This window comes from Paralichthys olivaceus, chromosome 2, assembly GCF_024713975.1.
Source record: "Paralichthys olivaceus isolate ysfri-2021 chromosome 2, ASM2471397v2, whole genome shotgun sequence".
In the NCBI taxonomy this organism is placed as follows: Eukaryota; Metazoa; Chordata; class Actinopteri; order Pleuronectiformes; family Paralichthyidae; genus Paralichthys; species Paralichthys olivaceus.
Genome location: NC_091094.1, coordinates 9,141,509 through 9,621,622, shown reverse-complemented (window position 1 = coordinate 9,621,622; position 480,114 = coordinate 9,141,509). Strand labels below are relative to the sequence as shown.

Below are 480,114 nucleotides of genomic sequence, written 5' to 3'. Positions count from 1 at the left end.
ATGAAGCAGTAATAGTGGGCAACATGTGCTTGTTCTCAGGCAGTGCTGCTCTCTATTGGAGGGAAGGAGTCACTGCATCAATCCGACAGGCACAGAAACAAATATCACCCATAAGCATTTTCATTACAAAACCCATCATGCCCATATGGTAACAATCAGAAACTACAGCACAAATAACAAAACAACTGAACCTCACTTTACATTATACGCGCAAATAGTTGACAGCTCCTGATTGGTTGTTTACAGAACGTACAGAGGAGAAGAGCACACACCTGGAAACTTGTTTAATGGTGCTTTGGTAAATTAAATGTCATCTGGAAATTGAAATTACATCATCTGAGACTGAGAGCTGCAGGGTCCAGATCTGACAATACTCAATTATTACTATTATTATTGTTATTATTATTAATAAGCTTAAATAAGACAGTTCCAGTTAACTGCTCCTGTTCTCTCTCTCTTCTCTCTTGTCTTTTTCCACCCATCTCTCCCCCATTTCTCTTAACTCACCCCAAACGGTCGAGGCAGATTGCCGCACACACTGAGTCTAATTCCAGAGGTTTCTTCCTGTTAAAGGAGAGTTTTTCCCTCTCCACAGTTGCCAATGCTTGCTCACACGAACTGTTGGGGTTCTCTATATTTTTTTAAGGTCTTGACCTAAAGTGCTTCTAGAGAATGTGTGTTGTGATATGAGGTTATATAAAAAAAACTGAACTGAATTAAAAATTTGAAATACTAAATTTGCAGATACAGCTCATGACAGAGCCGTATCTGTGACTGCTGTGATAACACACAAAAAGTCAACAACATGCTTTGTGATGAAAAACGTAAAAAAAAAAGCTCGACAAACATTCTGCATCCATCCCAAACTGAACATGTTTATTCATAGACTGGTAAAATATAGCACATTTGTATAAAAATGTAGAAAATTGTACACAAAATATAACACTTGGCTTTCGTCTATTATAGTTAATGCTACTATTATATCTTTCTGTAGCTAAAGGTTGATATTTTCTTTTGCCAGCAAAAAAGTCAGAGTGAAGGATGACAGTAATAAAAAAACACACACACACGCACACACACACGCACATAGAAGACGACATCCATAAAGTTCATTAATATAAAAGATCATTTTATACAAAACTTCTCATACATTCTAAAGAACAGCACTATCAGTCAGTGTTGCTTATTGCTAGTGTTAGTGTTGTGTTAACATAGACTATTTGTGCATCGTTTCTCAGTCATTTTAAGGTGTCTTTGGTAGAATGTACACTGTACCAACATGAATATAGGTTAATTCCGCTAATGCTCATTAACACTTAGAAGGGACGCTACTGTTTCACTCTGATAAAGTCACATAAAGAGAATATTTTTACGTGTCCTTATTGAGTCTAGCTGTGCTCGGATGTGTTCTCCAATGACAATTTGTTATTCTTCTCAAAATGAGGTTCATTTGAATAGTTGTGAGAGACAGAGACCTTTACACACAGTGCTGTAGTCAGTGCAAAGCCACAGTGTAAAATTTGTTCTCCTGCCAAGAGCTGCAGCCTTTTTTTCATGTGATACAGCTCAGCAGTCACACAGAAGTACCTCAGCGTAGCTATAAAAATACGTGTTTCACTACAGTGGTAGCAACTGATTAAATTCCTCCGTCTTGATCCCCCTGTCCTGACGCTGATTTGTTTCCAAAAAACTCCTCTTTGGGATTCGAGCCAAGGTGCAGCAGCACTGTACGGCGACTGTACCTCTCAAATACAGGCATCCATTAGTGATCTGTTATCAAATACAAAAACAGCTGATTCGGGTTTCATTCCAAAAAAAAAAGCCGTCATCCTCAGCTGAGTCGTGTACGAGTCGTAGGTCGAGTTAATGTTGAGCAAAGGCAGTTATGTTTGAGTATATCAGACATATTGTAACACAGAGGGGATTGTGGCACACATTTTACATTTACTCATTAACACCTATGTGTGTACCTTGGAAAGAGCAAGGCACTTTCTGTTTTTCAGTCACATAATCGCCACTGAAAAAGGTACACAGCTGCTTTAAGAACACTTACAGTAAACATGTGGAGTGCAAACTCTCTGTCTGGAAAAGGCAATTTACAACACAATCTGAACACCAAAGATTCAGAGTCCTGAGTGTCTGTGTGAAGGATATGTGTGTGTCTGCATCTGTGCACGTGTGGGAATAAGATGGCCCTGTTCAGACCTGGTACTAACATCTCAGGACGCATTCAGGAACCTGCACTTAGCACTGTCTACTTGTGATCAGATCACTCAGGATGGATGTTAATACCAGGTCTGAATGAGGTCTATGTGTGTCTGTGTCTGTGTGTGTTGGAATACTGATACGCCGCTGGTGTGTGACTGTGATGTTCACGACGAGGAAGAAATCTCTAGCATTGCAGATTAATATTTAGTAGCACCGAGAAATAATTTCTCAATCACTAAAAAGCGTATCTCTCTCATCCGTCCGACCAGCTTCCTTAACAACTCTCATCTGAATGTTGGCCTTCAGAATCCAAGCAGTTGATCAGGAGAGAGCGGAGGATTTATCCAAAGTCTCATTGTCATATACACAACATATATAAATGTATATAAAACCTATTTACACGTATCATTCTCTGCTCCACTGTCGCCACAGCCCTATGTGACTGGAATGCCTGTTTGGCAAAAGTTCAGCATCAGTTTCTTATCAGGCATAAAAAAATACCAAGTACCAAGGCAGTGATGGAAGAATACAGCAAAAGAGCGAGACTGACCAGGCACCTTTGGTTTTAAGGTTTAGGGTGGGGATTCTTAAAAATGTAAGTAATGGGACCACATTATTAGCTTAGTCACAACTTGCGACCAGCATGCATTACAGCATATTGTTATTCCTGTTACATTGGTATCCAATAGCAACAGACCCCTAGACAGTTCAGGGCCCTGGCTCTGAGAAGGGTTAACGTGTTGGGTTCATTTATGAAGGCTTAAAGGGACGAATAAAACAGCCCAGACTAATGAGTCATTCATGAAATGTTCCATTCAAACGTTTGTCTGTCTCACCTCAACTGACCGTTCTTGCAACATACAAGAGAAAATCACTACAAGCAACAGGACTTAGGAGTATGAAACTCCAGGCTGTCTATATTAGACCTCGACACGGCCTCAGTTTGATTGTTAGTCAGAGTATATGCTGAGTTGTCTTCTAAGACAGAGTGTTCAGGTATTTATTCTCCCCAGCCAGCGAGGTAAGCATGGATGTCATGTCCCCAACGGCCATGTTGGACAGACCAGAGCCTGCGGCTAAGCTGACAGAAGTCTGAGGGGTGGTGAGGCGCGATGAGGCCTGAGAGGAAGATCCCTGAAGGGGATGGTTGACCGGGCTGAACGAGGAAGAGTCGGCATCATCGATGATGGAGGTGAAGTCTATGCGAGCATTGTCCAGGTCCAGGTTTTCTAAGGCATTGGAGATGGGGCCGGACTCAGTATAGGGAGCAGACTTAGTGCCACCTGTTGAGTCCAGATTGGATGCCATGCTAAGCTGCTGGTTGATACAAGGCCCGTTCTGGGGGTCCATATGTTTCTCCATATCCATGTTGATCTGACCCGCGTAGTAAATGTTGTTGTTATTGGAAGGGGAGAACATTTCGTTTTGTGGGTGCTGCGGATGTTGGACTGGAGGAAGTCTGACCCCTCGCCTGGGGCTGGGAGTGGAGTGGACAGGGCTGAGGTGGGGTGGGCTGCCCAGGTAGCCCCCTCCTACCTGTGACACGCTGTTCTGGCGGCTGAGGGCTTTCCGTACCTGAGGAGGCCTAGGAACCACCATCTCCTGGCCATAGCACGACCCTGGGAGACCTGTCAGCTGCTGGTCTTTAGTTGTCACAGAACTGGGCACTCGGCTGTGGGCTGGAGGACTCATGACCAGGTTCTGGTTGGGGTAGGAAGGATAGGCCTGGTTGGAATAAAGGTTCTGGTTTTGGTGCTGTGGGCTGCGCTGCATCATCACTGCCTGGCCACTCATATCCATATTTTCGGCCAGTGAAGGAGGTTTTATTCCACTCTGCTGCTGCTGTTGTTGTTGCTGCTCTTGCTGCTGCTCCCACATGAGTGCTTGCTGGGACTGTACATAGTTCCTCACCATCATTTCCTTCACCTGCATCATGGGGGTTTCTGACCTCTGCCCTTCTGAAAGAGCAGTTCCGGTGCAACCCAAACTCAAGCCCCCTCTACCGGGATAAGAGGTTTGGCTCTGGCCTTGAAAGTCACAACTTGGATTGTTAGAGTTCCTCATCATAACCTGGCCTGTCTGCTGTGGGTAACCCTGAGTCTGCTGGAGGAGCATCTGCTGCTGTTGGAGCTTCGCACTTTGACACGCATCTCTGCCTCCCATCCCAGGGTGGAACTGCTGCTCGGGCTTGATGGTGAGCTTGTGGGTTCCATCCGGGCTGTTATACAGGCCTGTCTGATTACTGAAGTGGGCCTGTGTCTGTTGAGGCTGCAGGGTGGGGTCTGAATACTGTATTCCTCTCTGGTTCTGAAGCGCGTGGCTGGAAGGTTGGACCTGGCTGTGGGCATCACTCCAAGGACCTCCAGCGTCACCACCCTGGCCGATGCTGGGATAATGGGGACCCGATGGACTGAGCTGGCAGGTGCTCATACTGTACTCGGCCTGCTGGAGAAGAGCATTAGAAATGCCCTCTGGATGAATCGGCCTTGTTTGGCCCATTGGATTTCCACCAACCCTAGAGGTTACTTCCCCTGCCTGATTCTGATAGTGCCCCTGCATGTAACCCTGGTCTGGGCAGCCCAGGGAGTCATGGGTTGGGGAGAGCTGGTTTGAAAGAGCACCTCCACCTCCTCCAAGAGTTTGATGCTGTTGCTGGTATCCCATAAAATTTCTTTCTCCAGGGGGCATCATCAGAGAACGATCCCTGGCATCAACAGGGGAGAGGTGGGGCTCCATACCCATAGACTCCATCATTACATTCTCAGTGATGCTTGGCGGCCGAGGGGAGTACATGTGGCGGGCGAGACTGGTGTCAGAACCACGGTGTTGCAGTGCATTCCTTCTGCTCATCATGGCTACGTTATTAAGGCTATTGAAGCGTTTTGGTAGAGCCTGTGGATCCGCTACTGATCGAACCGGGTCACTGGCTCGTCTGTTGTTGTTTCCTGGAGCCTGGTGAGGGTAGATAACCCCGGTGCCATACTCTGTGTTGGCGCTGTGCCTACGTGGACCGGCTTGTTGAATGAATGGGGGCAGAGGCTGACCCTGGTACTCGCTCAAAACACCTCCTCTTCTGCCTGGAGTGACTGGCTGCTCCATGTTGGGTAATGGAGTGGGTGGAGGTCCACCAGTTGCTGCAGCGTATTTGGCCTTTAGGCTGTATTGCTGAGCGGGTGTTAAATTTGGAAGACCTGGCAATCCTCCTCCCCCACCAGGACACGGAGCTCCCCTGCGATTGGTCTCAGGAGAGAGGGCATCTCCCCCACTCTGCTCTGGGCCAAAGAGGTGACACTGTCCCCCTCCTGTTCCTCCCATCTGTGAGACCTCACTGGAGCGCCGGCTGGACAGGTAAGGAGACACCATGGAGGAGCGACGGCTGACAGTGTAGGCAGAGCTTAGACTGCTGGTCCCGCTTCCTCTCCTGTCGTTAGTGGAGCAGCCAATCGAAGTTCCACCTCCCAACTCGTGGTTAGACAGCTCCATGACACGTCGATTTGAAAGAAGCGGAGAAGGTGCACACATTCCTATATTCTCCCCTGGACCTGATAATGGAAATCCAAGAGGAAAGAGCTTAGACACAGTTCATCAATACAAACAATTATTTGATTAGATTTGACTATGGTAGAATTATTACATCCAATTGAAGTAATCCCTGAACCAAGGAGGATATGTTTTCATCTGCGTTTGTTAGCAGGATTACCCAAAAACTACTTGAACAGTTACCATTGGTAACCAATTTGGTTGGAAGGATGCAGTGTGGGTCAGGGATGAATCCATAAAATGTAGGTGCAAATTCATATCAGAGGGCAGATCCAGGGTTTTTTCACTTTCCTTAACATTTTTATTAAGTTCTGAGAGAATTATATGTTAATCTTCATAAACAAATTCAAACATATTTAGGTTGTTGCTATCAATGCATCTGTGTAATGTTATGTAATGTGGTTTTATAGGATTGTAGGATGTTTTCAACTGCGGTACGTAAACAAATAGGGTTAGAAACCTGCAACTAATGATGTGTAGCTAAAAATTGTAAGTTGACCTTAGTTATGAGACTTATTTTATTTCAGGGGGCTGCTGGGCCTTAGAGGAGTTATGTTCTCTACTGAGTGCAATTCTAGTTTGAAACAACCTGCAGCAAGAAAATCTTTTTTGTGCAAGTTGCCCTTCAACATCAATAAACCTCAAGAATATATTAAATATATAAAGAATACGCCCATGATGGTAATATTATAAAACTGACCAGGAAGTGTTGGTAGCTTGTTGTTTGCACAGCGACTAGGGGGCGTCGGTCTGCGGATCTGCTTCAGCTTGTCAATCTTCAGGTTCTCCAGCCTCTTCAAAGCCTGCGCTGACATTCCCATCGCTCCTCCCAGACCTCCTGCCTCCCCTCCTCCTCCGCCACCTGCCACTCCATCCTCCAGCGCTGTGAGATCCTCCAAGCTGCCGGCTGCATTCAGGTTCATCTCCACCCCGCTGTCATTGTTGTTGGCGCTCCCCAGTGGAGAACGTTCACTACTGCATGATGACTGACCTCCAGGACTTGGCTGGGATTTCTGAAAAAAGTAACATAAGGTAATGTCATTTACACTATAAAAAATCCTGTTAAAACGGCAGAAATTATAAGTATATGTGACCTGATCTTTTTTTATTCTGATATTGAAGGCCATAAATAAATATTGCACTCACCAGAGCCATCTCAGGAGCCAGCAGTTTGCAGTCCTCCCTGCGTGTCTCCTCTTTCTCCAGCAGAAGTTCAGAGTTCTGGCCTCCAGGGGTCATAGCTGAGCCAGGGGGTCGAGGCCCCGTGTCTCCACGATGCTTCTTGGTGATGTGGGCTTCGGGGCCATGCACCGTCTTCACGTGTTTCCGTAGAGAGCTTGGATCTGTGTACCGCTTAGTGCAGCCGGGGATCTTACATACGTACGGTTTCTGAAAGATAGCAAAGTGTCAGTCAATACACAAAACTCTGTGTGAACAGTAAATTGTATTAATGCATTCAAGAGTATCTGCCCATCAAACTTTATTTTGCTTAGTTAAACCAGACATTGTGCTGTGTTTGCAGCATGAATCTCACATAAAAACATGTTTTTTATTAGCCATGGCAAATATGGATACTAGCATTCAAGCTATGCAGATTACGATTCCAGATTACTTTTCAGTGATGTACACGACTATACCTCATTGGAGTGAGTCCGGTTCTGATGCTTGGCGCGGTCGGAAGCATTTGAAAAGGCCTTGTTGCAGCCTTCATGCTCACACACGTATGGTTTCTCCCCAGTGTGAGAGCGCAGGTGGGTCTTCAGATTTTCCAGGCGAGAGTAGGCCTTGTTACAGCCTTCAAACTAAAACATAAAAATAACAAATAGTAGTTTTGTAAGTCAAGATGCAATAATGAAATCTCACAACAACAATAACACAACTGTGATCCCGGCTATATTAGGAACATGCAAATATGATGCGTATTCCGATGGTAGCTAAGAGACTGACTCACAGTGCACTTGTGTGGCTTCTCTCCTGTGTGTCTGCGCATATGAACCACTAGCATGTACTGGGCTTTGAACGGCCTCTGTTCTCGAGAGCACTCCTGCCAGTGACACACAAACTCCTTCTTCTCGCCATGAATGTGCTCATTGTTGATGTGCTGCAGAGTAAACAGATACGCAGGGAGACACAATATTAATCATAGCGATATACTGTAGATAACATGTAACCTTGGATTTCCTGAAGACCTCAAAATTATTTTATTTTTCCCTTTGTTATTTCCCCAGCCTGCAGTGTCTATAGCTCAGTCTTTCTTACATGAACCAGCTGGTCTTGTGTGTCAAATTCCTTGTTGCAGCTTTCCCAGTGACAGTTAGTTTCGTAGACGGCCTCTGGCTCAGGTTTCCCGTCGTCTTTATCCAAGTCATCTCTGCCGTCCAGTAGACCCAGGAGAGGGTCCTGATGGGCAAAAACAAGATGTTGAAGATTTTAAAAAACATACACAGGGCCAAATTGGCCTTAATTAGATCATTCATATCAGCCAGTCATTTCATCCACTGCTGATGTGATGTCATAAAAGGTTATTTTCCAACTAAAGCCACATAAAAACAAAAGTGTGTCAAAGCTGCAAAAATGTATCTTTGTACTTGATAGTGTGAGCAAATCTCAGGAAGAAAAGGAGGAGCCATACACGTATAAAACGAGAAAAGATTCTGAGAGTCTTTAGTCATAAGAGCTGAATATTTGTAGACCATGCCCTGCCTCTTGCTACTAAGCCCCTTGCCTGAATGTTCCAGACAATAAATGTACAGATTCAATTTTTCTAATATTCCGAGGCTCACATCTAAAAACAGCTTATTTGACTAATCTTAAGACAAAAGCTAAAATGAAAATGTGGGAAAACACTTCTCATGAGAGTGAGACTGTTACTGCACCTGAGTTCCAGTGGAAGACGGACTGGCCACATCTCCCTCTGATCTCTCCTCCAGGCTCTTCACATTGATGCCATCCATCACACTGCCCAGCCCTGGCTCCGTTTTCAGCTACACAGAAAAGCATCATGTTGTTTAACATTTTGAACTGCTATGAATGCTTTGTACAGGGAGTGATAAAGAGCTGTCTTACGTGTCCATGCTTGGGCGTAACGTGCAGCCGAGGATTGTGCGGAGGTAAGCGGGAAGCCTGGCAGGGACCTGGTGTGTGTCCACCCAGGGGCGTCCCCCCGCCTCCACCATACATGCTTCCGTGTTGCCTGGATTGACAGTTTATGTTGCTGGAATAACCCAGAGACGGACTGCAGAGAAAAAGAAATACAAGTTTAACAAAAGCTGAAGGAACCATTGAGGTATTCAAATAAATCAAGACCTGTTTGCTGTACAGAGGTGAATGAGGGCATTTCTCATGATATGATGATGAACTCTTGTTTTCTAAAACTAATATTCTTTTTTAACCAACTTTTTACATGATTTGTCTTTAGTATTTTATCAATTTACCTTAGTACATGTGTTTATGTGTATAAATACCTTTATCACCATAGTTGCTGAGCATTTAGCCAGTTAGCTACCAGCTTACAGATTGGGAAAACCGAAGTGGTGAATGACACAGACATTTAAATTTCTTCTTTATTTTATCTTATGGCAGTTAACCTGCATTTGCAATCTGTTTTTTCTCCGTCTGCAGTGGCTGTACTTATATTTACTTCTCATCACGTAACGTTAGTGTGTGAATGTGGCTGGATGAGGCGAAATTAAGTAACAAACTAGTGCATAATGTGAGGTTTCGTTTTGCACCGAATAAGATCAATACTAGAGCTTACTAAAATGCACCTGTGGATTGAGAGGGAAAGAGAGAGTGATATTTTACTGACTTTCAAATGCATTATTGAACTTAGCATACAGAACAGAGAAGTATCTGACCTCATGGCGCTCACAGAGAGATGGCCGTAGGAGCTGGCTCCGTTGGGGTTGCAGCGAGAGTTGACAAAGGCCACTAATGAGTTGGGTGATGTCCGGATCACCGTCTGCAGGTCGACACTGGCGTCGGACAGGGGAGAGATGGACAGTGCTCTCTTTTTGCTCAGCTTCAGTATGGAGCGAGGTGTGGAGAACCTCGAACCTAAAGGACGACCAGAGCATGAGGTTTGTTAGTTAGTAAGTTTGAGATGATGCAAAACATCTTTTTACATTTAAAATCAGTGTTTCCTTACCGTCAACAGACCCAATCTGATCAGAGCCAGGCTGGACCTGGCAGAAGTTATGGTGAGAGGACATCATGTTGTTCTGGCTACAGTAGGGGGTGCTATTGCCACCTGTATGACATTAGAGACAAGACAGAAACAGACATCAAGACAAATAGTTGCTTAGTTACAGAGCCAGTGTGCACATGTTCAAAATCTCAACATTATGTTGACACGCAGCCATGTGACGGTTGGTTGAGCACGAAAGAAGAACTAGTTAGTTTCTTCTCCTTTTTTTCTTCCTGGCTCTGTGGGGAATCTTTAAATCCAGATCAGTAGCAGCTGTGAGGTTCACGAGGTGTAAAAGATACTCTGACTGTGACTCACCCTCCGTGGGCGGCATGCCCCTGTGGCCCATCACGCTGTGGGGCGGTGGGGCCTGAGGGGGCCTCATGTATTGATCCATGCAGTGGCCAATCCCCTGTGCTGGTCCCGATCCATGAGTCATACTGGGAGTCATAGGATTATACATAGCTCGACAGTCCTGCGCAGGGCCGTTGATGAGCGGGGCGCGCAGCGGAGACACATCGCTGTAGGGAGACTGGTCTGATGGGACTAGGCTGCAAATAGAAAGGAAAACACTTACGTTATAAATTTATTAATTTGATTTGAAATTAACTTCAATTAATGTGATTGATTTGAAATGACCACTGCAAAAAGTTGTGATGATCAAAAATTACGTCAAGATAAAGAAGAAAATACAAATCTGTCAGATATCAATAATCATCACGACAAACATATTATATTTCTTTTAAATGAAGTTCCTGTAAGATTAACTTATTTTAGCTTCTGACTAAACGTTTTAAACTCTTCTTATGAGCAGAGAATAACAAACACAAATTTTATAAATCTGAGGTCGATCATTTATGTGTTCTAACTCCTCACTGTGCTTAATTCATGAGCATTATATTGACATATGTTGGATTTGTGGTTTATATATGCTATTGATGAAAATTGTGTTTCAATAATTAGAGAAATGTATTCATCGCCCAGCCCTTGATGGTAGCTATAAAAAGAATATAATATAATGTATTTCTAGAATCAGAGAATTTATAGATGTGCCGTATAAGTGTCTAGTCTGCCCCCTGGTGGTTGAGCCTAACCTCTACTAATTGTGTCCTGTTCTTTTCTCATCTCCTCAGGTGCACAGAGTTTGGCTGATGGAGATCTACCTATTTAAGAGGGGGAGAAGTCTCTCTCTCTTTCTTCATGGTTGCAGCAGCAGCAGACCTAGTGCGCTGTTTCTTGTATTCCTTTTTCTGGTAGTTCTGTTTTTTGTGGCTTTATTTCTGTTAGCTTTAGTTTTGTTTGTTGGTTTGTTTAGAGGACGATCCCCAGATCCTACGACCCTTTGTGGGTTGGTCTGTGGGTTTTCCCCTCTTTTGTTCATTGTGGCTGACCCATCAGGCCTTGTGTTGAATTCGGTTGTGTTTGTTAATTCCTTTATTTTTGTTGAATAAATCTTTTTCTGGCTGCTAACTCTTGACTTGTTTGTCCTCTTTGTGATGAGCCTTTTTAAGGGATTGAAATCTTTTTATAGGTTTCAATATCTTTGTAACATCAAGGTGGTTGGCCTGGGTGTTAGCCTGTACTGTGGGTCAACATTTCGGCAACTTTGTGGACCCAGTTTTGCTTAATTCAGTGATGTTTCTGCTGTAACTTCAGTGTTCGGTCAGCAGGTTGCAGTTTTGATGTGGTTTGGTGCAGCACTGTTTGTCCTGTAGCTTAATGTTGTTTAAAATGAATTCCTCTATACCTCAGGATCAAAACCATGTACTTGTACTTGTACTCAAATGTAAAATGAAAAGTATGGTTGAAAGGAGCAGTCAATAGTCAACAGGCAGAAAACATCACACGAGGACACATTCAGTGATGGTGCCGTATCAGAGCCTAAAGGGACACATGAAATTAAGAAGGGAATGTGTGATATGTGTGATATGCTATGTGGAGATGTTGGTTAAAGTTTTACAACTTTATTGTCCCCTGTGCAAATTCGTTTTTACTGCACAACAACTAACGCACAACTGTGAAGGGCAGAAATATGTAAATACGACACAATAACAGCTTCTGTAACTGCAGTTTAAGTGCTAAAGTATTTGTAGTAGCAGGAACAGGTTTTGGAAGCAGTTTACCACCTGGTAAAAAAAAAAAGAACAGCCCAGAGAAGAAAAGATCTGTTATCCCATCTTCACTGGACTTTGTTGTGATGTCTCCTCCTCACCAGTAGGTGGTGTATAGCCCTTATCTTGCTCTACACTGTGGAAACTTGCTCATCTGGGTTTTCCCCCTCTCCAAACTAGAAGTGAAGCCTCATTGGAACTTTCCAGTCTCCTCATAAATCTCAATGTATTCTCTGACCTCTCCTTATTCTCACTGCTTAGTTTCAGAATGGCTCTCCCCTGTTCTCCTCCTCTTTCTCCCTCTGTCCCTCCTGCTCCTCTTTTTTTTTAAAAGGGACAGACTTCATCCATCCCCTTTCACTTCTCTAATTCTGTCACCACGACGTGTATTCCACACAGGAGCTTAATCTGCCCTCTCTAATCCACTGGGCCGGTTCCCCCCCACCAAATTTACCTCCCTCCTTTCTCTTTTCCCAATCATCCCTTCTGTTCTACTCCTCTTTCTCTCCCTCTCTCTCTATCCCCTCCTCTTCTCTCCCTCCTCCTCCTGCTCTTCTGTCTCTCTCTGTCCTGCAAAGCCACCTTTCTCTCTCCACTGCTCCCTCTCTCTCTGGGTAACCTGAGTGGGGCGCGGGGCAGTCATGCAGAGCGCAACAGGGCCTGGTCAGCCTGTAATTAGCAGCTGTCAGAGAGGCCGAGTCCACCCGCAACCTGGGTGGCATGAGAAAGGGAGGGAGGGGGGAGGAGTGAGGGGCTGAGCTACAGGCCTGTGTCCACAACAATTGCTCCTGCGCCCTCGTAATATCCCCTGGTGTTAAAATAGGAACAGTTTCTGGTCCCTGAAGTTGAATATAAGTTGTGCTTCCTAGAGACGGGCAGCTCTGGTGTGGGCTGAAAGATTGAGATGAGTGGTGGCAAGATCAGAGAATTCAGTCATTTAGAAAATAAGCTTGTTTCCTTTCTTTTCGAAGGTGCATTAAGGAGATCAGCATCCTTGTTAGGTTTAAGACTGGAAACAAGAATGAACGGCTCGTCTGGCTCTGTCCTGAGTTTAAAAAATACACGTCCAAACACCTAAAATTGTGCATAGGTGGAAAGATAATTATTAAATGGAACTCAGTAAATATGTGTTGTTGCCACGTTTGATTCCTTCATTCCTGTACACAGACCAAAACATATGAGTAAAACCTGCCTTCAGTATGACCTTTCAGAGACATGTCTGTATTTTCATATACTGCATATTGGCTGATACAAGTAATACACAGTAAAAACACACATCACCAATGTCTGTCTGTTTGTTGGCTGGTTTTTACAAAAACAACTGAACAGATCGACAGAGCTCTGTGGAACGATGGGACATGACCAAAAGTTTTAATAAGGATCATTAAAGGGGGGGTGGATCCAGGAGTTTTTTTCTTAACGTTGTGTGATAGGTTGTTATTTGATGTTTTTGTTGATTTCTCAGAAAATAATTCATGGATCTTGATGTAAAAATCTGGCATTTTTAGGGGACTGGTATTTCTGGGCATGTGAAATGTAGATCCAATTAAAAATCGAACCTTATTTAAAAAATGTGGTTCATAAAAAGACTATTTGGCCTTGCCGGAGGTATGAAGAAAAGAAAACATACCCTTTATGTCTTTATCTCAATTCCTTTTTTAACAATGTAGGTATCTATATTTTCTAACTTAGGAGTGAGCCAGGCGGTTTCTAAGTTATCATGTTCTGACTCTTAATTTAAGACGTTATTATTAACCCCTCTCATTTATCTCTCAAAACGAATTTAAATATGTATTTTGTCCCAGAACCTTCAACTATATTTTTTGTAAGATTATTGTGAATTTCACTGTGAAATATGGTGGTTAAAATGCAGAGTAATGAGTGAGGACAGTGTGTGCTGTCTTACCCTCTGGAGGGCTGGCTGGGTGAGGTCTCGTAGTGATACAGCCCCTGGTGTGGCTGCATGTCCACTGGCATTGGAGCTCCGAGACCTGCTGCTCCCCCTTACACCCTGGACCTGAGGCACAGAGACGAGGACACGGTTAGATCCAAACAATCCCGACCACACAAAACCAAACAGCATCAGAGAGAAAAACCACCAAGCAGACTAAAACAATTGTGGTTGGAAAAAAAGAAAAGAAAATATAGAATGTTAACAACAAACCCAACCAAGCAAATCAGTTTGAGGGAAAAATCAACTCCTGAGTCATTTTTTTTATAAACAGAGCTGATATAAATTAATAAATCCATTATGTAACGAGAAGAAGAAAATGTAGAAACAATATAAATGGAAGTTAATATCTTTTTTTTAAAAACTGAACTCATTCACATATTAAATTTTACTTAGAGTAAAAAACAAGACTTGAAGTCAAAGTACAGACAGAAGGCTCTCTCCGTTTCTGTATATGAATCTAACGTTGAGCATAAATGAGCCATAAACATCAAAACAGCCATAAAAAAAGCCATCCGTTTTTCATGTTTTAAAGTACTTAGGTTACACCCTCTAATATCTCTTTGAAACAGCGTCCTCTGAGTGGCTCAAACGCTGCTGACAGACACTAAAAACCTGCCACAGCTGCTCATCCTGCACAGAGGACAAAAAAAGCTGGGTGTCGCCTTGAAGCTTAAAAGACGAGCGGTGAGGGGATGCATGTACCAACAATATAAAAAATGAGAGTAGAAGAGAGCCGCCTCTTGCAGAAGACTCATTCATTCATCCAGGCCGCATGTGTCAGGTAACTCCAGCTGAGAGATCCCACTAACAAGCACCTGGTCATTACATCCAACCACATCAGTGCAGGAACTAACTACTGTTGGAGCTGAGGGTTGTACGTGTTAACACAGCTAATTAAGATGATGTCATAGCAACCACAGATGGAAACGCTGTAGCATTTTTTAAATCTTTATTGCTAAAGGGGGGAAACAAAATGGTTTCAGATCTTCCTTCTGATGCCGCATTCTTTAACTCTGCCCTTTAGTCCTTGTCATGCATGAGGAAGCAAAAAATCCCATTGCTGTTGTTCATGTGACAAGTGTTCAAACCCAGTCTGGGAAAGCAAATGAAAGCTCTGTGGTCGCAGTGTAACAGGTTGCGAGGTCTGTTATGTAGTAGCACAAGTGTTAAAAGGGCAGTAGGGACCTATTTAAGCCCACAAGCCACCAGAGGGATTTGGCATGCAAAGTTAGCCAGTGCCTAAATGACGTGGGCGGTCCGGGGTTAATGGCACATATTCAGCATCAGCTTCAGATGTGTGTATGATAATTAGCCGGAAGTGCTAAATAGAGATCTCGACGAGCACCTCAGCTGTCCAGAACCAATAAATACCAAGAGAGAGGACTCCAGACAGCCTGACACACACACACACACCTGTCAGTCTCACCAGGGGGTAGCATAATATTCCAGTGGCCACCAAGTCGACAGAGAATGTGTGTGTGTGCGTGTGTGGTGAAAATACAAGAAGTAGTTAGTACTGTGTACGCCCAGCGGCAGGTGTGTATGAGAAGAGAGCTTTGGAAACAAGTGTATTTGCTGCTGTGTGTGTGTGTGTGTGTGTGTGTGTGTGTGTGTGTGTGTGTGTGTGTGTGTGTGTGTGTGTGTGTGTGTGTGTGTGTGTGTGTGTGTGTGTGTGTGTGTGACATGATTAATGGTTGTGTATCTCAGAGTAGAAGTGAATAATGTCAGCAGCATATTTTGTGAAAAATATGTTTGTGCTCATATGTGTGTCTCCTGGGAGCGAGGCAGCAAGAGTGTGTGTGTTTGTGTTTGTGTGTGTTCTTGCTGTTGTAGCTCTATGTACACACTTACAACTGTGTTGTGTAATCAGTTTACAATCTTGAGTAAGTCAATGACAGTAAACCTGAGCTGCTCCGCCATCTTGAAATCGTTCGCAAGCAAATATACACTTAGAGAGAAACATAATCCCACCTGCCAAGACACAAACATACATAACTTTATGTCATGATCATTATCAACTGCATTTGCTGCAGTATCCCCTTTTCTAATATAGTACTATAATACTAATACAAGAAGTAAATTGTGAAAAGGACACAACTTTATCTTGTAAAACCAGAAATATTTAACAGAACATAGTACAAAATAATAATAAATATTATATAATTGAAGGTGTTTTTTTACCTTAGTGTTTTTTGAAACAAAAAAACTTTTTTCATTCCTGCACTTATGTACTTTTTCCCGAATGTGTAAAATGCATGTGTATAAACCTGCCTGTGTATGTGTACATGTATGTTTGGAAAAATGAATTCATCATGATGGATGAGTTCATACATGCATGGTGCTGACACAGGTGTTGTGGCATTGTGCTATTTTTGGTCAATATTTTGTGAGAAACTCTAAGGGAGTCTGGTCCCTGGTGTAATTTGTGGTGCTGGGTTTGAGAGGGATGGGGAAGCATAAAAATTAAAAAGCCCCAAGGCCATAAATCACACGGCAAACTAAACAAGGCTGCTCAGCTGCGGCACAGTGGGCCGGGCAGGAGCTGAGGACGAGGACAGGAAGTGCAGCCACTTTCTGCGACCAAAACCTCCAGCTTCACTAACCCCATAACATCATCACTGGCCCGTATAAATAAGACACACCTAAACACATCTCTAATCTTACACAGTGCACAGGAAACCAGTGTGAAAAACTCATGAATATAGAGTGAACAGGATCCACAGATCATTAAGACAGTTTTACATTGATTTTCCACATTAATTCATCTATATATCCTTATTTTTAATTAATGAAATAATCATTTATTCTTTTTAATGTCTAAAAGTCATTATAGGCCTGTGAGAAAAGTTCTGAGTGCAAAGTTATTTCTAAGTTGTTCCAAATTCACTAATCAGATAAACAGCTAATCATACCATCACTAGTGATAATTAATATATTATGGGTTACTTGAAGAACAAAAAAGCTTAAAAGAGAATTTAAAAAATAATTTTATGTAACTCCTAGGAAAACTTCAGATTTTTAAAGAAACTGTAACTGCACTATGTTTCCAAAGTGAGACAAACTCATGAAAGTTTTTTGTATTTGTAGATTGTGAAATAAGATGAGCTCAGTTCCTGGATACTTTTAAACAAGCTTAGGTCCTGACTGTGGTTTATCATAATACATTTCCATTCCAGTTTTAGTATTAAGTTACCAAACCAACTCAGCTTACCACCAAAAAATGAAATATGGTTTTATATCCCTAATGTTGCTCATTCCCTGTCAGAAAGCCAAATACTGACACTGTAAAAAAAAAAAAAAACGCCATTCAGCATAAGCTAAAACTAAACTACAACAAAAATACTCAGGCTTTTCTCTGAGGGGGGGGGGGGGGGGGGGGCAATCATGTACAGATTTATGTAACCTCTAAAAAAGATAGATCACATTCCTCTTCCGAATGAAAAGTTTAATCCATAAACAATAAAAGGCACATTTACCTAGTTTAATAGACTCAGACAGTCTGGAGCAGTCGTACTTGTTCTGGCATGAGCAGAAGCTCATGGTGGCTTACAGTAGAAAAAGACCTGGACCTGACATTGTACCGACTGGTTGACTTTCAAACAGGAATTTTCCTGGAAATTTCCAGAGCTATATTACATCACAAATGTTTGAGTAATTTTCTGGAACTTTTCCTGTGATCCCCAAATGAAACTCTTCTGTATAATAGTATAATTTCCATAGTAATTAAGGAGAATCCAATGTGACAACACAGCAGGGGAGGTTGATGATGATTCTAACACGAGAAACACACAAAAATGTCAAATGTCAAAAACAAATATCTCTATGACACACACACAGAACACACAGATGAAGATGTCAAGAGAGTTTGTGGTGATAAGAGCCGACACTGTGTGTTGTCAAGATAATCACGTGATCTCCGCGGCGGAGTTAATACGTCACGTCCACCTCTCGCCTGAATAATGTGGAGGATTAGTTGCTGTTGTGAATATGTCTGTGCAGAAAACTTCCCGTTGTGTTGTGCATGTGTGAAAAGCAAACTCTGGGTAAAGTCCAATTCTCCAGATTTTACCTGCAGGATATATCTGAATGTGCCTGTTGATGAGATATATTTATCTTTTCTTTAATGTGTGGCTTTGATCAAACAGATCATTCCTCCTGATGGCCTTTGCTGTGAACTAAATTCACTTCTCAGGTGATAGTTTGTGTGTGTGATACACAAAGAGACACATTGTTTAGTTTTTACATCCTTTGGCCATTTGTGACGTTCCCATAAAGTCTGGGCCCTCCTCCTCCTTCTCCCTCCCTCCCTCCCTCCAGAGAGGAGAAGTCTTTTCCACAGGTCACCGGTCTCGACAGACAAAAGCGCCTGATCTGATCCGGCCCCGGCTCCACTCGGCCTCTACGCTGCTTCACTCTTGGGTGTAACATTAAACCTGGTCCCTCCCCAAAGCCAAACTTAAGAAGAGGCCGTATTTACTAACGACCCCTCTGGTCTTCGCCTCATTTCTCCTCGACCCTCAGTAGAGAATGTGCACGTGTATAACTTTAACACTCAACACAAAACCCAACATGTCTCTGGAGTACTTTGTGTAGTGTAAACACACATCTGGAAGTATTGTGTAAAGTCTTTCCCCTCCAGCCTCTCCGTTGTTCCTTTCTTTCATCCTCTCATTCTCTCTCTGTCTTTATCACTATCTCTGACTATCTTCCCCCCCCCCTCTCTCTCTCTCCCAGCTCATTCCAGCTCTTGCGACCTCTCCCTCGCCCCTCCCCCTGCTGGCGGAGCTGCAGTCGAGGTGGGTGTTCTCTGGCTGTTATGACTTGAGAGACGATAATGGCAGCTATAATGTAGCCAGCCGTTCCTGATGTGGCTGGGCTTGTGGGAGATTCTGTTGTGTTAGGGCTGGAGACGGATTGAGGGAGGGAGGGGAGGGGTGGGGTGGATTGGGGGGGTGAGATGAAGGCGGGGCTCAGGCCCTCAGCCAACCACAGTCCAGATTCTACTTCATTTTCTTTTTCGTCTCCCCCCCACCCAACTCTCTTCTGTCCCTCTCTCCTCACCCACTGACTTTTTTCGAGCGCAGTTGTTTTCGTTCGGTGGTAAACTTTGTTTTCAGATTCTGCCTTTGCTTTTGTAACCCCCCCACCCACCCAACACAGACTCTCCCCCTCCTCCCCTGCTTTTCTCCCCCACCCTCCCTCCCCTCCCCTGTGTTTTTTACCCCTTTTTACCCACACTGGGTGAATTCCTTACAGCTGCTGTAATGTGATGGGGGCCAGTGGTGTGACCACCGAAAGGCCACAGGGCTGGAGACATCACTGTAATGTACAATAAGCCCTATTCACTGACCTGCTGCAGCGGAGATTAATGTCATATCTACTTATGAGCAGCCATTTTGAGTTAGATCGAAACAACTTTAATCTCTCTTAAGTATAAAAACGGACATTTTCAAGAGGTATTGAACAGGAATAAGTCCAACAAGTGAAGAAAAGCAGACATTTAATATTATCTAGTGATGTTGTATCTTATAAACAGGCATTTACTGTTCTTTAATGCATCTGAGATACACGTTCTGATTCCAGCTTCAGAATTGTCTCAGATTCTGCAAAAATTCCGAATTGTTATCAGTGCATTCAGTCAGAATGCACTGATCTAATATCACAAGTATATTCATTTCTCCCGAAACTGCAATTTTCTTTTCCTGGAAATCATTTCGTCTTGGTCGCTTAAAGTCCGAGCCAGCTAAACTGTCAGGAGGGGAAAATCACAACATCTCTAACAATATGTTGGAATATTAATCCCAAATTCTTGTGTAGAATTTGTTTTCAACATGAATAAAACTGATGAAATTATTTATTGAAATATGTGAGTTCTGCCTGGTTTACAGCAGGAGAGAGGATTACAGTTTCTTGCATGGAACATTACGTTGGCTATTTTATATGTAGATTTGTATGAATTTCACAATTCTGCATGCAATCTGCTGCATATTGTCTATTATATGATTCTGAAATTTTACTGACTACATCAGCAAACATTTCATGAATGTATAATCAAAATCAATTGCAAGGGACCACAGAGGAGGGAAAAGCCAGCAGGCTTACTGGCTAGCCGTTGTTTTTTCCTTCATGATACGTCATTTCTACTGGAAGTTATAGCAGAGATGGGTAAAGCAGTTATGATACAATTAAAAGTGACTAAAATGAAACGTCCTATTACCTTGAATAAAGTTGGGTCTGCTGTTGGAAACATTTTGGATAATGTAAGTACACACGTCCAGAAACATATGTCACATACCTGTAGTTGTTTTAAAACATTTTGATGAAGAATTGCTCCATATCCTTTCTTTAACAAATTTAAATCAAAAATCTTAAGCTAACTAATGATGATCAATGCAGCAGATAATTAACAGGAAATGTGGTTTTATGCATTAAATGCCTTGCTCATATGACAATGCCACTAATTATCTTGGGTTCAAGAATGTAAAACTACAAACTTGTTTAATCCAGTAGTCGTGTTGAGAGAGAAGAATCCCTGAAGTCCTAAACTAATGTTTACTAGCCTGGTGCTGTGGTTTAATACAGTCAACACTGTAGCCCTGGTTTCAACCCGCTGATTCACACCTCACATATCCCTGTACTGTAAACTGTGGGCTGAGGAAGCCGTGGTGCTGATGTCTCACTGCTGGGGTTCTCACCTTGTCGAAATGGCAGAATGAAACGTTGATCCCTTGTTGCTACACAGACGGAGTGACTGATGACAGACAGTGGGGCACTGGAGGGCTCGAGCCCGGGAGTCGAGCTCAACCAAGCACGTTACAAAAAAGTGGAAAGCTTATGAGACTTTTTACATTTTTTAATTTGAGGAATGTCGGAAACTCAGAATCTCATTCAGCACGTCGAAACTTTACGCTGAGGGTGACAGGGAAAGAAACTGTGCAACCATAAAGAGATAGAAAGAACAGTGACAAAAAAACAATTTGAAAGCAAAAAGCACTGTCATTTACTCATGTTCCTTTGTACGCATCGGCTGCGCGGTCATGATTACTGTTTTAGCTCCTTTTGAACTGCTGGCTTGATCCGTCAGTGACTTGATAGTGTTTGTTTTAGGATTAGGAGTGGTTCACCTCTCCGTGTTTTCATTTGCCTGTACAAGCGCCGTTCTGTGCCCCGAGCCACCGAGCGGCTTTCTCCGAGGCAGTTGGATGTTTAACATTTGTCAGGTTTCAGGAGCTCAACCGATGTATCTCTCAGGAGGACAGATGTGTGTGTTCGCAGCCCATGTGAGTGTCTTTCCTTCACCATGACCTGCTGTTCCCTCACTCCTCCACAAGCTCACGTTTGCTCCGTCCTCTCTCCAGGCCACCCACCCGCCATCCTGCACATACCTGTGGTTTCCTGTACCCTGCTCCCCTACTCTCCTCCCTCCTCTTTTCTTTACCTCAACTCTCTTCTCACCCCCCCTCCACACACCTTACTCTCTCCTCTGTCTTGCATGTAACATCAAACTCTTGTCTTGTCTCCTACTTCTACTTCTTCTGCATGTCAGCGTATCATGTACGCAACGCCCCAACCACAAATATTTCTTTGAACTCCTTTTAAGGAGGAGAGCCGGAGGAAACAAGGGGGGAGGGGAAAACGAGGGAGAGGGGGATGGATGGATAAAGCAGATGAGGAGAGGTTGATTCACACAGCTGGCTCCCAGCTGTAGGCCGAGGTAGCATGTAGCAGAGCGCCATCTATAAACAAGGAGCCCAACCCCCATTTTCAAGAAAAAATGAACAGAGCTTTGTCATCGTAAATCCAGCCAAGCACTCGAGACCTTCACCGGTGCTCCTGAACACCACCCAACTGCTTGTTGCTCTTTTCCTCCCCATCCTCTCTGCAGCTTTACATCATTTTCTCTCCTGGCTTTTGTCCACTCTGCTCATCAGCTCTGAGGCCGGACTGTCAGCGAGGCAGTTACAGTACAAATCCAGGTCTTGTAAATCTTCTCCAGTCAGTCAACTCCCTGACACAAGTAAAAAGAAAACGTCCTGAGCACAAACTCGCTGCAACTTACTGATACACACTGAAACAGCGAAGGACCCTCGGCAGTGAACAAAAACCAGATAATAATCTGTTTGGTTTATAGAAAGACCACAGTGATTATAAGAAAAATAATAATCCTAACAGTCTTGGGTGGGCAGGCGATATTTATAGCCGGCCGGCTGCTACTTATATTCCTTAGCTGTATAACACAGCTGGAAGCAAAGGAAGGGAGAGGAGGTGGAAAACTCATGAAGAAAAAGAGACAGAGGAAAGAGAGACACAGGGGCTCCAGGGGATGGAGAGAGAGAGAGAGAGAGAGTATGCGGGGGCGGACATCCAATGCATGTGCGTGGCTGAGAGTGAGACACAATGAAAGGCAGAGAGAGAGAGACATGGATGGAGAGTACAGAGGGTGAGAATCCATCTGTGTGGATGCGCGTGCATGTGTTTGTATTCGGTGTGCGGGAGAAACCGCGACGACGACGACGACAGCTGCAGACGGCCTGCAGGCCACCAGACGAGCGCAGTGACCACAGCTCTGAGAGCCTCTCGCAGAGGGGAAACAAGGAGAACCATGACTCAGACAGCACAGAGAAATCCAACCTAACTGGTCGGATTGATCAAGAGAGAAGCCATGTTGATTTTATTTTTATTACTGGGCTTTTGTTTCAGGGTCTTTTACTGTGCAGGTGATCACAGAGGACAAGAAGATGGATTCTGATGTGTAGATATAGAGGAAAGGTCAAAGGTCAGAAAGGGCGATTTCAAAGTGTCATTTTAAATATTAAAATGAGCATCCAGGATTGTGATGGAGAAGAAATCAACATTTCAACAGACAGACAGATAAAAACATCCTCTTCATCCCAAGTATCAATTATCAGAGAATTACCCAGCTTGCATATCGAATGCATAAGTATATATCCACATGGAACAGTTTCCCTAAACCTGAAACTGGTGCAAGGCATGGTCTCTGTTTCCTCCAAGAGGAACATAAAATATGTCAACCTGCTTATAAGCAGTTAAATATTGTCTTACCTAAAGACTGAAATTGGAGCTAAAGCAACAAAGAAACCTGTATCTATGTAAAGAGGACGAATGTGATCACAGATTGAAAGAAGAGGGAATACCAATGTTTGCTTTTTTCAATACTCTTGATTTGGATTCTACTGGAGGGTCAATAATCCCATTGAAACAAAACTTTAACACTGGCTCCAGCACAACAGCAATCAGGCTCAAACTAATATGTATTCATGTATCTTTTCCTTTTTCTTTTTTTCTTTTATTCAGTTTTGAATCTCATTAATGCAAAATGCTCAAGAATGCAGTGAAGCTTCTCTTTGGGGCATGATGTCACAAACTGACGTCCAGCTGCCACAGTTCTGTTAGAGCCATGAAGAGGATATGAATATGGACAGTCAGATAGTAAAGGAGCTTTCATCCAATTTTGCAAGGCACCACCACAACACTTGCCAGGGTCTTTTATTTTGAAATCATGATAAATGAAACTCAATGGAAATCATTAGTTTTATACAAATCCGGTTTTTCTACCAAGCAAACCAGTCTCTGTCTCTGTGTGTGTTTTTATCTCTTCCTTTCCTCAGCATGTAAACTGTACTTAAATTTGTCCGAGCAGCTGAACACACATGTGGAGACTTGTCTCCATCACTTCACTGTTTTATGACTAAACGTGCACACCTGTGTGTGTGTGTTTTCCTCCTCGATGAGGGTCATTGTAATACATGGTGTTATATCATCACTTTCATGCTCGTTCTTTCCCCGAGCCTGCCACTTCTCTCTCTATGTCTCAATCTGTTCCCATTTTCTCCTCTCGCCCACTTCATCTCCCCAGAGTCAAGGCATAACCTTTTCTTTACATTTTTTGTCAAGTTTCCATTTTGATGCCTGTCCTGTCTGACTTTATGAAAAAGTATTCACAATCAAGACTTTGTTAAAGGAGAGACTGTGCTTGAATTTGTCTCAGCCCTCAACTCATCTCCCCTGTGCACCTGAGGAATCTGCAGTAAACTATAACTCACAGCAGAACTGATGACAACTGCGATCTGACAACTAATGTGATGATGCAAAACAGTAGGGATGGAAAATGATGTGCTCCCTTTTCATTCTGCTTCCCATTCAGCTACACAAACCTCATCAATTTGCACAGTGAACATATTACAGTGTATTTGGATCAGATAGACTCAGACATACTGTGAAATTTGCACTTCTCCTGTGTGGTCCGCCTCGGAGCTGCTGACTTCATAACTAATATATCGCAGGCGTTTAGTTTAATACCCAGATGTTGGTAGGGGCAAGGCATCCGGGCTGCGTTAGCTTTTAATTGGCTGGGATCCATGTGACTCAGGGACACACACACACACACACACACACACACACAGAGACTTTCCTTAAACGAATGAAAAGGTTGGCTCTGACAGAGCACCAGTCTCAGACGCTGTCAGGAAGAGGCGAGTCATGGCTGTCCTGACACACACACATAAACACACACATTAACACACACCCATGCACACACACTCACAAAGATCCAAGGACTCACTGACGACACACACTGCTGACTGAGGGTTGCACCGAGCAGCGGCCATGAGGTGATTATTATAGCATGGAATAAAAAGATGCACATAAGGGAATGACAGAGTGAAACAAAGGGAGAGAGAGGGAGGAAGAAGAGAGGAATCACACAATGATACCCTGTTATATTATGTTTCTTGGACACAAATTGTGTGTGTGTGTGTGTGTGTGTGTGTGTGTGTGTGTGTGTGTGTGTGTGTGTGTGTGTGTGTGTGTGTGTGTGTGTGTGTGTGTGTGTGTGTGTGTGTGTATGGGGGGGGGGGGGGGGATAAAGGAGAGTGCATCTTCCCACTGGGACTGTAATTAAGTTGCATTAACATAACTAAAAGGCAACAAATCAGCTAATCAGTGAATTGGAAGGGTGAGGATCTGAAAACACACACACACTCACACTAAGGCTTGTAATTGTCTACGGTTTTGCTCCCAAATAAACAGACGCACAAAGTAGTGAGATCAAAAACACATGAGGAATGTCAACAATCTAAACTGCAGCTCATTTAAATTGATTGTGAAAATCCTTAATTTGGGAATTTCACCAGGTTTTCTCATTCCAAGCCTCAAGACCACACACACGATGACTTTCTCCTCCAGTTTTGTCACTTATTGTAAGTCACTGAAGTGTGAGCTCCACACATTAGACCCAATAACAAGACTTCAGTCTGGCCCGGAGCAATCACTCAGACGTCTCTTTGGAGCAGCCACTTGTTGAATGCATGCAAGTCCTTCACCACTTGTTTTGAACACACAACTTTCCAGAAAAACAAAAGGAGGGGGAACATGTTTTTGGCTGCCATACTTCTTTGTCAGTCTTTGCAAGACTTTTACTGGCTCATGTTTGTCACAACAGTGTGCATCATGAAAAAAGTGAATGATTCTTTGCATCAAAGTAAATGTTATGAATTATGTAAATTGCTTTCTGAATTAAGCGTATCTGGCACTCCCACACGCTTCTGGACACACGTTAGATGAAACATGTGTTTTCCAAATGGGCCTGTTTCCTGATCAAAGATGTCAAAGCTCACGCGATATGAAAATGAGGGAGGTTTAATGCAGAGGTTCAAATCTGAGGACAACATAGCCGTGTGTTCAACTTTAGCTGACATGAGAACAAACACTGAACTCATCTATGAGCCTCCAGTAAATACATCCATATGGTGTGTATTCATAATACATCTAATTTTATGAAGTTTGATCCAAAGTTTTACCCCCGGACATCTGTGATTCTGAAGTTTAGACAACAAAAGCACCGTAAATGTGGTCAACAAATGTTGGCTTTGGTTTGTACATGTTTTGACTGAATTCTTTCTTCTGTATAAAATTAGACCACAAGAGCTGTGAGTGCCCAAACATAACCATTCAAAAGTTTAATAATCTGTAGTCACTGTGTGTGGACACCGTACTGTAAGATCTGGGGTTTTTGGTGGAAAACAAATATTTTGTTTTGTGCATATTTTGCTCAATCTTTCAGCTGATTTTAGCCAGATTCCTCATCACGTTGATAGAAAACTTAGTCCGGTCGTAAATTAGTTTCAAAAACCTAATTCTAGGAGACGCAGTTGCATCTTTGCAGATATTAGAGGCACATTGACAACCTGGGGCAGTAACATGTTGTAACAGTGCAGCAATACAAGAGAAGAAGAACCTAAACAGACGTAAACAATGAAGTTTCAACACTCTTTAAAAATCTTTGCAAATCTTTAAATGCATATAATGTGTTTTTTTAGGTGTTACGGATATGTGCAGTGTGGAGAAACTGTGTTGGTTTACAATGAAAACTGCACAGGATGTTTATCACGTGACGTGTAAAGTGAGAATGAGACAGACGGAGTTATCTACATGTTAACACTTTTCATCTGGAACCAGAGCCGGTTCCCACATCAGTGTTAGACCCTTTTTTTCTTCTGTGCATCATAAACCTGCTGGTCACAGCTCTGGAACAAGTGATGTCACTTGGAGGGGAAGTAACAGATAAAAGCAAAGAGTTCCACTCAAACACTTTCCACACAAAGCACATTGACAGAACATCTTAATAAAGACCACAAACAACACAAAAAACTAGTAGTGCAGCACAGAGAAATGAGAGAATGGATTGAAGAGGATCTCTACATCTTCATGTTGGTGTTTATAACTTGCACGTGTGTGAGATCCATCAGTTGTGTTGTGTTTTTAAGGGCAATATGTACGTTTGTCACATGTTCTGGTTCATAGTGGGAGCACTGGTGGCAGACACAGATGATCACAAATGATGTAAACTAATAAACAAGCCTTTAAACTTTATTCTCATCTGGTCCTCCGACAGAAAACACTAATACAATCCTGATGAAATGGAATCACATCCTGTTTGTTTTCTGAAATGCATTAATTTCTTTGTTTACAGAAGAATAGAAGAACAAGCAGAAACCACTAACTCTTCTTACTCAGTACAAATGATCACACAATCAGTCTTAATGGATATCACTGGTTTTCATGTGCGTCCAGTCACAGCCTTTGTCTGTGAAACGCGGCAGTTTTCATCAGCAACTGCACGAGTTGTTTTGCAACCACAGAGGTTTTCTGCCATGTGTGCATGTAAACACTGATCCTATCTCATGCATGAGGAAGGGGCTCCCTTTCACTGCGTCTCAGCCCTAAATTCCACTCTGTATCTCCATGCAGTGCTCAGTGATGCGCAGAGAGCACACACACACACACACACACACCCACACACATACAAACACTAACTCTCTCTATAAAACAGACTCAAGCATATAAAGGCATGTTGTACACAGTTTGGACTTATTTACACGTGAACTGTCATATATGCACTGACGAGAGATGTAGCCAACACATGCAAAGATAAACACACAAACACACACAAACAAAAACAGACACACAGGGAATAGAGAGGGCGGATGACGGCCCTGATGACCCACAGGACCTGATGTGACAAACACAAAAAGAGCGGCACAGTTTACGTCACCAGTTAGTGAATGGCTCGCTAAAGACACACACACACACTCCTTGTCTCTGCATTGGTGGAGGATTCTCCCTTCAGACGGCTCCAACAGTTTTAGAACTTCAAATACTAAGGTCTTTAAGTGAACAGTGGCCACTGTGGTCAAGCGGTACATTCTCCTGAGCCGCTGACTTCATTGACATTCGCATGTAAGATTACATAATTCTGCATTCATTCGTATTTGCACAACAAATGTATTCTGGATGAAACTCTTATAATCAGATTACATATGATATGAATGCAGCATAACCAAGAAGTGGAATGGGAAGAAAAGCGAAGGACAAATGTGTCGTCTGAGATTACAATGGCAATTTTGAATATTTGAAAATATTGCTTCACTACCAGTCCTGTAGTGCAGCCTTTTCATCACAAAAATTAAAAATTGATTAGTTAAATGTCTTCTGCTTTCTTCTCATTTGTTTCATTTCAATACATCTTTACCTTTGATAATTAGTGTGATTAAAAACACTGGCTCGGGTAGATGCACAAGATGTTAGTGTTTCAGCATCTCTAATATATTCGGAGATATTAACTCTCTCAATAAATAAAAACTCACTCTTCAAAAAACTGAACTTTTGGACCTGACGCCGGGGAAATTAAAGACAAAAAAAGTAGAGAACACACGTTTCCTGTAGAGAGAGAGGAAAAAAAGAGGTAAAGTGATTCAGTTGAGATGGAAAAAATCTGGCGGCAGTAATGTTGCTGTGCAGCGAGTGACTCAGAGTCTGTGTGTGGTATTCATGGCCTCCTTTCTCTTTTACAAAGGAGGAGTGGGGGGAATGAGACGGGATAGAAAGAAAGAGAGAAAGACGGGGACGGAGAGGTGGAGAAAATGAGAGTGACAAAGAGGAACAACGGAAGAAGAGAGTTGATGGAAGAGGAGGACCAGAAAAAGAGGAGAGAGAGAGAGAGAGAGAAAGACAGAGAGTGAGAGTGAGAGAGAGCGGAGCGGTACTATGCTTGAGCAGTTCTTTTGACTGACAAGAGAAGGATTGGGGAGAGCCATTGTTGAGACCCCATTTCTCACTGTACCGGCCGACCTTATCAATTCAGGGTCATCTGGAACAATGCTGAACGCTCCCATAAGTTCTCACTTGTTCACAGTGCTGAGGCCGGCGTGACAAACAGAAAACACAGGTGTGAAAAATGCTCCAGAGTCATGAAGAAGTACGATATCCTCTGCACTCGTGTGTTAACGGGAAGGTAAACACTGTACTTTAGTGTTTCGTTCCCACTTTGGCAATATTTTGATCACTTCTTTCATTGGGTTCATTAAAAATACATTTTCCTTCATCTTAATTTGATAATTATTGGATGTGGAACCCTCTCGTTGAGGGTTTAGAAGAGAGGATGTTGTTTAGAGAATAGTTTTTTGTGAATATGGGCTTCACAAATAAAATCTGATTGATTGAAAACTATCAAATTTTGGTTATTTCAAAAATCATTGATGCAGTTTAGCCTTGTACAGTGTAGTGATCATTACACTACAAGTATTACCAAATTACAAGATCATGACTATGTCATGAAACCGAGACATCACAGGTGAAGAACTACCTGAATTTGATCGTGAGAACAAAAACAGTAAAAACAAGACAAACCTCTGTTCATACTGTAACACGTCCCACACTTAAATCCCCTCTTGAATTTTGGATGAAACCCTAAATTTGTTATCATTCTTTCATACACTGTAAAAGATTTATCCTCCAGGCCGACTCGACTGAAGAAGAAAAAGTCCACCTGTGCGATGGAGAAAAAAAACAACCTCTTCTTGGGTCACCAGACGTTTTTTATTCATTACCAGCTATAAAGCCTGACAAAGAGAAGGCTTCTAGCCCTTCATCTGCCTCTTCACTCCCTCGCTCCCTCTCTCACTTCGACTCTTCACAGAGAACAGAGAAGGGGAATCATTCAGTGGCTGAAAAGGTTAAAGTCTAGCCGGGGCCCGGAGCTCCTGCGTCTGCCTGGGGCACCTGAAGAGGGGCAAACATTTACTGGCAAAGAAAAGAGAGGGAGAGAAAAAAATCAACAGCCTGCCCGAGAGCTGCAGGGTCCACGGTGAGTGGCGGTGTAGGGCCCTTGGAGAGTTTGTCTTGTAATTGAGTCAATGGTTGACCCCTGTTCAGTCGGCCTCTGCAAAACTTGGGGAGGGAAGGCCAAGCCGAATAATTAATGTCCTCTCTCCTTCTCTCCCTTTTCATCTATCCATCTTCTACTTCTCTTTACACCCCTCCTTTTACCTTCTCGTCTTTTCCGTTGTCTCTCAGGATAATTGTGCCGTGAGTCAAAGGCGGTCATTTTGGGTGGGGGGCTGTTCAGGGATCTGCTGAGGCTTACAATCTTCTTTTCACCCCAAATCTTTCTTACACTCCCCCCACCCCCTCCAACTCGCCCTCGCTTCTCTCCTGCATTCTCCTCCTTTTTCATTCCTCCTTTTGTTTGCACCGTGGGATGAATTTTAATCACTCCGCTCTCTACCTCCGATCCCAGTTCCCCCCTCATTCTTTCCCCCAATCTGGCCACTCATTCCCTGTTTCCAACGTGTATACATCCATCCGTCTCTCCTTACCACTCCTCAGCCGATCAGCCTCTGAAAACCAGATATAGCCCTTTGATGACGAGAGGAAGGGATATTTGTCACTCCAGGTTTAGCACGGGCCAAATGTCTTTTAACGGGGACGGGGCAGACGAGAGAGATGGTGAGAATAACAAAAAGAGGGAGTTTTAGGGAGGGAGAGGGGACGTGGCAGGACAAAGAGAGAAGGGTTGCATTCTGTTTGTGGAGAGCGATCATTTTTAAATGCCTCCTTCATTTGAGAACACTTTGTTTGCACAAGGGCTCTAGTGTTGTGCTCCTATTGTGGTGACTTATCCCGAGGGACAGTGTGAGCCAGGGACACTGTTGTCATTCACATTTCACACATTTACTAATTAGCAAGTGCCCTTAACAAGGAAAGAAATACATTAATACAAACTTAAGTGAGAGTAAATGGAAATTATCACAAGAGGAGCGAGTTTAATATCGACTGAAATTAGCAGATAAAAGAAGGTTTAGTCACAGAAGCTAAAATCCACTGCAGTCAACACAAAGGTTTGCTGACCAGCCAGACGGTGACAGTTAATGATATTTTTATTTTTTTACAACGTCCCACAATCCTTCCTCATTTCCTTTCCGCAGACCACAAGCGGTTAGCAGAGACATTTGTCCCAGTCTTACTGCTCGTACCAGCTGAAAAGATTTACAACAGACACGAGAGCCTCAGACAACTCCTCAATTCTTTATGGTGATGCCGGGCTATAGGTGCAATAAATTATGGAACAAGTTCATTAACACAAACTGTCAACTCGTGACCCCTGCGGCAAAATTTCATGTGCACTGTGTTTGCAGAGGGGGAGAGTAACGTAAGTCATTTACAAATACGAGGCACTGATTTCCATTTCACGCTGCCTCCACTCTTCCACATTCCAGAATATTTTTTTTTAACTTTTTTACAACGTTATCAGGTTAAATTCTGCACAGGGCTTGGTAATTAAACAATATCTATAATTATCCTGAATTAATAGTCACTCACAAAGAACTGTAAAAGCACAACTTTCACTCACAGGAGCAAAAAGCACAAGGCTGCTCCAACTGTGGTTTCATTTGCAATAACTGGGAATAAGGAAAATAACAAATTCATATTTAATATTTTATAATATTTAAGTATAGAAGAAGGAAGTGATCAGACAGTAAATATGTTTTGATGTTGTATTTGTCATTTTCTAGCTGCTGCATAAAAAGGGGACATCTAAAAAAAGTTTAGTCAATTTTATTTACTATATATATATATATATATATATATGTATATGTATATATATATATACTGTATATTCTTTGTGCATTTGTGCCCATGTGGTATGTGTTAAAACTATTCAGATATCTGTTTGTCCTCTGTCTGTTCTTTAAGGTTAAGCGAGGATGCAGTGTGTTTTGCAGATCTGTAAATAAATCATTTAAAAAAAATCTCCTAATATATTGCATTTTTTAGGAATTAACCACTCTGCAACCACTAATCTGATAAACCAATCATTATAACACAATAAAGGGGAAATTTTGAAAGGCAATTTGACATAATGTGTGCTTTTATTTCTATTTTGTTGATAATAAACTTGGAATTTTAAAGGCTGAACTTTTATTTATAGAACTTTTTTTATTTATAGATCTTTTATGAATACTTCATTGTGCTACTGCTGCCTCTGAAATCAAGTATTTGAATATTTCTTTCACGCTGTGTGCACTTAGATATCCAGACACTGATCATTCACCTCTGTGTATCATAACCTGGAGAGTGAAAAGCCCCAGACACACACAAACACACACACACTTTCCTCTGTTGTTACACAGTGAGAGTCAAATGCCTCCCTCTCTCCCCTCCTCACTATCCACAGCCCTCCTTGTGGAGTGTTTGTTAGGAAATCCTGAACAAACCGCAGCTGTTTGTTCTCTCTTTGTCAATGACAGGTTTTTATAGACTTCTACTATTGACAATTGCGCGACTCCTGTTGGCCTCACACAAGCTGGATAACACTGTGCAAATAGGTGTATGTACACACACATTCACACTCGGTCCGAAACATGCTCACAACCTGCGTCCGATTCACCCAGTGCACACTGTGTGTGTATCAATGCAAATAGATGTAAAAGCTACAGTGAAAAAAAAAGTACAGAACCATAGGTGTTGTTATGCTGCCATATAAAACTGCACTTTTCTGGTTGGATTTGGAGATAATGGAATTGCACTGCAGAGATTTTGAACCATTTAACTATGAGAGGCTGAACACGGATGGTGGGTGATGATGCCTGAATCACAAGCTACATCCACACTTCTGTTTTCTTTTTGAAATGAAAACAATCTCCAACCACAGCAGCGTTTTGGCTCTATATCAGTTTTAATCCACCCCCCCCCCCCCCCCCCCATACTAACATGCCTGAAAACACAGATAATCCCGTGACCACTTGTGTGCTACTGGATATACTCGACCCAGTGTACAGGAAGTAGACAGCAGTTGGTTGTTAGTAGCAGAAAGAGCTAAGCAACAAATGAGAAGCAGAACTGGTGAAAAGTAAGGACAGAGAATTCTTTACTTGGAGGTTGAACTGTTATTGAAAGTAACACAGGAGTTAGCTGCCTCTTTAGCTACCTCTCAGTTTTGGGGACTCTGGAGAAGTGAGGACGCCGGGCATGTTGAAAAATTGTCTTCCAAACCAAATTTAGAAAAACATTTCTACATGGAACTACTTCTACGTCCAATCATTTACAGCCTAGGACACATTCAGACATGGTCTAGGCCACATTCTTTTATCAGGTTGTATGCTGAAGTGTCCACAGTGAAGGACCACCTACTTATTTGTCATTGACTGCATAAGGAGTAGGACATATTCATATATTCACAATTTCAAATTGTGTACGCCAGTTTTGTCCATGAATAGACTGTTTAGTTCTGATTTTCTCTTCTTTGTGTTTTAATTTCCAGCAGACTCAGACACAGGAAGTGCATTGCTGCCTCCCGCCGGTTAAAAACACATTTGGTCTTTGCCAGCAGAGACGGTGTACGTGTTTGTTTGCATACAGAGCAGGGACGTGCGATCCGATTCCATTGGTCATTCTGAGCACATGTGGAGACACATTCTGCTGCCAGGTGTGAACTGACATACTTCGAGCTGCCTACTTGTGATCAGCTCACCCTAGACGCATGTTAATGTCAGGTATGAACAGGGCCTCAGAGCAAAAATAGAGCTTAAAGGGGGAGATGAAGAGACACTGGGTGCAAGACAGCGACAGAAAGAGAGTGAGAGAGGGAGAGAGAATTAAAAAAACTGAAGCGGAGCAGAACTTCTCTGTCAATGGAGGAGATCATGGATGCCAGTAGGGGGCTCAGCCTTCAGCACAATAGACCTCCAGCTGAGCCAAGACCCCTAATACCCATACTCCTATTTCACACATCTTTTCAAAGCACCCACACAAGCCACATCCTCCTCCCCCTGCCCCGAAACCCTGGCCGTGCAGCGTGATTGCAGCTGGGTGACAATAGCGAGAAAACTCTCAGTGGTGCAACTAGGGGCCATCAGGGGACTCACGCAGGGGCCATCAGGGGCCATCAGGACACCTTGTCTTTGTGTATTGGAAGACAATAGCAACATTTCAGGAACAGTAGTAAAAGCTTCCTCTGTCCTGGCAGGGAGCTGCTAAGAATGACAGGGGCATCAAGTGTCGGTGATAAATGGGTCATTATCATCTGATCTAAGGTGAAGTGTGGAGCTGATAATGAGTCTCTGTGTCAAAATCACAGTTGCCAGCAAGAGCCTGTTGTTCTGCCTCTCGAATGACTTTTGCAAGTGCCCGAGGACAATTGGTGTTAGTCAATTTGAAGCTGCCTCCGAGCTAAAGGCGCTTCTGACAACAAAATACCCGGATCATGGAAGTTAATACAAAAAGTTGCTTCAGGCTCAACTTCTACAAAGCTAAAACATTTACAAAGTAATGAATACTGTAAAATAATTATCATAATTTGGGTGATTTCCTCACTATTACAAGATCTGCTACTAAAATATATTTTTTTAATTATTCCTGACAGTACTTATTAGAGTTCTTTGAGTCTTTGTGCAATGACAGAGACATGCAAACATTTCTTTTCTGCCAAAAAAACATCTTAAAAAAACCCCCGAATCACTGGGAATGGGGAGGAAAAATATAACTCAACATCCTGGGCAGCTCCGAGGGAATTCTGGCTCAGAACCAACAACTAGGAAACGGTTGAAGAAGGCCGGACTTTGTGGAGCAATAGTGTACGGTGCATAGTGATGGGTGTTAGGTAACCAAAAAAATGGTTTACATTGGCATATGTGGCTATTTTGTGAACAAAGTCAGTTTTTCTTTTACATCAAGCTGTCAGGAGACCTTAGAAATTCAAAGTTTATATGTGAAGGCATTTTTACCTCTGCAAATTAGGTTGTGTTTACGTTTGCATGTCTGAAATTTAGCAGGATTATGAAAAAACATTGTTAAACTGAGAATAATTAATGGGTCTTGATGAAAAATCTGGCATATTTAGGGGACTGAATTTGTGGTGCAGATGCAGATAAAAATCTGGGTCTAGTGATTTTGAATGTGGTTTCACAAGGGGACTGTTGGGCCTTGGGAGTAGTATGTGTTCTCAGAGTGCCATTCTAGTTTCTAATACAGCTTTTAGTGTAACAACATTTGCAGTTTCATATCCAAGGAGCTCATGGCATCAGTATCCTTAGAGCTTTCTCAGGCAACTAACCCTCAGTCACCGATAGCTTAGCTCCACCAGCCTCTCAACCCAGCTACTGGTCTCGACAGACCCCCCTCCTCCATTTACAAGGCCCTTCAGTGGCCGGCTGGTTGCTAGACAATGTGCTTGGTTACGCGGGTTATGTAAAGACCCTCCTGCACACAAAAGCCAATGTGGGCGCCTGTTATGTGCAGCTCTTCAGAGCCCCGGGTCAGTTAGCAGAAGAGCTCTGGCGCTAACACTCCAAGTTAAAAACGTTTGCTCTTCAGCATGTTTACTGAGAGGAGAGGAAGGAGAGAGGAGAGGAGAGGAGAGGAGAGGAGAGGAGAGGAGAGGAGAAACCAGTGAATTATCATCGACTTGCTAATTTTACTTCCCCCACCCCAAACTCCACTTGGCTGAGGTTAAAACAACTCTCTTGTTGACCTGAGGGTGTATTAGAGTTTGTGTAAGGAAAGGTGAGTGTGTCAAAGTATATGCATGTGTTCATATTAAGGGTGTAACAGTTCTCCAAATCCACAACTTGATTCAAACCTCGGACTTTGATTTTTGAGCCGCACAGCTTAATAAAATGTTTCCACACTAACTTCAAACTGTCACTTCATGTGTGATCGGTCAATCAGGAACGGACCAAAATACTTATGTGACACATGCAGATAGAAGATTATAAAAATTTAGGCTTAAGGGAAAAAGGGAAAATATATGTTCGCAAGTTGCAGTACGCACATGAGCATTAGGGGCAGTGTAGGGGCAGACATGCGTAGACACAAGTGAACAACTGTGCTAACGTAGCATCTGGTCGTCTATGTGAACACATTACTAAACAGCAAATATATCATCGGCCTAACACAACACAAGAATGCTGTCAGATTAGCACAAAAACTACATTAGCTCTAAGTAAAACAAGTAGAAAAGAAAAAGATTAAAGGAGTTAGTCCTATTGGACGAGCTGTAATAAATAAGATGAGTTTTCTAAACAATGTTTTATGTTGGGTCGTTGAGGAAAATCACCTTATGTCATATCTCTAATATTGTAACATGATTTTTACACCATGGATGAAATTATGAATATCATGAATATCTGTAAAAATAGATCTAGCATGTGTGAAAGAAAATGAAAATATAGTAAACGTTCAATCAGAGAAACACAACATGTGTCTGTGTGCACATGGTGACAACAGACACCAAGAGGCCTCCAGGCATCGACACGGTGGTAAACCACACACCTCAGACCTCAGTCTGCTCTGATGGCCGACCAGCAGGGGAAGAAGTGCTCAGGTAGAAGTGAGCCACTGTATGTGTAAACACTTCAAAGTAAAGACACACAAAAAAACATGTAGAGCATGTTTTATACCACAAACTGTGGAACAAACACGTGCAACAGCCATAACCACATTTTTTACATTTAAAGAAAAAAAATTGATTATCAGTTGAGTAGAATAAATGGCAAATAAAGTGATATTAAAAATAGTACAAATTGTGCATTCATGCGGTTTCAGAATAATTGAAAACATTTGTTCCCGACACGAGTTGACAAGTTGCTGAGGTCATCACTTAGAAACCAGCTACCATCATTTTACAATCAGCTCTAAATAGTAGCTTCTCATGTCAACTTCTCAAATGTATGTCCATCTCTCGCAAACACTATTTTCTTTTGCCAAGACAGACATTTTTATGATTAAGGTAGAAATTATTCATATGCCTGTCACACCTGACCCTTTGTCTTTGCTCTTCATTATTATCAGAGAGGTGTCAATGTGTAGTTTAAAGATCTAAACACATGAATTCAACACATTTTGTTTACAGTGTCCATGTTTTTCCACTTTTTGATTTTCAAAGCACATGAACACATTACACCTTCCGAGGAGCATGTGAATGCCCAGAGAGATAGAACTCTAATAAACATTATCTAATGGGAAAACTGCCTCTTTGGAATGTTACGTTTTAGCCATATAAAATCCACATTTTAATTTTCCTCTCTGTCTCTGTGTCTGGCCAATTGGTGCTAAGTTCATCTGATTCCAAAAAAAAACTCCATCTGAATGCTGTTGTCTTCTTTTTTCGAGAGAACACACATACTTTTCCTGTGTTTATCTCTAGATGAATGAACAGTTTGACACTAATAAATAGCACCGGTGATGTGAAAGTATCATGTTTACGTACTGTTTATTTTTCCTTTGCAACAAGAGATAGCAAATGTTTCACAGAGCCTGTTAAATTTCAGAGACTCTCCGCTGCCATCCCCGAGATAAAACTCTGAGACAAAGTTGTGTTTAGGCAACCTGAGGTGAACCTGGTCGGCGGTGAACTCCTTCTAATTGAATTTTTCACCACGTCCAAGACAGTTACCTCCACCCGCAGAGAGAAAGCACTTAGTATCTCTGCACATCTAAACACAGACACACACACACACACACACACACAGGAAGACGACCAATAGACATGTAGGCCCTTACATGCGTGCACTCACTCTGACACCCAGTCACCCTCACACAAACTCAGTCTGACAAGCCGGAACATGTGTGACAGAGCTCATTGGTTAGAAGCAGACATCCCTTAGCCCCGAGGCTTGGCTCTATCCCACAGGAAGCTGGAGTGTTAGCTGGGACACACAAGACATGATGGGGGTGGTGGGAGGGGGCTCGCCATCAGCTGCAACTGATTTGCTAGTGTAACTTAAATTATAAGAAATAGATGTTCAAAAATGAAGGAGACAAGCATCTGACATGGAGGTCACACATAAAGGTCCCTGTCATGAGAACATGAGGTGGAACTATCAGGACTCAGTTGTGGGTTTCTTTTTTTTTCCTCTCTTGAAATCTTGAATCTTGTATCAACGTTCAATTGTTAGACGTGCATCTAACCATTGAAAGAAGAAATTCTTGGTCTTGCAATTAAGCATCTAATGCATATGCAACTCTGAATCTCCTTATTGGAGTTGATCAAATGAAACCTGCCTACACTCTTAAAATAACATATTGAAATGTTGTGATATTTACTTCTGCACAGGAGATTATGTTTCCATGTTTGTCTGTCAGTATGATTACTCAAAAACCACTTTACCGTGGCTTCTGTTCTGCTCAAACTTCTTAAAACACAACAATTCACATTTGTACCAATCACATCACAGAACCTGACACAAGCAGCAAAACAAATAACCCAAACCTAAAACCTTTGGTAATCATCAACAACTTACTTCCTTGCTCAACTTCTCCATCTGTGGGCCGCTCGCCCACCGTAGGCCCCAGCACATGCACACAACACTTAACGTTCACACGGACACATTGACATGCACTAAATGCACAAGTGCTCACCACATTTCTGCTCCACAGCTGCTCGAGAAGACAAGAGTCGATAAATAACTCCTCTGGGATCCTGTGGGTTTTCAGAGTTTGAAACTTTGAACATCCAGTGATTGTTCCCCGCAGCATGAAAAATTTCCGTTCTCATCCAAAATGAAGTGATGCTCTGACCACACTGAGGACTCAAAGACAGAACAAATCTGTCCGCCTGTCAGCACACCAGGGATCTCTAATGGACTACAGGTGCCAGTTAATAAGGGCCAATAAAGAGGTGCAGAACAACTGCCTGTCCCAGCCCTAATGGAAATAGTGGGAACAGAGTGATGGACAAGAGGTTGAACTGCTGGGGAAATAATCAGCCGTCGGGAAAGTCCAACAAAGTCACAACCTGCCGCAGAGTCGTCACATCGGGAGACTGTGTGGTTTTGTGTTCATGGAAAGACTCCATCAGATTTGGGATCAGGGTTAGATCGATGGCTGTGAACAGTGTACAATGTCTGAGTATTTCTTTTGATAAGAGCATAAATGGTGCAAGATGCAAAATCTCTGAGTTACGTATTTGCCATTAAACTCTTTTTAAACATTAATTTAAATATGAAAACTCTACTGATAAAATTAAACAAAAATGATAACCTAATCTTAACCCACTGTAACCAATATGTCAGCCACATTAAACTTGCAAACTATGTACATTCTGATTGGCTTTCAATATTTGTAAAATAGTGTATTGAAAGTTTCATGTATCATTTGTACTACAATGTGAATCAATTGTATTACAATACTCCTGGTGTCCTGGTAGAATAACATGACCTCACCAGCGTCATCACTTGAATTCTCAGAATGATTTTTGTTAACAGGTGTAATTTCCACATCTTCTGCCATAAAGCACATCAAATATCATCATAAAATTAGAATCAAACTGTTAAAAAGAGAAGTAAGATTCCCTATTGTACATGTGTACTCACAATGAAATTGTCCAATATTTGACAGAAACAAGAACAGATTAGAGAAAAGTCCAAAAGGGAATATCATTTTTTGAAGTGTGTATTTGTGTAATTTCCTAATCACTTAATTCCTGCAGTTTTATTTTGGGACCCACTGGAGCGAAGCCTACGACCTCTTTATAAACTTTCTTTCAATGTGTGCTTTAATCTGTATACATTTTAAAGGGCTTTATAGACAGTATAAAAGTATAATTACCCAGTTTGTGTGATGTATAGAGATTGTGATAAAACAAGTATGAACTAGAATGGCACTGGCACTTCCTCTGGTCATGCCCCGCCCCTACACAACATCGGCTGAGTAGTTTCTGCGAACTAACAATTAAAAACGCAGACAAAAACGTTCCCTCACTGGCGGAGGTAGTAAAGAAAGTACTATACACCCTGGCAGGGTTTCTCATCCATTCATTTTTACAGTTTCCCTTTTCTGGGGGTGGAACTGGAGCTTTTCCCATGATGCACAGTGGCAAAAGGCAGGGAACCACCCTGCATAGGTCGCCAGTCCATCACAGAGCGAACACACAGCGTTGGCGGCCCTGTGTGAAAAGAAGAGTGAGCGTGGATCCCTGTTGACCCTCTGTGTATTCAGCAGAGTCTGGTCCCATAAGCCTGGCATAAATGCCCAGCATGGTACCTCCATGCTCCCCGTCGTCCAAAGAGCGAGCGGCTCCCTCTCACAGCCTCCTCCTTTCACTGTACCCTGCCCTCTCTCACCCACTGAAACACAGGGTCTCTCCCCCGCCACTTACTCTTCCGTTGTCTCACGCTCTCCTCAAACTTCTGCGAGCAGGTGCATAACTGTCGGAGCTCCTGTCCCACAGGCTCACCCCCTCCCTGTTCAGGAAGACAGCGACGAGGACAAGACGAGCACCAGAAGAAAGAAGTACAGGAGGAGGAGGAGGAGGAGGAGAGGACAACAACTTCGGACCTGAAAAAACAACAGCTGCGACAGCCGCATTGTCATTCCAACATTTGTTTCATGCTGAGTGCAGCAGCAGGTCAGTTCACGGCATGGGAACCGCAGAACTAATCCCATTTTGCATCCTCGCGTGCAACATTTTGCATCCATAACGTTCAGGCTAAGTAAAATATTCTTCAGAGGAGTGTTTATTCTGCAGAGCTGCAACTATTATTCGATTATTTAACAGAGTCAGTTTGCAGAAAGATAATCAGTAGCCATTACAATAATCGAATCATGGTTCACTTTTTTTCGGCTCCTTTCAGCTTTTTAAATTTGATGATTCATTAATGAGATGTTTGTGAACTGAAAATCTTTGGATGGTTGGTTGGACGGAAAGAGAATTGAAAATGTCACTATATGGGAAATTATGACATATGACATATTTAACAGTTTGTTCCCTCATCACTACTGCATTTTAATATCCCTTTAGGAGAGGCAACAATCACATCAACTTGATTTTAAATTGGAGTTTCTCTGATGGCTATAAAGCTATTTTCAAACATGAACTCCAAAAATGTTCTCCACATTCGGGTCTGGATTTTCTCTGGACTTCACTTATGAAGAATGCAGCAGGAGTTTCTCCAGAGAGGTTGGTGAGGGGTGGTGACTGAATAGAGCATGCAGGAGGCAGAACATGAGCCACATCACGTATTTTTCAAATTTAATATTTGTATTGGTTTTTTTCCCGTTTTGCGTCTATTGCGTGTTACAAACGCTCCCACCAGCCCCTGCATAGTTTTAGCATAATATTAGGAGTTCAGTGCATGTCTGAAACAGGGACCCTATCCTTCAAGTTACCTGAACTCTACAAATAAAAAACCGCGATCAGATCATTTGGTATCCAGTTTGGCTAATAGGCATTTCAAATGTGTTTACTTTCTCTCCTATGGTGCTGGAACTCAGTGGTGACCACACATTCCACAGGAACAGAAGCTCTCCTCAGCAGAGCCACCATGGTGTGAAACTCACCACAGCCATCGCACCTGCAGCCGTCCAGTCACAACATGTAGGTGAGCCATTTCTCCTGCTCCTCTCTCCTGGGGAAATGACCTGCAGGGAGCTTTGTGTGTGGCCAAAAACAGTGGCGATGCTGAATAGTGATGTGACAACAAACTGTCCTCAGGGTTTTCAGTGTTTGACTGACAGCTGCTCTGCCACGTCACTTCAAGAAGAACATTTACTCAAAGGACAATCACACGCTCTCCTCATCATAACTGTGGAAATACAATATACTATGTGGCATTTTAACCTTGGTCCTCTCATATACACAGGAGGCCATGTTTCATGTTTCTCCACACATGCTATAATCATGTGTGTCTCAGAGTCCTTCTTTTACTGGCTCTCTTTTTGTTAGTTATTGGCTGACAGGAAATGTCGCCCCCTCCTCGTGTAATTAATGGGCACAATTATGTAATTGACGAGTGGTCTGCAGTTTGCTGCAAATAGGACCAGATGTCCCAAGAGGCCTGCCAGTCGAGAAACTCTGTTGTCCTGATCACTTACAGTGGGGTCAGCGCCCGTACCAAGACCCGACTCGCCCCCGAGCTGTTACCCAGACCCTCTTTTCTTTCTCTTGTAAATAAAGACTTAATGGTTTACAAGCCTTCCAATAACCGTAATACCTTCAGAGTGAATTAGCTCGCAAAGCCTCCAGACACACGGGCTGAAAGGAACCGAGAATGCTGGGAGGAAGAAGAAACACACCCACGTACATTTCTCTTCTTTTCATAAGTAGAGGATTTTTTAGTTTTTAAAGATACACATTTCTTGGGATTAAAGCCGTTTTCATGCAATTACTTGTTTACTTCCCTCTTCTTGTTGTAGTGTGTGTGTGTGTGTGTGTGTGTGTGTGTGTGTGTGTGTGGGGATGTGTCAGCACATAATCATGGTGAACCAGCCTCTAAATTTTAAGTTAAGATTACTGCTCTGCTGAAAGCTGATTTACATGCTGCTTATGTCATCGCTCTCTGTGCAGTCGGGCCGGTGCTGCCGCTGCTGAGGCAGGAAACACCTCCCTGTCTTCAAAAGTTTGAGAAACTCAACACTACACAGGCCTTTCAGTGCAGCAACACCGAACAGGAGGAAGAACTCAAACGGATGGAAATTGTTTAATTAAACTAGGTGAAATAATTTTTTACAAGAATTAACAGAGAAGAACAGAAGAGGAAGGAAGAAGATCAGGGTTGGGTTTCAAAATCTGGTGCCAATCGAGCACTGGTTCCACGGCCGGTACCTACTGGTCTCAAGCGCATTTTAGTTCCTGAGCTCTGTACTGAAATAGTTGTCCTGCTTAGAGGCAACATAAACATCCCGTACGTGTCCAGTTTACACATTCATACATGGCTCAAGCAGCAGGTCACATTAGCCTGCAATTAGTTAGTAGCGACCTCATACTCGAGTTGACACTACAACGAAATGTCTCGACAATGTGGCTGTATCATGTAAAAGGAATCAGACACCGGGACCAGCAGCAAATGTCTGAATATTATGTGATTTTGTTACGTAAATGTGTTAAGAGTTTTTAAGCCTATTTATATACTTAAGTATACTTTCAACTATTAACAGTTAACATGTTCAATTTCAACTTGCAGCAATAAATAAGACATTCTTACTGTCGACCATTGTTTTGTCCCTTTTTTTAAAGAAAAGCTTCCGGCACCGTTTAGACACTGGTACCATTTTAAAAGTATCAATTTAGAGTATGTAGTGGGAAAAACCCAAACGATATCCAACCCTGAGGAGGATTTTTTATATTTGCTGGGCCTCTCCACCATAAGCAGCTTATATATCAAGGCCTGAATCTTCGCTATGGAAAAACGCGTCTCATAGCAGCTTGTTGAGTGAGCTACTCTCCTTCATCCTAAACATCAGGGAATCTATTCGAAGGCTAGATGTGGGCCCGGATCTTTCTCATGCTGAGCAAAACAAACAGTCATTGCTGGCACGAAATACAGAGGAGCCAGAATTACGCCTTATCTGATCCAAGTTTTTGGGTTGAGACGTGAATTGGCTTTGTCGCTCCTCAAGTACAAACTACTTCTTAGAGGAAATCAGTTTAAGCCTGGAATTTCATCAAACTTAATATAAATTGTCATATTTGGAAAAAAAAAAAAACTGGAAAATACCATGATCATTTCTTACTTATGAAAACTTCTGTGTGTTGCAGCTTCTAGTAACATTCCAGAGCTAAAAAAGAAGAAAGACATTATAAAAATGAGAAACGCTATCTAACACAAGCACGCCGAGGTTGCTCAACAAGCGTGGTTCAGCCGGCCAGGCCAGGGGCAGGCAGTCAGCGAGCCAGTCAGGACGACTGAGTTGTAAATGTGTTCCAGCAGGAAAAGCCAAGCTGCAGAGCGAGGCGAGCAGTCTGGAGTCGGCAACTTTCCCCTGCTCCAGCTAGCGCACCGCCCTCCCTGCAGCCCACCCAAGAAGCAGCCCATGGGCATAAATTTGAGAGCCTGACTCGCTGCGGATTTAAAACAATCTGCATCTCTCTCTCTCCCTCCCTCTCTCTCTCTCTCTTACTCACCCCTCCACATACACTATGAAATGTTTCTCTCATTCACCCTTTTACTCTCTTTTGCTCTGTTTGACTTTCCACCGAATTCCACTGTTAATGAAAATGGAAAGTTCTCTCTCATACTGTGCCAGTGATGTTATTTTTCTAACAGCTTAATTAAGTTTGCAAATATGCAGCAAATGCAGTGGAACTGTACTTTTCTGTGACACTGTACAGTACTGTTCATAAAGGACTGCTCGTCCTCACTACCATAAATCAGGCAGCAAAGCTTTGAACAGGCAAAGTTAATTATATTTAACATCTTCCAATAGTTTGTTGTTTGCAGAGAAGAATTGTTTTCTCAATAACAACTTCGATAAAAAGACGACTTGCTGGTTTCCGTGTATGTTTTATGGCAGTGGACCACAGGGAGCAGAGCTGTAAACAATATTTGATGCTGGAGAAGAAAAACGTCCAGTTTGTTCACTTCAGTTTGGGCGATCACAAAACCGACTAAACAAGCAAACCTCATCACGTCGTTTAATCAGGTCCGGTAGAGTTCGGTTTTTGAGTTGAGGATTTATTTTTTTGTCTCGTCAACAGACAATGGGGCAGTTTTCCACCAGCGAGTCTGTGAGGGGTCTGATGAAAGCGCTGTGCGGACTGAACGTCAGATCCGCTGTAGTAAATATGAAGCAGTTTGACTGAGGGCGCCGTTACCTTCGACCCACAGCAGATTGATGTCAGTGTATCGGTGACGGCTCTGCCTGCATTTGGCCTGCAACTGTAGTAAGTCATGCCACGCTGCTACGTCCATGCATGCGGACCGACTTCCTGTCACGGCATCTGATCTGGTTAACGTGGCACCAGCAAGCCAGCAAGGCAGCTTCTCACAACTGTCACTTTACTCACAGAGCAGGGAAACCAGAATAGAGGAAAGATGCAGAGGAAGAGCAAGAGAAGAAAGAATGACAGAGCTGAGAGAAAAAGAAGGAGCGATATATATAGAGACCTGAATGAGAAGTAACAAAAGGAGGCGCAAGAGACAAAGAGAAATGAATGTCATCTTTCTTTGTTGGTCTGGAAGACAACACAGCTCCTTTTTCATAAATATACAGAATGAAGCAACAATACCAATGTGGTTTGGGTCATCCATTGTTTAAAATGTTGTTTTTCTAACACATTGACATCCTTACTCATACATAAAAAAAATATATGGTTGAGCTGAGTTTAACTCCATTTACTCAGCTTTCAGATTTTTTACAGAGTTTATGAGGGTGACAATATGCCTGTGGTGTTTTTGCCCTTTTTGACCTTGACCAGGTCGTAACATGGCCGCAGTGTTACCATTAATTCAGTCATGCACTAAGGCTGGCTTTAAAAACTCAAGACTTTTTGAGTTCTGTGTGAAATGTGTCAGCAACATTTAGGAGTGAAAATGGTCAGAAATTCAAACTTGGGCTCAAATGCTTGGAGAATGTTGTGTTAACATTTTCTATGACTAGATATTTTCAGATCCAAATCAAACTTTTTTTCAGCCTGTTCTTAATATTTTTTTTCTTAAAGTTTTTACTCTGTTGTTAAAGCAGGGAAAAAAGAGGTTCAACTTGTTTATATTGCTCAAACTAATGCTGCTTTCAGACATGCACTGAACTCTGCACAATTTCCTGCCGACATTTTCCGGACCTTTTCAGAGTGAGCCCATGTCTGCAGAATTCGTGGGCGGGGTTGATGACGTTTCTGAAACGCGACAGATGCGAAACTGGAAGAATACAAATATCTCAGTATGAAAAGAGGAGCCATTTACGTAGAGGATTAGAAGACGCAGTTACATGTTGATTACTGCTGCATGATTTGTTCATATATTTTCCATTCTGTCTTTATAGATAAATATCTGTGTATATATATATATATATATTAAGGAGAGTGTGGTATGTGAAACAGAGTTGCCAGTGAACATCTGCCAAGCCAAGATTCTCAGGCTGCTATCTCATCTCAGATAAGAGAGTTGTTGTCCAGAAGCCTCATCATAAACACACGCAACATGAAATGCCTCTTTACTCTCCCTCTGTCTCACTCTCGCTTCATGGACGTCAGAAGTCATCATTCCAGCAGGAAGATGTAATGGCTTATTACATAAAATGGTGCCGGAAATTTTAGTGACTTACGTGCAAACTGCTAAACAGGCGTAAACTCGCTTCTTCACAGACAGAAATTAAAATAAGAGATTGCAGTGTTACTGGAGAGGGAAGAAAGAAAAAGCAGTTGTTTAATCTGGAGCAAAGTTTCACCCAGATGTTTTATTCTCTTTTGTGTGGTACAAAAACTCATTGCATCACACCCACATTATATCACCTGTCATGGTGATCCTTCCCTGCTCAGCATCAGAGAAACATAAGTCAGGCAGGTTTTTTTTTCTTCCTTTGGTTACATCCACCAGGAAGACGTCATAGAAACGCAGGCGGTGAGGAGGGAGACGTTCAGACACCGTGTTGTAACTACACTGATGATGGCAGCACCCGAATGCACCGTGGCTATGGCAACCTGGTGAAATAATAAACACCGCCTCCTCTTCGCTTTCTGCCCGCCAGGACGGCACGCCGTGAGTCACCAGTGGCTGAGAACACACACATTGAAACAAACACATGGCCAAACACACCGACACACACGCACACTCCTGCACAAATGTACCTACTTACAGGTAAAAGAAACTTGCAAGAATATAAATACTCCTAAATAACCTGCAGGACACACACAAATGCACACTTGCAAATAAATCAACTATTCAGGCAGCAGGGGATTTCAATCTTTCATTCATTCAGTCGTCAATCACGCTCATTCAGCAGCCCTCGTTTTTACTTGATATCTGAATTTCAAGATCCAAGTTCTTCTATTTCCTCATCAGACGCTGTGAATGTTTAGCCCTGATCATCCCCAGCTGATCAACATCTTTCAAACAAACTCAAATAAGTTTTGAGTCCCATTAAAGAAGGAACAGGCTACAGATAGACACCACACTGCCCAATATATGAGACAGGCTGTTCTAACTTTGTACTGTAACAGTGGGAAAAAGTAACAGTGTGGGTTGTTTGTGATTACGAACACTACTCACAGCCTCACCTGGTTCCTATTAGCAACAGACTGATTTCTAATATCAACCACATGAAACGATCGCTAACAGTAAGCATGCCTTAGTGCTACACGCACACACACACACATGCAAATGTATCAAAAACTACCACCCTCATTCAAAGAAGGAGGAGGGACAATGGGTAATGGATCAGCTCTGCCTTTTATGCCTCTTACTGTCAGCGCCGTGCTTAAACCTACATCACACACATACACATATGTTCCCTCAGGCAGAGGCTAACACTGAAACACTGCATTTACTGTAAAATACAACCTCCAGCTCCCTTTGTGCTGCCTGTTGTGCCACACACGACTTTCTCATCTGGTGTTATTGCAGGGGGTTGGACCACTGTAGGCTCAGGCTACACATCCATGCATGCATACAGTAGCCAGTATATGTTTAAGTTTTAAAATGAAATATTAACAGTAGAAATGTCTCCATCTGGACAGGTGTTTAGGTCCATATCTGATGATCTCCATCCGTACATACACTGTGAATAAAACAGCGATGGAGAAAAGTAACTAACCATAACTACACGATACTTGGCATACATTTCCATTTCCATGCATTTTCTTTAGCAGAATCTTCAGATATAATGTTCTTCCTGGAAATAAAGTGGTAATGTGTGATGTCCCGACTGAAGTCAATCCTCCATCTCATAGCAGCAAGGCAAGAACTGCAGTGAGGTAAAGTGAGATGAGAAAACTTTCAGTTGGCAGCCGACCTAATAAACTTTACATGTTCTAATGAGGGAACAGCTGAGAGACTCTGCGGTACAATGAAAATACAACTTACTGAGACACGTGTCTTTCTAAAATTAGGTAACAGCTGCAACTTACAAATTGATTCATTGATCCAGTGTTTGCTCTGATGGAAAATATCATAAAGGTGGAAGTAGAAACCTGTTATTATCTCTGCTGCAGACATTTGTCTGATACAATTGGAGGGAAAACGCCAAGTGACCACAGACAATTATATTTCCCATGACTACAACATTACCCGTTTCTATTATGTGTGCCCTTTGACTAATGCAATTCAAGTGTCTAATGCCTTTGCCCTCTTGTGTCAGCCCACTTCTTAATAACGCCCCCTCCTCAATTCCTCTGCCCCGTTTCAGCATCATTTAATGTTTTAAATGTTATATTTCAATGGAGATGGGTTCCTCCGCATGGGATCGCGTGAAATCATCAGTGTGGTGTGACTGAACACTGAATAAAGACTATTTTGCATGCATGTTGATTGTGGCTTGTTGCGATATTCAGACGACTCCAATGGGATAAAGTTTGGCTCAGTAATAAACAAAACAACCGTGACCAAAATCAATTCACTCTGGTCTCCGTGAACAATCACCATGTCAATGAACGACAACACACACACACACAAAGTGAATAAAGCTTCGCAGCAACGCAAACTCACTCACTGAACCAAAATAACCTTCAAATACCAGACCCTGACATGAGCAGGATGAGGTCTCTCCTTGTGCCTTGAAGTACGGGAGGACAAAACTGGGAGATAAAGGGAGAGAAGACAAGCAGGGGATAAAGACAGAGAAGGAATGAGTGTGTCTGTGTGTGTCTTCGCTAATGTGTCCTTTGGAGCATCCCCAGGCCTCTACTCTGCGGCCAGAGCTGCCGCTCGGCCCGGCACTGTGAGCCTACGTGGTTTTAGCCGGGGCCGGCACAGACAGACAGCTGCTATTAAACCCTGATTGTTTCAGGTTCACAGGGTGTGAAAGGGTCTGATTGAGGGGCTGTGATCCCAGTGAGGGTGGTCTTTCTCTCCCCCCCCTGTCTCCCTCCCCCCCTAGCCTCCCTCTTTCTGGAAGGTGGGAGGAGGGTGTTGAGGAGGAGGGGGTGGGGTGGGGGGGTTGCAGGCATCACGTGACGCGTGTTTCTTGCTGAGCAGACCAAAATGGAATCTGGACAAAAACACACCACTTGTTGCTGCCTGCCTCTGGGTACGTGTGTGTCACGTGACCGACGGACGGTGATGCCAGCACAGAAATTAAACACGCAGTCCAGATAATTAAAGCCAGAGATGCCTGTGAGGAGGAGTCCGTGTTCAGATGTTTCCACATTCATGCATTTAACTAACGACTCTCATCAGATTAACAGAAGAGCACCAATTAGACACACAATCCAAATTGTCTCTGTTTCTACCGACCTCAAAGACGATGGAATCCATCACTCCGAATTGAACTGTATTCGGCCTGATAGGGACTTATCACTGCTCTGATATGGCTGTGATAAGGCAGGTCAGTCCTCTCTCGTGACTGGCTATTAAGAGGGACAGTTGCTTCCTGTATGGTCTATTTGTTTAAGAGCATTCCCATTAAGGAGCCTTTTGGCCTTAACACACTTGATAAAGACCAGGGAGGGCGAGGAAGCTCCCCTGCAGAGCTTTTCACGTGTGGCCAGAGGACAAGTGCACGAGCTCACTCAAAACTCTGCCCCACATATATTAATCTTAACCTTTGTTTTTAATTTCAAAAAGCCAAATCTACTCTGCACTACAAAATTAGCTTGATTATATTTCCTGTTTTCCTAAAGCAGAACCAAATGTCTGAGGTGCTTCCAAACTGGTTTCACATCCACACAAAGTCATTGTTGATGCATAAATTACCAAGTTAAGTTCCACAAATAAGTTATAACTAACTTTCACAAAATAACAACACCTCCAACAAAAAAATTCAAATTTCCAATGCATTCAATTTCAAAAAGAAATAATGTGATAGCTTAATCACAATGTAGTCTTTCCCTCTCATGTTTTTTGGAGATCTACTTAAGACCCTTGTAATTACACTCTTTCTATGTGTGTGTGTGTGTGTGTGTGTGTGTGTGTGTGTGTGTGTGTCTGTGCAAATACTGTTGAGGAAAGTTGTAGGTCTGTGTGCTTAGCACTTCTCAATGTCACTTTGGAATAAATAAGTGTTTGGCTTCTCCATTGAATCCAGTGTTGACGCTCTTCAGTCCAGGGCCACTACATGAAGCCTGCAGCAGCCTAATCTTTGCACATTAACAGCTACAGTCACCTCTTACTCAGACAATTAGACCCAATAATCTGTCGCAGATTAGAGGGAGATCATGGAAGGAAAGATGGAATGAAAGATTTAAAGCAAAAATAATCAGCCAACACATTTCCATAAGCTCAGAATTTACTCAAACATTTATGGTGCAGTTTGTTGGTTATTTACAGGAGCTTTTCACTCCTGAAGCCTCAACCCCACAGTCCTCAGTGATGCTCTTGTTGTTGTTTTGTGGGTGTCCTGACAGAAACTCACATTTGGAAAAGATATTGGCACCTCAGGCATTCCAGGTTACAAGAAACAGCTGTTCTTGGGGTGGCCTTGCCACCATTATGAGTGCCAGAGGATTTTAAAATGTGCTGGAAGTCAGACCCCCCCCCCCCCCCCCCCCCCCCCAAAAAAAAAAGCCTCAAACCTGAAGACATGGAGGAGGAGAGCTGGACAGGCTTGGATTTTATGAGCTGTAAAGTTTGATTAACTTAACCTCCACGTGGACAGAAATAAGTGGATGATTTCCACTTTGGAGGAATCAAATGAGTCCACGAAATCTGAAAGGCTGAAGTTAGTAGAAATGTATGCTAGAGAATGAGTGAATTTTGGAGAGTATAGAGGAAATGAAAAGCCCAATTAGTCAATGCGTAAAAGTTACGCACCATCACCTGAGGAGATGCAGCCAACAGACCCTTTGCTGCACTTTAATAACACATGTGAAAGTTTTCTCTGCTCCACAAAGTAAACAAGTAATTCATAGAAATCCGCGCAATGACACACAGCTTCACAAACAGGCTTGAGGCTCGTTATTTATCTGTGATCGGCCGTGATTTCAGAAGCGAACACAAATCATCATCAGAGCTTCTTACCTCAGGTTGACGCGGGGATATTCAGCATTAAACTTTGAGGCTTGGTCCCACAAACACACACAGTCCCAGGCTGGAGGAGCTCAGCGGGTCCCAGGACTGAGAGAGACTGGGTTTCCAGTAAAGCCTCCCCTCTTTCTCCCTCTTTTCTTTCTGGCACACGCACTCGGATGGAGATGAACCGGCTTCTTCCTCGCAGACGCTTTTATCCTGCTTCAGAATCGCTTCTCCATGGTGTTTCCCCTCACATTCACTTCAGGCAGACGGACGGTGACAAAACTGAACCCCATGTTCGGCCGTGGAGTCCCGCAAAGCGCCCTGGAGTTTGGCTGCACAGCCAATGCGGGAATGCGCACCCCCTTCTCCTCCCTCCCTCCTCCTCCCTCCCTTTCTCCACAGTCTGTGGACCACCCCGAAACAGGAAGTTCACTTTTTGTTTTTCTTAAGAAGAAGCTCCATGCTGCTGCAGTTTTCGCCTCAAACCTAACACGCCCCACTTTATCCCCTCAGACTGAAAGATTTCTTACATGTTTCTCTTTGTGCGTAATTGTGAGTACTTTTGTTGCGCCACATATGAAGTTAAGACATTAATGTGTGTATAAAAGACTCGTACATGGCTGTGACTATATATATAAAGCTCGTTGTTATCTAGTCATTGGGATAACGCATCTATAAATGTTTTTGTTTACTTGAATGGTGTAACTTCATAGCAGCCTGTGGGACAGCGTGTGTGGCAGCAGCAGCTCGATGTGTGTGTGTGTGTGTGTGTGTGTGTGTGTGTGTGTGTGTGTGTGTGTGTGTGTGTCTGTGTGGATGCTGCAGATTCTGCGCCTCGGTCCTCCACAAAACCTGGACCGGATTTCAGGCTCAGGACCGGGACCTGCGCTGTGCAGGAGGGTCCAACACAGTACTGAGTGTTCTTCATTAGGATATCACAGGTCAGAGAATGTGTACAAGTACACACAACAACAGTACTATGTGTTCTTCATTAGGATATCACAGGTCAGAGAACGTGTACAAGTACAGAAAACAAGAGTACCATGTATTCTTCATTAGGATATCACAGGCCAGAGAACGCGTACGAGTACACACAACAGTACTGTGACGATCGATAATTATCACGATCAGAAAAAAGACAACCTCTAACAATGAGAGCCCCCTGTTTCACTGCATATAATTTCTTTGGGGGTATTTTTCTTTTCAATAGCAAATTCATTTTAGAACCAAAGAAAAATCAAAAGGCATTAAACAAAATGTATATGGAAACCAATACTCAGACTATTAACCTTGATCTGAATAAGACATTAATCAGATATACTCGCTAACAGAATATTACATATTCCCGTTTAAATTGATTATCACATGTCAGAATCACTTCCACTACATCATATGTCTGACATTCCCACAACTCTAAAAACCCAAACTGGAAAAGTTTAATGCACGATGCCTCCTTATACACCTTTTAGTGTTTCCTTTCTAATTTTGCCAAAGTGACAGCTGCTCATTATTGTTTGCACACTAACCCGGTGCTTGGAAAAAAGCCTTGATTTGTTTACTTTGCCAACGGTGCAGATCAATAACAGCCGCAGTCTGAAATGGTTTTCCCTCCTGCTGTTTGGTGTTGTATGTGTTTTGTTGGAGCCACAGTTCAAATGATGGCACATGCCCCGCTCTGTTGTTGCCACACTGTAAGTTAATAGATCAGTCAATTATTGCCCTCTTGCATGTTTTTCACTGCCTCAATGACTAATTGCTTGTGGTCGTTGACTTGAAATCAAGTGCTTCCCAAGGTGAGGTAATATACTGTATGGTGTGTTGTGAAATGCCATAACTCATCCCCAGTTTTCAGGCCCGTGTGTAATTTTTTCTCCAGTCTGAGGTTGGTTGTGGTTTGAGACATTAGCAGGCTCCAGTGTTATTACCACTGTCTGTGTTATTCATCACTGATCCTCTGTTTTGTTGTGTTTGCACTAAGCTGGGGATCTTGCTGTTTTAATAACTGCCTATAATATGATTTTTATCAGGAAATCATCACAGTTAAATGTAAAGGTTTCCTAAAGAGATGTGGTTATTACCTGTAAAAGTTCCACAGTTACAGCTTCTGCAGTTTGAAGTGATAAAGCAGTAAAGTAGCCTCACAGAGCAGAGCAAGTGACGACCGAGCATCATTCAGCCAAACAGTGCAGGAGAGTCAGGTAATAAATCTACAGGCATGAAGAAGTTTCAGTTTAAATTAGCCATGAGTCAAAGTCTGAACAGTTGGTGACCTGAACCGAGGCTGGAGTCCATTGAGAACATACGGCCAGTGGTTAAACCAGATTTTGTCAATGAAAGTCGTGGGCTTTAGTCCCAGTATAGCTGCTGCAGGAGTAAAGCAGGGAAGTCCTGGATGTAAATCAGCGCACAGATGCTGGAGCCATATGCTTCATCTGACTGCAGAGAATCCAACACAGGCTTCACTCCAGATTATCAATGGGGAGGGATTACACAGGTAAAGCAGAGTTAAGTATAGACGGATTTACTGGAACGTGTAAGAAATTAACTGTTGATTTTTTGCCAAAACGGCAAATTGTTTTTCTATTTTTGGAATTTCCAAAACTGAATTTTGATTTCCTTGTTAGATTTACATGTATGCAATTCACACACTGCACCAGTTTCATCTAAATGTGTAAATATTGTTTTATATTTTCCCTTTTCAATCTTTTTCTATTTTTTCAAATTTGATAAGTATTCGTCCTTTTTCTTTCCTTTACCTTTTTTAACTGTTTTATCTACTTTATACTAGTCTATTGTAATCTTTTACTTTGCTTGTTTTTAACTGTGCTTTCAGATTTTGAAGTGTTTTCTTTTAATGTCTTTGTACACATTGAATTTCCCTCTGTGTATGAAAGATGCTTTACAAATAAAATGACCTTGCCCTACTCATCACCTCTGCATGATCAAAATGATATTTTAGAGTTATTAGATCTGTTAAGTAGACCTACCAGAAAACATTAACAATTGTTTTATTTTAAAGTAATACCATCATATCAAGTACTGTAGTGAGAGGACTTACGGTTCAGCCGACACCATAGACACTATACTGTATGTCTGTCTTTGTAGGTGTTGTCACCAAAATCATAACTATTAAAGTTTGTGACCCTGTCTGAACAATTCTACCAAAATACATCATATACTTCAGTATAATAAAAGACATTTACAGTTGCAATGCTTACATTTCTAAAACCATAAAGAATTGTATTCATCTTCACAAATCACAGGTCCCCTCATGTAGGCCTTAACAAATCTGTACAGGGTGTGACAACCTCTGCAAACCTCAACTGGGATGAGGAAAAACTACCCTACTGAAAAATGTAACAGGAGAAAAAAGAAAACACAGAGAAAGAAAAGGTCACGAAATCCAAAGGTCACTCAAATTTATGAAATGTGCTAACAAAATCAAACTCAACAATCCTTCCTTAAAAAGTTAAAAGTACAACTTAAGTCTTTCTCAATGAGGCATGGTGAGAAAAGGTGAATAGGAGAGAATAAAAGTTACAGATGTCTACCCTAAAGCTCATAGAGGGCTTACAGTGCTAGGCAGATTGCAGACAGGGTCAGGACTGAAGGTAAGTCAGAGCAAAAGCTTTCAGCCAAGCCAAGCAGTTCGAGTGAAGGTGAAAGCTGTAAATGAGATGATGCTCATCTCTGTTGTCTAATCGAATTATGACAAAACCTTTCACTGAATCATCAGAAACCATCGGGTGATGTTGGTGATTACTGAGAACATATACATTTAATCTCCTATGATTTATATGCATTGATATGATAAGGCACAAACATGTGTAGCTAGAATAGCTACAGAACATGAAGTGTGAGCAGTGCCTCACAGATTGCAATGTCTTTATCTGACAGTCTAAAACTAAAAGTTAAAGAAAGTGTTGCATGGCTGCAGGGTGACGGAGCATCTTGGTTCAGAGTATTTAAGGCCACTGGAGGATACTCAGGAACATGCATGTTAGCCAAATGAGAAGGAGAGAAAGCATCTGTCGCTAAGAGGCTCTCGGGGCAGCTGGACACCATTCCCCCGTGCTGCAAAATCCACAAAATCTTTTACAGGATTTGTTTTTCCATTGCAGATGGTCCTTTGCACATGCACTTTCTCCTCATTGGTCCAGGGTACTACATATATGGGCTCTGCATGGCTTTACCTCAGGCCCTTACACACACTGGGGAGAGTAAGAGGAGAGACTGCAGGGGATAGACAATGCACAAGGCCGAGCACGTCTGCCTGAATGTTGTATATCTTCGGTCACTGCTGGTGCACAGGTAGGAGCTGCACAGGGATTAAATGTGAGTTTATTAAGTAAAAGGATGCACAGTGCATGTGCTGGAACTGCTTTTGCAATGCATGCACACATTTAAATATGTATATTTGCAGGGATGCTTGATATTTGCATATTGTATTTATGACATGTATATGGCAGTAGTTGCGCTAGAGTATGTGCTGCATCATGTTCTATAGTATTTCTGCCATGCAGTAGGATTGTGAATTTTAGAATTGGGCAATAGTTTATTCAATCAACACATTTGTTAGTATCAGTAGAAATCAGGCAGCATAAAATAAATAGTTTAAGGCCAAGCAAAACTGACTAAAGTTAAAGAGGCATGAAAGAAATGAAATGACTGTATTTAATATGCAATTAAAAACATCTGTAGAGCTATGCACCAAAGTGATCAAAAAGACATATGTATTTTTAATGTTTGCTTGGTGGAAATTCTGAGAATGTCAGGAAGTAATCACGAGAATCTAACTGAATAATGGTAATTTATTGAAGATTGCATGGATTTAATTAGCAATAACTTTGATTTCGATCCCTGTATTTAATTTTCCTGACAAAGGGTGAATGTTGAAATAATCAATAAATGTGTTTTATCATATATTAGGCCTGTAGTTTAGAATATATGTCAATACTTTTCATGTAGATAAACACATTTAGATCCTTTGATATATGCTTTAGTTTACGACATGCAGCTTTGTTTTTTGGAATTCCCAAAATAAAACTCACAGCACTCTCACAAATGTCCCTTTACCTTTCATTCAATGTGATAGATCTTTGTTGTAATGAAAACATATTCTGTGTTATCGGCCTTTATTGGTTATCATGTAGATTACATTTTCATCCTGGAAAAAAAACACTGTTTAAACATAACATTTGCCTCCAATAAGGTTATATTTGGTGGAATACTTCATTTACTTTAAAAGTAGCTTCATATAATAATGAATAGAAAGTGTACACTATAAATGGAAAGGTAGTTTCCAATAGTTTGTTTGACAGCATTATCTGATCGTAGTACTACTACTGAGCAGACTGGAGTCATTGTAATCCAGGGTACTGTTTGAATGGATTATATACACCTGACTCTAAGACAATTTATATAAGAGCAAGGCTTTTTACTATTAGACAGTAGAAAGTAAGGGTATTTTACCATATAAATTATTCTTTGTTATTTTCCATGTTACTTTAAAGCAGTGCAAATGTCTTCATGTTGTTTCAATGTTTCAGTCACAATCAACATTGCAAAAAAAAAAATGTTATGGTGAAATACTACTACATATATATTATTGATAATACATTTAATAACACTGTGTTTTGTTTTCCTTTGCAGCTGATCATATAAACCTTTAGTTTGGCTTCCTAATACTTGTAATATGCGGGGTATTATATTCATAGTTTATAAATATGTTTATTGTTAGTTCAAGCCACTGTCACCAGAGGGCAGCAGAGTACAAGCCTGAGAACAGGGCAAAACAAAACACCCTTAAAACAATGACATCCTCTGAGGAACATTACATCACAGGATATTAGAGAACCACAAATATAAGCTCCAAAACTTGTATACATGCCACATAAATTTCCATCATCATAGCATCAAATGCTCACATGTTGGTTGACTCTTTTGCACCTGTAGTAAGTTATGTTTTCTTTTAAATGTTTTCCTTTATTTGTCTTTTGTCCATTGTAGACCTGTCTCTTCCAGAAGCTGGACAGACTCCACATCATTGAAGCAAATCATGTCTTATGTACAAGGTATGTATGCAATAAAATAACAGGGTGCACCAATTATCAGCTGACTGTCAATCCTGTTCATATGTCGAACTCTATACTTTCCTAAAGAGGGTCTACTTTGTCAAACTGTTGTTTTTGAAACATAATATTCTCTATTCATAACCATTGGGTAAAGGTTTATGAACTATTCCATCATGTAGCCTACTTAAATTCAAAAAGAAAAGTGAATGGGGAGACCTTGCTTTTCCTACTTTCTTCTATGACCTAATTTGTCTAATTTACTATCAAAACATTTAAAACATGTCAATTCTTAGCAGTACTTTATTTCAATAAATGAAAATATAAGACCATGAAACAATTTAACCATGCTGAATTAGAAACAATTTTTCTTTTTTGTTTAGTTTTTTTCCCGAATCTGGTCCCGGAGAGAATTTTTGTAACTATTGGTGGTAATTAACTCACACAGGATAAAGCAAAATTCACTTTTGTATTTAAATAAATAGTAAAGTGAGTATTTTGCTTTTTATATTTGGTCAAGGATACACTAAAAACCCTGCAGTTCATTTTTGGCTGTGACATTTGTAAGCAGTCACATTAGATGGCATACAATAACCTGAATGGATGGATTCTGTTTAGTCCACCTTGACAGAATTAGGTCTACACAGGAAATTGTGTGGTAAGACTTGAGTGAGAGTTAAGGTGGAACAGAAATGGACTCTGACATTAATTCCCTGAGCTGCACTGATGCAAGCTCCTGCTGGATCATCAACTATTTAAATCCAGCAGCCCCTGTCCTCATGAAAACACTTGTGTACAAAGCACCAAAAACATCCAAAAACTACAGGGTTTGATCCGATCTCCTATCTACTAATCGTATAGGACATTGTTGTGTGGTATAGTGAAATTTAGGCCTATTTTGGATACTTTTGATATTACACTGTCCCAATTTCGAAATGTGTCTCCAGTGTAAGTGATTGAGGTTTCTCCACTAGGTGGCAGTACTAGCAAAGACAAGTACTACATCCAAAATAATATTAAAGTAGTGTTTTAAAACGATCTTCCTGCAGATGAGCATTTTTTGCTTTGCATCATTCATCCCATACCTACCTACATTCATAAAAAACCCACCTGAAAACCACACGTCAATCACATGACTATTCACATGATGCATGCACCTGATGATGTAAACAGGAAGCAGATGTCTAATCTGCCATTGGTCCCTTAGTTCCAGGAAGAAAAACAAATAAGTAACATCAGTGGTGAAAAGTAAGACTGGGGATTTCTTTGCTTGTAACAACTACGAGGTGAAACGTTTATGGAAATTAAGGCTTAGCAATGCTTGTAATGCGTTATCAATGTCCACAGTACCTGGCTGCAGACAAGATGGCATACAGTATACTCTGTCAACAGCAATGGGCAAAAAATAGACTGTGGGTACCCACATTCTATTTTCAGGTACCTGAATCCCAAAGGATCCATTGGTGGGTAGGGACCGTACACATTATTTTAATTTATATTCCTTTTTGGTCAGGGTAGGTGGACTTTGGAATGTTTATATAGCATCTGCCCTTTTTAATGGAAATTATTAGGCCTGGGTTGGGTTCAGGCACAAAATATAGAATGCCTGGTTTTAAGTCAGGCTTGGTTAGCTTTGGACAGAAAATTGCATGTTTCCAATGTGAACAGGAGAATCGTGTTAATTCTATCAGTTACTATTGCCTGATATCTTACGCATGTGGAAACTATGGTCTTTGACCTGAAATATGCCACTCCCATTAGGACTGTGGACTAATGGCAAGTGCTCCGGAGAGGCTACTAGAATCAGGTTTATTTATAGAACACTTACCTGAATTCTAGAGAGTCCAAACTCATCCAAACAGTATGAGTACTAGTTTTTGAACCAAATTGCTTAGATGAAATTGAGGGTGTGGGCTTGTGCAATTCATACACCTTTCCCCAGCTAGGTTTGGACCAATGTTGAAACCGAGAATTAGAGAGCAGGGTGATCATTCTTTAGCCTTGTTGGACCAAGTAAGTTTGGCAATGGGTTGTTGGGCACAGCTGAAACACACCTGTTCATTTCCTTCTTAGACTGTTGCCAGGAAACTCTCTCTGGAGCTCTTGTCCAAGGTTCCGTCAATGGGTACATCCAGGCCAGACATGTTGGCTAGACGGTGCTTCTCTTGGAGGGATACTCAACTAAGGTACTTATGTCCATCAAATAATCAAAGGTGATCAGAAAAACTCATATCTGATGCCCAGGATGGAAAATGTAAAAATTCCTTAGTCAACATATCAAAGATTCATAGCCACTCCTCAACCAAAGAAACACAAAAAACAATGTCTACTACCTTCTGAGCAAGTTCTAGCTTGTGTCAAAGCTTACTGTGTTGATGTGTGTAATCTTTGCTACAATTTGAAAATAGCAAATGTACCAGGAGCATCAGGAAAACCAGGAGGAGTTAGTACCTGGTATGATCATTGTTATTCTGCTGGTATATAAGTTATATCAGACATACCCAATTCCCAATTCTGTAGATATCTTATTCAAGCACAATCCTTGTTAAAGGAGGCAGCCATGTAAATCTGTATGCTAATCGAGTACTAATTTCTTTCAAGCAAGTCAGAAGCACTTTGGATGAAGTCCAAATATAGAATAAGCAGGACCGACCTGGTATGAATGACAAAAAGCTTGTTCTGTCTTCTCTCTCAAATCTTACTGTCCGTTTTCACAACAGTTCCAAGTCTATTCTTATTTTTACATATTAGTTTTTCAGATCAAGCTATGACACAAATGCTTAGATGAAACAAGCATAGAGACATCCGTAGAGACAGTAAAAAAAGCGTTAAAGACTTTTTTTCTTTTCATTGTTGTATTGTTTTCAGAAATGTCTCCATTATCATTTTTCTTACACCCATATGGTGCCAAAGACAATCTTCAGTGTGGGTGTGTCTGTTAAAATTACAGTATGTGTCCTTCAGCAGTCAAAACATTTGCTATGGAAGTTTTCTGGTGAAAGGAGAACTCAGGCAGCAGCTGGTGTCTTGTGCAGAAGAGTTTAATGTAGACTTGCATCAAGAAGACTAGAAGGTGGAACAATATTCAAAAACAAAAACAATTGAGAACTATCAGCTGCGAGCAAGTTGACTGTGGTAGGTAGGTCAGGTAGGTAATGCAATATGACATTGCTGTAGGGCATTTAAAATGTGCATGTTATGATACGTTTATACCGCAGACTCTGACTTGCCTCAGGCTGAGGGCTTTGCCCAGGAATCTTTGTAGGTATTCCAAACTCCACAATCCAACTGTTTGATCAAACAGCTCAAATTGGGAACTGGATGATTGGGAGCTTTCTGATAAAGTAAAAGTAGTGTTTCAGTGAGAAACTACACCATTAGTCTTGTGAGCACATCCTTTAACACTTCATTGTATCATAATTTGTACCTAACCTGTTGCAAAAGTCGTCTACTTTACCAGTCAAGTCTGGGCTATTTCTACAGGATTCTGTGAAAGAGTGCAGGACAATAGTGTGTTGACATAGTCACAATGTCTTGATTTTCCTCTTGATCTAACACTTTTCATACCTTTATATAAAACATAGCCAACATAGTCTTAATTTTTAGCTTTTAGCAACAAGAAGTGATTTGGAAATCTTTTCTATTCTATTTATACCAAATTCATTCTCAGGTGAGTTTCTGTGTTTTATACAATTTAACAGAAAACAACATACAGTATGAAGATAGGTTGAGGTAGATTCGCCTTTTATCCAGGGTTACTTCTACTGACTCTTTTTGAAATGTTGGTAAAGCCTAACCCCTCACATTCTCATTTTAGAGAGTGCCTTGGGCAAGTGCTTTGTCATAATATTTGTCTGTACTTGCACTGATCAGCGTTCTCAAACATCAGTTTTATTTCTGCTCAGCAACAGGGTGTAGACTACCTGTTAAAAAAGGGATGCTATTATTGGAAGTAGTGTTAAGGATTGTGACTATTGGTCATCTGAACAAAGAGTTCAATCCCACACAGTATGTGACAGATGTTTGATTTGATGAGGTGCTTCAATTTCAACACAATAATTATCTGAAAGTCTAGCGCACTCTGTTGACCAAAGAGTAAATGATCATAACACTGGCGATATTTTCACCTTTCTTATTGCTGACATCTTAGAACTGTGAACAAGATCTTAGATCAAGAAGCTTCGTGAAACATGATTGATGGATCTAGGAATGCAAGATTTAAAAGATCATACCAGATAGATACTGATTCAGATAAATATAATTTTTTTTAATTCACAGTCGGTCAGTCCCTCAACTCAAATATTTGCTCTGCTGGTCTCAAGTGGTCGACAATCTTGGAAGTTTTGAAGGTAAACATGACAGAGTAAACAGCATGAACAAAGTGAAGCAGGAGTTGGTTTAATTGGTTTTTCCTTGTAGTAAATCTGAATGAGTAACCTTTGGGCTGATTACAACGCTACCAAGTGGTAAAAAGAAAGAAGTTTGAATTTGATGAGATGAGTTTTGTGAATATCAGGAAATGTTCTGTCTTGGTAGACAAGCCACTTATATTACAAGCTATAAAAGAAGAAAAATTAGTGAGCAGCATTGACACCGACTGGTAAGATATTACAACAAGTTAAATCATAAATGGATTATTTCTACTGTAGATTTTTTACAACATATCTATTCATCATTAAATACCAATTATTTTATGTAAAAATATTCTTAATGCCAGGTTTGTTTTTGGATTTTGAAGTAGGTATAAATTATGGTCCATGATTTGATTTGACAGGTTTTTTTTAGTAGCTGCCAAAATCAAAATTGACAAATATACAGTATATGTGACTCTAAATATATAAAGTAGATTTCCAATAATTATTATTGACACCACGTAGAATTTGATTTTATTTGTTATAAGTAACTTTCTCTTCATTAGACAGCTGACTGACCTCTTTTATAGTTGACTCAAGAAGTAGAGTAAAGCTCTATCTGAGTTCACAAGGTGGATGCAGGATACTGTGCGGTAACAAGGCACTTTTGATGTAACACACAGAGACATAACAGGTAACTGGGTCTGTTGTAATGGGATCATCCTGTGGATTAAGGTTATTTGAAGTGCCGTGTACACGCCAGCAAGAAAGCGGACAGCATTACAGATCAGTGGGCTTTATGAAAAGTTCAGACGTTTCCACGTCATAACATGCATCATATTCTTTGCGTTTACGGGCCAGATTCAGTATTACTATTAATTGTGTATAGGTGAGGCTAGATATATTTCAGTGTAAATATTTCAGCTGTAGGCTGTACTTCAGGTTCTTTTTGGGTGCACTACATAGCAATAGTACACTCAGTTGACTAGCTTACATATTAAATTGAATAATTGATCTGTCCTCTGCTTAAGGATTTAGTGTGAGCTCAACAGCCATCAGAGGTTCCTCCAAGCTACACTATCTTTTCAAGCATTGCTGCAATATATTGTACACATGGATAGTGCAGATCCCTGATGATATGAGAGAGCGAGTGTTGCAAATGATCATAAGTACGTTTAGATGTTTGTTCACTAATCTAACCAACTAATCTGTTGTTGACTGTTGACCTGGAGACTGTTGATGGAAAGGCGAATGTGGGAGCGGCTTTTCACAGGTCGTCCTGTCATGACACCGCAGGGGACAAGTCTGACCGATGCCTTAACTGTCCCGGGGGATTTGTGGGATTGTGAGTTGAGTGAAGGATTAGGGTTTTAGTGGCACACAACAAACAGTGGGTCTATGGGTCAGTGTGTCAGTATATCAGTGAGTCAGTAGGCTTATATTTTTCGCAGAGTAGGTCAGCATTTGCTTTCCATGAGCGAGGCCAATGGAATTACTTTCTTGTATCAAAGAGTACTCGACCACTCATGGTAACTCTGAACTGTCCTCAGGATCATGCTCCAGAAGCCACCATACGTGCTGGGATTTTTTCAGCCATGCCATCAATTAACAGTTATTTATTTTGTTGCTGTTCAGATCTGCCAATGCAGAGGTTCAAAGATGGCAGTCATGTGAAAATGCTTTTCTGAGCAGTACCTGCAAAATCTAATCTGCTGGAAGAAATATGAACGCACAGATGACACAAGCAGGATCCACAGTTTTTTTCCAGATCAACCAAATAACTCAATCTCAATATTAATGTCACTATCTAGATAAACTGTCCTGATTACTCTTGATGTTCCAGGTATCACAACGTTGTGCTTCAGCTGAAAAATAGTTTATCTTATACAGCTAGTCATTTATAAATGCTTTTACCCTCATGGAAACAAATCCCATACACTTAGATTCTATTGGGGTGGTGACAGAAAACCCAGGGAGGAAATCTCAAAAACCAGGCTAGATAACACCAGATGTACAGTATCTGACCTTTTTGGGACAGTTGAGTTTAGGGGTGGTCTCAGAGGAGATGTTTTTTTCTTTTATGAGTTTTATGCACTTGGTGATAAAACACCTCCATCAGCTTACTTTCATTTTTGAGCCACTGGTGCTCAGGACTGTTCTGTGCAGGGTTAGATAAAACCCTATTAGGTGTTGAATATTAAAAGAGGTTATTGATATTTTATGAGTCTGTGTAGTTTTATTCCTGTCATTTGGATAGGAATACGTATATAAACAACTTATACTATTTAAAACATATTTTACTGCACTCCCCTCAGACACTGACTATAGTCCAGGTTGGATGGTGTAATATCAGCATAGCTGTTGGCTGTCGAGGGGGAGTTGGCAGGTTCTGGCAGTTCAAGTCAGGTATTTTGGCAACCGAGGATTTATGATATTTTATTGATATATTATTCGATTTGAGTAGATCTTGTAAAGAAGAATTTCATATCATAGGAGTGGATGACACTTTACAGGTCAGTGGTGAACCATATCATTATGTGTGGTATTGCTTCTATAATAACAAAATAGAAAAATGTAATAATATCTGTCCTAGCCCTCTTTACTGACCTCCTGTCATTTGTCCACCCACCCAGAAGTCCCCAAATTTTATTTGTGTTTCCAAATCTTCCTGCTCACCTGTTTTCCATTTCTGTTGCTGTAACTTCAGCGTCTATACCAGCCCTGTCTCTGCAAGTGTCCAGACTATTAGCTAATGTCTCTGTATGTTTCCCATTGTGCTGTTCATGCTGTGGACTCTCTGTCACGGCTGGTGGTAGGACCACTGGGAGCATACATTCTCTCTACGTTTGTGGATATCATGCCAAGAGAATGTGACAACTGTTTACACACCAAACACAGACAGTCCATAAAGCCACTTCTACTATTTGTATGAGCAAATACGACCTTTGCCTTACAGACAGTGTCAATGTGATTACATGGCACGTACCTTGTTTTGTCAGGCTGGGTAAAATTGAGAAATTGATGACTATCATTTCAAAAATATTTTTAAAAAAAATTGAATTACAATGATACATTTTGATTGAACTAAAGATCGTGTTTATACAGAAAAATGTTTTTTGACCACTTTTAGGTGGTTAAAAATGCACCAGCTCACAATGATCGTGGAACATTATTGCTGTTCGTCACAGTTGAACATTATAAGAGGGTTAGGACAACAAGGATTTGTGCTTATAAACATTAACTTTTCTGCTGGGGTTTTTCAAAATATTAAAATTATTCCTTATGTTCTAAGGTGAAGAAGTACAGTGATAGAGAAAAACAATGGAAATATCAAAGGCTGATTTATAATATTTCTTTATTAAAATATACTTTCACAATAATCATGTCATTTCAGCACATTAAGACAAATTGTATTGCAAATGTTATCATTTATTTGCAAAAAAACCAATTTGTTATACATAAAATATAGTATGAAATAGTCAAATCCTGGATCCATTTCCATCAGTTACATTATAAAGAAATTGTTGCATCATCTGTTTGCTCTGCAGTTATATACTATACCACACATTTCAACACAACTTAGATCTAAAAATATATTGTGAAATGACATTGTGCTCTCTGCAGGCATATAGAATTAGCTATAAAAATACAGTAGGATGATAAAGTGCATAGTAGGTTATGGTACAATGGCACCTCAATGTCACATTGAGCCCTGTGACAGAAAGTGCTTACAAGATAAAACTATGAACTGCAATGATAAATTCCAGTATTCAAAAATATTTTCTATAAGTATGAGCTCAAAAGCGTAAATAGAAGTGAATCATTTAAAGGCTCCATGGTCATTGATCCCACTGCTTCACAGACCTTCACATTACCTGACACTGAAGCAATAGCTAAATGTTTGAGCATGCTGCTGAAAAATAACCCTGGGGTCATATTCTGACAGAGTCACAGTTACCCAACTGATTACCCGACTTGTGTAAATAATACAGTGGAGATGCTGATTAAGCATATTTCAAACTGCATGTTGCATCAACTGCAATCGGGGTGAGGTAAGGGGAGATTTCAGTAGTTTTGAACTGATTCAATTCGGTTTCAGTGTTCTCTTGCACTGAAATAACAACAGCTTCATATCATAACTTTTTGGTGGATGTAAAAAAGAGTAAAATGATCGGAATCCCAGTTGAATTGTTTGACATGTCAAAAAACATACTTGCTTTCACATGAGAGACCTATCGTGTGAAAATGGCGTTCTTCAAGGAAATATTCTCGGCCCAATTTTGCTTTCATTATGTTTCCAGTTGTACATTTCTGTTTCCCCATATGACCCCAGTCTAAAGCTTGCTCTCATTGCTCTCAAACTTTGGGAGTGATTTTAGACTCAGAACTTAATTTAACATTTTAACAAAACTGCTAAAAGCCCTCAAAATATTAGCATAGTTTTTAACTGAGAATGATGCTCAAATGCTTTTATTACCCGCCATTTATACTAGTGAATAAAGTTCAGGTGAGTTCGAATTTCTCGATACTCCAAGAGAAAGTCGCACTTTGTCATTAGATTTGAAGAAGGCACAATTTACATATAGAATCTCTTACAGTAACATACAGTAAATATAATATCTAATATAATCTTATTTGCCTTGAAAGTGGTGTCACTGCTGTTCAAAATTTCCCGAGATCATAAAACATTTTACTACATCTTTGAACTGAATCCCAGCAGCAATTTTGGAAAACAAAATAAATAAACTATATATGACAAAATATGAGAAAGGATTCACATGATTTTAAAGGCATCACATTAATCTCTTAATGTAAACAACAACTGCAATCTATGTAGGACATCAATCAGCCCTAGCCTGAACTATATTGACTACAAAATGTTTTACATTGATATCACACCTTTCTGATCTGTGTTGAGTTTATGTGTTATTGATGCTTAGTTTATTTCCTTTCTGTAATTTATGCCTTAGACATATGAATGTAATGTTTCTGCATTCAGCCACAACACACGCAGCATTTTAAAATCTATTATTTTTGGGAGCAATGTTATGAAATCAATCTTTCACACATACACCTTTATGGGCAGTTATCATTTTGAAGTCAAATCAGTCAGATGTTACCTGGGTTAGTGTTTTGTGTTTGGTCATCTGCTCTGTTGATGTGTGTTTGAATCACTCTGTGAGTCTCTGTCTGCAATACACACAAAACTAATCTATGTTAAGTACCATGTCTCTCATACTGTGTCCTCTATGTGCATCCACAGGATTCCACTATCATGTCAGGAACGTCCATTTTGACAATACTGTGCTGAGAGTCAAAGAAGACCATGGAGAGTGGCCGGCGCTCAGTGGGAACACAACATGAAGTTGTGGCTGTGTTGATGCCATTGATTTTCAGCTGGCTGAAGACTGTGGCATGGAAAGAGGATGCGATTCCAGGGGAACCAGCCAGATGTTGGGGGCACTGGCCTATGCAGTAGTTCATATGGTAGCCTTCAGGTGCAATGATCCACTCATCCCACTGGATATCCTTGAACTTGATGTAGAATTCTCTCTTGCAGCACACGCTTACAACATTCCCGCAACGCAAGGAACGCTTCCTGAGTACATGTTTGGAATGGTCATCCCGGAGACGCACCTTGGCCACCAGGAAGGGCTGGTATGCGGAATTAGCTGTGCCATCAAGGGAGCAAAGATTCTTCCCATCTTCATCGCAGCTCACCTCCAGCCGTAGGCGGCGTTGGCCACTGTCGAGGAATGACTGCAGGGTGCGTGTGATGGGGAAGGTGTGCCAGTTGCTGTCCTGTACCTCCAGCATCTTCTCTATCACCAGGGTACGGTTGCTACCAGACACCTCTCCAACTGCAGAAAGGAAGACTCTGGCAGGGAGCCGGGAGTCCCGGTGAGGGTCCTCAGAAGAGCGGACATAGATCCACAGAGAGGACTCGAGTACTTGGATACTCTGGCCTCGTTCCTGCAGAAACTGGAAGGTGAGGCTGGCCCCCTCACCACTTTCCATCTCACCTACAGATCAAAGACAATTTGAAAACAGCAGGCTGTTAATATTTTGGACACTAGAGGTTGCAACCTTTGTTGCCAGCTGAGAGAAAATAAAACAATGCTTATAATGCAAAGCAGCATATTCTTGTAAAAAAAAAGCATTTTACCTTCTCATTGTAATATGGTTCATTCTTAGCCTAATATAAACCCATGGCAAGCTTTGGAGACATATTGTAGCCACCTTATGGTTAAATCTATACTTTGATGACAGATACAGTAATACAGTTTTTACTGTCTCTACATTGTAAGGAACATAAAACAACATTAAGTAGCCTAATTAACAAAGCAAGTCGAAAAACTGACCTAATTTCTGCGCATATTACGCACATTAAACGTGGTCTGTGTGTGCCATGCAGAGCAATTATAGCCCTAAATAATAAAAGGTAAATACCAAACTTACTTATATCTGCAAAGCTCACTATTTCATATCCTGGATCTTTGGTAGGTATATTGTTTTCTAGTTCAAGAGTACCATCCTGTCTGACGCGCCCCGAGTGCAGTTTGCGCAGCGCAGTGAGGAGCGCCGCCCGGGGAACCGTGTGAGTTATGTTTGGTCTCTCTTTTAGGTGCAGCTTCTCCAAAATTTGCTGCTTGGCGATTTCTGTCATCAGCCTCTCCTCTGCGTCCCTGTCCATTGCCTGCAAGCCACACGAAACGCAGCTCGGGGACGGTGAGCCACTGATCCGGAGAGCGTTCAGCAGCAAGGGTGCCAAAAAGACAAATGATGGGAAAGAGAAAGGCGTCATACTTGACCCTAAAGCAAATAAATGCATCTCTGTGTTCGTCATGCGTAAAAAGAACAAATCAAATGAGTCTTCAGATCCCTCTTCCCTGAGTTGTTCTTTGGACAAGACAAGTTTTCCAAGTGTCAAAGGTTCTTGTTGCAGCTGGACACCGTGAGGAGAGGAGCTGAGAGACAGGAGTGGTGTTTCACCCTCCAGCAGGTGAAGATATCTGGGGTAATCCACAAAAACTGGTGACACGTTGGAGGGACGCACCAATGAGCGCATCGGGGCGCCAAGGAAATTACTGGCAAAGCATATGTCTGTCGTGCGCTCTCACAACGCACGCACACGTACGCTTCTCATTCACAATCGACATGTGGTAGTGTACACAACTAACTTCTGGTAACATGACCCACCTGTAGGTTACACTGATGCACACGTTGTCTTAAAAGTAACTGATTTCCATACATGTGACCATGATCTGGGTGTGATGAAAGTCGTCCTCACTTCACCACAACAGGTTGATTCTGTGCCACGTTGCGCGCTGCGGTGCCACAGAGCCATAAACGCAACCTTGCATCTCTCTTGCAAAGTGGAGGTAGTAATCCAGTGCCCTTTCACCCAGTTATAGAATGAGTCCACCTCATAGTCACCAGTAAGTGAATTTCAAAATTTGGGAAAGTGCTCGAGGCTCTGTGGCACAGACTGTCCACCTGATATGATCAAACAGCAAAGTCTTGTGTTTCGATATTAACATCATAACAAATCTTCTTGTCACAAGAACTTACATGTATTGATTTTTTGTTTTGTGGTTGTGTTGCCATGACATAGACTTCTTTGCCTAGATATGTGTTATAAAGTACAAATATGTTATAAAGTTCTGTAGACAAAAAGGCTAGTTAGATATTAAACATATAAATATTCAACTGCCACAGGTCAAACTTTACTTAATTCTGAGTTTTTACTCCTGTTACTCTCGCAGCATTTCATACTTTGCAGAAATGTTAATCCATGTTAATGTATTGTGTCTTCTGATATGCTGAATTAACAATAAAGTTTTGATTCTTAAATTTCATAAGGAGTTTAAATAAAGTTACTGTAACAAATGCCATCAGTAGAATGGACCTGCACGATTTAGCCAAGTTAACAGATTGCAAGTAAGTCAGGTAATGAACTCTGCGCAGCCATGGAAAGAGAGTCACTCAATTTGAAAATCCAATCCTTCGATAACATGCAGGGTTTGATAAGAGGATAGATTTTGTGTAGCCTTCATGGACACACAGTGAAGAATAAAATCATGTGTAAATTTATCATCAAAGTGTTAAAGATAAATCCCTGAGATTATACGTTTATTTCCCTCATCTGTTATTCAAGCTTTGGACTGGGACAATGAACGTTCAGGCCTCAGCACATCACTGAAGAACTTGTCTGCCGACTAGTGGGGAAATGTAAGAACTACAATAAGCACATATGCAGATGAACACATGTAAATTGACTTTTTTTGTCCCAGTCAACAGCACCCCAATCCATCATCCACATAGACTATCATTCATTTATTAGATAGGTTTGACTAGGTTTATGAGAGATAAGTAAGTGATGAATCTGTGGAAAAATTACTCAGATGCTTTACTTGAGTAAAGTAGCAATAGGTAAAGTTACAGTTTTTAGTTACATTTTAAAATGTAAAATCACAGTAACTAGTAACCACTCTATGAAGTCATTAAGGTGTGATGACTTGGATAGGCCTTCAAATGAAATCTTATTTAGTAAAGACGTTTTAGCGTGTTGGAACATTTTACAATGGCATTATGAGAGAACGTTCAATCCAGCTTCACCAAATTTCACCAACCCAAACATTAATTATTCCCTGGGAGAACAGTGAAAATGGTGAAAACTCCCCTTTGCAATGTTGCAGTTTAATTATTGTTATTAGCACAGTGTGACTTCATGCAAATCAAAGCGTAATGTTGCACAATCTATAATGCCCAATTTTTTAATCAACTGGTCACATTTTTGTATGTTAAATCACAGTAATTATAGTTGTCGGTTAAATACTTATTATTTGTTTTTTGTTCTTAGAAGTGGCCTATACAGTGGCATAAATTGGACGTAGGCTTTCAAAGAAAAGTAAAGACTTGTTTTGGCCAGTGTGAACTAGAACAGCGCTTAGTAGAGTACATTCAATCAACCTGCACCAAGTTTCACTCATTGATATCAGTCTGTCAATCAGTGGACATCATCATCCTCACAATGTTAAGTAAGAGTTTAAAGTTTCAGGGTTTAGAATTTCGGGATATCTAGTGGTGAAGTTGCATATTGCAGCAGAATACCCCTCACCCCACCCTTCCCTTCCAAACATGGAAGAGAACCTTTGGTTGCCTTCAGTTGTCATAAAAAATCTAAAGGTGTTTAGTTTGTCCAATCTGGGCTACTGTGAAACACATGGCGGCCTCCATAGCGAGGACCAGCTCCTGATGTAAACATAAAGAATGTTTACGCTTACGCTGACACGTTTATCCAAAGCAACTTCCAAAACGTGCATTCAACCATGAGGGTACAAAACAAAACAGCAAGAATCATACAAGTACATTAGCTTCAAAAAAGCCAAACTAAAATGTGCAACATGTAAGTGCAACTTTAGGGTCTAACCATGTCCTGGATGTAGACTGGGCCCGATCAGTTCACATCACAGTACGCAAGTTCTAGAGTCTTGAAGCGGATTCAGGCAGCCACTGATAACCAGTGAAGGGAGTGGTGGAGCAGAGTAGTGTGAGAGAACTGAGGTAAGTTGAAGACCAGTCGAGCTGCTGCATTCTGGTAGACCAGCCAGGAGGGAGTTGCAATAGTCTAGGCGGGAGATGACAAGAGCCTGGACCAAGGGGACGTATCCTACTGATGTCGAGTGTCACACCGAGGTTCCTTGCGGTCTGAGTGGGGGCTACCACAGAGTTGTCGTTGATTAGAGTAAAGTCATGGGTGGGAGAGCCCTTCCCTGGAAGGAAAAGTAGCTCGGTCTTGTCAAGGTTGATTTCAAAGTTGTGTGCGGACATCCACTGAGAGATTTAAATATAAAAGGCCCCATTCTAGGATAAAGAAAACAACAACAATTCGTAGAATTAAGATGAAACACACAAGTGAAATCATCACTGGGATTGTTTTATATGCAGTTTCTGCTAATAGATCCCCTTCACGTAAATCTTACACATTGGACCTTTAATTATTGTTATTAGCACAGTGTGCCTTCATGTTAATCACGTGTAACTTAATGCATCATATTTAATGAAGTGATCACATGTTTTATCAGTAAAATCACAGTAACTTGTGGCCACTAAAAGTGGTGATCGTCAAAAGTCTAGTGGAGTGAAGCACCCTACAAAGTGGGCTACATTGGAAGTAGGCTCCTCCAGTAACATATGGAACACCTCACGAACAAGCACCTATTTGTTCCACCAGTGGAGACATATATATAATATCTTTGGCATCTTGGGGGACACACCTTCATAATGTCAGTGATAGTTTGACGGTGTGTAAACAAGTATCCTGAACGTCTCCTTACGCCTGAGAAGTACGTCGCTGACGTAAACTGTCGCTGAAGGAGGGGGGGGGGGGGTAAAGAAAAAAAAAAAAAAAGTGACGCCGTGATACTCACACAAGTCGGAGGCGAGAAGCGTTTTGTTTCTTTTTTTCCTTTCAGTTGTGTGCTCTTATTGTTTGTCCGCTCGGTTGTTGTCACTCAGCTGTGTTACCCTCACACACACAGACACACACTCAGACACACACTCTCTCTCTGACAGACTCGCTCCACGGCTCTTCAGCGCTCTCCCCTCACGCGGCGCTATTTTGACAGTCGGGGTCGCAGTGAACCAAGTCAAGCTAGCAGCACCATTTACATTAGCATCGGTAAGTCATTCGCAGAGCTAGCTGCCCCTAGCTAGCACCTGCTATATTTCAAGACCTGACAGCGTCGGTGGGGATTTATACCAAGGTTGGCTTCAGTGTGAACATACGCTGCTTTGTTGGCTTGCTAGTTGTGTTGCGAATTCCGGGTTTTGTTGGCGTGAGTTAGCTAGCACACACTGGAAGGAAAGCGCTAGCTAGCGGGTTAACACTAGCCAGGCTAGGTGCTGTAGGTGGCTAATTATACTCGCCGGGGGAAGTGAGCTAAAGCCTTGAGCTAGCTATTGTTAGCGTGTAAGCGAGGCTAATATTTTCAGTCAACTGCACAGCCACGGCTCTGACCGCACTTCCATATGTTCCCCCACAGATAGACCTGGAGGGATTCTTTCACCCGGAGACCCAGACCCACGGCCAGCGAAACGGTGAGCTGAACCTCCACGATGACTTGAGACGATGTGATATCGATGATTCGTGATGTTTTAGTTGGAATGTAACGTTAAGCACCATCTTTAAAGTCCGCGATCTCCATGCCTGATTCGAGAATGGCCATGTTCCCAAATTATCCTTCTAATCTTAACTGAGACGGAACGAGGGTAACTCGGGGAATGAATGCCTGTCTCCGGTGATCGGGGATTAATTGATTATATGGGTTGAATCTGAATGAAGTGATTGGAAATTGTTTGTAGCTGGCCATTGCAATCGTTCTTACAGCACCCCCCTTCATTCAGCTGGTGACAACAAGGTGTTATAGTTATAGGACATATGTGTGTGTACTGATGATAAGAAATAACAGCAAAGTGTAGGTGTAAAAACCAATATCTGGACGGGTCTGTATTTTGTAATATTGATTCAATGTCGTTGGGTTATGAGTTTGAATCTAAGATTTTTAAAATGTGTCAAAAATTAATTACACTACACTCCTAGGCTGTGTTAAGAGCACTGTTCAATTAAAGTTTAAGCTGCATTGTGTTTTAATACATTCAAAATTTTCCTTTGCCATCCTCCAAACTGAGCTAATATCGATCTTGGTCGGCCTTCCCTCAGTGAGGCTATATGGCTAATGTTCTATAATTTATCAAAACTGAAGGAGAAACACGCCTCTTACTCATTCTGTATTCTAATCCATAGTTTCTAAAATACTCGGCTGAAGAGGATTCACTTACATACTAGGATTTGTCTACATAAATGTAATGGATGGTCACCACTCCTTCTTGGCTTTAGCGGTTCTTTTTGACACTTGGACTGAAAATAGACAGTTGAGCCAAACAAGGTGGGATCACAGCACAGATTGTCAGGGCCGCGATTCAAACATCTGCTCTGGGAAAACTGCATGTGTGTCTGAAAACTTAAATATTCACAGGCATGAGATGTCAAACAAATTGGCAAATGACAGGCATGGTATTTTTGTTGACTGTTCTCTGTGAGATCAAGGATACGTTAAGGGGGTACCCCTACTGAACATTTTCAGTTTTAGTAAGTAATGGAGTACTCCATCTTTATTTACACAATTTGACCCTATTATAACTTATTTCTCTGCAGTTGTAGATTGGGCACCTATGTTTAAATAATACTAAGTCGACTTACTGGTGCACGCACAGTATCATTGAGAAAAGGCTTATCTACAGTAAGATCTCATGGAGGTGAGTCATTGAATCAACAGTCTGCTGTTGCTAAGGGCAGCAATGAGAAAGATGTAGTATCCTAGCTGTATCTCCTTTATATCCTGTAACTTTTAATCTTGACATTATAGAACATATCAAATTCAACTAGTAGAAGAACGTTTGATATTTCATAATTATTTTTTGCAGGGTGCATGAATAACTTTCTTCATTCTTTATACACCTGTGTGATTTTTACATCTAATTGCTATGACTCTATTTATATCATATGATTAAGCATTCATACAAACCAAAATGGTGACGGTGGTTTGACTATATTTTACAGGCAGATAAAATTGAAATAGTCAGCTATTATCCAGCAAGACATGATCTGTGCGTTTATTTGTCAGCCAGGTATCCATATCTGCCTCTGTCTCTGAATCTCTGTTTGCAGCTGCAGAAGCAGAAGAGTGGCTTTTTCTAGAGAGATTTGAAGAGCTATTTATAGATCTCTGCCAGAGCACCAAGCACTATGCTGTTGCTGCTGCTCCTATCTCTCTCTTCTCTTAACCACTCCTGTATCTCCATGTCTCTATCTTTATTTGTCCCTCTTATTTCCCCCGGTCTCTTTGTTTTCTGAGCTTCGAATCTCTTGATGTTTTCACCACTTTTCAATGTTCTGCTTCCATATCTATCATTCATTGCTAGCTTTTGATGTAAATTATTGATCAGAAAGGAGGGAGGTGACGGATTGCTTCGCAGTAAGTCTGGCCTCCGATTGGATATAGGTGCCTGAGTGACTTCGGACTCATTGCTGCAAACCTGGAGGGTTTTCGCATGACAGTTCAAAGGGAAAGAAAACAGAATTTGTCACATGTTGAAATTCACCATTAGATCATAGGATTCCAGCAGGGCTTGACAAAGCATCTGTTTTGTATTTTTTCAGGTAGAATTATTACTTGTAGGACGAGAAGCCTGATTTAATAAATAAATAGGTTTCATTGAACCCATGCCTGATCCAATGTCAATTAAGAAACTAGTTATTTCCAAACAATCTTATTTAGTAAAGAATTTTTTGACCTGTTTGAACGTTTGCACTTAGTAGAGCACATACTTCTGCCAAGGCCCAACAGTCCCTTAAATTTAAACCCCTGAACATTTCACACACTCATAGATACTTTTGTGTGAAGCACTTTGTAACCTTGTTTAGACAAGTTTTATATAAATATTATGTTAAGATATCAGTTCCCTAAATTTGCAAGATTTTTAAAATCAAGATCCATGAATTATTCCCTGGAAAAGGGTGAATATGTTAAAATTGCCCATGATGTTAAAGAAAAAAAATACCATCCACCCCCTGATTCGGATACGCACCATAATTTAATGGGTTGTTACCTGATCCAGACCACATCCTTCCACTAAGTTTCGGGGACAACCGTGTGGTACAAACAAACGAAGAAACAAACGGACAGGGGTAAAAACATTACCTCCTTGGTGGAGGTAAAAAAATGTTCCTAGTGTTTCCTAATAGCATTAACTGAGTTATATGCTGCGTGTAGTGACTGAAGCACCACAGGTAACTGCTCACGAATGGTTTATCTGTGATATCTCTGGCCACTGATCCTTGCTCAGCTCCTCCCTGTTCTCTGCCTTTGTACTAAGCCCTTTAATGTCTTCTCTTACTGTCCTGTGAAAGAGACTACATGGCTGCCCAAATGCAGAGACTGTTGGACTTGGAATGAGGCATTAGGTGTCATTAGTGTTTGCTTCCACATTTATTCCAATCATATGGTCAGTGTGAGACAGGCCATGGTACATTTTTTTTTCATTTTAACATGGCTATGTATTTTCATAAGAAAAAGAGATATAGCTATCACTACCCACATACTTCCATGCGTAATACGTTGTCATGGTGGTGAAGTAATGTAAAAAATAGAGTGCAGCACAGAGTTGAGAATTTCTGACCACAACAAAGGTGGCAATGTTGCAGGGAGTTTTGATAATATACCTCTTAAGAAAGAAGCAAAGGCGGCTTGTTTGTCCATTTGCCTGGGCAAAGTAATGCCTGCAGTTTTTTACCAACTCGCAAAGTCTCTCCCTTTGTTGGAATTTCTTCCTCGTGTCATATTGTTGTCTTGCTTGAACTATTGGCTCCACTGCCCCAACGATTTCTGGAGGTACTGCTCTGTTTTGTCTTCCATCTGTGTCCATATGCTTTCATAAGATGTGCACAAATATGGCCAAAATGAACAGAGATTAGGTCAGGAGGCTCTGTCCTTTTCTGTATACATATCTAAAGCATAAATTAACCTTAAGGATAGAATGGAAGGAAGACAAAAAAAATTTTCTGCTAAACTGTCCGTCTGTCTGTCCATCCATCCATCTTCTGTAGCTGCTATATTTCGTGCAGGAGTCACAAATAACCATCTTGCTGTGAGGTGACAATGTTAACCACATTTGAACTTTATTTATGTTTCCACCTTTTAAAACAGCCGTTTCGTGAACATTGTCTCATTCATTATCAAGAGTCAAATGTAAGATTTTCTACATTTAAAATAAGTGGCACACTGACTGTGGACAAACTAAAAAAAAACAATTTACAGGGACATAGACCCATTTTCTTCCTCAAAGTGTAGCGCTATAGAGCATTTTATTGTCCTTGTAAAAAAATATTTAAAGATTGGCATGCTTATAGATCCCAACATCTTATAAGAAAACAAGATTGGAATGATAAGTGATGAAAATATGTTCTGACATTATTTATGCATTGACTGATTGCACTATCAAAGACTACTCTGGACATTTTTACTTAAATATATTTGGAAGTTGGAATGCTGGGTAACGGCCACACATTTCACTGTTCATATTTTGCTAAGTACCTAATAAAGCCTGGTCGCAAAAAGTCAGCTATGTATGAGGCACACATCCCTGGACTTCAGCCACCTCATGTAGAGTTCCCTACTGACATTTCCTTTGATTCTGAACTTTTGACTGCCTCCACTGCATCTTTAGCTGACGTTTGCAGTGAGGGGGCTAAAGGCAGAAGATGCAAATATATCATCTTGTGGGATAAGGGTTTTTCCCTATCTAATGAGGTGGTTTCATTATATTCCCCCTCCAGCTTCCCTTCAAAACCCTCATGTTTCGATTATTTACACTTTCATTATTGTAGCAGTGCTCTGTTTCTCCAGCAGCTGTCACTACTTTTAGCTCAGTGTGTCCTGACACTGTCTATAGATAATGTCCTCATACATTCCCATGAAATAGACAGATGAAAGGTGACCTGGACTATTCTGTCCATCTGCAGATGGAGGCTTGTATCTTTCTTTCTTTCTTTCTTTTTTTAAGAACACCAAATCTGAAATTATGGTCGTGGAAGAATACATCTATTTACCATAGTCTCTCTTAAAAGTATCCTGCTGTTGTGTCAAGTGACATACTAACTGATCCAAGTAGCCCTTTTAACAGCAGGGCTTCTTGTGAGCCCTGGGTTGGCTGTCATTGCAATTATATTGTTACACAGAAGCAGAGAGCAAACAAGATATGTAAGAGAGAGAGAGGTAGTGAATCCACACAAAAGGGAGGGTTGGAGGAGAAGGGAGCGGTGCGAACTGTGCGCATGATAGCATGAGAGCAGGAGAGAGAGAGAGGGAGCCAGCAAGCAAGCAAGGCTTACTGTTTCCCTTTACCGCTTGTGCTTCATTCAGAAAAAGAAAGGGGGCAGTCAAAATAGTGTTCCTCACCATTTTTAAATGAAACCCATCAACACAGACAGAGCCTTTGACAACGACAGACAGGAAGGAAATGGAGCAAGTGTGACGATGGAGAAAGTAGAATGAGCTGAAGAAAGTGATAGAGTGAAACACTCCTGAATCTCAGCTGTTTACATGGTGGAGGAAATGGAATTTATTCATCTGTACTACCTAGCAAGATAAAACTAATGTCAGTGTTGTCTTGGTCAAGGGCTGCTTCGGCTCCTGCTGCTGCTTCTCCTGCGATAATGTGCTTTTATCTGTGAGACACCTGATCCGACTTGGCTGGATATCCACGGAGCTGAGCTCTAAATACAGTAAGCATGTGCTGTGTGTGTGTGTGTGTGTGTGTCTCTGTGTCTTTGTCAGAGTGTGTCAGTGTGTAGGCAAGATGTAGCCTGTGGTTATGCCTTTCACAGCTCTGGAGATTTGGTGAAACCATTGCTGCTTTAGTAACTGCATCTTATCTTAGCACTTAGAGTTGTAGCTCTTTGTTAAATTTGTGCTGTCATTTACTTAATTATACCCTAATAACAGTACTAAAAGTCAGATCATAGGGCTTGCTGAGATATTATTTCATACAGTTTCTACTTATATACCTGCAACATATTTTATCATCTGGAAGGAGAACCCAGATATGTGTTGCTTAGATGCATTTTACACATTGCAGGCTGAGAGATGATGTCTGCTTTGTGATGGTTTAATGTTTTGTAAGGCGAATGCTGAGGTAATGAGGAATTCCCTTCCACTGTGTCCTTGTGTGAGAAGAGGGATGGGAGGAGGTGGCCTGTTGTGGGTGGAGTGTCACTCGGAAGTAGGCGTTGCTGTGCAACACCGTCATACTGAGGAGGGAAGGAGGGAGGTGTACAGTTTAAAGAGAAAAAAAGGACAACCTATGGGCTTACATAAGGCATGTGGGAAGTCCTGTGTTAAGAGACCCTGAAGTTTATCCTCATCGATCCTCTCGGCTTGAAGATGCAGTGACGCAATATGGTGATGACCATTTAAGAATATATCACATATTAGAATTGCCTTTTGATCTCTAAAGACAATATACATAAACACCTTTATGAAAGGATTTTTCCCTCGGTTTGTTGCGAACAATGAGCAGGAACATAGAGAATAGAGTGGAGGTGATAGAGAGGCAGCGCACAACAGCAGAGCCCTCTTGAATAAAAAATCTGTTGCTATAAATAGCAAGCCTTCCTCATGGCTTCAGCGCTGTTTCAGGTTTAGAAGACCTGGCTTTTCCACTTCCTCTCATCTGATGGTTCGAGCCTTGCTAAATAGTACTCTCAATCCTCATCACTTCCTTTTTATTTCCTCTTTTGTTCCCTTGGCCCAGATACGTCTTGTGCTGAATATGGGATGTTTATGTAATTGCTGGCTGTTTATGTACATGGGTGTGCATCTTTCAGCATTACAATAAATCAACATGCACCAGTGTCCTGAGAAACACACCCTAATTCAACTAGCTGGTCATTGGCTCATAAAATAACAATGATCCCATGATTCTACCCTCTTGTCAATTGGAAATGCAAAAAGAGAGAAACAACAACCACAGCAACCTGCAAATTAGATAGAAGCCAATTTGGTATCAGGTTGCCAGATCTAATGCTGTTTTCTTCCTGATGTCTGCTATTCTACCTTTTACAATACAAACGTACATGGTTAGCTAAAGCTAGCTGCTTAGCCCTGACTGACATTATGCAGTCTATCCCCTTGCATGAAGAGGTTGTGTGTGCACATGACACGTTTGTTCATATGTTTGTGATTTTGGAGTTAGGCTCCTCAGGTAGTTGTTAATCCTGCAGCCTCACTGCTGCATACTAATTACCATTGCGTGGGAAAAGGACTTTAGTACGATAGAGAAGCAAGCGTGAGAGGGAGAGGAATGGTGGGGAAAAAAATCAATAGCAACCCCTGGACTAACTTCTACTCTAATTGCCTTCAAGTCAGAATGTTCACACTTTCTTGTGTAGAGCTGTTTTAGGAAAAAATCCATATACATTTTTTGTTCAGATTAATAACCACAGAAGAAAAAATTGTGATGGAATACTTGGAAACCTCCATAACTTTAGTGAGAAAGTACCATCCTAACCCCCCCCATACCCTTTCTCATAATCTCTTACCTCTTCGGTAAGCTGAATTTTTCACTGCCCTGCATCCAACTAGCAAATGTATGTCTTTAATGTTGATTTGATGAATGTTTTGTTTTCTACTGGTAATAATTATATAAGTTTAGTTTCTCCAGATTTTCTAGACAACTGCAGTGATAATAGCTGTGGAAGGCACAAAGCAGAACTAAGGTTGATTTGGGGGTCATTCTCCTTGAAGAAATTGAACTTTAAGAATGAGCATTCACTTAGTATTTGTATGCATTCATTATTCAGTACAAAAGGCAGTTCCATTATATTATATTTTATTTCTAAAGCATGATTTGAAACAACTGAAATGAAGAGCCGAAACACTAATGTTCATATCAGCTAAGTCACTGTTAAGTCAGTATTTTGATGTCAGGAATATCATTTATTTTACGGACATTTTAGATTTGTCTCCAGTGACAAATAACTAAGGGAACCTCAGAGAGAATTTAGAACACAGACATCAGTCAGTATCAATCCCCCCCCACGTCCTCATCCCTCTGCTGTTGTTGTGGTTCACATCCTGCAGAGGTAGGGAGGAGAGAGGTGCTGGTTGGTCTCAGCCGATAGATGAAAAGAATTTGTCAAATTAAAGTAACCACATATCATATATCTGTTCAGACCTGATATTAACATCTGCGATGATGAAGTACAAGTAAGTGCTGCAGTTTCATAATGAACTGAGAATATTTGTACACTTCTCAGTGTTTTCCATACATTGATTTATTTGTGGCCACTGCCACAATATCAGCATTGACGGCCACATATTGATTTTCTCTTTCATCTAATATTTCAAATTAGTTCAATCTTATTTAATTGACAGACAGTACAGGCAGCTTTCATTTTAGCATCATAACAATTAAGTATTAGTTTAAGTAGCGCACTGTGGTTGTGTAAGACATGCTCGGAAACAATGGACAAAACAGTTGAAAATACATTGTTGAACAGTACTTATTGGCCTTCTACTTTTTATTACAGTTACAAATGTAGTTCTCCTCAATGTGAGTTACCTTTGCTTTACCTGCTTCAATTGTAAAGTACATCTGCTTTTGTTTGTGGAGCATACACTCTAGCACTCCCCCGAGCAGTAGAGGGAAAACAGGTATTCGAATTTGAAATGTGGTTAATTATACTTTTAAAACAGGGAATTAGAAATACAGGCTGTTCTCTAACACAGGCTTGCCTTTAAATAAAGGCCTGTTATGTTCTGCGTCCTTTCTTCAATGAGTAGTCGGCCAGTAGGATACTTATGAAAAGCTCTATGCACAGCTTTTAAAAGCAATGGTGCAAAATACTGTATGCAATCTTTATTATGTTAAGACTGCCAATGTCTAGGTAATTAATAGGAAACATTGGAAGAGTTGAGAGAGGAGGATGGAGGACATACTTACCTAGAACAAATTTGGTTGTTGTTGTGACATAAGTGGAAGGTCTTGATGATGAATTAGGTGCTCAAAGGAGGCATGAAAAACTAGAAGAAAGTGGGGATAGATATATTGCTATCCTTAGGCAGGTGGAGGTATTGGGAGTGGTTGTCTTCTCTAGGTAAACAGATCAGGTCAGGTCAGGTACGTGATCTGCCTACTTGCTGCCATGTGCAGTTTCTCTAATTTAAACTCCTCCTTATCTGTTCTGGGGCTGCAACAGTGCCATGTACAGACATCACCTCACAGATGCAATGGGTGAGTAGAGAGCAAATCATCTAATAAATGAGTTAAATTAAAATTAGTGACGTTTTATTAATTTGCTATACATATGTTGTGATTTGCTGACGCTGAATGTTCACACCATTTGAGGACCTGTGGAATCTTGTCAAATAAGCGTGTGTTTTAATGTAGGCTCTGGAAATGTTGTTCCAATCAAATTAGATAGGAGATAAGGATAGATAAGGATAGATAAAGATAAAGATGTACACAGCTGTATTCAAATATAGTCTTAGCCATACTTGTTGTGCATGCATGTCATTTTTTGTCCACAGCTCATACATCCATTAGCAGACCTTTCGTCATCCCTCTATTTTTCTATTTTAGCACACTGTCATCAGTATTGGAACATTGCAGTCACCTCCTGCTTGGTGTAATGGTAATGCATAAAGGACAGAGGCCATGTTTTATGTCTGTAATGGTTTTAACTTAATTTTATCATGGCTGCTTTTAATGACATCTACAACAGATCTCATCTGGTGTGTGATAGAGGGAGAGATCCTGTTTCGGGTATGTGTTTGGTTTTCAGACCCTGACCTCTGGTTCTTTGGCCTGCAGGATTTAAAGGAACTATATTTAGAAAGCTATATCCCTGTGGACCAAAGGAGGGAGGAGAAATGCAGAAGAAGAGATGAAGGGGGATGCTGGGTAGTAGAGTTGTGTGTTGGTTAGCTGGATGTTGGCTGGATGGATGTCTGAATGACTGGCATGTTGCCTTCCTGCTGGCTGTTCTGGAGTGCACAAGCCACATTGTAAGAGACCACACTTTCTGCTGGCCCAGCAGAGACAGCCTTGCTGGTCGACTGGCTGGATGCCTGACTTCCGGGTTCAGCTCGCACTCAAGCGTCCATCACTGTTTTGGCAGCCCAGCCAGCCAGCTGTTATTTAGTGTGGCTGAGGCAAATGGAGGTGTTTGTGCAGATCATAGAGGACACTGGTCACCCTCTGGACTAATGTTGTGCAATTAACCAAAAATGTATTGAAACCGACATTTACCTCTAACTGACCTAATTTTGCTCATGTCGGTTAATTTGGTTAATACTTTCCCCAACGCACACATTCATCAACTGTCGGGTTTCGGCTGCGTTTCATTCCGTATCACCTGTATGTCCTCTCTTCTCACTCTTCCACTGACCTGCGCTCACATTTCATGTTAACTAGGAACACTAACACTAATCTGAAGTTGTTAGGACACAAAGGCTACAGGAATTGAAGTTTACTTTTTGTTTGTTTGTTTCGCTCTAAAGTTTAGGAGACATGTATTTAAACACATTGGAAAATAAAGTCCAACATTTTGTACTCAGGCAGTTCATATTGCCCAGCCCTAATCTGGACATATTTAACTGCTTCCCAGTGCATTATTCAAGATAAACTTATTCATCACTAGTATTGGTATGTTCCTACAGAAATTGGTGGAAGGATGACACATGATCCAGAAGTCCAGTTGGACTAATACATCCATCAATTTAAAGTGTACGTCAGTTTATAAATCTATCTGGATAGGAAATCGTGGTTGAACACCAAGGAAATTTGCAAAAGTTGCATCAGATTAAGCTTTTTCTCATAATATGTTGCATTTTTAGGCTAAGGTCTTACAGGGGTCTTTAACTTAGTGTCTTGCTTCATTGTAGAACTGTTTGCAGTACTCTTTGTCTTGCTCTGGTTCTCTCTTTCACTCCTTCCCTCTCTCCATCACAATAGCACTGAAATAATTCCCACTGCGTCGATGGGCCATCAAAACATCCGTTAAGTTTTTTGCAGACAGGTAGAAGTTATCATAGTCTCAGGTGTAGCTCTGCGCTTTCCCGCCTGCCAGGGGCAAGCAGTTTTCAGCAGGAAGGTTTAACACTTGGACTTGTTGTGTACCTGTCACTTGGACTTTGCCGTGCATGAGAGCAAATTGCGTGCTCTTGTGCATATGAGCACAGCCCTAGGTTATGCTTCCTCCTGAAGCACTAGGTGGAACGGTTATTACAGTGTATAGAGAAGTCTCTGGGTGTGTGCCATTGCACCTGAGTCCACTGACCTCACCCTCTAAAGATGTAGATATACTGTATGAAGTGCTGTCCTCATTTTTTTTGTTGTGTCCAGTAGGCCATCCATCACACGTGTTTGTACCACAGCATCTGCATCAGTCATGGGTACTGATTGAGTCCACATTACTGAAGAGTGGTGTGATGAATAATTTCCTTTATAAAGCTTTGAAATGTACAAGTTGTTTTAGTGTTTCTTTATGGGATTTTGGTTTCCTTCTTTGTGAATAGTGTTTTTAATGATTGCCAACATTATAATGGGACAAAATTGCAGAGTGATTATAAAGATGTCAAAACACAAATGGGAGGACATTAAAATTATGACCTTTTTCCCCTTGTCCCACATTTTAATGTCTTGTATCAGAACTTTTTGGAGAGGTTTTCCAGGTTCATAAGAGTTCAGGATGTGGGAAGCTCATGATTACAGGTCATTAAAAAGTGTACCATCCTCTACATAAATTCCACAGTATTTCCTGACCAATAAAAAAATTTAGGACAATACTCAGTACTAATAAGTACAAACAAAACATTTTATTCCAGTATGTTAATGATCTGTATGTAAAATGTGTACAGTCAATTTAGCCAAATGAAATTTTTTTTTATTGAACTGTATTGTAACAGTATAGTATTTAAATTAATTACATCTTATCTATTGCTATCTCCCGGAGTTATATCAGTACCCTTTATAAGATGTTAGAATATAATTTCCTGCATTGAAATGAAATCGATTTCTCATCAATACACAGTTAAATACTAGATGGCAATATTGTAATGTCAATTAATCATTATCTCATTGTAATTATGTAATTGTCACATGTTTAAAAAATGTAACACGTATTTATCCCACTCAATATAGACCTGCCTCTGTGCAGCCCATTTCCCCTGCAGTATTTGTCTGCCATGCAGCAGCCAACAAATTAAGGTTTTAGCGTACCTGACCATGTCTTACTGCTTCTTGGAGGCTTCACCTCTCATCATGCACTGCCAGCATAACATCTACAGTTGATTTATTTTGGCATTAGTGAAGGACCAGTCTATTATTATTATGCTTTCAGTAAAGTTTTAGTGTCAAGCTCAAACATTAAGACTGGTGCCCTGTTATTTACCACCACATATCAGCAAGCTTTAGCCTGCAAAGCTAGTAGAGTCCAATAAGACTGGGTTGATACCCAGGAATGATACCGTCTGGTGCATGCTGACTTCACCTTGTGCATATGTATGTATGTATGTATGTGAGGGACAAACAGCCTCTTTCTATTTGCCAGGGCCCACTTTCTTATTCTGGAGGTCTGTTCTTGTGTCTGTGAGCTCAATCTGTTTAGTTCAAGGATCATCTCCACCAGACCTAATAGTTAGTCACTGCTCTCATCAGGATGGAGAGGACCAGAACTGTGCAGTCAGACAGCGTGTGAGGGGAGTCATCACCAATCTGCACATTTAAATAACTGTGTGAGAATGACTCACATTGTAATCACTTTGTAAGACCCATTAAATATTTGCCTGGGTGCACATCTGTAAGCCTTGTTTGGTCACATGTGTGTACGTTTGTTGTGTCTGTGGGATTGACACATGATACTGCTGTGTTCTGTGTGTTTATGCATGCCATTAAATTTGTGTTAAATATGAGTACCAAGTGATAAATACACTCGGCCTTGTAATTGGGGAAAGGAGGGGGGTCGTGAGAGAGAAAAGAAGAGAAAAATATGGGGGTGTTGAGGGATACGGCTGCTTTTCTCTTGGTGACAGAGCCTGTTGCCATGGAGCTGGTCCTCCCATTGGTGGAGGTCTGGTCCAATCGCTTAACAGCACAGATTGTTTCATCATTGAGAAGTTTTTTCCTGTCTCACTAGCCACCCCTTGCTCTTGCATCTTTCTCAGTTCTCTTTTTTTCCTCTTCTACCTTCTCTTGCTCTCTCTTCGACTGCTCCCCTTCTCACAGCAAAAGGAGCTGATAAATTACATAAGGTTGATGAGCATAAGCCGCCACGTAGTTTCATTTTGACACAGTTTTTCCATTTTATTTCAGTAGTTCAAGTTAAGGAGGCTGAATCTTTCACACATTTCCTCAGTGAAGGAAAGACAGCTCCACTATCCCACATTCCGTTTATCTACATATATACTCTATATACACAGCTAGCATAAACTATTGCAGTCTAATACAAGCAAATGAGCAGAGAAAAACATGTCCCTCTGTCACTCTCTGTCAGAGCGGGGGGATTCACATAGAAACAGCTGTTAACGGCTGGTAGCTCTTATTTACAACCTCTAAAAATGAAAAGCCAGCAGGCTAAGAAACTGACATGTTGTGTTTGTCTATGATCTCTGCTCCATTACAGTATCAGTGGGGCACTAGCACATAACAACCAGCCAGTCGGAGTGGTGTCTGTGTGTGTGCGTGTCGGTTATATACAGGAGACAAAACTTTAAATGTTTAAAATTGTAATCTAAAATTAGGCAAATTAATAGATTCAGTAATAACATTACTATTAATAATAATTATGAATGTTAAAATAAAGAAAAGATTGTCTTTTGTTGAGGGATTTACCCATCATCAATCACAGGGATCTTCGTCTATCGGCACAGCCTCAGCTCCTTCTTGATGGAAACACTGATGAGACGATGTGTTCTAAGCCCACCACTACATTGGCCATTGATGGGACCAAAATAGAACTGCTTTAAGAAGCAGGGATTTCCAAGTTAGACAAGTTATCGTCACATTCTTTCATGAAATGCCAGGTTGATTGATAAGCTGTGATACGCAAACTACTCAAAGTTTTCACTCGATTGTTTGGCTGTGTCTGCTCGTCTGTTGCTCTTCACTAAAACACAATTCACATTTATTTATAATTGATGGTGTCAGATCATGAATCTATATCTTTCAGGTCACTTTAACCGTGTGCGCATCACATCTCTTGTTTTTTTCAATGTGTATAAATTCGTGTCTCATAAACTCTTAATCGAATCAAACAAATAAAAAGTAAACTTCAGTACTGTACATGTCCTAATTACGTCTGATTAGTGTTGGTGTTTTATTTTTATTGTGTAAAGTGAGCGTAGGTCAGCAGGGGAGAGAGGAGGGAGGTTAAGCGGTATGGTAACACAACACGGCACAAGGTACCTGGGCTGCCGCTGCAAAAGTAACGTAGCGGGAACACCACAGTTCGTGAATGCACTCAGTCAGTTAAGTCAGTTAGGAGTTATACATGTCCGTTACGATATATTTTCAGTTAATTTCCTAGCCGTAAATTATTGTGAGTATTTTATAATTGTTGTTTTTTAATCTTAGCCCATGTGGAATTCCATATTTCGCTCCCTCTTCCACATTCCAGCACTCTCGCCTTCATCAATAATAATACACTCATCTCCTCTCCAAATTTGTTCAATGACTTTTGTTCATTGTGCAGACAGGAAACTGTCATTCACTTGGCCAACACACTTTCTCTCAATCACCCACTTCTCATGTTCTTGCTGTTTTTATTCTGATTTGTTCTGTTCATGCATCCTCTGTATGTTCCCACACCACGCAGCAGAGAACTATACATAGGTTGTAACTAGTGAGAGCCATAGAGAAATACGGGGAGACTTGGAGAGAGCTACAGAAAGGTAGAGGTAGGTAACTAGGGAGGAAGGGGAGGGAAGGAGGGAGAGAATGAGTCATAGCTCATCCCACAGGACTGAGTGGGTAGGCTGAGTGGAGGAGGATGACGTCAGCAGCAAGCCTGACAACTAAAGAAGACACATTAAAAGAGGGAAAAAAAGGGAGAGAGAGACAGAGAGTTAACACTTCGAAGTGGGTGGATGGAGAGAGAGATATTGATGTGGAGGGGGTGGAAAGCAGGAAGGGGTATCCTCACTGAGACAGAGAAAGAGAGGGGGTGGCAAGGATAAGGACATAGAGAGACATAGAGAGACATAGATGGAAAAAGAGAAACCCTGTCTTCCGCTTCATTTGACCATTCATGTCCTCTTCATCTGTGTTTGGTTTTCCTTTCGTCATCAGGTTTCCTGCCTGTGCTCTGAGCTATGGAGTCATCTCAATCATTTTTATGGCTCATACCATAAAATATGCACAGCATTCTGGAGTGTATTTGTGTGCACTGGACATTGATGCATGTATACATATGTAAACTACTGAGGCAGTTTTATGCATGAATGTGCCTGCACTGTTCCCCTACAGTCTCCTTTTGTGAGATTGTGCAATCGACGCAAAGGGGAATCCTCTCTGACACAGACAAACACTGGTACCTACATACTGCAAGCGCTGCTGATCTATAATATGTGGAGCTACTGAGCTTGCACAAACTGTACCATTACTACTCACGTCAGCCCCTGCTCTGCGAAGACGCATCCTTGCTGCCTTTTGTGAAATGGGTTCTCTCTGACGTCAAATGGGCAAGGTGCGTGGCTGAATACAGAGGAGCTGAATTGGGTCGAGCTGCCTGTGCATGTCTCCCCCGTTGCTGTCTGTGGGTTTGTACGTACCCTCACTCCGGTTTGCACAGTTGTGTGCTTCCATTCACCTTCATCTTTCATTCAGGCAGTGCAGAGAAAATGGAGAGACAGATCTGCTACGCATGCTTCTCCATAATAAAATTTGATATGCTTGTATGAATGAAATAAAGTAATAGTAGCAGCCTTCAATCATTACCCACACAGTGTTCATTCTGTTTGCTTGCATTGTCGCTGACAATGACGAGAAATAACCGGGTAGGAAAGAACAAATGAGCGTTTGAATGCAATAAGAACTCCTTCGTCCATCTGCATTGTATCTTTGTTGTAACCTTTTTTTAATGTAGGAGCTGCATGCCATCATGACAACTCACTGTTTAACTGTGTTCTACTCTTGTGTGCATACCTTACTGCAATTATATTTTAATCTCAATGATCAATGATAATTATTTAATTGTGCTATAAAATCTTGAAAATATAATTTAAACATTTTTAAAAGTCCATTGCCAGTTCTGTATATGTTTTCTGTTTGCTCGAAGGGTTGTCACCATTTAATTACTGCATGATAGTCAAATGCTGCAGATCCTCACAATGAAAGATGGAAAGGAAATTATATGTTGTGAATTTTTACCTTTACCAAGGACGTTCTTTTTTCATCCTTGTCTCTTTGTTTGTTGGTTGGTTTGTATGTTTGAAAGCAGGATTCCAAAAAACTGATTTCAATGAAATTTGAGGGTTGGGGCATGACCCAAGGAAGAAGCTATTAAATTGTGGTGCAGTTCTGGATCAGTTGGTGGTTCCAGGGTTGTTTTTTTAACTCTCCTTATTATTGAAAAGTTGTGAAACTTGATTTCTCGGATTGTGCGCCATTTGGTGCAGATCTGAATAAAATTTCAGATCAAGTGAATTGTTTTCAATGAAGGAACTGTTGGGCTTCGGCAGCAGTATGCCCTACTGAATGCTAGTCTAGTAATTTTAAGGAAATTACTATGTATCAAACTATGGCTTTCGGCAGTTAATGAGACATTAGTTACTTGATAACTTGATAAGTTAGTATGACGCAATAGCACAAAACAGATCTTTATCAGAATTGTTAAAACATTTTGGATCATTTTGTGGAAGGACAAATCAAACTATGGCGTGCTCCCATAGTCTTGGTAATTAATGGGAAACAGTGCTTGATATACACAAGCTCTCTGCTCTCACCACTTACCATGCTGTAGAATTCTTGTCATTTCTCTGGCTTGCTCCACGGCTAACTATTGCTGGGACCTTGACCCAGCTTGACCAGGCAGCTAATTTTGACAGTGATCTCATACCTGAATGAAATATTTAGTCCAGCTCCCCTACTATCTGAAGTGGTTGTATATATATTCTCCGTGTCTTAACACAAACACACACATGACCAGACGGATAACTCTTTCACTCTCTGGCCCATTCACACATACACACGGTCCCGCTCAGGGTTCCCTTCCATTGGCAGTCTTTGGTGTGGTAACCTGACACAGAGGGCAGTGCAGCGTATGACCTGTGTGTCTCAGCTGGTTGCCTGTCATCAGGAGGGTCAATGTAGTCTGCAAGGCCAGTAATGTGTGTGAAATGGGTCAGGGTGCCCTGCACAGCATTACGGCAGCTGATGGGGATGATGTTGATCTTGTGGCCCATCTTTGTGCTTACCTGTGGGTGGTTGTGGTTTGTTGTGAAATATCTGTTGTGAAACCCTTTTCCCCCTGACATGAATCAAAACACCAACGTATATATATTTATAGTCCTAATTGTGTTTGTGTGTAAATAGATAAGACAGATGCATGCTCATTTTTGGAGACAGACAACACAATTCATGTCGTAAAGAGTTTTTGCTCCCACAAAAAAATACTCCTGAAATTAGCATTCTGTAGTATGTAGGACAAGATGTTAATGTGTTGTGGTAACATGTTTGAAAAATTCCAATTAGTGCTTTTGGGATTATTCTTCTACAGCCGCAGATGTATTTGATTTTAAGTACACATTCATGTGCGTGTAATGGCTGCCTCGTGTATCCTGAGTCAATTTGATAGCTTCTGCTGTGCAAGTCCTTATCACAGCTGTACTGTCCACGAGCATGTGGTTAAAAACCAAGTTTATCTCCAGCCTAAAACATTAGGCTGTGTTAAACCAACTTGTCAATTTGGTTTTATAACCACTTTTGCTATGATTTAACTGGCTTCAGTCCACAGAGAATCACATTCCCTGCATGTCTGCAGCCACGTGTGTTGATGTAGACAGTTGGCAGAGAGAAGTCAACATCAGGCCCACCAACACAGTGACTGAACTGGGACACACCAGGCACAGATCAGTGCTGCTGCTGCTACTGGTGGTGTTGTAGTTGTTGAGTCAGCAATGTGTAGCCTGTATTTTGACACATTGTCAATCAAAAGCTGGATGGGCCCTTAGAGACTTTGGATGTGTTTTTTAGGTCAGTCCTAACGCCAGAACTTACATAAAATAATTATATAATATTCTATTTTAATGTGTTAAAGGGGGTGTATATTTGTATTATTTGACTAATGATAGGAAGTCAACAGGATTCATTGTCAAGGGTTTGAAGAGGCTTCATTACTCATTTGAGATGATTTCTCAGTTCAGCTGGTCTAATTGGACTTTGTACCACTTGATATCCTAACACCTGGATGACTGAGAACCCACATTGTTGTTTGCACCACAGGCTATGATTGCTTGAAAGTAGAAGAAATAGCAGATAATTTTTGTTTTTATCTTGCCCTCTTCTCTCTGCTTCTGTTTTCCATCCGTTGCAGTATGTGCACAGTGCAATATCTCTCTTCTCACTGCCCTTCTCTCTGGTACTTGCTCAACACAAATGGCAGCAGTTGGGAATGACGTTACCATCTCCTTGGCAACCCTGTGGGTCTGTGTGTGGAGGGGGGAGTGTTTTTATACCTCAGTGGGGGACTTCAACCTGAATAGACACTAACCCACTCGACACAGGGACAGAAATTGAGGCCCAAGCAGGTAGAGACGTTTTTTTGCGGTTAAGACTTTGCTTTAGAGTTGGTCATGGACATTATTCTGCTCAAACATGAGAATGGCACTTGAGATGAACGGCTATTTTTGCTCTACAATCCAAATCCATTCATCCTTTTTTTTCCAAGAAAACACATTGAATATGTGTGAGCAAGAAAAATAGAGATTATTTTGAAGTGACTGAATCGGACATTTTGTGTCTGCCCACAGTAGATAGTGTGGCTATGCGCTCTGCTGCTGTATGGTAGGCCTGCATTAGAGTGGGGGTTGGGGCATGTGGGTGTCCTGGTCAGTGATGTGGTGTAATGCTGCTGATGACGCTTTGCTGCTGCATTGCCTGGGTCTTCCCCACAGTGGGAATCCCTGCCTCATTTGTTCAGTCATCTCTTATCTATCCCGCAGCACGACACACCACACCACAGCAGAGCACTGCTGCACAGGCGGGGACATGCATGAATGGCTCTCATCCAAGCTGCATGCATTCATACTGACAATCATGCTTCTGATGCCTAAATGTATGCACATTTACTTTTCATCTAGATATGACATGCACTTATACTTGTATATGGGATTTAATGCATACTATTCATCCCACTGTTTATACTAGGTAATATAGGATTATAGGATTATCAGACCCATGGATTGTTGTTTATCTGTGTTGGCTGTTTCTGTATGTGAATGGCTATAGTGCCTAAGACCCAAGAGTTGCTGCTTTGTTGGCAGAATTCAAGGGGTTTAATGATGTCATTCAGAAGAATTTAAGAAAAGAAAGAATACATAGTGATGATAACGTGCATTTAAAAAATTGAAGAGGTCAAATAACAAGCAATGTAGCAATTGGGGAGGTTAAACCTGATCCATTGTGCTGATTTGCAAACACTGTGTTCCAGTGGGCTCTGAGCTTTCAGCTGTTTGCCCCCTCCCTGCCAGAATGAGCAGCAGTGGCAGCAGCAGCAGCGATGAGTCACTCAGTGTGTGAAACATGACGTCATCCGTGTCTTCCTCTTTTGCTTATGGTGTCCAGGGCTCCTGACAGGAGGACAGACCATGCTGCTGCACTGAGCCAGAGGGAGAGAAAAGAGAGAGGCCTCCGAGGACTGCTGACGTGGTGGCTGGCCTGTTTTTGTGCCCCTCCCCCTTATCTGACTGCTGTCTTTTCAGTTCACCCTATTGCTGTGAATATTGATGCTTTTTTCACATGTGCATGCTGTGTTTCCTGTAATATCCTGTACAACTAAATATTTTTCTTTTGGAGAAAGTTTGTCTCCACATTAGTAAAATTTTATGTACTGAAACCACTTACGCTGTAGAGATTTGGCTGTACAGCTCGTTCTGAAAATAAGAATAGAGTAACACCTCTCACTGGTTACAAACTAAGATGTTTATAATTTCTGATTTTAAAACTACAATGTAGATGTAAATGTCAAACTTTGCTTTGACAAATTTCCCCCGATTTAGGGGATTATTTTAACGTACTGTAATGAGCAATAATGTATTTAAATTTGTCATTTTTAAATAAAAAGGTTTAACATGAGCATTTTCTTCTTCTGTATGTCGCTCACAGCTCCACCCCGAGGGCTAAGGCTTGCTATGGACGTTGCTTCGCCCCCTGCTGCAGCCCTACCTAGTTCCCTACCTTAGTGGGTTCCCCTCGTTTTCTTGTGTGTGGTTCCCATCCAGACTCACTGTACTGAGTCCAGCACAGATCTGGTACCACCTACAGGTAGATAATATAGTAGTACACTCTCACACATATATACTGTATGTGCTCTCTGTCTCTCTTTTTTCATTTTAAAAATGTGACAGATGTCAGGTGTGTAAACCGTTTTTCTCACCTCTTTTCTCTAAGCCACTCCTGGGTCCTCCACCCAACCCCCTCCCCTACTCCCACCCTCCCCCCTCCCCTAAGAAGATGTCGGTGAGCCTGACAACAGACATCCAGCAGGAGGGAGAGAGTGGGCCACTCATCGAGCCCTGCAGTCGAGGCAAGACCTCCCCTCAACCACAGGGCACTAAGGAGGGGACAGGGGAGGGCCTGGAGCCAGAGGATAGCTCCTCACAGGATGCACAGGTGGGAAGAACTGATGATGTAACAGTCCAAGTATTTTTTTTAGACCATGACATTGTGTCTGGTTTGATAAAACTGATTTTTTATGTATTTTTATTCAACCCACAACTATAGCTGTGTCTTTCTTATCTAAGTAATTTTTACAAAAGTAAAATAACAAAATAAACACTCACAAATCAATAATTAAAAATTCTAAAATAAATATCTATTAGGTGCAGCATGTAGAAAATTAACTGTACTTAAACTGCACTGTTATTGTAATGTATAATTATGATTATCATTTGTTTTTCCTTGTCCCATTAATGTAATTGTGGTTTTCACAGTGGAGGCTTGGCATTTGAAAGTGTGTGCACTAAATTTGGTACAAAGCTTATTTTCACTTTGTTTAAGACTACTCTTTTTATTTATTTTCAAAGTTGCTCCATTATTTTCTGTAAAGAGAAATAATTTTGGCACGTATGAGACAACATATTAACGAAGATTACTATATCTGTGATGGGCTGATATCAGTCTAACTCTAAACACATAGATAGTGAATTCTTATGTGTATTCAATTTGCACCTTATTATTAAGATTACTAAAATAACAACTATCTTTTGCAGAAACGAGGTCCTAACCATAGCCATGGCAGGAAAAGGCCCAAGGTAAATAATTTGCATGTTTGTTTGGGTTTTTGTTTTGAAGGTAATCATCTTTCTGCAAGTAAGCTTAATAACTTCAAATAATCCTTCTCCCTGAAATAACCCCCTGCTGGTTTGCATGGTTATTTTTGACCTTCCATTATTAATGTTTTAATCCTCTCAACTAAAGTGGACTCCCCTCTTCTCATTGGCTTAAAATCTTAACTCCCATGAGATGTTTCAATGTAGGCATGTCATGGTGACCTCACTCAGGCTGTTAAAGAGAAGGGCCAATGTCTTTTGACCACAGCGCCAATGGAATTCCTCAAGTGACTGCATGAACATCAGCGTAGACGAACTGCACTGTACAGTATATTCTCTGAGCTCCACTTGTCTCGCTTATTTTTCATCCACTTCTCCTGTGCACTGGTCTGAGTACATTCCCTGTCAGTCAACAGTTTCGATATACAATAATTTCTATATGCATTAAAGTCTTGCCATCGACTTTGAACACATTTATAGCATCTTAACATTTTATAATGCAGTGGCGATTTGTAGCCAACTGAACCGTTGTTTGTTTTCAATTATCTGCATTAAAAGTAAATAGAAATAATTGGAAAACATAATAATACATACAAATCTATTTATTTGTCCATAGGGAGAATAAATAAAGGGCTTATTATGCCTATTATATATTATTTAGCCTTGCCCATCTGTATGTAGATACAGTCTTACAGACTGTAGGGTGGTGTCAGGCGTTTGGACCCCACTGTCCATCATCCATCTGTCCATTAAAATCACATCATGAGCATCAACTCAATCATTATTTTGCAATGTCATTATCTTTAAATGAACAATTCCTTTAATAAACCATAGCTCTCTTAAACCGGACTTCGCTTTACTTATAACCTCGAGACGTGAATTGTTTTTAGGCCTGTTTACTTTAAAAAAATAAAAAATAATAATACAAAAATCTGCATTTAAAAATCAGACTGCAGTCAAATTGTATATCACTTGCAACTTGCAATGTGAGCCCTTAGTGTTAATAAAATCTTAATGTTCAGTGAAGATGCCACAAAATCAAAAACAAGTAAAATAATACATTTGTGATTGTGTTTCAGTCTAATGCCAAACTGAAGCTGGTACGGAGTCTGGCAGTGTGTGAGGAGTCCTCTGGTCCATTCTCCAATGATGGACCTCCAGAATCGGTACTGTTCCTGTTTTTGACTTCATCCCCTAACTTCTAACCTTAGTTCATTCACCGCAGTTAAACTAGGTAGTATTTAACTGCAGTTTGTGTAGAATTAACAATACTCAATAGACTAAAAATAATAAAAATAAAGATTAGAAATGAAACCATACTTTCTCATAGCAGTGGAATGTGGTTTTCCAGGATATCATCCAGCTTCACATCAGCTGTCCATCAGACAAGGAGGAAGAGAAGTCGTCAAAGGATGAATATGAAAATGATGAGAAGGAGAAGAAGGACAAGACTCCACGAAAGATGCTCTCACGTGGCAAGTTAAAAAATATTTTGTAGCCTGCTGTTGTGTTGCTAACCACACCTATGGAACAATCTTACACAAGACAAGATTGAAATTTTGTATTTATTTGTTTTTTTGTTAACCTCCTTACAAATACAATAAATGTTGAATAACAGTCTCAGTTAAAATATCCTGCATAAGTAAATTAAAAATGCTTTTGTCATGGCACGACTGTTATGTATAATGTACATTGTTAATAGCAGAAGGAGCCAAACTAATATGTCAAGCTAATTTCTCTGGAAAATAATTGGATCCCCCCTCTTATATTTTTAATTAGCTGCCTCACTCCCTTTCTCTGCAGAGGCATCATTAGACTCTTAAGAGCAACAGAGATAAAATGTCTAGCCCAACTGTCGAGTGTAGTGGAAAATACTGGAAAATGATCTCCTGAAGTGTGTGCCTGTGTGTGTGAAAGAACAGAACAGCTTAGCTGGCATCTCATCTGCTTCTTATGTTTACCCTTCCCTGAACAACCTGGAATGCCATTGCTGCAGTGTTGAGGGGTAAAGCTGTGCTCAGTAGCAATCTGACTTTACACTTTCTATCTCACTTGCACTTTACAGAAGTGTCACCTGCTCTCTTTCCTCACTCAGTCTGTTGACCCTTTCCACCTGCCTGCTTATTAACTTTGTTCTTGTCTCTTGTTAGACTCCAGTCAGGAATACACCGATTCCACGGGCATTGATGTTCACGAGTTTCTGGTCAACACACTGAAAAACAATCCCAGGTATGAGATGCCACATGCACAGCTATAATAACAACAGCACATTAGGAAACTGACAAACCCTAGTTATTTATTGTCATTCACAAAATCACTTTTGCTCCAACTGCTGCTGAGATGCATTAAACATTTGATCACAAAGTTAGATAATTAAATAGTAAATGTTTATCCAGTGTCTTCTCTTCGTTCCTTGATTAAGTTGCCTATTAGACAAACAGATAAATGACATGTCTACAAAATGCTCTTACATCTTTTTGATTGGTCTGCAGTCTGGTAACATTTTAGTTTTATTGATTGCCATGCATCTGACAAGCACAATAATTGCCTATTATGGAAACACCTAAGTAATCAAAAGAAGCACCAGGTAGTGCAGTGTTAAGGAGGAAACATTAACACTGCATAATTTTCAACATTATGTTGGTGCAACTGGTGGATATAATTGTATACTCTATTAGCAGTCAATAAGTGAGGGCCATTTAATTTTCTGTGGTCTAATAACATATATATGATTTTATGTTGTGTCTTATATCCACATGGCAACACGTTATTGTAAGAAGGTCAGATAAAAAGACAGATGATGCAAACTTCACTCCATCATAATAGAAGTGGCACAACCATTATTAGAAGCATTTATTGCTGTATATTCTACCTTTTGATCTTTGGTTGGTATGCTCACAACACTCAAGTCACTGATCCCCCCCCTTCTCTCTCTCTCTCTCTCTCTCTCTCTCTCTCTCTCTCTCTCTCTCTCTCTCTCTCTCTCTCTCTCTTTCCCCCTTTGGCCCAGCAGGGATCGAATGATGCTGCTCAAACTAGAACAAGATATCCTGGAGTTCATTAATGATGACAAGTAAGCCACGTTCTTCATAACCAGTCGCTTGTATTTAAATTTAGCTGTTCTAAATCCATTCCTTCATATTTATAGAATGCTGTGGTAATGAGATAAGTATGGCAACTTGTAGTTGATATTATGGGGCAAGTTTAGGTTAGTATTTCACAGTCGGCCTCTGTGTTACTTTGTAACCAGAATAGTATTATAAGACTCAGATGTTAAAATTAGAAACTTGTTTTAAATCTTGCAGTATATCACCATCAGCACAATAAAGCTAAATAAGATGTCCCTAAAGTGTAACATCCTGCTTGTAATACACCTCAAAAAAAAATAATAAAAAAATCTTTTAGTATAATTCTTGTGGAAAAACAAGACAACAGGAGATATTATAGCGGTTGAAAAAAAATATACCCCTTTTTACTGTTCTTGAAAATATCTGGAAAACAGTTGTGTACATAAAAATAAATTGTTCACAGAATCCCTTAAATGTCTGTCCTTGTGCAAAGACAAGATACATAATCCTCCTGCTTATATTACTTAAAAGCTTTCGAGAAATGGACACATAAGGTGCTGTTCATAACAGTGCAGTGTCTTTTGTGTCCCCTGCAGTAACCAGTATAAGAAGTTTCCTCAGATGACTTCTTATCACCGTATGCTGCTGCACCGTGTGGCTGCCTACTTCGGCATGGACCACAATGTGGATCAGACGGGCAAGGCTGTCATCATCAACAAGACGGGCAACACACGCATGTGAGTGAAGCTCCTAAATGTAGTCCACACTTCAGCAGCTGGAGTCATAAACCTTTGATAAACTGCTGTAGATTCATGTTTTCTAATCCTCATATACAACCTCCATTAATAGAATGTACTGAAATAACTCAAACATTGAAGAAACACAATATGGTGTATATATAATTTTCTCCAGTCCAGATGTTAGAATGTTAGTGATTTTAATGTGTATTGTAGTTGCTGTAGAAATGCAATTAATGCAGCTATGTGAATAATGTAAAAAATGTTTCCTTTGTTGGTGGAAAAGTAGTTGTAATAAATGCTATTTTTCCAAATGCGTAAAATATTAAAATGTATCATTAGACTTAACAACAGAGGCTAACGTCAGTGAGTGGCATTTACACAGACTGTGTAGAGGTAAGCTACAGTTTAAAGTTGAAAAGTCAATTTGTTTACTCTAATTTCAGCTGAAACACTTTTTAACCTTAGTTTTCTATCTAATGCAGTCAAAGGGTAATATTTGTTTAGTGTTGTTTCATAATAAAAAGCTGCTTTTGTTCTGGGGTTTTTTTCCACAGCCCTGAGCAAAGGTTCTCTGAACACATCAAGGATGAGCGTAATATGGACTTTCAGAAGAAATTCATCCTGAAGAGAGATGATGCCAGCATGGACAAGGATGATAATCAGGTAGGCTGCACATACCATTCTATTTCTTTTAACTATATCATGTTTTCTATCCATTTCTTTCATTGTGACCGATATACATTTGTTGTTTAATGATCAAACACTTACAACCTATTTGTAGTTGAAGATGAACTTAATATTAATTTACTGCTACTACGATGAAATACAAGTCACAAGACATATGTTAAATATTAGTTAAAAGAATTGCTGATGATAAATTTATGTTTAGAATGGAAGATGACTTGATAACCCTTTTTATTTTCAAGTGTCATATCTGACCCCAGGGTTTCCTCATGTATAATTCTAACCCTTTTTCTGGTACCGTCTCTTAAAATGAGACACAGTTTACAGTTTGTAGTGTATTTAACATGTTCCTCACTGCTGCTGATGGCTGTTTGTGAGCTTCAAAACATTTTAGCCCTGACCACAGTTTTTTGCGATGCAAAAATACATTAATGGAAGAGAAATGTAATACTTTGCTTGGATTGACGACAGGAGTAGTAGTAGTTGTATGAATATTTTCTGTCAAAACCCTACATTTTCAACCACATAGTTTGATCATCATAAGTGTTCCAATCTTCCACATTAATTAATTAATTCTGCTTCTTAAAATATTCCCCTCTCTGCTGTTTTCTGTTTTTTCACAAAGAACAGGGTGTATTAGTTAATTGAGTTTAAAGTGGCAAGAAAAAGTGTGCAGGTGAAATTACCTAAAATATGAGAAGTTAAGTCAAACCCAATGAACTTAAGTAAATGACACACAAACTGTAGTTTTTGTCATTACTGAATACAACCATAAAACATTTATTCATGCTGGTGGGGGAAAAGGGAATCCTGGGATTTGTTTTGGCAGCAAAAACCTTAAACAAGCATTTTCTGTAGACGCAGATTGGAACTCTAGAAAATCTTTGGACAATTCTTCCTTTCAGAACTACTTCAGCTCCCCCTTATTCTTAGGATGTCGAGTGTGAATTACTTCCGGGAGGTCATTCAGCAGCATCTCTACTGGATTATGGTCTGGGCTCAAATTGGCTAACTTCAGAAGGTGGATTCATTGTTTGAAGTAATTCTTTAGTAGATTTACTTTGATGTTCTCAGTCATAGTCCTGTTGCATCACCAAACTTCTGCTGGGTGATAGCTACCTTAACCTTATCCTGTGAGACGGGGTGGGGAACCTCCAGCGTTTGGGGACCCATGAAGCAATTCAGCCGTGATTCACTTATGATACAAATACATTTTTGCGATAAAAGAAAATTGCACTAAATTATAGAATGACTTCGGACTATATGCCTGTGAGGTCATGGTCAACTTTTTATTGCTGAGGGTATTGTGGCGACTGTCAAGAAAAGAAAAGAAAATGGGGAATGTCTAATTTCCGAAGAGAAATGGACAAAAGATATTTTTTATTAAAGTAAATTGAAAGACAGTGTGTCAACATTTTGGAGATGTGCTGGGTTTGGTGGGGAAAAAGGCCAATCTCCATCATCAGTACTGCTGGAAACATGAATTGTAAGGACACCAAGAAATTTCCTGTCTTTGTCTGTGGCCCATGATCAAAGAACAGACAAATACTGACCAACTTTTTATGCGTGGGATAACTGCCAAGTTTGATATGATGGAGAAATCATTGTCTTTGCAAACCATGCATGCTGTGGCAATGGAAAAGATTAAAACTGCAACCTGCTATAATATCTCAGTATGATAATGCGTCTGCAACTCCTTCAGGCATTTAGCGAGAGGCTTCAGTTCATGATAAGTAAACAAAAGGAACTAAACACATTTGTAAAGCTGTTTAATGTGGAACTAGCTGATGTGCCTGGCAACCTAAAACGCAAAATTTTGAGCTGCATCGATTTCAATACTCAAAGCTAAACATGACAACCTCCCTCTGCTCGAGTTATATAATCTCTATGTATGTCTAGAGGACATTTCCATTCCAAGGAGACAAACATGTTTACATCTGTTTGGGACAACTCACTGTTGATGACAGTTCTTTTCAAAAATGAAACTGAGTCTTGCAAAGATGGATGTCCGCACACCACTTGAAAATCAACCTTGACAAGACCAAGCTACTTTTCCTTCCAGGGAACGGCTCGCCCACCCATGACCTTACTATCACCATAGATAACTCTGTGGTAGCCCATACCCTGACTGCACAGAACCTGGGTCTGACACAGCCAACTCTCCCTTACTGCCAACATTGCTGCAACAACCCAGTTGTGTAGATACATGCTGCACAACATCAGGAGAATACGTCCCCTTCTCACTCAGAAGGCAGCACAGGTTCTGGTCCAGGCTCTTGTCATCTTACACCTAAACTACTGCAACTTCCTCCTGGCTGGTCTACCCGAATGCAGCAGCTTGACTGGTCTTCAACCTACCTAAGTTCTCTAACACCACTCTGCTCCCTTCACTTGTTAACAGTCGCTGTCTGTATCCGCCTCAAGACACTAGTAGTTGCGTACTGTGCTGCGAACTGATCGGGCCCAGTCTACATCCAGGACAGCAGAAAGGTTACACATCTTTTGCTGCAGACTAAAAACACAACTCTTCCGACTAAGATGGTCTAATAACCATCATCAACTCTGAAACTCTGAAAAAAAACAAAAAACAAGTTATATATGTGTGTATGTATGTACTTACATGATTCTTGCTGTTCTGGGATTGTACCCTCATGGTTGAATGCGCTTATTGTAAGTCACTTTGCATAAAAGCATCAGCTAAATGATATGTAATGGATGTTTGTTTCTGAGAGTAGTACCTTCCCTTGTGATGTCCTGCTATGGACACCACGCTCCTGCAAACTTGCGCCAAGATCTGCGTGAACTGAGATAACAATCAGCTCAGTGATTCTTAAGCCTTCGGGTTGTTTTAACTTCACGGTACATTCTGCCTTATGATTCTTCTTAACCGAACGCCCTCTTCGAGGGAGAGTAGCCACTGTACTAAATCATTTCTATTTATGGACAATTTGGTTTACTAGTGTGGACAGATAGGAAGATTTCTAAGATCTTTCTGAGAGGTAGGGTTCACATCAGATGATAGCAAACTCAAAACCTCAGCTGAGGATGTAATTGTCTCTGGGCTTTACCGACTTTTTTAAATCCTACATTGCGAAGGTTTAAAGGACTTATTCCATTTTGTGAACAGTACAATGTCTGTTTGATCAAATAAATGTTTTCTTCATAACTTAAACTTGGTTGATTGTCTGACAATATTTAAGACTAATTTATACATAAAATGGAGAGCATTCATAAGGGCTTAACTTTTTACTACCTCTTTTTTAGATTTTAACCTTTTTCATATAATTGTTTTCCCAAACGTTAGATCCGTGTGCCGCTGCAGGACGGGCGGCGTAGCAAGTCAATTGAAGAGCGAGAAGAGGAGTATCAGCGAGTACGAGACAGGATCTTTGCCCGAGAAGTAAGTTTTGAACCTGGGCAGATTACACTGGCAAGAACAAATTAACAGTAAATTTAAATCAATCGCCTATAATTGGCTGTTTTCTGTTGTGTAGTAAGAGGTCTGCTTGTCTTGATAGAAAAGAATAAAAACTATTTGTAGTGGTAGTAATGGTACTTGTCTCCCATTATTTTGTGCTTGCTAATTAAAGTAACCTTTACTTTTGATTCCACATTAAATGTTGCAAGTCTAAAAGTTTGTTTCTTGTTTGTTTCAAGTTTATCACACCATGAGCATAGAGTTAAAACAACACAATATATGGCAAGAACAACCATTCCAGAATAAAACATTTGACTGCCACAATTTTATGTATTCTCATAGTAATAGCATTCTCGTCATATTTTCATCTTGCAATTCTCTGCCACATCCCCCAGATTGGAAACCACAGCTTTTAAGTGATATGCATTATCTAATCATAAATGCACATGATGTCAAACTTGAAAACTTCTGAAAGGTTGACTTGCAAAAATGTTGGTCTAAAGTGCTCCTGGTTGAATGAAACATTTCATAATGTGCAGGTGTCCTATTTTTTACAGTCCTCTCAAAATGGATACATCAACGACAGCAGGTAAGATGATGCATCCTATTGGAGACTCTAGTGTGTGAACTACATAAGACTCCATCCTCTGCACCTATCCCCTTACAGCTACTGTTTCCTTGTTAGGTTTTAGATAGAAGAGAAGGCTACAGACCCATAAAAATAACAACTTAAAATACTTTATGTTGATTCTGGCTTCAAATCTGACCTCTTGAGTTAACAAATGTGTGGCAAAGTTCACCTTGTGTAAAAACTTTCCTTAAAGCAACATATTTATCTAATAGTTGTTTTATTCTTATTTCCAAGTAAATTATCAGTATTCATATGCTAATTTTCTCTCTTATGCCAGATTTTTACATCTAACAATTAAAGAAATTGTTGCTTGAGGGTCAATCTGGCTATAAAGGACACATGGTCTTTGAGAAAGATTTTAATGTAGTGGATTCTGTTTTTTCCAGTTACCTCGCACAGCAGTTACAGCCAGCCTCCATCCCTCGGCACCCTTGCCATTAAGGTTGAAAGATTAGTACACAATATGCTGAGAGAGAGAAAGAGGAAGCGTGGGCTTTTCAACAGACAGTTTCTGCCTAGTGTGCTTTTTCTATTTCTTTTTTTCTCAGGGGTAAAAGTTTTACTCTACTGTGCCCACCTCTACCTCCCACCCTTCCTTATCTCACCCTCCCTAAAACCCTCTGCTGTTCTCCAATCCAGTCCTGTAACCCCAGCATTTTCTCCTAATGTTAACCCCAACAGACTTTCCACTGAGGGCTACTGCTCTAGCTCTCAAAAGAGGAGGCAGATCTTTAGGTATTGGGGTGCTGCTGACTTTGACTTGTTTGTTGCCATGCCCATTTCTGAGAGTGATTTGGTGATGATAGTGGTGACTTGTGGTGGTTTTTATATCTTTGCTTGGCGTAGTCGGCTGATTGATGGCTATTCCAGCACTGCACCTTGGGGCTTCCCATAGCCCATGCATGGCTGCTTTGTGGTTTCACTGGGGACTGATTGACCTATTTACCCATCCACTGTCAACTACATTATTTATATAAAGTAACTGCATTGCTTCACAGTAACCTGTTTGTTTTGTGGTTGACTTAATCTTGTAGTTTTTGTTAACATGTCATCTGTTGCATAGTAGCACAGAAATATTTGTAGGTAGAAAAGAACAATACGAAGCACGAGACTTTGATGACTGTGTGTCATCATGTTTACAAATGTTATTTGCATTATTCTTTCATCTTTCTCAATTAATTGATCAATCATTTAGTCTTTGAAAATATTAGACAATGTGAAAAACGCCCATCGCCAATTGTCCAGAATACTGCCTCTCTTAAATTATTTCCTTTTCTGAAATCAAAACCCAAAGACTTTTTAGATAACTGACAAATAATTCTCCTTTTTTGAAGATGATAATAGTTCATTGTTATTGTTTTTTCTCTTCTCTAAATTAATTTAATAATGAATTACCAACATTCATGTGTCAGATGTTTAATCAGACTTAGAATTTGTTCCCTGCCTCATTATCACTTTTATTTGTGCTGCTTTTGATCAGAGGTTGACTTTTATCCTAAATTGGCGGTAACAATGTATGTCTATGCCTATGTTAGTCTTTTTGCACTTAAACTAAAAGTGACTTTAATAACCCAAGCCCTGCATTACATTTAAGTATATCAGGTGTTCACCTTTTACAGAATACAAGCTGTTATACTATGAACACCGTAAAACCTCTGAAATGAACCTCAACAAGAAGCTCTCTAGTGAAACAAGGGTTAATTCAGCATCTATTAAAAGCCTGACAGTGATGGAACCACATAACTACAGCCTAGCTTCCCTGCTTCTCCTGTTTGTGCATGTGATGGGCAATGCCGTCATGAGGAGAGGAGATGAAATATCATGTGATGAACAGTCAAATCCCTCCTGTTCCCTCTCCCCACCATCCGCTCTCATCTTTGTCTGCAGAGCGAAGCGAACAAGTGTGTTCCTGCCTGTACAAAGAATTGCAGAGCACCCAGTCTTCCTTAAAATAGGCTGTGCTGAGAGATGACTCAAAATAGATCCTCCATTAATTACAGTCTCTTTGAAATATTTATCAGCCACAGCCACTCACTATCGCTAGGGTTTTACAACCCTTACCACATCCCTGTTCTTGTCATGGAGATTCCCACAGTCAGCCGTACGTGTTTTGAATTCATTTTACTCTTGTTCTCTCTACACAGACATACTCTGTTCATGTCCCTCTTCCACTCCTAAGTGGATGAAAAAATCAAGTATTTACAGCTGCCTTGGTGTTTTCCCCCTCTGCTGTCTCTAGGGCAGAGCTGTGGGTCTGTCTACATTAAATTGAATATCTGAACCACTTAAATTAGCACAGCTGACATATCTTTTAGATTTTCATCTTTATCTGAATTTGTTATATTCAAGCACATGCACTGTAAGACACTTTCAAGTGGCTTAATAATATTCTAAATGCTGACATGTCAATGGCAGACCCAACCATCCACTTGTGATGGAGGGGTTTCCCCCACAGTGGTGGTTACGCTTACAGTGTGATCATTGGTTTTCTTGGCAGCTGCCCTTATCCAGGGTGACAGCATCACAACAAAGAGTGTGTATACAGCAATATAGTTTAAAGACTCATGGTGGTGAACCAGTGGTAGCAAGTGGTTATTTTGTAGATAGTGCGTGTGAGTCTGAGTGTTGATGTACATCTGTTCTTAATGTCTGGGTGTTTGTGTACATCTGATATTAATTTACAGGTGTATGTGTGTCTTGTTTCTACATCATTCCTTGTCTTAAATACAATACGTGCATGTGTTACTGTTTATCTGTATTCAACATGTACTCGTTTGTATGCAAGTGCTCATTCTGGATCGTCCTTCACGTGAATGTTGTCTTCAGTCTTTTGTGCGTTGAATTCATGGAAGTTTGTCTCATCTGGTGTCACTGTAAGACCCTCTTACACCTTAGTGTGGCATCTTTTCTCCCTGCATGTGTGTTTTTCTCTGTGGATGGGTTTGTTTGTTTGTTTGTGTGTGTGAATGTGTGTGTGGTTGTATTTTAAAAATTGGACACAATATTGTATGGTGGATTGTTGCCTGACTTTTGTATCGTGGTTTCATGGAACTAGACTATATGCATCTGTGTTGAATGCCCCACCCTAAAGCCTGTCGAACTGTGTGTTTCCTTTACCTGTTGATGACCCTCTCTTGCTCTTCTGCTTCTTCCCCCCCTTTATCCCTCTCTGTCTAACTGTCTTTTGGTTCTGCCCCAACCTACATTCCTTTCTCCCTCAAATTTTCCTGTGTGCACATCCTCCCTGCTATTGAAATATTTCTCTTCCTACCTTTACACATTTTTGTGTTTCTCCTCCTCTGACTACTTATTCTTCAACTCTTCTCTCTGTAATTCTCACACATCTCTCACTGATCTCTTAACTCTCTTCACTTCAACACCCCAATTACCTCACTTTGTTTTTTCTTCCCTTTTTCTCCATCTACCCATTTTACCCCCCATCATTTCATCTCTTTGTCTCTCTCTCCCTCCTCTGTCTTCTCTCAGAGGGAATCGTGAGAGCTCCAGTCGGGCATCTAGTAGTCGTCAAAGCAGCACAGACAGTGACATGAAGTGCCTGGAGCCACGGCCCTGGAGCAGCACTGATTCAGACAGCTCCAACCGCACCCTCCGGCCACCCGTCACTAAGGCCAGCAGCTTCTCTGGCATATCCATTCTCACCAGAGGGGATAGCCTCGGCAGCAACAAAGGCTCACAGGGAAGCGGCAAAGGCTCTCGATCTGGTGAGGACTGTAGAGATGAGTTGAGGGGAAGGAGAAACATCTAAATCTCTGTAATGAATGTGATTGAGACTAGTGTTAGCTAGTGTTATCTCTCTAAACAGATTCTTCATGTGAATATGCAGAATCTGTTGGTAAGGGGATAAGAGTTTTGAGCCGGAAGCCTTCTGGTCTCCGTTTCTAGTTTGACCAATCACATTTGAGCAGAATTTGGTTGGCCACAGGTAAGCGGTCTGCATGGAGAGGAAAAGAAACACATTAACCGAAGAGCATCAACTATTGTTTTTAAATCTGTCTGCATTCATCTGCAGATAGCTGTTAATAGAGATAAGTCAAAAATGTCAGATGGACCTAAAACACTGACAAAAGGTAGTCTGGGTTTTGTGTGGAGAAACATTCAACTCGTGATAAAAGAACTATTCAGACTGTAAACAGTGAACGACCAACAGAAGACAGATATCGCTGTCTACACTCAAAGCCTCAAAATATTAGCTGTTTCCCCCAGAGGCTTATTCGTCTTTAGATCATAGCCAATAAGCACAGAGATTTTCTCAGATAACTTGTTACTGAAATGCAAAATTTTACCATTCATACCCTCAAAAAAAGTAGAATCTATATGCCACATTTGACAAGTTTTATCTGTCAGTCAAATACTCACACTTTCCTCTGCCAGGCTCTTGAAAGTGGCCAAAATTATTTTCTCAAGCTGTTCGATTTTTTTCCCTCATCATGAAATTCTGTGCCACTGGTAACTCTTGGCTGCTTCACATGATGATAGAGTTCCTGCATTTTGCAAGAGATATTCAGAGATACTTTTGGGTAAGTTATAACAATGAGGAGTCATTGGTATCTATGATTAACATGTGGCCCAATACATTTAAACTAGAGACAGGCTTCACCTGTGCTGTGATTTTAGTTTGAGTTTGCCCTCTAGTGGTCTGTTATACATAAAATTGAGAATAATATAGGGATACTTGCCAGACATTAAATGATTAAAATAGTTTTCATGGGGAAGTGTTTTGGGTTCATCGTTTTGCCCAGCGCAGGCATTAATGCCACAATTATATCCTGTATCCATCATATTTTTTCTTGCATCACTAGGCCTCTCCCTAGTCAGTCCTGATGTGTGTACCTCACCCGCAGCCTCCCAGTCCAGTCGTAGCCTGCTTCCCTGCCCATCACAACAGCCACAGCAGCCCCAGCCCCAGGCTCCGCCTCAGACTGCCCTGCTGCCCACCCCACAGCAACACCCCATGGGCAACCACATGATCGCTCAGGTAATTACCTCCACTAGCTGTTTTTATCCCCGTGATATTAGGGTTAGGGTTAAAATGTGTTCAAATGCAGACGGTTACTGATGTGTTGACCAATGTGGTGATCAGTTTAACAGCTTAACAGCTTTCTTTCTTGGTCCTCTGACCACATTCCTCCATTAATAGTTATTAAATTAGGGCTTAAAACTAGGCTGACGTCTGGTCATATATAAGGAGAAGGAACTTTTTTCTCACAGTTTTTGACCGTTAATTACATGTCTAAGGGCAGCGGTCTGGTTCCTGTCTGGTTTCTCTCTGAGTCTACTAGATTTTATATTCATTGTTTTACTGCTTTTATTTAATATCCAGACACTACATTTTATTTCCATTGCTATCCATCTGTTCATTAACAACTTTTCCTCTGTGTTCTGACCCACGTCTTTCCAATGTTTTTATTTCTCTTTATTTCCTTCTTTCCTTCTTCTCCTTCTCGCTGGCTTGCTCATTTCTCTTTATATTCTTTATTTCCTCCCTGTTCCTGGTGGCATGCACAGCCGGTGGCGTCTCTGCAGCCCTCTCAGCCTGTCTCCTACTCCAGCCCTTCCTGCCCCCAGGTTCTCCTGCCAGTTTCTCCTCCCCAGCAGTACACAATGGTACTGACACCTTGTAGCTTCATCTCTTTTTATTCATTCATTTAAACTCTGCATTACTGACAATCTTACACTAATGCTGTATTCTGCTAAAGACTCTTGCACTCTTCTTACCCTGCTCTTATTTACAACTGTTAGGTATTTAATCATAGTTATGTAAGAATTTTGCTTTACTGCTCTCAACCAATCCAGCATTACTTTCTCTCTGGCTGCAGGCTGAGACTAAAGCCAGAGCAAGAAAGCCTTTTGTTCTATTTGAGGACCTTAATGATTGTCCAACTTTGCATGTGTCTTTATCAATTCTTTTGTTCTGCTGAATTCGGCATGCTAAACATCGATCAGCCCGACTTGTCACTTTTCGATAGTGAGTCACTGTAGTGTCCAGTCTGCCCTGAAGAATTATCACTGATTAGAAGGCATATTAAAACCTTATTTCTTGTAAGCACATTGATGGCTAAAGCTCTTGGCAAGTAATCACCACCGGCATGAGATCACATTCTGTGGCAGAGAAGACTTAAAAATAGCACATTTAATGTAGCAGTCTGTCAATGTGTTTACATTTTGTGACATTCATACAGCTCCAAAATTCACAAAAGTTACTGATATAGAGGCACCAACTGCAAATTACATGGTTCCCATTCCTCCCAGGGAGAAGAGCTGGCGCCCCAGTTCAGCCAGATGACGCTGAGTCGGCAGGGGTCCAGTGAGAACCCTGAGCCTCCCCCTATGTATCAGGCTCCTCCCACGGTGCTGTCCCAGCACCCCCCTCCACAGACCGGCTACATCATGGCAACCACAGGCCAGCCTATGCCGCCTCCGTCTGGGTACCAGCCTGCCACTGGACACCCTCATCCTCCACCTCCACCACCCCCTCCATCGCAGCCTGTAATGCAGGCTCCACCGCCCCCACAAGGCTACATGCAGCCCCCACCGCCGCAACAGGTACACCATTCTCAGGCATCTGATGTAGGTTAAAATTTATTTCTCTAATATTTTTCAGTATGTTAAGTTATATAACAGGTCTCCACAACTGGCAATCACTTGTGTAGTAAAGTCTTTATTAACTTGAACATATGATATGTTTTTTTAATTATCACTATAATTGTAATTATCCTAAGGAATCACACTCATTGAGGTGTGTATACACATTTAAGTGGTGCAAATGCTCCCCTATTGTTTGATTAGGGGGAGCAAAGTTGTGTTTTTGCAATGTGTTTCCTCATCTCCACATCTCAATATTAGTAGCAAGTCAATCATCAGGGGGAGTGAGAAATTTCCCCAAATGTGTTATTTTTAAGTTTATTTCCATGCATGTTGCTCAGAGAAGTCAGTCTCTTCTGGCAGCAGCGGCTCTCCCTCTCCTCTCACATCGTGCCAGAGACATTATAAAAGTTAGTCATCATGCTAGTCACATGAATCGTTTTATTTATCAGACAGTACCATGGGTTAAAAGCTTTATTTAGCTGCCAAGGTGTCAGAAGATAAAACACCTTTGTAGTCTTACCAGTGAATGTATGTAAAAGCACATTTGTTATAGTCAATAATTAAATGTATCACAAATCCAAACAAAGTAATTCACAATAGATTTGTGCAATAAAATAATCCTTAATGTGAGATAATGAAGGTCGAACTAGGTGGCATTAGTATTAGATATATGTTATGAGGCTACTTTATTAATCAAATAAGTTTGTATTGTTTGCGGTCATTTTATTTGAAGATGGTCCTGTGCACACTGAGAATAGAAAAACTCTGGTTCAACTTTGTATAAGTAGGTTTAATTATCTATTTTAGGCTACATAAAAATATCAAATAGTTATTCTTCTTCCTATCTGTTCTTTTTCTAATCATTTCCTGTTATGGAAATAGCTCTGTCTTTTTATATTTTGCCACTGTATATGATCATGTTCCTAACACCCCATATTAATTAGTGTTCATGTTAAGATTGGATGATGAAAGGGAATAGTATAGTGTGATCATCTCCACACCTTGTTAACATACAGATACAGCGAAATTATGCTTGATTGATTCCCTTTATGTAACAGAGTGAGTGATTTGACAGTCTTCATTGTAGTTTTCTATTAAACAGTCTTTCCTTGTCCCTTGTAATAAGATATCTGACAAATACATCACAGTTTAGCAACAGAATTATAAATTGTATCTGTAAATACAGTTTCTATTACCAACTGTGTCACAGGTACTCACCTCTGACAAGAAAATCACCAAAGATTTGTCATCAGAACCTGTGTTCTGTGTTAATAACTCTAATGCTAATTTTAAGGGCTATTTCTGTTTCTATTTAATTGTAATTCAATAAGACATTGCCTGGAACAACCCATATTATTTTGGTCTTATAACAGGAAATGTTGAAATTTCCATGAAGAAACTGATCCACTTGAACCCAAAATAATGTGTCATTTTTTAATTGAATGTACTTGAATTTTGTAACTGTGATTTCCATTACATCTGACCTGAAAGACTAGATTTCACCATCTTATCAGAATTACTCAAAAGTGTACTGAAAAGCAATTGTCTCTTCTTTAACTATAACTAGTATCAGGAAGCTCCAGGAATAATTTTTGAAAATTATGGACCGCTGAAATAATCATGTTCAGTTATCCAAAACAGATCCCACAAACATCATGAATTAAGGATAATAATTTCTTGGAAAAGTTGAATCATTCAGACATCATCGAGGCTTGATGTTCCGATGATGGGATTCCTGTGAAGCAGCAAGATTCAGCCAGTGGGGAGTTTGGTCCTCGCACTCCCAGCGCTGTGCGTCACCTTCACAAGCTCGATCTCAGTCATCCAGCCTGTCACCTTCTTCCAATTGCAGAGGCGGTGACAATAATGAGTTCTCTAACTCTCTGTCACTCACACACTTCCTTCTCTCCCTCAGGCCTTTGCTTAAATCCATAAATGAGTTATTATAATTCATTTGAGGAGAGAGAACTAAATTGACCTGGCCATTAAACACCCCATGGGAGACACTCTGCTATAATGTAGCTCTGTGGCTAAGCTGTAATAGTCTAGTCTGTTTAGTAGAGTTTTTTAATAGCTGAAGTCACTTTTTTTTAATTGGTAATGGTGTTGTGTCTATGTGAAGGGAATCTGAGGTCTGTAATAGTTCATTAAAGCATCAATTATAGCATTTAAATTACAAGTGAAATGCACTGTTCCAAGAGCAGACTGAATCTTTCATGGTTGATCTAATGGATAACCAAGGGCATAGGCGTCGGTAGGTCTGGGCATCCGAGGCTGCAGGCCCAGTTGTTTTATGAATAGCCATGGTCATTCTGATCATGCGTGAAACTATTGAAAATAATATTATAAGTAGCATCTGTGTCCAGTGGGTATCATGCAAGCAGTTGATTTGCTTCACATTACTTGGCACATGTACAATTTGTGTCTTTATTAGAGAGAGAGAGCGCACACCAGTTACTTATGTTATTGTTGACATCTGGTGGTAACCGGTGAGCCATTTCACCGAGGTCAGATGTGAAGGCTGTAGATGTAAAGAACTTCTTCAAAAAGAGAGAGGATGAAAGCAACGGGGCGCAGGTGAGGTTAGAGGGGGTGGAGGAAAAGTTATCTCCTGTTGCCGTAGCAGCAGATGAGTCAGGATGTGAGAACAAGTTTAGGGTGGGGAAGAGGAGAGCTCTTTAGCTTGCTTACCTTGCTCAGTGGTTCTCAAACATTTTTCACACAAGACATCCCATTTATCAAACCCATATAGTCTATATTGCCTAACCCCACTGGAATAGTGCATTGATGGTTCTCTAAAGGAGTAGTAGTGAAGTCTACGTATAAAATATGTCCATGAAAAAAAATGTTTTTAATCGAATCATCATATCAAAAATTCAGATTAAATTAGATGCTGGTTGCCATATCCTGATTTTATCCCGTTTTTATGAGCAAGACACGAGAGAAAGAGAGAGCAGAGGTAAAGACGAAGAGAGCATTAGAAAGAACAGACACAGAGTTAACTGTTTGTTGCAGTTCAAAAGGAGCCTTTGTCACAGAATTGAAGCAGAAGTTAAGGGTTGGTTGGTTTTCTGTATTAATCAAAGCATTGGCAATGTGCTGTCTGCCATATGACTGCTTCATCAACAAGGCTCTTATTTTTTCTTTGGGTCTTTCCACTGGAAAGAGGTTCACTGAGGTCAGATGCCCTTTTTAAAGTAGCCAATAATTGCAGTGCTTCTATGTAATCCTTATCTATTGGAATTTAATAGTTTTGAGATCTTCCTCTTCCATAAAGGTACCATTCTTTATGCTTTTATGATGTAGTTGGTCGTGACCTCTATAGACAGTGGATTTTTGGGCCTTTTTATCCCCCTACGCACTTTTCTACATTATCCTCACTCTTAGATCTATATACCAAACAGTACAGGCTGGGAAAGAAATATATGCAGTGTGCACTGTGTTGGTCAATGTGTGGGCTGTCAACAGTGTAACAGGAGTGGAAATATTGACACCGCTACAGCTGAGATGGGCTGAATGGTGTCATGTATGCAAATGAAGGTGGAGGCAGAACATATCGATCTTCTTCACAATCAAGTTATTCAGTTTGTCTGTTTTATGTCGTGTTTGGAAATTCTGTATGCTGCATTTAGTCCAGTTGTGTAAGACACAATTTGTTCCAGCTACAAAACTCCACACTTGTACCTCTAAGTGCTGTTAAATATATCTTCTCTGATGCTCTTGTCTGTGTGTATTGTTGTTGAATACTGATGAGGAAGCACAGAGTTATTGGAGGCATTGTTTTAAGACTGCAATAATAATTTAATGTTCACAATGGATCACATGACAATACTATATAAAAGAGGTTGATACGAGTGATGAACCCCCAGTTTAATGTTTTGTTCTGATGGTACAATACTTAACTGCTTTTATTAATTTTAATTTTGTTGTCATTTTTGATCGCTGCCATTCTCATTAAAAAAGCTCTAAGAACTGACGGGAGTACCTGTTACCCAGCAGCGAGCTGCAGACACAGTTTCTGACTAACTGGTGAACATGCGGGTGGCATTTAGTTGCTAAAGAGACAGATATTTAGCACAGGAGTTAGTAGTGACCAACCAATATTATGTTAATGTTGCAGTTCCAGTTGTGTTTTTCTGCTCCCAGTTGACCTAAGAATGAAAAGAAAGCTATAATTATGCCATCTGACCCTTAGTTGTATTTAAAGACATTAAACATTAGTTACATGGTTAATCTGAGTCTGTGCGTTTAACCTTTTTAAACTGTTGTCTGTGTTGCTTCTCTTCAGATACAAGTGTCATACTATCCTCCTGGTCAGTATCCCAGCTCAGGCCAGCAGTACCGTGTGCCCCAGCCCATGTCTCACCAGGTGTCTTATCCTGCCCAGCGCACACAACCTATGCCTCAGCCCACACAGCAGTCAGGTCAGTACATTGTACTGTGTTTTACATATGTTCAAATCTGTCATAAACTTTATGTATATAGTTGCATGGATACATTGGTTGTATTGGATTACCACTGATATACAGTGTCAATGTCCTCTACATTGTTTTAAAATGAAAATCATGAATTGCTAAAGATTTTATGGTGTCAGTAAAAAACAAATTGCTGAATCATACTCTGTTTCAAGTCTGCAAGGTGAAAGGTTGATTTTAAACAACCTTGCATTGTTCTGCCAAGTCAAATATGCTCTGCCCAAAATAGAAATCTTTCCTTTTTCCTGGTAAAACCTTGAAAGAGTTATCCGACAGACTTTCAGTCAGGCACTGTGAAGGTTTGCTGTCTGTTTATACAGTAGGTGACAGGTAGAAAATTGTTGACAACCTAAATGGACTCTGGCTCACAGTGGAGGCCTGCCAAAACAACATGGATCATGGACATTGCGTCAGTGGGACCTTGCATCATTCAGTCTTGCTGCCTTGGTGTTTTTATGATGATTTATGCTTGAAAACCTAAACAGAGTGAAATAAGCCCCTTCTGAATTGAAATAATTAACTCTCTTCCGCTCCCTTTGGTTGAGTTGTGATTGTTGAAACATAATGAATGTGCAGCCTGTTGGGGTGCTGAGTATCTCTACAAATAATTCTGTATTCTATCATCATTCATTTTTAAAATGCTATTAAAACTCCTTTATGGAAAAGCGATATTGTGTGTACCATATTTACCAAGGCAAAGCTCGCCCAGATTAGTTTTTTCTTTGTCTTCCAGTTCCAGCCTAAATATTATCCTTTGGGCAAGGATTAACACTCTCGCAATAAGTGGAGTCGATTCTTCTTCTCTCCTGCTGTACATTCATTTTCTCCTCAAAGGCAAAAGCTCAGCAGCTGTTTTCTCTACCAAGTCCAATCCATCCTCTTTGATTACTCTACTGTTTTCAACATCCATCCTAAATTTTCTTCCCTTTTTTTTGTCTGTTGTCATCAGGTCTCCAGACGATGATGCCCAGCCAGCAGCCGAGCTACCAGAGCATGATGGGTGTGCAGCAGCCCCAAAACCCTGGTCTGCTCAATTCCCAGAGGGCAGGCATGGGAGGACAAATGCAAAGCATAATGGTCCAGTACCCACAGATGCCATCATATCAGGTATGGATGATTTAAGTCCCACATAGGGTTCAACTTGTAATGTTGTAAATATTTACCCAAAACATGCACACTTTTCAGTGAGCTTTATCAGGTGGGCTGAAAAAATTTAAGCCCCACAAGCAAAAAAAGAAGACTGTCACCAGGTTCAACAGCTCCATCTGGTGCACATTTACATCATCATTTTACACTGAAGAGTCAGACAAAGTTAACTGACCTCAAACATGTGTTGCTTTGATAATTTATCTTCATAATTTTAGTTACCTTCATTCAGTAGTAATATCTAGTGAGAGAAGATTGAATCACTTTTCCAGATAATGTTCCAGAACAGAATATGAAAATGTACAGGCACACAAATGGCTACCAGTGTCTATTATTCTTGTCTATAAATAATCCTAACTTTTTAAGTTTTCCAGGAGTGACGCAAACCACCAATTAAAATCAGTTCTCTCCTTTGACCCTTTACTTTAACCCAGGTGCCTGTGGGAAATGAAAATCAGCAGGTGGTGCAGCAGCAGTACCAGCAGCAGGTGATGGTACCAGTCAGCCAGTCTGTGCAGGGGCCCATGCCTGTCTACTACAGTGTTATCACACCCACACAGCAGAATAGCACAAGGTATATACATATATATCATTTTTGTACGAAAAAGTTGTAAATAGTATTGAAATATTTTATTTTATATTAAGCTTTCTGTGGAAAAGCATTGCACGCATTAAACAAACAATGTAATCAGACACTTTGATGACTAAAGCAGTTAAAGAAGCAGTCATAACGATTTATGTATTATTTTTGTAATTATCATCTTTATGAGCAAGCAGTAAAAGCTTGAACGTTGGTATTTTGATTCCTTCTTTCAAAATTAATTTGCAAAATTCTCTATAGAAGCTCATGATTGCCAATAATGTGTTTTTTAGTTTTACTTTGAGTGTGTTTTCATCCTTCAGACCAAGATGTGTGCTAACAGGAACTGGGAAACTTAACCTCAGAGCTCATATTGTCAGATTCTTACCATTGACGGCTGAACATTGAAACTTTAGACCATTAGAGTTTTTGTTTATTAAGATATGTCTGTAATTGTTTTCTCTCCCTTTTGTGTGTGTCTGTCCTGAAGCCCGTCAGTGGGTTATCTGCAGCCCAGCAACGAACAGTATCAAATCACACAGTCACCATCCCCATGCAACCCCCAGCAGTTGCAGCAGCAATATTCAGGTGAGGCCAACTTTGCTGTCGAGCAGTCAACAAATGCCTCTTGTATTTATCATATAATGGACATCCATAAAATACATGTCTTATTATGTTATTTAGTCTAATCGAGCACTTCGGCGCTTTACTCTACAAATTCAAATTCATCCATTAATACACACATTCATACAGTACTAATAAGTGCTGCATTTTTTTTTTGCATCACACACTATTCATACAATGTCAGGGACAATTTGAGGTTCAGTATCTTGCCCAAGGGCACTTTGACATGCAGACTGGAGGAGCTGTCCATTGTAAAGTCATAGTGTTGTTAATACCTAGAAACTCTATATGACTGATAGAAGAATCAGGTGAAAGGTTTTCAGGCTGAAGTTCAGACAGAAGCACATGTTTCACTTGTTAAATATTTAAACTAATGTCCTTGAAAAAGTTGTGTGTGAAGAAATAAAGTTCTTTCCTTTAAGTAAATAGATCGAATTGACCATCACATCATCCTTTCAAACTCTGCGCACTATTTATTCACGTGTTTGATTCTTTTTTTAAAGAGTAATTTGATTAGTCAGTCACTCTGCGGAGCAATAAATAATAACCTGTCTATGTGAGTGATTTATCTTTAAATGTATAATTCAGTCTCTTGTTTTCAAACTTTCCCCTGCCCTCACGCTTAATTCGACAATAGGTTTCAGCTTAGGGTCTTGAATTTTACATGATGTTGTCAGCAGCTTATTTACGTGGTGAGAATAATGAATGTAGTTCGTCCTCTAGCTTCTTATCGCTTTTATACTGTCAGGCAAATAAGATGTTAATCTTCTACCAGCAAATGAATCATCATGGTTCTTTATATTACAGGTTGTCTGTAAAGCGTTGAAGTGGGTCAGTTTCTCAAGTATCTGGCCTAAAAGAGTGTGATTTTATATTGTACTTTTTTATAGTTTCTTCACCTGTAGAACCCATAATACTCACCACTGTGATTGATCTTCTATACTTCTAATATGTTGTAAAATGAGGCTCAGGGCATAACTTGGTTAAACGGAGGCTTTTGTTTGGCTCTGGCCGGTCAGTATTGTTAAAAGTCCTTTTACAGTGTCTACTGAAAATAGCATAAACCACCTGTTTAATTGCATATGTGTCTGTCTCTGTCTCTATGCTTCCTCAGGAGTCCCCCCTCCTGGGCCTGGGGTGATGGTCATGCAGCTCAGTGTCCCCAATGGACCACAGCCTTCCCAGAATCCTCCACTGGTTCAGTGGAACCCATGCAAGTACTACAGCATAGAGCAGAGACCCAGCAAGCCAGGAGAGCTCTACAAACCTGACAACACTCCACAGGTGCACATTCAGAAAATTGTATGAATCCAGACTGCAAACCCATACATCTAATATTTATCTACATCTTTTAATTTGTGCATTTATTATTTGCCAATCCACCCCCTAGTGGCCATCTGTAATACTGCTTGTCGAAGTCTGCAGGTTGAAGTCAATTTATTTATAGCTGAAAAGGTGATCATTTGATCCGGAACATGGGGCTCTGATTTTTATATTGTGTTTTCTTTTTTTCTCTTGATATCCAGGCCAGTACCCAGCTGACAAGTCCTCTGGCCTCCCCCACTCAGTCGCCCACCCCATCTCCCTCTGGCAGTGTCAGCAGCGTCTGTCCAGGCCTTGGACCATTACCCCTTATTTCCCAGTTTCCCCGGCCAGGAGGACCAGCCCAAGGTACAGTTGACTGAGAAAAGTTAAGGTTCAAATACATATATGCAGAAAGATTATACACAGATACAACAATATGTGAGTAAAATCCTGCAACAAACATGGTCTCTGCAGATACAGAGACCAAGAATGAAGAAAGTGCATGTAAATGCTGAAATGTATCACTGACCATGGTGATCATCACACCTATATACAAGTGACAAAGTGAGGTCAAAAATAGCATGAGCAAAAAACACACGCTCGCTGATTGGTCCCGTTTTCAGGCTATGGAACTAGGGCTGGTTTTAAAAAAGATTTTTTCTCATTGAAATCAATCTTCATTTAATGGTCTGATATTTATTCATTAAGTCCAAAGATATATCTTTTAATACAGATTAATGAGAGAAGGATTTGTTAAAATAAACCAACTAAGTGTGTTTGAACTCCTGCTCTTTCACCCTCTGAACCTTGTCAGGTGACTTTTGGCCTTAAGCCACTTTAACATCATATCGTCTTACCACAGCTGGTTCGCGTGACTGGCACCACGCATCCTGCTGGAACGTCTAGTACCCACACATGGCTTTCCCTCGTCCCTGTCCTCTGACCTATATTTACACCCTGAACCACAATACCTGAGAAATACACCCTCTGTCTGGAAATAATTATTTGTCAAACAGTCTTTCTTTTGGCAGAGATCCCTGTAAATCAACCAGTGCTATTCTTTCAAACTCCAGAATGGTAAAATATTGTAGTCGTGAGCTGAATTCAACCAATTTTCTAGTGATTCTTTGCAAGTTCTGTCTTTGAACTCTCCCAGAGTTATGTTGAAATAAAATCTTGAATCATGTGAAATCTCTGGCAAGTAAATGAACCCTCAAATAATCCATCATCTATGACTGTTGTGTGTTAGTGTATTAATCCATATAACACTGTTTTATTGCTGCCCTCTTCACCTCAGGATTTAACTTGTTTTATTTTCATTTTTTAGGTGATGGGCGCTACTCTCTGTTGGGGCAGCCTCTCCAGTACAGCCTTTGTCCGCCTTCCCTCATACATGGCCAGTCCTCCTACAGCTCCCATCAGGTCAGTACTGACAGGCCTTTGTATTGGATCCTAACTGAAAGGTTGTGATATCGATGTCATGGCATATGTCATAGTAAAAACAGCATTCATTTTATGTTGGATAATGGTAATGTTTGATAATGCTGCTATTGACAAGGTGTTTCAAGTATATGTTGCTTCTGTAGTATTTTGTAACTGTTGTTGTCTACAGTTTCCAAAGACCTTGTTACCAGAGGCTTCCAGTGGATGCTTATATCCCCATCTAGTGTCGTGTTATGCTACTGCATCATAATTGAAACCCTCACAATAACTGTCTCACTGTGTTCAGGGCCAAGGTGTAATGAAACACGGGTCACGAGGAAAAAAACAAACACTCAAATCTGCATCTACAGATCTCGGCACCACTGATGTTGGTGAGTTAACGTTGCACAATCACGGATCAGTAAATCTTCCACAGGACCTTATGTGTTTTTTTTACAGGTGTTGTTATAAACTCTCACACATGGTGTTGTTCAGGTCTACGTTTGAGTCTGTACTGGGGGACAGACTTGTGGCTCGTCTGTATCACTTTTATTCAGCCTTAAGTTTTTTGTGCGTGTGTTGTTTTCCTCACAAATTCCTCCATCTGGTGTGGATGCCATTAAATAAACATTGGGTTGTTGTGAGTAAACTGACTTTTGCTTGTAGCACTGCATTCAGATGCTGCTCAACAGCCTTTGTAAATACGCCAAATTGGATTTCCTTCGGAGCATCCTGCTGGCCTCAGGGGCTGCGCACACCGTAATTCCCCTAAGCACTGCACATTGCAAAAAGTGTTTAGCTGAAACAGATGAGCCGCCACACTGAGCATGTCTCTGAAAACAGGTGCCTCAAGTCTCTAAAGATACTGCTTGTGCAGTCGTGCCTGCCAACATCTAATGTGTCTCACTGACTCCCCGCTTCTCCTCTGTCCAGTGGTGAGTCGAGTACTCGAGGTAACGGACCTGCCGGAGGGGATTTCACGCCCAGAGGCTGAAAAGCTCTTCAACCAGCTGTCAATGTGCGGTGCCAAGATCCAGTGGCTGAAGGAGCCCCAGGGAGGCCGCGGAGGAGCGGGAGGCTGCGGCCCCTGTCCCGGCGCAGGGCCTTCTAGTATGGGAGCGAAGTGCGACGGCAACGACCCAGCTCACCTCTACACAGTAGTGGCAGTGTTTCCCAGCACCATGGCCGCCCAGAGTGCTTCCTTCAAACTCAACAACAGCGGGGCCAGTCTCTTCAAACTGAGGGCCGCCAAAAAGAACTATGACCTGCGCGTACTGGAGAGAGCCAGTTCTCAGTGAAAGAAAACGAGAGGGGGAGGAGAGAAAGAAAGTGACAGAGACAGAAAGAAAGAGAGACTCTTGGTGGATTGGTGGAAAAGGAAGGAGGACTGAGGGGGACTGCTCTTAGTGTACAATTCAAAAACGAGAAAAGAAAAAAAAAAACTTGAGTTAAATTTATAAAAGGGAAGAAGGTGTGAATCGAGAGGTGTCTGGTGATCGGTTGCAAATATGATTTTGTCGTTTGTTTTTATTCATTGTTTTTGTTTTGTATTTATATAGCAGAAGAGCACACAAGACACGTGAGCATGTGTTTCACTGTTGCCGTGGAATGTGTGCTGCCATTATATGAAAACATGCAATGCCACACACACACAGACACACACACACACACACACACACACACACACACATCCCAGGAGACACACAAACACAGGCAACAGGGTCACGTAGCACATAACAAAAACACACTGGACAGTCGACCTCAGTCAAACCTTTTCCTCCTCTTCCTCCTCACCCCCTCTGCTCTCCAACCCTTTGTCCTTTTTCTGCCTCCACTTTCTCTCCTCCCTCCACTCTCCGTCACCCAGCCGTCTGCTAATCTCACATATTTATACATTTTTCATACGCACAGTTGCGCTCTCTCGGCCCTCCCTCGCTGCGCCTCCCTCTTTTCTTGCCATGTCTCATATCTCCGCTCCTCTGTCCCTCTCATGTACTCTCTGCTCTCTCCTCTCTTGCTTTCTGTTTGCCTTACTGCTGTTGTGGGTTTCTGTATTGCGCTGTTTTTTGTTTTTTTTCTGAGATTTTTTTTCCTTTTTTGGGGTTCAATATATTTATATAAGTGATGTAAGGAATAAAAGAAATCTATATATTCAGTGATTTTTTTCTTTCTTTCCCTGAGTGACAAAAGTTTAGGCCTTCCTTTTATCCTTTACTCCTTCCCTCCTCTTCATCCCCTTCTCCTCCTCTTCGGCCCTCTACCTCACTTCCTCTGTCCTCTATCCTAGCCCCCACCCCCGCCCCCTCGCTCCACCCCGACGCCCCACTGTGTTTGCGTTTTTTGTTGACAGCTGTGCAGAACGTATCAGAAGAAGTAGTTTAAGTGCACAATGATTGCATATGTCTACTGTAAATTTTATTTAATCTGTTATTTTTTGTTTGTTTTTAAAAATATAAAAGTCAAGAAAAAATCTATCAAAACATCCTCTGTGTCACGTGCTTCATTGTTTGACTTTACTTAAAAGTGAATCAAGTCTTTATTTGCAAACTCAAACATCTTACATTACAGCTTCACTGCAGCTTGATGTACATTCTTGACATCTCTCACTGTGCTGGAGGGGTGATACTGCCTCATATAGTGTTCTGATGATGGTGGAGAGTCAGTGTTGAGCTGAGATCAGGTGATGTTGAACAGCTTGTCTGCACCAGTTGAGCTCCTGTAACTTTTAAATGACCTTAGGTAACTTTTCGAGCACAGGGCCTTCTTCACAGCCGAGGGTCTGAAGAAGGGTGTGTGCATTACCTGGGTTGTAATCAGAATGTTTGTGAGACATTCCTTACCCTCTGGTTATCGTCAACTCTGTCCTGTAATCCGCCCGAGGACACTTCACCACGTGGAGGAACCACTAACCTTCTGCTTAGTGGACAATCCACTCCACCTATTGAGCCTAGTGTTAAGAAAGTTTGGATGTGCCTACTTTCATACACCTTCTGAATCTGATTCACATCGTTGTCAAAAACCCTTTATTTTCTTGTACCCTGTAAGTTAGTGTCTACATTCTGGTTCTCCACTCGTCCATTTGGAGATTTCCTTTTAATTCATCACCTCTTTGTACATATTGAGCACAATCATGCTCCCCAGCCTGATTTTATAACCATGACACATATAACGATAAGATAAAATAAAATAATAATTTATTAATCCCACAATTAAAATAAAATAGAAATAATACACACAATGTCAAGAGAATTTTATTGTCTACAGGAGATACTGTGACTATGGAACAAGTGTGTGTGTGTGTAAGAGAGAGAGAGAGAATACTCTGTCATTACTCTTTTCTGAGTGAGGAAGCAGAGCACTCTGGATTTTTGCTTCTCAGCTTTTAAAGTGCTCAGCTGTCCAGAACAGTCACATGAGGGACACACACACACGGAGACACACACAGGGCTGGGCCGGGGTTGGTCTGCTAGCATTACTCATCCCAATCTCCCACCTGTTGGAGCCTCATTTGGAAAGTTGAGCATGTAAAGGAACAACAAGGCTGGTAGAAAAAGCTGGACAGAGTATCCACAAGTTGACGGCACTGACTTTATAAGAACCACGTCTCTGTGATAAGAAGTGGTGTTCAAGTTTCACGGTCAGTTGATATTATTTATGCATGTGCATGAATCCAGAAGAATGATCTTCACTCCTGTGATCATTTTAACCTCATACTAATACTTCCTGAGCAATTTCTGATTGTCCACTGGATGTTTTCATATCCGTGCCTCTAACATTTATTCTCACATGTCGAGCAACCTGAGAAGAGGGAAACATCTAAACCCCCTGTAGGTGCAGTCGAACCACATGTACCAAGTTACATGTGAGTCTGGTTTTAACTTAAGATCAAGTTTCTCTGAGCAGAGCTCACTGTTTACTGTTTGAATATAATAACACTTTGTTCACTCGTGTGAATCTGAAGTGGTGAGAAAAGCAAACATGTGAATTAATGGTGTGAAGGTGACAGATCTAATGAAGTGGTGGTTTCTCAGTCGTAACGAACAGAAATGATCAGACATTAAAAGGGAGAAGAATCTTCTTTGCTGCAGCTGAAGTGATGCTGGCGTGTTTTGTGTCCGCAGTGACATCTGCTGGTGGAATCCCTCAATATCTGGAGGAACAAAACTACAAGTGACCAGACACCATGGCTCATTACGACTCGTGAGTTCAGTCTGCAGATGATGTTAAAACTCTCAAAGTTCCCTCATGTGTTTGATGAAGATGATGGAGAGATAGACCTGTAAAGACCATTGCTGTGTGGTCTCCAGTGGTGCATTTGCATGATCAGTCTCCTAATATCAGAAAAACAAAGATAATATAAAAATGAATCAATAATCAAGTCAACACAAAGTGTATCTTGTAACTACAGAAAAAGAACCCAGATCCTCTGAGACAGGCTCTGATACATAACAAATCTTAGTCACACTTTATTTTCTGCATCCAAACATTTGCTTGTCGATGTGACATTTGCTTCTGTGACAGGCTGGATGACAAGGGCTCTGTGGATATTCATGACAACCCACCTCTCCCTGATAACGTGGTGAAAGAGGAGGACAACACGGTGAGACATCGAATATCCAGCACTTACTAATGTGACACACCCACACACACACACACACACACACACTGAGGGCCTGATCACAAGTCAGATGAACAGAACACTTCAGTCATGAAACCTAATATTTATGTTTGTAGTACTCACCTCTTCAGTCAGCTTTATTTTAATTTGAGATAACATCTTAAATTTCTGCTGCAACGGTGAATAAACATTTTGAGAACTCTGGATAATCCACACAACACAAGTCAACAGGTTTAATTGGTTTAAAAGTAGTTCTACTGACAAATGTTAACAGTTTGTTAGGTGGATTATTAACAGGACCATGTTACGTGGTTATGTGGTGGCCTTGGTTCAGGAGGTAGAGAGAGTCGTCCATCGGGAGGTTGGTGGTTTGATCCCCATCTCTTCCACTCTTTGGTGTCTTTGGGCAAGATACTAAACCCCAAATTCCTGGTTTAGTGTGATGGGAAAAGCTCTGTATTCATGTGTTTGAATGGGAGTGAGTTGTAAATCTGTAAATTGTTTTTAAAAGGTTGATAAAAGAGGAAAACTTCTTTGTGATTAAATCAGGAAAGGAAGCTGCTGTATTTCTTAAAATGTCGTGAACACTCAACACTATCAATTCACCGTTATATTATGTGGAGGAATGATGGGATGTATGGGTGGTCTGTTCCCGTTTTGCCAGATTTTTACGACAGTCAAGGAGGAGCAAAGTTACATGTCAGCCTAGAATGAACTAAATATACCAGAACTGGCCCATATCTGGTCCAGAGCACATTTTATCCAGAAAAGGCTCACATTGGATTTTGGATATTTGGGCCACTTCAGGCTCACTTCCATTTTGTTTGGCCTGGAAGGAGCCCAGCATCATTACCTGAAGTGGCTCACATCTGTATCCACCCCGGGAAGATAAGACAAAGTATCTGCTCATCTGGATGTCCCTCAGACGTAGGAACATGTATTTACTGAGCTTCGTTTTTCTTGAAAATCCTTTCTCTTGATGATCCAGAGGATATTGACAGATATCACATCATGGCTTTTTCTGCTCCCCTGATATGTGAATGATTTCCAAAGTGAGAAGTTTGAATATCTCAGCTGCAAGTTGATGAAGGCCCTCAGGCACTGGGGTGCAGCTTGCTCAGGAATCCTTCAGCTAAATAGAGTTGCAGAGTAATGACGCTGTAATGTGTGAACTGTTTCTGGTATTATCAGTTATTGTGGTGTAAATCCAGGCCTGACGACCGCAGGACGCCTCTAATCCTGCCTGTGATGGAGACACGGAGCCGGTTCAGCCTGTCAAGTTTCCCCCCGTGTGTGTGTGTGTGTGTGTGTGTGTGCCAATCCTGTGTCTCTGTTTGAATAGACTGCAGATTATTTAGCAATGTCAAGCTTTGTTACATCCAGTTGTGAATTCTCTCGGTCTCTGTTCGAAGCTATATTGAGATCTGAACCCTTTGAACCTGTCCCGCCTGTGGTTTGCATAAATATGTGTTTGTGTGTGCACGCGGGTGTGTGTGTGTGTGTGTGTGTGTGTGAGTGTGTGTGCCTTCATGCAAAAGAGTCTGAAAACTCCCAGTATCGAGCAGATATTCTTTCTAAAATGTGAATCTGATCAGAACGATAATAAACACACAGTGGTGAAGCTGTTATTTACAGACCTGGCTGATATGATGCAGTTTGTGTGAAGAACAGACAGACTCCATGTGACTCAGGCAGCAGGGAGCGCCAGTATTAATAGAATTGTTTTCATATTGTTGGTGGGTGGTGCAGGATAAATTAAGAAACAGCCACAGAACAATTCAGTGGAACGGCAGCACCCAGGTTTGTTGCCTCATTTGAAACATGCAGATTAAACAGTCAGTGTTTTATGATCTACAGAACACTGATGGTCACGTCCTAATGAAGGATAATGTGTTTCATGTTAAAGCAACACCATGTCACTTTTACTGAGCAACAGCGCCCTCTGCAGCCACACATGGATGTGAATTTGGTTGAGAAAGGAACCGGTTTTAATGTAGAGGAAAAATGAAAGTCATCTGAACAATGGATATATTCCTCATGATCCCAGAACCAGTGACGTCACACGCATGATCCGAGTTGATGGCGTTTCAGTTGCGCAGGAACAATGTTTACATTAGCCATCTAGCCACTGTTAGCAAAACCAGTGCATAATAACGCTTTAACCCTTTTTTTTTCTCTTCCCTGCTCATTGATCTTCAGGTCTACTTCATCTACGATGAGGAGGTGGAAGAGGAAGAGAAAGAGGAGCCTCCTCCTCCAGAACCAGTTAAACCAGTGAACGACAGACCTCACAAATTCAAAGACCACTACTGCAAAAAACCCAAGTTTTGTGACGTCTGCGCGCGCATGATCGTTTGTACGCTGGCTCTTTGTGTTTCCTGTCTGATGAAGCGAAGTGGACTTCAGTGTCTTTGTTAGTGATTTTTATTTTGTTTTTTTTCAGTGAACAATAAGTTTGCATTGCGATGTAAAAACTGCAAAACCAGCATCCACCACCAGTGTCAGTCCTACGTGGAGTTCCAGAGGTGTTTTGGCAAAATTGTGAGATTCATGTTTTATATTCATATCTGATGTTAAATCAAAACTGATCATATATTTTAATTTTGTAAGTAACTTATTTCTGTGCTCTGTCTCCTCTCGTCTTTTAGCCTCCAGGATTCAGGAGAGCGTACAGTTCTCCTCTGTACAGCAGCCAACAGAACGCCACGGTCTCACAGCTGCTGCCCTTCTGTGAGTCCCAAAGACGACTGCTTCAAAAATATTATGATTAAGAGCTTTGACCCTGATCGGTACAAATCATTCAAAGAGAAACAGAACTGCAACAAGTAGAATTCTCTTCACTTCCATTATTGTAAAGCTAAAATAAACTTTAAAATCTCCTGTTAACTTTCTCTGTTGATGGATTGATGACGTTTGATTGGCAGCACAGTCGAACCGCACCGACCCTGTGTTTGAGACGCTGCGGATCGGTGTGATCATGGCCAACAAGGAGCGGAAGAAAGGCTCCGAGGACAAGAAGAACGTGAGCGTGGACTCAAAGTGTTTCACTGCACAGACATAACACTTTATGATGTTATCCTCAGGGTTTACTTTCTTTACCGGTGCATTGTTTTACTGACTCTTTACTTTTATGTTCTCAACGTTTGTTTTATTTCAATTGTTAAAGCACAATCCAGTCATGACAAAGTGACGGTAAAGACTTTATGATTGCATTATGCTTTTGTCCAGATGATGATGATGATGATGGAGGAAGACGAGTCCCAGCCCAAGCAGGAGGATGAGGGAGGTGACGGAGGTGAGTGAACAGGGCGTCAAGTGGGTCAATTGTGCGTCTCAGGTTTGAGTCCATTGGGGACCTTTGCTCACTGTCTCTCTTTGTTCGTCATTTTTTTCGTCGGAGCAGCAAACGTGGAAGGAGACAAAAGAGGAGACAAAGCTGCTGCAGATGACAAAGTGAGAGAACACGATGAGGGATGATTTAATAATCATGATTTATGAAAGCAGTGGTAACACAGTAATGAAAATGACGACTTTGATATAGTTGGGATGCAGATATTTAAATTTTCAGTGTTTGTGTTTTCTCTCAGAGTAAAAAACCTCAGCCGGGGAAGATCGGTGTGTTCAGTCAGTCTCACTATTATCTGGCTCTGTATCGCTTCAAGGCCGTAGAGAAGGATGACCTGGATGTGCAGTGAGTTTCTCTCCACACCTCCACCAATGTCTCTCTGAAATCACCTCCGCACACATCTCATTATTTTATATTAATGTTCAAACACTCACATCCAGTTTATTCCTCAGTGCTGGGGACCGTATCACTGTGATAGATGACTCCAACGAGGAGTGGTGGAGGGTGAGTCCTAGTTTTCTTTTATTCTAACCCTGCCTCTCACACAACATATTTTGGTGTATTCATGATTCAAGTCCTGAGTTCAACCCTGTCTCCTCCAGACGTTGATCGATTCTCATTAAATGTTCTATGTTATATTCAAAGAGACGTGGTTTGACTTTGGGTTTCTCTTGGTCCGGAGCTGAAAATATTTCAGAAACAGCTGCCTCCTCTTCCTCCTCTTCCTCCTCCTCCTCCTTCTCATCATCATCCATTCACCTATTTTTATCAGTCTCTCCGGTTCCAAAGCCACTCTGGACAATAGATTAGATTATTAAACAATGTAAGTACAAGTCTAGCTGTGAAACTGGAGCTGCAGCTCCTCACCGTCCAAGCTTCTGTTGCACCAGGGGAAGATCGGAGAGAGAACCGGCTTCATACCTGCCAACTACATCATCCGAGTGCGAGGAGGAGAGAGGGTCTACAAGGTGACGCGCTCCTTTGTCGGCAACAGAGAGATGGGTCAGATCACTCTGAAGAAAGACCAGGTCCACACACACAGACACACACACACTCTTACACACACACACACACACACACACACACACAGTTGGATGCAGACAGATTATAACATAACGAAGCATAAAAGATCTCCACTGTATTTATACTTAATCCCAGTCATTTCTCTAAATATAGGCCGACACACACACACACACACACACACACACACACACACACACACACACACACACACAGAGGCACGTGTCATGTTGACATGAGGAGACAACTGTTGCAGTTTGTGTGATTTACGCTCAGTCACTAACCTGTTAGAGCTCTCAGCTGTTCCTGTTTAACCCTCACTCACTGTAAATTAGCCTCAGCTCTAACTTTAAAGTCTCACTCCTCCTGTGAAGACGTGCACGCAGGTCTGTCTGCTGCAGTGTCTGCAGTCTTCATTACATATGTTGTCGACACATAGAGGATTCAACAAATCTGTCAATCGAGATTTCAGAGAGAAAGGCAGAGTGCGTCTGTTTGAAAATATATATGTGATAAAGGTAAGGAAAAGAAACTAAGGACATTTTACTGAGGAGATTAAAAAGCCTTTATTTGTGCAACTAATGGATGATTATATACTATAAATTATATATTCTTTTATAATATTATAAATTGTAAAATAGAAAGAAAAAATACCTTTTTACCAAGTTTTGAGTTTCTCAGAATTTGAAAATAATCGTATACCGCCAGCCCTTAACTCATAATTTTGCCATTTTTAAACTACACAAATAAAACACTGCATTTAATTATAAAGAGGGAACCCTATGCTTGCAAAATATATTCGAAGAAATGTACATTTTGCTGTGTGTGTCCTCAGATTGTTGTGAAGAAGGGCGAGGAGGTGAACGGCTACTTGAAGGTCAGCACGGGACGAAAGCTCGGCTTCTTCCCCGCTAACCTGCTGCAGGAGATCTGAGGAGGAGCAGCAGGCGTCGTGTCAAACCTCCTGCCAGCTCTCGTCTCTGCTTCATCACCTGCTGCAGCCAATAAGTTGTTCCTGATCTGAAGCATCAATACAGTGACACTTCATGTTCAGACAACACACTTTCCTTTCTTCATATTCAGCACAAATCTTAAATGCAGGATATGCTGTGACAATCCAAAACCTCCTTCACATGCTGTCAGATAATAATAATTTATCTCTAATACTATTTAGCTGCTTTCAGACAGTCCGCACATTTAAAGGCTTCGTGGACGAGAGGTGAAACTTCTTCAAGAAACACAAAGAAGTCCAGTTACATACGTACACAGCTTCTGAAGATCTGGACTCTTGAACATTTTCCAAATCAGTTGCTCAGGACATTCTCTGGAACTTTTCTTCATGGCCCCACATATGTGTGTGTGTGTGTGTGTGTGTGCAGACTGTTGTCACATTACTGGTGTGAATTTATCCATTTGCTCACATGTCTGGGAGCAGATGAGCAAATGTTGGATGAAGATGAAGGGCAGGAATTTCCAGAGCTTGAAAAGGAAGCAGAGATATTTTCTGTATCTGACCCGGCTGCAGTGTCATCAGTCAAAGGAAACACAGTGGGGACGGTTCGCTATGTAAAGGGAGACGGAGGAATGCAGGGAATGGCATCTGTATGTCTGTGGAGATGTCCCAGTGTTAAATACAGGCCTGAATCACATGGAACCAGACAAACAAAATGTTTCACTTCTTTTACCTTTAACTTCCTTTACTTCTAAATAATTCTTCCTGTCTTTGTTCTACCGTTTCATCTTCTCCATCTGTTTTTCTGGATGAAATTGATTGATTCAGTCACTATCTGTTTGTCTGCTCTCTCTCTCTCTCTCTCACACACACACACAGACACACACAGCCCACGTTCACATGCAGAGGAAGACTTGTCTGGTCACGGCTCCTTCCTCCTCTGTTGTCTGTCAGAGGAGAGGAGCAGCGAGGCCGAAGCAGGTAGCGTTGCCAGGCCTCAGCAGTCGTCTGATCGGGCGACAGAGCACCCCTTCAGACACGGGTCACTTCCTCCTGAGAAACAGCCTCTGCTTCACGCCGCTCTGGCCCGAAAGGACCGCGTGGAAGATATCACAGCTGCCATGTTGTCATTCCTGACCCCCTGACCCTGCCACTCAACACAGGCAGGATGGAGGAGGGGGATGCCAAAATGTTTGTCATTTGTGTGGGTGGACGATTTCTACGCGGGTGCAGTGGTGAGAGGGCACGGAGGGGCACGACGGCATGATGCTGTAGCAATGAATCTGCTCAGTCCAAGAGAATTTCAGTTGTGTTGGGGACAAACTGTAGATAAATTCTGAGCTATGATTCTGAATTATTTACTTAAAATAATCAAGAAAGATGTTAATAGGTAAAAATAGCTTGTTTTTATCTTCTAAAATTAGAGGAAATAATACAATATTTACAAATAACAAAGAAATCTCCGACCGAGATCAATTTACTTGCTTCTACTTTTGACTGTGTCACATGGTCGTCCTGAGCAAAGAGAGTTGCAACAGGTACATTAGGTGTTTCTGGTGCGAATAAAACAGAATGAATGGAGAATGTATAGTGAAAGGGTGTAGGCTGAGGCAGTAGCTTATCATGCCTACCCTTCAGACCGTGAAGAACAACCCCATTAGGCCCTAAAATGAATTAAATCAAACATAAATATTAAATTAAACAGAAATAAGGTAAATACAAAATAAAGAAGGAGATAAATAAATTGCTTCAAGTAGTTTTGGGGCAGTAGTACTATTTGGGAAGTAGGCTGTATGTTACAAACACACATGATGAACTTTCATAATACCTGCAAAACTTTCATAATACCTGAAAGTTTATTGAAGCTGAGGACTGGAATGAAACTTATGTTCAGCGAAAAATTAATATCCACATTTGTTTAGTGTTTGTGTTTTTTTCCCTTTACTTTATTTCTCTCTTTTATAACCTACCACATTTTCAGCGTGTTGTACTTTGACACCAGTAACATGTAATTGCGATGTCACCCAACAGAGGTCCTTGTTGCACCGGATATAGAGGAAAGAAAGTCCTGCTGTTATTCTCTCTGAACCAACTTCACACAGCTCAGGGAGACAGTGTGTGTTTGTTGTGAGGAACAGTTGATGTGCAAAGTGTCTGTGCCAGAGAATGTAACAAACAAGATCATGTGTTATTTTATATATATATATATAATTGTATTTAATTAAAAATAACTGTGCAGTGCTGCTGGAACGATTCATTTTGTCTATAAAGCAGATTAAATACAATATTTACACAGTATTTAATTTATCAACTGCAAAAATTCATTAGAATAAGATCAGATAAATATTCAGGGATCTAATCACTGTTAAAAGTTCCACAAGCCTCCTCTCCTTTATTTGTGACTGTGAGGTGTTAGCTGTGATTATCACACTCACGCCTGCAAACAACTCGAAGCCTCCATGAACGTGTGACATGTCATTCATGGCTCATGTTAGCGTAGCGTTGTGCAGCACAGTAACGTTGTGACGCTTCCCTTTTTAAAGAGAACCGGCTCTGCATCGTCTCATTGACCCACCACATTCAGAATCACATTTAACTTCCAGTCAGAGAGATAATCCATCTTTCGTCCACCAGCTGCAGAGAAATGTAACGTGTGTGTGAGGAGAAATAATCAACATAAAACTATGATATAGACCGTGTTTGCCTCGCAGAGAAGCTATTGATTTTCAGAGAGAGGCTTCAGAAAGTCTTTTCCAAGGGCCGACACTGATTCTGCTTCTTCTGCTGCACCTCAATGCATCACAACATTTTAGGCCTTTCACAAAGATTTAGTCGTCTTTGATTTTGTTACTGTCTCATATGTTAACATTTGGTTTTAGGGTTAGAATTAGATTTAGGTTGAGGTTAGGGTGAGGCATTTAGTTTTGATGGTTATAGTTAAGGTAAGGGGCTGGAGTGTCCTCACTAATATAGATGTTCAAGATGGGGGGGGGGCAGAACAGCTGAAGCATTAGATAAAAGCACTGACATGATCCTTTTAATAAGTGTTGCAGAATAACATCCCTTTTATTTCCTTCCGTTTTTCACTCAGGCATCAAAATTCAATTATCTAATCTGATTTGTACAATTATTAATCTTCATTTCTGTACATTCAGAATGACACGGCAATCTAGTGAGATACAAAACTGTGAAAATGTAATGAGGTGAAATGATTGGAGCTGAAGCAGCTACACAGACAGGTGGAGGTGGTTTCCTGTGTGTGTGTGTGTGTGTGTGTGTGTGTGTGTGTGTGTGTGTGTGTGTGTGTGTGTGTGTGTGTGTGTGTGTGTGTGTGTGTGTGTGTGTGTGTGTGTGTGTGTACTTATATCTTAATGAGGACCATTTTGAGCATAGACATTTTGGCTGGTCCTCACTATTTAAGGGTTAAGACTTGGGAATGTACTACATTCCCTGATTTTATAGTTTTTATAATTGTAATGTTTGTTCATGCTTACATTTCTGTCACATGTTAAATGTTTTTATTCTTTTTTCTATTATGACTGTGTTTTTTTGTGATTTGATGTATATTTGTGTTTTTAACGTGTGAAGCTCTCGGTAATTTTGTTTTGAGAAGTGTTATATAAATAAAGATGTGATTGTTAGAATTAGGTTCAGGGGCTGGATGAAGAAAAGATCCAGGAACACAACATTGTCTGGTTCCTTGGAATGCTCAGCCTTAGGACAGATGTCAGGGTTAGAATCCGGGTTGGGCTTTTAATTGTGAGGTTAAAGTTTGGGTAAGGAGGATGGAAATGGAAATGCATTATCCCAATGAATGTTCTCACTAAAGCCCTTTCTCCACTGGTCAAAAAACCCACCAACACCAGCCAAAACAGACTTGTCTGTAATGAACACACTCATTTCTTCTTCTATTCCGCTTCTCTATTCATTTGGCACTTTATATGCTGACGAGGCAGCTTTCATACAGTGTGACATTGAACTTCCAGTTGTTGGGGCGTTAATAGCCATGAACGTTTGTGTACTGTTTGTTTAACATCTTGGGAACAACATGCAACTGGGATTTTTTTCTTCATATCCTGCAAGAAACAACACTTTCAAGACAGTGAGGTGAGAGAGCTCCTCTGTTTCCGGTGCATGTGAAGTCGAACATGACTCACCTGGAAGAAAAATGTATAAGAAACAGACATGCAAACATCTTGTGATGTCTTCAGATTTCAAAGAAAACTTCCATGTAAGTGGTTTTATTGTAGGAACCAGTCTGCGACATTACAACACCACCAGTGTGGGGGCTGTGGTCACATCCAGTCAGCCCTCGACTCCACCTAATCCCACCTGTGCAAACAGTGATAGAGCCCTCTACTGGATCTGCACTGTAATAACATGCCAACAGTCACTTCATGACACTCTTGACAGTTGGAAGGAGTCAATCGCCTTTTTGGCGTATAAGAGGTGTAAGAATGTGTGTGTGTGTGTGTGTGTGTGTGTATGTTTTTGTGTGTTTGCTTTCACTTCTGTTAATCCATCTGTGTGAGGACAAAACAATTTGCAAAGTGCTGATGTGTTCATGTGATTTCCTGCTTGTGTTAGAATAAAATAAAGATGGTGATGACACACAGACAAACAAGTTTACTGACTGAGAACTGGGGCCCAGAGAGAGAGATGGTGTGTGTGTGTGTGTGTGTGTGTGTGTGTGAGGGAGGGAGGGTGAGAGAAAAGGCTGGAGAGAAGACTGCAGGGTTGGAACCAATTAGGCCGAGAGAGGCTCCCTCCACCTGCACCGCGAGGCCCCCGGGGGAGAGCCCCAGTGACAAGATGAGGGATCATCATCATTACCATTATTTATTTGCTAAGCAGAGGCCGACTCTGGGGCCAATCCTAATAGGATTCACGAATTACAATGAGCGTCTTGGTTTTGGGGCAGGTAGTTGGGTGTTTGAGAAGGAGGGGGTGGAGGTTAATGCTCGGATAAAAGCGAGCATATATTTGAAGACATCAGCCGCAAATACAACCGACTTCTGTGAAAGTAAATTCCTTTTAATGAATGATACAGACCTGTTATAGGCTCCCAATCTGTCATCAGTGTATGTGCTACATCCTGCACTGTCAACTGACCCCCTGAAATCAATCCTGCTAATTCAGGTGCATGATACTGAATCCACATGAGTAAGAGCAGGTAGATCCCTCTGTCTCAGTCATTTCTTACAGTGAAAGAATTCTGTGCAACCTGTTCCAATTATTTACTTTTTCCTATAAGTATCTTTCCTGTTCTCACACACTATGTATTTTTATTTCAACTCTCTATCCACTGTGTTGTTTTCATTTCTCCTGCTCTGGCTCTGCCCGCACCCGCTCATTTGTGGAGAGGGTAACTGTCTTTGAATGACCTCACTGCAGGTTTTCTCTTTTTCTCTAATTTCGTTTTGTGTTTCTCATCTTAGAGAATCGGGCCTGGTCAGATCCTGTGGACGTCTGCATCCCTGTGCCACATTGTATGTATGTGATACTGGCCTGAAAAAGTACTTGTTGAACTATGTTTTCTCACTCATACTTTTTGACTATAAGATCAAATCAAACTAAACTATTTGAGGCACTTGCACTGCAATGATTCCTTTTACTATAGTTTTACTTCACCTAATTTCAGAGGAACATTTGAACTTTAGAGGCAAATGAATTCTCTCAAAACATATGAAAATCAACTCAAATGTGATGTTTTCTTATATTTTACAACTGTGACCAGCAACTTGTTTGTTAATCGCTTAAGCTATTTTACAGGCAAACATAAATATTAAATAAATATTTGACATTTACATGGTTCCAGGTTCAAATGTGAGGATTTGCTTTGTTTTGTTTGTACTTGAACAAACTTGAAGTGCACGTGTTGTCAAACTGAGTTGACGACACGTCTCCTTAAGTTGTTTTCTTAATTTCCATATGTTTTTCTATTTGCATGTATTTGAGGGTTGAACTCTCTCGGCTACCGTATTTTTCTGCATCTAGTTCTTTTCTTTTTATTTTCCTAATCATAATTATTATGATTATAATTTCCTTTTTTTTTCCTTAACATTTTCAACTTTTGCTTGTAGCACAGTTTGTTTTACAGTGTAGTGATCGCAGGCCCTCCATCAATAAAGAAAATAAAATATAAGATTTGAAAAAAGAAAAGTGCGTTCAGGGGGGCGGGCCTTCAGACTCTGACGTCAGATTTCGCGGGTTAAGGAAGTGGATATTCTCAAACATCCGGTGCGTAAAGTTTCCTGCGGCGGCAGCAGGCGTCAGAGTCACTTCTCCCTCCAGCTGCTGAAGTTCACCACCGACACGTCACCACCGACACGTCACCACCGACACGTCACCACAGGTAAACACCTCGTCATGACGTTTGACACTGTCAGGGAGGAAGATTTTATAACCACATCGAATTTAAAATATGAACGTTTGACTTAAAATGTCTCCTTTAATGAATCTAGTATGAAAATCCTGCTGTGGTTCTAGTAGTTTCTAAGTAGTATCTAAAGTAGAAGTACTATTATGATCTACTCTCTGTGACTCATGTGTTGTTGTATAATTAATGTCCCTGACTTGTTAAGATGATAAACAGATTACTGTGCACAGCACTTTAATGTTGTTGCTTTAGATGCTAACAGGTATTTTATAAACTCACTGTGTGTTTTTGTATAAAACGTTTAATATGACATATAACTGGGAATGAGCTGTGTATTGGAGTAAAAAGTACATTTCCCTCTGAAGTATAAACTATAAACTAGTAAAAAAATGCAAAGTTAGTCTCTAAGTATTGAGCAAATTGTGAGTGAAAGTACTTGAATTAACGCAGTTGCAGTATTTTAAGCTAACAAACACTTGTTAACCACACAGACGAGACTTTCCTCTCAACATGGATGAGTCTGTGCTACACGCCTGAAAGGTTTGATTCCTGCCTGTTCTCTAGTGACGGACGTGGTACTGACACGGTTCAACACGGACACTTTGCTGTCTGCTCCTGTTTTGATGGTGAGTAAAGCTTTTATAAAATCTTTGTGCACTGTTCAATCTGTGTGGATGCTGAGGTTGTTCAATCACATATGTTATATTTATAATGCTATTATATACAATAATGCTATGATGTATGATATAATGGCAGGGTGGCACGTTGGAGCAGTGGTTAGCACTGTGGCCTCTGGGTCCTGGGTTCAGGTCTGTCTGTGTGGAGCCTGTTCTCCCTGTGTCCCTGTGGTTTGACTCCATGAATGATAAGTGGTATAGATGATGGATGGATGGATTACATAAATTGATAATATACAAAGATGTGTGTGATAGATCTGTGATTTGATTAAAATAGTGTCAGAGGTCACAGCTAGATTAAATCCCGCTGAACGCAAATGAGCAAAAGCAAGTTTATAACATGTTCACCATGTTGAGGTAAAGTTATGTCTGTAATGAGCATCAGATCGACTGTGTGTGTGTGTGTGTTCATGTGTGCGTCAGCGAGTGTAACTATGATCAATGTGTGTCCTTGTTTTTGCACACAAGGGTTGGTTTGCATTGGAGAAAGCAATTTCTCTCTCACTCTCTCTCTGTGTGTGTGTGTGTGTGTGTGTGTGTGTGTGTGTGTGTGTGTGTGTGTGTGATTCAGGTGTTGTGGAAGAGTGACTATAGTTAGTCCATAACTCATGATGCTCTCCATTCAGAAGACACCTTAGGGCCCACATTACACCCAGTGAGACTCAATCACAGCCTACGCTAAATCGATAATCCTGGAGAGAGTTGGTGGGAGGGAGAGAAGAAAAAGATGGAGAGAAAGTGGCTGGGGGAGATAGAGAGAGAGGGAAAGGGAGGAGGAAGAAGAGAAAAGGAGACAGAAACTCCAGAGAAGGAGGGGGAGAGGGAGAACAGGGCCGGGATGGTGAGATGAAATATGAGGGCTGGTTTTCCCACAAACTCCCAAAGGCCCCTTTGCTGACTGTGTTTTATTCTGAGGATGAGAGGACATTGTTGAGGTGAACGGAGAGAAAGGAGAGAGAGAGAGAGGAGGAAGAAGAGAACAACGGAGACTGAATGAAGAAAATGTGAAAGACAGAAGGAGAGCACGTAGAAACACAATGAAGCAACAAGAGGTCTTCTGGACAAAGACTCGCCTCCTTTATTTCACAGTCTTGACTCAGCTTTTGTGTGAATCCAGTCGTTCTCTCGCTCCTTCTCTACGTCCTGCGTTTCTTCTTTTACCAGAAGAGAGGGTGACCTCACACTGCTGCAGCTCAGGATTATGTATGTTTAAATAGAGAACTACAAATATTTCAGATCAGATCAGATAGACTTTATTGTCCCACTGTGCATCAGACATCACAGAACATCTGCAGAATAAAAAGCACAATCATCTACATAGATTAAATATACATATTGTGTAATATTCAGCCCAGGTCGTGTTAATGGCTTAAATGGACATGAAGACAAATTATATTAACCCCATCTCTCAGACTCATAAAATGTCTCGATAATCTAACTAACAATGAAGTGGACAAATGTGCCTGAATTTACTTAAAAGAAATTTATAATCGCTCTTATAAGCCTGAATAAAAACATTTGCAGGTAAAATATAACTAAATGTCTGAAGCTCAGTGTGTGTGAACAGATCAGTCCTGTTCCATTGTTGGAAGGAGAATGAACAGCGATATATGAAAACTGTAGGAACCAGATTGAATGAAGCTTTGTTGAGATTTGATGGTACACTGAGATTTGATGGTGCACTAGTGGGAGCGTTCAGGACACTTCCTGTAACCATAAGACAATCTGTGGGCACAACAGGGCGACATCAACAGGCGGCATCAGACACAGGCAGCAGAAAACCTCCATCTATCTCTCCCAGTTTCTTGCAGTTTGTCCCTCTCTCCATCACCCCTGGGCTCTGTCTTTCCACCCTCACTCCCTCATTCACTTTCAGTCACACCCTCTGACTCTCATTCCTTCACCTCCCGGTCTCCTCAGCTCCCCTCTCCTGCCCCCCCCCCCTCTGAGGCATCACAGCGTTCGGGGCCCCCTCTCTCTGTTTCTCTCTCTCACCACAACTTGCTGATGTTTTTTGAGTGATGTGCGGCTGATGGCGAACGCTGGGCGATGACAGATGGATGTGACAAGCAGATGGTTTTGCTTGTCGTCTCTTTAATCACACAAATTCAGTCGGCCATGAAGCTGCAGCTCTGTCTTGTCAAAGCAACACAAAGTGGAGACAAATTTATCCAGCGTGCCATAGATTTTTATACAGAAAACGTGTCGGTGTTTGAGAGGAAAAGGGGCCCGGACCTAAACGGGGGTCTTGACGTCGAGGTCGGCTCAGATGTTCTGATGAGTTTTGACTTCTGTTTGGTTGCATGGCAAGAAGTTGAACTTATAATTTGACTGCTGGGATGATGTGAAGTTGGGCTGAAGCAGAATTGACAGCTGTCCTTGTGATTGTGGAATTGTTTTGACTTATATACTGGGTGCATTCAAATAGCAGTGCATTGTCGTGCTGTTATAGGATATGAACGTTGCTGTCTTTTACATTTGAAAACAGAAGCAATCAGGGGATTGTTTCCACTGTCCATCATGATGTATCTCCCCATTTTTAGCATCAAATAACTAATTTAACCACCCACTAACATGTAGGAGGTGTGATTTATTACCTTTACTGCAGCTAGCCACCAGGGGGCAATCGGGAAACTTTGGCTTCCCTTTTTGGAGCCATCAGGTCGTCCATCGTTATACTCTGTCTAAGCGGGAAACACGAAATTAGTTGTGAAACTACAACTTTTGACTAACAGAGAGGATAAAGGGGGAATGTGCACACACACACACACACACACACACACACACACACACACACTCACAAAAACACACACACACACACACACACTCACACACGCACACACATACTGTAGCCAAGGCGGTTGCCAGCTGAACAGAGGTTTTGCAGAGTTTTCAAATAAGAGGTCTAATTAACACCTAAATGATCAGTTCAGCAAAATAAACTGGCAATTGTCTGATAAGGTGTAATGTTGAAGGCACACACAAACGCACACACACACACACACACACACACACATACACGCACGCACACACACACACACACACACCAGTGCAGTCTATCTTAACGCTGACAAGAAGATACTGCGAGTGATTTCTCCGTTGGTGTAGAGATAAGTCAGTCGACATTCGTCTATCACTTCCCCCGATCCCACCTTTCTCTGTGTCAGTGTCGGGTCTACCACGGCTCTCAATCTCAAGGTTAAACTGGCAAGGTCAAATTGACTTTGGATTAATTAACTGTCAATTAAGGCAGTAATTGTTTCATAATGTGCTGTGCCCCCGAGACACGGTGTGTGTGAGCGGGGCCAGCACTGTCAGAGCTGGTTTAAACCGATAAGGTGGTGAGTGAAGGGAAAGGATACAGGTAGATGTGCACGTGTGTGCTCGTATTGTGTGTCCGTAAGAGGTGTGTGTGTTTACATGGGAGAGAAAGACAGCGATAGACGGCTGTAATGAGAGAAATGAGAGCTACATCCTCCATTATCCCATAACACACGACACACTCTCCTCCGCTGCCATCAGGGTGCAGAGGGTCGCCCGAGGTTCACAAACATCATCGCACACTGACAGGTACACAACTCTGTGGTACTCACACACATACACACACAAAAAAACTCTCGGTATTCTTCACTCAAATCAACATTCACCAGTGCGTGCAGAGGCGGATGAATGGATGCGTCCACCACCACAGTCGTCCATGGAAGGAGAGAAGAGCTCGGAGAGGGAGAATGGAAGAGTGATGGAAATAGAATCAAAATGAGAAATGGAGGAGGAAAAACAAAAGTAAAAAGAAAGCAGGCATGAATAAAAGAGAGAGGTGGGGGGGGGGGTCGTGCGGTGAACGTTGATGAAATGGTGATTGCCTCTTGCTTGCTAATGGTTGGCCTGCAGGGGTGTCTGAGAATGACATGTGCAGCTAAGCTCTTCCCTCCACATTTGTTCCTCCTCTTCCTAATATCACTGGTGACAATCAACCTTTGCAGACATTTGCAGATATTCCTTTTAGAGAGCAGAGGACAAATCAATAAGAATTCAATAGTTCATTAATTTTTTAACCTTGCAAATAAGAAATATTAATAACTTGTTTTTATTTCCCTGGGGCGAGTGATGACACACAGAGCGACAGATACCTCAGTGGGTTTCAGAGCAAGCAAAGATATTTTCATTTTTCCGTTTTACATTTTTTTCTTCCAGAAAACCCCATTTAAATACAATAAAATTGGGGTCAATCAGGTCGTGGCTGTGTTACCTGATCACTTCAAGAAAGACTATTTGATGCTAAGCTTCAAGTCTGATACCAGTAATGTGTGGAACAAACGATTAAACATTGCTATGCTCGGTAGTTTTCACAGGAATTATTATTATTTTATCAATGTACAACACCTGCTCTGATGCCCAGTTGTTATAAACCATCAAGAAAGGAGATGGCCTTTTGTAAAACGTGGTAAGGTGTGGTGTGGCAGTATTGTGCCGCACCACATGAATCTCATGAATCTTAAATGTTTTTAATTTGTTATTTATTGTTTGATTGTTTTTACTGAGCTCTTGTCATGTGTTGTAGGACAAGTCTGCTTGTCAAAGTGTCCTTGGGCAAGACACTGAACCCCAAATCATCCCTGACGTCTGTGCGGACTGTTGTGATGTATATTAGACATGAATATGAAAGTGTGTGTGTGTGTGTGTCTGAGTGTGTGTCAATGTTATAGTTAAAATATATATAATAAAAAAATATAATAATATTGACTCAACGTGAACTTATACCATGCCTTCATTTATACAATTCGTCTTCTGCTTGTTGTTTACACTTTATGGATTCATTATTATTTCTATACATAAAGTCATCCCTCATTTTATGTGTCTGACTGTGACATAGCCAATAAACTGGCACATAACCCCCCAAACTATGTTTATATTGTTGAACCCAGATACAGCATTTTGATTATGAAACATTAGATGTGGTGGTTGTCAGTTTGTTTTTACCATTAGACAGAACCAGGTTAGCTTTTGTCCTCTGGTTCCGTTATTTCTGCTAAGCTAACCTAAGCAGCTGCTAGCAAATCTCTCATCTGGCTGTGGGTATGAAAGCAAATAGGTGTATGTCCCTCCCTTTAATCTGCAGGGATTCTGCTTCTCGACACTTTTCCACCGTCACTGTCTTATTGTACATGGAACGGGAGAATAATCCTCCAACACTAATCCATTTCAATTACTGGATATATCTGTGAGCATGTAATTGATTCTAGTGACTGGAGACTCTCTTGGTAATCAACTCTATCAGCCATGCCTTAAAACTGCGTCTGTACATTGTTTTCTTTCTGTGTTTTTAATTGTCTTCCCCTGTCGCTGTATTACGCATTTTCCCAGAACCACTGAGTCACAGGAGTGATTGCAGCTCGCCTCGTCTATTGATTGAACAGCTCCTCTGTTTTTTCGTTTGTCTGTTGTTTTGGACATCTAACATACAGCCTGTTGTATTCATGCGAAGCACTTTAAACAACTGAGGTGCGGAGTTGATGGAGCAGCTGGAAACTGATGGGGGTGCAGGGAGTGTGTGAGGATGGATGGATGGACGGATACATGATAGACAAATGGATGAATGATGGAGAGATAAAGGGATAGGTAGATGAATTGCTGGCTGGATGCTCAGATGGATTTGTTGATGGACTGATTATCCGAAAGATGGAGGGGAGGCAGAAGAATAGTGAAATGGAATGGGTGGATTGTCTTCTGATGAGCTGATGAATAAATGGGCAGACGGATATGTAGATAGCCAGGGAGAGATTAATAGGTGCTTTCCTCAGTGGGCCACCTGCATCCTCAGCATTTAGAAGAGGGTGGAGAGCAGATACTCATCTGTAATAGGGGTAATGGAGCTCAAAATAAACTCACAAAACAAGTCTATTTCTGTCCCCTTTTCCCTTCGCCCTCTCAGCACACTTCACTCTCCCTCACACTCTCAGTACAAACATTTCCCGAGTAGCTGGCACTGGGTTTCAACTATTTTGTTGAGGGACGACAGAAACAGGCCCAAACACTTGAAAACAAAATGCTCAATCCTTCCCAGTGCATCATTCGCTAATGAAGTGGTTTTCTACTCACTTCTCACATCCCGACATTGATCATTCTTTTTTTTAAATGTCCGAGGACACTGGAAAAAATATGTTGTTGACTAGTGTTCTAACATTATCCAAAATGTTTCCAACAATTTTTAGAAAAATTCACAGTTTTATCCAAGGTCACAGGACGTTTCATTTTGGTCACTTTTGAATGGCATCGCAGCAGCTTTACCAGTGGCTTTGCTTTAAAGGTCCAGTGTGTAAGATTAAGGTTAAAGGGATTTTGCCAGAAATTGAATATAAAATAATCCTAGTGATGTTTTCACTGGTGTGTGTGTCACACATCAGACACACATGTGGTGGCTCATGGTGTAAAGTGAATGGTAGTGAGGCATTATGGTTTGACTGGTGTGTTTGCATTTCCTATAAGATGGTATACCCCCCCCCCCCCCTCCCCATTTTCTCATACTCCTTGTTACATGACTGTGTTTATATTATAACCGTGTGTTGACAGGTGCAGCGGAGGTGGTAACGCCACCAGCCACACGTCTCTCACCCCCCCCCCCCACCTCCATCTCATTTAAAAATCATCCCTTTTGCATCTGCATTTAAACCCACTTATGCTAATGTATACTCTTGCTCCATAACCATTTTAAATACGCTGTATTGATCATCACTTCTCTACAGATAATTGCGCAGATAAGTGTTATCTTCTGGTGAGAAATGCAGGACGTACAAATGGACAACAAAAGTGTAGTGTCTGCAGAATGGAAAGTAAAAAGAGAGAAAAGAGAAATCAATCGATAGTAAGCAGTTTTCACCTTTTCACCAACCTGAGAAAAGTTCAGGAAAACTACAACGTTGCCTTTCTACAAAACGGTGTTGGAGTTATTCAAACCAGTGAAAAGTCCAGACAGCTGAAAAGCAGTTTCTAGTTCAAATGGAAAATGCATCGTGCATATTTTTATAGTTTTTGGGACATTTTCTAATTTTTTTAGGTCAAAATATTGATGCTAGGAGTTTATAACTAGTTTCATGTTTCCCATGAAAGACTTTACTCTGTTTCCTTTACTGAAGGTGTTTCTAGTCGTACACTCGACGAAAACTCAACTCTATTTAAATAGTTGCATCCATAAACCCTCTCTATCGTTTTTTTTTTTCGACTTTGTTTCTCCATTTGTAATATTTTAAGCAGTGGCAGTAGGTACAGGTCTTTGAAACAACACAAGAGTGACAGAGGGAAAGATTGACGGGCGCTGGCTGTATTCTTTCAAGTCTTTGTCTTCAGGTAAATCTTTGGTATTTGCTGAATGACAGAATGGTGCCAGTGATCAACAAATACCCTCCAGAGAATTTACAAGGTCTCTACAAACAGATTTTGAGAGATGGACTGTCAAATTAAGCCTGAGGGAAGAGGTTTGTACTTATGTTTAGTTCAGATTCTACAAATGAAGACTGGGACTCAGGGAGCAGATATTACCGAGGGTTAGTGGTTTTCCTTTTGATCACTAGTAGACACCGGTGGTTATTATATGTTTCATCAGATTTATGCTGTTCAGTTTTTAGCCATGCTAATGGTGGGGCTTTAGGGACGGCAGTCCCAGTCAGCTTGTTGGTCTGTTCCTCTCACACTCAGGTCATGAATAAATTATCCTGACAACATAGGGACCAGATTTCGTACAGACCTTAACGATCCCTGGATAATTCATAGTGTCTCTAACATTAGCATGTTTCACAAAGTGCAGCTTCAACTGTTACCAGTTAAAACAAGCCTGAGATGTCCAACGACATTGGTCAAGTCCACGGTGGCCTCACATGTAATGTTTTTGGCCTCTTGAACTTGAAAAAAGTCAAAGGTCATGGTTACCTCACCCAATAAATGAGATTTCCCTGGTGAAGGCTTACAACCGCATGGCAGTAGCACTAGTTACTTAGCTAACAGCTTTCCTCTCCTCTGGCATCACGCCTGCACAATATTTAATGAAACGTCAATTTTCAAGGGATACACAAATGTAAACGTGTGATCATAAGGTTTGTGAGATCTCATCATGGAAATCTTCCTCTCAGGTTCCATGCTGTAAATGGTAGAATCAAGGAAACATCTTTACTGACCCATCATGTTTGCACACTCTTCCACTGATCAGCTTTTCTCAACATGAATAAAGTAATCAGTGTTTGTGTATGGAATAAATCATTCAGTCAAAAATACGTTCATCACCCTAACAGCTGCTCAGACGGTGTATAAAAACACCAGGAGCTCTGTGGACCAACTGTTTTCTCATGTTGCACTGTGGAGCTTTATTCTGCTCAGTTTTCCTTCCTCCCCCTCTCCTGTATCAGTTTGATATGTTGGTGTCTCTCCATGAATGTGACTGCGGTGAAGTGGAAGTGGAGCCACTGAAGGGTGTGTGTCAGTCATGGTCCAGCAGTGCCATGCAATTTTTATAACGGGGATCACTCGGCTCTGAGCTTATACAGTCTGTCTGCTCAGGTAGATGTTTTATATCTGTGCTGCAGCTTTGTAAATTGAAAAACTAATCCAAAGCTTTTAAAACACTTTTTATAGTTTTTATGTCTGCAAACATATGTAGCTCTAGATTGTATGATTGATGACAACACGGAGCTATCTGTATATATTGCACTGTAAATATTCAACCTTTACATGTACAGATGGGGCCGGTGGTCTGATTCTTTAGTTAAGACTGTCCCTGCAGACCACGCTTTCCACTGCGTGTCTCATCACTCAACTATTTGTTTCATAAGGCATAAGGCCTCCTGGGAGCAGAGCCGCATGGTAACCAAATGTGTTATCTTGTCGCTAATTTAATTTAAGGCACCATTCATTCGCTTGTGGCAACTCAACACCGATCACACAAGGACAATTTCCTCTAAAGAGATGCAGGCTGCTGTCTGATAGCAAGTACTTACCTTGACCTGTACTATCAGAAATAGCCTATACAATATGTGTTGAATCTTTATATTTGAAATAATTACTGTGGCAATCATAGGTATTTAAAACAATTGTAGAAATAAAGAGTGATCATAAATATGTCCACAGACAAATCAACAAAACATGCACTTCTTTTGCTTCACTTTGCTTTTATTGACAGGACAGTGCAGGAATTGAATCCACAGCCGCAGCAGGTGGACTCAAACCTACGTGTGTCGTGGTTTTTCCTCCAAAGGCATTGCAGTCAGTCAGAGTTGTATTTGAATTCTTGTGTTGTATTTGTATTTAAACAGACACAGTGATAGAGAGTTTGGTGCAAAATGTGAAAGGATATAAAAACAGTAAATGTTGGAACAGTAATTTAAAAATACTAAAAACAAAATAATTATCCACAACAGAAAAAAAAACTTGAAAGTGGTGAGAACTAAAGACAGGTTTGTCTATGTCGTTTCCAGTTTGCAGTTGGCAAGAAAATGTTGGCAGCTCTTTGAGGAAAACTGCTGACTGGTTTATTTATCTGTTGTAAAATGTTTGTACATTTCATTCCTATATAAGCAACTCTCAGTTTTAGTTGTTAGGCTTTTTTACAAATGGAAATGTCTGACACCAGAGCTCTGGTTTATAATTTAATGCCCTCTGTCATATCTTTTTCATTTCAGTTAACCAAGAGGAGGGTTATCACACACTGAACCGTGATTTAATGAAGAAATGATTGAATAAACTTAGATTAAATCAGATCGTATAATGATATCATTGATTGACACATCCAAGCTAATTGCATTATTCCCCTTTATGCTTCCTGTGTCTCAATATTTCATATAGTGTGATGATGACCTGTCATAATGCACTGATCAGGTTCACACTGGCACTGCCTCTGTATTTTTTTTATTTTCCTTCTCCACGGCCATCGTGACAGTCCAAGGTCTCAAGTCAGATCATAACAGTGTCTGACCCCAACAACCTGCTGCCAGATTGCTCTGCAACTGCCCATAACTCACAGAAACAACATTTAGAGCAAAGTAACAAGTGACGGTTCATCCAGAAATAATTCATGGTATGATATGTTAATGTTCTGTCAGAGCAACAGAAATGTTAATCTTATTCTTGAGTTAGGAGAATAAAGATAAATGAGGCAGAAGTGTATTCCCCAAAAATCTGTGAAGGACGTTATGAGTCAGCTGCAAACAGTTAAAACCAACTTTTCTCCATCGTCACACAACAATCATGTCGAGGACTTGTCAGTATTAAAGCAGTTGTGACCTTCCCCCCTGTGACCCCCTGATCCTCTTCAGTGTGTGATGTTTACTGCTTCTCTGTCCAGCACTGGATAAATCACATTTGATCTGTCCCCTCTCTCTTTCTCCCCTTGTGTCCCCAAATACTGCTGTGCAGTGAAGACGTGAAAACCAACCACAGGCAGAGACATGATGAACCCATGCAGGCTTGACAGAGTCAGTGGTTCTGATAGTAAAATCAAAATTTAAAATCAGAGTATGTCAACAATGCTTGTCCAAACCCAGATGGGTCATCCACAATCCAATATGTCCGCATCATGGCTGCCTAGCATGTTCAGTGCACTGGTTGTGCGTGTCAGAAATGAATGCTACAACTCCACAAAATGCAATATGCACAGTAGGGGAGCTGTAGGGGCAGATGCACACCATGGGCACAATGTTGCCGGCGCTACAGTCGTCACTCATTCTGCCGTGATCTCAGAAGTGACCATGGCCTAACCTCCTCCGATGTCGCTTTGTTTTTTCATTTAAAAGAATGCAGATCCAAACGTTCTATAGGGTCTGAGTTCTGTGATGTGCCCTCCAGTGTTACAGGTGTAGTAAATTAAGTAGTTGTTTAAGTGACGTGTAGTAAATTAAACGTTTTTTTAAGGTCTTGACCTTTCTACATAAAGTGCCTTGAGATAATGTCTGATTTGGCACTCTACAGATAAAATTGAATTGATTTAAAAAGCAAACATTATCTCATGACATAACTGGTTGTCAATGCGAATGTGTGGCTACTAAGCAAGTGGATCTCCTTCCTGTTTCTTCTTGTGTGTTTCTGTGTTTCTTGGTGAAATGTTTTGACCACTGAGCATCCAGAACATCTTCTGTGCTGTGTTTTGGGATAAACAACATTCTTCCAAAGCCACTCGCTCATGTGGAATTTAGATTTTGATGGTGGACACTGTCAAACATCCCAAATCTCCCATAGGTGATGAAAGTGGGTTGACAACTGGTTTCTGTGAAGTTCATAGCATATCATTCATATTATTTTCATACCTCTCAAACCATGCAGTGACCCCCCCCCACCCTCCTTCTGCATTCTTTGTGTTTCTCCGTTCATTTATTCAGGCTTTTTTCTTTAATTTGTGGCCCGTCTACGTAAAACACATCCACAACATTTTGTTACAACTTCTTATTTTACAAGATCTTTACAACAACATCCTCTCTCTCTCTCTCTCTCTCTCTTTCTCTCTCTCTTTCTCAAATACAGTGTCTCACTGCTTTTTTCTTTTCTTTCTTTAAACGTATACATCTTTAATATAAGTGCAGAAATCATCCTAGATTCACCAACACTGACATAACTTTAAATCAAGGCAGCAGGAGCGCTGGCCGAGCAATCACTGCTGGCTCTAGTCTTGGCTTATTTTATATCAGTCTTATTTTTGTAATATTCTCTTTCTATTTTAGCTCATTCAATTTTGATGAAATTTAAAATGAGCTCAAAATCCAGAGCCCCAAACCTATGTAGCGCTCTGATTATTTACCGTCACGTAGCCGCTGGGACAAAATAGAAGGACGCCTGGTCCTATATATCCTAATATAAATCCTCTCAAAACTCTCTTATTGCTCTCGAGAATCCCCCGCTGAAACTTTTCAGCCACACGATCGTCATCGGCACATCTCAGGTGTTGAGGCTGTATGCACCTGACACCACTTCTTGATAAGCCTGGAGCCGAGAGCACAAGCTTTTTTCACATTATCTTCTTGACAGTGTTTGCTGCCTGTTTAAAAGTTAAAGTGCGAACACAGGGTGCAGCTCTTTAGGAAGAGGGGGGGGGGGGCGTTTACCAGCTCGACTGACGTTAGAGAAGGGGCTCCAGTGCATGCGAGGCCTCGAGAGACACATGCTGACAGGAAATAATGAATCAGGAGGAACCCGCTGGAGGTTCAGGAGATGAGAGAGAAGACAGAAAGAAGGATGAGGAAAAGATAGAGTGAGATGAAGGGAACGATGAGTGGAAAAATGGCTGAGGGCTGTTGATGTTAAAAAAATCCATCTGTACCTGTGTGGGGTTTGTGTTGTGTGGGAAGGGTTTTTGTGTTAATGGGGATGACTCTCTGTGTGTGTGCGTCTGCTCTTCAAGTGTGTGTACACAGTCAGTTGCAGTTCAGTTATCATACAAACCTGCTCCCTTGGCTTAAAGGCAGAATACAGTGAAACAGTAACAGGTAACTGAAGGCGGAGAGATGATTATCCGTTCATCAATATTTCAAGATTTTCTTTTCTCGAGGAGTTCTGCAACACCAGTGAGACAAAGACGCAGCACTCTCAAATAAACGCATGATATTGAATCAGACAAGTGGCCGAGGGAATTAATTCATCCATCAGTTCCACATTATGAATTCAAATAGTTTACATGGAGAGGCGATCGTCAGGAACCCTCCATCGTTGAAGAGACGGAAACAAAAGCCCCTTTTTCCTCTTTTTCAGCGAGGAGGAAATATGATTGTATCTCTGTATGTGCTGGGTAATGGAAGATAAATTCTGTTTCAGGAAAATGAATTAGTTAGAAGAGGGTGTCTCGGTGAGAAATGGCTCTGTCATGAGGGGAAAGCGCAACGTGAGCGATAATAAAGCAAAATTATCTCAGCAGCCTTGATACTCACAATAAAAGCAACAACAGCAAACAGTACGAAACATCCTGTTACCAACAGTTCTGTCTGAAAGAGATAAATTATATGCAAATCATATGTAAGTGCACTGCTGCTCAAAGACTGCAATTATTTACATGGGGAAATGTTTTAAACACTGTTGGATCTTCATTGTATGTTTGCCCACTATAAACTGTATATACCATTAGGCTGATACAGGCAACCGCCCCCTTCATATGCATAGTGTTTTCTTCTAACATCCATGTGTGCTGTTGTCAAGACTGTAGACAGCTGCTGACAAAAAGCCAAAACACAAAATATCAACACATCTTCATAATGTCTGCAAAATCGGAAATTTCAGCCTGGGAGGCACGATAAGCGGTGGTTTATTTGATTTTGTGATTGCCCAGTGAGCCCTGTCCCAGCATGCACCTGAATGATAGGCACAAGAAGGTGGCTGGTGAAGAGACAGTGAAAACATTACGGATTTTTTAATGGACCACTAGGATCTCTGAGTTTGTCAGATGGTTGTGTTGTGAATGAAGGGACTGAGTGAATCAATATGTTGTACACAGCTCCAAGAAGCCAATGATGATGTTTTTGTGAAAAGTGTGAGCATATTTTTTGCTTCATTTGACGTAGTGAAATAACAGGCATGTGAGGTTTAGTGCAAAGAGGGGTGGGTCTTCTTATTATTTTATCTTGGATGTGTCTCACTACAATAGCACTCAGGCAGTTTATTCATCTTATAAAACCACATTTCCAGATTTTTATTTGGATCTGCACCAAATTGCACACACTTCCCTAAACTTGCCTGATCTGTGAAAATGTTGAAAAACGTCCTATCTGGCAAAGTTGTATGAGCATATCGATGTGTGTGCGAGAGCTGTGAATGTATTTCCCTTTCTCACGCCACTTCACGTGAAGTGCTGACGTCAGGTGTTCTTCACTAATACAATTAAAACGTGGCGATGCTTGAGCGGCCAGACAAACATGAACATACAGGCATGTTGATACTGATACTTAGAACAGACATGAAGACAGAGAGCGGCCACTGTGGCCCCTGACCTGCTCCAGCTGGGATCTTATCAGTGAGTGTGGTGAGTGGTAATCAGAAGAAGACGGCGGGAGTATCACACGCTCAGCAGCCGACGTGTCTTTGAAATGGAGAATGAGACTGAGATGGACGAATGGCAGCTCCCAATAATGATGAGTCTGACCAACCCTGTCCATACTCACTCTTTCTTCTTATTGGATTTCTTATTGATCTGGGTCCACAACGGCCACTGTCAGGCTTACATGGCTTCACTGTCAAACATCTGTAACAGCTCGAGTCTTGTGCATTCAACTTAAAGTGCATTTTTATACATATCAAATCAAACTCAATTTCTGATGCTATTCTTGCTGCTTGTCATTAAAAGGCATTCAACATATTCATATTCTGTAACTGCCTCTATACACTGTGCAGGTATAATAGTTTTCTTTGTTATCGGTGGTGTGGTTTGATTTTCCTGCGTGGCTTTAAAATTATATAATACTGCTCTGCTTTTTGGATGTGCCGTAAACAAGCTGCTCTGATGTTTCAGAGTGTGTACATGGTATATAAACTTATTTATATAGTGCTTTAGGCTTCTACGACTCAAATCACTTCACATTCACCAATTCACACAATACTTTTTCTATCAGACACTGGGGCAGTAGATTTAGTATCTTGTCTAAGGACAGTTAGGAATGCAGACTGGAGAAGCTGGGGATCAAACCACTGACCTTCTGGTTAGTGGACGACCCACTCTATCTCCTGGGCCGCAGCCACTGAATGTGTGATGTGTGTGTGCTGCCCCATGTGGTCAGTACTCACGTGCATTACACATAGTAATACACAAATAAAATGCTCAAGTAAAGGTTGTATGCATTGTATGTGCAGCAGGAACAATTAACAGTGTTATTATATTGAATATATTATATATATATATATCTTATATTTAAACTTAAATAACATTAAATAAATAAGAAAAGCAGTTGTATTTTATCAAATACAAATGCTAGAAATTTTCTGATTTGCTGTAAAATGAAAATCTTTGGGATTTCTGACAAAGATATTGATAAATGTGCATTGTGCCTTGAAAAGTTATTTTGAAATTAGTCCATAATTAAATATACTTTTGTTGCATCTCCTGAAAAACATACATGTTGTGTTTGCTCCATTTAAAAGACTGTATCTTAGAGGAATAGAGGAAATCTACCAGTTTCCTGCCAAATCCTTCAGGTACCAGAGTCTAACATCCCCTCTAATAAGAGAACAGCATCAACATGGTGACATTGTGCAGTGTGGGATTGTTTAATCTAAATTCTCTCATTCCATCTGCTACAGTGCTTCTCTCCAGGGGTCCGGCGCTGCTCCGGTGCCGGCTGTCACTGCTCTGCTCCCTGCCTGCCTAAATGAACGGCCCTGCCTGTATTTCAGGGTCACCTTCTCTGGCTACAAGCCTCCACCTCGACTGCTACCTCATTTCACTGCTCTCTTTCTCTCCCCCTGTGTTTTCACTACCTGTGCTTTTCATCACGTCTTCTCTGTCGCACACTTTATCCCTCATGCTCTCATGCACTTTGACTTTCCTGTGTGTCAGGTGTCTGTGTAATCATCTAAAACTCGGAAGTGTGGCTGTGGATATTGTTTGATGCCATAGTCAGCATTACTTTTCCTTGGGACACAAAATTACCCCACATTGTGCAGCCTGCTGTGTGGAAGACTGGTATGATGAAATATCAGTTGCAATATTACAGCCCAGTTAAATTGCATGTATCGAGGAAGAATCCAAAGAATGAAGAATTTCTCTACTCTTCACAGATTTATTTGTCAAAGCTGTTGTAGGTGGCATCTACACTTAAGCAGATTATGGCAGTGATCTCATACTTGTCCATAATACTTAGCTAAAGGCTGCAGCTGGGATTGGTTTTGGTTCTGGACTGGAGACATTTCTCACCTGCCAGTAGGGATTTGCTCAAGTCAGAGGAAGTTTTTTAAGTACTGAAATTATCATGGATGTTTTTTTTTCTACTGTATACTTAAATGTTGCTATGATTGATTGATTATTCACTCTTGTGCTCAGTTATAGTCCAGTCTACATGCAGTCCCTTTCACATAATGACTACTTTACATTTGTACCTGGATCTGGTTAAAAAGTAGATTAGCCGACATTCAGGGTTGGAGGGTTGGAGCAAACAGAAACAAGTCAAAGCTCTCTCTCCACCGAGCGAATGCCCGTTCAACATTCTTCTTTTTTTGTTTTTGTCGGGACACTTTCTTTTTGCAGGTTTCTACAGTTACCACCATTAGTCTCAATATCCAGAATTAATGCAACCTGGGGAAAACTACAGGTAGCTAAAAAACAAAAGTGATGTTCTGTTCCTGTTTTGGTTTTGCAGACGCACTTCCATTGTGCCTTTTATTTATTTGGGTGGAAATGTTGTTTGTTGTTCCAGACATGATTGTGTAGTAAGAGCGAGACTCATCGTGAACCAGTTTCAACAATGGTGTGATGGTGATCATCGTTCACTACATTACATTGTGCAACATTTACTTCATAATATTACATTTACTTTTAATTAAAAGCTTTTTCTCTCTTGCAAGTTGAAAGTATTACTTTTATTTGATATATCGATGACTCGTATGTAAAATTGACCCCAGGATTCAATTAAACTCTAATATTCCCAGTAATTAAACTGGGATTAGAGTTCTAATTTCTACCTGAGAGCCTTTTGATTGATCAGTGGATCAATCCAACAATTAATCACCTCATTAATTACGTCAGGTGCTGATTGTGATCAGGCTGAAGGCCAAACTGCAACGAGAGAGAGAACGATGCACGCTGGCAGTTACTGTTACATATGTGGTGGTTAAAGTTCTTATGGATACTTTCCTTAAATCATCACAGATATTTCCGGGGTTTGTCAAATTATCGGTGAAGAAAGTGTAATCCACTATCACAGTCCCCACAGTTAAGTCCCTCCAGATACTCATCCTCACCAAAAACAAACAATCCAATGGTTTAAATGGACACAACCTTGAACAACTCTTTCCCAAATTTAATTTCAGATGTTGACAGTTCACAAACATAACATTTGAAAATACATTTCACTATTGGAATATCATTTTATAAAAAATACACCTGCAGTAAATGAGCAACACAGTGTCTCCTGATCCAAGCAGCACAAATTGCTTTTTATTCTTTGCAAATGCAAAGTATCGTATATTTTTCATATTTTATGGTGTTTGCGCAGCTTCTTAATCTCCATATGTAAAAGAACACACATACACTGCTGAACAGTCGACGCAGACAAACATATTGTGATAATTCTTCCTGAAAATGGAAAAGCATAAGGTTTCTAAGCTCTTTATCTTCCTTGTTAAGCTCGTGTGACAGGGGAAAAAAAGAAAAACACTTTTACTGGGGCCATATCTCTGTGTGTGTGAACACTTCATAACTGAGCTGAACAGATAGAGAGCCCTGATAGTGACGCCGGAATTGACAAAAAATCATAAAACAACATCTTATCCCATGTTGGTAGCACTCTGTTCATCTTTCTTCTCTCTCTCTCTGCCTCTCTCCCTCTTTCCTCACACTGATAACACAGAGGCTGCATCATCATCACTCCTTCCTTCTCACCTCCTTCCTTGTTCCCCCTTTGTGAAGAACTCATTGTGTTTATCCTGATCAGCGCTCGTTCCCTCTGGGCAGTGCTCATTCCCTCTGTAAGTGGTATGCTTGTTGGCTACTAATTGCATTAGCCTAGTGGGTTACTGGAAGTTTTGCTCCAGAGCTCGTGGTCAGTGCAGAAAAAAAGATGATCTCCGTCCCCGGCCCAATCAGTAGAATAAGCCTCAGTGAGCGTGTGTGGGCAGGACGAGTCGTGCAACGCAGCGTGGTTCCCATTAGTGTCAGCCGCACAGGGAAATATGGAGGTTATGTAGTTCTGACAGAGGGACACAGAGGAAGGATCTCAACATTGAAGTGTGGTGGTGAAGAGGCCTCCTGCCCTGTGGACTCTGGATTTTTTAAAGAATGATAACTCTCTCTTTATTGTTCTCTTAAAGTCTCACATCGGGATGTGATCAGAGTCTTGTGGTGGCGTTTATGATTAGCTTTAATAATAACGTCGGTGGCCAGCTAATTAATGTGCATGACTGCCCATGTAGGGGGCTGATTAAGAGGAGGATTCAGGGGGCATGGAGATGACAGCTGGCTCGTCTAGATATATCTAGATATGAAGTGTGGGAACACACTCGCACAATCATTACACCAGCACACGTCCAGAAATGTTTCATATAGAGATAAAGAAAGATGCAGTAAGTGATCGCACACTGTGCATCCTTCTCCTCAGCAGCTCTGTGAGTTTTCAAGCGTAAGAGAAGCTTCTCACTTCAGACGTACAAGTGGGAGTTAGTGATGCTTAATGAGTTTAAAAACACACTCCACTGGACGCCAGATTTCCAGGCACTTATAAACCCAGAGCAGCACTGTGCTTATACCGAGGATGCTTTCTGAGCAGAGCATTTGTTTTCATCCTTCTTTTTCACTGTCACTGGGTTATTGGGAGGCAAGAGAGCGTTCAAGGTAAAGAAGACTTTATATTTAGAAGCTGACACTTGAGAAGATGAATTGGAAACAATAAAGCGAGGAGCAGAAACAAAGTTAACTTTGGTTTAACGGTGTGGAATAGGATTAGAGATGAAAGGGAAGCAGTCAATTTACAATGCGACTAAACACATGCATATTAATGAAACATGCGGTCGTAGGCGAAGGAGAACAAATCGCTGGATGAGTCCATTTCATAAAAAATTTAAGAAAACTTTTAATGAAACACGAGTCAGAAAAACATAATTTTATGAAATCACTCACCCTGGACATCTAAAGAAATAGAAACAGACGTGATCTCAGGTACAAGTGTCGGATTAAAGGGGGAGGGGATATAATCTTTACTTTCACTGGACTGAAAGAGGAGCTGCAGAGGAGCCGAGGAGTCGGAGGAGTCTGTGGCTGCTGAGGCAATTCCAATTTGTTGCGAGGTCGTCCCTCGTTGGTCACAGAGAGTTAATGAGGCGAGGCCCTGAGCTCTAAGTCATCCTGCCACCGCTGCCGATCCCAGCCCTGATTACTGTAATGAAACGGTCAGGATTATTAACCAAACGCCACCATATATCCACACACACACACACACACACACACGTGCACTGACTGAACCTCAGACACACGCACAAACAAGACAAATATGTACAAGGAAACAAGTGACACACAAGTGATAGAGATAATACACGGCACACAAATAAGAGAGAACACACTGACTTGTTCTTTTAGACTAGATAAACTGGAAAAGAAATTATTTTTACAACTTGCAGGAAAATATTTGACTGCTACAAATGATCTGTGAGCTGGAGGTACAACAGGCAACTAACTCAAAATGCACTAAAAGTATTTTCATGTTTTCAGGGTTTGTAAATTGCCTTGGAATATCTGCTTCCAGTTTTTCAGTCAACATTATCATTGGGTTGTAATTCTTTGTTTGGAAGGTTTCGTTATTTTCGGAACTATGTTTGAATCTCATCACTCAACAGTGAAACCAGACAAAATTATTCTGTTCCACGGCGAGACATGTTTTTGGTTGTCTTTCCCTTTGTGTCATTCTTGTGAACATAATGTCTTAAGAGCGCCTCGAGGGATATTCTTCAAATTTTGTGCAAATGTTCATTTTCCACTCAAGGATTAACTGAAAAGATTTTGGTGGCCGAATATAAAGAACAGTGACCTTTGAAAGTCTGGAAACAAACTTTATGTACGCTGAAACTGCTCTGGTTGGCTGGAGCGTACAACCACAGGGCGCTAAATCTGGTTGAATGTGTTATTCCGAATGTGAAATATGCAGATACATTTTAAACCTGCGTAGATTGAATCCTCTGTGACATATCCAGCACGGAGCAGAGAATCTGGCCGATGTACAGAGCAGAACGTTCGTCCGTCTGTTACTTTGCTGCTCCCACAGAGAGGAGAGGTATTTTTCACTGAATTATCTCTCCTTAATGACCAAGGGATTCTAATTAAATGTGTGATTAGGGATCGCGCTTAAGCACCTTATTGGAAATTAAGTACAATCCATTCTGCCTGACAGTGTATTTCTGGAGATACACTTTTGCTGACCACCAGGTGAACAGCAGGGGGGGGGGGGGGTTCTCAGTCTTGCTTTTTGAGTTTCCATCGGCACAACAGACCCGGCCTGTGGCCAGAAATTTGTTTGTATGTATTCCTTCCGACAAGAGCAATGGGACCCCCTCGTTTCAATAGAATTATTACTTCATTATATGATTGCTCATTTTCGTTTAAATATTTTTTGTTATGTGTTCTGTACTATAAATTTAGAGTGTATGTGATCTGGTGCAGATCCAATTAAAATCCGGATGTAGTGAATTTAAATGTGGTTTCCTAAAGGGACTGTGGGTCTATTGCTCTCTTATTTCAGATGGTTTAAGTTCTGAATTGTTTTCAAGCATTCATACAACAACCTTTAACTTCTTTATACATTTTTCTTCTGGCGCCTGAAAAAGTAATAAAAGTGCATCCATTCTGCAATCTTGTCATGTTGAACATTTTGCTATCCTGTACACACACACACACACACACACACACACACACAGACACACAGACACACACTCACATGCTCAGACTTTAGTGACTCTCTACAGTATTATCTACATACACACACTCACAACAAAAACAATTCTAATACAGTTTATTGATTCGCACCATGCAGCAATAACAACTGTAGCGTATTGATCCCATCTAATTCAGCTATAGTACATTATTTGAAATGCATTGCTTCAGGTCTGAAATGCTTAAGACTCATCTTTTCCAAGTAGGTGAGTTTAATGTCTATTTATTACAGAGACATTTATAGTGATGTTAAAAGGTTTTATTTTGCAATAACTAAAAATGCCATACTACAACATCACTAACATGTTTTTTCTTATTATATGGGAAATTGATGTTTAAGTTGGACTTGCTGTCTTTGCATTCCAACTGTGAAAACACAGCATTGGTAATATTCTGTGTCCTTGAATCATCTTACACCAGAGGACCCTTCGCCAATGTTTAAACCATTTTTAATCAGCAGAAGAAGAACTGATTACCAATCAAGACAAAACTTGTGGCAATGCTGTCAAAATAAGCGAATCCATTCTCTGAATTTTAAAGATGCATTCTCTGCAATTACTGCACCCCTCGCTATTCTGACAAAGTTTCTTGGAAAGGTCACTTGTATCCTGTTAGAAATGAAAATCCTTTAGGAGAAGATTTTCTACCCTTTTGTAACCTTTACACAAGAAGTCCCATTGGACTGACTCATTGTGCAGCGGAAAGGCTCATAAATCTATATCCTATGGAATGGATGTCTCTAATCAATGGCTTTGGGTGCTTGTCTTGTCTAATCACCTGGTCACACCCATTGATCATGACAGCTGGGTCAGAACAGGGAAGCAATTACCAGTGGCGTCACATGCTTCTGGTGAAGGATATGTGCATGTGCATATGTGTAATTATGTGCATAGTTAAAAGCTTGTCGTACCTGCACCGCTGCCTGTATGTGTTAATTGAGATGCTGTGGGAGTAAATGGATTGTGGTGCCTCAGCGTTACCAGCGGAAAGGTGGAGAGCGTGTGCGTGTTTGCGAGTGTGTGCGACAGGAAGGGTCAAACATTCCCCGAGGCCCGCGGGCTCTCCTGACCCTCCTACAATACCAATTTAACCGTCAGTTAGTCCGTGTGTGGCATGTGGTGGGCGGTGGATGGTGGGCTGTCGCCGCGTCTGAGGGCTGTGGACGTGTTCAGGTGACATCCTAACTAAGGCTGCTCCGATAAATTAGAGTGAAGAAGCCAGAGTGTGTGGTGCCGAGGGGGGGGGCAAGAGGTGAGGAAGGGACAGGAAAGAAATACGAGCGAATGAAGGGTCAAGGCACGGCACTACAGAGAAAGACGTGGGTGTTGGCTGAGTCTCGGAGATGACTTCATTGGAATTAAAAGTGTGACTCTGGTGACTTGGAGGAGGGAGGAACATGGCTGAGTGTGGCTGCACAAATAATCATTAAACTGCAATCTACAGTCACTTCTCAGAGTTATTTGAATCATAGATTAAATCACCTCTGCATTTGTTGCTTGGCTTTTGATATCAGTAATTACACTGGCAATGACAATATATAAGTAAATAGTTACTATAAACACTAAATTATATAAAATAGAGATAAATAGAAAAAATAAGAATTCAAAATGAAACACATTTTGAAGAAATATAAAAATTAACCATGTGTGCATCCACTGTGACATTGTCTGGAGTGGAAAGTGATAAAAGAGAGAAAACCTCTCTGAGATCTGTCAAACAATGAAACAATGGCACACAGCTTTTTTGTCCTGGTAGTAATTTAGTCTTCAAACTTCAAAATTTTTACCTCGGTTTTGGCATTGGCCTTAAAAAACTAGGCTCTGCACTTCATTGCTGTTGTCTGACAAAGGCCTGTAGGACTATTGTACCAAAGAGGATTGTGTATGTTAGATGAAAACCTTCATTAAATGGTCATTAGAGCCCATACACGTTTGTGTGGTGATAAAGGATGCTCATCCATGGCAGTGTGTATTTACTCTTACCAACCCATAACTGTCATATTCTTTTATCATCATACAAAGATATATATGTAGTTTTATTTGCATTTGTTTGTTGGTCTGTTTTTATTGATTTCTGAGAGAATGATTGATGGATCTTGATGAAAAAAATCAGGCATTTCTCCATTTATTTCTTGGTCAAGGACCCTCTAAAGGATAAATATTTCACAGATCCTAATTTTTTTTTACACTTCATTTAAGTTATGTGCGAGAACAACACAAGACAAATGTATAGAAAGATATTAGACATGTATTCAACACACACAACTCATATGTCATGATATTCTTCATGGATTAATCTGGAATCATTGACCCCCTGGCAGTGTGCCACAGACCCTGGGGTCCTCCAACCCCCATTTGAGAACCACTGGCTTAGGGGACTGATATATATCAGTGTTTGCAGTTTAGTGCAGATGTAGTGAATCTGAATGTGGTTTCATAAGTGGACTGTTGGGCCTTGGTGAAGGTTTTGAGCCCTGCTGAGTAACAATTGAACTTTCACACAAGGCAGCAGTGTCAAATCTACAAGAATCGGAGAACAAAAAAGACAGAAGGCAAAGATCGCGTTCTTAAACATTTACCATTGAATCAGATTTTCACCAAGACATCCTTCACTTTAATTCTGCTCCAGAGACATTTACGCAGCTTACAGAGCCAATATTAGCGTAACTGCTGCTTGGCAAACAAATATGCTTACATGCAAAAGTGTGGGGAAGGGAAACAAAGAAAGATTAATAAATAAAATAAAATAAGAATAAACAGACCAACACGGTTTATAATATAAAAGTTGACATCTTAATACATACTGGCCGTTTAATGGGTGTTCCATCACAATCGGCCTCAGATGTAGATGTAGTGGGCTTCTTGTGTTTCAGACAGGACCCCATCAATCTTAGCGGTGCTGTCGCCACAACAAAAAGGAGAGGAAAGCAAATTGGTGTGTTTAATTAATGCACTGCCTCCTTTGTTACACTGCTGCTCAGCATCTTTCCGTCCACAGTCAGGGAGAGAAGGAACATGTGAAACACATTCACACTGAGATTGTACAAAGAGAGAGAGAGAGAGAAAGCAAAAGAGAGAGAGAGAGTGAGAGGTAAAAAGATGGAGATGGAAAGAGGGGATGGAGTGAGGGAGAAAGAGAGGGGCTAAAAAATGAATGGCCGAGTAGAATGGGCTGCATCCATCGGCAAACTTTATAATGAATGTCTAAGTTTGGCAAGCATGATGGATGAGTCGGGAATAGTGTTTGTCACAAATGCAATCTTCTTTGAATCATTCCGCTGTTTCCCCTGTTCAGGGCGAGGGCTCATGCGCTGTGCTGAACCAGCGAGAGTGTCGCCCTAATCACGTCATTAACGTTTAATGATCTGACAATTAACTCAACGACTGCAGAGCTCATATGTATAACTAATTTCTCTTATCGGTGTGTGTAAATGTTAATCTCGTTAGACTTGTGTACAGTAACATATTGGACGATTAACGCAAAGCGGTTGCACATTCAATTACGTTTGAGTGATGTGTTGTACCGATGGAGCGGAGGGGACGTGAAGCTCTGATGATGGAGGCTCACAGCTGGACTGAGCTCACGGTGTTTAGTCAGTGACCCGGTCGGTTCAGGCAGAACTACCTGGAAGGTTGACTGCAGAGAAGACAAAACACTTTTACACACCTTTTAAACCTTACCAATACTGCACATTTCAAGCACACAAAGATGAAATTCATCTCAACTTGTACTGAGTGTTTATAAGTATTTTTCAAACTGAATCAACGCATCTGAAATACCCCCAAAAAACTGCATCTTCAAATTATGCCCATGTTTAAAGGAGTCATACGCTGATCAAGTCCTCAGTGGTCGTATCAGCACAGATACTGGCCGGATCAAGTAGACTGGTTATCACATTCAATGTTTTGAATAAATTCAATGATCTCATGTTATATCGATGTGAGGTGACGACATCGATGTTGGAGTAATGCCGTGATATCACAATCTGTACAGGGAGAGAAAATTATGTTTGTTAATGCAGTTTAAACCTGAATAGTATTCAAGTATTCACATATTTAATGGCCAACTGTCTTAATATACTGATAAATCCAAATACCAGTAGAATGCAAACTATTACTCTTGAAATGGACTTGAATGTCTCTAAACTATTTTTACTTTGGACCTTTTAGAAATTTGACTGTGCATATGTTTGCTGTTGTCTTGGACTTGACTAAAGTAGTTTATACACATAAGTTTTAATGTTAAAAATAATTACCTTTTTTTGTTTAAATTGTGTTAACAGTCTAATAACACTAGAATCCAGATGTGTTCAGAGTGAATGAAGCTTAGAGACTGAGTTTGGAAGGTTTGGTTTGGTCGGTGTGTGCTGGCACGTGTGAGGTGATGTAGACTTTTCTCCCGTGTCTCCTGGATAGAAGAACTGTGTCTCCCACAGTCGGCTGTAAAGGACGAACAGCAGGGTCCATTTCTCAGAGACGTGGGTGGCCGGCTGCTTATACCCGCTCATCAATATCATGCAAGTATGTTGCTGTGACCTGCCATCTGTGTCCCCTTAACTTAGATCAATAACACGGACAGATTGTACATCCGCCCCAAACCCCAATCTGTACCTCCACTCTCTGAGGGATTAGTGTATGCTGCCTCAACATCATTATCATAAATACGCTCTTTGAAAGGGCAGTGTCAGCTGGATTGTTGGAGCACTACAGGAATTCAATTGACAGGGTAAGCACTATGGAATATAACAGAATCGGTTGTAATTTACTGTAACTGATAAGGAAGCAATCATGCAGGAGATTTAATGTGAACATTTGCTTTTTCAATTTTCTCATTAATTGGTATTAGGTTGAGACGATGATCTATTAAACCAAATTTTTGAAAACCACTTGATTTTACTCATTTTTACTCTTTTTATGATACAAAAAGAAGCTCTACTGAAACACACACACACAAAACCATAACAGCGAGTAACAAGAGAGCATCGCTCACACGCGGTGGCTCAAAAACAACCAAAGGTGATCGGCCTCATGCAGTGAGTCCCTGTGGAAAAAAGGGGACACATGGGATGAAGGGGGGAGAGAAAAGAGAGGAAGGAGAGGTGTTCACCTTGAGAGTGCTCATCCATTACAGGAAGACTGAGGCCCGCTCTGTCACACTGTCACAGTGATGCCACCTCTACACCACCCGAAAGGTCACCTAGCACTTCACTGCTTCAAACACAAAATACACACACACACACACACACACACACACACACACACACACACACACACACACACACACACCACACCACGTTTTTGCATTTACAGCAATGCAGATGGACACACTCCCATCTGTCGCCCTATCGCTGACAAGTCATTGCTGAAGCCACACAGGCAAAATTAGCACAGGTACATTCATTAACTATCCAGTATATGTTAGAGGAATGTGATGTGTCACCAGTCATTTTCAAATATAAAATTAAAAGACAAACATTTGTAAGAGATTGTCTCTGGATCCATAGTTTACTCACAATCCATTATGTTGCCACTAATTCATTTGTGTGACTTTATTTATGATGAATTATATCTATTTGTGAATGTTCACTTTCCTCAGTTTTTACCTGTTTTTACATCTGGACTGTGGAACAAGTACATGCAGTAACATTCCTTTCACTCTGGAGTAAACAACCTAGAATGGCACCAAGGCCAAAGAGTCCCTGTAAATTCAATGAAACATCAGCAAATTGCAAATGCACATAGATTCCAGTCCTCTAAGCATCACTGATCTGTTCCTTTTATAAAGATCTCTGCATTATTTCAAGAGAGGAATTCACAAAGGGGGAGAAACAACTGATGGAGCAATGTAGAAGAATGAGTTCGTTCTTGGCCCACGTCCCGTCCTTCCACTACGTTTCAAGGAAATCGGTTCTGTAATTTTTGTGTGATCCTTCTTACAAGCGAACAGCTTTGAAAACATAACCTCCTTGGTGGAGGTAGATATGTTTGGTATTTATATCGACCACGTCAGCAGTAACAATGATACAGCTCTGTATTACAGTACGTCACTGCGTCTGTGACACTGAAAACAACTTACAGACCTCACGTGTTTCAAGTTTAGATTGCTGTTGTGACTAAAAGCACTAAAATGCACATTCTGTGTTCTTTTATTATAAGTAACAGCCTCCTCCTCTGTGCATAATAACTACATGCAAGCAGCTTTAATTACACGACCATCACAAGAAAATGACTATCTTTCAAAGTGAAATATCACATTAGAAAAAACAAGGAAAAGACAGAGACTCCTGAGACTTGACTTGAGGCTGGTGGACAGGGACACCGTGTTATTTCACACGGTGAAATGTCTGTTGTTTGGATAATCAGCCAGCACAGAACTAAACTGATCACAAAGGACGACGTGTGATCCCCGTCTGTCATCTGTGGTGAAAACGAAAGGACGGATCTGTTGTCCCTGACACAAAAAGGTCAAAGAGAAATCCTGGAGAATATGTGTCTCAGTTGCAAATCAAAATATGTTAATCCCAATGCAACATTTAAGGTATTATTATTGACGTGTGGACACTTCAGAAACATATTGAAATTGCTGCTAACAATCTTGGTGCTTCCTCATTAGCCAGCGTTACCACAGCAACCTGTAATTTACAGCTCTGCAACGCCAGGCCAACGATGTGTTGTTAACTTTTTAATAGCAAGAGACGACTTTTTTTTTTTGATTAGTCATTCTCACTGAAACATCACAGCAGGTTCAAACAGATGCTTAAGGCGAAAAACACACTTACCTGTAAAATGCTGTCGAGACAACACAGCCAACAAAAAGTGAAGCTCTGCAGGTTTGAAGAAGAGGTGTAAATTAAATCAGTGTAACAGGGCAGGCACCATCTTCCACCCTCCCAAAAGTAAAAAGGTGTAAATGAATTGAGTTATGTACAGTGCGTGAGTATATGTATTTTAACCTGGTATTATAGGTCCACTGTGTAAGATTTAGGTGAAAGGGATCTATTGGTAGAAATTTAATGTAGAATAATCCTCATGATGTTTTCACTAGTTCATTTCATCTAAATTGTATGAATTGTAGTTTTCTTTACCCCAGAAAAGGTCCTTTATATTTATATACTTTATATTTACATCGAGGGGACCCTCTCTAAGGAGGCCACCATGTTTTTTACATTAGTCCAGACTAGACAAACTAAACACCTTTGAGTTTTTATGACAACTGAAGCTACCACAGGTTCTTTTTCATGTTTGGAAGGAGAGGGTGAGGTGAGGGGTGTTCAGCTGCAACATGCAATTTCAACATTAGATATCACAAAATTCTACACACTGTCCCTTTAAATACTATGAAGTAAACTGATGCTTCATTGAAAAATAAGAATTTGAATTATACATTTTTCATCCATTTGTACGCAATATCCTGACCCAGTGCCTCTATACTGTGGCAGTGTATTTACTTTAGCTCGGGCCACTGAACCTGACTGAGCCCGAAAGAAAATCAGCTGTCTGTTTTTCCTGTGTCAGAACCCAACCTGAACCTGGTGTCGAAAATCAAGCTAAGCCAAAATAACCGAAACTTCATCTTCTTTTTTTTTTTTAAACCCGGTCATACTAGTCGGGGTCCGTGTCATAGACTTAAGCTTATCCATCTGTAAACTAACACAACCGATATGTATTTATGAACTTCAGGCTTCTCAGTCAGATTTCAAAGTGTTTCAAATGCTTTTTGGAAACATCAACGATTCTTTTATTTTGATATATGTCTTCTATTGGCATGAAGTGTACATCAACGTCACAGAGAAGGCTCCTAATCATTGAACCAGTGCAAACAACAAACCATCATTCGACTCTTTGAGAGGAGAGATCACAGCAATCATTTGTTGGAAAGACAGACTGAACAAACAGGGATATTATCACCTCTGTGTCTCATTCACTCTCAGAGAACATTAGAAAATGAAGTGGAGAGAGTTAAACTGAGTTGGATATAGAAGCACTGGAGGCACGTGAGTGAGTCAGAGAGGGGGAGGGGGGGGGGGGGGGGGTGAGGGTGTCTCCTCTGCTTCTTTAGGATCTGGAGAGAACAGGTGGTGTTATGATATCAGCGCGGTGCTTCAGAGGCTGCCTAGCACAAATGTTCATCTAAGCGGCCAGTTAGCGGTTACCTTGGCATCTGCTCGCTGAGAACAGCCTCTCAGCAGGACGTTTAAGACCATCCATAACCCAGTAAACCTGCAGGCTCTCTGCAGTATGGAGTTCAGCCGACCTAGATCGTCCTAGATCAGTGGGAAACCAATACATGATGAGTACTGTTTTGAGGAATAATGAGGATTCTAATGGTTTGATTGCCTGGATATTAGGCATTTGTTGCTCTTTATTTGTAAGAATATCAATTTTTATGCCTTTGTGCTGTAGAAAAGCTTTCTGTCTAATTATCTGGTGGTCCATCCGTCCGTCCACATGTACTTATGTCCGTCCCATTCTTGTGAACATGATATCTGTGAACAAGGTCACCATCATATTTAACTTACAAAATAAATGTTTGGTCTTTTGGACTAAACATCTCAGTGGCACGTTTAGGTACACTTGGTGTAAATGTTCATTTTAACTCAAAAATGAACTGAAAAGATTTGGGTGGTCAAAGGTCAAGGTCACAGTGACCTCATAAAACATGTGTTCAGCCTTTTATTCGGGTGAATAGCCATGAAACACCTTGTGGATATGTTTCTAATGTGCATATTTGATGATACCACTTTTACAGGAGGTTTTTGTCCTTGACTTCCAGACATAAAAACCACAACAATCCTCAGTCCAGCAGTATTTTACTGTTTAACATCAGTGAGACAAATGCTCATCAGCAATGACTTTATTTTCTCTCTTCTGATTAATGTCATAGCTCTCTGGTAAGTTGCATCAACGATTCATAATGCGCTCCAGACGGTGATCAATAGGTCTGAAGTCCTGACAGGTTTTTTTTTTTCATCAGTGTCATTAATTATCCACAGTAACAGTAAATGCTGCCAAGGGTGTTGTATCTTTTACGCAACACTTACAGCTCTTCTGCAAAGATAACACATCACCGATTATCTCCATAAATTAACATCAGCGATGGCAAACAATACATTTGCCACAACAAAAGTCGTGACTTATAGAAACTCACATCACAATTGGAGTTGACTGTGAAATGCTTGGGTAAAAATGTGCATTCATGGCAAATGAAACCTTTAGCAAACATGGTTATAAGTGAGTTTGAATGCACATAGTGTCTGTGCAGGCTCTTTCTGTTTTTGAAGTATGATGATTAAATGTAGAAATGGGCTCTGTACATAATCACAACATAAACAATGGATACAGTAAATTAATGTATTATTGACGCTATTTTGTATTGATATTCTCCCCACAATAAGACTCAAGCTTTTATTTTATCATTGAAGTAAGACATTTTTGTTGACTACATACATGTTGAGAGCTCGACAGCATGACCTTCACATTTTCTATAGGGTACAGAACTTACTGCGCTGGCAATAATGGTTGGCATTGGATTTAAATCGCGAGGTATTGAAGAAGATTTCCAATTAGCAAATTCTCAACACAGGGTGGAATTTTTTCTTTAATTACATAAATTCCTAATCCGAACAGCGTTAATATTCTTCTCACTTAAACAAAAGTTGTTTTTCTTTCTCCAACATTAATGTAAGAGAATAATCTAAAGTCTAACCTCTTCTCTTAACCCTGAAAAATGTAAATAGATATTCATACATGTTTAGAGAGAGAGACCATTTGTCTGCACTTGAGCGGTTTATAATGACTCAACAGCATAACTCAAACAGCCCCTGACGTTAATGATTTCAACTCCAGAATCCAACATCGCTGCCTCTTGGACAAATCATCTGGTGCCATCACCACCAGCTCCACTGCTTTGCCAAAGCCACTCAATTATATCTCTCTATCATAAGTATCCATAAACCACCCTGTCCCCACCAACTGTCTTGTCAACATAAAAATCCCAAGTGCACTAAACTGCCCTGAAATGAAATGTGATATCCTTGAAATCTTGATTGTTTGCCCTGCATGTACGCCATAAAAACCTGCTTCTCTGCACCTCAATAAATAAAGTGTCCAAGTATTTAGCACAAAACACAAACACTGGCTGAATTATTATCTGTGAATGGCACCAGTACACTTCCTGCAGCCTGTTTACTGCCCTGTGGTTGTTTCATCCTGTAACTGTTTGTGCAGGCATGCGACTTCTCCGCTTGATGTATTACGAGGCCTTTAACTTGTTACCCAGCCTCCGGGGAGGATGGGATAGTGAGGAGGACTCCATCTTGCATTCCAAACTTCAAGGTCTTGGTAGATTGCCTCTGAGCTCTGGTAGATTACTTTTAAAGTTAAGTTTGAGCAACGGCAAAGGATTCTCAGTCATTGGGTTCACACTCAAAAGGACTCAATCAATTTAACATAAGTTACTTCCAAAATACTTAATTATGCAGTAAATATTTTATCGATATAGAGATAATTCCATTAATTCACTGGTAAATGTTGATCTTTTTAATAATGAATTAAAAACCCACCTATTTCTTCTGGCTTTAGTGCTGCAGTGTTTTATAATTCTATTTGTATTTATATTTAAATTTTATCACTATTATTTATCTCATTATCCTTAGTTTGACTAAAATTTTTATGTTTATAATAAATATATATTTATATATATATATTTTTTTAAATTTATTTGTCAATCACATGTAAAGCATTTCAAAAATTTCGAAGATGCTATATGAATAAAGATTGATTGAATTAATGATTAAGTTCTGTACCCATCACTGACGTCTTTCAAATCATATAAGTGCATGTGATTTGGTTTATAGCGACGCCCATATCTTGGTGTTGTTGAAGTTTTGGTTCCTTTTCTACTAAACTAATACATAAATAATATGTTCTCCAGATGTCAAATGAAAACAATGGTTGCACATTTCAGTTCCATTACATTGTTTTCCCAACAGCACAGTCCAGTCAGTCCAGCGGCATATCATTTATTATATTTTGAACGACAATTAGAACCTTTGACATAATGAGAGGAAATAAAAACCTGCAATAGATTGAACCTTCACATCTAAATGTATGAGTACAAGTTCCACTTAACAAGAGAGACTTTACACTAGTTTTAAAAAGAGGTCTTGTGGTGTAGAAAGAATGGATGGCTCATGATTTGTCTGCAAATTAGCATGAGAAAAATATTCAGTGCCAAAGCACAGGTCACCTCACAGTGCCAAGCTTGGCTGCAAAAAAAAAAGATTACAGCCCAATAAGTGTTGGAGAGCAGAAGCTGCTGACAGCCCTGGTCAGAGAAACCTGCTGCACCCAGGCTGCAGAGGGAGAGGAAGGAATAGAGAGAAGCACAAACAGGGACCAGGAGAGAAGGAAAAGGTTAATTGTATCCAAGAATACTTATGACTGTTTGCATTTTCAATCATTTGCCAAGGGCCACCTTAAGGTTCCCTGACCTTTTGTTTGCTGCCTAATGAAGCCCTTGTAATAAATCACACCGTGACACTCCTCTCCTCTCTATCCACCACTACTTGTGTATTTACTGCTGCTGGAAGTCCATGTGCCACCTTTCTGTCTTCCTCTAGTCCTTCTTCTCTCTCTCTCATTCGCTCCCTTTGCTGGGTCTCCCCTCTTTTTTGTGGACCCTGGGCCTGCATCAATAACACTGACACTCCGAACAAGGGAGATAAAAGGAAATGAAGATGGGAACCAGAGTCTCTCAATATGTGCACTTCATCATACACCAGACAGCATCTGAAACAAGGGGAGAGGGAACACAGAGGAAAGAAGGAGCAAGGGAGGAGTTGAAGGAGATGTAGAGAGAGAGATGGGAATGAAACAAAGAAGAAGAGGTGTGAGGTCAGAATGTGGCTGGAAGGAGGAAGGGAGGAGCGGGACAAGTTGGGGCAAAGAGGCAAATGGGATTAGAGGAGATCCAGAGTGGTTGGAAAGGAAACTGTGGATGTTGTTTAACAGTGAACACAAACACCTGAAGAGAAGAATAACAAAAAAAAACAGGATGAAGCACAAACACATTTCTCTCTGCTTGAACGTTTCCACACAACCTGTTTGTTTTCACAAGTCTAATTTGAATCTTTCTCATCCTATCGTGAAATTTTCCTAAGAGACTGAAATCTTTGTACTTTGTCCACATCAGCTTTTTCAATTTTAAGAACTCAGAAGAAATTAAAAATGGAACTATCGAGGGGGGGCTGGATACACTGTGTGTGATATATACACACTATATAAACTATGTTTGTCCCATTTCATAATGACACAAAAAATGTTTTATGGAGCTCAGCTTGACACAGGCCTTGCTCTGTGGTGAGGCAACAACCATTCAGCTCCAAAGGTTAATCATGTGCAGATCCCCTCCCAAGTAATCTTCTTACACAGTTTGGCCAAATTACTTCCATGTATTTTAAAGTTATTTTGTGTACACACACACACACACACACACACACACACACACGCACACACAGGTGAAAACAAGACCCTGTGTGCCGGCATTGATGGGGGCAGGATAAAAAAGAACTTTGGATCTGTCTTCATCAGTTCGACTCCCGATGAATAACGATGCTACTCCATATCTACTTAGCAATGATTTGCTAGCATGTTCACCCTGTCAGTATAAAAGAGAATATGCTAGTTTGCATGTAATGACAGTGTTCATTATATGCTAGTGTGTTTATAACTTGATTCTATTGCCCTCAAGTAGCTCAAAGTATTTAATGCACAATTTACAAAAGACTGGACTTTGTTTCTGTTGATTTGTTTTCTCTTTTAAATTCCAAAGGTAAATTATTGTCTGCAACTGAAAACTTGATTCAGGTACAGCATGAAAGTAATATAGTTGCACTGTTATGTGTCCAGGTTGACAAAGTAGTATTAGAATAGAATAACAGGACAGGTTTTCTTTAGCTGTTAGGCTCTTTTTAACATTTGTTGCAGGGTTAGTTCTATTCTGGTGTTCTGTGGTGAGGGGGTAATAACCAGAGAGACAAGCTGTTGCAGTCATGACTAAAGACGCAGGGCATTCTAACAGCACTGTCGCTGTCATCATCACCAGCAGCAGCAGCAGCAGCAGCAGCAGCCCCCTCCTTCTCATCATCACCTCTTGGCTACAAAAAAAGATTTGAACACAAATCTGTACGTTTTCATCCCCCAGAAACAGCACGTCTACAAGAAATTAATTTTGTTCTAAATAAAAAATGTAGACATTTTGTGTTGGAAGCAGATTGTTCAAAACTCCCACCAGTAATTAACAAGCGGCGACGTAGTGAGAGTGAGAGGCAAACAGAAAGACGGATCCTCAGTGGCTTTAATTGGAATATTTCACACTATGCAGACGTGTTGTACTGTTAACATCAGCAGCAGCCTCTTCAACTCCCTCTCTGGCTCCCCCTGCTCGGCTTTCTCCCATTCTTTGCTCCTTCTCTGCTCGCCATCAATTAGCACCAGCCAATCAGTAGCCCAATTAAGTATTTTTGTGACTTTTTGCCTCTCTCCTCACATGCTGATGAACACTCAAGCATCTCCCAATTAGAGGGATATTAATTAGTTTTACGAAGAAGGGGTCACTGACTGCAGGCTCATCATCACTCAGTCTTTGCATTAGTACATGTGGGAGCGTCTTCCTTATGAAATAGAAAAGTTGACCTAAAGTGAGACATACAAAAGTTACGGAGGGAGGGTGAAAGGCACACGTCATCATTATATTGTCTTTTTTATTTTATCACCTCAAATTCACAAGAACTGCAATTAGCCTTGATGACCAATTCGAAGATGCTCTCCCCAAGCCAACACCAGCCGGCCTCTCTCTCTCTCTCTCCGTCCCTCGTTTTGTCTGCCGCATTACTTCACATGACGACTAAGTAGAAGCAATGAGTCAAGGCGGCCATGCGTGGCTTCTGTGTGCGGCTCCCTGAGCTTTGTTTGAGCTCGAGGATGCTCAATGAGACGCAGAGAGTGTCATTTCTCAGGCCTGTCCCACAGGATCGCCAAGAGGGCGGAGAGGGGAAAATGGAAGTGTAACAAACAGACTGTTCAATTAGGGGCGGAATGGTGTGAAATTGCCTCCAAATGATAAGCCTCCATTATAGCTGTGGATGTGTACATGCCTCCTAGGTGAGTAGTTATGTATCGCAGCAAAAGAGAAAAAACACACATTTTGACGGTATCCATAAAATATATCTTTATGATCATGACAACACAAATGTTATGGATGAGACACAGTCAGGAAATTTAGGGAGACAGACATTATTTTGTGATTTTAAAGAACTCAGGTCTTTATCTTACTGCAGAGGGTTTCGTATGAGGATATACTTTTAAAAACTGCCTGTTTCCACTTCATTGGGTACACCAAGCTAAAACCAATGTGACAACCTTTGTACAGTAAATCCTGCCTAATGCAGTTATGACATAAACAAAGAGAGGTTGATTCAAGTTAAATATGTTGTATCATACTGCAAACTGTCTTAAGGCTCATTTATGCTCAACGTTAGATACAGAAACAGATGGAGCCTTCTGTCTCTGCATTTACTTTTTACGTGTTTGTGCACGTATTCTGCAGGCTTATAGATACAGAGGAAACAGATGTAACAAAGCAGTAACACAATAAATTGTAGGGGGCAGTGTAGCCAAGAGTTAAACTGAACTGACCATAAGACACAAAGTGTCTTTAGAATGCACCAGCTTGAGCTGTGTCTCAAAACATTCCGTTTCAATTATTAATTCATCTGTTGATTATGTTTTCAGAATTAATAAGCGTGACATTTTCAAATTGCCTGTTTTGTCTGACCAACAGTCTTAAATAAATTGTATTTATTGTGAATAAGAAAAAGCAGCAAATTCTCACATTTGAGAGGCTTCAATGACATGAAGTTTATGGCTGTTTTCACTCCTCCTGAGCCATTCTTGACTCCTCTCTGACGTCACGGATGCTCAGGCCTGCAGCCACACCTCTGAGCTCATATCACTGGGTAAAGGTTAAAGAACAGAACTCTCTTCAGACAACGGGCCCATGAAAGGACATATTGAAGTAACGGTGCAAGGGTTTTAAATCTCACAATGAAGAGCTTAATATCAGGTATTCAATCTTAGCAGCTGAGCCTGCCTTGAGATAAACAGGTTTATTAAGACATGAAAGTCCTGAGGAGATACTGGGCTAATTTCTCTGCCCTCTCTTTTTATCACATGTCCTCACAGGAAGGTCAGCACTCATGAACCAGGGTTCAACTAACAAGAGGTGTGCAGAGGGATCGCAGCAGAGCAGGTGAGGAGAGGTGGTAGAGAAAGTACAAACTTACTGAGTTTCATTTTCAAAGTGCTATGGATTGTTCACATTATCTGAAAAATGTCAATATCTAGAAACTAGAGAACCCAGATTATAAATGTCAGTTTAGCCTTTGATTCCATCATTAGTTTACAGTAACATGAGCAGCAGGGATTCTGGGTATTCTGATCTCCCTTCCAATCAAAACTGTGTCTGGATTATTCCAAGTTTTACTTCTGAATGCAGATTTTTCAGTAGGAGGCTGATTTCATGTTTATCTGTTGGAAAAACTCTGTCCTGTAAAAATATGGTTTGTACAACCAGCTTATATTTACTCTTCATTTATGTGCAACATCTAATGGTTATATAAGACTGAAGGGTGTTTATTAAATACTTATAAAGGTCATGATGACAAAGGTCCTCTTTTATTTATTGAAGCCCAAACTATGATATTTCTCTGAATCAATTTCAATAGTTCTTGTCTAGACGACATTTTAACACCTTAACTGGATAGTTTTTTATTATAAATGTTCATTTTGAATAGTTTGTCTGTATCTCCTGTCACTATAGCACCAATTCAGGAAATGCTTTTAAGGGCAGGGACATGTGACCTATGTGGTTGTTTTGATTGGTGGACTTGTTGCTCTGTGTTCACCTTTAATCTGAGTTGACTATTATCCAGTATATATCTTAGAGCTCTAATTTGGAAGCTTGAAATCTCCTGTGCACAGACTGAATATGGATTTTTTATAAAAAATAATATTTTAATATTTTATGAATTTTTCACAAGACACAAAACAGTATTCAAGAGTATTTTTGTATGTTTTAGAAACATATTTCTATATTTTTTATGATGGATATTTAAACTAATTTAAATAATATTAAAATACTTTATTCTAATGTAATCATTGTGTTCTTAGATTTCACCAGACATAAGTTTGTAAGACAATAACAGTTGATTGATGAATGAATGAATATTCAGTGTTATCATGATGCAACGTCTGGGAAAAATGATTGACAAAAATATATATAATATAATAATAATGAATGAATACATGTAACTGTGAAGTAATTTTCATACACAGCATAAAAAGACACCCACCACCCACAGAGAGGGTGAATCCTAACATGACATTTGACTCTTCAGTCATCTTTGTTGGGGCTGCTGCTTGTGTTTGACCAGAGTCTCCAACTGTAACAGGGTCAGTGTGTTTCGTCCCTGGTCAGTTCACTAAGGGGATTTGGGCTCCGCTTCCTCTTTGACATCTCAAGCCCGACGCCAGCTGCCAGAATCCAGAAAAAGGAATAATACCATTTTTATGGATGACTTTATTGAGCAGAGTGAAGAGGCTCTTGCACTAACAATGCCACGCAGGTATGATGTTTAAATCCCTATCCTGCTGAAATCAGCAGACCTTACCACTGGTGTTTTTCCTCAAGCAGGTTCCTGACAATGAAAAATGTCCCTGTTCTCAAGTTCAGACTGAGGGAGCGAGCGTGCTCATGTGGGTGTATGTATGAGAGAGAGAGAGAGAGAGAGCTGGATACAGATAAAGAAGTGGTGGCGGAGGGGTTAGTGGATAAAGAGAATCAGAGTGTATGCATGAGCCTATAAGTAAGTTGCTTAAACAGTGTGATGTGAAGATCTTGCGCAATGAATTTCTCCTGTTAGTGAGCTCCATACTTTTTTATCCTCGATTGATAGCAAGAGGTGACTGAATGGGTCCCTGCACAGAGTGTTGGGGGGCCGGTCTTCGTCCCCACCAGCTGGCAGCCGCAACCTCACCTATATGACAGATAGAGAAACACTAGCAGCACGCATGCATGTGTGTATTTACCTCCATGCACACATTGCCGATCACACCAGACGGGTGTTTAACAGATGGGGAGGAAGAGGTAAAGCCCCCTGCAACCATTCTGCAGCCACTCGATCGAGGAAGGACTCCTAAGATTTATGGCTGACAGGCTCTTCGTATTTTTTATGCATTCCTTCTCCATCTTTCTCCACTTCTCCTTTCCCTCACTTGCCATAGCGTTTGTTGCTCCATGCTGACATAAGCTGAAAAACCTCATTGTGGAGTTCAGGTTTCTTGCCGCTCCATGTCAGCGACCTGATTAAATTCCCGTCATAAGAAGCTTGTGACTTCCACGGAAACTTATGTGGGAAGAGGAAAGGTGCGTCGAGGAACTGTTTTAGTAATGTTTTTAATATTTGAGGAAATAAAAATGAGGCATGGTGGTTTATGAAGTAGGCACATATAGTTGAAGATATTCCCAGATGATGAACAACTGTGATATTCATCTGGCCAGCATCTCTGCCCTGCAGTTCCGGCTCCAGCAGGTGTTCATGCACTTGATGAGCATTAAAGAAAAGCATGTGACTGTGTGTGAGAAACGTGATACAATAAAAAAAACCTGTAGCTATAATTACATACATAATACATAGGGCCCAATCTTTCATTCAGCACAAAGCGATGCCAAGTGCAACACCTTCATCTCGGCTATAGTTTCAGATGCACTTGTAATTTTCCCCATCCAACGCCCACGTTGTTTGAATAGAAAATGCTCTTGTGGCCTTCTGAGCGCTCGTGGCTGTGCTGGTTGTAAAATGAGGTCTGGTCAGGTGCTTTGCTGCTTTGAAGCAGCGGGAAGCGAATGCATGATTCACCAAAAAACCTGGTCTGTATTCGGGTGGTGGTTTTTCCACTGTTTTTTTTTTTTTCTCTCATTTTATAGGAAATTAGTAATATGCACCTATATAAGTGGGTACACAACATGCATACATGCTGCTTACAGACTGTGGTGGCGTGATTTAAATTCGTGCAGGAGCAGACGTGTTTCCTCTCTTGTATTTGTCAAATTCGCCCTTTTTTTAGGAATACAGCAAAGTACAAATGCGCTTGGTTTTTAAAGGCAAAGGGAAATGACTCTCTGATAGCTTTAATGTGTGTTACACCCAAAATACAACAATTAATTAAGAGAGTAATTAAAACCCTTTTGAATCACGTGGCTGCTGCTGAGACCTTTTTTCCACCACTAAACTAGAAAAGGTACATTTGCTCTCAATGTACTTGTGCCACGTGCTTCAGACACTGCACTTGGATTTGGTGAAATAAACTTCATTAAGCATAACTTTAGTAGTCATGTCAGCGATTGATTGGTTTATGGGTGCTCGTCAGTCACCCACCAATCGCAGCCCATTCTCTCAACAAAGCGGTCCCTTTAAATACGTCCTCCTCCTCACTGATTCCTGCTCCACTCACACCCTGCTGCAGGCAACATGCCTCCACCTCCCCAGCCTCCACCTTTTAGCACTGAGTGCAAACATGGTTGTGGTAAATGGTATTTATCTTGAACAAATGTATCTTGCCTGCTATGCCCCCTGGGGGGGTTTGCATGTGCTCCCTGTTTTATCGCAGCATGCTTCGTGGCTAATCCAGGGAACATCCAAAGAATGGAGCTATCCACGGCAAACACAACTGTATTCCCATTTGTGGAATTAATTGTTAAATCATGACGAAGTATTCCTGACTGAAGTTATATCATTTATAAGTATACAATCGTTGCAGATAACCTAAAACATGCTGCATGGCTTGTGTGTCCTTTAGTTGTGTTTTCTGTCCAGTCCAGCTCCATGTACCACTGAGGTGATATTCTTCTGAGGATTTCATATAATAATTGAGAGCATTGTTACTTTGGTTTAATTGATAGGTGTGTTACTTATGGATTGTAGGATGATCCTAAGGTAACAGAGCACACTACCTAAAGTAAAAGAAGAAGCACTGAGCAGCTAATCACAGACACATGATCGTACATTAATAAATACAACTCTCCAAACTCTGATTACAAGTTGCATAACAAGGGTGAAATCTCAAGGGCAGCAAAATGAGACAGTAGAACGATGATGATGAGATAAGCCATAAATTGGAATGTGTGGCCTTTCTCTCTGTCTAGTGCTGCAGATGAGATGGGAGGAAAAGAGCATTATGGGCCCAGTCCCCCCGGAGCTCTAAGGTACAGAGATGACTGTCCACTCCTGTCTATCAATGTCTGCCGGTCGTTGCTGTGTCGGATTCATCTGGCACAACTTTTCCTGTGCACAGACCCCCGGGCTTTAATTATGCCTCAGGCGCTACGAGGCAGCCTCTCTCTGAGCATAAATACCTAAATACATGAGCACTGACAGAAAAACATACAGACAGGTGCCCAGGAAGACCTGGTGCCATGTTACACATACACATGCACACAATGTGCTAATTCTTCACATATCCAGTGATGCATAATATTTATGTATATGAATTGCTGTGAAGACAAGCACATTAAAACAGGTAACAAATTACACAAGTCATTTGAATGTAATGCAAGCTGAAGTCAGCAGAAGTCCCAAGGTTCCTTGCTCCAGCCAGTCAGCTACTGGTTGTCTGGCCTCCACCACCTCTGAATATAAAGTGCCCGAGTCGCTGTCTGACTTGCCGTACATCTCCCTGTTATGAGGCCGGCAGCATGGATAGCATGCATATAGGGGAGGGCTGTATGTATAGACCATTAACCAGGAATAGGGATCAGAATATGATTTGATGGGCAGTATGCGGGGAACACGATCCTTACACAGGTATGCTGGTATTATACAATAAATTTTAGATGGCGTGTATTGTGCCTGCACAACTCTCACTGACAAGCAGAGGGAAGAATGCTCCTAGACTACATTATAACCTCCAATCAGACACTGCCAGTGTTTCCAGCACCTTCAGACTCCATCATTACCTATTCAGTGCTGATTCCCACCCGACTGTCATGGGACTCATTACTCCATTGCTTTGTGAGGCTGCAGACAGTCGCGCGGCTTTGCGGTGGGTAAGAGAGAGAAGGCGTACACTGACCTGGGGCACAGGTACTGACATAGATTGTCTATCAACACACACGTCCAGAACACAGGGTTTGACCGCACTGAGGGAGGTTTAGAGGTAGAACAGGAGCACGATCGACCAATAGCTCAGGGCCCTGCCCGAGTCCATGCAGTCTATGCATGTGGACATGATGTAAGGGAGATTGGGAGATGGACAGTATTAAAGGATAGACACACATTTTTTATCTTAAAAGGATAGTTCACTGAAGTGTTGTGGGTGAAGTGTTTGAGTCCACAAAACACAGTAAACAGCGTTGCAGCCAACTCCAATACAATTGAAGTAACTGCGGACCTCCCCTTTAAACGTTATGAAACAACAGAAAAAAAACATTAAATGCCTCCATACTGCTCCTGTGGTGTCATCAGAGAGTACGTAAGTGCCAACATTCATATTTGACTCGAAAAGGCATCATTTACACCATGTATGTCCGCTTCCAGAATTAATGATGCTACCGTGCGAACATGAACGCTGCTCCATGTTGTAAATGATGCCACTTTGAGTCAAATTTGAATGTTGGGGCTTACGGACACGTGGATCACACCACAGGAGCTGTATGGAGGCATTTTATGCTCAAACTATTGTGATTCAAATCTAAGTCCTCAGTCCTAATTCTGTCTTTAGTTCAGCTAAAGCTAAAATGAGTCTTCATCAGTCAGATTTAGACAAATTAAGAAGTTATCTTCAAAAGTTAAACCTCTGTGTTTCTTTCCTTATTGTTCCCTTGCAGTGGAATTGCAGTGTAATGACGGAAAAAGCATTGAGTGAGTGAGTTTTGCATCTAGACAAGGGGGCGCTATTTTAATAATCAAAGTCAGATGGTTTTAAGTGCAGGGCATGAGTACATGTAAGGTTTCCACTTCTACTGCATGTTTAAAAGCGAAAAAATAGTTGCTGCCTCAGTTTGTATCATTGTTACATTGTGACTATTTGATATTTGTTGTGTGTTAGCATGCTAAAATATAATGCTCAACACAGAGTGTAACTAAGGCTGATGGGAACGTCATTAGTTTTGCAGTTTGAAGTTATAAACCAACAATAATTCAGCAAGTGATAAACTAACTCTTCCAAATTTACATACTGTGAATGCTGTGTTAAGGAAAGTGTGGAACCAATCATTCAAGTGTGTTTTCCTGCACATCTGTCTCATGGTTTTTGTCTGTTTTCCTCTGTAACAGTGTGTGGCCGTGTGTGTGCGGATTAAAAAAGGAAACATCTGTGGTGCGAAAGCGTTGCATCAGACAGTGAATGAAACGCGTCTCCTTATCTTGCTGTTTTCACCTCACATGCTTGTGGCCCTTTTCTGCTCCTCCCACAAAGTTATCAGGACCTGTGGCACTTAATACCAGACACACGCCCAGTTGGAGGAACAAACCAGATATTACCAGTAGTTCAAAAAAGAGAAAAAAGGAAAGCTTCAACAGACCAGAGCTGGATGAGAGTGAAGCAAAGGGAGGGGCCAAAAAAATGAAGAGAGACTTTGTGAGATGGATGTGAACGTGAACGCACCAATATACACACATGAGCACAATCACAGCCAAATACACACACACACTTACACACACACAGCCTGTGTTATATGATCCAGAAAGAGTGGGATAATGGAAAAGCCTGGGGGTGTGAGAGGATTGTGTCTTCTCCCCAGCTACAACTCTCCACTGTCCAGTGCCTCACAATCCTTCAGACCACTCCACCGAAACCTGCAGCCAAGCTTCAAAACGCTGCTCATTACAGTGTTGCAGCAGGAAAAAAAAACTACCACGCTGACATAAAAATAAATCTATTTATTTAATCTCCCTTTGTATCTACACAGCAGCTGCTCACTCGAGTGTTGCTGCGATAATCTTAAGCAGTATCTTCTCATGCCCAGTGTTAATAAATGAAACGTTGTTTGATGGTAATCGACAGGATACCGTGTTTCTAATCTGAGGCCTCAGAGACGCTGATGTGATTCGGAGGTTTGATCAGGGGGAGCCTCTCTTTTCCAGCCAGCATGCAGTTATCAGTGAATATTTCCTGCTACGTGGATCCAATCCCTTTGGTGTCGTATATGACGAGTTCATGATGACTTGAAATTAGCCAGCTTCAATTAGTGCGGCCATTATCGGCTAATTAAACAGGTGTGCTGTCTCTACATTGGAGACCACTTGGAAATGTCACGGTGTGTGTATATATATATATATATATATATGTGTGTGTGTGTGTGTGTGTGTGTATACTCAAAGATCAGCTCTGTGCATGGTGGACAGTCCTGTCTCTTCTTTTCTGCTTCTCCCTCTTTTATTTTTGTTTTCTTTTTAGATAAAGCTCAAATCCAGCCATTAAGAATCAAATCAATCACTTAAATTCTATTTAACAAATTAATCAGCATTAACCACAACAACCCAAACTGATGCTCTGCAACTAACAAACTGAATCACAGCTACAACCGACAATTATCTTCATTGTTCTGTAATGTGCTGATTATTGTCTTAATTAACTCTATAAAATGTCAGACGATAGTTAAATCATAATTCCTAAAAAACCGAGATGACATGTTGCTCAAAACGTTAATGCTCATCTTGTAAAGCAGTAAAACAGATATGAAGAATAAATCATGAAACATATGAAGCATTAGACTAAGAGATGAAAAACTGTGGTGGACGGAAACATCAGATCTGTGTGGAGTGGTGATGCTCCTTAAATTATGCATAAGATTAAAAAAAAGAGGTTCTCTTAATGACACCAGAAACAGAATAGCCTCTGATACTGCAGAAAATGCTGCATTGGCCATCGGCAAGTACGTAAATCTATGTGCAGATTATTACTTTCATCAAAGACAACTGCACTTTTCCTTCCTGGGAAATCACACTCTCTCAAAACACTACTAGCCAGAGCTAGTTCAAATATCAGCAGTTTGGTCATATTACTGGAACAAGTGAATAGGGTGACGTGTACCACATGTAAGACTTCTTTTTCCAAGTATTTCAATTTATATTAATCACATGCTACCACCACACAAGTTATGACAGAGCAAATCTGTGAAACCAAAACTAAAATAACTAAATTTAGTAAAGTAAATATACATTTTTTTAAATTATTTTTTACTGCATCGTTCAGTCTGCTGTGTGGTATTCCTGTGGTTAAACCAGATAAACAGTATAAACCTGTCAAGTCTGTCTCTTGCTCAACATCACATCCAGTGTTTCCCCAGTTTTCACCGACAAACATCAACCACAGCTTCCAACCAAGCCAGAGCTCTTTAGAAAAAACTCTCCAAAAGTACTGTACCTCAGCACATATAGTAAAAATAGAAAAACTTTAGGTGCGCCAAAGGAAAAAAAAAATCCACCTCTGACAGCTGCATGTGCAGTGAAGCCAGTCGGTGGGAAATAAACAAAATGAAAAACTTAGTAATAGGTAAATAAACACAGGATTTATAATTCAACAATGGGATTATGTAAACTGTATGTGAGAATTCTGATCAATCCAATAGAAGAAGTCACAACGTCCAGTGGAAAAGATTCAGACTGTAAATAACATTTAGGTAAATCTGTATATTTTGAAGGATAAACATGTTGTTTCCATGTGGCACTTTTAAAACGTACCTCACAGGTTGGGAATACTTTCATAAACTGGGACCATAAACGTGTTTGTGAGTAGATCTGTTCAAAAATGGACCACAGGTGAAGATATGTCACTGTTGTGAGTGAATATGTGTGTTAGGTTAGTAGGTTGTGTCTTGGCCTTTTTTAAAGAGGCTGTACACATGCAAATTAGTTTATATAAGTATATAATATGATGCTTTGCTTTAATATATTTAAATACATTCTTAGAGACATTTTCAACACTAAGACCTCCCCTTTCCCCTTCCTCTGATTTATACTCATTGGCCGATACATTAGTAGAGATGCGTTCTGCTTATACTCCACTTCCTGTATTTCAGCGTTCTGTCCTCCTCCCTTACTTCCTGTCATTCTGACCCCTTCTACACACGGCAGGCTGTGGATCTGCTCCCCAGTAAAGCCACCACTGCTACCATCTGACTGTACTCCAGGGGAATCCAAATTCTGAGCAAAATGCCTGAACAACAGGTGGGTGGAGGGGAGACGTAGTAAGACGAGAAGGGGAAGAGGCTTGTGTGGAGGGTGAGAGAAACCGACTAAGAGTAAGACTGAGGCAGAGACAAACAGAAGGCATGTCTTATAATAACAATAATATATAATATAGACACAGTAACAGGGAGGGGATGGTTGTTGCTGGATGACTGTTTTTAAAGGTAATGTCTCTTAACAAGCTCCCAGAATGCAATGTAAGAGGGGAAAACCTAGCTCTGCGCTGATGGGATGCCAACAAGGAGCTCATTAGGAGCCACAGTCCCATCCCAGCTAGGCTGCCATCTCCTGCCCTACCTTGTTCTATCCACATCTCAAAATGAAGGACAGGACATGAGCGTTGCATCCCACTTTGTGGACGCGGCATGCTAATGAAGTGTGTGTGCGTGCAGTTTGAGAGTGTTTGGCAAGACGGTTGTTTGTGTCTCTGTGTGTAATTGCTTTCTCTGTACAACGGTTGTCCTGTTGGTACTTAGCAACAAAAGCTTTGACATTTTAACTGGGCTTCTATTTCGGGTCGATTATGATTAATTTTAATTTTCTTGTGGTGTGAAACTCTGCTGGTGACATAAACCCTGCCCTGACGACAATAACTGCACTTGTTTCCTATACCGATACTTGTGATTCCTATTTGGTGTCTATTGAAAATGATGCCATCTATAGTGGGTTATTAATTTCCAACATCACGTTGTGGATTTTGCTTATCCACCTTACTTCCAGCAATTGGACATGTCCGCCGCTTTGGCCAGTGTCGTGCTGTTACTGTTACAGGTTACTCAAAACCAGGATAAAGGGTTTATCCAGGATACTGGAATCTGGAATGCAGAAAACACAATAACGTAATACTTCAAAAACCTAATAATATAATAAATAATAATAACCAGGATACTAGTGTGCATGTAAACACAGTGTTTCATGTAGATGCTGACAAATGACTGTAGCTGATGAACAAAAACAAGATTTTATTCTAATTGCAAAGAACAGCTTTCATATCCTTTCCTGTGCTTTAGATTCCGTCTTTGGTTGTTCTGTGAGGTGTAAAGTTCATGCTGTAAAAAAGATTCCTCTCTCGTCAAAGGCGTCTGTCCTCTCATGGCTTGCAAACACATTTAATTGGTTGTGCCATATCATGTTGAGGGCTCAGAAGCATTTTTGCAAATAGTGAGGAGCCAACAGCTATACCATTGTTAGCTATACGTACCACTGTGTGGTAAATGTGCAGCGGGTGTTTATTTTTTCCTTTTTCAACCACTATACATCAGGGAGCCTTCCTTATAAAGAAGCTGTTATCATGTGGACCTCGCAGTACACTGTCATGCAGAGGTCAACGCTGCCGTTCTCAAGGTGTTAATTAGTTGTAGCAGAACAGTGGTCGACTATTCTCACACGGACTCCTAACTTTAGCCTCTTCCACTTTCCTGTTGTTCTTTTATTATTCTTCACTATATAGATGTTGTCCGTAGTCTGACACTGGAGGATCAAAAGGCCACTTCAGTTAGTTAATTGAATTACTCAATGTAGAAATCAAAACTCCATAGTTGGTCCTTGATCAAAACATTTTTATTTTATAGCACAACACAGCATAACATAATTCAGTAGCTTGGTAAAGACAGTTTAGCTTCAAATAAGTCTACACAGAAATTGTCTGAAAGTTTAAACCAGGTCAAACAGCAGCAAATATGCCAAAGCATCAAAAAGTTTCTAACAAATGATTTTACTTTATGTTTTGTTAATCTTATATATTGTAACATGTTGGCTTTAAGCGCTAAGCTTTTTTGCAAGCGTAGCATCCACTTGGCCACAGCAAAGAAAACTGAAATAACCTAAGCCCTGCAGAGTGGTGCATTTAAAGTGCAGGAAAAAGAGGTTATAAAATAGTTTCTTTCCTCCCTGCATGAAGAGTAATAATGAGGAACAGGTTGGCACCTAGACCTGCTTCTAGCTGGCAGCCTAGGGGAGGTTCACACTAATCAGCCTGGTGTGAAGGTATTAGCCTTGCCTGTGTGCTTGGACTGCCTCATTAAACACCCCATCTGATTGGTTCACCAACCAACCAACCTTCAGTCTCTCAGCTTGATCTCTCTCATTTCTGAGTGTCTCTCTGGTCCCAAGGAATTGGTGTCTCTGCAGTGGAAGGGCACATGTCTCCAAGTGCCCTTGTACAAAACTCTATAGATCAGTTATACATGTACGTCCATGTTTTCAGATGCAACATACTTTTCTTTGCTAGTGGCTTTATGGAAGGTTTACAGTGAACACCCCTGAATTAAAGTGGGTTTCCATCATAGACTGTGTAAAAAGATATAGGACATGACGGCTCCCCGAAAGTGAAGACATTTCATCTTGATCGCCCCCTGGTGGCTGGCTGCAGTATAGTTCGTGAACCCTGCCTCCACCATGTTAGTTGATTGGACATGGACCAAGCTAAAAAGTAAACTATGCCAACACATTCAAAAAAGATTATTGTACTGATTTGTCCGAGTGTTGATTTTTCCAGATTTGGTTGTTTATTTGATGCTCTAAAAATGTGGTAAAACGTCATGACTGACAACTGAGAGTCTTGAGTGGTCGAGCAAATGTATTGACCTCGATCCCTTTTGCCTCTAAATTACTTCAAAAGCACAAAATGGCAGCATCTGTGATATTTTGGCTTCATTTGTGTTCACCAGGAGGAAGTGGAGACACATTGTCCGTCTTTTTATACAGTCTCTTTCTTCACATTAGATGTTCAAACAAAGCTTTGTAGTCATTCTTTGTTGCATGTGACCAAGTAAAATTCACAGACTGAGATCACCTGATTGTGAACACAAATAATATGAGCTGTGGGAGCACTGTCGATGTCCACCCTGATGAAACTGTCTTTTCTGGTGAAAAGGTTTAATTAAAATGTCAGAAATCTGCCGTCATGTGATTTTAAAACTCAACAACTTAAAAAGTCTGTGTGAGTGTCTCATACAGACACGTTTTGACTTTTTCTGTCATTTTCTTCTTGTCACCGCTAACAATCTCCAGCCACACAGACTATTAAATGCTCATCTTTAGTGGTGGGAATATTTCCACTTTGAGCAACATGACGAGATGCCAGCAGCAGCAGCTATAAGACAGTCTGGTCAACTTGATCGAGGGAGAGGTGAATATGAACATTTGGCAACAACAGGTCTGGCAGGGCCTCACCAGTGAAGATAACAAGAGTCCGCTGACTCCACACAGATAGTGAAAGGACTAACAACCAATTTAGAAAAGGGATGAATTAAGCAAAATTTGTTCGTTTTTTTTTAATAGTTTAGTTTTTTGTCAACTGCTAATGATAACATTTTACCCACTTGGATAATATCAATGTAAGTTAGAGTGTAAGAGGCTCAAAAACACGTAGATAATCGACCATACCAAACAATCAGACAACTTAGAAGCTTACAAACAAAACCTAAGTTAATCAAACTTTGTCCTGAGTGAAATCACTGATCAATACCAGGTCTGAATGGGCTTGTTGTTCATTTGAGTTCATCTTGTATATGATGTGTCTGGTGGCCGCTCTATTCTTGCTTTTTAATATCACTGCTTCCTGAGTACAAGAATGTCACAACCAATAGAAGTATTTTGTTAAAACTGAGAGGAATTATGGTCAAGATAATGCAAATAAGAAAGGAAAAAGACACTGAGACAAAACAACCAAAACTGTCACTATCATAACTCTCGCTCTGACTCGATATTCAGGGGCAGATCCAGGGGTGGTGCCAGGGGGGCTCTGGACCCAGGTGAACTCTGATATGCCTCTAAAGTGCCCCCTGTCATGTCAGTCTTTTTAACTATTCACTTGCTAAGAATGCCAACAAAAAAACGCAATTATTCATGACGGTGTTTTATTTTCTAAGCTAAGTAATATGCTTCAGTCGGAACAGTTTCCAAAGTATATTCAATGATGTGTGGCTTTACTCAAAGCTATAGAGCTAAAAGTAAATAAGGAATGGCTTAAATATGCACCTTACTCAGGCAATGTGCATCGATATTGGACGTATAATTGGGCCCTCTGTATAAATTCTGGCTCCTTCCTGGCCCCTGAAAAATCCTAGATCCATCCCTGTCAATAATGCTGTTAGATAAGCTGAGAGACACTGCATGTTCAGTACATGCTCTAGAATTAAAGGCAAGATTTTGCCTCTTCTGTGCTAATTGTTCAAATGAGAAACATCTTTTGGATGTGGAAAAGGGTGTAAATGTAGTGATTAAAGAACAAACAACGAGGGAACTTACAACCTCTTAGAAAAAGGTTACGTCAAAAAAGGGAACTAAACTAAGTGGAAATCTTTACTCCCTCGGTATGGCTGCTGCGGGGAACTGAGAATTAGCTTTACCAGCACGGCGGATCAGGAGTCAAGTGGCTTGATTCATTTGTTAGAGTGCAGACGGAGTGCTCGACAGAGGAGGAGGGAGAATGTATGTCAGTGAATAAAGAGAATGGCAAGCCGTAGGAGGTGAGAGGTAGATAAGCCCGGAGAGACAGGAGACAGGCAGGACAGACAGACAGGACAGACAGAAAGAGAGCAAGAGCAACACAGGTAGTAAGAGGATGAGTGAGAGCGAAAGAGAGACTTCAGCTCCCAGTGTTCTCAGACAGCCACTTCTCCCCAGGGACTCCTTATCTACAGGGGGCATCTTTGACTTGATAATCCTACTGCATATCACCTATACCACTCTGATACACCCCCCCCACCCTCTGAGCCACACACACACATGCACATACACACCTCCACCTCTACTCCCCTGCCCAGGGCTCAGGGGAGTGAAGAGCTACCTGTCACTGTGCCTACACCTCCAGGAAACATGTGGGGCAAGGTGGTGAGGAGTGCAGGGTTGTCACCGTGCCCGACTAAGAAGTCACCTTTCGGGGGATATGAATCTTAATAAGGTGGGGATAGTGGCGGGGGGGTATGGAAGCAGATGCACGCTGCTGCTGCTGCTGCTGCTGTTACAGTGTGTGTGTGTGTGTGTGTGTGTGTGTGACAGATGGGGGGTTGCAGAGTGCTGACAGGCCCTCTATGCTTCCCTGGCTGCCAGATTATTTTCGGTAATTTATAACCATTGTTGCTTAAAGGGGCTTTTATCTCCAACGGTTACTGATACAACAACACTCCAACAGCAGCAGCGGTGCAACTGGCTCCAGTCGACTGTCTCCATTTATTTGTGTCTTTATGCGTCCTGTGCGTTTGTGTGCTCGTGTTTGTATTTGTGTGTGGTAGAGCGCTGAGGGCAGGGGTGCTCTCACTCATAGAAATGAGTGTTTGTGAGGAGCTGCGCAGATAAACAAAGGAAATGAAAATGTGCTGTATGTCCAATATAAAGACCAATGACATGTTTGCTTGTCATCACAGTTATTATGGAGCTTGGATTTAGTTACTTTTCATGTCACCAGCTGCCTAATTCATGCATCAGTATCACTGGGTGATTCTTTAGCTGTTTGGCTACCAGCTATCAGCCTCTATATATATTCATATGCATGTTAGCTCTCCTTCTAACGAAACAAATGGCTCATTGTGAACATATGACATAATAGAAGCTCGTAGATGTAAGCATAGACATCCCGACCAGCTTTGGACAAAAAGCTTTGAAATAATATTCAGGTTCGGGTTGGGTCAGTCACTTTGGCTGGGATGATTTTTTTACTTTACACGTGTCTGTAATCGTAAAATAAACAATAACCATGTGTTTCATGGACAGGCTAACACAAACTCAGTGCACCTTACATTAACTGCATCAGGCTTAGGGCTGGTTCAAACAGAGAAACCAAAATGCCTGATAGGCTTAGGCTCGGCTAAAGGCCAGATTCACAAATCCTTTTTGTGAGCGCTGCTAACATGCAGCGTACAAATGGTGGCAACGTCCCGTTTCATTAATGATCGTTGGTCAATTAAATTCGTGGGTTCCTCAGCACTCTTACATGTTTACGTGCATTTCAATACTGACTTTTCCTTAGTAAGTGAAATGTCTCCGCATGAGTGATGAGAGATGACCTCATGTTGTAAAGTCTGATGCTTGTGTGTATGTGTGAGTTCGGTGTGTGTAAAGTGATTCCATTATAAGGATCCTGTAGCCCCAGACATTTTATCCATAACGTCACAGTACAACATGAACCTAAAACAGCTGAAATCAAATATAAGCTGTGTAGAAACTGTGGTGTGGTGGAGTCAGACAGAGGAATCTGATTATGTTTGATCAATGCGATGTTTAGATGTATTTACCCTTTTTTTCTGCAGCCTGGCTGTGTCTAAAATGATGGATGTGTTGACAGATGAGTTTGATGTTGTTTGTCATCTGATGCATTTGGACACATCATCGATGTAACCTGAGGTCACCTGAGTGTTAGGAGAGTGCTTTCAACATTAGACACATTCACAGATGCCTTCAGGCCAAACACAATCAGTTCCCTGCTTGTATTCCAGTTTTATCTTTAGTCCAAGCATTACCTTCATTTATTCATGGCCATCCTTAGGCCTTTTGTACAACTTCTGATGGTATCTGTGGTAAATAAGGTAAATAGAAAAAGAAACGCATTTTTGTTTCAGAGTTTTCTTTCTTTATGTCAGAAGAAAACAGCCATGGTTCAAAGCAACATTTTCAAAAGTCACAGCCCAAGTCTATGAATAAACACAGACTTTTCTCACTCACTCAAATTTAGTTCTCTTATTTATTTGAACTAGTGCAGGGGCCCTTCTAAACCTGCTTGTTTATCATGGGCCATTTGTTCGTTTTGTGGTGATGCTGTTTGCAGTTTTCTTTCTGAACCTTTAAAAGTGACCTACAGTTATTGAGCTGCGGCAAATAAAGACTAGCTGCTGGACTCAGTCAGCAGAGCCCTGACGCTGCACCACCGCTGCTGCACAAAGAGCTGTTCACCTGTTTATTCAAAGTAACATTGAACATATCATGTGTCCAAATCACACCAAATTCTGTGTGAAGCCGATAAGATGAGCGGTTGTTGAAAATTGTGAGCGACAGACAGACAGACAGACAGACAGAGGTTTCTGGATCTAGCAAATAGATAAAACCAGGCTGGTGATGCAGCAGTTGTGCCAACTCAGAGGGTTGAAGTAAAAGCATAGTATTGTTCACTTTCTTGTCTCTATTGAAAATGACGGTGTGTTTTGGTCTGGAACGCTTTTAAACTCGTGGACCTGTCCGAGGTTTTCATATCTCACCTATAGCTGAAGCGACACGCCCCCACCAGTGAACCTTTGAATGGTGTTTTGGTCTTAACGCCCACAGTCTACAGCCGCACATGTATTTACCACAGCCCCAGTGGAACTTAAAACCAAATACTAAAAGGCTCAGGATGAAAATGTTAAAGTCCAGATACATTAGTGTGTTAGGATGCCAACATTTGCTAATTAACACTCCTCACAAAGTGAAGTTGGAAGTTGCAGTGCTTTTGCAGTTTTTTTTATTTTTTTATTCTTATGTATGATTTTTTTTTTAGTACATAAAAAACAAAAACAATCTTAGAAGACTTCAGTACTTTAGCTTTCTGTAACACTCAGTTGTCGCATTAAATATTAATACACAATTAAAATAAAAAGTACTGTGCAAATAATGTTCAATGAAATAAATGAATTATATATTATTATAGAAAACATTTACATAAAATCTATCATACAAAATAGAATATATTGTACAAAATAATGTGGATGTGGCTTGATATTACTCAAATCATGTTCTTAAGAGAAAAATTGATTTTTTAAAAAGTGAAACAAAAGACAAACAAAAGAAAATTGCCTTACAGATGATGTTGGTTTTCATCACAAACAATCAGATGAAAATTCCGACCTCATGGTGGCGCTGCATGTAGAGTTGGGGATCACCAAAATTATTACAGTACATACAAAGGAAAACATGAATGTCTACATCAAAATGCAGAACTTTCTCAACATTGATAGAACTGAAAAGCACAAATAGTACTGGTGGTGCTATAGAAGGAAAAGTTAAGCGATCAGCTATGTTTTTAGAACCATACATTTTTTTAATGTTCGTATTGTCATGGCGATTTCACCACGTAGTTGTGATTGGACCAAAGAAGTTAAAAGACCGATCGACGTCCCGAGAGCCGCGCTGCCAAAATCTAACTTGAGACAATTCTCATTGTAAAAAGTTCTTCACAATGGACCAACTTCACAATGAGACATGCACCTTGTGACACTGTGAAAATAATTCCAGCCGCATATTATCCTGTCCCACACTGACAGACAGACGTAATCAAATCCAATTATTCCACTTCTCCCTTTGCTCCCCATTAGCGCTCATATCCTATTCCCCTCTCAAATTCCCTTCCTACAACAAAACATCTGAATGACAATGGCTCAGTCCTGACACCCACAACAGACACGCCGCCCGTGCTCCACTCCGGCACCCCTCTCGTCCTCCATGCCTTCCACACGTTCTCCTTTCTGAAATCGATAGAAAGGAAAACAAAATGACAGGGTTTCATATCATATCTGTGAAACCCCGAGACTACACAGGGAAATTACTATTTCCACACACAAAAGGCTCCATTACTGCCAGGTGACCTCTCGTCATTGTGTTCCTTAACCTCAGAGTTCGACACCGCAGGATCGGCGTTTCGATGTATGTGTTAGCAGGTGTGTGTGTGTGTGTGTGTGTGTGTGTAATTGTACATGTACCAGAGCTCTTCATGCAGTGGCAAGGAATCTGTCATTCATCCACATTTTTTTCTCTGCACTCTTTTTGCTGTCATGTTTGCAATGACTGCACAGCCGTCTATTTTTAGCAATAAATATTCCAGCTTTCGAAAAGTGTCAAAGGCTAAGCTAATTATATTTTTCCTTTGTCGATTGGCATGCTTATAATTACTAATAATTATCCTGAGTAAATGTTTTACATCATTAAGAAGATAAGATACTTAATTCTGTAGTGATGGTGAATTTCTTTTTATTCCAACTGTTCAGTCAATCATGCATCATAGATCCTTCCACAGACACTGTTACATGACATGTGTGAGCACTGAGATCGTGTTGATTCATTACCATTATCTATCCTGCTAATCCTTAAGGGTCCAGGGGGCTGGAGCCCAACCCAGCTGACGTCGGGCGTGAGGCAGGGCACACCCTCGACAGGTCGCCAGTGTATCACAGGGCCAACGAATAGAGACACACAGCTATCAACGCTCACATTCACATCTATGGACAACTTAGCTGATTAAACTAGCCTTCATGCCTTTAGACTGGAGGAACCCGGAGAAAATGCAAAGTGAAGATCTCTTGTCAGCCATGAGGTTCAAACCCAGAACCTGGACAGTGGATGGTAGACAGATGGTAAACGTTCAGTGTTTAGGATTCAATAGCATCTAGTGATGGGTTTGCATATTTCAACCATTTTGGGAAGGGGTGCTCTCACCAGTTTGCATTTCCAGGTATGTTGTGTTTGGGATAAAACATAAAGATTTGAGAGGCCTGCCCTAGAGCCAGTGATTGGTTTGTCACTCTGGGCCACTGTAGAAACATTACGTGCAACATGGCAGAGTCCATGGAAGACAACCTGCTACTCATGCTATTAGAAAAATCTAATTCTGAAGTAACGAAAACACAGCAGTTCTTAGCTTCAGGTGATAACACATTACACCAATGAACATTATATTCAATTTCTGCAAATAAATCCCCTAAATCCTACAAATGAGACCTTTAAGGGGTTGCAGCAGCAGTGGGTTGGTACGTCACTGCTTATTTGCCTTCTCAAAAAACTACAACTCAAGCTACCTCGGCTACATAGATACACATGGACTCTGTTAATACTGTGCTTTGTCAGTTTTGACTGCTTGTGTTTGATTATTGACAGCAGGTTTTTCTTTACGACGTCTCTGTGATACAGGTTATTTCTTTCCAAAATCTTCTCACCTCAGTAGTTGTTATCACAGTCAATAAATAAACAGTAATCATTATATATATATATATCAGTCAAATCTTACACTGAATTACAAATCAAACACACATCTCCTGTTGACTTGTTTTCTGTGTAACCCCAGCTTCCTAATATTTTCACTTCCTTATCTTCCTCCCTATTATAGCTCATCCACTTCTCTGCTCCTCCTCTTCAGTATTGGCCTCTCTTTACCACCCTCCTCTCCTCCACCACCACCACCGCAGCCTATTTGTCCTCTCCATTCCCTTTCTACTCTTCCTCATTTTCTCATTTTCCTGTTTCAACTATCTGCTTTTTCCTCCTCCATCACACTCACAGTGTTGTCCTCCTCACACATCCTTCTTTATCTCCTTGCTTTCCTTCTCCTCCACCTGCTTTTTGCTTAATTTATCAAATAGAATTAATGGTGTAAAGTGCTTTAATGGCTACATGTGTGCAGACGACTTAAGGCCCTTAGTCTTGACTGTAATTTATTGTCTTTAATGGTACATGCTTGTAATTTGTTCTCACACGTTAAGGCAGTTTTGTAAATGATAAAAGTTTCTCTCAACATTTCGAGGGAAAAAGATCGTGATGTGAGGATAATATTTGTGAAAGTAGATGCATTCGGTTCTTGCTCGGAGCATGTTCATTCATTTACTATAACCATTTGGCGACCAGGAGACTCGGAACAACAGCGTCGCCGCTAAGTGGAACAGAGAAGGGGAGCAGCTGGGCAAAATTCACCTGCCACTTCCAATGTGAATCAGAAATTGCACTCAGCATCCCTTCTCCAGCAGGAGCAAAGCTGTGGCCATACAAATCACAGACAGTAGATTGAACGCAGGGCCGTGATGGGAACGGGAAATGGTCACATTCTTTGAGACCCGCTGTGTTTGATAGACAGAGTTTCATGGTCGGCTGAAGATGAAGCAATGGGTGTAACACACTGATTTACAGCAGCTGTAAGGTTGACAGAAACCAAAGTGGTAACTTACTCTGAAGTGTTTTGTTCTTCATAATCAGGGAGACATTAAGTCGTATATATTCATTTTTTTATGAGACACTTTAAGATGATTCTTTTTCTGCCTTTAATTTGATAGTCAACTGTGAGGAGGCAGACAGGGAACAAGGAGAACATGTAGGGGTGTAACGTGCAGCAATGGTCTACAGCCAGAATCAAACATGGATTTGTAGTTATGTGGCACGTGCTGTTAACATTCAGACACCAAAGTGCTGCATTTAGCCAAATATGTTTGGAGGGAATTGTCATTCTGGAAATGTCATGATTGACATCTGAGACTGACCGACGATTGGTTGAGGGGGTTTATCAGAGGAGCCTCGCTACAGTGGCTCCACTCCATGATCGCTACTGTGCAAACTCTGGTTCCAAATGTACGAGATGAAGACATTCGAATCCGGGATATTTGGTTTCATCTCTGAATAGTTGGAGGAGGTGGGACATGTTTATCTTTATATGGTTATAGACTGAATATTGTAAGGAAGAGTAGTTGTCTGTGCACATTTTGTAATTCAACAAATTATATTAAAACATTTCCTCATTTTACATGTAAACATTATTTCCAGGAGACGCCAGGAGGAAAGGTTTATCCTCTGAGACGTCACTCTGAATACTCCTGCTAAAAGAAATGTGATATTTCCCTCACATGTGATTTGAACTGGGACTTAATATTGGTGTGTATTCTCTTCTATTGTTGCTGACAGATTATTTAAATGATTACATTGGCTGACAGATGGTGCAAAGGGTTCACACTTCATATTCTACTTTGGCAGGTACTGTATTTCATCAGAAACCTCTGTCTGACCAGCTGTTTGTGCTTTAGCACTGTGGTCATCCAGTCCTCTGCAGACTTACTGAGCATCATTCTGTAGCTAACCCTGAACTATAATTATATTTTTATCCTCCTATCACTGCATTCCCGCCCTTGTAGAAACACAGGGTGTTCAGCTCTTCTTCGCCTGCAGTGACTCTTTGTCTCGCAGGGAGGCAGTGCTGTGTCACTCTCACCCACATGAGAGCCTCGGACAGACTGCAGAGAGTCTGCATGTCAAAGAGCGGTAACAGATTGCTATTATACAATATATACTTTCACACAAAACCACAAAGTAGCACAGACACTCATCTCCCTCTGTGGGATAGCTACCGGTCTGGACTCCAGCAGCTCTGAGCACATCAACGTGATGTGCACTTTGGCCAGCAGCCACTAAAACTGACCTCATCAGTGCAAGAGCGGAAGTATGAGGAGATGCCACAGGTGAGCGAGAACGCCCCCTGTCTGAAGTAGAAAGTGTGGCGATGTTTGTGTTGATATGCGGATCCATATCTCAGGGTTCAAGGCCAAACGGTTGTTTATATAAGTCTTCAGCAGACGTTTAAAGAAAGAGAAAAGAACAAAAACACATATTCATGCAATTGGAAATTGAATTCTCTTTGGTGAGAGAGAAGAACAGTTGGTGTACTAAATATATAATGTGCTGTAAATATCTGGTATAGCCACCGACTGGAAAGACAGGTGTAAGAACAGAAAGAGAGGCCGGTAGAAAGCACAAAGTACGGATAAGAAACAAACGGGCTGGTCAGTCACTCATTCAGACAGACGGTTATGAAGAAGGGACACACTTCATCATGCACTGACAGAAAGTCGAGACGGACATTATGCTGATAGAAGAGAGGTCTGTCAGTCACTCAGTCCGATGATGTACGACTGATTCACAGTTTCACACAGACGCGCAGAGACAGATGCACTGATCTCCGCACAGACAAAACTTGCAAGACAAGCAAGCGAAAATGCCACGCATCCCAGATCAGTTCATTCTGAAGGTGGCACAGTCGGGCAGGCGGCAGTCGGGGCCGGCCATCAGGGAGAGATGTGGGGCCACGCTGCCCCAATATATACTTGCAACATTAATATTTCAAACTTGTTTTTCTGGGAATTTATAGTCTGGCTAGCTTGGCGCTGTTGGCCTCCATCACAAACAGTCACTTCATAGCAGCAGGTTCATGTTTCTGTGTAAGATGATAATTGTTTTCCATTCGCTGGTGTATAGGAGACGTTTAGCTGCCACAAAGTGGGGCAGAGTCACATATTGTGACGTTAAAGATGACACAGCCTAATATATGAATGTTAAACCTGGGTCGTCAGCTCAAGAAGTGTAGTTAATCTTATTGTATACAATTGGGAGAGGGGCGGCACGGTGGTACAGTAATTATTACTGTCAGCTATGCAAGAAGGTTCCCGGTTTGCATGCTCTCCCATTTCCCTCCCATAGTCCGAAGACATGCAGATGGAGGTTTGTTTGATTGGATACGCTGTTGACCTGTCCAGCTCCAACCTTGAACCTCAGAGGATAAACAGTATAGATAATGGATACATGGATGGATGGAATAGCCACATGTAAAGCTACAGATCTAATTTCTCTATGATTATTTTCAGAATAAAATGTCTTGGAGCTGGTATGAAATGGTACTGTAGCTATTATTGCTATACAATATTATGAAATACTTTATTATGAAAAATAATAGAATTTTCATATACAAACAAATTCTCAGAGTTCAAAGACGGCCAACCAACCAAACCCAAACACAATCATCATGTATGATCATGTTATCATCATTAATGATCATGTTATTATCATGTATGATCATGTATGACAAAGAAAACCCACATTTCACAAGATCTTTTTTGCCATCTTTGTCTAAACAATTACTTTAACATGTGTTTATAATAAAATATTAGCCAAGACATTTTCTGTCAATCCAATTAATTGACTGACCTTGTTTTATTTGTAAGTCAACCACGTTCTTTATTTCTGTGGTTACACTGCACTAACTTTAATGCTTCCTCTCTGATTCAGAACCAGGTAGAGAGTCACCTTCTCGTCTAATCACCGACAGGACTAAATCATCTCCACGCAGTGTTGGTCAGTGTTGTAGCCAGTAAGCGTGAGCCGCTGTGCGCCGTGACGCGCTCATGGAGGGAGAGAGAGGGAGAGAGAGGGTGGTAGGGAAAGGAAGGAGAGAGAGGGAAAGAGAAGGGGGTGAGAGCGAGATCTCATCTCTTCAAATCCACCAGTCAGCTTCCCAAAACATTGGTGATCTTCAGTGAGAGCCGCTCTGCGCCTCCACCTCCCAAACTGTCTGCGCGCAAACTTCCAGCACACGTCCAGCATGAGCGGAGACAAGCGCCATGGATGCGCCACATGAGGCGGACCGGAGCAACTGAGGCCACCGCGCAAAGTTTGTCCGCAGAAACCCACTGTGACACTGACTGAACAAACACTTTACGCCTGTTTTTTCTCCTTTTCCAACACTTTTTACGCGTCGCCTGCCTCTTGGGATTGCTTGGATTCCGCGTTGTGTCTTTTTTATGTTCATCCAGGGAGACGTGTAGTTTTTTTTATCGGGGTGGTCCGCTGTAAAGGAAGGTGACATGCAGGTTCTCGGTTGGACCATAGTTCTCCTCTGCCAGTGGATCCTACGGAAGGTGAGTTTATTTTCATCCTGAGGAAAAAAAAGAAACTTAAAAATATCTTTTCACATCCAGAGATGTTGGGTATACAAGCTTTTAGAGAAAAGCACCTTTCCTCTTCTGTCAGGTTCAGTTTCCTAGAAATCACTCCTCTGAAAAACATAAAAATGTTTCTATTGTTTCACATATTTTACCGGTGGACCACATCCAGATTGACCTGCTTATTCTGTAGTTTGTTTTATATCACTGTGCCTGCAGGGTCTCTTTTAAATCTTCCTTCTATGGAACTTAATTTAAACTTGTATAGATTAATAGCAGCTTTTTAAACTCCTGTAAAGGGGGATATTTTTTTTAGGCTCTATTTTTGTTTTATTAGTTTAAATAGAAACGCATAAGCGACTTTTGTCCGATCACCAGACGCGCAGATTTCTGCTGTCTCGCTTTCACTCCCACTTTACGCACTCCTCCTTATCTATCTATCTTTTTCCGCTCCCAGCGACTTCCTCTAATTTTTCTTCAGAAGTCAAACCAGCCCGTGGCTTGTTTAATTATCTCGGCATCGTTGTGGAAAATACTTTTTACGCACTAACTGTAGTTTGGCTGCAGCAGCTGCTGATTATTTGTGGTTAAAGGCGTGCGTGTGCGCGAGTACGTGCGCACCCACTCGTTTTTGGCTGTTGTGCACGAGTGTTTTCCTGATTGCTTTACACTGGACAGTAATAATGTAGCCTACATATTATATCCTCAACACATAACAGAGCACAATACAATTCAATACCACACAATACAATGCAACACAATACAACAGTCTGTCCCAGCAGATACACAGCATCTGTACTCAGTGTGTCTTTGGCCTCAGCCAGAAATGAAAGAGAATAAAAACATGACCTTTCACCATGTTCCCCATCTCCTCCCTCTTCTTCACCTCTGACTCCTTCATTTTCCTCCTCCTTCCTGTTCCTTTCCTCCCTTTCTCTGCTCCTCTTCCATTATGGATAACTTTACCCCGACTGGTTTTCATTAGAAACCACCAACTGTATCTATACAAATATCGCTGTAAAAAGAAGCTGACTCTGTAAAATCTGGTTGAGGTTATGACACGACTTCTGTAATCTGCTATTTTCACAAGGTTTAAAAAAAACCTGCCCTGAATTGAAAATAAGAATTTGATGCAATCGTCACACGGAACAGTGTAAGGACTTATATAGAGCACGGGGGGCGGATGGGTGGGGACCCTTGCTGCCTGGTGGCCAACAGTAGCCGACGTAGTCTGCAAACACCAAACACTGTGAGGCGTTTGCCATGTGTGGGTTTTTTAAACAGGCTGCTGGCAGATTGGGGTGAGGTTGTATTGTGGCAGGTAATAATACCTTCGGTATTCTGAAGATTGAATGCAAATCATGTCTCCTACTGCCGTGCGTCGTCCACTCGAGAGTGCAACTCAGGTTCAAGCATCAGGTTCAACCTGGTATTAGATTATATCAACCACGCTCTCTTCAGCAATCTTCCATTTGGAGTTGAGTTAGATGTTTTTCCTTTTTTCTCTCTGAGGCGTGAGGGAGGATAAGAATCAGGTTTGTTTTCAAAGAGCACGTAGGTTTAGATGACTCAGTGATTTCGCTGACATAATCTGACGTGGAGGCACTTTTATCTCTAGGGATTAGGAAGTGAAGAGGAAAAGGACGCGGTGAAGAAAGGGAAAGACGAACATAAGGAAAGACAGGATAGAAAACAGAGCGGTACAAGTCAGCGGAGGGTGAAAGAGGAGAAGGAAACATTAACTATGTCTCTAACTGAATCTGGTGGTCTCTTTGAACAAACCCACCTTTAGTGGTCATTTAGAGTCATTTAGAGGCCTGTTGAAGCACATGTGTGAGAGCATAAGTGAGTTTTTGCAAAGTGAAGACGAGGAGACGAAGGGAGAAAAGGATCAGACTCGTCTTCTTTACATCATTGTTTATATTTTGTGAATGCATTGAAAATTTAGAATAAAATGTGTAGATCATTTTTCAAATATCTCCCTGAAAAATTGAATTTGTGTTGACGCACTTGGATGAGGACATTTTGCGGGTTGTCTCTTACATTTGTATATATTTTAAAATACGAAAAAACAAATTTTGCTTCCTGCCTATGACGTCTAATGCTGCGACATCATAATTCTTTACACCTTGTACTTTGAAACGATATCTACAGTAACAGCACTACAAAAGAAGAAAAGATGTGTGAAAAGCGTCTTTACTGTTTTATGCTCCCAGTAGGAACAATAGCATTAGCCGGCATCTCAACCTGACAAAATCCTCTTATCTCTCCCCATAAAACAACTAGCTGTATACCCCCGGGATATTACAGCAACTGAGTCACTTTAATTTCATTATATATATATATAGTCCTACTTCCCTTGCAATCACGTCTCTCGCATTCTGCATAGCTTTGCGTTTCAGCAGTGTCTGTATTTGTCCCGGGAAAATGTGTATGTGAAACACAGTTGCTGTGTGTCCTTGTGTTTGTGCCCACATGTTACGCACTTATTCATACCATTGTTGGGGGGGAAAGCAAAAAAAAAAAAATCTGTGAACCATCAGAAGAGCAGGATCAGATGTTTTTCCAGCACGGATTAAACCAGGTGGTTGGTGGTTTCCCTCCCACTCGCTGCGTCTTTTCCGTCCATCCATCTGTCCGTCTGTGGATCATCCGAACCGTCAAGCAGCCCAGTTTCAACAGGCAGGAGGCCCCACTGGTCTGTAATCTGTGCAAATTATATTCTCCCTTCACAAACCGATTAGATGTGTAATCTGTTGAATCATGATGACAGAAGCAATCACATTACTGCTATATCTGTTGCCTCTGAAATTGTTCCCGCAGATCAAAGCGTTCTTTAACCTAAAAAAAACCCCTGCACAGATTCATACAGTGTTTTAATGAATTCTAACATGGTTTGCTTAAGGTTAAGCAACAATCCATTTTTATTAATTTGCTTTCTCCCCTTTCAAGGGCTCTATGCTCCACTTTTGACAAGCCATTACTTAAAAAATAAGCCATCACTTGCTCTGTGCAGTGAATAGTTCCACCCCAGGCTTTGTATTGGCCTTGAGGAGGGAAGAGAATTTAATTATAATGTGTGAACATGTCCTATGTTTTAGACTAATGTGAAATAAAACATCATTACAGACGTGTGGGTTCTGCTTTTCACGAGCGTCGACAGCAGACATTAATATATAACATATAATTGCATCTCTGGTGATTGAATTTAAATGTTCTATTTCAAACTTAAAGAGGATAAAGTAAGGTGTGTGCAATAATTGCATCATAATCCCTCTACTTTTCTACAATAGATATCCAGTTATAATACGCGAGGCAAACAGCAGGCTCAGAAATGAATACTGGAGCCAATATTTTGGTAGCGCCAACTACAAACACCTTCTGTTTGACTGACAGCTTGACTGCTCCTGAAGTTCTTAGAAAGGGAGAATTATGTCTGAAATTATTGATAAAGCCAAGGTATTATTTTAACACGGAGAAGAAGAGAATCCAGAACCTGTGAGGTTCATGGACAGAGCTGCTGCTGATCTCACTGTTAAACAGACCTGCTCCCAGTGTTCGCTCCATTTCCTGTTGGATCCACCTGATAATGTTTGATGTGCAGATGGTAGAGGGGATCCTGGGTCAGACACTCAGCTACTATTCACACATAGTAAGACATTTTTCAGCCTGTGTGTGTGTGTGTGCGTAAAGTGATTAGTGGTAGAAGGGTTAGTGAGAAAGTGTTTAGATCTTTACTAAAGAAAAAAAAATACTCCATTACAATTAAAACACCTGCATTAAACAAAGTAAGTATTATTTGCAAACTACTTCAAAAGTGAATGTATTTGTGAAGCAGAGTTAGTCTAATTATTATCAGATCATCAGTTTGTATGTAGCATTTACTTTTATAGGTTCAGGGTTTGTGTATGTGAGTATGCAGTAATATTCCACCACTGATCCTCTTTCATTTTACTGCTCATTTGTGTGTTTTTTATGTGACGATGTTGCTTTATCTTCACAGCTTGTGAATTTGCATTCAAACTGTGTTACGCAAGAGTTTTAATTATTTTTTTCAAGATTTTATGTTTTCTGTAATCTTCAGTGCAGAGGAAACGACAACATCGTGCATATGGGGTGAGTGTAGGTTGCTGCATTGTTATCATCTCCACTCCACTCCTCCTCCTCAACTGGTCCTATGGAGCGTCACTGTAAATAACCAGAGGTTGTTGAAAGTCAAGAGAAGAGTGAATCAGGAGTATATGGGTTGATGTTTATTTTGTAAGTGTGTGATTCAAAGTGCTTTTAAAAAGCACAGTTTCCACATAAAGGTGAGAGGAACATGATGATGTGTTGAGGAAAAGAGTGGAGTCATCCAGCAGCCACTTCAAAGTAAATATATCACATGACCTCATTTACCTACTTTTACACAGCCAGTCTGAAGCAGAACAGATGTGTTGGGTTTAAAAGCTGAGGTTGAGCTTCAGATATGGGCAGGAACAGGAAACTGAAAAACTGAGGTGTTTTCACTGCCACATATGCATTTGGTTTTGGAACCGGTTTGAGGAAGAGGTCTCTAAACTAGAATTAATGGAGGAAATCTTTTGTGTGATGGCAAAACTGTAAAGTTCACACATCACACACACATTCATACAGTGCTTCTGCGTGCAGCACTTTTATCTTTTGCACATCATATATACTGCCGGCACAGCCATCAGGGACAAGTTGGGGTTCAGTATCCTGCCCAGTGTGGGAGGTGGGGATTGAATTGCAGACCTTGTGGTTAGAGGACGACCTACACTTCCTTCTGAGCCACAGCCGCTCGTGTCCTTAGCAAAACAGCCATAAAGTTTGAAGTGGATCAGACTAGTGGTTGTTGATTGAATCAAAGGATGGACAGACTGACATTCCTCCATTTAACCTCCAGGTAGATGAACCCTCCATTTACATCACACCATGTCTTAGCTGTTAAACGTAGCTACTTGTAAACAAATGAAAGTGTATAAATAGCCCAATGTACTCATATGAGTGTGCACTGATCAAGTTTATTTTTCTAATTAATTGAATAAACTAGTCTCCAGCTGCCAGAGGAGTTTTGCTTTGGTTTGGATTGACAGGGGTGTGAATGCCAGATGGTTATTTAGTGCAAATCGCATGGGCGATGGGTTGAAGCTTTTATGATGGAAAAGAAAAAACATGTAAATCGGAGAAACAGAAGCTGATCATTTAAATAAGAAGCTCCCTTCTTGTCTTGTCTTGGCTTCTGTTGTGTTGTAGAAAGGTCTAATATAAAATGTTAAACGCACCACGGCAGTGTTCAGATAATACAAAATGTGTTGCCTCTGGTTTTTGTCCATTCATTTTACAGACTGAATTTACAAACAGGACTTGAAGCTCTATCTACAGACATACAACTCAGTGTGGTGCCTGCATATGAAACATGTCACATGTAATACTGACAATTTTCACATTCGCTGGACAGATTATTGGAATGCTGGTATTATGCAGGGCTTGGCTGCCCAACCAAATAAATCTGAATACAGAAATGATGTGTAGCACTAAAGCACTGTGTGAAAGTAATTGAGGAGGAAGGCTGAACTTTCTATTTGACTTTAAAAAAGCACGACCCTCAGCAGGATGAATGTTTTCTTTAAAACATTTTCTTGACTGAACTGCCGCACCCTAACCTCGGGAGGGTGAGGAGTGAGAATCCATCTTGTCAGGCCCCCAGCTATTTGCTCATGGCCAAACCACGGTGGTCCGGACAAATCAGCATCCGATGAGGGAGGACCTGCGGTTCGGAGCGTGTCTCAGGTGTGATGGTGGCGAGAAATAACATTAACGACAACAGTGACTCTTAACAAGGTTATTGTAGATGCTGCTGTTGCATCAGTTGTCAGAGGAAGAGTAAAGAACAGCCCTGAAAGCTTCTCTTGTTGAAAAGGATGTTTTCGCTGCAGCCGCTGTGATAGACAGTGATAGACAGATGGTTCGTCCAATCACCTGCCAAGTATTTTTTCTAGAGCGCCTGTCATTTTCTAAACTGTTTTCAACAGTCTTCCCAGATGGTTCTGTGTTAGAAACCATCTGGCACGTCAGGTTACAGCCACACCCTTCACCACATGTCAGAATACTGTAACTGTTGCATCGGCACAGCTTGTTTAACCGATAATAACTAAAAGGCAGTGGTGGAAGAAGTTTCAGGAACTTTTAAATAAAGTTAGTAAAACTATAGTATGAAAGGACTATCTTAAAAGTAAAAGCCCTGCATTTGGAATCTTTAAATGTATAATCAGCTCAATGAAGTATTAAAGTATTAAAGGTAAAAATACGTAATATGGAGAATGACCATTAAGGATATGGAGTTGTTGATGTTGCCACTACTTACTGTCATTCAACTTCAGGACTGCACTGCCCCATTGAGTGAGTCAAGTTCATGTACAGCTTTTGCTTGACTTTTTGTCAATTTAATTTTCAATGCATATTATATTTCCAATTCTTTATTATTTACCACCATTCATTTCATATTTGGTTCTTATTGTGTATACTATCTTTCTTATTGTGCTAATATAACCTGTGGGAGGGCCGGAGGTGCTTTATGGTATAATCATCAGTGACATTGGAAGAGTGTAATTAAAAACAAAGTAGCTCTAGTAACTGGAGCTGTCAAACATAGTAGAATAGAGTACTTTAAGTAAAGTAAAAATTAAAGGTAAAAGGTATACATCAAAACTGTAGTAACTATTGGTATGTTTGTAGTTTCCACCACTGCTAAAAGACAAAACAACAATAATATTAATAATAATAAATTAGATTTTATTCAGTTTAAACTGTATTATTTAAATGAATATAAAATGCACGCAAATGCAAAAATTGTGGTGTGAATCCTCCCACTCTTTTTCCTTCAGGTAATACTGCTACTGAATGGATGAATTGTGCACAGGCAGCAGTTTAGATGATGTGTCAGAACGGAAGTGCAGTAAAAAGTCAGTCTGATTGAGGGTCAGTGGATAACATAGCAGTAATACTGTTTGTACATAGATAACTAACATCACACCTCAGCCACACAACTGCTCTGTTATTGGCATTATGGAAGCTCACTTCATTTTAAACCATGATGTGAGAGGTTTAGTTCATTAATTCACTGGAGCGCAGTGGAAACAAACAGTTAAGGGAGCAGTTTTTGAACAGTCTTCAACACGAGCACAAAATATGCCTGACATGTCTTTGGAAAAGTTATTTCTAGAACGACAGTGAAACCATGGTTAGACAGACAGAAAAGCAGAACATTGGGCTCCACATCAGACCATGTGAATTTTACTGCCAGGATGATCTGGAGGAGAAGGCCTGTGGACAGCTGCTGCCTCTGCCCCTAGAGGGTCTTGCGGCTCCTGGTCGGAGCCCCTATCCAGCCTCCATCAAAGCTCTCTATGTAACTGCCAGCTCAGGAGGTGTTGATGATAGCGATTGTAAGAGATTTTTGAATTGTTTCTAAGCTGATAGAGAACAAACAGGAACTATAATATTATAAACTCGGTGTTTGTATTGTTCTAGTGTTTGGGACATTATCCGTTTCTCAGATTTTTTCTCTCGGGCCCGATTTCTGTCTCGAACTGAGCTCTACTGTGCAGAACTCAAACTCGCACAGCATTCTAATTCTCCACGCCTACCCCAATGAATGGGCTACCATTATTACAATGGTATTGTGTATGACTCACCAGGCCTTATGGAGAGACTGTCGAAATTGCTCTCTGAGACGAGCTGTTGGGGGCAAAAACAGGGATTGTCTGAGGAGCCGATAACGCCTGAAAAGGAATCAGTTTGAAAATATCCCTTGTAATGTGTTTTCCATAAATATATGTGACACAGACATGCATGCATGGAATGGAGATGGAGTGAATTATCTGCAAGTACACACAGAAACACATGTATATAACCAAGAGGTAAAAAAAGGAAACATGCGGTACATGAGTATATTGTTCTATATTGTCATAACAGAGGTGTGATAAACAAAGGGCTACATTACCATTGAGGTATTACAGCCATGATAGCTGAGCGAGAAGAAGAAAAAAAAGGTTTTGGTCCAATTGTTCCTTGTTCTGAGTGACGTAGGACCTCAAAGCAGAATCGAGACAGTTCCCCCAATGTCTGAACCATGTTTGTGGGTTGTAATGTGACTGAAATTTAATAGAAAGATCAAGGTATACTGATTCGGATGTGCAGACGAGTCCATTGAACCCAGAGAATGTGCATTATATTCAGGCAAATGTTTTTGGTATGACCCTGGGGATGGCATTATTGCTGTATTACTTTATGTTCATACTGACATAGAACATGGAATTTGGTGCAGACTTTCTTCATCCTCAGAGGATGTGGCCCCTCAGGATAGGATTTATTAATTTTGGTTTTCATTGGGTTAGTTTGAAATGAGATAGTTTCCAGTAATTTGGTCATACACCAAAGAAAAGGAAAACTCCCATCAGGCTCGGCTGTACCTTGTGTTCAGTGCTAGTTTGCGAATTTTAGCAAGGTAGCATGTTGAACTAAGATGGCATCCAGGTTCAACATAACATTACTAAGCTAAACACTAGCAAGGTAAGCTATCATTACCATTAAGATTAAAGGTAGGGTTGGTAAGTTGGTCCTTTGACAATTTTCAATAAAGTCTGAAAATACTGAAAAAGCTGGTGGCTGAGGCCTTCACATGACTGTCAGAAACAAGACCAATCATTTTATTTGGACTGAATGAAATGATGTACCTGTCTGTCACTAACTGACCTGTGACAAGAGGGTTACAAGTCGGAGAGGCACACACCTCTGTAGCAGAGACAATTGCCAGACGTTAGTGAGCGAGTCACGCTAAAGTCAGTTTCTGTCAGTTGTCAAACAGCATGGGTAATATCCAGTCCAGGTGTTATTTTGACATTAGCAACAGTTACCTGCAAGTGACTGTCGGACTGAAAAATACTGCTGCGGTTTTCTTCTCTTTTTATGGAGTTTTTTTTGTTTATTTCCTTCAGTAATGTATTCGATTCAATTATTAGTTGGTCTGAATCTTCACTCAGTGGGTTTAGTTGCTGTTGCCCTCTTTTTGTGAGACTTAAACAAAGCAGCAGAGGGGGATTCTGGGTGTGAAGTGGTCAGCCCTACTTTGGATCGCTCTACTGATGTTGCTCCACTTTGAGAAGTCCCCAGTCATCATCATGATGTGAGCAGTGTCTCTCTCTCTCTCTCTCTCTCTCTACCCCTCTCTTGCTCTCCCTCTCTCTCTCTTTTTCCTGGCTGCGAGGAGCAGAGTCGAGCATTGGAAATAGATCAGATCAGAAGGGACGTTTGGCTCCCGATGATGGGCAACGTGTTTGTTTCATACATGCATGATGAGTAGCTCGGCTCTCGGCGGGGGCCACCAGTTATGGCACGGCGCCGCTGCCCGTGGTCAATGTGTTGCCTAGTCTCAGCTCCCTCTGGGAGACAGCACGCTGCGCCTCATACTTTTGCTATTTGGTGCGAGAGGTGTGTATTCTGATGTGTTCACATGTGTTTACTGGTGTGAGAGACAGACTCAACGGAGCACTGTATTGTTGCACAATCAAAATAAAACACCAGGATGTGTATGTGTGTGTGTTGGGATGTGCCCAGTTTGTAATTAACTCCATATACTGCACCAGCATGACTTTTTTTTTCTTGGTGTCCACACATGTATCGTGTAACATACATAGCTTTATGTTTCACAACATCTTGTGATTAATAGTGACACACATGGCGAAGAGTGTAGAGTAGGATTGTGTGCATGTATGAAATATTAAAGCGTAATCCGAGTGACACCAAATATCATAACTCATGGTGCAGACGGCAGAGAATGCTCAGGGTCAGCTCAGCATGAAGACCCTGCTGCCACAGATGGGAATGTGGAGGAGGGATTAGTTTTTATCATTTTTTAATATCTCCAGCGTGGCTTGTAATGCATTAATTCAGACATGCATTGAATTTATTGGAAAACAGCGACAGGGTGGGAGGGGAAAAAACGACATAAGTAACCTAGTGAGACTGGTGACCACCTTCGTACGCTAAGCCTCAGTACGGACTGAACCTCGGCAATCATACTCTCTTAATAAATAAAAGATCTGGCGTAGATCCGCTGGACTAACACGGATGTCAGGGATTTGATGCTGTTGGGTTTGTTCTTTTCAGACATGTAATAATGGAGTCTTGTTTGCGTTTTTTTTGTCCTTTCAGGATTCTAGGAGTGACATGGGATATATTATTGAGATGAAAGCAAGACATTATGCCTGTTGAAGCAGTTTTTGTAATCCATTAGTTTTTTATGGATTGTTTCCCCATGTCAAAACTTTTTTTATATATTGTTTGCCAGACCCGAGCTTAATGGAGAGTGGTCAGGAGATTTCAGTGGAGAAGCGGGCACTCGACACAACCATTTGGTCACAGATCTCCTGCAACTCTCAGTCTATTTCTCCATCTTTCCCTCTCACTGTCTTTCATCTTGCACCTCTCTCACCTGCCACCTGCCTGTCAAAACCTTCACAATCGAGTCTCTATCTTTCATTCCATTGCCCCATTTCTCTTCTTGCATTGCTCTTTTCGTTTCCTCCTCTGTACCCTGCTTCCCTGTCTTGATACTGGTCATGCCCGGCCTGCAGTGTGTCTGATTAAAATGTAGCCCTTGAAGAAATAAAATATGTGAGGAGAATTTCATAGTTTCAGCTTCCAGCTCCTCCTGCACTGGTGGAAATGAGGTTTATTTTTCCATTTTCCTGTCCTGGTGGTTTCTGGCTCCCGTCACCATGTTTCTCTCTGGGTGTCTCTGGATCGAGACATGGCAGTTCGCTGCTGAATTATATAAAATCTCTGCTTGGTTTTTAGTTAATTAGCCAGAGCAATGAAGAAGCAAGGGGGGGATGAGGAGAAAGATGGCAGGAGGGAAGCAATGGCGTGTGTGGAGGCGGTGAGGGTAGTTTTTATCTCCTTTAACTTGATCCAAGTTGGCCCAGAGGAGGTTGCTGGGGAGGGAGTCTAGGCTAGCGCTGAGGATGGAGAGGAGTACATTGCGAACTGAACTTGAGAAAATCATCTCACATCTATATCCCTCGCATTGGCAAATTTCATTAGACTCCTCATGCAGAGCTTAGCTGTCAGTGTGTGTTAGAGGACCTTGACATGCATTTTACCACTTCACGCTTTGGTTGTTATTACAGATTTGGATCGTGAGAATAATATTTACGGGCTGTAGCTGTCAGAGAGGAAGTTTCTAATAAGTGAGTAGCCTTGTAGAACCAGCCCACAAATTTTGTTCACTCACTCGGTCTGACAAGGCTGGTGAGGTTTTTGCTTTGCAAGCAAATAGCGAAGCATGGTCAACTAGTGTCTAACAAAATCCTGATGATTGGATCCACCTTAAACAATGGACAGATCATTTACCATGTACACTACAAATTGAGGGACATGTATGATTAATCATACTGTACAGTTAAAGATGAAGATTTGATCATCATACATGCATTGTAAGTATCTCTAATGTTAACCCTGTCAATCAACATTGTTTGTTGCAATGGTTAAAATGACCCAAATTCAAGTCTTCCTGACATGCAGCCTTTTGGGGTCATGTAAATTATGTCTCCTCTCTTTTGAATGGGTGACAGAAGAAGTGTGACCATGATTTAGTCCCTCGACGCTGCATAAGGAAGCGGTTGGAGCATAGCTGGACAAACAAAATGTCCTACATTGACACTGGAGACTGTGAATCACATCCCATCTTCATGATCACTATCTCTCCTTGACCTTGTAGTGAAAGAGCATGTACAGATTGCTTTACATGATCTCCTAAAAGTTATTTTTACCATGACCACAATATTTCCTGAAGGTTAAGTTGAGTACATACAAGTAACAAACCTTAACTTTAGAAAATACTTTTATCATGGTCATAGGAATTATTCTTGGAAGACACCAACACACAATTTCATTGTTCAAATATTGGGCAAGATAGGAGAATGTATTGGTTCTACTCAAGCTGAAGGTTTTATCACATTTTACCAAAACTATCCCCAAAAACTTTTTCCCTGATACAGTAACTTTGTGGTGATGAGAAAAACAGGGAATGCAAAATCATGTTTAAAATTAGATCTGCAATGCAGAATATATGGTTGTTTGCAAGATTTAAGATTGAGGAAACGTTTTAAATATTGATGCTAAATAAGAAATCTTTAAATGAGGTAATACCAAAATCCCATCTCATTATCTCATTATGTCTCAAAGTGGCTTTGTCCTAAGAAACACAGAGGTCTGACTGACTTTGACCTTTCTAAAGATAACTGGGACTGCAGTCCTCTTCACTCATTTACAGTCACAGTTGGGTCACACATGCTCGTATCCAAAAAAAGAAAAAGCTTTTTCTTTGTGTGCTGCGGTCAGACGCCCGCAGATGGAACCAGTTTCCTAAAGCCTCAGTTCACTTTGCTCACCAGATGTCACCCTCCCCTTGGCAAACACTTGGACCAGGCCCCAAACTGCATGTAACGACATGACCAGCCAGTGACAGGGACATAATGTGGAACCTCGAGAAACAGACCGGCGGAGAATGAGGGGGTAGGAAGTGGCAGACAGAGCGACAGACAGAGAAATAGACACATATGTTCCACCAGCGAGAGGCTGGACATCTCGCTGCAGAGGGCCGTGTTCAGCTGAGGAGAGTGTGAACAATGTAATGCAGCATAAACAAGGAGGGGAAACAGCAGAACGGTGTCATCCCTGCAGGACCAGCCAGGGAATGCTGATTATACTCTTCCTCCTCTCCTCAGGACAGAGAATTTGGCAACAGCATAACCTTAGGCTCCCAGTGCATGTCTGCTTGAGAGAAATATGTTGCATGAGTGCATGAAGTTCAATAACTACAGTTGTGGCATTGAAGGGACAGTTATCGCTTGAGTGAATCCAGTTCATTTGTGAGCTCTGTGATCCAGATGACCAATCCTCCACTAACTGCCCCATTTCTTTGGTTCCCTTCTGTGTAACAAACATTTCAGTTATAAACACAACAGCTTTTTTTTTTTACGTTAACCGAATTTGACACTTGATATTGAAATAAATTAGGTTTTTATGCCACAGGATACATATCTTCTCTGGAAATTACTGTGTGAGCTGATTTCCAATGAAAAATCTGTATCCAAAAGGGAGCAATGTTTTTCTTTTTGTGACAATGTCCCAAACACAACAAACCACTTTTTTTTATACATAATGGTTCAACAAAAACTAAGAACTAAGATTTAGATAAGCTGTCTACCAAAAAATCTTGCTATAGCAATTCAGCTTTGGTAAGCTGTGGTTAGCAAGTTAGTTGATTGGTTTGGATCAAATTGAGTTTAAAGTTTTAAATATTATATGTGCTTATTCTTTTGTGCCTAATTTGCTAAGAAACTGTTTTCCGTGTGTAAGCCATCGATGATGGTGTATGTCTGGTTATGTTGTGTCTCCGATATTCCTCTAATTTTGTTGTGGATTTTCGACCTTTGAGAAAAAACAATGACCTAAAGCTGATGTTCCTGATAAAGATGTGGCATATGTCTGCAGTGTGAAAAACCCTTTTTTGGATAGTTCGGACGGGCTGAGACGCATTAAGCAATAGAAGAAGAACCAGAAATTGAGTTGCCCAGACAGCTTTAAGTCATTGCTTCTGAAGGTGTCATGTTTGAAGAGGACGTTCATTTGGGGCATTCGAACTAGTGTTGAGTACTGCAGCTGAAGTTGGTGATGCTGGTAATAATACCATGCTGATATTACATTCAAACAGAAACTGCTATCGGAATTGATAACATATGAGTAACAAACACATGCTTGTCTACTAACTACTCACTTAATGTAGACGTAGCCCAAGCAAGTGATATTGACAGAACGTACATACGTAAGACAAAAGACTTAAATTCGCTCCCTGAACTGCAATGTGAAACTAAAACTAACCAGGTCAAATGCATGAAATGGAACAAAGACGTGAAACTTGGTCTGAACTCTCAGCTGTGAAAACGCCCCAAGATGAAACAAAGTGGTTGCCGCAAAGTACGGTGTGTTAGAACAGCTTGCATAGACTCAGTCTGGTTCAGCTGTCCTCACCGTCCTCCCCCACCTACACCGTTCCCTCCTTAAACTCTTTTTGTTTTCTCTGTATTCATTTCCTTTTCATTTCTCTGTCGCCCTGTGTGGTTGGATGTTTTCTTGTCGTGAAGATAAGGAGGCCAGCGTGATCCCGTGTCTCTCTGCATCAGACAGCCGAGTATTGAGAGACCGACGGTGTTGAGAGATACCCTCGTGTCCATCGTGTCGGCCTGCTGAGTCACATAAATCAACCGCATGCACATACAAGGACAGAAAGAAAAAGATTAAAAAGATATCCGTGAAAGATTGATCACTCTGTTGCCTTGTAAAGTAGAACTGCCAACAGTTAAAAAAAAAAAAAACGTACCACTGTATATACATACCTGTGCAGAGGTCTGGTATCAAAATTCCCTGTGTGGACCTTGAATGAGTGAAATCTCACTTGGAGAAATGACTCACCCCCAGAATTTATGGGTTAGTTTACAGGCCTGAACATCATTCTTGTGATCGACTTGAAGACTTAACCTTAGAGTAATATCAAAAATGACGTGTCCACAAATTTTGTTCCCGCGTAATTGTGTGCCTCAAGGTTTATCATGTCTGTACAAAATCCCATCAGGCAAAGCTATTTGTATTTAACTGGATGTGTATTGTTTGGAGATTGCCACATCCACTAAATGGAGATTAAATTGAGATTTACAAATGAATGTTGCTGATAAATGTTTTTTGTAATTTTCTCCGATGTTTAATCCAAGCCCCCTTGTGTCACCCATATCAATTCCGTAATTCACATTCCTCCCCCACCTTTTCTTTATTTTAATTTTGTATGAGATGCACTACCTGATCCAGTTATTATCTTTTACAGGACATAGATTAAAAAAGGCTTTGGGATTTAATTTGTCTTTTAAACCATGTATGTGTGTTTTAGACCATATTAATATTACCCACACTGCTGGTGTCTGTGGTGTCTTTACACACGCTGTCTCCACAATGAATTCTATTTTGGTTAGAATTGATTTTCATCCGTGATAACAAATGCTCTTTGTTGCGATACCACCCTTCCATTTTCTTTTGCTTCGTCTGATGTAGCAAAGATTAGATTCTGTTGCCAAACGGTTTAGTTCATGATTTCATTCCTGTTTTTTATTGCGATATCAAATCCCAGTGTCTCCTTCCCATTCACGACTCCAGTGTTGTGGAGATTACATTCTGAGCCAAATAATTTCATACTTGTTTTATAGATTAGACTGAATGTCATGTCAGATAAAGACGTGTCAATCCTTTGAGCCTCAGATGTTTTTTTCATATGTATAAGCAATAGCGGATTTGTATTACACTATTTCCTGGACTATTTCTTCTATTTTTAGGCATCACAAAAGGTCGTTATTTGGCACAAGGCTAACAGAATGTATATAATATATGAACATATACGGTATATGTCAAATGTGCAATACAAACCCTATGGTCAGTGCGGTGGGTTTGATGTTTGCATGACATTCAAATGTTTAAACATTTGAAGTTGAAATTGTCTCATCAATGATCAATTTCCACTATTTGGTTTTCTTATTTTTTTAAGCTACATGCATTTACATTTTGATGGATTTTATCAAGCAATGCTAACTGATGAATATGATGGTTTGTGCTTTCCTGTTGTTTCAGAAGATGTGAGAGAAATGATCCTGTGTTGCTCCTCCAAGAATAACTTGCGTAAAATTAGCCCCTGTGGTTTTGCTATAATATTACTCATTAGTATCATTAATTCAGGTTTAGTCGTCTACCTCTTTCTCTGGTTTTATTGATGCCATTAACAATCTGAAGGAGTTGCTGTGGATTAAGGACATTGCTTTTTTGTCATTCATAGCTTGTTCAAAAGAGCTTTCATTCTGAGAGGTTAAATCCTGAAATAGTTACAAAAATACAGTATATCAAAGGAAAACATCTATTTTTGGCTCGGTAGAGGAACTCCTAACACTAACTTGAGACAATCATTGCATCACCTTGTACACTTCTATAGTAAACCGACTTGGTACAATCAAAATGTCTCCATTAGAGTTTTTAATTAGCAGCTAATTGGGATTGTCCAGAGGGCCCGTGAGCAGCTTTACCAAGACCACAAACAAGTGTCTAAAATAAACAGTGAGCTGCAGTGACTTGAGGGTGTATTGGCAGAACTAACAGAGTGTGTTTAGATTGTTGTGTTTGTGGGTTAATTGTCCCCTGGAGACTGAGCCAACTGTAATGAGACGATCTGAAGAGCTCTGTCTTCATTCTGATGCTTCTGGAGAGGATGATGTTTAAGAATACTGAGAGAATAATCTATGTCCACATCTTGTACTGGAATCATAGGTTTGATAAAAGAGGGTGAGGTAACAATATGGTTTTGATTTCTCATTTCATCTCTCAACTTTCTGTCAACCTGGTGCTTACACTTAACTTGAAAACTTTCTATGCGTATTCCACTACATTTCGAAATAATATACTTTTTACTAGACTATATTATTATATCTGACAGCTATAGTTACTATATCCACTGTATTCACCGGCTTCATAAAGTATAAAAACTCAGAAACTGAAATCTCTCCTTTACAACAGTATTCAGAGTACTTATCTCAGTACTTTTTAGAAGCACCTTTGGCAGAAATTACAGCTTTGTTTCTACTTGAGCAAGTCTCCTCTGGATGTCCACAGATGTTCTGTAGGGTTAAAGTCGGGGCAGAATCTTGTCCCAGGGCCACTCCGGCTTTGTTTTGGCCGTTTGCTTTGGGTCACTGTCGTGCTGAAAGGTGGATCGTCGCCTCAGTCTCAGGTCACATACACCCTCAGGCAGATTTTCTTCAAGGACCTCTTTGTATTTTACTGCGTTCTTCCTTCTGATCAGTCTCCCTGTCCCTGCTGCTGATGTATGACATGTATGAGCAGTGCCATCAGTGTTCATCAGACATGGATCTCCCAAAAGAGTCAAATGTTTGTATCATTATACCAGAAATTGTTTCTCCTTATTTTCTTTAAATCCTAAAAAAGTATAAAGTGAGTCATATAACTGGCCTCTGTCTCGCCGCTCCACCGACCTGATCGATGCGTTGTGATTACAGGTTATTGGCTGGTATTGAGCAATTTAATCCATTTAAAATTGAATAAACTACACAATCAAGTGTGGAAAAAGTAAAGAGTCTGAATACTTCTTGAGGCCACTTTATGCCCCACATTAAACTTCCCAATAACTTGCTTTATTTAAACCTCAGACAGCTACAACATGCAAATTCTGCTTTTATGTTAATGCATCAATAAAAATGACCCAATATATTTTGATACAATAAAATAATTTATATATTTTTCCTCAAATAATACTTCCCTACCTATCACAGTTGGTATGTAATTACCATATTGACCATATTACATGTCATATTGACATTGTACTCAAGTGTAGCTGAAGAAGATGCTCCACATTTCTCATTTTAACACATGCAACACTGATCCTCCCATCGTCCCCTTCTAACATGTCACTTAGCTGAAAATTAGAACTTTACTCACAGTATTGGACTTTAACAGCATTAGGAAAATTAAGATAACATATAATTGGATTGTTTTTGAGGCTTGAGCCTTTAATAAATTACCTCCTTTCCTGTAATTTCCCCATGAAATGTAATTTCTCTGAGTGTAAACCAATGTGAAAGAGCTGCCACAGTGGCTTGTTTGCAGATCTTTACTCATTGTGAGACAAAATAATTGGCACGTGTCACATTGATGCTCACAATGTGAATCACCCTCTTTTCCTGGCTCAGTGAAGTGAAGGCAGAGATCAGACTCGGACTTAGAGTTTGTTTTTGCTAAAAGCTTGCGAGATGCATAATGCCATTACTGATTCAGTCGGCAGAGGGGGTTGTCAGGAAGGATGGAGGCAGCGGTGGAGAAAGAGGGGGGGAGGCAAAAGAAAGAAAAAATCTCAGCTGAAATTAAAAAATGCCATGAAATGAAATAAAGATGAGTGCACCGCTGAGCCACAGACTGAATATAAAAGACAATCCTGTGAAATATACATGGCCAGTAGGAGAGGTGAGCAGAATGCTGAGCTCCAAACTGTACCTGTTACCCACAAACACCGGCACCCGTCCTGAGCCTGTTGATCGTCCCGGAACATTTAGGAACCAATCTAGCCGCTGCCAGACTGTCCAATGGAGCGGCTTTCTGTTCACCTAGGCAACAAGAGACAGGAAGACGTAGAACGGAAAAGACCAATTCCCTATATTTAATAAGATTTGGTGTTCTTTTCCCCCTGTCTGTAATGCCTTTATTATTGCAGATTGGCTTAGCGGTGAAAGGTATTGATTGTGAGCCAGAGCCCCAGCAGGGACTGAAGAGAGGGAAACAGAGATGCAGGGTGTGGGCTTTTACTGGCAGGTGATTTGTATGTGCTTAAAAAAAACAAGTTTTTTGCTCCTGTCAAGTAAGAAGTTATTTTGCAGCACATTTTACACAAAAGAGCAGTTTTCACTTATTTATTTGAATAACGGAAAGTGGTGCTATTCACTGGCAAACTGCTTCAGAGAAATGGTAACTGCAGGTATATGGTGCATGCGCCAATATATGACCAGATACAATATCATCTGTAAGAAGCAGCCGGAGTAAACAACTAGAAAAATGATGTATAAATTCTTTTGTGTTATTTGATTAGAGTTTTAAATAAGGGAGAGACAATACAATTCATGTTGCGTATCGATTTGGCAGTGTAGATAATGATACTCGATGCAGAGCTGCTCTGCTGTTCATTTAATCCCACTTAGGCCCACATGTATTACAGTGGGGGGAGATTTAATTGTTTCAGTCTTTCCAGCAAATCCCCGACATGTAAAATATAATGAACCAGAGTGAGAACAAAGCAAGAACAGAAAGATATATGGAGATGATGAGTGAGTGATTGTGTTCGTGCTCCTATTCTTAGCCTTGCAGCGGGGAAGCAGGACTAATGATGCTTCCTGACCTTAATGCCGAGCACTCAAGGTCAGCCCTCCGCTGATGCATCATGGGCAAGGTGTCCTGGACTGCTGAGGAGCACTGCCAGATTGAGTTTGCTGCTGCTGTTGTTATTTTCTTTGACTTTGCCCCAGAATAACAGATACAATCACAGAAACAAGCAATTTATTCAGCGGCAGAGCTCCAAGGGAACTACCAGCGCTCCTTCTGTTCAAGTTACACACCCAATTATCCACCGTTTCTTCATGTTACTGTACGCACGGTCTGATTTCACGCTAATGCTAATGGGGGAATGATGTAAGAGAAACAAAGGATGCAACGTTTTAAAAGATACAGGGGAGGATGCAGTTGAACTCCACAGCTTTTTCACCAATATTCCTAAACATTCCATCATGAAGATTTTTTTTTTTTTTTGACATGGCACCTTCAACCCAGCTTCAGCTTTGGTTTGATACCTAAAAAAATAATATATAGCAAATTGTTTTCTGACATATTGACATAAAGTTTGTGCATATGGACACAATTTCTGTGTTTCATCTGTCTGGGAGGAGGAGAATGTGGTTATGAAAACACAGAGGGGAAAACGGATTTAAAAAGGAAGGTGCAGCCGTGAGGAAGGCTAAATGTTGGCTGGAGGGAGGGAGAGGCAGCATGTCTGCTTTGCTTGGATCATTAATTTGTATTCTAATTAGCAGGAATGCCACAGTTGGAATGTGACGCATATGTAAGGACGTGGAACGGGGGCGTGTTTGTGTGTGTGTGTGTGTGTGTGTGTGTGTCTGTCTCCCGTGTCTGTGACCTGCCCTGGCTCCAAGTCTCCCGGCTTGTTAGAAATGACAGATTGACGCTCTCCTGCTCCCCCTAACCACCAGCCTCAACCTCACTCTCAAACCCCACTCACCCATCTGCTCTGGAAACATGCCAGATCTTTAGACCCATGTTGTATTTACACGTCTGTGTTTGTGTGTGCGTGCGTGTGTGTGTGCACAAGTGTCATGTCAGTTCACTTTCGTCATTGAAAGACTGGTTGGACCCCGTCTGAAAATTCTTGTCATGCTTTTGTTCATTTTTCTCCCTGTGAATGCCAAGGCTGAGCTGGCTCTGTCGATATGAGCTGTTTTGCCTTTTAAAGCACAAACTGAGGCCGAGCTAAACAGAACAAAATGTCATTGACAGCTCTCCCTAAATCAAGTTTGTTTGCTCGTGATGCACATTATGAGTCCTTGGATTCAAAATCACAAAGGAGCAGTCCTGCCAGCTGAGTGAAACCGTGAATTCAGATGAAGATGGTTAAAATTCCCACCCACTAACTTTCAAAAGAGTTCTGAGAAAGAGCTGGAACTGAATTCACAGGTCACTGTTCATTTCCTGTGTTTTCTCACTCATTGTGGATAGACTGCTTTGGCCAAGCTTTTCATCAGCGGTCCCCAGTCTTTAAAGACCCAGACGGTGCGTAGAGCCGTGCCTCCCGGCGGCCTTAAAACATTCATTTAGATAGTGCCAATATCCAATCCTCCAATATGTTTCTTCTGGACGTATCTTTAAGGAAAAAATCCAGGAGGAGAAATGTATCAGTGTTGATATCCTTTGGTCAGTGACATCACATTTATAAAGGCTGTGCAGTGTTTGTGTACTTGAGCGTGTGTGTGTGTGTGTGTGTGTGTGTGTGTGTTTTACTGAAGCTATTCCAGCAAAGTGTCTTGCCCAGGGACAGAGGAGAGCTGCCCCACGCGGTAATTGAACCACAGATCCTGCCGGACTATTAGTCACAAGTCCTGGTCTGTCCACAACCTTTTATATCGATGTTAAATCAACACAAGCTGTGTGAATAAGAGCAGCACAGTAATACAAATGCAGCTATCATAGCGGTGCCACATTTTCATTTTCTTTTATACAAATCTTCAGAGTTTCTTGGTACCTGAGTAAACTCCTCTGCAGAAGTCACACAGATCTCAGATCAGCAAAATAAAGTGAAGAAAGTGTAACAGGGATTTATCCTCATTGTTTGTACAACGCAGTTCATTTAAAAGATAATAATGGTTCATCATAATAATGTCGACATGATGGACCAACCTCTTGCTTCACCTTCGACCAAGTTTGCTTCGAGATGTTTATCATCACAGCGGTTATTCATGTGAAAAGTAGTGAAATAAAGTAGTTAAGTAAGTAAGAAAACACAGGATGATAAAGATAAGAGAAATATACAGAATATAATTTTAAAAAGTGTTTTTACAAAATGAATATACAATAGTAAAATAAGATTTCTCTGCACAAAGACAAAAAATCTTATTTACCTTATGTATTTCAATTTCATATCAGATTTCCATGTAACTTTATTACATATGTTCAATTTAAAGGGTCACATTTATGTGTTTTCTAGCATGTTGAGTTATTGTGAATACATTAAATATCTTGATTTAATTAGATAAATTGTGTTTAATGTCTATAATTATGTATAAGTTTAACTTTTGTTCAATTACTAACACGTTTTTATAATTGACCCTTTGCATTGAACTTAAAGTTCAAATAAATTTCCACTGACATTTTGTATGTATTTAATTACAGTAAGTCATTGTTTTAGGCATAATTATTTTTTGAACAGAATTCAATTCAACATTTAGAGTTAACAGTTCTGATTTTAATTAATCAGTATCTGTGGGCAGACTTTTTTTGATTGTTGTTAAAATTATAAATAAAGTCTTCATTGATCCAGGGAGGAAAATAATCAATAAATTCTGTATTGATCCAGTGAATAAAATTGTGTCCCTCCCTACAGCCTCTGAACTTTAGGAGGATTTGTATAATTTGGTTTTGTCCATCTTTCCGCACAGACGTGTTTATTTGACTGTACAGTGAGTGTGTGGGTTTTACGGTCATGGATGATGTTCGGGTGTGTTAACCTGTATACGTGCACATCTGGCTGTGGACAATGAGCTGAGACTGGAGAAAGAGAGGGACATTGCTGTCCTCTGTGATCTTTTTCGGCCTGGTGGAGAGACGGTGGGGCGGTCAGACAGACAGAGAGATATAGCTCTTCTAACACCAGTGGATAGTATGACACAAATAGAACTGCAGTGAGTGGACACCAGCTCTCCATGGAAAGACAATCCTGTGTTTCTCATCTCTGTTCATATCTGCTCTGATATTGGGTCTCGGAGTGTGAAACCAAGGCGAATGATGGAGGACCGCTGTCTCAGGGGGAGGTCGAGCAAAGGGGAGAAGAGCAAGGGAGGGAGAGTGTGAACGAATGCTTCGGACAGTTCTGGATGAGCAGAGACATTTGACAGCTTCTCTCGCTCTCTTTTTGCCTGTACATGTCTCTCTCTCCAACTCTATCTCTCATTCCCTCTCAGAATATCACCCCTGCTATATTCCAATTCTATTCCTCTCCAGCCCGGATTTTAAATGAAGTCCGGTACACACTTAAGCAGTCGATGGATTTATGATATCCATACACACCCACATCTTGCGTCCTGAGGAACAGAATGAGAGCAGGTCCGCTGGTCAGCACTCTGGTTTTCTGTGTCCAGATGGTGGATGTGAAAGATCCCAGTTAGGGGTCCCAACGCTGCGTCCTTGAAGCTCAGTGATTTATACACAGGCAAAGGCATCCTAAAGGCAAGAGAGGAGAAAAGTAACTGTACATTATGTTCTCACATGAGTATATGTTGTGCCTCATCTGCATATCTACAATATAATGTACGATTCCCCTGCATGTTTATTAAATCACTGTTAAAGAATCAAGTCGCGCTGGAGATTATCTTGTGCTTTCTATGCAAATAAAGCTGCAGCGACCTTGTCACTTCAGCCTCAGTAGCAGGTGTGTGTTTTTGTGTGTGTGCATGACCTTGACGTGAACAGGGGAATGTTGTCATGCCCTGCTGTCAGCATCTCCAAGGGGTTTTATTCAGTGGCACCTCCCACCGTTTTCTCTCCAATTAACTGTGCCATCAGCCCCGGTGAAGACGATATGAATAACCCGCTCGGCCTCGCTGGGCTCGCAGGCTGCGGCGGACACATGGAGAGCATCCTTCATAGCAGGGGAGGAGCAGACACGGAAACGCTTAGTCTTTTCCTCTTCTGTTTAATCATCCAAACGCATCCCAAAGGTCTGCTGACTCCCAAACCAGGGAGAGAAGGTGGGAGGTCAGGGCTCTGACTGAATGAGGGGTGGGAGAAATAAACATAGGAAGTATCAGGAGCTGGTTTAAGTTTTGCTGATGTTAATTTGTGGATGGATGGATTGATGCTGGAAAAGAAAGAAGAATGACAAGAGGAGGACATAGCAAAAGGGGATGGGATGGCAGAGATGGAGGAAGGCATCTGGAGGTAGTTGTAATGTAAAGGGATAAGGTGGAGAAATTAAAGGAAATCAGAAAGGAGGAAAATGGATGAGGAAAGATGGGGACGATAGAAATAAATCAAGGAAATGAAGGAAATCATGTGTGGAATGGCTGAGGAACTGAATGACAAAAAAAATTGGAAATAAAAGAAGGAAGGAAAGGAGGGCGGTGGGAAGGAAGTCTTCTCATGGCTGGACTGATGAGTGGAACTGATGAGGAACTAATGACAAAAAGAAGGAGGAAAGGGAAGGATGGTGGAAAGCCTCTGGCAGTAGTTGTAATGTAATGTAAAGGGCGAAATGAAAGGATATCAGCAAGGAGGAAACTAGATGAGGGAAGATTGAAAAGATGGAAATTAAGCAAGGAAATAAGGAAGGAAGTATCAGGACTAAACTATGAGGAAGGAAAGAAGGAAGTAAGGAATTGTGTTCCTTTCATGTGTGGAATGACTTAATGACAAAAAGAAGGAAGGAAGGAAGGTTCTGAGTTACTGAATGACAAAAAGAAGTAGGAAATGAAGAAAGGAAGGTAGGGAGGGAGGAAGGAAAGAATGAAGGAAGGTATTGAGGTACTGAATTAAAAAAAGGAAGTAGGAAATAAACAAGGATGGAACAAATCAATGAACATAAGAACGACAAGGGAATGGATCAAGCAGGAAAATATGACAAAATATAAAAGTTTCCAGTATGTATACTGTAACTTATAAAGGTAATGATTCAAATGTACAAACCTCAGTTTCTAACCTCTAGGAGGAAGCTCAGGACACAGATGAAGGCAGATTGAAATGAGATGAAATGGGCTGTGGGCTGAGGGACTGCAGGTGGGGGGGAAAAAAGGGAAGCGAATGGAGGGAAAAGAGCAGGTCTTTATTATGGTGAGTAACTGACACGCTCGCGTTGCGCTCAGTGCCAGTCCATCTGTCATGCAGCTCTCCTACTGATGAGCACTGGAAACAAATCTGAGGAAGCCGGGCTTTATTTTCCCGCCTGGGTGACTTGTCGGAGTCGTCACAGGCCCATGTGTCCCAGCATCCCTCCCCGACTGACGTCTCTCAAGCTCAGCTTCACCCACTGGGATTCTCTTCCTCTCTTCTCCCTCCTCCTCCTCTATCACTTCTATTTATTATGCAGATTTTTCCCCCCTCTTCTGCTTCTTCTTTGCCAGTCCCTTGTGTTTGTTTGATTCCTCATTTATATCAAATGTTTCTGCTGTTTGCGGAGCGAGTGTGTGTATATACGCTTGATAAGTTGCAAAACGCAGAGGGCATCAATCACTGTCACTTAGCTTCTTAACACGTCGCTCATGCTGCCCGAGCCTGAATACCCAGAACCTCCTCCGAACCGTCCTCGCTTGGTCTAAACCTCGATGAATCCCAAACTCTTTCAACACATAAATCTAAGAGAGGGAGAAACGTGAGAGGAGAGGAGGGTGTGGCGGTGATGAGGACGAGCACTTTTGTGCATCTCGCAATCTGAGTCAAATATATGTTTACACGTTTACAAATGAGAAAGCCAAGAGCGCCACGTCACTTCTCATATTCCCGCGCATCCATGGCGGCCCGTCTGCTGCTGCCAGACATCTGCAACAGTTATATAGATGAATGATTAAAGTTAAGCCGCAGCCAGCAAGAGTCGCAGCACCCTTATTTAAGAAGGTATGGGAGAGTTGTCATCTTTTGATGCATTGCTTGCCACCCGGCATGCAAACTAGACGTCATCAGACCACCGACGCCTCCCCCCTCTCTCCGATGGGTCCCCAAAGACTTGTCTCTGGTGATTGATCATTTGCTGCCGTGGCATCACCGGAGACATGCAGAGGAAAGTCTGCCCACCCTGCCAGTCGAGCCAGAAAAAGACAGCGGCATGCTGATCCGACGTGATTGGTAAGATAGGAGGGACGAGAGCACAGAGTTGATCTATGGTCACTGAAGTCAGGCTCCTGGGAGCAAAAGCTTCTAATGGCTTTAGAGATAAAGCATAGCACTGTTTCTATTAACTTTCTCCCTCTGAGCGGCACAACAAGATCTTATAAAAAGTTGTTTGCAGGACATGGGACATTAGTTGTAAAAAGGCTATTAATGAGAATCAAGTCCACTTTGTAAAGTTTCTGGTTTACAAAAGTTGTTTTTGTTTTAATTGATAGTGGATTATAGTTTTTTCTATTGATTTGTATTCATCATTATATACATTCAGGGCCACACAAGGGTTGGCACTGTCGCCTTACTGCAGGAAGGTTGTTGGTTTAATTCCCTGTTTGGTCGTGGTGCTCCGGCTTCCTCCCACATTCCAAAAACATGCAGATTTAATTTTAATTACCCAATTAATAACTACACTCATTCATTAACGTTTAATTAACCATAGTTGTGATGTGGAGTTTCGTCTGTATATCAACCCTATGATGCTTTGGTGACGTGTCCAGGTGACTCTTGCCCAATGTCAGCTGGGCCCCCCCGCAACCCTTAAAGGTTAAGCAGTACAGACGATGGATGTTTGATGTAATCTCCAGGAGAATTATCTTTATGAAACCTCATTATTTCAGAGTTTGCAATCACTAATTTTTCCTCTGGCAGTTCTGCAAAGCTTTAATGTTCTAATACACTTGCTGACATGTAAAGTGTAATGATGGCTTCATATGGATTATTTTTTTTGCTGTGTTTTATGCAACTGCTGTTGTTTTGAACCTGTTTGGTGGCTCCACAGCAGATCTCATTATATAAAGACTAATCCACACCATTGACAGGGTTACAAGTCAGATACCTTTCCTCCAATAATCCCAACATGGCCGGCACCACTGAGATTTTTGTGAGATTAACAGCTCTTCAGCTCTTTCCTGTCAGCTGCTGTTTTTACTTTCATCACAGACGGACTAATATTTTCACAATAAGGTAGAGTTAGAGTAGCATGTGCAGTCTCAATGTCGAGAAGGTGGGGAGTATGTGAAGGAGTAGTAGACCTAAGACAACCAGCTGCTTTTTACAACTTTACATTTACCGATTTGAGAGAATCTCATCTCACTTTCAAAAAGTTGTTATTGCTTAAACATTTCTACCTGAAAACCTACAGAATCACAGAGGGAAGTATAGTTGAGTCTGCTTTAGTCCATATATACACGCTTTATTAAAGCAGATGTGTATTTTTGTATCGGGAGTGAAATTGTGAGATTCTCTAGACTCATTGAGTCACATGTAAGTAATGATGATGGCTTTTGTAAAGTGATTTGTGTAAATAAAGGGCATCAGAGGAAGGTAATGGTCATCTGTATTTATGTTATTTATACGAAAGGGGCAGATAATTCAAGATTTTTCTTCTTCCTGCTCCTTTTTCATTCATGGAAAGTATATAAATATTTGGTAAAAATTTGGGGTGATTGGAAATAAATGAAAGACACCAAACTAAACTAAAGGGCAACCGTCTCTTTGGTTGGTGGAGCCACTGCAAAATATAATTTTTTATTATTACGGTGTTATATTTAAATTTACCAAGGGGGTGTATTTGCTTTGCAATATTAAGGATAAAGGTTAGAGAAACTCTTTTTAAATAAAGAAAATGATTCTGTCTGACCTCTTTGGCTCCTCTGGATCTGTGTTGCAAACTCTCCACCCAACACCCTGTGGCTATATCATAGAGACAGTCACCTCACTGTCTCCTGTGAATTAACCGTGTTGATGATAAGAATTGTTAAAAAGTGAATCTATCTTAACAATAAACGTGGTATTTTCCAAACAAACTCATGGGTCAATTTAATGTACGGAGAAAAAAATGCAGAAAATCATTAAACCTTAAAGAACCTTGAAGAAATCTCTTTTATTTTATTGCGTTGTGTGTCACGACCAAGGAGCTCCACATTTCCCCGTCAAGTCCAATCTTAGTGGCATCTGCAACATTTTGCAATATTGTCAGCATACAGCACTTAAGCCAGCGCACAATACCTTCATAAATCCTCTTATGTAGACATCTCTCTCTCTCAGTCCCTCTCTCTCGCTCTCTCAGTAAATGCCAGATCCGAACACTTTAATTTCGTTTTATTTGCTGTAAATGCTAGAAGATGTTTTAAGTGCAACTTTTGCTCATTATCGACCAGCCTACTTAAATTCTGCCTGATACATAGGAAAAGGGACTTTTATGATTTCTTTAGCTGAAATGATTTCAGAGCTGAGCTGGTCTTTCTTGAAACAGTATTACAGATATTACTTCTCAAGAAACCTCTGATTATTCTCTATGGGGTGAAGTGATTCTCATTTTTGTGTCTTATTGCACTCATAATCTCACTGTGTGTCGTATATATATTGTCTTCTTACCTTTTCTTTTCTTCTCTTGCACTTTTGCCTCATATTGTCTTACAGACGTGTCTGCCTTCTCTACACTCGTCCTCTTATTCGTTTTCTTCTTCTCCCTCACTGTGTTATCTGTCCCAGCTCCATTTCCTTGCTCCCTGATACTCCCTGACTCAGTAGCTTTCATTTTCATGATAATCCAGCGACACCACTGGACTGCGAAATCGCTTTTAATGTCCCCCCCTCTCTCCCCTCTCTCTCTCCCCCTTTCTTTCTCTGTCTCTCTCTCTCTCGCTGTTTCTCCCCCCCTACTGGTTTATCTTTTTTCCTCCTGGCTTTATTTTGCTCTTTGTAATTAAATGTCATTTTCAGTTCTCCATTTTTTTTTTTTTTTTTTTTGGAAGAATGCAGAAAAGTTTTTTTTCTTTAGACATAGAGGAGTCACTGCTGGTAAAAATGTCTGAGCCACACTATAGCACCTAAATCTTTTCACTTCAGCTCTCTCTTTCCTATTTGCCTCACAGATTTGTACCATTATTACAGTAGCAAAATGCACTTTGTACAATTAGAAAAATGCCCTTTAACCAAACAGAAAAAGCTTCTCTCACATCCAATGTGTCTGTTGGCAGCTCTGTCCAAACACATCCAACCCATCGGTTTTCAATGCTCATTCACCTCCAGGGTCACAGGGGGCGGATACCATAAGAAAAGCAGCCCAGATGTTTTTCAGCCCATGTCTTTTCCAGCTGTGTTCATAAAACAGGTGGGATTTGTAATCCCTGGGATCAGACCTATAGGTCTGCCCTGAGGTGCCACAGGGAGGCGTCTGTGATCTTACAACAACTGCAAACGCCCAAAGCACATCAACTAGATAGCGTCTGTACTCCGAGCTCATTCTTACCCTGAAGTGTGAAACTCGACAAAAAAATGGGAAAACACTCCAACAAATCAAAATACACAATGGCAAGGCACGAAAGAAAACAGCAAATAAGAAAACTTGATTGTGTGATTTACCGTTGTGTTTTCCCATTCGTGATTTGTATTTGGCCTGAAATGTCCATCATCAGCAGGAATACAATAATCTCACTCGCTGTCAGTGCCGATCTTTTTGCGTGACAATCACTTTATTGGACATCTGCTGTGGGGACGAACAATCCACATTAAATACAGTTTGTGTTACAGCTTCATGTTGCCTTACAGTAAAAAACAACAAGTAATCCAAAGAGTTCCAGTTACAGTGAACTCGGAAGATTTTAAATGCTATTGCAGTGCCTTTCCAAACCTGTTTGTTTGGATTGGGCTGTTTGTTTGGTCTGTGGTGGCGCTGGTTGCAGCAGTGACCTGCATAGAGCTGTTCACCTGTTAATTCAAAGTCCTGTGAGGGTCGACTCACTGTGAACAACCCTGAACTGGAGAACCTGTCATATTCATCATATACATAGAGCAAAGTGCTGGTCACCTGTTTATTTCAAGTTTAGTACCTGTCCAAATCACTCCAAATACAACACTACACTTCCTTGCCCCCTTAACAATACACATGCTGAGTGTGAAACCGATAAGATGAGCGGTTCTGGAGATGTGCGAGCCACAGACAGACAGATTTCTGGAATTAGAAGACAGAAGGGAGCGAGAGAGCTCTGATCTGTTCTCTGTATCAGAAGATACCTTGAGTTGAAGTATCTGAACCAGAAAAATTGAGTATCTCTTGTAATAATTGCAATACTATATCTAATGAGGGCTGCTTGTTGTTTGTCTTATCCAGTTTTTCTGTATCTTTGCATTTTAGTATTTCTCTGTAAACCTTCTGCTTAGCTGCCTGAAACCTGCCTCCATGATATGATGACCTGTTGTTAGTGTCCTGCTGCCTGCTGAATCTGATTGCTCCTTGCTGATCTCCACATGAAGAACTTTCTTAAACTACCTGCTGTGTGTTGTGTCTGCACTTTGTCTGCCACAACTTTTACAACCGATTGTTGGCACAATTAAATTCTCCTTCTATTCAGAGCCTGTAGAGCTGAATAACCAGGTGAGGGCAGACGTGTAGCTCACCTGACAAAGTGAGTGTTTCACCCTCAGGCCCAGCTCCACTGCAACCACCACAGTCAACCTGTCGATCTTGCTCCCTGAGATACTGTCGTTCTCCAAACCTGATAGAACTTCATTGTTTTTAAGCTGCAAACTGCATCTATGTCACACTAAAGCTGCTTTCAGACATACAGTACACTGGACTCTGCAGTCCCTCAGTATTTTCTCCAGAGGAGGTGCATGTGTGAATGCAAATGTCCAAGTGAGACACTCCTCAGTTTCTGTGCAGTTTCTGTTGACTTTCTCTGCCTGGCCTCCAGGTATAATGTCTGTAGAAATCCAGGAGAAGTCGATGTGTGAATCATGAGCAAGTTGGGGGGGTTGATGACGCTTCAAACATGTGACAGACGCAAAAATATCTTTGTGGTGATAAGAGCCGACACCGGTGTCTGTGTGTCATCAAGACAATCACGTGATCCACGCAGCGGAGGTAATACTTCCTGCCTCTGTCTGCTGCACCCGGCCGCTCCACCTCTCCCCTGAATAATGCAGAGGATTTTTTGCTGTTGTGAATGCATCTGTGCTGAAAACCTCCAACTGTGTTGTGCATGTGTGCGAGGCAAACTCTGGGTAAACTCCGTAACCAATTCTCCATATTTTACCTGCAGGTCATGTCTGAAAACGTTTTTAGCTGCACAGAGGACCAATAGCTTACGCTGGTCATCACAGCCAAATGAACCCAAACCTACAAAATCTACGGAGATTTCCCCAAATATAAATATATAAATAGATGGTTGAGTTTAAAGCCATTGAATTTTCAGGAATTTTCAACACCAGTCATTCTGCAGTATGAATGATGTGGCTGTAATTTTTTACAAAGTATATAAATATTTGTAGTCCAGTGCAACAAAAACACAACATTTTACTTTAAGATTTTCGACTTCCGAGCAACACTTCAAGTAGAATTGTGGCATTTACCTCTCAGAAATGTTTTACCTTTTTTTTTAACGTATGTAAAACCGCTAAAAAAGGCAATTCACTCCTTTCCCATTGCCTGAAACCACTGCATCAGAAGCAGGAAACACAACAGAAGTCGTTACACTTTTACACCTTGTACTTCAGTCAAACTCATGGACTACTGAATCATTTTAAATCACTTGCATCATATCTGCAAGAAAAAAATGATGTTGCATGTTTTTCCAAAGATTAAGAAAACAAAAAGCACAAAAAAAACATTCATGGTCATTTAAACACTCTCTAAACCAAAAAAGGAGGAAGAAGAAATCATCACATTCACCTGGGTGTCACATCATTTGACTGGGGAGTGAATGGTGCTTGCATCCATTCTCATTGCTAACAAAAGTGGGGTGTTGGTGGGTGTTAGTGGGGTTTTTTGACCAGTGGAAAAGGGACTTAATAAGTAAAAAAGTAAATGTGAATTCAACTGCCCAACATCTCACCCTGTGACTGCTCACAAATCCTTCACTCTCATCCTTCCTTAGGAAACAGGTTAGCCTCACTACTTCTAACCACAACAAGCTCTGAAGCAGCAGAAAGAGAAAGTAAAAGAAGAAAAAACCCTAGCTGGTGTCGCCTGTGGTTTTTGTAGTGCAGTGGGAGTGGAACTGTACATTTGACTCTTCTCTGTGACAGCAGATCAATGCAGCCTGGAGCGCAGATAGAAATGAATTGATTGTCACCGATAAAACTCCAATTAAACAAAGGAACAAGCCTGGGAGGCAAGCGGCTCTCATCGTCTCATCAGTCCTCCGGGGGGGAAAAGGATGAGAGGGGGTGGCAGGAGGGGGCTGGAGCATGAGGTCCATTTCCTCCGAATACTCACGCTATCAAGGAGGAGTGGAAGTTATGGATGAATATATAGAGTGAGTGAGATGCAGACGGACGGCTGGACACCCGATAGACAGAGTGGGAAAGACAAAGAGCAGTTGCAGAGGTGCTGCCATTGATCCAGAGCTTCTTTAATGATGAAAAGAGATCTTAATTGTGGTGGCATGAGATATATCAGGTTTCAGGAGTCAATGCTGCAGCTCACCTGACCTTCTCTTACTTAATAAGTTAGTGTGAAGCCCCCTCACTGCACTTTCTCTGTTCGTCTTTCACTCTCTCCCTCTCTAAAGCCCTTTCCATCCGCCTGCTTGTGCGTCTCGTCATTTTATTTCTGTCACTTCTCTCTCCTCGCTGAACAATCCCTGCATTTCATACTTGTATGTACTTCCAGGTATAGTTAAAGGGCCTCTCATCTAAGGATGCTTTTTTTCTCATATGAACCTCAAAATGAAGTTAAAGATGATTAATGTTCCCCGTTCCTGGAAAATGTACAAGATCGCCTTACTCTCTCCTCTCCTCGTCTCACTTCTCCACTAATAACATTTTCTTCACTATCTCCCTCTATCTCCCAAGCTCTGTAATCTGATTGTTCTTTCTGTGATTGTGCTGTTATTGAATTGTCTGTATCATACATATGTATAAGTCCACCACAATACTTATTCCATCTCCCTCTATAATTCCCTCCTATAAACAGGAATCTCATACCTAAAGGGAGGAAACATTAATGGTGTGTTGACACGTGTAAAGCTCCCCTCAAATCAGGTTTCTACTGACATTTACAGTTAGTTCATTTCTACTGGGCTGAATGGGTTTGAAATTACATAATTAAACTGTGGAAAGGTAAAGGTGTCTAACTTCAGAGGAACATGACAAATGACATGTTTCCTGCAAGTACATCTTATTACCAGTGATACCATACACAGCTTATTTCACCTTGTGATATTCACAGTCTGATTTTTAGCCATACTTGCTGCATGGTTGTAGGCTGGGAAATGTTGGTTGGCTGTTCCATGATGGATTGCATTTAATTTTATAAAGACGTTCATGGTCCCTCTGGGATGAACCCTAATGACTTTTCTCTAGAGCCATCAGCATTTTAAATTATCTACTATATCTACTTATCTACTACAACTATCTACTCTGTCAACTAAATTATTGGTACAATAATCTGTGCAGATGTTGATGTTTCCCAGACATTGTATTTTGCTGACTTAAGTGATCTTGATAATTATAGTATGGATTTGGTGAAATTTGCCACAAACACTTCAGGATGATTCGTAGTAAATCTGTGATCTGCTGACTTTTGAAATAGCAATGTGATGAACTTCATGATTTTTTCGGCTGATGACAAATTCTCACCAAACTAATGATATTTGCATTGCGCAAAAACATGGTCATAGTAAAAATTCTAACAGTGCAGCATCAGCATGTCAAAATGAGCATGTTATTAGCTTTCAGCCCCATAAAGTTAGTAGCATGGCTGTAGACTCTAGACCGGAAAAAATGGGTACTTCATATTCTATTTGGCAAGTAGGCCTCACTTGTTTTCATTAGGCTAGTATTCTTAAAGTCCAAGGTATTACTCATCTGCCAGAGGACTGTCCCTGCAAAGGTTACAAACTCTCGTAAACCTGTGTATTATTATATAAAGACTATGAAACATAAGAAAAAGTAAGACCATAGGTAGACATCATAGCCAAATGAAACACACAGTAGGTCATTTTAACCTGCATTAAAGTAACTGATATAAACTAAAGTACTTGTATGGGATTTAAATATACTTATCAAGAAATATTATACACCAAAAGCCTATATTATTATGTCTATTTTTGTTAATCCCTGCCTTATATAACAAATATTTATTCACGGCTCACTGTTGAATTACAATGTCTGTATTTTATGTTTTAGTTCTGTACAAATACAAGCCAGAGCATCTGTAATTGACTCAGTGTTTGAATGTGTTATTCAACTACGTGTTTGTCTGTGTGCCGCACCTTTGTTAAGTTCATCACCTCCTTATCACCCCAGTAACATCCCTCCGGCTGCTGCTGCGAAACTTACTTCTCACTCATTGTAACCAAACTGAATGGAGGATGAGGAGGAGAGAAAAACGGGCGAAGCCGTGTTTTCCATCCGTCAACCTGACGCTGGTTGCGGCAGCCTGATATGACCTTATAGCAAACATCCGCTGTTTTGCAAAAAAGTCTATAGCTTATGGATTTCATGTCAAGAGAAAATATCTGATATTTCTTCTAACAAATCCTCACCCTTTAAATGGATTTACTGTCAAGCACAAAAAAATTTCATATTTATGCTAATAGAAAGTCCATCTATTTATTGGTTTCTGTTGGCATTTTATTACTTTCATGCCACAGAAGAAGAAGCCCTCTCCACACACTCATCTTTTTCCAATCAGTCGATGTTTGGCAAAGGTGCTGACTGTGTACACTTGCTTTTCCCCCCTTAGAGAGACCGACCTCAGGCCCCAACATGAAATCATCTTTAAGCTTCATGCAGTTGACCCTGAAGGTTGAGTTGAAGTTCGTGTTGTGATGCTGCTGCTGAAGATGGTTTAGGATTATGATGATGGTGCTAGTTCGAGCTCTGTGCCATCAGCTCAAGAAGTGATTAGGACTGCACCAGCCGAGTGTTAGCCTGACAGATGGCAACACACGGAGCTAGCTGACAGCACTGCTGACAGCGCATTCACAGGAAGTCCCCATCTTGCATGCTCTCTACACTTTGTTTGTTGCTGTATGTATTCTGATGTTTTTCCTCTCTCTGCCATCCACTGTATATTATTCCTACCTGTCAGAATCAGCTCACATCACCAATTCACTCACTCAAAATTGCAAGACCACTGCACAGCCCTCCTGCCACGGCCACAAAGGGAGTTAGTGTCTGGGGGAAAAAACACCTTCAGTGGTTCATTATCCCAGTCACTGGTCATTTATCAACACCTTTCTTTTTTGGTAATTCATTCCTTCAGTGGTCAATACATTTTCAGTTATTTTCTCCTCAATCAATCTACTTAGAAGTCAACACTGCTGCCATGTTAATGAATGGCCAACAGAAATAGATATGTTAATTGAATGACTGAATACATTAGGAGCTGTATTGAGCGCTGCACTGTTGCCTCTGCAAATAGCGATGTGGAGTCGTTATTAGGTGCAGTGATTGATGAACGATGAGGAGAGTTTTGGCACAAACCTGTCTGTTCCACTGCCCTGGATAAGAGTGAATAGAGACAGAAACTGTCCTTGCATGATCAAAAGTCTGATCTCGTTTTTGAAAGGCTTCTCATTTATTTTTTTAAATTTTATTTGGTTTATTTATTCACCAGGAGAATAGTTTTAAACCCAATCCAAAAGCATCCTCAGGGGAAGCACATGTAACCTCTCCCAACAGTTGTAATACTTCTTCCTGTCACCTCATGACAGCTTCAAGCTTGAAGTCTTGCATGTTTGTGAATGTGTGTATTTGTTCGAATGTGTATGTATGGGAGCATGGCAGTAATGTGATTGATGACACATGAAGGAAAGCTGAGGAAGCTCTCCAGTCAATCAGCTGTGTGAATAACCACCTAGGCTGCGGATTAAAGACAGAGAGATGTCAAATGAACAGACAAAGGCTCACATCCGCTACCTTACATGCAGAGGTGTTGTTGTTTTCTCTGGAGCCACATTGACAACAAAATTAAAGTGTGCTAATAAAAATAGATGGTTCTGTTTTCTCCGATTCAGGAGATGAAAGATTGCAAGATTGAAAAGATGCTCGCAGAAATCCAAAAAACAAGTGAGGCAAAAAAGATCTCTGCAAAAGAGTGACCTATAAAGTAATTCAGATTATCAAAACGTGTGTGTGAAATTACTGGGACATAATGGAATTTTATTTGACTATTCGGTTTTGTCCAGACTGTTGGATTTGGAGTACAGGTAAATTAGAGGTAGAGAAACCAGCCACAAACTGGTTGCAGTACTTCCACAGTATCAGTATTGGATGTTTGGTATTAAATCTGCTGTTGGGTACCAGCTATTTTGTTAAGTGCCCTTAAGCAAAGTGCTGAAACCTTACAATTGCTCCACTGATGCTGCACTGAGGCTAATGCAGGACAGATTGAGGCAGCTATTAACTGGTTACATTACATTGATTTTTTTTGGGTCTATGTCCCATACGCTTACTTTGAGGAGGCTGGTTTTACGACCTATACTGAAGCCAGCCACCAGGGAGTGTTCGAGATGTTTTGGCTTCTTTTTGGGGAGCTATCCTGTCGTCCTTCTTTATACTCAGTCTATGGAGTGAAATTACTGATGCGGTGATAGTCTACCTGAAGAAAAACAAGGAAAAGCTAATATGAAAGCCTTTGGTACATTGTCATTAATGTTTTCTTCTTCTTCTACCTGTTTCTTTTTTCTTTAGGTCCAAGGGTTGGAGAAGCAAGTGGACTTCTCAGACCTGGGCCCAGTGGGGTCTGTGATGAAGACTCTTCCATATGGCATGGGTGGAGGTACAGTTGGAGGAACGACAGGAGGGGTTGTTAAGCCTCCGTACCAAACCCGTATCTTCTCCACTTCCATTGACCAGACACCCATGAAATCCAAGCCACCCACTTACAGTTTCTTCAACCCGTTCGACCCAAACCGCAACCAGTCCCTGCTCCTGGACCAGACAGGCTACCGCTCTAAACGCAAGCCCTCACTAAAGACAGCCATGAAGACCAAGAAGATATTCGGTTGGGGTGACTTCTACTTCAACGTTAAGACCTCGAAGTTCAGCTTGTTGGTGACGGGGAAGATCGTAGACCACATCAACGGAACGTTCACAGTTTACTTCCGCCACAACTCTTCCAGCCTGGGGAATGTTTCTGTCAGTATCGTGCCACCAACCAAAGTGGTGGAGTTTGAGGTCCTCCAGCCTCAGCAGCTGCACCCTCACACCCAGCAAGACGTCCAGCTCCAGGAGACCCAGCAGTCCTCTTTCAACCCCAAAGAGACAAAGACCTTTAACTGTCGGGTGGAGTACGAGAAAACCAACAGATCCAAGAAGCCCAAAGCCTGCCTGTATGACCCGTCTCAGACCTGCTTCACAGAGCACACCCAATCCCACGCTGCCTGGCTCTGTGCCAAACCCTTCAAGGTCATCTGCATTTTCATCTCTTTCTTTAGCATCGACTACAAGATGGTTCAAAAAGTGTGTCCGGACTACAACTTCCAAAGTGAGCACCCTTACTTTGGATAAGTAAGTGAGACTGAACTGAGGGGAGCATAAAGAGACAATGTTAATGACAAAGATGATGATAATAATGATAATGATGGATATGATAGTCATATTGATTACAGTGAAGATGCAGGGGACAGTTTTTTTGCCTCTAAACTGCCGTGACTTGTGGATTTAAAACACGTATAATCAGAGCTATGGATGGTTAGGATATGGCTGATTTCTCTGAATTATTTTCCAACTTTGTATTTGTTATCTTCTGTTTTTATTAGTTTTTTTTCCTCCCTGTAAATAATGTACTCAAACTCAACACACTTATTGTTTTTAGATATTTGTTTCTAGGTGTTATTACTTTTTGCAGTTGGAGAATTCGAGTTGAAAACAGCTGGAATCAGTATTATTCCCTCCGAGTACAGAGTGAGCCTCTGAGGCGGCTGTGTTGTGCCATCACTGTGTGGCAGACGTTACGTTATGGTAGACTGACTGTTAATCATCCTCTCAGCTCTATGTTTTAAAACCTGGATATAAGAGAGTTATATGTATGAGAAATGCTATGCTGGATATGCATACAATATACTGTATGAAAAAGCACATTAAAATCTCTTAAACTGTCTGTCTCTCCCTGGGTGAATTCTGTGTTCTGTCTGAGCCAGAAGCACAATTGCAGGGCACAAGCTGAGCAGCGTATTCACATTATCTAAACTCAGCGAGGACACCATTTTGAATTAAGTTACATTTCGCTCTGATTAGAAATTCACGCCCGAGCTGTCTGTGAAGATATGTAATTTTAATTTTCTCAAATATATTGAATTAATTCTAACATGAAAAACCAAGTGTGAAACATTCTTAAGACGAAAATAATGTGTCTCCTCTTGGGGTTGAGTTGGTATGTACACTAATAGAATCCAAGGGAGGTATCTGATATGGTTTTTAACTACGCACACTCTCACTGAAAACAAAATTAACTGTTTTATTGGAAGTGATATTACTGACGGATTTCCGTTTGTGTGATCATGTTAAACGAAGTACGTAGTGCACACCTGATCAAACATTTTTTCAGTTGCACATAAGCCTCTAGTTTGTTTCCTCACATTTCATTCACGTCTGTATTGCTGCTGCCACAGATACAGTATAATCTCAGCTACCTAATGAAAGATAGTTTATCTAAGTTTTCTTTATGCTGAAAATATGAGCTGATGGAAAGACAAAGCAGGACAGTACGGAGCACATGAAGGGTCACAGCAAGAATTTTTTTAAGGATTACTTTTGCATTACCTCGCAATATGTTTTTCAATACCGTCATGCAACATCTTCATTTCATTATAGGTACACAAGTCTGTCTGTATCAATGCCTATTGAGCAATACAATATCAGGCTACCTCATGCAATGTTCAAAGGAAAATTCAATAAGCGGATCCATACTGTGGGATTGAATTGGGAGGAGATGAGCAGAAGAGAGTCACATAATAGAGTGTGGATACCTAATTGGAGCTTATTGGGACCTGTCAGGACCCGATGGGCAGAGCAGGGTACGGACAAAAATTTGTAAGGGAATTAATGTTCGAGTTTTGTCTGTCACATTGGCTGGGTTGATTTTTTTTCACTGCACATGTCTGTAATTGGGGAAAACAAGCAATAACCATGTGTGTCAGGGACAGGGTAACAAACTAAGTGCAGCGTTACATCAACAGCATCAGGATTAGGGTCGGGTTCGGACACAAAGAAACAGAATGCCTGTCGGGTTTGGGTCAGGTGTGGCTGGTTTCTCTTGGGCTTGGACAGGTTCAGACTGAAAAAGGCTGAGCGACACTCTACTACATGTGGCTCACAAATAGAAAAAGAAAAGTATTGAGAGGTTACCAATATGTTTTGTGAGGTAACACAAAGGTTTTGTGTCAAAAAAGTCTTGCTGTGGCCCTACATGGGCTTCAAGGGATAGTGTTACTATTTCTAAAAAATATATATCTGATTAATTCAATTAACTCACCACCTTCTCGTTGATTAAAATAAAGAAACTCAACTTGAAACCTTCCTTCAGCCCATCTCACACTGTCTTTATTTCTCCCCGGGCATGGAGTTGTTGGGTCTTTGCTTGCAACACTTCTGATCTGACAATAATGGTGCTCAGAATTTCATTAGGTAACACACAGTCAATGCTAATTGAATCCTTATCTCATTAAAGCTCAATACTCTATTATGCTCATGAGCAATTACATGGAGTTGGAGGTCCGGGGAGGTCCATGTATCTTACACAAGTTGGCGAGGACAGTCCGGGCACGGAGATTGATGAGAGTCCCTGCAACCCAGATTTTCTGGAGTTCTCCTCCCCACAGAAGCTCTACGGTCGTTTGGTGGCGAATCACTAGGCAAGTTGTTGTGGATCCTTGTGTGTGCCTTTGTGATGTGATGTTTGTGTTTACCTGGATGAGTCTGACAATCTTTTTGTATACCTGTGTGTTTGTCCAGGAATGTTTCCCTCAGTTTTAAGAAAAACATAGAATAAACTAAGAAAAAGAAATACACCATAGCAATGCAAAGCTCAGCTGCTCAAGTCTCTTGACACTTTGATCATGTGCTACAAATCCTACAGTTTGTTTACCCTGGAGTGTAATAAAAGCAGTGATTGGAAGTTCCGAGGCCGTATGTGAAAATTGGTGCAAAACAGTTGAAATCAGTTATCACATTTCAAACAGCAAATTAGTGAATTTCTATGACCATGACTCAACACATGGAAATTCAGTGGGATTACAGATTTATCTTGATTGAACCAGTTTCTATTTGGCATCTCCATAAGATGATAAAACCACTGAAAGCTGCCTACACTCATTACCTCTGCCAAGAATGTTGTGCTTTCACTGCTGTGTCTGTTTGTAGGTTTATTTGTTAGCAGCATTATACAAAAATTGCACGTAAAGAAAATCACACAGACCACACACGAAACCTGTTGAAGGGATGGGGCCTGTGCCTGGGATGAACTCATTGAATTTAGTGCGGCTCAAGAGATGGATCCAGGTTTTTTTTTTCTTTAACTGTGTTTTATGACAAATAAATTTAGGTTCTCAGACCACATCCTTTTTTCTTAACATGAATGGCTTGGCAATAAAACAATGTAAATGTTTGTCGCAATTTATTTCTAATTAATAGCAATGTAACAAAGGTTTAGTAAATATATCAATATATTGCTTATGCAAACCTACTTTAGAGAAAAAGCCAGCCTCTAAACTTAAAAGAAATAATTATAATGTGATAATTATCAAAATTAGCTGATATGAAAACTTTAGAATCCAAAGCTTAAAAAGGGAAATTTCAAAGCATGGAGTGGAAGAACTGACCTTGGAAATAATATTTACTTTTGGAAAATAGGGATCATGCTCCATTATCTGAGGGAGACAGGAATGGACAAGAATTTAATATAGCCTAGATAACTGATTCACACTCCAACACAGAAGGCTGCCACCCGCCACTAGAAGAAGAAGGAGAAGCCATCAAACAGCAAGGGTGATAAGAGATACAGTACCGAATGGGGAAAAAGAAGAAGAAGAAGAAGCCCAAAGTGGATGGTGGTAATGCACCTTGATGGTTTGCCACCCATCAATAATCCAAACGAAGAAGAAGATAGAAGATCTGAAAATTATTAACCTGATATATTTTTTCCACATTGCACAGCCCTTATCATGTGTTGGATTGTTGTATTTTACTGATTATTATTATTGGCTATCAGACTAGCTGTAACTTAGGAACTGAGAGAGGTATGTGAGGGGCTGTGTTGCCCTGCAGCGATTTTAATGTGTGTATAGCATTTAGTGGTGAAGTTGCAAGTTGCAGCTGAGCACCCCTCACCTCACCCTCCTCTTCCAAATAAGAGAACCTGTGGTAGCCTTCAGTTGTAATAAAAACTCAAAGGTTTTAGTTTGTCCAGTCTGGGCTACTGTAGAGAGGACCCTCTCCTGATGTAAATAAAAAGTACTTCAATATAAAGGGCCCATAAAGAAAACAACAATTACAATTTAGAATAAACATACTGGTGGAAACGTCATAGGATAATTTTATATTACATTTCTACCAATAGATCTCTTTCACCTAAATCTTACACACTGGGCCTTTACATTTTATTAAATGATTTGCTTTGTTAATTTATATCTTCTCTCTGCTCCTTTACTTTCAAGATTTGAGATTTTGTGTTTGCATTTGCATAGTTTTATTTGGTCGATGAATGAAATAAACATAAATAAAATAATTGTCCATCAGGTGCTCAGAAACCCCATGAGCCTTTGCACGGATACATGTGCACGAATAGCTGATCTTGGAGGCTGCGTCCTCGCGGCCGCCTACGACTCCCAGCAGCCCTTGCGGCAGGGACCAACGGTGACATCCACTCAGTCCTTCCTGAGACAGACAGCGCTCCTTCTTCCTCTGGACACAGAACCGGCAGCATGCTGTCCTTCGCTCTGAGGCGGCTCACACGGGTACGTCCAGCTAGAAACACAGTTTTGTATCTCACTGTCTCCTTCACGGTGTTTCCCAGGTCGGTGAACTAGCGGTTCTCTCTGAGCAGTTAGCAAGATGAACGTCAGTGTTACTCAACACTTCAGCCATGAGAGAGGGGGGGGGGTCAGTTGTCCTCTTCTGCTTGAGTAAGCTCAGTCACATTTAAACAATGATTAACAGACATTTGCTGCTAGTTGTGTTTCTGCTCGTGTCCTTGTTTTTTTCCCTCCGTGGAAACGTTTGTCAGTTGTTAGCTAGCCGCTAAGCTAGCAGGCTAGTTGTGCCTGCGTGTTATAGAGCTGCAGCTCAGTCCACGTAATGATGCAACAGCGACTGCTCAGTTTCATCATGTGGGCAACAACACCAGTAGACTCTCTGCTCTGCTTCACAAAACTTGTTAAGTTTATCAAACGAGTTCATCTTTATTAAGTTAGTATAAGATATCAATTTTTGTTTAGAATTATTTCTTAACATTATGAAGAAAGAGGGAAAATGTGTTATAAATGATCTAAAATCTTGTGTTTTGCCCAAAAAGGACTCTTTTTGTTTCTCTTCTGTATGAACGATTTAATGAGATGAGCTGTTTATGTTTTTATTGTTTATGTGGCTGTTTGTAATGTGTATGGCTGTGTGTGTGGTGGACTTCACAAGTAATAGCGTATGCTGGTACTAATGAGGATCCTAAGAAAGAAAGATGAAAATGAAAATAAATTAATGTCAAAATACAGAATAACAATCTGGTAAGACAATGATCACACGTTAGAAGTCCACAGGGAATAAAATAAAAAAAAGACTTATAGACTCTTATTGCAGTGTTTCCAAAACAAGGAGTTTAAGTTCCTATATTCATCACATTTTTGAGTCATTTAATCAAAACATACATTTATACATAAAATCCTATAGTTGGGGACACTGCTGCTACCCACACACCATCCTGGAAAATGTAAGCAAAAATCTGAATGCATCTTTTCATTATATGCCACCTGAAACCTTTCATTTTGGCATTGCTATAGCTACACCACAAGTGTGCTGCTGTGAAAGGTGGAGCACAGTCTGGTCTAAAAAGAGCTATTTTAACATCATGTGTTTACATGTTGGCTTGGTGAATACAGTTACCAGCACTGACGCTGCCCATAGTCATCGCCACATAAATCGTTCCTGACAATGTCACTAAGGTAGTTTCCTTTTTTCACAACGTTTAGGTTATGAAAACACTAGAACTGCACTTTGCTATATTGCAATATTACATATGCTGTTTTTGAACTTAAATACACTTCAGGTTAGGGACATCAGTCCTTAGATATGAGAGAAATGTCACACAGTGATATTTATAAAACTATAAAATCAGTTGTACTGCTCACAACAATGTTCAAAGTGCAATTAGGGCCCTGAAGTGTACTCTGCAAGCTTCAAGCAAATATTAACTTTCAACTTTGAGACAATTATGCAACAGATAAGACTGTATTTTTTTGTCATATAAGGGAAGAAATATCTAACGTTTCAGCAGTGTCAGCAGCTTCTTCACTGCTGGAATATTTATTACTGCATTGTAGCTGCCATGGTATTGTAATCTTATTTTTGATTATGATACAATATAGATATATACAGTCTTCATACTGTGAGTCTAAGCTCCAAGGTCCACTGAACTAATACACACAGCTGTCAGTGTATTACCTAAACTTAGCTGTAAACAACTAGCTGCCAATTGTTTTTACATTGAAAAATTTGAGTTAAAACACATAGAGCTTTTGACTTTTGTAAAGCAGCATACCTTGTTTTTTGTTGTGCCTTATTTATCACAAAGTACAAGTCTAAGATTTCCCAGTTTTGAGTGTCATAATTAGTTTTGGATCCAGAGTGCACCTGTTTGTTGATCATCTGTTGGTTATAGCTTCATGAAGTTGTAATTTAATGACAGGATATTATCCTTGGACAATGTGCAATGTGTTATATATATTTTTTTTCTCTGTGACAGTAATTGTAGGTTACATTTATTTTAGAGTCCCCTTAATTACCCAGACTGTGATGGCTTGCTATTGTTTCTTAATGATCTGACTTTTTTTTAAACTTCTCACAATAGCGCCAAAGATCTGAGTGTTTTGTGCTGTTGCTTCATTATACGGTTGTAGAGCTGGTCACTGGAAAAGTGAGATGTCTACAGACGTCCAGTCGTACAAAGATTTTTGAAAGCAGCCAAACGCTCATACACTGTCAGTTGGTTATGGGTGGATGAGAAAATTGCTGTTCAAATCCATTTGCTCCAAATCTTATTTTACCAGTGTTGTTTTTGTATGGCACACATTGCAATCACTCACAAAAATGTACTACAGGAGATGAATCTCACTCTGAGACATTACAAGAGTCCTATAAGAAACCCCCCAGGGAAACCCTGCAAGTCTGTGTTAAAGACATGTGGAGTCTATTCAGATCTAGTTTTTATAAGTCACCATCAGTATGTTGCATGGTTCCTATTAAACTGAGTGGTTCACATGCTAGCACACATTTCCTGCTGATGTTAAGTGGCTAAATGTGACTCTTCGTTGAGTCACAAGACTGTCTTCCTTTTGGTGAAATCATGTGGTGTCCTCAAAGGTCAAAGTGCAGTTTTTTCTTGTTGCAGTTGACCTCAATATCTTTAGAGGACAGATTTAGGAATGGTCCCATGATAAGATGTTACCAGGGAAACTCTGCTTTTGTGATTTTAAAGCAGTTGACCTGTTGCTGTATTTAATATTTATATATTTGGCACATTTACTTGTTCATCACTGGCATGTTTGCTAGGGCTAGTTGCTGCAGGTATTAGGTTCCCGACATTCCAGTTCAGTCTGTACAGGTTTAGCAAGCTCCAATGCAAATCAGCGAACATCATTAACATAAGCAATGAATGCAGTGTAGAAAACATTAACATGCAGCTTTTAATTTTTACCTGGTGCTGACTGCTGGTGGGTCCTAGAATCGGCTAAAACTAATTAACTCGATGACAAGTCTAAATTAAACTTGTGTGTCTCTGCACAACACCGGCGGTACTTGTTGAGGATAAGAGCATCTGTAACACTACTGCTCAACCATGAGTGAACTAAGTGTTTCTGCAGTTCCAACAAATCCTACTGGGTGAGACATCTTGGTGCTTCACATTACATCAGTGTCAGAGCTTTGCAATAATACAATGTAAAAGTAAAGTATTAAAACATTTTTGGCAGATTGGGGGGAAAGACAGAAAAAGAAACAGGATTGAAGTTGGTGCATGAGACTGACTGCTGTGCAGTTACATCTGTACACCCATGAGAAACTGTCTTTAAACTACTGCACTTTATATGGACTGGAGGTCAGAGGCCATTTAAAGAACTGAAATGCTGTTTAAATGCACCTTACTTTTTAGGCCTTGCTTTGCTGAACACTTGAAAATATTAAATAGTTAAATTATAAAAAGTTTCTTTTCCTTTCCCTGAAAAAATGTAACATTAACACATGAGCCTTCTGCTACCTCTTAATAAAAATAATAATAATAATAATTATACTTGAAAGACCCAAGTTGAGGCCTGTCACAGCCGAACAAACAGGAAAGTCAACATGTTCCCAGGAAACTAATTTAAATATACACAGAGATAAACCTTTTCATTACTTTTAACTTTTTAATAAGGCAATACTGGACAACTGGTTTGAGACACCTGCCTAACGGCCCTGTCCATCTTCCTCAAGTTATAGTGGACTGAAAATAAACATACACTGATATTCTCTCCTTTTACTGCTGATAGAATATGTGATGTGACGTAAAAGCTTTGTTTTTCATTTTCACAAAAGACACTTTGGTTTTAGGATTGATTTAAATGTATTTTGGTGGGTTAAAATCTTTAGTGTTGTTTTTTTTACATCCCTTACGTTGGTAAAAAAAATCATCATTAAGAACAGAAACACTTGCAAAACTATATATGTAGTCTATTGCCCGATTAACCAACCCTATGAAAGTCTCATGCACATCTTAAACATAGACACATGTTAACAGCACAGCAAAGCATGTTTATTCCTCATCAAAGTAGGACATGTATGTATTGGTATTCCTCATCAGGGCACAGGTTCAAGAAAGGCCATGTGCATGTATGTTGACTCACTAAGGCATCAGAAAGCCCGGTGAAGAGCTCTTTCACCATCATCTTCTTCAATGCACAAAGCGTTATGGAAGAATGACATCCAAACTGAGTCGTTCCACTTTCCACACCTCCTGAAGATTGACTTTGTCACCTCCATCGCTTAAATCTGTGATTGTCACCCTTGCAACCCTTTGACCCAAATAGAGTGGAGTCGCTTCAGACTCTGCCTTCGTCCCTTCACGCTACTTCACCCCATCCAGATCTCTCCGTCTGGTGTCATCTAGACTGAATCACGGAGCAATTTGTTACGGACAGCCCTACTATTAGTCAGTGACAGGGAAAGAAGCAACTGCTAGTCAGACTGACGGATGCTGTTGCCCCGATGACACGTCTACTCTCTGACCGTACATACCTTTTTTTTTTTTTCCTTCTCTTTAGTTCCCTCTGTTTTTCTTGTGTTACCATGCTGTTTGGTACAGCCACTGATGGACAGCAGTCATCTGTAAAATTGGCTTGCTTTGGAAGCTGCATCAGGAAATGGGCAAAAATAACACAGAAGTAGGATTAATGAGAGAAATGATTTTCTGTCTTCCTGTTACTTCTCCTCTGCCATTGTCATCTGGCCACAGATGTTTGACAGGAAAGGCAAACTGCTGACAATTACCTTATCATTGTCATACAGATGCAGCACATCTGTGACTCTCCCATTATTTTGTGCTCAACGCCCAGGTTGATGTGGCCTATCCTGCCCCTTTTCTCACAGCAGAGTTTTCATCAAGTTCACCTTCAAACGACAGCATAATCTGTCGCCTAAAATAGTTCTTCTGTGACATATTGGTGCTTGTTCTTGGATCTCACACTTCTTGGATCAGTTTATCTTGTGTTTATTAATTAATCTCCTGTAATGATCATTGCTGCGAAATGAGGCAGGAAGGCAGCGAGGAAGACTACTGGGACTGACCTGTGTGTTTGTTTAAGCCCAAAGCTGTCCTGTTGGATACCATGGAAGTGATACGGTTGACATGAGGAACTAATAAAAATGCCACACGGGTGCAACTTGGCTGAGTGTGCTTAGCAGTGTAGGGTGACATGATGGGGACAGGAGGACAGGAAAAGGAAAGCAGAGAGGAATGTGGTGGTGCAGAGGAGGAGGGAGAGGCACCCTTGTCTGTTTTGCAGTCGTCAGTTACGCTATAACTATGGCAGCTTTGCCTTGTGTTGGGTTTTTCTTTGGCTGCTTACCCTGGCCCTGGTGTGTCCCAGCAGAAACCCAGACAGCGAAGGACAGTTCCCGTCAAGATTTAATGACCCGTGTGATTTCTCTGCGAGAAACGTGTCCTCAGAGGCAGCCTGACCTGTCTCCCCAGGCCCTCATCTCAGCCAGAACCCCCCCAGGGGGCCCTCTCCCCTTCCCCACCATCACCACTGCCACTGGTGACAGAAGGCCAAGGTAGAGATAGTTAGAAATCAGCCATTAATGTGGCTGTCGCCTCCCCTGGTGTGTCACCAGTGTCCCCTGTGCCACCCCGGGAGCAGACGAAGAAGCGGAGTAGAGAGGATTGGACAAACAGCAAGGGACCAGATAAGAGCAGATCTTCAAGCTGCTCTTGAGAATAAAGGATTCTCCTGAATTTCTCTCAGACTATTGTTTATTTTACTTGAATAGTTATAAAGTGGGTTATAAAACATGCTTGACTTTGTTTGTCATCTGCTGGTGTAAGCCAGTCTGCAAAACAATAAAATGGAAGTTCCAAATGTCATGTTGCCCACAAACTGATGTCAAGAGATTGACAAAGGTGCAAAGCCAGTTTCACTCGTACAAATGAATCTACAAACATATACATGTTTATGTAGTTGTAGCATATAGTACATAGCTGGTAAAATCCAATGTAAACTACAATATAAACAATTAAAAACTAACGGTTGGTCATTTTGTCTGCAGAGTAGTTTACCTCAGTTGTTGTGCAAAGCATTTATTATTCTGCCTTGGACCAATATTCATTATTTTTAAGCCTTAAAATCTCATAGTTAGTGTTGTTAGATTTACGGTGCAATAAAACCACTACAAAAGATTAAGCTCCCAACCCTTTTTTTGTCTTATGGGTGTCCTCAGTCAGTCCTGAGCATTGTGTTAATTGCTTTTTAATGGTGCTATTAAAGAGAGGTTGTTCCTCACACCCCAGCACACCTGTACAGATGATAACTATAGGTTGGTTGTGGTGGGATTGATCTCATCACAGAGTCATCATCATATTGTTGATTAAATGACAGGAAAGAGCCAATTTGTTCTGAGTGCAATCAACCTGTCTGGGATTTTTTTAACCTCTGAGTGTTCTTCCACTCAGTGCTTTCCCTGTTGATTGGGGTTTATAAAGGAGACTTGTGCACACGCATGCAGCTTTAAGATCGTATTATTATCCATTCAAAGCATCTACTGTATGTGATATCAAGCCAGGCATAGCACATTGAAGAACCAGGATTTAGCCCGAGAAGCAGTATTCATGTTAAACTTGGACCAAAAAAAAGAAGATACAGAGCCAGTGAAAATTGTATGGACTGTGCACACTCACATGATCAGGCATTGCAGCAGAGGAAGAACTCGCCAGTTCCAGTCCAGATTAGATAAGCAGGAAGTGCTGAATCTGTTCTCTATATGCCTCCTTTGGTACACTGAGGCTGTAAAAGTCAGTCCTTCAGTTTGTAGAAGTGCTGATTGAGGCATAATTGAACAACCATGCTGATAATTGATATCATGCAAACACGCCAGCTTCTAATTATACCAGGCTACATATTAGAATGTGAGGAACAGAGGAGGGCAAGAGACTTCAAATGTCTCCGTATTTATGTAGGACAAATCAGGGTGTCACTTCAAGTATGTAAAATGATCTGATACATTCTGCAGAGAAATTGTTTCTGTGTAACCTGTCTCTTCTTATTTGTAAGTTTAAGAGAAGAGCCCTAACTTCCTTTATCAGCACATTCACATCGGACACATATTATTGATTCTTGCCTCCATTAACAGAGCCAGATTTTTTACAAAGACAATTTATCTTGCTTAATGTTGCTAATCACCAAAAAACCTACAGTTGTTATTGAAGTCCAAGTGCCAACAACAATTTCATTACATCTGGAACAAACGTCTACTTGGACTGAATGACCTGATTAGAATTCAATGGTAAAAAGTCACAAAGTTACTGTGACCTAATAATTCATATGCTTTATATGACAAAATACACTCAATACATCTAATTATATTTGATTCATACGTATAATCTCCCCAAAATTCTGCAATTAATGTCAGTCCTAATGAGACCAGTTTCTGTGCAATGACAGTGTTATGAATTACTAAGTTGATATAATGTCATTTGATTGTATCCGCCTTTTTGTTTTTTATTCAAACCCCAAACCCATTTACTCTGACCACAGCCTCTGCGCCACAGAGCCCCTCTTCTTGCCAGTGTACGTGGGCAGCAGTCCCATGCTGCCACCAATACCGTGAATGAAGATCGTCCATGGACAGGCCAGGACAGCCTGGCTAAGGACGACCCTGAGATGTGGTATCTTCTGCAGAAAGAGAAGGACAGGCAGTGCCGAGGTCTGGAGCTCATTGCATCTGAGGTAAAGCAACTTTCAAATATACACACTACAGTTAACATTTTTAAAAGAGACCCATTTTTCTGGTTATTTGAGATTTAAGAGGTTCAAATTAAGTGAATCACCTTAAATAACCTTGCTAAGAAACCAAGGTTAGAAACTTGGTGTAAAAAAAGCAGTGTAGGAACAAACTGTGTTACTACCTCTAGTATCAGGACAATATTGCCCTGCAGGAAGTATTGGTGTATATTGTTATCAGAAGGGTGAGAAAAAGGCAGGAAACAAAGACACACTGGTTGTCAAACTGGAATAATAGAAGAGCACAGTGTCCGGACTTAAACCTGATCAAGCTGGTTTGGTTTGAACTGGGCAAAAAGTGAAAATGCAAAGTGCAGCACATTTGTGGGAACTTCTGCAACAGTGTTGGGAAGAAATTGCCACAGATTATATTTCACAATAAATATTTCACAATATTTCAAAGAAATTAAGAAGTTTCTTTGGCTGCTGAATGACTCAAATTAAGATTCAGTTTAGTGTGTTCAAGATTCTGCAATTTTCTTTTAAATATAAAATTACTTTATATTTTATAGCAGTAAACTCCTTGTTTTTTAAAGTTTTCAGTGACCTGCTTCTGCTGTATAACTGTGACCTTCTGACTCAGGTGTACACATAATGAAGGAGTTATCATGAACTCTGACATGTGCTGTGTTAAAAAAAAAAAAAGTACAAGTTAAAATTGACCTCACTTTTCATTCATTATTCACCCACTGACCAGCTGTGCACAGTTTGCTGTTATTCATTCAAACGTGGCTTGAATAACTTGCAGCACATTTGTGTAAGTCTTTGTTTTCACTCCAAAGCTGGATGGTGTGAAATGTAAAATGTTTTACTCTTCAAAAGAGCAGGCAAGGTTTTATCCAGTGTTGCTCTTTTCCTCTCTGCTGCTGTCTCTTTGCCACAGTAGTTGTTCAGTGGAGTATATCAGCTCCCTCTCAGCACATAGCCTGACCACTCAAGTGTGAGATAAAGCTGATATCTTCATTCTGCCTCTTTCACATCTCTTTCTCTAAAGGCGCATCTCAGTACCACACACACACACACACACACACACACGCTGACAAAATGCACCAACTAAATGCTGCAGCGCTAACTGTTACCCTAACCTCAGCACTACCGGAACCCACCCTGACCCTTAAACCAAATCTTTAGAAAATATTACCTTTCTACGTACAGGGGATTTGATAAAATACTTATTGGCCTTTTACTTTATTGCAGATGAAGTATCCATCATTAACTAGAGCCGGTGCGCTAAAATGTGGTGTTTCAAAAAATTAGGTTGTATTAAGGGGGCTGGGCTACTTGGACGCTGCAGATTTGTGTATTAAGGCTGAAGTCCCCATCGGGATGTTAAAACAACCGCACTCCTTGAAAAGCAAATGCATTTCCTTTTCTAATATATGCACAGTCGTCAGCATGACAGACGGACGCGGCAGAAAGCTGTTACTGGAGCTGTTATCTCCCTTGATCTTCTCTTGGCTCCCAGGTGAAGCATTAGCATAACCACACACAACACACACACCACCAGAGCGAGTGGTTGGCTTTGTGTCAGAGCCTATTACTGGCCAGTGTGATAAAAACACAGAGTTTTGTGTCAGGAGGTCATGCTAAAAGTGACGTGCATTGTCATTTACAAAAGTGAGGCTGCACACATTTGTTTATGTAACAGATATAATCCAGTAATCACTTACACAAACCCACAGTCCATTCAAATTTTCTTTTTGCCCACAAGCTTAATCTGCCTTTACTCTAATATGGCATTTTGTTGTTTTTGTCAAATTTTTAAGTATTTCTTCCTACATAATGCACGTGCCCATAAACATGCAGCTCAACACTTTGCCAAGGCTAAGCTTACAGTAAAATATTAAAGCAACTTAATAAAAAGTGTCTTCTGATTATTTTAATATTTTTTTACATTATCCCATAATTTTATGAAATAAAAAAGAGGGAATGTCTGTGTGGCCGGAAGGTTTTGACATGAGTTGGACAAACCCTCTTGATCTCCAGCAAACATATTCACAAATGCTCCGAAATAACAGTAATAATTTAACCAACAGAAATATTTTACTCCTCAAAAAAGACAAAGAAGAAACCTCAGTGGAGGAGAATTTTTTTAATCAGAGGTTGCCATAGAAGCTGTGGATGGTTACACACATACAAAGCAGGACTGAAGCCCCTTGGTGAAGCTGTGGCAGGACAAAAGTTTTGTGTTGTATTTAATTCCTCAGTAGCTAAGTTTGTATTACTCATCCTATCCAACAGAACAACATAAACTGAGACAGGTGGTATGCCTTAGTGTTGGCTGGTGACCAATGTGACCACTAATGTCTGAAACCAAATAGTGATACATGCTCCTGTGGAGTACAGAGCTGAAGTGTAGGCTTCCACAATCAAGGAGCCACCTGAAAAGAGCCTTACAAGCTGCAACATGTACTGTGTCATTTAACATCAAATACTTTGGGGACACAACAAAATTGAGAGCACAGCGAATGGAATGAGTGGATCTCTCTCAACTACTCTATGTAAAACTGTCAGTTCACATTTTGTTTATTTACATAATATATTTACCAAAAGCTTCTTGCTCTGCTGATTACATAAAAACTAGTGCAAGGATGTTGGATGTGACAGGGACTGTGATGAATGCAAATGCAAATCCAACTGTTGTAATTACATAAAGTATATGGTGGTGTATTCTTTATACTATGTTTTTTAAATAAGATTAGATTGAAATATCACCTTTCAGTATTGTTGTATATCCAAATATATTGAATCATAACCCCGTCATCATGATAACTAATCCTCACATTTCAGAAGCTAAATGTGAGAATGGTTTTCTAAAAACAAGGCTTAAATCAAAGATTTCTTAAATAGTTGTCACAATACATCTTATTAAATATGAACTTATTAATACACTAAAGTTGTATCTAATTATGATAATGATTCTGGTGTAAGATAATTATTGGTCCAATCTAATGTATCACAGTAATTTAAACAAATAAATCAATGGAATGAGTTAACTGAATTTGGATTTATAAATATGTCAGAGTTCAGATATTAGCTATGGTAGATTAACACATTTTATTTAACATGGCTTATATTTAAGGAAATGGACAAGATGTTTTATACATGTGTGGTATAATTGTCCTTTGCAGCAAACCATACTCACTGGAAAAAAAAAGATTTCACTCACACATTGCAAAAGGATGAAAAAGGCAGAAAAGCTTATAATATTATCTTGTATCCTCTAGCAGCAAGGTGATAAGCATTGTGAAGTGCAGAGTGTTAGCCTATGGAAGACCAGAGGTTCAATACTGTAATGATTGCCTTTAGCTGGAGGGGGATTTCTTACTATCACTTAACAGACTTTAATTTGCCATCCTTGTCCCTTTTGTCCAATGGTGTCATTGATCTGAGTGTGTGTGTGTGCTTGTGTCACCACCACAGAATTTTTGCAGCCGAGCAGCTCTGGAAGCTCAGGGCTCCTGTCTGAACAACAAATACTCTGAAGGCTACCCAGGGAGAAGGTGAGCATTTATCCAGCCACACACCAGATTATTAACACTGTTGATATTTGCTTCAGGATATTTGTCACAGACACGCACACATAAACACACATAAAGGCACGCACTGACTTATACTGTGCATTCTAGCCTTATTACTGTGCCAACCACACAGCGAATAATCCACAGCTTCTGCTTTGCCAAAAAAGATTCCTAAGGGGATACATTGGAAGAATTTGGTGCCAGGCGGATAGTTGGATGTTTTCTTTTTTCTGTTTTTCTGTTTTCTATTATTTCCCTTGGATAATTCACATTTAACAGCAACAGAACTGTTGAAATGTTCCTCATTTTTCTGAAACAAGCCTAAAGTAAATCTCCCTCCCGATGAATAAGTTTAATTCTTTTTCTTTTCTTTCCTTCTCTCAAACACATGTGACCATACATTCAAAGATACTATGGTGGAGCAGAAGTGGTCGACCAAATTGAGCTGCTGTGTCAGAAGCGAGCCCTGGAGGCTTTTGACCTGGACCCAGGTCTGTGGGGTGTGAACGTCCAGCCATACTCAGGCTCACCCGCTAACTTTGCTGTCTACACGGCCGTCCTCAACCCCCACGACCGCATCATGGGCCTGGACCTGCCTGACGGAGGACAGTGAGTAGTTACTGTGGTTTCCTTTTAACACTTAATCACTGCCCTGTTACTTGTTCTCTTCTATACTCACACTTTTCAATGTCAATGTGCATCACATTTAGGACCAGAAGAATGAATTCAATGTATTTTTCTTTTTACAATTTTTTTTATTACAAAAATATTTTTGTTTTACCCATATCAAGTTGTTCGCTAAGTAATGTAACTGATGTGTTGTGTTCCTGTTTTTCTGTCTGTCTACATGTTTGTTTTTGTCACTCAAGTCTGACCCATGGCTACATGTCTGATGTAAAGAGGATCTCAGCAACCTCAATCTATTTTGAGTCCATGCCATACAAGCTAAACGTAAGTAGAGACCCCTACTACTGGTATTAACTAACAAACAAGCAGACTGTCTTCTACCAGTGATAAACAGTCAGGTTTCCAAAAAATGGTGGAGAGTTTTGGTTAAACAAATTGATAAAACGGTGATAAACGCATGTTATAGTATCATGAAAGCTGTGCAGCTGAGACAGGTTATACAGCACCATATTTGAAATTCATTAATAAATGTTAGGAATGATTATGTTGGATTGTTAGATGAGAGGACTTCTCTAAATTCCTATTATTGGGTCATTTAAAGTTCAGACAGTCGTATGCAGGATTTCAGGCTCAGTTGTTTTCTATGACTTATAAACCAGCACTTGGACTTGTACAGTTGGTCAGAGCTGCCGCAGTCTTCTCAGATGTCTGGACATGCCAGTGCAAAGCTTTACTTGTTCTCCGGCAGCACTCTGTACAAGGTCATCTCTGCTACTTATTAAATTGTGCAGGTATTTATCGATAAACTGCACTTAATGTGGACATTTTGCAAAATAATTTATTGTACCTTAAGGCATCTGGAATGAGATAATGTGATCTCAGCTTTACCTTACTAACTAATGACACAAAAAATGTGTTTAAAAACACAGACTTAAAAACTTACATTGCCGGTGGAAAAAGTATCTACAGAACTAGTTCAGTGATATTTTTAGGATGTCTGGTGTGAACTGCTCTCTTGGGGTCATACCACAGCATCTGCACTCGCTGGGTTATGGTCTGGGCTCTGACTGGGCCACCTCAGAAGGCAGATTTTCTCAGTTTGAAGTCAATCTATGTTACATTCACTTTTGTTTGTGGTCATTGTAAACAGCTACCCTGACATTATTCTGTAAGACACTTGGACAAGTTTGGGAATGAAAATTTTGCCTGGACGGAGATCGTTTTAATTTTAAAACAAAAAGGCATTAGTGTGGATGTAGCCTCAGAATCTAACTTGGTGAATCATTATCCCATCAGACGTTCACTCGCTCACTGGTGCTTGCCGACAGAGCAACTTAAACTCAAGGGCTGTGTGATGTGTGGCCAGTCTTTCTCAATCTAGCCAATCAGTTCTATTAGTATACAACATTAAACAACTGAAGTGCTGCGTTCCACCTACATGAGGATCTGCATTAACAGGGCCACTCAGATGTGATCAGTAATTTTTCAAGTTAACATGTAGATAAGATTATCGTCACGTGTTAGTGTGCAGCATTTTATTTCCTTGGGACAGAGTTGTGTGGTAGAGTTGCTAGCGGCTGATGGATGGCCGTGAAAGTCTGCATGTCCAGACCTGCTGATGTATGGGCTGGCAGGACCCCTCTGCGAGAGAGATAATGGGAAATCGACAGGCTGGCCAGCACCACTGGCTCTGTCTCCACAATGAGCAGCTTGATGGAGTGAGGGGGCATCCATAGATGTGCTCTGGAGATGGGAGATTATCAGGTTGTCTAAATAAAGCTTTCCCTTCTTCTTTTCTCTCTTTTTTTCTTTTCTGCCTTCTTCTCTATCCTTTTTGTCTCTCACTTTGTTTTTCTCCTCCATCTTGCCCTGTCTCTTCTTGTCTCTCTTTTCTGGTTCTTGGAGTGAAAGCTTGGGGCTAAAACTTCAGATTCTGGCACAAGACAAACTGGTCAGTTGACTGCTCCCGACTCCATTTCATGTGACTCTGAAGTACACCCACTGAACAATAGGTTGTCTAACTTGCCTCTTTATTGCTCAGTTCAGTGAAAAGAGCAGGAGAAGTCTCCAAACCAATCTTCTCAGCCTCATCACAGCAGTTGAGAAGATCCCTGAAAGGTTAAATTAGGATAAGTAGGGGGGATTACTGCAATTTTACCATCTTCCTCCATGATATGATGGGTTGAAATGTCTCCCTAAGATACATTTCTTCCCCTTTTAAGGTAGCCAAAGTACCTCAATTGCAGCTGCTTCAAATAATCTTAAAATGAAAAAGAATATCCTCTGTGTTGATATTTTTACTCTGGATCCGGTCTTTTTTTTTTTTCTCCTGACCCTTACTCTTCCTCATATATTCTCATATTCCTCCTACACATCCTCTTTATTCTTTCCTCTCACTCCGTCTCTCTCTCTGTGTCTCTTCAGATTGCAACAGGACTTATAGACTATGAGCAGATGGAGATGACGGCCAAGCTGTTCAGACCCAAGCTCATCATCGCTGGCACCAGCGCCTATGCCCGCCTCATTGACTACAGCCGCATCAAGAAGGTGTGTGGAGAACTCTGTGTATTCAAATGTCACCCAGCTTTTACCCCCATCTATCTCTCTATTTATGTGTTTCACTCTACCAGCAGCCTGTTTATTCCACGTCTCATCCTGCCTTGAGAAGGACAGACCATCTTATTTAAAACTCACCTGTCACTTTGTCACCTGATTCCCTTAGTCAGACCCTGCAAGGATTATTTCCAAACATATCTCTTCTGCAAACTACAGCAGAAAGAGTCTGGTCTGGTCTAAACATTACATTTTTTAACTTTTGACTTCCAAACACAAACCAATTTTGAGGCTCTTTTAACCTTGTGCACAACAACACAGATGCTGTCTTCCTCGCTTGCCTACTCGACCAAACTAAACATGGCACAGACTCACACATACACAGCATCAACTTCTAAGCGCACACTTCACTGCTCTTTGACAGTGCACAAGAGGGCCCTTTATCTGTTTTGTTATACCCACTGGCTGACTCACTTCATTCACTCCATGACTGCTTCCCTTTGTTGCAGAGCTCCACTTTAGCCTGCACCATCAGATGGAGTGTCCCACCATTACAGAGCTGTGTTTTTATTAAGCACCATAACTACTTTGCCACTAGGCGTGAAGTGGGGCCATATTTTCCCCCTGGCATGTCTCTGTGGAACTGTTCTTCGTTTTATGGCAGAATGTGCTGGGCCGGGCTCCTTTCCAGAATTTCAGCATTGTGTTACCTAGATTGAAGCAGCCCCCACCCCCCATCTGAAATTAGTTTTACTATCGGTGTTCATCAGCTACTGCACATCACCCTCTTGTGTTCTTTACCCCCTCCAGTAACCCTGCCATCTCCCATGCCTTTTAATCTAATAAACATGCGCTGATCCAGTTTAGATATGAGGGAAGGGAGGTTGTCATGATAATGCATATTAATTGAAGCACTAAAAAGATTGTTTACTACTCTGATCATTCGCCAGCAAGTAATTTGCATGTTAGCGAGCTATTTATTGTTTGTCTCTTTTTCAATAAATACTGGCAAGAGACAGTCAGGATTTATTGAATTATGCTGTATATTTGTGGCCTCTGAAGACAACTGAAGAGTGTAATTATACCTGCTCCCATTTGAAATATCTGCAGTTATCAAATCTTAACCGTGGGGGGAAAATGTAAATGTAATAGAGCCAAGAGAGCAAATCTCTTTATCTGACATTTCAACATACATTACAGAGCACAGTCTGTAGTGTTGGGTGAGAGGACTAACCCATTTTGTCTCCCAATTTGGAAAAGTAAAGTGAAAACAAGACTGAAGATGTTTCTTTTGCTCAACAGTGGAATATTGTCAGCTGACCAAGTCAGGCACCGGAATATCTTCCCTGACCCATACCACGTCCCTCTATTTAGTTTCATGATGATCTGTCCAGTAGTCTTTGAATAATCCTGCTAACTAATAAACAAACGCAGATGAAAACCTGATATTTTCTGCCCTGAGGTATAGATATGAAACCTAATTTTGTCTTTGTTCCCTCTTTTGCACCCGTTCTCTTTCAGCTGTGTACTGACATCAAGGCCTACATGCTTGCAGACATGGCCCACATCAGCGGTCTGGTCGCAGCCAAAGCCATCCCCTCTCCCTTTGAATACGCTGACCTGGTCTCGTCTACCACACACAAATCCCTCCGGGGAGCCAGGTAAGAAGCAGAGCCAATGTGCTAGAGGAGGCACGGGCAGGGACAAAAATTAGCAGGGATAAATCTTGACTTTGGTTTTAGAGAAGGATAAAAGGCTAAAAATGCCAAGTTAGTAAATTGCTCTGTATTATCCAGGGCTGGCCTCATCTTCTACCGCAAGGGCGTTCGCTCAGTGGACAAGAAGGGGAAGGAGATCATGTATGACCTCGAGGACAAGGTCAACTTCTCTGTCTTCCCCTCGCTGCAGGGTGGACCTCACAACCACGCTATCGCTGGTGTGGCTGTGGCACTCAGACAGGTCAGTACTGCACACAAAGGCCCTGTTTCATAACTACCTTTGTATTGATGTAGCACTTGATTACGCTGGTCTGTTATCTCGTAATAAGACACTGATAACTGGCGAATCAAATTTTCCAGTGAAACAAAATCTTACCCCTGAGATGCTTTGACACCACCTGCCTCAGGAGCCTGTTCCCAGAGCAACAGGCAGACATCTGTCTATTATCCATCCCAAGTGTGAACTGTCTGTGTGTTAATGTTGTGATAAACGGTTATTTGAATTTATTATGTCAAAGAGGATAGAAAGGCAGCATAATTTACTTTTACCACTGGAGAGAATTTTCTCTGAGGTTCTCAACATGTTTGGCTTTTTATCACTTAGATTATGTCATATTTAAGTATTCTGTATTTCTTTTCCAAGACACAAATAAAAAAGACTTTTGAGTTTCAAAAAACAAGATGTCATGTATATATTAACAACCTATCTTTTCTGTGTGACCAGGCAAATTCTCCCATGTTCAAGGAGTATATTGCCCAGGTTTTGAAGAACGCTAAGTCAATGGCCACAGCTCTTCTCAGTAAAGGCTACACCCTAGTATCAGGTAAGCTAACTTATATTTAAGCATCTTCTTATTTTTAAACACTGGCTCAGCAGACACCTGAAAGAAAAATCAAAAACACAGGTCAATAAAGAGAAATGTCCTGTCACCGTATGGAAATTACATTGTTAAAAATACCTGAAATGCATTTAAATTCATGATGTGCAAATGAGCTCATGTCAGAGTAAGTCTCTCGTCAGTCAAGCAAATGAAACCAGAAAGTGGCCACTTTGTGGTTGTGAGTGAAAACTAGAATCTTGTACTGTATTTGATACGCTGGCCTCAGCTTTTTTTTATATGAAGCCTTCATTTGAAACCCTAACAAATACAGCCCTGTGCTTACACTGCATTACTTGCATACTCTCTTTTTTAATCCCTTTGTAGATGTTGTTTCGAAAAGAAAAAAAAGTAAAGAGGTGTTTTATACTGACTATATTAAATTAGAAACTTGTAAAAGAAAAATAATCGTGCACTTTCTCAAGTAAGCTGCTTGCTTATGAGTTACACATTTTCAGCTATGTCCTTTTTAGAATAAAATATACAGTCAGATGCTCATTTATTAGGCCCATTTAAAACTAGTGCAGTCTAATGCAGCAGTACTGAACTAAACATCATGAAGGTTGTCATGTTAACATTTTAATTAAAGAGGTTAGAGAGGTGTAGATTCAAATGTTTGGTCTTTGCAGAGGCTGTGGTTTGTTTTGTTGTTAAACTTTAGTGTTTCTGTTATTCAGCCCAACCTCACTAATAGATAAAGGGTTAGTCTGTGCAGTCAGGAGTCTGTCAACAGACCATGAAGTGCAGTTTTAAAAAATGTTGGCTGCATTAGTTTTAGCAAGCTGTCCCTAATATACTGTCAACTGAGTGTATATATGAAACAATTACAAATGAGCATAGTTTTAACTCTGATATCTTTGTAGTGAATTTCCTGCTTTGCTCATTATCACAATAACAATCAACTTTACTCTCAGTATGTTGATTAAAGTGTAGTTATAATGGAATCGTCCATTACTCACCTTCTCAGAGCTCATTAAGAAAAGCAGACTCATAGTTATTTCTTAATGAAGTTAACAGTTATCAGTTTAACAAAGTAGACAAGTAGACAAATGCATGAGAAAAGTGAAGATGTAAAACATTAAGGGCCCTGACAACACACCACACAACAGTAATTTGGTTTCATCAATTTCATATCCTCGATGTTATTAAATCTAGAAACATTACCTCATCAACATTAATTCTTAAAAGCGAAGTGAAGTTTGTGTCTATGAAGATTTAGATTTTCTTCCTTCAAAAGTTTTAACTCATAATGCTGAATATTTCAGGCGGGACCGAGAACCACCTGGTCCTCGTGGACCTGCGACCTAAGGGGATTGATGGAGCTCGAGCCGAAAGGGTGCTGGAGCTTGTGTCCATCACTGCCAATAAGAACACGTGCCCTGGGGACAAGAGCGCCCTGACTCCTGGTGGCCTCAGGCTAGGTAAGGAAGAGCTTCGTATTACACCACATTTAGCTCGACTCAGACAAGTTCATGTCACACTTATTAGGGAAATTATCACAAACTACTTAAAACAAAAGTAACTGTGCTGATTCGTACAATCAGAAAGTTTTATGGCTCAAGAAACTGTAAATGATTTTCCTACTGTCAAGATAATTAGTCCCGTTGTGCTGGTCAGTCGTTCTGACCAACACACTGGGACTGAGTCAGTTTATTTTTGTCATAGTTATTTTGCAGTCGTCTCCACTTGGTCTGTTTTGCTTAGTTTTGCATATGGAAATTAGTAAGCCACCAATTAAGCCACAAGCACTGAGCAAAACATAATTAATTAAGCATGTTTGGCTTTTTAATCATCTTCCAGGAAGTTCAAGAGCTCCACTTCTACACTGTCACATTTTTAGCATCATCTTAAGGCAAATACTTCACCCACAGCACAATGCTCTGCTGTTATTTTCATTTGGACTGCACCTTTGTGACTCGTTGATTGTCAGCACGTTTGGTTTTGACACGTCTAGTGTCTGTCAGCATCTGTTTACTTTGACACATCTAGAGTCAAAATTTCCAGAAGCTCAAGGGTTCTGTTTTTATTTTCCAAAGACCATATGGTTCCTCAGTTTAAAAAAAGCAAGAAAAAGAAAAACAGACAGTTCAACTGTAAAGTAAAAGGAAGAAATTACCAGTCTTCACTTTTTTATTTCAAGCTGAAGGGTTTGTTCTGTGCTTTAATCTGTCAGCTGTGTTTTAATATGTTTTTTGTTTCATCTATCTCTGCTTGTATTTATGTATGAAACTTTTTTATTTCATTTGTTGCCCAAACAGGACTCTTTTGCAAAAGAGATATTTTTTCTCAATGAGACCTTCCTTATTAGATAAAGAATTAATTAAAAGAATAATAAATTAAATGTGTAATCGTCTCTGTTCCAGGTGCTCCAGCCTTGACATCCAGACAGTTCAAAGAAGGAGACTTTGTCCAAGTGGTCGAGTTCATGGACGAGGGCTTTAAGATCGCATTGGATGTTAAGAAAAAGACAGGTAAGCCTAATGTGTGGAGGGAGAGTAAAAAAAAAGGCTCTGTGCTTACTAATAAAAAATGATGAACAATCTCTTTTCCTTTGTCTTTTACAGGAAAGCTCCAAGAATTCAAGAACTTTCTTCTCGAGGACCCAGAGACTGTGGCTCGCATAGCTGATCTGCGCCACCGCGTTGAAGCTTTTGCCAGGCCCTTCCCCATGCCAGGCTTCCACGATCATTAGGCCAGTCTGTGCGGACTCAGCGTGCTGAAAGCCAGGTGATAGAAAGCTGGCTGAGCAGAAATGTCTAAGGAGAGGGGGAAAATGTCATGTGGAAGTCAAACGTGGTTGGTGCCAGTAAAGTTGGATGAAACTTGAGTTTCCTTGTTATCAGTCAGGTTTGGGAAACTGCATTTTTATACTTCTTTGCAGTCATCAATTTATCTATTCTTGTGGGGGGGGGGGACCTGGCCTTCATAAAAAATACAATATTACTGAGTTTTTTTTTTTAGGGGCAAAGAAAATATTTTCTATTTTATGTGTAGAAGATCTTTATCACTTTTTTTTACACACATTTCTGTAACATGGGTGAGATCGAGGATTGAATAAACATGTCAAATCAAAACAGTTATTGGTCACACAGCCTCTGTGGCCTGAGTAATGTATAATTGGTAAATATAATAAATTCTGCTAAAGAGTCTTAATGCTGTAAAGAGTCATTACTAAAATCGCTAATGTAAATTACTATTTTCACATGGAGATGCATGCATGTTTTTTTTTTTTACTAATTTACTGTTAGCGTAACCTGGCACACAAGAAAGCTTCATAATATGAAGGGTTGTTCTATCAAAAAAATGTTGTGTTGACCAGCTAATATTTTCCTAAATGAGAATCTTCTTGAAAATCCGAAATTCTCCCAAAATCAAATTTTTGAAATGCAGCTCTTTAACTTCAGTCAAGATTTGTCTTCAAAAGAATAAGGGTCTAAGTCTGAGTTTACAGGAGGTGGACTCGTCTTCATCTGAAATAGTGATATAAAGCATCACTACAAACTCACATTGTTTAAAAACAAATTTCACGCCAACACTTAAAACAAGAAGTTTGAAGAACTTAGTTTGTATCAGATTGCTTTACAATATAATAGGTGTGAAAATCTAACCATGCATGTTTTTTTTACAATCACAATTGTATCTTCTTTTCTCGTTACTCATATAATAGATGTCAGATTATAATTGCTCTATATATTAGTTATGACCTAAACAACCAAATGAAATACAGATGTCATCCTGGATTATTTCCTTTAAGTGCATTTACAAAGAGTATATACTTTTGCATATATTGTTTAAAGAGAATTAACTGTAACTATCATTTCACCATGAGTGTCAATATGATTTGTGGATTTAGAGGAAAAAATTATCTGTTGTGCAGTCTTTCTCTTCTGAGCGTCATTTAGTTAACCACATGAAAACTGTGAAGTAGTTGGATTTGATAAAACATTTTCAAGGTACTTTGTTGTCTCTCTGGTTCACAGACACTGTTGTCATTATCACTGCATCAGTGAGGAAGCAAGATTTCTGTCTGTGAAATGGTCTTACAGCACAACTGAAAAGAGGCCATTAGAAACAGTGTGTTTCTTTCTTCTAAACACAGATTCTAAAGTCAACAGAATAATGTGAATTATCCACATCACTGAATATTTTCGTGACAACCAATAAAGTAGATGTTGCCAAAAATGCACCAAGTATTTTACTGAAGCGTGTTCATGAATGCACTATTTGTTTGTTTTCATCTCTGATGTGTTGCCAGCGATTGTACATCAAGTTTGAACTGCCTTTTACAGAACATTTTTATGTTAACACCTGAAATCTAATAAAAATCAAATAACGCAAACATAACTTATGTTGTGTAAGTGATATTGTTATACATGTCTTGTCATACACTTACACTACACGACCATCATTCTATGTGTGTGTTTATCTGGACTGTGATGATGCACATTTGTCTGGGAGCACTGATGTATTTGTGTGTTATATTGTTGGAAATTGTGACTGCAGTAACACATTTATAATTATTAATAAAATCACTTAGTTTTGGAATGGTGAGGGTCGGTCAACCCATAGATGATTCACCTGGTGAAGGTTTGTAAAAGAAATTCATATACAGAAATAATAACCATGGAAACATTTCTATAAATTTAGTGATCTAATGCCTGAGACCTGGTTTTTAGCTCTTAAGTGTTGCATAGTACTTTTACTGCACTCAAGTACTGTATTGAATTCCTTTTTAAGTTCTTTACATTTATATAATACTAATATAAAACACACATTTATGAAAATCATACCTTTTATTCCACTACATTAACTTACTAGTTACTTTACAAATACAATTTTACATACAAACCACATAATCTGTGATTAATACACCAATTACTTTTATAATATATGTAAATATTTTACCGAAAAAATGCTTTTACAAAATGAGAAGATAGGTTTAGCTCCTCCACTGCTGTTTTAAAGATATTTTCGTGTAGTAATGGGTTGAGGGGCAGCAGGTAGATGTTTATTATACTGCTATTAAAGGTTATATTTTCTAAGCAGGGTTCAGAAATAGCAATAATAGTCCAAGTGACCATACAAACCCAACTGAACTGAGCTGGTTCTTCAGAAACAGTCATGATTCAACATGTAGCTCAGAGCTGCAGTGGTTCTTCTTCACCCTCACTAACGTGACCTCCTCTCGCAGCTGTAACACAAATCTAACGCACCCTCACTAACAGGGCGGGCTACATAAACCTGTGTCCCCCATAATGTCTGCGTCTGTTTTCCTGCAGTGAAGCTCACACCACCTCTACAGATCAGTGTTTACTGCACATGAACTATTTTAGAAACAAGCTAACCTGACAACAGGCTGATAACAGAGTCTACCATGGAAAATAAAAGACTTTGTGAAGGATATATAGCAGCTGCTAGCTTCTGCTAGCTGTTAGCAAGCACCTGCTGCTAACGTCTACTAGCTTCTCTCAACTTCAACTACCTGCTGCTAGCTTCTGCTTCTATCTCCTCCTAACTGCTGCTAGCTTCTCCTAGCTGTTAGCAAGCACCTGCTGCTAGCTTCTCTTAACTTCAACTACCTGTTGCTAGCTTCTGCTAGCTTCTCTTAACTTCAACTACCTGTTGCTAGCTTCTGCTAGCTTCTCCTAGCTGTTAGCAAGCACCTGCTGCTAGCTTCTGCTTCTATCTCCTCCTAACCGCTGCTAGCTTCTCCTAGCTGTTAGCAAGCACCTGCTGCTTGCTTCTCTTAACTTCAACTACCTGTTGCTAGCTTCTGCTAGCTTCTCCTAGCTGTTAGCAAGCACCTGCTCCTACCTTCTGCTAGCTTCTCTCAACTTCAACTAGCTGCTGCTAACTTCTCCTAGCTGTTAGCAAGCACCTGCTCGGTTCAGTAACATTCTACGTGGATGCTTGGATTCCAGAAACACTTGGAATAGCTGCACTTCACAACTCGTGATACTTTTCCCAGAGGATTTGCTGTGGACTAAGACACCAGGGAACTCTGCTTCATCAAGGTGAGTGACTGCTATTCATGCTAACTTGGCTGTTCTGTTTGGGAGTTTGTCTGCTGGGTTTTATTTGCTGTCTTCTATTTTTATTGATGGTGATCTGCTGTCATGTTGTTTGCTTTGGTTGGATGGTGCAGACATTATCCTGTGATTCCCATGCTACCTCGTTTTACCTTTTCAATGGCCCATTCACACTCTGTTACCGTGTAATATTGACTTTATGGGACACTTTAGAGACATATTTAAACTGGAAGCAATTCTGTGTTGATGTGATTGTCTGATTTAATGTTTGCTTTTTATTTCACGTCATATTTGAATCTGATGCTTATTTCTCTGCTGCATCACCTGCATTCATTCTCAACTTATACTATATGTCAGTTCACTGCAGTTTTTCTCGGCTCATCAATGCTTAACATTTCACCAGAGGTTTGCATCTACAATTAATGTTACTAATATTAATAATGATGAATATCTGACACAATGATGTGACCTGTGACTGACATATAACGTGTGTATACTGAGACTACTAAGACTCCCCACATGGCATTTGGTACTGCAGGGTTTGTAGTTGTAGTAGTAGTAGTAGTAGTAGTATAACATTTAAACAGAACTTTGGCCTTAATGGATAATTTCTGTTTATTATTGGCATTCTTGTTTTCATTCCAGTTCTGTAACAAACTCTAGTGTGTTGAGGCTGGTTTATGCTAGCAGGGTTTAAGCAGTTTAAATTGACTAATGGTATCTGGGTTGAGGTGTTGCCTTCAACAGAATGATTCAGCTTCTGACTATGTTATTAGAATACCTTAAAACAAATGGCACACAGTAGAACGCTTAGCTCTGCCAAGGCCAAACAGTCTTACGCACATCTGTCGATATGAACAATATCGTTTAGCAGCGGAGTGGATTGTAAAATCACTCTTTAAAATAAATAGGTCCGTAAGCAAGAAAAAGTGTAATGAAAAAGTACTCTTCAGTTGTTATTGTAATAATTGTACACAGTTTTACCCATCTGGTATAATTCTTCATAATGCTGGTAATATGTCAGAGCCCGACAAACTCCTCTCTGATCCTCCCCTTGTTGTTGCAGGAACACACCATACAGTCTATGGAACACACACACACACACACACACACACACACACACACACACACACACACACACACACAAATGAAAAAGATGATAGAATTCAGTTCCCCTCGTAGCTGATCTGACAATAAATCACGTCTGTTTAATGAAGAGAGGGATAAATGACAATGCCAACAATTAATTAGAAATGTATCTTCAGTCTGCTTATCTGGTGTGTGTGCGTGCGTGCGTGCGTTTGTGTGTGTATGGAGTGTTCATGCTTGTCCTTTTTGTCATTTCAATACCTGTCCTGACAGAAGTTATGTGATAATAAAAACACAGGAGAGGAGGGTCTGTCTGTCTGTCTGTCTGTCTGTCTCTTTGTAATGATGTTCCTAGTCTGATGTAGACATCCAATGCACTGCAGTTAACCTGTAATGAAACACAAGTGTCCATGAGACATCATCGTAGTGTGTGCCTCTGTACAATAATCCTAATCCTACTCTTAATCTTTTATATCACACCTTGCTGCTGCTATACTTATGTAGCGAATAACAATACATTGTGCAACAAAGTTAAATGAGTATTTGGGGAAATGTCAATGAAGACGAAGGTGTGTTGGACTAGCACAGGTGATCAGAGGGATTTGAATTAAGAATATATAGCTTTTTATCACTGACTGTGACCACAAGTGACAATTAGAAAGTAATTGTTATTGCTGAAAATGTAATGCTGCCTGCAAGTACTAGTAATACCAGACCAAGTTAGTATGTTGCAGCAAAACCCCTGAACATATTGGAGTGAGTAATGATGCAATGAATAACAGGAATTTATGATTCAACTTTTTAATCGTCTTTCATAAAAAGATTCAGGTGGTCTGTTCCTCCTGCTGCCAAAAATAATATAATAATCCTGGAAGGATATTGATGTGGCGCTGTTCCCCTTATGAATGTTACTTCTTGTTGATTGGACAAGAGCATATCAACTAATCGAACAGAGACCTTCACCATACAATTAAAACCAGTATCATGTTTTCAGTAGGTGTAAGGTGTAAATAAAAATAATTGATGATTTCCATGCTGAATTCCATGTTTCAGGGTCCTGGATTTTTGTTCATGCTGACTCACTGCCACACTGTCATGGCCTTGACCCTTGAATAGAATAGTAATCAATGAAAAAAGTTAAAATGTCTGCTGTGAGAGAGGCCTGTTATTATTTTTTAAACTAAACCTCTTTAAAAGTTGGCTTTTACTTTTAATATATTGGTGTTGGGTCACTGTAATGTATTACTTCAATTACATACTTCACTTTCTACAAGTGAAAAAAACACTAAATTTGAGCTCCTAAAACAAAACAGACTTTTTATTGTTTGTCTCTTTGTATCGGTTGGATTAATGACACACTGGGGGACAAAGAAATATTTCCATCCACAAATAATCGTCTAAACAGTGTCCCTGATCTGCAATCCAAGAACCTGAGTACCTGAATGTGTCTGTATCTGTGTTAAAGTGGTCAGTGAGATTGTGTCTGAAAGAGTCAGTTTTACGATTTTCTTCTTTTTACCAGAATAACTTCAGCAAACAAACAAACATTTCCTTCACTCCTGCAGCAAACCTGCAGGCAGCCAATAATGAATGAATCCTGTTTTTTTTTCCACCTGGTCTAACGCAATGGAGACTCTCCTCGCTCCTAAAGCGATGAGGGATTCTAGGAACAAGACTGCCAATGCAGCATAATTCTTTGTCCTGCTTTTAACATGGTACCAGCTATTCTCATGCTGTATATCATAAACTCGTTGCTGCATTTTTTGGGACTAATATATAAGAATATTGCCTTGTACATTGTCATATTTTTTAGTGGGATCTGCTGTATGTTTTCTTCAGCTGTGCTTACCAGGGGCTCACTTGTAGACGCAATCTGTATTGATCACTGCGAGTATCACTGTGAGTATACTTTTCTAAGAAAAACTTAAAATACAGAAAGATGTGAATACAAAACATGGCTACATTTGCTGAAATGTGTTATTAAAATACAGTATATACTGTACATACATACAAATACATGTATTTCTTATACATTATATATCAGCCATACTGGTAAAACCCCGCCATGTTTATCAAAAAAACTCTTAAAGCTTTTGTCTGAAACATGCTTAACCAAGATGTATTTTTCTGTTAAACTTCAAAACTATCATAGCAGCTTTTCTTGATTGTTTTTTTCTGCACCATCTAACCTTGCAGCCTCTCCGTTGTGAAAGGTCGCTCCATTTGTAGATATGGACAAGTGCTGGTTTGCTCTTTTGATTTCGGTTTCAAGCTGCAGGAGAAAACATTCAAGGATGAAAGGCCTCGATATCTCCACTGGATCAGTGGATCTGCCCAGGGCCTCGCAACAACAGCCACTCCACCCAAGCGCTGCCACCGATGCCTCCTGTTTTGCGGCATGTCCTATTTACTTATTTATTCGTCCCTTCCTCCACCCACGACTCACTTCTTATCTCACCCATTAAAATTAATCCTCATCTAAAAATATCTACTCTTGCTCGTCAGAGAGGATGTAATCGAGGAGGAGATGGTCTCTCTCTCTCAATCTCTCTGCCTCTGCCTCTGCCTCTTAACTGACAAGTGCCGAAGTGTTTGTTTGTCGAGAAAGTGCTCTCACTTCAACTTCTGAAGTAGAACACTGACAAACACAACCTGTGTTTGTAAAACGGAGATCTTAATCACACACCGCCTTGCCTTGGCTGCCTACTGAGGCCTGATTTTGATTGCATGTCTGCCTTAGTGTTCGCTGTTTTAGAGTAGGACTGCGTGGGCTGACACAGTCTCTAACTGCTGAAGCCATACGAATGTTGTAATTTAGCTCGATGGGCCTATTTTATTGGTAGCGTGAGTTGGGAAAAAATGACTAAAAGCAGGCTAGGACAACACATTATTAAATAAAGAAAGCTCAGAATAAACATCTGAAAAGGCACATTGTGTTCGAAGTGTTGGAAAATGAAAGAGGAGAATGCGAAAATGACATTAGAAAAAAAAGAGACGGCAACAATACAAACAGAATCTTGACATATTCTACAAGCATTTATCCTAATTGGTAAATTGTTTGGCTGCGATTTACTAGTGTGAGTCACTCTCGGCTTTCAAGTTTTGTACCTATAATATGATGCATGAGGCAGTCCAATCTCAACAAAGCTGTTCAGGGTCTATTATAACTATCCCTCCTATTTGTGTGTGTGTGTGTGTCTGTGACCTTGTGATTATGCCCCAGTGTGATGCTTTGGCCCGGCTGATTACCTGTCAGCGGGTTTCATGCATTTGAAACACACACACACAAATCACCTCCCAGCAACAGACAATACCCACTGGGCAGGTCACCACGCTGCTGCAGGAAGCATATTGCTGTTTAAAGGGAGCAGACGCACACGCACGCACATAAATGGACCCATGCGGGGCCTGGAACATAGATTGTCTATTAAGTAGTATATTAGGAGAACTCAGGGGTCCGTCATCGAGACAGTTTGTGTGCCATTAGTGCTGGATATTATGTTGTCGAGTGTACAGTAATACTGAATGAAAGCGGATAGATACACACAGGTGTACACAGACACCAACATTTATCATTCAATGAGCACTCCAACATGGGGACATTGTGCCAGTAGGAGCCATACTAAATATTTTCCTGCTCCTCAGCAAAGTGAAAATGTTTTGGTCCCTCCAGACGGGCAGTGATCAAACACTCGAGCGATTCGTCTCCTTGGACTGAATCTTTCTGGGACTGAAAACTGGTTGAAAAAGAGCTCTATGACCCACACGAATATTCATCTCTCATGGTTAATTTCTATTTTGGTCCTCTTCATCTGCAACTTCATATCGCAGTGTGAGTGCATGTGTGACTTGTCACCGCGATGCTGGATTTGTGAAGTGATGAGCTCAGTAAATAATGTCTCTCCCTTGGAAATTAAAAGCAAAAGACTGGTTTTGTGGAGCTGCGTGGGTTCATTAACACAATCAACCACAAAAATTGGCTTTTCATGGTGTGCGTAGTAATGTCACACGCTTATTAATTTAGCAACATGGATGGCATAATAAGTAGAGAGGTTGTCCTTCACCTGGCATCCCTGAAAAAAGTGTCCTCTGCTGTTTTATCTTCATGAACTTAATCCTTCAATTTATCTCTTCTGCCACAATATAAATATGTGTGGAAACTATTTTCTTTTTTCCTGTGTGTTTTGGTCCTTATTCTATTATCTTGTTTAATCTCTATGTTTTGCTTCACCATGTGGTGCATCACCAGTTCTAAATATTACAATACCATCTCTTGTTGTTGCAGATGTGGTAGTTCTTCTTCTTTGTCCTCTTTTTTGTAGTAATCTACATTTTCAAGAGTCGTGATTACACATGGTGCTCAACCAAGCCGATCAATTATCCACTAAGGTTTACCTGCTAATGTTTGTCTGCCACTTGGTGGTCATCATGTAGTGTACATGGAGGGTTTTTTTTCTCAGAAAACACCAGTCTGCTGCAGCTGGAAATGAATGATAAGTGAATAGTGACCATGAACCCAAACAGCAAAGTTGCTGGTTAGAAAAACAATACAATGAGCCTGAAGATGGTAAAAAAGATCTATAGCTCAGAGGAACAGCTGAGTCTGGTAATAATCCTCTAGCTTGATCCAGTTGCAGCTTTTAGAGAAGCTATGGGTCATTAAACCAGCTGTAAAGTTGCTTTTCCATGTTTGTCCTTTACCTTTGACCGTCCAGCTGAGGGGTTCACTCAACAGACTGTATATAAAAATGGACGAAGTCAAATCATCTAGATTGCTCTATGTTGGCTGGTTGCAGTGTAGGTCATAAACCCCACCTTCTCCATGTTATTGGATGGGACAAGGAACAAAATAAAAAAAAGTAAAAACTACCCATCAAATACAATTTTCTCAAAGATTGTTTCTTTCATTTTAGCTTGTTCATATTACATTGATGTTTGTTCAAGTGTTTTTTCCGTTAAGTTATTTTAAATTGGTTATTCGATGCAAATCAAACACTCAAACTCATGATTAAACCTCAATACCACGGCTCCACAGAAGAGTCACTACTGCATGGACTCTGGCTCCAAATGATGTTAAGAATGCAAGATGGTGGCACCATTATCTGGAATAAGCTTCATTTTTAGCTCCACATCAAGAAGTGGAGATGCTTTGTCCGTCTTTATTTACGGTTAATGGTGCACCACCAGAAAATATTAACAGATTATCAGCATTGTTACTGTTTTACTGAATGATGATTAATACCCAACATGAAAACAAGTTGCATCTAAACAATGTTTATGATCATACACAGAAGAACCAGCTCTCTGTCTTGTGTCATATTTAATCATTTTTATTCACAAGGTTACAGTGTTAATTCAGAGCCGCTGTAGCAGACCACGATGTGAGACTGAGGAAATGTAGAGGAAGACATTTCACATCAGTGAGGAGACAGCGGGGGTCCTGCCAAACCTAGTGCCCCCGGAGCTGCCTGGAGGACCTTTAGAAGTCAGGGCCCTCTTTCTTCAGGTTCTTGTAGTCTGTGTTGATGGCCACAAACTGTGGAAGGCAGGAGGAATACATTTAAATCTGCTTTGCTTAAATTAAATTAATCAGTGCTGTCTTTTGGAGAGTACACTGGCAAAAAAAGACAGAGGTTAGGGTGTTTCCTTCCCATCTATAGAGTAGATATGGATTTGAATGTATGCATTTGCTCACTGAAACCTTTATGCTTTCTAGCTTTTTTTTTTTTCTTTTAGGAAAAAAAAACATGAATAAATATGTCATGGATAATATGCATTGTATGACTGCTTGGATGTCAGCATACATTACAGCTTTCAAACCATGAAAAAGACACATTTTACCACTGGCAGTGATTATTTCCTCCCCGTGTTTTTATTTATTCTGTCTGCCATTAAAACTCTCACCTATCCCCTTCTCTTTACCCTCTCTCTCTTCCCTGTCCTCATTACGATCGTTGTTTGGACTTCGGTGGAATTTCGATGTGAGACCTTTGCCTTGCTGTGGAGAATTAAACATGCCATGTCTTGACCTTTTGTCCGCCGAGTCTTTCATTCCACTGGCAAGCAACGCAGCCTTGAAACCCTCAGAAAACGTTCTTTTCTCTGAAAAACACATCCAGATCGAGTCTTCTGTCAGCTGGTTGTTTTTCTGCTCTATCGTGGAGTTTGTCGGGGTTGTTAATATTTTCATTAGTTGGTCAGGCATGTTGGCCTAGTTCAAGAAGTAAGGGAAATTACTGGCAGCCACTAAAAGCTTTTGTTCCATCTGCTTTCGTTTAGTTTTGAAAGACATGTTTTCCTTTGTTGTTTTCTCTTATTCGAACAGATGTGGTAAAAGCCAGGAAGCATCCATATTGATCCGACATCATTTTTCCAACACTGGTTTGCTTAAATCTATTTTTTTGTGAGGTTTTTAAGTTGGTGAAATGATTCTTTTTTATATACGTTTCTAGCAAACTTGATTAGTTTGAGCAAGCAGGCGCCCATGAGAATGTGTGATGGGAAGAGTTACCTTGTACTGGTAGGTTGGGTCAAGTTTGTTCCAGGGCTCTGGGTTGTTGTTCTTGTCCCAGAGGCTGCAAAAGTGGAAAGATTCAGGGTATGAAGAAAAAAAAGAGGAAAGAGAAGAGACAGGATGAATATGAGAGAGGCATACTTGATCATGGCAAGGAGGAGATGTAGAGAAAAAGAAGAGATGGGGAGAAAAAGAGCAGGAGGACAGAGTCAAAGGGGGATAAAGATGTAGATGGCGGATGGATACAAATTATGAAAAAAGAGAGAGGTGATTATGGGATGAGGTGAACTCAGCCCAGTGACTTGGCATCACATCTCTGTTCATTAACCAAAGTCTGGAATTCACAGCGACTGTCCTTCCCTCCTCCTCCTCCCCCTGCAGTAGCATGTCACGCCGCCAAAGCACAAACAAAGACACAGAGAGACTGATGGCAGAGCGAGCATGCGAGTACTCCATTATCACAAACATTAGACAGGCTCAGAGAGAGAGGGAGGCAGAGGCTGACCACAGCACTCATCACCAGCTGATGATGGGGTCAGGCTTTATGGCTGACCCTCAGAACAAGTGGTTTTGTGTGGCTCAAAATAGGACATGAGCCGTGCACATTTACTTCATGCACACTGTGGTTGGTGCAAATTGTCATTATGAAACATAACAGGTTAATCCAGCCATCTGCGTGTTGTAGAGTCTTGCAGCTTTCATTAAAGCTTTGTGTGATAGTAGTATCAAATACAGTATTTTATCACACCTGAGTCTTATTTGCAAGTTTCACTATCAGCGTTTGTAACATTAAATCATCAGTCTATTATATGCAGATGTTAACCTGGCACTGATATATTTATTGGATGTGTTGCCCAACAAATTGAAGAACTGCCAATTATGCTTTTCATTGGTTAGTTGCTTAAATGATAAATACCTTAAACTGCTGTCTTTAGTGAAACTTGAAATCTACACCCACCAACACACTCTAAATTCAGTTCATTCAGACTCATTGCCAAAAGATCCAACATGGGACTAACAAGACCCAGCCCAATGGGCCATATTGAAAATGTCAGTATCAAATGAGAATAATCCCAGGTTTAGATTCAGCTCACATTCTGTAAATGCACATACATAAGAAAGGTGGAAGATTACTAAACTACACATCAGAAAGACTTACGTGACATGAGGCCCTCTTGACAGACGGATCAGGTAGAGGATGGCCCCAGTGATGCCCAAGGTTGTGAAGAAAAATTGAGGGATTAGCTGAGGAGAGGAGGATAGAGTAGTGGAAGATAGAGGAGAGGAGAGGAGGAAAGAGAAGAGGAAGAACAAATTAATCTCAGACGTATAAGGGAAACAACCATTTTCTTTTAAGTGGTTGCCTGTGATATGAGCTGTGAACACAAACCTGTGTGAATGCATACGCACATATACATACACACAAACATCGGTAGTTGTTATTCTTGTTTTCCCTCTCGCTGCCCTCCTCCATATGCATGAGGCCCAGGCCATGTGTGAGGCAGCTCACTGTCAGCCTGGGTTGAATGGGCAAGGACGCGGTGGAAGAGAGAGCTGCCGCATGTCAGTGTGTGCCAGCCTCACCTCCTCAACACTACAGTATACCTGTCAGACTGAGCGACTGCATTACACGCATACACACATACGACACGTACACACACACACTGAGAGCGAGACACTCACACAAATACACACAGAAATGAGCCCACACACCTAGGCTGCATACTCAATGTGTGCACACAGTTTAATTTGATGCTCTGAGTTGTGATGATGACAGGAATTAAAATAGAAAAGCACATTAGGGGGACAGGGGGATAATGTGATATGTCATCTTAAACACCTAAGGCTTAAGTGTGACAATCCTCTCGCCGTGCAGCATCTATTCATCAACACCACATTGCCATACATTTCCTCTCTGCTTCGCCTTGTGATACTCTCATGTCTGAGACCGAGGCAGAGACAGAGACAGAGTCACACCGCTGGTGAACAGATGTTCTCAGCCCACACAGATCTAGTCGAGCTGTAGAGAGATGACAGTTTGATCAGGTTGAACTGAAGGATGTCTCTACTCAGCTGTATCTAGACATCTGTTTTCCTTGTCACTTGCTGTCTTCTTGATTAGCAGAATGTCTGCTGACAAAACTCAGTACCTTAATGAAAATATCCCCTCCCTCTGCCACACAATCAAAACCACTCAGCACACAACTGCGTATACATATATATAGCTTGATACATGAAAAGTATTTTCAGTTCACAGCAGAATATGGGCGAAAAAATTATTAACCAAGTACCAATGTAGTTGCCGATTAATTTTCTTGACTAAATTCATTTTCTGTTTGTTTAGATATCCATCTAATCATCTAACACCACATACCAGTGTTGACATCCACAGTCCTGTCTGGTAAGGTTACAAAAGCATTTTGGTTAAAGTAACAGGGACAGATTGTGATTTCTTTTTTGTGTGTTTAGTCTCTGTGAACTTTTTCTGCATTAAACCAGAACCTTCCTTAACCATAAAAACATGTAATTAAAGCTGCATTCAGTACAAATGGATCTTATACGTGTATTGATGAACACCTAAATGATGATAGTGACTATTTTACTGATAAATTCAGTGTCACATAAATGAAAGTGTCATTCTTGTTACATTAACAGAACTAGCCAGATCAAGTTAATACAAACCATCAGCTGCTTTCTAGGACACAGAGATGCTCAGTCATGTATCGTGCCCTGAGCTCACCCAGCATGGGGTTTATGTTTGCTGAATTCTTCTCAGAGGAGGTTTACTATAAACTTCACCAAGTAAACCTGGAAAACAAAATACAAGTTTTCTTTCTCTTTCACATTCACATGAACGTGAAAACATGCACAAGTGCACAGATTATGTGGACTGACTGCAGATGATCAGATTTGATCATCGAGGCAAACACAACCTGCCACACACACACACACACTAGCACACAGAAGCAGGTCAGCTTTGATCATTCACTCTCACACAAACACACACACACACACACACACACACACACACACACACACACAGAGACACACACACACACACACACAGAGACACACACACACACACACACACACACACACACACACACACACACACACACACACACACAGGCCTGCGTGTAGGGAGCTGTCCATTCCCCAGTGCTGATATCTTCATATCCTACACAAAAATGAAGATTTCACCTTTTCACCATCAGCCTGACTGCTTTAGAAAGTGTTTTATACTTGGTTTGATGCTGTTGCTGCCCTTATTACTTTTCTGGTGCACTGCCAAGCCAACCCTGTCAATCCTCAAATTTAGGTCACCCTCGGAAAGGCACAGAGGCAGCAGGGAGGGAAAAAAAGAAACAAGCACAGACAGCTTCGTCTTTCATAATAAACAAAGTATTTTAGCAAATTAACACGCCAAAATAATTATGTGCTGTCAACACAGTTTATGTCAATCAAGTCGGTGATCAGAATTGAAATTATAATTGTTTCAAAAGAATCTAAAAGAAGCTCAAAGATGACTTTCAGTAATTGGAATGGGCTCAGGTGTTAATATTATTTCATTGTCAGTATTTGTTTTTATTGGTAGGCCAGTAAGTTCTTGCTCAGTTAATTTAAAACTAATGAAAAAAGGAAATGGTGAAAAACTAATGTCAAAAGTCCCAGAAAACATTTTAACAATCATAATATGTTGTTGACTTAAATGTAGGGTATTATATTTATTACTATACCATCAGTTTGTTAGGCCTACATAACTATAATCACAGAATTAACAGATACATGATATTATGCAACCTACCCCTGGGTGTTTCTTCGCTTGTTGGATCATGGTCCTAATCATCTTTTATTGTTCTTCCAGGGAAATGTAATCCACCAAATGAAAACAAAAACTCAACTAAAGTCTGACAAATGTCTCCATGTGAGTGACTCTGTGCAGATTTACAGAAAGAGCTGATTGTTAGCTGTAGATCAGTGCAGTACAACAGTGCCAGTGCACGGAAACCTGTTGCCAATCTCTCCCCCCTGCTCTGCCACAGCCCATTGGCTAAACCAGAGGGTCAGATGCGAGAGGGAGAAGGGGGGAGAGAGGGAGAGACAGTTCTAATCCTTATAATCATGTCAGCTGAGGACACTAAGTTTCCACTGAGGCTCTTTGGGTTCTCTAAAGTGTTTTGTTAGACAGCAACAAAACTGCAGGTACTGAAAGTCCCATTTTTTACTGACACAACAGATATTCACAGATATTTTCCAAACATTTTCTCCTGGAGGTGCAGCAGTAGAGCGGCCAGCTCAAATTATGGTTTCATATTTAAACCTCACACCCACACTGCAGCCATTGTGTTGGATAGTTTCATGTTATATTATTATTTCTAAAATGACTGTTTTTATGGATAGCCATCAATCTGATACTTTAAAATCATCCCCCAGCAACCGATAAATGTTGGTGCCGATCTCGTTCACTGTAAAGAGGAGAGAAGTAATAGCGGTGTCCAACATGTCCCTTGGGTTGAGACCTTTGTCTCTGGTAATGACAATTGATTGGTCTGTGATGCAGCACCTGCAGACCTTTCAGGTTCCTTAACAACAGTTTCAACCTAATGTAATTAACACCAAAATGCTACGCTGGGCAAAATGGCACAGGTCATTACTATTCCTTACTTAACGTACTGGTTGCATTCTCACCATTTATCATGCTTATGTGGACGAGGCAAAGTGGTTTCATTGTTTAGTCATGCTGATGTCATGGCTCTAGGGATGGCAACCGTAGTCTGATGGGCCACAACTTTTACTCTGGTCCAGACTGAAATATCTGAAATACCATTGAATTTGATGATCTTCTACATTTAGCCCTGTCATGAATTATCATGACAACTATTATACAAGTTGCCCTTAGACTGTATATAAGTCTACAGGCAACAATGTATTTTCCTACATTGTACAAAAATGAAGCTGAAATATTGTGGATACAGGTACCATCATCAAATATAATTACATAATTGACTTAATTAAGAGCCATAGTCTGTGCAATATGCTAATGCTAGTGATGTGGAACCACGGTATTGAGAACCCGTTGATACACGTTCTCAAGCAATCACGTGACTGTCTCAGCTGTCAATCATGATGCGTCACCCTGTTTTTTTAAGCATCAAATAACGAATTAAAACTAAAATTATGGCTAAATGAACACTGGACGCACATCAGTGTGATTACATACCTGAAATGACAGAAATCATCTTTAAGGAAATTTAGTTTTTCATGTAGTTTGACTTTTTAGTCTAATCGTTGTCCCATTACTTTGCATGGAGGACGCAGAGTTTTTAACCTATACCTCTGGCAGCCACCAGGGGGTGATCCATTTGGTTTCACTTTTGTCATGTTGTCTGTCTTGAGATACAGTCAGATGCCACCAGCAGGGTCAATGTTTTCACTCTAGCTCACTACTTCAACATGTACCCTAAAAAATGTTGTTTAGACATCTGAGTTTTCAGGATGATGTATCTTGATGACTTTGAAATCAGAAAAACTAGCATGAATTTTGGTTTGAATATTATTGATCCCTGCAGGATGACTATTAAGAGTTCAGGTGATCGTCTGAATTTTCCTCTGAATTTTCCTCTAGCGTCATCACCAGGTCAAAATTTCAGTCTTTTTTTATTCTTATTTTTTTATTGATGGCTATCGGGATGTGAAGAGGATTTTAACCAATAAGACAAAAAGCGTTTGACAAACATCTTACCAACCTGACCTTTAAGGAGGTTCAAGTCTACAAGAGAGCACTGCTGTAACTGTAGGTATTCCCTCATGTAACTGGCCAAATACAAAACATAATTTTTATCTCCTTTAGCAGTTTGTGAGATCAATATTTCAGAGTATGTGGAAGATATAAAACCATCCATCCATGTGCGGAGGCTCATTCTGTGCAACCTATAACATTTTTGGATGTGCATCAATTTCATCAACTTTTAAGGTGTTTACTGTACCAAAGTAATATTTGGGAGTGATTTATGCTGCGGTGCCCTCGTCCTGCAGTCTTGTGAGTCACCCTAAGTTGTTTTACCTGACATTTGTCAGTGGAAAGATTGCTATTTCTGTATACCACATGACAAGGGTAATGGGTGCAATTTTTCACCCAGCAAGGATAGAGAGATTGATGAAGGTTGATGGGGAAGGAAGGGTTTTCAACAAAAGAGGATGGGGGGGGAAATGAGATGCATTAAGACGAAAGAGGGGAGAGAAAAAGTCAATATGTCCGCCCCCCTCCCTCATCAGTCTCCTCCATTGTTCCCCATAACAGATTGCCGGCCAAGTGTTTAAAAGAAAATACAGTGTAAAAGTGCAAAATCCAAATCTGTTTCCCACTGGTGCTGTAGCAGAGGCTTAGTGGCTTTAATCAGATTTCTATTGTGTGTATGAACAAAGTAGTGTAGACTTGACCCCACCTGTAAACAAAGCACCACGAGTGAGCTCGTCATTTTATAGTGCTGTCCAAATGTATGGATTTTTTTAGCACCTATATAGTGGACTCATTGTTAACCGCAATGCATTGTGAAAAGTAGCGTACAACCGATAGTCCCTAACCTAGTTCTACCATCATGCATTGTGTTTGCGGCAGACAGGAGAGACAACCTTGACCTTTTGCACAAATGTAAATACGAGCAGATCAAAGCACAAACTGCAGTATAAAATCAACATTTAATATTGGGATTTTTCACTGGACGACCAAGTTGTTGTTGTACGTCAGAATGCTGTGACAATTACATAATTACTGGCGCAGAGAAAATGCGCATAGTAGTGTTCAAAAACATTATTCTCTTTTCCCAGTTAGCTCAATATATTGTCATCTAAAAACAATTGTGAGTGTGTGGTTGCGGACATAGCCAGAGACGGCTTAAATCAACAGAAGAACTGTGGCAAGTTCTCCAAGATGCTGGGAACAAGCTGCCTTGAAAAACTGTCAGCAAGTGTACTTTGTATAAGTGTGTGATTTTAAAGGGAAGGGCAGTCACACTAAAATGTGTAGTTTATACTCCCTCATTACCACATTTGTGTTTTGATGATAGTGGTGTCAAAATCTCACATAACTACTCACTCGGGTTGAAATTTTGTGACTCTTAAGGTCATAGCATATAATTCTCATAAGCATCAAACCATTCAGTGAGTGTGTTGAGTGTCCATCTGTTTACTTGTTAATGTCTTTACGATGAGGTCATGCAACCTGTTGTGTTTCAGAAATCCACCACAGCTTACACTTGTGCACACACAGACACACACACACACACACACACACACACACACACAAACACACATACACACACACACACACACACACAACTTCCATAAATTCTCAACATGTTTACTTTCATTCCTCAGAGAGTAGTGAGTACTCACGCGTCCCCTCAGTGACACAAGTCTGATACATCCAGGGAATACAGGAGCCTTATCAAACATGTCTTCAGCCATGTGCAAATAAGTGGTGACCCCGACATCTGATCCCACCAGGATGGCTTTCAAATAATAGATGTCTCTGTTCCTGATTTCTCTCCCTAAGATTGTGGCTCATGATGGTACAGAGATTGACTGTTACTGTGTTTATTTTGAATTTTGACCTCTATTTCCAGTGACTGTACACAGGAGCAGGGGTGCCACTATTAAATTCTAGTCCTCATAAGAGGGTGAGATAGCCCCCCCTACCTTAATGTGTACAATCTACACTCTATATATATAAAACCATTGGGGAAGCCTTGTGATTTTTTAGTTACAACATATTTTCTCAGTTTTTGTGTGGTAGTGGTGCTCAGAAAGAGACGAAGACTTTTAATTGGCTCTAACCTCATGAAAACAGTGAATGTTCTCAAGATTTTGGATATTTGGTGTCATCATACTGTGTCACCTTCTTGCTTAGACCCCAGAGGAATATTTATCTTTCACCTCACGACAGGTACACACTGAAAAATAATTCACTGCAAAGTGTTTTTTTAAATCTTACTTAAAATATCAGGTTCCTAATGGGCCAAAGTTATAGTTAATAACATCAAAGTAGATGCAGTTGTGAAGATCTTAATTCTTTAATATTTATATAAAATCTGTGATCCGATTGTTTTGTAGCTTTTCATCTGGGGATATTCTGCTCAGTCAACATTTGTGTACGTCAAAAAGCTGTAACTGATCATATTTTCTCAAATTCAATCTTCTTTTATTTTGCTTTTCAGGTTTTATTTAGGTTTAGAATTAAGTCAAAAATCTTCCTCAGAGCATGATGGATGCATATTAATTTTATCTGTCATATAGGAAGCAGCAACACAATGGATGTGGAAATGTACTACACCTTATGACAGAGTGTTGTTTGAAATACTGTATGTGGAATGACAACATGATAAATAACATGCAGGGTGAATCCTCCAGTGAATTTACCTTGAAAACAGAGTGTGTAGAACAGAGCAGAACCTTGTGGCTTTGTTAACAGTTACTGCAGACAGAGTGAATGTGAGCGTGAAGGCCTTTTAATAGACCACCAAGTGCAGTTCTGTGTGATGGACTGAGATGCCTAATGTGAAATACTGTCCTGCCACAACCAACTTCATTATAAATTAGAGCCTGACTGATAAAGCAGCAACTCTGATATTATCAGGTGATTGTTTAATCTATGATATATTGGTATTGGCATATAGGTCAGTTGCTAAGTAATAAGATATTGCTGTGCAGAGATCTCAGAGATATATTTGAGTTAGGTTAATGTTTTGAATTATGTCAGCATTACATGTTGGAGAGCCAGTTCATTTTTATTTCCACCAAGGAGTTAAAGTTTTTTGGCCTGTTTGTTTGTTCCGTTTCTTTTTGTTGGTCAGCAGAATTACATTAAAACACTGAATGGGTTTCCACCAAACTTGGTAAAGGGACAAAACATGGGCCGAGTCATTGCACGACTGTAACGTTGACGTTTTTTAATAGTCTACGTAGTATAAATGTTGGTCACAGTTCTTTAACAATGACATTTGAGGGATCTTTTTCTAGTTTATTTCTTTACATTAAAAACATAGTAATTGATAGATATTTTTAATAATTGATTTATTGTTTCATTTAGTTTCTTTTAGCCAAGATTCCATGTTTTTTTGGATCCAGATTCTCAAATAAAAGATTTGCTGCTAGTCTTTATCATATGCGGTAGTAAACTAGTTATATTTGGGGATTTGGGCTGTCAATCTGACAAAAGAAAAATATTCTATCTCTTTATATTTGACCTATTTTTAAAAACAATTCTCTGACCTTATTTTTAAGAAGCAATCGATGAATTAAGAAAATATTTGGTAGCTTAAATCATAGTGAAAATAATTTCCCTGCCGCCCTATAGCATTTATTTGATGGTTGCAAACTAAATTTATACAAGGAACACAATACCTAGCTGTAATAGAAACAGGCTTTTTTCTTTTACAACCCAAAGAGAGTAACTTATTTTTCTCTTTTTAGAGTAGTCTAGGATAAGAGTTTAAAAAAAGCAGAAGATGAGTGGCAACATCTGTGGGTAATTATCCATCTGCGACTGGTCTAATTTCAGTCCCTAACAGTTAGTGCACATGTAAGAAAGTCATGGTTAGACTGTGGCCATCGTTATTTTGTGATTTCTCTGAGCAGAAGGTGGGAGAGAGAGCTGTTCTTAAAGCAGAAGGCATTCCAGCTAATAGCCATGTGTGAATGTAAACATGAGAAACAGCACAATCTGTTTCCAACTTTTTCAAGAGACATCACACACACACACACAAACACACACATATACAAACTCAAACAGGCACATCCACAGAAATTACAGGAGTCTCTTTTAGCATGCTCTAGCTGGGCACTTGTTTTTATTTTTAAATGGCACAGTAGCGCATTTCAAACCCTCCACAACGAGCAGCAGCTCGCCTCCACCCTCACCACCAGTGAGGTTTGGATGATGGTCACGACTTTGTGTGCCCAAACCCGGTCCCTCGCGTTCTGCAATTGCTTTGATGCATTTTTCAAAAGGGATGTGACATGAATGCCAAAAACACATAGCTTCCAATTCCTCCAGACAGCACACAGTATCCTCGCCATTTCTCCTTTGTCACATTTTCTTTGCCGTGCTGGAATTTTTGTTGCGGTAATATAAGTTCTGTAGAGAGACCCTATACTGTACATCCACAGTGCCAGCTGACAGAATCGTGGCAGTGCTGAAGTTCTGTCTGGGTACACTTTGTAATAAAACTCTTTCTCTCCTCTTTCCTCTTTTTCTATTCATCTCCTTCTACCGTAATGTTTTGTAGGTTAGACCTGATTTTCTGTATGTTTGTGCTCATTCAACCCTCAAGGATACATAAACCTGGAATATCTAGATATTGTCTCGCCTCAATTATCAACTTTACATTTTATTAACACTCTTGATTTTCAATTTATTCTCATAACATCTCCCATCACTGCTTTGGAGATTTACTTAAAGCTGCACTAATCAATACCTTAATGTTGACAGTGGATCAAACCACTACGTGTAATATGCAATGTAAGAGCAGTTGGAGAGCGCATACCTCCGCCACGTCTGATTGGCCACTTTATTAATAATAAGTTATTAATTAAATTATATTCCCACTGCAGGCCAGAAATATGATTTTAAATAAATACTATAGTGTTACTGACAGACAACCTGAAAAAAAGAACGTATGTCTGTGTGTGTTTTTCAGCTTTAATTTTAAACTAATGCAATACTTTGGCGTGTATTTAAACTGTAATAAAATGTAATGTATTCTTATCCTTTAATGTGAAGAAAGGGCCTTCACACTTTATAGGAGTTTTTACATCTTCAGTTTACAGGTGCTGGATTTAAGACTAGGCAAAAATACACATGGGTGAAAGAGAAGAAGCAAAACAAAGTTCTTCTGTAGTTTGTGGCGTATTTCAAACACCACCGACAATTACCCCTGGGCGCATTCAGCATGAACCATGTCAAGTGTCTGGTTTTCTCAGTGGGGAAAACTCTCTCTACCAACATTATGGATCGTCTTGAGTGGCATAAATTCTGCCAAATGGCCTAATATCACAACATAAGAGGCAGCGTCATCTCTGAATATGAGAGGAATAATAGCTTTTCCTCCTTCTGTCTGCGCGTCTTGATGAAAACCTCATTTTATTGCCACAATCATAATGGAATTATCTGCAGGTGTGATGAGGGCATTTAATGAAATCACAGGATTACTTGCTCTTTTTCACGGCCTTATTAAAAGGTCCTTTGTGATAGGAGGCTCAGTGAGAGATGCTGTATTTTCTTTTTTTTCCCCTCCTCTCTCCACTCTGAGTGATTGGGTGTTTGTCAGTCTGGCAGTCGCACCATTTGTGGCTGGCATAAAAGCCTGCAGGGAGCCACAAGATCTGATTGGGAATCTTGGGGAAAAGAAGAAGGGCGGAAAAAAAAGAAAAGAATACATAGGTTGCTGCAGTGTTGTATTGATGTGTTTGAACACGGGGCCTCTCATTTTCATGCCCTCGAAGCACACATAAAAATGTTTTTTCAATAAATGCTACACTTTGATGCATAGTTTCTGTTCAGGCTACAATAATGGACTTTCTCTCCCTCCCTCTCTGTATTTGTGTGCATCCTTCCTTTTTCCTTCTCCTTCCTCTCTGTCTCACTTCCTCTTCCTCTCAGCTCCTCTCTTCCCCCTCTTCCTTCCTTCTCCCGCGTTGTATATCCGACCACCTCCTCGAGCTCACCCACCTTTATCAACCATCACGTGACTTCACCCCTCTGTGGTATTGAACTGTATTTAAACTACCCCTGGTAAATCTTATTGCCGGGGGAGTGAGGGAGATGCAAACTATGGATGTTAAGTTTAATGAGCAACATAGGCAACTCACAGTCGTATCACCATCCATAATTCTCTTTGATTGAGTCCTGAATTGTAAAATCAATGTCCCCTTGCCTCCTTTTCACTTGTAGTTAATATTTCTCTATATGGCAAAGCAACTTTGATTCTTCCTTCATCAAGCAGAGGTGGCCCTAGGATCTCTGATACATCAGCGTTTGATGGCAAATATAACTCAAACTATTCCTCTTTATTGTTGTTATTGGCATCGCTGTTATGTCAGTTTTATTACAAAGGAAAAGTGCCGTCCACTGCTAGTTTTATTAATCTAATCTCACTGCAGTTTACTCAGCACCTTGTACTTTTACTTCACTTTATGTACAAAATATTTGATAATCTCAAAATAATTTGTAAAACTTTTATGTGTATATATATATAATTTATAATAATAATTATTGCATAAACAAAAACAAAATAGATGACAAGGTTAGTCTTAGTATCAGATCATTAACACTTTAGTTAAACTGTTCCACTTGTTTTTGTCAAGACATGGTTGATAAAAATGAGACATTTTGAGTCAAGTTTAGCCATTTTCAACAGAGCATCAGTCTTGAATCCGTAGAGCACTGCCGTGTCTTCATCTACAAAAGATTAATCACTGATATGCATTTATTTTATTGTTGATTAGGCAATGAAACAGAGCTCCTTCTAGTTTTTGATAAAGGTAAAATCAAACCACCTATAACTGCAACAGGGAAGGGCTGAATGTACCTGAATAAAGAAATAACTTAAGATTATGATATTTATTAATATGACCCTGTTGTGGGGAATTATCTGCACAATGAGCTCTGTTACTTTTGAAACTTATTTGAATTTGAGGTATTTCAGCAAACAGCTGAGTGGCTGACTCTTATTCTTCAGGCCCTCACGTCAGCATGACACTGGAGGTGAACAATGGTTACATTCATTGCTGTTGTCATGTTGTGATGAATAGCTCCTCCTAACTACTCAGGAATAATGCTTAAAACAGTAAAATGAATCCAAGTCGTGAATAAATGTATTAAACATTTGTGTTGTGCCTGGTCAGCACGGATTCCAGTTTGCTGAAGGAAGGAGGGAAGGCGAGAGATGGGGGTTGGTGTTGGTGGGGGGGAGTGAACAGACGAGCGGCCGAGTGGCAGTGGTATAGTGGCACAAAATCAAGCACTCAGCAGCTCCACAATACCCCATTAGTCTTCATTTTCAGCAAGACATGCAACAGGGCCCTTACGTCTTGAGGAACAAACTAAAATTTATTGGGCCGGCCAGTTTGGGCTAATTGAAAGAAATTGTGTGTCTGTTTGCTTTCTATTAGGTCTGTAAAGGGTGGTGGCTCGGGGCGGGGTGATGATCTGGGGCCTGAGCTTGTTGCCCTCCATTCCTCACCTCGCCCTGGTTCCCCATTTTAATGGTTTGATCCATGAGCGCCCTCCACTGAGCAGGCACCCTGAGCAGTGAGAATCATTTAAGGAGGAATCGTTTAGGGAGGATTTATGAGATGCATTCATTATGAAGTGTGTAGAGGCAAACAGACTTCGATCGGTAATGGCAGCTCAGTAATGGCTTACAACACTGTGTCTGTACTTGTTGTTATTTTGGTTTGCTCCTCTCCTGGAGTGCAACACGCTGATTGTGACTGATCATCTCGCACCTTTGATTTTGAAGTATTGTTTCTGGTGCCAGACCAGGATCTCCCAAAAAAAGTCTACATGGAATTATAGCTGCAAGTATTGTTGTTGGTATATTGATCATCATTATTATATAGTGTCCAAGTAATTAGAGGCAATTGTAAACTTTTTTGTTTGGAAATCTGTAGCAGCTTAAACTCATTTTTTACTATTGACTAAATTAAGGGACTTTGTTGTGTTGGGACACATAATTGTGACAGACAGACAATGAATCAGTTTGAATAACCCTTATCTAAATGGGCAGAGATCTATTGTACCCTAAAATATATTTTTCAAAAACTTACAACTTATCTATATAAATATATATAATTTTTTACGAGATCTGTCTTTTTATTTGATATATTCACCAATTTCCAAGGGAATAATTCATGGATCTTGATGAAAAAAATCTGGTACATTAAGGGGACTGATATCTGTGATTGAGTGCAATTTGGTGTAGATCCAAATAAAATCTGGATATAACGATTTTAAAATGTGGTTTCATAAGGGGACTGTTGGGCCTTGGAAGAGGTATGCACTCTACTGAGGGACATTGTAGTTAATTAATCTGATATTCAAATAAAATGCCATCTGCATCTCTCTGTGTGTGTGTGTGTGTGTGTGTGTGTGTGTGTGTGTGTGTGTGTGTGTGTGTGTGTGTGTGTGTGTGTGTGTGTGTGTGTGTGTGTGTGTGGGAGGCACAAGTAGTATGGACTTGTGCCTCCCACCAACAATACAACACAATCCGTCGTTGTTAAATACATCCTTATTGTGCTCAGGAGATTTAAGAGGTGGAACGTGCTGGAAAAATCTTCTCCTGGCTTTGCCTCCCTGTTGCTATATCTCCTGTCACCTGCTGTGCATACAGTATTCAAGAACATAGAGTGAGATAAGCAGCCACCATACTGCAAAACATCTGCAGCAGCTCTATGTGGAGGAGAATCTTTTCATAATGCACATATCATTATAAATATATAACAACTAGCACCAAGACTCAATGATCCAATGCTACTGTCGCACATCAGGTGTGTGTGCACCACTAAATCTGTATGGAAACACAACCATGTGAAGTCACCAAGTGTAGGAGAACTGCTTGTATTTCATTTTACATACAGACTAAACACTGAATATATATCATGCCAAGTTTGTGTAAATATTTGCTTTTGTAGAAACAAATCCTATTCACCCTTCAGCCAAATCAATGTTTGTGAACTATTTAAAAAAACGTTTTCCGAACTCCGCTAAGGAGATTTTGACTGAAGACAGGAGCCGTGGCATTGAGGAGACCTGAGACAGGATGAAGAAACTCAGTATCATTACACATCTTGTGTCTACCACTTGAAGCATTCTAAAGTATATCCACATTAACAAAGAGCAAACTGAGTGACCAAGCTGCCTGTTAGACAAGTGACAGACACTGAGCCAGAGTTACAGTTACAGTCAGTCAAAAACATTCCAGAGCTGCCAAAAGCACTTTGACAACTTATCCCTGCTGCCTCCTCTTCTCTGTCACAGGCTGGATAAACTCTGTCTCTCAGTCTCCCTCTCTGCTCAATTATAATTGCTCGCATTTAACAGCTGAGCTTCTGAATCCTGAGGAGCAATGAGGAGGAGGAGGAAGAGGAGGAGGCACACGCGCCGACACACAAACACACAAAATAAATAAATAAATGCACGCATCTCTGGTGGAAATTGACTGGCACTGGTGTTTAAAATAATAAGATGCAGCTGTTGATAGTAGCGACTGTCTCCAGGTTTACTTCCCCGTGGCCCCTGTGGCAGCACAGGAGCCATGATGAAGGCAGACAGCTGACAGGTGCTCCAGGATGATGCCGCCATCAGGTGCTTCTGCTAAACTTAACTCAGACAGGGAGAGGAGGAGGAGAGAGAGAGGAGTGGAGAGGGAGGAAAAGAGAGCCGGAGAGAAAGATGCTCCAGTGGAAAAAGGGAAGAAGGGAGGAGTGGCCAAAAAATATAAAGAAAAGGGGGTTACGGGGGGGGACACGATGGGTTGCAAGCAGACGAGAGACGGGGAGAGAGGGTGTGTTTGTTTGTGTACGCAGTGTGTTCGATTGCGTGCACCTTGAAACTTTACGCCAGCAGCCTCCTGTAAAGAATCTCCAGGAGTGTCTTTGAAGCTGCAAGGTTGACGGAATAGGTGTCTCTCCGTCGAGACACTGTCACTCAGGAAGGCTAACAAGTTTACTGAGGGGGTCAGGAGATGGGGAGATAGTGGGAGAAAGGTAATAAGGAGGGATAATGAGCAGGTGCAGAAAATAATGGAGAGGAAACGGTAAGAAATAATTAGAATGAAGAAATTAAATGAACGAAGGTGCAAGGGAAAAAAATGCAGCTTGTCAGGAGGAGTGTGTTTTGGTGTGTGTGTGAGAGTGTGAGAGTGTGAGAGTGTATGTGCTCTTGCCATATGTTCATATACTGTATCATTGCATGCATCAGCACTTCTGCAACTACCACACACACACACACACACACACACACGCACGCTTTTCCAACAACTTGTGTCAGAAATGCAGCCTGTGTCTGTAATAGATGCGATGTGTGCGTCGCAGTGACAGTGGGTGACGCTGTCGACGTATTTGACATTAACAAAAGGTGCAGTGAGAACTACTCAGTAGCTGAGGCAGGAAGTTGAACCCCTTGAACTTGATACATTGGGGGGTGGAAGGGGTAGGGCCCCTTCATCAGACTCAAGGCCGAGTAGATGAAGTGTTCACACCAAGGAAAGGTGAGGGGGGATGTAGCCAAGGAGCAGATCTGCCCTCTCTTTTTTCTGCTGTGTGCATCTACAATTCACATTTACACACACACACACACACACACTCACACACTCACACACTCACACACTCCAATAAACAAATCCACAGTTGTGTAGACAGAGAGGAGCCCAGTGGATCGCAGGCAGCCCGACAGAGTGGCTGGGAGCGCTGTCACCAATTTGTTCCTAGCCGTGGGGGACATGCAGGGGATGGAGAGGCGATGGCAGCTCCCTGTCCTTATCATGGCTAATGAGGCCCAGGCTTCTCCCTCCTTCTTCCTCTGTCTGTCTATGTGTGCATGCACATGTGTGTGTGTAAGTACTGGTATACATTGTGAGGACCAGTTTGAGTTTCAATAAATTTTGGGTGGTTTTTACTTTATGACAAATCTTCAAAGGTCAGTTTAAAGGGTTAAGACCATATTAGGGTTATGGTTAGAATTGGGGTTGGGGGCGAGGGAATGCATTGTATGAGTTTGAGTTAGAGTTTGCTTTTCACACATGCACAACACAGCTGGAGTTTTCTGCACAGACGCGTTCACAACAGCAACAAATCCTCCGCATTGTTCAGGCGAGAGTTGGAGCAGCCGGGTGCAGCAGACAGAGACAGGAAGTGAAGTATTAATGCCACTACAGAGATCACATGATCATGTTTCAAGCACTATGTCTTCTACGTGCGTTTTCACCAGAAGATTTTTGTTTTCCTTTTCTCTTTTTTTTCATTTTTGCATCTGTCATGTGTTAGAAGCATCATCAATCCCCCCACTCGCTCGCAGTCCAGGGGATCCCCTGCTGTGTTCACACATCGGATTCTCCTGGATTGCTATGGACTTTATACTAGGAGGTCAGGTGGATAAAGTCCTCAGAAACTGCGGCACGTCTCAATCAAACATTTGCGTTAACACATGCACCTCCTCCAGAGAACATACAGTGGATCTGCTGAGTCCAGTGCATGTGAGGGATTGGTTTGTATCAGTTTGTGTCACAATGCTGCCAAAGCTCCTGTTCCTCAAAACCTTGCAGTTGATATCTGGCATAGACCACCCTGCACTCGTATTTTTCTCTTAGCTCACACCTCCTCTGGCTGAATTATTTACCGGGCCAAGAATCACTCACACACACACACAGATAGAGAGAGAAGAGATCAGGTCTTGTTCTAGGCAGCTACCATTCAATACACTGCAGATCTTCAGGGACTCAACACAAGCTGAGGCTTGCTCGCTGTGCCGGCTGACCCGGCAAACTTTCAATGAAGGAGCAAGAGAGGACGGGAGAAAAGACAAGAAGAGGGATGGCACCGGACCTGTTGAGATCAAGTAGAGCTTAAAATAATGATTTCTAATGAAGAGTGAAACTGGTCAGTGTGTGGTGACCTGACCCCTAATGAAGCATAAACCGCACCATCATGACAGAAATGTGTTTAGACATTGTACAGTTTTAGATTGTATAACTATGATTTTATGAACATTTACCCTCACTTAAACTTGTTGGCTCACGTCTGTGTGTGATTCTCCATCTTGTGATATAAAAACAGGATGTTCGGTCTGAGATGAGCGATATGATGTGGTTGTACCAGAGGACAGGCCGATCAACACTGCATTTGTAGTTCAGGAGCTCCTCAGTGTGGTGAAAATGTGCAAGTGCAGTTTTTTGTTTTCTTTACACACCCATCCATCGTCTATAGCACTTTTCTTTTGAGGGTCATGGGAAGGTTGGAGACAATCCCAGGTGACATTGGGCGAGAGGTGGGGTTCACCCTGAACGTGTCACCAACCGACAGAAACAACAATTCATTTGACCTGAGTGATCAGTGATCACAAGCAGGCACGAAACTTTGCTAATCCACCATTTGGTGCTGACCAGGTAGCGTACAGTAGATTGCAGCTGAAAACACTGAGGGTTTAGAATAGAAGAAAACCAGATTTAATGCTCAGTGGGTTTGTTAATACAACTGAGCCCATTTCACATTAGGGCACAGTCACACATACGCAAATACCTAAGTGGTGCCTCCCATCCACTTCCATTCTGTGCAAGCGAGGGGGTAATTTAAACATTCCCTTCCTGTGGTGAAGCAAACCCACAGCAGACTGATGACATCACAGCCTCAACCAATAGCAACGATGTTTGTGTGGTTGACCCCATATGGCTGTCATTGGCAGCATCTTGCACTGCTCACATTCAGCCAGCGATGATTCGTAATTCTCCTCAGCAGCGTTTGTGATTTGTCTCCGTTAGCATTTATGTGACCCTGCGCTGACACAGTCCTTTTATCCATCCACAGCAATTTTATTCTAAAAATGGGCAAAATAATGATGTGATATCTTCAATAACTAATTGTGTGATGTGTGAGGAAAAAACACACCAAGTATAAAAGACAACTTCATGTTTAATAGTTAAAGTCCAACGTCCAACATTCTTCATCCAAAGCTTTCAATGAACAACAATCAGCCTCACTCAGAGATTAATGTGCTTGCAAACAGTTTGGGCAGTGGCATTAGCAGAGTTAGAGAACAAGAGGCAGAAAATGAAGAGGAAAATAGACGAGAGGAAATAAGGAAGTGGAGGCCGGGGGGGATGTTGAGAAGAAAAATAGAAGGAAAGCAAAACAACAGCAGAAAATAGAATAGGTGAGAGGAGAGAAAGAGTCTGAGCAAAGCAGGGCGAGAGAAGGGGAACGAGAGAGGAGAGAGGTAGGAGACGGAGACAACCTGAATTATTCTGCTGATTCACATAACACCAGAACATGGCCTAGTCAGCTCTCAGGGAACAGTGGAGGAGAAATCAGCTTTTTCCTTCCTGGTGCCCCTGTGGCAACCTTCACAGCATTAATAGAAAACTCTGCCCACTCAGACTTTAGCAGTAAAACTCAAAATCCCTGATCTCACATCTGATTGTTTATAAATATTTGAGCTTTTTTGCCCTTTTCTCTCTGGTTTGTGAAATGCACACACGTTAACACTTGACTCCAAATGGACGGGTATTTGGAAAACTGTCACACTTGTGTTTCTTTAATCACACAGAAACAAGACTCTGTTACATCGAAATCTAATGGTATTTAACCTGAATTCACAAATGCAATAAGTGATGAGATGAGGCATTTGTAGCCAAAGGCAAATGAGTAATTAAATATATAGTCGTTTGAACTATGTCCATCAGGGGTCATCAGGGAGCTGGTGTGGGGGGTTTAAAGAGACCAGTCTTTCTGAAGTAGCGCACAATGAGAGGGACGGACACCAGAGTGATGCTGATGCGAACGGGGGCGAATAGCTTGTGGATGGCGTAGGCCAGGACAAACGTGCTGGTTCCTGCTGCCATTTTAGAGTGAACGACGGTCTCGCTGAAGCCCAGTTTGCACAGCACAGCCGCCATATCGATCCCACTGCAGAGACAAATGACACAGCACATGGGTTAGAGGTGCATAGAATTCACTAATTAGGTTCAATCACATTACTTCTTCCTCCAGTTTTTATTAAGGGTGAAAGGTTTAAGACACAGTTGACTAACATCGCAGCACCATACGTGTGAAATAACCATGAATTCTAGCATTAGTTAGATAAATAGTTAGATTAATGGATAGAAATTAAAAGTATACAACACTAACAACATAACAAAATATTATATCAATTCATAATTCATATTCAAACATGGGCATATCAGAAATCAAAACTATCCAAACCCCAATGCATAACGTTTCACCATAGGGTCACTTTCTATACACTATAGTTTGAATTACAACAAACTACAAACCTAAACCAAAACAAATATTTACATTAAACGTATCATCCATCTGTTGTCTGTTCTGATCATTACTGCTGAGCCACGGGAGGATGAGGTATTCACTGTAATGTGTTAATCAGAGCACTGAGTCCTACCTGGCAGCAATTAATTAAAAAACCCACACAGACACAAGGAGAACATGAAAGCTCCACACAGAAGGCCCCCGGCCAAAGCAGGGTCAGGAAAGAACAGTAAAAAAATATACTGGAATAATACAGACATTTACACCTGAAGGTTCTTTAAGGCCCAAAATAAATGAAAATACATCCATTCAATAGAGCAACTACAAAGGAAACATGTAGTGTCTATTTGGTTCTGTTTAAATAATGCAACTCACCCTTATTTCCACCAGAGGGAGCTGTGTACAATAAATAATGTTTCATAACTTTTTCCTTTTGACCCATTTAAACTGATGACATAAGATTGAGCAGCAAGATAAAGTGCATGGAATAAAAACAAATCAAAGCAGGTTAAACAGGCTGCATGTTACACTGCCCATGTGAGACACTGTTGTAAAGTTGGGGCATTTTCTGAGCTATTTATAGAAATAAATGAGAAGAATGTGAAAACAAGAGGTTTAGAGCAGCTCCAGGCCATTCAGCCTCTCTGTCCCTCTCTCACATTAACAGCTCTGTAAAATGTACCCAGCTAAATATAAGGATCCATCTGCACACTGCTGACTGTTTACCCAGATCTTAGCTCTGTATTAGCAGGCCACATGCCTGGGCTCTGTGGACACACAGAGCTAATGCTCCACGGCCGCTGGCTACAGAGTCGGTTTTCATTCAAGGGTCATTACGAGCTGCAGGAGGAAATCTCTGAGCTGTCAGATAACCTCTGCCAAGTCGCTCTAATATTCAAGGCCCTGGCATGTGGCCAGACAGGCAGACAGACGGGGGTATAGGAAACTCTTGTCAGATCTGGAGGTGTGTGCTGTGCTGCTTTGGCGTTTCTCTGTCCATCACCATCAATTGAGAGATTTGAAATTCTGCACATCTGAAAACGAGGCAGCGAGGGGATAAAACGCCCTCATGTTTTATTCAAGCACTCGCTGTGATTTTAGTTTCTGCGTCTGATTGAGCCAGTAGTGATATTTCAACAACAGCAGAGCCACTACAATGTGGCTGAGTGAGTGGAACATTCTTCGAGAGCCCGCACTCTTGGTGTAAAAGCGGGTCAGTCATTTCCTGTGCTCTCTTTAGGTGTAAAGGAAATGTTACACACTGACAATCTCGTACTGTGAGGTAATATCAGTGAGTGATGTTTGACGCATTACATTTTTAAAACATGCTGCGTTGTAGTCCTGCTCACTGTTCTTTCTTTCCCTCAGACTTTTATTTCACTTACTGATTCAGACTATCAGTGGGTTCTGTTATGGTGTATGGTTCTTTCTCACCAGACTATCTCTTCTTAATAGAGATGCTCTTAGATTCACTGTGACACAAATAGGGCTGCAACTAACAACTTTTTTCATTATCCGTTAAGATACTGATGGCTTCCTTAATTAATTAAATAGCTTAATTAGATGACCAAAAATGTGTTGATTAATTGGTTGGTCAATGAAAATCTGCTTCTTCGGTTGCTAGCTTTCTTTATTAGATATCACTGTGAACTGAATATATTACTTTTTGGACCGTGTGTTTGATGACATCTGCAAAGACTTTGGGATGATGTGATGAGCATTTGTCACTGTTTTTTAATCCACTACGAGATATTTAGCATTTTATATTAAACAAAGAAAGATAATTGGAAAGCTGGAATAGGTAATACCTAAACATTTCTGGGTTTTTTTGAGAATTATAAAAATTATTAAGAAATAGACAAGTTTTTTTTTGTTTTGTTTCTCTTTGGACAGATTCTAATGTATTTACACTTGACTTATGACTTACAGCATAATTTATGTTCAAAAACCAGCAATATGAAGAATGTACAAAACAAGACAAAGTAAGGTACACAAAAGTCACTTTACTCTCTACTCCCTAATGTTGGTATCAGTATCAGGACCCAAAAATGTGGTTAATCCCTAATATCAAATTAGAAAAAGAAAATGGGATCAATGCAGCTGCGTTTCCCAGCCAGACTTAATGTCAGTGCCCCCTGACCCTGCACCTGCAGAACAAGCAGTGAGCTCTTCAGTTACCTGGATATCAGGAGGTAGAACATTCCCAGAGACATTAGGGAGATCCCGATGTGAAAGCAAACTCCCACTGCTCCGTACTCCTTGAAGACTTTCTTTAGCTGCTGAGTCTTTGTGGGTTTCTCTCCTTCTGGCTCAGGCTCCCCCGGGACCTTTTCAGCAGACGAGGAGGTAGAAGAGGCCTCCTTTAAATTCTGCTTGTCCTGGATGAAGACAGAAATAAAATATCCGACAGTGAGCTGAAGAAAATGAAAAGGGAAGATAACAGCACATTATGCAATAAATACATAGGATAATAATATGGTAATAATATATGGCACATTCTCATATTTAAGAAGATAATCGATGATCAATATTGATGTTTATATTCTTATCAATCTTATTACAGCTTCTGCTTCAAAGTTGAGATCATCCAAGGTCTATCAGGGCCTGAACTTTATGAGCTTCCTCTATTCACTGAATTCGCTGAATTAGCTGGTTTTAAACACGAGGCTGCTGCGGTGTGGTTTGATAATTCCCATTATCGCACACACACACGCACGCTGCCCTGACGTGTAGCAGGGAGTGCTCAGGTCACAGTGTGTGCTGATAATAAAATTGATTTGTGAACTACAACAAACAGCAGGACCTCACAGCATTGATAAAGACATATGACCCATTGCAGCTAAGAAAGCATGAATTTAAAACAGAGAGTAGCTCCAGGATTTTTAGAGAATGTAAATCTACTTAATCCTTAATTTGAGTAATGCCTGGCGGGCTACATTTCCACATGTGGTTTGTCAACTGCAGTAGAACCTGTGCAACAGGTATTAAAGTGTATAAGAAGTGTTATATTGAGTTTCATTGTCATGACAATGAAGCAAAACTGCAGATACAGCTGAGAGACAGTCTGTGTGATTTAATGTGGAATAAAGTTAAAGTTAAGTTAACAGACTTAAGTTAGGTCTCAGAGCTATTAATATACATTTGTTGACACTCAGGAAAAAATTTGGTTTCAAACTCAGAACCTGAAGGAAACAAGTTTAAAATTTTAAAACCTCTGTTTCTGGATGAAGATGTGAGACCTTGCTTCCGGGCTTGTCTGCCACTCATTATCTGATCACCCTGCTGTGGTGATACAATTACAACTAAATGTCTTTTATGGATCCCCCTCAGGTTCACTCAAGGTTTCTATTGTGATTAAACATACTTGGTGAAGAAGAAGAATCACAGTTTCAGTTTTATTGCCAGTTTTCAACTTTTTTTTTTTTTTTGATTAGAGGCTTGGTGTCAAGTGGCAGGAGGGCATCGTGTTCACTGGCTCCTTTTGTAGCCTTAAAAAATATTCCTCTGGTAAAACAGGAAATAGCTCAGTCAAGCATTTTTAGACAAACTACTGATATGGTTCCTACAAAGCCGACTTATTAGGTACATGGAATGCTGCCTACAGTGACCACTTCAACAGGCCTTTTCTGAGTATAGAAGCTAATCAAGTCAAAGTCAACTAACACAATGATGAGGACAAAATGTAGGCGGATTTTAATATAGTAGAAATGAGAAAATGAGATAATGCCAGAGAGAGAACATTGGAAATCATGTGAATTAAAAGTGTAAAACTGAAAATAATCAACCAGAGCATGTCACGTTTCTTATCTATAAAACAAACAGGGGTTCTTTATAAACATTTTTTTGAATACAGATTTGGGAAAATCCAAATGAGTTAAAGAACTGTGAAGAAATGTATAAAGTTTGAGCATTTATAAAATGTTTACCTGCATTTGTTGTAAAATTATTCTTATAATAAAAACAAATTGAATTGCCATCAATCTAAATTCTAGAAGCATAATTGCGTAACTTTAGCATGAGCACGTCAGGGCCTCAAACCATAGACTGCATATAAAGATGGATGCTGACAGCTACCAAAAGTGAAGCCGCATTTTCTCGATAACCCCCTGGAGGCTAGGTAGTTCTTATCACTCTGATTTTGGAAAGATTTGTTTTAACTAGCGATACGAGGGGTGAAGCATCATGATTCACAGCTGAGAATAACTTGAGCGCTTACATCAACAGGACCTCAATACCGCGGCTCCACTCCACGATTACTGCTGTTCAGACTCTGGCTCCAAATTACATCAAAAGAGCAAGATGACCGCATATCCAGGATATTATAGTTCAAGCTTTAGTTGTTAATTTTTCTATTCCTCAAACTTCTTATTTCACATGTGACTCCATGCTTCCTTTTCAGTCTAGTTTTAAACATGACAGCATTCAGGATGTAATAATCTAAGATGTTTTTGTGAAATTCATACACTCACTTGACTTTCATTCATATCCATCTGTGCCTTTGTTGCTATAGTGACATAGTGCTGTTCTCTGGCTGTCTTTTCTCGTGGGTGTCAGTCAGTCAATTAATGAAGTGAGTAGAGACAATGAAGAAGAAGAAGATGAAGAAGGGAACAGAAGGAGAACAAAATGATCTTTTCTCTTTGTTGTAATTTGTTTTACTAAATTTAAGTCCGAGCCTCCTGCATGAAGCCTTAGTCGTGCTGATGTATTCACTGGCGTGCAAACAATGGACAATAGAAAGTCTGAAGTGGGCGAGGGAGCAGGCCTTTGCTTTTCAGAGGCGAGTCAGGCCGAGCCTAAAGTAAAGGCGGGCAGCAGCGTGGGAGGGTCATGTGAGTGTGCGGCCAAAGAGAGTTGTGCAAGGGAGGGTGTATGGGAGGAGAACAGTGGGACTGCTGTGTCTGATAACAGCTTTTCAGAGGCAGGAAAACACATGCAGAGTCACAGTGGCATGCAAACACGGACAAAGACACACTCACGTGCACAGACAGAACACGAGGGAAGTGGTCAAGTAGTGAATACCTCCTGTCGGAGGCTGAAGCTTAACAGCAGCCCTCTATTCATACAACAGTTTAAGGCGGGATATTGTGCCTTCATTCTGTCTCACCATTCTGTATAAAAAGTACAAAAACCAAGTGCCTGGATGCTGCTGTTCCACCTTTAATCTGGCAGCAGAGATCGTCACAGAGCTTGTTGTCTGTGTAAAGTGGAGAACTGTCATGGTGGGACAAAAGCTGCCGCTCTTGTGTCACACATCACGACCCAAATTCCGAGAAACCAGCACGGTATCTAAAATCACAGACTGGTGCAGTGATCTGCCGGCTTGTTTGGTTCAGTGCCAACAGGGCATAATGAAGGATCGTCTTAACGGCAATAACAGCAGGATCTCTGAATAAAATAGGCTACGACCTGCAAAGTGTTTTGCCATCACTCCACATGGAAAAACATTTCGTCACTTTTTGACTGGAGTATGCTGCATGAAATGTGCAGTCGGTGGCCACCAATCCCCCTCAGTCTTCAGTGAGTCAGACTAGTCTTGACCCTTTTTTTTTAATCTTAGGTTTTTAAACCAGATATAACTTTAAAGCAAGTTAAAATATTCAGTTAGCCCTTTAGCGTCAGAGCTCAATTAATGGTGGTGTTGGTTAGTCAGACCTCAACAGCTTTTGGCTGCCTTGCTGTAAAACTGTAAAACAACACATGGTGCCAAGGTGATAAAATATGATTGTCTATCTGCTCCTCTGCTGACATCAGGTCATAAATTTAATATGAGGATGGTGAACATGATAAACATTATGAATACAATACTGTATATCAGCATGTTGCAAATGTCGGCATGTTAGCAAGCTAATGTTAGCATTTTGCTGAATCACCTCAGTAAGCCAACAGCCTTTTTAAGAACTGCCCACCCCAGATCAGGTTCACCCACATCTTTATCCACTTTCCACTGCTGCTGACTCACCAGCAGAGCAGCATACGCCAGTGTCTTATTCAGGGCTAATGAGTTTGTTGTGCCCTCATGGGTGAGGTATGAATTGTGGTTAGGTTAAGGTTGGGCATTAACTGGTCACGGCTAAGGTTTGGAATAATGTTTATAAAAAAATAATATACGTCAATACTAAATCTTAATGAGGATGGGTTAGTGTGTCTGTGTATCATCATTGTGAGGACATTTCGGCTCGTCCTCACAAATTCAAAGGTCTGGTTGAGGGTTTAGACTTGGTTTTAGGGTTAGAGATAGGGTAAGGGGCTAGGCAATGGATTATATCGATAAGTGTCCATACAACTGTAGAGAGTCAAGTAGAGAGACAAGTGTGTGTCTGAACAGATATCTCTGAGACCATTTTGAGCCTAGAACCTGCTGAGTCAGGACATTTTGGACACTTGTTTTGGTTCGGATTAGAGCTAGGTTAGAATGAGAGTTAGGTTAGGGTAAGAATTAGGTTTAAATTAGGACTAGGTGTAATTGTGATGGTTAAAGATATGGTGAGGGGCTCGCAATGCATAATGCCAAAGAGTCTCCTCTGTAAGATAGAAGTACAGGTCGTGTGTGTGTGTGTGTGTGTGTGTTAACGTATATGAATAATGCAGTAGACTTGTGTATATGTGTCACAGCTTGGGGCCTCATGCTCAGCCTGTTCCCATCATGGCTGTCAGTGATCACGCTCACTGACGAGCTGCTCTCTGCATATTTCATGGTTTTGTTTTCAACACTGGCGCCACCGGGGCTCAACACGACCCCTATTCTCTTATGAACGGATCACTGAGGTTACACAACAATCGAGCTGAGGAGTTACATTCACCCGTTTGTCGGCGCCTGTCTCCTCCCCGGGGTCGCTGCTCTTGGCGGCTGAAGCTGTGGATGAAGCCCTGGTGTGCATGGTCCTGCTGGAGACTCGCCAGGTGCCTGTAAACAACACATGACCCAGCGGCTCCTCTCCGCTGCCGTGGCGCCTCTTTGCATGCACAAGCGGCGGCTTGGTTAGATCTAAACTCCCGCCTTCGCTTCGCAAGCTTTTGGAGAGACTCTCGACCACAGCAGCCACTCGCTCCAAGTGTCTCTGGTCCGTGTACGCGACCCCGCGCTCCCAGCTCTGGAGCGGACGCTGCTCCGGCTGTGGCGTCCCCAGGTGCGCATGTGTGGTGGAGTCCACAGCTCCACAGACCGACCTCCACTGAACCGTGTGACCTCTGCGTAAAGTCCCGGTGACGTGCCTCAGTCTGTTCGCTCTGACTCGCACCAAACACCAGCCCGAGGACCTGAGCGCCTGATCCACAGCCGCTGCGGACAGCCTGCCTGCGCGCCAACAAAACATCCTCGTCCACGTCCTTTGGGAGGATTTGCCGCGTGTTTAATACAATCAAACGAAGCGAGAGGATCGTTCACGACATGAAGTGAGCCTGTGAGCAGCTGTAAACATGCTGCTGTCCTCCTGCCTGCCTCCCTCCCTCCGCTCCTCTGTTGACCGATTATCACCCACAGCCAATGAGCACTGACGCGCAACCGCAGACAGACAGAAGACTGGAGGGAGGGAGGAGCAATTTAAAGGTGTAACCGTGTCTCCTCAGTGAGTTGTGTCATGAAACCTCTCAGGGTGACATGATGTCCCTGAGACCATTACAACAATAATCTATAATAATATATAAATATAATTATTCATGTCTTTGTGAGTGTTTTCTCCTGCAGAGTTAGTGGAGAAGGAGCAGGTTGAATCAAGCAAGCAATTCTTCCAGATATGTCGTACATTATATCGACTATACCTGTGAGGATAATATTATAACTTTTACAATAAAAATGCAAAACTGTGAGGCACAACAAAGAAGGTTAAAATTAACAGAACAAAATGATTACAAGACAAAATCAAGACACACACCAGGTAACGTAACATATCTTATGTAACACAGCCTAGAAAAAACAATTAACATTAAAACAACGTTCAGTGCTTAGAATAAACATACAGGGATGGATGGTAAACTCCTCTATCATGTATCTCACAATATTAATTCAAACTGTGATACGTTGTATTCATATTCTATTATATACAATATCATATAATGTATATTCATTAGGTTAAAAAAAATACAAAAATATGTTGTTGGACAATTAACTGTAAATTTTTATCATACATTTATATTGTCTTGCTTTATGTCCCTGACTATTGGTCACTTCTGTTCACAATGTGACTTGTGTTTTAAAGTCTGAACACATTGCTGTTGGTTATCTGTGTTTGAATATGCTATGCACTGTAGAGATAAGACTGTTCCACCAACAGAAAGAAACAAAAAGAGATGAAGAGTAAGAGTTAACTGTAGCAGACCACACCTCTAGTGTCAAAGTAATCTACAGGCACTCTTCTTTTCCGTTTTCCTCTTCTCTCGTCTAAAGTTGTTCTTTCATGTGAAATTTGCATGTGTTTGAGTTAGAGGCGTCAACAAAAGCCCAAACTGAAAGGAAAGTGGTGAGAAAGCACACAATCATAAAATAAAATTGGAAATATAATTTGGCTTTAATAAGAAAAAAGTGTAGAATTGCACATTAAAATGTTTCATTCACTATGGTCAGTGTTGCACCATGTGAAAAACATGATCTGCTTTAGGTGTGTAAGAGAGTCAATCCTTTAACTGAGATGATAGAAGGAAAGAAAAAACCACAAAGTGAACGTCACAGAGAGTGAGTGAGTGGGAGGTGAGAAAAACAGCCCACAGTCAGAGCAGCAACAGAGACTGTGACCTTTTCTCAGAAGCTCCACAAAATCAACATGTCAGCAGATTTAAAGTGGATATCATTTCCAAACGTTTGTGGTTTGATGATATATTCTTTAGTTAGATAAGAGTGAATCATTTATTTGCCTGTGGGGCAGAGGTCTGGATGTAAATGTTGAAAGGAGACAGCTCATCATAACTGAATGTCTGCTGCTGCTCAGAGATAAAGAGAAAAGGCAGAAGTTCACTGTAGTTCTTTAAAAGTAGAAGTTGAGACAGTCCCACAGAGACCATGACATGGAAAAGGTGACAATCCCCAGAGACATTTTATATTTTAGGACAGAATTCATAAGACGATATTGAAGGTGATCTGGATGCAGAGACTCTGACAAGGTTAATAGAAAGTTATGTTACATATTTTGGGTGTTGTTAATTCTTGTTATTTCGTCCACTGTGTGTCAGTCAAACTTAGTTTTTCACGCTTCATAAAGTGACATCAGCTGTTTCCATATTGATGTAACTTCCACCTCAACGTTCTGTAATGTTGCTTCCTGATGGATTTCATAATCGCTTAGTCACTGATGAGTCAGCCACTAATATGCCAAGTGAAGCACTGTGTGTAGTGAGCAGAGTTACTGCTCATCACTCAGCCTCCGTTCTTCCTCTGCTTCACAGCTGATTGAGAGTCGGTGTTTTATCATCTTTCCCATAAATTATTTTAACAGTGTTTTAACAGCCGATTACAGAGTGTTGCTTGTGATTGTGTTTTGGAAGTGAAGCAGAGGAAGGAGGACACACTCAGAACCCCACACTGACAGATGGTTATTTACAGTATCTAGGACAAGCTATACGTGGACATTAGCTGTTAAAGAGAGGAAGTGCTGCAGCTCTGTTGACGCACTGTGAAAACCAGTTGAGCAGGTTTATTTAAATAAAAATGACGGTTTGTGTTTCTCATTTAATTGAAGAACTTGAAAATCACATTGTTGTTGTTGAATTATAATAAATAAAATGCAGCCATAGCTCATGGCTGCTCATGTTAGTCACAGGTTTTACATGGAAGTGTTCATAATGAACTGGGAAATGTTACCTTGTCTTAGTTAGTTAACAGGGTTTGGAGATTTATGGTTACAAGTTATTACAGGTATTTGACTGGTTTGGAATGGCCATGTCTCAGGAGAATAACAGAACAGAACTATAAAGCACTTTGAGTGGCCATCAGGACTAGGAAATTGCTGTATACATTTAGGTATTTACCAAATTCCTCTGTGGTAATTGTTCAAAACCTCACTTCCTGCTCAATCCCAGGTAGCAGGACTTCTTCTCAACCTGTTAGCTCACAGCTGAACTTAGAGGCCTGGATCGGGCCCTGCTCAGCCTCTTCCTGTGTTGGCTTGTGATGCTGACTGAAATGCTGTTTACTTAAGGTGACTGTCCATCAGATGTATTATTTGAGTTAGTTCCTGATATTTGTTAAGTTGCTGCTGTTTCCTTGTTGCTGTTTTTTTAGACTATTGTTTACTGGTTATTGCTTCCATTTGTCTTTAAGCCATTTAAATCATCCATAATTGGAAAAAAAAAATATTCAGCTGCCAAAAATCAAATTTCACATTCATGCTAGATGAAAAGTTCAGGGAATTCCACCAGAATTCTTACAATATATTACGACATCTTGAGGAATATCTGTACAAAATTTGAGTAGAGATATTTCAACTGTGGTCGATTAGCTGATAACGCTGATATCACCATGTCTTGGTGATATTGATTGCAGGCTTAGAACAGAATGTCAGTAGTTGGTCTGATGTGCTGCCTCCTGTCTGAGAGTGACAGACTTCGATTCCTTGTTCGTTTCACTTTTATCCAGCTGTCGTACATTCACACATCGACTCATCCTACTTAGACTTTTTAAATTCAGGTCAAACAGGACACTGAAGTCCCGGTTAAGTCCAGCAGATCCTGGGAACTGGGCAGACGTCCATCAGTTTGTTCTTTTTGTGCAGCTCCTCTGTCCGTCTTCTGACAAACTGGCAGGATGGTCAATAGCCTCCTCCCAGCACAGGCCCGCTTTCAGGGCCCGCCATCCTCCCTTCATTTGCAAGCCTTCTTTCTTTCATGACTGAAAACCTCCCTTCTTCCATCGACTGGTCAGTGTCTCAGTGAGTCCTGGCATTGATTCATTTTCTCCCTCAGTGCCTTCCTTTACCATCCCTCCGTTTATGCATTCAGCGCAGTGGTCAGTGTGTGACTGCCTGCTCTTTCTGGCACCGATCCACTTCACCCTCCAGTGAAGAGGACTGAAGGACTGGGACTCGAGCCATCTGGCCCAGTTTTAGCGTAGCTCAGGCACAATGGCAAAGCCAGGCCACCAAGATGAGGTTAATGCAGTCTGGATCATGTGTTTTCAGCTCCGTTGTCCTCCTCTCTGTCTATATGTCTTAGACATACCGACTGTGTCCCGGCAGCTTCAGATGAAAGGCTGATTTCTCAAGAAGTTTGCTCAAGAAGCATCGAGGGCTGTGACCTAACACAGATGTTTGACCAATTAGTTCCTGTTTGTTCTGCTGATTTGCTTTTCAAATCACTGAGCAAACATATCCGTGAGCCGGAGCGATTTTATGAGAGTTTAATGCACTGTGAATAAGTTTCTCCACAGAAGACAGGCAGTTATTTCCATGCCTATAATTTACTGCTCTATAACTGGGAATTACATGTATATAGGTATGAATAAGCAACCATGTTAACCAATGGTATTTTGTATAAACACTCAGCAGAATCTGAGGGTGGAGAAAGTAAAGTACAAATTGCATGGAAAATCTTCCAGACATGGCACATTAGACACACCCAAAATAACCTTAAAATAAACTTAGAGAAACAAAAAACCCACCATTACTTCAGACTTCTGTCTATCCCAGCTGCTGCATGCCGCCTGTAGACATATTGACCTCTGCTGACCCCAGAACCAGCGAAGGGAGGAAGTTTAGAAAAAGAGAAAGAAAGAAAGGAAGCAGTTGACGCTGGGCCAAGGCCCTGACAGCTGTGTGGCGAAGGACGTTCCAGCCTCCGCCTGTCTCAGAACAGAGAGAAGATGTAGAAGGAGAGGTCAGAGCAAGCAGACGTCTCAGCGTGAGAGAAACTGTTAGTAACCTTCATACGACATGAAGCGCACATTATTCACCTGATGTCAGCAGTAAAGTGTCTGAAAACATTCGGTGCTTTGGAAAGACAGCAACAAAAAAATAGGAAAAGTTTCTTTAACAGTCAGGGATGATACGAAGAAATAAAGAGTGGAATCGTTAAATGCATAAAAGTAACAGCGTCATTTTATGTTGAATATTCCCACAAACACAGGCAAGAAAAAAGACTGAAGACTTGGTTCAGCAGTTGCTCTAGATTGCAGTTCTTGACAATCGGGCGCCTGTTTTTTTTCACACAAATTTTCTCAGCAGTTTCTCTCAACATTCATTTGATGCATCCACATTTTAGTTATTCATGTGTTGAGCCAAGATAAACGATGTAATCATGCAGTTCAAATATTAAGTATATGAATTTTGTTTCTGCACCAAATTACACACTTATATATATCAGTCCTCTAATATATATGATTTTCATCAAGTTTCATAAATCCTCTCTCTTAGAAAATGATGAGAATGTAAGAAACAAATACCCTTTCCCATAATGTTAAAAGACAGGATATTCTTTCTTGGCCTTTGTCCCATCCTTTCACCAAGTTTCCTGGAATTCCCCTCGGTAGTGTTTGTGTAAACCTGCTGATAAACAGACAAGTTGAAACAGAACCTCATAACCTCCTTGGTGGTAAACGTAAGATCCATTTGATTGCACAGCACAAAGAAGCTTTATAATTCAGAGGAGACCATGTAAAATTCTCAAAATATACAATTTATTCAAAATATGTTAATGCAACCATCAATATATTCCAGTAATTACAAAATCAGTAGTTCGTCTCTTCTTTCTAATCTTATCCTTTACAGACAGTGATACTCGCAGTCAAACACAAGCCTTGATCTATTTACCATTGGAACACAGGTTACGTTTTAAAAGGTGAAAGTCCCTCACTGGCTGAAACTGGTGTAGTTCAAAAAGTATATTTCAGTTTGATGGAATTTCACTCATCAGGAAGAAGATGTGAGCTTCAGCTGACTCACAACAAAATGATGTCACAGCCAACAAAGGAACCAAAGGGAGGGGAAAATAAAGTCTGACTTCATTTGTTCTTCCTCAAATTGAGTTCACTGCTTCCTGTGACAGTGCAAGATTACAGAATATTAATGCACAAAAACCTTTCACCTACCAGACACTGAATGACAAGGAGGAGACACTTGTACTGTATTGTGGGGACACGCTGAGTATTAGACTGCTGAATACTGAGAGGAGGGGTCTACATAGTTTCATAGTTTTCCTCTAGACAACCAAATGTCTGTTAACACTGTTCATCCATGTGGGTGAATTCTGTTCATGTAAACAGATAAGGGGGATATAAATACAAACTTATTTACAGACGTATTCCGTACAAATATTTGACACTGTACTGCTCATGAAGTTGTTTTAGGAATTCTGGGTGATCACATGTTTGAAGGGGTCGCTCATTTGAAACAACGACGACAGTCTTCCCCTCCTAAAGTTTTTTAAAATACCATGGAAGACTCTTTGGCACTGACAGGAAGATGAGACCAGCTTTTGTTAGAGGGAAGAAATAGTTCAACATTTAGGAGAAACTGCTTATTTGCTTTTTACGCTGATCAGGAGATCGGAAACATTTCTCATATTTCTGTGTTTGATACGCCGGTGGAGCCAGCATCCTGTTAGCTTAGTATAAAGAGTGGGAGTAGTTATCCTGGCTCTGTGGAATAAATTATACACAATTAACATGTGTATGTTGGAACATTATGTACATGGTCTTTGTGGATGTTTAGGTGTTTGTTGTGTTAAAAGTTCATTTAAAGCTCTTCTGTCATGGTTTGACTTTTTTTTTGGTGGCCTGCACAGTTCGTAATGTCTCCACATGTAGTTCTATCTCAACAACTATAAAACTACAAAATACCAATGTACAAATGATCACTGAACATTGTGTCTCGGCAGCAACCTCACCATATCTTCAATTATAGGAATCTTGAGTAATTCTGGGACTGTGATATTCCTTGTGTTGGTGGGTGGATTTTGTTTTGATTTAACAAAGCCAGGCTCCATGTTTCCCCCTGATTCCAGTCTTAATGCAGAGTTAACCAGCTGCTCGCTGCTGCTACATCTCTGGTGTAAAAACCACAGCCGTCAAATAAGTTGTTTTCCAAAAGGTGAAACTATTCTCAACCTTGTTTTTGGGCTTTAAATTGTAGATTTTCAGTTTGTGAAACCATGTTAAAGAACACCTGACATAACACATCGCTACGAACCAAATCCAAGAGTGGATTCATGTTTAAACAACTGAGTCCACGTGTATCCTCAGAACAACTCATACTATACTTACAGTAATTCATTACATAGCATTTACAGTTTGTGTTAATGAGACAAATACAGTGACTGAAAGACGATAAAGCCACACAATGGCCACCAGGAGAAAACAAACAAGAAAAGCAACAAATAACACTGTTATTTGTAGTGACACAATTATGAATCTATCCCGTCAGGATGGAGTTATTGTGTTTTTAATAACATACATGTAGCAGACAGTTCTCTTCACTTCATCTGTTTGAGTTTCCATGGCAGAAGGTGCTTCGCTGGACGACTCTCCAGCTCCTCTTACTCTACATCGCATTCACACTCTCCACACACCAGCCACATAATAAATACACTCACTTTTAGGAACCATTATGTCTTTTTTTTTTTACACTTTACATTAATTTCATAAATAAGGAAAATTACAGTCATTTTCAACCAGGTTTGTTTGCTTAAATAATCTGTAGGAGTGAGGATGAGCTGTCAGTTTAGAGGACGGTGAGGTGACGTGTAGTTGACAGAAAATAATGAACAGTTTCAAACGAGTGCAGAACGAGAATCTTTCCTGTTTTCTCTCGCTATACAAGAACACTTCCTGAATATTTTAACACTGTGGTATGGCATTCCTTCCCTTTTCTTAATGCAGGCAGCATTTCAACATGGGGGACAGTTCAGAGGAGGCGTCTCATCTCTTTTTGCTACGTTTAGTTCTGTCCATCCTCGTCATACGACACTTGGACAGCTCCAGGATGATAGTGACAAGAATGAGGCGTACAAGCAGAACAATGTGGTTTGATGAAGGAAATGTTGTTTAAATACGAGATAATCATCCATTTGTAGGCTACAAAAAAAATCTCTTCTTCGTCTCCATCTGTTAGGGCAGAGCATGCAGTACCTTGAGGTCGTCTCTGCTCTTCTGGTTTTAAAATTCATTGCCAGATGAAAAGCTTAAAAAAACTGTCCACACTTTGATTCTTAAGAGAAACAGCATCCTGCACTCTGTCTATCCAATGGTTGGTGGGCATGTCCTGTATGAAAAGGAATTTTAATCCAAGTGACGTCTGGAGGAAACGTATTTTCCTTTTCTCTGCTACACATGAAACATGCCTCCATTTGGGGGGAGGTTTCTCCAGTTGTTGCCGGAGTCACGTGACGGGGAGAAAACTTTTCTCTGACCTTCTTCAGGAGGCTCATGTTCTCTGGAAGAAGTTTCAAAGAAGTGGAGGAACAGGACGTTAAAAGACAGGAACACTTTCACTTTCTTCCCTCCTTCCTTCACCACATTCCTTACTTTCATCCTCTTGGTGCAAACACGTCACTTGGCCGCGGCGCTACGACACACAGCAGCACGTCCGCACCTTCGGCTGCTCTTCCTCCATTGGCTGTTTCAGTTTGAGGAGGGGCGGGTCACCGCTGGCCGGCGTGTAGTAAACAGCGCTGCCATTGGAGGAGACCAGTGGCATGCGGGGGTCCTCGGAGTTGTTTTTGGCATCGGAGAAGGAGTCTGTGGAGCCGTTACCTAGGTGACCGTTAAACAAGGGGTGATTCAACAGTTTGGCGGCCGCCCTCTGTTTCTTCAGCTCCGACAAGGTCTGAGCACGCTCTTTTGGCCAAGCGTCCTCCTGGGTGGACGGGGAAGTGGCGATCCCGCCGTTATCAGACAATGGCGGGTTGCCATTGGAGGGCGGCTGCGGCGGCACAGACGTTGTCGTGGAGATGAGGCCGTTCTGTTTGTCTTTGAGGATGGTGGGCAGCATGGGCTTGTCTGGCAGCTCCACAGCAACGACCGGTTTGACCTGCAGGGCATCAATAAGGATTACTTTAATTCCACTGTAAAGCTTCTCCTCTTTTAGAGAATTAAATACATGAAGGGAGAGGAGATCACATATCTCTGCTAAGCTGCCAAACCTGTCAGACTAAAAAAGAAGAGACGGAAAGCCAATTAATATGCTGCATTCCTTCCTTCAAATGGTTATTCAGTGAATCCCAGGAGTCACTCTGCGACAAGACATTTACTTTTTCAATTCAAAAAGAATATTTAAAAACGTACATGAACAACTTGGTTATTCTCCTGATCAGACTCCTTCTCCTTCTCGTGGTCCTCCTCCCTCCCTCCCCTCCACACGATGGCCTCGGTCTCGTACTCTTTACGACATAAATTGTGTCTGTCTGACAGGCTGGCTCGCCGAACCACTTTCCTGCAGACACGGGTAGAAATCACAGTCAGAAGAGAAGAAACATACCAGCAAATACAGAATGAATAATATTCTCTAAACTTAATTCAAATGTGATTATTCTCTTTTGAGTGTCTCCTTAAATCCTTTAATGTAGACCTTTAATCTCAAGGTTTAGATGAGGCTGATCCGTTTATCTATCATGTCTTTTTCAAAACACACCAGCAGGTGTCAGCACTTACCCACGGCTGCCTGCGCTGGACGTTCGCCTGCACAGTGAGGTCTTGTGTTTGAGCTGCGACTTCATGATAATGTCGTGTTTGTGTTTGAGATCCAACAGGATGGCTCGGAACTCCTCATCCTCACACAGGTCTTTAGGTGACATGGACAGAACAGCATCATTAGTATTATAACTGATGCCATTAGTGTCCAATGTTACAAACTTTCTAAATATAAGAGATTAATTCTGCTAAAAGTGTAAAACTGACATTGATGAAATTGATAATTCTTTGATTTAATCTTGTTTTCTCTTTAACAAGATCTAAATCAGCATCTAATGGGAAAACAACCCCTGATATTGACTAAACAAGTTGGAAGTGGTACCCCGCTAACATGAGACATTTGTTTTCATAACCCCCCACCAGGCGTGTTGAGAGAGAGTGATGAGGTGTAAATATACCGATGGGGGTCTCCTCTAGAAAGGTCTTGGCATTGAGACTGGCTCCGTGAGACACCAACAGCTCTGCCACATGCATCTAAAAGCACAGCAACAGAAGAGAATTACAACAACGGAGTGCGTGCATGTGCTTATCAGTTTCCTGTTTCCTGTTGTGTTTACCTTACCTGACCCCAGCACGCTGCAGCATGAAGAGGCTGCCATCCGTCAGAGTCCCTCAGGTCCATGCGAGCGCCCCCCTCCAGCAGCAGCTCTGCAGCCTGGACGTAGCCATTAGCTGCAGCAATGTGGAGCTACAAGAGCAGAGGAGCAGCAATGATCAGATTATTCTATTTGCTCTGTGCATAAAGTACAATGTGAGGTTTCAAACTTTGTCCCTTCAGTGAAAATCAAGAATGTTAATAGTTAGCATGTCCCCTTTGTGCCGTTTATAAGATTACATCCATATTTTGAGTGAAATAAGCAGTCAACACCAGGGCTGAGTATTTCCACCTCAACAGTCCAGTAAACAAATGTCTGTCTGTTGTTTATTCAGTGTGTAGATGTGAAATATTGAGCGATCCTGTAAGTCAGTGCCACTGTAAACAGAAGCTGTTTGGCCTCTTTCTGTTGTTTTACTGGTGAGAAGTTCTGAGCTGAGAGCCTGCCCTCAATTTGGCAAAGTCAAACTCGTTGCCATGGAAATACAGGACAAATTTTATTGAATGAAACCCAAAAGATCAAAAGATGCTACTTCACAGTCTGATTAATATTAGTTGCAAAGTTTATTTTGTTTTTCTGGAAATAAAACCTACTCTCAAATTGGCAGGAAATCAGAAAAAACATTTAAATTTCATGAAACCCCATGACCTGATTAACATAATCATGAAGTTGCATGAAATAAATTCCACATAGTTTCAGTTGAACATAAACATACAGTATATTGATGTTTTAAAACACATTTGTTTTTGATCGTATTTTCTTCAGGGTTTTTCTTTCCTGTGAATCGGTGACACCTCCAAACAGAGCAGGTGATCATTTCATCTGAGCCACTGATGAATCCAGATGATTTCTCACACAGAGTCAGTTACTGTGTCAGTAACCTGAGACCTCACTCAACCTCAGGCTGCTGAGGACAGATAACATCATGTTCTGGACACAAGTGGTCTGAAATAACAGAACGATTTCTGTTCCCGAAGAGGACTGAGTCTACTGAGACTGATCTTAATCTCTGAATGTGTCCATGGAGCATTATTCTGTATCATTATCATTTGTGGAACACATGAAAATGATACTGAGGAGACAGAAGAGCTCAGAATATTACTCCCAACTTTATTGATCTTGCAGAAATTAGGATGTACTGTATCCGATTGATTAAAATCACAGTCTTGTGCTCTGCAGGGGTTCAGACACATGCGCTCGATACGGAACTGCTTCATTTTGAACGACTCACTGAAATAAAAGCTTCTGCAGAAGAAAGTAGAGAGAAAGAGGTAGAGAGAAACCAAGAGAACACATTTGTTCATGGCAAAAAAAAAAACTGTGGCAAATAAACGCTAATAGATCAAATTTTTTACAAATACAATCTTCAGTATTTTCAGTAAAAGCTGTGTATTTTGTGAATGTCTACAATGTTTATAATCCACATTTCACATATTAACAGCAGCAGATTAACAAAGCAGAATGTGAAAGGCTGAATCCACAGCACATCAGTTATGTCACTGGCTTCCTGATCTCTGAGAAGCTGCCATGTTCAAGTGGATGTTTATCGGAACTGCTTCAATAAGAAAACATCTTAACGTTAGCTTAGGTCAGAGTTTCATCAGAGATGTCACAGATCGCCAAAGTCATTGTTGAGATATTTCTGTCTGAACCACTCGACCATATCTAGAGCCGTCCTACCATACTCTCAAACAGCAAAAATCACAACTCTCATAATGTCTGCAGCTCATAATAATAATTCAAATAATTCATCTTAACTGAAAAAAACTTTTAGAGAAGTGACGTCTGTGAGTGTGTGACACTTGGTGCAGCTTTGTTGGGCCTTGGCGGAGGTATGAGCTCTACTGAGGGCCATTCTGTTTTGTATTTGTCGTTTCTTCATTAGTTTACATCAGCTGCATCAAACTAAACTTTCCTTTCATGTGAATATTCTGTTTCTCCTCTCAGATTTTGAACGACGCGCGCAGATTAAACCGGTTGTTCCTGCACATCGAAATAAGGACACAACATGTCCGCCACTGGAAAACAAAAGATTAACCTTGCGTAACTTCCTACCAGTCGCTGGTCTCTTCCTCTGGGTCTGTGCCGGCGATTTTAATAAAGCATGCTCCAGTTTGCTTCATCATGCTCGAATGAAGATTAACAGGACGCAGAACGCAGGGGGACAAGCAGCTCAATCAGACAATCTGTGGTAAGACTTTAAAGATTAACAGGGTTATTTTCGGCTACTACCAAGTAATGTCCCCCGGCTATTTTCACCCGGTGATCTGTCACTGTGTTTCCGTTAGCGACGCTAAGTCCCTGATACATATTATAGGTTTCATTAAGGCGTCTGATACGCTCCGCTCAGGAAATTATATGCTACGATTTCACCACATCACGAGTCTGTCGTCCTAAACAAAACCCATTTAGTGATCGCTTTATTAGACCAGCCTCCCTTATAATAGACACCTGACTTGTTTCCACGTAGAGAAATGTGCCTGTGAGTCAGTCAGTCATCTTCTCTTCTCAGGCATTTGAGACAGCCTTTAAAAATGAAATCACAATTTGAAAAAGAAAAGGACGCGTTCGATTTGTTCATATTTAATGACTTTACTTGACAATTAATCATGTACTTAATTCACCTCTAAACCCACAGTAACTGTTTATTCGTCTTCTCAATGCTTTTCTGCCTGGAATGCTAATACATCATCTTCACTGTATTTTTATATTTACTTCTTAATTCCTAAAATGGCCGTGTTTTATCTTTCATTTCAGATTGAATCATTTCTTATTAGTGCGCTTTTAATTTGTGCTCGTTTCTTCGGCTCCTGAGGGGATTGTGTTTCACTTCAAACAGCTGCGATCGTCTCACTCACTCCACTGATATGAACTTGAAGTCATATCCTAGTTCTTGCATCAGTTTATACATTTCATGGTGAAATTGAGCTTTAATGATTCCTGCTTTATTGTTGTAAATATTTATTATTACAGGTTTACTCAGAATGCATTTGTAAATAACAACTGTTTCTTGTGTTATTCAGAGCTTATGACCAGATCAGTTTTATATCTGCGGAGTATTTTAAAGTCAAACAGTTGATTTGACTTTAAGAAGATTATAATGACTTTCTAAACGCCTGATTAACTTTAAAGGTTTAATAGCCTGATGAGTCAGTGTTGCAGAGCACATAATTTAAATGGTGAATCCATGATAAAGATGCTCCTCTGAATATTTACAGAGCATTTATTTTTCTCCTCTCAGTGCAGAACTGTGACCATCTGTGAAAATCGGCGTGTCTCTGCAGCACTTTCCCAGAAACCACCCCTGTAACAGCCCACTTTCTTTCAGAGGCGTAATCTTCTGTTTTGGAGGAAACTCTGACAGAGTCGGGGCCATTTCTCTGAGCCATTTGAGCATCTGACAAGCAGCTCTGATGGAGGACCCTGTCTGATGTCTGGCTTTAAATGGCACAGTCTAACCACTGTTGCTGACCAGGTCCCTCTGTGAACCTGCTACCTTTTGAAAACTTTCATTTTTTCTCAAGTGCACAAGCAGCAGCAGTGTTGTTCAGAAACCAGGACATTTTTAACCACAATCTCAACAGAGCAGCCCAAAACTCTGAGTGGGTTTGACAGAGTGTCTTACCAGTGTGGCTCCCTGAGAGTCCTGCTGGTTGACCTCCTCTCCCACTCTCACCAGCTCCTGAATGTCTCCCAGCATCCTCCTCTCAGTTGACGCCCGTGTCTCGTTGATCATCTCCTGGGTGATGCCTGTCACCAAGAATAAGAGTGTTACTGCTGACGGGGGGCAGTTAATGATCTGAGGTACGTGGAGGGTTGAGCACTTAAGACATATATAAGCTTCATTTTCTGGATTTTAAGATACACTGGAAGTTTTCATGCTTGAAAGGTTTTGAAAGCATTCTGAATAAAGTGGTGAGAAGAAACCGACATTTATTTGCATGGTGATGCATATTGATATCGAAGTTTGCATGTTGTCCCCGTGTCTGTGTGTGTTTCCTCTGGGACCTCCAGCTTCCTCCCACAGTCCAAACACATGCAGAGTGGTGATAGGTGAATCAGAGACTCTACATTGTCGGTTGGTGTGAATGGTTGTTTGTGTTTGTGATAAATTGGCAACATGTCGAATGCTGAGATTGGTTCCAACCCCACCTGTAACTAAGGAAAAGCAGTGTAGATAATGGATGGATACTGGATGGGCTATTTTGTCTTAGTTGCAACATGTGGGCCTCTTCCATCTTCTGGCAAACCTTTATGGTGTTAAATCTCAGGTGATTCTGTCTCAACTGCTATAAAAATGTCTCCTGTAATCCATCGCTCTGCTGCCAGGTCGGACTCGGTGCGGTGATTAACACACTACGGTGAAAACCTCCCATGGCTCAGCAGTAATGTACAGAACAGTTTAGCAAATGTAAAGAAACGTCAGATTAACGATAATGAAAAGAGCCTGTCAGTCAGAACTGTGACTCTTTCAGTTTGTGTGAATAAAGATGAGTTGTTGGAAGAAGGAATTAGATCTATGAGTTTTATGACTGCAGTAAATTAGTTTTAGTTTTCCTGGGTGTAAATAAAATGATTTTGTTAAAAAATCGAAACAAACCATTTTGCTTTATTCCTCAACTGGAAAAGGTTAATGGTCCTTCGAATTAGAGCGGCTGGAAGTAGAGCAGGAGAAAACATCCCTCATAGTTTCCTGCATCTCTGCAAATGTCTTGTTCTGCCTCATTAACTGTCCAAACACTTACAGCTATGAAATTTAACATAAGCAGATAAAAGACTGGACAGAATCTTTCAGCTGAGCTTCATTGTGCAAGTGGTTTAAGAACAATTGGTCACACAAGATCTGTGCACAGATAAATGAGTTCATGTGACTGTGTTGATTTGTTATTCAAAAATTGATCTGAGTGATCTGAAGGAGCAAAGCAGATTTCTCTTGGAAAAGGAAATCAGAAAGTATTTTTACAGTTTTGCAAATTACCTAAAAAAATTGATTATTAAAATTGTTGTTTTTCTACTAATCAATAAGTCATTTCAGCTCTGAATCGCACCCTCCCCACCATTATTGTTTGAATACAATATCCATCCAACCATTAAACACTGGACCATTACAGGCCCAACACATTCACTTCTCCAGTTAACCTCCAATCTGTCTGTGGGAGGAGGCCAGAGCAGCCGGAGCAAACTTCTGCAAACACAGGGAGGCATACAAACTCCACACAGAGGGACCCTGACTCAAACCACTCCTCCACCGTGCCACTCTTGAATACAACACAGAGAATATGTGCAGCCAGTGGATCTGACTCTTGTACTTTCTCAACTTTCTTTTCACCAGTTCAATTCCAGGTGGATGATTTCCCCTCATCACTGCAGCTAATCACAAATGAACTGGGCTCTACAGGGCAGGATCAAGGAAGAGTCAGATCAGTCGATACCGAGAGAGAACAAGAGAGAGAGAGAGACCATGTGCTCAACCCTGGTGTCTCTGTGGAGAGAACTCTTATCCAGCAGTACAGAGCTGGGAACATTACGGGAGCAATTAGCATCGCTGCTCTCTCTTTGATCAGCTTAATAATCATTCTTCTCACCTACTGTAGCGCTATCTGCATTTTGCGGCTCCAGAGATTCTATTGTAAACCGAGAACCTCATTTTCCAGCGTCTGCCCCCTACTTCTCTCTCTCTCTTTCTCTTTCTTTCTTTCTTTCTTTCTTTCTGTGTGTAGGTTTCCAATATTGTCTCTTATCCAAGATGCCATTGTTTTTAATGTGTCCTATTTACACAGTGGAAATTAAAATCATTAACCCTGTACTTGTACACTGCGTTTCACAACAGGGACTTCCTGCTCCTCAGTTGTCCACAACTGAGCACTCGTCACTCTCCAGCGCCACATTGCTTCACTCACGTCTCCCTGCTGTTTATCATAAAGCAACTCGCACTGTGGGATTTTTTTACAGTTTAACCACAAACTGTATTATGAATAACTATAAAGAAAAAGAAAACATAAATACAACCAAACATATAGAGCTTGATTTAAGAAAATAAACATAAATCTCTATGTCAACATTATTGCACCTTTTTTCTGCATTGTTTATTCTGTAAAAATTAAGGTTTTCCCTTTGGCTACTATATATATATATTTATATACACGTATAATAAACAGCGATACTGATCTCATCTGTGAAAGGCTCATTTCAGCCATTTTTTAATTAACCTACAGATAAATGGCTCTATTGAATATGGTTGTTTTGCTGGAGTCAGTGTTAACCCACTGTAGAGCAAAGAATAGTAGATTTTCCACTGTAGCTTTTCATGCACTGTGCTGTCAATCTTTTCATCCGACTCTGAGCCAGAAAGTGTCATGTTCCAAATTGCTGAACTGTTTCTTTTAAACCCTCCATAATTTAGCAGCCAATCTTGGCATTCATACTGTAATGCTTCTCTAAACACAAAACTTCTGCTACTACAGATTTTGCTGCCTTGTTGCCAACTGAGTGTGCACACACGCACCGACCCACGCGCCTGTATACCTGCTGATTGATTAGAAAACAAAAAACCAACAAGAGCTTATGTTAAAAAGTCTGAATCTAAAAAAAGCCGTCTTCCACCACGACTGTTAATCTCAGTGTTTCGATTCTATCACAAACACGTTTGAGCCAGCGTGAGTTTCCGCTCCCTCACTGAGCTGACGTGTATTTATGTGCATGTCAGCGCTGATCTCCTTGAACTGTCTCTCAGTCATATCACGCAGACAAACTGTGCCGACTGCAGCTGTTTACAGTGACACAGCAGCAGAATATACAGTAGAGCAATTTGCATCTCATCAGGGGAGACAGCGCTTTGTATATCTCAGGTTTCAATCCTGTAACTGTGCAAGACACTGAGGTCACAACCCTGCTGACATCTTCCTCAGCAGTCAGTTCCTAGAAGATACAAAAAAGAAGCTGTACATTGTATATGACAAAGAAGAAGTGTTTGTGGGGCCAAAGATAATTGTGTGATAATAACCTTCAGCTAGACTCTTCCACTAAACAGCAATTATCAAATGATGTCCAATTATAACAGGGCACAGCATGTCCATCGAGCTTTGATTTCTCAGACAAGTGATGTTCTTACACTGTAAAACCGATAACACCAAAATAAAAGGAACTGGATTAAACTGTGTGTTTATCTGATCGTAGCAGAGAAAAAACACTTCAATAGTCCTAACAGCTAAAGTCCGTAACCACAAAGATGACATTTGTACGACCCATATCTGTAAACGTCCTTCCAATGAGCCAATCGTCTGCTCCAGCTCAACAGGAACATAACAGGCCAATCATGTTGCTGCATTTGTGCACAGTTGAGATTCGTAACAGTTTTAACAGATCAGACATCAGCTGTACGTTCACAGTCAGAAAACACTTTATGTTTGATCAGTTGGATACAGAGGCTTGAATCCTCCAGCAGAGGTTGAAGGTTCCCGGCCAAAAAATAATAAAAGAAAAGAAAAGAAATGCAAGTAAGTGCCCGTATGTTTTTTCTTGGTAACATGAATTAGGATGGTTAGCAGTTTCTACAGTGCTGTGTTGGCCGACACTGGTCTGAGCTGTTGAAGTAAGAAACCCCATTAGGGCTGCAAGATACTGTATGTTGATATATATCAACATGATCAAACGTTGTTGGAACGCAAATAATATATTACATTTTTTTTCTGTGTCTGCACACAACACTTACTGTCGGGGTCTATGTTAGCAGTGAAACCAAAGCAGAAAGACTTTAACATCCTATACTTTGGCATTTGTTCATTTTATCATAAGTCATATCATCTTCGCAGCGTCCTGGTCTTATTAATCCTGAAATAACCAGGAGCGTTGCCAATATGGCTGCACAATGATGACACTTGTCTGTATGGACTTTGATTGTGGCTTTGTCCATATCATACTCACAATACTGGGACTAATTAGCTCTACACTCCAGTACAGAAAAACCCACACATATCTGGCATTATATTGAAGACGCTAGATACAGCAGATTGTTCCAACGGCATTATTACTGTCATGGGGAAGAAGTGTTCTTTTATTCTGTCTGATCTGCAGACTAATCAGTTCCCAAAAGATCCTGCCAACTGTGTGTGTAGTTCTGCGTCTCTTCAAACGTTCAAACTCTACCTCTGTTGGCCATAGACGTCTCGATGATGTCCAGAGTTGGGTCGTCTTCACACAGATCGTACGGCATGTTCCCATCAGAGTTGACCGCCAGCAGATCTGCACCGCTGTGGAAAACAAGCAGTTAAATGGTTAATAATAATAATTGTTCAGTATCCATGAGTACAAGAGGTTGTTTCATATGTGACACTGAACACACAATCATCTGGGATCCAAATAACTGACGGGCTAAATCGAATTTTGTGAGGTTTTCAGATATTTTTTCAAAGGTCTGTTTTTATCAGCAGTGTGTTCATCCATCATAGTAAAACAGACGGGCTGTGTTTTATATTCTCATCAGTCCTGACAGCCAAAAAGTGCTGAAAACAGCTGATATATATCTCAGAGTCTTGGAGAGGAACGACAAAATAAATCTGAGTGTGCACTTACTGATGATGCTTATTAAATTCTCCAAGTCCAGAACAAGTTGATCTGCATCATTCAGCTGTTTTTTAATCTTTCATCGCTTCATAATAATAAAGTCCAAGTGATATGATGAGTGGTTCAACAACTTCTGCGTGTCAACAGATGGCAGCAGTGTGTCTGTGTGTTTGTGTCTGTGTTTGTGTGTGTGTGTTTCCAGTTCCTCCACATAGACTCTGATTCAGCTCTGCATGTCCACAGGCAGCAGATACAATAAGAGTTGCAGCATCTTAATTTGTGTACGTGCCTCTGTGTGTGTCTTACCATTACAACAGATTAAATACAAACCTTAACATTGCGTGAGATCACATCTGTACTGATTCCATATGTGCAGGTGGGTCTTATATAAGGAGGACACCAGTTCTGGAAAACCTCAGTCAGTGTTATTGAATCTTGAATTACATTTGCATAGCAGGGACGACTAATAACAACCATTTGTAAATCATGACGTCCCCTGTGGCCGAGAGATAATTCAATATAATTGTTCATCAACTTTTCCTGGAATCACATCACGATGACATGATCCTCTCATGTTATCGTTTTCCACAACTCTGCAGTTTAAATTAATGATCCTGAGCAAAGTGAGTGACTGACGCACATACTGTTCATTGATATTGGATAAATATGCCTTAATATTCTTATGACCACATCTTCCAGCCTTGATATAAACTTTCACATAGGTGGAAAAAAAGGAAGAATGATGCCAGTTCTCTGCTTTAATAAAAAACAAACAAAATCTTTATCCTACTGATTTTAAATTACTACTGCTATTAATGTGGGCACTTCCTTTACTGACTGCATCATCGGCTGTTTTGGTGTCAGAATAACCTTCCAGCTCCTGCAGCTCAATGATGAGGAATTTATGTTTTCACCCCTGTGCGTTCTTGTTGGTCTGATCGTTTGTTAGCATGATGACACATAAGCAACTTAATCGCTTTTGTACAAAACTTGGTGGAAGGACACGGTATGAGTCAGGGAAGAACCCTTCACTTTTTGGTGTGGGTCCAGGATTTTTCTTTTCACTTTCTATATCATTGCAAGATAGGACATTTTCAACATTTAGGTCGATTTCTCAGGACGTATTTCATGGATCTTGATGAAAAAAAAAAAGTTGGACACCTTTATGGAACTAATATCTATGAGTGGGTGAAATTTAGTGCAGCTTGATTGATTTAAGGGGACTGTTGGGCCTTGGCGGAGATATGTGCTCTACTGAATGCCACTCTAGTTCTAGCTCGGTGTGTGTGTGTGTGTGTGTGTGTGTGTGTGTGTGTGTGTGTGTGTGTGTGTGTGTTGTGTACAGCATTTTCTGTTTTCTAACTCCTTTAACCTTTGATTGATTGACACAAGTCTTGCTGATCTTTACTTGCAAACCTTTCCCAAATGATTGATGGGTAAAATAATCAATCAATGACCTGCTGAACTGAATTAGATGGATCCTGGTGTATGTGATTGTGTTATTAATTTAGTTATTCATTAAAAATGTGGCCTTTGCTGAAAGACGTAGCACCACTGCTCTTGCTCCCTGAGGCCTAATAAGCCAGATATTACATTTCATTAAAAAAAGAAGCCCTCATGATGTAGGATGGAGTTGTTGGAGCGGTGGGGTGAGGTAGTGCGTCTGCATGACTCACTGTGCAACGAGAATCCTGACCAGTCCTGCGTGGCCACAGGTGGCAGCAGCGTGCAGAGGTGTCCACAGCTCGTTGTCCTGAGCGTTGACGCTGGCTCCTCGGTCCAGCAGGATCTTCACCATCTCCTCATAGTTGTCTATACAACACTGTGAAGAGACAGAGGACACGGCAGGACACGGAAATTAGTTTATTTTTGATAATGTGATAATGTTCCCACTCAAGCAGATTATCACACAACCTAAAACTTTGTTCCTGCCACCTGCAGTTGAGGAGCATTTTCCCAGAAGTTGACAGAATTGGTTTCTTGGGTTTGTGATATCACAGAGCTTTGCTGTTTGAATCCTTTTTTTTTTTTTCCAGACAGGCATTTGTTTACTGAAGTGTGAGGGCACGATCACATGAATATATCAGAGGCCAACCTTCGACTCTCGCTCACTTCCAATCTGTGAGAGTAAAAAATGGAATAAAACATTTGCTTCCTGTGCCGCAGCAAATTCAACTTCGATCAACTTTGACCAGTGACATTCACCATTATTTGCTAATGTGTCACCGTGCTTTTAATATGGAAACACTCAACCGTGGAGCTGAATGCTTATTTCACTCAAAATATGTAATTTATCATATAAAAGTCACATTTGCATTTTCACAACCTTAGACACAAACAAAAATAGAGTGAAGAAATGGATGAAATATGTGTGTGTGTGTGTGTGTGTGTGTGTGTGTGTACAGCTATCTTTGTGAGGACCAGTTTTAGCCTTTAACCTACGGAGTAAGGACATTTTGGCCAGTCCTCACTTTGTGACCCCCCCTTTAATGGACTGTTTGGGGGTCAAGACTTGTTTATAGTGTTAGGGTTAGAATTAGGTTTAGGTCAGGTCAGGTTAAGGTTTAGGGTTAAGGTTACGCATTTAGTTTGGAGGGTTAGGGTAAGGGGCTGGGGAATGCATCATACGAATGAGTGCCCTCACTAGCTATACAAACGTGTGTGCGTGCGTGCTGTTTTTAACTTCATCTCTGGTGGCAAACAGATCCACACTTTCCTCTTGTTTGAAGGAAAATGAAATGTCGTCTGAAAAAGAGCTTTTAGTCTGATGTAGCATATAATTCATACAGTAAGTAATCAGCTGCTCTGCACTGATGCCACACCTCAGCACCTTAATCATTGCAAGAAAAGACTGAGAAGAGATTCATTTGTCACAGACAGCACAGATGAACAAGACGTCCATAAAACGTATCTTTCACAGCATATTGCAAGGAGCAAAGCTTGGAACACATTAGGCCAATTTGGACACAGTCAGTGTGACATCTCAGGGATTGTGTGGGTTGTTCCCTGGATCCAGGACAAAACTCACACCCATCCACAGAGACAGAGAAACAAAGACACAGAGGGACAGAAAGTATTTTCCTCGTTAAACTGGGTGTGATTACAGGGTGGGTAGGAAGTGGAATTTTCCATAAAAAACCAACCTCCAATCAAACTGCTGTCAGCGGCAGCAGCAGTTTTCTCCATCAGAGCTAATTGGTGCGAGTGTGGCAGCACCACAAGACTAAACAAAGACAAACGACAGAATAGACAAGAGATAAAAACAACATGGAGGGAGGAAGAGAGACTGAAAGACGCGTGTGGGGATAAAGAATGAAATTACGTAGTCACAGTAGGAGGGTCAGACACAATCAGGAAACTGAAAGTGTGAGAGGGGCAGCTCAGCACAACACTGGGTTATTATTTATGCTGGTAAAAGTTCTTGATTATTCGGCCTCATGTTATCAAACCTCCCTTCACAGCAGTTAATAGTATAGAGCAAGGGTTGACGTCATAGAAATGTGTTTCTTCCCCAAAGAAAATATTAAATTTGAGAGAAGTCTCACTCTCTGATGTCTGTCATTATGATCAAAAAGTAGAAACTGAAATCCAAAATAGATAAATAGTGAGGAAAGCATCCAGTATACATTCAATTGTTTTATACCGTTTATCATGTTAATGTTTCTTGGAAGCAACAGTGTATCCCAGCATGCATTGTGATGGAGGCAAGGACCCTGGACAGGTAACTAACTAGTTTATAACTGGGTGAACATACAAGTCTGTACTCGCTTCCAATTTTTCCATCCAGTGGAAAATTAAATCCTCTGCAGAATACTTTTGCGACTAAAAATCATTCAAATGATTCTGATGGAAAACGTTCTTCTAAAGTTCTTCTTAGCAGCATTGTCGGACTATAGCTCATCACTCTCACTTCAGTTTGCTCACGTATGCAAAGATGATGCAAACCTAAAAACTGTTCTTTTAAGTACTTTAACATGAACTGTTTAGTACATGAACTAGACCTAAAACTCAAACACTGAATTATCTATTTAATAGTCTCTTTAAATTACTATTTTTCAACCTAAAATTCCAGATATTTTTTCTCAAATTTGAGGATTTTCAAAATAAATGTCTTTGAGGTTTTGGTTGTGAAAGTAATGACATTGAATGACATTACAATCATGATAACATAGTTAAAAGGTTCCTTCAAAACACAGTTTTCCTCTTATTGATCAATTATTATGTGATCATTTCAAAGGGCCATTAATTAACCTCTGTCGCCTTATGTTAAGTCTGAAAGTGAAAGGTTCACCATGTAAATCACATAAACCTCGAGGAGCTGAGGTGCAGGGAGAAGAGACACCTTCACTTTTATACTTTTATGGATTTACATAGAGGATGAGCTGAAGTGTAATCTCTAGAGACACACACACACACACACACACACACAGGAACAAACCAACATAAGAACATAAACCAACAGGATAGAAATGTAAGAAAATAAAATAGAGGACAGACGAAAGTCATTTTGAGAAGTGAAAACAATAACAGCAGAGTCGTCTTTAATGTCCAGGTTATATATTTATAGGAGCTGCCTATGCTAATGTGCTAACAGTAACAGATCAAAGTAGGGAAAGGTATGTGTAGAAATGAACTACTACCTATTTTCAACACAATAAAACACAATCAAGGCATATTAAATATTGAATAAAATAGTTAAATGTTGCTTTTCCGAAAGTAAATATTTTTTAGAAACGAGTATCAGTGTCAAGTGTAATCCGGGAGACAGGTACAGTGACTGTGAGAGGACTTTGTTGGAGAGACATCACTTGGGTGGAGAAAATTTGCGCATTCTCTGGAGTTTTGTAGCTTTGTCAGCTGAGGCATCTCAAATAAGGCAGCTCGGACGTGTGTGTGTGTACGTATATTAACATACAACACAATAGAGGAAATTAAATTACTGCAGAGATACAGAGGATAGAAGACAGAAAAACAGATCAGAGGTGAAAGCAAAGCAAATACAAATGCTGACTGACTGGAAACAGGACTAACAAACACATCCTGTGAATAACATTCTAGTTAAAATATTCAAAACGCTGATACAGCTTCAGAATCTCTAGTTTTGTACAAGGTATTAATTAATCAAGAAGTGTGGTCACACTCTTTTTAATTATAATCCAGAAAGTATTTTTTGCAGTGGAGAAAGTTGAAGTTTGAGAAGAAGTCTCTGTATGTGTGTATAAAAAGAGTTAGATAATAGTGAAATCAGTCAGGCGGCATGAAGAGTAAAGAGAATAAATGAAAAGCTTCAATACATAGATCTAGTTCCCAGTTATAGTTCACTTTAAATTTTATCTGAAGAAATCTGTATCCAGCACAGAGAGATAGAACCATGAGCTGCTCATCACCCATTATATGATTTATTTATTTATTACATAATGTATTCAGCTGCTCTGGGATGTGAAACAGTAAGACCAGTCGTCTTTTTGCCAAAAGCAGAAGTAGTTCTCTGTGGAAACCAGTTTATTTGTGTCATTGTTACTTCCGGTGTCAATAGTGTTAAAATAGCTCTTAAGAATGAAAGACAGAAGCCTGAGTCACAATTTATATTTCCCCATGTGTGCTGGTGTGGGCGCATGCATGAAGATACTGAATTGTTACATGGAGATGGTCATTCAGAGAGCGAGTAGTAAACAGCAAACTTCAAGAATTTATTTAAGGAAAAATGAGCAGCCAAATAAAACTGACGAATCTGAAGCTGCAGCAGTGGCACGACAAGACGTCTGCAAAAAAAAAAGACAGTCGACCTGCTACGCTAATCTCTCAGCCGTTTCTCTTTAAAATTACAACATATTTGCACCCACAACCTAGCAACCAAGCTAAACGTCTAGCCTTCCCCTGTAGATCTGTTATATACCACCTCCTTCCCTCTTGTCCCGGCAACAAGACAATGAAGCAAGCAATGAAATAATGTGCCTTTCATTCACACAAGGATGTTGTGTGTGTGTGTGTGTGTGTGTGTGTGTGTGTGTGTGTGTGTGTGTGTGTGTGTGTGTGTGTGTGTGTGTGTGTGTGTGTGTGTGTTACCGGACAAAGGCCTAAATTATGTCTGTGTGGCTGGAAAACAACAGCAACAGTCTTGCTGGGATCAGTGGGCTGAGAAGATTGTGGCTCAGGCTGAGGAGCAAACTGATAAAGGAAGAAGGGCGGAGACTTTTGACTGAATGGTTGAAATTCAATCAGTCCGTCATTGACAGCGCTGACACTGAACCTGGAACACTGAGAGTTTAAATCTAGCAAGAGCAGCACCAGGTGGCTGAGAGCAGAGCTGAGTCTGCAGGAGGTTAAAGGTTAACAGAGGCTTTAAATTTTACAAGAGCTCAGGCGACAGATGCAAATCATGAAGAGTGAAGGGGTCTGGGTGGAGACACCCGAGGTGCCAAGTTCAGCTGTTCAGAATCAAACCCAGATAGCTAAATGAATTCGATCTGCACTGTGACAAGCAGCTGGGACATCAGTGGAGAACAGGTACGTGGCCTCTACTGATGATTTCAAACTGCTGTTTCACATGATTTCCTCCCTTCTGTCACTCTCCTTCACATATTAGCTCCTCACCACAGTGACCCTGCCATACTGCCAATAACACCCCTTTTCTGCCATCTTTGCTTGTTGACACTGAAACCAACCGATCTGCTAACATGGAGGAGGCAGGGTTTATGACCTCTAAGGCATTCAGCCACCAGGGGGTGATCAGGATGATTTGGCTTCACTTTGGGGACCTGTCGTGTTATCTATCTTAAATGAGCATCGATTCAGCTCGGTGACGACCTCTGCTGTCGACAAAAAGGTGGAACAACAACGCTGCCCCCTGCTGTGTTCGTACCTTTTACAGAACGAGTTGGAATAAAGGTGCAACATTCCTGCTTTTAACAGGTTGTTTAAACGGCACCAACATTTGAGTACAGCTCTGAAACAAGAACAGGGGCACAGAGTAAACAGACAGTTCCAGGGCTTGTTACTGAAGTTGGGGCACTAGATGTAAGATGGTAACATGTTGGCAGAGCTGAGACCTCAGATGCTGTAAAGAGCTTAATGGCTAATGAAAAGGCTGGAACTACACAGGAACACAGACCAACTGAACACAGACCAACAACTGAACAGCTCTACATGATCAAATCCTGCAGATGATCATTACAGCACAAGTCCAGTCATCTCTGCGAAATACTGAAATATTTCAGTAGTTGAATCATTGAAATAAATGTTTTTAAATGTGACTTCAGCAGCAGTCTGTTGATGTTCTGGGTCACAAAAACGCCGGAGCTCGGAGCCAGAGAACAGCTGTGACCCGACCAAATATGGGACAACATGACGTAGGCGTGTTTGTGTGTTTGTGAGTCAGAGGATGTTCCAACCATAAATATCCCAACTACCTTTAATTCCTCTCAGCTAGGTAGCTACGGTGTCTGCTGACAGCAGCAACGTCAGCAACGTCATTGTCGATGTGCTTTAAACAAAGACGCATCATTTCCCGCAGCAGAATTCATACATCCTGGTTCCTGCACGCTTCATCCAGGGGTCACCCCCAACCTGAATGTTCTACACATTTTCCTGTTGTCGTGAACGCATCTGACTCTGACCGTCTCCTGCTGCGTTCTATAGACATGAGAATGATGCCAATCTTCTCATCTAACTCTTGGCATGGAAGCAAATTACACACTATCCTAATGTGACCTAACCAACAGAAAATGATGTATGAGCGTCCCAGGACTAAAGCTATCAAGGAGCTTTCATGAAGCACTGACTTATTCTCACAGGCTGACGTAGTAAATATTGCAGTGTGTACAGGTGTGTGAGTCCATGTGGTGCTGTTTTAATTATGCTGCGGGGACCTCAATCTGTTTACACAGTCACATTATGAGGATTTGTCTTCCTTATGGGGACAAAGAGAATTATTATACTGTAAATCTTTCAACTTTGAGGTGAGGGCTTGTTTTAATGGTAAGGTTTAGGTTAAGGACAAGGGCTCGGGAGAGCATTACATCAATGAGAGCCACTCGCCATGACAGAAATACAGAGGTGTGTGTGTGTGTGTGTGTGTGTGTGTGTGTGTGTACAGTGCTTCTGCAAGCCATTTATTGATTGATGTCTCATTTCAGTGAGGTGAAACCAACCCTAGATAGGACTGACATCTCATTTACAGAAACATCTCCACAGTTTTCCTTCATTTATCTGACCCTGTCCCTCACGGTGCGTGTGTGCATGCGTGTGTGTGTGTGTGTTTGTGAGAGAGAGAGAAACACTCATATCTTTTCTCAGTATCCATCTATCCTTCTGGCAGCAGTGTTTGTGTGTACATGTACGTATTCCCTGTGTGTGTTTATTGTCTCCCTCTCTGCCTGTGTGCATATGATGGTATTTTGTAAAATTGCAGCAGGAGTGAAAAGGTCTCATCTTGAAGACACTGTACGAGCTGACCCATCCAAACAGCTGATTATGAGGCTCACCCACCTACCCACACACACACACACACACACACACACACACACACACACACACACACACACACACACACACACACACACACACACACACACACACACACACACACACACACACACACACACACACACACACACTCACTCACTCACGCACATTCAAAGCCGAAAAGGTCAATCTGATCTCCTGGCAGCCAATGGCCCACATCTTTTAAAGCACCAGCCACATCGGTGGAGACTGATGGACAATTTTTCCTTCCCCTGCTCTTTTCTCTGCCTCCCAGCATGAGCCTGAATATTAGGTTCTGAGCAGCCAAGAGCGAAAGAGAGAGATGGGCTGTGTTAGCTGAGGCAGAGAGGACATATACTGTCAGAGGAAATAGTACAACTGTGGAGACAAATGAGAAGAGAGGGAGAAGGGAGGATGAAAAGTTAATAAAGAGAAGAAGCTGAGGCAGTAATGAGCATCACACCTCTGAAAGATTTAGTCATCTTTCAAGAAAACTCATATGAGGCCACCATGACCAAATTCTAATCAGTTCATCTGTATGTCCACGTGCACGTTTGTACCAAATATGAGGAAATTCCCTTAAGTCATTCTTGAGATATCATGTTGACAAGAATGGGACAACCAACAAACATAATCAGATTTTTTGTTCTGAAGACAAACAATCAATCTTGCTTCTTTGTTTACAGATGTTTTTCTTCACCACCTCATGTCTGCAGGAAGTAAACCTGCTCAGTCAGTTACTGCACCGTCTTTACAGACGTCCTGCTTCAAAACCAACCACTATGAACTATCTTTGCCAGCTGGTCTCTGTTCTTCTGAAAATAACGAAAGAAAAAAGGCAAAAAGAGACACGATCCATTTTCTACCGTGATGAGGAGCATTGATTGGACGAGGTGGAGGCTTTGATTATCTCAGCAGTAATGGATCTAATTAACAAGAGAAAATTGTCCTGATCTCCTCTATTAATTTCCCTCATTTCCCCAATACTGAACTCATTTCCTCACTTTTACAAAACATTGTTTCAAAGTCAGAAAAGCTCCACACTATTCTGCACGAGGCCTTTCATTCATACTGCAAACTGATAATAAATGTAATGTTGTACAGCTCGGTAAAGAACCAGAGTGAAAACCAGGGGCTGTGGAATATTTGCCATCAACAGAACTAACTCAATAATACATTACACAGTTTGAAAGGGCACCTTCTGAAAAATAATATTTTATTCATTCGTCACTATTTCATATCCAATATAGTGTTGAAATTGAACTGGGTGACAGTGTTGAAGAAAAGTACATGTGGACCAAAATGACACAGTAAATGAGTTCCTATTTTCAAGGAAAACAATATTACATTTATCTGAATAAATGTGCTTTTTATGGCCAAAGCAAAAAGACCGAGTTCGCTAGTCACACAGAACACATTTACGTTTTTAAAGCCTTTGAGATGAGGAAAAACAACTGTATGCAGTTGTGTGTGCACAGTGTATTCAATAGTTTTATACATAAACGTCTACATGTCATGTTTAACCTCCTTAGTAGATTATAATTCAATTGCAATTGACTTTGAGGAGAACTCGGTTTAGGAAGATCCATTATGCACCAATTACTGACTATATTACTTTTATTTCCTTTTGCCCACAGGAAGCCGTGAATGCAGCCGCCGCTCTGTCTCCCAGGAAATGACTGTGGTGTATCAATATATATATATTTGTATGTATTTATGTAAATGGGAAGTAATAAAAAGTTTTCACTTATATTTATCTAACCAAAGCAAGATTTCATGAGCAGCTTCAATGAAAAGAGATAGGCTACAGTTTTTGCTGTTGACAGGCTGTATATTTAAAGTACATGTCTGGGTTTTCACAGCATAATCAAGTCAAAAGAAATTCATACATATTTAAACAAACAAGCCAAACAAGCCAAACAAGCGCCCCTGCTGAGGAGAAAACTAGCTATAGAGAAGAAACATCCATTATCAATACCACTTATTCTTTAAGGGCGGGCGGCTGATGCTAATCCCAGCTCACATGGACATGGACAGGTCCTCGGGCAATCCTCCAAACTCACCTACAGTCAATTTAGAGTCTCCATAGAAACATGAGCCAAACTCCACACAGAAGGGCTGCTGTCAAACCAGGATTTGAACCGAGAACCCTGTTGCTGTGAGGTGACTAATCTCTGAACAGGTTTATCAACAAACACACTTCAGGTCTTAATTAACCTCTGGCTTCAACGCTCTAATGTTGTGTCATATAATCTCTGTCAAAGACAGAGTGGGACAGTCTCACCTGATGCAGGGCGGTGAGGCCGTCTTCATTGCAGAGGTCTGGACTCACATTGTTCCTCAGCAGGTAACGCACTGAAGGAGAGAGACACAGAAACATGAAGACTCACATCACTATGAGCAACATGTTTATTTAAATACTAGATTTCCATCTGTTGGTTTAAATAGCTGAATTTTCAATTTAGAATTTAAAACAGATGTTGAGGTGCATTCTTCACTTGTTCTATTGAGAGAAAAAAAACAACGTTGGTGGAAATGAAACGTTTCAGTCTGGTGTCCACACGTGAGGAGTGAGGAGGTGCACATGTTTCCTGATGTTAAGGCTGCTCAGTTATAATCAGTATTTCAGAGAGAATGGGATGTTCTGGCTGCTGCAAACAAAACAACAGATGCAGGATAAAAGCCCGATGAGATTCCATAAAACCCAATTCCTGATAATTGCTCACACGCCTGCAGGCGCACCGCAACTTAACCTTTTGTTAACCGGTGACCAATCCCCCATCAATTTGTGTGATCCATTAATCATACAACATCATCGTGATGCATCCCTGCCAGGATGTTACCCAACTGACCTTGGAAATATGGATGATGGGTAAGAGGTGCAGGGAGGGTTAGTGATGGAGGATGACTCAATCACGCTTAGGATTACATTGTTTGTCTGAATCATGGTCCAAACAGATAAACCGTCCACCTGGACCGCAATTCAGAAAATATCAGCTATCACAGTCTGCATACTGGACAGCTGCCCGACTGCTAAAACCATTAAATCTACCGGCCTGAGCAGGAAGCGGCGGCAGCGGCACGTAGGCCTCCTCCCCACGTCATTATTATCCCCTGTTTTTGGCACCTGCCTTTATTTCCCACAGAAAAAACCCCCAGAGCGAATGAGTGATTCAGGTTATGATGATGATGAGCGCTGAAAAAGAGATGAGAGCGATCTGGGATGATAATATCACATCTGTCCCTTAGACCGACAGAAAAATGGTCACGTACACATGGACTACCTGAGATGCGCCACATGATTTGTGATAGAAAAAAGGTTTTTCCATATGATCTTTTTTTCTTTCACGGTTTGTTTCTCTGAAGTATTTGTTCCTGAGATAACAGACATCTGTGGCCCAGACTCAAACTCGCAGGAACGTGTTCCAGCTGTTTTTCATAACAGTCCATCCGTTTCAGCTCGATGATGTGAATAAAGAATCAAATGCTAAAGAAGTCTCTGCAAAAGGACAGAGCTTTGTATTTTGCCTTATTGATGCAGGTTTAAACAACATGCATCAAGTGACTACTTTGATACAACTAGATATTATACTTTGCACAAAATGTGTCTGGGTGAGACCTTCATCTGCAGGGAAGAAGAATGATGATGATGTTCAGCCCAACACTGTTATGCTTCCTGAATCTTAACGGCTGTATTACTCCTTTATTAGGCTGCTGATAAGTATCACTGTCAACATATTATTTATTATTTACTTATGCATAAAGAGTCTGAATCAACATGCAGGTTACTGTAGAGAACTTCCTGTTTATTTCACCATCGCCTCCAGTGAAAACACTTGAGTCCGAGTTGTCCCAGCGTGATGAGTCCTACAAGTGTGTGTGTCACAGCGTTAGAATCAAGCAGCTTCATAACGAAACAAACATCCCAGATATGTTATAAAGCAATACATGAATGTTGACAAGGTATATTCCTGCCAGCACAAAAACCTTTGTCTGTAAAATAATAACATCAGGACTGAAGAGTTTTCTGTGATGACATCAAACTGTGTTGGCATCATCTCTGTGTTTATTTTATTCAAAGGAAGATAACCTTGTATTACAGTAAAAAAAAAAGAAAGAAAGAAAAACAACAAATGCTTTCAGTCTTCATTTAGACCTAATTATGTTGTGAACAGATTCAACCATTTTTTATTGTCTGTATTTATTGGAACAAATGAAGAGCTTTTTTTTCTTCCACATGGTATCACAGGAGCTAACCTTCCAACTGAATATGGACGCCTAAGATCCTCTTTCATAGAAGCTTTTAAAAGTTTTCTATGAATTTATTTTGTCTGACCAGAGGCCACAGAACAACCAGGGTAAAAATAAATTGCTTGCTCTACCTGCTAATTACCTGCTCTAATGTAAGCAACTTGCATTGCATCACAAAATAGTGAAGAAATGGAGAGAGGCACGTTAAAGACAAGGAAAACTCAACAAGTGGCTGCAGGATGAACAAAATCTTCTCACTTCTAAACCATCTGACATCTAACTAATGAAAAACTGTAACATTTATCTCTCGTCTGGTCTGGACGATTTCATTTTCCTACAGCGCCGACATTCTACTGTTCAGATAAGAAAAATCCAATTTCTGCTGCAGTCCGCTTTAATGCAACTACATTTTTGCATGACTATAAAACATCGCAGGGATCAGCAGTTTCATGATAATACAGTGGTGTGAAAATAAAGAATTAAGAGGCGTGATAGAGGCTGCATGAACAGCAGCACTGTTCAGATCCCCTGCTGCACCACCCTGCTATTATTCTTCATTTAACACAGACTGGTATTACACACACAAGGCAGTGGGCAGGTTTGTGTACGTCAAGACGCATTTACACCTGAAAATGGGTCTGAGATTAGAAATGATTGTTTTCACGCCATTTCACCCTCATTTCTCATGTGGTGTAGCTTCTCCTCTGTGAGTATTCACCACACACACAGTCACGTAAAAAAAAGATTCCGCACTGTTCGGTTCTGGAAAAAATACACCAGATGATGACAGTTGTCAAATGGTGTCTAAAAGTCAGAAAGCTCTGCCTGCTCCCCGGCTCGAAATACAACATATTTTAAAATATCTATTTGCAAACCAGTGTGAGATTAACAAATGCACATGGAGGCAGCACAGACATGCTCACCACCACCAACAGAACTGATGTTGGATTGGTTTTTAGGCCGGCATGCACCTCAATATATGCAGTGGTGCTGAATAGCTTTCTCAGTGAGCAGGGGGTGGCCCCTGATGCACTGCTTAAGATGGAATGGATTTGAGTTATGGCGTGTGATGCACCTGACGACGTGAGGGAAGGAGCAAGACACAGAGACGTGTAAACACCTCGAGGAAAAACAAGAAGGATGATGACAATTTGAAAAACACACTTTAATACGCTCGTGTTCTTAATATTTATGAATGTTTCTATTGCTCTGATTTGTTTCTATTCTCTCTTTTAATACATATTTCATGTTGTCTTGTCGTTGGATTTTTCTCATTTCTGGGAGGAATATTTAGTCTTTGTTTTCGATCTTTGGTGTCTGAACCAATCTGTGTAAACAGAGCTCGGTAAAGTGCTTATGAAATTCAAATGATCCCACAGTCGTGCGATATACTGGAGTTACAATATGGAGGTGGTATGTGTGAGTATGGGTAATAAGTATGTATATAACAGTGTGAGGGTGTTGACAGGTTTAGACATAATGAATGAATCTGTCACACAGAGGTGCACACAGTCATACAAATACATCAGTTCTGAGGCAACTTAACAATATACGCTTTTTCTGTTTGAACCACCTGAAATATTGTTTTTCCTTTTAAAAAAGAAAAAGTGTGTGTGGACAGACAAAATACATTTACTACCAGTTCCTTTATCGGTTAGTTTTCACCCTTGTTACATTTGTTGGTTTGTTGGTTTGTTTGTTTCTCAGCAAGATTATACAAAATCTACTGGATAGATTACCATGAAGCTGTCTCTGGATCAGATATATGTTGTGATGCATTTTGCATTTATGGTCTGTATGAATGTGACAAAAACATCTAAAAAAGGCTCTGAGGTGATTTGTCATCACATGTCAGTAAAACAAACACACTCCCATCGTGCTGAAAGATCGATGACGGAAACATTTTCAAAACAAAAGAAAACAGAGAGAGCATCAATAACATAAAACAAAATCCTTTTAGAGGCAAAAACTAATCACCATAATAAAATGAACAGATAACTGGACACATTAGTTTACACAGGGGAGAGGGAAAGTAATGCGCAAACACGTATGACCATGTCTTATGATTACAAGCACTGATGAAAATTAATTATCAACTTTAGTCAGACTAAACAAATTCACCAATCAACCTTTAACAACACAGAGTTAGTCATCCGACAGAGGAAGACAGAAAACCCACGCAGACACAGGGAAAACATGCAAACTCCACAGAAAGGCTAAAATAATTATCTCCATGGTTCCACTAACTGATTGTAGCAACAGCATTTGCAACGGCAATTATCTTTTGCCTTTTTACGTCTGATTAGCAGCATGGAGCCTCAGACTTAATGAGAAATTGTGCCTAAAATGTGCAACTTTATTTCTTCTCACCCATGGTGTGTGAGTTTTATGATGAGAGGGGAAAATGGGATCTTAAAGGATGTATGATGCAAACCTTAAATGGTAAATTTGGGGGTAAAACATTGTTATTCATCATGCAAACAGAAGCTACACCAGAGGATGCAGAGGAAAAAGAGGGAGGATGGAAAACAGAATTGTAGCTGGTGAAAGACACCATGAAGGTGATTCCTATCTCTCCGTACCACCACCCTATGGGACCAACGAAACACACACACACACACACACGGAGTCGCCATGGTGATTATCTAACCTCCAACAAGCCAGTAACACAATTCTGCAGAAATCTCATGCACGTCTTCCTGGGCAGGTCCTATGAATTCCCACTGCGGGAGGAGATGGCGCTGGACGAGGTGCTTCCCAAAAGATAATAGTTACAAACAGCAGCACAGGAAGAGAAACACTCCCTTCCTTCCTGTTATCTTAGATTTCCTCGACAATACTCCAAGTGCAAGTGTTTGTGTTGGAGACAAACTCATTCAGGCCACAACTTTCCTGAACACTGACTGATGACAACTACTTTACAGTTAAGTACCAATGCAGTTTTCAGCATCAGCAAATATTTCAAGGGTCATGCATTTAAAGGTATTAAGCGATTAAACATATCAGTGTTTCTTTTACGTTTATTAAATCTTTGTGTTTTTTCCCGTTTGGCTGAATGTTGTCTTCACTTTTATGGATGTGTGCAAAATGTAGCTTCTACATGAGTGGCTCTAGGGATGGAGATATTAACCTGCGGTCCACAAAATACAGATTCAAATGATTTAAAGTAAAACACAGGAATTATCCCCAGGGGATAGATCCTAATGACTGTGGTGACCTCCTGACCTTTTCTCAGCCACCTCCCTCAGGTTGTTGTGTGCAATGTCACCACAACTGTTGAATGGATTGCGATGACAGACTTTTGTGTTCCCGTCAAGATGAATTGTAATAACTTTGGTGATAATCAATTATTTGAGAGTAACCATTTGTTGTGCTACACTATTGATTGTGTCTCTGTTGTATTTCATGTTTATAGTTAGTAAAGGATCAATGAGTAGACGTCAACATAGCTTTCTTTAAACGAATTGAAAAAAGTATTTATACTTTAAATCATTTTGTCTGGTTTGTGTTGTCATTCATCACACTGCGCCCAATCATTTACTCCAGATAAATGAAATAATATCACACTGTGAAAGTGAGACTCCTGCTGAAGTACGATAACTTTCTGTGTTTGCATTTTCACAGATCAGGATCTCTCAGAGAGTTCGTGTTTGTGAGCTTTCTTCCTCCCGTTCAAAACATCGCTGACATACAATAGATGAGGAAGCTTCATATCACAGCCAATCACATGCACAGACACTCTGATCTATGACATCAGCCGAGGATTGTACAATCTCAAGATGACGAACACAAAGGAACACCATGTTTTACACTCTGCATGACTTATCATGGAAAATGAATATTTCGTTTTGGAGCTGAGTGAAGGGCGTAGATAAGAGCAACATGGATGTCCTTATGGTCAGAGTTGAGCTCAGGATGCTGACTCATGCTGATCTCCCCATAGGCTCATATAGCCAGTGAAGTGAGGATCAAGTGATATGAGAGGAGCTACGTGAGTTCGATGGTAAGAAGAGTCGAGGAGCAGAATTTATTTCCCCTAAGTTGAATCTTTCTTCACCTTATCAAAGAAGCAGCAATCAGAGCCGCCGCAGAATCCCTCAAATCACAGAAACGAGCTTAAACCTGGGACAGGATAGAACATGTCCATAAAGTGTCTCTGTGGTTTATAATCATCCTGAAACACTGATATACTGGTGAGAGGGCCGATTCTAATGCACTGAGTTAAGTGAGTTACAGTCGTAGGTGCAGTGTGAAACATTTCAATATGATTTAAATGAAAGGGGTCAAACACGAGGCTGCTCACAGGGACTCTGTTACATACACAGTTCAAATCCCCACTTTCATCAACCTGTAGCATTTTTTCAGAAGGAGATAAAAACATTCTGGACATATTAGAGGAAGGAGCCTCTAAGCTTCAGCCTCTGAGCTGGTGTTTTCAACAAATCGATTTAAAAACGTATCAAAGTTGGTGTTTCAAGGACAAATGTCCCCGACATGTGTCCACAGGTCAAAACAAATACCAGGGATATGTAAACTAATGCAGCAGTGAAGTGGGTATTAACCTCAGTCTGGGCACTTACTAGATGACTGTCTGAACATTTGTTCACACATGAAGCAGCTGTTAGTGAGACATTCACACTTTCAGTCATATAGGGACAAACCCAGAGAAAGACGTCCAGACCCTGCAGATTCCCCTCAGCGCTGAGCCAATGTTAAGAAGACAGTTCTTTTACAGCTTCTGTTTCAGTTTAGTTTCATCTCATCTCTCACTGTGTCATTTCCTGCCCCAGCATGCAGCAGTTTCCAGCACAAAGCTGTGAGAGTAATCAAACTGCAGATTGACAGTTAGCAGGTCGCTGGTGAACGTACTGTAGCACTTGGCAGGCGAAGAACCAAATACTTCAATAAGAAAGCTATTAACTTAGAAAGTAACAAAATGTTAATGGATGTAAGTTGTATTTACTGCTTATTTCTGCTGCCTTTAAAAAGAGAAAGAAAATCGAATATCTTAAATTTAAATCTCATGATTAAGTCTATAAATAACAACGATATATTTAGTTAATTTAACATTAACAAAAAAAAGATCAATACACATGGTAATGATGAAAACGTTGTCTAAGGTCTGGTATTTTCTACTATGTCCTAGTTGGAATTATAAGAGTTTCTTTAAATTCTAGAACAATGTTTCACATTGCTGAAAACCATTTGCTGTAATTGTTTTATACATTTTGAAGACATGTGTAATGACTTTAAAAAAATCACTATGTTCTCTGAAAAATGCCTCATCAACTCACCACACCGGGGTAATTGAAAACACTGCTATTATTCACTAATGCCATCATTAGGTTTTGTCACAACCTCAATTTGTTAATTATTTCGCTAATTTACTGCAAATGGAAAAGACTGATACAACAAACATACTCGTGACTGAGCATCAGTTCTCACATATGAGTATCTTAAACTGAAAGACAGAGGAGTAGTTTGCAGAAAAGACATTGTCTGTCTTCCTGTGGGCGGTGCAGAAAAGAAGGCCATTCGACACGTTTATAAGTAGCAGCTAAATGACATTGGTTTTAGTAGGACATTATGAGGGAGGATCATTGATATAATTAGTATTCCACTGTGTGTTATAATTATCCTCCACATGATGAGCTATTAAGGGACTTTAATTGTATGTTAGGCGAGTTGAACAGATGTAGTTAGATGGCACAGAAGGGACGGCGACGGGAAGAGTTGGGATGCAGCAGGTGTTTTTGGGTCACTGTGACAAATTAAAAGACTGAAGTAGACTGAAAACAACATATTTCAGAGATCTCAGGTTTTGATTAGTAAAAGATGATTGGTGCTCACTCTTAAAACCTGGGCAGACGCTCTTCATAATGTAATTAACAGACAAATCTTTCAGGTGGCCCATTGACATTATGGACACGCTGACTAATCCCAGGAGCTGTTATCTGGCAGTGAATCACAACCTCGCGGATGTGAGCCTCAGCCAACGAGTCGAGTTTCAGGTTAAGTCCATGTCTGTCAAGACTCAGTGCACACAAATTATGTAAAAACAATAAGATTGAAGAATAAATTAGAAGCTATGATGTTGAAATAATTATTGTTTCAATTCTTATAAAAGAAGATGCGTTCAGAGTGAGCATAACTCCACCAGGGACAATGCCCCATCTCACCACGTTGATGATAGTTCAGAAAATAAATCTCTTATTGGATTCCACTTCAACATTAAATCTGTCCTTCCTTGGGTCACACCGTACCCCTCCACAAAATGTTATGGGAATCAGTTCAGGGTTTTTTTCCGCAATCCAGCTGACAATCAAACAAGTGCAGATGAAAGGGTGACCTCTGTGGTGGAGGAAAAAAGGGGAAACTATTTTGCTCACAAAAACAAAACAGCCTGTCTCTTATCAGTTCATATGAAATTTGAGTAAATATGGTCATGAACATATTTTCTGAGGTCACAGGAATCCTTAACCTTTAATCACCAAACTTCTAATCAGGTAATCTTTGAATCCGACTGAATGCTGACGCCAAACTTGAAGAGGAACTGACAACACCGAAAGCATAAAGTCTCCGGTCACAGATGCTGCTGGTGTGGAAACATAATAAAACTTAAAACATGAATTTAATTCTAAATTTAGTTCATTTTCATTAATATAAGTCTATCTTTAAGTTTCTTTTCAGCTCTGACTCTGTTCTGTCAAACTAGTCAGGCCAGAGATGACACCAGCAGAATTCATGAATATCTGTTTGTTAACTGAACATAACCCAAAGCCACATCTTCTTGATCGTAATAAAGATAGAAATTGTGATCTCCTGTGTGTAACTATGCTTTTGACAGGAGTGAATCTCTAAATCTCTAGAAAAACAGACTCAGTCAGTTCATTTTACTTATTCAAATGTGTCATCGTGGCAATTCTGCAACAATAGTTGCATCAAATTAAATCTAAGAGTTGAAGCTGTGTGTATTTTTGGCCTCTCTTGATCGACAGCTCCACGGATGTAAAAAGCTGCAGGGGCTGCTATTTGTTCATCCCAGCTCAGCTCCACTTCACAGCTTCCTAGTGATAAAGGCTGTTTTCAGTTGAGTTGGTTTAGTATAAGGTATTTTATCAAATTAAAATCTATAATCTAATCTGACCTCCTGACTGTGGGTTCTTCTAAATCCCTATCAAATCCATTCAAATTTTGTTTTCAAGACGTGACGATTTTCACTTCTTCAAAGGGTTAGAGCATCTCACAATTCAAATATACAAATATACAGTTAACTGACAGTTTAGTTCAATATCTGAAATATACAATTTTGACTCTCCAGAGAAGTTAGTTAACTGAAAGATGAAATAACTTAACTTTAAGTTAAAACATTTCAGACTTTACTCCTTCTCTCCTGTAGCTTCAACACATACAGTTCTAGACTTTATTATCATCTTGTCAATGATGTCACAGTCCTGTTTTTGTTTGGTTTGGCCTAATCCTCACTGAATAATCCTGAATCCTATTGCAGGATTTATGGTGGAGGGTTGGTGGGGGATGATGGGCAGTTGGAGAGACACTGGAGGATGGTTTTAAACAGAGTGGGGGAGCAGCATCGTGCTGAACAGGCGCTGTGGGGATTGACAGCAGGATCAAGTCAGACTCACTCTGCCGTTTAAACGGCTCCGGCACGCAGACAGGTATACGCTTTAATCCCAGTCAGTGGTGAGGATGTTGCCGGGCTTACGTGTTCCCTGAGATGAGATGGATGTGTCAAAGCAACTCGAACAAATTTCACAGAAACTGATAAGACACTTTGACTTGTAAGACAATAAATGAGTCATAATGTATGACAGTAAATTTAATGCAGGGTGTCTACAGCTACAGGACGTTTATGACCTTTTTGATATCACTTGAAATTTGATTGAATTAAAAAACACATTTTGTCCTTTAGATTCGCCTTGATCTCATTTTCCCAGGTTTGAAAGGTTTCCAACACAAAGCACAGTTGGCTTCATAACAATAAATAATAAAAAATGCATTTCCCCATGGTCAGGTTGGCTAGAGAGACATTTTAATGCATGGACTTAACCAGAGAAAGAATAACGATACAGCACATCCCAGAACTAAATTTTAAAAAGTGGAGAAATATCTGTGGTGACCTTTGGCACGGATCCATCCAATCTGACGAGTTAAGACTTTTTAGGGCCTTTGATTTCAGGCTTCCTGCAGGTTTCCACAAGTTATATTTAACAAAACTAAATTTGTGTTTACATTACTTGTTTACTTAACTATGACATTTACTGATGTCACATTTTCACTGTCCTCTTCAGTGCTGCAAAAAAGCTCAATTCCCTGCACTAAAGGATTATCTTATTTTACACTCATGACAGTTCTGTCCCATTAAAATCTTTATTAACAAGAGATTTGCAACATTAAATTTAGTTAACTAAATTTAGCAGCCGTAACCACATCCCATGGTCTCCCACTTACTAGGCCATGCAGCAGCGGCGGCAGCAGCAATGATGATGCACAATTTGTGCCTTTGCAGCTGAGTAGCTCCGGGCCATGGCTGCCTGGACCTTTCTATGTCTGCCTCAGTTACCATGGAAATAAGAGTTAACTTGAGAGTCTGTGCTCTCCCAGGAGATTTGACTGATGTGGAAACGGGGGAGTAGAGAGAGAGAGAGAGAGAGAGGGGAGGAGAGGGAGAAAGATAGCTCAGCAAGCTCATTGGCAGAGAATCGCTTAGTGCGGTATGGTTCACTAAAGACTGCAACTGACCCAGCAAAGAATAATAATAATAATATGTGGATTTCATGGGAGTACTTTGCACACAGAAGAATGAGTGATGCAGTGTAGGGATAAAATGAAGCAGGGATAGTTCATTGCTCAGATTTTATAAATGACCCGTTGTGTGTTGTGTGTTGTGACAGTTTCACGGCTGAGAAACATGTTCAATTATGACGCTGAAGAAGCCAAAACTCAGATAATTCCACGGCCCAGTGAATCCTGCTCTTTCAACTGACACAACAACACAACAACATTTATTCCCCACACAACAATTAGTTCAACTTTTTTGTTTGTATTGTTGTGTTTTCTTTATCTCTCAGTATTCTTGTTCCCAAATGATGTAACATGACCAGGATGAGTCAGCCCCCTCTGCCCTGGCTGAGGCACGTGAACCTGCACGGCGGGGAAGAGACAGCCATGTCAGTGTGTGCCAGGCCGAGCAGCAACGCCTGGAGGAGCCCGGCCTGACGAGCACACAGAAGAATGTTAATTTAGAGTGACAGAGCAAGAGCGGGGAAGCAAAGGAGTGTGACAGAGTAGAGATGAATAGAGTTCTGTTGACCTCTAGGCTGCCAGAGACTCGATGAACGCTAATCAAAAAGAGCTGACAAAAAGGAGACAAGGAGAAGAGTAAACCCCAAACCTCGCAAACTGACAGAAGAAATGGTGACTTGAGAGAAACACACTGCTGTCAGGAGAATAAGACTTGTCCTCTTAATCACAGAAGCTTTAGATAGATGCCACAAGCATGAGGATCCATTTAAAGTGCAGCTCTCAACCTCGTCATTGTTGCAGCTCCACTCAGAGTGTGAAATGTCAAATCCCACTTAAGTAATCAACAGCTCAGAATTGTTGCATAAAATCATTGGTGGAAAAAAGCAAATGTGCAAAGTGCTGGTGGTGAAGTGGCCTCGATATGATGAGCCTCACTTTTGTCATCAGGAGAGACGCAGGGGTCGTAAAACTGATCGCACTCGTCCCATGAATGAATAAATGAAGGTGTCCAGAAAATACCATATGGCTTTTTAAAATGTTGGCAGATCAGATGCAGTAAATGCAAATGTTTTGCTTGATAGGTTTAATTGAGATATAAGAAAGCTTAGCCAGCACAGAGACACTTAAATCCCTTTAGTCTGTCAGTGAGTATTTTACTATTAATTATCCTGTTTTCTAATAAATGATTTATTCAGTCATGTTTGGTGAGACTAACACGCCGGAAACTGAGAAGCCCTCTCACTAGGCTGTCTTGCCAGAGTTGCATCTTTTACGATACAAAGAAAAACACTGCTGCTACATGATGTTCCCAAGATGTAAAAAACAAAACAACAAAGAAAAAAACTACTCCACGTCCATGGCTATTTAATCACTGATGCCAGAGAGTTCAATGTGCGCCATAACGTCGCACAGACAAATAGCGGCACCAGCATTAAAACTGCTAAAATAAAGATGTGATGTTTCTATCAGTGCCAGAGTTGGAGCTTTGTCTACAGCAGAATAATTTGACCAGGGAGCAAAAACGTTCACTTTCAAAAGGGTGGAGCGAATTGTTATTCCTTCAATAATTACATTATTGATCACTAACATTCTACCCACTAATGATTCGTTCATTATTGTCTCAGCTCCAGTCTGATCCTTCCTGAAGAAGACGACCGGAAGTCAAACAAAGCAAAAAAAAAACAAGATTCAGTAAACAACATATTTTCAGATGTTAAATTATATCCTGCACTTCTTCACAGCTAAAAAACTAGACTGAAAGGCGTTTACAATCATAAACATGCCTGTGTCCTGGTGCAAAACAGAGGCCGACCATCGTACACTGAACTTATCAAAGGTCCGAGGTCATATCAGCTTCTTGAAAATGTGAGTAAACAACCTTCTTAATGATAAGTCGCTTTGGATAAAAGCGTCAGCTAAATGAAATGAAATGTAATGTAACAGATCACTGGTTAGTACTGAGGAATACACATTCTTTGTTAAAATCTAATGCAGAGTAATTACAGATTTTCTGGTGGGAGTTTGTCACAGAACTACTCAAACAGTAAAAGGCTATGTGAGGTCTTATAAACCACAATCATTATTAAATAAAAAGAGAGTCAAAGAGAGTAAGAGATCCAGTGCATGTCAAATTCTGCATGTCTGTATCTCTCATCTTGTCTGCTCCCTTTATCAGATCCAATTTTTTACAGAGTTGGTGATAGAAGTGGTGGAGAACAAGCTCCAGGCAACTTTTACTGTTTTAAAGTCTGTGAGTGTAAATCACTTGAAATTTACCAATTCTCTTTTGTCTCAGGCCAAGATAATTACTGCACCACTGGAAGACCTACAACACCATTCAGTACAGGATCAGTTGATGCAGGGGGTTTTCAACCTATCACTAGGTTCACTTCACACAGGTTTTGGTAAATGGACTTCGGTGCTAAGACGAGTGGCCACACAGGCGTCTGTGGAGATTCCAATTAACTGGGTGAAGAGCCAATAGACATGATTTGAAAAATGGACTCTTGCATGGATGAACCGTATCCTTCTAAAAAAAATTGATATTTTGGGCCCCAACGATCGATCCACTGAGCGTTCATTTATAAACAGGACTCAGGGCTGCTTGTGTTGTGGTGGTTGCTTTGGTGCAAACTGTATTGGATCAGAGTGACCAATGTGTTGAACACTGTTGCTGGGGATGTTTCACTAAATGTGTTCATGTTCTTTGTCAAAGTTTAATGACTGGTTTTCAGCGGCTCCTCCGAACCTAGAATGTAAGTAATGATTGCTATCACTGTTGTGTGGCCTATTGCTAGGCAACACACAGTCTTGCATACGGTACACTTAGCCATTTAACTAGATATTGCCAATTTGCTTGCATTTTAGTGGCAACCGGACAGCACTCAACTCTTCATCAACTCTAAAAACAGAATCAGTATTGGGAAGTGAAAAACAGTATCAGTACATCTCAGTATGAATCATATTTGTCAGGTACCTTCTATCTTTTTTACCCATTTTATCAAACCATGTGATCTACTTGTTAGCCAAAGGCAAATTTCCACACAAATGAACAAGATTCTTATTCTAAAGTCCAAGACTAACCAACAGGGGCACTTCAGCAGTACAAATAAAAAACAATACTGCTGTTAATTAGCTAGAAATATGACTTGGCTCCATGTTTCCCATGCTATTTCATTACATCTAAATGTTGTACAAACAGTAGGGAGCACCACCGTCGGTAGCAATTAACACCTCTGGAGGGAAAATCAATAACACAGTTACAGTTGTTGTTTTCCGTATCTCCACATGTGATCTTAAATCCATCAGTAAAATCTCCTTTGCATAAATAACATATTTTATACTATGGTCCTGTATATTGTGAAGAAGATGATGAGTAATATTTTGCATCCAAAGTCGTGTGTTTGTCAAAGTCCTTACACCATCGGACAGTCTCTGCTTTTCAGTCATTTCATGAGGAGTCTGTTAAATCTCTCCAGTGCCGATTCACACCAAGAGTGAACAGTAACTAACATGCAGTGTCTTAATGTCTTTCCTCCTTTAGATACAACCAGAGAGCTGGAGGGTAAAATAATTGAAAAGAGTGAAAGAAAGAGTCAGAACAGACATCAATGTCAAAGGTCAGTACTTTCTGGAAAATTGCTTGTATCCCATCAGTTTTACTTATTTGTTATTTGTGTTTCTCGTTGTCTTCTTTTCACTGCTCTTGTGTGTCTTTTTAATGCTACTCTGCTGCTACCATATGCTGCTGATCAGCTAAGCCTATCTCTGGCCTCCGAGGAGACGGCCTTACCACTCTAATAAGGTAGCAGAAGAAGGCACACAAATTCCTAGAACTGAAAAACAGGAAGCTTTGCTCGCTGCTGGAGTATTTTGTTATTCTGAAATCAGGAGTTATTGCCCCCCCCCCCTGTATTTTTATGGTGATGATATGGCAGTTAAAAAAAAAGTGGTGAACCAAGAGCGAAAGCCGCAGGGCTAAAACTGGAATGTGGATTTTAAGGGTGGCTTCTCTAACATCTAGTTACAACTTATGATTTTCAGTTGGAAATTAGAGGTAATCAGTGGTGTGTGTGTGTGTGTGTGTGTGTGTGTGTGTGTGTGTGTGTGCATGTGCGTGTGTGTGTGTGTGTGTGTGTGTGTGTGTCTGTGAAGATAGAGTTCAGGGATGGGAAAGACTGAGTTGTAAAACACTCAGTAGGTTCATGGAGTGGTATAACAACAGGGCATGACACAGCTGATGTTCACATGATCACAATGACTGTAACAGAACACTTTCAGTTTATTATCCTCATTCTGTGGATATTTAATCACTTTGTCTCTTCGATTGGATCTTTTTTTTTAAATATTTTTGTTAGAAATGTGCTCATTATCTTACATAATACGATTTCAGTTATCGGGTATAGCTCAATGACTGTAATAAAACAGCAAAGGCTGCGCATGCAATGTACTAACACACATATCAGTGCTCATCAACAAGTTATTCTGCTCCTTATTATAATAATTAAAATTATTGAAAGGGAAAGAGGACGCCTGAAAATGACATTGCACTGAAACATCAATACGTAAAACACTGTGTTTTGTCTGTGTTTGACAACTTAATCAGATAACAGGGCGGTGCTAAGAGGAACTGCCAAGTCAGTCCATACTCTCTCCATGTGTATATGTTGTCAGTCCCTTTGGACCCCAGTGGCTGCTCCTCTGCAGGATAGCAGCTCTCTGGAGAGAAGAAAACCGATCAGTCTCAATAAACAGAGAGCTGCGCAGAGAGACACTGAGGTGCTTCACAGTAATTTCACAGTCATCAGCCCTCATCACCGAGAGGGGGCAAGAAGGCAATGAAATGAGACTCTGGATGCATCCAATCCTCTCCTTCCCCTTCTTTCTCATCCCCTCATACTCAAACTTTCAGGTGCAGAGACAAACTTTCCAGCAACGCTTAGAAGTTTGTTTACATTCATGCAAGATCAAATATTCTTCTTTATCTGTCCTTGTCACAAACACACAAACACATAGCTTCAGTGCGCATTGCGTCCTCTGCAGCTTCACTATATCTGAATCTCCTCACCGCCTGGTGAGTCTGCTCCCGCAGCTTTCACAGTAAGGAAGTTATAATGACAGGGATGCTATAATTCACAGAGGAAAGTAAACAAACTCATACATGTACACACACAGTGTGTATATATAAATATATAAACACACACAGAAACATGTACAACTGCAAATACAGAAATCAAAGTTTCAATGACACCACCTACTGTTCGAGATACAGTAAAGCTTAAAAAGCTCATATATTCACACACACACACACAGTCAGACAACATGCACACAAATAACCACACACATATTTGTCAATGTGCGGTTACACACATGCTCTCCTGTCAACACAATGACGCTCTGACTGCAACTGCAGAGAAATAAGAGAAGCAAAACATTCACTCATCCACTCCAACTTATCAGGGATAAAATATACGAGTCAGTCCAGCCAATCAAAGTCCTGATCTTATTATGGCCTTGATGCCGATAGAGTCAGCCTCAGGTCAAAGTCAATCTCACGCTCTCTCTCTCTGTGTTTTCTTTTTACTTCTCCATACAGCTCTCTTTCCTTCTATTCATAAAAACAAGGTGATAGGTGGCTCCATTTATTTCTTTCTCACTTTTTTTTTTTACTTGTCTTTGCGTTTTAGGAATTTCAGAGTTGATGCTGTTTTTCAGAGATGTCGCCACATTTGATTTTCTTTACTCTTTTCACAAAACCTTTAAAAAATTGCCATGCAAGACAAATCAATGATGGTGTCAAATATATATATTTTTTGTCAAAGATGCCTGAGCCTGTGAGCAGTGTGCTGGAGCTGCATAGCGTGAGGAGTCATGATGCCTGATGGAGCATTTGGGGACCGGAGGGAATGAGGGGGGAGATTATCAGGCTCCTGAGCGAGCCAGCTGCCACTGGAGCTGTGTGGGCAACACTACATCCTGCCTCCTTTTCTTTTTTATCTCCCTGCCTTTCTCATGGTCTCCCCTGAGTAAACAGAGCCGATAGCAAATGTTTTTATGCCCCGGCAGCAAATAGGACCGGTATCATGGTCCCTTCAATACATGCACGCGACCAATCATGAGTCAGTCTCAGCTGTCAATCATGTGATTTCACCTAGTTTTCATCATAACTATAAAACCTGACAGAAAGTGACAGAAACGAGCATTGAGAAAAATGGAGCGATGCTTGTTTTCTAGTTCAGGCAGATAACTCGAGCTACACTGCTCTACTCATGTGACATGCCTCACTCACCACAATCCTCACCACACACCCTCCCAATCTGGCGGTCTATTTAACTGGCAAAAATGTCCCATCTCTCCCTCTGCTTGTCAACGCCCCTGCATCCACCTGTAGGGTCCAGCAACGGCTCAAATATATTTGCTCATCACTCCACATCACATCAATGTAATCACATCTAGAGAAGTGATGAAGTCAGAGCGAAGATGACAAACTAATTATTTTCTGCTGCTGCGAGAAACATTTCAAACCTATACTGTGACTATTTGATTTGGTCCACGTCCCATCCACTAATATGGAGGAGGCAGGAGGGAACACTACTGTGGTTCAAATGAACTGGTCCATTTAACCAGATGTTTGAAAAATACATAAATAAATGTCATGGTGAAAACTAATGAGTAATTATAAGATATTATTCATGTGACTGACATTCACAATTAAAAAGTTCAACTGAAAAACTACATTACTGAGATTCCAGTCTTTTATTTCATTTTTTCAAAACAAACAAATCTGTGTGGAGATGTTCTGCCATTCATCACTCATTCTTGCATCCTTTTCAAACGATCTTAGCTATCAGGCTTTTGTTGCTCTGGCCTCGGATTTAAAAAAGTAATTTACAAGGTCAGGGGACATACATGGTGAAGTCAAAGTCTTTACTTTTCTCATCTCTACAAAGTCTTGTGTGATTTTTGCAGTGTGTTTGGTATCATTGGCATGTTGGGAAATTCCTCTCCTGCCACGCTTCTTAAGAAAGGAAGTCACATTTTTATTTCATTTTCAGTTTTTCCAAAACAAAAACTTGTATTTATTGGATCATTTATAAATGTCATCTTCCCTAAAACGAATGCGCTCTAGCAGCCCTGTGTCAGTACATTTCTACCTCCTGGCCAGATCCCCACTTGATCCAGACTCATTTATTTTAGCTTCATATGGTACCAAAAATCTGCCCTTCAACACTCAATCTGTGGCATGATTCACTAATGTCTAATGTGTTCTTGACCATATAACATTTCTAAATCAGAGTATAATGCTTATTATTCTGGAAAGTTAGTGTGGATTAACTTCTTTTCATAACACCTTCCTTAAATAAAATTATTTATTAAATATACACTTCCTGCATGTGACAGTAAATACACCGAAGACCTTCTGGTAATTACACACAGCATCACCATGTACAGCAAAAAAGAAACGTTTAACACAACAACACTGTGTGTGTAGAATCTACAAACGCAGATTTTCCTTTTAAACTAGTGAGGTGCTATTCTTTCTCCTCTGAGCTATTTTTATCAAATCTGTATTTAGGTTACACATGATAAAATCCAAAAGGACATCCAGGCAACACCAATCCCAAGTCTTCCTCTGACTCTCTCTCCAGCTGGAACTTTTACATGCCACATCTTGTAAATGTGTTCGCACAGCGCAGAGCAGCTTCTGCTCCGTAAAATACTATGAAAATAAATAACCCTTGTGCTTGTTTCCATATCTGTAGAGATAGTGTGCACGGTAGCCATGGGCTGCATCTGTTGTGATAGAACAAGTTCAATCTAATTTCAAGTCAAAGTGAAGTTAAATTAGATGCTATATCTAAAAGATAAGCAGCCTTTTATCATCCCTGCATCACTGACACAGTGTAAGCACAGCCACAGCATCGTTGGGACTGTTTGTACTGGAGGAAAACAATTACTATCTCCAAATATGGGGACACTGTCCATAGGTATTTTAATTAGAGGACTGACAGAGTTTCATCTCAGTGTGACAACTCCATTATTTCCCAATGATAAAACAGTTTCCTCACAGAATAAATCCAGTTAGAATAGAGAGACTTCCCCTGGCAGTTTAAGTGGGCAGGCCCAGCTAATCGTTTTCCTGACCTTGGCATTTTGATATCCAGCTGAAGAAGTGAGGCTGGGCAGAAATTAAAGTAATTATTCAAATGCGGCATCACTGAGCTCTGTGCCGAGTTTCTCTCCGAGCTCATGAATGGAAGCCCAGCGCATATTTCCAACTTAGTTGCCTTGTTACAACCAAAATAAATCCACAGTGCATATATTATTTTTGCCAATCATGTATTTTTACTGCAGTTGTGTAGCCATTAATCTATATTTTATAATGTGCACAAATCACAAATCTTTCTACCCTTACCTTCATCTGGATCATTCCTGGCCGATGCCTCCAGAAGCGCCACGCTGGCGGCGAACGACACATGCCTTTTGGACTCTCCTTGCTGGAAGTTGTTGGCGTTGCGTCCCTTCTTGTCCGCCTTTCGCTTCTTGTTCTGCATCTCCTTCTCATACACAGCCCATCTCTTTAGCTGCTGTGTACGCCGTTTTTGGGCTGTCCTGAGCCTCTCCAGGCTGGGCACCTTGTCCAGCTGCTGCAGCTCCTGGATCAGCTCCAAGTGGTTAGCCATGACGGCAGGGGGACTGGACCGCAGTGGTGGTGGGTGATGACGGAGGGGTGAAATTAAGGGAGAATGTTTTTCTAGCGAGGACTGCACCTTCGGCTGCGGCCTCCTCCCACCATTGTCATCTTCATCCTTTCAGCAGTGGTAGACTTTCTGAGGGAGGAGACAGAAAGAGAAAAGCTGGTGTTCATATAAATATCAGCCACAAATCTTAACTACTTGGAGCTTTGTTTGATGCAGTTTATTACTTGGGGTAAATCTTTAGCCACTGGGGAAACATTGAAGATTTAAAGTGAGCATGGTTTGAAAAGTGCACAGAGATGCATTTTGGTGGACTCATTAGACAGACCAAAGTTCAAGCTACCATGGACCCAGTCGCTGGATAGCTGTTTTCATGTTGTCTCAGCATTTTCTTTAAACTGTGTCGTTAATTGTGATGCTAAAAGGAGTAAATGAAGCAATAATTCTGTTCTCACCCACAGCGAGGTTCACATCAGGGTGAAATAATTTTCCAATCAACATTTCATTCTCATTCCTGCTCTGCTTTCTTCCATTAACGTGCATAATTTTCCAGCCGTCACGATGATGCCTTTCAAGGTTCAGGTAAGTGGATAAATGTACCTCTAAGAGAACAGAGGAACAATTTCACTACTTTGCACTAAATGACCGAACACACAGGTTGCAGTCTCAATTTTCCATTCGCTTTGAGAGCTGTTATAGATCTCATTCTACCATCCTGCATGAAGGTTAACCGCTTCCTGAACACTAGGCGCCAGTATGATGAGAAACTGACTAAGAGGCGAGAAAAAAGAACCAGGGCAGTGTTATAGACACGTTGATTTTGTCATTGTTACCTGGATCTGCTATGACAAAAACAATTGTTTTTTTGACTGATTTAAACCTGCCCTGTCAGAAAGTCTGTATGTTTGTACTGTATGAAACTCCAAATAATCATCTACAACTTCTCAGTCAAGTTCCTTTAGATAGCATAATTAAACTCACTATATACAGAGTAAATGAAAACATACATTAATCTGTCAGACTAAGTGATCGAGCTTATTCACACCACTTCCTCTAAACAGCAGTCTTAACAATGTGCGGACATTTTATCAGCCAGAAAACATTCTCCTGAAGAAAGTGCAGCCCTTCCTAATAACTTAGCATTCAAACACAAACACACACACTCCCACACAAATGACATTATGATTTCCATTGCTTACAAAACTTGCATGGTTTGTGAATGAAACACGCTCTTACCTACTATTTCATACAGACTGGTAAATATTTCCTCATATCTGCAACCTTTACTAATGAAACCCTTCACCCGGCAGCATCGCCTGATGAAATGCTCCACAGTGCTGCGCTACATCTACTCTGCCACCAAACCTGCATTACATTTCCTTAACAGTTAAAAAACACCTACAGTATCTACTGCTGAAAACATGGACAGGAAACAAGCAGTACAATCACTTCCTACAACATCTCAGTTAACCAGAAAAGCTTGTGCACCAGTGAACAGATGTCATATGTAACATTATCAACTCTCAGCCAAGTGAGTAACTCAGAAAGGCATCCAGACAAAATCTTTCCAAACTGTTCCAAACGTTTCCATCACAGAGATGCAAACACACATCCTTGACTTTCCCCTGTTACACAACCTATTTAGCAGATGACAAGTGGAGATGGAGATTGTTGGAGCTTGTGTGAAACAGCTGAGAGGTGAGTTTAACACAGCAAATTGGTTTAGAGCAAATGATTTGTAAAGACTGGCTTGAGATCCAAAGGTCAGTCGCAAGAGGATTAGCAGCAGGGTCTCAAATTATTCTGGAGGAATTTCAAACTAAAGCTGTCAGCAATTTTTTTTCTCCCCTCTGCAAAATCTTTCAAGGAAGACGGAAGGCAGATGAAGAAACACTGCTGCTGCTGAACAGTCTGACACAGTTTCATTTGTAGGTCTGAATAAAAAAAGTCTTAACATTTCAGATATTGGAGGATATGAGCCAGCAGAAGCTAAAACACTGATTATTGGCAGGATGAAAGCCTTTAAATAACTCAACAAGATTTATAAGATCTTTCTAAATTCTGTTCATTATGATGAAATTACTTATTTAAGTTCAATCATGATTCAATATGCCTTGCTTGACAATTGACTAGACTTACTAGGCCAATTCTAGGTAGAACAGATATTTCTCTTTCAAGTGTGTTCTTCATCTTATTCATGCAGTTTTTGTGCATTTGATGTGATTAAGTTATTTTGTCATGACTCCCAGAAAGGTTATGTTTTTCGTTTGTTCGACTGTTAGCATGATTACACAAAAACTACAGAACCATATTATTGAAAGGTTGAGAGGTGGGGCATGGGCCAAGAAAGAGCAGATGGAGATCAGGTGGAAGATCGAGGAATTTTCTTCTACTTTCTTTTACAAGATAAGAAAGAACGTTAGCCTTAGCGGAGGTATGAGCTCTCTGAGCAACCTTCTAGTTTATTTCGATGGATTTTTCGAGATGATCCAGCTTTAATGACTTATACACTGTAAAGAAGTTTAAGACTACATTTTACAAAGAAATATCTGATTGTGTTAACGCTTCAATGATTACAAGTAAAATCAGAATCCATCCATCTGTTATCTATACTGCTTATCCTTTGAGGGTCAGAGGAGGGCTGGAGCCAATCCCAGCTGACATTGGACAGGTCATCAGCGTATCACAGGGGCAACATACGGAGACAAACAAGCATTCACTCTTACATTCCTATGTACAGTCTCCAATTAACACCAATTCACATGTTAGTACTGTACTTGCAGACTCAGGGAGAACATGCAAACTTCACATTGAAAGACAAAATCAATATGCAACATTGATATGATTATAATACAGATATCAAAGAGTTTTAACTAATATTACAATAGCAGTCAGAACTGCAACACACAGTGGACAACATACAGGAAAAGGGCCAACAAACAAACTGAATCTAAGAGCGAAAACAACCCCAAACCACTGACATCTATGAAACATTTTTCATGCACTGCTTTATTGTATTGATTTTGGTAAAATGTAAAAAGGTAAAATGTTCCTATGATGGTTTGTGAATTGCCCAAGATAATGTGCCCTTCTCTCTCGTCCTCTGAGATGTGAGCACAGCAATCATCAAAGCAAAACTCATGATTCAAATACCTGAGGGTGTACAATAAGCCTGTGCAGCTCTTTGACGCTGGTTGCTACCCGCCAATAAACCGAACAAAGAAGAAGAACTGTGGTGACTCAGGTCAAGTTTTGAAATTTCCTCAGTTACTCAGCTTTTCTGCTCTAACAGACAAAGTATCTTTCAATGCTGAATCTCAACCTGGTTCAGTGAACTTTCTCCCAAACACTAGAGCAAGAGTCTGGGGATCTGCTCCATCATTTTGAGGAAAACTAAACAAATCATAAGATTAACTAATTAAATCACCCTGACCTTTATCATGTCCTGCATGAGGAGATCCAACTTCTGCCCTCTAGGAGGCGCTTTACTCTTTAATTCCTCAGTCTGCAGCCAAAGTTAATCAACAAAGTGAAAGGAAGTGATTAATCACTCCCTTCATATACACCCCCACCACTCAACCCGTGAGACAATCAACCGATCCAACAAACAGACTTTGATCCCTCTCCTTCAACACACATATTTACACTTTGACATGGACTTTAACAACACACACATCACTCAATGTCAATGCAGATGTTACATATGCTCTTTCTTTTATGTTTTAAATCCGGCGATGGTAAGTGATTTGTGAAAAAGCACGTGAATGCAGGCCAAATTGCCACGTGAGCAGACAATACAGGGTTATCTTATCTCATTTTAAAGTGAATTAACTTCAGAAAAGCCGTGCGACAAACAAGGAACGTCCAGTGTTTTCTTTAGCCGTCTTTGATGATGAGTTGCATTAGCACAGATAATATGAAACCCAGGAGCTACTGCTTATCAAATCAGGGGAATCAGAGCAGAGGTAATGATATTACTCACACAAACACACATGCACATACACACGCACACAAAACAGACACAAACATATACACACAGTAGGAACAGAGACAAGAAAAGCAACCCAAGCATCTGCATTAATGAGAGACTGATAAGCAGTATCATTTTATCAGTGAGCTTTTACATCCCTTAGGCTGCTTTCAGACATGCACTGAACTCAGCTGTTCATCAATAGTATTTTCTCTGGTGTGCAGGTGCATGTGTGAACGCAAATGTCGGAGTGAGACTCTCCGCATTTTCTGCAGACTTTTTAATTCTTCCTCTTAATGACCTTTTTTATCTAGAACATTGGAAACTTTTCTTGGATGCCATTTATAGTTGCTGTAGCCTCTTTGTCTCCATCACTATGACTGTTCACTTCTTCTAATTCCAAACCAATTCATACTGTTTAATGTAACGCAACATCAGATTTAAAACTCCAGTGTGCTATGAAATATAAAGATTTACATAGCACTTACAGGATTAATCAGCATTTGTCAACCTGTCTGGCAACAGCTTGAATATAATAGTTGTTCATTTCCATGTGAAAGTCTTAGACTTGGATTGTAAGGCATGGATAGTGTACTTATATCCAATATTTTGTTGGATTACCCCGATTGTTCACTTTACACTCCCTCGCCAGTTCTGAAACTAAGCTGACAGTCATTATAATGAGTACTGTCATGTATACACAACAGCAGGAGTCCAGGAGTACGACTTCCTACTTGACTCCTGACCATTCATGGAAAATAAAAACTGATTGGCTGCACAGGATGCTGCCAAATGAGCACAACATTTTCCACAACTACCAAAAACCACATGAGTTAAAAAGGACAGACAGCGGCTAGACACCATTGTGCTTATGAACACTGAGCAAGATGGTTTCACAGTGGTTTCACTATTCTTCACATCTTGTCAGGCTATGTTTTTGTCATGCATTATTCCAGGAAGTGTAGATTTGACAGACATAGCAGATAACACGCGACACACATTATGAGGTTCAAGAGGGACGTCTGCGTGCTGATGTGTGGTCTTGTTTCTGTGACATTAACAACAGGTGCACACGAAAATTACGTTAGCGTTCTGAACAGTTAAGATACAAGAGAATAAAACATGTGCAGCCCCAAAGGGAAATTGCTTTGCCCATTAAGAGCTTCAGCAGTGCATGAAAAAAAACAGATAGAGAAATTGTGTACTTGATTTGATGTCCTCACAGGAGGCAGAAGACAAACTGTTTGAAGATATGTAGAACATGGGGAACTTTGAATAACTGTAACCCCTCTGGTGATATCACAGCTGCTCCCCGAGACCAAGATAGCAAATCACAGATTGACCTCAATCAGCTCTCGCTGCAGATAAGGACGCTACACTTTGTATTTCACATTTTCATGAAAAAGGCACAGCCAAATTGTTACACTGAGTCTTTAAAGGGGGAAAAGGAAGGTCAGACACCAATCAACAAGTTGTTATATCTATGAGTAAACTGCATTTAAGCCCAGAGGAAACCACAGATAGTCTTGTTTTGTCTCTGTTTTGATTCAGGTCGTTGTTTTCATAAATTGCTGGCTGCCGTCATTATTACAAAACTCTGTCTACTTTATTGTGATCACAAAAATGCAACTCCCCCTCTCACAGGGCTGAAATATGCTATCTGCCTAAAAACACACTGCATGTGCTACCTTTCAGCATTAAACCATCACTGGCTTGATTGTTTCTCTGCAAACCTTCCAGACCAGAACATTAAGAAAAAGTATATTATCTCCTGATTCCAGAAATCTCTGTCTGTCTGCCTGTATGTGGATGTGGTGCAATTTGGATTTAATAAACAGGCAACCAGCACTTTGTAGTAGCGTCGGCTGAGACTTTTCACTGTAATGGACGTTGCTCATCATGACAAAAGCACATTCTCAGCAACGGCAACAACAACAACTGATTCTCCTGTTTGGTATTCCACTCCAAGCTTCTCCAAACTTTGGATTAACAGGTGAACAACTTTTTGTGCAGCATCGGTGGTGCAGCTTTGTGGTTCTGCACACTGAGTCCTGCAGATCACTTTCACAGTTTCAAACAGAAACCTGCAACCTGCATTACACCACAGGCCAAACAGGCGGGTTTAGAACAGGCACTGCATTTAAAAAAAAAAAAGCTTTAAAAATACAATATAATATAATAAAAAAAGGCTTGTTAAAAGAATTTTGCCTGTCATGGCCGCCTGATAGTTCAGTACAAAGGCTCTGTCACGGAGCACTCGGGTCATTATGATCCATTTTCTCCTTTTCATCACTGACAATTATAACGCGCCTGCGGGTGTTAGACAGCTTCCACACTTCTGAGGCCATAATGTCGTCTCATGGACGGAAAACGAAACAAAACATTTAACCAGACTGTGTGTGTGTGTGTGTGTGTGTGTGTGTGTGGGTGTGTGTGGGTGTGGGTGTGTGTGTGTGGGTGTGTGTGTGTGTGTGTGTGATTCAGGTGTTGTGGAAGAGTGACTATAGTTAGTCCATAACTCATGATGCTCTCCATTCAGAGACACCTCTACTCAGGAGTTGGAAACACTCCTGGCCAGGTGTTAGTGTGGATGTGACCTACTGACCTATCACATATATTTCAACAACCACGCAAAATGACTAAATTGTGAGTACAATCCAGAACATTGCCCCTCACAGAAATCCTAAAATTGCAATGGATAAAAAAATAACTAAGCTTCTCCATATGTCAAAGGTTCCATTTCCATGAGAAATCTCCAGCCACTGATGAAGACTGTGCGATAAAGTTTAAAGCAACAGACAACATTAGTTAATGGAGTTGGACTGAGTACAAGGCGGAAGAAAAACAGTGGAAACAGTATCAGAAACTTCCTCTCCAGACGGAAGTTTTATCTGTAATTGAAAGGCCACGTATTCACTCACTTTAAAACACGCATCTCAATCATCTAAATGCAGTCTGTGCAGTCATTGAGAGTTCTGAGAGGAAGGTTCATGAAAAGTTGAAGAAGTCAATAGAAAGTTAATCACCCATTCATGAAGGCAAAGCAAGGTACACAGTCTTATCTATTCAATTTGAAAGAATTTAAAAATGCATTTTTCTATTTGAATTTTCAAGCAGAAGTCGGTCACTTGTGTTGAATGTCTTTGTCTGAGAGCCAACAAAATCAGTATGTGAGTGCAGATTCTGTGCAGAGAAAGAATACATTAATACTAATAAAGTTGAGGCTCGAAAAGAGGCCCGGGGGTTGAACACCAGAAGGTTTTTAAATCTTCTCTCTTATCACCTCATCCTCCTCCTCCTCCCCCCAGAGCAGAAAATATGAAAAATCCAACGCTGACAATAACGAGATAGAGGTCAAATGGTTTTAAAGTCCAAAGACAAGATTATGTGAATAAGTATGAAAACCTGACAGCTCAAATTAAGACCATATCTTTTTGAATACTTCTCATTCAGTCAGTTTCATACTATGAATGTCTAATATCTTTATAAATGTTCCCATAATGGTTTTCATGACTACAATGATTATTTTCCTTGAGTTGGTTCATTTGCCATCTTTGCAAGTGTTTAATTCACGTGTTAAAGAGGTACAAGGTTTCACACCCTCTGAGCTGTAATGAACATCAGTAGCAGGTCCCTGCCAAAGAATGAAGACTCTACCCACTGCCCCGTGACTCTGTCAATCAGCAGATCACCATGACTCGACCACAAAACAGTCAATGTGTTTGTGCTGCTGGTGAAAAATCGCCTGCCCCCCCCCCATCACCGTTCATCATCTGCTGTTAGAAGGAGACACCCTAATGCTGTTATCAGTCCCTGCCTGAAACAGATGCAAAGACAAACATGTATGCAGACAAAGACACACGACCGAGTAGGAGGCGACAAACACATCTGAGAGAGGAGGATTTCTACAGTGAAACAGAGAAGAGAGGAAACAAGTTGTTGATTAGTCAAACAACTTTCTCTTTGTCTTATATGACAGTTAATATTTGTGGGATTTGCATTAAAAAAGCTATTTAATTTGAGCTCAGCTTCTCTGATATGTAATAGACTACACAGATTGTCATCAGTCAAGTTTAAATTGTAGCACTAACTGCAGTTATTACAACAGACTGACAAAAAATATAATATTATGAAATAAAAAAATGGACAGTTGGACTCCTTATGGGAAAATCATTCAAGGCTCCTTGCACACAATAGCTGCAACTAATGGGCATGATTGATTAACAATTAATACAGTACTGTCTTGTTTCCTGTGGTCAAGCGATTAGCACACAATGACACACAGTATTACTGCAGCAAAATCCTTCAGTATTTATAAAATAGAAGAACACAGACAGATGCACACACTTGTTGCACTTTGCATCACCAACAACGTAGCAGTGCATGACATTTAGCAGCGAGGAGGCGTGTGCCGTGTCAGGCCGCTACACACTGAGACACACTGGCAGTAGTGTCCCACACAATGGCCTAGTGTGTCTGACAGAGTGTGTCTGTGTGTCTGCGTTTTATCTACGTGTGTGTGTGTGTGTGTGTGTGTGTGTGTGTGTGTGTGTGTGTGTGTGTGTGTGTGTGTGTGTGTGTGTGTGTGTTCATGTGATTTGTACAAACCCCTCAATGTCATGAGAGAGTGTGTGTATGTATGTGTGTGTGTGTGTGTGCATGTATGCATGCCTGCTTGTGAAACAGTGGCCTCAGCAAAAGGAGACAAAACTGTCCATCCACTCTGCCCCCTCAAAACACCGTCCGTAACCCCACCACTATGGCCCCCTGAGTCCCAGAGATCCTGTGTGCCAGGCCAGTGCTCTTGTCTCCAGGTTCTTCTTATTCATTTAATCACCTACTAATACTAGAGGAGGGCCAAGCTGATTAAAAAGCTCAGTGAAACCATTCAGCCAGATAGCAGCAGCAGTTACAGCTGTCGAACCAGTGACATAGACCATCATTCACCACAGGTATACAAGCACTTCCCTCACTGCAGAAACTCTGTATCACACCCTGGTCCTTAATCACTGGACTAACTTGGGTTCATGATTGAGAAAATTTCACTGTCAATTACAGCAAAAAAAAAAAAAATTCATTACAGAATTTGAAGATGTGAAATAGTGTATTGAGTGCTATGCAAAGTTTCTCACTTTACACCACTTTTGGAGGATAACAAAGGGTATTATTTGGTAAAGACATTTGCACTGAAAGAGCTCGTTTCAATTTCATGTTTAAATGAGCAGCACGGCCTCTTGAATTGAAATGACTTCTCTTTTGTGATATGGCTGAACCATCAAGGCTTTTGCAAAGCAATGGCCTGCTCTGCTTTCATTACTGCGCCTTACGAATGTGAATGGACATCAGAGAGGAAAACCCAATCCATAACTTGAGTCTTACGCAGTAATTACCAACACAGAGTGGGTTACTGGTGCTGGGGAAGGTGATGGTTTCAGCGGGGAAATTGCACTGTAAGAAAATCAATGAATTGCATCACCTACAATTAGCACTCCAGAAAAAACGTGTTGCATTTAATCATGTGCTAATAGGCCCTTTACAGGTTGTAGCACACATAAATATCGAAATGTTCAGCATAGTTTCCAATCTCATTATAAAACAGCAGAAACTATTTCGGGACCAGAGCCAGTGTTAAAGAAACACGGCACAAAAAGGCTACTGACCTCTTTATATACAGTCTATGCTACTGACACAGCACAGGGCCAATACGACAGGAAGTGGTTGGTTTTGAATGTTACGCTGAGATTCGACATCTGACCTTTCTGACAACTGCAGCCATTAGCAGAGACACGATGACCCCTGTCCATGTCAGACTAGAGTCAGTGGAGTCAAACTGACAGAAGGCAGGTCTGTGTTTGGAGAACCAGGAACAGTGCAGTTTGTGATGCATTAGCCTTTAAGAGAGCTTTTATGTTTTTAACGCACTGATGTAATTAGAAAAGTAAAAAGTATTAAAAAAGTAAATAATATTTTCGCTCAGTACATTCTGAATATTAATCTTTGGATCATGAATTATTTTTGCTTCACTTTAAGTCGAAACTGGGCAGTTTTTTTCATGCATTTTTTTTTTTTTTAAAGCATGCTCTTACATTTAAAAAACGCCAATTCTATATTTTCCCTGCTAAATCAGCATTTACAACCATTTAGTCCAAATATAATTTTTTGGACATTCGATGAGTTCTTCCTGATGTGTCTTTCATTTAATCTTCTCTATAAAGTGTCTTTGATATGAAGAACTAATCCGACAGAGCTTTAAGCCCAGATGTCTTTTACGTTATACTTGTTTGGGTTCCTCTCCAGCTACAGCAGCAGTTTCCTTTTTAACAAAAAAGAAAAGAGCCTTACTCAGCAGCAGTGAAGAGCATATGAGTGGAAAGGGAAAAAAGAGAGTAGCAGCTGCTGCAGCATGTAAACACATCAACAGAGAACACTTCACTGAGTCACGGAGCTCCTCACACAAACACACAAACAAACACGTGCTTTCAGACTCAGATCTTGGACTTTGAAGAGCATCCTAATGGATTTTTTTGTGTCCAATTAGGCAACAGGTGGCCTCTTCGTTATAGTGGAACACCTCAAATGTGCAAATCTAAATAACTAAAGACAGAAATATGCAATAACACGTCTTATAGAGTATTTTATACATTATTAGCAGGCCTGGGTATCATTTACAGCACTTGTGATGATGTAATACCAATACCGAAATTGCTCTGAGATAAAACATGATTTCCACAAAACCGTCTCTCATTTTCTTGATGAGGGATCGATGAAAAGATATTATACCGCTCTTATCTCTGTACGGAAAATATGAAGCTACAGCCAGGAGCTGGTTAGCTTGGCTCCACACAAAGACAACTTAGAAACAAAGGGAAGCAGCTTGCCTGATTCTGCATAAAAATAAGAAAATCCACCTCCCAGCACCTCTTAAGATCACTGTTTAGTATAACAACTTGATTGTCTGTTAAGCCGCACAATTCCTAATTAATTCTTCTTTTCTTCATACGCACCATCCCGGAAAACAAAATATTTTTCTGAGATTATCAGTCTCAGTATTTATCTAACAGGCCAGAGTTTTAGTTTAACAGCTAATCTTGATCTCTCATGAAGTTTTAAAACCCATTGACATTTTTGAGAAGTTTTCCACTGCAAATGTGTTCTTCCTCTTCAACACCCACCACACTAAATGTTTAAATAGCTATTATTTAATATTAGCAGAAGAACGTAGCTTGTCAAAAGTGTTACCATTTCTGAACACCAACAAGACCGTTAATCCATTTCATTCAGGGTTCAAAGCTTCTCACAACTCTGTTTTAAGGGATGAAAATGATCTGTTAGACTGTGGACTCTGGGGAAAATTGCATCCCACCACAAACTAAAACATTCTCTGTTGCTGTGGGCTAGTTTTTGTCACCTATATGGCCCGGGGCCAGTTTATTTCAGTCTGTACATACTCCATACACAATATCTTCTGTCATGTCTACGTTGATGATTCACAGCTGTACTATCCACTAAAATCTAGTGATTCCCTAAAGCCTCGCCTGCAAATAATTTCCTTCAGCTAAAGTGTAGCAAAACTACATTAATCATCTTTGATCCCTTTAAATCCAGAATCCATCTCATTAGTGAGCTTATTCTCATTATGCATCATTGTGCAAAATCATGTTGCATCGTTGAGTTCACTCATCTTATGTCAAAGAGTAATCTAATGTGTTATAATACACAACTTCTCTATTCAATCAACAATCTAACTCTTCCCTCTCTTTCATCCTTCCCTTGCCTATTTTTTTCCATCCTTCCTTTTTCCCCTCCCTTCTTCCTTCCTCCCTATATCAGCCCTATCAAGTGTTCACTCTTCCATCCCTCTCTCCCTCGGCGTCCTCTAAGAGGACGTTTTTATTCAGTCTGGATTACTTGTCCTAGTTGGCACTATGCGTGCTGGTGGGGAGAGAATTTATTTCCTCCTGTGGAGCCTTGATTTAAAGTACTCAGGTCAACTTGATTCTGGGTCACTGTCTCCCCTGTCGTAATGAACCAGGGCAGTGCTAGCCAGCTCACTGCATATCGACAAAACTAAGGTGTTGAGGTGCTACAGGATGCCACAGTTGGCCAGCTGCAATCAAAGCTGAGCCAGGAAGCAGCAACACTTATTTTGGTGGCTTCAGTTCTAGTGGCCAAAAGTAATTCAGTATTCCACTTTAAACATGAAGCAATAAGCTCAGCTCGGATCACAAGTGCCCAAATTACATTAGCTTGTCCATGTCCACATAAGCCGTCTACTTGATGCTTGAAAATAACAAGCCAGCAATCTTACAGTAAATCTGTGTTTCTGTGCCAGGACTGATCCTGCAGGACCTACTGACCAACATGTTAGTGACCAACATATTAACACCACTTGTGTTGGCTTCACAGTCATGCTCAGATCACATTATAATTCCTATTAACCTAATTCATATTAGTACTTCGTCCTGCCTGACACAGCCGGGTCAACACTGTGCCAACAGACCAACTATTGTTCTGTCTTCATTAAAGTATTCAGCCAACCTGGTCAAAACCAGAACACACTTCAAATGACCCCATATGGAAAGTTGTAAGGGGTCAATGCCCTTTTAAAGCCTGTGGTCAAATCCTTGGGGAAAGCAAACATTCAACTAAGATGGCAATTCCAATTTGAGACTATTTTTTAAATGCAGTGACAAACATGTTTTAACTAATTTATAAGACTAAAAGAATAAAGATCTGCACATTTTAGGAATTCTCACATTTCTGAGGGCAGTAACCAATCAACTAGTAGCAGCATTGTTTACATTCTCTTTATTTGAATAACAATAATTCTAAATCTACCATGACACTACAATAAATGCAAGTTGTTTGTTGTAGTGCAGCGGTATTTGTTTTTCTCACTTGTTATGGCATGTTCTCAGTCAAAGAAAGTATTTCTATAGAACTCTGTTTGATTTTTCTTGTTACCCTACCTTTCCATCTTGTGTTTATCTCTTGTTTTGAGTGAGGGAAGGCAGCGCCACAGGCAAAAACTGCTAAATATACTTCATCACAACAGCTAAAAAAGCCTGAATAATCCCAGAAAGTTTGGCATTCCACTTTCCTTCAGTTTTGTAATGCCATTGAAGATATGACAGGCCTATCTAAGGACACATGCATGTTACTAAACATTGCTTGGATAATTTTCCAACCCTTAAGTACACAAGAAATTATCTGACACTTAAAGGGGACTCCCAGCAGCTGAACCGTGGTGGAACAAAGCACTGTTTTAGTGGGATAAATTCAAAAAGGGGTTTGATGGTAATCGAACTAAAATTAAGATTTTTAAAATGCACAACAACACATTCAAGAAGAGAGAAACTAAAAAGCAACCTGCCCTCTTTCAAATACTGAGACATGCTGAGATGTGCTGTCAATCTGCTACACTGTTCTTGTGTGGTAAGAATAAAAATGAAGCTGCATAATAAGTAAGAACAAAACAACACTTGATACACACTTGGCAGGTTTTTGAGCTTTCATAGTTCCAGTTCTCACCTGGAACTGATCCATCTTCGTCTCACAATCCAACATCTGCCAAGGGTGGTAATAACGTCAGGAAGGACTTCCCAAATATTTTAACATGTTTTGATATAAGACGATCAAGACTGCAGCAGTCTAATTCCTATGCAGCACTTTTCTCCTAAGACCATAAATACCCGGTTTGTTAATAAACCAGGAATAAAAATAGCTTTGTTTTCTCTTTGTTTAGAAACAATATAAATAATAATTTGCAAAGTAGAGACAGAGACACAAACCTATATCAATAAATACATGTAGAAACATTTTCCATCCTTGAGCAAGGCCACCACTGAAGAGGCCAGAAAGAGGCAGAGGCCTCAGATTACCCAGCAGACAGTTTGCAAACTGAAGGATTTAAAGAATTCTTACATCTCGTAAGCTTCTTTGTTTATATTTGCTCATGTAGACTGAGGTTTCTCATAAGGAAAGAATGATCTGCTAAGGAAATCTTTTTTAATGTATTTTTATCGCCTTTAATAGATAGGACAGAGTAAGCTTGTGAAAGGTGGATAGAGAGAGATTGGGGGAGGACATGCATACATGGCCGCGGGTGGGAATCGAATCCGGGCCAATGTGGGGCGGCAGCTCTACCAGGTGATCTATACGCTGCTGATAAGGAAGCCGTTTTAAGTTAATTCAACACATATTGTCAGCAGTGCTATTATTGAAATCACAAAAAACTATTGCTGTAGCAAACACTGAACTGTGGCCATATTGTGTTTTCTATTAACTTAATTAAAACTAACTTAGGACATAATTAGTGAGCGTAGATAAATATTCCATCTACAACCAGAACAGAAAATCCTCACATTTGAGAAGAAGCTGGAAACTGAGAACATTTAACATATTTGCTTGACAAAAGACTGAAACAATTACTCAATTCTCTAAATAGCTGAAAATAACTTTTCTACAAATTCATTTACATATATATATATATATATGTATTGCTGTAATAGTCATTACAGCTTCAATTGCATTTCCTTCATCAAAAAACATTCACAGAGGCAATTTTTTGATATCTGATAACACAATGACATGGTCACTGCACTGTGGGGGGGGGGGGGGGGGGGGGAATCAAGCCCTAACATGCCATCTTGCACAAGTATTGCATATTCTATTCAACACAGACAAGTCATGTGGTCAAAGACATGACACAGATTTTTTCCTCTCGCACTCTGTGACCCCCTGGACTGTGAATGTCGGATTTTCCTACATAATTTAACCAGTATGTTGCAGGTTCCCTTGAGTGAGCAGCTTAAACGCAGACATCTGTACCTGATTTAGAGTCTGTTAGGCAAACTTAGAAAGGAATATCACTCGCCTGTTGTCACCAGCAGGCAGTAAAGATTCATGCCCTGCCATGTCCAGAGAAGAGTTTAATTATTCATCTAACTCTGCCTCTGTTTGCCATCTGTTGTCTCAGTTTGCTTCTCATCTTCGTTTGGCTCTTTCTATTCCTTGACAAACATGCAGCTTTTATTTTACCGTGTTTTCTGTTACATCAGCAGAGCATCGTGCAGGCCGGAAGTGGCAGCGTGACAACCAGGTTTACAGCTTACAAAAAGGGATCTAAAACCTCCAACCCTTTCCTCCAATCTCTTCTTGATACAACTCCAAGACGGATAAATGTCCTGACTGGTTGTTTTCTGCAGATTTTCCTGCGTGGGAGGTTTTCACAAAAGGCTTCAACCCCAGCGGAGGGAAAACCTGGCCTGTAGCCGCTCTGCACAACAGCAGCAGCCCATGTCTAGAGCCTGGTGTCCTGTCCTGGGTCTGGGTGGGGCTATTCGTCCTTCTGCTCCACACTGACAAGAGCGAGTTGTGTTTATTTTGGACCAATCTGTATGTTTATTTATAAAAAGGGTTTGACCACAGCACGCCCTGTCCTCCAGGTTCTAACTACACCCCCCTGCTGCACTCGTCCGGTTTACTATCACTAGGCAATTTTGGGAATATTGTTTCTCTCTCTTTTCTAAACTGTTTCTCCTACTGCTGCTTTTCCCTGCAAGTCATCCCTCTCTCCCTGTCTGGAGCTCTGTCCCTCTGTTGAGTCATTTCACTGCCTAATGATGGTTTGAGTCCCCAGCTAAGACCCAGCCTGAGTAAACAAGGCTTAGACTCAGCCAGCCTTCTGTAAGTGTCACTTCTTATCCACTACTAAACCAAGATGGAGGCACAGTGAGCCTGCGCTATCCCAGTAGCTGCCAGCATGGGCATATTAAGAGCTGTGCATGCAGATTTCTCTAATTTTACTACAAACAAAGCATAGATCTGTGTGTGCTTGTTGGATTCAGAACAGTACAGGCAGACAAAAAGGATGAGAGTATAGTTGATCTCCGCAATCTGCTCCTCAAGCTGTTCCTTCCTGCTGGACAGTTTGGTGATTCTCAGCGTGCGTAAGCTGAGTGAGCTTAGTTGTAACTTGGGGGTTGTTCACAGCAATAGAAGGTCAAATTAAAAAGTGGGAGTCATGCAACAAATATATTGAAAACGTATACTTAAAACTTCAAGACCGTAAGTTTCTGCACTTCTGATTTGCTTTCATTTTAGTTTGAATCTGAGACAGTTTGTGTAAAATATGAAACAAATGTCTGATTTCATCCAGGTTCTAACATACTGAGCAAAGTCAGAGATTCATTCCTGTTAAAATGTGGAATGGTTATCGACAGTCAGAGCCTATCTGCAACAAATTAGCTTTATATTCAACTAATTTGCTACAGCAAATGCTAAACAGCCGCCATATTGTAAATGGTAAATTAATGGTCTTTCTATAGAACTTTACACTACAAGTCACATTCACACAGCGCTACTATATGCAGTGCTCTTTCTATCACACACTGACGGCACAGCTATCAGGAGCAATTAGGGGTTTAGTGTCGTGCCCAAGAGCACTTCAGCATGTGAACTGCAAGAGCTAAGGATGGAACCACCAACCTTCTGGTTAGTGGACTACTCCTGAGCCACTGCCACCCACGCGGTTATTATTAACATGATGAGGAAATGTGGACATTATTGATAAGTAGAAAGGATGATGATACTGAAAAATCAGTAAAAGATTCACAGATAACATTTGTTTTCAGCAAAAATATGTGACCCCTGCAGCAGGCCTGCAGTATGCACCTAAAGTGACTGCAGCATTTCAACAGTTTTATGGTTATGTTTTAGTATCTATGTTTTAGCAAAGTGGTTGTGAACGCAGCTCCCAGTTGCAGACTCTATATGTCCACCACCATAACCACCTCCTGATGACTCCACTGTCATCAATAAATGTAGTGCTTTGTTTATTAAAAGAAAAAAAGCATTACCTCTGAACATAATCCAGGCGGTGATTACGTTTCCCACGCAGTGTAATTGGGGAAACAGTTCAGTAGTGTATTAACATAATTTCTAAGAGACAATTATAGCACCGTTTGCAAGAAAATGATTCAGTCAGCGAAGAGTGACATCCACGCACACTTCATCCCATATAATATTCCACCTTCAATCATGCCCACATTACTTCACTAACCTGTGCACTTCTGTCAATTTACAGGAATGTGCTTTAACAGGCACAGGCAAGAATTCCTGGAAATGGAGGAGAAAAAAATCAAATCTGCAGTTGGATAAGGGAGCAATAATGCAAACGTGCAACAGTGTGGAACAACAATCCGTCAGTGTAGAGTGAGACCGGCAGAGATAGAAGGAGTCAATCACACCTCCGGTTTTCGATTTTAAGAAACAAGAGTTACGACATCAACATTATCATTCAATGTGTAATGTTTCAAAATCATGTCCAGTTTTTGTAGTAGGAATTTATATAAATGTAAAAAAAATAAAGTTAAAATGCAAATGTTGATTCTCACTCAATATTCAGATCCAGATTCTTGCTGGTTATCTATTCTGCTAGATTATCAAAGCACATTTGTCCATATTTATCTCTTTAATGTTAGAAATTGCTCACATCAATTTGGATTTTGCACAGTCACAGATATTTGAAAAATATGCCTGTTTTTTCCTTGAAAGTTATTTCAGTAGTTCATGATAAAACAGCAAAACTAAATCTTAATTCACTGTGTTAAAAAGCCCTCTCAGAAGAAATACGGATCCACAACAAAAAACTAAACAATTGTACGTTTAAACTAACATAATTTTAAGCCACCTTGCTGACAAGACCACCAGGACAGAAGAACATAATTTAATTTGTGGAGGTTATAAGATATCTTGACCGAAACCCTGCAGGGACTTTAAGACAAGGCAGTAGATAGCTGAACATGAATCCGAGCTGGAGCAGTACAAAGATCAAAATAGTGCCACATGTAAACTTCCTGTTCCTTCTGTAAATTAATGCAGCAACTGGTTCGGACATATGCTGAGGATCACCCAACATCTTGTCTAGACACTTTAAACAGTTGGTCTCTTTTGAGGATTGCTAAAAGGAGGCTTTCAGACAATCTTGCGCTCACTCATCAATATTTTATCAACTTTTTGAAGGAATTGCTGCTCTGAAGCTGAAAAGCATTGGTTATCAAGAATGTAAAACAGGAGTGTTTTGTCAAAACCACTGAGCCACCCTTGAAAAGGACAAAAGATGTAACACTTTCATTTGCACATAGAACCACAAAATATTAAGAAACACACAGACACACACGCCTTGGTACAAGCAGGCACCAGGGTGTGTGGTCAATTATAAACCAATGGGTGCAGAGCGCTGACAGAGACGTAAGACAGAGCAAACCAGACATTAAAGGGCCCATCTCAAACAGCTCAGGCAGGATTCATGAAACAGTCTTCAAAAAGCACCACAGACACACACACACACACACACACACACACACACACACACACACTGTTCCAACACTTTCAATGTTGACTGAATCTTTGCTTTGAAGTTCGACAGCTGCGTTCATCTAATCTGAAAAATGCATTTTGCTCATCAGGAGATGTGGGCGGTGAGTATTTTTAGAGGCCTAATATTCAGAATGTATAAAGGCTGCACGGAAAGCAATGTTTTTAGAAGTCTAGAATGAAAATAAGTTCACGTCTGTACATTTTGAAGTTACCCGACACTCGGAAATCCACAGGTTTGTGCTTATCAGTAACCATGTGCTAAAGTCAAACTAGAGCAGAGAGGCTGAGGCTTTCTGTGCTTTCCAAAACAATGTGAGGAAAAAACCTGAACAATGCCCCCCTTGGCCAAACGCCTTCCTGAACACAGTGCAAGCCACAAACTCCATGAGCTCACTTCCTGTTCACAATATTTCACTGAGTCTGATTGGTTGGTTTACATCAAAAGAAACAATCGGCACGATATGCTGGTCTTTAACACAGTAGCACGCAGAGATCTACAAATACAAGCCAGTAAAGGATGTGTAAACACTGACTCATATGTGCATGAAAGCCTCGAAAGACATGTTTAACTTCTGCTTTCGTGGAAAGGTGGATGGACGCCAGTGTGAAGAAACACAATAATACAAGAGAGAATACAAGAATGAAAATCAATGTGTCCTATTTGAATCCTTCAAATAGAACTCTGGAAAATGTCTGGATATTTGGATCTGGATATTATCCAGACTTTGACTTTCACATATGAACACGAAGCAAGATATTGTCTGGGTCAGATGTGTTCACATTAATAAAAAAAAACCTCCAGAGCATTCAGATGAGAGGTACCACCTGGGTAGAGCATTCAGGAGGCGACATAACGTATAAATTCCACTGAATAAATCACGTTTTTGTTCACAGCAGACTGACACCAACATCAGCCCTTGTCTGCAAAGGGTCTCCAATCTCATTGTCTTTCCAAGTTGACATCTTCATTGGCGTTGTTTAAATGTATGACACCTCTTTTCCATTCTGAGATATCTGTATTCTTTTGTTGTTTTTTTCAGTTTTCCATTTATCGCTCTCAGAACTAACATCTGTACGCCTACTCTGCATTCTTACATCGGTCGGAGCAACTGACTCAGACATTTGTGCTCTCACATGTAGCCCCTCCAGATAATTTCAGGAGAATATCGTGTTCAGTGCGTGTCTGAAAGCAGCTCAAGAAAGTGTTTTTCAGCAGCACTGACAGGAAGACTGGTCAGGGTTATCAATGCTGAACTAGACCAAAGTACAGAGATACCCTTAATGAAAACCTGGTTCAGAGCAGTCAGGACGTCTGACCAAGGTTCATCTTCCAACTGGACAATCATCCTAATGATACAGCCACAGGAGCACCTTTGAGACGCCTCGGTGTTTCCTCGACACAGACAGAGCCTTGATTTGAGCCCTGTCAAACATCTCTGGAGAGACCTGATAAAAGCTGACCACTGATGATCCCCTTTCAACCTGACAGATCTTAAGATGTTCAGAAAAGAACGGCAGAGAATCATCAAATCCAGCAGTGCAAAACTGTAATCACTACCAGAGGTGTTTCAGTTTTCCAACTATTGAGGGAAGACTGATGAGGAAAATAATTATTTTAGCATCAGGCTGCAACATAACAAAATCTGAAAGAGTAAAAGCAACCACACCTTTTGGATAAACTGTCACATCACCAACCAATAACTGAATGTGGCGGCAGTTTTTGGTCTAAAACAGACAACCAAATAAATAAAGAGGAAAAGTTCAACTGCCACTGAGTTCCTATTGATTTCACTGGACAAAAACCATCTACAAATTAAATTCTTACAGGACGGATTGACTGAGATGGCATGGCACCAAAGCTTTTCTCTGCAATCAATGATGTTTGTGGTTTTATCCTCTCGGTGAGAGGTCACATGAGGGGATCGGATATCCCAGCATCCATCAGCAGGGGATCCAGTATTACATCTACTGATCACTTAAGTATCCATGTGGCAAAAACCCACCACTCCAGGGACATGGAGAATGCTATAATTTAGACCACTTGTTTTAATTAGGTGTTGTTTTATTTTGCACTAAACTGCGTCATACCACCACTGTGATTATGTCAAAAACATTTAAATTCAAGCAAAATGAATTGCAAATGTGTCAATGGACTCTCAGGGCCTCTAAGTAGCCTTGATAGCTGCCCTGTGATTTGCCTGTCTCCGTATTAAGACCACAGATTAGCAGGCAGTGCCCGGTTGCCCGCTGTAATCAGAATGCTGATCTAGTATAATCCCTTTTCAATAGTAAGCAGGCACACTGCTATCAGACACGGCTCAGAGAGGACACCTTAAGCAGCAGGGGGTCAACAAACAGATTTCCAACTTAAATCATAAGAAATAGACTTCCCGTGAGGACGAGTAAAGGGAGACATTTTTTTAAGTAAACATTTTAAAAAGCACTTGGTGGTTTGTGACTGTGTTGACTTGATTTGATGTCAGTAACAGACGGTGCACTGCTCCATTCCTTTAAGGATAAAGTAAAGCCGTTAATTTTTTTCGGGTGCCTTCGAGGCTGCTCCGGTTTCAGCATTTTATGAGCACCAGCCAAATCACTGTGTCGAATAATTAAACATCATTTTCTGCACAAAACTACAGAGAATATATTACAGAGGCAGCTTATCAGTGAAGAGAGAGAAGTGAAGGAAAGTGGTGGGGCTGCTCAGACACTCAGGGGAATATTATTTTGTCATTACACTGAAAACAGCCAACTGACTGATCATCTGAGAAACCAGAGGAACTGTTGGTTGTAATGTGGAGCAGTGCAATGCTGATATGAACGTGTGTGTTTATTCGTGTGCATTAGGTCTGAACAAGACCAACACAGCAAAATGATTTTTTCCAATGTATAGAAAAAAAACCCATCTGTGCATAATTTCACCAAATATCCATCTTAACTCCATGTGCAATAAACAAATCACTAATGCAATGATGAGTTTGAATAATGAAGTTTCAATCGAGCACTAATTTCTGTCACAAGATTGCTGATTTTGACTGATCACAATTCAAAATCCTGGATATATTGCGTTTACTGTCAAGCTACAAATATGAAAGCAGCAAATCCCCAGAATTGAGAAGCTGGAACGAGATCGTCTTTGGGTTTATTGCTTGAAAAATGAAGATGAATCATTACTTATCAAAATTGTTGCATTTTTCAACCGGTTTATTTGTTGTATAACTGACATATTTAATATTTGCTGATGGCTTACAATACAATCTGACTGTATCATAGTGACATTTTAAAATAAAAGACTCAGCAGAGCTTAATAGTACTTAAGCTTTTAGATCAAGTCAGTGGAGCCAAGCTGCAACTAACAATCGATCAATCTGCCAGTTTTTTTTATGATTCATAATTTTGTCATTAAAGTGCAAGAAAATAGAGAAAAAAGCATGTCATAATTTCTCATAGACTAAAGTGACACATTCAGATGCCCTGTTTTGTCGCAACAGCAGCCCACGATCCAAAGATATTCATTTTATAATGCATGACGAAGGAAAGCATCAAATGCTCACATTTGAGCAGCATGTGTTATAGTTTTGTTTGAGATGACAACCGATTCATCTCTTACAAAGATATCTGCTAAATTGCCAGTTGACTATTAATCAACTAATTGTTGAAACTCTACCTGCATTTTACAATTGTATGGCAGCACTGCTCTCTACAAATGATCAGTGGCAGAAACACTTTGCACCTGAAGCCCTGTTTTCCTGTGGAGAGAACAAAGATGCTGAACCTCAAAGCAGTTTTAAGTTTGACGTTGTTTTGTTGGCACATCCAGTGACAAGAAACTGCCTGCGACATAACCTGAAAGCAACATGCAACAAATGAAAAAATGTTTCATCCACCCAAACACTTCAAACTACAAATTTCTTTTTTAACTCTGTCTCCTCTCCAAAACAGTCTTTGCTAAGCTTGTTGTTTTCTTTTTAAATTCCCCAGGCCTTACGGCTAATGTACCACACATTGGTGTCAAACCTGTGCTGCACTTTGCCGCTTAACCCCTTCTTCCAATGAGCACAGATCATACATAAACCATAGATCATATATAAAGAGCCAGAGGTAAAGTGACTAATAGGCTTAGTTTGTTTTACATGTCTGTGCGGTCCACTTGTGAACATCACGAGTCAAAACAAAACTATATATTGTATGGTTCAGCCCTGAACCTTGCCTGTGGAGATAAGGTGCACGGCACAAAGTGTCTTAAAGCTGTCATACGAATACAGTCTTTGTGTACGCAGATACTCTCACCCTTTGGAAGGTCTATGAATGTTTAAATACAGTGTTGTGTGTATGGCGGATTGTCCCTCTCTCTAACAGCTCATTTCTAACGTGAGCTGACAGGCGGTGCAGATTCTGAGAGAAACAGCAGGAGAAAAGCGCTCAGGACGTCTCCACACATAAAACATTTAAAGGCCAACACTGTCAGGCAGTGATAGCACCTACCTTAACCAAGTCTGCATCTGGCACAAAGTGAGGAGAACAACACAGCCACTGGTGTTTGTGTATTACCATGAGACCGTGAATGAGGGCAGGAGAAGAGACTGGAACCCTCATGGTACAGATCTGTCGTCACTGTGATTCTGTCTCAAAGATTCTTAATGTGGCCCAGTCTCATCAAAGGACTGATACAATTGGTCCTTTCAGTTATTTATGAAGCTTTTAAAATCTGAGCATTTCCTGCTCATCTCTGTTTTACTGTAGATTAAATCATGTTTGGGTTTTGAGCCGTTGGTTGGAAAAAACCTCCACGCTGGTCCCTGGGAAAGATTAAAGTGGACTCAACAGTCACTGTTAAACTGAAGCATATGGTTAATTGATTAAATAATCAACTGGTAGATCCATCAACAAGCTTCTCAGTTTTGACAGTGACTAATATAACTAATATCAAGCCAAATACTATGAGCATATTGTCACAGTGGACAATGAAAGAAACGTGGGTGCTCTCACTGTCTTCAGGCCTTTTCGGAACAATGATGGATCAGACATTCCAGTGATTGATCAAGGAATTGTATTGATAAAGAAATGAATCGTTATCGAGTCCGAGCCCTTTGAGGATATTGCTGACTCCTGCTAACTCAAATGTTACTTCACATCTTTGCTGACTGAATATCTTTGGTGAAAGGACTGTTTGTCACTTGAATGACAGTGTGATCTAACAACTGTTTTAATTATAACATTAAGATAAATGGTGTATTTTCTGCTTCTTTCCTCCTTATTTTATCTTCTACATCATTTTAAGTTAAATGTTTTTGACAGTCTGTTGTGCAAAACAAAGATTTGAACTTCTGCTCTGTGACATTACAGCTAATACGCATGTTTTCACCATTTTGTGACACTGAATGAAAGATTAACAGATTGGTTTGACAAAACAACAGATTACTTCAGGGAGAAACAAACATCAGCGGCTCAAACTGCCCTGTTGACAAATGTAAAAGGTTTTAGAAACTCACATTGAGAGCACCGTGAAGTCAAACGTGTTGCACGTAGAAAAACGAGGGAAAATGAAGGTATCGGCTAATTTTCCATTGAAAACTTTAGAATTTAGAAAACCGCTCCTCCTCCAGAGCCTGAGAGTAAGAACCCCTCATCATGGACGGTGGTGGAGGCTCCGTCTTCACTCCTGCTGCTTCACAAACTACAGGAAACCCTCCGACCCTTTCAAACTGGGTCCAAGTGTCCCGGCAGTGGACGAACGAGCCACCGGGACAGCGGTGTGGTGCGGAAACATCCCGGGGGAGGATGTCGAAGCTAATCTCGAACCGAGCGGCTGAATTTCTCAAGCAGCGGCGGCGGAAACGACGCTCCTCGCCGGTTAAACCGCGGCTTGTTGAGCCGGCAAAAGTCGACTAGCTCCGACCGCCTCCAGCCCAACAAGAGCCCGGACATGCCTCTCTCCTCCTGCCCGCTGCCGCCGCGTCCTTCCCCCGCCGAGAGAGAAGAAAACCTCCCTCTTCCCCGCTTCGTTCAGTTCAGTTACGACCCCTCACTCACTCGCTGACCCTCCAGCAAACACACTGTCAACATGTCTGAATGTCTGCACTCACCTCCGAGAGAGGAGCGAGGAGCCGCCTGCGAGAGCCCGGAGCTCTCAACTTGTCCCGTTAGTAGAGACACGGCCGAGCTGCGGAGATACGCTTAGTGTGTGTGAGTGTAACTGTGTGTAAGTGTGTGTGTAAATGTGTGAGTGTAACTGTGTGTGTGTGTGTGTGTGTGTGTCTGCAGAGTCTCTCTCCTATCTCTCACCCCTCTGGGGGGCGGGGCTGACCAGGAGGAGGAGGAGACTGAGGGGAGGGTCCAGCCACAGTGAAGAGGCAGGGGTGCACCGAGAGGGGCCCGGGCCCAGCACAGGGGTGTCCAGCCCCCCCACTTCCATAAAATGAATCTATCTACTAACGCCCTGTTCCATTGCCCTCAGTTAACCCACGGTTGACGGCGTTCCAGTTTGCACAGGAGTAATGTTTACGTTAAGCCAGCTAGCCACTGTTAGCAAAAACAGTTCATAATTATGCTTTTCATTACATCACATTACGTTTCATTCAGCTGACACTTTTATCCGAAGCGACTTACAATAGGTGCATCAGCCATGAGGGAACAAACTCAGAGCAACAAGAATCAAGTAAGTACATTTAGTTTCAAAAAGCCAAACTACAAAATGATATTGGACAGTATGTGTATGTGGCCACGTTGGATTTCAAAGTCAGGTCTGGTGAGGTTCCTCTGACCTTCCGAGTCGCAGGTGCTGATCTTCGCCATGGCAACATTTGGGGAATCACTTCCTCTTGAGCAATTTTTCTGCAAAAAAGAAAAACTTTGATGATTTATCTGCTCCGCAAAAGTGAAGCCAGAGCATGTCCAACAGCCTGCGCCTGCTGACCATCTGTGATATTGCAAAGAGTATCTGGCTTCATAGCTCAGTGGTTAGAGCACTGGTCTTAATTTCACTGAAAACACTTCTTGTAAGATGGAGGATATTACCTTGAAGGTGGAATAACAGGTTGTCCACTAACCAGAAGGAAGTGTAATGATTTCATGTCAATGTCCTTAAGCCAAAAATACTGAATCCTTAATGACCCCACCAGCATTGTGTGAGAGATATAGTAGTATTGTATGAAAGTTTGAGTCCTCATAGTGATTCATTAGTCAAGTTTAATTTGCAGAACTTTCTGAAGGCTGGTGTTGCATATTTCATTTCCACAGATTAGATCAATTCACAACTGAACCAATTTTATAGCATCTTCCAGCGATGTTGTCCACCCAGTGCCTAAGCAAATCTCAGGAAAACCCAATATTGCAGAAAGGAAATATACCCCTACATCATGCAGTGGTTGGTTCAGTTCTTAATTAAAACCAATTTTTTTCATGAATCAAGCTCAAAATTAGAATGGTCTTGCATGGGTCCAGACTCCAAACTACACACACCGAACTGCATTGGATGCCTGCACAAATGGCTGGTCATAAATTTCGGGCAGCAAGCAGACGGTCAATGCAGTCCTTTGCAGACTGAACAGATGAAGCTTACATCACACAGACCATGGCAGCCATGTGGCCTCAGAAAGTATGAATTAAGTCTCTACCTAGGGACTGAAGGAGCAGATCCTGGCAGTTTGCTCTGTCTCAGCTTGCCCGGACTTACAAATAAAGGCAGGTAAAGCCTCCTGTTTGAGCTGGAACCTTTCTTCTGCAAATATATACATGCAAATGAATCGGGATCGTTTTACATAAATCAGCCACCTGAATACAGTCTGAACTATAGAGTGCACACCTCCACCAAGGCCCGAGTCCCCTTATATTCAATCAAATTGCGTCATACTGAACACACTCATAGAAATCAGTCCTGATTTTTTCATCAAGATCCATGAGTTAATCCATGGGAAATCAAAGCAATACCTTATTTCACAATATTAAAGAAAGCGGTAAAGAGAAGTTCCTGGATCCACCCCCAGATCTAGACCCACACCAAAATGTATTGGTTTCTTCTCAGACCAACACCACATCTTTCCACAAGCTTTCGTTGTAATCTGCGTAACCGTTCATAGAAATAAACAAACCAACCAACAAACGAACAAACGGAAGGGGTATAAAAACAACCTGCACATTCAACAAACATGTAGGTCAGAGAATTAAGTTTTAGCTTTAAAGCTTATTCAGCGATGTCCATAAGCCCCCTGGGCGCCCTAAGTCTATTCGCTTTCCGTTTCAAGTTGCGTCAGGTTCTTATGCGCCTGTGAGCTGGTATACCAAAAAGGCTTTCACTAACTCTGACCTGAGGGGAAAACCTACCCAAACCATGAAAAGCATGAATACATTTTCAGATGGACCCAAGTCTGAAAATGACCTGCAGTGACACAGATTCCAAATATGGACTTGAAGATTATCAGACCCAAAACCAAAATGCAGTCAACCTGAAAAAGAGAGAAACACCAGCAGATGAATGACTCTGCCAAATAATGAGCTTCTGTGATGAAGTTCATTTGGCAACAGAACAAACCAGAGCCGACCTGAGTCAAGATGTTAATATCAATCTTGTACTTATACTTATATATCTTGCTCTGTACTTGTAAAGCTTAATAACCTGTTACCTGCCTTTATATTGTAGCTGCATCTTTGAGTTTGCTTATTTAGGCTCAGCATCGTCATCTTTCTCTGACTTTTTTGTCTCTGTACTATTTACAAGCACTGACAACTTGTGTATGTCAGCATACTTGGTTGGCAAATTTTATATTACTTTGCTGTTGTACATTATAAAAGATTTAGGACACGTGGAGCCTATATATATATACTTTTTTTATATACTATATATATAAAGCTACTATAAAATTACACTGCACCAGCTCTCGGGTGAGACAGCAGACCTTGAGAGATAAAAAAATGAACACAGTGTCTGGGTTTTTTCTCTCTCCTTTGTCTTTTGTCTCAACCTGCTTGCATCTCTTTTCCTAATAAAATGTTCTCCTTCCTGTCTTTGCACCATTTTCTCTCATTACTCGCAACATTTTCTCAATTATATGGCAGAGTCTTGTCTCTTAAAGACAAAGATAGTGGTGCTGTTTTTCTTGAAAATTCATAAAATGCAGAATTTTATTTTTTAATTTATTTTATTTTTACATTCCACTGACAGATTTTTCTTAATGATCATCACGCTGCAACTGAAACATTAATGATAAAATTTAGCACAGAAGGCTCAGATTTAGATGTTTTATTCAGCTTATTCTCAAACACACATTAGTAAAAAGCAGGGTGGCGCAGTCAAAAGCCTAGTGCGTAATAATTAATGAACATTTGAGGAGAAATAAGAATCATAGACAAAAATATAAAGTAAATAATTCAAATATCAAAATGCTTAAGTGTCAATTTTGGAGTGGTGCCCTTTTAGTGTAAATGCTAAATGTACTGTATGTCACAGGCATATTATACAATAATATTTTGAGTAGAGCAGATCACAGACCAGTTCATGATGCTAGGATGCCTTTAACAGCGTCTGGCCAGAAGACCTTTTCGTGATCCCCAGAGGGACTATGAATTTATTAAGCTTGTCTAAGTAAATGAGCTGCTTCACCGGCCATTTCTCTTTTGAATAATTTATCATCCAAGGATTCAATTATTATTGTTTCCAGTGAAGAAAAACACTTTCTGGTCTGTGCTTCTGAGGATTCCTCAGGGCTGGACGACATTTGAGGTAAGACAAACCACCAAAGCAACACTAGGGAATGGGGAACAAAATGACCATAACATTTTATTAAAATATCGTCCAATTCAAGACAAAATTCATTTATATGTAACATTTGACCAAAGTGCTGAACAGCCTTAAAATACGAATACAAAACAATATGAAAAAGAGAATAAATACAAAATACGATAAGCGATAAAACATTTAACATCATAAATATTTAGGAAATAAAATATATTGCACAATAGCAGATTAAATCCAGGTCTCAAACTCTAATTAAAATCCAGGGAGAAGTCAGTCTTAAGCAATGATTTGAACATTTCAAGGGTCTGAGCGGTTCTGATATGAAAAGTTACGTTGTTCCACAGATTAGATGCAGCCGCTGCAGAGGCCCAGTCACCTCCATAAAAAAAACTACATTCAAACACAGACTGTAGGATAAAATGCAAACACAGAATCTGAGAATGGGTCAACAGCATAATTGTTGATGGAGTGAAGTATTTGCTTCTAACCTCCACTCTCTCTCCTCTTAACCCCAATCTCCCAGGTCCGACGGCAGCTGGAAATGGCAGACAGGCTTAAGACTGTACTCTTTACATATTTCATGGATTTGCACTTGCCCCACTTCTCCCAAAGAGCAGAAAGGGGTGGTTGTGTTGTTTTTTGGGAGCGGCACAGCTGAAACAAAGGCCTTGAGTAACAATTAAAAACTAGAATGGCAGTCAGTAGATCTTATTCCTCCGCCACAGGCTGCACCCAGTTTCAGTTATAGATATCAATCAATGCTTGAATCAAGATCCATGAATCATTTCCTGGAAAATTCCTTAAAATGTTGAAATAAGAAAGATCTCACAATGTTAAAGAAAGTGTTAAAAAAAAGTCTTCCTCTTGATCCATATCCTCACCAATTGGAATGTGTTCATCCCTGACCCATAATGCATCCTTCCACCAAGACCTGTTGTAATCCGTTCAGTTATATTTGTTCAATCTTGCTCAAAAACAAACAAACCAACCAACAAACATAATAAGTTAGCTATCTGTCTGCGTCCTCTAAAGTTGGGAGCTGAGTTTACTTTGGAGCAGCACAGCTTTGTCCAGGAGAGGCTGGTGTTTCTGACCGTGAAGTGTTTGAAAATTATTAATCTGATCCTTAAACACCGTGTTTCAAAGTGAGTTTTAAAGTTAGACACTTTCCATCATCAGCTTCAGGCAGACAAACAGACAAACAGACAAAGAGACACAACGTTGGTGACTAATGCTGCCCTTTTTTTGAGAAATGCTTTTTAACATCATAATATAAATCTGCTCCACAATAGCCTGCATTGATCCACCCCCTCCTTTGTGCATCCCTCTCTTCTGTCTGTGGCGAAGAGTGGATCAGCGCCAAGCAGCTGCTGCCAGCTACGAGTCCGTGTTGTCAAATCCTGCAATTAAGATATTAGCACATCAACGCTCACATTATCGACCACTTTCAACTTTTTTGCTGGCAGTTTTATTGATCAGTGTGTCATTTATCACAATGGAACATAAGTATTCATGCATTGCCCCATTTTCTTTGAGGGGCTCTGTGGTTTTTAAATGATCGACCTGCATCCTGTAGTTAATATTGAAGAGCTGTCACTAGACTCACTACCATAATGAACTTTACACAGAAGATCCATGAGTCTCGAAATGGATTGAACTTTTTCTCCATGTTAAGAGCAAACAATGTGTCGTCTGTTTGAAGTAGCCTACATGCAAGACTGCTCATTCTTACCTACAGTACAAGTACATGTACTTGATTTCTCACCTTAATCAAAGATAATGCATTTGACTATTTCAATGTTACTGTACATTCTTCTTTTGGAAATTTCGAACATTGTAAGACTTATACATAATCACCTTAGTTACTTTGCAGACTCAGGTTTTTAATATGAAACATAATCGCTTTATAGAACATAGTGCAATTTATGATACATGATCATATAACACAGTGAAGGGCCATTCTGATGCATCATGAGTAGTTTTATATTTTAGACACTTAATTTTCGAGTAAGATTTTTTTAAGCAATGCTTCTTGTAATTTTGAGTATTTTCACACTTTTACACTTTTACTTTTACAGAAATGTCTTCAACGTTCTTTCTTTCTTGTCTGTGAACACAAACAATTCTGGAGATTCTTAACATTGTTTTACGCCTCAAAACAAAACATCCATTCATTCTATCTGCTGTGTCACTGTCTCAATGTATTGTACTGTTCATTTCTAGTCTAGAACAATTTATGCGTTTTTGACACGTAGACTAATTCAGAATTCCTCCATTGTTTCTGAGGAAGTCGTTTTCAATCTGACTGAAGAAAGTAAAGTTGCCTGGCATGTATGGACGTAAACAACTCTGCTTGGAATAATAATTTTTTTTTTCCTGAAATGTCATTACCAAAAAAACAGATCATATGCACTCATTAGAAACTTTAAAAATTGTATTTCTCCTTAACATTTATTATTTGTGACGAAATAAATGATTAGCAAAGTGGGAAAAACCAGCTTTAAAGAACTTACTGCAAAAATCTATGAATATGTTCTGTTGTATATATGATCTGTTTCATCTCAAAAGTTGAAATTCTCTGCACAAAATAGAACCCACTTCACTTAACTATGTGACTATGTGAGCTGGAGCTTTCAGGCTTTCAAGTCACATTTATGTAACTTGCATATTAAGCCACAATTGACCCCAAACTCATTGAGATTCCCTCAAAAATCGTATTTTAAACTCAAATTCAAGGTGAGACTTGACAAATGTTCCTCGCTCTGGAAAAACAGCCTTATAGCATCAAACTACGCACATGTCGAGATGATGATGTTACACAGCGAAGGTCAAACATTTAAGTGAGGTGACTAAGCGAAACACATTTTTGGGTGGAAGGTGGGAAATTAAAATGTGCAAAGAGGCTCAAAAACCACGGGATTGGAGAGATAATGCTTCTTTGAGATGCAAATGTAACAGTTGCAATAGACACATGCAGCCTCTTAGTTCATTCACCTAGAAAATAAGAACACTTGGCACAGAAGATGAATACCGTGTCAGCAGTTGAATTGTCACTAACAGAGTCCAAAGAGGAATGGATATCTGCAACACTCTGTGAGAGACTGTGTACCTTTCAAATTGGGTTTGTAGAAAGTAGAGAATTTCTACATGTTTAGATGTGACAATAAATCTCCATGTTCACTTTGCTCAAAATCTTTTTCTGTCCTGGTCCTGAAGTAGAAAGAGGTTTCCCTGCACATAGTTTCTACTACTGTACTTGGAAAGAAGAATTACGTCAGCCCTTGACCTAAAAACCTGAAACCCTAATTACCTTTTTTGCAGTTTCAAAAATCCACAAGTGGTAAAAAAAAAAATCTTGAAAAAGTTCTGCTGTGAAAGTGATCCCGCTGAGCATTTAAAAGATGGTGTCATCATTACATTACGGTCCGAGGAAAGAAAATCCACAAATAAAGTTTTCCTGGCAGCATTTTCCTCCTGGGTGATTTGCATATTGCTGATGTCTCAGTTGAAGACAGGAATCATGAATTTGGAAGCTGGAACAAAGCCATGTACAGTAGGTGCAAAAAAGGGAGATGCTGAGTTTACTTTTGGATTCAAATGGATTCCTTTTTTATTATTTGTAATATTTTAACCGGATTTGTTGTCCTGCACAGATTTAAAAGGACTCCACAGTGACTCTCAGAATATGTTTATGGGTTTTCCTCACAAAATCTGCTCTGCAATGTCTTTTTCTGCATCTGATGTACTACAATGTAAAAATACTCTCTTCAAAGTGAAAGTCTTTCATTAGACAATCTTATCAGCTATCTGTGATTTTAGAATGTGAAATGACATTGATTGGAGTCTGTTGTATCTACTTTGTATGAGCTTGTGTTTTGAAACTTATATTTAGAAGCTTATTAATGGGACTAATCTTAAGTGTGAGTGGTTTTGAGATGAGTAATGATGCATGAAACAAGCTACAACATTCAATTTAATTCTTGGACTTTTCTCTAATCTTCTCTTTCCCTAGAAAATTACTTCTATGAAACCATCAACCACCAAGAAGGTTTGTGAGGTTGTTCAAGGTTGAACTGTTGATATTTTATAGACATCTGCTGCTGCTGCTGCTGCAGGAGGCGGGGTCTAATACCTTGCCAAGTCCCAATTATTGATTACTTTATAAAATACATAAACACAATGTAAACAATTCATTGTAATAATTTTAGTGGAGTAGACAGAAAAGATATTTGCTGATATATGTCGTGGAGTAAAAGTGAAAAGTACTTCAAAATAAATCTTGTATTTCAAGTATAGATGCACAAGTATGTAGTATTTAACTACAGCGGCAAAGTAAGTGTACATCCCACCTCTGGATGAACAACAGAGAGACAGAGAGCATGAGGGCGAAGAAATACAAGCTCCTGGCATGCATTCAACGCACATATAGGCCCTCTGCAGAACTATACTCATTTACACAGTGTTGGAGTCAGTGTGTGGAGTTGCTGGCTGCAGGCAGGTCGCTCAGTTTCTGTCAGTTTCTGTCAGTTTCTGCCGCTCAAACATCAGCTCCTCTCTTCAGCTCCACATCAGCCAGTGATTATCACACATGTCGTGCTGAGAGGAACAATATTGCAGCTCTGAGGACCTGAGGGTCTGAGTGTTCTGTAGGAGGATTTGACAGTAAACCAGATTATTCTCTGGGTCCTGTTTGCCAACTACACGCTGACATTGCCTTTCATCTGCATTGGCAATAATAAAAATAATGTTTTGTCTGCTGGTCTCTCCGTCTCTTCTTGGCATTGTGTCGCTGTCCCTGTCATAGTGTGCCAGTGACTGTGGAGGCTTCAAATGCACATCTATACATAGATCACGGTCGACTGCCATAACAATTACAGTCGCTGGCAGCCACTGGATATAAGCTACCGTGTCTATTTCAGTGTGTGTGTGTGTGTGTGTGTGTGTGTGTGTGCAAAAATGACACAGCAGCTTCCCAGAATCTTTACAGCACCCACCAACAATAACAGCAGTGGTGTAATTCACTTTCTGCTGGAGGCCTGCTAAGATCTGACTCTGCAGCAAAGCTACTGTGGGAGATCCAAAGAGGTTTTGAGGAGTGCAGATACTGACAGTGGTGTTTCAGTCAGAGCTTTGAAAACTCTAACTGCTAAATCTGACAAACTGCTGAAATGTGGTCCACACTGATTTCCTCAGATATTCCTGCGAGTCGGAGCATAAATTTAAAATGTGTTTGCAGTTGAGTGTGTAAAATATGTTGATTTTACGATTTTACATATAAATATGTTGTTTTGACCACTTTATGGGACTAAATAGTTCAAACAGTTGCATTCTGAGCAAGTAATGAGTGGAAATATATATATAAAAAAACAAACATTTAATCTTCTAGGAATAAATCAAGAGAAACCACTTTATTTCAAATAGATGCATGGAAAATGATTGCTGATTTTATTTATACTGAACAGTGAAAATCTATGAAGAAACACATCTTTATTAGAAATTATCTCTCCTATTAGTGTTCCCACCTCTAACTGCCCTCTGCGAATGTCCCTATAGAAAGTAAATAGGGCTCTCTAGTGGTTAAATTGTGCTATTACAAATTTAGCAATATTTAAAAAATAAAAATCACTCTGTTGGGTTGTTGAACAAAACCGCAAATATTTATTTTCTTAAATTCCTGTTAGTCCAAGCCATCCTCTGACGTCACTGAATGTGTTGAAAGACAGTTCTGATTTGCAAAGTGTTTACGTGCTGACACTTCTGTAGTGCACGCATTATGACACAAGGGGGCGTTGGTGGGGTGTTACCTTCACATCTGAACAGCAGAGTGGCACTGAGGGCAACAACAGAGCAAGAGCAATCATAGGCTGCTGAGTGAGAAGAAGGTGGCACTGCAGCTCTGCATCATGCACACACACACACACACACGCACACACACACACACACACACGCACACACACACGCACACACACACACACACACATCTTACTGCTACTTCACCTGCTTTCAAGGATTCAAAACACTAAACTATATGACATCTCTATATATTACTGTGCTCATGTAATAATGTAATGATACATTAACCAAAAGTTATGTGTTTATCCATGAAATACACATCAGTCCACGTAGCAAGTTTATAAAGGAGTGGCCACGTCTGGAGCACTGTCACTGTTTCCATATTCTTTAACAAAACTGAAACATGTCTATCATATGATTTGATTTACTTGCAGGTGTGTTCATGAGTTAATTGTGATCATTGCCTTCTGTGAAATGATCTGTAGTGACAGGTGAATATTATTTACTTATCTCTATGTTTTTATATTTCATTTTATTCTATTCTTTTATTTCTTTCATATGCTCTTACGTTTACTTCTTGTTGTTTCTCTGCTGCTTTGTCCACTGATCAATAAAGTTTATCTTTATCATATCACATAACATAAATCAACTTGTAACTCTCTTCTCCCTCTTATTATTAAAATCAATATTTTCTCTTGTTCATGTAATTTAATTCCCTCGTCAAACATCATCACAACTCGTGCTGCTGAGCTCACATCCCACCACTGATACCCCTGTTGCTCAGCTCCAATCAGGGTTAATCCCAGAGCAGGATATTGCTATGAATGAATGAGTTGTGGTTAAATATAGAAAGCAGTTTGAGCCCTGTTTGAATAGTGTCCATTGTCTGAGAGTTTATGTAATCTGTCCGCTGGTGTTAAACCTCTTCTTTGTAAACCAACTGCAGAAAGTAAATCCACACTTTTAGGAAAATAAAAGCTGCTCAGGGCTGTGACAGAATAAATCAGGATGTACTAAATGAAATCACACCAACACCAACAGGTTGTGATGAATAATATAAATCATTAATATATTGTTGTCGTTTATACACATGAGATGTCTTGGTTATGGACGAATATTAAAGACAGGTGTAATACAAATGTTGTTTTACATTTTTCATTTGCATAAGATATTCAGAAAAGACACAATTTTCCATCCTGAAACTTAATTATTTGAAGTATTGATACACCGAACTCTTCATAATGACTGGATCAATGTACTTGAGGAGAAAAACATGCAGTGAACTCAGTCTTTTGCAGCCTTGGTGGTACATTGACAGGGAGACTCCATAATAATCACCTCCACAGGTTTCACTTGCTGTAGTGACATGAGAGCGAGGGAACAGGACGGTAGATGTCTGGCTCCTTTCCCCGGTCTACTACAATAAAGCAGCTGAGGGCCTTAGGGAACTCAGCCATCCAGCTTAATGCACACGTCATTCTGTAGGCCAATGAGAAACCTATGAGAAAAACCTGAGTACCATTATTTCTGTCTGATCAATGGAAATAAACTACAAATCAGCTACAAGCCTTTTTTTTTACTTTAAAAATAGCAGCTTCAAAATGACTCTGATGGTTCACTGTCTTGGAACAGGAAGAATGGTGGTTCTTTGTGCAACTGTTCTAACTCTATGTAACTTTGATGAGTAGGTTTGATCTCTGCAGCTTAAATTTTACAAAACAAGGCCCAGTAAGTTCAAGACAGCGAACTGTAGATCAGTTAAAAGACTTTTAGGCTAAAACATGGTGTAAATGATGCCGTTTTGAGACGAATATGCTTGCAGACACTTGGATGACACCACACAAGCAGTATGGAGGCATGTTATGTTTCTTTTCTGTTGTTTGATTACCTCTGAAGAAGAAGTCACTGTTTACCCCTGATTCTCCAAAAGGGTTTTGTGGACTCACCCCTCAGGCAGCATAGTGGTGAGAAGATAATGAGTGAATTTGAATTTTTCGGTGAACTATCCTTTAATGTCCACAACCAGAAGTAGAGATGCTAGCGGACGTAGCGATGTGAACAATGTTTGAGTAGGATTCATCCTCTGAGAAACACGAAAACATTTGGTGCCATCCATCTGTTGAGATAAGATATTTCAGTTTTCAATGGGGTGGATAACTGACAGACTGACATTCAGAGATCCATTAAAATGATCTATCACAAAGTTTAACACAAGACTGTTTTTCTGATCTCACGAAAAGCTGACAACTTGGAAATAATGTGTGTTTTTATTGGACAGCAGCAACATTTAAATCCACACGAAGTAATAAACACAAACACAAGTACTACATAGAATCTATCTCTAGTGACGTCTCACGTCAGCAGGGTCTTTGATCAGTTCAGATTTCAGGTTGAGCTGCACTCTTTTTTCCTTGAGGGCCCTTCAGAGGGGGATGCAATCATCAGCACGCATATTCTCCATCTCCATGGAAACGCAGGGCGGGAGAAGGCTGGGGTTGAGGAGGGGTGGAACGCTGGCGTCCAGGGGGCGTAGCCTGATGTGGGTCCCTGAGATATAACAATGGCAGGAAGAGCGTGGGCTGCCTTACTTGTCCTCTGTGCTCTCTCTGTCCCTCTCTGGTTTTTTCTACCTCTTTCTCTCTATCAGTGCGTCTCTCCCACACACACACACACACACACACACACACACACATTGTGAACTGAGAGGACAATGAAAACAAAAACAGGATGCCAGAGAGAATTTATCTGTCCAGGAGGAATGATCTTTCCACCTACGAGCTGCAACAAGACAGAACGCAGGGGCGGACAGACAGTTGAGTCAGGCTGATTTACAGTGTGTTAGAAAGGGGATATCTGCAAATAAATAACTCCTGCAGCATAACTGTGTCTACAGTGAGGGTGGTTTATTTGTCAGACAGATATGAGAGCTGTGAGAAGGCAGTGGTGAACACGATAGGCTGATTAATGGTGTAATAGATACACAAAAATCATAGGCGCACATCGTATTAACAGAGCGATTACATTTCAATTAGTCATTTGTAGATTTAGTTTGAAAAACCATACAAAGCTAAATGTTAAAACCAAACAATTCCATCCGCACAAAAAATCTAATAAACCAGACCAAGAGTCATATTCATATTCACATCATCCATCCGCTGGAGACCATGAATATCTGTATTAAACTCCCTCAATCGATCCAGTGAGTGTTGAGATAGTTTAGTCTGGACTGAAGCAGTGGTCCATGCTGCATGTGAGGATATCTATCTATCTATCTATCCATCCACCTATCTATCTATCTATCTATCTATCTATCTATCTATCTATCCATCCATCCATCCACCTATCTATCTATCTATCTATCTATCTATCTATCTATCTATCTATCTATCTATCTATCTATCTATCTATCTATCTATCTATCTATCCATCTATCTATCTATCCACCTATGCTTATCACGTGCCACTGTTGTTGTGCTGTCTTGCGTGATGACGTCAGCCGCAAGGTGAGGAGGGTAACATGGGGGATGGGGCAGAGCAGCCTCCTCTTCCTCCTACTCTTCTTCTTCCTCCTCTTCCTCCTCTTCTTCCTCCTCTCTCCTGACACCTGTGTGTTGTTGTCATCGTTCACACTGAGACTCGTCTCTGTTCTTCTTCATGGAGGAACCATCACTTCTCGCTCAGTCGGCGGCGTCGACGCTGGTTTCTCAGGTAAAAACAAACTTTTTTCTCCATCACTTAGTTTCACCTGGTGAATCCCTCCAGCACGTGTTCTGTGCATTAGCAACACGTGCTAACGTGTGTTATTTATTAGCTTTATTTGTGTTTTTACTCCATTCGAGGGAAGCGTTTCTGGTTGCTAGGGTGTCAGGTCATGTTGCTATGGGCGGCCGTGTTCCCTGCCTGCACGTGCAGCTGCAGCTCAGAGGTGACTGCTGGATCTGAACCTGAACACACTCCAAGTGTTTTTATATTTCCATCGCAAACATGAGGATATTGATGAGGATGCTTGTATCTTCTGGATACAGTGTAGTCATCGAGCTTTCCACAGTTCATGTCCTGTGTGTTTTGTTTCAGACACATTTCAGTTGTTTCTCTAATTAGCCAGAGATTTTTGAAAAACTCAGCTCTTCTTAGTTTCTCAAGAATCCTCAGAATTACTTCTACGTTCATCCTTTGAATGATACAAAAGGGGATTTAACTCATTTCCTGTGTTTCCTTCTAAAAAACAAAAAGGGCTGCTTGTTGCAACTTTGGAAAACAAGTTAAGAAAAGTTTTAACAGTGTAGCAGATGACATATTTCTTCATCCAATTGGTGAGAAGAGTTTTTGAGTATAGTGAAAATGTAACCTGCATTATAAATTACATTATAAACTCTTTATTTTCACTGTTGGTTACCACTGGGACCTGAATGTAGCCAGATGAGAGGAATATGAAACTATATTAATAGACACTGTGACTATACGAACATATCTTTAATTGATTTTTATATACTGTGATTTCAATCAGATGTATATACAATGATATTGGCCTTCCTGAGAGCATTTTAAACTTTAATGTTTATTAGAATAAAATAAAATTTTACTGCCTCGTTTCTACTGATTGTCATCAGCTAACAATATGGCCCCATTTACTAAACTTACATTCAAAGATGATGCATACATGTTATATGTATATATACACGTATATATATTTGACTATCTCTGCATTTCTGTTTAGTGCTGTCAAGGTAAGGTAGGTAAATGAGGAAACTACACGCTACCCTGTTTTGCTACTATTATAATCCTTTAAGAGCGCGGCTAAAGGTTGAGTGTTTCCACGTTAAAGAGTCGATGTGTGAAGTCGTGCTGGTTTTGTAATCCACTTTTGCTCCATATGGCAAGGGAAGAGCAGGTATTCCAGTTTTCATTGCTTAAGCCCTGCACGGCTTAGGTTGCCAGCTGCTGCGACTTTACAGGAGGACTCATCGTTTGTTTCGGTTGATACAAACCGTGTCGTACGAAGGAGAGAGATGCGCACAATCAAGCCAGTTAACAAATGATTAACAGTTGATGCACGAGAGAGAAGGTAATAGGTGCGAGTTTGTATGGTGCAGAAACACAAACCAAACACCAGCCAAAACCAGACAGGTGTCTCAGGAAGGAGATGTGTGTTATATATGATATATGTAATTATATCAAATATTCAATAAATGAACTGAAGTAAAAGTGTAACCATGATCTCCTTCTTACTGATGCAGCTGCTGCCTGTAGCGTCTGTAAGAACAGATTGAACAGAGAGAAATCGCTCAGCGGAAGAAATATGGGAAGCTGGTTGAATTTCATCTTCAGGAGAGGTGTGGTTACAGATCACGTGTCAGTGATTTAGAGATTGCAGGTGTGAGCAAGGTATTCAAAATGTGTTAGCATTTATGAGAGAGTACGAGCAAAGGTGTTTTTTATCTTCCTAAACTCACCAGGCCTGTTTATCTTTTACTCCAACAATAGTCTCTTAAACAAATGTGAAATATAATATTTTGGTCTGTGCATATGTGGTAGATGACAGTTGAGCAATGAACAATTAAACAAACAAAAAAAAGAACAGCTAAAAGAACAATTTCATTTAAACATACTTTCAGTGATGCATGAATATGTCTATGTAATCAGATATTTAAAGCTTTCACCTACTCACTTCCCATCAGAACAAATTCAGCTACAGGGACGCCGAGGTGCATTAATGTGCCAAACAGTGCTCGTCACGATGTAGGAATTTGATCGCTGCAGCACAGCACTGCCTTTGTGTATGTATACCCTTTAATATTACACATGCATGACTCATTCACTGCAGATTTGCACCCACAACTTTGTTTTCACTGGATTGTGTGGAACAATGTTGTGGTCGTTTCGTCAAATGAATATTACCATTTGATGGCATCATAGTCAGACCATCTGGATGTGTGGATGAGTCTCAGCCTGGGCCCCATTTTGTGTCAGTTCAGATTCACTTATTAATCAGGTTCTCCTATTAGACATTCAGCCAGTAAATAAGAGACATAATGGGCCAACAATACAAATATTATGAAATATGTCATTGAGATTTTTGTCCATTTTGGTCCACTCTTCTCGTCCCCTCCCTCCTCTCCTGTCACAATCTCTTATCCTCCTTTACCCTCCACTGTCATTATTTGTCCTCTTCCTTTTCGGTCTTTTTTCTCTTCGCCTCACTTTCTCATCCTCATATCCCTTCCTCTTTGCACTGGCTCCGTGCCCTGGTTGCCAAGAAGTGGATGAGTGGGGCATTAGGCTGCGCTGTCTGTCACATGACATCTGCAGGGTCACACAGAGACATGACATCACGTTTTACGATTAGCCTCCTGGCGTGTATGTGAGCCAAGGAGGATTGTCAGTGAAGGAGAGAAAGGGCACGACTTGCCAAGAACAACAAAGGTAAATCAGGAGAAAGTAAAAAGGCATCCAACATTTTAAGGAAGGATGGGGCAAGAAGGGTTTTTGTTTACTGCAGGAGAAAAGAGCTGGGTCACAGGGCGGGAGTTAAGGTGGTTTTACTGGATTTAATGAGGAGGGAATTCAAAATAAGACACGACATGGGAGACCCTCGGGAGGTCTGGCTGTCACTCTTGTCTAAGTGAAGAAAAGAGTAGTAAGATATAAAAAGTGTGAGCAGAGAGGGAAAATCCCAAGAGGCTTCTCTGTGGGCTCCCTAATCTGTGTTGATCTGGTCAGAGACAAAGTGAGTCTAACAAGTGGTTCAGCCAGCTGCCACAGAGCTGAGACACCAGCAGCATCCTGATCCCAGCAGATATCTAACACTGCACTACAGAGCCTATAAACCAGCACCAAACGAAAATGTTCATGTTTCATTTTGTATTTCCTTTTTCTTTGGACATTGGATCAATTTAATGGAGAAACAAGTGTGAAGATGAACTCTTCTAAAGATGATTTTTATTTCAGGGGAGAGATTTGTTACGTCCACCGTTTATTCTGCATTTGTTTATTTGTCTGTCTGTTAAATAGTCAGTTGCATGATCACTACAGGAAGAATTACCATGAAACCGTGGATCTGGATCAGTGGTACACCCGCGTAGCCATTCCTATTCACTCCAATGGTAAAGTGCATTATATCATACCTTTGGATTCCACTCTATAGGCTGTATATACAAAATCAAAACTGAGATTGGCTCCTTTAGGTCCTATTTGTCCTTTAATATCATGTCATTAGTGATGAGTATATAAATGGACTTTATTTTTATAGCGATTTACATTACAGCCACATTCACCCATTCACATAGCACTACTATATGCGTCCCTTTTTTTAATCACATACCATTCACACCATTCAAGCACAGCTGTCAGAGCAACGTGGAGTTCAGCATCTTGCTCAAGGACACTTCAGCATGCACACTGAAGGACACAGGGATTGAAACACCGACAGTTGACGAGCTGCTCCTGAGCCACAGCCGCCCAAAATAAGTCAAAGCAGTTGGCCGCACTCATCCACGACCCTGCGCTATCAAGTTTATGTCAACTCCTACACACCCACTTCTGGAATTCATTTTGGATTATAAATCTGTGCTACCGGATGACTAAACCTTGGGCTAGTCCCACAAGCAGAGACGCTTTCATTAAAGCTGTGTGTTTCGTTTAAAGGTTTTCCTGTGAGCAAAGTCTAAAAGGTCACATTATCAGATCTATACCACGGAGTAGCTCACATCCGGTGTGCCCCTGGAAACACTGTGTAAATATTGATTGATTGATATTCAATCCAGACAGTAAACAATGAACTGTATCATGGCCCCAGCTACTTGTGAAATGAAAATTGACTCCTGTTCTTTAATGAAAATTAAAGAACAGGAGTTAAGATGAAGACAACAGTGGCAGTTTCTTGTGCTCTGCTTTAGGGAAACCAGTTTATAATGGGTGAATAGATGCCACCAGTGCAAAGGATGTTTTCCATATTTCTTTGTCCCAGTGGTGGAAATGAGTGTAACATTATCCAAACACTGAGTCAAGCCGCTCTGCCAGCCGGCCCCTCAGTCAGGCCTGCAGCTGTTGTGTCCTCCTGACCACCACTACCAACCATTCAGAAAGTCTCTCCCCTCAGTCTGTGTCTGTGCCTCTGCCCTGGTCAGATATTCAACCACTCAGCTCCTCTCCGTCTCTGCACCTCCTCCATGCAGACCTCCTTTCCTGCCCCAGGATGCGATGTAGTGACGTTCCCCCGCCGGCACACTGAGATTGTCCTTGTCCTAAATGTGTTTGTGCACTGAAGAGGTTACAGGGAAAAACAGCTTGCCAGGGGCAGGCAGCTGCTGTTTCCTACAGCTCGCGGCAGCTTGGGGGGAAAACAGCAGGATGCCGTGGGGGAGAAGCCGCTCGGCGGCGGCGCTGCTGCTGCTGTCGGGCAGAGTCATCGGGCGCGCCAAGGCCAGGTAGGATCAGGCCTTTGCTGCTGATATGGACTCATGAGCATGAGGCCCATGAATGGATTAGGCTAAAACTATTAGACTTAAGGGTTTGGGAGCTGGGAAGGATTATTGAACACTGTTCATCTGTGATTCATAGTAGGACTGAAATGTTTGACATCTTGAGTAGTTAGAGGAACTATTTTATGAAGCAATTGTTGAATTTGTATCATATTCCTGTTTTTGCCCTGTAGTGCATCTGCGTTTTTGAGATCACTTCTTTTTTTCTTATTCCCTGTATTTAAGATTTTCAGCAAGTCTGTCTCAGATCTTGAGTAGAAACAATCACAAGGCTGTATTTGCAATTTGTTGCATTCTCTGTGAGCTAAGAGGCTTGCAGTGGAATTCAGCCATGAGGATTAAAAACTGTGTTGCTTTCAACACAAGCCGCTTTTTCAAGTGGATTACTGTATATTCCTTGACCCACGTTGTTGGGGCTGGGGTTACTTTATATTATTTCCCACCATGCTCAAGGCAACAGTTTGACATTTTTGTCCATTCTCTTCTCACAGGGGATGTTTTCCTGTTGATTCTCAGTATTAATGGAAAGTCCATTCAATAAGAAACAATGCACTGCACCATGACATTTTACTAATCCTTGTTTTTTTAATTGTGCTTTCACGAACGTAGCACGGAGCTTGGTTTTTGTTTGGTAGCAGAGCTTTATGAATCGCTGGCATGGTTTCAGGGTATTATTAGCAGGTTTAAAAATAATGACTATTCTGATTTTCTTCTTGGTTCTTGAGCTAAAGCGAGGTAACCTGAGAAAAAAATAGTTTTCATCACCATTATAATCTGTCTTCTGAGAGTTGTTTTTTTAGCATGAGGTAATTTTTGAAGTTGTGATTGCAGTAATATGAGTCTAGCTCAAGAGGTTGGATACTCTGGTTGTAAAATCTGATATAGGGAGCAGAGTCGTATGACAGAGGTAACTGGGTTCTAAGTTGCACAGAAGGTTTTAGATGAAGAAAAACACGTGTTCACTTTGTCACCAAAATCACTGGTATGTGTTTCTGTCTTTCCTCACGTGGATGCTTCTGGTCCTATCTGTTTACATCCTCAGGGTGTCTGTGTGTTTGTGTGTGGGGGGTGCAATCTATGTCGACAGACCTGTTGCGCTTCAGAAATTTCACTCACTCACGTTTTCTCCTTCAGGCTCATGCACAGGTATCAGCTACCTGAAGTTTGTGTAAAGCTGTAAAACTGTTTAGTCATGCTCAATTTGAACTTTGTTGATTATGCGTTTATGAATGGTACGATCGGTAGCAGGCCTCTGCATATAAGGAATGATTTGGTTTAGCACGCCACATCATCGGCTGTCATGCCACAAGTATGTGATAGCTGATATGAAGTAAACATTTTGCAATGTCAGCTTGGCCGCATAGTTTGAATCCGAAGGTGACAAAACTTCTCATCCGTTTGATCCTTTTGATTAACTTACTCCTGGACTCACAGAGGTGATTACGCATCTCATCTTTTCAACAAAGAATCCTTGATTAATTAGCTCAGGTAGAGAAGCTTTTAGCAGGTCAGTGAAGTGACAGATGTACACATGAGTGGACAAAGAAGCAAGTCAGCTCTCATTCCTGAGGCCGGAGGCTTCATCGTCCACTAGACTTGAACCACTTTGGAAAAAGGAATCTCTCAGTTTCTGTGTTTTGAAGTATAAAGGTAATAGATTCCTGTTTGAACTAGAGAGGAAGTTTACCGCCATCAGGCAGGCAGGGCGTGTCACCGCATAGGTGCGAGGGAGGGGACAGGTGTGAAGTATGTGTTGATGTTCAGGGAGTCGTCACTCCCTCCTGCATTCCAGCTCCAGCTCCAGCTCACAAACACACCACACAGCCTCGAGCCCCAGCAGACTGTCAACATCCCTCCCTGCCACACAGAGACACAGAGACTGGAGCAGAGACACATTTGCGTCACATTCACATGGTGTTGAAAAAGACTGGATGAAGCTCTAGATTTGCGGGACCGTAATTCCTGGATTTCCTTTAGCACTTTGGATATGGGAGGCAGAGAGGAGGTAGTGGTGACCAGACTCAGGTCCAGCATGCAGTTTCCACACACCAGGCTCAACCGTTTCAGGCTTCGTCCTGCCCAGAGCCCGCTGGGGAGCAAGCGCGTGAAGCCGTCGTCCTCCAAGAAAAAAGCCAGGTATGTGTGATGAGTCAGGAGCGTTTGAGTCAGAGCGGCAGGAACCAATTGATAAAAGTTTTGGTGAAAGTTTGACAGTTGTCTGTTCTTAGAGTGACGATTTTTACAGTAAAAATAAAAGCTCTGACTGTGAACTGCAACATCTGGACATGTCATTGAAAACTGTGTCATTATGGTTTGTGTAGTTTATGCCACAGAGTCTGTGTAAGAACTTTTTTAAGATGAAGACATTTATAAATATATGGAAAATGTGGCTTCTGCTGCTGAGTCAGCTGTCTGCAGACCTGTGATCTTCTCAGGCTCGATGTGCTTTATGCATATGTTGGGCAGATTGCGAGCACATGTTGTGGCTTTGGACAGCTGTGTGTGCGGGATTCAGCGAGCCACATGATGCATGAAAATAACACTTCCTTATTAGGAATGGTTCAGTCACACAGTTTCTATCCCGACAAAGCTAAGATTGTTGGCTGATTAGCTGCTAAATGATGTTTATTTGTGTTGTTTTTCAATTTAAAATCTGTTGATCATCTTCTCTCTGCAAGCTTTGATCCCACATAACTTCTGAACACTAAATGGGGATTATCATATAATAGCAATATGTAGGTAAGTGCAGATGTTACTTTGCAAACATACATTTGCTTCTTTTAGCTTCTATGTTTCAATTATTTGCAGTTTTTCTCTGATTTGAATGAGTCATAGTAAATGTAATTATCTTATTATCTGCTGGTTGCACTAAACTGGTCAGACGGCAAGAGGTCACATTTTGCTCTGGAGGGTTTCTCTTTCACTTTATTGACTAAATACTCGCTAAGAAAGAATAATCGATCGGTCCGTCTCGTCTGGCCGACATCTGACCCCTTCACTGACTTCACTATCGCTGCTAATTCCAGACTAATACAATGGATCTGTGCATATCTCCTCCCCTTACTCACCTTGCACTCAGCGTCTTGTGCACTTAGGTAATTTCATGGTTGTGATATGTCAAGGAAGAACGTCTCTTTGGAAAAAAAAATGCTGTCATCTGCTGAAATGTTTGAGATTTTTCCAGTAAAATATATGATTGGTTTGAATGAGGCTCACATTACATTGTTTACGTGCTGTATGTTAGAATGTAACCACACTGGTTCAGAGAACAGTAAAAACATTGCATGATCCATTTTACTTAATAACAGTTGACAGGCACCACTGTAATTAAGAAGTAGATATATCATATTTTATGTGACAGTGGCATTTTGCTTTAGTGTACTGTGTTTGGAGGAATATCACTCAATGGGACATTAGTCACTGAACTGGTTTATTTTCTTTTGCCCTTTCTAGAAAAAGAGTTTTTCTCTGAATTAAACTAGTATCTATTGAAACTCTCACATCACAGCCCCCCACCCCAATGTGAGACGCCTTGAAACTGGTTTAACACACCAGAGCACTGACCTGGCTTCAGCCGGCCCGGTCACTGTGCAAGGATCATCACTGATAACATTGCTTCAGAGCCGAAAGCACAGTCAGTATTTTTAGAGCTGATACATCAGGCAACTATTGCAATCATTGTCTCTGGTTCACTGGTGCCTTCACACTGGCATTCCTCAGATACAGACCAGTGACGTTGGCATGTCTCTGGAGATGCTGACTGCAGGAATGTGACTGAACTGCAGGCCGATCAAGTGAGTCAGCTGACCACTTCCTGTGTCTGAGAACAGCGGGTCACATTTTTAGTGCTGCAGGGTGTGAGTGCCAGCTGAATGTGTGTGCGCATCCCATTGTTGTCAGGGAACAGAATCCTCTGTTGTTGAGTGAGCGCAGAAAAAGCAGAGAGTGTTTTTCCTGCTTGTTTTCATAAAGGAAACTGAGAGCAGACGCAGAAGACTTGTTTTTTATTTTGATTTGAATTGTTCACTTCATTTATTGTCTGCTATTGTCAGTGGGTGGAACCCATGTGTGTGTTTCAGCTGAAAGAGGGGTGTGACTCTTATGAAAACAGATTTTATAATACTACACTGACATCTAGTGGATGTGCAGGGTACCTTTCTTCCAGGCCACATTTCACAAGAACAATAGAGACCCCCCTTTGCGTCGGCTCTCGCCATCTCTCTCCTCACGCCGGCCCTTCCTCCATCCCTCTCCTTTTGTCTCTCCATCCCTCTGGGCTCTCCCCCCCGGCCGACACATCCTCTCCACCGCTCCTCCTGTGTTTGTATGTGTCTTTGTGTCTCTGCTCGTTCTGTTTGCATGCATGCGTGCGATTTCTTTACGTGTGTGTCTGTCTGCACCAGAGACCCCAGCCCCACCGAGATGAGTGTGGAGCCCTGGGCCAGCCCGCAGGACCAGGCAGCCGCTGAGCACCCACACAGCACGCTTCCCGCCCAGGACCAGGAGCAGCACCCCGACAAACTCTGCTTGGACTCCTTCTGGAGCGAGGTGGAGACCATCCGACAGGGGAGTGGCTACACGGACCTGGACTGCACCAGGAGAGACTCCAGACAGTCAGAAGGTAAATACAGCGCTGAGCACCACTGATAGATGCAGATTACATACAAGAAGTCATTATGGGTTTATGTGGAAGAATTACACGCCTTTAATTTAACACATCTGCTCCCGGCATCCTCCCTGAGATGATGCATTTGCCATGGCAACATATCAGGTTTCTCTAATGCAGCAAAGAAGCCCTCATCACCATGACAACACTATCAAACACTCCTGGGCAGGGATGTTTTGTTCTCACAAACCAAATAGCCGTAACATTTTATTGTGTCCATTCAAATCATCTGATTGTCTTAAGTCCACATCTGATGGGTGCATTTGATTTTATGTTAAACAAAGGCTCTTTGTTTCTGTAGTTTTTTTCACTAATGTTTTAAAACCCTTCAAGTCTGGATTTCAGTGTGTTTACCCTTTAGTAAACAAATTACAGTAAAGTTTAGTAGATGGACAACTTGTGCATCAGGAGACTGTTGAGAAAAAGAAAAACACGTGTTCATGTGGGATGTCACTTTGTCACCAAAATCACTAGATTGTGTTTCTGTCTTTCCTCACGTGGATGCTCCTCGTCCTGTCTGTTTACATCCTCGGGGTGTGTGTGTGTGTGTGTGTGTGTGTGTGGGGTGAGGGTGGGGGGTCACAGAGCTGCTCACAATCTATGCACTTCAGCACTCACGTTTTCTCCTTCGGGCTCATGCACAGGTATCAGCTATCTGACGTATGTGTAAAGCTGTAAAACTGTCATGCTCAATTTGAACTATGTTGGTTATGCGTTTATGAATGGTACGATCGGTAGCCGGCCTCTGCATATAAGGAATGATTTGGTTTAGCACGCCACATCATCAGCTGTCATGCCACAAGTATGTGATAGCTGATATGAAGTAAAAATTTTGCAATGTCAGCTTTGCTGCATAGTTTGAATCCAAAGGTGACAAAAATCCTCATCCGTTGGATTAACTTACTCCTGGACTCACAGAGGTGAGTGGATTTCAGTGTGTAAATCTGTTTCCTGGATGTTGACTGAGTCTTTACTGACCAAAGCAAATCTTGTGTTCTGATTTACTAAATCACTGTCTGACAGGAGGCAGCAGTGACTACAGACTACTTACATATTCTAATGTCTTGATTACTTTTTTTCAGCATAACTGCACAGGAACACAGACGTACTCACACACGCAGACACAAGCATGAACTCTTGTTGCAAACCCTACTGTTGCTACACAATCCAGACATCTAGTCAAAGTTTTACATGTAAAGAAAAATACACCACATCTTGCGCTGTCTTGTTGCTGTATATGACCTGTTTGTATCTCGTGTCTTCTGTGTGTCTCAGAAGGTGAGCAGGAGGAGCAGTGGTTGGCTGACGCTGGTTTGTCAAACCTCATCGGTGAGGACAGCGGAGATGTAGACAATGTTGTGTTGCTGTCCACTCTGACCCGCACGCAGGCCGAGGCCGTCCAGCGGCGACTGGACTCCTACACGCTGTCCCTCCGCAAGAGGAACAAATCAGCGCCCCGCGACGTTCGCGACATCTTCAACTCTCAGGTCAGGACTGTGAAATACTTAATACTGAATCCCTGAGTCTCTGCCACTGTAAGGAAGAATGTTCTGTAACCGACAACGAGGAAAAGCAAAGGACCACTAGTTTTCCAATAATCTATAAAAAGAAAAGAAATTAGAAGGAAATTATTGAAGGGTTTCAAATATTTATGTCGTTCATAATGCTGGGTAACATCCATACATCCGTTTACGTATCACAACTTTACTGTGACATATACATTTACTATTACTGCACTGAAATACAGAGCCTGTCTGGCTTGTAGTACTAGAGAGACGCTATGAAAGTGCCTACCTCCTCCAAGGCTAACACCCTATCTCGTCACGGTAAAGAAAATAAATAAAAAATCCTGGATCTACCCGTTTATCCAGATCTGGGTTCTTCCCTGGGTCATGCCCAGTTGTTTTTGAGTAATCGTGCTGACGGACAGACAGACAAGGCAAACTAACGTCCTTGGCCGAGCTAAAAATGCAGAGAAATGTAAAGCACCCATTTCCCATGTGACTGTCAGGACCCAGTGCGAGACGTCGTATCGTTCCGGTGCATTGTGTGTGTCTCGCTGTGTGCAGAGGGGCTGCCCTGTGACAATAAAGTCAAATCACATGTAAAGGCCACGCTTTGTCCTCCCTGTCTGTCTGAGTTGTCCTGAGAGACGTGTTCTCCTGATCTCTTATCAACCTTTTATCAAAAGAAACAGTCTTCGTCTCCGTGTTCTTCTTCTCAGAGGACAAAGTAAAACACTGCTCCTGTTCCCCGTGACAGAGGAAATGTTACAGATGATGTTTTTAACGCAGTTTGTTGTGTTTGTGACGTGTCGATGTTGTTTCTCACCAGACTCTTCTGCCCGACTCTCAGCACGGTGAAGACCTGGCACAAGACAGCATGGCTTCGGTTGCCAAAACACCACTTTCAGGTAAGAGCTACAAAAGCAAATCAGAAGTAAAACTTTAAATCAGGTTTATAGATCTTTATAACTGGCAAAAGGATTAACTGCAGTTATTGTAATAATCAAAACAAAACTTCAGCCTGTAAGTAGATGTGAATAAACACCAGAGTCTGTGTCATGTTCGAGATGACCCTCTGAAGAAGTGAGGGGAGCAGCAGTGAGGATTTGTGACGAGGGATTTTCTGTCTGCTTTCATCAGTTCAGGTTCATTCACAGGCAGCTCCTGCGCTCTGCTCTGCCCACCCAGAGCTGAGCTCACTTACTACATGTAAAAGAAAAGACGCAATGGATCAATTTTGTCACAGTAAATACTGACAATTGTAGCACTGATATTTTGTTCATGTGAATAAACAACCGCTAAACATTTGAAGGTTCCCTGGCAACAGAGTTCCTCTGCCAACTTTGTTCAGGAACATTTCCTCATATATCTTCACACTTGTTTTTCTTCCCCGTGCTCACTCATGTCATTCAAATGTTCACTTACACCTCAGCAGTGGACTTTAAACAATAATAATAACTAATTGATTGTCATGTTTTCTGCGTGTATTTCCCGCTCAGCTGTGACACCAGAGCACCAGCGAGGTGCCCCTAAAGAGGAATTCTTCATCACCGACGTGGCTTACTGCGAACAGGCCGTCATCTTCCTCAAACAGGCCAAACTGCCGCAGAACAACAGCCAACGCAGGAAGGAGGACGGGACCCTGCCTGTAAGAAACCAAACACTGTACCCTCTCCTTCTGCTGAGTGACTGTTATTTTAAAATGTTATTTCAGACGAGGAATTTTGGGCATAAAAGTTAAATTGACTTGGGTGTGAAAGTTTATAGAAAAGAGGATTTGATAAGAATGACAGTTTTGTGGAAAGGCAGAAGACCTACATGATGAAGAGTAAAACCAGTTTGGTTTGGTTTGTGCATCACGGTGGAATTTTATCTTTAGTCATGTGAGTGTGTATCTGAGTTGTTATTGCTACTCAGCTCCACTGTGGGTTAGATAACAGGATTAATTTGAATAAAGGAATTAGCTCAAAACAAAAGGAAAGTTCTTTTGTCAGAGATTTATTTTCTTATTTCAGGCTTAAATACATTTAACAAGAAGGAATACAATTTTTTTTAAAGAGGTTAATTGTATGTGACACCTCATGAAGTATCAAACAAGTGAAAAACATAAGCTAACAATTATGATTTATGAAGAAGTTTCCATTTTCTTCTTGTTCTTTCTCCCCTCTGCTCTGCCTTTACTCTCTTCTGCTTTAAACATTGGTTTAATGTTTCCTCATGTTTTTATCTCCTCTCTCCACCTCTCAACTCCATCCCCCTCTCCTCACTGTCACCTCCTCAGCGGGTGATCTGCCCCAAGTGCCGCCTCGGAGTGACTCGGATCCAAGATCTGTCCCACACCGACATGAAGAAGGTGCGTCAGCTGGCTCTCATCGACATGACGGCGCTGTGCGATCTCCTAGAGCTCGAGGTCAAAAGGCACAAATCGGGCAAGAGGAAAATCCCAGGTACGGTGGCTCAATGAAGAAAGCACACACGTCCTGTAGATTACATCTGTTTAAAATGTGCAGTGTTTTTTTTTTTGAACAATGACTTAAACTGGCATTTTAAAGTGGTTCACCATAAACTGCTCCTCTGCAGTTTGGATGATTAAGGACGAAGACTTATAATTTCATCATGTTTAAAATCTAAATATGCTTCAGCCTCCTTGTACTTTTTACAATGCACTCGATCTAAACTATCACATAAAATTAGATTAAACTATGCTGATATATTCTTTATGGAAACATTAATCAGCCACATTTTGACAACTGCAGGTACTTTAGTGTATGAATGTATGTGGGCACGCCTTCCCACGCACAATAACAGCAGTGATTACACTGCAGTATGGATGTAGGCACATGTGCACGTGCACGCTGTACAAGGACTGAACGACTGAAGGACACTTTGTTTTACAGAGAGCTCTCTCTTCGGGGTGCAGTTGGCCACGCTGCTGGACAGCGATCAGAAAGTGAAGCCCAACACCTCGACGCCTCTCTTCCTGCAGGCGGTGAGAACCCAAATTGCCATATCATGTTACATGACCTCCACAAACCGGGAGCCTGCCGACACGTCGTTGCGATGAAATGACACGATGCATCCTGCTTGTTTTATACATATGTTGATACTCGATGTTTAAGTGTAAAATTAGTTGTCTCATCATGCAGAAAATGTTGTGCTGTAGAAAATATCCATAACACTGGTGAGGTCAAGATTTTTTAATGTGGTATTTGAAGGCAAAATTATTAAATCTACTTTTCACCCCTGACGAGGAGGACGCTAAGTTTTTCTTTGCCAGTTTTTCCTTTGTTCAGTTCATAAACCACAAATCTTAAGATGTAACAGATAATATGATGTGTGCTCTCCATGTAAAATGCTTTGACCACACCCTGTATGTAGCAGCAGTTACTGAGAATAACCAGCAGAGGTGAGCAAGAGATTCTTATCTGCCCACGTCTGCTCTCTGCTAATGTCCCTTTCCCTCTCTCTCTCTCTCTCTGCAGTTGTTGTCGTTTTTGGAGAAGAAAGGAGTGGACTCAGAGGGGATCCTTCGGGTTCCAGGGTCTCAGTCCAGAATCAAGGTATAAACTATGGATCTGCAACGATTCCTGTCACACAACATCAACACTGGAGAAAACTGATTTATCGTGTGTCACCCCTTTCTTTCTGTGTAATGTTTAAAGCAAAGTAAAGAAATTAATGTTTTATGACCTAGAGATCAGACCAAATATTGATACTGTAGAATGTCAGAAGTAAGAAAATCAACACACTTTAGAGTTTAACTACCTTTGACATTTAGAAAAAAAAAACAAGATCCAATGAAACCAAATCAATATGTTTTAAGCTGCAGCTGCCAGGATGCCCTTCATGAGTCATGTTTAATTCACCACATGTAGTTGATCGTGAAGACCTGACATCTAAACTGCCAGTAGAGGGCATCATCGAGCACTGAGGGAATAAAACAGATCAGTCAAGTACAGATCATGGAAGTGACAGCAATGAGAAATTATTCTACCCAAATGATATGAAGATAAAAATTATATAAAATAATTCAAATAATAAATGTCACATGATTATTTAATTTACCTTTAAAGAGTGTGTGTTGCTCCTGAGTGAAGGTTTTGGTTTTAAATTCTTCTTTATGATCAGAAACACTTGATAAACAGCAAAACGTACATCAGTTGTGTGTGATACCTCCTTACTGTGCTTACACAATGTATTTATCAATTAAAAGTAGTGAGCTGTGTTGTGAGAGAAGAACAACACTTCAGCAAAGACATAGAGACATCTATCTATCAACACGGAAAACTAGAGTCATGACTTATCTTCAAGACGAGACAGTGCACACAATCATTCCTTCTGTTAATACATAAACATTTAAAAACATAATAACAGTAAAATGATTCCATTTGTTTGTAGTGTGAAATACTGCTCTGAATGAAATGCCTCATTGTTATTCTCTCTGCAGCTGCTGCAGCAGAACCTGGAGGCAAACTTCTACTCAGGTCAGGTGAGCTGGGACGAAGTGAGTCCAAACGATGCCGCCGCGCTCCTGAAGAAGTTCATCCGGGAGCTGCCCGCTCCTCTGCTCACCGCAGAGTACCTCAACACCTTCAGTGCAGTCCGAGGTCAGAGGACACCATCTTTTTAGATTCATACTGTACTAGCACTGAACAATATGCATCAGCAGTGTTACATCACAATTATAGACACATTATGTCTTGGTCATGTGATATTGTTGTCCACAGAGACAAGACAAATGTCTGTTTAGATTAGATTTCAGTTTCAGGACAGTGTTAAATCACACTTACAAATGTCCTGCTCCCAGAGAGTCACATAAGTCTTGTGATAAATCATACAGTTTGTTAGTATGTAGATGGGTGTGTTGCTGAAATGACTGACTATGTGATTTATGTGTTTGCATATCTGGCAAGTTGCATATTGACTGTATGACGCAGGCATTCACAAAATTCCTCTTCCCCTCCACTGCAAAAGTATCTGCTGCCATCTTCTCCAGACAGCTCAGCAGGGTTGACATGATAATTACCTGAGTGTCTTTACACGAAGGCAGCTCCGTGTGACGCTTATCTTTTCTGCTTCAGACAAATCAACCTCAGGAGTCTTTAAAGAAGCATCTCACACACTGAGGAGAGAGAGAGGGATCTCATCTTAGTTTCACCTAAATAACAAACAATGGATTGATATTAATATAAACTGATTGATGACTCTCTGATGTGTAGTTTGTAATGTAATGGCCAGCTGTCACAAAGCCATTCATCTTTAGACATCCCATTATTCTCAGCCAAATGCAGAGGAAATGAAGAGTGTGTGTGTGTGTGTGTGTGTGTGTGTGTGTGTGTGTGTGTGTGTGAGTGTGTGTGTGTGTGTGTGTGTGTGTGTGTGTGTGTGTGTGTGTGTGTGTGTGTGTGTGTGTGTGTGTGTGTGCGTGTGGGTGGGTGGGTGGGTGTGTGTTCAACTTGTCTTACCTTTGCTCCTCCCCCCTCCTTTAGACATCACAGAACTGAAGCAAAAACTCCACATGTTGAACCTGCTCATCCTGCTGCTGCCTGAGCCCAACAGGAACACACTGAAGGTAAACGCATGCACGCAGACACACACACACACACACACACACACACACACACACACACACACACACACACACACACACACACACACAAAGAAACACTTTTAGATGGATTAAGCACATTTGCAATAGTCTGAATATGTTTACAGAGCTTGCACTTGATCTGTAGGTGAAACATATATGAAAATGATCAACAAAATGTTTTCTTGACCTGAAAAAACACGACAAGAATCTGACAGAATTTATAAATGATCCTCAAAACAGTTAAATTCGATTTTTGAACAACAATCGCTGCTTCGAAACAATTTTTTTGATTCACCAAAGTTCAGAAATGAAAGACTTCATAAAAATGCCTGACACTGTTTCACGATGTCACATTGAGCTGCTTTTAATCCACACTTAAAACACTCTGCTGTGTTATATAATGACTTACATTACCCATGATGACTCACTCTCACTGACACAAGTGTGCAGTCAGCTCCGCTTCCAGCATCCAGAGGCTTGAAACCCACCTGATGTAATTGCTCTGACTCCAGTGGAGGCAGCTGAAACCTCCTGTGCATCAACACACTTCAGGTGTTTCAGTCATCCTGATTATTCACTGTACTCCAGTCTGAGCTTCAGTTGCTCTGTTCAAAGACATTTACACATCATTCAGCCGAATCTTTCAACTCTGTACAAACAAGTGGTGTTGGCTCAAAACTCTTCTCTGACTTTATTTAAAAACAAATTCTAAAACAGCATCATGTATCCGTGTCTCCGCCAGGCCCTTCTAGAGTTCCTCAGTAAGGTGGTTTCCAGGGAGAAGAGGAACAGGATGAACCTGTGGGCCGTGGCGACCATCATGGCTCCCAACCTCTTCCTCCATAAGGCCGTCCCCAGCAGACTGACGGAGGGGGCAGAGAAGGGACATGCGGAGAAAGCAGCAGATGTCATGAGGCTCCTCATCCGCTACCAGGACCTGCTCTGGACGGTGGGTGCTTGAAAGTGGATCATTATTTAGAAGCCATGTATCTGTCATCATGTATTTGACATTTCATATTCGGGGAAGAAATATTAGCTAAAGCTTTCATTTAACTTGTTCATCGCTCTGCTGGCAAGTAAGTGGACCTTAAGAAAAGTTATAAGAGTTTTGTCTGTACTCTTTAACTGTGATCAGATTCTGTGGGAATTTCTTAGTGAAAAAAATAAAAGCATCACTCTAACACTGCTCCATTTTTTAATTTTCTTCAGATCCCGAACTTCCTCATGGGCCAGGTGCGTAAACTGAACGAGAACAGCAACCGACGTTACCAGTTTTACGACCGCCGCATCAAGAACCTGCTGAGGAAGATCCACACCGACAGCCGGGAAAAACCTGATAAAAACACCTCAGAGGTGAGCTGGTTCAACAACACTCAGCTTACTGTACTGAATCTCTTCCTTCTGTCTTGGACCATTTCCATTTTTATAACAAATCACCAAAACCTCTCTCGTGCGAAGTCTGAAACTGCCTCTGTTTGAGGCATCTGATGTCAGTTGGTAGTGATGATGATGCTGCTGCCATATCAGTGAACTCTGCCACGGTTCTTCAAGACAAAATGACGCTAAAGAACTATTTTATTTTTTCATAACATCCTGTTTAGCTGCTCCAGCAGAATTGATGATGGACTTTTACTTGAAAAAATTATCTTTTCTCTTTATGACATTTCTCATCTACTCCTCTTGACAGTCACCATATTGCTTGTTTGCAATCACATGGAACAGCTTCGGGCTTTTGTCTGTGGAACAAATTATTTTGTTGATCTGTGAAAAGCAAATACTGGGCTGTAATATTCTCACAGTGTTTAAAACTTGCTTAAATCTTGAGAGACCTTGTTATCGTCCACAAATCACACACAGATGATAGAATCTGCTCAATCAGTAACTTCTGCTGAAGGTGATTTAACTGAGATGTCTGACGGGAGACGTCGCAGTTTTACTGCCGTTCCTTCATATTTAGATTTATTATGGTGCTGAATATTCTCTCCCTCTTTTTGTTTCTGAAGCAGAGTCGTACGGTGAAGATCCAGGTCGGGGATCTGATGAGCAGCACTATGGAGTTCCAGCTCAACATCAACTCACGAACCTCAGACCTGCTCGCACAGTTCCACCGCCAGTCCCTCCGCAGCCCGGAAAATGGGAAAGGCAAAATGCGAAGGTACAATACAAAGCAGCGTTTAAAGGACGACACCTGCTGACCTCAGCTTTCTATTCATATTAATGCTGAGTGCACTCTTCCTATTTATTCAGGAATTGAATTCAATGCATTATACTTCTACAAGTTATCATTTACAAAGTAAAGGAAACAGAGTCTGGCTACACCAACGTTCTGTTTGAACTCTCCAGCCGAAGTCATGTCAACTAGAAACGTTAACAGTGTTATGTGTATGACATCACCTCCACAGAGAAACAGAGCCTGATACGTGTGCGTTATGTCTCTCAGCAGAAACGGCTCGGTGGCGTATCCCGACTGCGCCCTGTACGAAGTGGGCGGGAACATCGGTGAGTGAATGTGGCTGTGCTGGTTTCTTGTGATCAGAGCAGCGCTGACATTTGCATGTCTTTCTGCTCATTGAGCTGATGAGGGTTGCGAGGTCTCATGTAATGAACTGTGCAATCGGCAAAGAGACGCGAGCAGAGTGCATCTGCAGTTATCAGAGCAGACGAAAGCTTATTACACACGTCTGTGCTCTCACAGGAGACGACACGGTCAACAGCAGCACACGTTCAGTCATCACTCTGTGATGGAAATATTTTAAACCTGGACCTTGATCACTGGTTTATGCAGATTATATTGATGTAACAGGTCAATTGATACCACAGCCGAAACTTTCATTTTATTTGTATGGCACCTAATCACAACATAACAATAGGAACAAGTAGTTAAATGCTTTAGTTGTGCATTGGTTAATCATTTAATGAATTTTTGCTTTTTGCTCAGGTTTATGTAACTGTAAACTTGAATACTTGTGCTTTGGACTCTGAGTAAAAACACATCTGAAAACATGAATTCCTTTTTATAGCACAGTTAAATATTTTAAAGAAACATTTAAAACAGTTTGTTGCAGCTCTAACTGAAAGAAAACAAACCCTAAACGTTTTAACCAGCTCAGCAGTGAACAATTCCAACTCCTCCAGCTTTGAGGTAACACATTTTCCACGTGTGTTTTCTGCAGGTGAGCACTGTCTGGACCCCGACACACACCTTCAGGATCTGTACAACAATAACCCAGGAGGGGAGTGGGTCATCAAGCTGAGACCCAACGCCAGCAGAGGGCTGTGACACGGAGGCCGTGGACAGACTGAAGGATTCTGGGAACAGGTCTCTGAGATGACAATAGCGAAGCGTGAGAAAAGATCAAATCCACGCCGCCTCCTGTTCAACCTCTGAGCAACACGGGAGAGAGAGAGAGGGGGGAGACAGATGGAAGGAGAAGAAACAGAAAAAGGGAGAATCTGCTGGGAGCAGAGCCTAAAAGCCGTCTATGATCAGATGGACACACACACTGCGCATTTTCTTCTTTCCCTCCATCTTCTCCTCCCTCCTCTCCATCATTTCTCTCTGGGGCCGCGGTGCCGAGAGCGAAAGAGCTGCTGATGTGACTCATTACTTCCGACAGAGAACCTGCTGCATAGAAATTCGAGAGCGGCCGGGCAGTTTGGTTCACCATCTTTCCTCTCGAACCGTCGTGTTCAACCATTAGAGAGCAGATGGGACTGCAGAGCACCTCTGGCTACAGAGAGCTGAGCCCCCCCCCCTTCTCTCAGGCCAGTCAGACTGTTTTTCATTCATGAGCCTTTTTCACAAAAAAAACTGAAACATGATTTCTGGTTTTTCTGTCCATTTTTTTTTGATAAATCTAATTTCCGCACGTTTTGTTGTTTTATATAAGAGAAACCACGTTGATTCAAAGAGCGACGTCTGTGTTGACTTTAAAGCAGCAGCTGACAACAAGATCGGAACACACACCCAGACAGAGACACAGCTGAGATCTGCGTCTGAATCATTTTCCAGATTTATTCATACGTTTAGAGAAAAGGCCCTCAGCAGAAGATGCGACACACAAGTCTATCATGGTCTCAGCTGTTACTTGAGCATTTTCTCCTGCACATGTACTTATTATACAAAGCTGATTAGAAACCAGCTCACACACACACATGACGTTCTCCAGGACAAAATCGACCAAACCAGGTTCTTCTATTCCCCTTCACCAGTGGTTCTCAAACTTGGATAGTAGAAAGAATACAAATTGAGCTGTAGTGAGATAAAAGTCAACATGACATCATCATACTTTTCAGACAGAAATGATATAAATGCAACTTGGTGTATCGCTCCAATTTTTCCCTGGCCATCCACACCCCCTCAGTGTGAGAACCACCTGTGCTAATTACAAAAATCAGTTTACCTGTTTATAAGTTACAGGAATCAGATTATCTGACTGAAAACACACTGACGATGAACAGATTCTTATTGAGCTCAGAAAATGAACAGAAAACCCCTTTTTATGTGTTTTCTATTGAAGTAACACTAATAATAATGTAATAATAAAAATGGCCACCAGATGAGATTCATTGAAAACTGAAAGCTCGAGGAACAGAAGCCAACCTGGAAAATGATGCCAGGACTTCAGCTCTTTGTGAACACACAGTTACAGACCGATCAATCGACTAATAAACTGCTTGATCTTTATTACTCGCTCCCACTCTCTCTCTCTCCCACCATCACTTTGACCACAAACGAAACAAAGAGCGAGGATTCTCTGCGTCGGCTCCTTTCTTCCGTCTGTGGAGGGAGAGAGACCCCCGGTAAACTGATAACCCCCCCCCCCCCTTTATCTGTGAAACCCCTACGATCTCCTGGGCCTTATAAAAATCCACAGACTTCCAAGGACCCTTGACCTGCGCAGATCAGAGCTCAAAGAGACGGCCTTTCTTTTTTATTTTGATACCAGGGGGATTCGGTGTCACAACCTCAAGGACAGCGATTGCACGTCTAAAAAAAGAAAGGGAGTTGTTAAGGACTCGCAGTGAAGCTGGTCTTCAATTCTCATCTTTAAACTCATGAATGGGGCCGAAAGTGCTGAAGTGACTCCTGGGGTGAACTGGGATTATTGTTATTGTTATTTATATGAATGTAAAACCGTTGTTGCTTCTGTATCTGATGAGTATTCTAGACTAGACAGATTTTAGGATAACGCTGCACTCAGTGTTGTGTTAAGTCGCCCATACTCAGTGTGGGAATTTGCAGTGTTGTTGTACATATTTTTTCGATGGACCTCTTTATATCTGTTTCTCCTGAACAGAACAGTGTGATGAATTTCTTTGTGTAAATATTTCTCGGTCCTGCTGAAACCTCTGCAGCCGGATGGATTGACGTGATGGCGTTGCTTCTCGAAGCCACTAAGTTATTCCACATACACACACAAAGCAGCAAATGAATGTGTCGAACATTTTGTCCCCGACGTCACACACGAATCGCTCGCTCCTCGCAAACGGGAGCCATGTTGGTGCTGCGCGGCCATTTTGTGGAAGCGTCTCGCACACTGCACTCGATAGACAGAGTAATGACAGCCGGCCCCTGCACCGACATCCATCAACACCCCTCCGCTCCATCTCTGTCACCTCCCTAATAATGGACCATAATGGCAGCGCGGCGCCTGCTTCAGAAAAGCGCAGAGGAATCACATTTCTTTGATAAAGGAGGAGGTTAATAAATGGCTGTTATAAATTCTGATGGCCTGGACCTGGCGACGGCAGCAGGAGCGCGCGCGTATGTGTTGTGTGTGTTTATGTGCATACATGTGCGTGATGAGCTTCATTACACAAGTCCAATTGGCCCATCCCAGGGTCCCGGGCACAGTTCAGTGCCTCGGCACAAAGCGAGCTGATGAAACTGCCTTCTGCTGACAATCAGGAGAACTAGGTCACCTCTGAAGCAGCTTCCCAGAGGGCGAGCAGAGTGTGAGTCTGCACACCCCCGAGCAGCCCAGCACATGGACGCATACTGTCTAAACACACATGACACACACACGTGGACAAACCAAAAAAAAAAGGGGCAAAAGTTCACACACTAAACACCAGTTTCCTGTTGACTCTGTTTGTGTTTGTAAATATGTGAATGTTTGTGTGAGAGAGAAGAAGTTCAGCTGTAGATCTCTGAAACTGTTTTAGATCACTCAACACTAAATGATGGACCGTGATGTGGACACTTCAAAAAGTATCATCCTCACCAGCGTCCAGCTTTTACTGTGGTGAAGATCTTGGTCTTCAGACATCAGAATGTATATTTATGTCCTTTACACCAGTCGTTGTTTTTAATACACATGTGAAAACACTTTAGACTTTGCTGTAGAAAGAAAACAACTTTTAAAAAATGTTCCTTTTCTATGTCAATAAATGTGAATCTGATGTTGTGCTAAACGTGATTTATTTTCTCAATATGGAGGGATAATGGGCGTGGTGGAGAGATGGTATCTACACAAGCATCATTCATCAAATCACATCCATGCCTCTGCAGAGAGAAGCTAACACACACACACGCTCAGTGAAAACTGGGAAAAATCTGAAGTGAAGTATTGGTTCATTCTGCAGAATTGATCAATAAAGAGATTAACCTTGTAATGTGTGTGGGTGGAGAGGCCACTGCTGCTCAGTTCCCTGATTAATCATCAGCATCGCTCCTCCAAAAAAAACCATTCGCAACTAACTGCCTCATCAGCTCTGATTATTCAAGGTTTCAGGGTCCACACGGGCGCCTGGAGACAAAGGGAGAAAACCGATGCATCACGTTTCACTCAGTCTTTTTATTTCACAGAATGAGAGTTTGGAGATATGTTTTTTATATTTTTTTCACCACGAGGGGAATTATTTTGTGCTAAATCCTAAAGGAAATATTCGTTTTTTCCAAAAGTAAAATACTTAATTATTGCATTTGTTTGTCAGTCAGCAGCATTACACGTTAATACTGGACAGATTATCATGGAACTTGGTGGAGGGCTGTGTTATGGGTCTTTTATGACTTTTTCACAGATTTTCCAGGAAATCATTAAAATTTTGATTAAACAAATCAGGCAGATAAAAGGGACTAATATCTGTGAGTGTGTGAAATTAAGTTCAGCTTGACTGAAGGAGGTATGAGCTCTACTGCTATTCTTGTTTGGCAGATGTAATCATTTGAATTTCATCATCGTTTCGTAAATGAAAATGAAAAACTTTGAAAGAACCTCCTTCAAATATCATTTTCTCTGTCCATAAAAGCAGATATTTGTTTTTCTGTTCTCATTTTCACCCTCATCATAAGACTTTCAGAGCATGAACCACACTTTTCCTCTGTCCGGTTTTTCTGTTTGGTTCTTTTTACAGCTTCATTCTCTCAATTCTGAAAATCTCCAAGCAACGTGCAGCAGCAGCAGCCTGCTGCAGGCCCCTCCAGCCTGCTGCAGGTCTAAATTACTGTAATCAGAGGATGAATAGCAATCAGCAGCCTTGTATGAGCTCCTGGCAGAACGCCTGACCTCTGGCTCCCTCCACCAATCACACTGCATCCCATTCACAACTAATCATGACGTGCACTTAAGAGCTCCGCCACTTCCCTCACATTTGATGGAGGAAGCACTCCTCTCCTCCTTTTGTCTTTTTTGGGGTTGACGGTGTGGGATGAAGCTACATGGCTCCACTGAGAAAAGATTTAGACGTTCATTTCTGATGCTGCTGCTGACGACGATGTGTTCAGATTGTACATAGCATTATCCAAGAAAATAATTCCTATCATTATATTTCTGGGTGTATTATAATTCTTTCTGCACAATATTTCTTTTTTAATTAAATCTCAAATTGACTTCCAGTTCATTTTCTGTGCCTCACAGACAGGACGCCCTCTATCTTTAAAACTCACATGAAGAAAACCTCAGGAGGACCCGCCCCCCTCCACTTAATGTTGGATGTTTGAGCTTCACTGTGCAGAATAATTAATCTGCAGAGTCTGACACTACAAAACTGTTCTCACACATTTACCCACTGAGGAGGAAAGTTTCTCTGAGTTCACCTTGAATCTATAAAATTAAAGTTTATCGGAACTTTTCAACGTCACAAGTGGTTTAAAGCAACAACGTTACAACCAAATATAGCACAAACAAATTCCACTGATGGTTTTTTTGTTCAGTTAATGAGGAAATATCTTGTGTCCAGTAGTTAAATGCTTGAAAATAAAGATTCTGCACATCCACAGATTCAGGTTGTTTTTATTTTTTGATTTTACTGTTTGAGATTTAAGGAACAATTTATTTGTGTCTCAGAACTCATCTTCAAGTGGTTGAATGACGTGTGCAGGTTGGAGGCCTCAGCAGAAAACCGCCTCTGACCAACTTTTATGAAGAACAGATGAGACGACGTGAAAGAAAAAGACGTGAAGGAAGGAGAGAATGAAAAGCTTATCTGCAATTAAGAAGAAGCCTCTGTCATATATGACACCCCCCTTACCTTCTATCTCCCTCTTCTTACCCTCCGCCTCCCCCCCACTCTTTCCCACCCTCTGCTCGCCGCCAGGAGTGGATCACAGCGTTTATCTCCACCATCCAGCCCCCGGTGTCTCCTAGCAACGGAGCACGGATCATTTAACTGCCCCAGCATCCTCTGTTTTATTCTTCCAGTTGTTACACACAGTCTGCCAACTGCCTTTATTCACATGCTCACCACTCAGGCCCAGAAATCTACACACAGCCTGGTTGTTAGAGGCTATTTTTGTCGTTAGTACTTGTATCTGTGGCTTGGAGGCACTCAAACCATATCAGTGCCACACTTGAGTCAGACAGACAGGCAGGAGAGGCTGCTCTGTCACGACGTGTCACTCCAGGATCCAGCAGGTGCACAAGACACACACTGACACGAGCACAAACACACACATCAACACACACACACACAATCAATGGGAGAAGACAGGACTTGGCCCTCAGTCTGAAAGCCCCTCGCAGAATCAATTAGCATTTAAATTAATGAAGCGCGTAATGAAGAGAGCGCTATCTCCCCTGCAGAAGGCCGACAGACAGGCACAGAGCTGATTGTGAATCTGCATCAGGAAGACACTGAAAGGATCAAACATATTCAAACAGCCACTTCGTCAAACCCCCCCCCCATTCTTTTCTTCTTTTTTTGAAGGAAAAGCACCAAATTAAAAGCAGAGGGGCTTTAAATAAAGCTACAGTTTGTCTGTGGCGTTAATATAATCACATTTCCATATAAAAAGTGACATTAATATAACACATAATTAAAGATAAAGTGATTGCAGGGAAAAGCCTGTCTTTATCTTTCAATATCCATCAGTGCAAATATGCTTAAAGGAGGTTGCTTCCGCTGCAGATAACCCTGAATCATTCACTCACACAGATTTGAGACCATCGCAGCTATTCACAGTAAACATCTTTATTCAAATAGACTATATATAAAAACAATACATTTATATATTTATTAATTTTATTTAAAAAGCTGCAAATGTATTATTGTGATCAGGGTTAAACGGGTAACAAGAAGAAACAGAAAACTGTAAAAGCTTGTGAAAGAAGAGGAGAGGCTGAACACTTCAATTAATAACAGTAGGACATTTAATTAGATCTAAAAATAAATATGTTTTATATCTTTCCTTTTCCTTCCTTTGAGGAGGAAGAGTAAAATGTGTTCAGGCAGGTGATTATTTTTTGTACAATCTTCAGGAGGGTTAGCTGTCCACACAATTCTGTCAATCACAATAGTCTGCGTTCACCACTTAATACACAAACCTCACACCTCATTACCATCATTTATACACAAGTGGAAAATTAGTAGAAAGGGTTAAGGTTCAAGTAAGTATTCTATTTTATCAGCAGCAAAAGTTGATCAACTGATTGAAATGCACAGTCTTAAATATTATCACACAGTCAAATATTTAATTGTACAATTTATTATTACTGTTATTACTACTTAGTAGTAGTATTTATCGTTGTATTAATTTTTTTTGCAACCTGATAATCTTTTACTGCCTGACAGCTGATGATGTATGTCACACTCACACACGCATACACACACACACACACACACACACACAACAGACAGTGACACAGCCGATGGACAGCTTGTCTTACACATCTGCAAATCTGACTGTATGTGTTTGCATAGACCAATTCTTTCATTGTGTGTGTGTGTGTGTGTGTGTGTGTGTGTGTGTGTCTGCATGCCTGTGCTCACACGCTGACAGCAGCTACTGAGTGGCACACAAACCTTATCACCTCGACACAGTGACAACAGAGAGCTTTTAGCCGAGAGCCTCATGTTAGACTGCTGCTTCCTTCATTTCAAACACCCCACTGAGGGAAGAAGGAGGAGGAGGAGGAGGAGGAGGAGGAGGAGGGCTGTGCTTCTCCTCCTCAACATCACTTATGAATCAAGACCCCCCCCTTTCCCATGAATCACTGCCATTCAGACCCCCACCATGTTACACACAAACACAAATCAAACGCACCCTGCTTACTCCAAATACTGTCCAACATTGAATTAACTTATATTTGTTTTCAGGGGGAGAAGAGAAGAGAGGAAAACGGAGACAGAAGGAGAGAAAAGAAGAAAAGAGAAAAGGGAAAAGGTGAGGAAATGGAATGAAACAAGATTAGAAAGAGAGAAAGAAGGGGGGGGGGTGGATATATAGAGAGAAGATTGGTTAGGAAAGGAGTGATAGGAAAGGACAAAACAGTTCCTGAAAGGAGAGAGAAGAGAGACAGAAGGAAAAAAGAGACAAAGAAAGACATTTGAGGAAGATCTCAGATGTCTTAACTGCTCCTTTGCACCACAGTCGTGCTCGTGCACACGCAAACCCATCATCCAATGAAGAGCCACAAACTCAGGCTACACACACACACGTCATCACTGCATCGTGGTGCCTGGTGGCTGCTGCACTTTCCAGCAGTGTACTGTGGAGAAACACCCACGATGCACCACTCCCTCCAGGGGGCTTTTCCTGACCACAACACGAGGAGAGAGAGAGGGAGAGAGAGACGTGGGTGGACAGTAGTGATGATGACAGTTGGACGCCGGAGGATAGCAAGCCAGTCACAAGTCTGTGTGTGTGTGTGTGTGTGTGTGTGTGTCAGTGAGGGAGGGGGGACACCCCTGTGATCTCAGTGTGTCAGAGGATGATGATGCTGCTGTGTTGTGACGGAGAGACGGGACAGAGCTTCATTCAGCTGCAGACAGACTGAGACAGGGCCGAGAGCAGACGTACAGAGAGAGAGAGAGTCCCACAATAACACATGGATACAGCTGCAAACACACTGAGCAGAGAGGAAACACAGTCAATACAGACTCTCTCTCTCTCTCTCCATATATATATATACATATATATATATATCAAAAGCAAAAAACTATGAGATATAACTTGAAGATGATGTTTTTCCTATCCTCATATTGCTATTTATTTTTTGTGTATATTGATATTAAAGTTTATATTGAAGTTTATATAGGATAATATATATATATATATATATATATACATACTCAGATATAGTAACAATATATTGTTTAAAACAATAAAATCTATATAACGTGAAGGATAAGTCTGGTGATATACTTCCTTAATGTACAACACTGACTGTGTTAACACTAGAAATACAGACAAGAGCTGGAAGTGTACATGAGTAATACCAGAAGTTGCCATTAGTTTCTAACAGAGACGACCTATGGGGTTGTTCTTTTATAATGGAGGATTGAAGGTCAGTGTGATGGAGAACATACATTGATCTTTATTCTCATAATCACCACGGTCCATATTCTCACCAAACTTTCACCAAGAAAGAAAATAAGTGAATTTTCCAAAACTTCAAGTTGTCGTGTATTTTCAGGGAGGACTAATACAAACAATTGTTGATTAATAACAAGCCAATACATTGATTGATTATACTAATAAATAAATACTAACTTTGTGAAACATTGAATGTTTTTGTGTTACAGGCAGAAGTATTGATTCAACATTTGTGTTTGACACTGTAGATACTCCATGTTCCTCCGGACCTGTTCTGCATTACTGTGCAGCGAGGTGTCGTATTATTTTGTCCGTCCTCTGCTCAGAGTGTGAACAGGGATGTAGTACCACGTATTGCTGCTGGTCTGCAGTGTTGCCTCAAGCCTCCTTTTCTCAAAGTCAATCATTCTCTCACTCCCTTTGTCTGTATACACACACACACACACACACACACACACACACACACACACACACACACACACACACACACACACACACACACACACACACACACACACACACACACACACACACACACACACACACACACACACACACACACAGACGACTCGTCTCTCACTGGCTCTGCCTCCCAATTATTGTGACCATGGCAACTATCTTGGTGTATGGCCCGTGGATACATTCACTATTACCAGGTCACTGCCTTGCAGCCTCTGTCCCCCCATTCACACACACACACACACACACACACACACACACACACACACACACACACACACACACACACACACACACACACACACACACACACACACACACACACACACACACACACACACACTCTCTCTCTTTCTAGCTGCTGTCGGCTTTAATCATCAGCCACCAAGGAGGCACAAAGCTTAAAAAAGAGAGGAGAGCAAAATAACCATGGCAACAAATTTGAGGCAATTTCAGTAATAATATGAATTAGACGCCAGAGCTGGATTGTGTTGGGCAGGGAGGAAAAAGCTCTGAGCTCTGGAGGAATAAGAAACACTGCATCGCTTGTGTTCACATTCAGTTTTATGTGTAAAATTAGTTTTATTTTGTTCTAGAGGAGGTTCTGATGCTCTGCTGTGACATTGTTTCTATTTTAACCTTGACGCCACAATATGCTGGCCAAAATAGGACACACACACACACACACACACACACACACACAGCCAATCATACAGAATGAATGTCTGAGCATAAATGGCAGCTGGCAAAACAGACTTAGCCAAGCATGAAAATCAACATGAATTCCCACTCGGCTGGAGCTCGATGCCCTGATGCGGCGCTGCCTGCGACCCGTGTCCACGTCCCCAGACAGCCCTTCACACAGTGGAGTGAAGAGCCATGCCACTCCATGAGGCGGAAATAATCTCAGAGCGTTTGAGAACAGAGCAGATCTCAGATGATCTAAAGTGTGACACAGCAGCGCATTGGAGACAACTGAGATCATCTCTGATAACATGTCAATATTAGGTGTAAAGTAGGAATCACTTTTCAGTCTGAAGTGTCTTTTTATGCATGTTTAGGGAACTTGATCATTTCAACATTTTGAATAATCACATTTTTTTCTCCTAAGACTGAACTTCTTTGTGAGTAAATGTCTTAAAATACATTTCTGTTAGAGTTTGTCCACTTTTTATAATATTTAATGTTTTCGGTCATTTAAAACAAAACCAATGCAAAGAAATCTATTAAGTTTTTTACATTGTCATTTTAGCATTTCCAATTGTCTGCAGTAACTTTGAGTCAAGCACAAACATAAAATTGTCACTTTTTCACAACTGTAAATGAAACCAGACTTTGCCTCTTAAAAAGGTGTTTTGTTCAAGTTTCTGACCAAATCAAATGTCATTAATAAATATATCCAAATTGGAGAAGGGGACATTGAGACAGGACATAAGATATGGTGACATGTACAAGGCTCCACACAAAAAGATCTCATTCACAATCCTTCCTGCTCTGATCCAGATGTGTTTTAGGGAATAAACTGGAAAAACACATTTCCTATGAGCAGGAATTCTGTCCTTACACTCTGAGTAAGTGTTGTTTATCACATCTGGCTGAAAACAGATTGCATGTTGGCATTCCTTTAAGAGTAAAGGTGCTGAGGTATCTGCTGCACTGAGACATGATTTATAACATTTTGAAATCATGGTAAAGTGACTGTTTATACACAAAAACATGTTTCACACATCACAAGCATATTACCCTGAGCCCTGGTCTTAAAATGAGCCTCTATTGCCAGCTATAAATAGAGGAGAAAAAGTTATGATCAGTATTAATTAATGTGTGTTGTAAAATAGGCTCAATATGTTGAAAAGTATCAAGCGCTATGATGCTAACAGACCATGTTTCACATTGATATGTAGCTGTGAGAAGAAATTAGAGAGGAAATTAAAAAGGCCCAAGGAGAAGTGTTGCGGGTCCGTCTATCAGCGGTGTGTGCCATTTACAGAGCGCTGCACACCACTGCTCCCCTCGCACATCTACATCACACGTCGAGCTGCGCTGCCTCCAGGTCAAACGCGTCCTTTTTGTAACTGCAAGAGCAAATTGTCCTTGCTTCCTTTGCCATCCTATTAAATGGCTTTGATTAAAGGTACTATGCTAATTGACTGAAAACACATTTTTTGATCTTTAGAATATTGTTTATGAGAAACCTTAAAGAATCAGAATGCACTACATTATATTTTATCTCTTGTACTGGGAGTCGGCCTCCTGTTCCTGGCGTTGGGATAACATGCGTCTTGAGGCAGTTTCAATTCCTAAGAAATGAATAGCAAGCTCGTCATGACTACTGCTCCCTCCCATATGGTATAATACTGAGATGTTTCGTTATCTTACAGCTTTTTGATTTAACTATTCACACGTACGTTAAAACAAGAATCTAAATAAATTCACTCATTCAACTATGGAAAACTGAGGCTCTTTGATTATATATTGTTAGTCACCAATTAGAAATTCAGCCATCATTCATCAAAGATCTGTGCAGAGGATTTATTTCCATCGCTAGTTTTACAGGTTCATTTTCAAATTTGAGCAATGACCAACAAAGTGGAACTTTAACGTGAATTTCAAAAGATCAAATTCATTAAAAAAAATAAAAGAGGACAGTTCTCATGTACAACTTCATCTACAATATAATGTTCTTCAGTAGAGTGGGTGTTAAATGGGGCATTGAAACTGAGATGGGTCTTTTCTCACTCTTCTGAAAACACCAGCTGTAGGAGGCAGCATTGACAGAAAGTGGAGGAAAGGGGCTAAAAGAAGAGGAGGAGAGAGTGAGGAGGGGGCTGCTATTAATCTCTCCATTCAACAACAAACTGCAGCTGTGGCTGCAGATAAAAAAAAGCTTTTTTTCCGCCTCTTTCTTCCCCGGGTGATTATCAGCAGTCAGGTGCCTGGGTGGAGGTATGATCACAACAGAGCAGAGGGAGAGACGACACAGCGAGGGAGGGTCGAGGAAGAGGAGAAAGGGATGGAAGGGGGAGAAAAGTATAACAGAGAGGAGGAGGTTAAAAGATATAAGAGATAAGGATAGAAAGGGAGAAGAAAAGATAGAGGAAGACAAAAAGGAGATAAAGAGACAATGAGAACATGTGGAAAGGAGGATGATGGGCAATTGATTAATGAAGACGGTGAAGCTGCTAAACTAAAAGCAGTAACTAAACATTATTAACTAAACTAATTGTTGAATAATTTGCTGATTGATTCTTTAATTCATTGATTGGATAATGGAGTATGTGGATGTGGAAGAGCAGAATATGCAAATTAATCAATTGATGATTCATCTTGCTGCACATGTGAAAAAATAATCCTGTACATGTCAAAGTTTAAAGGATTCTTACTTTGCCATTACAGTACTCTTCCACCAGATATCATGGAAATAGGTTGAATAGTTAGAAACTGCAGAGGCCAGAAACACACGCCGACTGAGCGGAGGTGCAAACCACAGCGACAGAGACACAGAGGTACACGCTGCAGGAGAGTAGAGGACGCTGGGAGATGGAAAACGCAATAAAGCAGCAGTGCGAGTGAGAATCAGACTGTGTGAGGAAGGAGGGGTAGAAGGTGCAGATGCTGAGGTGTTTAATATTGTTTGCTGTTTATCTCAACTAAACAGAGGACAATAGAGACGTTATCTCCCCCACCTAAGCGTGAGAAACATTTCAGATCATGGTGGAGACGTGATAAGCTACATTCAAGATTGAATTAGGGAGAGGTGTGATCTGATAGCTTGACTTCTGTTACTGCAGATATGACCGGGAGAATATTCACTGGTTTTCATGGGAATACTAAAGATATGAGGAAGTGATGAAAATATTCAGATCAACAAAATTGGGCCTGTTTCTGTTTTTCATGACTGGAAATCTTCACTGATTGCTCTAAAATGTCATGTATACACTCCTGATATTGAAAAGCCAAATTCTGCCTGACACAACAATCCACATTACCCAGACACACGACTCTTCTGAATTAATTTTCAATATATTAGGTGTGGAAGTGAAATAAGATGCTCAAGGTTTTGGGGGTAAATGTACAAAATCGTTTAGAGGAAGATAAGTGAAAGAAGATTATTTTTGCTTTGGGTGATGTAAAGTATATTTGTGATTTGTGTGGTTAAAGTGATGAAATCAGCTGGTATGATGCTTTAGGTTTTATTTATTTGTGTGTTTCTTTGAATTGACCCTTAAAGATAATAAACCTGTTTCCTCTAAATATATGTACAAACACACCAAACTCTCTGAGGGTGAAAATGATCATCCCCAGCTCCAAGACTCCTGTTAATTTAGTTCTTATAATTTACAGAAAGGCTCACTTTACATTTACAGACAGTGCAGAAAAGCCCTGAGTGTCAGAGAACGTGTGTGTTCTATGATCAGCTTGCCCTCTGCAGCCGTGCACATGCTTCTCGATGTTCTGCTATAATGGTACAAGAACTGCGGTCAGAAAGCAATACGGCATCAACTGTAGACACACGGGCAGAGAGAGCCTGAGGGCCGGTGTCAGAAGACGTGAGAGAAGTCGAGTGTATTGACAGGTTTGTATGAGATGTGTTGCTGCTACCGCCCCCAGGGACGCAGCTCACTACAGCACACAAGTCAGGCAGAAACAAACATTAACCTCCAGTCCGTCAATGAAAGATACATTCGAGAGAATCAAGTGTGGAGAGTATTGATCAAAACGGTTTTGTAAGGCTGGATTAACAACCAGAAAAAAACAGGCTACCACCAAGGGATCGTCTAAGGGCACCTCGATTTACTCCATATCAGCATAAATCATTTGGGTCTACATTATTTGATTAATTGCAAATGCGTGTTAATTGAATAAAATGATCGATGATGAAGATGTTCATGCAATTAATAGAGATATAGTGGCAAACTGAAGCATACACAGATCATAAAAAATAGTTCCCTACCATTTTTTCTGTTGCAGCCAATAAGGTTAGAGACAGAATCTGGTTTAAACTGACCAATCATTGGTCAGTACAGCAGGTAGATGAAACACATGCAGGGTATCCCCCCTCATTTTTAAGTCAAGTGACCAAAGCAGAGCAGACCAGTTATTTGGTGAGTGAAAATCACGGTCACATGTTGTGATCACCACCAATTCTGGTGAGTGCACAATGGCCATGTTTGATTTGGGACCACACCTCCCTGCTGGAATTGAGTCTCAGTGACTGTAGATGTGCACAAGTTATTGAGTGAACTGACTCTTGCATTAGTCATTGTGTGTTAGTAACAACTGAGATGTATAAACACAACACCACAATAACAATGATGATTAGAAAAGGATGATGTGCTCCTGCCTCTCGATGCTCCTGCGGGTCATTACACCTGTGAAGGTAAAACACAGACTATACTCAGGTAGGCTTGAGAATTTGTTGCATATGGTTTTCCTCATATACTTTCATCGCACAGTGTTCTTCTGTAAGTTTTAGGGGATTGGGGTCAATATAAGAAGCCTGAGGAGCAGCTCAGATCAAACTGAAGATTGTTGCAGCCTTTCTTTCTTTTTCCTGGCTGTATTGACCTGCTTTCTAAATATAGACTCAGTCATTCGCCTGCTGTTGCAGAACAATTATAGTTGTTGAAAGACAAAAAACACCTTTTGTGCCAGAGCTTCTGTATTTGTGCAACGTCTCACACATCGGCCCAGAAATCAATAGTAACATCCACTCTCCTGGTGTGTCTTGTGCGTTCCCTCTTGTGGCGGAGCTCATGATAAGTGTTGGAGCATTTTTTTCCCTCTCTGCTCTTGATTGCACCGCTGACAATAGCAGTTAATGACAGTCCAAAGTGGCTGCCCGGTTCCACTGTGGGGGATGGGAGGATGTGGAGGGAAAAACCCATTTTCAAAAGCAACCATGGTTTTTATTCATAAACCAGCATGTAACATGGCCGGCGGTTGCCTTTATTACGCTGCGAGCACTCTCCATGAGCTGCTTCAATTAGAGCAAAGCTGTTTGAAGGCCTGCCGACATCACAGGGACAGAACAAAAAGCTTTCAGCAGGTTGTGAATGTAGTCAATTGCAAACAAGATGTGCATTTCAATGAATCATTGAGACTGGATAGGCAGAGGAAATGGATGGGTTGTATTAATAAAAACACAGGGACGCGTTAGAATAAACAGCAGCATCAATGCTAATTTCAAAAAGGGATTCCCTGTACTGCCACGGCTATATTTGTTTGATCTCATCTTTTCATTCAGAATCTAAAGACACAAATTTATGCCAGTAGAAGAAAAACTTAAGCAAATGACACGTATTTTTAGAAACACGAGTGGTGATGAATGAAAGCAACTTAAAGAGATTACAGGCTTTTGAAAGATTTTCTTTTTTAATCGCTTTAGATGTTTTTGCTGATACAGCTTTAACCAATGTAATGTTACATTGTGCCTGCTTGTTCCCTACAGCTACGGATTTGCAGTTTTAAGTGATTTAAAAACATTTTTACCACGGACTTAACATATTAGTAACTAGCATGGCACTCCACTGGCCCGACAGTCAAATTCAATAAAGCTGTATGTACTCACTGATCACAGTGAGTACATGTCTGATTTCCTTTTCATTTAAATCCACGTATTTTTTCGCTGGGAAACAGTAAAATGTTGAAAAACGCCCTCTTTCACAATGTGAAAAATCCATATCTCATCCTTCCAACAAGTTTTGGGATAATATGTTCAGTTGGAAACAAACTCACAAACCAACCAACCAACAAACAGACAGTCAAGAAATTCTGGCCCGCCTTAACTACAATTTTGTTCTGAAAGGATCAGACATAAGTGACTACTTCAAAGTTTCATTCATATTCTGTTTAAAACAAGGCATTAAATGTGTGTTTATGGATGGAAAGTGTGTGGTCAGAAATGTGTGTTCTCTGTGTATTTGACAATAAAATCTTTGAATCTTGAAGAAAACTAAAGAGATTTAAAAGCATGTAAATCACAGATAATACAATAAGAGGCAGGTTGTCCTAGTGTTAAACTCCCAGTCACTGTGTGTGTTGTGGTTGTGACCATGTCAAGTGCTTGAGGGTGAAGCACAGTGAACCTCTCAGCTGTCAAAGTGCAGCGTGATTCAAACGTGGGAATCCCTGTGAGAGGCGACAAGATGTCTGCTGCTCTCACAACATGAAACTTTAATGAGAACAAAACTATTACACGTCAGTTAAACAGCCACTGAGGTCTGCACAGTTATTGACTGGCCTGTGAGTGACAAGACCACACACACACACACACACACACACACACACACAAAACTACACACGACATACATGCACACTAAGCAGTTATGAATTTGCACATATAAACAAAATTGTACAAAACTTGGGTGAGACAAGTCATCAATCAAACTGTACAACACACACTCACTTCCAACTTAGTGAGGAATCTAATCAGCCAGATGTTTATACCCTGACTGACCCTATAATCTAAACCTGATTCTAACCCTAACAGCGAGTCTTAACCATCAAACAGTAAGGACCAGCTCAAATGTATTCACTTTCCTAAGATGTCATGCTGTAATTCAATGCAGTTACACACACCCACACCAACCAACCAACCACACAGCACACACACAGCACACACAGCACACACACACAGTCAATAGAAGGAGTTCTTACTATAGTAGATTAGGTTTGATAGATATTGATGATTTTCTATCACCTCTGGTTTGATCAATACAGGAGACATGATCCTGGCTTATAATAAGACAATATAATAAGAAGAACTAATAATGATGTTTAAAAAAAACTAATAATAACAATAATAATTATGTTTTCAGCCATTGTAAGACTATTTAAAATCATAATTAGCTGTTATTCATCTATTTATTTTATTCCACGTGGCCTGGGGCAGGTGTCAGCTTGTCTCCAGACACCCTACATCATCACATGCAGAATTTCTAGAAAAACATGCGTGTCCAGGTTGGTGGTGTATTTTTTTTTTCTGGCAGAGAGTGAAAAATCGATGGCATAGCTTTGTGCCAGCCTCGGGCCGTGCGGGTCCCCGCGGACCGGCTCCGTTTATTGTGCTCAAAAAAAGGCAATTACAATGTTAATGTGTCGCAGCAGGAGAGTGGACCCGAGAAGAGAGGACGTCAAAGGTTGATGGAGAGAACAGAGTGACTGTGGGTTAACAGGGAAACGGCGTCTGGGGAGCGTTTTATATCAAACACACATGGAGGGAGGAATAACCCCACAAATACAGTTTAGACTTCTGGTTTTTAATACTACAATTCTGATCATAGATAGAAAGGTATGTATGGGGGACGGATGGATGGATGGATGGATATTGACAGATGAATGTTTGAATGGATGGATAGATGAACGGATGGATAGACGGATGGGCATGAATAGATGGATAGATAGATATTGACAGATGGATAGATAAGTATGGATGGATGGATATAGTTATGGATAGAGGGACAAGCAGAGTAAAAGAATTCCTCGTGTCATTTATCACTGTTTGTGCTGTTCTGAGACAGAAGCCATCATGCAGGACTAATACAAACCCCTCTCTGAGGAAGTCTCTCGGGACTCCATAATAAGCCATTAAACAGGCGCATTAGCAGTAATGAAAAGGCTCTTAGTGGTTTACCACCTGGATTTCTCTGTGTGGGAGTGGGCGGCGGCCATGGTCGCAGATCGGGAGAGAAAACAGTGGAGATACATGTGATGTTTTCATGTGTCACAGTGGGCTTCCTGTTTTGAAAAACACAATGTTCTTTTTTTCAGATTAAAAATGTTTGCACTAGTTATACGTGGAGATGGGGGGGGGGGGGGGGAACGCTTTGCACGTGATCTTTAGGAGAAATAGACGTTACAATTGGGTGATAGGGTTTATTCTCATTGCAGTAACTTGTGCGGAGTGATGCAGGAAATTTACACCATCATTATTGCTGCTGTGGAATTGTCCCACGAAAAAAGGTTGAAAGGAAAAACATGTTGAAAATCTGATTGTGCATTTCTTAAAGTTAAACTTCGACTGAATCACTTAATAAAAATCTCTAAAATGTGCCACTACTGACTGGAAACTATAGGAACACCAACTTTGTGATGAGAATTTTGACCAAACTATAAAATATTAAGTTTATGAAACCTTTTAATAAAAGTAGATTTGATTGTTTTCTATAGGCTGCATCCACACGCTCTCCATGGTGCTGAAACCACAGGCTCTGCGATCTCTCTCTGTTCGGCTTCAACACGAACAACTCAAATGTTCAGGCCCATCACAGACAGCCTGCTACCTGTGATTGTGATGCAAATGTTAATGGACTCTGAGGTCCTCTGATTAGCCTGATGCGGGCTAATTTCCCTCCTCTGCGGTCCCCAGAGAGCCCGGAGTGCCTTTTCATTGTCCCACATTAATCGATGAGTGCTGGGTGGTATTTTCTGGCTCGCTGGTCTGGCACATAGACACAGCAGACAGAAAATCACGGGTTAAATGACAGGAGTCACGCTTTTGTTTTTGTACACTCAGGACACAGAGATCTCTTTTGATGCAAAATAAAATAAAGCCTCCCAGCAGATGTGTGTGGTTTGGTTATGGTTGGACCTGCAGTGCTTTCCCCTAAAATAGCCTATCCTCTCTTATCTTGGCTCAATCTGGGTCGTGCGTCAAACGATTCACTCACACACAGAGAAACCATTTAATGGATGGTGTAATGATGGCCTGCTATGAAAGCTATTGTAGACCTACATAACTGCGGTCATGGAAACACAAAGCCCAGTTTTACAATATAGTTTCATTTTACTCTGCAGCATCTTGTTGAAAACATCAAAAGCTCATATCTGAAAATCTAAAGGTTATGATATTCATTGTTGCCGTATCTGTTCTCTGGATGCTCTTTTTTATGGTATCAAAGAGCACCCCCCCCCCTCCTCCTACATAATCGCAAAAATTTGTTGTGTTTTTTGTGATACGAGGAAAGGATCGAGGGGTGGGGGTGGCGCAGGGTGGAGGAGGTTACATGGAGGCGGAGAACCTTGTGCCAGCTCACCCATGTGTGTAATGTGAAAAGGGAGAGCCGGGGGTGAAATACTGTGGAGGGAGGGAGAGGAGGGGGAGAGTGTGGTTGGGGGGGGGGGGGGGGGGGGGGGGGGGGGGGGGGGCACGGTGGGATCACAGAGCCATTTTGGATTTGGCTCTTCCGATGTCGTCTCTGCGCTTTTGTTGGCTCACGGTGGAACCACGCGGTGCCGTAAAACCCAGACACAGATAAGCAGCTTTGATTGGTCCTATCTCTATCGACAGAGACGAGGAGCAGCCTCCTGGGACGCGGCACCGTGACCCGAGCACCACCCACCCACTGCACCCCACCCAATGACTCATGATGGGTGATAAACTGCGAAAATCACTTTCACCTCCATCTCTCTCTCTGCGGATTATGAATAAGCACGCACCCCCCACACATCACCAGAGACGTCGTGCACACGAGGCTTGTGATGCAAAGTGCAAAATGAATTATCAATTAAGAAGCAGTGCGTGGATTCCATCGGTTTAAGACATTTCATAATATAACGGTGAAACGGTGAAGAGGCCTTTTACGAGGAGTTATGGGATGTAGACGTCCTTGTGCGCGTGCATGGGTAGGCTTCATCATATGATCGCAGTAGGCCTAATTCTTACAATAAAGTCAGTCTGGAAGCCAACACAACAATGAGAAAGAAAATCATTTGTATTTATTATTATTATTATTACTTGTATAGGTCGTGAAAAGGTGTGCAGCCTGTGTAACCTGCTGGCTGCTAGTGTCACGGCTGCTCTTTTCATCCTGGAGCTCACTCCATCAGACAGATGAGAGGAGGAGGAGGAGGAGGGAGGAAGGCTGCAGCCCGTTGATAACAGCCTCTGTCATTAACTCTTTCACTCAGGGTAGAGGCAGAGCAGCCATTTTCGTTCCCACAACTAAACATTATAAAAGGAAGACGCGTCACAGGGATAGATTTAATTGCCTTGTGTTTTATTGTTCAGACGTCGTGGGTTTAAATCTGGAGATCTAACAGAGGCCCTGAAGCTGTTAGGTTGTATCGTACCTGCTGCTCGGCCTGTTCGCTCCTTCCGAACCTGAAACCACTGCATCATAGTGCAGCTTCTCTATTTGAAAAATACTGAGGGAATAATTAGTTCTCATCTTTTCCCTGTCTGCGCAAAAACTCTGGTGCATCTTAATTGGTACAAAACGAGTTAATTAATTGGCTTTTTAAAACCAGGGTTTTTAAAATAATATATAAAAAATATAAATCAGATGATGAAGGGGCATTTGTGGTGTTGTGGTCATTTTATCTTTCTTTAAATCACTGGCACAGATTCTCAAGAGGAGGCCTCATACTGATCTGAGCTATACACTGAGTATAAAGCCATCAAAGACTTTTGTTCGTGCTTTGTCGTTCGATAATCATCCGGTTTACTCTTATTATTATGCTGCATTACTGCTTCTATCACGCAGCCTGTTCTATTGAAGAAGCCAGGATGACAGCTTTTAATGGGGATTTATTTATATATCTCGGTTGCAAAGTAAATAGTCTGTGTGTACAGCAGCAGCAGACCGTGTTACAGTAGACTGTGTGAGTGTAGAGAGCGAGGCCGTGGCTTTGCATCACGGTGATGAACTCTGATCCAACAGCCTGAGGAAACAGGGAAACATGGTGGACACAAAGTGCTACTGACAATACAGTGTCAACAAACTGTTTACACCACTTTAGGCTTCGGTTACTGAAAATCTCTGCATGAAAAAAAATATTCCAATGCAAATAAAGCCTAGTACGGTTTTCTTTAAATGAGTCAACAAAAACAAAATGTAAAAATGAGGAGTTAAACATGATTAGCGCATTATTTTTGCTTCATCCAGTCTGAGTACTTTATTTTTCCATAGAATTAATTTAAGAATTCTCATTCCAGATCAAATCACAATGTTATTTCACACGAGTTTACACATATTCTTATTATTCTATTATTATTTATAATAATAAACCTCATAGTCTGTAGACTACATATTTCTCAACGGAAAGACCGCCATGGCTCATCATCTTCACACAAACAGCCACTGAATGGATGAAGGAAGGAAGGAAGGAAAGAGGGAAGGAAGGAATGTGCCCCCTGAATGAAGTCTTCAGCCTGAAACACAGCCAGCGGAATAGAAGTTGATCAAAATTTCAAATTTTAAAGAAATCACAAAAGGCCACAATTCGCAAAAATAAATTAGAATAAACTCGGTCTCCAGCTCTGTTTCTTACCAGAATTTAGCAAAGACAAAAAATTTCGATTTTTTTCCCCCTCCATCACCAACAACCTCAACACGTTTTTAATCCCAGAAACCACATGGGTTCATATTTTGATGCCTCGCGTCCTCTTCTCCTTAAAAAGAAATGGAAATAGCGCAATATTTGATTTAAAAACAAAAACCAACCCAAGTTAGATTGTAATAAAATCTGGTCCAGAGAGTTTGGATTAACGGCGAATTCCAGCCTCCTTTTATACGCGTAAAGTTATGCGTGATTTCAGGCCCCCGGAATGTCATTGGATGTCCGGATGAGGTATTATAGATTATGGGTTTGGAGGGGTGGTGGTGGGGGTACACAAGCACCTCCCCTAGAAATGCAGCAAATCTCTCCCGTTTTCTCCTGGTGGGGCACTGGGAGGGCTGGAGACGTGCGTTGCATTGGCAGGCTGGTGAGGACACGTGTCTCCTCCTCCTATCCCCCCCTGGGCTCCACGGTACCGCATTGGCATCAGTAAAGGCACCTGAAAACCTACAACCGACTCCAGGAAAGGCTGCGTGCCACCTTAAACCCCAAAAGAAAACGATATTACAGGTCAGAAGGAGACCGGTGGCTTGCCCTTGCTCGTGCGTAAAGCTTTTGCGCACACCGCTGAACTGCCTCAGAGACTGAAAAAGGTGCGCTACGCGTCGAGTATCAGAGCGCGGTGCCAGGATGCAGAGACGGAGCGGCGTCGTCTGAAGGTGACATGAACCTGGGGATAATCAGGAGCAGCAGCAGGCGCGCACTGAACCAGAAGTGGAGATAGCAACTGAAAACCACCGGTGTCTTGACGCTCAACTCTTTTTTCTCGTGGCTTTATCTAATGTAGAGAATCAAGAGCAGCAACTTGAAGTAGCCTCAATTTTTTACCGACTGAAGAAGAAAAAAATACACCAATTAAGCAGCAGATAGTTACGAGTCGGAAGAAGAGCACAAAAATGGCGACATTAATCAGAGGCAAGCTTTCCAATAAACTGTCAAACGCAGCCACGACTGTGTCCAACAAATCCCAGGCGAAGGTGAGCGGCATGTTCGCCAGGATGGGCTTCCAGGCCGCCACCAACGAGGAGGCGCTGGGCTTCGCCGCCTGCGACGACCTGGACTACGACCACCGGCAAGGCATGCAGATGGACATTTTGTCGTCCGATGAGATGGGGGGAGAGCCGAGTGGAGAAGGGGGCGCGATGGAGGGGGACAGCCACTACCAGAGGGAAGGCACCGGTCCATCGCGCTCAGGCTCAAAGGACGGGGGTCCGACGAACGAGTTGACCGAAGTCAGACCAAAAATCACCGCTTGGGAGGCGGGCTGGAACGTCACGAATGCAATCCAGGTAAAGACGCACTTCGTGGAGAATAACCGGGCGGCTTCGATTCTAATTGGCTGACTCGCCCCCGGAGCAGCAGTGAAATTCCAGATATATACAGCGCACCTGCGACAGCATAAATATACGAAACAAAAACCTCCAGATTCTGTCCCCTTAGAGCAACTTCATCAAGTTACTGGGTCTGATAATGGTGAAATAATTATGTCTGGTAAAATACGCAGACTTTTTGTTCGGTAGATTCAGTTTTTGTTGTACACTAAACTTATTATTGGTATCAAACTTATATTTTGATGCATTTTGATGAGATTTTAAAACAGCTAAGAAATAACGATGCGCTGAAAAAAGAGGTGCCACACGCCCCCCCCTCCATCCTTCAACACACACACACACACACACATTCTTTGTCTGTATAGTGATGTCCAATGTCACCTCACCCGATTCAATACATTGATAAGGAAAAAGATGCCATCATGCAAAAAAAAAAAATTCAAAGCATTGTCTTTATATTTCTTTAATTCGGGTGCCTTTAGCATTAAACCCAAAATAAAGAGCAGAAACATCAAATATGTGGAGATAGATGTTTATCTCTCATATCACAGAATGCAACTAGTTTCATATATTCCTTTATTTTCTTTCCAGTAATTTGCAGATAGATACAAGAAAAAGATAAATTTCTGTATCCAAGCTACAATTACGCACGAAGGTTTGTGTGTGTGCGCACAGCTTCTCTGCGGTCAACACTTAAAGTGCGAAGATCTACTCCAGAGTCCGGGTCTGCGGGCAATGCGACAAAAAAATCCAGAGGCGCAATCCTGTTCATGCTTTATCACGGCGGCGGTCACGGCAGTCACCGTGACGTCAGAGTGTGTCTCCTCCAGCTCGTGCTGACGTCAGAGGCGGGTGGATGCGCTCAAAGCAAAGTGGAAAACCCACAATATGAAAACGGGAGTGACATCCATTCAAGAGTCAGACAGACCAGAGCCCATCTTCAAATATGATCCTGTTCAGACCGATTAAAGAATAATGAATACGACTATATGTTCACAACATTATTGATTATTGATTACACCCAAATAATTTAACCCATTCACAATGTGTCTTCCTTCCAGGGGATGTTTGTTCTGGGGTTGCCCTACGCCATCCTGCACGGAGGATACCTCGGACTGTTTCTCATTATTTTCGCCGCCGTAGTGTGCTGTTACACGGGGAAAATCCTCATTGCCTGCCTGTACGAGGAGGACGAAGACGGGCAGCTCGTCCGTGTGAGGGACTCCTATGTGGACATTGCCAACGCCTGCTGCGCGCCCAGATTCCCGTCTTTAGGAGGCCATGTCGTGAATGTAGCCCAGATCATAGAGCTGGTGATGACTTGCATCCTGTACGTGGTGGTCAGCGGCAATCTCATGTACAACAGCTTCCCCAACATGCCAATATCCCAGAAGTCGTGGGCCATCATAGCCACCGCCGCCCTGCTCCCCTGCGCCTTCCTCAAGAACCTGAAAGCCGTCTCCAAGTTCAGCTTGCTGTGCACGATGGCCCACTTCGTCATCAACGTCCTGGTGATAGCCTACTGCCTCTCCAGGGCCAGGGACTGGGCCTGGGACAAGGTCAAGTTCTACATCGATGTCAAGAAGTTCCCCATCTCCATTGGGATTATCGTGTTCAGCTACACGTCGCAGATCTTCCTGCCGTCTCTGGAGGGGAACATGAATAAACCCAGCGAGTTCCACTGCATGATGAACTGGACTCACATCGCTGCCTGCATCCTCAAGGGCCTGTTCGCCCTCGTGGCCTACCTGACCTGGGCAGACGAAACCAAGGAGGTCATCACAGACAACCTGCCCCCAACCATCCGTGCTGTCGTCAACCTCTTCCTCGTGGCCAAAGCTTTGCTGTCGTATCCGTTGCCGTTTTTCGCAGCCGTCGAGGTGCTGGAGAAATCGTTTTTCCAGGATGGGGGACGCGCGTTCTTCCCAGATTGCTACGGGGGCGATGGACGCTTAAAATCCTGGGGACTCTCTCTCCGCTGTATCCTTGTTGTGTTCACCTTGCTCATGGCGATCTATGTGCCACACTTCGCCCTCCTCATGGGCCTCACCGGCAGCCTGACAGGCGCGGGCCTTTGCTTTCTGCTTCCCAGCCTCTTCCACCTCAAGCTTTTATGGAGAAAGCTGCTGTGGCACCAGGTTTTCTTTGACGTCTCCATCTTTGTAATAGGAGGTATATGCAGCATATCTGGTTTCATCCACTCGATGGAGGGGCTCATAGAGGCTTTCAGAGACAACGTAGAGGAGTAGACACATCGCTGGGACTAAATGTTAACCGCAAAACCCCATTTAGTGAAAAAATAAGAAATAACGATGATAATAAAACACACAACTTCCCCGCAAACGCAGCCCCTCTGCTTAATCCATGCGTAAAAGCGCACACTCATTAAGTCTTGCATCACATCAGAAAAAAATGCGCACACACTCACACGTACACAAACGTGTACACACACGCACGCACAGACACAAACACACAAAACCGGCGGCAGTTAGGACATCCAATACATCCACAACACACTATATGGACAATACATGTTGTATAAATATGCGAACGAGAATATAACTATTTTCCAGTGGAGTGAACGTTTACAATATTGACCTTAAACAAAATGGCAAAAAGGGCAGTTCGTCTCTTCGTCGCTCTTGTGGTGCTTCCCCACACGAGACTTCACCTCATGTAATGCTTGTGATAGACGGACGTTCAATGACGGTTTAATGTGATTTAAGATAAGTTCATTTCAATAAAACAAAAGAGAAAAACGCCACTTTCTTCAAGGTAATTAAAATAATATGACCATCACTGGCACGAGTGCGGTTCAAGTCCACAAAAGAAAGGTAGGAAAATAACAAAAATGGCAATAACCAGCAGCAGAAAACACATGAATGCATATAGAGAATTTTTAAATAAAAAGAATAGTGAAGTTTTGTTCTTAAATGAGGAAATTGGACTCCCCCCCCCCAGCAGTTTGACTAAAGACATAACACGGTTAATGCAGAATAGCAGATAGTACAGCAGCTATACAAACTATGCATTGAATGTATGATATTTCAGACACACAAAATGAAACTGCAGTGGACATCTTAAAATAATCCTCTAAATTTCGATTCTTCTGTGTGAAAGTGTTAATGCTTTGGTGTTTTCCCTCCAGAATATTTAATGTATTAATTGGCCTTTGAATCGGAAATAATTTCTTTTTAGCTACTTCACCTTCAAACACCCAAGCCCCCACACCCTGGCCAACACTTCAGCGAGATGGGGACCTCAAATTATTGAAATCCTGCACACTCAATTCCAAAAATAAATTCATTGTCTTTTTAAAAAATACACATGGCCTGTTTCTGAAATTAATTTGAAAGACTTCTGTCTGGACAATTCGGTGTATGAAAATCTAACAAAAAAAAAGAGATATCATTAAAGTGGAAAATGTGCTTACAGACATTTTTCATTCTGTGCAATCCAATGGGTCCTGTGGAAATGTTATAAAACCGTATGTGTAGTGTGTTATTGTGGTTTCAAAAAGATGGAATGTATATCTCAAAGTCGTTATCATATATCGTGATATTAATATTAAAGAATAAAGAAATAAGTGAAATTATATTGTAAAAATGTGTGTGGTCTTATGTAAAACGAAAAACGGTCAGAACATGTATTTTTTTTTCTCTATAATAAAAGATCAAAAAAAGTTGGAGAAAATAGTCGCATTCATATTTTTTGGTAAATAAACGACAGAGGCCCCTGCAGGGGGTCTTAGACAAACATATGTAGCCCACGTGTCTCGCTTTCTGAGAGTGGGGGTCGACACGGATATATATTTTATTCCTACTAAATTTTCGTTATTCTGCGCATTCTCCCGTTTTGTGTGCAGAGAAATTCAAAGCATGCGTTTCAGACATTCATGCAGACTCGAAAATGAAAAGATCACCTCGCCAGATGTTGTGCTGCAGGCCTGCATCCGGCCTTATGGTCGACCTGTTCATCCACCGTGTTGATTTTCTGCTCACACATCTGGAGACAAAGTTTATTCCCCGTCAGGCCTCATCTCCAGCTGCTGATGCACAGAGTAACCTGGTGCATAGGATGATCAAGCTTAAAAGCGTAATGGAGTCCAAGGAACGGTTCAAATGCAGGGAAACTGCAGGAAACAAAGAATATGATGAGGTATTTTTAATGTGATCGAGGGAATAAGCGTTGAGCTGCACAAGCACAACATTTTGCTTTTCTATTTTGCTAAATAATCTACATCTGACAGCCTGCAGCCATTTTACTGAGGAAGCGCATCACTCTTCAGTCACTCTCATCAAGCAACACAACACAATATAAAGGCTATTGGCATCAACAAATACATTTGGATCGAGTGTTCTAGACTAAAACAGGACTTTTGTTATAAATAAACCATTCATAAAATGGTGCTCCTCCATTACTCACCTTCAAGACAGTTTGACGAATTATTACGTCTGGGGTGCCACCTATTGGACAGGAGAGAGATTGCTTCAAACAGAGAGCATCAAAACTGACCAAAGCTGGACAATGTGCAATGCAGGTCACTGTAGAGTATTTTCATTCAAATCTGCACAAACAACTCAAAATATAAGTATTGTTACCTCGTGGGGACATCTGCTGGGCTGTGAGGCACGAGTTCAGTGTCTGTGTGCTTGTTTCACAGAATTCACATTAACATACAAGTCTCGTGACCGGGCCTGTTCACATTACAGATGTAGTTTTACTTTGTGCCTCTGGTGAGACGATGTTTCTTTGATTTAGCACCTTACTCGCTCACCAATGACACAGTTAGACTGAATTCTAAGAATTATTTGGAAAACCTCTTCCCATTTGTACAGGTTCATCGATTTTGACAGAGGTTTTAGTTTGCACTTAAAATTATGCAGATAAAAGCCCCCTCATTATTAGTATAGCATTGTATGGTGCATATCATATATATAAAATGCTTTATTCCCATATTATTTAAGAATTAAAGTCAAGGCAACTTTGGCACATCAGCCTACAAAACACAAAATACTAAATTACATTTCCACATTTTATTGAAGCAGGAATTCTGTCAACATTTACCGGTGACATTAAGACTGTCAAACAAACATAAATAAAATGCTAATTCAATTACATTGACATTTTATTGACACAGGAAGTCAATGCTTTCACAGATTATTTACAGTGACAGTGGCATAATTTCTACCTATAATCTGCAACATACTTGTTCTCAAACTGTGGTATCCTGGCGCCCTCTGCTGGCTGCTTTTCACCGAGGCTTGATAAAAGCAGCTCCATTTGAACCTGTCTGTGAAATCACTGCATCATCCTGACTTCAGCTTCACAACATTAAACTCTGTTGAAAACAAACAAAACAAGGAAGCAAACTAGAGACCATCTTGGAATGAAATGACACCAGTCACTGCAACACGTCAATGTTCAGACCCATCAGCGCTCAGTATCTTTACACTGTGATGTAAGACCCCAGTGTTCCTGAGTCAGAGCAAAGCCATCGTCTGGATTTTATCTGCACCTTGTACGGTTCTGACAAAATCAGACCTGCCCGAACTTGCCTCTTTGGTAGTTCTCGCTATAACAAGCACTTTTGGGCGGGGGGGGCGACATCACATAAAATTGGATTCAGCAGGAAATCTGTCAATACTAGAGACTTTAATCAAACCTCCATCTCAGAGCATAAAATCAGCTGTGTCCCATTTCTAGACATGAGGAGCCTGTTTGATTTTTAGTCTGACATTCAGTGCAGGACACCTGACAGAACCACACACAGTGTAAAAACAAAGGAACCAAGCCTGTCGCTGCTGATAAACACATAACTTTCAATAACAGATATAAAGCAGTGTGTGTATGTGTATATATATACACACATACATACATACATACACACACAGCTTAATTACAAAAAAATATTATTACTATTAATCACCAGTTGCAACAGTGAGGCTGGTAATGTTTTCACATTGTGAGTGTTGATGGGCATTGAGGCTGGTATGATTCTATTGCAAGATGATCAGTAGTATATTTTTTATTTCAAGTAATAGCTTTTTAGAAACAATCAATAAAATTTCATAATTGTACAAAAACAGTGAAATATTTACAGGCAACAGATGCCATTAGTAAGACAAGGACACTCACAAGGAGAAGGTAAAACTAGATGGCTCAAAAGGTCTGCTGACAAAAAAAGCCACGTAGTGATGTGAAAGTCATGTAGTGGGAGTACAAGCAGATCCTTCCAATCAGCTGCACAGTGCACCAGCCAGTCACTGACAACACAAAAGAGGCTCATTGACTGGGTTCTTCGTTGTTCAGAGTCGTGGGCTTCTTGGTTGAGCATTCGACAACCCAGGGGTGGGTCAGGACGCCCTGGATGGGCAGTCTGTGCATGGGGTTGTGCTTCAACAGCTGGGCAACCAGGTGTTTGGCTCCATCACTGATATTGAAATGTGCAGGGTATGTGTACTCCACCTGTAAGATGAAGACAGGAAAGTGGGCTTGAGCCGTCGGCCTACATGCTTACTTCACCAGTATGTTATGGCTAGTTAACTGAACTGCTGGATAGCATTGATCCTGCAGTGCTGCTGTTGTGAGTCCTGTCTGTCTACACTGACGTTGTGTAAAATAATACAGAGGACATGTTCGTCATGACATAACCTTTGAACAGCATTTCACAAACAAATTATTAAACCAATTAGAAAGGTTGTACAATGTTTCTGTTCAAATACTATGTTTCAGAAAGGTTTCACATCATTACTACCGTGAAAAGATTTTGTAAAGACCAGCAAGCATTAAATGAATAGGAGCACATGGCACATTGTCTTTAAGTGAGACACAGCTACAGCTCATCTTAATGTAGTTTCACTTCAACTGTATTTCTCACATTATATAGCAAATACTTGTTTGGCGCTGTATTTAAAAGATGCTAAAACAATGTGTGTCAGCTGTTGGTGTGTCTGTTCATCTTAGCTTACTCTTGATATCTTGCGGTAAGTCTCTTCGTGACTTTTCGTTTCAAAGGGGGGTTTTCCAACCAGGAACTCGTAGCAGAGGACACCCAGGCTCCACAAGTCCACCTTTTCATCGTGGGTTTTTCCCTCAATCATCTCTGGAGGCAAGTAGTCCAGTGTTCCACAGAGGGTGGACCTCCTGAACAAGGAATGAGCGAATTATAAAATAAGGCAGTTTGTCATTAGTTTGTGAGATCTGATGTCGGCAAAATGTTAATCACAGAAACGTCAAGCCTGAGGCACCAACAGTGAAGTCAACCAACAAGTTCATTACAAATCTCAAATTGAATATTTCATAAAAGAAAAGGATGAGGATACCTGGAGGAGGGTGTGTGAACAGACCAGCCAAAATCTGCAATCTTTAGCTCCCCATTTGCTCCCAGTAACAGGTTCTCTGGTTTGATGTCCCTGTGGATCACCTTCTTGGTGTGGCAATAGTTGAGGGCATCTGCCAGCTCCATGATGTACTAGAATGACACATAAGGAAAAAACATGGTGATCACAATGTGCATCACACTTTCTCTGACAGAATTGTATTAGTAACTCTACATAAACTCAAGAAAAGGACACTAAACACCAACATGTCTATGGAGTTTATATACACCATCCAAAAACTTTCATACGCTCAGTAAATGTAATATATACACACAATTCAGTTGGTGATGTCAAATACTCAATTGACAACAAAGGTCAAAAGTGTTAAATTGGCAGACTCACCGTGGCACTTCTGTCCTCGGGAAAGTTTCCACAGCGCTGCAGCTCACCGTATAGTTCTCCTCTGGGTGCAAACTCGAGGATGAGATACACTCGCGAAGTGTCATGGAAGTAGCCATAGAGACGCAAGATATTGGGGTGCCTGCAGGACGCCGATGCAGAGGATTGTTTTGAGAAATAGTTTTGAAATACCCAACCAAGATAACAAAAGAGCAAACCAGTGGCTAATGCCTCAGAAGCTGATTCATAGATGATAACCCATCGAAAAGTTCACTGTGAGGATTTCAATATGAAAATTGTTCAGAGACTTTATCCCAGACTTTTCTGCAATGTGACACTTGGCTTGTCGACAGCTCCAAATGGAGCAGAACTAGTGGTCAATGAGCATTTATTTTAGCCAGTGACATGTAAAGCATCAGTTTACTGTTAGACCACTGCGCTATGAGGTAAACATTGTTCACTCTGGTGCTCAAGAGTGGTTAACAGGAATGACTGTTTTTAATCAGTATTGGAAGACAATTTCTTTACGGACACATTTTGCTCCCTGCATCATTGCATGTGTTGCACTTTCATCTTTATATTTATGGCATCACCAAAACACACTTGGCTGGCTGTGTACCTGACCCCTATGGTCACGATTTCATTGCGGGCCCCATTTTGGAAGCCTAACTTTTGTGGAACACTTGAAGGCGTCATGGTATATTGTACATGTTACCTCCATATGCTCCCACTTTTTGACTAAGTCTGCAGATCAATGTTACTAGGCTCCATTTTGGCATTAAGGGACACCACAGTAACCTAATTATAACATAGTATCAGCAATCAAATTCAAAGAGATTTGAAATTGAATAATGTTGATGACTTCAAACAACCAATCACACAATCAGCTTACCTGAGGTGAGACTGGATCTCCACTTCCCTCCTCAGTTGGTGTTCCACCCCAGCCTTCTCCAGCTGCTTCTTAAAGAGCACCTTCAGGGCCAAGATGAACTTACTCTGTCGCTCTCTTGCCAGGTAGACGTTGCCAAATTTACCCTTTCCTAAAGGACGACCAATGTCGAAATTTTCCAAGCTCCATCGCTTTCTGTGTGAGCAGAAATGGCAGAGTTCCACATAACAGCACCAAAACTTGTAATTTTTCTAAAAGATGGTGTAAAAAAACAAACAACAACAAAAAAAACACATTAACTCACACATACTTTGATGCTGAGACATCTCCAGATTCTTTCAGGGCAGGTTTGTCTAACAAAAAGAAGAAAAAGATATTTTAGGAGCCAAAAGAGAAACACACATAATTATGTTCAATTTGACATTATGCTTACTCTGTGGCTTCTCCAGCTTTGCCGATTCTACTGGTGGTTTGACCAGCTCCTGCTTCACCTTGACCACATTTGTCTTTGGCTGGCTTTGCTGTGAGCCAGATTTAGGCTGAGATGCAGGATTTACATTCCTACTATTGGGGTTCACATTCTGATCAGAGGGCTTTGTGGACTTGACAGCAACAGAGATGTGAGACACAGGTTTCTGATGACTGACAGGCCGCTGAATACGCTGAGGTCCATTTGACACACCCAGGATCCGCTGCTGTGGAGTCGGTGTAACTACAGCCATCTGAGTCACCTGCGACTGTTGTGACACAGGAATCCGCTTTGGTCCTTCGCTGCTCAACTGCAATCAAAGGGAAAGTACTTACTTACACAAATGAAAACACTGGCTTTATAAAGGTTTTCTGGTCTCAAAGGCCCTCTTATATATTTATATTACACACAAGTAAAGGTCAGAAAAGTGACCCCAAATCAGTGACAGTAAAAACTCAACACTTGAGTTTGAGGATCAGGTGAACATTTTGCATTACTTTGGCTTCAGGCCTTTGAAGCTTCATGTCTTTTGCCATCTTGAGTCTTGCAGAGGCGTCCATATTCTGGGGGAAGGAAGAGCAGAGTTGAATTTTAATTTAAAAGTAGATGCAAAGTAACGTTCAAAAAAGTCTGAGACAGAATGATTTTCAGTTTGTTTAAACATTTTAGCACCTCTGGTTTCCGGCTACATTATGTTGACAAAGCTTAAATTGAGTAAAAAGAATTCACTTGTTACAGCATCACACAAGTCAGAATGATGTGGACAAAAGAAATGAAAGAGGAAATAGAATATGTGCATAATATACAGCTTTCACAACAGAAATATCCTATACAACCATAAACCATGTGCATATATATATATATATATATATATATATATATATATATATATATAAATATACACACATATACAAATGGGTATACATTCACAACAGTATACAATATGTATGAATATGGAAAGATATGATGGTATTTATAAATAAATGGTTGTGAATTCACAATAAGAAGTATAGATGCGAATTAATATTTAAGTATGATACATATGGAATAGGTTAAGTGGGTAATAGTGCTGCTAAGTAGTCACATAAGAGTATTAACGCATAATTGATGCCTCTTTTTGATTTAAAATGTACTTTACTAAAGAAACGAGACGAAAACACTTAAAGCTACGATCATGACAATAAGCGTTAGCCATTGTTACATGGCTACCATGTCTAACGCTGGCTCCCAGCTAACATAAGCTTAAAAACCAAACTAGAACAAAACATTATAGTGAATTAGCTAACAGGACTTACCACAAAGTGTTATTGCACAGTGACCGAGGGAAACCAGCGTCCGGGGATGTGACCAGATCTTAAACGAGCTGCAGCAGCCCTCCCGCAGGAAACGTTACTCCAGCTAGCTAGCAGCTACGTCGGCCTGTTGAAAGAAAGCGGCTATAAAAAATAAAGAGCTAACCTCCACAGTAACGTTGACTACCCCGCTAACACAGCGCTAAGACTTACAGCTACAAAGATGGACAAAGGTTTTAAAGTTGGTTTATATAAATGTTAAAACGCGTGTGGGCGCAACCGACAGAGAGGAGCAGCTAACACTTCCCCGAACTCGACTCTGACTGATTTCAAACGTCCCTGTTTAAAGCCTTTAAATATACCGCGAGCACTGATTGGCTGAAGGAATGCGCTGAACGCTCTCCTATTGGCCGTATCGACGGAAGAATTGTGACGTCACAGGAAATCTTCCAAACCACTAGATGGCGGCAGTTTAACCGCTAGATGAGTGGATGGATGGATGGCTAGATAGATAGATAGAAAGATGGATAAATAGAAAGAAAGATGGATAGATAGATAGATAGATAGATAGATAGATGGATAAATAGAAAGAAAGATGGCTAGATAGATAGATAGAAAGATGGATAAATAGAAAGAAAGATGGTTAGATAGATAGATAGATAGATAGATAGATGGATAAATAGAAAGAAAGATGGATAGATAGATGGATAAATAGAAAGAAAGATGGATAGATAGATATATAGAAAGATGGATAGATAGATAGATATATAGAAAGATGGATAGATAGATAGATAGAAAGATGGATAGATAGAATGAAAGATGGATAGATAGATAGATAGATAGATAGATAGATAGATAGATAGATGGATAAATAGATAGAAAGAGATGGATGAATAGATAGATATATGGATAGATAGATAGATAGAACAATGATGGATAGATAGAAAGAAAGATGTATAAATAGAAAGAAAGATGGATAGACAGATGGATAAATAGACAGAAAGATGGATTGATGAATAGATAGATATATGGATAGATGGATGGATGAATATATATATATATATATGTATAAGACAGATCGATTAAAAATACACACAAATCTGGTACAACAAAGGATTGCCACTGGTAGTAATTCAAACAACTTTATTCTAACCATTCATTTCACATGTTTCTTTTCCTGCTTGTAAATTAAATAGAGCAACATTATATTAACTTTGGACCGGATCTTTATGGAGGTAGGACTTGACCTTTGTTTCCTCAATGACATTACATGGAATCAATAGTAACACTGGATGAAGTTGGAGGTTTAGAGTGTTTAGACTCTGATGATATATAGAGAAAACATAGCTTCATACCCTTTAGTTGACAATGACTTTTGGAATGCATACATTCAAAGAGCATCTCTTGACCAAACCTAACAAAGGAGATCAAGCTACGATTTTGGCAGAATCATATGCATTGGACATTTTTCGCACAGGCTACTTGAAAAATAAAACAACAAATAATCCAGAAATATGCACGCTCAATGTTAAATATTTAACACAACTTCAAGAACAGAGCATTTCATTTTCAGAATACATTCAGTAGCCAACAGCAGCCAAGTCTGTTTTATTCTACCTAATTTGACGAGCTCCTAGCAAAGTTATATTAGTATTATTAAAATACTTTTATTTTATTGACACATTCTGTAGATGGTGAGAACTTTTCTTTTTCACAGACAAGATGTTTAAATGACATTTAAACATTTCTCAGTGGTCATTTCAAACCGCAACTGATTCCTTCAAAAAGGAAAAGTGTTTAACTAAATAAATATTCCTGTCACAGTACACACATATATATATATATATATATATATAAATGAAACATAAGCCTCCACCTTACGTCATACGGAGACAGAAATACAACAGAATTACCAAATATTCATAAATGATCAGCTCCCTCAGAATGTGTAGCAGCTTCTCTTTGTAAAAAATTCTCATTTAGTAAGTGCAAATAAGAGTCACTGCAAAAGTCTCAGCCTTTAACTGACTGGACGGGCTGAAGGAATTCAGTTACAACTGAGGAACAATGTTGATGTGCTTCAGTAAAACATATTTTAACTGTTACACTTGTTTGTACGGCAGCTTTTAGGAAGGTTTTCTACATAAAGTCGTCCAAAACATAAATATGGCGAGTACCTTGATCCCTTCATTCCTCTTAAATACCATTAATATAAACACTTCATAACAAAATACAGTTTATATTCCGGCTTTTGTAAATGCCTGGTACAGTGTCTTGTTATTACTGAGGTCCCGCAAGAAAACATTGTTGAACTGATGGCCACAAATTAACCTGCCTCGAAACACTTCATCCACATCTCGCTGTCAATGGCTGAATATAACCTGATGTTCCCTCTGACACCTGAAGCTATTCCATGAACCCTTGACACGCATTGCACTTGACACCTCTCGACACACCATTGTTTTCGTCCATCACATCTTTACAGGAGCATTCCTCGGCATCACTTCTATAACAGTTTATTGCACCACAAATTGTGTTTCTTCTCTGTTGTTGTAAATACAGAGTTCACGCCACTGGCACGACTTCCTGGCATTCTGGGGCTTTATGGCAGGAGGAAACAAAGCCAGCAACGTTTCTTGTATTTGCTGCGATGTGTCTCCTTTGGCACTTCATGTTTTCAGTTCATCCAAAGCAGTGACGCATCTCTGCAGACGCTACGTGTTTCCGCACACACAGATCAAATGTTGTTAAAACGTATCCCTGAGTGCATCACCCAAAGTGTCTCATCACCACGGTCCTGCCAAGCAGCATCTCCAGAAAACCTTTTCCCAGAATCCCTTCATGATGCTGCATGCTGTTAAACGCATATCTAGTGTAGAAAGTAAAATATATACCAGATGGAGGAATTAAATCATACAAAAGTAACCGGAGCAACATAACAGCACCAGAGCATCACAAAGGGAGAACTGTTGTAGTGGCATGCAGTTTCTCTCAGAATCTGTAAGAAAACAGGCAGGTGTCATTTCTCAGTGACGGCAGCCGCCATTGGGGTTCGTATCACACGTGCTGTGGCTGCCAAATCCTCTATTTCTGCATTCAGTTGCCTGATTACCCACTCCATGGCTTCACGGCCCTGCAAAACAAATGTTAAGCTTTAGTCAAAAGGAGGAGATAAACAGAGAATAACATAAAGCTGAATAGAAGGAAGATATTTAAGAAAGAGCAGTGGTTGTCGACTTTGGGGTCAAAGATAAATTTGAGGATTCACAGACTGATTAAAGGTGATAAAGGAATCAGTGTAACACTCACTGATAAAGGAATCAGTGAGTGTTACAATTGGGCAGGAATATGATAAATTATGACCTGACACAACAAATGATTGTGCAGGACCTGAAGAATTGTTGTTTAACACACTTTGAGAAACTACCTGGAAAAGACCAGACAAATTTCACAGGTCTTACTCAACATACAGTTTTATGGGGTCACATACCTTTCCAGCATTCGCTGAGATGGTGCTGGCCATGACTCCCTCCAAGTAACTGCTGAGACTGACACCTTTCACAGAGATGATGGCCTCCTGAGTCAGGATTGTTCTAAAGAAGAAGGGTTATTGAAACCTTTTTTAAAACTTGGAAATACATACAGGTAGAGACTCAATTTTTAAAAAGGCCGAGCACAAAATAAAAAAATAAAGCATCTGACACAAAATTTGATAAATTGACAATAAATGGTGAAAATAAACAATAACAAGCAAAATGAGTAAAATCATAAAATAAATTAAGCAAAGCAATCATTGTCAAAAGTTGCCTTTAACAACCTCACAGGTCTGAGTGTGAAAAAAAACTTGTCACCATAATATTTACATTTCTAAACAGTAAAAACTTACTTCTCTGAATCCTCAGGATGAGGTTTGTATGTTAACTTCTCATCCACAGAAACCATGTTTGTGAAGGTGATCTACGGTGGAAATATAAGAAAACATAAATTAGTAAATGTAAGACACATTATGTCGTGTCTCATCACAGGCCACAGTTGAAACTGTCAGACATGTTCACTGTCAAGAGATGGGCTCTCAGCCAGAGGAACAAGCAGGACTTCATTCCAAAAAATACCTCAAGTTTAATGTTTGTGTTCAGTCAGATGAAAGTCACGAAAGATGGATCTAGATGCATTGTGGGTGTTTGGGGTTGACAAAATAGAACATGTTTTGTAGACAACTGAAAGGGTCTGAATATGTGGTGTAAAAATCTCCATCTTTGATAATTACATCTCGCTGTAACTTTGGGCAGTGATAATAGATTAAAATAATCTCATGTTGTGTATTAGTACTCTATTTCAACTGCTTAGACATCAAGGTCATATAGTAGAGTAAAGTAGCAGAGCAATGTGTGTTTGATGTATAGTAGAATGAGCCTGGGTGAGATGAAGACTTTTTAAATGCACCCATGATAAGCTGCACTACCTTCATTCATATTTGCACTCAAAGCATATTGAGGTCACACACTTTACAATAAGAGTGTCAACATTAGGCCAAACAAAGAGGATAGTTATTGAATAAATACTCACATTTGTGGACTTGAGTTCAAAACTTTTCTCTTTGGGATCCACAACCGAGTGTTCCTGCACATATGTGTATGTTCGTGAGTTGCCAATGATCTGGAAACAAACACAGAGACACAGTTTTTTACTTAAAGCTGAATTGCATGAAAGTATATATAAACTTGTCTTTGCTGAACTATTTATATTTAATTCATATTGAAATTACATCTTAACTAATGTCAGGTTTGTATTTTACAATTGAGCTTCCTCAGGCCAACCTCTGGGGGTATGATATTTCTTGTAGATGTTGTTAAACCTCACATTATTTTTGAATTGCTTCTATATGCAAAGATGTCTCTGTTCTACTAACTTAAACTCTGAAGCGATGCTGCATTTCGCTGTCAATGTTTTTTATATGTCTTTGGCTAAAAGTACAGACGTCACAGGAAGTTATCTTCATCCAGTTTATACGCACACAAACACCGAGGCTCAGGGGTGATTTGCTTTGGCACAATCTGATTAAGGGTTATGTTAATATGCTATCAATCACTGGGACAGTCTGTGTCGCAGTCTGTCCTTGAAATGAAGAGGTGGCTATTCACAGAAAGCAGAGGTCAATGCTAAACAACAGCCCACAAATGTTTATATAAGATAAAGTGACAGGATATTATCTTTAATTATCACTGTGTTCAGACAGTGGAAGAAAAAAGAAAGTTTCAACTACATGCTGCAGAAACAGTGCCTCAGTGACTGCTCTGCCTGTAGTGACCTCTACTGCTGACACGAGGATGGAAAGTTACATCACATGCCATCATGGGGTAAACCTCTGCAATGACAGAAATGGCACTACCATGTCCTGCACATCACGAGCCGTGGCACAAAGCCATGAACTCGTAAAGGCTCCCGGCAGCGACCATGATACCGACGGACAGAAATAGCCCCGCGGGTTGAGGTCAAGCTCAGAGGCTGGAAAGCATTAACCTACCTATGAAACTGACTGAGGCTGTAACTGGATTCTCGTGTGGCGTTGAGTAGTCTGACTTTCAAAGTCATTTCAAGCCAGATTATCACGAGCACAAGCTGACATGTCAGGTCATGTGTTTATCCATTCAGAGTCACATGTCTGCATCTTAAGTTGCTACAGCAAGTTAGTAACTATAAAGCCAGACTAACGGTCAGTTCTAATTTTTTATGAAAATAGATTTTGACACTCACAGATTTCACTATAGATGGAAGGCCCCACTCTGTGCTGAGCAGTCGTTTGCTGTGGAGGCGTCCCTGTTTGTCAATGTCTCTGTCCAGAACATCCACGCCGATCACACTGGTATTCATGGGGTTTGGATACTTCTGCATAGCAGCCTTGGTCACTGTCTCCCAAGGATGGCTGTTGAAGGGAAGCCAAAAAACACAAACGACTGTAACGCTGCTATAAAAACTCATACAAATAACTACACAGACTATCTATGGTTAGCTACGTTTGTAGGATTTAATTATTTTATATTTACAATTACAAGGAAAGCTACTAAAACACTGTACTTGGAAGTACAAAGTAGAAGTACGTTTCACTGCATTGCATTGATCTGACAGTTATTGCAGTTACTTTACACAGTTATATTATATATACACTGACTTTAAGGTAACTTACTGTGCTTTAAACTATCCAATATCGAAAGAAAAATTGAGATACGGAAAGAACACATTTATTGTTTGCAGATCCAGGAGTGCACATCGTGGATCATGATGGTGGACCATAAATCAGAGATCGTGAATCGTGTTGGCAGCTGATCGTGGACTGTGACTGCAACACTGCTTGACCTCCTCAATTCATTCATGACTCTTTCAATTCACACAAACTGTTTCTTCTAGTCAATGATGTAAATACTGTTATTTTCCTGATATTCTCAGTTACATGCAGCATCTTTTGCACATCTGTCCGTCCGGGGAGAAGGATCAATCACAAGTGGCTCTCTCTGAGGTTTCTACGTTTCTTACTCTTGTTGAGGATGTCGCACCTTGTTAAAGCCCTCTGAGACAAACTGTGATTTGTGAATATGGGCTATTCAGATGAAATTTGATTGATTGAATAAACGAATCTGCGGGCACATACTGAAAAATCTAAAATCCTCATAATATTTCACATGCTCAAACATTATCAAATTCATTTCACAGATTTAGAGTCAGTTACGTGTAACTAAATGTGTTTGAGTGTTATTATCAGGCTACGTTTGCTTCTACAGCAGCAGCACTGACACGATAAATTCATAAATATGACAAAATATAATAATTAATTCAAAAACGTTCTCCAGTCGAACGTAGTGGTGGATGGTTGCCAGGGCGACGCACCGGCGTTACCCGGTGACGCAGTCAGACACGACACGATGTAGAGGAAAGGTCGCGCGCTGGGGGCTCGAGCGACTCGTTACGCAATTTCTCATCGTGCACGGTCTCTCTCTATTCACCATTATTACGTTGATCGCATGGAAATATTAAATGTACGCTAATGCTCTTCGTGCGTCCGTTCATACGACGTGATGTTCATTCAAAAACAAGACATTTAAAACCCCGTGGCGAGGCTGATCACCGGATTAAAACCGAAGCTTCAGGTGAACCAGGCTGAATCTAACACGAGTGGCCCGGGGTTCACAGAACACTCACTTGAATATGTGCTCGGAGGTCCAGATCTTCATGGTTGTGGCGGGGTGAGAGGAGCAGCCGGGGCCGGAGAACCGTGGTGGATGAGCCGGTAGAAGCAGGAGCTGACACCGAGTGAAGTAACGCGGGTCCCCCTCCTCCCGCTGTACCGGAGCAGCCACGTGACTGTCGGTATGTGACGCACTTCCGGGGGGAGGCTGCCATTCATGCCGCTCAAGTTCACCGCTGGCGTGACAATGAAAAATATATAATTTAATTTAATGATCCAGAATCGATGAGCGACGTTAATTCAGCTGGAGAATCACAAGACTATTGTTTAATGTGTAACGTGCGGTGAGTTTTGTGTTGAGCTACGGAACTGAAGCTGAAGGGTTTACAGTCCATTTCACCTCTGATGTTACACAATTCAGCTGAGTGAAGGTTGAGAGTTCTCCTGTGCAACCTTGGAGGAATGACATAATGTGGGTTACCGATCACTGCTGGAAAATCACTCAGTGTTAATTCTCTATCATTTGTTGTTTACTTGAATTGTTCCATTTGATATTACTTTATAATATAGCTCTTTTTACCCCACCACATTATTCAAAGCTTTAGTTACAAGCAATGTTCCTTTTTTTAGAATAGAAACCTCAACCACATGACCAGTATAATAATACAAAAATATAGTCAACTAAACTTAGATGTATTTTATGTTAAACTACACATCAGTCACGTTTATAAAGTAATTAAAAGGTCCCCTTACCTTTAACGACTGCAACATTTAAGTGATGTTCACATTATTACATCAAAAACAATAATTATTCTGATACGATATTCAGAATAATGAGAAAGGAACTTTTGATACTTACTTTCCTGCTTTTAAGTAAAAACAAATTAAGAACTTGCAATTCTTCACTGTTGTATTTGCACTTTTATATTAAAACATCCAATTGTTTCTTCATTTTTATGTCTCCATTATGGCTGTGGCTGCAGGCATCGTGTTTTCAGTTTTTTTGGTACATCTTATTCTCATGAGCACAAATGTCTGAAACAATGAAGTCAAATTATTTTATACCCAAAAGGTCAAAGGTCAGCATAATGTGAAGAAATGGCTATACTGCCTTGGTTACAACAGTCTACAGCTACAGGATGGTAATTCTAATGTTGTTGCAATTAACACTTATAACATTAGTTATAGATACTACTCTAGTTCAACAGTTCCCATATTAGAGTTACAGAGACAAATCTGAAAGGTTGTGAGATGATTTACATGAGAAGAAAGTAGGTGATAAAAACATTTCTTTACTTATTTTTTACAGATTTATAATCTTTTTATAATCTGTGATCACTTCGTATTTGTTCTTGTGAATTATAATAATATAATTCTACTTCTTCAGAATCCAAAACAATGGTTTAAATCATATAGGGAAAATGATCACCACTCTTTGGTTGAACAGTCCTGTAATGACAAAGTTTAATATCTAATTTTGGCTAAGGGTTGACAAGTCAAAACGTTTGGGAACCACTGGTCTTGTGAATGTTCTTTGAGTGAGTGCTGGTTTTCTAATCTCTGGTGATGCTGTACAACAGGCACCACCAGTCCTTCCTGAGCTTAGCATGACAGCCCCTACATGATAATTTATGGTTCATCATTACGCTCGATATCAGCATTCAGTAGACATAGTGTCTTTCTGGATCACATGAAATAAGATTTGTTAACATGTTGGACTTTATTTTATCCACAGCAGAAGTGATGTCTGCTTCTTTGGTAATGTTTAGTTATATATTAACTTCACCTACTTAGTGGTAACATTAATATTCTTTCTTTTTCTATCTTGGAACTCGAAGTTGTTTGCTCTCTGTGATGCAACACTGTCTTTGTCACCATAACCTACATTCACATGTGTGCTATATGCAGTATTATCTTCTTTACCCTGCCTTACCTCATATAGTACATAAGTCTGGTCGACTTTTTTGCAGTGTTGCAGGGACATGTCCACGTCGCTGTGCTTATCTCAGAGTGCAGACACATTGACCGAGTTATGTGTAATCTCAATGTACCAGACTTGTATCAGCGGGAGGAAACTGTGTGGCAGCAAAGAACAGTATCGCTGTCACAGTGCTGTCAGATCACTGTCCATCACCACATAGTTTAGTCATTTTAAAATGATAAATCAACATTGTGTTGTACTAAATGTACTCTTATTTGTTCAAAAAATGGTCATTCCTTGGTTTTACTGTTTTTAATTACTTTCATAATCACGTGGACAACAACACTCAATGCAACATCTATTGTAGTTTAGAAATAAAATGGACAAACTCTGAACATCATATTAATTTTTTGGATTATAATATTAATTGGTGCCATGACATAACATTTTCCATACATACATGCAATCATGTTGATTTTCAAATATTTTCTGAAAAAACCAAAACTGATCCTAAAAAACAAATGTACAACCATACAAACATTTGAAAAATACATAAAAGATGATAAGCACTGTGAACATGTCCAAGCACATTTCAGCAAATAAAGGCCATCTAAACCAACCAACCAACCCATCAATAAAACTGACCGACCAACAAACCAGCAATCATTTAAACTTAAAAAGTTAACTTTCCAACAATCCCATTTTTCACATCCTTGCGTCAAGGTGTTAAACTGTTTTCTATTCATCTACAGTTCCTTTGACTGTTTCCAACAGAAACTTTGTTGACACTGATGATGAGGGTCCCTCCTCCTCTTCATATTCTGCATCTGAATCTTGATCAACAGTGGCATCTTGATACTGCTGGTACTCTGACACCAGGTCGTTGAGGTTGTTCTCTGCCTCAGTGAACTCCATCTCATCCATACCTTCCCCTGTGTACCAGTGAAGAAACGCTTTCCTTCTGAACATCAAGGAGAACTGCTCGCCCACACGGCGGAATATCTCCTGAATGGCTGTGTTATTGCCAATGAAGGTGGAAGCCATTTTGAGGCCTCGGGGTGGGATGTCACACACGGCAACCTTCACATTATGTGGGATCCAGTCCACAAAATAGCTGGCGTTTTTCTGCTGGATTGCAAGCATTTGTTCATCTACCTCTCTGGTGGACATTTTACCACGAAAGATACCTGCAACTGTAAGGTAGCGCCCTCGCCTTGGGTCGCATGCCGTCATCATGTTGCGAGCATCAAACATTTGCTGAGTGAGCTCAACCACCGTGACGGCTCTGTACTGTTGGCTGCCACGGGCTGTCAGGGGAGCAAAGCCTGGCATGAAGAAGTGGAGACGAGGAAAAGGCACCATGTTGACAGCCAGCTTCCTCAGGTCTGCGTTCAGCTGCCCGGGGAATCTCAAGGACGTTGTGACTCCGCTCATGGTCAAAGAGACCAAATGGTTGAGGTCCCCATAAGTCGGTGTGGTCAATTTCAGTGTACGGAAACAAATGTCGTAGAGTGCCTCGTTGTCGATGCAGAAGGTCGCGTCTGTGTTCTCCAGGAGTTGGTGGACTGACAGGGTAGCATTGTATGGCTCTACCACCGTGTCAGAGACTTTAGGGGACGGCATGACGCTGAAGGTATTCATGATGCGGTCAGGGTACTCCTCTCGGATCTTATTGATGATGAGGGTTCCCATGCCGGAACCGGTACCACCCCCTAATGAGTGAACCAGCTGGAAGCCCTGCAGGCAATCACAGCTTTCACTCTCATTCCTCACTCTGTCAATCACCTGCTCCACCAGCTCTGCTCCCTCTGTGTAGTGGCCCTTTGCCCAGTTATTGCCAGCTCCAGAGTTTCCTGAAACAAAAAAGAAAAAGCCTGTAAGCTTCTGATTCTGTCACTTTTCAATACAATTACAGAATCATACAGTACTTATTGCAATGAGGAAAACTTAAAAATGTAAAAGCTATAAAACACAAAAGTTGTGACACATTCACAGACTGAACACTGTTCAGTGTTCATCATGTAATATATAGTATAAGAGCAAAAAAGATATTCTCAATGACTATTTAGATATTTCTCTCACCATGGATGAAATTGTCTGGTCTAAAAAGGGCCCCGATACGGCTTCCTCTGACACTGTCCATGGTGCCGGGCTCTAGGTCAACAAGCAGGGCTCTGGGTACAAATTTTCCACCTGGAGAAACAATAGAGAATGTTATGGATTTAGCCAGAAATGAGACTTAAATATGTCTCTAAGTTTAAAAACATGAAAAAGTTCATAAACTGTAAAATGAGTTGTTATATATATATATATATATATATATACATATACAAACATATCTTCTTTTTTTTTTACCATGTGCCTCATTGAAGTAGACATTGGCTCGCTCCAATTGGAGGTGGCTGTCTCCCTCGTAGATGCCTGTTGCATTGAGTCCATGTTCTTCACTGATCACCTCCCAAAACTATAGAAGCAAAGTCACAAATGAAATAATATTACATTGATAGTAATGCAAATATAATTGTTGTTTTTAAACATATCACAAACATGCTGCTTGTAGTAAAACCTTTTAAAGTATAGATCTTTAAAAAAAATATTTAAAAAAAATGTAAATCTCATGTGTGTCTTTTAAACACTTACCTGACTTTTATTTTACCTTTATGCTTAAATATTTACATCTCTTCATATTTTGAAATGCAGTTTTATGGAAATATCTTTTGAATTTACTTCCATTCAGTTGTAACACAGCTTCTCATGTGACTCCTCACAATCTTGTGCTGATACAGTTTAAAAATCCCTGATTTCCCTCAATGGAAGGACATTTGATGTAATAGCTCATTTGCAACTTTAGCTTAAGCTGTACTATCTTGTAGTTCCTGTCTTGTTTTTTGTGGTAGCCATGATAAAATATGTCCCACCCATGCCAGTCTGGCTTTGGCCCTTATCTTTTCCCTGAACGGTTTGACAGGGAACACCCAGTATCACTCACAACTGCTGTTGGCAACATGCAAAGGACCAGTACATGTTAAAATATTATTCATAATCTAAATTTAAATGTGATGATATGTAATTCTTTATGTAATTCTTTATTATACATTAAATACATTCAATGTAGCAAAACAAAAACAATCAAATTTTCCTTCAAACAGTGAGTTCAATCATTCAGCTGTTATGTTTTTTAGAAGTTTATATTCTACTACTTCATTAAAATTATTCTCAAAGAAACATTGTAAGTTGTGATTTGGGTCCTGGACATAAACAGAACACAACAACATCTTTAACAAAGTCAGGCTGAATGTGTATCAAATCCACTACTACTTCAAACAACAGAAAATAAATGTTACTCTGTTACCTTTGAGCCGATCTGGTTGCCACATTGTCCGATCTGCAGATGCACAATTTCACGCATGATGCTCGGGCTACAGTACAAAGAGCAGCTGGGGGTCTCTGACAGGAAACAGCCCTATGACTGCCTTTTTATACGGAACCAGAAATGATGTCATCAGGGAGTCACCCAAGCCGCTAGTTTATGCAGGGTCTCATAATATGGTGCTTGGCTGTACTTTTAAATCAGTACTCACCAGCTCGTAGCTTAAGATCCTCAGATAAGGCCCATCAATGCTGAAGTGATGGCGACGGGGCCCCAAGCATCTGGAATAGTTCACCTGAGGAAATCAGATTTGAAACAGGACTATCTGTTTTTTAATCATCACTCAAAACTTACTTTTTTTACATTTAAATGATGCTTTGTTACTTTATTCTGTTATGTGTTTTGTCCTTTGTGAAGCACATGGGCTGTTTTGAAAGATGTTACACAAATAAATAAAGTTACTATAATTACTATATTATGCAGAATAAGTACACATCCATTTTTTATTTGAGTAAATTTACTTTGCATTATACTCTAGAGGGATATGCATGAGTTTAATGAAGTTTGGTGGCTCCACCATATCACAATTCAATACTGAATGTTGTCTTGTGTCCTGTGCTATCTATATATAACATTATATCTGTGAAATATCTATCATATAAAATGTAATACCAAGAATATCCTTAAACTATAGTTTAAAATGGAAAGGTCCACTGTAAGGTCATATTGTAATTACTATAGGGTTTATAGAGTAAAACTAAATGCAATACTTATTCAAAGATGTCAAGCATATTAATAATCGTTGTTTCAGATGAACAGTACGTATAGAACATTCAACAAAAAAGTATGTAATGACATAATGTATAACATATTTCACTGTGTTATTGATACTAAATAGAAAATACATAATATTGACTCAGTGGCAAAAACACTTCTTTGAGCTTTAAGACCAAGCAAATAAAAATAATAAGAAAAAAAACAGGAAGGAAGTGTTTGAATGGAGGGAAAGTTTTTTCTCTGGTCCACATCAGATAACACACTATACCACACATTCATTTGAAACATGTTGTTCCCATGATGTCTGAAACTTAGAAAAAAGTTTGAACATTATAACATTGCTAAAATATTTTTACAAATCCTCACAGTGAAATTGTTTCAAAATCTGCAATGTGGCAATTTCCTACCTTTATCACAGCAGGATATTGATAACATGGTATAATAAACATACTTCATTAGACTCATACAATAATCAGTATTTCTATTTTAGCTATTAATTCGGTGTGTTAATATTTGCCAAAAATGGACCGTTGTTTGGACATAATGTGTGAGGGATGCTACCACCTAGAGGACCAACACAGCCATGACATGATGTAACTGAATTTTAGAATATCCACAGGTTGTCGATTTAATTTGTAAATTTTAACATGTCCTTGTGTTAGCATTTATTTCAATATGTCAACTGATGAACTAATTAAAACTGTCCAATAATCCCACAGCAGTTTATCTGATAACCAATTATATAAGTAAATTATGATTTTGATGAGCTATGATTATGTTTTTAGGAGGACAAATACTCAAAAAGGATAAATAAGTATATTTAACTGTCTGTAGGAATTGTTGGTCTATATCTGCTGTCTTTGTGTATGTGCAGCATAACGTACTTAATTATTTAATATCATATAAAGTTCACAGGGCCAATAGTTAAAGATGATACTATATCATTGTCCCTGACAGGTCAGTATGATGATTATGGGTACAAACATGTGTAACCCTCTGAAACATGAGTGAGACTTCCAGACTGAAAGAGACACAAACTGCAAACAACATTTTTATTTCCTTTTGTGTCTCTGTTTAGAACCTTATACTTTAAACTTATTTTTGTAGTTTGTAACCTATTGTAAAAGTTCTACATGTGTTCGTGACCATTTAAGTTTCTTCTCTATGGTGATCAAATAAAACTTCAGACTGAAAACTCTCCATTAAGCTCATGTGTTCATAGGTAAACCAATGAAACTGACTGAGAGTTTTTACCAGATACCGAGGCCTTCAGGGAAGAAGATGAGCTTTCGGGCCTGAGCAGATAAAGGTTCAACAGATTAAGTTTATTGCTCTGGAAGATTTTATTCTCATTTATTACGACAAACTTACGACTTGGATTTAAATGATTTCTGACTTTACTCCTTCACTTGACTGTTGGGCTTCAATTTAGAGCCACAGTAGCATGTAAATGTCATTGATGACCTTTGTGTGTTTTGCCCTGAGCTTCTTCCCGTGTGTTTTGACGTGTGGAGGGAGGTGTTTGTGTGCATGTGCACATGGGTGTTTGCTAGTCCATACAGTACATGCATCTGTGACTATGCTTTGTGATGCACACAGTTTGCATGCTTCCATGTTAGAGGTAAATTAGGAAAAGCCACAGAATCTTTACAAGTTAAAAACTATATTCAGATCACAATTGGGTTAAACTGTTTGGACATCTGGAAAGTGTTTCTCAAACCATAAATATCAATATCAGTGATGCTTGTTTATTTTGAATAATAGTCTTGAGTTCATGGAAGCTCTTCAGTCAATTTAACCTTAATATTACAATACTGTGTGTTATACATGAAGCCAAAGATTTGTGGCACTGAAACTATTTCAAGGTTCATCTCCACCCAACCAAAGATATTGTTAAAGCTACACAGTGAACAATATGTTAAATTTGAACACTTGATTTGAAATACAAAATGTTAAATTATAACACATGTGCAATTCAATGAAGCACAACTTTTCAAGAAATAAGTTCTGTATAAACTGATATAATAAAGTTTTAAAACTAGATCAAAGACAAAGTTACCAGATGAATCCAAATTCCTCAGAAATGTAATTGTATCAAGTAAAAAGTGTAAATCTGAGACTTTTGGGGCCCCTGGAAATCTACGGCTCCTGGGCAGTTTTGTCCAGTTGCTGATGCAGCCTTGAATATGAGGTTTCAATTTTATTTTAATTTGTATAGCACCAAATCACAATATACATTGTCTTTACATAGGTCGAAAACTTTTTAAAAAAATCATAGAGACACCCAACAGTTCCCTCCCCCATTGCCTGGAAGAAACTTCAAGCAGGTTTGATAGATGAGTTACTTTTTTAAATGACAACAAAACCACAGCTAGGACACTTCACTGATCAATACCTCTGATTATTGTTCAATATATTCATCAATAACATAAAACTGTAGTTGTGTCTGCTACTATCAACACTCACACAGTCCACTATGTACAAGCTAAGATATCTTACTCAACCTGAAGCTGTCCTACTACCTGTATTAGTACTTGCATAACTCCAATTAACTGTATATGACCATTCACATATTGACTGTACATATTCACAGATATTCTCTATAACTTATTCTAAAGGCTTTCAGTGTTATTGATTAAGGCTTTCTGGGTGTTTTAGTTGATTATCATTTTGCTTCAAAGAGGGCGCCTCTCCCCTTCTGTACCTCTGCTTCATGACGCTCCGGGCAATCATGTGATTCGTTCCTGCGTCAAGCCACAACACTGAGAGAACCGGAAATACCATCATCTCAACTTCAAACTAAAAGCATCATATTTCCTCGCGATAATGAATACAAAGGTGTTGATTGTTTCTGGAGTTACTCCTACGTTTTGGATTTTTTAACTTTTATCATCTAACATAATGTTTTGTGACCATTATATCTGTATCAGTCATCTATTTAATCTATTATACATCATATATTCTAATAGTCTATTGTAATGTTAGGTGGCAGTGAGGTTTCGTTTTGTTAAACAACACAAACTATACATTAATCTCAGAAAGATTTTCAAAGTATCATAAATGATAAAATGGTACTCATAGTAAACAGATATCACAATACTTTCATAAAAATTAATTTATTGTGTTTGGAACTTTTACAATTGTTTCTTTTTCACGAGTTTGGATTATTTTTTGATTGAAAATTATGCTACTTATAGTTGTATAAAATGCAATAAATTGATTGAAGATTTAACCAACTTTTCCAGCTGTGATCCACATGCGAACGCGGCTCCTGGGGAGGATATCACAGGGCATTTAGGCTAAAATATAGTGTAAATGACCTCGTTTTGAATCACATTTGAATGTTGGGGTTTACAGACACTTGGATGACACCACAGAAGCAGTATGGAGGCATTTTATGTTTTGCTTTTTCTTTTCTTTTCTTTTTAAGTTTGAAGAAATGGTCACCATTTACTTCAATTGTATTGGATTTGGCTGCAGCACTGTTTACCCCTGAAATTCCAAAAGTGTTTTTTGGATTCAAACACTTCACCCACCAACCAATCAGCAAAGTGGTGAGTAAATAATCAGTGAAATTGTATTTGTATAGTGCCAAATAATAATATACATTATCTCAAGGCACTTAACATAGTAGGTCAAAATTATAGAGAAAAACTCTCATAAACTGACCAGGGTGAGGAGATGCATCTTACTTATTATTACTTACTGATGCCTCTTTCTGACTGTTGCTACTGTAACTTAGCAAATGTCCCCTTTAGTGGGACTAATAAAGGATTATCTTATCTTACCTTATCTCATCTTGCATAATAAACTAGTAATCGTGTGTGTGTGAGAGAGAGTGAGAGAGGGAGAGAGAGAGAGAGAGAGAGAGAGAGAGGCGCGTTCTATTGTGAAAGTTCAAACCGGAAACCAAATTTGTCGTCCCGGAAAACTTGACCAGCGTTCTTCGTTCCCAGGGTTCCGTGAGAGCCGTTTGCCCCACCCCACCTCCTCAGCGCTATCTATCTCAATGTACGATTCTCAGAGAAAAACGGGGGCAACAATAATTCGGAGCGAAGCGGCGAGCGAACGTCTGTGGTTTCCCCGGGCGGTTGATCGGAGCGGACGCGGCCTCTCGGCGGTGCGAAGATGAGCGTGTCGCCGCCGGACCAGTGATTGAAAACACCGCGGTACGTCCATGTATCATGCACATGTAACCGTAATCTGCCACACGGATTCAAAGGGAATACAAAAAGCCGAGAGACTTGACAGCGAGCTGTACCTGCGCCAAACGGGGAAATAGCGGCGGATTTTCCACGATCACCTGGATTTTTTTTTTGGCGTTTTACTCAAGGACGTCCAGCTGCCACAAGAGAGAAAGACCCGCCTGAGCTCGCCCGGAGAAGCTTCCCCGATGTGAGGAGAAATACAAATTAACGTTACGGAGAGAAAAAGGACGGAGAAGGGGCCTTTTTTCTGTGGGTCTGGTCAAACCCTCGGAACAGGCGAGCACCAGCATCTGTTGACGGGGGAGGAAATCATTTTGACATCGGCTAAAAACAGGATATTATTGATAAGGTTACAAACAACCTACCCCCCCACCACCCTTTAAAAAAGAAGGTGTATAATGTGACGGATTGGCGTTAGAGAAAGAAGCCCCGGTGTAGCCTGATGATTCACATGCCGTCATTTTAAGAGGAAATTTTTATTTTTTATTTCCCCCACATTTAGCCTTTGATGTGCTTTGATCAGCACCGATTGCAAAAAGAAATAATAACCTTAAAAAAAAATCTAGATTTAAAGGAAGAAATAAAAAGGTGGAGGAAAAATAGCGCTAGGGTTGTGAGTGTAAATGAATGGCAGTGTGAGGAATCTACTGAAGATGGGCACAGAAGGAGACATTTGCTGAGAAAATTAACTATAAAACCGTAGTAATAAATATATATATATATAAAAAGAAAACCCCAGCGTTTGGATTGAAAGGAAACGGGGACCGCCGACCTTCATTCATGTGCATCGCCAGGCTGGAAATTTCACATCCACTCTCATATCAGTGTTGATGACTTCATTGCGGATTTACAGTGAAAAACACAGGAATCAAGCGTCTGTGAGGGCGGCATCATTGCTCTGCTCCTCTCTGACTGATCTCGTGTTGATAAATTGCCAGTAAATAGCCACATCCATCCATCCATACATACTGTGCCAACGCTTGCTGGGGCCCCTCCATCTTCTACCTACTAACAGGTTTACATCTGTCTCCTGTGCATCTGGCAACATAAATGTCACCCATTTTGAGCCAGGTGTTCCTCTGCTGGGCCAGTCTAGGAATTTAGGATCCATTGATTTTTTTTTTATTCCTCTTCCTCTGATCAACACCCTCACCCTCCTCCCTTCCTGCACCCACCCACCCAACCAACCACCCACCCACCCTGCCTCCCCCCTGAACCTGTCACTGGGTTTTTGGGAAGATGGGCTGTCTTGGCAATAGTAAGACCGAAGACCAACGAAATGAGGAGAAGGCACAGAGGGAAGCCAACAAAAAGATAGAGAAGCAGCTCCAAAAAGACAAACAGATATACCGGGCGACTCACCGGCTACTACTATTAGGTAAGTTTTTCGAAATGTCATCATTTATACTTGTGTGTGTTCAGTTGTGTGTGTGTGCGTGTTCATTTTAGGCCAGAAGGTGTATTTACTGCTGAGTTGCTTCACCCCCAAAAATAATACAAATCTATTATCATCTGTTTATCCACATGTAATCACCATTGTTACAGATTGTGCTTATGATTAAAAACAAATGTTGAATGAAAACTTCCTCGGCCTTTAACAGCGAAGCAACAACAAATGATGCAACAACGTGAAGTCACCACACCAACTGGTTCACACAGCAGCTCAAAGCAGGACGACTGGAAATCAGGCCTGTCTCCTGCGTTCATGAGTTGTTATGGAGCATGGTTACAGAACATGTGAGAGATGGTGGACAGGCAGATGCAGACAGACTCACAGGCACCACGCAGAGGCTGGGAGGCCACCGATAGGCGTTTCGCATTGTTGTTTCTCTGTCTCCACACATGCAAACTGCAGAAATTGAAATGTATTGTGTTTGCAGGAGCAGTTTAGATGCCGGATGCCTTCACGTTGAGTCACTCAGGCTTAGAGACTTCATGTTTGATGCTGTATTTTAAGTCTCACCTTTGCATAATCCTCTCCACACCAGCCACTCTTGAAATGGATATTCTCTCATCAATCTTTTAAACCTCTGCTATTTTTTTAAATTCACAATGCTATTTTGTAGCTTCATCATTGAGGCCCTCGTTTCACACTACAGAACATGAACCTGCTAAAACCTGATATTCTACAAGAAGTCCTGGAGTACGGAGTGCAAATTAGGATTACTATTAAGATTACTAGTTTCCTTTGTATCACTGTCCCATTCATTCTAATCTGAAATTGATCCTAGATTCGTGCACTCACGCTCAGATTGTAAATAGCAGGCCTGCAGCTGAGCTAGGTCCTAGTATTTAGGATGTAGTTATGGCCTGGCTCCTTTCATTTTCAGAATGCTCAGAATTAAGACCGTTTCTCTTTTAGCCAAAACATAGCAAAATGATATTTCCTGGATCCTGAGTGAGATTAATCAGTGTCAAAAATACTGAAGACAATATTCAGAGCTGACATCGTCTACCAGCTAGGCTGATTCTTTGTCTTCTCATCCGTGATGCCGTGCACTCTACAGATCCATCTGTATTTCAGTCAAAGTGCCAACAAGTACAGCATGTGTTAAAGTGCATTCTGCCCCCTACCTAAAGAAGCAACTATTAGTTGCAAAATACACTCTAAGTATTAAAAATAAGACAAAAAAAATACTACATCCCAAAAGTCGCATTTCATTCCCGTATTCAAATAAAATATATTGCATATAATATGTAATATCAGATATATCTAGGGGGTCATAAGATGAGTATTGTGTCAAAAAGAAGTTAAATAAACAGTTTAGATGTGCAAGTTTGTATTTCTTTAATTGAGAAGTTTCTGGTGTCTTCTCTTATCGTGACATAATGGACCATTTTCCCACTTTTATATGAAAACAGTTATTAAATGAATCCATCTCATAAATTCAGAGGGGGAAAGTCTCTTTGGTGGAACTGCAGATAATTCCTAAGCATCTGAAACTAGACACTGCTTTTTTTAATAAGAGGTCACAAGCAGTTTGGAAACTCTGTTTTAATCTATAACAATGCATCGTAGAACTGTAATTATAATTTTTTTGTATGAAATCTTAATCAGAAATAAACTAGTAAGTACATCTGTTAAATAAATGAATTTAAGTAAACACGACTATTTCCTTCTTAGATGTAGAGATGAAGTACTATAAGTAAACACAGTACTTGAGTAAATATGCATGGTTATGTTCCACCACAGATAAGAACAATCGAGCCTCAGCCGGTGCTTTGATTGCCTCATTTCTCGTCGTCCTTTTTCAGCCCGAGCAGTGTAGCTTTTGTATAACATCGATCACCATGAAGGGACAAGGAGTTTAACTGTGGGATAGTGTGGGTGCTGCTATTTCAATCATGCATGCATCAAGCATCAAGTTTGTCGCTCACTTCCACTAAATTATCTTCTTTCCTGATCCTCCATCAAAGTAGTTTCTCCTCCAATGCTTCAGAGAGTCCAGTGACATGTTTTTAATCATTATCCACTAGTTTCACATGGATTTTCATGTTTTATCTTTGATTTTTACACTTGTAAACCATTTTTGACTTATCTGTCTGTGCTTTTTCTGCTTTCAGGGGCCGGTGAATCCGGGAAAAGCACGATAGTCAAACAGATGCGAATACTGCATGTCAATGGCTTCAATGCAGAGTAAGTGTCAGTCCCCACACACCCACAGCACATGTGATTCATTTAACATACACATGATAAATCTTTTGTCGACTTTGTCGACCCAACACCCCAATGATGTGGTGGTGTTCTGGGGAGAATGATTGGTGCATTTAGATTTTTAGTGATGCTCAAACTCAGCAGGTCCCTGTGCACGTCCCTCAGTTACACAAGTGAAAGAAGTTAGTGAGGAAGTTTATTGTCAACGATGTGGAAAGTTAGTGAACAAAATCATCAGGAAACAATCTCAACAAACAAAGTGATTTTCAGAAGATCTAAACTCAGGAAAAAAAAAGGTTGAATTAAATCAATGTTCATGTATTTTGTCAGGTTGCTGTGCGTTTAATGTTGAAAATGAAAAATTCTACCAATCTTTATTCAAGCTGCATCACAAAATACAGCTGAAACAATGTGTTGCCAATAAAAAAAAAAGAATCCGCAAATATCCTAAAATATAACCATTTTATGATTTTATATTTTAATCATATTTTAAGCTGAATTTTTAATATTATGTGTTGCCATCTTCTCCTATTTCACGTTTTTTAGTATGTTTATATCCAATTTATTGAGTTGATGTCATAGAAAATGTTTGGTTTTGGATTGTTGGTTGGACAAACTGAAGCATATGATCAACCAGTTTGTTTCAGTACAAATTGCTTTTGCGAATTAAGTGTCTCTTAATGCAGCACATTATCTTTTAAGGATAATAGAGCATCTTCTGGAAGTGCTTTTATTTGTTCTGTTCAAACACAAAGTAGATAATGTGTATTCCAGTGTCCCTTGACAATACAATGACAATTAGCAGCTGTCCTCCTTCAGTCAGGAAGTAGAGAAATTACATTTCTCTCCTCCTTTTTAGAGTTGATAAATAATCAAACTAATTACTTATATGAAAACTCATTTAGAACTCTTACAAATTTCTTGGATGTAATTGATTTTCATGCCAGTATATTTTTTTTTTCCATTGGCACGTAAGGGGCGGACTCCTGCCACTTTAATAAACTGTCCACAATCACTATAGTCTGATTAAGAGGATGGAGTCAAATGTAATGGGAAGATTTTTGTAATGTTTTGGAGTAAATACTCAAAGTTGCGTGACGCAAGAAGAATGCCTTATCTGTTTCAGGTTTTCATGGAAACATTGCTCCGGGTGTTTTAAAGCCACCCTTTCTTGTGAATTTCCTAAAACTCAATCCCACGTTGATGCAATGGAAACAAAAGTCACATTTTTTTTTATTCTTCATCATCTGTTTCCTAGAAAGGGCTTTTGGAGTAGGAGCATCATCATGTGCTTATTTTTGGGACATGTCGAACAGATGCTCCTCACAGACTCAGACACTCTGGAGTTATGACAAATCCACGGTCGGCTGCGACTCCCCGGTCGTGTTTAGCCTCTGGGGTTTGTTGCTCCCTGTGGGCCAGGGGGGTGTTTAACCTTACTGGGTTTCCCCTCTGGGTGCAGGCCAGTGCCAGTCTGCAAGGTGCTGGGAGAGTGAGGAAGATGAGGACGGGAGGAGTTGATGAAGAATGACACAGTCATACAGTAGCAGAGGGTTGGGAAAAAAGAGTGAGAAGAGCTATAGTGTTGAGGTGAGAAGAGATCGGTGTGGCAAGTGGGTGTTACTTTTTCGTTTTGTTTTAGGTTTTTTTTGGGGGGGGGATTCTAGTGTGAGGTATGTAGTCTTTGTGTCTTTGGTTGTTCTGCCATCGATCTGAGTGAAGTAAAGGAGCAGTGAGCGAAGCAGACTTGTCTTTAGAGTTTAAACCTCTCCTGTCCCCTCCGACGAGGTTTCTCATCTTTCTTGTTTGTCTGATCATCCGTCCAAAACCTCAACATATTCAATGTACTATAACAAAAAACCAAGGAGAGAAGCAAGTTGTCACACTTAGGGATTCAGGCGCATCATGTATTTCGGTTAATTAATTAACAAAAATGCTAATAAAATCAACCGATATGAGCCTTAATATGATGATATGAAAACTTATTTTTCAGAATATACTATGATGAAACAAATTTGCACTGATGTGAAAATCATCATCACTAGTTAGGGTTACATCTCGGTGACAGCAGCGTGATGTGATGCTGATAGTGTCACATTTTCAGCAAAGTCACTTTGGACAGAACGCATTCATAATCAAAAGATATATTCCTCCATGCTTTTACTTTGAAATCCCTTTACTGAACATGGGTATTACAGGTTGGATTTCAGTCTGAACTGTTAGATAATTGACTTTAAGACACATATGTGGATGTTATACTTTGTAACCTGTTGCTCTGAAATACTCTGAGAGATGTTTCACCTAAAAAAAAAATCACACCATGCAGGTGTCTGATGTTGATTCATTTTGTGAACGTCGGTATCTGAGATTCAGTAGTCAAACTTGTCTTTTGTCGAAAAGAACGGTTACATTCTGAAGCTCCTGGTTCTGAGAGAGCTGTGTGACTTTAAACCTTCACCACTGGTATCAGTGAAGTCCACAGATTGATTAAATTGAACCTTGTGGTGATGCTGAATCTCAGTTTGTCTTTACAACAGCAAACATTCAAAATGGGGAACCTACCAATGTACTGGCAAATACTTTGGATTAACTGCTTTGTGCTGCTAATAGGCAGTAGTTAGATGTACTTTTGTCAAAATTAAGACAAGTTCTGTTCTTATTTGGCATCAAGAAGTACACATTCAGGATGTTCAGCACAAATAAAGATATCTGAGCATCTGGAACAGCTGTAACACTGATGTCAGATATCTCCTGTCTGACAAAGAGAAGCTGGAGAAGTTTCCACATTATCCATATTTGGATTTACGGCGGATATATTTCTGCCAAGTTTAGGAAAACGTTTTTTTCACTGGTCCCTGTGGAGCCATATTTTGGAAATAATCAAGGTTTTAATTAGAACTTATGGAAATTGTTAAACCATACTCACAGTAAATAATGTCAAATTGTTTTTATTTACTTGTTTTGTGTTAAAAAATTACTCAAACTTTTATTTGTTCTTAACAGGGAGAAAAAACAGAAAATTCATGACATTAAAAACAACATTAAAGAAGCTATAGAGGTAAGAAACTGAGCTTTTGACCCATTTTCAATGATAAAGTCTGATGTCTGAGATTTTGTTTAACTGTTTGTTACACATTTCCTTCCATGGTGACAGCAATGTTGTACACTATGGTTTTTTTTTTTCTGTTAATTGTCGTATAACGTTTTCTTCATCTGTCCACTCCATGCAGACGATCGTGGCCGCCATGAATACGCTCACACCGCCATGCCAGTTAGCCTGTCCTGCAAACAAAAGCCAAATCGAATATGTCACGAACCAAGCAAACCAGAAGGATTTTGAGTTTCCTACAGTAAGTTGCACTTTGTTTTTTCCCATGCGTTGACTCTCTGACCTCAATAGCAGCTTGTGTTCTCCTCTCAACTTCATATACAGTCCTACTTTAACAGCTGCTTTCAGTCTGATGTCACCTGGAGGTCTATGAAAGTGTTCTCTCATCAATGTCTGCATCTTTTCACAAGAGACAGTTTATAATAAATCGACCATGCAAGCAAAACTTATGGCTCATTTATTTTGATTAACTGGTCCTGCAATTTGTGCACTGGAGCTAAAACACAGTGTTCAACCCACCATCACTTAGGAAGCTGCAAGTCCTTCGATAGTCCTGATGGTGAAAGTCTTTTTAAATTAAATGCAGACCTTAACTTTATTCCATTTTCAAAAATGGACTTTCAAAATTTGCACATCTAAATTACATCATGGTTTCTAGTAATTTTCTTGCAGGGTTTCCATGTATATTTACCATGTATATTTACATGTATCATGAATCGGCCTGATGGTGCGTTTGTGCTCTGATTCAGTAATTAGCAGGTGGGCTCCCGCTTGGGAGGCTGTCAATTGAATGAGGCTCTCACCTGAGAGATCCACGGCGCCTATTAACACTGATTGTCTGTAATAACCCTAAATGTGTCCAGAGGGACCTGTCCTGCAGAAACACAGAGGCTCAGAGGGATTCCCCCTGAGCCGCGGTCTGCTCCCAGTGACCTGTGAGGCAGCCGCTGCACCAGATACTTATTTATTAATTTACCGACGTCTTCTGGAGCATTTTTATTGATTTTGTTTAAATCATGTATGATTTAAAATCTTTCTGATCTCACATATGTTATTCTTCAGTATTGATTTATGTTAAATTATAGTTGAGGTCTAAAAGTTTTTGAAAATAACTTTTTTGATTTCTTTGAGAAAAAGAAAATAAGCTTTAATCAAATGAATGTGAAACCATCGGAAATTATATTATAATTATATATATATTATTTTACTTAAATGCCCCTGGGACAGAAATTGACAGGAAAGGTTATTATTTCACTTCTTCATTAGTATTATAGTCGTTTTCTGATGTGGGAAAAGTGACGCAGATGAGGAGGAAACTCTGTCTTGTGTTTTTCCAGCACTTCGGCTTCAGTGATAAAACTTGGCATTTTTTTCTACCGGGTAGATTTGTCTTTAGCCGCTGAGTTTCCAGTGAAGAGCCTGCGTATTTGTGTGTAAGCAAAAGGAAGTCTCCTGATATCGTCTCTGCTACGTCATGGCAAATTTATAATGCTGGCCTCTCTCGAGCTGACCCTTCCCTCGGGCTGTTTGTCACTAGACTTCTGCTGAAGACCTGCGGGGTCTTTTCAAAGGGGGAAGACCAACACTCGATCCCTGATCTGATACTGAGTTTGGTCTTTTTTTCATGTGCGGTTGTGGAGCAGGTTTAAACATCGGTGATAGGCTAAAGTACACCAACAATACGCTCACGTCTTACAGATACAACGTTTGTCTTTGTCTTCACTGATTCTCGCGTAGAATTGAGCGATCGGCTGTTTAGGAGGGAGAATAGAGTAGAGAAAATATCTGATCATCCTCTCATCTGACTCCTCCACCATCTCCTCCTCCTCCCACTCCGCCGCTCCTGGCCTCAGGGCCTACTGGAAACCAGTTGAACTGGTTGACGCTGCCTTCAGCAGGAGAGGAAGACAGAGGGAGGGAGGATAAGCACGAGGCCTGTGTTGAATCTCCGCAGTCTCTTCTTAATTTCTTTTCAAGCTACGTGTCTAATCAATTATCCTCCTAGTTATTATTCAACAAAAGTGTTTTTCATGACATATTAATAATAAAATGGAGCATGTCTTTTTGCAAGATTAAAAAAAAAGAAAACTGTTACTCAAGCTCTCTCAGTCCCGGCAGAGTGAATGCTGCCGTGCTCACCTGTCCGCAGCTTCTCTGCTCTTACTGCAGGAACAGTGACGACGCCTGAGCAAAAAAAAATTCTTATTAAGAACAACAGATGAAGACTCACTTGTCCAGGCTGTAGATGATGTGTGTGTATACAGACAAAACTCTCCTGACCATCCACATACTGCAACATACTGCACTAATTATCTGTACTGTAGTTTCTAGTCTTGAATTTTAGTTTGTTGTAGTGAATGTAAGAGGAAATGTTCTCTACTTTATAATGATTGTGTACTTAAAGATGTGTTAAAACTAACACTTTATCAATGCCCATCCTAATAAGTACCAGATAGCCTTCCTCTGATATACACTCATTATTAACAGCTAAATAGTGGAAACTATGGGACTTGAAAATGTAATGTGTCACTTTTCAACTTTCTAAAAATCTGAAATCTAAAGTTTGTCTCAGATGACCTCATCTTCTTGATTAGGTCATTATCAATTCTCATTCTGATTCATCGTAAGACGTCAATGTATCCTTATACTTTTATTTAAATAACATAAAAATATGTACGAGATTTGTCATAAGAGAGCACAGTGATATCGACAGATTGTTTTTTGATTCATCACCTGGTGGATCGTTCAGAAAACCCTTTCCTCAACTTAATTCTGTGGAATTTACCTCAAGCTAAATCACATGGTTTCTGACTTTATAATCACAAAAGATCAGAAAGAACATCTGTGGTCAAGTCAACTTCTCATATATTTCTATTCTTCATAAACAATAACCAAAAACCTACACAACTCAATATAAGAGTTTACATGACAGCATTTTTCTGTCGTATAAATGTATGTATGTACTGTATATATAGAGTTCAGAACAGAAAGACTCAAAGTAACAGAAAAAACCTTTAAATAGTAGATTTGTTACCTCCTGTGTGTGATTGATTCGTTCTTGGGTAGAAAGACACAGAAATTCATGTAGAAAGATGTTTGATCTGTTGATCAGTTAATTACAAGTAGTTGTTCTTTAAAGTTTCATTTGAAACTTTAAACAGTTCTTACTTACACAGCTTATTTATACACTCAGTATACTAAACTATTATTTAAATTGATTAAATATATTTTTTGCTACTTTGGGATCATTAAATACAAATTATGTTTAATAGATCTATAGTTACAACTGTTAGGGTTAGATTAGGAGTTACTTAAATTTTTAATATGGCATTTTTATGAATTAAACAGTCCCAAACCCCAAAATATATACAATTATATTACATTTACCATGCAATTGATTTTAAGCTATTAATCAACAATTTTTTTCTGCACTAAAAATAACATTTCTCGCATTATGTCATGAGTTCCCTTCTCTGCAGTCTGGTTCTTTCTAAGTTTTCTGTAAATCTTAAAGGTTTATAAAATTTTTCATGTTATTTTTTTTAATTAGCTAGTGTCTTTTAGTTTTAATAATAGGTTTTTATATGTGATTTTAACAAAAGTTGAGCAATTTCCTAAACTTTTCCATAAATTTTATCCAGGTGCAAGTTGTGTTTTTGTTAATTAATGCAATTAATAATTCATGATAATATTAGGAATTATTGTCATTAGAGCTGCAGCTAACAATGATTTTCAGTATAAATTAATTGTTTGGTAAGAAAAAAATAATCTTTCTGTAAATGTGTATTTTTGTGCAAAAATTCCAAAATATAAATTTTATGAATCTGTAAGACATAAAAATTCTTTCTTTGGAGAGGCTCACAAATGTTTGGCTTCTCTGCTTGAACAATGAAAAAGGGTCATTATTAGAATATTCCCAGCTTAACTTTCTGACTCATCGACTCATATGTAATAGATAAAACTTCCAGTAAGTAACAAAACAAGTGCCGTAAATGCCAGTTAATTTGGTAAATTGTCGCATTTCCTGGTTTTCATTGGGATCTCGCATACTTTTTATTCCTCTGATCGGAAATTATGTATTAAATCAGACAGTGTTTAAAGTGATTTAAAAGTTGTTCATCCTGTTTTTCTTATGCCTCCTATCTTGAGTCTGTATATTAACTCAAATTATATTGATCAGGACTTTTTTGAGCTTCTTGCTTTGCCTAGAATCTGTGCTAATTCATATTCCAGCTAACAATCAACTAAAGTTAAAAATAACAAGGAGAACCAATAAAAGTTATTTTTACTGAAAGCATCAACTTGTATGTTATGTTATCCCACATACAAACCTTGAAGAAATTAACAACCTTCTCTTCCGAGCTGCTCTTTGTGTGCTGTCATTTCTGCTGCTTATTTTAGGCGGCTCCTCGACGTGTCGTATTGTAGTTGTTGACAAACAACAACGTCCCATTCATTTATTCATATTGGTCACTGTCATATAGTCATCGCTAAATCCTGCTTACTCTCGGCTGAATGAAGTATTTACAAGAGCACGTAGTTCTCTGCTGTGCCTCATAATGGCTTATTTGTGCCTGACGGCATTTGTAAGTGATCAAGTGGAGATCGTAGCGAAGAGATAGGCCCCCGTCCAGTGACAGCCAAGCCCTGTGTCAGTACAAAGCTCCCCGTTTCTTCATGAACTCTATGAACTATTGCGTTTCCTGCCTCTGTTGGAGCCCGCTCATCTGCTGCTGCTCCCCTCCACGCAGGCTTTAAACTCCAAACTAATGCAGACAATATCGCTGCCTCCGTCCATCCGTCTTTAAATGTTTTCTACTGTCGAGGCCCAGGCGGGAAATATGGTCATGAGCCAGAGACACATGTTTAATGGGGATCATTTGTATGCCTCCCGCAGGCTGGACGATTGATATCTGATTATTAACAAACTTCCTTTCTCTTTAGGGCCGCAACTGATAATTACTTTCACTATTGATTTATCTGTATTGGTTTATCTTGATTAATTGTTTTATCGTTTTGTCAGAAAATACTAATTAGAAGGTGACGTCTTCAATGTCTTGTTTTGTCCAATCAACAGCCTTAAACCCAAGTTTCCTGTCATATATGATAAAGAAAAGCATCATAGGAGAAGCTGGAATCAGAAAATATTTGTATTTTTGCTTAAAAACTGTTATTTAATGATCAGATTATCCTTTGATGGATCGGTGGATCCTCTCTTCTCTGGAAAGCCCAGAAAGAATAAAGATATATCAGAAGAAAGGTGGCACATTCAGATTCACAGCTGCTATATCTTATAAAGATTCCTGTTTTACTTGAACATACTCTGCACCTTTCCTCAACCGTCTTTCTGTCCTACACATCTTTATTTCAGAGCCAGTACAAGAGTCTGATTTACGGTACTTTGTAGGTGTGTTAAAATGTTGATCCAGATCCTTCTGTCTCTCTCCAGGAGTTTTACGACCATACAAAGATCCTCTGGCAGGACGAGGGTGTGCGGGCCTGCTGGGAAAGGTCCAACGAATATCAGCTCATCGACTGTGCACAGTAGTAAGTTTCCCCTCCTATGCATACGCTTTGGATTACAGATATTTCTAAGGGCACAACCATTCGGCATGCACACTGGCGGGTGTCAGGGTGTTTTGCCATGTGGTTTATGTGAGTGCAAGGTGTCAAGGTTCATGAGGTGACACTGACAACACCCAGACGAGAAGTCCTAAAGACTAGACCTCATCAGAATCTGTTTCGACTCTGGTTCATCAAATGAGGAATAAAACCTACATTACTTTAAAAAAGATGCGATTGAGTATTTTTCATATTGTCATCAAATCCCCTGAAATCACCAGATTCAACATTACATTAGCTTGATATTTTGGATTTCTTCACCATCTGGCACTTAGGCCCTGGCAATACGATGAAACCTATAAAGCAGTCATGAAATATTAGAATTAAATTTTTTTGAAAAGGCTAAATAACTATCTAAAACTGCTGTGAACTGTAGTTTTTAGCTAACATTGCTAAAACGTAAGTAAACAGTGCATTTGTTTGGGACTATTTCCAGCTGTGGGTTAGGTGCTAGTCATAAATCATGTTTATCTTAATGAGGAAACTTGCTGTGTGGCTTTGTGGGTATAGTAATGATTGGTCTGTCGATCTGTCCGCCATTTTTGTGTTTTTTTTTGGATTAAATAACTTATAGACTGTCATGGTCCCCAGAGGATGAATTCTAATAAATGTGTTGTCCCGTTGAGTTTTTTTTTATCTCATCAAAAGTTACAAATGGTCCAATTGTGCCTCACGTTGTGTTTAGTGCTAGTTAGCAAACGTTAGCATGGTAAACTATATGATGGTAAATGTTATGCTTGCTAAACATTAGCATTGGCGTCATGTTAACATTATGGCTACATACATACATGGCTGTAAACTCTTAAATAACGGGAGCCCGATTAGTTTATTGTCTGTGTTTGTTTTGGTATTTCAGTGAGATTTAATATAAATGTTCTCTAGACTTATCCTATAAGAGGTTGAGGTGTTTGTTTGCAGATTGTCCTGCTCTGTATGAAGCAGAAGCAAAGGTTGCACTTTTATGTGTTGACCGATACATAGGTTTTTTTCTACTGGGCTGCCAGCTAGTTAGCAGTCTTGCTAAACTAGCCTCGTGGTCCGTGTGTGTGTTGTCGGTGACAGCGAGCTCAGATCGTATCCTCGCTCCACAGACTCCTGAAAGTTTTCACTGCCAATGTTTTGCGTATCGAAATTATTTTTCACACATGCTGAGACATTTAATTTTTTCCCCCCAAAGCCCCAGCTTCCTGAACCTTCTCCTCCTTCGTCTTGCTTTACTCCCTCCCTCTGTTCTGAACACGTCTTTCTTTCTTTCTCTCTCTCTCTCACTCTTTCTCTCTCTCTCCTTTCCCTCCTGTCTTTCTTTCCCCCCTCCTTCCATTCTTTTCTCTCCTGTCTTCCATTCTTATCCGCCTCTTTATCTCGGTCAGGCCTGCCTCTGTTATGAGGCATGCAGTTGTCACATGAAGCCGGGGCTCTTGGAGGGTGGAGGCTTAGCTGACTCTTCCATGTGTTCATGTGTTTTTGTGTACAGTCCGTGCCGCTGCATCGACATGCATTTGTAAGGTCGTCTGGTTTTCTGTACATGTGACTTTACGCAGTGGTTGGAGAAGTACTCAACATACAAACTCAAATTATTAGAGTTTTATAAGATAACGTTATTTAGATGATCGATGATTGTGCTGATTGTTTTTTGGATTAATTCTGATATGGTGGAGGAAAGAAGGAAATCCTGCTGTTTGAGAAGCTACAACTTGAGTTTGCTGTGACTGACTGAGAATAATTATGTTGCCTTTCATATCTTATCAATTAATCAACTCAGCATTTTAGCTCAAAATGATTGAAAGTTAGGTGTAGTGTAGTGTTTCACAACCTCGGGGTTGAGCAATTGTACTCTCTTACGGACATGGACACAGACAACTGCACACACCATGTATGCTTAGTTATTCTCAATTTTACTACTTTCTAGTCCAATTGTAGGACGCATTCGCAGTTGGTGCCCCTGTGTAGTGGCTCTGTCACAACACATTGGATGATGATGATGATGACGACAAAATCTACATTTGGATTCTAGTGGACCCTTGAAGATACAGAAAGTATAACACTAGAGTGAAATTCACTCTATGGTTGAACTGATAACTGAAACATCACAATGACAAAAAGACTGGAAACCATCCTTGACAATATTTTGCATTTTGTATGTGGATAAAAAAGTAAGATATTTTCTGGCTTAAAACAGAAATACTCAGGTAAAGCACCTCGAAGTTGTACGTAATACAGTATTTCAGTAAAACTGCATTGATTCAGTAAACTGATAAAAAATAATCTGCAAGTTATAAATTCTTCCTTTAGTTTCAACTTCTAATTTTCCTTATCGATGAATCTGCTGAAAATGTTCTCCTTGAATTGCTTTGGCTTTATAATGTCCAGCCCAGATCTAAATGGCCAGGTGATGCGTTCAAACTGAAAACTAATTAAATTGATTAAATGATCATCAAAATAGTTTTATTTTCATTGCAGCAATAATTTCATGTGATGGTTACCTGGATATATTTCAGTTTTGGGCTGTTAGTTTAACAAAACAGGACTTGGGGACTCTATGGACCAGGATGGGAGATTTCTGACATTTTATAAACCAAATCTTAATCAAGTCAGATTAATTGATAATGAAGACAAAGGCTCTATGATGACTTGCAGCTGTATACTGACTTTTTGAGAGTCTTTATATTGCACACTTGGCCACAGGTGTTTGTTGCTTACTGTATGTGAGGTTCTGTATGATAGTTGGGGATAGGTTCGGGTTGACCATCTCTTTAAGTTGATCAAGAAAAACCTTCTTTGGAAGAAATGCGATTGTTGACAAAAGACTGAAGAGACAGATTGAAATAGAGAAAGAGAGGGCTTCCCTGCATTGCGGGACCTCTCCTCTCCTCTCCTCTCCTCTCCTCTCCTCTCCTCTCCTCTCCTCTCCTCTTTTCTCCTCTCTTCTTTTCTCCTCTCCTCTCCTCTCCTCTTTTCTCCTCTCCTCTCCTCTCCTCTCCTCTCCTCTCTTCTCCTCTCTTCTCCTCTCTCCCACACCCAGCAGCCCCAGTGTTATGGATCAGATGCTGGGCTGGGTGGCCAGACCGGAAGTGCTCCCCTCCCCCCTCTGTGTGCTTATGTAAACGGAGAAGCAGAGAAAGAGAGAGGGGAGAGCTATTTTTAACCCAGGCAGGCTGCAGAAGGAGAAAGAATGAGCGAGTGTGTTCGGAGGGAGGCAACTTCAGCATTATTGATGAAGGTTGTTAGCATTAAATGAAAATGTCAACCCTCGATCAGCGCGGGAAAAGCCAGGGCCACCCCACACCCCTCTCTCTTTTTTCTTTTAAAAGAAAAATCTAATTATATCATCAGATTCATGTCGTGAAAGGAATAAAAAGAGAGAAGTAATTGAGGGCGGTGATGCTTTGTTGTCTCTGACGAGGAGGAAGTCACTGAAGCTTCCCTGGGAGTGTTTTTGCTCCGTCATACTCCTGCATGGAGTGTTTTTTGTTGTGGTTGTTGCTGTTTCTTATTAACCCCTTCTTACTGCTGTTATAGTTTTTATTTGTGAAGAGGTTGATTACATGTGGATGTGTTTAAATGGATGTGTAGGGTAGACAGTTGGTAGTTCACATATAAGTCCAAACAGCGTCCCAGTGTCCCCCTGACAGGACAGAGGCAAAGACGAGGCCTGTTTGTCAGGTTTCTGTTGTTTCATCCCAACAGAGATCCTGCAATTTACAACATGAGCGTGTTGAACAAAAAAATAAATGCAAACACGTGGCCCAAAAGGAACTTGTGAGGAGCACAGCCGGTCATGAGATGTTGCTGACTGTTTGCAGACGGTTATGTTTTTGTAGACCGCATGTGAAATTGTGTGAAGGAGGCCGGTTCACATGCAGCATGTCCTTTTCACCTTTACAACTGTCTCCAGTGGTGTGATTGAGGAACTGAAACCATGACACCATACTATCAGTTTATACGACTGCATAAACAACAAAAGACAAAAGGATTTTCTTAAATCTGTGTTTATGTTGTGGTTTCTTGTGATTTAGTTCAGTTAGAGCAGCAGGATGTGTAAGATTTCCGCTTTGAGGAATTCAAGTTAAAGATTTAATGTGTTACTACTCTTCATTAAAATGTCTAAAAACAACTAAACTTATCTTACCTATATTTGTTGTCTTGTGTGTTTACATTATCCAAAATCTTTCCAACAAAGTTCAAACCCAGAGATATCGGTAGAAAAATTGAAAAACCCCTACTGGACAAGTTACACATTGAATGTATAATTCAATGTGCATGAAAAGTTAAATGCAATGTTGACCGTCTTTCACAGTCTCCTAAAGCAAGGGCAGGTTCCAGCACAGCCTTGACTCAAGTTGGTTAGCTATAGCTGTAGCAAATCTAGAGATCACATTGCAGGGACAGGTACGAACCGAAGTGCGGCTCGCGCTGCAACTCTCTGAGTCCGAAAGAAAACTTACCCAACTGACCAAAGCCTGATAGTTTCCCCAATTACAGGCTCATGCAGTTACAAAAATCAAGTCGATAGATGAGGCAAAATGACCAAAACCGGTTGAATCAAATATATTTAAATTTTTTTGTCCAAACCCAGTTTGACAGGCTTGTGTCATGTATCCACACTCAGTACACTGAGAGGTGAGATATACGGGATATAAATTGGCCTTTCAAAAATCCATATCAGCCTGGCTCTGTTTTGCAATATATATTTATTTTATAGATTAAATAATTCATCAGTAATATGAAGAAATAATACTCCAACCAATAATAAAATAACCAGTAGTTTTCTCATTTTAGGACCTGTTTTACTCTTCCTGTCAAACCAACACTGGGAAAAAAAACTGTAGTTGCCTTCAGGAGTTGCCTGATAATAATTTTTAAACCTTGCACCAAGTTTTTAACCAGGACTTCAAACCACATAAACAGTTGTAGGAGGTTAACAGTTGCTGTGACTCTTCCTATCCAGTTCCAAGAGGAGGAATGTGACAGAACGACTGTATCTGTGTATGTTCGCATTGTGTGTAGTGTCGTCTGGCAACGGCCGAGGCGTATCTATCATCTGTCGATTCTTTGAAATCTTGTCCCTGGGATAATGTGCCTCGGTGTGAATCCCCCCCCTGGCATGCTCTTCCCCCTCTCCTCCCTCCCTCTGCCTCTCTGTGATGTGTAGTGGTGTTTCTGCAGGGACAGAAAATGGCTGGGATTGAGTCTCTGAGTCATCGCGAAGAATGAGAGGGAGTGAGAGGGAGTGAGAGGGAGGAGAGGGGGAGGCGGAGAACGAGGGACTTTTTTGGAGGGGTTTGGTGTGTGTGGGGGGGTCTTGTTGTGTCATTACTTATTGTGGTGTTTGAGGTGGTGTCCAGGTGAGATGTCCAGATGTCTAACATCTGTGATGATGTGTACCGTGAGTCAGGTACTTTAAGTTGAAGCTCGTGTGCAGAAACTTTGCCGCCATCATGTCAGTGTATTGTGATTTTGTGAACGCTGTGTGTGTTCAGTGACTGTGCCGCTCCCAGTGTTGAGCTGCTGTACAACAGGCCGCTGCTCCCAGGACAAGGTTCACTCTTCTGTCTCTCTTTCTTTCTCTTTTTTTATTTCCTTTCTTTGTCTCTAATTGATAATTTATTTTCTTTCTTACCTTATTTTCCTTGTTTTCTTTTTTGGGAAATTCCTGATCTGTTTGTATTTTTTCTCGTTCGGCCATACGTTCATTTTTGTCTCTTTCATTAAATTATTCTCTCCAAACAAAATAATATAAATATAAAAATAAGAATATATTATAATGTTTATTTTTATCTTTCTGACTCTTTTCTTTTCTTTTTTTTATTTCTTTCTGAATTTTCTCCTTATCTTCTGCATTCTTTCATTAATTCATGACTGTATTTCTTTTCTCTTTTGTTTTTCTTTCATCTTTCACTTTTTCCTTCTGACTTTTCTTTCGTGAAACCCTTTCCTTTCCTCTTGTTCTCCTTTTTGTTAATTCTTAACTTTGATTCATTCTTTGTTCACTCTTTTCTTTCCTTCCTCCGCGCTCTTTCTCTCTCTATCCCACTCTCATTCCCTGCATTTCTCTCTGTGTATCTCTTTGTTGCTCGCTCTCCACCTCTTCTGTCATTCTTTCTCTTTCTTTTTCTCCTCTGTCATTCTCTCTCTCTCTTCCTTTCTTTCTCTTTTCTCTCCCTGTCTGTCTCTCCCTCGTTCTGGCCTCACTCCAGTCGCACAAGATTTGGAGCCGATTGTCTATTTATAGTGCCTGTGGTTCTGTCGCCATGACAACCAAGCTGGAGGCCAGGGCGCCAGGGAGCTATTTTTGGAGCAACGCTGTAATGTCAGACACAGCCTTCTCTCTCTTTTCTTTCCTCCTCTTTCTCTCTTTCCTTCTCTCTGGATGTGCTGTGTGTGAGTGTTCGTTTGTGTCTGTGTGTCTGTGTGTCTGTGTGTCTGTGTGTGTGTGTGTGTGTGTGTGTGTGTGTACGCCTGTATGTGTGTTTGATTAAGGATTGGCTGGTGAAGCCTTTGGTTTGGTCGCCTTGCAATGTGAAAGTACAAAGAAGCAGTAATCGCTCCGCTCGGTGGACTGTGCACGATTTTTTCCCTCTTTTGAGGAAGCGCCAAAACCATTTTCTGACTTGAGTCTGCGTTTCAGACGCTGTTCGTGAAGCTTCAGCTTTTCCGTTGTGCAGAGTTTGAGTTCAGGATCCTGTTTTGACAAATAAGTGGTTTAAGAGTCAGTGTTTGTCAGAGTTTCAAATTAAAATGTTGAAGTTATGCTACTGAGATGATAGATTTTTTTGCCAAATGAAGTTATAGAAATATGAAGTCATAACAACTCTAAAACTCTGCATTTTGGGACATTTTTCAATGAACTGTCAGATCATAATGAAATTAATTAACATTATATACCCTTATTTTAATTCCATGTTATTGTCAGTATTAAATAAACATTAGTAGCCTAATAGTAATATAAATTGTAAACAACTTTTAATAATATTGATTTCTCACCAATATATCTCAGGTGATAAAATATTAAGATATATTGTCTGTTCTTTAACACTTTTACGTGTTGCAGAAGTATATTTACATGAACAGGATCAATTATGAGAAATATTAAACTGATGTATTACATTATTTTACTTTTTTCTTTACATTATTAATCTTTGCTAAAGTCATTGTTTTAACTCCTTAATAATAATAATTCTTTTTATAATAGTAAATCATTTCCTTGTTGAACTTAAAACCTTATAGGCACAAGCGTTCTTGGACAGATGTGGAAAGAGGCACTTGTTTGGGGACTTGATCCTGTCGGCCTGCTCAAATGAATGTTTGCATGTGTGTGTGTGTGTCACTGCTCAGATGCGCAGGGTGAAGGTCCCCAGATGTTTTATGTAAAGTTAAAACCATAAACTCTGATAGGTATTAACTCGTCAAAAGCATAAACAAATTGTTGTTGGGTTGGTTGGCCTTCTAATGATGCATATATAATACATCATATAATGCACTCTTGCCAGACAGTTTTAATATGATCATGCAAAGTTGATATTAAATTACAACATCATGATTTTAAGATTGAAGCGTTAATGCCAAGGTCAGGTATTTAAAACTCCTCTGCGTCCTGCACAGGATAACTGATCAATATTATTTTCATTATTTCTCTCCCAGTAAACAAAGCTCATAATTCCAGGATATTTTCCAGTCCAGCTGTGAGTGTGGAGATCAGAGCCGCTTAATCCCGTATAGATCTGAAGTTGTAAACTAGCTCAAGATCTCGGTGATACTTTGTCTCGATGCTGCCACTTTAACAAAATACATTGCATGACTACCATTGTTATTATTAGCTGGTTGGGTGAATGTGCTGCTGTTGATGCATGTGAATATCTAAGTCAGAATTCATTTGATGCTGTTGTTGAGATGTAGGCCAGTGTTTAACATATATGTTTTGGTTCAGTTTTAAGTTTACTGTAAATGCGACAGGGGCATAGTTGAATTGGTGTTTGTGCATTTTCAGGTCTATTCTTGGAGGGAGCTGTAAAGATCATAGTGAATAAGTTAAAACTAGTTTTCAAAGAGTCTTTATTTTTTAGGAATTGTTTTTGAAGTAATGAATAAAGCCCAATTGATGTGTTAATAGTTAAGCTCCACAATTTAACGGCTGGCTAATAATATAAACCAATATGAGTCTTTCACAGACATTTCAGCAATATGCTAATATTTTGTGTGTATTTATTAATTCAAGTTCGACATATTTTGTTGAATTTTTTTTTATTCATAATTGTTTATAATAAAGTTTATGGTTAAACTGTAAAATATCAAGCATCTGTAACGTTTCCTTTTTTGTTAAGGGTTTGATAACAATATCTTATATTTATCAGCCTCCAAAGATCTGTATCAGTCGGGTTCAATTAATTATAAATTACTGAAATATAAAAACGACTGAGACACAAAAACTAGATAAATGGATTATTTAGAAATACATGTACTGGGTTGCTTTTATATTTATGCTCCTCACAATCCTTGAACATGCAAACCAAAGTAAAATGCAACAAAAGGTTTAAAATAACCACTCTATCTTTTCTTGTAAATACAGAGTTATTTCCATCATCAGACAAGTGTCCTGTGTGTATTTCCAGAGTTTCAGTCAGCCTGTCTGCTACCTCAGAATAACCCTGACAGGTTCTACATAAGACCACAGACCTCTCTGTTACTGGGGCAGCCACCACTATTATTAAGTTCAAGTTACTAGGCACTGTTATTATTGGCACTTCTCCTATTAATAGAGAGAACTGCTAAAAATTGAGCAGCGCTTGTCCTGGGCGTGTGTCGATGCCTCAGACCAGAGCTGTAGATAAACACACTTGGCCTCGGCAGACGTCTCCGTGTGGCAGCCATGTTAACTCTGTCATCATCTGAGCTGCAGCTTCTAGATTCTGCCACATCCTGAATATTTCTGTTTTTTTATTTGGAGCTCAGCATGGGGATGATGTGGGAGGATGAAGTTAGACTCTCACTGGGTCTGACCAGTGGACACGGGGCAGAAACAGGCAGCTTTGGCTGAGCAGGGCTGTGGGTGTGCTGCCATGGCCGAGGCAGAACACCAGACTGGTTGGCTCCTTAATCGCGTCTGTGTGTTTTTATATGAATATCTGTGTCAGTGTGCGTTTGTGAGGAGATATTCACATGGGCGTCTCTTTGTTCCCCGAGCTGTTTGTCCTTCTCTGTTTCTCTTTGAGTCTCATACTGACACTCTCTCCTCTTCCCTGAGTCAGTGTCTGTTTCCTGTCTGTCTGTCTGTCTGTCTCTGTCTGTCGAGTACAGTACCCTCTGCGGACCCAGCCCCCTGTTTCTCTCAGTGTGCTACCTGCAGCCCTCCTGTCACATTTCACCCCTGCCTGCCACATTCCTAGTTATCTCAGAGGGGGTTACATACCTTTGCCCCAAGAGGCAGCTACTAGGGAGCGTCTTGGCTTTCTAGTTGTGAGAGCCGCGAGCAGGCAGATCAGTCAAAACAGACGGCCGTGAAGGTATCAAACACGGGGTGAGAAATGTGTCTGTGTTTTCAGACACGTGAGCAGGGACAGAGTCTAAAACAGTAAATCCCAACTATTTAAACTTTTGAAACTTTACATTAAAAAAAAATATATATATCATTTTTTATAGTTATAGTCAGATAAAGTTACATAATTCATAACTAGCATTGCACTTATTAGAGTGTCCGACAGAAAGTGTGAAAAATTCCTGGGCCCCTGATCTGCAACCACACCAAAAATTGAATTAGTTCTTTCCTGACCTTGTCACATCCCCCCACCAAGTTTCGTGGAAATTGTGGAGCTGTTTTCATGTAAACTTGCTCACAAACAAATAAACAGGGATGAAAACAGGAACTCCTTGGCAGACGTAATAATAATAACACTGTCTTCACTTCACAATAGAGCTTTGTGAATTGAGCTGAGCTGAACTTGATTTTATTGTTGAATTGATCAGGGTTACACGAGGAGAAAGCTTGTGTCATTAACAGTCTCTCTGTCGCAGGTATTTTACACGTTAATGTTTAAAAACAAGATACGTGATCATATAGATTTCCAGTGTTATTTACTTGGTGATTGTATTAGAACCTCATGAGTTTGAGAGTTTAAGTTTGTTACTAATTCAGCAGCTGTAGAATTCCAGCTCCAGTCAGACGATTCCTTCACTGCTCATGTGCTGCTGCTTCAACCTTCAGAGGAACCGTGGTGGGAGAAAGCCTGCAGCACTCAGGTCTGATCGATGCAGGCCAGTGGGACACTTATGATAGTTGCCGCTGTGGCTCAAAGATAATCACCAAATTCCTCCCAGTGTAGCACCACTCCTCTTTCCACTGCCGCAGCACAACCACTCCTGCTCTTATTCCTCCATACTGTTTTTCTGTACATCTGAAAGTACTGTGAGGACAGCTGGGACATTTAAAACCTCCATGTTTGTCAGGAACCCACATGAAGGAGGAGGGATTATTCGTTATTTGGTTTTATTCTCTATTCTCAAGCTTCTTTGGCCACAACGCGAATGTTTCCCCCTCTGATGCTCATGTAGCAGTAGCCTGCAGTCGTGTCGTCTTTCCCGTTAGTGTGAGCGCCGACTTGTTGCAGCACACGCCTGCAGCAGGTGACCCTGATACAGTCATCATGAAAACATCAGGGCGACTCACACACCTTGAAAAGCAACAGCAACGAAGGCCAGTTCATCGGAATAATTAACACGCATTTGGGTTGGAGCTCTGCTAATCTGAAGCCACTGGAGGCCCCCACACACACACACACACACACACACACACACACACACACACACACACACACACACACACACACACACACACACCTCTCCTTCTGTGCAAGTACTACTACAGCGGCTCCATTGATGAGGCTTCTCTGGTCTGCTGGTGACTCAGACTGCCTCAGATCTCACTGTGAATTAGAACACACGCCCCCTGGTGGCCGTTTAGAGACCCTTATCCTCCATTTTTCTGTGTGAGAATATTAACACAACTATTTTTGCTTTGATTACAAAACATGACAAATGGAAAAGGACATGTTTACTGTGTTGTAGTGAATATTTTTATAAATTGCTAAGTTTTATTAGTTGGCTGATTTCACAGCAGCTGAGATCTAACCTGAGTTTTTTTTTTTCTCTTTTTGTTTTGCAGCTTCTTAGACAGGATCGATGTGGTCCGGCAGACTGACTACACACCCACTGATCAGGTGAGATGTTCATCACCTGCAGTCGTTGAATCACTGAATCACTCTGTATCATTAACACAAATCTAACTACATCTGTCCACTGTAGTGTTGAGACAATAAATCATTTAATCGATTAGTCAGATAGATGAAAAATAATTCCAGACGACAAAGCACTCTTATTCCAGCTTTTATAAGCGGAACAGATAATTCAGTTGAATCTCTAAAGACTCATTTCATTTGTTGTGTTGGGATTCTTTAACTTATTCTCTTCTTTTCTGTTTTTTTTGCAGGACCTGTTGAGATGCAGAGTACTGACATCTGGGATCTTTGAGACGAGATTTCAAATAGACAAAGTCAATTTCCAGTGAGATGAGATCAAATTTATTTTAAGATAAAGAACTTCCATACTAATGTTTACAGTATGCAAGACACACTGATTCTACAATGGAGCATAATAATTCATATACTCATAAATCTCTCCACGATACTTTGTCTACTACCACAGTTAATTGATTTAAATTTTCCATCGTAAATTAAACTTTAAACTTCCTCTGTCTCGCAGTATGTTTGATGTTGGAGGTCAGAGGGATGAACGTAGAAAATGGATCCAGTGTTTTAACGGTAGGATGTTTGTTGCTTCTAATGCTTTATTGTAATAATGAAACTCATAATTGACTCAGTATTATTCATTAGACGATTGTTTCTCGTGTGTGTATCTTTTTGTTTAAACTCCAAGTCAAATGTATGCTGTTGTTAAACCCCTTCTCTTTCGTGCGTGTGTGCGATGCAGATGTGACAGCTATCATCTTTGTGGTGGCGAGTAGCAGCTACAACATGGTGATCAGAGAAGACAATCAGACCAACAGACTACAGGAAGCCCTCAACCTTTTCAAGAACATCTGGAACAACAGGTCAGAGATTTTGTAGGAATCAAATGTGAAACAAATGGCACTTTTCTCCATCTGTTCAACACGGGGAGACAAAAGGAGGAAATTAAGCTCATTTAAAAACTACACTCATCAAATACATACAGCAATCACAAAGACCTCTATACAAAATCTGAATTTTTATATGTATTGTCGGACCTTAAATGAATGTGCAAAGAAATCTTGCGCTGAGCTCGTTCTGCATTTCCCTCGACAGGTGGCTACGGACCATCTCGGTAATCCTCTTCCTTAACAAACAGGACCTGCTCGCTGAGAAGGTTTTGGCAGGGAAGTCTAAAATAGAAGAGTATTTCCCGGAGTTTGCACGCTACACTACACCTGATGATGGTAAGAGGTTGACGCTGATGGTTCAATGCAGATAATGAGCCAGGTTTATTTAAGATACAATGTTATAAATAGTCTGAAAGTCAAAAAGACAGACAGATAGAAACAAAAAACTGAAATGAATTATCTTGACATAAATTATAGTTAATGCAGAGTTACTACAGATATTTGCTCATACTCCTGTCTTGACCAGATTTCTTGTTTTCCAACAGCAATACCAGAGCTAGGTGAGGATCCTCGCGTCACAAGGGCAAAGTACTTTATCCGGGACGAGTTTCTGGTACGTTCACACCTCATGTTTAACTTTTTTTTTTATTTTATTATGATTTGTTTCCTTGTGTATATAAAATAGCATGAAGACCAAACCTGAAATGTACTATTTTATTAACGACATCCTCTTTAGCAGCTGATTTATATGGCTCTCACTTCACTACACTTCTATCCTCTATTTGACTTTTAAGAAAAAGATTTTCCTCGTTATTTAGTTAAAAATCTGAAGATAAATTGGACTCAATTTTCAGCAGTAAAAAGATTTCAACTTTGGAACGTGACGGGTGGTGCTGATGAAAGGTTGATGAGTTCATCTCACACTAACTTCTCTTTGCCTGTGTGTCTCCTGCAGAGGATCAGCACAGCCAGCGGGGACGGCCGGCATTACTGTTACCCCCACTTCACCTGTGCGGTCGACACAGAAAACATCCGCCGCGTCTTCAATGACTGTCGCGACATCATACAGAGGATGCACCTACGGCAGTACGAGCTCTTGTGATGGGGAAGCGCCGCCCGGTCGACTTATTTACCTACCGTCCTACCTATCTTCCCCCAAAACCCCCCACCCACCACCAACACGACCAGTTAGCCAATCACCCCCCTCCCCACCTCCCCCCTCCCCTTCCACCAACTTCACCAAACGACTGAGCGAACAAGCGAGCGACTGACCGCCTGCCCTCCCCTCCCCTCCACCCCGATACAACTCCTCCTGCTAACACAGTTTCAGAAAAACCCAGCCGTGGAAAGATGTTTTGTTTTTATGGATTCACCAACAAAAGTTTCATCGACTATTATTCAGGACTGATTCCTGTACTCAGCCACACTTCGACCCATGAAAGAGGGTCGAGACTGGAATCTTTGTGCAGGCTATTCTTCCTTTTAGCTCTCTCTCAGATTTATGAACACACACTCGCAGGTACACACAAATACACACACACAAAATGACAGCATTAGACATTCAGAGGCCCTTAAATAGGTCTCATATCGCACACACACACACACACACACACACACACACACACACACACACACACACACACACACACACACACACACACACACACACACACCCTTTTAATACCAAGCCCTCCTGCTTTTAACAGTCGGTAGAGGCTGGACTCAATAATGCATCCTGAGAGAGAGGTAGTTTATTCACCGCGTGCTGATGAAGAACCAGGAGGAGAGGTGAAGAAGAAGAGGAAGATGGATGGAGGGTGGCAAACTAACACAGTGGAGGGCTGTGATCTGAGGACGGACTAATTGACTAACGGCTGCCTGCGGTCGTGAGCGTGACTCGAACATAAGACCACATGGCTCACATGACCTGCTCTTCAGGAAATCATTTGAGGAGGGGTGGCAGAAAACAACAAAAACCGAAAGGAGGAAAAAAAAGAATAATACCATACAATGCATAAATTCATGCATACCAGTGAACTTCATGCAGTGCAAAAAATCCAAGCTATATATATATATAGATATATATAGATATTTATATATCAGTGTATATAAATATGTATATATATAAATATTATATATTCCTGTAATAACACAATTCAACTTTTACTTTTTTGTTAGTTTTTACCCCATGTTGTGTGTTGGTGTACACTGTGTGTGTGATCTGCCTTTGTGCACCATTGAAACCCCACTACACACACACACACACACACACACACACACACACACACACACATACACCCTGGTCCCCCTTCCCCCTGCTGCTATTCGACAAATCTGGAAAATAAGGAAAGACGAAAGATTTTATTTAATAAGGAAAAAAAAAGAGCAACACAAAAGGAAAGCATGAAGTAAAAGAAACGACTTAACGAGACTGGATGCAACATATTGACCTGGTAACACACACACACACACACACACCTACATGCTCCAGCCCTCACCAGCGCCCTCCCTCTCCACACAAAGCCCCACCCCCTCACCTGTCGTCTTGTTCTCTCACCCCACCCCCCCCCCCCCACCTCCTCCCCCTCCCGGCTTTAAGTACGTCTGTCTTTATTTTACTGCTGGACTATTATTCTTGTACAGACTGTAAAATGTATTATTTTGTACAACTTTATTGAAGAAAAAAAAATTAACTTGTAGAAGATCCCTGTGCCTTGATCACGACTGTACATGTAAAAATGAGCTAATATGTAAGTTATGTTTCACTGCGCTGTACAGCTGGACGGGTCTGTCCCACCTCGTCCGTGCTAGCTCACCCCTCCGCTGGGGGCTGGGGGGAGGGGCATCGGATTGGGGCGGAGGCCTTTTGTCTGTTGCTTAGTTTCCTTATTTCTCCCCCCCCCCCCCACATTTGTTTGTTTGTTGATTCATTTGTTTTGCTTTGACTCTCCTTTGGTTCATATAATAGGATTTGAAGAAAAAAAATGAAGAAAAAAAAAGATAATCAGACACACCACCTTAATGCTGTGTAGTGAAAGATACTGAACCCTAACACAATTTAATATATATAAAATATATTTGAGATTTTATATTTTATATATATGTACTGTACACTTATATCTATCTCCCTTGTGAGCTGTCCCCCAGCTTTCCTTTGCTTTCTGTCAGTAACATCTGCATACATTTTCAGAAGGTGGCGATTCTGGGTGCAGTGGGATGGGGATTAATTTCTTTTTTTTTTAATTTTAGCTTTAACTCTTTTGAAGGAGAGGGAAATATCCAATTGCAAAGCATTGCTTGTTTCTACATAAACCAAATTCTTTTTGCTTAAACAAGAAGAAAAGGTTGTATTAAGTGTTTGGTTCATTCCTAGTCTCAATTCACGAGATCCTATCCTGAAACGCATCACATACACTTCAGTTGCCAGTTTATTAGGAACACCCAGCGGAAACTGATGCAGTCTAATGCTACAGTCCTGCAATTAATCTGACCTTCTTCATGATGAGGGCAAACACCTCTCAGTTAAGCAAGATAATGATAATAATGTTTAATTACATGTAGGTTAGAATAAGTCTGGGCGATAAAACAGTATCAATAATCATGGCAATATCATTTTCATCAGTGGTAATATCACAAATGTGCATTTTACATCTATATGTTGTCTATGTGAGGAAGTAAAAACATAATCACTTTAAATATTCTACCCAGGATTCCTAGAGTACTGTTTCTCGAGTGTCCACCTTGAATAAGTTGACATCAATCATAAGAATTATTGATATATACTGATAATATTGACGGTATTTTTATGTTGGTATATTGTTTTCATCTTTTAGGTTTTAGCACTTTTCAAAACTAGATATTACAAAGTGCTTTACGGTGAATAAGGTAAAAGAAGAAGAAAAAAATATCATTTCAGATGTTTTAAAGTACAATGATGTTATTGAGTTTTCTTGAGTTTACTAACAACAAACTGCTGCCTCCAAAATCCGTCAGGTTCAATTTGATTTCTCTCTTAAACAGAAAAGCATGGTTGCATTAGACTGCATTAGTTTTCGGTAGTTGTACCTAATAATCTGACAACAGAGTGTTAACTGCACACAGCGGTGAAGCACGCAACTGTCACAGAGCCGTGTTTCCTAAACACACCAGTTCACTCATGAAGGTTTATAAAGATGCAAATATGGTTTCAGTCATGAATACATTCCACAGCTTTATTTCTCCCGGAGTTGGATTGAACTCTCAAAAGTTTTTATTCCATTTGGTCTGACAGACAGAACTGACATGAACATCGTGGATCATTATATACTAAATACAACACTCATGAGAAGGGTACGCAACCAAAGAATTAAGAAAGTAATGGTAGTTTTCAGCCTTTGCAGTTTTAACTTGACTTTCCACAGATGAGGTTGTAGACCAATATTCCACAGTAACTGGATGTAATGACTGCTCCAAAACACTTCCAAACTCTGGCAGGATTTGATAAAAGCGTCCTGGATCAGGAAATGTGACACCTGAGAGGATCGGAGCTTGTCCTTGCACGATTAAAACAAATTAAAGAAGTCCCCAAACTGAGATTTCAGAGTAGAGTTATAACAGCACGTCACACACTGATACCACTTCTATTTTCTCATTGGAGCAGCAGGTTTATGAGCTGAAGCTGATAATTCCTCCTTCACCAATGTGATCGAATGAACACTTCCAGAGTCACAGTGATTGCAGAGTGACACAGTCACACCTCAACAAAGAATCGCGCTGCTGTGTCACTGCACAGTTGTTTCATGTTGTTCTAATATGCAAAGAATGGAGAAGTGAGTGATAAAGGGGAAGCTCCTCTGAAAGCTCGAGTGGGAACACCTGTTGTCAGAGAGGTGTGACCTGATTGTAACTTCCAACTAAAGCCATTCTGCTGATTTTAACTTTCAAATTCACAACATGGGCAAACATACAGCGACACCCGGATAATGAAATTATATGTGATTGTCAAACATTTAAATCCTTAAACATGGACATGAATATGCAGCTAGAACAGCCTCCATACTGCAGGGAAAGCCTTGCAGAACATTTTGGAAATAAGCTACTGGACTTCTCCTCTTCAGCCAAAAAAGTCCAAGTCGGACACTGATGTTGTGTCATAAGATCCCACTCCCAAACAAAGGTGCTGTCTGTCTTTTCCCCAAACTGTCACTACTAAGTTAGAAGAACATGTTTTATGTGGTGATGTTAAGATTTATTTCAACGTAAATGTTCTTTTTGGCCATAACGTATAATACAGCTTTATTTCTTAACTTTATATTTATTCAAAGCTCTTTTACAAACTGTTCACTCACATTCCAAATAGTGTGTCTCTTCCAGCTTTTGAAGGTTTCATCCACAAGTTGGTGCATGCAGGATATCCTGTGTGGTAATGTCATCCACAACCATACTATACTTACTATTAGGTATGGAAGCTAATAATGAGGATAAGCATTTGAATTTTAATAGACATTAGTCACTAGGTAATCTGGTTTTATTGCCAAACAGGTTTACACATACAGGGTGTTTGCTGTGATGTATTCATGCAAGTATAAATATAAAAAGATAAAAACAGAAATTAGGTATAAAATA

General features: G+C 40.7%; 15 protein-coding genes and 4 long non-coding RNA genes across 62 annotated transcripts; 10 read left to right on the top strand and 9 right to left on the bottom strand.

Moving 5' to 3' along the window:
- Positions 1–3,036: 3,036 nt before the first annotated feature.
- gli1 (GLI family zinc finger 1) lies at positions 3,037–50,835 on the bottom strand. Its single transcript, XM_020096908.2, has 13 exons — positions 50,683–50,835; positions 13,952–14,062; positions 10,253–10,485; positions 9,896–9,997; positions 9,606–9,804; positions 8,815–8,983; positions 8,625–8,732; positions 8,008–8,148; positions 7,700–7,849; positions 7,386–7,550; positions 6,895–7,137; positions 6,449–6,761; positions 3,037–5,750 (listed from the first exon to the last, which is right to left on the bottom strand). The coding sequence occupies exons 2-13, from the start codon at positions 14,020–14,022 to the stop codon at positions 3,187–3,189; spliced, it is 4,458 nt and encodes a 1,485-aa protein (XP_019952467.2). The 5' UTR covers positions 14,023–14,062; positions 50,683–50,835; the 3' UTR covers positions 3,037–3,186.
- Positions 50,836–54,803: 3,968 nt separating this feature from the next.
- Positions 54,804–66,799, top strand: LOC138412059 (uncharacterized). The gene is made up of 5 exons (XR_011244583.1): positions 54,804–54,987; positions 56,686–56,750; positions 58,821–58,933; positions 66,363–66,586; positions 66,660–66,799. It is a non-coding gene; the product is annotated as an uncharacterized lncRNA (long non-coding RNA).
- On the bottom strand, positions 64,437–68,168 carry LOC109635534 (inhibin beta B chain). Its single transcript, XM_020096769.2, has 2 exons — positions 67,559–68,168; positions 64,437–67,122 (listed from the first exon to the last, which is right to left on the bottom strand). The coding sequence occupies exons 1-2, from the start codon at positions 68,166–68,168 to the stop codon at positions 66,347–66,349; spliced, it is 1,386 nt and encodes a 461-aa protein (XP_019952328.1). The 3' UTR covers positions 64,437–66,346.
- LOC138412064 (uncharacterized) lies at positions 66,952–68,961 on the top strand. Its single transcript, XR_011244585.1, has 2 exons — positions 66,952–67,088; positions 67,725–68,961. It is a non-coding gene; the product is annotated as an uncharacterized lncRNA (long non-coding RNA).
- Positions 68,962–71,491: 2,530 nt separating this feature from the next.
- Positions 71,492–120,391, top strand: LOC109635535 (R3H domain-containing protein 2). Of its 26 annotated transcripts, none has more exons than XM_069534580.1 (29): positions 71,492–71,783; positions 72,148–72,202; positions 77,342–77,447; positions 91,505–91,588; positions 92,045–92,203; positions 92,330–92,551; positions 93,151–93,192; positions 94,290–94,376; positions 94,562–94,685; positions 95,361–95,439; positions 96,224–96,283; positions 96,875–97,015; positions 97,573–97,681; positions 101,007–101,102; positions 101,660–101,709; positions 102,433–102,486; positions 105,238–105,473; positions 106,572–106,747; positions 107,278–107,376; positions 108,022–108,315; positions 112,646–112,781; positions 113,782–113,939; positions 114,413–114,552; positions 115,049–115,146; positions 116,297–116,466; positions 116,709–116,853; positions 117,815–117,909; positions 118,217–118,301; positions 118,843–120,391. In XM_069534580.1, the coding sequence occupies exons 6-29, from the start codon at positions 92,393–92,395 to the stop codon at positions 119,205–119,207; spliced, it is 3,198 nt and encodes a 1,065-aa protein (XP_069390681.1). In that variant the 5' UTR covers positions 71,492–71,783; positions 72,148–72,202; positions 77,342–77,447; positions 91,505–91,588; positions 92,045–92,203; positions 92,330–92,392; the 3' UTR covers positions 119,208–120,391. The 26 variants fall into 26 exon arrangements, with proteins under 26 accessions (XP_069390681.1, XP_069390699.1, XP_069390667.1 ...); XM_069534598.1 differs by having other exon boundaries at positions 91,505–91,655; positions 101,678–101,709; XM_069534566.1 differs by having other exon boundaries at positions 91,505–91,655.
- Positions 73,749–77,064, bottom strand: LOC138412065 (uncharacterized). The gene is made up of 2 exons (XR_011244586.1): positions 74,753–77,064; positions 73,749–74,200 (listed from the first exon to the last, which is right to left on the bottom strand). It is a non-coding gene; the product is annotated as an uncharacterized lncRNA (long non-coding RNA).
- Positions 120,392–121,309: 918 nt separating the features above from the next.
- Positions 121,310–130,085, top strand: LOC109635423 (SH3 and cysteine-rich domain-containing protein 3). 3 transcript variants are annotated; one of them, XM_069534535.1, is made up of 14 exons: positions 121,316–121,546; positions 121,704–121,771; positions 122,031–122,109; positions 122,431–122,509; positions 124,727–124,883; positions 124,971–125,068; positions 125,176–125,257; positions 125,452–125,549; positions 125,756–125,822; positions 125,931–125,980; positions 126,115–126,218; positions 126,326–126,377; positions 126,764–126,901; positions 127,729–130,085. In XM_069534535.1, exons 3-14 carry the CDS (start codon positions 122,093–122,095, stop codon positions 127,825–127,827), a joined length of 1,041 nt encoding a protein of 346 aa, XP_069390636.1. In that variant the 5' UTR covers positions 121,316–121,546; positions 121,704–121,771; positions 122,031–122,092; the 3' UTR covers positions 127,828–130,085. The 3 variants fall into 3 exon arrangements, with proteins under 3 accessions (XP_069390643.1, XP_069390636.1, XP_019952134.1); XM_020096575.2 differs by lacking the exon at positions 121,704–121,771; XM_069534542.1 differs by lacking the exons at positions 121,704–121,771; positions 126,764–126,901; positions 127,729–130,085 and adding an exon at positions 126,519–126,757 and having other exon boundaries at positions 121,310–121,546.
- A 3,999-nt stretch (positions 130,086–134,084) lies between these two features.
- Positions 134,085–231,593, top strand: LOC109635427 (neurexophilin-4). Of its 3 annotated transcripts, XM_020096582.2 has the most exons (4): positions 134,085–134,200; positions 134,716–134,850; positions 170,728–170,794; positions 230,183–231,593. In XM_020096582.2, the coding sequence occupies exon 4, from the start codon at positions 230,240–230,242 to the stop codon at positions 230,999–231,001; it is 762 nt and encodes a 253-aa protein (XP_019952141.1). In that variant the 5' UTR covers positions 134,085–134,200; positions 134,716–134,850; positions 170,728–170,794; positions 230,183–230,239; the 3' UTR covers positions 231,002–231,593. The 3 variants fall into 3 exon arrangements, with proteins under 3 accessions (XP_019952141.1, XP_069390622.1, XP_019952140.1); XM_069534521.1 differs by lacking the exon at positions 170,728–170,794 and having other exon boundaries at positions 134,092–134,200; XM_020096581.2 differs by lacking the exons at positions 134,085–134,200; positions 134,716–134,850; positions 170,728–170,794 and adding an exon at positions 193,665–194,200.
- Positions 231,594–235,263: 3,670 nt separating this feature from the next.
- shmt2 (serine hydroxymethyltransferase 2 (mitochondrial)) lies at positions 235,264–256,869 on the top strand. The gene is made up of 12 exons (XM_020096819.2): positions 235,264–235,446; positions 242,983–243,174; positions 246,652–246,731; positions 247,158–247,358; positions 247,619–247,700; positions 249,801–249,923; positions 251,451–251,590; positions 251,726–251,888; positions 252,372–252,471; positions 253,791–253,946; positions 254,889–254,996; positions 255,090–256,869. Exons 1-12 carry the CDS (start codon positions 235,414–235,416, stop codon positions 255,215–255,217), a joined length of 1,506 nt encoding a protein of 501 aa, XP_019952378.1. The 5' UTR covers positions 235,264–235,413; the 3' UTR covers positions 255,218–256,869.
- Positions 256,870–258,405: 1,536 nt separating this feature from the next.
- Positions 258,406–340,193, top strand: LOC138412037 (uncharacterized). Its single transcript, XR_011244556.1, has 3 exons — positions 258,406–258,539; positions 337,007–337,082; positions 339,285–340,193. It is a non-coding gene; the product is annotated as an uncharacterized lncRNA (long non-coding RNA).
- On the bottom strand, positions 264,953–270,188 carry LOC109635517 (cytochrome c oxidase subunit NDUFA4-like). The gene is made up of 4 exons (XM_020096732.2): positions 269,963–270,188; positions 267,317–267,402; positions 266,155–266,218; positions 264,953–265,179 (listed from the first exon to the last, which is right to left on the bottom strand). Exons 1-4 carry the CDS (start codon positions 270,002–270,004, stop codon positions 265,123–265,125), a joined length of 249 nt encoding a protein of 82 aa, XP_019952291.1. The 5' UTR covers positions 270,005–270,188; the 3' UTR covers positions 264,953–265,122.
- fam210b (family with sequence similarity 210 member B) lies at positions 284,824–293,713 on the bottom strand. The gene is made up of 3 exons (XM_020096730.2): positions 292,998–293,713; positions 288,373–288,572; positions 284,824–285,834 (listed from the first exon to the last, which is right to left on the bottom strand). Exons 1-3 carry the CDS (start codon positions 293,508–293,510, stop codon positions 285,618–285,620), a joined length of 930 nt encoding a protein of 309 aa, XP_019952289.2. The 5' UTR covers positions 293,511–293,713; the 3' UTR covers positions 284,824–285,617.
- ppp1r16b (protein phosphatase 1, regulatory subunit 16B) lies at positions 298,774–366,787 on the bottom strand. 6 transcript variants are annotated; one of them, XM_020096729.2, is made up of 12 exons: positions 366,600–366,787; positions 341,879–342,293; positions 322,730–322,800; positions 313,638–313,783; positions 311,545–311,648; positions 307,025–307,149; positions 303,366–303,491; positions 303,202–303,277; positions 302,765–302,894; positions 302,399–302,546; positions 301,640–302,144; positions 298,774–301,547 (listed from the first exon to the last, which is right to left on the bottom strand). In XM_020096729.2, exons 2-11 carry the CDS (start codon positions 342,144–342,146, stop codon positions 301,680–301,682), a joined length of 1,659 nt encoding a protein of 552 aa, XP_019952288.2. In that variant the 5' UTR covers positions 342,147–342,293; positions 366,600–366,787; the 3' UTR covers positions 298,774–301,547; positions 301,640–301,679. The 6 variants fall into 6 exon arrangements, with proteins under 6 accessions (XP_019952288.2, XP_069390599.1, XP_019952285.2 ...); XM_069534498.1 differs by lacking the exon at positions 366,600–366,787 and adding an exon at positions 343,398–343,587; XM_020096726.2 differs by having other exon boundaries at positions 298,774–302,144.
- Positions 366,788–379,537: 12,750 nt separating this feature from the next.
- LOC109635621 (rho GTPase-activating protein 40) lies at positions 379,538–402,685 on the top strand. 9 transcript variants are annotated; one of them, XM_069534468.1, is made up of 15 exons: positions 379,538–379,747; positions 388,923–389,140; positions 390,461–390,672; positions 391,520–391,598; positions 392,190–392,338; positions 392,972–393,137; positions 393,588–393,679; positions 394,173–394,250; positions 395,138–395,297; positions 396,180–396,262; positions 397,023–397,229; positions 397,490–397,633; positions 398,284–398,435; positions 398,721–398,779; positions 399,454–402,685. In XM_069534468.1, the coding sequence occupies exons 2-15, from the start codon at positions 388,942–388,944 to the stop codon at positions 399,558–399,560; spliced, it is 1,887 nt and encodes a 628-aa protein (XP_069390569.1). In that variant the 5' UTR covers positions 379,538–379,747; positions 388,923–388,941; the 3' UTR covers positions 399,561–402,685. The 9 variants fall into 9 exon arrangements, with proteins under 9 accessions (XP_069390569.1, XP_069390545.1, XP_069390555.1 ...); XM_069534444.1 differs by lacking the exon at positions 379,538–379,747 and adding an exon at positions 384,144–384,465; XM_069534454.1 differs by lacking the exon at positions 379,538–379,747 and adding an exon at positions 384,515–386,655.
- Positions 402,686–421,194: 18,509 nt separating this feature from the next.
- Positions 421,195–425,767, top strand: slc32a1 (solute carrier family 32 member 1). The gene is made up of 2 exons (XM_020096498.2): positions 421,195–422,128; positions 423,232–425,767. The coding sequence occupies exons 1-2, from the start codon at positions 421,736–421,738 to the stop codon at positions 424,417–424,419; spliced, it is 1,581 nt and encodes a 526-aa protein (XP_019952057.1). The 5' UTR covers positions 421,195–421,735; the 3' UTR covers positions 424,420–425,767.
- A 1,424-nt stretch (positions 425,768–427,191) lies between these two features.
- Positions 427,192–432,890, bottom strand: aurka (aurora kinase A). Of its 2 annotated transcripts, XM_020096872.2 has the most exons (10): positions 432,755–432,890; positions 432,545–432,668; positions 431,747–431,812; positions 431,214–431,559; positions 431,085–431,133; positions 430,784–430,975; positions 429,895–430,033; positions 429,496–429,644; positions 429,142–429,316; positions 427,192–428,638 (listed from the first exon to the last, which is right to left on the bottom strand). In XM_020096872.2, the coding sequence occupies exons 3-10, from the start codon at positions 431,807–431,809 to the stop codon at positions 428,456–428,458; spliced, it is 1,296 nt and encodes a 431-aa protein (XP_019952431.2). In that variant the 5' UTR covers positions 431,810–431,812; positions 432,545–432,668; positions 432,755–432,890; the 3' UTR covers positions 427,192–428,455. The 2 variants fall into 2 exon arrangements, with proteins under 2 accessions (XP_019952431.2, XP_019952432.2); XM_020096873.2 differs by having other exon boundaries at positions 431,091–431,133; positions 432,545–432,886.
- A 779-nt stretch (positions 432,891–433,669) lies between these two features.
- Positions 433,670–439,906, bottom strand: LOC109635353 (PRELI domain containing protein 3B-like). The gene is made up of 6 exons (XM_020096494.2): positions 439,736–439,906; positions 438,296–438,464; positions 437,108–437,197; positions 436,428–436,498; positions 436,032–436,134; positions 433,670–435,674 (listed from the first exon to the last, which is right to left on the bottom strand). Exons 1-6 carry the CDS (start codon positions 439,765–439,767, stop codon positions 435,561–435,563), a joined length of 579 nt encoding a protein of 192 aa, XP_019952053.2. The 5' UTR covers positions 439,768–439,906; the 3' UTR covers positions 433,670–435,560.
- A 2,033-nt stretch (positions 439,907–441,939) lies between these two features.
- tubb1 (tubulin, beta 1 class VI) lies at positions 441,940–445,302 on the bottom strand. The gene is made up of 5 exons (XM_069534388.1): positions 445,224–445,302; positions 444,995–445,115; positions 443,998–444,106; positions 443,725–443,835; positions 441,940–443,495 (listed from the first exon to the last, which is right to left on the bottom strand). Exons 2-5 carry the CDS (start codon positions 445,049–445,051, stop codon positions 442,381–442,383), a joined length of 1,392 nt encoding a protein of 463 aa, XP_069390489.1. The 5' UTR covers positions 445,052–445,115; positions 445,224–445,302; the 3' UTR covers positions 441,940–442,380.
- Positions 445,303–449,700: 4,398 nt separating this feature from the next.
- Positions 449,701–476,183, top strand: LOC109635337 (guanine nucleotide-binding protein G(s) subunit alpha-like). Its single transcript, XM_020096469.2, has 12 exons — positions 449,701–451,375; positions 453,562–453,634; positions 456,656–456,710; positions 456,883–457,002; positions 462,211–462,308; positions 473,539–473,593; positions 473,863–473,936; positions 474,135–474,193; positions 474,363–474,483; positions 474,716–474,846; positions 475,056–475,123; positions 475,466–476,183. Exons 1-12 carry the CDS (start codon positions 451,237–451,239, stop codon positions 475,610–475,612), a joined length of 1,140 nt encoding a protein of 379 aa, XP_019952028.1. The 5' UTR covers positions 449,701–451,236; the 3' UTR covers positions 475,613–476,183.
- Positions 476,184–480,114: the final 3,931 nt, after the last annotated feature.

Coding starts and splice junctions, on each gene's coding strand:
- slc32a1 (XM_020096498.2), top strand. CDS start 421,736: ATGGCGACATTAATCAGAGGCAAGCTTTCCAATAAACTGTCAAACGCA. Junction 422,129..423,231: donor ACGTCACGAATGCAATCCAG/GTAAAGACGCAC, acceptor TCTTCCTTCCAG/GGGATGTTTGTTCTGGGGTT.
- LOC109635353 (XM_020096494.2), bottom strand. CDS start 439,767: ATGAAGATCTGGACCTCCGAGCACATATTCAA. Junction 436,499..437,107: donor TTGAACTCAAGTCCACAAAT/GTGAGTATTTAT, acceptor TTTCCACCGTAG/ATCACCTTCACAAACATGGT. Junction 436,135..436,427: donor CATCCTGAGGATTCAGAGAA/GTAAGTTTTTAC, acceptor CTTCTTCTTTAG/AACAATCCTGACTCAGGAGG.
- LOC109635337 (XM_020096469.2), top strand. CDS start 451,237: ATGGGCTGTCTTGGCAATAGTAAGACCGAAGACCAACGAAATGAGGAG. Junction 453,635..456,655: donor GTCAATGGCTTCAATGCAGA/GTAAGTGTCAGT, acceptor TGTTCTTAACAG/GGAGAAAAAACAGAAAATTC. Junction 462,309..473,538: donor CTCATCGACTGTGCACAGTA/GTAAGTTTCCCC, acceptor TTTGTTTTGCAG/CTTCTTAGACAGGATCGATG.
- fam210b (XM_020096730.2), bottom strand. CDS start 293,510: ATGTTTTGTTGGCGCGCAGGCAGGCTGTCCGCAGCGGCTGTGGATCAG. Junction 288,573..292,997: donor AGACAGGCGCCGACAAACGG/GTGAATGTAACT, acceptor GTCTTCATCCAG/GACAAGCAGAATTTAAAGGA. Junction 285,835..288,372: donor TTCTACCTCCTGATATCCAG/GTAACTGAAGAG, acceptor TTGTCTCTGCAG/TGGGATCGATATGGCGGCTG.
- aurka (XM_020096872.2), bottom strand. CDS start 431,809: ATGGACGCCTCTGCAAGACTCAAGATGGCAAAAGACATGAAGCTTCAA. Junction 431,560..431,746: donor TTCAAAGGCCTGAAGCCAAA/GTAATGCAAAAT, acceptor CTTTGATTGCAG/TTGAGCAGCGAAGGACCAAA. Junction 430,034..430,783: donor GAGATCCAGTCTCACCTCAG/GTAAGCTGATTG, acceptor GGCGTCCTGCAG/GCACCCCAATATCTTGCGTC.
- tubb1 (XM_069534388.1), bottom strand. CDS start 445,051: ATGCGTGAAATTGTGCATCTGCAGATCGGACAATGTGGCAACCAGATC. Junction 444,107..444,994: donor GCAACCAGATCGGCTCAAAG/GTAACAGAGTAA, acceptor TTGCTTCTATAG/TTTTGGGAGGTGATCAGTGA. Junction 443,496..443,724: donor ACCAGACAATTTCATCCATG/GTGAGAGAAATA, acceptor TTTTTGTTTCAG/GAAACTCTGGAGCTGGCAAT.
- LOC109635535 (XM_069534583.1), top strand. CDS start 92,393: ATGTCGGTGAGCCTGACAACAGACATCCAGCAGGAGGGAGAGAGTGGG. Junction 102,487..105,237: donor AAGAGGAGGCAGATCTTTAG/GTATTGGGGTGC, acceptor GTCTTCTCTCAG/AGGGAATCGTGAGAGCTCCA. Junction 113,940..114,412: donor CACAGATGCCATCATATCAG/GTATGGATGATT, acceptor ACTTTAACCCAG/GTGCCTGTGGGAAATGAAAA.
- LOC109635517 (XM_020096732.2), bottom strand. CDS start 270,004: ATGATTAGGACCATGATCCAACAAGCGAAGAAACACCCAGGG. Junction 267,403..269,962: donor AAGCGAAGAAACACCCAGGG/GTAGGTTGCATA, acceptor TCCTCTCCTCAG/CTAATCCCTCAATTTTTCTT. Junction 266,219..267,316: donor TCAAGAGGGCCTCATGTCAC/GTAAGTCTTTCT, acceptor CCACTTTTGCAG/CCTCTGGGACAAGAACAACA.
- ppp1r16b (XM_020096726.2), bottom strand. CDS start 342,146: ATGGCTAACCACTTGGAGCTGATCCAGGAGCTGCAGCAGCTGGACAAG. Junction 322,801..341,878: donor CAGGAATGATCCAGATGAAG/GTAAGGGTAGAA, acceptor TCTCTCCTTCAG/TGCGTTACCTGCTGAGGAAC. Junction 303,278..303,365: donor CTGCAGCGTGCTGGGGTCAG/GTAAGGTAAACA, acceptor CTGTGCTTTTAG/ATGCATGTGGCAGAGCTGTT.
- LOC109635534 (XM_020096769.2), bottom strand. CDS start 68,168: ATGCGCTCATTGGTGCGTCCCTCCAACGTGTCACCAGTTTTTGTGGAT. Junction 67,123..67,558: donor AGTGAGCTTTGCAGATATAA/GTAAGTTTGGTA, acceptor TTTGATCTGTAG/GTGAGATGGAAAGTGGTGAG.
- shmt2 (XM_020096819.2), top strand. CDS start 235,414: ATGCTGTCCTTCGCTCTGAGGCGGCTCACACGG. Junction 235,447..242,982: donor CTCTGAGGCGGCTCACACGG/GTACGTCCAGCT, acceptor CTCTGACCACAG/CCTCTGCGCCACAGAGCCCC. Junction 251,889..252,371: donor TGGCTGTGGCACTCAGACAG/GTCAGTACTGCA, acceptor CTGTGTGACCAG/GCAAATTCTCCCATGTTCAA.
- LOC109635423 (XM_020096575.2), top strand. Junction 122,510..124,726: donor TGAAAGAGGAGGACAACACG/GTGAGACATCGA, acceptor ATTGATCTTCAG/GTCTACTTCATCTACGATGA. Junction 125,550..125,755: donor GCTCCGAGGACAAGAAGAAC/GTGAGCGTGGAC, acceptor GCTTTTGTCCAG/ATGATGATGATGATGATGGA.
- LOC109635427 (XM_020096581.2), top strand. CDS start 194,147: ATGCAGGTTCTCGGTTGGACCATAGTTCTCCTCTGCCAGTGGATCCTA. Junction 194,201..230,182: donor GCCAGTGGATCCTACGGAAG/GTGAGTTTATTT, acceptor TTTTTTCTTTAG/GTCCAAGGGTTGGAGAAGCA.
- LOC109635621 (XM_069534421.1), top strand. CDS start 388,584: ATGTGTGTGTTTCAGCTGAAAGAGGGGTGTGACTCTTATGAAAACAGA. Junction 397,634..398,283: donor CTGATAAAAACACCTCAGAG/GTGAGCTGGTTC, acceptor TTGTTTCTGAAG/CAGAGTCGTACGGTGAAGAT. Junction 398,780..399,453: donor CGAAGTGGGCGGGAACATCG/GTGAGTGAATGT, acceptor TGTTTTCTGCAG/GTGAGCACTGTCTGGACCCC.
- gli1 (XM_020096908.2), bottom strand. CDS start 14,022: ATGCCAGTGGACATGCAGCCACACCAGGGGCTGTATCACTACGAGACC. Junction 8,149..8,624: donor CGTCTTCCACTGGAACTCAG/GTGCAGTAACAG, acceptor TTTGCCCATCAG/GACCCTCTCCTGGGTCTACT. Junction 6,762..6,894: donor TGGCTCCTGAGATGGCTCTG/GTGAGTGCAATA, acceptor TACTTTTTTCAG/AAATCCCAGCCAAGTCCTGG.